This window comes from Phocoena sinus, chromosome 4 (genome assembly GCF_008692025.1).
Source record: "Phocoena sinus isolate mPhoSin1 chromosome 4, mPhoSin1.pri, whole genome shotgun sequence".
NCBI classification, from domain to species: domain Eukaryota; kingdom Metazoa; phylum Chordata; class Mammalia; order Artiodactyla; family Phocoenidae; genus Phocoena; species Phocoena sinus.
The window spans coordinates 26,799,584-27,376,299 of NC_045766.1; positions in this window are offsets into that span (position 1 = coordinate 26,799,584).

Here is a 576,716-nt window from a genome sequence, read left to right on the forward strand (position 1 = left end):
AGGTAGGTTGAGAAGTACCTTCTTTTCTAGGTTTATGTTCCAACCTAGAAACCAAATTGGGAGCCTGAGAAAAGGAGACCTGGGGCAAGAAACAGGCCAGATGACAGTGTATGGGGAAAGACTTCTGTGGCTGATTCTGATCAACAGGTGTGGCCACTGGATTTGGAATCCATTGCCATAGGTAGTAATACTTCTTTTCCAGCTTTATTGAGATATAATTGACATATGACATTACATAAGTTTAAGGTGTACAATGTGATGATTTGATACATTTGTTATATTGTAAAATGTTTATCACAATAAGGTTACTTAACACACCCTCTAGCTCACATAATTACCATTTTGTTGTTATGGTGAGAACATTAAAGCTCTACTCTCACAGCCACCTTCGAGTATACAATACAGTATGGCAGTAATAAATTTTATTTCCCCATGGGTTCAGCTGTTTTGCATAAATCTTCTTTTAAGTTACTAATCAGGAAAGTCAGCAGCAACAACAGATATTTGAAAGAGATTTCACATTAAATACCTTTCCATTTCTTTTTAAATAACAGAAGATCATGCCCTTTGTTTCTGTATTACTAAGAGGATGCTCTTACACACCACCATGGAGGAAGAGCTACTGATCAGTTAATATGTGCTTTGCCCATCGTAATCATTTATTCAAGATAATATAATGCTAAAGGGCATTGATTCTGCTTGGTTTCAAAGCCTCTCCTGCCATTAACTAGCTGGGTGACTAGGTTAAGTTACTTAACCTCTCTAGGCACCAGTATATTCATTTATAATTCAGTAAAATAGTAGAATCTGCATTATAGGGTTGTTTTGAAGATTAAAGTGGCAATGCAAATCTAGAATTTAAAAAAATATATCTCTTACATATTATGTGCTATGTAAGCATTTGCTCTTAATGCTTAATACTAATTTATTTATTCAGTCACTCATCTGTTAACTGAATCTATCCAACTTTCTACCATTTTATACATCAGTTCATTCTGGGACTAAGGTAAGCACTGTGGAGAATCCTGCAATGAATAAATAGGATGGTTATGTCACTGCAATGTATAAAGGTATAAAGAAGATGGTTTATGTCACTGAAGACCCAATTGTCTGGTATGAGAATTAACACAGGTTGGTACTTAGATAATATTGTGAGTGTTCAGAGGAATACAAATAAAAAGAAGAGGTACAAATTTATTGTCATAATGTCGGGCACTATGCTAGATACCTTACATACATTATCTCATTAATCTAGCACTTAGATGAGAGGAAAAATATTTTGTACAGTAAGTGATGAATGATACAAGTAATAAAGGGCTGTTTGGATTTAAATTTAATAACAAGGGAGAAAAATCCATTCCATTCAGAGAGGAGTGATTATGCTGTGGCACAAAGACTGGGCCAGGGAAAAAGCCAAACAGCTCTGTTTGGTAAGAAAAGAAGTTACAAGGGGAAAAAAAAAAGCTGATATGCTATCACCTAGGGGCTTATAGAATAATGTAAAGGACAGACACCAATGTATCAGTAATTTTAATTGGATTAGCATAACAGAAAATATGACAGTTAATAGATATACAAAATATAGTCATATAGATTTTTAAATATAATGACCTGGATTATAAATGTTTCCTGTCAAAATAGAAGGTGGGAAGGCAGTTAATAACATGATCATTTTAATAAAAGACTGATTTTTAGCAAGTTTTTGTTTGGTTCTTGTCAGGAGACAATTCTCCATGAATTTTTCATATTTCTGCATTGTCTTGGTCTTCTGAGCAAAGGCATTTACAGTTAATTTAAGAATATTTGGAAGTCGCTTCCTAGGTTCTGAGCGTGAAGTCTGTTCCTAGGTTCTGAGCGTGAAGTCTGTTCCTAGCTTCTGAGCGTGAACCTGCAGAGATGAAGCCGGGCCGCGCTTACTTGTGCGCTTTTTCGCGCCCTGTGCAGCCCTTTAACTAAGGTTAAGCTGATCAACGAGCTGAATGAGCGTGAGGTCCAGCTGGGGGTAGCGGAGAAGGTGTCTTGGCACTCCGAGTACAAGGACAGCGCCTGGATCTTCTTGGGAGGGCTTCCTTATGAGCTGACTGAAGGGGACATCATCTGTGTGTTCTCACATTGGATCTGAGGGATGCTCGTCATCACCACTAAAAGAAAAAGGATCTATTGCTCTCTGTTGATAAGTTTGATCCACTGTACCTGAAGGAAGAGTTTTATCTCCAGCACTGGGGGGACCTTGAAGATGGCGGAAGAGTAAGACGCGGAGATCGCCTTCCTCCCCACGGATACACCAGAAATACATCCACACGTGGAACAACTCCTACAGAACTCCTACTGAAGGCTGGCAGAAGACCTCAGACCTCCCAAAAGGCAAGAAACTCCCCACGTAACTGGGTAGGGCAAAAGAAAAAACAGAGACAAAAGAATAAGGACGGCACCTGCACCAGTGGGAGGGAGCTGTGAAGGAGGAAAAGTTTCCACACACTAGGAAGCCCCTCCGCGGGCGGAGACTGCGGGAGGCAGAGGGGGGAGTATCGGGACCGCGGAGTAGTGCACAGCGACGGGTGCGGAGGGCAAAGCGGGGAGATTCCTGCACAGACGATCGGTGCTGACCGGCACTCACCAGCCCGAGTGGCTTGTCTGCTCACCCGCCGGGGCGGGCGGGGCTGCGAGCTGAGGCTCGGGTTTTGGTTTTGGACGGAGCTCAGGGAGAGGACTGGGGTTGGCGGCTTGAACATAGCCTGAAGGGGTTAGTGCACCACGACTAGCCGGGAGGGAGTTCGGGGAAAAGCCTGCACCGGCCGAAGAGGCAAGAGACTTTTTCTTCCCTCTTTGTTTCCTGGTGCGCGAGGAGAGGGGTTTAAGAGCGCTGCTTAAAGGAACTCCAGAGACGGGCGCGAGCCGCGGCTAAAAGCGCGAACCCCAGAAACGGGCGCGAGCCGCGGCTAAAACCGCGCACCCCAGAGACGGGCGGGAGACGCTAAGGCTGCTGCTGCCGCCACCAAGGGGCCTGTGTGCGAGCACAGGTCACTCTCCGCACCCCTCTTCCGCGGAGCCTGTGCAGCCCGCCACTGCCAGGTTCCCGGGATCCAGGGACAACTTCCCCGGGAGTACGCACGGCGGGTCTCAGGCTGGTGCAACATCACGCCAGCCTCTGCCGCAACGTCACGCTGCCTCTGCAGCCGCAGGCCCGCCCCGCACGTAGTGCCCCTCCTTCCCCCATCCCCCAACCCCCGGCCTGAGTGAGCCGGAGGCCCCGAATCAGCGGCTCCTTTAACCCCGTCCTGTCTGAGCGAAAAAACAGACGCCCTCCAGCGACCTACACGCAGAGGCAGGGCCAAATCCAAAGCTGAGCTCCTGTGAGCTGTGAGAACAAAGAAGAGAAAGGGAAATCTCTCCCAGCAGCCACAGAAGCAGCGGATTAAAGCTCCACAATCAACTTGATATACCCTGCATCTGTGGAATACCTGAATAGACAACGAACCATCCCAAATTGAGGAGGTGGAATTTAGGAGCGAGATCTATGATTTTTTTCCCTTTTCCTCTTTTTGTGAATGTGTACGTGTATGCTTCTGTGTGAGATTCTGTCTGTATACTCTTGCTTCCACCATTTGTCCTAGGGCTCTATCCGTCCATGACTTTCTTTAAAAAATTATTTTTCTTAATAATTAAGTTTAATTGTAATAACTTTATTATACTTTACCTTCGTTCTTTCTTTCCTTCCTTCCTTCCCTCCTTTAGACAACGAATCACCCCAAATTGAGGAGGTGGTCTCAGGGAGCAGGATTTATGATTTTTCCCCCTTTACCTCTTTTTGTGAAGGCGTATGTGTATGCTTCTGTGTAAGATTTTTTCTGTATAGCTTTGCTTCCAACATTTGTCCTAAGGTTCTATCCGTCCCTTTTTTTTTTTTTTTCTAAATATTTTTTAATTCAATAACTATATTATACTTTATTTTATTTTTACTGTATCATCTTTCTTTCTGTCTTTTTTCCTTCTTTCCCTCCTTCCTTCCTTCCTCCCTCCCTCCCTCCCTCCCTCCTTTCTTTCCTTCTTTGCTTCTTTCTTCCTTCCTTCCTTTCCTCCTTTTCTTCTTTCTTTACTCATACTTCTACTAATTCTCCCTACTTTTTCTCCCTTTTATTCTGAGCTGTGTGGATGAAAGGCTCTTGGTGCTCCAGCCAGGAGTCAGGGCTCTGCCTCTGAGGTAGGAGAGCCAACTTCAGGACACTGGTCAACAAGAGACCTCCCAGCTCCACATAATATTAAACGGTGGAAATATCCCAGAGACCTCCATCTTAACACCAGCACCCAGCTTCACTCAACGACCAGCAAGCCACAGTGCTGGACAACCTATGCCAAACAACTAGCAAAACAGGAACACAACCCCACCCATTAGCAGAGAGGCTGCCTAAAATCATAATAAGGCCACAGACACCCCAAAACACACCACCAGACGTGAACCTGCCCACTAGACAGACAAGATCCAGCCTCATCCAGCACAACACAGGCACTAGTCCCCTCCACCAGGAAGCCTACACAACCCACTGAAACAACCTTAGCCACTGGAGACAGACATCAAAAACAACGGGAACTACGAAAGTGCAGCCTGCAAAAAGGAGACCCCAAACACAGTAAGATAAGCAAAATGAGAAGACAGAAAAACACACAGCAGATGAAGGAGCAAGATAAAAACCCACCAGACCTAACAAATGAAGAGGAAATAGGCAATCTACCTGAAAAAGAATTCAGAATAATGATAGTAAGGATGATCCGAAATCTTGGAAGTAGAATGGACAAAATGCAAGAAACAGTTAACAAGGACCTACAAGAACTAAAGATGAAACAAGCAACGATGAACAATGCAATAAATGAAATTAAAATCACTCTAGATAGGATCAATAGCAGAATAACTGAGGCAGAAGAACGGATAAGTGACCTGGAAGATAAAGTAGTGGAAATAACTACTGCAGAGCAGAATAAAGAAAAAAGAATGAAAAGAACTGAGGACAGTCTCAGAGACCTCTGGGACAACATGAAACGCACCAACATTCGAATTATAGGGGTTCCAGAAGAAGAAGAAAGAAAGAAAGGGACTGAGAAAATATTTGAAGAGATTATAGTTGAAAACTTCCCTAATATGGGAAAGGAAATAGTTAATCAAGTCCAGGAAGCACAGAGGGTCCCATACAGGATAAATACAAGGAGAAACACGCCAAGACACATATTAATCAAACTGTCAAAAATTAAATACAAAGAAAGCATATTAAAAGCAGCAAGGGAAAAACAACAAATAACACACAAGGGAATCCCCATAAGGTTAACAGCTGATCTCTCAGCAGAAACCCTACAAGCCAGAAGGGAGTGGCAGGACATACTGAAAGTGATGAAGGAGAATAGCCTGCAACCAAGACTACTCTACCCAGCAAGGATCTCATTCACATTTGATGGAGAAATTAAAACCTTTACAGACAAGCAAAAGCTGAGAGAGTTCAGCACCACCAAACCAGCTTTACAACAAATGCTAAAGGAACTTCTCTAGACACGAAACACAAGAGAAGGAAATGACCTATAGTAGCGAACCCAAAACAATATATAAAATGGAAATAGGAACATACATATCGATAATTACCTTAAATGTAAATGGACTAAATGCTCCCACCAAAAGACACAGATTGGCTGAATGGATACAAAAACAAGACCCTTATATATGCTGTCTACAAGAGACCCACTTCAGAACTAGAGACACATACAGACTGAAAGTAAGGGGATGGAAAAAGATATTCCATGCAAATGGAAACCAAAAGAAAGCCGGAGTAGCAATTCTCATATCAGACAAAATAGACTTTAAAATAAGGACTATTAAAAGGGACAAAGAAGGACACTACATAATGATCAAGGGATCGATCCAAGAAGAAGATATAACAATTGTAAATATTTATGCACCCAACATAGGAGCACCTCAATACATAAGGCAAATACTAACAACCATAAAAGGGGAGATCAACAGTAACACATTCATAGTAGGGGACTTTAACACCCCACTTTCACCCATGGACAGATCATCCAAAATGAAAATAAATAAGGAAACACAAGCTTTAAATGATACATTAAACAAGATGGACTTAATTGATATTTATAGGACACTCCATCCAAAAACAACAGAATACACATTTTTCTCAAGTGCTCATGGAACATTCTCCAGGATAGATCATATCTTGGGTCACAAATCAAGCCTTGGTAAATTTAAGAAAACTGAAATTGTATGAAGTATCTTTTCCGACCACAACGCCATGAGACTAGATATCAATTACAGGAAAAGATCTTTAAAAAATACAAACACATGGAGGCTAAACAATACACTACTTAATAATGAAGTCATCACTGAAGAAATCAAAGGGGAAATCAAAAAATACCTAGAAACAAATGACAATGGAGACACAACGACCCAAAACCTATGGGATGCAGCAAAAGCAGTTCTAAGGGGGAAGTTTATAGCAATACAAGCCCACCTTAAGAAGCAGGAAACATCTCGAATAAACAACCTAACCTTGCACCTAAAGCAATTAGAGAAAGAAGAACAAAAAAACCCCAAAGCTAGCAGAAGGAAACAAATCATAAAAATCAGATCAGAAATAAATGAAAAAGAAATGAAGGAAACAATAGCAAAGATCAATAAAACTAAAAGCTGGTTCTTTGAGAAGATAAACAAAATAGATAAACCACTAGCCAGACTCATCAAGAAAAAAAGGGAGAAGACTCAAATCAATAGAATTAGAAATGAAAAAGGAGAAGTAACAACTGACACTGCAGAAATAAAAAAAATCATGAGAGATTACTACAAGCAACTCTATGCCAATAAAATGGACAATCTGGAAGAAATGGACAAATTCTTAGAAATGCACAACCTGCCAAGACTGAATCAGGAAGAAATAGAAAATATGAACAGACCAATCACAAGCACTGAAATTGAAACTGTGATTAAAAACCTTCCAACAAACAAAAGCCCAGGACCAGATGGCTTCACAGGTGAATTCTATCAAACGTTTAGAGAAGAGCTAACACCTATCCTTCTCAAACTCTTCCAAAATATAGCAGAGGGAGGAACACTCCCAAATTCCTTCTACGAAGCCACCATCACCTTGATACCAAAACCAGACAAGGATGTCACAAAGAAAGAAAACTACAGGCCAATATCACTGATGAACATAGATGCAAAAATCCTCAACAAAATACTAGCAAACAGAATCCAACAGCACATTAAAAGGATCATACACCATGATCAAGTGGGGTTTATTCCAGGAATGCAAGGATTCTTCAATATACGCAAATCTATCAATGTGATAAACCATATTAACAAATTGAAGGAGAAAAACCATATGATCATCTCAATAGATGCAGAGAAAGCTTTCGACAAAATTCAACACCCATTTATGATAAAAACCCTCCCGAAAGTAGGCATAGAGGGAACTTTCCTAAACATAATAAAAGCCATATATGACAAGCCCACAGCAAACATCATCCTCAATGGTGAAAAACTGAAAGCATTTCCACTAAGATCAGGAACAAGACAAGGTTGCCCACTCTCACCACTCTTATTCAACATAGTTTTGGAAGTTTTAGCCACAGCAATCAGAGAAGAAAAGGAAATAAAAGGAATCCAAATCGGAAAAGAAGAAGTAAAGCTGTCACTGTTTGCAGATGACATGATACTATACATAGAGAATCCTAAAGATGCTACCAGAAAACTACTAGAGCTAATCAATGAATTTGGTAAAGTAGCAGGATACAAAATTAATGCACAGAAATCTCTGGCATTCCTATATACTAATGATGAAAAATCTGAAAGTGAAATCAAGAAAACACTCCCATTTACCATTGCAACAAAAAGAATAAAATATCTAGGAATAAAGCTACCTAAGGATACGAAAGACCTGTATGCAGAAAATTATAAGACACTGATGAAAGAAATTAAAGATGATACAAATAGATGGAGAGATATACCATGTTCTTGGATGGGAAGAATCAACATTGTGAAAATGACTCTACTACCCAAAGCAATCTACAGATTCAATGCAATCCCTATCAAACTACCACTGGCATTTTTCACAGAACTAGAACAAAAAATTTCGCAATTTGTATGGAAACACAAAAGACCCCGAATAGCCAAAGCAATCTTGAGAACGAAAAAGGAGCTGGAGGAATAAGGCTCCCTGACTTCAGACTATATTACAAAGCAACAGTAATCAAGACAGTATGGTACTGGCACAAAAACAGGAAGATAGATCAATGGAACAGGATAGAAAGCCCAGAGATAAACCCACGCACATATGGACACCTTATCTTTGATAAAGGAGGCAGGAATGTACAGTGGAGAAAGGACAGCCTCTTCAATAAATGCTGCTGGGAAAACTGGACAGGTACATGTAAAAGTATGAGATTAGATCACTCCCTAACACCATACACAAAAATAAGCTCAAAATGGATTAAAGACCTAAATGTAAGGCCAGAAACTATCAAACTCATAGAAGAAAACATAGGAAGAACACTCTATGACATAAATCACAGCAAGATCCTTTCTGACCCACCTCCTAGAGTAATGGAAATAAAAACAAAAATAAACAAATGGGACCTAATGAAACTTCAAAGCTTTTGCACAGCAAAGGAAACCATAACCAAGACCAAAAGACAACCCTCAGAATGGGAGAAAACATTTGCAAATGAAGCAACTGACAAAGGATTAATCTCCAAAATTTACAAGCAGCTCATGCAGCTCAATAACAAAAATACAAACAACCCCATCCAAAAATGGGCAGAAGACCTAAATAGACATTTCTCCAAAGAAGATATACAGAATGCCAACAAACACATGAAAGAATGCTCAACATCATTAATCATTAGAGAAATGCAAATCAAAACTACAATGAGATATCACCTCACACCAGTCAGAATGGCCATCATCAAAAAATCTAGAAACAATAAATGCTGGAGAGGGTGTGGAGAAAAGGGGACACTCTTGCACTGTTGGTGGGAATGTGAATTGGTTCAGCCACTGTGGAGAACAGTATGGAGGTTCCTTAAAAAACTACAAATAGAATTACCATATGACCCAGCAATCCCACTACTTGGCATATACCCTGAGAAAACCAAAATTCAAAAAGAGTCATGTACCAAAATGTTCATTGCAGCTCTATTTACAATAGCCAGGACATGGAAACAACCTAAGCGCCCATCATCGGATGAATGGATAAAGAAGATGTGGCACATATACACAATGGAATATTACTCAGCCTTAAAAAGAAATGAAATTGAGCTATTTGTAATGAGATGGATAGACCTAGAGTCTGTCATACAGAGTGAAGTAAGTCAGAAAGAAAAAGACAAATACCGTATGCTAACACATATATATGGAATTTAAGGGAAAAAAATGTCATGAAGAACCTAGGGGTAAGATAGGAATAAAGACGCAGACCTACTGGAGAACGGACTTGAGGGTATGGGGAGGGGGAGGGGTGAGTTTTGACAGGGCGAGAGAGAGTCATGGACATATACACACTAACAAACGTAGTAAGGTAGATAGCTGGGGGGAAGCAGCCGCAAGGCACAGGGATATTAGCTCGGTGCTTTGTGACAGCCTGGAAGGGTGGGATGGGGAGAGTGGGAGGGAGGGAGACGCAAGAGGGAAGACATATGGGAACATGTGTGTATGTATAGCTGATTCACTTTGTTATAAAGCAGAAACTAACACACCATTGTAAAGCAATTATACCCCAATAAAGATGTTTAAAAAAAAAAAAAAGAATATTTGAACAAGAAGTTATTCCAGTGTAGTAAAAGTTAGAGACATCAGCCTTCCCAGACATGGTCCAGGTTGTTAAAGATAGAGACATCTCCCCATCTCCAGAGAGTATTTGCTTATATATCTGAGTAAAGATAAGATTTTTCTTTCTCCAGAGAGGAAATTAGGCAAATCACTAGCAGCCTTACATAGGTCAGTTTCCTAATTTAGGGCTCCTCTTCTGTAATGCACCCCATTGTTTGTGCAAGTACCATCTGGCCCCCTAATACACAGTCCTGTGGAGATTGGGGTTTGGAGAATAGACACAAAGTGTTACTCTAGCTGCTGCTTTTGTGTCCAATAACAAACTGTTTTTGTCTCTGACCCACAGGCCTCATGTTTTCTGTGTGTGTGTATATATATACATATACACAATATAAGTATATATATATATATATATATATATACTGTATATAATGTACAGTGTGTATCTACTGTATATAATATATATATTTATGCACTTACAGGTAGGGCACATTTTGAGACCCTACACATTTTCTGACCCTAACAGTCTTTGTGGCAGAGACTTACTATATTTATATATTCTCTAAATCCAACCCCTTCCCTCCGCAGAACTCAGCTAATCAGTATTGCCTGTTCCCTTAACTAGAGATGTGGCCATGTAGTGAAGTATTATTAATGGAAGATGAGCAGAAATGCTAAGAAAGTTAAGAGGAGGTAAGTCTTATCTATCTACTCTGTCTTCTTTCACGCAGACCCAGGAAGCTTCATTGAAGATGGTAGCGTCTCAAGATGGAAGGAACCTGTGTCCTGACTGACCACGTGCAGTGGACCATACCCCCTTTCACAACCATGTTGGACTGTGATATGGTCAAGCAGTAAGTGTTAACACACTAACATCTTGAGATTGTTTGTTATAGAAGTTAACCTCGGACTTTAAAGATCTGAATTAAAAAGTCTCATTGGTCTCCTTTGCAGAACACTAGGGAACAAATTCATTATTCTGTCAATTGGTAAGTCAAGAGAGAGTCATCATATTTGTTACTTTCATGCACCTAGTGTATTTTAAGGTAACTAAATAATTAATGAAGAAGAGTTTCTCTTTTTAGCTGGAATTTATTAATGATATTAGATTTAGAATATTTAATGACATTATTGAATTATAGTTAGTTTTGTAAGGATATTGTAATGTTTTAAAAAAATAGTCCTTATGCTTAGCAATAAATATTGAAGTTTTCATGGATGGAGAAAAACCAGCTTATTTTAGTAAGCTTATTTTTCTAACAAGTAGGAGTGAATACTAAAGAAGAGTTCTTCCAATTGGACATTAAAGCACTCTGCTAAGCAAATTTTCTTTCTAAAGGTATATAAAAAGCAAGCCTGAAGAATTTCTTAAAATAAAATTTTGGAAACGATGACAAATAAAAATAAAAATTAAAAAAAATTTAAATGAATTCATTGAACAGCTAAATGAATAATGTAGAGAAAGAAAAATCCAAAATGAAGTACAGGAAAGGGATTGATAAAGGTAAAAGCAGGAGTTATTAAGTTAGAAAACAGATGAAATATAGAAGTAATAAGTTCAAAAATTTTCTGAAGTGACTGAAAAGATAAATAAACCACTAGTTTAGTTAAACAAATATACAATATCTATATATGGAGAGAGAGATAGAGAGCACATATTATATAAACCTGTATATATCATTTGTTTCAGGAAAGGAAGGTGTTTCAATATCAAGAAATGTATCATATAACTTGGATTATTTGAGTTAAAAAAGAAAAATCATAAATTATCATAACTTACCTAAGAAGACAAAATACTTGTTCAGTGAAATGAAACGTTTAAAACTTGGTTACCTATGAAAAGTTTAGAAGGGCAGTAGAAGATTCCCAATTTAAAAAATAATAAAATTCCAAGACTGTATGATATCACGTATGATGGAAAACTCCCCAATTCATTTAATAAAGTTATTATTACTTTTATATAAATACTTGAGTGGCTAATAAAGACAAAACAAAACAAATAAACACAAAATACTATATACCAACCTCATTAATGTAGGCACAAAAATTCTAAATAAAATTCTGAAAAAAGACTCACAGGACATACAGCTAGGTATTTCCAGGAAAAAGACATAAGATTGTCAAATCTTGATGCTTTTACACTTTACATAACTAAGATCTTTTTATCATTAAGCATCATTTGTAACTAAGCTTTCCATGTATATCATTCTGCAGAGAAAGGGTAGGCTGCTTATGTCCACGTGAGTCTGCCATTCAATGGGAGTTTTCCTTCTCTGGCATTTTAGTAGTAATTAAGTGTCTTGTGATCTAAGCCAAGGTGAAACTGAAAAAATCTTGTGTCTTAAATCATAAAGCATATGTCCCTATTCAAATCATGAAGATAAATATTATGTCTTGAGGCTGTTAGGGACATGGAGTGTCCAGTAACATTTTTACCCCTGAATTCATCTCCTTCCACCCTACAACTCATCCATTCCTTCCTTCTTGTCTTTGTTCATTCTTCAACTGAACATTGGAGAAGGCTAGTGAGTCTCCTTAAGCAAATCTCTAGTCCAGATCTCTCCTCTGAGCTTCATAACTCTTTATCCAAAAGTTTACACAACATATGTTCTTGGACACTTCAAAATCCAGTACACCAAAAACCCAAACCATGATCTCTCCCTCCATCATCCACTCCCAAATCTTGTCTTTCTCTAGGATTCCCAGTTCCAGTAAGTGGCATCACCAGATGAACAAGCTAGAAAACTAGGAGTTATCTTTGACACAATTTTTGTCACCCTCCCCTACATTCAATTAAATGACAGTTCTTTTGATTTCTTCACTTAAATGTCTCTCAAATTAATCTATTTCTACTCTAGCTGCACTTCCAGCACAGCATATTAACCCACATTAGCACAGCCTCATGACCGAACTATTGTAATAGCCACCTAGCTGGTACCCTCTTCATTTTGGAACCCCTCCAACACAATCTCCATCCTCCAACTTGAATAATCCTTTGAAAAAAATCACCTCTGTATAAAATGTTTCAGCAATTTTCTCTTATACTTCGAATAAAGGTCCAAATACTTCAGTGGCCAACAGGACTGCACATATACTGAACCTCAACTATATCTCTGGTCTCAATTTACGATACACTCTGCCCCCACTCTCAACATTTCAGACACACGTTTCTGTCTCTTCTTCAGATGTGCTTTGCTGTCTCCTGCTTCAAGACCTCTTTCCATGCCAGCTTTCCCCTTTCCTGGGAACACTCCCTAACCCCTTCCTCCATCCAAATGCATGCAGAAACTTCTGTTCACTCTTCAGACCTCGGCTGAAATGAGACTTCTCTGTGCTTACAACCCAGCACTTCTCATGATTTGTATCCCTGTCTGGAATGATTACTTGGTTAATATCGTCACCCTTACTCCCAGAAGATATAAGTTCTACAAAGACAGAGTCTATGTCCCTTTTAAATCACCACTATGTCCTTTATACCCCACACAAGGCTCAACCTATAGGTGGTACTCAGTACATATCTGCTGCATAAATAATTGATTGTGGTCTACCTAAATGTGATATCCCATAATTCTCTTCTATTCTCTTCCTTGGATACTTAACCCTGGACCTATTCATCTTGATAATTTGTTGTTTCCCCTCTATTATCAATATTTATACTATGGTCTTTATTTATACATGCTCTGTTTTGTGATTTTATGATTTTGTGATATTATAGTTTAAGATTCTAAATGTAAGCCTCTTTTTTTCTGTAAACATGGGTTATATTTAAGTTTTCTATAAATGTGTGCTGTATATAGTCTCTATCAAGAAACAGATATAAAAGGTAAGCAAATGCAATAGCATATATAGGACGCATAAAAAAATAGAAAATTATATTGAAAAACATATGAAAATAAATAGAAGCCATTTTCATGGGCTTGAAGTTCCTGGGCGAAGTTTTGTATCTTAACTACGGCTGTATATTTCACAACACCTAGGTTAGGAGCTTGCACTCGGTGGGCAGTCAGTCGTACATAACGAAGGTCTCATCTTTAAAAACGTTTGCAAGAAATTAGCATTTGCTATACACGCATTATATGTTGAGCTAATTATTTCTGTCCCTTTTAAAAGTATCTAATGAAATCAAGTAAGGATCCTCATAGATGAGGACCATAAATAACACATTTCTATAGTAATACATATTTCTTCAAGATTAATTTAAATGTGAAAAAATTTGTCCCTATAAAAAAAAGTCAACTTAGACTTACCATATTAATTTGAGAAGGCATCAGATCAAATTTATTAGGTTCATTAAGCTTAGGGAATTAAATTTCAGAAACTGGTATTTCTTACTAATAGATTCCAAGAGTAATATTTAGCAGCCTGTCAAATGTGCTTATTTATCATGTAAATTGGCATTAGAGATCAGAACAAGTAACTAGTTTTATATAGGATTTTTTGCAGACTTACTAAGTGTTTATAACTTAAAATTTTAATAAAGTAGTATATTACTAAGCATGAGTCCTCTCTAGCTCCAACTATATGAAAATCTCAGACTATCACCAAATTGCTCTATTACCATTCTTGATGCACCAGCTGTGTCTTGATTGGGTGGATTGCTAAAGTATGGTATTACTTACCAGGAAGCTACAAATATTTGTATAATATTGGTTTCTCACATAAGAATACACAGAATTATTTGTGAGTTTTTCTTTAGTTGCCTGGGTTTTGTGACATATGCAACGAATACAGAGGAAATTATTCTCATTTGTATGTTTTCCAGGAGTATTTTGTTGCATATTAAAGTAACTTTGAGACTACAAGAAATTAAAGTAGCATGCAAGTGGAAATTATATTTATGTTTAAAAATGAAGAGACCTACATAATAACATTACAAAGGCTCTATTGTCTGTCATAATAACTAAAAAGCACAGGTAGGTAATGGGATTCAATGACAACACTCAGATTTGTGGCCCTAGCTCTTTCAGTTATTTCCTTCATAGGAAGCTATAAACTATATTGTGAAATGCTGAGTCTAGTATGACTTCCCTGTCTTCCTAAGAAGCAGATGTTTTGACTTTACATTGACATTGCCTCCTTTTCACTCACTCGTCTTTCCTTCTTTGGTTAGTCATTGCCTCTATGAAAAATAATTAGAATTTACTGCCTACTAAATATAGGCATCTTTTCATTTGCCATGTCTGAATCAATGCATTTCAAACAACAGTCTGAAAACAACACAATTTTAAAAACAACAGATTTCGTAAAGATCTAGCTAATTAGCCTATATAATTTGGGACTAGTAAGTGTAGCTGCACCTAAAATTAATAAAACTTAGTTATGGGTGTTTTCAAGCATCCATTCTCATCCAAGATTTTGTGGTTTCAGAGAGAATCTGATTATTATTTTTCATAATTCACTATTTAGATGAAAGCCATGAAATACAGTGGAGGAAATTGGTATAAAACATATAAAAAGTGAAATGCTATGAAATGAAATAGAATGACAGACCTTCTCAGTATTTAATATATTCAGCTGAACAGTAAGACTTTATCTTTTCTTGAAATCATTGTTTAGAAATAACTCTTCTCAATAGCATTTGATTAAACATTATCAGACTTTGAAGGCAAATAAAGAATAAGACTCAGTAGAAATTGTAATTCCAGTAGATGTGTAGGTTTTCAATGGTCAACCATGTCTTTTCTTACTGCTTTGATAGATGCCCAAGATTGCAGTGAGATTGTCCATTTCTACCCTTGGTAGTTAACAGGGAGAATGTGTGGGTGTTTTGAGGACAGGGAGTGAATTTTAAAAGTTTGGGAATATATTCTTTATGGTTTCAATGTAAAGTATTCTCATATCTTGCTCAGTGGAAATGTTTTACAGTAGGAAAAAATTCAAAATTTAAGTATCACCTAAATAGTTGTTCGTGGTGACTTGTTCTTGGCAGTTATATGAATACTCTAGGACATGCCCTGTGTTTTGTTCGGGACAGATACACACAGGTGTCCTCTTGTAAAATGGTTTTGTACAAATAATCACCTCTAGAACACTCAAATTATTTCAGACTTTTTTTGGAGATAACGTAACATAGTGGAAAAAGCACAACAATGGACTAAGAAAGACCTGAGTTCGGATCTAAGCTCTACCATGTAACAGTTGTGTGAATTTAGATTTGTCATTTATCTCCCTGAGTCCGAGTTGCCTCATCTATAAAATGGGGATTGTTGATGCTTCTCTTCAGTCTTATATTGAGATTTAGTAATAATACATATAAAGAACCAAGCATACACTGAGGAATCAATTATTTAACTGCTATATTTATCACTTGAAAAAAAAAGGCCAATATTTGTAGGGATCTTAAATGATTGTCACACTGATTACAGAAGTATTCCCACATATTACCACAACCTCGTCCTCATGGACTACTAAGAATCTTTACTGACTTGTACCCATCTATTGCCACTTTGGATTTCATTTATTGTCTGTCTGTATATGAGTGTGAGTTATGTGTGTATATTTAACAACCTCCCATCTCTTATTTATCACTCAACTAGAGAAAGGATAGTACAAATACCTGACCAGATATTGATAGAACAGGTTTTCTGCTGTTGTTGTTTGTTGGACTGGTGAAGTAACCTATGAGACCCCAAAGGAACCTATTTTAGATCTCAGTATTTAAATTTTAAGAATATTTGTGAATGCAAATACATCTTTTAAATCAGTAATTATCAAACATTTTCTTGTTTGGACCCAACATACTATTCCTACTCCTCTATAATTACCTAAATATATTACTATTTTTGAGGGAAAAAATATATATGAATTGATGTAAACAAACAGTTGTCTGGGTTCTTGCTATGTCAACCTTCCAACCTACATCAAGATAAATCTTAAGATTTTAGAAATAGGAAGTTTGTAGGAAGTAGCAAAAGTCAACCAATTCTAGTTGCGTGCATGTGAATTAATTCCTAGGGAAGGTTAATCTTTTTGGTCAGTTTATTAGAATTTCATGGACTTATCGTCAGGCATCGGGATATATGGATAATCAAGTAAACTTTTCCTCTGTCATCCACAGTGTGAAGCATTGCACCCTCCACCTCTACCCAGTGCCTTATGCAGTAATTCATTAAGAAAATCTTATATGATTTAAGTAATCTTATAGGAACAACTTGAGGAAACAACTTCCATCAAAATATTTTTCCAACGACTTGCATGTAAACCAACATTCTTTGTCTTCTCTCCTATTACAATGGAACATGTGTGTTTCCATCCCCAGTACCTCACTGAAACTGCTTTTTTTAAGGTGACCAATAACTACCGTATCACTAAATTCAATGGTACTTCTTTCAGTCCTCATCTTATTTGACCTTTCATAATCTTTGACATACTTTCTTCTCTTGACTTCTTCTGAGTCTCCTTTTTAAAGTCATCCTCCTTTATTCATTCTCTAAATTTTGAAGCACCCTAATACTCCATCCTGAGTATTGCTTTTTTTCCCTAAATACCCCTTTTCTTAACAGACCTTATGTAGTTCTGTGACTTTAAAATACTGTCCATACTCTGATCATTCCAAATATGTGTCCTTGGTGCTTATCCCATTCCTGAACTCCAGACTCATATATACAACAGTCCACTTGACATTTTCACTGGGATGTCAGAGGGCAGCCTAAACCTAACTGGTCCATAGAGGATTCCTCAACGAATCCTCCCGATAGCAGTAGATGGAACCACATCCACCAGTAGTTCATGTTAAAATCCTGAGTCAATGTTCCTTCCCCTCTTTCACCCCACACAAAGTCTACAGGGCATTGATACTCTTGTCTCCAAATATGTCAGAGCATCCAGGGCAATCTTTTTAAAACATGCAGCAAATCATGTAACTGCACTTCATAATGCCTTCCAGTGGTTTCCCATTTCCCTTAAAAAGTGAATGCCTTTTACTATGCCCTACTTCTCTAAACTCATTTATCCTCTCCTGTCTTAAAGACAGGCCAAGCAACTTGCTTTTCTTTTTGTCTCAAGAAAAAGACAAATGGATTCTAATGTCAGATCACTTGGCCTAAAGGATCTATCTTTCTACTCTTTGCATGACTAATTCATCTAATCACAGAAGACTCTGTTCAAAATCACCTCCTCTCCATACAGAGAATGTCTATGACCATTCATTTAAAATATTTTCCTCCACATATAAACATCACCATCTATCACATGGTTCTTGTTTATTTTTCTGAATAAAATTTAGTAACAACTGAGATTAATTTGTTAATTTATTTGTGAGAAACACAGTGAGGGAAATGGTGAAGGCATGGCCTAATTAAGGTGGAGGCTTCAACAGAAGGCACTAGTAGCTATCTCATAAATCACAGAATTTCTCAGGAAGCCCATAAGGCCCATAAAGAAACAAATTGGCCTCCCCTGACAACTCTTTCAGCCTGTGTAAGGAAAAACAGACATCTTGGAAGCTTTCCGCCAGTCAGCTTGCCCAAAGTGTAGAAAAACAAGACTTATCAAGACTCTCTAGACTATACACTATGGTTTTGCTTTTATAAATACTGTCTTTGCATTCGTTAAGAGAAACAATCTATACAAGATTGATTTCCCTCAGATACAAGTTATCAACTATACTATAACTAAATGTCCTGGAGTTATTCTTTGACACTTTTTCCTGGAGGCCCTACCAAAATTTGCATACCCAAGTCCATTCTTTGGGGCTGACCAAGGCACATAACTTGAGTGACACTTCTCTTGATGAGTATCATGTACAATGAACAAGATTTTTGGATCTAATGCACAGAATCTGAGTCTTAGTCAAGTCTGATTCAATTTTTTTGACACAGCTATTTTATTCCTTCTGTTAGTAGCAGTAACCTTGGGAAACTTAATGTGTGTCTTTTGACCATCGTCATTGTCATTAAGGAACTCTGGTTTCTGTTGAGACAACTTTCTGTTTTCTGTATTTGCTTTTGACTGACACCTATAAAGATAGGAAGAAAGAAACGGGGTTTGATAGGAAGACTCTCAGACTGCAGTGAAATTCTAGGACAGTTTTATCACACTGACAGCTAGAGTCATCAGTTAGAAGAGGCTTGCATCCTGTAGCACTGGACCAGCACTAATAGCCCTGCTGTGCTCAGACAAGCTGTAAGCAGCCTGTGGGAAGCTTGGCATCTATAAATGCTGCAGTAGATCTAAAGGGGCACCCAGATGGTATTGAAAAATTCTCAGTCACTTGGGTTATCATCTATGGAATTCTTTTATAATCTTACTTCCTACAAACTAATAAAAATGAAGAGCTACGTTTCTTTCTTTTCCTAAGGAAAGTTAATCTTTTGACCGCTTAACAGCTGTTCAAAAATCTAAGTGTGTCCTGTTCTGACTTGACCAATATTTCCCTAGACAACCCTGATATGGTATTATTTGTTGATATTTCTAGGAGTAACTTGCTGGGTCATAAGAAAGGTATATGCTTAACTCTCATAGATCATGTTAAATAGTTTTCTGAAGTAGTTGAACCAAATTCCACTTTCACCAGCAATGTATGAAACTTCCATTTAACCCAGTTTTTAGCAACACTTGGTGTATTCTGTCTTTGAGATTTAAGATATTATAGAGGATGTGCAGTGATATTTCATTGATCTTTTCAGAATTGTCCATTTCCCTGATGTTTAATGAAGCTGAGTACCTTTTCAAACAATTACTGGTCACTTGAACATCTTATTTGATGAAATGGCTATTCAACTATTTTGAGAATTTTTCAGTAATTTGTCTTTTCCTATTGATTTCTAAGAGTTCTTATATACTCTGGCTATGAATTCTTTATGGGATACATGTATTGGGAATATCTTTTGCTCTGCATAGATTGCATTTTTAAAAAATTATAACTCTTTTTACAGCAAAATTGAGGGGAAAATACAGAGATTTCCCACGTATTCCCTATCCCCACACATGCATAGCCTCTCCCATTATCATTGTCACCCAGCAGAATGGTATATTTGTTATGCTTGACATACGACATTGATACATAATAATTGCAATAGTCATAGTTTACATTATGGTCTGCTCTTTGTGCTATAAATTCTATGGGTTTGACAAATGTATAATGATGTGTTTCTATCATTAAAGTATCATACAGAACATTTTTGATGCCCTAAAAATTGTCTGTACTCTACCTGTTCATCCTTTTCCCACCCTCAACTCCTGGCAACCACTGACTTTTTGTATATTAACTTTGTATCCTGCAACCTTGGTGTAATCACTTATAAGTTCCAGAATATTTTTTTGTCAATTCATTCAGATTTTCTACATACACAATGATGTCATCTGTGAATACAGTTTTATTTCTTCCTTCCCAATATGTATACATTTTATTTCCTTTTCTTGTCTTGTTGCATTAGCTAGAACTTATAGTATGATGTTGAAAAAGAGTAATGAACAGCCACCCTTGCCTTGTACCTGATATTAGTGGAAAAGCTTTGAATTTCTTATTATTCAGTATGATGTTAGGATGTTAGCTGTACGTTTTTGTAGATATTCTTTATCAAGTTGAAGAAGTTCCCCTCTATTCCTATTTTGCTGAGAATTTTTATTATAAATGGGTATTGGATTTTGTCAGCTGCTTTTCCTACATATATTGATATGACCATGTAATTTTTCTTTTTTAGCCTCTTGATGTGATGGATTGCAGTAATTGATTTTCAAATGTTGAACCTGACCTGAATATCTGGGATACAATCTACTTGGTTATGGTGTATAATTTTTTATATATTATTGGATTCAATTTGCTAATATTTTGTTGAGGAGTTTAGCATCTGTGTTCATGAGAGATTGGTCTATAGTTTTCTTTCTTTAAAAAAATTTTTTTTGTAACGTCTTTGGTTTTGGTATTAGGGTAATGTTGACCTCAAATGAATTAGGAAGTATTCCCTCTGACTCTATCCTCTGAAAGAGAATGTAGAGAACTGGTATAATTTCTTCATTAAAGTTTTGCTAGAACTCTTGTGTGTACCAATTTCTGGTGCTTTCCGTTTTGAGACATTAATTATTGATTCATTTTCTTTAATAGCTTTAGATCTTAAGTTGTCATTTTACAGTTTTTATGGTTTCTTTTGATGAACAGAAGTGTTTAACATTATCTAACCTATCATTTTAAAATTATAGTTAGTAATTTTGGTCCTATTTAAGGAATTTTTAATGCTTCAATGTAATAACTATGTTTTCTTATGTTTTACTCTCTAAAACCCTATTGCTTCTCTTTGATATCTTGGTCAGAAATTTATATGGAATCAATTTTCATATAATAGAGTGAGATGGGGTCAAGATATATATTTTTCTATATGGATATTCTTTTGACTTATTACCACTTACTAAGAAGATTATTCTTTTCTTCATGACATTGCAACTGAGCCTTTGTCATAAATTAAGTGATATGTGTGAATCTGCTCTTAAACTCTATTCTCTTCCATTGATGAGTTTGTAAATTTTTGGTCTAAATACTTCATCTGCCTAAATTACAGTAGTTTTACTATGGATATAAATATCTTATATGTATGTCCATCAGCTTTGTTCATCTACTTTGATCTTCCCATTGTTACTCTAGGGCATTTCTAGGCCTGTTGTATTTTCACATAAAACTTAGAATTACCATGACAATTTCTGCAAAAAAAATCCCAGCTTGGTAGAATTTTTATTGCCTTTACATTGAATTGATAGATTAATTGGCAGTGAGAATGACATTTTTGTAATATTGTCTTACTATATAAAACTTGTATTTTGTTCCACTAATTTATGCCCTTTTGATTTCTCTCAATAATGTTCTATAATTTCAGGACAGAGATCTTACACATCTTTGTTAGGTCTATCCCCAAATATTTGATATTTTTATGCTATTTTAAGTGGCACTTTTTTTTTTTTTTTTGCGGTTTGCGGGCTTCTCACTGTTGTGGCCTCTCCCATTGCGGAGCACAGGCTCTGGATGCGCAGGCTCAGCGGCCATGGCTCACAGGGCCCAGCAGCTGCGTGGCATGTGGGATCTTCCCAGACAGGGGCATGAACCCGTGTCCCAGCATTGGCAGGCCGACTCTCAACAACTGCGCCACCAGGGAAGCCCTGTGGCACGTTTTAAGCTTATTTTTACTTGTTGTTAGTGTGTGGAGATATAAAATTTTTTAACATTTTGACCTTGTGTACAGTAACAGTGCTTAACCTATTTATAAATTCTAATAGCCCGTGGATTCTTTTAATTTTCTAAGTATATAATCATATCATTTACTAATAATGACAGTTTTATTTTTTCTTTTCCAATATATAAGCTGCTCCCTTTGTTTTTCCCTCCCTCCCTCCCTCTTTCCTTCTCTTCCTTCCTTCCTTCCTTTTTTCACTGGCTAGGCCATACAGTACACTGGTGATAGTAGACGTCCCCAATATCATTAGAAAAATGCAATATTTTCTATAAGAGATTTTGTATACACTTCTTATTCATTTTTCTAGTTTATTAAGAATTTTCTGTATCAAAATTGGTTTTAGGTATTTGTTTTCTTATGCATTTATGGAGGTGATCATATGATTTTCCTTTTTTTCAATAATTTTGTGGTGAATTTCCTTGATTTTTGAATAATGTATTTCTAGTCATAATCCCCACCAGTATAATGTGTTATCCTATTTTTTAATCATGAGTCATGGGAATTCTCTGGCGGTTCGGTGGTTAGGACCCTGTGCTTTCACTGCTGGGGGCTCAGGTTCGACCCCTGGTTAGGCAACTAATATCCTGCAAGCTACGTGGTGTGGCCAAAAAAAAAATCATGGGTCCAATTTTTGAATATTTTGTTAAATATTAAAGAGTTTTCCAGATATATTTCTTAGAGGAAAGAATGTTTAATTATTCTTTCTTGTAATGTCCTTTGAGGTTTTGGCATTAGGGTTATGTTCACCTTATAAGAAGAGTTAGGAAGTGTTCCCCTTTTTCTGTTCTCTGGAAGGGTGTATGTGAGATTGGTATTGTTTCTTCCTTTAATATTTTGAAGATATCACTAGTGATGTTGTGTGAGCCTTTTTCTGGTAGGGCCATTTTAAATAATTATTGTTTAATACATTTGAGGCCATTATTATTTTCCACCCTGTCATCTTTAATAACATATATATTTTTTAAATTAATTAATTAATTAATTTTTATTTTTTGCTGTGTTGGGTCTTCATTTCTGTGTGAGGGCTTTCTCTAGTTGTGGCGAGCGGGGGCCACTATTCATCGCGTTGCGCAGTCCTCTCACTGTCACAGCCTCTCTCGTTGCGGAGCACAGGCTCCAGATGTGCAGGCTCAGTAGTTGTGGCTCACAGGCCCAGTTGCTCCACAGCATGTGGGATCTTCCCAGACCAGGGCTCGAACCCGTGTCCCCTGCATTGGCAGGCAGATTCTCAACCACTGCGCCACCAGGGAAGCCCTTATATTTTTAAATTGATGATGATATTAATAGCAAGTTTTTCAAAATATGCTTTTATTACCTTTATCAGAACACCAGTATCTATAGTGATGCTTGCTTTTTGATTCCTAACATTGGTAAATTGTGTTTTTTTAATCTTATGGTTTGGTCCATCTTCCTATGAGATATCAATTTTATTAATCTTTTTAAATAACCAACTTTTGGCTTTGTTGATTTTCTCTATTGTACATCTGTTTTCTATTAATTGGTATGTTTAGTATTTCTTTCTTTCCAGTTTTCTTAAGTTTGATTTGCTCTGTGCTTCTAATTTCTTAAGTTTATAACAATTGGTATTTCTACTTTCAAAAAAATTGACATTTAAGCCCATAGATTTCCTTCTAAGCATGCTTTTGTGTCACAGATAGTTTTGGCATATACTATAACTCATCTCAAATTATTTTCTAATTTTTATTTTGAATTTTTCACTCATGAATCTATTAGGTATTTATTTTTCATTTCTGTGCAGTTTTTTTAGGTTATATATATTTTATTATTGTTTCTTATCATAATTCCATTATTCAGGTTTTGAGTGCAAAGGATTTTGTATATTTATATCTTCCTGTTTCAATAACTTGTTAGGCTATTATTAGGGATTCTCCTACTTCATCGCCAATAAATAAGGTCAATATCTGACCTTAAAATCTACTTTGATATTACAATAAATACATTTTTAGATATGAATCTGTTATAATAGTTACATCATGGGTGTATGTGGTCTTTTTTTTTTTGTCCCTTTATTTATAAACTCTGCATGTCACCATATTTAATGTTTCTCTGGTAACAACATGCAGGTTCTTTTTTTTTTCTAATGCTCGCTCAATCTGACAACCTCAGTCTTTTACTAGGAGTGTTTACATTTAACGTAATTACTTACATAGTTGGGCTTATTTGTATCTACTATCTAATTATTCTGTCTGATAGTTTTTATCTTTTATTTAGCCAAATAAAATTATATGTTTAATTTTTTTTGCTTGCCCTCTTTGGGGTTAATGAATATATATTTTTTTATCATTTCGTTTTTCACCTTCTATTAAATTTTCAGTTATACATTATCTTTCTACTCCCTATGCAATTATCCTCAGTTTCAACATGTATCCTTATCTCATGAGCATTTAAAACAAATTAATACTTTTATTATTTCCTGATATTGCCAGAGTCTAAGAACCTTTTAACATATTTCTCCTTTTCCTGTTTTTTCTGTTATTATTGTCATGCATGTTTATTTTACATATATTTAAACCCTATAATATATTGTACTCATTTTTTGATAGCAAATATGCATATATATTTACCCTTTCTGATGAGTTTAAAACATTTCCTCCTCTTTCCCTATATTTCTAACTGAGATTGTGTTCTGTTGGTCTGAATAACTTCCCAAATGATTTACTTTAGTGCAGGCTTTTGGGCAACAAATTTCCTCAGTATTTGTTTTTCTATAACATCTTCATTTTACCTGCATTTTGAACTATGCTTTTACTGAGAATAGAGGGATTTTTTTCCTTTTGCTCTTTAAAATATAACTTTATTATTTTCTGGCTTACATAATTTCTTATGAAAAGCTAACCATCTATTTTATTCTTGCCCATTCAAGGTAGTGAGACTTTCCTCTCTGATTTTACATTTTTCCCATTGTTTCAGAATGGTATGATGGTGAGTCTAATTATGGTTTTCTTGTGTTTAGCCAGCTTAATAGAAATACATTGTAACTTCTGTCGGACTTGTTTGCTTTTTTGTTTCTCTAAAAATGTTTCTGTGTGTACCAATCCTTCTCCTGCCATTTGCTTTATTTTCAGGGCTCATATAATAGAAGGGTCCATGTCATAAAATAAGTCAAAAACAGGCTTGGATAAGCAGAACACTTCTGCCAGATTGTCTAATGTCAGTTTGTTTTCGGGCACTGCTTCTCCTATGTCTTCCTCCCCATCATCTGGCACTGGCTCAGAAGCACTCATCTCCATCAAGTGGTCTTCTGTTAATTCCTCTGGTGTGGTGTCTATTAGCTCTTGAATTTCTCCAAGATCCATATCTTGAAACCCTTCACCCTCTACCTTTTTGGCCGTATCCACAATCTCTTTCATGTTTTCTTGATTGGCACTGTTGTAAATCCTGTGAAGTTATGTACAACATCTGGACACAGTTTTCTCCAGCAGAAATTTATGGTTTCAAGCTTGATGGCTTTCACCACTTTTTCTATAATAAGGATGGCATCTTTAATAGTGTAATCCTTCCATACTTTTGTAATATTCTCTCTATTGAGGTTCTCTTCCATGGTGTTGACAATCCTTTCCATAGAGTACCGGGTGTAATGAGCCTTAAGGGTTCTTATGATCCCCTGTTCTAGAGGCTGGATTAGAGATCTTGTGTTTGGGGGCAAGCAGACCATTTCGATGTCTTCATTGTTGAACCCATAAAGTTCTGGGTGTCCAGGGACATTGTCCAATATCAAAAGAACTTTAAAAGGCAGTCACTTACTGGCAGGGTACTACCTGACTTCAGAACAAATCATCAATGGAACCAATTGAGAAAAAGTGTTCTCCTTGTTCAGGCCTTCTTGTACAACCAAAAGACTGGCAACTGGTATTTATCATTTCCCTTCAAGTTTCAGAGCTTAGCAGCTTTTTAGGTAAGAGCAGTCCAGATCATAAACCCGACTGCATCTGTACGAAAGAGTTAGCTTATCCCTTCCTGCCTTAAATCCTGGTGCTTGCTTTTCTTCCTTACTAATAAATGTTTTGTATGACATTTTTTTTTTTTAACAGAATGGGGTACTTTCCTCTGCGTTAAGGCAGATATCTTTCTCCTGAATGATTTTCTTCATGGCATCTGGAAACTCATCTTCTGCCACTTGGTTGGCAAAATCTGCTTCTCCTGTTATCTTGACATTTTTAAAGCCAAACCTCTTTCTAAAATTATCAAACCATCCTTTGCTGGCATTAAATTCTCCAGATTTAGATCCTTCAGTTTCCTTTTGCTTTAAGTTGTCGCATAATGACTTCCTTTGTCCTTGAATCATATTAGAGTCTACAGGTATGCCTTCTTATAGCAATCCTGCACCCACATAAAAGCTGCATTTTCAATAAGATGATGAAAAAGGTATTTCACAAAAAGTGCAAGGTTTTTGTGCCTGCTGGTGTAGCTGCAGTGATGGCTTCAGGAAATTTCTTTTTTTTTTTTTTAAACAGTAGTCCCTATACTGGATTCATTTATCTTAAAATGGAGGGCAACTGCAGCTGCAGACCTCAATCTATGGAACATATCAAGCAATTCAACTTTTTCTTATTATGTCATGACTTTTCTCTGCTTCTTGGGAGCACTTCCAGCATCAGTAGTGTTATGTCATATACGTTCCAGGGTATTGCACTAAAGTCTAAGAGAAATACACAAGAACTACAAGAGATCCGTTTTTACTGAGATAAGCAATTTATTGGAGAGACGAACTGCTCACGTGGCGATGATGAGCGTCACATAGCATTTTAAGTGGATATTGCAACACTTGAGCTCACCCCAACTGGAACAGAAGGTGACTGTGAAATTATTACAGTAATGCAGTATGTACTAATGTTAATTTTTTACACATGGTTTAACACTGCATCATTACATTTTTTACATTTCTCTTGATTGTGAATGGAACCATGTATGGTCCATAAATGTTCGTGTAAATTTTGTTAAGTTTTAACTTTTCACAATAGATTTGTGTCTATTTTATCATAATAAATAATAAAATAGACCAGAATCTACATATATTTTATGCATTCATGACATATCCTACTGTCTCTTAGTTTTTTCAACATGTCTAGGCTATGTGGTTTGTTGCAAATCTCCTAAAATTTCCCAATATTTATTGAAAAAAGTCTGTGTGTAAGTGGACCCACAGAGTTCATACTTGTGTTGTTCAAGGATCAATTGTATTACAGTATGTATTACAGTGGGGAAATATGTAGCACCCAGAATGTATTGGTTGTTCTAACACAAAATTATGAAAGCCATGTCTATGCATTCAGATAACAGACAAGACTGATAGAATTGCTTGAACATAACCAGTTAAGGAAAGAGCATCTACTATTAGTTGGTAACTCTTTAAACATAAATGCAAGCAGTTAAAGAGTTGAATCCACTGTGTAGTTTGGTAAAGCACAACTGTCAGACTTGAAAGATTTCTAATATTCTATAAAGAATACACACAACATTCAACAATATAAACACAGCTTCAGTGTAGAGACCAAAAGAAACCCTCTTGGCTGGGCTGATTAGAGATTATACTAATAATTCTAGTTCAATGCTGATGAGAATTAGAAGACAAAGTCAGAGAAATAAGCTGGCATTTCTGCTGTTTTTTTAATGTATTATGACAAAAATCATTCTGAAACCATATGAATTCATATTAACAATTTAATTAAACTCTGCAGTGCATTCCCCAATCTTATGCAGGTATGAGATTTAGATTTAGACGTCTCATGCAGCTAAGAGATTTATGTAGAAGATGATATATTAATGTATAAATCTAGATTATAGATCTATGTGAAAATAATAATAGCCAACTCATTTTTTCCCACATATTCTTAGCTGTTAGCTAGGAAAAATACATGTAAAATCAGAATCAAATATGTCTCACATTTCATGTTTCATATAATTCTTGTTTAATTAAGAAAATTCTAGTGAATGTATTTATGGTAGCTTAGGATCCTTAGGTTTTAAATAAATGTCCTCACAATCAACATCTATAATAACATATTCCCATGAATGATAGTCTAACTCTTATGCAACCTTCATATTTTTTTTATTAGTAAGAGACCAAATATGGTTCTCCTTATAAAAATCTTTATCTGCGTCTCCCTCCCATTTGGTAGTGCATATATGTCCATACCACTCTCTCACTTCGTCCCAGTTTACCCTTCCCCCTCCCCAAGGATGCAAGAGGGAAGAGATATGACGATATATGTATATATATAGCTGATTCACTTTGTTATAAAGCAGAAACTAACACACCATGGTAAAGCAATTATACTCCAATAAAGATGTTTAAAAAAAAACTTTATCTGGCCTATGTTGGTCACAAAACATCTCCTCTTTTTTTCTCTTTGGCTCATGCTTCATTACAAAATTTTTAAATCATAGAATGAAGCTGATTTATTCATACATATTTAAGATGTGTAAAGATAAAATCTGGGGAAAGACTGACTTTATCAAATAACAATGAAGGAAATAGTAAAGGATACAGTCTGTGGTAATAGAAGTGTCCACTGATTCTTCCTCCCTGTGGAAATTCATGAAACCTATAGTGACAGAATCCTGCTTCTCTATGAAGATACCAGTTATGGCCAGGGGTTTAGGTGCAGTGGACACCACTGTGGTATTCCAAGGACCAGTCTGACATCACAAGGATTTCCACACTAATCTTGCATTAACCAGACACTTGACAATTTTTATTGACTGCCTAAGCTGAGGTCCTTTTTAGGTTAGGCATTCTTGGGGGGAATAAAGTGAAATAAAGCACCACTCCTACACTTGAGCACACAACATACACACGCAAACACACACTTTAATAGATGATAGAATTGTGAGTGGAATCTCTTCAGATCTCGGGCAGTATTCAGAGTTCTCTGCACATAAGAAATTGACAGATAAAGGAATCCCTTGCTTGGGAATTAGGTTTTTGGCTTGAATAACTGGAAAAATGATAATGCCAGTTACTGAGGTGATAAAATCAAGGGGAAAATATCATGAGTAAATTTTTGGATGTATGGTGTTTCCAGTGTATTCATAACTCCATGAGGTGTCAAGGAGAGAACTGAATACATGTGTTTGAAACACAGCAGTGAGATGTATATTGAAGATAACAGTTTAGCCATAGTATAGATCATAACTGAATTCATGGACAGGGTTGAAAATGTCCAGGGAATGATAATAGAAGAAAGAAAAGAGAGCATTGTGGAATTCCATCATTTAAAGATGTCTTAGAGAAAGACAATGTAAGGAGAAAGAAAAAGCCAGCATGGAGGTGTAAAGAAAACTAGGATTGTATAGGGCCAGAGAAATTAAGAGTAGAGAGTGTTTCAAGCAGAAAAGAGAGGTCATTAGTGCATGATACTTTCAGGAGTTTAAATTAGATAAATAATGAACTATGTCCATTGGGTATAAAATCGCAGCCTTAGTCAATGGATATATAGGAGTAGAAGCAAAATTTGCGGGGGTTGAGAAGGGGACTAAGAGGAAAACTAGGCAATAAATTTAGGAAAACTCTTAAAAAGTTTTGTGAGAGAGAGTTTGGAGCTGGGCCTGGAATAGTATGAGGGGTTTAATGAGTGATTTTTAAATTGGGATCTTGAATAGATGAAAATAGGCAGTGTGTATATGACAGAAAGGAATTTAATAAACTTAAGAGAAAGAATCATCAATAATGTATGTTTCCTTAGGAAAGGCAAAAGAGGATGGAATAAAAGAAGAAATGGAGGGATTGCCTTTAGGACAAGAAACATTTGGTCTTTAGTAACTAGAGAAAGGAATACTGGATGCATATAGAACAGTAGTTCTCACTTTTGTTTTTTTTTTTACATCGTTATTGGAGTATAATTGCAATACAATGGTGTGTTAGTTTCTGCTTCATAACAAAGTGAATCAGTTATACATATACATATGTTCCCATATTTCTTCCCTCTTGCGTCTCCCTCCCTCTCACCCTCCATATCCCACCCCTCCAGGCGGTCACAAAGCACCAAGCTGATCTCCCTGTGCTATGCAGCTGCTTCCCACAAGCTATCTACCTTACGTATGGTAGTGTATATATGTCCATGCCCCTCTCTCACTTTGTCCCAGCTTACCCTTCCCCCTCCCCATATCCTCAAGTCTATTCTCTAGTAGGTCTGTGTCTTTATTCCTGTCTTACCCCTAGGTTCTTCATGAAATTTTTTTCTTAAATTCCATATATCTGTGTTAGCATACAGTATTTGTCTTTCTCTTTCTGACTTACTTCACTCTGTATGACAGACTCTAGGTCTATCACCTCACTACAAATAACTCAATTTTGTTTCTTTTTATGGCTGAGTAATATTCCATTGTATATATGTGCCACAACTTGTTTATCAATTCATCCAATGATGGACACTTAGGTGGTTTCCATCTCTGGGCTATTGTAAATAGAGCTGCAATGAACATTTAGGTACATGACTCTTTTTGAATTATGGTTTTCTCAGAGTATATGCCCAGTAGTGCGATTGCTGGGTAGTTCTATTTGTAGTTTTTTAAGAACCCTCCATAGTGTTCTCCATAGTGGCTGTACCAATTTACATTCCCATCAAGAGTATTGGAGGGTTCCTTTTTCTCCTCACCCTCTCCAGCATTTATTGTTTCTAGATTTTTTGATAATGGCCGTTTTGACTGGTGTGAGATGATATCTCATTGTAGTTTTGATTTGCATTTCTCTAATGGTTAATGATGTTGAGCATACTTTCCTGTGTTTGTTGGCAGTCTGTATATCTTCTTTGGAGAAATGTCTATTTAGGTCTTCTGCCCATTTTTGGATTGGGTTGTTTGTTTTTTTGTTATTGAGCTGCATGAGCTGCTTATACATTTTGGAGATTAATCCTTTGTCAGTTGCTTCATTTGCAAATGTTTTCTCCAATTCTGAGGGTTGTCTTTTGGTCTTGTTTATGGTTTCCTTTGCTGTGCAAAAGCTTTGAAGTTTCATTAGGTCCCATTTGTTTATTTTTGTTTTTATTTCCATTTCTCTAGGAGGTGGGTCAAAAAGGATCTTGCTGTGATTTATGTCATAGAATGTTCTGCCTATGTTTTCCTCTAAGAGTTTGATAGTTTCTGGCCTTACATTTAGGTCTTTAATCCATTTTGAGCTTATTTTTGTGTATGGTGTTAGGGAGTGATCTAATCTCATACTCTTATATGTACCTGTCCAGTTTTGCCAGCACCACTTATTGAAGAGACTATCCTTTCTCCACTGTACATTCCTGCCTCCTTTATCAAAGATAAGGTGACGATATGTGTGTGGGTTTCTCTGGGCTTTCTATCCTGTTCCATTGATCTATCTTTCTGTTTTTATGCCAGTACCATACTGTCTTAATTACTGTAGCTTTGTAGTATAGTCTGAAGTCAGGGAGCCTTATTCCTCCAGCTCCGTTTTTCGTTCTCAAGATTGCTTTGGCTATATGGGGTCTTTTGTGTTTCCATACAAATTGCAAAATTTTTTGTTCTAGTTCTGTGAAAAATACCAGTGGTAGTTTGATAGGGATTGCATTGAATCTGTAGATTGCTTTGGGTAGTAGAGTCATTTTCACAATGTTGATTCTTCAAATCCAAGAACATGGTGTATCTCTCCATCTATTTGTATCATCTTTAATTTCTTTCATCAGTATCCTATAATTTTTGGCATACAGGTCTTTTGTCTCCTTAGGTAGGTTTATTCCTAGATATTTTATTCTTTTTGTTGCAATGGTAAATGGGAGTGTTTTCTTGATTTCACTTTCAGATTTTTCATCATTAGTGTATAGGAATGCCAGAGATTTCTGTGCATTAATTTTGTATCCTGTTATTTTACCAGATTCATTGATTAGCTCTAGTAGTTTTCTGGTAGCATCTTTAGGATTCTCTATGTATAGTATCATGTCATCTGCAAACAGTGACAGCTTTACTTCTTCTTTTCCAATTTGGATTCTTTTTATTTCCTTTTCTTCTCTGATTGCTGTGGCTAGAAATTCCAAAACTATGTTGAATAAGAGTGGTGAGAGTGGGCAATCTTGTCTTGTTCCTGATCTTAGTGGAAATGCTTTCAGTTTTTCACCATTGAGGACAATGGTGGCTGTGGGTTTGTCATATATGGCCTATATTATGTTGAGGAAAGTTCCCTCTATGAGTACTTTCTGCAGGGTTTTTATCATAAATGGGTGTTGAATTTTGTCGAAAGCTTTCTCTGCATCTATTGAGATGATCATATGGTTTTTCTCCTTCAATTTGTTAATATGGTTTATCACATTGATTGTTTTGCGTATATTGAAGAATCCTTGCATTCCTGGAATAAACCCCACTTGATCACGGTGTATGATCCTTTTAATGTGATGTTGGATTCTGTTTGCTAGTATTTTCTTGAGGATTTTTGCATCTATGTTCATCAGTGATATTGGCCTGTAGTTTTCTTTCTTTGTGACATCCTTGTCTGGTTTTGATATCAAGGTGATGGTGGCCTTGTAGAATGAGTGTGGAAGTGTTCCTCCCTCTGCTATATTTTGGAAGAGTTTGAGAAGGATAGGCGTTAGTTCTTCTCCAAATGTTTGATAGAATTCGCCTGTGAAGCCATCTGGTCCTGGCTTTTGTTTGTTGGAAGATTTTTAATCACAATTTCAATTTCAGTGCTTGTGATTGGTCTGTTCATATCTTCTATTTCTTCCTGATTCAGTCTTGGCAGGTTGTGCATTTCTGAGAATTTGTCCATGTCTTCCAGGTTGTCCATTTTATTGGCATAGAGCTACTTGTAGTAATCTCTCATGATCTTTTGTATTTCTGCAGGGTCAGTTGTTACTTCTCCTTTTTCATTTCTAATTCTATCGATTTGAGTCTTCTCCCTTTTTTTCATGATGAGTCTGGCTAATGGTTTATCAATTTTGTTTATCTTCTCAAAGAACCAGCTTTTAGTTTTATTGATCTTTGCTATCGTTTCCTTCATTTCTTTTTCATTTATTTCTGATCTGATTTTTATGATTTCTTTCCTTCTGCTAACTTTGGGGTTTTTTTGTTCTTCTTTCTGTAATTGCTTTAGGTGCAAGGTTAGGTTGTTTATTCGAGATGTTTCCTGTTTCTTAAGGCAGGATTGTATTGCGATAAACTTCCCTCTTAGAACTGCTTTTGCTGTATCCCATAGATTTTTGGGTTGTTGTGTGTCCATTTTCATTTCTTTCTAGGTATTTTTTTATTTCCTCTTTGACTTCTTCAGTGATCACTTCGATATTAAGTAGTGTATTGTATAGCCTCCATGTGTTTGTATTTTTTACAGATCTTTTCCTGTAATTGATATCTAGTCTCATAGCGTTGTGGTCGGAAAAGATACTTGAAACAATTTCAATTATCTTAAATTTACCAAGGCTTGACTTGTGACCCAAGATATGATCTATCCTGGAGAATGTTCCATGAGCACATGAGAAAAATGTGTATTCTGTTGTTTTTGGATGGAATGTCATATAGATATCAATTAAGTCCATCTTGTTTAATGTATCATTTAAAGCTTGTGTTTCCTTATTTATTTTCATTTTGGATGATCTGTCCATTGGTGAAAGTGGGGTGTTAAAGTCCCCTACTATGAATGTGTTACTGTCGATTTCCCCTTTTATACTGTTAGTATTTGCCTTATGTATTGAGGTGATCCTATGTTGGGTACATAAATATTTACAATTGTTATATCTTCTTCTTGGATCGATCCCTTGATCATTATGTAGTGTCCTTGTTTGCCTCTTTTAATAGTCTTTATTTTAAAGTCTATTTTGTCTGATATGAGAATTGCTACTCCAGCTTTCTTTTGGTTTTCATTTGTATGAAATATCTTTTTCCATCCCCTTACTTTCAGTCTGTATGTGTCTCTAGGTCTGAAGTGGGTCTCTTGTAGACAGCAAATATATGGGTCTTGTTTTTGTATCCATTCAGCCAATCTGTGTCTTTTGGTGGGAGCATTTAGTCCATTTACATTTAAGGTAATTATCGATATGTACGTTCCTATTCCCATTTTCTTAATTGTTTTGGGTTCGTTATTGTAGGTCTTTTCCTTCTCTTGTGTTTCTTGCCTAGGGAAGTTCCTTTAGCAGTTGTTGTAAAGCTGGTTTGGTGGTGCTGTACTCTCTCAGCGTTTGCTTGTGTGTAAAGATTTTAATTTCTCCATCAAATCTGAATGAGATCCTTGCTGGGTAGAGTAATCTTGGTTGCAGGTTTTTCTCCTTCATCACTTTAAACATGTCCTGCCAGTCTCTTCTGGCTTGCAGAGTTTCTGCTGAAAGATCAGCTGTTAACTTTATGGGGATTCCCTTGTGTGTTATTTGTTGTTTTTCCCTTGCTGCTTTTAATATGTTTTCTTTGTGCTTAATTTTTGACAGTTTGATTAGTAAGTGTCTTGGCGTATTTCTCCTTGGATTTATCCTGTATGGGACTCTCTGTGCTTCCTGGACTTGATTAACTATTTCCTTTCCCATACTGGGGAAATTTTCAACTATAATCTCTTCAAATATTTTCTCAGTCCCTTTCTTTTTCTCTTCTTCTTCTGGAACCCCTATAATTCGAACGTTGGTGTGTTTAAAGTTGTCCCAGAGGTCTCTGAGACTGTCCTCAGTTCTTTTCATTCTTTTTTCTTTATTCTGCTCTGCAGTAGTTATTTCCACTCTTTTATCTTCCAGGTCACTTATCCGTTCTTCTGCCTCAGTTATTCTGCTATTGATCCCATGTAGAGTATTTTTAATTTCATTTATTGTGTTGTTCATCATTTTTTGTTTCATCTTTAGTTCTTCTAGGTCCTTGTTAAATGTTTCTTGCATTTTGTCCATTTTATTTCCATCATTTTGGATCATCTTTACTATCATTATTCTGAATTATTTTTCAGGTAGACTGCCTATTTCCTCTTCATTTGTTAGGTCTGGTGGGGTTTTATCTTGCTCCTTCATCTGCTGTGTGTTTTTCTGTCTTCTCATTTTGCTTATCTTACTGTGTTTGGGGTCTCCTTTTTGCAGGCTGCAGGTCTGTAGTTCCTTTTGTGTTTGGTGTCTGTCCCCAGTGGCTAAGGTTGGTTCAGTGGGTTGTGTAGGCTTCCTGGTGGAGGGGACTAGTGCCTGTGTTCTGGTGGATGAGGCTGGATCTTGTCTTTCTGGTGGGCAGGTCCACGTCTGGTGGTGTGTTTCGGGGTGTCCGTGGACTTATTATGATTTTAGGCAGCCTCTCTTCTAATGGTTGGAGTTGTGTTCCTGTCTTGCTAGTTGTTTGGCATAGGATGTCCAGCACTGTAGCTTGCTGGTCGTTGAGTGAAGCTGGATGCTGGTGTTGAGATCGAGTTCTCTGGGAGATTTTCGTCATTTGATATTATGTGGAGCTGGGAGGTCTCTTGTGGACCAGTGTCCTGAAGTTGGCTCTCCCACCTCAGAGGCACAGCACTGACTCCTGGCTGCAGCACCAAGAGCATTTCATCCACATGGCTCAGAATAAAAGGGAGAAAAAGTAGAAAGAAACAATTAGTAGAAGTAGAAAGAAAGAAAGAAAGGATGATGGAGGGAGGGAGGGAGGGAGGGAGGAAGGAGGGAAGGAAGGAAAAATAGAAAGAAAGAAAGAAGATAAAGTAAAATAAAATAAAAATAAAATATAATAAAGTTATTAAAATGAAAAAATAATTATTACGAAAAAAATGAAAAAAAAATTTAAAAACGGACGTATAGAACCCTAGGACAAATGGTGGAAGCAAAGCTATACAGAAAAAATCTCACACAGAAGCATACACATACAGACTCACAAAAAGAGGAAAAGGGGAAAAAATCATAAATCTTGCTCTCATAGTCCACCTCCTCAATTTGGGATGATTCATTGTCTCTTCAGGTATTCCACAGATGCAGGGTACATCAAGTTGATTGTGGAGCTTTAATCCGCTGCTTCTGAGGCTTCTGGGAGAGATTTCCCTTTCTCTTCTTTGTTCTCACAGCTCCTAGGGGTCAGCTTTGGATTTGGCCCTGCCTCTGCGTGTAGGTCGCTGGAGGGCGTGTGTTTTTCCGCTCAGACAGGACGGGGTTAAAGGAGCCGCTGATTCGGGGGCTCTGGCTCACTCAGGCCGGGAGGGAGAGAGGGGCACGGAGTGCGGGGCGGGCCTGTGGCGGCAGAGGCCGGCGTGACGTTGCACCAGCCTGAGGTGCGCCGTGCGTTCTCCCGGGGAAGTTGTCCCTGGATCCCAGGACCCTGGCAGTGGCGGGCTGCACAGGCTCCTCGGAACGGAGGTGTGGATAGTGACCTGTGCTCGCACACAGGCTTCTTGGTGGCGGCTGCAGCAGCCTTAGCGTCTTATGCCCGTCTCTGGGGTCTGCGCTTTTAGCCGCGGCTCACGCCTGTCTCTGGAGCTCCTTTAAGCAGCGCTCTTAATCCCCTCTCCTCGCGCACCAGCTAACAAAGAGGGAAGAAAAAGTCTCTTGCCTCTGCGGCAGGTCCAGAGTTTTCCCCGGACTCCTTCCCGGCTAGCCGTGGCGCACTAACCCCCTGCAGGCTGTGTTCACGCCGCCAACCCCAGTCCTCTCCCGGCGCTCTGACCGAAGTCCGAGCCTCAGCTCCCAGCTCCGCCCGACCCGGCGGGTGAGCAGAGAAGCCTCCCGCGCTGGTGAGTGCCGGTCGGCTCTAATCCCCTGTGTGGGAATGTCTCCGCTTTGCCCTCCGCACCCCTGTTGCTGTGCTCTCCTCCGCGGCTCCGAAGCTTTCCGCCTCCGCCACCTTTAGTCTCCGCCTGCGAAGGGGCTTCCTAGTGTGTGGAACCCTTTTCTCCTTCACGGCTCCCTCCCACTGGTGCAGGTCCCGTCCAAATCCTTTTGTCTCTGTTTATTCTTTATTCTTTTGCCCTACCCAGGTACGTGGGCGGTTTCTTGCCTTTTGGGAGGTCTGAGGTCTTCTGCCAGCATTCAGTAGCTGTTCTGTAGGAGTTGTTCCACGTGTAGATGTATTTCTGGTGTATCTGTGGGGAGGAAGGTGATCTCCGCGTCTTACTCTTCCGCCATCTTCCGGGAAGCCCCAGTTCTCAGTTTTGCCTGAAATATTAAGTGTCATTTTCCCTCTCAAATAATTGTAGAATCTAGGTAAAATGACGAAGTCTTAAAGTACAAAATTAGCCTGGGGTGTAGAAGAGGGAATGGACTGACGAGATAGTTGAAGATAGAAGTAGAATCTGATGATTACGTAGATTAGTGTTCATGATATTAAATAAAAAGGAAAAGTTCATTTGGCAAACCCTGTACTCTGGCCTAGATGAGCACAAGTTTTCAAATAGATTCAAAAGTTGAAACTTGTCATGAAGTGCAAGGTTGTTTGTAGAGTGTCCCCTCCCTGGTTTCCCTTTTATTCTCCTTGATTCCTAGACTCCATGGTTTAGTTATACAGACTTTGCTGTCCTTGCATACACCGTGCTTTCCCATGGTTTAGTATCTTCTCCTTTTTAAATCACCTCTGATTCCTTACCCTTATTCATTTTGACTTAGGGCAAGTTACTGAGTCTCTCCACGTCTTTATTTATAAAACAATATATAACTTCTTTCATAAAGATTTTTGAGGCTTAAACAAGATCCCATATGTAGAACATTTTTGAAAGACACCCTGGCACATAAGTGTTCAATAAGTGATAATTTTTTAGCTCTACTTTAAACATCCAACTTAAGTTTACCAAAGTCAGTACTACTTTTGACTTTAGAGCACTGTTAGCATCGTAAACATACTCTACTACAGACACCCCTCACTCACTGGACGGGATTCATTTCCAGCTCTGACAACCCAGTGCCCAGTAGGGCTTCATAAATCTATCTCTTTCTCCTTCTTCATCTTCTTTCTCTCATAGTTTCTCTTTCTCTTTTTCTATCTTTATCTATCTATAAAGATGATATATAATGGATACGTATACAAATTTTATTATTAAAAGTCTAACATCCATGTTGTTTTGATGTTTCCGTAGGTATGTCTTTTCCCATTTAAAGGTAGACCTTTGGCCTAAGTTGGAAGTTAGGAAAAATCATAGCATTAACACCCACTTAGAAAGTTATGTTTCCTGCACTCAATAAGTCAAACAATATTCTGAAGCTTTAAAACAAATAAAAAAAAAAACCTCATCTTCCTTTATACCTGGAAATTCTGACCTGTTAACATATAATGCTTTCTCCTTCTGTCCCAGCCTTACCCATTCATTCCAGTCTAAGTACTCTCTGAACAGCCCATTTATCTCTTTCCCCACAACGTTAGGTACTTTTTACTTATTTTTCATAAACATTGAAAAATCACATTGTTTTATAACAATATGTACAATGTTGTCTTATAGCAATATTTACAATATTGTTATATAACAATATTTATATTTATTCTTTTCTGTTGGATTAAACTTCTCATAGGTTGATATCATGTCATATTCATTTTCTTATCTCAGTTCCTCACACAAAGCCTGGCACATGGTAGAAACTCAAACAAAGTGTGTTAAATTAATAAGTAAATGAAAACTTTTGCCAAATAAGCAGTGTTTCAAGAGAAAAGTCCCTACTCTGACCAGGAGCCATGAAGGTAGTGTTAAGTCTTCATTCCTCCATTCTTTCTTTCTTATTTAAATTATATTCCTACTTTTAGAAGAAAACTGTACCTTTTAAAACAATATATCTCATCCTTTGTTAAAGGAACTGTGAAAATTTCATTGCTCTATATAAACGTTTTAGAGATTCAGAAACAAAAAGATCCAGGCCTATGAAAAGTGTAATGAGTCCCAGTTTGGCCATTTGTGATGGGGATTTAACTGCTTTGTTTGTGAGCTTCAGCTAAGGAAACAGATTACCTTCATGATGTGCTAATACCCCAGAGTCGATCTAAACTCTGCTCCACTCTGGAAAGGCGTCCTGGGGATGCCAGCAAACACTCTAAAAGCTGAATCCTGTAAACCTGTCAGCTGGGGTACAAAAAAATTATTACTGGAGACAGACTTCCCTTCAATACTCTTTTTGTTTTTACATAGGACTTAAAACTAATCAATAAATTATCACAGATGCATTTCAAAGTTGAAATCCAATTCCGTAATAACTGAAATACTTGCATAGAAAATATTGGCTACTGAATATTTTAGAATGTAGGGAATAGCAGAGATATAATTAAAGAGAATATCTTTAAAAGACATAACAGATTAAATCATTATAGCGTCATGAATGTCAAAACATTATTTAATTAATGTTACCTTATCACCAAAACTTTCAGTGTACCTCTGTGTTTCCCATAAATTGTCACTTTGCTTGTTTCTGAAATTTATTTGCCACTGTTAAGTGGTGTTATCTTTCTACTACAAGCTTTAAAAATTGTGGGAGCTCTATTTAAATATTTGGTAAATATATTTCTTCCCTCCCTCCCACCACCAACACACAATACTAAGACATTATGAAGACAGTAGTTGGGCTATATTAAAAATTAAAGGAAATGCATATGATCGTCATATGTAAAAATATAAGCCAAATATCAACTGTGTAGGAAAACATTTTAAAAGTTTCTTTCATGTTTATTCAACAAATGTTTCCTAAAAGATTTTCCTTGAAGCAAAGCAGTTTAATTTTCCTTTTCATATTATTCTCGGTGGTTATAAACATAATTAGCTTTGTATTTTCACATTTATTTGCATTTATGATAAATTTAATCTTTTCTTAGCATAACTTTGAAATCAAAATATGAACTAAAAAAGATGTAAGTTTGATTGGTGCAACAAGAAGAGTAACAAGTAATCATAGCAATGAGATGTTAATTGGTGTCTGGGTGGTTTTATTCATAGTAGCGATGGGACATAATATCTCTGTATTCTTAACTGTTCCACAGCACTTTGCAGATTGTTTATTATAAAGCCAATTATATTGCACTTGAAATTCATAGGTATTTTAACAGCATAATGGGACATGGATGGAAATAAAAACATTTTTTTCATCATAGAAACAGTGTTTATTTTGCCAAAACTTGTTTATTTTGCCAAACCTTTCTTAAATTTCAAAGTTCCAAATGAGAAAGATTTGAGGATTTTAATTTCTCAAAAATCCTGATTAGGGTGTATTTGCGTTTAGAGATTGATCAGTTTTCTGAACAAGAAGCACATAATTGCACATAAATTTTCTTTTCATAGAAATTATCTTCAATAATTTTCTCATGGAGCAGCAGTATCTTAGATATAGATGCTAAGAGGGAATCTTGATTTGTTGCTTTGTGTGCCAGCATAGCTATTGATATAGCTAGCTGTATCAGTTCATCCAAAAATAAAACAAAGTTGACCATTATTAGTGATTTATATTTCTCTATAGCAAATTTAGACAATTTCAGTGTAGATGGGAATGCAAACTTTTGCAGTCAGGATTCTTCAATTTAACTGCCTGTATAATTTCAGTTCCCCAGGTAATGGCCAATTATTAAAAAATTTAATGATTTTATAAAGTCTGCCTTAAATCTGTTAAGAATATGGAGAAAAACCCTTTAGAAATAAATAAGCTTAGTTGAGAAAGTATCCAATAAATGGTACTAGTGCTGTTTATTTTCTCAAAATATTAATGGCAATTATAATTTGGGTTCCTCTGTTCATGTATTTACTTATAACAAACTTGAAATAACATTGTTACCCTTAGATTTTATAACAGCATCATAGAATTGATGATAATACTATAATACAGCGATCATTCTTTGAATACTTTCTGTTTCAGGCACTGGGATCGGCACTTTAAGTACATTATCACATTTCATTCTCCCCCAAACTCCAAAGAAGCAGTGCATAGATTTATAGATGAAAAACCTGAAGCTTAAATATAAGTAACTTGTCCAAGATTTCATAGTTAATCTGTGTGGGAAATAGGATTTGAATAAAGGCCAGTGTGTTGCCAAAACTTATCTTCTTTATAAAATGATTTAAAGAATTTTTAAAGTTGAAGTTACACTCAATTTTTATAAACAAATATAAGTCATAAAATAAGGTCATGAATAAAGTAAATAAAAAAATTGAATCTCCTACAGGTAACTACTGTTAACAATATCTATATATAAACCTATTTCTACTAAAATGGATCATGTGATATTAATCATGTGTCTTATTTCCACCTAAATTATTTGATTACCTTTTTTGAAAATACATATAAGATTACTTTGTTCTTTCTCTTGGCAACCGAATAAGATATTACATTGATTTATTGTGACTTATTTAACTAGTACCCAGTTCATTGACATTTAGGTTTCTTTCACGTTCCCTTCCACAAATAACAATTGTGTGTGTGTGTGTGTGTGTGTGTGCATGCACGTGTGCGCACACATGCCTATTTGAGTATATCTCCCAGAAATTTTTAAAAGTAGAAAAAGCTGGGTCAAAGATGATATGCATTTAAAATTTTGATAAATATGTCCAAATTGCCCTCCAAAATGATTAATTAAACACTTTCCAAAAGTTTAAAAAATATCTACTCCTCCACACATTTTCCAATACAGTCTCTGTTTAATCTTGTCATGACAAAAGAAGAATAATTATTTGAAATCTGGTGTTGTAAATTACTAATAATTTTCTAATATAATTATTGTTAATTTTAGTTTCTCCATTTCCTTTTTATATTTTTTACACCAGGTTATTTGTATTTATAATTTTATTCGATTTTGATTAGCAAATGTTATTTTTATTTGAATATTAGTTCAAACATTCAATAAATTTTCTTCTCTCTTTGGATGTAGCATTTTATTTTTCTTTATGTAGAAATTTTAGGTAGTCAAACTTGTTGATATTTTCTTTTATAGCTTCTGTAGTCTGTGATAAACTTAGAACAGCCTTAACTATCCTTAAGATTATGAATACGATTTATCATCCTTTCCTCTGGTACTTTTATGGTTTCAGATTTTTACATTAGAAGCATTTATTCATCTGGATTTTAGTAAGCCATAAGCAATACGTAGTTCCTCTGTTTTATTTTTTAAAAAAGATTAATCACTTGCCCCAGCACTACAGGTTCAATAGTTCATCTAGCCACACGGTTTTAAAATGTCACTTTCACCATTTTCAAAATTCCTCTGTGAACTTTGATGAATTATTTCTATTCTTCATTTTAAGCTTCATTGATCAGCCTAAATATCTGGGGCCAAGGCAATTCTAAAAATATTTAATAGCAATTTGGTACAGGTACTAACCACTCCAGGCACTGACCAATTAGAAAAGACAGCAGCCACCTCCAACTGCTACAGATATATGGAAGCATCCTGGCTGAATCATTTGCTTATTAAACAATACACTATATTTGAGAATAATTAGCTCCAAACACAACACAAAATAAATGTATATCATTTGCTAAAAAAATAAAGATAATGATATGTGCATTATCTTTAACAATAATAGTACAAGGCTAATAATAATATAGTAACAAATAATATGAGGCTGTGGTCCTCAGATGGGGCAGAAGCTCGCTTTTGCCCATTTCCTCCCACTCCCTCAGGGAAGGGACACTAAGACAACCTTGAGTACAAGCTTAGATTTAAAGAGCATATTCAAATTAACCAGCTAGGTTTATTAACATGCCATTTACATTGAGATCATTTACAAATTGGTAGCACAATAGGCTTGGTTTCAAAGGGAATTAAGGTAAGGCTGTGCTCCATTATTCAGAGTTTATAGATCTGGTACACTTCTGTCAAGCAAACCAGCCAGTTTAAATGTCCATATTCAAAATTAAAGATGTGCCTTGTTACTTTTGAAAATTATCTTTGCATTGATTTTGGTACTGATTTGTGAAAAATCCAGATAACATTAAGAGAATGAGGTTTTATTTTTATTCAAAGGAGACCTGAATTTAAAAATGTGAGAAGTTCTGATCTGAATTCATGTTTCTTCCTCATTGAGGAACAAGAATCACTTCTTAGCTAAAAGTTTACGTGGGGAAATCTGTGCCCCATTCCATCTGCTGATGGGCCTCTTGTCAGATCTCCAGGTTCTGTCTGAGTCCATCTTGTACTGTACCTTTGAAGAAACACTCAGTTTTCACACAGGTCAGGGGAAAAATGAGATTGTGTTTTTAGGGATGCAGCTCTAATGAGCAAACTAGAAATAAACCTGTCTTTAGGCATATATCTTTTATCCCTCTCAGTGATGTGCTCTTCCAGAGGTTTGTCTACCCTTGTCCTTTATAGCCATCAACATGGTGCTATTAGTGTGTGAGCCTTTGGGAGAAGGCCCAAGGGTCACAGCAGCTTGCTTTAGGCCCAAGATCTACAACCAACCTGAGTGAAAGGAGTCCTTTCCACATATCGATTGCCTATCTATCTCACTAGTACTCCACGTAGGACATGAGGCCAAAGTCCATGTGTAGTGAAATGTAACTTTCATCCGGCATGTCCTTTGTATATATCCCTCCATAATCAGTGGAAGGCAGCAGGGGCCAATTGCGGGCTTGGAGCTGTAGTCAACTCAAATGTTTTTGTCTATCTAATACATTTCCTATTCATTTGCTAATAGTATCTAGTATTTTTTTTCTGAGGAACCACCCCTTCTCCATACCAGCTTTTGTATTTTGGGTGAACTTCTTTTCTACCCATAGGCACAAGCATGTGGTTTAGACCTAGCCAATCAGAACATCAAATTTCCCTCACCTAATAATTGATTCGGAGATGAACAGGTGACCCCCACTCACCCAAAAAAGACATTGAAGTTTTCATGAGACTGTTGGAAGAGAGACTCAGCCTAATATTTGGATGGACATGAATCTATAAGATGTGGGGAACGCATGAGTTTGGAATTAACAAAAGCCATTTCATGGATGTGAAACGAGCCGCATGAGCCTGGATATGAAGCCAACTCAGCCGAGGAATGAACCAAGAAACCAAGACAAATCAGATTCTGGTAGTTTAATTGAATTCCCAAATCAATTCATATATAAAGCCAGATAGAGTTGAGCTTTTCTAATGAATAAACATTTCTTTTTAAATTCCCAGGCTGAATGGTAATTTATGTGCCTTTAAAAAATCTTGTACCTCCTAAGATGGAAGGTACAAGATTATTGCCAATTATATTGGCATTTCACGTGACTAACAGGTGCATTTTCTCTTTTGACACCTTACGATTTTCATAGATGAGGGATACTTTAAGCTTTTCCTCATTCCATACTAGTTTATGGTGGATGCAGTGTGTCTTGGGACTGGATCATTTACACTAATTTTGTGAACTTTTTAGAGTGCAATAGACTAAAATTGTGACTCTTTAAGGTATTTCTAGATTTGATGAACATAGTATTTATAATTTCATGCAAAAGCTATAAGTATTCTTGCTGTATAAGAGGTCTGTTCCCTGTTAATCTGGGAAAGGCTGGTCTCTTATTAAAGCCTCAGGTTCTGTTCTTTCTCTTCTCAGTTTTTATACATTTTCTATCTCTCTGCTTCAACGGCTGGAAGAATTTGATACTTCCTATAGGTTATATCTCAACTTCATTCTAGGTGGAAAGGGTAAAAAGTCCCTCTCTTGAAGTTAGACGACTACATGCAGATTAGATTCTGGTCATGATTTAACCTTATATGAGAGACGGAAGGTGGAAATAAAGTGGAGGGTATATTTTTGCTGCTGTTGCAGTTGGCAAGCAAGAGAGTGGAGGTATGAATACTTAGAAAGGAAGGCAATGGTCTGACTTTGCATTCAGCATCTAATGTTCAGTTTGGTGTGGATGAAAGGAATTTCAGTAGTGAGTGTCTTTAGCAGTAAGAACAGCAGCCTCCTGCCTACTGAAATGCCATGGAGACAGTGTGATTTCTGATTCTCCAGTCCTTCCAATAATTTTACCTACTTCTCTACACTAAATGCCTTTCTGCTTGAAATAACTACGGTGGTTTTTATTTTCTTTCTTCTTGTGCAGATGACTTTGGGGATTATCGATTCTGACTTTTGGGAAAGGAAGTTAAGAGAGAAGAAAATAATAATAAGAACAACATACAATAAACATATTGTATGTTAAATATGATCTGAAAAAAATAAACTGCCACATTGTGAAGTTACTGTTAGGTTTATATTTCTTGAATTGATCTTCCCTGGTATTTCTGTAAACGTATGCAAGCTCTCTATGTATATAATATAAAAATGTGCAAAGATTATATCTATCTGGGAATATAACAATCATGCAATATTATAATAAAACAATAAGTGGTTTTACTTTCTATGTAAAATTCTGAGTGACTTATTGAAACATAGTCAGTTATAAGTGATTATTATTACTGGAATGCAATCAAATACATTATCCTACTTATTATTCTTAAACTCATTTGTTCATGCAATGTATTCAATCTGGAAAATAGATTAAGCCAAAGTACCAGTATTTTTATCAGGGAATAGTTTTAGGAATAGTTTTGTGCTACAGAAAACTTACTTCCCTCAAGCTGCATTTTCCTCAATTTTCCTTTATAAAATATCAAGCACATTGCTAGAGTCCATAGAAGTCCCTGCAAATAATCCACTTGACACTTGGATTTTTTAGACTATAAATAACACTGAATCTTGAGGGAAGGGAATACGTTTTATTTAACCTCTATCCTCCAATGTTTAAAATGATTTGTCAATTCGCATGCTGTGGTAAGCTGAATAATGACTCTCCAAAGATACCCATTCCCTAATCCCTGGAATTTATGAATGTTACCTTATATGGCAAAGGGACTTTGCAAATATGATTAAGATAATTTCCCATCTTGAAATGGGAAATTATCATTGTATTAGTTTGCTAAGGCTGATGTAATAAAGTACCACAAACTGGGTGGCTTAGACACAGAAATTCATTGTGTCATAGTTCTGAAGTCTGGAAGTTGGAGATAAAGATGTTGGCAGATCCTGAAGTCTAAAAGCTGGAGATCTTGGCAGAGTTGGTTCCTTCTGTGGGCTGTGAGGGAGAATCTATTTCATGCCTCTCCCCTAGCTTCTGGTGGTTTGCTGGCAATCTTAGGTGTCCCTTGACTTGAAGAAGCATCACCCCAAACATTGCCTTCATCTGCACACGGTGTTCTCCATGTGTGCCTGGTGTTTGTGTCCAGATTTCCCCATTTTATGTCATCAGTAATATTGCATTAGGGCCTACCTTAATGATCTTATCTTTATTAACTACATATGCAATGGCCTGATTTCTAAATAAAGTCATATTCTAAGGTATGGGGGTTTAGAACTCAACCGACATGTGAATTTGAGGGGGGGCACAATTCAATACATAACTATCCTAGATAATCTCGATGGGCCATAAGTATCATCATATGAGTCCTTATAAGAGGGCACAAGAAGGTCAGAGGTAGGAAGTGGATGATGTAATGATGGAAGCAAGAAATTGGAGTGCTGTGAGGAAGCAGTCACCAGCCAAGGAATGCAGACAACTTCCAGAAGCTAAAAAGACAAAGAAATGGATTGTCCCTTAGAGCCTCCAGAAGGAAGTGCAATTTTGTCGACACCTCAACTTTGGTCCAGTAAAGCTGACTTCAGACTTCTGGCCTCCAGGACTGTAACAGAAAATATTTATATTGCTTTAAGCCATTAAATTTGTGGCAGTTTGTTCCAGTATAGCAACATGAAACTAGTATGCTTAATGAATTTTTGTTTTGAAAATCATTAATAGTTTATAATATAAAAATTCATTTTAATTGTTTGGATAAATGAGCATTAATGCAGCCACCTAAGGAGAACTTTATTTTCTGGGCAATATATCTAGTAAACTGTGTTCTTCTCAAAGAAAATGCTTACATTCTTGATATGATTTATTCCTGTCTGTTTTTCCCAAGACTGCAAATCAGTTACTCTGTTCTAATATGAATGTGTTGTTTTATAGTTATTCAAAGATTTCCTATTTAGAAGCCCCATGTGTCTTGGATTTAATATCTGTCTTTGACATGGTGCATTTATTTCATAAAATTGTTGTCCTTTGATTAGAGCTTTATATTATTTACCCAGAATCATGTTGTATTACTTATGTCTATTTCTGTTATTTAAAATATATATCTTTGAAAGAATTTAGAATTTAGAAGTAGATATGGATAGAATTATGGGTTCAAGGAACCTGAGAAATAGAGTTGTATATAGTTTATTTCTTCTTGAGTGAGCTTTGCTAGATTGTCTTTGAATGTATTTGCATACAGCTGTGTATAATATTCTCCTATTATCCTTTACTATCTGTAGGATTTGTAGCAACCTCCCTGCTTTTACTCCTGAAGATAGTAATTTTGTCTTCTCTCTTTTTTTCTTGGTTAGTCTGACTAGAGATTTATCAATTTTATTGATCCCTTCAAAGAGCCAATTTTGGATTTCTTAGAGTTTTCTCTGTTTTTTCCTCCTGTTTACTATTTCATTGATTTCTGCTTGTATCTTCATTATTCCTCTTTCTCTTAATAGGCTTATTTGCTTTCCTTTCTCTGTTTGTTTCTCTTTTTTTTTTTGAGGAAGCTGAATTCATTGATTTGAAACCTTTCTTTTTTTCCAATATAAACACTCATCTCTAAATTTCCCTCTAGGCCTGCTGGAGAGAGCTCCGCGGCCTCCCCCCACCCCCACCCCCACCCCCACCCCCACCCCCACCCCCAGTGACAGCACACTGTGCTTTGTATTAGCGCGCAGGGCGGGATTCCCTGCTCAATCAGGTTTCCTGCCCTACCTCCAGGGGCTGGGGGCTTCTGCTTTACTGCTCTCTCGGTAGCAGTATACCCTGGCCTGGGACTGGTGGTGGGAGGGATTATTGTTTCTGTGTTCAAGGCTCTCCGGTGTGGGCAGGTGGATATTCCTGTTTCCCACTTAAGTGCGGGCAGCTTTTACCTGTCAGCTTCCCCCCAGCAGCCGTTTCTCTTTCCCCAAAACAGGGGCAAGGGTGTTACCTTTCCACCCCTTCATCAGAGTGAGTAGATCTTTTCTTGAACCCTAGGGGCGAGCGTTCTATCTGCACAGCTGAAGGCTTTTGCTGGCTGAGAGCAGGTTCCCGGAAGTGGGCGGTGTTTCAGGCTGGCTGGAGAGGAGGGTTCGCTCGGGTCTCCAGTTCTGCGCCCAGAAGCACGGGGTTTAGAGGCTGGAAAAAGTGATTCAGGTGAGTTCAGGCTCCGCTTTTGTCTGGGGCTCCCATGGATCCTAAAGTTCACACTATGCCGGCTACTCTGGGTTTGTGAAATTGTTACTTTTCTTCTTACTCCTGTATGGTGGCCGCCTCTTCCTCCAGTGCTCTGTAAAAGGTAAAACAGTTTGCGTTTGTATCGCCTCAGAGGCCTTTATAACCCTTTGAAATTCAGTTCACCTGGTTGCCTTTTGACCTCAGTTCTCTTACTGGCTAAAAAAAAGTTATGGTTTGGAGATTTTCTGGATTTTTCTCACTGTGTGGAAGTAATGTACTCTTATTTTCTACATCTAAGCAGAAACAGAATGATGTAGTTGGTGAATCTATTAGACAAAAATTAAGACTGAAAGTGAATTTCTAAATGTATCTCAGGAAATTAGAAGAAAAACATAAATTTAACCTAAAAATAGACAAAAGAATAAAACAAGAAAAAATAGTAAAATAGAAAATAAATGTACAATTGAGATAATCAGCCAAGTCAAAGGTACCATCCTTGAAATCACTAATAAAACATATCAACCTGTCCAGAGAAAGAGAAAAAATAAAATTTACCAATATCAGAAGTGAAAAAGGAAACAATAGTACAGTTTCTGCAGGATTTAAAAAGATAATAAAGCTGAAATTATGAACAGATACTTGCTAGCGAATTTTTAAAAGCACAAGTCACTAAAACCAATACAGGAGGAAACAGAAAATCTGAATAGGCCTATACCTATCAAAGATATTGGATCCATAATTAAATCCTTCACATGCATATACTTACACCTGCATTTAAAAAATAACAGGTTTAGGTGATTTACTGTTGAACATATGAAGCTTTTATAATAGAAATAACATTAAAGAGAATAGAAAAAAAGGGAAAATTCCCTACCTTGTTTTATGCAAAATTTTGATGAAAAAGCATGAACAGAAATTTAAAAAATATCTCATAAACAAGGATGTGATGATTCAAAGCAAACTATTATCAAATTCATAAAGCAATGTATACAAAGATTAGACTTGAGAAGAAGTTGGGGTTATTCTAAGAAATTTGAGGTTGGGTTTAATATTTTTAAATTACTTAGTATAATTCCCCACCATAACAAAATAAGGGAGAAAATCAGGTAATCTTTTCAATAGATGCAGAAATAGCGTTTGGTAAAATATAACACCTTTTTATGATAGAAATATTTGTAAGCTAAGAATATGCTTAAATTATTTTAAAGATATCTACCCAAAATATAGCAAATAGCATGCTAACTGGCTGTGAATATTAAAGTTTCCCTCAGAGACTGGGAATAAGGCAAGGACACCCACACTTACCATGTTTATCTGTCATTGTCCTAGATGTCATAGCTATTACAATGAAGCAAGAAAAATTATGTAAGGCCTAGAGTACAAGAAATAAAACTCTGATATTCACACACAGCATGGTGTGTAGGATAGAAAAATTCTAAAAAATATAAACTACTAGATTTAGACAGTGAATTTAGCAAGGGAATGAAGTGATTAAAAACCAAACTAGAATGTAGAATTTTAAAAAGTAATACATTTACAATAGCATCCATACCAACAAACACGGGAATAAATCTAAGAGTAAAGAAATGGAGGACCAGGTAGTCTGAATGAATTGGAAAACTCAGTTTTCCCCAAATTGTTTTATAGACCTCATGGGTAGATGCAAGGTAGTTATGAAGTTGGGTGTTCATTTTATTCATATATTTTGTAACTCTTTAATATATATGTTATATATATATCAAATAGTAATAAAACTATCAAAAAAGCTAGGAATATAATATAAATGTGTCAAATGAGTAATAACTATTTTTAAAATTAAAAAGATTAATTTTATGAAATGAGTTCACACATATCAGTAAGTAAGAGATGTATAGAAAAATATTTTTTAAAATCTTAAACAGGCATCATACTGGAAAAATATTCAGATGGCTTAAACACATACAAAAAAAAGTGACCAAGCTCACATTTAATTGAAAGATATGCAAAAAAAGTGACCAAGCTCACATTTAATTGAAAGATATGCAAAATAAAGGATTCATGCAAAAAACAATTTTCTCTAAGAAATTAGCCAACATTTTATAATATCTAGTAGATGTGGATATAGAATCTCCCATAAAGTAGTGGTAAAGGGAATTCCCTGGCAGTCCAGTGGTTAGGACTCTGAGCTTTCACTGCCAGTCCTGGTTGGGGAACTAAGATCCTGCAAGCTGTGTGGCACTGCCAAAAAAAGAAAAAGAACACAGAAAACAAAAACAGAAAACAAATAATAGTGGTAAAATTACTGAGAATAATATGACAATATATTTCATAATGTAAAGATATGTACCCTTTGACCTAGGAATTTATTAGCCAGAATATTATTCTAAAACTTAGAAATGATGTTATACAATTTGTGATGCATCTGTTCTTTGATTAAAATTTTTGGTAGAGGAGGGCTAGAGATACATTTACATTTATATCTACATCCTTTACATTTATATCTACAAAGCCAAAGTCAGTGTTGTGCTAAATGGTGACATTGTAGATTTTTCACTAAAATTAGGAACAAATCACTTAACTTAATACCCTCTAGTTCCATCCATGTTGCCGCAAATGGCAAGATTTCATTCTTTTTTATTGCTGAATAATAGTCCGTTTTATATATATACCACATCTTCTTTATCCATTCTTCTGTTGATGGACACTTAGGTTGCTTCCATATCTTGGCTATTGTAAATAGTGGTGCAGGTAGGGGAACATATGTCTTTTCAAATTACATGGATGGACCCGGAGGGTATTATGCTAAGTGAAATAAGTCAGACAGGGATAAACAAATACTGTATGAGTTCACTTATAAGTGGCATCTAAAACAAGTGAACAAAACGAAACAGAAGATTCATAGATACAAAGAACTGGTAGTTGCCAGAGGGGAAGGAGGTGGGGGAACAGACAAAAGAGGTGAAGGGGATTGAAAGGTATAAATTTCCAGCTGTGAAATAAATAAGTCATGGGGATGTAATGTACACATAGGAAATGTAGTCAGTAATACTGTAACAACAGTTTTGATGATGGATGATAACTGGTTATAGTGATCATTTCATTATGCATAAAAATATTGAATCGCTATGTTGTACACCTGAAACTAATATAATATTGTATGTTAATTATAACTCAATTAGAAAATTAGGATCAAGTCAGAAATTCACCAAATTAGGTATATATGTATGTGTGAATATGGAATGGTCTTTAGGATATGTTAGTATGTCTTATTGTTGATACAAATTGATATAGATTTTGTGGCTGGGAGTTAAGAGATATCTTCCCTTGAAAATTCATATTTTAATTGTGAACTAAGAGGTAAGCCATTTACTAATAGGAGATGTTTCACTTTTACATGTATGAAGAAATTAAGAAAGATATACGATGGCTTTTGTGAGGAATGAGGGAAGGAACTGAGTAGTGAAACACACAAGAGTGTTTGAGTAGTATTTAAGTTTATGTTCATTTGATGAAAATTTACTGAATACCTACTGCACCCGACACAAGATATATCAATGAATGAACAGGACAGAACGTCTCTCCTCATGGAGCTTCCATGGTATGAAATGTGACTGTGATGTGAATTCTCACTTGATTTCAGAGATAGGGTATTTCTTTTGTCATGTTGCTATTAAGCCATGTGGTACTCTCACAAAGAAATGTTGGTTTTAAGGGAAGTGTCATCTGCAGAAGGATTATGGTCTGTCCTCCCAAGAAGATACTACTTTTGTAAATAGACTAAGTTTTGTGCATTGATGATCTGTCTCTATTCTTTTAGACTCAGAATCCCAAGTTTCACAACCCATCAAAAGCACACTGTCAGTGGCAGATTCATAGTAACTAGTCTCTCAACACAATGTCTAAAATCGGATCGCCAATTTAATCTAGAAGGGAGAGCACCTTTCCCAGTGATCTGAATACTCATGCTAGCATGATCAGTGCAGTTTCTCTTTGTAGTCAGATTTCTTGGAAAGTCAAATCAGTCAGAGGGTTGCTTAGTGAATATTAAAACCAGGAAAAGAGGAATTAATATTGATGAATTGCTTAATGGCAGTCTAGATTGCATGATACATGTAAAACACATGGGGTCATTCATGTCAAATATGTCTTGGAGGTTATTGGTGGAAAGTCTTCCCATTTATATACATTTAAGGGAAAACCTTTATTAGTGAGTCTGAAAATAAAAATTTAGTGCCCACTGGTCTCTCTCTCTCTGCTGTTGTGCTTAGATTTTGTGTTACTTATCTGTGTGTTGTGTTAATTTGTCCTGTACAGCAAAGTGGTTCAGTTATATATATATATACACACACACATTCTTTTTCATTTTCTTTTTCATTATGGTTTATCACAGGATATTGAATACAGTTTCCTTTGCTATACAGTTGGGCCTTATTGTTTGTCCATTCTAAATATACTAGTTTGCATCTGCTAACCCCAAACTCCCAATCCATCCCTCCCCTACCCTCCATCCCTTGTCAACCACAAGTCTGTTCTCTACGTGTGTGAGTCTGCTTCTGTTTTGCAGATAAGTTCATTTGTGTCGTATTTTAGATCCCACATATAAATAATATCATATGGTCTTTCTCTGTCTAATTTACTTCACTTAGTTATGATAATCTCTAGGTCCATCCATGTTGCTGCAAATGGCGTTATTTCATTCTTTTCTATGGCTGAGTAGTATTCCATTGTATATATGTACCACACCTTTATCCATTCATCTATGGACATTTTTGCCATTTTTTATTGGTCATTCCGACTAATGCTGTTACAATATGGGAGAGATCATATGGGATTTGAATGCCAGGAGGCAGGAATTATTGGAGACCATCTTGGAGGCTACCTGCCTCAGTTGGGCATAAATTCTGTTTTTCTTCTTTGCTTTCGTATTAACCAAACTGGCTTTCACACATTCTTCCTCATGTTTTAGTAAAACTGTCAATTAGATTATTATATAGTCATGTATACTTGACCTGAGACTCATCCTGCCTTTTTGAGAAGATTTATTATGCATTATTTTTAAAGCTTAATTCTTGGATGAACATCTTATTTCTTTTCAAGTTCTTGGGGGACAAATAATTTTTGTTAGCCAATTATGAAAATGTAGCCATAAATATGCATTAATGGTCTTAAGGGACTCTAATCACTATGTCACATTTTAATTTGGCCATTTTCTTCACATTTGGTTCTATTCATTTATCTTGTGTTTATTTAACACTAGTGATTAATGCTAAGCCTTTTTTCCTCCATTTTTGTTTTTTGGCAGAATAGGGAAAGAAGTAAGTCTAAACTAACCTCTGAATCTTTATGTAGTATTTAGAAATATATGATTTCAAACTGATATCAGAATGAAAGTTACATCACATGAGAATGAAAATATCACATGTATAGATTTCATATATTTTAGTATACCTTTAAAATATTCATGCGTTATTATGTAGCCGCTGAATGAAGAACTATAACTTGGATAATATGTATTCTGTTCACTTTACATTAAAGGACACTAGTCACAAATACTAAAAGCAAAGGGATGCTTTAATAAATGACTCTTTAGTGATCTATTGGTATATTTTTTTATTATTTTTAACATCTTTATTGAAGTATAATTGCTTTACAATGGTGTGTTAATTTCTGCTTTGTAACAAAGTGAATCCGCTATACATATGCATATATCCCCATTTCTCTTCTCTCTTGCGCCTCCCTCCCACCCTCCCTATTCCTCCCCTCTAGGTGGTCACAGAGCACGGAGCTGATCTCCCTGTGCTATGCATCTGCTTCCCACTAGCTATCTATTTTACATTTGGTAGTATATATAAGTCCATTCCACTGAGAGAGTAAGCTGGGACAAAGTGAGAGAGTGGTATATTTTAACTTTAATGGAGGCCTGTGGAGCATGAAAGAGAAAACAAAACACCCCCTGAGAAAGTAAATACACTAAATATTGAAGTGAACTAAGAAAATAAATTAATGATTTACGAAATATAACTTCTCAATTAAAATGTAATACATTATTCATGTGACCACAATATGACAGAATATTTCCCATTTATTTTCTAAAAATAATTTTATATTTCTTACCATATTGAATATACTAGAAGAAATTATGTGTGAACACTTTAATATATATGTATATGTATACATGTATCCATTGCTTATATTATGGTTGAAGTATATGTAATTTCTAAAATCATGAGAAATTATACAGAAATGAAAAAATAGAAGAAAAAGAACCCTTAAACTTAAGAAAAATTTAAGTAACAATTTGCATGTGACATTTAATAAGAAATATCAAGCTTTTTTTACCCCATCTCTTCAGAATGATAGAACCAGAAAGTGAAACTCATAGAAATGGAGTAAGAAATGCCAATAAAACCCTCTCTAGGCAAACCAGGAATTTGTCACATAGTACTCCTGAATTTGTTCTTAATTTTTCTGAAAGAATGGAATCATTGTTCTTAAAGATGACTTCAATGACACAGTGATTGCTGCATCAAAACATTCACAAATACTTTTCAGAGAAAATATTTTTTCTTTATAGTTTTCAAAATAATATGACTTGTTAATGACAAAAGCATGAATACGCAGAGTATATATTTATTGCATAATTATATATTCTTTGCATATTTGCTTAATGATACTGATTTTCTTTTTTAGGGCCAGGATATTTAGGGCAGTATTTGCCTCCTTGATTAGAAGCCAGTTTTCTATTCTGAGTCTATTGAGATATAATTGACATAAAACATTGTATAAATTTACTGTGTACACTGTGATGATTTGGTACACTTATACTTTGCAAAATGTTTAGCATAGTAGTGTTAGTTAACATCTCCATCACATCACATAATTACCATTTATTTTTAATGATGAGAACATTTAAGACCTACTCTCCTAGCAACTTTCAAGTATATAATGCAGTATTGTTAACTATAGTCACCATACTGTACATTAGATCCTCAGAACTTATTCATCTTATAAGTGGAAGTTTGGACCCTTGACCAACATCCCTCATTTCCCCCATCTCCCAGCCCCTGGCAACCACCCTTCTACTCTGTTTCCATGAATACAGCTTTTTAAGATTCCACATATAAGTGATATCATACAGTGTTTGTCTTTATCTGTTTGATTTATTGCACCTAGCATAATGCCATGTAGGGCTATCCATGTTGTCAGAAATGGCAGGATTCCCTTCTTTCTCATGGCTAAATAATATTCACACACACACACACACACACACACACACACATATACACACCATATCTTCTTTATCCATTCATCTGTAGACAGACGCTTAGGTGGTTTCTATATTGGCAGCTGTGAATAATGCTGCAAGAATATGGGGGTACAGATTTCTCTTCAATATCCTGATTTTATTTACTTTGGATGCCTACCCAGAAGTGGATTGCTAGATTATATGGTAGCTCTGTTTTTAATTTTTAAGAACCTCCATACTATTTTCCAGGGTGGCTATACCAATTTACATTGCTACCAGCAGTGCATAAGGATTCCCTTTTCTTCACATCCTTGCTTGTTATCGCTCTTCTTTTTTTTTAAATTAATTTATTTTATTTGTTTATATTTGGCTGCATTGAGTCTTCATTGCTGCGCGCAGGCTTTCTCTAGTTGAGGCGAGCGGTGGCTACTCTTCATTGTGGTGCTCAGGCTTCTCATTGCGGTGGCTTGTTGTGGAGCACAGGCTCTAGGTGCATGGGCTTCAGTAGTTGTGGCATACAAGCTCAGTAGATGTGGCTCACGAGCTCTACATCGCAGGTCAGTAGTTGTGGTGCATGGGCTTAGTTCCGTGGCATGTGGGATCTTCCCAGACCAGGGCTCAAACCCATGTCCCCTGCATTGGCAGGCGTATTCTTAACCACTGTGCCATCAGGGAAGCCCTATCTTCTTTTGATAAAATCTATTCTAATAGATGTGAAGTGACATGTTGTTTTGATTTGCATTTCCCTGATGATTAGTGATGTTGAGTATCTTTTCATGTACCTGTTGGCCATTTGTATATCGTCCTTGGAAAAGTATCTTTCAGTTCCTCTGCCCATTTTTTAATAGGATTTTTTTTTTAACTATTGACTAAATAGTATGGTACAAGTTCTTTATATATTTTGGTTATTAACCCTTTATTGGATATATGATTTGCAAATATTTTTCCTATTCATTGGTTTGCCTTTTTATTTTGTTGATTGTTTCTTTTGCTGTGAAGAAGCTTTTTAGTTTGATGTAGTCCATTTATTTATTTTTGCTTTTGTTACTTGTGCTTTTAGTGTCATATCCAAAAAAAGTCATTGTCAGGATGTCAAGGAGCTTCTCCCTATGTTTTCTTCTAGGCATTTTAGGTCTTATGTTTAAGTCTTTAATCCATTTTGAGTTAATTTTTGTGAGTGGTGTAAGACAGGGGTCCAGTTTCATTCCTCTGCATGTAATTATCCAGTTTTCTCAACATTGTTTATTGAAGAGACTCCTTTCCCCATTGAGTATTCTTGACTCCCTTGTCAGATAGTGGTTGAGGGTTTATTTCTGGGCTCTTGATTCTGTTCCATTGGCCTATGTGTCTACTTCTATGCCAGTGTCCAGCTGTTTTGATTGCTGTAGCTTTGTAATACAGTTTGAAAGCAGAAACATGGTACCTCCAGCTTTGTTCTTCATTCTCAGGATTGCTCTGGCTATCTAGGGTCCTCAGTGGCTCCATAAAAATTTTAGGATTTAGTTGGGTCTTTTTTACCCATCCAGCCACTCAGTGTCTTTTGATTGGATAATTTAATCAGTTTACATTTAGAGCAATTACTAATTAGTAGGGACTTACTAATGCCATCTTATTCATTATTCTGGCTGTTTCACAGTCCCCTTGTTTTATTCTTTCTCGCTCTCTTCCTTTGAAAATTAAGAATTTTTCATAGTGACATGCTTTGATTTCCTCTTTCTATCTTTTGTGTATCTAGTGTAGGCTTTTGCTTTGTGGTTACCAGGTAGCTTACATAAAACATTATATATATAGCAATCTATTTTGCACTGATAATAATTTAACTTCAATCACATACAAAAACTACCCTTTTACTACCACTTTTATGTTTTTGCTGTCATAATTTCTCTCTTTTATAATGTGTATTCATTAACAAATGGTTGTAACTATAGTTAATTTTAATACTCTTGTCCTTTAACCCTTATACTAGAGTAAGTGGTTAATATACAACCATATTATAGTATTAGAGTATTCTGAATTTGACTGTATACTTACCTTTGTCAGTGTGTTGTATATTTTCATATGTTTTCATGTTATTAATCAGTGTCCTTTCATTTCAACCTGAAGAACTCCTTTCAGGATTTCTCATAAGGCAGGTCTAGTGGTGATGAACTCTATCAGCTTTGTTTGTGTGGGGCATTCTTTTTCTCTCTTTTGTTTCCGAAAGACAACTTTCCCAGATAGAGTCGTCTTGGTTGGTAGGTTCTTTTTTTTTTTTTCTTTCAGTACTTTGAGTATATCATATTTACTGTCTCCTGGCCTATGAGGTTTCTGCTGAGAAATCTGCTAATAATCTTATGGGCGTTCCATTGTGAGTTACAACCTTTTTTTCCATTGCTACTTTCAAGATTTTTTTTCTGTCTTTGCTTTTTGGCAGTTTTATTATAATGTATCTTGAAGAAGACATTTTAAAGTTAAGTTTGTTTGACTTATGAGCTTCATGAACTTGGATGTCCAAATATTTTCTGACATTTGGGAAGTTTTCAGTCATTTAAAAAAATAAGCTTTCTGTCCCCTTTTCCCTCTCTTCTGCTTCTGGGACTCAAATAATTAGCAGATTATTTCTTTTGCTGGTATCCCATAGATCATGTAGACTTTCTTCACTCTTTTTTTTTTTTTTCTTTTTTGTTCTCCTCTGACTGAATAATTTCAAAGGTCCTGCCTTCTAATTCACAGATTCTTTCTTTTGCTTGATCCATTCTTCTATCAGTTCTTTATATTGAATTTTTTTTCTTTCATTCATTGTATTCTTCAGCTCTAGAACTTCTGTTTGGTTCTTTCTTATTCTTATTTCTATCTCTTTATTAAACTTCCTATTTTGTTTGTATGTTGTTTTCCTGGTTTCATTGAATTGTCTTCCTGTGTTTCCTTGTAGCTCATTGGGCTTCCTTAAATAGTTATTTTGAATTCTTTACAGGGTGAATCGCAGATATCCATGTCTTTGGGGTTGGTTACTGGAAGAATATTGTGATCCTTGGTGGTATCATGTTTCCCTGATTTTTCATGTTCCTTGAAGTCTTGAGTTGCTATCTTTCCATTTGTAGTAATGGTATCCTCCTCTAGTCTCTACTGGCTGACTCTGGAGAGAAATGCCTCTGTCAGCCCTCCTAGTAATCTGTGGCATTCTCAGACCTTCTGTGGATACACCTGCTCCACACTTCTTGCTCCCTCTTGGGGCAGAATTTTTAAACTTGTATTCCTTTCTGTTGGTCCTGCAATGCACTCAGCCAGGTGCTGAGTCTCTCTTTTGCTTTCCCAAGGGTAGAGCTAAAGCTCAAGTTTGAGGTCTCTCCCTGTCTTGTAGATTTGGACCAGCTTTTTTCAAGTGCTTACTAGCCATTTTCCAAAGCTCAGTGTCACCACCATACGGAGTGCACTCGGAGCTAGCCACAGGGTTGGGGGTATGTGAGTTAGGTACATGGAGTGCTGGTGGTACCCATGGGCCAACTGGGGGGATCTGCAGGGGAAGCATTCTTGGCACTTGTGGGTGGACTTCTTGATGAAGTTTGCGACACAGTTAGTAGGATCTGATTCCCTTTAATGCCTTCCAGGAGTCTTATCTGCTGCTCTCTCAGTTTCTTCCCACTTTGCAGTCATATAGCTCATGACTCAGTACTCTGGGTGGGGTGAGAGAGAAATGGGCCTCTTTGGCAGCTTCCTGCATAGCTGGCGAAGCTGAGCACTCACTCATATGCTTGCTCTCACTTCCCCTGTGGGAGAAATCATGGGCCAAAAAGGTCTTTCCTTGCCCTGAGCTATTCTGCCTTGGGGGAGAGGGGATGTAGGTGTAAAGTCTGTTTCTTTTACTCTCTCCAGTGCATCCAAACTGATATTTTTTGCTCCAACAGTGTGCTGAAACTTTTCTGCTAAAAACCTGCACTTCCACAAAGGCTCTCTCATTTGTGTGTGATTGTCTAAGACAGTGACCTCCGTGGGCTCCCAGACTGTGAGAGGGGATGTAGCCAGGACCAGGGTCTATATGCCCATTACCTGATGCAGAGGTAGGCAAGACTCCTCCTGGATCCTTTGGCATATGGTGCTGGATCCCATAGCTCCCAGCAAGGCTCTTTTGTCTGTGGATGGATGCCAAATTGTTGTTGTTGAGGGGGGATATAAGCAAAGGATGCCTTATTTGGCCATGTTGCTGATATCACTCCTGAAGTTAGTTTTTAGTTACCTAAATATTTACTAAATATTTAGTTTATCTCCACCAGGTTTTCATTCTGTGATGGGGTAGAGATCAAGTAGGCTTAAGTGTCATAGGGATTGCAGTTTACAAAACCATAACAAAATCAGAGAACATTTAGTCTTGACTCCATTACAAAATAGAAATGTGGACACCAAAAGGGCTATTTGTAAATGTCCCCCCTGTCAGCATTGTTTGATATGTGGAGAATTGGTTCCATATGTATTAAAATATTAGGACCAGTCCAAGTCAAACAGTGTAGTATCTCAGTATCTGTCCTCTTTCTGCTCATTATAGGAAGGAGCAAACCATAAAATGGGTATAGTAAAGCCCTGCCCACCCAAACCAGCCAATTGGTATCACAAACAATGACTAAATTTATATATGTATGCACATTTTTTTGGGCTTGCTGTGCAAGGGCATTCTGGGGTATATGACAATGGCAGAATGCTAGCATCTTCAGCTTTACTAAGTATCACCAAATTGCTCTCAAAATCGTTGCACCGATTTACACTCACCAGCAATGTAGGAGCTGTCATTTTCTTACATCTTTTCAAATGTTTGATATTATGCAGCCTTTTTATTTCTACCAATCTAAAGATGTGAAATAATATCTCGTTGTAATTTGCATTTCCTGATTACAGGTGAGGTTGAACCTCTTTTGTTTTCTCTTGGCTATTTTGGGCAAGTCTCATATCCCTTGATCCTTTATTCTGTTAGGATATTTGTCTTTTTATTAATGATTTAGAATAATTCTTTATGAATGAAACTTCTGCAAAAATTACATTAACTGTATTATAAGACCAAATGAAGATTGGGAGAATTTTTATGGAGAAGATATTCTCCTTTTTTCCAATGTTTCAGGCACTGTTGGTTGATAGCCTGATATCCACTACCCTCTTGTAGGGACAGTGATGGATCATGTACTGGTTGTCTTCTCATTATTCATTCTTATTTCTTTCTGACCAGCAAAACCTGGTTTAAATGGAGGTGGAAATGCATTCCTCTAGAAAGCTACACTTTTTTGGCTCTCTTTGAAATATGGGCAATCGTGTAACACAATGCTCCCCAGTGGGATATAAGTAGGAGTTGCTGGGTAGAATCCTGGAAAATCTTTATAAGAGGGGTCAGACTTTACTGGAATGTATTTTTGATCCTCACCACACTTATCCTTCCTGCCTAAAACATGACCTCAATGATGGAGGATGATGTGGAATGCACTGTGTTACGACCATGAGGGTGAAAGATATACCTGAGAATGAGGAGAAGAATAATAAAAGTACCTGAAGTACCGAAGGTATTGTGGAGGGGCTGCATTTGTCCTAGACTGTCAACTTCAAAATTTCTTTTGCTAGAGGAAAAAAGTAGTTTCTGGTATATTAAAAACTGTTCCATAATGTTGCTGTTACATGTAGCCTAAGAGAAGTGCTAACTGATGCAGGGAAAATTAGAACCTTGATTTTTGAGGGGGACAGAAAGAAACTCCTGTACCATTATAAATTACTTTCTAAGGAACTTTTTTCATGTTTTACATAATATATTCAAGTAAGATATCTTCAGAAAAGAATACATTACTTAAATATCTTAATTTTGATTAAATGATGGGAGTGGGGTTCATGTTGGCTATTCTTTGGTATATCTGGAGTGGAGATAAAAGGGGTAAACCCTAGGAAAAGTCTACCCAGATGGGCTAATGTTGGATTAGGTCACAAGTGACATCCCCAAGTTGGCAGAGGTGGTGATGATGTGAAAAGCAAAGCAAGCAAAAACTCCTGCTTTCCTGAAACTTAGGTTCTAGTTTTGGGAGGCGGACTATAAATAGACTATCAATTAAATATGTAATATAGGAAGGGAATGGTAAGTTAAATGAAGAAAAATTAGGATGCGTAAGGGTGGACCACCAGTCCAAAGTGCTTGGGGGTTGGCAGAGAGGTGGCTCCCAGAAAGGTAGACATGCCAGCAAGGATTTCCTGATAAGGGGACGGTCAAGCACCTGCCCAGAGTGAGGAAATGAACCACAGGGCAGCATGTGGAGGAAGTGTTCCAGGCAGAGGTGCTGGCAAGTGCAAAGGGCTCTGGACACAGAGAGGAGCAGACGAGGCACAAGGGAGAGTGAGGGGAGATGAGGAATAAGAACAAGCTTGGGGACCATACCATGTTGGTCCTGATAAAGACTTTTCATTCTTCTGAGGACTAAATAAGATAAAAATGAGGGAATTCCCTGGTGATTCAGTGGTTAGGACTCCGCACCTCCACTGCAGTGGGACATGGGTTCAATCCCTGGTTGGGGAGCTAAGATCCCACATGCTGCGATGCAGCCAAAAAAAGAAAAAAAAAAGCAAAACAAAAAGAAAACACACACAAAAAATGATATATACAGTGCCTGGCAGATACCTTGCCTCTTACATGGACAAGTAAGTGTCCAATACAGTTTTTAGGCCTGGCATACTAGTCAATATTCTTTGAGCTACACTGAGGCCAGAGAACATTTGCGATACAACAGTGTGTAAATTTAAAAAGGTGTCCCCTTTTTGTATGTGAATGTTTTTTAAAAAGCGTATCCCCCATCCCAGCTCCACTGGGCAGACGGCACCCTGTGAGTCTGTGGCTTGGTGAGCAGAGCGTGGCCTTATTACAGCCCCACTTGTGTCCTCTGCTTGGGTTTCTCAGGGTCATTCACAAGCAGCATAATCACACATGGTGGCCCTGGCAAGAACTCCACTTTAATCATTTTACTTCTAGCCCTTAGCATAATTGGCAGTTCTAAACTAATGAACATAGATTGAGTTTATAGCTGTCTCAAGTTATTATGCAAGTCTAGTCGCTTGAAGATCTCATCAACTGTGTATCATGATTCTTGCCCTTACTCTTTCTGAGAGTATTTTTAAGAATGATGCGGGGGCATCAGCAAAGCAGTCATATAATTTTTTTTTCATTCAATTGTCTTTTTCTCTCAAGAACGTGAATGAGATTTTACACATCTTCCTGGCTTCTTTGTCAGCGAAATAATAGATGGGAGGAAACCAGGTGACAAAGCTTTCTTCCTTTCCTGCCCTCTCTTCCCTTTAGTTCCAGGATATCTTTCTTTTTTTTTTCCATCAGGTAGTTATTATCAGACACTGGTAATAGTTCCAGTAGACCCTTTTTGAAACATCGTTGAAATTTTAGTGCCACTTTTGAATTATACAAGCATTTTAAACTCAAGGAAGATGGAGAGATTGTAAATTCTCATGATGTGAGGTTCTTCCTTTCACCATGATTAATACCTGTGGCAGGAAGGATGGAATAAAGAATATTGTGCATGCCAGAATTTTACAGTCACTCAGTGAACCCTGGGGGGTGGAAGTTGCAAGGAAGCTCAGATTCCTGGTCTCTTTATATATACATCAATTTTTTTTGAAAAGAAAAAGTTCAATAGGTCCGGGGAAGAGATTACTGAGTCTGCTCAGTCCTGCTGTTGTGTGCCTGCTGAGATGGGATAGAGGGTCACACAGCTATCCTTGCCATGCTCCAAGGAGGCAGCCTGCTGTGGCTAAAGTATGTGTTCTTATTAAATATATATCATAATGTACCTCTGTTGATATTGTTAAACTCCTACCATAAAAACGTTGCACATAAACAACACAGCTAAGTTAATGTTTCCATAGAAACCTTAGCATTAAAACTTGCTGAATGTGATATCAACCTAAGGGATAGTTGTTTTTTTGGCCCAGACACAAACACACACTGTGTGTCCATGTGCAGTTTTTAGTGTTTGTAAAATCATAATAAACTACATTGAGAACATAGAGTTTAGTGCTGTCAATTGCGTGGGCCAAACCTTGGTTTACCATTAAGGACAGTACAACTGAAGTTCTCACAGCCTTCTGCCAGTTTGTAGGAATGTCTTGATTCCTACCCAGTGGCTCAATCTTCTTTGAAGGGAAAACAACAAGAACAATCTAACTGGTTATGTGCTGCATGTGTAAGAGGCTCTGATGGATGGTACATTGTAAATTCTGCTAGCTTAAATCTGACTTTAGTAAGATTGTCAGTTTGCAGTGGTTTATATTGAATGGTCGTTCCTGATATAGGCAAATGAAAACTGTGGCATTAAACATCTAAAATATTTTAATGAAACCATTGTGTAACCCAGAGCATGGCATTGACTTACTACAGCAAATATTTCTGATTTTAGATTCAAAGAGTCAGTATATTCTAATGTAACTTACAAAGCGCTAAAGAGCTGTAATGCCAATCACTGCTATGTAAATAGGTGATATCCATCTTTATATGTATATATATTTTAATGCCTTCAGAGAAAAGTACTGAAACCACAAAAAGTCAAAATCGTCAGTAGAACAGTGTGAATGAGTTAATGTTATCTGCATATTCTATGACTTGATTATAACGCCAATATTCAAGTCAGTCTTTAAAATAAAAAAAGACCACCATTTCGAATTACCATAGTTAAGATTAAATCTTGATTAGACGGTGAGTTTTCCCTCCCTAGCATATAAGCGATTTATTTGTAAAATGAAGCTATTTTATCCCTTGTCATCACACAGCCATAAAAATTGCAGGCAGTCAGAAGTTAGCAATGGCTGCTTCCCAGACCCACAGCAATACTTAGTAACAGATTTTCAAAGCAGTTCAAAGAGTCCACTTTCCATCTGTGTTTGGTGAAGGGTGCACAAACCTTGAGGCCATCTGAAAACTCAGCTTCATCTCTAACACTTGGAATAACAAAGGTGTTATTTTTCAAAGCTGCATTCTCCCCTCCTGGCGGGGCTGTGCGGATTCAGTTCGGGGAAGGTGGAAAGCTTCAGAGCAGGTATTCTCCTTCTAGAATTTGCCTCCTTCAGGGAGTTCCTTTGAGGGTGTCACAATGGTGGCCTCCTGAATATGGGTTATTGGCAATAGAGGCCAAGAGGTAATGAACCTTATAGACAAATCCCTTCTGATTTTCTGAGCAAAATATCTGCAAAGAACCAGCATCTCCTTTCTTCCTGGCTAGGGGTGCTATTTAATCCGGAGAAAGTAGAGGGTGCTCTCTACCCACGTTACACTGAGGAATGCAGCCTGAACATCAAACTCCATTTCCCTCAGCTGCATTTCTAAAACTAAGGCAGCAAATTGTTAGGAAAGAGATGGTTCAATGTCCTCATCCTTGGTTGCTACAAATGAGTGTCAGCTTTCAATGGAGTACATATTTTTCCTGCTCATTTTGTTTAATATCTCCTGTATTAATTTTGGCACAATTTTTGATATGGTGTGTTTATAAAGACTAACATAAATTACATAAATGCACAATGAGTGGGATACTGATGGAAGTATAGATATTTGCTATTTGCTGTCTCTTTGTGATACATTTCTATCATTCTAACTAACAGAAAAGTCAAGACTAATGTGAGCGGTTCTCTCAGATAGGTTCTTTATTTTATTTTTGATTTTCGGAGTTATTCTGATGTCTCAAAACGTATCCAGAAGTATATTCTGATTTCCTTTTAGATAATTCAAAGCAACATCAAATTATTCTTCCATTTACTCCAAATTCCAATAATTCCATGGGTAATTTTATTTGAGAATAAGCTACCTGAAAAGTATATATCTTTTTTTTTTTTTTCGGTACGCGGGCCTCTCACTGTTGTGGCCTCTCCCATTGTGGAGTACAGGCTCCGGACACGCAAGCCCAGCGGCCATGGCTCACGGGTCCAGCGGCCATGGCTCACGGGCCTAGCTGCTCCGCGGCATGTGGGATCTTCCCGGACCGGGGCACGAACCCGTGTCCCCTGCATCGGCAGGCGGACTCTCAAACACTGCGCCACCAGGGAAGCCCAAAGTATATATCTTTTATAATAAAAATCACTGATCAATACGTTGTAAAACATCTTTATAGGAACAAAAATTTTTAAAGGGTTGATTAAAAGAACAACACACTTTAATGTGAGAAAAGTGAAATTTTGTAATAGAGAACTGATACGTAAAAAATATGTCCTTATTATATCAAGATTTTCTAATTTTTAAAAATCCCTCATACATTAGAAACCTTTAGCAAATAAAACTTTACTTATTTAATAATTAAAATTTATTCTACTTAGGAAAGTAAAATAAATAACAAAAATCCTTAGTAAGTAAAAAAAAAAATGTGCTTCAAAAAAAAAATGACCTCAAGATGAAAAAAATTATTCTGGTATGACAAAGTATTTTGTTTAAAAAGGGATTATGGTAACATTTTAAGTATAATTAAGATAGATAAAAACAAAGGTATTAGCATCAAGGTGTGAACTTTTTTGGAGAGGGTGGGGTAGAGAAGGATTCAGCAAGACTGCACTACTTTTGAGTTTCCAGTCACATCCCACTCAGCCTGAAGACAGGGTAGAAGCAGCAGTAAGTCCCACATGTGGAATGGCACAGAATAGGACTGCCCTACATAGAGAACCAGTGTGAACGTGGAAATCATGGCCAGCACATTGCTACTATTTTTACATATGAGACTTGCTTCCCTGTCTTAGCAATTCTTCACTATCAATGCCTGTACAAAGAATCCTAAAGTAAAGTGGAAAGCAAGGGTGTAAGAGGAGGTTGTAAACAGATCATACGTAAAAAGTGGGCCGCAATGAAACGATCAAGATTGTTGGCAAGAAAAAGTACCTAAGAGCCGTTGAGATACGGAGTTTATAACCATCTTCCTTACAGATCCAGGCTTCCCTATCAGCACTTAAAATTTAGTGAGGAAGGAAACTAAAAAACAATAGTGTTGAGTATAGTGATAGAAATACTAAGGGCACATATGGCAAGGACAGGAACCTAAAGACATCTGGGGCAATGTAGTTTAGAAAATGGATTGTCATTGGAGACTTTAGTTTTTTAGAAGTTCAATTTGTGCTAAACCAGTTGATTTGAATGTATCATGATTTTTCTATCTCCTGGATCTTTTTTTTTCTCCCACATCTCTGAGTCCAATTTTCTTAAAGTTATGATCTCTGCTCATCAACCATGCTTTATGTAATCATTCTGATATTAACGGCAGAAAGGCAGTTAAGAACTTACTTTATGAACTCTCTTAGATAAGCTAAATTCATAACCTCTTATGTGACCTTGATGATGCAGGTTGTTGCTTCTTTTGCCACTGTATATGTAGCTCCTAGTAAAAGTTATGAATATATTCATGAATGAGTCTATAAATCAATTAACATTGGAATTTTAGAGCTGGAATTTTCATTAGCTTAATTTTGAAAAGATTCAGCAAAGTAAAGTGATGCCAGGAGAGTGAAGCAAAGAGACAACCCAAGGTCACAGAGGGAGTGGAGGAAGTGATTTAATGAAAAGCTAAGGCTCAGAACTAACTGAGATTTAGGGTAGTAGGCATGTACAAGTTTTCTTGGAATGATGCTTTAACCCAAGGACATTAGACATAAGAAAGATCAGTTGGGAGTTATTTTTTATCTTTAGTACCTACTACCGTATTATGCAGGCAGCTAACTGGCAAACCCTTTCATAAATATGGCCAGTGGCTGTCTTTCATTGACACAGTCACCTTCTAGCCATGGTTCTTAACACTTGAGCATTTAGAAATAGTGAAAGCATTTTATTTAATCTCAGCGATTGGAGTCTGCTACTGGCATTTGGTGAATGGGAGCCAGGAATGCTACATGTCCTACAATCCCTGGGATACTTCAGCCCCTGGAAGAAGCGTACCATCCAATGTGCCAATAGTATTCATTTTGAAAAATCTTTTTAAGAGTTTTTTTTCACTTTTCTAACATTTTTCAATAATTTTTATTTTAGTTGCTATATTTTTTACTTTATGACATATATTTTATGTCATAGTTCTATAAATATTACCCCAACATTAAATCTGAAGTATATGTTTTGTAAAGTTCCATTTTTATGAATTAGTTTTTTTTTCAATGCAGATATACTGCATATTTCTAATATAAATGTACAAAAAACAAAATTAAGAATAAATGTAATCTTTCATCCCGAAATTCACACTGTTAAAGTTTTGATGCTTCTCTTCAGGCATGTATGTTTATATATTTTTTAAATGTAATCAAATTGTATATATTCCTTATAATATTAATATGTTTTTGTTAACTACAACACAAATCAAGAATATTTTTCCAAGGCATAAAATAGTTTTAATGAAATTATTTTAGGTGGCTGTATAGAATTCCATCACGTAAATATACCACATTTTTTTCATGTTATAAATGAAGTTAAGAAGTACATCATTGTATCTAGGTTACTGAGCTTGCCCCATGTTACATCCTAAGGGTAAATTCTAGAAGTAAACTTTCTACCTCAGGTGGTATTTCACAGTGATTTAATTGGCATGGGTTTTTGTGTCCTCAAAGGGAGGACAATCCCTATCTACCCAAAATGGACTTTGTATGAGTGAGAAAACAACTTTAGCTGTGCTATAAGCAACTAAGATTTAAGAATATTCTATTTTTACCACAGCATAACTTAGCTCACCTTGACTCATAAAACCTCTGTATTACAGCTTTCCTGTCATATTACCCTTTAGAAAATTGAAATAAATTTAGCAAAGACATAAAATGTAGAGAGCCCTACCAGTATTGAAAATGTTAATGATTTTGTATAGTTGCTTAGGTTTATCCTATTCATCTTACATTTAGGGTAAACTGATCAAAATTTCTGGGACTTTTACTTGATTCAAGACAATTAGTCTCCTAACTGCTTACTGATTGCCCTGGACACTTATAAAGTTACCACTGATTTATGGAATAAGACTTTAAAGAATATAATATGCCCTTTTAAGGAAAGAGCAACTCTATACTTATATATAAACTTTTCAGATGTTTTTCTGTTTGAAATGGTATAGCAACAGTTTGTCATGAATAATTTACACAGGCTGATTTATGGAGAGTATTTTCTGTGGAAAACATAAGTGAGCATTTAAATTCCAACACAGTATTTGTCTAATACCTGTATTGTATGATATTGAAAATAGCCTTATGAGATTACTCCAGCTATGTACTGGATCTGTATCTTTACCTGGATGACCTAAAAGTCAGAATCCATCTCTTCATCTTACTGCTTTCATTTCGTTCCCTCCCAGCCGCACTCTTCTCCATTATTAGGAAGCGAAGTATTGTTTACAGTGCCTACCTTCTGAGAAACATTTAAGTAATCATAAATTCACTTATTCCTTTCACTCCCTAAATAAAATTGGTTCTAAAGTTCTGTTGATCCTTCTCCATAATCTCTCTAGTAATTACTTTTTTTTAATTAATTTTTATTGGAGTATAGTTGGTTTACAATGTTACATTAGTTTCTGCTGTACAGCAAAGTGAATCAGTTATACGTATACATATATCTACTCTTTTTTAGATTCTCTTCCCATATAGGTCATTATAGAGTACTGAGTAGAGTTCCCTGTGCTATACAGTAGGTTCTTATTAGTTATCTATTTTATATATAGTAGTGTGTATATGTCAATCCCAATCTCCCAATTTATCTCTCCCCCACCTTCCCCCTTGGGAACCATAAGTTTGTTTTCTACATCTGTGACTCTATTTCTGTTTTGTCTACTAATTACTTTAGTAAAAGCTGTTCATATCTCTTACTTGGATTGTAGAAACAGATCATCTTGATTCTCCTACTGGATTCATCCTGCACATTTCTGCCACAATACTCACATCATTACATCTTTTTTTCTGTTTTAAAACCCCTCAGATATCATTGCCTTTTGGATAAAGACTCTACAGTTTTAGGTGATCTGTATCTTATAATCTATGTGGTCAGGATTAATTCCTGCCACTCTTCTGTCTCTCACACTCAGGTTTCAGTCTCACCCTGCTTTGTGCTAATCTTCCAATATACATGCTTGTTCACATCTCCACACTTTTATCTCTTCCCTCTGCACAGATGCTCTTCTCTCCTTGTTTGGCAAAAGTTATCCTCCTCCTCCAAGATCCTGCTCGCTGTAACTCTGCTATGTTACCACAAAATTCCTTTAGACACTATAGGTTCCTTTCTTGTCGAGACTCCCAGGGTACCTTTCCCATACCTCCATTACATCACTTAAAGGATTAAAATTAACTTTTACAATCTACTGTACTCTTTCCTATTATGACTTATGGAGAGCAGGGTATAAATATCATTCATCCTTGTACCCTCAGGAGTAATCAATAAGAAGCCTTCAAAAAAAATTAAATATTGTATTCTCTTACACATGTTTTTCATAAGTAGTTTTTGCTGGTTGCTGTAATAGTAGACTGACAACTGGAAATCTTAGTTGAGAGAGAAGAGATTTCCTTTGGGAGATAAGTACTTTCGTGTATTTTGACTGAAATTTGTTGTAAAAAGAATTCTGAAAAGTCTGCTGGAATTTAAGGATGAATACTTATGGTTGGATATAGTTCAGATAATTTTCCATGATACAGAAGCCATATGGAATTCGGGCCTCAGCTCATATGTTTTATTTAAGAATATGTTGTGTATTTCAAAAGTGAGTTTCAATATTAGCTTCTTGGGCAGGTACAGGAGATCTTGAAGCCATAAAATTTTTGACAACAATCTGAAGGGTACAGATGGAATGGGAGATTCTGGCTAAGAGAATACTAGAAGCACCAGACAGCCATGATTTCCCATGTGAACTAATCTAAAACGGAGGATAAAATAATGAAAGCTCCATGAATACATGACAGCACAAAAGTTCATTGTAATAGGATAGACTTGGAGGGGACAATGAAATTCATATTTAAATTGTGTCAGCTGTAGTGGTAGTGCATCTCTGGAGGATTTTGGTATGAGGTCTTCAGGCTAATTGAGGATTACTATGATCAAAATTAACCTTGAAAATCCCTTATAAAGATGCTACCTTGGAGCGCAACATGCGATCTCTCAGTATTTTCAGCCAAGCTAATATTCTCACATTAGGCTACATTGCTGTTTCTTCACTTGAATGCTGGTTAAAGAATTTGATCTTCATTAGGGATCATTTTGCATGAAAAAAAAAAGTATACTAACAGAATGAGAAAAACATATTAATTTGATATGGATCAAGAGAAGAGCTGAGTTGTGCCTCCCATTTTACACTCATAATGGCACATATACTCATTGAATAGAATGGTGGGCTGAATTTCCTTTACCACTTAAATTGTTTTTCTTTCCATCTTTAAGTAAAATATGCATTTTATGACATCCATTATATATACAATGTGATGACTTTATTATTCAAGTCCATACTATAATCTCTTTGCTGATATAGCAAAGGCCATGATGTCAAACCTTTGTAAAATGCATTCTGCCCCTTAACGAGAGCTTGCTGTTCAAAAACTCTTGACTGTGAGGGAGCAGGGCAGGGGACATGTCCTCTAATTCAAGCCAAGAGCCAATATGAAAACACGAGTTCAATAACATCATCTTGGAATAGAAAAAGGACACTTTAATTATTTTAATATTTTTAATGAGTACTTTTTAGCTATCTGGAAATCACAAAGTTTTTTGTATCAAATTAACCAATGGCATTCAATTTTTTAAAACAGATAAACCTACTACTTCAAAGAAAATCACAGCTGGCCTTTAATAATAATCTTGTGTGTAATATGATCCATGCTTGAGGGCAATTTATTACTGTGTTTTTTCCAATTTAATTTTAATTCACATTCAGAGGATTTTTACCTAGTACCACTTTCAGTAATTACTTAATTCTTATTTCCACTAGGCAATTATTTTTGTTCTTTTAATAATACACTCACTAGAAGAGGAGCGGATGAAAGAAAAATGGAGAATCATTATTCTTTTAATACTTTATAATCTTAAAGCATGAATATATTCCTAATTTACGGAATTAAAGCAGGAACCATATGTGGAAAGCTAGGTTATGCATTAATATATATATATAATATGATTATTATCACTCAAACTTTTGTTAAAAATATTAATTATTTGAATTTAGTGTGTTCTTTGTTGACAGTATGCGATAATATGACTGATGCCTTTAAAAAGAATTTCATATAAATAAATCAAATAATCCTTGAGAATTGATGACACGTGAAGTCATCAAAAAGAGGTGATTATCAGTTCTAGTTCAATCCTCGTGGTTATTTGAAAGAGCTAAAATCTAAGGTTATGAGGTCATAGAAGTCACAATGAGACAGAAGGAAATGACCATGATTTAGCCTGGACAGCTGTTGACAGGGATCTTTCTGAAGAAACAATAAATTTCAGAAAATTTTGAGAAAGTGATAATGTTAGGGGCTCTATAAAATCAAAAGCATTTTTAAAAGATTTCGGGTAGGAGCTGGAGCTTGTTTTCGACGTGTTATCTAATGTAGATGTGACGCAGTGAGGTGGTGTAGTCATATGAACGTGTAATTACATATATTTGCTGCTTTAAGTCATAAGTAGATTTTGGAGATTTTGCTCTGGAGTCTTCTGTTTATCCTCATGACCTATGCCAATACTCTCTGCATGAGGTCAACAAGAGGACAAGGGGATGGGTGGGGAAAGATGAGAGGGAAGGGGTAGAGAGGAAGATCCACAGTACATCTGTTTGGCGTCATAGGATTTCAATGTGATATCCTATGTGTCTAATCAAGTAAGGGAATTTTTTGACTATTTTATTTAATTGGAACTAACCTAGCCCCCACAAAATTAACAAATGAACTAAGATGACTATCATAATAAAGATGACACAAATAAAATAAACATGAGCAGGCAAGAAAATGGCAGAGGAACAGTGCTTTCACTCCCTGAACAAGTCTTTCTGCTACAATGCATGCTGAAACAATGCCTGACAAGAAGTGAGCAAAGACAAGTTTAAAGTATCAAGACTCTTTGAAATATGGATTTGTATCAATTATTATAAACACTGAGCCTCATCTCCTGTGTATATTTTATGTTGTACATATTGTACAATGATGGATGTATCATTTTCATATATTACCATCATGACTACCAAATATAGAAATAAACTAGATTTAGAACCTGTTGTTGAAATTTATTTATCCAAAAATATTAAACAGTGTTTTTGAAAAACATGAAACATATAATTAAAAGGCTCAAAAGAAAATATATAATTAGAACTCATAATATTATCTTCATTTAGAAAAAGAAATGTGTTGATAATTAGAAAATAGAAATAAAATAATTAATATTTTGTAATATAATAATATATAATAACCAATATATTAATTATAACAATTAGTAACATAGTTTAATAATATGTTAAAAATTATTTCATTTTTAGATTGCTTTATATTTTGTATATTTTTCTAAGATACATAATACAGTTATAAATTAATATGTAATTCATAGGGGAATAAAATATTAGAATGTGTATATTGGGGTGGTGTTCAAAAAGTCTTTTATGGCTAAGCATTTAAATATGTTTGGAATCTTTTCTTAAAAGATAAATATCGTAATTTATGGGTCCATTGGTAGAAGAAACCAAAATGGGCAAGAGAATACATAACAATGCCAAGATAAATGGTGAAACCAGAGTGTCATGCTTTCATTTCTGGACTTGAATATGCCATTACTTGTGCCTGAAACACTTGCCTTACCCCATCTTCCACCTCATCTCTTGGGTAATTCCATATACATCCTTCAGGTTTCAACTCCAATGTTACTTTTTCATATTTCAGCCTAAGTGTCACTTTCTCAAAGCAACCTTAAACTTGTTTATCCCTAACATCTTTACAAAAACACGTCCTCCTAGCTGAGACTGAGTGCAATTTTTGTAATCCCTGGATCTGTGTTACTTGCTGTACTGTATGGGAAGTACTAAACTGTATGGCAATCATTCACATTTTTTAGCTCTCCTCCCAGTGCTTTAAAATCGTACATCTTTTTTCCATTATGCTGTTCTCCTGACATGGTACAGTGCCTGATATATAGTATATCTCCAGTAAATTTATATTGAATGAAGAGACAGGAGGCACTACAAGACTTCTCTACTGGATTTCCACAAGCCGACCAGACCCCTACCACCACCCACTACTTTGTCTTAATTGAACAAAGTCTTAATTTGTCACCCATCCCCTTGTCTTGTCTTAATTGAAGGTACATTAACTGCTGTGGACATAATCTATCACTGATGCACCAGTGAAAGCAAAGACAACTATTAAATAAGTAAAAAGGGCACTGCTACTGGCATAAAACCTTGCACACAAATATAATTTCCTCCTAGCTTAGATTAGATAGGAAACAGTGCTAGGAAGTAGTAGAACTTGGAGGAAATAAAATCTTGTTAGAGGAAATGTGATGTTTAGACACTTTCTCTGTTGCCCCCACTAAGCAAGGAAAAGTGGAATGAGAAATAGGAGCTTTAGAAGAGTGAAAGTCATGTGCTCTGTGTTCCACCTATAGGAGCAGACTCAGAATTGCATCCTTAAGGAAAGCTGGGCACCAGAAGTGGTCCTGTCATGTTTGTGTGCTGGCTGTGAATTTAGAAGAGATGTTAATATTCCCACAAATCCAGGGCAGACACACAGGTGAGCTGGAGCTAGGATCTGCTCAGCAGGGCAAGGAGGCGTGCAACGGATGGATGGGATGGATGCTAAGGATACATTTATATGGACTTCCTGTACCAGCTTCCTGATACAACTGACTTTGGGATGGTTCCATCTAGAGATTGGAAGCTGGACCAGGAAAGGGATAAAGGAAACACCTACAAGTAGAAGAAGTTTGAATCTTGGAAGAGGTTGACCGATGAACAAACTTTACATTGAATCCAGAAATTATTTAATTGGACTGACTGCCTGATAAGACCAAGATTATATGTTTGAAACCAAGATGAAATGGGGGCTTGTAAATACACGATACATGCCTGACTTTTGAGAATTTACTTGGCAATCGTAATATGAAGCTTTTGTCAGTGAGACAACCCAACTAGCTCTGACATGGAGCAATTATCACCATATCATTTTAAAGAAAACTAAGTCATTATTAAATAACTCAATTTGATAAGTTCTTGGATTTGAAAACAGCAGATAATTTAGAATTCCTCAATGATCACACACACACAAACACACACACACATATTACCCCAGCCTTTAAAGATACTCTGATATATAGTTGATAATATACTTTCTGGGAAAAATTTTATGACTTCAAATAATGTTGCATTTAAGATTGTTGGTTGGGGGGAAGACCTGATTCTCAAGCTACACATAATTCTGTTCATATCAAAGATACTTGAGGTGGAAAAGTGCTTTTAAACCTGAAAATTGGTACTTAGGTTACCCACAAGTCAAAATGGTGTAAAAATTAGAAAGCTTGGTATACTTCCATCTTCAGCCAGCTGTTCCTGTTGAAGCAACGAGGAAATAATAAAATGCACATTAAAAGTGTGTGAAGAGCACCTTAAAGGTTTTATTTCATTTTGATTATCAAACTTAGAAGTCTAATATTCAGCCTTTTGAAGCCTGTAAGTGAAGATTAAAGCATTCTCACATGCTATCTACAGGTGTGCCATAGTGAATTATGATCCTCGCATAACCCATGGAATGAAAACGTAAGTAACAAACTGTTAATCAGTGCAATGGCACAGAAGATCAATCTTTGATTCTTATATTCACAAACCCTGTTTATTTGGTCACATTAGAGAGCAGGCTGGGTGTTGGAATGGATTCCTAGAAATGATGGATGTAATTGTCAAAACTGCCAAGGTCAATGTATAATGTTCATAAAAGAACCAACCCAATTCAAGCACCTTCCATTTATCATTCATGCAATTTGACCCCCAGTTCTCTTTATAATAACATACAAAGGAGGAACAACTGCTGTGTTCATTTCAATGGAATCTTGTGCACTTTTCACTATCATTCAGATCACAGCTTTTCTCAGACTGGGATCATTTGTACATAACTTTCCCTTCTCTGAGGGTGTTGGAACTATTAGCTGAAATATGGATTTAATAAAGAAAAAACTGATTAATGAATCTGTATGTGATTGTTATGTTGCTATGTAGAATGTTTTGATTTTCGAAATCAGAATCTGACTCATCATCTACTTTTAAAATACATTTCTCAACCTTGACATTGACAGAATTTCGTTGAAAATTATTCTGATACCAGTATTTTACAGATAGGGTTTTCTTATGAAATTTACAAATGCTATGGTGTTGGGTATATTTAAATTGAAAAAAATACTCAAGTGTGTATTGCAGATACTGTCAATTGAGAAAAAATAAGGAATTTTCACTTATTTTGCTCAAGCAACTGATCTTCAATTATAATTAATTCATGAACACTCTATCATAGATGCTTTCAGTTAAAATTATACATATTATTAACTCTATAATCTTATCAAAGCAGCTATTGAAATTCCTGACTCTTGGTCTTTAGATTTGTGTATTTGCAACACTTTTCTAAAAATGGGTTTGTACTTGATACTAGTACTAGAATGTAAGTTCCAGGTGGGTAGCACCTGTTCTTGTCTCTGTCTGAGATTCCTGGAAGAATGAGTATATTGTAGAGCTCAGTAACTGTTTACTTTAAAAAAGAAAGAAGGAAGGAATAAGGGGGGGGGGAGGAGGGAAAGAAGGAAAAAAGAAATATTTTAAAAAGATAAACAGAGAAAAGTAAAATATATATTCATATCCAAATATGTAGTTATTAAAGCTATTTTAGGGGTATTACCAAAATTACAAATAATTCATTATGAGATTATTACCAATGAGACTACATTACTCAATGTTTCTAAAATTAAAATACTTTATTGCCTACATTAGAATAGTATCACTGAAAAAGAAGAAATGAAATATTAGGGAAAATGCAACTAACATGTCAAAAAGAAGCAATCACAACTAAAATGGTATCAGATAACTTTGAAGAATACCTTAGTGGTTCTCTTTATAACCTGAGGATAAACATATTTCTTAAAGTATACTTTTAAAAATACAAATAAGAAAAAGAGCTCCCCAAACCCAAGTACTAGATAAACTTATTTTCCAATAACTTATTGTATATACTTACATGCAAACATTACAAATATTCATCAGATAGCCTCAGTGCCAAGATGGGTCTTGCACTCTGTGAAATACTCAGAAAAGCAGAGTGCAAGGCCCATCCTTACTGAACACAGTTCCAGCAAACAGAGAGATAATGAGAAATAGCAGTAAAGTGTGATAACTGCCGTCATGAGCCAATACAGGAAACATATAACCAAAGGCAACAGCAACAATTTTCAAAAATTTAACATTAATAAACTATTGAAACTGGAAAAAAAAAGGGGATTCATGATTTTACTGGGTTTTTTCCTTTTTCCCTCTTCCAAAAGAGAACAAATGCCCTGCTTCATTGGCTGACATGATCATAAGATGTAACAGCTCTGCTCTGTATTACTGACTCTTATTTCTCCCATTTATGAAACAGAGGTTTAAAATCCTTTTGAAGGTCAAATATTTGATATCTCTGTGTATACTGTCAAGTATACTGCACAAATGTTAGTCATTACTCTTACAGTTATCTCTGGCAGATACTTGACATGTGGTTAATGTGGAATTCTCATAATAGAAACCTTGAAAATATCTGTACAGCACGATTTGTATTTTGCACTGGTTTTAGTCATTATTATTTATACATGTTTTTTGAGGGACATTTACATTTTAAAAAGAAAAAACACTAAAAAGGGGACAATTATAAGACTACAGTCATAATAATTTTGTTAAAGTGAATTAAATATTCAAAGCCTAAATTATATCAGTCCCAGAAATTTTCTTAGAAATTCTGCAGTGCTGCAGATACATCTGAAATGGCTGTACAACTGTTGCTTAAGTTAGTGTTAACTTTAATCATAAAGCCTGAAGATACAGTGATATTTCCATATGATAAAATAATGAAATAGAATTTTCAGTGCCACTTGCTCTTACCAGAAATAATCATAAATTCTTAAAATGTATTTTATGTTAAATTTGTTTTGATCCCTTGTGTTTGGGATGGAACATTTATCTATATCTATCTATCTATCTATCTATCAATCTATGTATGTACGTACCTACCTATTTAGTTATTTTCATGCTCCAGAGCTCCTCTATGAAATCACTGACTTATGTTCATAGCACAATTATCTTTTAGTTTTATTTTGTCTGTTCTGAGTCAGAAAATAGAGTCATATTCGTGCTTGCATTTTACACCCGCCTTATGCCAGACAATGATGCATGTATTACTGTAGAAATCCGAACCACAAATACAAAGAGAGGTGGAGACCAGGGAGAAGATAGTAAGTTTGAAAGTCTGTCCCCTAACACTACGTGAAGAGCTCAGCACTCGTTGTGAAATCAAAGTGTGATCGCACTCAGCTCCACGTCAGATCTCTACTGCAATATGAGACTTCAAGAAAAAGAAAGTTAACCACTTCAAGCAAATAAAAACTCCCAGTAAAATTAACATTATTGGTGATTTTAAGTCACTAAGAAATATAAACAAAATTGAAGTTTAATATATATAAATAATTTTTTTTCAGTCAGTAATAACACCCAAAGAACCAAAAAAAAAAAAGAAAGTACCATAAAATGAAAACAGGAATTTCTTAGTCTCAAGAAATAATACCACTGAGATTATTAATTTTATGACCCCAAAAAGAATTCTTCTTGTAACTCTATTATACAGTAATTTTTAATATGTTACTTACATTTGGAATGAGTAACGGATTACATTGATTTTGCCAATAGTGTTATTCTACTTGAAATCTCTTTAGATTATGTATTTTTAATAAAATATTAGAAATATATTTCATGGACTAATTTGTGCTTTAGGTGAGATCATTCTTCTTTTATTCATAGTAATACCTAGTTTAACTCTCTCTTCATAATATTGAACTTCTATAACACAATTTTATCCTTTTCCATGCCACAAACTCTATGACATAGTTTTACTGTATTCATATATTATGTGCCTCCAAAGAGTAGAGTTCCAATAGATGGTGAAATAACATGTTTGAGAAAATTCTAGGAAAGGGAACCATAAAGTAGAAGAATAATTTCTTTCTTTTCTGACTCTGGGTCAATGGATTTGGATGCATTTAAATATATACATATTTTTGCAGACTGTAAGTTTGTAAATGTATATCTGTATTTATATGGTTTTACCTAAAACATGTATATTGTGTAATCATTTTATTAGCCCACAATTTTGCATTTATGCAAAATTTGATGAGGGACTACCTTATCTGTACTCAATTTGATATAAAGCCAACAAAATCTCTGTCAGTATTCATTTTAATTAATTCAATAATAATAACTGCTGGGGGCTTTATTCTCTCCATTCCCTGTTGGCAACCTGAAAGGCAGTTCTCACTCTAACTCAGCTCCCAAGGCGCCATCGGCAAGAGATTGTCACCTTTCTGTGGATTGTGACCTCTGACCCTGCCACTTTCTTCCTGTAACTGTACTACATTTGCACATTTAATGAACTTTGTACATAGTTAAAAGATGTCAGCACAGAGAAATGGTAGGTCCTGCTGTGAAAAGTTCCATTGTTTCTATACATCTAATTGACTTTCCACATTATAGAAGATAAGGAAAAAATCAATAAAATTACTTAGTCCAATGCAATCTTTACTATTAATATGCTAAACACACTGCATTCAAGGCATTGACACCTGAACACCACTAGAAGTATCAAAATGACTTCTCATTAATAACCATTATATTAATCACTGTTGCCCAGTACTAGAACCTGACTGCGAAATCCCCTGGTGGAAATTGCTATAATCTTTCAAACTACAGGAATGACTGTTTTTCAGCATAATTACTACTGTCATCTTATTGAAAAATATCCCATTAGCTGGTAGCTTTTAGTTACGTAAATCGAGTTGATTAATTTTTAATTTCCAGCATTTATATGACATTGCACAAGTAAAGATCTTTGATAATTTAAATGGTTAGCTGAGCAATTATTAAAATAACAGAGCAATTCAAACATTCATTTACTTACTAGAAGTGCCATACATCATTAACTCCCGATTAAAATAAAGTTTGGGAAATTGCAAGTGCTGAATTGATCACTGAGATATGTATTTCAGGGTGTTATATAAAATTATTCATGTCATGTAGGATGCCTCAGCTGTAATGTTAAAGCTCCAGCATAAATGTTTCAAAGCAAGGTAATCTAAATTATACCGGCAATATGGCATTCCAGCCGTGTGCTCAAGTACACATTTGTGCTTCTCGGCAGACAATTTAAATGGTCTATAACATTACAATTTTTAGCTACCCCAGTACCTCTTTTATTTAAAACAAACAAAAGTTTCAGTGCTTATGAGTGAAGAATGAGTTCTCAGTCTGAGCTGTGCATCTTACGTTTTTTATTGACTTGTTTGAATCTTCATATTAACTGTGACTTCTTAGGTAACCTTTAGTTTCTTTATCTGTAACTGGGAAAATAATTTACTTAGCTCATAAAGCTGTACTGTGGGTAACATGACGCTAGGAATATAGAGTGGCTAAATAGTGTATGGGATATATTAAGGAATAAATAATGTTCCTCATAATGTTTCATATCATAATCCCTCAATATGTTGCCATTGTATGAAGGTAAAAGTTTTATGTATAAAAATAAATGTCCTTTTGATTCTTAATATCTCTCTACATTACTCTTTGTAAAGTAAAAACAAAAACACCCATGTAGTTAGTTTTCAGCTAAGCTACCTGTCAATTCTCACGGTTTAAGTAAATGGAATAAAGATTCAAAAGTGGGCGATTAGATATAAGAAACCGCATGTTGTCACCGTTGATAAGTAGTTACCCCCAAGCCCCATTGGCACCACCGACAAACTTGAAGGAAAAATTAAGTCCAATGTATCGCAGTATTACAACATCGAAAATTTTCACTTTGAGATGTTTTCTGCAACTTTGTGTAATTGATTCAAAAGCATTGACAGTGTTTATAGTCAAGCAGTTCAGAGGGAATTGGCAGGAGACAATCATTTAGCACATTTTATTTTCTAAAAATCAGTATAAATTTACTAAAACTTATATATGAATATTTAATAAGCTTTTGTAAACTAAACTGACAAAGGTCAAGATGCGGTCTTCATAGTCTTTCCTCTGAAAATATTTATAGCTCTGTTGGAGAATAAAGATAAGACCAATAATTGCAACGTGCTGTGACCAGTGCTAAAATATGTACAAAATTAGCATCTGAAGTAGTTAGGAAGGAAGTTCTTCACTGGGTTTAGAGGGGTTTTAGAATCCTTAGGTCAGGGCCAGTTGACTGGGCCTTGAAGGATAAGAATTTACTAGAGCAGTGTTTAGGAAAAAAACAGTCCAGGAAGAAGAAGCATGGTGTATAAATGAATAGAGTAATAAGAATGCATATGGTCATGTGCCTAGTCCCTGGAAAATTGTAGGTGCTCAAAAAATATTTGTTGAATGAATCCATCAATGAATAAATCACTTAATGAAAGAAAGTGGAGAAAGGTCCTGGAAGGGATAAAAAGGGATTTTAAGAAGGGAAGGTAAACACCTTTGTCTTTATAATTTTGCCTGTTTTTGTCTACATTTTGGTGATTTTCTTTTTCTATTTCACAAGTTCTTTTTCACTCTTTGGATTCTTTCACAAATGTCATCCATAAGTGCTTCCTGAGTCCATCCCTCTTTTAATCCCCTGATGTTTAATTTATTTCTGATATTCATTTGTGTGTGGTCCTGTGTGTCCAGGTATACCCTTCAACCCTCCCTGGCCTTGCTCTGTCTTAGGGTTGTGCAGTGTGGTTCCTAGGCTCCCTATAAATTACTTCTTGGTTGAGTTCAGCCAAGGGGTGACACTGGAGAGATTAGAGGGCAAGAAGATGAGAGAAACCCGAGCATGTCTCCCCCTTGCCTTTGCAGGAGTTATACCTTCACATGATTCCATATCCTCCCAGGTAGGCTTATCATGCTTCTATCTTCCATGTGGTGATTCGAACCAGGACTCCAATATACCATTTCCTCCAGCTGTGTCCTTGAGAAGATTTTGAGATTATTTTTTGAGATCTAAATATAAAATACATACTATCTAGTTCAATTATCATACATAAGATGAAAGTGAAGGTAAGAAATATTAAATTACTGGGCTTCCCTGGTGGCGCAGTGGTTAAGAATCCACCTGCCAATGCATGGGACATGGGTTCGAGCCCTGGTCTGGGAAGATCCCACATGCTGCGGAGCAACTAAGCCCATGCACCAAAATTATTGAGCCCGCATGCCACAACTACTGAAGCCTGTACGCCTAGAGCCCGTGCTCTGCAACAAGAGAAGCCACTGCAATGAGAAGCCTGTGCACTGCAACAAAGAGTAGCCCCCGCTCGCTGCAACTAGAGAAAGCCCGTGAGCAGTAACGAAGACCCAACACAGCCAAAAATAAATAAATTAATTAAAAAAAAGAAATATTAAATTAGTTTAGCAAAGTTTTATGTCTTGATAGAGATTAAAACCGAGTAAACCCAGTTCTTTGATTTCCCATGCAGTGTTCTTTTGACAGTACTACAGTGTTACCTCATTGAATGTATTTGACAAAGAAATTACGTGTTACAACTAATTGGTGTCAGAAGACAAAAAAAAAAAAAAAAAGTTGGGGAATATGGAACAAAAGAAACGTGCCAGAAAGGGATGTTTTTGACTTCACATACCAGAAAACTAACATGGATTAAACAAACAGGGATTTTTTTTCCCACATGTGAACCAATCAGAGGTAGGCAATTACTGCCTTTGGCTCAGTTGCTCCACTACATGGTGATAGTATCTCAGTGATTCTCTTGTTGCTTTCTCCATGGAACATGTAATTTTGGGTATTACGTCCATGTTCAAAGAGGGAAGAAGGGGATAAGGGCCTCCTAAGTCAAGTGGATCCATTTTTATCTTGAAAGCAAAAGCTTTCCTAGAATTCTCAGTGGACTTCATTTAAATCTTATTAAATCTTAACTAAAAGTATGTCACATAACCACACAGTTACAATGGAGGCTGAGAAAATCAAGCTTTAGATTTTCCAGCCTCCTTAGTGGAGGCTGCAGCTAAGAAGTAGATTGAGAGTGGGTGATGAATTCGCTAGCCAGCGGAAGAGAAAGGGCGCCATTTTAACTGCAAATGGGTGAGCAAATGTCAGCTTTGAGAGAGGTAAATGGTGTTGTTGACCAAAAATTGATCTTAAGAAAATAACTGGGCTAGTGTCCTGGTTTGGGACAATTGAAGCTGAAAAGCATTGGACAAAATACAAGTTAGCAGAGATATTTTCATATGTGGAAACTGAGGCTCAGAGAAGGTGAATAAATTGTCCAAGTTAATGCAGCTGGTAAATGGCATTGCCAGTTTTCAGGACTACCTTTGTTTAAACTCCAGTGCCTTCAAGCTTTCTACTATCCTGTATAGCCATGATATGATATGTTAGCTGCTACTAAGGGATTCCCAAGGCTCAAATATGTGTACAACCAATTCATAGACTTTTTTTTTCATAGACTTTTTATCATTCCCCCACCCCTATAGGCCTCACAATGACTTTTGTACTTCAAAGCTGTTCTTTACATTTAAAAAAAAATATTATGTCATTTCTATGAAGTGTTTATAGAAAGTAAAATAGTAAGAGTTTAGTTTTCCCTAAGACCCAGATCTTTTAGGAATGATACTGTGTTGTACATACCACAAAAAATAGATTTTAATCATAGAGCAAATCTCAAGGTAGTTTAATAATAACATAGTCTGTGTTCATACCTTGGGTCACTTTACCCTTTAGAGATATTTTTGCACTGAATTGGTATCGTTTATGCCTTCTAAATGCACTATACATAACTGATGAATTCTAAGTACTTCTGCAATGAAACAGTATAGTAGATGTAACTAATATTTTCCTCATTCTGCTTAGTTAAAAGTACACAAATGTCCCATTTTCATTCAACTTTATGTCCTCTATAGCATACAGTCTGATATCTAACCCAGAACAGAGACTTGCTTACCCCTCCTCAAATGGATTCCTTCTCCGTCTGCTTGATATTTTGTTTCCCACGCACCTCCCTGTTAACCACCAGTGCATGCTTCCTAGGTACGTCTCTCCCATCAATACAGTACATTTTTAGAGGCAAGTTAAATAAACTTTATTTTACAAGCCTTGAAAGTTTAAATTGTAAGAAATTATAATCTATATCAATTTAACATTCTTTGATTAATACTGTCTACTGCATTTATTATGGAAAGTTGACTCTCCCATTTTTGCCTGAATGCCTGAAGTGAGAAGTACGTTGGCTTTTCTATCTGTAGGTGTTTTCAATTTCAGATTAAAAATAGAATTACCATATGACCAAATCAGCTGGTAAACTGAGATTCTTCTAAATGAAAGAGGGTATAGGACGTATCTCTTAGAAATGGGTGGAGGTTGGATACAGGTGCAGGCATTCAATTGAATAGAATAATTCTATTATACGCTTTGGGGAAAGGTGGGGGAGACACACTTGATTTCAGAGATTCTTCTCCCAGAGTCGGGGGAAAGGTAAGGGCTCAACTGTTCAATGTATGAGTCATCCAGACCTTATTCCTGTTCTCAGGCAAATCCTGTTTCCTAGTCTAGAGGCTCCTGGGGATTTTGCAGATTTGAACTTCCTCCTTGGCTGGATTCCCTTCAGACATTGCCTAGGCTGTGGTCTTAACTGTCCTGTAGGTGGCTTTCTCCATGTGCTTTATGACATCCAGGTTGTTTGTCATTAGAAGTATTAATGTTTTCTTTCTTTTTACTATTAACTATTACTTATGATATTAATATGGGTATCAGAAGGGAGAGTGGAGAAAAAAGCATGTGACAGGTCTGTCACTTTTATAGGTAGTTTTCATGACATTTTTCTGATATAGCTCAGTTTTCTGGTTTTCATGCCACTGTGGAGCTGCCGTTTTAAGAGACCATACTCTCAGACCTCAGCTTGTGTTCACTTCAATCTCTAATAAGCAAGGAGGCACTACAGTTCTTTAGAGGACTATCTCAAACAATGTAAAATAAAGGGTGGTGAACAATTAGCAGCTGCATTTCTAGCGCTTAAAGTGCAAGGTAGAGAAGCCAGAAAGAAGCAGGATCGTGAAGGATTATTTCTGCCAGTTCGAGGAACCGATGCTTTACACAGAAGGCCTACAGGCATTGTTGAAGGTCTGAAAACAAAACTGACCGTTTCACACAAGCTCTCATTTTATCATTCCATTAAATGGACAAACAAACAAAAAAAGAAGAAATGAAAAATAAAATGGGCATGTGAAAATGTGGTCTCAGATCATAGAGATATAGTACATTATACAACATATTTCTTCTTATTTCCTAGCTGATTCTAAAACAAAAAGGACTTTAGCTGCTTCAGAAAAGATGGTATGTAATAAAGCTACAGAAGAAGGAAGTAAGGACCATGGAATGGAGTAAACAAAAATGCTATTCACTGTGGTATTATTTGGGTAGAGAATAGACTGGGTTTTGAGCAATTAGTAAACAAAAGAAGGCACAACCTTCCCAGTCAGAAAGAAAGTAGCATGCTAGTTACTTAGGGAAGCTAGTGTATATTTTAAGTTTTTTTCTGAATCTTAATTTTAAATTACTCCAATGTCAGCAAATTTCTCATCTATGAATTGATAATTATGGAAGAAATATGATAGGATTTGGAGGAAAGAAAAGGGATTTTGGAGTGAGATAAATTTGGTCTCAGCACTGCCATGTGTGAACTCTGCTATCCTTAGGAAACTCTCAAAGTCTAAATTTTTCATCTTTACCTTGAAGTGGTTTAACTGTGTACTGTGCATCTGACATATAGGGTTCCATACAGGTTAAAGGCTAAGTTTTTAAAAACTGAAGTACACCACCACCACCATCACTCCCCTACCCCTCTCCACAACCTCAAACTGACTTATATTTTTTCTCTCTTGCTCAAAATCTGTATTCTATTTCCTTGACTGTAGATGATCATATTAGATTGGTGGGTTAAGGATACAGAGAAGGACTCCTTGAGCCTTCTTGCTGAGAAGTGGGGTAGCCATAATTCTTGTGTCAGTGTTCACAAATGCCACCATGGTAGCATATCATTCCTATGTGCCATATTTAAAAATCTTGCTATAGCTTAAGACAATAGTCAAATAGAAAGAAAAGTATCAATCAAAACTGCCCATTTTTACAAACACATATATCTTAAGCACACTGCCTTGATTTATATGCACAGATATTGCTTCTCTAGAATACAGAAAGAAGGACTAATGACTTTTTCAAGGCACCCTTGAAAATAATTATTCCCATGTCCTCTTTCTGCCCTTTTTCTCCTTGGTGGTCCTCAGACATTCTTTTTCTTTAACAGCACCAGAAGTAGTAGGGGGTAAGAAGAAGGGGTAGACAAGGCGATTTTGTGTACAGTTATAGATATGGCCTTTTGTAGTTTAATTTTTGAAACTGCAGCCTTTGGTTCTTTGAATCTATTTACACAGATGTTGGGAAAGACAGCTTGTAACCATCTACCACTGGCCTTGTGGTCACCTTTGCCTTAAAGCAGTCTCTGGGAGGTACATTCAAAATGGTTGTATTAGACACCCATTTCTAAGATACCATGTTTTTATTCCACGTTGTCCATTTGGAATGTAACCTAACCCATATTTTTTAGACAAGCCATGTTTACTTAGTATTATATGATTAGTTCATTTGGAGACCTATGGTTTTCTCATGCTAATATCAGTAGTCTATACAATATATATAGGGCAAGCTAACACATACCCTATTATGCTACTTAAACGAAGATCTCAAAAATGTTGGAATTGAGTTTTGACATAATGTCAACAATTAACAGTAAAGAGAAAATAAATCTTACCTGATTTTTAGGTTTCAAACTTTGATATTAAGGAAAATATTTTCAGGAGGTCATATTGAATAAAATACAAACTGAAATATACAAATATATGAAAACGTATCATAATCACTCAGCAACATCATTAAAATTATCAGGAGATTTTGTTCTCTTTTCATCTCATTAGTTACCATTATGAGGATACAATGAACACACTTTAATCGTGTTTAAAATCTTGCTTTCTCATGTTTTATTGTTGTTAATATAGAGCTAAATAGGTTGGTCCTTCCTGGTTCTTCCTTTAAGGAATGTTTTCTGTTCCTTCAGATTTTGCAGGTACACATGTCCTGCTGCTATGGCAAATGCTTCATCTCACCAGGAGTTTTTACCTGGCCAGGTGTCATGGCTGCCAAGCTGAGAGAAGGACGCTAAGTCAAACTGTCAGGGAGATGTGTGTGGTGCGGTTTCCACCCACCAAATCAGAGATGTTACATATATGATGGCACAGAGGAGGCTGCCTCGTGACTAGGCAGTTTCTCTACTTTAGCAAACTCTGATCATGCTCACTAACTGGTCATATGGACCTCCTGCTGCAATGCCTCATAACTGCAGCTCAGATGCTGACATCTTTTCTCACCTTTTTACCAGGAAGGAAGCATTGTCTTTGATTGTCCATCAGGACTAATCCTTTCTCAGCATGATACTTGTTAGCATAATTGCAGAGAAAGAACCAAATAAGTGCATTAGGAGCTGTTCCTTTTAAAAAGATATACAGTTGCCCCTCAGTTTCCGTGGGGGATGGGTTCCAGGACCTCCCTGCAAATACCCCAATTTGCCAATGCTCAGGTCCCTTATGCAACATGGCATAGTGTTTGTATATAACCAATGTACATCCTCCTATATACTTGAAATCATCTGTAGATTACTTATAATACCTAATAATGTAAATGCTACGTAAATCGTTGCTCGGCATGGCAAATTCAACTTTTGCTTTACGGAACTTTCTGGAATTAAAAAAAATATATTTTCAATTTGCAGTTGGTTGAATCTGCTGGTGTGAACCAATGGATATGGAGGGCTGACTGTATGTAATTTGCATGAAAAAGGCACTGTATATATTTCACTAATTCTTGTAGTTAAGATTTCTTCTGGTTGTCATATTTTTCAACCTTTATATTTTCATTAATTTTATGTATTTAGAAACCCTACTCAACTCCAAGAAACCTTCAGAATAATCTCTATTAACATTACATAATTCAGAGAAGTTTCTAGCTAATATTTTTAAAGATTCTTAGATCCAGGAGGACATGAATTATGAACAATTCCAGTTACCTTTGGAACACATTTGGTCATACAGTTGAGTTGAAAATGAAGAATGGAAGAATGGAAGGACTTAGTTTTGAGATCTCTTTCCAAAAGAGTTATAAAGTCACTAAAATCCTTTTTATTCAATCTTCATAGAATAAACTGAGAGAAAAAAATATATTCGTCCATAAAGGGATTATGCTGGCAGCATAGAGAGTAAGATAAAATGAGCAGCAAATATATGCTTGAATAAGTATAATTTCTATTTACTAGAATAATGATGTACTTGAACTTTTAAAAAACAGAAAAGATTCAAAATTGTTTTTTAACAAAAGGGAAAGAAAACATAATTGGTATCCCTGTTTAAAGAAAATGTACCTTAAAAAATTTAATGTTAATGTTCAAGGTAAAAAACAAATATCGATAAAGAGGATTGTAGAAATGGAGAGTCAACATATATTATACATTTATCCATGTATTTTTTTGGTCAATCTATAGTGCTATTTAGTTTTTTTGTTTCTGCACAAAGTTCAGAAGCAGACACAATGTCAGGATAGTGACTGAAGTTGTGTGGGACTTTGTTTGACCCACCTCGTAAGTAAAATTAAAACAAAAAACTTATAAAAGAGGATTTTAAAAGCTGGAATTAGTGCTCAGGGCACATCTTGCCACGTGTCAAAAATATGATTAAGAGTCTCTGAATATTACTGAAGTGAGAATTTTCTACTTCCTTTCCACATGCCAATAAAAATGTGGTAGTATCTTTTGGTGATATTACTCTTGCCAAAGTTTTGTTGTCGTTATTGTTAAATAATATTGCTTGGCTCTTGATGTTGGAAGACACATTTCATGGTCATAATTTAAAACAACCTTATTCTGAAGAGGGGAAATCGTGATACAAACATTCTGTTGTTAATCTTGCACAGTGTTTATCATTTAGCCTGGTGGCCATGACACCAGACAGTAAAAATCCCAAGGAGGTTCTGGTTTAATCCTATCATCTTAACATCAAAAAACAAGAAAATTCACATCTGTTTATCCCAAGTTAAGTAAGTTTTATTGAAGTTAAAATAGTCTTACAATTTAAGGTTAGATTTCATGAGGTTTACCTTCCCTTTAATAATGAAAAGCAACTAGAAATCAAATGGTTTTTATATAACCCATTTCAAACATGTTTTATGAAATAACATTAATTTGGGATATTGGGGGATTTACCCAAAACCCAGATTGAATTGTTATGTGCAGTCTCACTTTTCTGCTCAGTACACTGTAGTCTGTGATGTCCTTTTTGCTTAATTTTATAAGAGCATTATTAACCAGTTTCACTTCCCCGAATATTTCTGGGAATCCCTGATAGGTTTATATATGCCTCAGTCAGGAAATCTTGCCCTGGACTACTGCCCACTTATCTGCATGTCACTTATTTCTATGTTTAGACCAAATCTCCCCAGGAAGCTACTGCATGAGTCCTCCCCATTTAGGTATGCAAGACCAGGATCTAACGTTAGTCTTTGAGATGGCATGAGGGATTTACAGGAAAGGTAACAACAAGTTGGACACTAGAGACTGTGTCCTTCTTTGTTTAGACCTTATTTGTAATCATTTCGTAGTTTGCCTTCTTACAAATGAGAGACCCATAGACAAGAAAATGTCTCCTCTCATTCTAGGCTAAGTCATTTCACAAGACCCAGATACCAGTCTCGTTATTGGCCTTAAATGTATAGGTTCTCCATGTGTGACCTCTCATATGCAAATGTTGCAGGACCCATACATGCATACAGTCATAAAAAACAATAATAATTTGTAAAGATAAATCCACACTCAAAAATGAAGGAGTTCAAAACAGGAGACAATTTGTGGACATGCTGACTTGTTTATAATTCTGACAAACTTTGATATTAGTATACAAAGTACTTTTTCTTGATGCCCGTTGAACTGGCTGTCTACAGTCAGGTTTTTTTCCTTGTTAGGTTTTTTTGTTTGTTTGTTTGTTTTAATCATCTCATAACCAAATGTTCTGCTAGGTTAGATTTTTCCAGGATAGGGTGTTTGAAGAGTCAACTTCTCTTGCAAAAGAGAACTACTTTGAAATTCGTTCAACTAAGATCAAAGATCCCAAGGCTAATCATTAGAGTTCAAGCTCAAATTCTGATGATGTCTTCCCCAGACAAGTGGCTCTATGTAGGCAGATGTTTTCAAGTTTGTGATCTATTGGTAGAGAGACTGCTCATAAAGTATGAGCAGTAGATGTGTTTCTTCTTTTCTATGACAATCCTGGGAGTGAGTTAGGAAGGTCATGATGACCTTGACCCTATTATGAGAATAAATATTTCTCCATCTTTCCTTGGCTGTCTATATCCAGATGGAATCAGACTAAATATATGAAAGATATTTCAATGCATATTAGATCTCACAAAATTTCTTTCTCTGCTGTAATGGTTAATTTTATGTGTCAAACTGGCTAGGTCACAGTGCCTAGATATTTGGTCAAACATTATTTGAGAGGTTTCTTTGAAAGTATTTATTAAGATGAGGTTAACATTTAAATCAATAAACTATGAGTTAAGCAGACGATCTTTCATAATGGTGGGTAGACCTCATCCAATCAGTTGAGGGCCTGGACAGAAAAAGACTGACTTCCCTAGAAGAAGAGGGAATTCTGCCAGAAGTCTGCCTTTGGACTTGAAATGCAACACTTTCCTGGGTTTCCAGCCTGCTGGCCCACCCTGCAGATTTTGAACCTGCCAAATCTCCACTGTCATGTGAGCCAAATCCTTAATAAATCTCTCTCTTTTGACATATATATATATACACACATATCTTGTTCTATTTCTCTGGAGAACCCTGATTAATATTACTGCTAAAGCTTTTATCATTTCTACTCTTTTAAAAAATCCCTTGATATTCTCACCCTCCAGCTTTATTGAGATATAATTGAAACATAACATTGTACAAGTTAAAGGTGTACAATGTGAAGATTTAATACTTGTGTATACTACAAAATGATTACCACAGTAAGGTTACTTAACACATTCATCACCTCACATGGTAGTTAACCATCTTTCGGGGGTCAGGTGCAGTGAGAACATTTAAGATCTATTCTCTCAGTAAGTTTCAAGCATAAAATACAGTATTGGTAACTGTAGTCACCATGCTGTACATTAGATCCTCAGAACTTACTCATCTTAAAACTGGGAGTTTGTACCCTTTGACCAAATCTCCCCATTTCCCCAAACCCCCAGCCTCTGGAAACCACCATTCTACCCTCTATTTCTGTGAGTGGCTTTTTTAAGATTCTACATATAGATGAGAAAATACAGGATTTGTTCTTTCTCTGTCTGACTGATTTCATTTAGCTCAGTACCTTTAAGGTCCATCCATATTGTTACAAATGGCAGGATTTCCTTCTCTTTATGGCTGAATAGTATTCCATTATATACATATACACACACACACACATACACACACCATATTTTCTTTATCAGGAAATTACTGTCAATGGACACTTAGGCTGTTCATTTACCATCAATAGATACTTAGGTTGTTTCCATATGTTGGCTATTATGAATAATGCTGCAGTGAACATTGGGATATAGATATCACTTCAAGGTAGTGGTTTCATTTCCTTCAGATATATACGCAGAAATGTAACTTTTGGAACATACGCTAGCTCTATTTTTAATATTTGAGGGACCTCCATACTCTTTTCCATAGTGGCTGTACCAATTTACATTCCCATATCATTTCTACTCTTCATCTGAGACCTCAGTCTCCTGTGAAAAATCTTTATGACTCTTTCTGTAGGAAAGCTCTCTTTATTCCATGTTCCAATCCTAACTTTTTACATCTCTAGTAAGATTGAAAAGCATAGAGGAGAAGAAGAAAGAAATGATCAATTTAATTGTAACTGGAAAGAATATGAGCTTAGTGTTTGTAAAAGTCTCAGTTGTTTTAAGGTAGATCCGTGTAAAAACCCTTAAGTTATTTCCCCTTGCTAATGAATTAAGTCTTATTGTCGCTAGAGACTCAAGTAATAAATCAATATGGCACATTAGCTCTTTCACAGTCCTATGTAATTAATTAAGGAAGAACTGAAATGACTATTTTTTACACTAAGAAATAAAATATTTTCAGCTTACTTTTTTCATTCCATTTAAATGTTCAACAGTCTGTTTTAGATCAACTTAAGTGGAAAAATGCTTGGACCTTGAAAAGAAGAATATTTTAAAAATTAAAGTTTAAGCAGTGTCCGTCTTTGACAACAAAGCTGATCATTTTATCTGTATAAGTTTAGTTATAAATAAAGTGTGTGCAAATGGACATCTTGTTGCTCACATTGTATGTACTGACTTCAGTGGGGAGGTTGGTAAAATAGATCATCCATTGAATGATAACTACAACTTTAATGCAAATAGTACATGAGAGAATTTTTTAAACAGAACGTGTGGACACTTTGGATGGTCATCCAATTGTACTGTTTCTTTTGTGTATGTCTGTGTAATTTTAGATATTTATAGAGATTAGATAAGGGCCAAGCAATTTGAAGGAAAGCAGAATTTCTTTGAAATGATAAAGAATAAGATTAATTTTAAAATGAATTTTTAGTTAAACAGGAAAACTGGATAAGGATTTCCCCTATTTCAGCAAAAAGATGTAGAGCCCTTTGCAGACAGAAAGTGCTCTCTCTGAGTGACCTAGTGTTGGCCTTTACTGCAGGAATAGATTTGTTTTGGTAGACTGCTGTAGCCAGCTACCTGCAGAGAGAAGGGAATCCTGCTAGAGAGAATTCTTAATACAGTAGTTAAATATTGTTTCATTTGGGTGAAGCGTTCCCATATGGTATTCTCTTATGTTCAGCATAATTTATAGGTTTTTAATTTAAAAACCCTTTATTTCAGAACAAATAAAAATAATTTAAACATTAACAAGAGAATTGTATATCCTCCATGGAAGAGTTTTAGCTTATTCAAATCAAGTCCACTCTGGAATGGCCAAGAACAAGATGTAAAATGAATGAGAAAAGAAAATACAGCAGAATGTACCAGATGTTTTCATGTATTGGCTGTACATATATCTTTCTTTGTTAGCTTTTAGTTGCAGATTGAGTGCAGTGTACATAATTTTATACACAATAGACAGCCATGCATCATGTATTCACATATGGATATCATCTCTCTTAAGATTTACTGAAAGAGAGAGATAGGAAAACACACGACATATATGCTGAATTCTGTATATGCAAGTGTGAATTATATAGTTAGATGCTCTCTTCAAGGGGTTTCTTATCACTATCTCACTGGGTAGTGTAAGGATTAATTAGTTAAAGTTTGTAGGCTCTTTGAAGCTAGAAAACACTCTGCAAGTGCTGAACATTATCGAAGTAATTCGAGAGTGAGGCGTAAGTGATTTGCAATCTCATCAGCTCTTTGAAATGTGTGTCTAGCCTGACTCACAGGTTTCTCTTACAGTGTTTTATGGATTGGAAAGTTCTTATCAGATTTTTTTGTTTTTGTTTGTTTTTGTTTTTTTTGCGGGCCTCTCACTGTTGTGGCCTCTCCCGTTGCGGAGCACAGGCTCCGGACGCGCAGGCCCAGCGGCCATGACTCACGGGCCCAGCCGCTCCGCGGCATGTGGGATCTTCCTGGACCGGGGCACGAACCCGTGTCCCCTGCATCGGCAGGCGGACTCTCAACCACTGCGCTAGCAGGGAAGCCCCTTATCAGATTTTTAAGGTGATACATGTTCCACTGAAACCATACTAATCTGCACAACCATACTTTTTTCTATGTATTTAGTAATGTTTTTCAAACTAGATATGATTCTAAACCTAATTTAATAAAGAATGATTTTGACATCCATTGTAACTAATCTACTACCCCTTGATTGACTAAGCTGTAGTTTTCTTAATTAGTGCAACTAAAGTCTAGTTAATTTGCATGAAGGTAGCTGTTCCCATCTTTTATACATTAAAAGATAGTTAGACAAGTATTCATTGTTTCCATAAAGCTTATATAGATTTTATTAGCATGTTTCAATCATTTCTCATTGTAATAATGTCAGTTCTGAAATGTTATTTGTCTCTTTTAAGAATATATATTGTAGATAGTTAAACATGAGCATGATTTCCTTTATTCAGAAGTCAAATTCCACACATATTCTTCTCTGTCCTCATATTCTGTGATTGTATATGGATAATGTGTCAAGAACAGTGATGTGCTGGTTATATATTTGATTGTATATTTATAAAAATTTTAATAAAGTACCACATTTTCCATACTTCCTTATTAGTTTTTTATTGGAATATAGTTGCTTTACACTGTTGTGTCAGTTTCTGTTGTACAGCAAAGTGAATCAGCCATACGTATAGATATATCCCCTCTTTTTTGGATTTCCTTCCCATTTAGGTCACCACAGAGTACCGAGTAGAGTTCCCTGTGCTATACAGTAGGTTCTCATTAGCTATCTATTTTATACATAGAAATCATACTTCCTTTTTTGAATCCCTTAGAGGTGGCAAGGAGGGAGGCAGGGAATTTTGTAGGCAAAGTAAGTATGTAACAAGGTGATTCCAAGTTAAACTGAATATTGTTCCTTATGATATTATTTTGGTTTTGAGTGAAATTTGAAAAAAATAATATACTAAATAAAATAAGAAATACCTATTTAACTCCAACCAGAAATGATCACTATTAACGCATACCCTGTTCCATTTATATTACACTCCCTTATAATTGGAGTACACCTCAGGTTCATTTCCTTTTCTCCCTGTACAGAGGTGCAATTATTATGAGCCTGATGTTTACCTTTATGATTTTAAAGTTTCATTAGGATATATATGTTTATATATAACACTTACTAGTGTACTGTGAGTTTTTTTTTTTTTTTCAGTACGTGGGCCTCTCACCGCTGCAGCCTCTCCTGCTGCGGAGCACAGGCTCCGGACGCACAGGCTCAGCTGCCATGACTCACGGGCCCAGCCGCTCCGCAGCACGTGGGATCCTCCCAGACCGGGGCATGAACCTGCGTCCCCTGCACCGGCAGGTGAACTCTCAACCACTGCGCCACCAGGGAAGCCCTACTGTGAGTTTTTAATATTCATGTGAATATTATTTTTTCCCACTTATTCTTGTTGAGAGTTACCCACATTGATACTATAGATCCCAGTCTGCTGTATTCTGTCATGTTCCATAATGTATTTATCCAAATGCTATAATGAAAACCCTTCTCTATACTTTAGGTACACATGTGTAAGAGTTTCTAATGAATATATAGAAGGGAAATAACTGGGTTGCAGTGTGTGTACAGTTTCAATCCTGGGGAGACCAGACATCCTCATTTGTTCCCATGAGTGCCACTGTACTATTCTTGTCCATACATCCTGATCAATTTAGCATCTGTCCTGAATTTTTCTTTTTAATGAAGTATTATAATCAATTGAATTGATTAAAAACTAGCATGGGTTTGTTAAATGTCCATTTTGTCTAATACCTCCAGCTTTAGTCATGGCTGTACAAAAATGTGAGACAAATGAAATGTTACGAGTTTAATGTCAATAGGGGGTTAAATCTGAAAATTGACTTTATTTTCCTGACCCACTTCAAACAAAACATGGCTAGTACCTCCCTTTCAAGGGTAGCATGCAGTGTTGATGATTGATAAAACAATATGCAATGGGTCAGCAGTGGCTAGGGACAGCTAACCCCTTCCAATCTTGCCTGTTGGTGGGGTAAGTGTTGGACACGATTTTTCATCCTGTCCACTTAAATGAAACTGGCAGGCCACCATATGTTGAGGTTGGAGAAAACGAAGGAAATAAGAGCTTAGGTACATGTGAATAATGTGCAGAGAATAGAAGCTGAGCACACAGAGAGTGGTTACTTGGTCCTGCTAGAGTGGTTTTGTCATCTCTCAGACACCTCCAGCTATGTATTTATTGATCACTTACTTTGAAATAATGCTTCAGCAGGAGTTTATAAAAGTGTGTTTAATTGAAAAGTAAGTACTGAATTTCCTTCTCAAGAAAGATTATGGCAACCATAAAACCTGTACAATATATCCATTGGTGTTTTCTGTCCACTATTGGGCTCATAAAGGTTAACACTGATCTCTTGAAATACAAATCTGAGGACAAAATATTAGCTGGTATTTCAAAAGTTAACAGTTACACTAAGAAAACTGCCTGAAGATGTCCTTTTCATATGTTTCATTTGTGAATTTGGAGAAAGTATGCAAGCATACCAGCTGAGAAGCATGGCTTTTCATTTAGATCAAATTACTGCTTTCTTAAATAAATTGTATTCGTTTTTTATTCCAGATCTTTTCAGTACTTAACGAAATATGCAGCAAGAGCTGTTAATATGTTAGCTCCATTAGCAGCAGAGAAAAATCACAAACAGTTGAATAATGCCATTTAGATGTTTCATGTAGAAAATTAGATCTAAATTTGGTTCAATCGAGCATCCAATTAATGGAACCAAGATAAAGCTTTTGGAAGTTTATTCTGCTAGAAGTTAAACATTTGGCAATGTTATGAATGTTTTATAAAATTCAGTCAAAAAGCTAAGCGCTGATGATAACTGTTGGTGGTGACAACACCTTTGGAATCAACTTTGGAAAAGATTGCAGATAATTTTATTAAAAATCAATAATCAACTTTATTATGAGAAGTACATTTTTCAGAAAATAACCAGACATAATTATGACTAACAAACTGCTTTAAGTATATAAATATTTCCCAGAATAATTATACTGCTTGCTATTTTTATTTATTTATTTATTTATGGCTGCATTGGGTCTTTGTTGCTGCGTGCGGGCCTTCTCTAGTTGCAGCGAGCGGGAGCTACTCTTCTTTGCAGTGCATGGTGTTCTCACTGCGGGGGCTTCTCTTGTTGTGGAGCACGGGCTCTAGGGGCGCGGGCTTCAGTAGTTGTGTCTCACAGGCTTAGTTGCTCCACAGCATGTGGGATCTTCCCAGACCAGGGCTCGAACCAGTGTCCCTTGCATTGGCAGGTGCATTCTTAACCACTGCACCACCTGGGAAGTCCCCTTGCTATTTTTAATGTGTAAATAAGAAATATAAATAAGTTATTTTTCCATTTTGCTTCAATTACAGTTTAAAATTTTTGAAGAATTTCATTTTTGAAAATTTTGAACAGAACTATTTATAGGTCCATCAATGTAAGAAAAAACAATTTGTCAGTCAGTAAATAAGTATACGAAATATTACATAATTTTATATGTTTTAGTATACTGTTTTACTTTTAAAAAGTCACAGTTTGATAATATAATTTATAAGTCACCCTAACCTTACTGGATATCATCGAATTACTCTGTGGATTGGTACAACAAGTTTATTCCTTGTCAACAGTTGGTATTATTACTTTAAAGTTGCCAAGCAAATGAATGAAAATTGGAACTTCATGTGATTTTAAGTTGCATCTCTTTAGTTACTAATGCATTAGGACATCTTTTCATTTGTAGTGGTCATTAAATTTTCCTCTTTTTATCTATATACCCTCTTTTTTCTATTAGGTTAGATTGTTTATCTTTTTTTCTTGTTTATTTGTAAGAGTTACTTTGATATTTTTTGATATTATTACTTTTTCCATGTATATTTTAATAGTGCTTTTCTGAAGTTTCATAGACATCAAAGGTAAATTTTGGAACATATGATCTGAAGGTTTCTAAAAAGCCAACTCAGAAGTCATTCTGAGGCTATAATGCTAACTCTAAATGAATTAAAGTATTTTTGCCATTTCAGCAAAATATATTTTAAAATATTCATTAAAAAGCGCTAAAGCACTAAATTCTATCCTTTTAATAGAGGATACATTTAACTAGCTTTCAAAAAAATCCCCTACCCTTACAGAAATAACCTACTTACTAATGTTAATTATGTAGCTCCTGGATGGTCTACTAAATATTTCACAATTGTCTTTTTGGTAATAAATAACCTCTCAACATGCTGTTAAAAATACAGGTTCTTCAAGTCCCATTTCAGAACACAGAGTCAGAATTTCCAAGGAATATACCTAGAACTCTGGATTTTTAAAAAGACCCAAGTCGTTCTTATTTTGGGAAATTTTGGGAAACTGTGCTCTGACACACTAGCGAAAACAGCAAAAGCAGTGGAAAGCAAGTTAGAGTCAGAAAAGAAAACCTTATCTTCATCCCACCACCCCACCTTCCCAAATCTTCTGCCTTCATTTTCTTTCTCCATCTTGGTAAATAATGCTCCATCTCTCCAGCATTTCACAAGGGTCAGAAATCTGTAGGTTTGCAATTTGGCAAAGAATAAGAAAACTATTTCTGAACATTTTCCTTGGGTACATAAAATTTCAGGCTACATACTCATATGTCAATTAATGCTTATTTCTTGCTGTAAAATGGCAGTATTTAATAAAAATGTTTAACCACTGTGGTAAAACAACCTCTGTAAAAGTTCCACTGCCATTAAAATTATATTGAAAACTTGGAGACTGGCATTTTGAATTTCACATATTCATGAACTATGGGAAAGCAGCTTGAGACAACAGAGACTATAATGAGAAGAGTTCTTATCTTTATTAACTTCTAAATTGTTTTGTGTTAAAGTAGATGTGCAGGAATTGGATGAACAGGTAGTTCACTGAAGCAGTAGTTAAAGTTGTGAAAGCTTTGGTGACATTGCCCGTGGTAAGATCTCCACAGGAAATTTAGACCTTGGCTCAGCCGGGAGATTTTGAAGAAAGGATATTTCTAATTCTTCACTGATTCTTCTTTTTTTTAACATCTTTATTGGAGTATAATTGCTTTACAATGGTGTGTTAGTTTCTGCTGTATAATAAAGTGAATCAGCTATATGTGTACATATACCCCCATGTCCCCTTGCTCTTGGGCCTCCCTCCCTTCATCCCTATCCCACTAGTCTAGGTGATCACAAAGCACCGAGCTGATCTCCCTTTGCTATGCAGCTGCTTCCCACTAGCTTTCTGTTTTACATTTGCTGGTGTATTTATGTCAATGCCACTCTCTCACTTTGTCCCAGCTTACCCTTCTCCCTCCCCATGTCCTCAAGTCCATTCTCTACGACTGCATCTTTATTCCTGTCCTGTCCCTAGGTTCATAAGAACCATTTTTTTTTTTAGATTCCAAATATATGTGTTAGCATATGGTATTTGTTTTTCTCTTTCTGACTTACTTCACCCTGTATGACAGACTCAACGTCCATCAACCTCACTACAAATAACTCAATTTCGTTTCTTTTTATGGCTAATATTCCACTGTATATATGTGCCACATCTTCTTTATCCATTCATCTGTCAGTGGACACTAAGATTGCTTCCATGTCATAGCTATTGTAAATAGTGCTGCAGTGAACATTGTGGTGCATGTCTCTTTTTGATTTATGGTTTTCTCAGGGTATATGCCCAGTAGTGAGATTGCTGGGTAATACGGTGGTTCTATTTTTAGTTTTTTAAGGAAACTCCATACCGTTCTCCATAGGGTCTGTGTCAATTCACATTCCCACCAACAGTGCAAGAGGGTTCCCTTTTCCACATACCTCTCCAGCATTTATTGTTTGTAGATTTTTTGTTGAAGGCCATTCTCACCAGTGTGAGGTGATACCTCATTGTGGTTTTGATTTGCATTTCTCTAATCATTAGTGATGTTGAACACCCTTTCATGTGTTTATTGGTAATCTGTATATCTTATTTGGAGAAATGTTTATTTAGGTCTTCTGCCCATTTTTAGATTGGGTTTTCTGTTTTTTTGATACTGAGCTACATGAGCTGCTTGTATAATTTAGAGATTAATCCTTTGTGAGTTGCTTCGTTTGCCAATATTTTCTCCCATTCTAAGAGTTGTCTTTTCATCTGGTTTATGGTTTCCTTTGCTGTGCAAAAGCTTTTAAGTTTCATTAGATCCCATTTGTTTATTTTTATTTCCATTTCTTTAGGAGGTGGGTCAAAAAGGATTTTGCTGTGATTTATGTCATAGAGTGTTTTGCCTATGTTTTCCTCTAAGAGTTTTATAGTGTTTGGCCTTACATTTAGGTCTTTAATCCATTTTGAGTTTATTTTTGTGTATAGTTTTAGGGAGTGTTCGAATTTCAATCTTTTACATGTAGCAGTCCAGTTTTCCCAGCACCACTTATTAAAGAGGCTGTCTTTTCTCCATTGTATATTCTTGCCTCCTTTATCAAAAATAAGGTGACCATATGTGCATGGGTTTATCTTTGGGCTTTCTATCCTGTTCCTTGATCTGTATTTCTGTTTTTTGCCATTATCATACTGTCTTGATTACTGTAGCTTTGTAGTATAGTCTGAAGTCAGGGAGTCTCATTCCTTCAGCTCCGTTTTTCTTTCTCAAGATTGCTTTGGCTATTTGTGGTGTTTTGTATTTCCATACAAACTGAAATTTTTTGTTCTAGTTCTGTGAAAAATGCCATTCATAGTTTGATAGGGATTGCATTGAATCTGTAGATTACTTTGGCTAGTATAGTCACTTTCACAGTGTTGATTCTTCCAATCCAAGAATGTGGCATATCTCTCCATCTGTTTGTATCATCTTTAATTTCTTTCATCGTTTCCTGCATACAGGTCTTTTGTCTCTTTAGGAAGGTTTATTCCTAGGTATTTTATTCTTTTTGTTGCAATGGTAAATGGGAGTGTTTCCTTAATTTCTCTTTCAGATTTTTCGTCATTAGTGTATAGGAATGTGAGAGATTTCTGTGCATTAATTTTGTATCCTGCTAGTTTACCAAATTCATTGATTAGCTCTAGTAGCTTTCTGGTAGCATCTTTAGCATTCTCTATGTATAGTATGTCATCTGCAAACAGTGACAGTTTTACTTCTTTTCCGATTTGGATTCCTTTTATTTCTTTTTCTTCTCTGATTGCCATGGATAAAACTTCCAAAAGTGTTTTGAATAATAGTGGTGAGGGTGGTCAACCTTGTCTTCTTCCTTATCTTAAAGGAAATGGTTTCAGTTTTTCACCATTGAGAACTACTTTGGCAGTGGGTTTGTCACATATGGCCTTTATTATGTTGAGGTAGGTTCCCACTGTGCCTACTTTCTGGAGAGTTTTTAATCATAAATCGTTGTTGAATTTTGCTGAAAGCTTTCTCTGCATCTATTGAGATGATCATATGGTTTTTATGCTTCAATTTGTTAATATGGTGTATCACATTGATTGATTTGCATATATTGAAGAATCCTTGCATTCCTGGGATAAATCCCACTTGAGCATGGTGTATGATCCTTTTAATATGTTGTTGGATTCTGTTTGCTAGTATTTTGTTGAGGATATTTGCATCTATATTCATCAGTGATATTGGCTTGTAGTTTTCTTTCCTTTGACCTCATTGTCTGGTTTTGGTATATGGGTGATTGTGGCCTTGTAGAATGAGTTTGGGAGTGTTCCTCCCAGTACTATATTTTGGGAGAGTTTGAGAAGGATTGGTGTTAGCTGTTCTCTAAATGTTGGATGGAATTCACCTGTGAAGCCATGGGTCCTGGGCTTTTGTTTGTTGGAAGATTTTTAATCACAGTTTCAATTTCAGTGCTTGTGATTGTTCTGTTCATATTTTCTTTTTCTCCTTGCAACAGTCTTGGGAGGTTGTACTTTCCTAAGAATTTGTCCATTTCTCCCAGGTTGTCCATTTTATTGTCATATAGTTGCCTGTAGTAGTCTCTCATGATCCTTTGTATTTCTGCAGTGTCAGTTGTTACTTCTCCTTTATCATTTCTAATTCTGTTGATTTGTCTTCTTCCTTTCTTTCTTGAAGAGTCTGCCTAATGGTTTATCAATTTTGTTTGTCTTCTCAAAGAAACAGCTTTTAGTTTTATTGATCTTTGCTACTGTTTCCTTCATTTCTTTTTCATTTATTTCTAATCTGATCTTTATGATTTCTTTCCTTCTGCTAACTTTGGGTTTTGTTTTGTTCTTCTTTCTCTAATTGCTTTAAGTGTAAGGTTAGGTTGTTTATTTGAGATTTTTCTTGTTTCTTGAGGTTGGATTGTATTGCCATAAACTTCCCTCTTAGAACTGCTTTTGCTGCATCCCATAGGTTTTGGGTTGTTGTGTTTTCATTGTCATTTGTTTCTAGGTATTTTTTGATTTCCTCTTGGATTTCTTCAGTGATCTCTTGGTTATTTAGTAGTGTGTTGTTTAGGCTCCATGGGTTTGTATTTTTTACAGATTTTTTTCCTGTAATTGATATCTAGTCTCATAGCACTGTGGTTGGAAAAGATACTTGATATGATTTCAATTTTCTTAAATTTACCAAGGCTTGATTTGTGACCCAAGATATGATCTGTCCTGGAGAATGTTCCATGAGCATTGGAGAAGAAAGTGTATTCTGTTGTTTTGGGATGGAATGTCCTATAAATATCAATTAAGTCTATGTGGTCTAATGGGTCTTTTAAAGCCTATGTTTCCTTCTTTGTTTTCATTTTGGATGATCTGTCCATTGGTGAAAGTGGGGTGTTAAAGTCCCCTACTATTATTGTGTTACTGTCGATTTCCCCTTTTATGGCTGTTAGCATTTGCCTTATGTATTGGGGAGCTCCTATGTTGAGTGCATAAATATTTACAATTGTTATATCTTCTTCTTGGATTGATCCCTTGATCATTATGTAGTGTCCTTCTTTGTCTCTTGTAAAAGTCTTTATTTTAAAGTCTATTTTGTCTGATATGAGAATTGCTACTTCAGCTTTCTTTTGATTTCCATTTGCATGGAATATCTTTTCCATTCCCTCACTTTAAGGCTATACCTGTCCCTAGGTCTGAAGCGGATCTCTTGTAGACAGCATATGTATGGGTCTTATTTTTGTATCCATTCAGCCGGTCTGTGTCTTTTGGATGGAGCATTTAATCCATTTACATTTAAGGTAATGATCAATATGTATGTTCCTATTAAATTTTTCTTAATTATTTAGGGTTTGTTATTATAGGTCTTTTCCTTCTGTTTTGTTTCCTGCCTAGAGAAGTTCCTTTAGCATTTGTTGTAAAGCTGTTTTGGTGTTGCTGAATCTCTTAACATTTTCTTCTCTGTAAAGGTTTTAATTTCCCCGTCAAATCTGAATGAAATCCTTGCTGGGTAGAGTAATCTTCGTTGTAGTTTTTTCCCTTTTATCACTTTAAATATGTCCTGCCAGTCCTTTCTGGCTTGCAGAGTTTTTGCTGAAAGAGCAGCAGTTAACCTTATGGGTACTCCCTTGTTTGTTATTTGTTGCTTTTCCCTTGCTGGTTTTAGTGTTTCTTCTTTGTATTTCATTTTTAATAGTTTGATTAATATGTGTTTTGATGTCTTTCTTCTTGGATTTATCCGGTATGGGACTCTCTGCACTTCCTGGACTTGATTGACTATTTCCTTTCTCATGTTAGGGAAGTTTTCAACTATAATCTCTTGAAATATTTTCTTAGTCCCTTTCTTTTTCTCTTCTTCTTCTGGGGCCCCTATATTTCAAATGTTGGTGTATATAATGTTGTCCCAGAAGTTTCTGAGACTATCCTCAATTCTTTTCATTCTTTTATCTTCAATCTGCTCCTCAGTGTTTATTTCTACTATTTTAAATTCCAGATCACTTATCTCTTTTTCTGCCTCAGTTATTCTGCTATTGATTCCTTCTGGAGTACTTTTAATTTCATTTATTGTGTTCTTCATCATTGTTTTTTTGCTCTTTAGTTTTTCTAGGTCCTTGTTAAGCATTTCTTGTATTTTCTCCATTCTGTTTCCAAGATTTTCGACCATGTTTACCATCATTACTCTGAATTCTTTTTCAGGTAGACTGCCTATTTCCTCTTCATTTGTTAGGTCTGGTGGGTTTTTACCTTGCTCCTTCATCTCCTGCATATTTCTCCATCTTCTCATTTTCCTTAACTTACTGTGTTTGGGGTCTCCTTTTCACAGGTTGCAAGTTTGTAGTTTCTGTTGTTTTTGTTGTCTGCTCCCAGTGGGTAATGTTGGTTCAGTGGGTTGTGTAGGCTTCCTGGTGGAGGGGACTGGTGCCTGTGTTCTAGTGGGTGGGGCTGGATCTTGTCTCTTTGGTGATCAGGGCCGCATCCGGTGGTGTGTTTTGGATTTTCTGTGAAGTTAGTATGACTTTAGGCAGCCTCTCTGCTAGTGAGTGGCATTGTGTTCCTGTCTTGCTAGTTGTTTGCCATGGGGCATCCAGCACTGGAGCTTGGTGACCATAGGGTGGAACTAAGTGTTAGTGCTGAGGTGAAGATCTCTGGGAGAGCTTTTTCCAATTGATATTTCTTGGGGCTGGGAGGTTTCTGGTGGTTCAATGTCCTGGATTCAGCCCTCCCACCTTGGAGGCTCAGGCCTGACACCCAGCCGGAGCACCAAGACCCTGCGCACCCCACGGATCAGAAGAAAAGGAAGTTAGTAAAAAAAAAATAGAACAGACAGAACCCTAGGAGAAATGGCAAAAGCAAACCTAAACAGAGAAAAGCACACAAAGAAACACACACATGCACACTCACAGAAAGATAAAAAAGAGAATAAATTTTAAAAATTAAAAAAATAAAAGAGAAAAACGTTTAAAAAATTGAAAAGAAATTAAAAACAATAAAAGAGGAGAGCCACCAAACCAATAAACAAATCCACCAATGATAGTGAGCACTAAAAACTAAACTAAGATAAACAAAACCAGAAACAAATTAGACGCAGAAAGCAAACCCCAAGTCTACAGTTGCTCCCAAAGTCCACCGCCTCAATTTGGGGAACATTTGTTGTCTATTCAGGTATTCTTCAGAGGCAGCGTTTATCAAGTTGACTGTGGGGATTTAATCCGCTGTTCCTGAGGCTGCTGGGAGAGATTTCCCTTTCTCTTCTTTGTTTGCACAGCTACTGCCATTCAGCTTTCATTTTGGCCCCATCTCTGCGTGTAGGCCATCCTCAGGAGCCGTTCCCTGCCCTGACAGGAGGGGTTAGACCAGCAGCTGATTCGGGCTCTTTTGCTCATTCAGGCTGGGGAGAGGGAGGAGTACGGTGGTCATAATTGGAATCTGGGGCGAGCCTGCGGCTGGCCAGTGTAACATTACAACAGCCTGAGTCACAGCGTGTTTTCTCCTGGGGAAGTTGTCCCTGGATCACGGGACCCTGGCAGTGGCGGGCTGCACAGGCTCCTGAGGCAGGTGTGGGTAGTGACCTGCGCTTGCACACAGGATTCTTGGTGGCAGCAGTGGTGGAGTTAGCGGTTCATGCCCATCTCTGGGGTCTGAGCTGATAGCCGAGGCTCACATCCGTCTCTGGAGCTTACTTAAGTGGTGCTCTGCCTTCTGTGGGTACACGGGGGAAGGAATCCCTATCCTCACGCACTCAAAACAATGGTCTCTTGCCTCTTTGTCAGGTCCACACTTTTTCCCGGACTCCCTCCCGGCTAGCTGTGGTACACTAGCCCCCTTCAGGCTGTCTTTATGCAGCTAACCCCAGTCCTCTCCCTGTGGTCTGACCTCCGAAGCCAGAGCCTCAGCTCCCAGCCCCTACCTGCCCCGGCGAGCAAGCAGGTCATTATCTCACGTTGGTGAGTCCTGGTTGGCACTGATCCTCTGTGCAGGAATCCCTCTGCTTTGCCCTCTGCATCCCTGTTGCTGCGCTCTCCTTCATGGCTCCAAAGCTTTCCCTCCACCCACCCCATGTCCCTGCCAGTGAAGGGGCTTCCTCGTGTGTGGAAACTTTTCCTCCTTCACAGCTCCCTCCCCAAGGTGTGGGTCCCATTCCTATTCTTTTGTCTCTGTTTTTTCTCTTTTCTTTTGCCCTACCCAGGTACATGGGGATTTTTGTGCGTTTTGGGAAGTCTGAGGTCTTCTGCCAGCATTCAGTAGGTGTTCTGTAGGAGTTGTCCCACATGTAGATGTATTTCTGGTGTATCTGTGGGGAGGAAGGTGATCTCCACCTCTTACTACTCCACTGTCTTGAACAAAAACCTGCCCTTCATTGATTCTTGAGAAGGCTCTTAAGGGGAGACAGCACAGCATTGTGGAAAAAGGCCAGTTATGTAGTCAGACAACAGACTTTGAGAAGTTAGCTAACTGTTTTATGTCTCAAAGTTCAGGTCTGTGAAATGCGTTAAAAATATCTAGTACCTGAGAGGGTGGTTATAAAAATTATATAAGAAAATAACGTCAATTGATTATATGTGCCCTGTACGTTTTCCTAAACCAAAGACCCCATTTAACTTAGTTACTCTGTATAGCTTGGCGTGGGTATTTTTAAGAAACATCTCACTGGTGGTGAAGAAAAGAATAGTTATTCTGGCAAAGTAGGATACTTAGTCCAGCATTGACTTTTCAGAGGTCCAGCTGTTATGTGAAGAAATGACATGACTTGTTAAAAAAAAAGTGGATACTTGTACGTTATTTAGGAGACAGTCATTATTTACTGTGTCTATATAAGTCTCAGGCAGAGCACAGAGCTTGAACTGAAGGGCTCGATGAGAAGGAGTAAGAGCCTTTGGGAAAAGGTTTCCTCAAGGATGAGTTCTCTCAATTTCTAGCTTGAAATACTGAGTATATGGTGCTGCTAATTTCTGAACTAGAGGAATACCAGAGGAGGAACGATGTTCTGTGGGTAAAATAAGGGGTTGCATTTTGATATGTAGAGATGTATAGTAGAAAGTTGGATGTGTCCCATCTGGCAGTCAAAGATCTGTCCTGGAGATGTGAATTTGTCAGTGGTCAGCATAGAAGCCCTGAAAATGCCTACACCTAGAAAACAAAGTGAAGAGGATCCATTATTAAGACCTGAACAACTCCAATATCTGGAGATTTGACAGAGGAGCCAAAAGACATACATATAAAATTTGTGTTAAAATTAATGGGAAAAGACAAACTACTTAGTAAGAGGTATTGAGACAACTAGCTATTAGCTAGCAAATTGGGAAAATAATAATAAATAGAGTATCTTTGATCAAGTATTCAAATGTAAGAAAATGAAGCCACTCACATGCTGGACATAAATATATAAAACTAAACTATTTTGATGGCAAGATTTTATAAGCAAACATTAAGTAATTATTTTAAATTCTATTAGCCCATGTTTTCTCTTTCTCCCTTGCTTTTCATCTGTATTTGTATGTCATTTTAACTCACCCGATAGTGACTTCTCTTAGTCCAATTATTTTTCTTTATTTAACCATCCATCTCTGTTTTTAATATGTGCATCATCTTCTCAGTAGAGAAGAAACACATTTGTGTCGTTATGTTGAAAACTCCTTGCTCATTAGAGTTGGGCTTCCGAAACGTGATTTATTTAGAGATTCTCATCAGACTTTGATTTTTCAGGTTTCCGTGATTGCTTCTCCAAAATAATCAGTGTCTGAAGGTGATGACTACAATAAAAGTAAAATTAGGCAGGCTTTTAAGAAAATTATGTGTAAGAGAATTCAAAGCTCTTAAATTTGAGATCTTAATAGCATTGCTTTCCTCTGAGTCCTCTACTCACTTTTCCTAGAATTTCAATCTTTTTCCCCCTCAGACAAGATATTACAACTAAGAACATTGTTGAGCTTGAGACTCTTATCCATAGAAATAGAGATTGCAGAAAAACTTTCAAAAATTAAAATCATTCTGTGAATTATCAACATGGATTTTTGTCAGAACAAAATAGTGAAATAGGTAAGTTTTACCTTGGTGTCCTTGGTTCATCTGCTTCCAGGTGTCCCCTTCTTTCCCTGGACTTTAAGTGCCTGTGTGTGGTCCATCAGGAATGTATAGAATAACTTTGATAGTGAAGTTGTTTCTGTCTTATAAAGATTTCTTCATTACATGATACATATCTCCATATTTATCTAGGCTGTCTTTTATTGCCTTTTTTTAATTGAAATATAGTTGATTTACAATGTTGTGTTAGAGTCTGGTGTACAGCAGGGTGATTCAATTATACATTCACATATATTCTTTTTTATATTGTTTTTTATTATAGGTTGTAGGTTATAGGTCTGGAGCTCCTTTAAGCGGTGCTCTTAATCCCCTCTCCTCGCACACCAGGAATCAAAGAGGCAAGAAAAAGTCTCTTGCCTCTTCGACAGCTCCGGACTTTCCCGGACTCCCTCCCGGCTACCTGTGGTGCACTAACCCCCTGCAGGCTGTGTTCACGCCACCAACCCCAGTCCTCTCCCTGGGATCCGACGTCTGAAGCCGAGCCTTGTCTCCCAGCCCCCGCCCGCCCTGGCGGCTGAGCCAGGGCTGGTGAGTGCCGGTGGGCACTGATCCTCCGTGGGAGAATCTCTCCACTTTGCCCTCTGCACCCCTGTTGCTGTGCTCTCCTCCGTGGCTCCAAAGCTCCCCCTGTCCGCCACCCACCGTCTCCGCCCGCGAAGGGGCTTCCTAGTGTGTGGAAACCTTTCCTCCTTCACAGCTCCATCCCACTGCTGCAGGTCCTGTCCCTATTCTTTTGTCTCTGATTTTTCTTTTTTTTTTTTGCCCTACCCAGGTACGTGGGGAGTTTCTTGCCTTTTGGGAGGTCTGAGGTCTTCTGCCAGCATTCAGTTGGTGTTCTGTTGGAGTTCCACATGTAGATATATTTCTGATGTATTTGTGGGGAGGAAGGTGAGCTCTGCGTCTTACTCTTCTGCCATCTTGAAGCTCCCTTCTCTAATTATTTCTTGATAGTGTAATTACAATTAGTATTTGTTTATTAATCTTGTTTAACTTCACTGAACTCTTATTCATACTGCTAATTTATCTTCACTTTCTTTTGGGTTTTCTATGTAAATTATCATATATTCTGCAAATAATGTTTATTTTGTTTCTTATAACTTTTTACAAAATCTTTTTATGTCATATTTTTTAGGGAGCTTCAAAACAATGTTGAATAGAAATATGATACTAGGAATCTTCATTTTTTACAGTTTTTCACAGAAAGTTCTTAAAGCTTCATCATTAAGGTGATATTTGATATTTTCTGTGAGATTGTGGTAGATATATTAATCTAGTTAAGGAAATACTCATCTAGTCCTAGTTTGCTAGTGTTATTTATTTTATGTTACAGTCATTCATTTGTTTTATTTTTTAGATTCCATGTTAAGTGATAGCATACAGTATTTGTCTTTCTCTAGTCTGACTTATTTCACTGAGCATAAAACCCTCCAGGTCCATCCATGTTGTTGTAAATGGCAAAAATATTCCGTTATATATATATATATATATATATATATATATATATATATACACACACACACACACACACCACATCTTCTTTAACCATTCATCTGTTAATGGTCACTTAGGTTATTTCCATATCTTGGCTATTGTAAATAATGCTGCTGTGAACATTGGGGTGTATGTGTCTTTTCAAGTTAGGGTTTTTGTATTTTTCATATGTATATCAAGAAGTGGAATTGCTGGATCACATGGTAGTTCTATTTTTAGTTTTTTGAGGAAACTCCATACTGTTTCCCACAGTGGCTGCACCAATTTACATTCCCACCAACAGTGCACAAGTGTTCCCTTTTCTCCCCATCCTGGCAACATTTGTTATTTGTGGTCTTTTTGATGATAGCCATTCTGACAAGTGTGAGGTGATATATCATTGTGGTGTTGATTTGCATTTCTGTGATGATAGGTGATGTTGAGCGTCTTTTCATGTTCCTGTTGGCCATCTTTATGTCTTCTTTGGAAAAAAATGTCTAATTCAGGTCTTTGCCCATTTTTAATTCAGTTGTTTGTTATTTTTGATATTGAGTTTTATCAGTTGTCTATATATTTTGGATATTAACCCCTTATTGGTTATATCATTCATTTGCAAATATTTTCTCACATTCAGTAGGTTCTTTTTGTTTTGTTGATGGTTTCCTTTGCTGTGCAAAAGTTTTTAAGTTTAATTAGGTCCCATTTGTTTATTTCTGCTTTTGTTTTCTTTGCCTTAGGACACAGATCCAAAAAAATATTGCTACAATTTATGTCAAAGGATGTTCTACCTATGATTTCTTGTAGGAATTTTTGGTTTCTGGTCTTAAATTTAGGTCTTTAATCCATTTTGAGTTTATTTTTGTATATGCTGTGAGAAAATGTTCTAATTTTATATGTAGTTGCCCAATTTTCACAGCACCACTTACTAAAGAAACTGTCTTTGCTCCATTATATATTCTTGCCTCATTGACATAAATTAATTGACCATGAGTGCATGGCTTTATTTCTGGGCTCTCTATTCTGTTCCACTGATCTATGTGGCTGTTTTTGTGCCAGTATCTTACTGTTTTGATTACTGTGACTTTGCAGTATAGTCGGAAGTTAGGGACTGTTATACCTCAACTCTGGATCTGCTCTTCTTTCTCAAGATTTTTTTGGCTTTTCAAGGTCTTTTGTGGTTCCATACAAATTTTAAAGTATTTGTTCTAGTTCTGTGAAAAATGCTATCATTTTTTTGATAGGGATTGCATTGAATCTATAGATTGCCGTGGATAGTATGGTCATTTTAACAATATTAATTCTTCCAATCCATGAATACAGTATATCTTTCTATTTATTTGTATCATCCCCGTTTTCTTTCATTAGTGTCCTATAGTTTTCCAAGTGTAAGTCTTTTATCTCCTTAGGTAGGTCTATTCCTGTGTATATTATTTTATTTTTTTTAGGTGATTATAAATGGGATTGTTTCCTTAATTTCTTTTTCTGATAGTTCATTGTTAGTATATAGAAATGAAACAGATTTCTGTGTATTAATTTTGTATACTGCAACTTTATTGAATTCACTGATGAGCTCTAGTAGATTTTGGTGGTATCTTTAGGATTTTCTATATATAGCATCATGTCATCCACGGTGACAGTTGTATTTCTCCCCTTGCAATTTTGATTCCGTTTTCTCTGATTTCTGTGGTTCGGACTTCCAACACTATGTTAAATAAAAGTGGTGAGAGTGGGCATCCTTGTCTTGTACCTGATCTTAGGGAAAATGCTTTTAGCTTTTCAACATTGAGTATGATGTTACCTGTGGGTTTATCATATATGGTCTTTTTTAAATTGAGGTATGTTCCCTCTGTACCCAATTTATGGTGAGTTTTTATCAAAAATGTATGTTGAATTTTATCAAAAACTTTGTCTGCATCTATTGAGATGATCATATGGCCTTTACTCTTTTTTTCTTTCCGGAGCAGAGGCTCCGGACACGCAGGTCCAGTGGCCATGGCTCACGGGCCCAGCCACTCCGTGGCATGCAGGCTCCTCCCGGACCGGGGCACGAACCCGTGTCCCCTGCATTGGCAGGCGGACTCCCAACCACTGCGCCACCAGGGAAGCCCCATGGCCTTTACTCTTTAATTTGTTAGTATGGTGTACCGTATTGATTGATTTGCAGATATTGAACCATTCTTGCATCCCTGGGATAAATCAACTTGATCACAGTATATGATCCCTCTAATCATATATATATAATCTAATCAATATGTATATAATATTATATATATATTATATATATATAATCTAATCAATCCACAGTATTGTTGGATTCGTTTTACAAATATTTTGTTTAGGATTTTTGCATCTGCATTCATCACTGATATTGGCCTGTAATTTTGCTTTTCTGTGATATCATTGTTTGGTTTTTGTATCAAGGTATTGCTGGCCTTGGGCTTCCCTGTTGGTGCAGTGGTTGAGAATCTCCCTGCCAATGCAGGGGACACGGGTTTGAGCCCTGGTGTGGGAAGATCCCACATGCTGCGGAGTAACTAGGCCTGTGAGCCACAACTACTGAGCCTGCACGTCTGGAGCCTGTGCTCCGCAACAAGAGAGGCCATGATAGTGAGAGGCCTGCGCACTGTGATGAAGAGTGGCCCCTGCTTGCCGCAACTAGAGAAAGCCCTCACAGAGAAACGAAGACCCAACACAGCCAAAAATAAATAAAACTTAGAAAAGAAAGTATTGCTGGCCTCATAGAATGAGTTTGGAAGTGTTATTTCCTCTGCAATTTAAGTATGGGTGTTAACTCTTCTTTAAATATTTGGTAGAATTCACCCTGAAACCATCTGGTCATAGATTCTTGTTTGCTGGGAGTTCTGTTTTGTTTTCTGATTCAATTTTGTTAATGGTAATTAGTCTCTTTATATATTATTTTTCTTCCTGGTTCAGTCTTGGGAGATTATATATTTCGGGGATTTGTCCCTTTCTTCTAGGTTGTCCATTTTATTGGCATATAGTTCTTTATAGTAACCTCTTATGATCATTTGTATTTCTGTGGTGTCAGTTATAATTTCTCCTTTTTCATTTCTGATTTTACTGATTTGGCCCCCCTTCTTTTTTTCTTAATGAGTCTGGCTTATCAATTTTTGTCTTTTCACAAAACCAGCTCTTAGTTTTATTGATCTGTTCTACTGTTTTTTTAGTCTCTGTTCCCTTTATTTCTGCTCTGATTTTTATGATTTCTTTCCTTCTACTAAGTTTGGGTTTTGTTTATTCTTTTCTAGTTCCTTTAGGTGTAAGGTTAGGTTGTTTATTTGGGATTTTTCTTGCTTGTATTGCTATAAACTTCCCTCTTAGAACTGCTTTTGCTGAGTACCATAGATTTTGGATCTTTGGATTTTCTTTTTTATTTGTCTCCAGGCATTTTTGGACTTCTTTGATTTCTTCAGTTATCCATTTTTTGTTTAGTAGCATATTGTTTAACATCCACGTGTTTGTGTGTTTTGCAGTTGTTTTTTTTTTTTTTTCCTGTAGTTGATTTCTAGTCTCTTGACACTGTGGTCAGGAAAGAAGCTTGGTATGATTTCAGTTTTCTTGAATTTACTTGGGCTTGTTTTGTGGCCTAGCATATGGTCTATCCTGGAGAATGTTTCATATGCACTTGAAAAGAATGTGTATTCTGCTGCTTTTGGATGGAATGTTTTATATACATATACGTATACACACACACACACACACACACACGTATGAATAGAACAGATGAACATATAAGGTAATCTGTTCTAATGTGTCATTTAAAGCCAGTGTTTCCTTATTGATTTTCTGTGTAGGTGATCTGTACACTGATGTAAGTGGGGTATTAAAGTCCTCTATTATTGTGTTACTGTCAATTTGTCCCATTACGTCTGTTAATATTTGCTTTATGTATGTTGGGTGCATGTATGTTGACAATTGTTATATCTTTTTCTAGGATTGATCCCTTAACCATTATGTAGTGTCCTTCTTTGTCTCTTTTAACAGTCTTTGTTTTAAAGCCTATTTTGTCTGATATGAGTATTGCTACTTCAGCTTTCTTTTGATTTCCATTTCATTGAAGACTTTTTCCATACCCTCACTTTCAGGCTGTGTGTGTTTTTAGATATGAATTGAGTCTCTTATAGGCAACAGCATACACACACACACACACAGTAAGTCCCCTACATATGAACACATTTCTTTCCAAGAGTGCGTTCATAAGTCCAATTTGTTCGCAAGTCCAACAAAGTTAGCCTAGGTACCCAACTAACACAATTGGCTATATAGTACTGTACTCTAATAGGTTTATAATACTTTTCACACAAATAATACATTAAAAAACAAAGAAAAATAAAGAAAACATTTTTAATGTTACAGCACATTACCTTGAAAAGTACAGTAGTACCAGCTACATCACCGCTGCTTTTACACTTGCTTCCTGACATCCTGGGCTTGAAACAAAGATACTGTACTACTGTACTCTATACAGTATTGTACACTGAAGTACACAAAAGTGCAACCACTTGTAGAGGATGCACACACATGGCAATGTATGCCAGTCATATGAGCTACCTTACATGATTGGACATGTGAACACACATTCGTATCTTTGAAAGTTCACAGCTTGGAGGTTCGAATGTAGGGGACTTAACTGTGTGTGTGTGTGTGTGTGTGTGTGTGTGTGTGTGCACATGCGTGCACGTGTGTGCACTCACATACCTCTTTTTTTATCCATTCAGCAACTTTATGTCTTTTTTTTAATTAGCTATCTACTTTATACATATTAATGTATATATGTCAATCCCAATCTCCCAATTCATCTGACTAATCCCCCTACCCCTGCTTTCACCCCTTGCTGTCCATACATTTGTTGTCTATATCTGTCTCTATTTCTGCCTTGCAGACTGGTTCATCTGTACCATTTTTCTAGATTCCACATATATGCGTTAATATACGATATTTGTTTTTCTCTTTCTGACTTAATTCACTCTGTATGACAGTCTCTAGGTCCATCCACGTCTCTACAGATGATGCAATTTCATTCCTTTATATGGCTGAGTAATATTCCATTGTATATATGTGCCACATCTTCTTTATCCATTCGTCTGTCGATGGGCATTTAGGTTGCTTCCATGACCTGGCTATTGTAAATAGTGCTGGCTATTGTAAATGAACACTGGGGTGCATGTCTCTTTTAGAATTATGGTTTTCTCTGGGTATATGCCCAGTAGTGGGATTGCTGGGTCATATGTTAATTCTACTTTTAGTTTTTTAAGGTACCTCCATACTGTTCTCCTTAGTGGCTGTATCAATTTACATTCCCACCAACAGTGCAAGAGGTTTCCCTTTTCTCCACACCCTCTCCAGCATTTGTGTTCATAGATTCTCTGGTGATGGTCATTCTGACTGGTGAGAAGTGATACCTCATTGTAGTTTTGATCTGCATTTCTCTAATACTTAGTGATGTTGAGCAGCTTTTCATGTGCCTCTTGGCCACCTGTATGTCTTCTTTGGAGAAATGTCTGTTGAGGTCTTCTGCCCATTTTTTCATTGGGTTGTTTGTTTTTCTTAATATTGAGCTGCATGAGCTGTTTATATAATTTGGAGGTTAATCTTTTGTCTGTTGATTCATTTGCAAATATTTTCTCCCATTCTGAGGGTTGTCTTTTTGTCTTGTTTATGGTTTCCTTTGCTGTGCCAAAGCTTTTAAGTTTCATTAGGTCCCATTTGTTTATTTTTGTTTTTATTTCCATTACTCTAGGAGGTGGCTCAAAAAAGATCTTGCTGTGATTTATGTCAAAGAGTGTTCTTCCTTTGTTTTCCTCTAAGAGTTTTATAGTGTCCGGTCTCACATTTAGGTCTTTAATCCATTTTGAGTTTATTTTTGTGTATGGTGTTAGGGAGTGTTCTAATTTCATTCTTTTTACATGTAGCAGTCCAGTTTTCCCAGCACCACTTATTGAAGAGACTGCTTTTTCTCCATTGTATATCCTTGCTTCCTTTGTCATAGATTACTTGTAGGTTTGTGTATTTATCTCTGGGCTTCCTACCCTGTTCCATTGATCTATATCTCTGTTTTTGTGCTAGTAGCATATTGTCTTGATTACTGTAGCTTTGTCTGAAGTCACGGAATCTGATTCCTCCAGCTCAGTTTTTTCCCTCAAGGTTGCTTTGGCTATTTGGGGTCTTTTGTATCTCCATACAAATTTTAAGACTTTTTTGTTCTAGTTCTGAAAAAATCCCATTAGTAATTTTATAGGGATTGCACTGAATTTGTAGATTGCTTTGGGTAGTATAGTCATATTCACAGTATTGATTCTTCCAATCCAGAGCATGGTATATCTCTCCATATGTTTGTGTCACCTTTGATTTCTTTCATCAGTGTCTTATAGTTTTCTGAATTCAGGTCTTTTACATCCTTAGGTAGGTTTATTCCTAGGTATTTCATTCTTTTCGTTGCAATGGTGTATGGGATTATTTCTTTAATTTCTCTTTCGAATCTTTTGTTGTTAATGTATAGGAATGCAAGAGGTTTCTGTGCATTAATTTTTTAACCTGCAACATTACCAAATTCATTGATAAGCTCTAGTAGTTTTCTGGTAGCATCTTTAGGATTCTCTATGTATAGTATTATGTCATCTGCAAACAGGGACAGTTTTACTTCTTCTTTTCCGATTTGGATTCCTTTTATTTCTTTTACTTCCCTGATTGCTGTGGCTGAGACTTCCAAAACTATGTTGAATAATAGTGATGAGAGTGGACCTCCTTGTCTTGTTCTTGATCTTAGAGGAAACGGTTTCAGTTTTTACCACAGTTCTTCAACATTGAGAACGATGTTGGCTGTGGGTTTGTCATATATGGCCTTTTTTATGTTGAGGTAGGTTCCCTCTGTGCCTGCTTTCTGGAGAGTTTTGATCATAAATGGATGTTGAATTTTGTCAAAAGCTTTTTCTGCATCTATTGAGATGATCATATGGTTTTCCTTTTTCAGTTTGTTAATGTGGTGTATCACATTGATTGATTTGTGTATATTGAAGAATCCTTGCATCCCTAGGATAAATCACACTTGATCATGGTGTATGATCTTTTTAATTTGTCGTTGGATTCTGTTTGCTAGTATTTTGTTGAGGATTTTTGAATCTATATTCATCAGTGATATTGGTCTGTAATTTTCTTTGTTTGTAGTATCTTTGTCTGTTTTTGGTATCAGGGTGATGGTGACCTTGTAGAATGAGTTTGGGAGTGTTCCTTCCTCTACAGCTTTTTGGAAGAGTTTGAGAATGATCAGTGTTAGCTTTTCTCTAAATGTTGGATAGAATTCACCTCTGAAGCCATCTGGTCCTGGAGGTTTATTTGTTGGAAGATTTTTAATAACAGTTTTAATTTCATTACTTGTGATTGGTCTGTTCATATTTTCTATTTCTTCCTCGTTCAGTCTTGGAAGGTTTTACCTTTCTATGAATTTGTCCATTTCTTCTAGGTTGTCCATTTCATGGGCATAGAGTTGCTTATAGTAGTCTCTTATGATGCTTTGTATTTTTTGCATTGTCTGTTATAACTTCTCCTTTTTCATTTCTAATTTTATTAATTTTAGTCCTCTCCCTCTTTTTCTTGCTGAGTCTGGCTATAAGTTTATCAATTTTGTTAACTTCTCAAATAACCAGCTTTTAGTTTTATTTATCTTTGCTATTGCTTTCTTTGTTTCTAGTTCATTCATTTCTGCTCTGATCTTTATGATTTCTTTCCTTCTACTAACTTTGAGGTTTGTTTGTTTTCTTTCTCTAGTTCCTTTAGGTGTAAGCGTAGATTGTTCATTAGAGATTTTTCTTGTTTTTGAGGTAGGATTGTATTGCCATAAACTTCCCTCTTCGAACTGCTTTTGCTGCATCCCATAAGTTTTGGATCATTGTCATTTGTCTCTAGATATTTTTTTATTTCCTCTTTGATTTCTTCAGTGATCTCTTGGTTATTTAGTAACGTATCATTTAGCTTCCATGTGTTTGTGTTTTTAACGTTTTTTTCCGTGTAATTTATTTCTAATCTCTTAGTGTTGTGGTTGGAAAAAATGCTTGATATGATTTCAGTTTTCTTAAATTTACTGAGGTTTAATTTGTGATCCAAGATGTGATCTATCCTGGTGAATGTTCCATGTGCACTTGAGAAGAAAGTGTAGTCTGCTGTTTTCAGATGGAATGTCCTATAAATATCAATTAAATGTGTCTGGTCTATTGTGTCACTTAACGTTTGTGTTTCCTTATTAATATTCTGTGTGACAGAATTTTCTGTCTGTATAAAATGGATAACTAATAAGAACCTGCTGTATAAAAAAATAAATAAAATTCAAAAAAAAATTTTATGTCTGAATGATCTGTCCATTGGTGTAAGTGAGGTGTTAAAGTCCCCCACTATTACTGTGTTATTTTTGATTTCCTCTTTTATAGCTGTTAGCATTTGCCTTATGCATGAGGTGCTCCTACATTGGGTGCATATATATTTATAATTGTTATATCTGCTTCGTGCATTGTATTATCATTATGTAGTGTCCTTCCTTGTCTCTTGTAACATTCTTTATTTCAAAGTCTATTTTATCTGTTTTGAGTATTGCTATTCCAACTTTCTTTTGATATTCATTTGCGTGGAATATCTTTTTCTATCCCCTCACTTTCAGTCTGTATGTATCCCTAAGTCGGAAGTGAGTCTCTTGTAGACAGAATATATACAGGTCTTGTTTGTGTATCCATTCAGCCACTCTGTGTCTTTTGGTTGGAGCATTAATCCATTCACATGTAAGGTAATTCTCGATATGTTCCTATTACGATTTTCTTAATTGTTTTGGGTTTGTTTTTTTTAGATCCTTTTCTTCTCTTGTGTATTCCACTTAGAGAAGTTCCTTTAGCATTTCTTGTAGAGCTGGTTTGGTGGTGTTGAATTCTCTTAGCTTTTGCTTGTCTGTAAAGCTTTTGATTTTTCCATCAAATCTGAATGAGCTTGTTGCTGGGTAGAGTAATCTTGGTTGTAGGTTATTCCCTTTCATCACTTTAAATATATCATGCCACTCCCTTCTGACTTGTAGTTTCTGCTGAGAAATCGGCTGTTAACCTTATGGGAGTTCCCTTGTATGTTATTTTTGTTTTTCCCTTGTTGCTTTTAATAATTATTCTTTGTTTTTAATTCTTGTCAATTCAATTACTATGTGTCTCTGTGTGTTTCTCCTTGGGTTTATGCTACCTGGGACTCTCTGTGTTTCCAGAACTTGGGTGGCTACTTCCTTCCCATGTTAGGGAAGTTTTTGACTATAATCTCTTCACATATTTTCTTGGGTCCTTTCTCTCTCTCTTCTCCTTCTGGGACCCCTATAATGCGAATGTTGGTCCATTTAATGTTGTTCTAGAGACCTCTTAGGCTGTCTTCGTTTTTTTTTTTTTTTTTTTTTTTTTTGCGGTACGCGGGGCTTTCACTGCTGTGGTCCCTCCCGCTGTGGAGCACAGGCTCCGGACGCCAGCGGCCATGGCTCACGGGCCCAGCCGCTCCTGCGGCATGTGGGATCTTCCTGCACCGGGGCACGAACCCGGGTCCCCTGCATCAGCAGGCGGACTCTCAACCACTGCGCCACCAGGGAAGCCCTGTCTTCGTTTTTTTAAATTCTTTTCTCTTTATTCTGTTCCATGGCAGTGATTTCCACCATTCTGTCTTCCAGGTCACTTACCCGTTCTTCTGCCTCTATTATTCTGCTATTGATTCCTTCTAGTGTAGTTTTCATTTCAGTTACTGTTCATCTCTGTTTGTTCTTTAATTATTCTAGGTCTTTGTTAAACATTTCTTGCGTCTTCTCGATCTCTGCTTCCATTCTTTTTCCAAGGTTCTGGATCATCTTCACTATCATTATTCTGAATTCTTTTTCTGGAAGGTTGCCTATTTCCACTTCATTTAGTTGTTTTCCTGGTGTTTTATCTTGTTCCTTCATCTGGCACATAGTCCTCTGCCTTTTCATTTTGTCTGTCTTTCTGTGAATGTGGTTTTCATTGCATAGGCTGCAGGATTGTAGTTCTTTTTGCTTCTGCTGTCTGTCCTCTGGTGGATGAGGCTATCTAAGAGGCTTGTGCAAGCTTCCTGATGGGAGGGACTGGTGGTGGGTAGAGCTGGGTGTTGCTCTGGTGGGCAGAGCTCAGTAAAACTTTAATCCACTTGTCTGCTGATGGGTGTTGCTCAGTTGCCTCCCTGTTGGTTGTTTGGCCTGAGGCTACCCAACACTGGAGTCTACAGGCTCTTTGATGGGGCTAATGGCAGACTGTGGGAGGGCTCATGCCAAGGTGTACTCCCCCGAACTTTTGTTGCCAGTGTCCTTGTCCCTGTGGTGAGCCACAGCCACCCTCAGACTCCGCAGGAGACCCTCCAACACTAGCAGGTAGATCTGGTTCAGTCTCCTATGGGGTCACTGTTCCTTCCCCCTGGGTCCTGATGCTCACACTACTTTGTGTGTGCCCTCCAAGAGTGGAGTCTCTGTTTCCCCCCGTCCTTTCAAAGTCCTGCAGTCCTTCAATCAAATCCAACTAGCCTTCAAAGTCTGATTCTCTGGGAATTCCTCCTCCCATTGCTGGACCCCCTGCTTTGGAAGCCTGATGTGGGGCTCAGAACCTTCACTCCAGTGGGTGGCCTTCTGTGGTATAATGTTCTCCAGTTTGTGAGTCGCCCACCCAGTGTTTATGGGATTTGATTTTCTTGTGATTGCACCTCTCCTACCATCTCATTGCAGCTTCTCCTTTGTCTTTGGATGTGGGGTGTCTTTTTTGGTGAGTTCCAGTGTTTTCCTGTTGATGATTGTTCAGCAGTTAGTTGTGATTTTGGTGCTCTTGCAAGAGGGAATGACCGCACATCCTTCTGCTCCACCATCTTGAACCAAACTCTCTATGTCTTTTGATTAGAGCATTTAGTCTACTTACATTTAAAGTAATTATTGATAGGTATATATTTATTGCCAGTTTGTTAATAAGTTTTGGTTTGTTTTTATAGTTCTTTTCGGTTCCTTTCTTCTTTTGTTCTCTTCCCTTGTGATTTGATAACTATCTTCAGTGTTGTTATATTTGGATTCCTTTCTCTTTTTGTGTGTGTGTCTATTATAGTTTTTTGGTTTGTGGTCAGTAAGAGATTTAAACAAGATATAGCACTATATATGTGTGTGTTTGTGTGTTTGGTGTATGATTATTTTAAGTTTTGATCTCTTTCAAAAGCTGATCAATTTCAAATGTATTTTAACAACCCTGCATTTTTATTCCACTCCCCCCACAATTACTGTTTTTGACGTCATATTTTACAGCTCTTTGTTTTGTGTATCCCTTAACTGCTTTTTTTTTTAACCTTCTTACCAATAGTACTGGTTGGTTTACTACCTGTACTGATATTTGCCTTTACTGATGAGCTTTTTCCTTTTATAATTTTCATGTTTCTAACTGTGGACATTTCTATTTTGCTTAGGTAAGTTCCTTTATCATTTTCTTTTAAAGCTGGTTTTCTGGTGCTGAACTGTTTTATCTTTTACTTGTCTGAAAAACTTTTGATCTCTTCATCAGAGCTGAATGAGATCATTGTCAGGTAGAGTATTCTTGGTTTTTGGTTTTTCCCTTTCATCACTTTAAATATATCATGCCACTCCCTTCTGGCCTGCAGAGCTTCTGCTGAAAAGTCAGGTGATAGCCTTATGTGAATTTCTATGTAATTTGCTGCTTTTAATATTCTCTCTTTATCTTTAACTTTTGCATTTTAATTCCATTGTGTCTTGGTGTGGTCCTCTTTGTGTTGATCCTTTTTGGGACTCTCTGTGCTTCCTAGACTTGGAAATCTGTTTCTTTTCCCAGGTTAGGGAAGTTTTCAGCTCTTATGTCTTCAAATATGTTTCCCATCCGTTTCTCTCTTTCTTTTCCTCCTGGGACTCCTATAATGAGAATGCTAGTATGACTGATGTTGTCCCAGAGGTCTCTTAAACTGCCCTCATTTCTTTTAATCCTTTTTCTTATTTCAGTTCAGCTTCAATGAATTCCACTACTCTGTCTTCCAGCTTGTTGATCTATTCCTCTGTATCATTTATTCTACTGTTGATTTCCTCTAGTATATTTTTCATTTCAGTTTTTGTAGTTTTTATGTCTGTTTTTGCTACAGACTTCTAACTTCTCACTCTGTTCATCCATTCTTCTTCAAGTTCTTTGATTGTCTTTATGATCATTACCATGAATACTTTATCTGGTAGCTTACCTATCTCCACTTCACTTAGTTCTTCTGGGGTTTTAACTTGTTCCTTCATTTATAACATATTCCTCTGTCACCTCATTTTGTGTGATTTGCTGTTTTTATTTCTAGGTACCTGGAAGGCTGGTCATGTTTCCTGACCTTGGAGAAGTGGCCTCTCATAGGAAATGTCCTATATGTCCGAGGAGCGCACTCCCCTCTGGTCACCAGAGCTATATACTCTAGGGGTGCCCCCTTTGTGGGCTGGGTGCATCCTTCTGTTGTGGTGGGCTGACTTCTGTGGGCATTACGGTAGGTGGGGCTGGCCCCCAGTCTGATTGGTTGCCAGGCCCTGCCTTGTGCAGAGGCTGCTCGTTGCTAGTTGGCAGGGCTGGGTCATAAGGAGGCTAGCTGTGGAACCCTTAGGTGCCCAGGGGCTAGTGCTGGCTCACTGGTGAGCAGAGTCAGGCTCCTTTCAAATTACTGCCTACATGCTGGGTCTCAGAGCATGTGAAAATTTGTATGAATCTTTTATGAGTGGAGTATCTGTCTCTTCCAGTCCTCCAGCTCTCCTATATACAAGCCCTGCTGGCCTTCAAAGCCAAACATTCTAGGGGGCTCATCTTCCTGGTGCAGGACCCCCAGCCTGGGGAACCCAATGTGGGGCTCAGATCCTGTGCTCATTTGGGAGAACCCTTGATATTATAATTATTCTCCCATTTGTGGGTTGCTCACCCAGGGGTGTGGGTCTTAACTCTACAGCGACTGTGCTCCTCCTATCTGTCTTGTGGTTCTTTCTTTATGTCTTTAGTTGCAGAAGAATTTTTCTGGTAGGTTCTAGTCTTCCTCATAATAGTTTTTCTGTAAATAGTTGTCATTTTGGTGTGCCCATGAGAGGAAGTGGGCTCAGGGTCTTCCTACTCTGCCATCTTGGGAATTCCCTTCTCCAGTATTTCTTGATTTTCCTAAAAACCAATAGCTATTCCTGTAACATGGCACTTCTCCACTATTCCTTTCAGTCCCACATTCTCTGCTACTCTACAAAGTCCCACAAGACTGAGGACTGTACTACACTCCAAATAGCATCCTGAGACCTGGCTGTCCCAGGGAAGGAGGTATTCTTTATATGACTCAAAGAATGCTACTTCCTTGAGAAGAACTTTGCACTCCGTGTGATATCTACAAGTATGTAACTGAGTACCTGCTCTGAATGTTCTACATTACACCCAGGGTCTAATTTTACCACCCCTGGCAGCCATATCTCAGCATATGGTACATGATCAGTGTTGGGGGCAAGTGGTGGCTTAGCTAACACTCCTCACCCAATGTATCATATGTAAATTAAATAAAAGAGTGCTCACTTTGCAAATACAGCTTTAAGACACATTCCTCAGCATTTTATGCATATCCATTCAAGTTTAGCCCTTATAGACTTCCCAGTGACAATGTTCAGACTTATCCCTTATTTCTATTAAAAACCGGTTTCCTTTTCTTCAGTTTTTCCTTGTTCTGCCTTTTTATTTTTTATATAGAACACATGGAAATTTTTTGTGTAGTCTTTACACAGAGGTAACCCTCTAAGTTACTTAAAATATATATGTGTGTTTGTGTTAAAAATTCGGTATGTTAGTTCCTTTTTATATTTTGCCACGAAATCAATAGGTAGCATGTGTGTTCTTTTCATTAACAAAACTACGTGTGGGTGTGGAGTATGCTATGTTAAAAATGAAAACAAATTGCTTTTTTTAAAAAAGAAAACTATCAATTTATTTATAAGTAATTTTATTTTTTGTAACATTAAAGATAATTTCAGAATACCTTAAATCAGTGTGTTAAGATCCCCGCCTTCTTTTTAATTGAATTAAGCAGCTCTTTCTTGCTTCATATTCATAAATCCTACTGCCTGTCATTTTCTCAGAGAAAATTAGTAACAGAATATCAGTTTTAGCAACTCAAAATTTTCTATGTGTTACCTCTGCTTGATCTCAAAGTCTTAGCTCATTTTATTGATAGAATTTGCTGTCTTTGTTTCAGCTAAGTTCTTCAAGATTTAGAAATAGAGTGGCTAACTTCCAGCTTCCAGGCCAGCATGTTAGAAGCTTAGAAGTTGCTACTCTATTCTGACAACTAGTAAAAAACTGTATAAACTGAAAAATCAACTCTTCTTAGAACCATCAGAGAACTGATGTCACAGGGAAAACCATTGCCCTAAAAATTGGAGAGACAGACAGGCACATACAGAAAAGCACAATTTACTAGAGCAGAAATCCTTGAGCAGAACCTTCTTTAAGAACCAGTGCCTAGAGGAAGACCTGAACTGTGATTGACAAATTTCTAGAGGTTCAATATGAACAAGTCTGAGGGTTAAAAACTCCAGGGGAATCCAGTCATAGGGGTATCCTCATGCTTTTGTGAGTTTTACCTCCAGGAGCTCAACCAGATCCAGTGAATAGCAGAAAAATTCCCGTGTGCTTCCAGCAGGCAGAGGGGAAAAGGAAACATTTTGAAATAGACCAGAGCACTCTGTTCTTTTTAATAAGACCTGTCCTTGGGAGGAAACTATTTTACCAGAACCTAATCTGCTACAGGGATTTTATCAGAGCCTACTCTACCTGGGGGAAGGGAAACACCCATCTTCCTCTAGTGTTCCTGTCCCACCTGGAGGAAGCAGGGGAGTGAGAAGTACTGGTGAAGTTTCAGGAGCACAGATTAAAAGACTGTTTTAAGCACAGAACTACGGAGTGCTTCCCCTCCCCCACACCTCACCACTGCATTACTAAAGGCCTATTTACTGCAGTTCTTTTACCCAGTACTTCACACCTGTCTTTCAACAAAAAAATTACAGTGCATACTAAAAGGCATTTCAGTTTGAACAGTTTGAAAAGACTTTAAGGAGTATGAGAACCAGAGTCGGATATGGCAAGAATGTTGCAATTATAAGACCAAGAATTTAAAGAAAAAACAACTATGATTAATATTCTAAGGGCCTTAATGGAAAAAGCAGACAACATGCAAGAACAGATAGATAATGTAAGCAGAGAGATGGAAATTCTAAGAGAGAATTGTAAAGAAATGCTAGAGATAAAACCACTAACAAAATGAAGAATATCTTTGGTGGGCTCAGTAGCAGACTGTCCTCAGCTGAGGAAAGAATCTCTTAAGCTTGAGGATATGACAGTAGAAACTTCCAAAACTGAAAAGCAGAGAAAAAATATTTTAAAAAGAAGAACAGAAAATCCAAGAGCTGCAGGACAATTGCAAAAGGTTTAGCATACACACAGTGGAAATACCAGAAAGAGAAAAAAGAGAGAAAGACACAGAATGTTTGAAGCAACAATGACTGAGAATTTCCCAAATTATTGTCAGACACCAACCCACAGATCCAGGAGGCTCAGAGAACACCAAGCACGATAAATGCCAAACCAAACAATGTAGGTTCATAGTTTTAACAACTGTACCATTGTGGTGCAGTTGTTGATGGTGGGGAAGTGTATGTGTGTGTGGGGAGGGCAGGCAGGGGATATATGGGAGCTCTGCTCTTTTTGTTCAGTTTTGCTCTGAAGCTAAAACTGCCCCCCAAATTAAATTTTGTTAATTAAAGTAGAATCATTTAATATGCTAATTATCATCTGGTTCTTCAGCAGGGTGCTGTAGATGATCTTATTTCAATACCTTAAGTTTCAAGTCAAAGAGATACTTAACCAGACTGGATCCATCACTGCTTCCTCTTGACCACCTGACATTTTGGTCCAGTCAGGAACACTATAAAGCCAGTACTTTGTGTCAGAATAAGCACAAGGCATGGTACAATTGGACTGCTATTTTAAACCAAAAGAAAGATCCAAGGAGCTACAAAAATCTAAGATAACTGAAAGCTTGCCATCAGCATCACCTCTGTTCCTATATGACTCCATTAAACCAGAAAGCTAGCAATTGTGCTATGAAGCAAGTGCAAAATAGAAGTGGACCTCTGCTATCCATGCATTGTTCATAGCTTCAACCAGACCCAACTTGTACCCTATGGCATACTTGACCATGTTTCTATAGCTTCTAAAGTATGGTTTATTTTTCTGTTTATGGCTTTATTTCTTCAGGGACATCTAGTTTTATTGATTACAATTCAATCTCAGCCTTTTAACTTATTTACTATTTTTTAGAATCCAGTCTCTTTCCTCAAACTCTGTATCTTAGGAGAGATCACAATGGCAAGCATCTCTTTTTGTTTTTCTCCTGCATCAAGGTTGATCTTGGACCATCAATTCTCAGTCTTTATAATCACATGTAACCTTTGATTTGAGCCCAGTTATTCATCAGAAACTCTCAAACACTACCATATATTTTCATTCACCTCCTCTTCCCACTCTTCTAATTGACTTCCTCATCTTCTAAATGCTTTTACATTTGGACGTTGTCAGCCATTTCCCCTTTCCTAGTGGGAATCTTCCTCTTCAACAATGTACGTGAGATTTCCTTATCTGAGTGATGGGTCTAATCAGAACTTCATAAAGCTTTAGTAAATATAACTGAATTTATTACCTAGGTACCATTAAAATGACTTCAATTATTGTCAGAATAAATATCAGGGTGGGAGTGGGGAAAGGAGTACTTTCCAAAAGAGAACCATTACTTTGCTTCCTTTTTAAAAAGTATTTTTTGGAGGTAGTAGAAGGGAATAACTGGGTCTTCAATTACAGTTGGGATAAAATAAATGAACATCACTTGAACTTATAATTGTAAGAACTCCTGAAGAATATGTACACTGACTTTAAACCACAGAATAGTCACTTTGTACCACTACCCCATTAGCTAACATAGTCTTTTAACCCACAGAATACTCTTCTGAGAGATGGGTGCCTGTACTTGATGAGTGGCTTTAGAGAAATTGGTGGTTTTGCATCAGCAGTTACAGTAACTAGAGAAGAATTACTGCTTCCTTAACTTTGTGGCTCTGTGTGTTGACAGAAAAAAAAAATAGCTAGAAAAATCAAAGCCAGATGGCTCTAGAGGAAATGCCTCTAATACTTCGACTGTTGTTAAGACACCCTGGGAGGAGTTCTTTTATGGCTGGTCACCATGGCCCTGCTTTACTGGCCCATCTGTTCCCTAGATCTTGTGTAAGACCACTTGTGGCCCCAGTTAATTTTAACTGAGCAGCAAAGTACCTTGTTCTGGCTCCATAGTGCCTACTAAAAAAATAACTTTCGTGGCATAAAGGAGGAAAGAACAGACAAGGCAATATGGTAAATATGCTGCTCATAGACTAATAAGACCTCAGCTAAAATAGAAAGGAAACATTTAAGACACCTTGATAGATCATTTTAAAATCAGCAGAACTGTCTCCTATTTTTTCACAGGAAGTGACCTTTTGGCAATGGGGAACCTAGAAAAGTTGTGAAAATTAATTTCTTTTTCCAGTAACCTTCAGGAAATCATCCCTTATAATTTTGCTCAACCACTTATATAGGAGTGACAAAGCATGAGGGTGACAGTCTGTATGTGATCCACAAATTCCTTAGTTTCAATAAGGTTAACAGATAGCATTGTTAAGAAATGATCACGTCTGGTAAACCCAGTGGCACACTGGTAAAATAACTCTCTGAGAGGGGGAAATGGTCTAATTTTGTAGGCTTTGCAGAGTTTCATCATATAACCCATGGCCCATTTAAAGCTACCAATAATTTAAGAACAGGCTTGCAAAACTCCTGAATATTTAAAATTCAGCTCTCAAAGCCTCAATTTAGTGAGCCCCAGCTCAGCTCTGGACATGTTGCAAATAACCGGCACAGTTATGGTTTATAGCAGGTGTGTTTTGAAATGGAATGAGTTTCTTGCAAAATCATGATGGGAAGGAATCTAATACATACAATAGGCATGACATTCCCTGGAATGGTTTAGCAAACACACACAAAAAAGGAGTTTGGTTCAAAGGCTTTTTATTGCTTTTCACAAACTAGTAAGAACATTGTTGGATTATGTTGCATAGGAATTTTCCTGTAAATTTTCAGTGTTTAGAATAGCTTAAAAGATTTAGACAAAATTGAAACATAGTGTTGGTGGTCAGTTTTAGTCAACAATACAAGGTAAAAACGTGCTAAATACTCCTAATATATAGTAATAAAAATTACAGTAGGAAATGGGTAATTTCACCATTTAAATAACTCTGTCCATTTAAATTAAGCTGTTCATCTTACTGGTGATGCTTCTAATTGCAATGGAATTTAAGAATAAATGTATAGATGGCTGTGCATGTTTGGGGCTGTTGGCATCTGATTGTCAAAAGGAACATGAGAATTGACAAGAGATGCAGACTATAAAGCACCTGAAAGGTTTCAGGTTCTCTAGAATAGAACAGAGGGGTCTGATTACAGAGGTTATTGGTGTTTCATTTTCTGCTTTGCAAAGTTCCATGAAAATTATCATCCAAATAATTAGTAAGCAAAAAAAAAAAACCCCAAAACTAATATTTTAATACTGTCATGTTGTGTTGACAAATCCAGGACCTGTTCTCCAAGAGTACAATCTTTATATTAAAAATGGGTAAAAAGCGATGTGTGTAGTTTTGACAAGGTTTGGGTAGAATTTACATGTTCATGCCGTTTCTCATCTTTTTTGGTTTGTTTTAAGAAGGATTTATTTTATTATTAGAAGAGATACAGCCTTCTAGCCTTATTAGAAGAGCCTACAGCCAGAAATATTCCAAAAAATATATATATGACTTGGAGTAGTTTGAGGAGTTTGATACATTTTGGCATAAATCAGTTTGAGAAATTTTTGCAATGAGTTTTTATAAGTTGAATATTGAAATTTTTGCATTTTGATAAACTTGATATATATATATATTTCTTTTTTCTTTTCATTAACTCTGTGAAATCACCTGCTTCTAAATAAAAATGAGTGGCTGTATTAGAATTGTACTCTGATACTAGTTTACCTGGATTGAAATCCTAGTCCCTTGGCCATTTTTTTTTTTTTTTTTTTTGTGGTACGCGGGCCTCTCACTGTTGTGGCCTCTCCCGTTGTGAAGCACAGGCTCCGGATGCGCAGGCTCAGCGGCCGTGGCTCACGGGCCTAGCCGCCCCGCGGCACGTGGGATCTTCCCAGACCGGGGCACGAACCCATGTCCCCTGCATCGGCAGGCTGACTCTCAACCACTGCGCCACCAGGGAAGCCCCCCTTGGCCATTTTTAAAGAACTTATTTGTACTTCATTTACCACATCTGTAAATAAGTATTACAATAATAGTATTTTCTCTATATGGTTGTTACAAAGATTAAATGGGTTAATGTATATATTTTAACAAAAATCGTGCCATACTAAAAGTACTCTTCTGAGATTTGCTTTTTATTTTTTAAAATACATTTATTTATTTATCTTTGGCTGTGTTGGGTCTTCGTTGCTGCACGCGGGCTTTCTCTAGTTACCATGAGCTGGGGCTACTCTTCCTTGTGGTGTGCGGTCTTATCATTGCAGTGACTTCTCTTGTTGCGGAGCATGGGCTCTAGGCGTGCTGGCTTCAGTAGTTGTGGCTCGTGGGCTCTAGAGCGCAGGCTCAGTAGTTGTGGCGCACGGGCTTAGTTGCTCCGCGACAAGTGGGATCTTACTGGACCAGAGCTCGACCCTATGTCCCCTGCATTGGCAGGCGTGTTCTTAACCACTGCGCCACCAGGGAAGTCCCTGAAATTTGCTTTTCTGACTTAGTAACATAGTTCATTCATTTCACCTGGCAGCCTGATTCTTTGTAAAAACTTCCTGATATATGTGTTGACATATATTTTGACATAAATTTTCCCAAACATCTGCTATTATTAACAATGCTGAAATGATTATTCCTACTTAGTTTAGATAGTCTGTACTTCAAGTTATGATAGTTATATAGCTAGAGCCGATACTCAATTTACAATTTTTTAAAAACACTATCTTATTGATAGTGGCATTTACTTAATAATTAATGCCCTTAATAGAGGGCATTTACTTAATGGTTAATAGCATACTTGCATTTTAACTAGAATTTAAAGTTTAAAATGTATTTTCTATTACCAAGAAATAAGTACTCGTTTGAATGTATTTGGGAGAGTTAAATACAGGATATTTGGAACGCAGCATGCAGTCCTGCTTTCCCTGTTTCTTGGAAAGGTAACCTACACCATTTAAAAGTGCTGTGTCCCTGGCTCATGGGTATATAAATGGAATAAGTGAAGCTGGTGTCAATCTTGAATAGTCTTTGCTAGGGAGAGTGTCCAGGAGGCAGTCCTGCACACACAGTCATATGGATCTACTTCATTCCTAGCAAACTATGCCAGAGCTTTAGAACTACTATAACTCCTAGAAGGACCTCTAATTTGGAGTTCTTAGAACCCCAGTTTCTGTCCTCCTTATGAATTACTGAGTCAATTATCTGGTGAGAAGTCTGTTTCGTAGCGATAACTGCTGAATGGGTCTGTAAAGTAAAACTAATAAACCTTCTAGGATGAAAAGTATTAGAAGAAAGAAAGCTGCCAAAAGGGTCTGTTTTTAACTAACGTGCATATGTTGAAGGCATACATACAGAACCTCTTTGTGGTTTCACAGGAAAAGGTGGCAACCCAACCTCAGCATGATAGCAATTATGTATAAAGAATAATGCATTCCCAACTTCAGTGTGATAGTTTATATTTTTAGGTGCCATGTGATTTTTTAAGTCTGTTGGGTTGGTAATTAAAATTAAGGTAGGTGCATGAAAAATTCATGATGAATGAAAACGGCTTATATATATATATATAATGATACTATTAGTCAGGTATCTAGGAATTAGAACATTTGCTCTTTCCTTTCAGAAATTCATTACCTCCAGTGAAAAGTGTTAAAGAGCATACTTTTTAAAGCAAAAGTAAATCTGTCTCTTGGAACATTTCAGTGTGGTTGGCACCCATTGATTCCTTTACGTCTTGGGCCTCCTGAGGGAGTGAGGAGCACAAACCAAAATGAAATTCTGAAATACTTTTATTTATGTCACCATTAAGGAGAATTTTGGAGGTGTTTGTAGTTATTTGATGTCCGTTAATCAATTTCAATTTAGGGTAACTGTATATTTCTTTGTAACAGTAAAGAATCTTTGGATTAAACTTTAAACCTTGAACAACACTGGACTTGACCAATTAGAGTAAGAACAGCAAAATTTAAGGTAATGTTTTTAGTTGAAATATCAAATTTCAAGCAAAAGATAGACTGTCTGGTATCATCATTTTATATTCACTTTGTGACAGATCATAGAGAATTACAAGCAAATCTAGGACTCTGCCCTCGTGTTCTGATTCTACTTGTCAGGTTTTCCTCCAAAACTTCAGTGCCTCCCTGCAATTCACATTTGAGTGGGGCACAGTTCTTTCTACAAGAAACAAGAGCTGACCTGCAGCCCCCAACAAAACATTAATCATAAAATCTTATTCAGTGTCCTTGTACTACATTATGCTACTAATCCTACTAAGTGTAGTCTAGTGTCTGAAATCCTCTTGAATGAGGCCTTTGTTAATAATTTTCCATGGTAACTTACTTGATCTCAGATCTGGGAAATACATTCCTCTCATTTGAGATATTTAATTCTCTTAATCTATGACGTGTTGATTAATCCCAGGCTCTTCAGCTACCAGAAACTATACATAACATCTACACAGAATTAGTAAAGGCTCAAGAATATTCTCTTGCCTGCATATTATATATCATCATTTAAAGGACACTAAGCCTACTTATAAAAATGAGACTATAATAATATTATTAAACACATAAATTTAATTTAATTTTCTGGGGCATTATTAAAAGAAGTCCTAAAAAGGTAGAAAACAGATTAGGTTGCCTTGTGTATCTCTATTAAAATAGGAAGGAATTTTAGAATTAGAAGACAAATTAATGTCAAAGTTTGTCATATGGAATTAGTGTAATATTATATACTGATCATTTTGACAACTGTTTCTAGTCATTGAGAATAAAATTCCCCATAAATAGGTCATAAATTAATGGTTGCAATAAGAAAAATATCTTGTTAACAGTTCAAATTACCTTGCATTTGCCCAGAAATCCTTACTACTTAAGTTGATAACTTCTCCAATTTTTCATGGTTTATTTAAATTATAATACTAGATAACAAATTAGCCATGGATAGTATTTAGTTAAATAAATTATATATAATATATTTATATATATATGCATATATATCCACAGTACTATATTTTCTCATAAAAATAATGTCACAAGTACAATTAACATATACAGCAACCTTTAAAATTACATAATTACAAGATATAAGACTAATAAACCTTTGTAGCCAAGGCATGATTCACTTTGACCCTAAAATAAGTTAGGAGAGGTTGGGAGGAGTGACCACCTCTAAAATCAGAAGCGAGGGAGAGGCTCTCAGGATATAGGCTTTTGGAGGAGAGGAAATATGTGCAAGTCACTTGTAATCTGAGTGTTCACTGCCTGACTAGAATCAGATGAAATTAGCGATAATTGTATTATTTGACAAATATTCACCCTTTCCATGGCAGAATTATATTTTCCAGCTCCTTGACTCTGGGCAGGGTTCAATGAGATATTAGCAAATGGAACACAAGCAGGGACTTGAAATGTGCTTGGCACTTGGACTTGCCCTCTTACCATCCTACCTTTTTTCATGAGAAGAAAATAACTTGGTTAGCTGTTGGTTTAAAGAGGACATATTGGAGCAAACTGAGATAAAACCAAGCCCAGTTTAGATTAGTCAAACTGCAGCTGATCTGTGGATGTAAAGGAAAGAAACAGCCTCCCTGGGTATCTGCGGGAAAGTGGTTCTGGAACCTACAGGAGATACTAAAATCCATGGATGCTCAAGTCCCATAGTCCAACCTCTGTATCCGTGGTTCAGCATCTGTGGAATCAACCAACCTTGAATCATGTAGTACTGTATGTATTTATTGAAAAAAGAATCCGAGTGTAAGTGGACCCACACAGTTCAAACCTATGTTGTTCAAGGTTCAGCATCCACTGATGACCTTGGTAGCAGCCACAATGAAAACATAAGCAAGTGTTTTACTTGCATTGCCTTATTTTATATAAAAGACATGATGCTCACATTTGGAATACTTAAAACTTTAGCTTTACAGGTTTTTAAATGTAATGTTTGCATATCATTTGGACCCTCCCATTTCCCACTGGAATCAGTTTAGCCAATACTTTATTGTGGTTGAACCGCTGTAGACATAGGAGTAAATCCTGTCTTCATATGAAAAATTTGGTTTTCTGGGCGAATGACAGCAAAGATGATCTCCTTGTCTTTGATGCTGTATTGCTCTGCCTTTGTGACTCTCTTATCTTTGTCGACCATTTGGTTAGGCAGTCCTTTACTCTTTAAACAGGAAAATGGTCTTTGAGAATATATTGCATCATCCTTTCATTAGCGTATAACATGACTTGCTTAAGTACTGTAGGAAGACAGAGGTAATACAATCTATCCATTAACTACTGAGAGGGAGGGGGAGAGAGAGAGAGATAAAGAAACAGAGACAGGGAAATAAAAGTTTAATTTTACTCAGCGTTAAAAAATCTCCAAAAACAAGGAATTGTTTCTGTGTTTTAAAGACATTAATATTTAATAACGTGGGAGAGATTTAGTCATGTCCTAAGCAGCGGAAAGGAATGCTCAGTGCTGTGGAATACAGGGATCCACTGGAGAAGAGGGAAAAAGGTATAAGAAAAGAAAGTAGATCAGAGCATACGTGAACCAAGCCACACATGGTGGGGAGTGGAGAGGGATGCTGGTGGTGAAAATTTAAAATGGAAATGGAGATTAGGTACTTTAAAATTAGGCACTTACTCAATGTGTAGTTTTTAGAAAGGGAAGTTAAATCTGATTTTATCTCTTATTAGAAATAAACTTTGATATTAATGTGGAAAAGAGATGGTGGTGGAGAGGACCTAGAGACAGAGAGACCAGTGAGGAAGAGAAGAGATTATTTTAATACTTCTGGAATCCTAGTAGAGGCTATGAGGATGGAGAAGAGAGGTGAATCTGAGTCATCCCAGAAGGCAGTGGAAATTCCAGGACTTCGTAACAACCTGGTTTAGTCCACTTGCTTTCTGTAGTCCCCAGTCCAACATTAATATCCAGGCCCAGAATCATGTCCTGTCTTTGTGATCCTCTACCATATGGGATGAAAAGGAAAAATGTGTTAGTTCAACCTGAGCAAGATAAAAGTTAATTTTTATTTTATAATCAAGGCAGTACTGGTTCTACTAGACCTTACCTTACAAACTATTTTTAAGAATGCTAGCATTTTTATTGCTTCTTGGCCTTTTGACTAAGACCAAGTGAAGAATGCTAGCATTTTAATTATTGATGAATGAATAGATGCCAGTGACACGAGAATTCGATCCGCTCATTGGCACAAGCTCAGAAGGAGGTCTTAGTGTGTTAGCTGATTCATTATGGAATGTATTTGAAAGAAAAAAGTAAATTGCATCTTTTAAAAATGTAAAATTGACATAATACAGATAGTTTTCTATTTTCATTCAGACTGTTTCTTAAACTAATCTTTCAATAATAATATTAAAGAAAGTTTAAGGTACAAAGTTATATTATCATTCACCAATAAAGAGGCATGAAAGAGATATCTCAGAAGGAAAAGGACCACAACCTACCAAGTATAGTTCTGAGTGTGTTTTATTTTCGCATCATTAATCATATGTAAATATGTATTAGAACTGTTGATACTTTCATCTTCATAATGTCTTTACAGCTTGTTAAAGTGAAGTTTAAGAAGCTCCTGGAGGAGTAATAGGCTGCATATAATGGGCTAGGGAATGAAAAGTTTGGTTCTACATGCTTAATTAGTTTCTAATTTCTCTGTAATCTCATCATGAGGCTCTAACAGAAAATAATATTGACCATACATATGGTACAAGTGGGTGCTGACATTTTAGATCATTCTCAAGGGGACTCACTAAATTATTTACTAAGCCTAAAGTATTACTGATTCAAATTAAACTTCACCTGTACTGTAATTTTAAACTCAGTGAGTAAATAGCACCCCATGTATATCATAGGCTTACTGTTAAATTTAAGGGAAATAAGGTGCCCAGCATAATGTCTGTGAAGATGTAATCTAACTCTGCCATACTCAAAGAATAAGGGTTCCCATCATATTCTATATCAGGGAAAGAGAAAAGGTAAACAAAAACAAAGTGAGTTAACAATAATGACAACAACAAAAAAACAGAATCATTCTATCTAGTTCTAGTCCCCAAATTAAACCAAATCTTGAGCTTTCTTGTAAGTGACTGACTCTGTAATTTCATCCTGATCTTTCTAATGTGATGCCGCAGATATGTGACAGTCTTTGTTAATATGATAATCATGTAAGCAAGTTACTGATTTTCTACCATGAACACTCACTATAAATTTGATAAATGCCTCGCCAATTTTCTATTTTTAAAATTTTAACTAGTTTTGCTAAAATCTGCACTCCAATGAAAACTTTTCTGCAAGTGAACTTATTTTTTTCCCTAAGTTCTTTTGTCTCTAAGTCTGTCTTTGACATCTGATTTCTACTAAGTGCTCGATAAATTGTTATTACTGTTGTTAATATTATGATAGACCTTTTCACAGTATATAAATAGATAGAGATCCACACATACACCCTCTATGATAAACAAGTATTTTGGAGACCTTGGCAAAACTGTGAGACATTGAGTAGACAATGTACTTCGTTGCCTCATTATATGAAGCAGTGATGTGCCCCATGTTCAACTGAGCATGGTATTCCTATGAAAACACTGTGATCACATAAACCTGTACCAGCTGAAAATTTAAGGAAACATTCCTGAGAAGTTTGTCTATCTGGCTATCTTTTAAAGCATATATACTCTACCAAGTACTATGTATAAATAAAATATGTAACATATGTCCACCTGTCTTTGTTTTTTAATTAATTTTTATTGGAGTATGGTTGCTTTACAATGTTGTGTTAGCCTCCACTGCACAACAAAATGCATCAGCCATACACATACAGTTATCCCCTCCCTTTTAGACTTCCTTCCCTTTTAGGTTACCACGGTGCACTAGGTGAGTTCCCTGTGCTATACAGCATGTTCCCATCACTTGTCCATTTTGTACATAGTATCAATAATGTATGTGTGTCAATCCCAGTCTCCCAATTCCTCCCACCCCACCCCTTTCCCCCTAGGTATCCATACATTTGTTCTCTACCTCTGTGTGTCTATTTCTGTTTTGCAACTAAGATCACCTATACTAGTTTTCTACATTCCACCTATATGCGTTATATGATATTTGCTTTTCTCTTTCTGACTTACTTCACTCTGTATGACACTCTCTAGGTCCATCCACATCTCTACAATTGACCCAATTTCATTCCTTTTTATGGCTGAGTAATATTCCATTGTACATATGTAACGCATCTTCTTTATCCATTCCTCTGCTGATGGACGTTTAGGTTGATTCCATATTCTGGCTATTGAAAATAATGTTGCTGTGAACAATGGGGTGCATGTGTTTTTTTGAATTATGGTTTTCTCTGGGTATATGCCCAGTAGTGGGATTGCTGGGTCATATGGTAGTTCTAGTTTTAGTTTTTTAAGGAACCTCCATACTGTTTTCCATAGTGGCTGTATCAATTTACATTCGCACCAACAGTGTATGAGGGTTCCCTCTTCTCCACACCCTCTCCAGCATTTATTGTTTCTAGATTTTTTGATGATGGCCATTCTGATGGTGTGAGGTGATACCTCATTGTGGTTTTGATTTGCATTTCTCTAATGATTCGTGATGTTGAGCAGCTTTTCATGTGTTTGTTGGCCATCTGTATACCTTCTTTGGAGAAATGTCTGTTTAGGTCTTCTGCCCATTTTTGGATTGGGTGGTTTGTTTGTTTTTGATATTGAGTTGTATGAGCTGCTTGTATATTTTGGAGATTAATCCTTTATCTGTTGCTTCATTTGCAAATATTTTCTCCCATTCTGAGAGTGTCTTTTTGTCTTGTTTATGGTCTCCTTTGCTGTGCAAAAGCTTTTAAGTTTCATTAGGTCCCATTTTTTAATTTTTGTTTTAATTTTCATTACTCTAGGAGATGAGTCAAAACAGATGTTGCTATGGTTTATGTCAAAGGGTTTCCTGCCTATGTTTTCTTCTAACTGTTTTATAGTGTCTGGCCTTACATTTAGGTCTTTAATTCATTTTGAGTTTATTTTTGTGTATGGTGTTAGGGAGTGTTCTAATTTCATTCTTTTATGTGTAGCTCTCCAGTTTTCCTAGCACCACTTATTGAAGAGGCTGTCTTTTCTCCACTGTATATTCTTGCCTCCTTTATCAAAAGTAAGCTGACCATATGTGTGTGGGTTTATCTCTAGGCTTTCTGTCCTGTTCCATCGATCTATATTTCTTTCTTTGTGCCAGTACCATAGTGTCTTGATTACTGTAGCTTTGTAGTCTAGTCTGAAGTCAGGAAGTCTGATTCCTCCAGCTCCATTTTTTTCCCTCAAGATTGCTTTGGCTATTCGGGGTCTTTTGTGTCTCTGTACAGATTTTAAGATTTTTTGTTGTAGTTATGTAAAAAATGCCATTGGTAATTTGATAGGGATTGCATTGAATCTCTAGATTGCTTAGGTAGTATAGTCATTTTCACAATATTGATTCTTCCAATCCAAGAACATGTTATATCTCTCCATATTTTTATGTCATCTTTAATTTCTTTCATCAGTGTTTTATAGTTTTCTGAATACAGGTCTTTTACCTCCTTAGGTAGGTTTATTCCTAGGTGTTTTATTCTTTTTGTTGCGATGGTAAATGGGATTGTTTCCTTAATTTCTCTTTCTGCCCTTTCCTTAGTATATTGGAATGCAAGAGATTTCTGTGTATTAATTTTGTATCCTGCAGCTTTACCAAATTCATTGATTACCTCTAGTAATTTTCCAGTGGCATCTGTAGGATTTTCTATGTATAGTATCATGTCATCTGCAAGCAGTGACAGTTTTACTTCTTTTCCAATTTGTATTCCTTTTATTTATTTTTCTTCTCTGATTGCTGTGGCTAAGACTTCCAAAACTATTTTGAATAATAGTGGCAAGGGTGGACACCCTTGTCTCACTCCTGATCTTAGAGGAAATGCTTTCAGTTCTTCACCATGGAGAATAATGTTAGCTGTGTGTTGGTGATATATGGCCTTTAATATGTTGAGGTAGGTTCCCTCTGTGCCCACTTTCTGGAGAGTTTTTATCATAAATATGTATTGATGTCCACCAGTCTTAATGGACTGATCCTACAGCAGACTGTGTAGACCACCCCCAATAGAAAGGCCCTATGACCTGGACACATTGTCTATTCCAGATACACTGGCACTTAAACATTCTGATGATTCTAGATACATAAAGGCAGATGTTCCAGACTGACCACTCCAGAAAAGACACAATGACTGACTCATAAGTGACTCTAGAAACAGCTATTCTAAAAAAATGAACTGATCTGGACATAAAGACTGTCTCCCCATTAGCCCAGGAGAACCTGGCCTGCCCATGAAGGTGACCAAGTTGAAATATTAAATAATCTCTAGTGGGCCATCTTCTATCTTCTATGTATATAAATGCTTCATATGCTTTCTCCAGGGTTTAGTTGGCCATAGTTTCAGATAATCTTACACTCTGTGTAAGAAATGCTTTTGCTACGAAGTCTCTCAGACAATTTTGGACAGAATCTATTTATCTTTCTATAACTTATATCTAGTAGCAAAACAATATTCTACTCTCAGTAATTTGATTGTTGAACTAATTATTAGATGAATGAGACTGAGTTTGCAGTGAATTAGTTTTTTTTATTGTAGTAAAGTTGGTTTACAATGTTGTGTTAGTTTCTGCTGTACAACGAAGTGAATCAGCTATATGTATACATATGTGCCCTCCCTCTTGGACTTCCCTCCTACCCCATCCCATCCCACCCATCTAGGTCATCACAGAGCACGAAGCTGAGCTCCCTGTGCTATACAGCAGGTTCCCACTAGCTATCTGTTTTACACATGGTAGTGTATATATGTCAGTCCTAATCTCCCAACTTGTCCAACATTCACTAACATTTTTTTTTTTTTTTATGCGTTACGCGGGCCTCTCACTGTTGTGGCCTCTCCCGTTGCGGAGGACAGGCTCCGGACACGCAGGCTCAGCGGCCATGGCTCACGGGCCCAGCCGCTCCGCGGCATGTGGGATCTTCCCAGACCGGGGCACGAACCCGTGTCCCCTGCATCGGCAGGCGGACTCTCAACCACTGCGCCACCAGGAAAGCCCTCACTAACATTTTAATATTAACAATTAAGATTTATGAGAATGTTGTGTGTTACAATGCATAATGTTAGTTTACTAAATATTACAGTTAGTCTTATTCATTCATCATTCTGTTCCAGAAGAGTTTGTTGAACATGTACTGCACATTTGGAATGTGGAAATCAAAATGTTGATGCAAAATATATGAAAATGATAATCTTTGACATCAAATATATAATCCATTTTGAAAAACAAGCCACAAGTGTGAAATACAGGCATCATATCAAAGCATACTTTTACTGGTTCTTTAAAGTCTAAATTAGCCATGAGCTGTCATTTAAATCTCTAAGTAATGGAACACTTAAAAAATTTTTTATCCTAACTTCCATTATTTTCTATATTACCTTACAACCAAGTATTTTATTTCACAACCTATTCAATATGTTTTGCTCCTCTACATGCTTTTATTCGTGCCAGAGGAAGTCAAGTTATATAAGGAAAAGATGGAGAAAATCACAGATGAAGTGGGACATAAACTGTGTCCTGAAAGGAAAACAAAACACCAACCAACTGCAGAAAGGTCTTGACTGTCAGGCAAAGGAGCTTAGAACTGATTTGACGGACACCTTGGCACCTCTGTATTTTCTCTTTCAGTATTGCCTTTTTTTTTTAACATCTTTATTGGAGTATAATTGCTTTACATTGGTGTGTTAGTTTCTGCTGTATAACAAAGTGAATCAGCTATATGTACACATATATCCCTATATCCCCTCCCTCTTGTGTCTCCCTCCCACCCTCCCTATCCCACCCCTCTAGGTGGTCACAAAACACCAAGCTGATCTCCCTGTGCTATGCAGCTGCTTCCTACTAGCTATCTATTTTACATTTCTAGTGTATATATGTCAGTGCTACTCTTTCACTTCGTCCCAGCTTACCCTTCCCCCTCCCCATGTCCTCAAGTCCATTCTCTAGTAGGTCTGCGTCTTTATTCCTGTCCTGCCCCTAAGTTCATCAGAACCTTTTTTTTTTTTTTAGATTCCATATACACGTGTTAGCATATGGTATTTGTTTTTCTCTTCCTGACTTACTTCACTCTGTATGACAGACTCTAGGTCCATCCACCTCACTACAAATAACTCAATTTTGTTTCTTTTTATGGCTGAGTAATATTCCATTGAATATACGTGCCACATCTTCTTTACCCATTCATTTGTCAGTGGACACTTAGGTTGCTTCCATGTCCTGGCTATTGTAAATAGTGCTGCAATGAACACTGTGGTGCATATCTCTTTTTGAATTATGGATTCATAATTCAAAACTTCAAACTCAGGATATATGCCCAGTAGTGAGATTGCTGAGTCATATGACAAAGGAAACCATAAACAAGACAAAAAGACAACCCTTAGAATGGGAGAAAATATTTGCAAATGAAGCACCTGACAAAGGATCGATATCCAAAATTTACAAGCAGCTCATGCAGCTCAATATCATAAAAACAAACAACCCAATCCAAAACTGGGCAGAAGACGTAAACAGACATTTCCCCAAAGAAGACATACAGATTGCCAACAAACACATGAAAGATGCTCAACATCACTAATCATTAGAGAAATGCAAATCAGAACAACAATGAGGTATCACCTCACACTGGTCAGAATGGCCATCATCAAAAAATCTACAAACAATAAATGCTGGAGAGAGTGTGGATAAAAGGGTAATATTACTCTTGCACTAGTGGTGGGAATGTAAATTGATACGGCCACTATGGAGAACAGTATGGAGGTTCCTTAAAAAACTAAAAACAGTATTGCTTTTTTGTGCGAGAGCTTTGTCTCCATTTCTAGGCCTCTGGACCTTGGCTCTCTTGTTTTTTGGTTTAGAGGCCTTTCTGAAATTAAAAAGGAGGTTCAATCCAACCGTTGGTAGATGGAATATGCATAAGAAAACAGCAAGGCCTGTTTCTTATTGTCCATTTTCATGAAACTAGGTGAAACACTGCAGTTTTAAGAAACTCTCCTCTTTCCTTGGGTCAAAATTAAGCTTTCAGGTTTAGAGGTAGTAGAAAATCAAGCATCACCTCCCCTCTTGCTACAAACAAAAGAAAACAAACCTTGCAGCCAGGACAGCAGGAACCTGGCTTTGTGAAATTGTAATCAAAGCTGCTCTGTCGATCAGCCAGCAATGGATCTCAAGTGGTAATCTGGGAGCATGCCACCACCATGACGCTTTCAATCCTAGTTAGCAAATACCCCCTTCTAAGATGAAATCTGTCTCCTATGAGTAACCATCAGGGCCATAAGGTCGATAAACCCAAATGAGAACATATTTTTTTGTCCAAATTCCATTATAAACTAGACACATTTTAGAAACAAGTATTGTTTCACTTTACCCATTTTTTTAAACCGAATTCAAAAAGTTATAGTTTCATGACCATGGTGTTCTGGGATATGTGTGCCAATATAAAATGCATCATAGTTTGCTATTCATCTTTTCAAAAGTAAAATGAATATGCAATTACAGAGCATACAATTAAACCTTCAGACATATACAGAGTTATACAGAGATATACAACTAAACCTTCTGGCAAGAAAAAAAATGACAAAAAAATGTGAAAACTCAAAGACTGTAGCAATATAATAAGGTTTATATTTGTTTTCTTTTTCTTTTATCCTTGTAAAAATATCAGTAAGTTACTTTTTGAGTATCTGATACTAATATGTTTAATAGCATGGTACTTCAAGTTTTCTTCTTGAAAGAAACATTTTCTTCAGTTTTTTATGGAGTTTGGTTTAGCTGAGGTAAACTTTGTTTTAAGTGAAAATTTATTTAGCAAATACTACTTTCAAATTTTAGGGAATTTTTAAATTATAATCTGTTTACTTTGGGAAGATCAAAAATTAGTGGAAATTTTGAGTAATGACTTAATTTGTGAAGGAAGCAAACATCTCAGTGCATATCACACCTAAAATATCTTTTCCTTCTCAAACAAATAAAATTAGATCATGGCAATCAAAGAATTTTAAATATACTCTTGAGAAGTACATAAACATTTAAAGAAAATAATGAGATTTCTATATTTAAGAGAAATTAGTAGTTTTATAATCTATATTATGTATAGGAGACTCAGTGAAAAAGTGGTCTTTAGGGTTTTTACCTTTCCTTTTATGTGATGGAGTTTAAAAAGATGAAAGGCAAGCTTTTGTGTTTACATCTGGAGTATAAAAGCGGCTCAGTATGAGAAAAGGACATTCCATGAAATACTATGTCAGAAACATTCTCAGTCAGAATTCCAGAAATAGCAAGATGTTAAATAGATAATTAAAATGTCTTCAAGGTTTAAACCATAGGGACTTAGGGTTTTAATCATGCAGTGTATATTCATCAGAAGTTTTTGCTTTTATCTTGATCAGATTTTGATGCTGTCTTTGGAGGAAGAAAGACCAAGTTCTATGCTTCTGAAATTCTTTGGTTTGATAGGACCTTATATTAGAATGCTTAACTCAGAATAGCTATCATTTTATTAGATGGCTGGCAGAAGCCTTCAGCAATGCTGTCTGGCAGAAACATAATGGGCTCTTCCATTTCTGATGAAATTGGAAAGCTGTGGGAACTTGTGTGTCATGGCATAGGAACTGTGTTACCCATGGTGTAAGATTTTTCTTTTCTAGGAAGGGAGCAAACAGAATATTGTAACAAATTACAGCTTTAATGTAAACAGGTTTTGATCCAAATATTTTTTTAATGTAATGCAAATATGAGAACAAAGGTTTGGCAACAAGGTGCATATTGCATAAAGAAGTAGACATCTAAATACATCTTGGAATATTTATATCAGCAAAGATGTACAGCTTAGAAATTTACTCATTCCTGTCTCTTGGCATATGTGCATTTTTCTTTTTTCTACTTCACTCTCTACGTCTGAAAAAGGCACCATAAGTATACGTGATAATTATGGGCCTAAAAATTTAGTACACAAATGTATATTTTAATGTGAATTAATAGTATGTCATACATTGACACACTAAAATTTATGTCTCCTAAAGTTAGAGTTAAGAACTAATACAGTAGTATATACCACTGTTAAAGATCACGATTTCATTAAATATTTTTCTGTACCGATTCTCATATCAGTCCTTTTATCATATTAAACAAAAGATGTGGATGTGAGTTGATTATTGTATCCCTTATTATCTTAGGTTAAAACCAAAGCAGATATTTATGCAAGTTATAGTGAATGAACACATTGTAAATAATATTTAAATAGTCCTTTGTATTCTTGCTAATGAAAAGGAAATTCAAATCATTTTAGAACACGATGTTTCGAGTAATTGAAACATTTCAAAACTCTCCGTAGTTTACATAGAGTAAAGAAATTAACTTGTCTCACTTATTTGTTGCACTGGATGAGAAGATGATAGGCAGGGATATAGAAATCATATCAATGGAAATGTTCTTATTCACAAATGAGTTTTAAGTAGTAAAACTGCAGATGCTGTTTATACTCTGGTTTAATTACTTAAATACACATGCAGGTGGAGAAAATACTAACTTGTGCTTATTAGATAGGGTGATTGTTTGATGGCAAAGCAAAAGACCCTTCAGTTATAAAGAGAATCTGTAGAGTAATATGAATCAAGTGAAACTGTAATTCGTGCCTTTAAAACATCATTCACAAATTTCTAAAATTTAGTAATGGAGGGAGGTCAAATATAAAAATTTCTGAAGGTAATGTTTTTAGTATAGAAATATATCTGTATTTATGTATATATATGGTATATAAGTTACACTATATAAATAGGTAATGTATAAAATATAGTACAGGTAGAATGGAACTTTTGATGGGAATTAGTGTAAATTTATTCAAACTTCTTAAAATGCCCGAATACACTAAGCAACTGAATTTTCTATTGACAATATTATCTTTAAGGTTTAGTTTCTAATCTTCTAAATAACGTGCCTGAGGTCGAGAGAACTTTAGATTTCCTTTACAGACATTATTAAAACTGAGATCTGCAGCTGCCACACCAAAAACATCTGGTTAGAAAGGAGGACTTAAAAGGTGGTATAATTATTAAATCTGTGAAACAGAAATCAAACCCAATAGAGAAATGGAAAATTTGAAAAAGAAATAATTTGTTTTTGGTATCTACTAGCTTGATATTTCTGGGATTAAATGTCCAACTTCACTGTTTATCTGTCAAAGTCACAAGTGTTTTCTTTAAATTTGTAACTTTGTGATACCTCTACAATCAGATATTATAACGTTATGGTTCCCAGCGAACACAGAGGCACCCCTCCTTTATTCTGGAAACAGAATAAATCTTCAAATTTCATCTAATATCAGAAAATGCTCTTCAATTTATCTAGTTCCATCCAAAATTCCTGAAATTGTTTTAAGCTCCATACAAAATCTTTCTCAGCTTGAAGTCCGCCTGGATTTTTCTAAAAAATGTTTTGGACTTAACTTGGAAATCTTTTAGAGAAACAATAACATTGTGGGGTTTTAACTGAAAGGAAAGTTGGAATTAAATGTTCTAATGCAAAATCAGTTAAAATAAATATGTTATTGTGTTTCAGTTCCATTGAATTATTGGTCTCAGATGTTCAAGAGTACCAAAACATATTTAAAGCCTGGGGCTGTTTTTACACACATACACATGCACACACACACACAACTTTAAAACATTCAGTTGAATAAAAATATTGGCAGGACTTTTAAAATTATGAGCTAGATATTTATCTGAATTTGCCTTATATTTAAAATAATTACAGAACTAAACTTTTTATATTTTAACAAAGGATCATTCATATATAAATTATAAAATATATTTTTCCTGAAGAGTTATTCAAATAATATCAATTTACCAATAATATCAAACATATTATATTTTAGTTAATGTTACTGAAAAATAAAATTGGTTTATTACCCACCAACTCTTCTACCTCAAACTGGGAATTTCAGATAACTAAGCTTGGATATTTAAAGCACAAACTCATTCATATCAATCAGACATAATTTTTATTTTGCCTTTTTGAGAAATGATCTAACTAATCATTTAGGAATGGAGATTATAATTAAAACAGTGTACAATTTAATGTTAATCAGAAATTATATGACGTACAGTAGCAGCTAAAAAGATTCAAGTGACTTCCAAATAACAGAAGTAAAGCTGAGAATAGTTTTTTAATAAAGGCCATTTTGCCTGGTAGGAAAAGATTGTTAAATGCAAAAAGAAACCTTTTAAACTAATATGATGAGGTGCATGTAAAAATTAATATTATGCTCGAATGTTCTCTCTAGTGAGTAGCCTGGGTTGATTTATTCATTTAGGTAATTATGTTCAGCAATATTAGTAATTCACTGTTAAATTGAATTTGGAAAATGCACAATAAATTGAAACTGTAGTCATATTTCTTTCTCACTGTGTAACAAACAGAGATGTATTGATGTAAGTTCTGAGTGTACTACATAAGTTAAATTCCCTAGACTGCAATTTGGTCAAAAAGCTTTAGACATTAACTTGAGCTATATTAGGCGGCTGCCATTGGATGGCAGTAAAATTCTACATCAATCACTTTAAGCAAAGTGAAGCCGGGAAAATAATGGGACTTTTCTTTTATTATTTAACAGCAGAATGCTGATTTAAAAGGCAAAGCTCAGGGGGTTGTGTATATTGTAGCAATACTAACTAATTTTTTTAAACGGTTTTCTTTTCTTCTCCAATCTATTTAAAGGGAGATGCAATTTTGGAAGGATCATTTACAGTATTTTATCACTCAAAGAGATTCTGTCATTTCTTTTCTTTTATGTAATAAAAATTCATTTTATATTTTAAAAAGGAGTCAATAAAAGGAAATTAACAAATATATGTGATTTGAACCTTCTTTACCTTATCAGTGCCTAAGTCCATTTTTTTTCTGATTATAAAGCACACTTGTATTTTTGTTACATTCAGGCCTTGAAAGCCTGACTTATTTTAAAAAGCTATAAACATCATAATGCTTAAAATTTATTTAGAAAATTTTTGAAACAGAGAACAAAATTTCAAGTCACATAGTAAACATTGCTAAAGGTGATCTTACAGAAGGGATTTTTCTTTCCAAGGAGGCTTTAAATTCTGTGCTTGCATACCACTGAAATTAGGCAATATTTTACTCTTGAGATTTTAAAAACAATATTGAATATTTCTGACTTTCTGTTAATTTTTAGTTACCCAAGAACAATTCACAGAGAGGGCAAGTCTAAAAAGAAAACCTCTGTCGTATAAACCTGTTGTGATTATCACATGAAATTAACAGGAATAAATAGTGCAGAGTGCAAATAAAACGAGACATGTCCTAGATGCTTTCTCATATAAAGAAATGTGTGTTCTTCTGCCCCTTCCTGTCATGTAGATTTTTATTTGGTTAGAAGTTGGTAAGTTCAATTACGATTTATTTGGCCATAAAATGAACTGATTGTTTTCAGCAAATATTCAGGGTGGTCTGACACAATCAGAAGGCTATTAATCAGGATTTCCTGGAACAAGCCACAGACGTTCCTGCTATTTATCCTCTCCCTCACTTTATGTTTAAAGTCTATTAAAAGTTTATAGTCTTCCAAAGATCATATTAGGCATTAAAATTCAGGCATCTCATTCTTGCTGCAAAGATGGTTAGAAGAAAAGAAAATAAATGGGTTATCACGAATCCATTCGCATCATGAGCAGTGTAAAAAGCATGCACAGTGGAACAATATTCATTTATTTTTACGACAATGATTGAGAAGAGAAAAAAGGAAGTGAAATAAACCTAGGGATATATAGTATTATTACTTCCATGCACAGGGAGTTAGGACGGCTGGAATGAAATACCTCAGCATTGCAGAGAAACATGTATTTAACTTTGTGTGTGAGTGTGTGTTGTAGGGTGTGATCTTTGCAAGTGTTGGTTTATTGAGTTAGTGAGTTTACTTCTGTTGCAAAAACCCTGAATTAACATTTATTTAAATCAGCAGTATTTTAAAAGCTTATTCTACAGAATGTTTGTCAGAATAAAAAAGACATGTACACATTTTTCTCCATTTGCCATTCTCAAACAAGACACAGTTGAAAACATATATAAAAATGAATCTCAAATATTCATAGATATGGAGTTTAACAAAGATCAATTTTTTAAACATTTACATATTCTGCATTTATATACAGGGTTAAAAACAAAAGCATTTCTTCCAATGCAGTACAAAATTGGTTGACGCTTGAATCTTAATCTCTAGTTGATTTTTTGTGCCTATTTATTCAAAGAATAAGTGGATCTTACCCTGAAATTTAAGAAAACATTTGCAGGTACCTAAACTTGACTTCTTTATATTGAGATACTATCTATCCAAATCCAACTGTTAGATTATTTACATTGATTTAGAAAGATAGTGATATGGTAAAATTTATTCCCAATAAGCAGCACATGTTGCAAATTTTTTCTTAAGTTTAATTTAAAATTGTTTAAAATACTTGTTTACTAGTTAATATCATAGAAAAATTGCTGCAGAACTTTGAATAAATTATGTGTCTTTATCCTGTTCACTTTTATAAATACAAATTTTTATAGTAAATGTTCCTTAGAAACTGTGAAATTTGAGAATTCACAGTATGCTTTGCACACTTCTGATGCATATTCATTGAATCAGTGTTATCAAGCTTGTACTTAGGCATAGTATTAAGTGCATACACTCTGGAACTGAACTCTTTGGGTTTGAATATTGGTTCTGACACTGACTAGCTGTGTGACCTTGGAGAGTTTACTTAATCTCTCTGTCCCTTTATTTTCTTGCTCTTTAAAATGTATAGAATAATATTACCCATCTCACAGGTTTGTTGTAATTAATAGATGAATAAAAAGTATATACAATTATTGCTTACAAGAGTCATGGCATGGTACAAATATTGCAATGATTGCTACTATGCCAGGAAATCAAAGGCAAAAGAGCCAGAGTCCTTGCTCTGAAGGAGCTCATAATCTGGCTTAGAAGATAGTTGGGTGTTTTTGAGGTATTAGTACAAACTAGGCATTGGAGATACAAAGATGTACGCTTCAAGGTGCTCTCAGGCACAGGTGGGAGACCCATAATGCAGTGCAGTAAATGAAGTGATAAACCTATGCTCTGGAGAGAATATAGTGCATCCAACCTGCAGGTTGCACAGTTGGGGGAGGTTGGGCTATAGAGGATCCATTCCATGAGGGGACGCACCTTTAACTGGGTCTTGAAGAAGAATATGAGTCAGTCAGCAGAGGAGGCGTATGAGAACTCTAAGCAGAGGGGTTATCCTAGGCACAAGCATCGAACACATGAAAATGTTAACTGTTTGATGACCTCTAAGTAATTCATCCATTAAATAGAAGATGCATATAAAAAATTTAAAAACATCCTTTTCCTCGAAGACATTTAATTTTAACAAGAAAGAATGAAATAATACTTTTCATATATATGATCTTACACTATAGTAGAATTTCAGTCTTGTCATTCATTGGGCATGAAGATTATCATTTATTATTTGATGTAAGGAAAATAGGGCTGGGCTTCTATCATAGATTGCATCTATATTTTACAAATGCAAACAATATTGGAAATACAAACAATGAAATGTCGATGGCATCCAATTCTTTCACCTAAAAAAATGATTGTGTTTGGATTAAAAATCACCATCTGAGACCAGTAATACTTCAACAATACTACCCTTAGATCATCATATTATCAATACGGTTGTATAATTTCAAAAATAATGATTAGTTGTGATATTATGATTTATAATAATATGTTATATATACTAGATATGTATAAAATACATAAAAATATATATTTGGTCTTCATCCCCATTCCTGGTGTAGAGCTCCTAAAATCATGGTTGGTAAACACATGGTGATTTGGAGAGCATGGTTCTCTCAGAGAGGCAAGGAGGTTCCTCACCCTTTTCCCATATCTTGCCCTATGCATCTCTTCCATCTGGCTGTTTCTGAGTCATATGCTTTTTATTACAGAAAACCAATCATCTAGTAAGTAAATGTTTTGGAGTTCTGTGAGCTACTGTAGCAAATTAATTGAACCCAAGGAAAGGGTCATTGGAACTTCCAACTTATAGCTGGTTGTTCAGAAGCACAAGTGAAAACCTGGACTTGCAATTGGCAATTGGCATCTTAATGGTGGGGGGGCAGTCTTGTAGGACTGAGCCCCTAACCTGTGAGATCTGATGCTATCTCCAGGTAGATGGTGTCAGAATTGACTTGAATTGTAGGACACCCAGCTGGTGTTAGAATTGTTTGGCAGTGTGAGAAAAAAACCCACACATGGGAATTGGGTGTCAGAACTATATTAGAGTAATGAAAAGATATAAAACTTACATTAATGATTATACTAGCAGTTGAAAAACAGGTAGGAACTGGGCCAAAATGGCATATTGCATACAAATTTGTCTCTCTTCCAAATGAAAATATGTATTTAATTTTTTAAAAGTTTTAAAGTATTATAAAGCTAAAGAAGATATATCATAAAGTTTCTCTTTCTCTCTTATGATATAAATACACAGTCAACTAGAAATTATGAGGAATTCCTATAAGATAGAAAATAGATGGAATTGAGTTAACAAAAAAGCTAGACCTGAATAAACCACAACAAAGAATATAAGCAAGGTAAAGCTTCAAAAAAGACAAAATAAAATTTCTGTTTTGGCTTGAAGTGCCTATTCAAATTAGAACCTCAACAGAAAATAAGAACCGCTAGTCTAAAATCACCTACCTTTTGAGAAACAAACACCATGAAAGAAAGGGACCAAATGAGTAAATACAGTAAATGGCTCCCAATGAACAGAGTTAAAAGGGAAAATAGAAAATAATATAAATATAAGCAGTAACCTTCAAGGGAGGAAAGAAGGCAGTGTTCATTAACAACATTCATCAGCAATGATAACAAGAATAAGCTAGGATAAGAAATCAGAAACTGATCATCAAATTACAAAATTCGATTATGGAAAATGTAACCAAATTGTCAAAGCAGAAAATAAAATTAGTGAGCGGAATGATTATGCTAAGGAATGAGAGCCCTAATGGACAGAATGTTTCTCTAATATCCAAACTTCATAGAATGTATTACTTTGGCTGGTGTTTGTACAGTAAAGAGGTGTATTTACTTACCGAAACGGAAATACAACATTTTCAACAAAGTAAAGTGGGGAAGATCTTGAATTATAATTCAGCAGCTGGTCAGAATCATGTGTAGATACTTTAAAGTATGTACTGTATCAACAAAGGGATGAGTATATTGGTTTTTCTGGGTGCTTAAAGAGGTTACTAAAAACTAATGTCAGCCTCCAAGTTCACGTTTTTATGCAGAGCGCTTTTTAAAAGAATAGAATTTTGATATTAAGATGGAATATATACCTCAATATGTAAAACAAAAGCCCAAAGAGGTAGATGAAGACATGTTGATAGATGTAGAAGTCCCAGTGTCAAAGGTGTATGCATTCCAAAGGGCAGGAACAAGAAATGAGGAGTGAAATGCTTCAGAGGAAAGGAAGACATGTCTTCACGCTGAATGAAAAACCAGACGAGTAGACTCAATGTGGTGAAACTTCAGAACAAAGAAGATAATGGTTCAATTATAAAAACAATAATGCTGCAGAAAAAAACAAGCATGCAGGCAAACACGCACACACAACCTAGATTATCTACAAAGGAGAAATAATCAAAGTGGCATCAACAAAAACTAACAAATTTGGAGAAAATACTTGAAAAATATATTAGACAAATAATTGCGATACATAATTTGTCTAAAATCCCTTAGAAGTTAATAGAAAATTATAATCACAATTTAAAAATTGGGCAAAATTCAAGTATGGCCAAGTGACAAAAGAAGAAATACACAAGGGCAATGTAATGTAAAAAAATGCATAACTCACTAATTGTCAGGAATTTACAAACTGAAGTGGCAGTGAGATGTCAGTTTTGCTTATAATATTGGCAAAAATATTTAAGATTCACAGTATCTAGTGTTATAAGGGTTTGAGATATTAAAGTCTCTTACACATTACTGTCTTATGAAAAGCAACCTGCAATATCTAATTAAACTTCAAAAGATTAAAATTTCTTTACTCAAGAGGTCCACTTGAAAGATTCTATTATACAGAAATATTTGCCTAAGTATTTGTATAACTGTGTGTGTGTGTGTGTGTATGTATACATATCCAAACAAGAAATTTAAATAGAGCAGTATTAGTGACCCCCAAAGTTAAAAATAATCTAAATACCCATATGCTTATTCTTAAAATCTGTCACGTACTTAATATAAAGTATAGCATAAAATAATACAACAGTTAAATCAAATAAGGTAAATGTGTTTTTATTGATAGGTGTATAAAATGATATATATATTATACATAATATAAAGAAGACAAAAGAGTACTTTTTATCTGTTTTATTCATAGTAATTTGACATGATATAAGTGAATATATATAAAAATACAAATATATATAAATATATATATACATGAGTTTATATGAATGTATACATGTATGTAAAATCATTTGAAAGTATATGCAACAATCCAGGTATCATTAGAAATTAATTTTGGCAGGGAAGTAGTTGTGGGTGACCAGCAAATGAGTGATTTCCATTTTTATATATGTATTTCAGTGTTTGATATTTTAAAATTGTGAGTATATTTATTTTTACATGAAAAATATATGCTTATTTTTTTTTTAACATCTTTATTGGGGTATAATTGCTTTACAATGGTGTGTTAGTTTCTGCTTTATAACAAAGTGAATCAGCTATACATATACATATGCTCCCATGTGTCTTCCCTCTTGCGTCTCCCTCCCTCCCACTCTCCCCCTGCCACCCCTCCAGGCTGTCCCAAAGCCCCGAGCTTATATCCCTGTGCCTTGCGGCTGCTTCCCCTAGCTATCTACCTTACTACGTTTGTTAGTGTGTATATGTCCATGACTCTCTCTCGCCCTGTCAAAACTCACCCTTCCCCCTCACCATATCCTCAAGTCCGTTCTCCAGTAGGTCTGCGCCTCTATTCCTGTCTTATCCCTAGGTTCTTCATGACATTTTTTTTCCTTTAAATTCCATATATATGTGTTAGCATACGGTATTTGTCTTTTTCTTTCTGACTTACTTCACTCTGTATGACAGACTCTAGGTCTATCCATCTCATTACAAATAACTCAATTTCATTTCTTTTTAAGGCTGAGTAATATTCCATTGTGTATATGTGCCACATCTTCTTTATCCATTCGTCTGATGATGGGCGCTTAGGTTCTTTCCATCTCCGGGCTATTGTAAATAGAGCTGCAATGAACATTTTGGTACATGACTCTTTGAATTTTGGTTTTCTCAGGGTATATGCCCAGTAGTGGGATTGCTGGGTCATATGGTAATTCTATTTGTAGTTTTTTAAGGAACCTCCATACTGTTCTCCATAGTAGCTGAACCAATTCACATTCCCACCAGAAGTGCAAGAGTGTCCCCTTTTCTCCACACCCTCTCCAGCATTTATTGTTTCTTGATTTTTTGATGATGGCCATTCTGACTGGTGTGAGATGATATCTCATTGTAGTTTTGATTTGCATTTCTCTAATGATTAATGATGTTGAGCATTCTTTCATGTGTTTGTTGGCATTCTTTATATCTTCTTTGGAGAAATGTCTGTTTAGGTCTTCTGCCCATTTTTGGATGGGGTTGTTTGTTTTTTTGTTATTGAGCTGCATGAGCTGCTTGTAAATTTTGGAGATTAATCCTTTGTCAGTTGCTTCATTTGCAAATGTTTTCTCCCATTCTGAGGGTTGTCTTTTGGTCTTGATTATGGTTTCCTTTGCTGTGCAAAAGCTTTGAAGTTTCATTAGGTCCCATTTGTTTATTTTTGTTTTTATTTCCATTACTCTAGGAGGTGGGTCAGAAAGGATCTTGCTGTGATTTATATCATAGAGTGTTCTTCCTATGTTTTCTTCTATGAGTTTGATAGTTTCTGGCCTTACATTTAGGTCTTTAATCCATTTTGAGCTTATTTTTGTGTATGGTGTTAGGGAGTGATCTAATCTCATACTTTTACATGTACCTGTCCAGTTTTCCCAGCACCATTTATTGAAGAGGCTGTCCTTTCTCCACTGTACATTCCTGCCTCCTTTATCAAAGATAAGGTGTCCATATGTGCGTGGGTTTATCTCTGGGCTTTCTATCCTGTTCCACTGATCTATCTTTCTGTTTTTGTGCCAGTACCATACTGTCTTGATTACTGTTGCTTTGTAGTATAGTCTGAAGTCAGGGAGCCTGATTCCTCCAGCTCCTTTTTTCGTTCTCAAGATTGCTTTGGCTATTCGGGGTCTTTTGTGCTTCCATACAAATTGCGAAATTTTTTGTTCTAGTTCTGTGAAAAATGCCAGTGGTAGTTTGATAGGGGTTGCATTGAATCTGTAGATTGCTTTGGGTAGTAGAGTCATTTTCACAATGTTGATTCTTCCCATCCAAGAACATGGTATATCTCTCCATCTATTTGTATCATCTTTAATTTCTTTCATCAGTGTCTTATAATTTTCTGCATACAGGTCTTCCGTATCCTTAGGTAGCTTTATTCCTAGATATTTTATTCTTTTTGTTGCAATGGTAAATGGGAGTGTTTTCTTGATTTCACTTTCAGATTTTTCATCATTAGTGTATAGGAATGCCAGAGATTTCTGTGCATTAATTTTGTATCCTGCTACTTTACCAAATTCATTGATTAGCTCTACTAGTTTTCTGGTAGCATCTTTAGGATTCTCTATGTATAGTATCATGTCATCTGCAAACAGTGACAGCTTTACTTCTTCTTTTCCGATGTGGATTCCTTGTATTTCCTTTTCTTCTCTGATTGCTGTGGCTAAAACTTCCAAAACTATGTTGAATAAGAGTGGTGAGAGTGGGCAACCTTGTCTTGTTCCTGATCTTAGTGGAAATGCTTTCAGTTTTTCACCATTGAGGATGATGTTTGCTGTGGGCTTGTCATATATGGCCTTTATTATGTTGAGGAAAGTTCCCTCTATGCCTACTTTCTGGAGGGTTTTTATCATAAATGGGTGTTGAATTTTGTCGAAAGCTTTCTCTGCATCTATTGAGATGATCATATGGTTTTTCTCCTTCAATTTGTTAATATGGTTTATCACATTGATAGATTTGCGTATATTGAAGAATCCTTGCATTCCTGGAATAAACCCCACTTGATCATGGTGTATGATCCTTTTAATGTGCTGTTGGATTCTGTTTCCTAGTATTTTGTTGAGGATTTTTGCATCTATGTTCATCAGTGATATTGGCCTGTAGTTTTCTTTCTTTGTGACATCCTTGTCTGGTTTTGGTATCAAGGTGATGGTGGCCTTGTAGAAGGAATTTGGGAGTGTTCCTCCCTCTGCTATATTTTGGAAGAGTTCGAGAAGGATAGGTGTTAGCTCTTCTCTAAACGTTTGATAGAATTCACCTGTGAAGCCATCTGGTCCTGGGCTTTTGTTTGTTGGAAGGTTTTTAATCACAGTTTCAATTTCAGTGCTTGTGATTGGTCTGTTCATATTTTCTATTTCTTCCTGATTCAGTCTTGGCAGGTTGTGCATTTCTAAGAATTTGTCCATTTCTTCCAGATTGTCCATTTTATTGGCATAGAGTTGCTTGTAGTAATCTCTCATGATCTTTTGTATTTCTGCAGGGTCAGTTGTTACTTGTCCTTTTTCATTTCTAATTCTATTGATTTGAGTCTTCTCCCTTTTTTTCTTGATGAGTCTGGCTAGTGGTTTATCTATTTTGTTTATCTTCTCAAAGAACCAGCTTTTAGTTTTATTGATCTTTGCTATCATTTCCTTCATATCTTTTTCATTTATTTCTGATCTGATTTTTATGATTTGTTTCCTTCTGCTAGCTTTGGGGCTTTTTTGTTCTTCTTTCTCTAATTCCTTGAGGTGCAAGGTTAGGTTGTTTATTCGAGATGTTTCCTGCTTCTTAAGGTGGGCTTGTATTGCTATAAACTTGCCCCTTAGAACTGCTTTTGCCGCATCCCATAGGTTTTGGGTCGTTGTGTCTCCATTGTCATTTGTTTCTAGGTATTTTTTTATTTCCTCTTTGATTTCTTCAGTGATCACTTCATTATTAAGTAGTGTATTGTTTAGCCTCCATGTGTTTGTATTTTTTACAGATCTTTTCCTGTAGTTGATATCTAGTCTCATGGCGTTGTGGTCAGAAAAGATACTTGATACAATTTCAGCTTTCTTAAATTTACCAAGGCTTGATTTGTGACCCAAGATATGATCTATCCTGGAGAATGTTCCATGAGCACTTGAGAAAAATGTGTATTCTGTTGTTTTTGGATGGAGTGTCCTATAAATATCAATTAAGTCCATCTTGTTTAATGTATCATTTAAAGCTTGTGTTTCCTTATTTATTTTCATTTTGGATGATCTGTCCATGGGTGAAAATGGGGTGTTAAAGTCCTCTACTATGAATGTGTTACTGTCGATCTCCCCTTTTATGGCTGTTAGTATTTGCCTTATGTATTGAGGTGCTCCTATGTTGGGTGCATAAAAATTTACAATTGTTATATCTTCTTCTTGGATCGATCCCTTGATCATTATGTAGTGTCCTTCTTTATCCCTTTTAATAGTCCTTATTTTAAAGTCTATTTTGTCTGATATGAGAATTGCTACTCCAGCTTTCTTTTGGTTTCCATTTGCATGGAATATCTTTTTCCATCCCCTTACTTTCAGTCTGTATGTGTCTCTAGGTCTGAAGTGGGTCTCTTGTAGACAGCATATATATGGGTCTTGTTTTTGTATCCATTCAGCCAATCTGTGTCTTTTGGTGGGAGCATTTAGTCCATTTACATTTAAGGTAATTATCGATATGTATGTTCCTATTCCCATTTTCTATATTGTTTTGGGTTCGTTATTATAGGTCGTTTCCTTCTCTTGCGTTTCTTGTCTGGAGAAGTTCCTTTAGCATTTGTTGTAAAGCTGGTTTGGTGGTGCTGAACTCTCTCAGCTTTTGCTTGTCTGTAAAGGTTTTAATTTCTCCATCAAATGTGAATGAGATCCTTGCTGGGTAGAGTAGTCTTGGTTGCAGGTTTTTCTCCTTCATCACTTTCAGTATGTCCTGCCATTTCCTTCTGGCTTGTAGGGTTTCTGCTGAGAGATCAGCTGTTAACCTTATGGGGATTCCCTTGTGTGTTATTTGTTGTTTTTCCCTTGCTGCTTTTAATATGCTTTCTTTGTATTTAATTTTTGATAGTTTGATTAATATGTGTCTTGGCGTATTTCTCCTTGTATTTATCCTGTATGGGACTCTCTGTGCTTCCTGGACTTGATTAACTATTTCCTTTCCCATATTAGGGAAGTTTTCAACTATAATCTCTTCAAATATTTTCTCAGTCCCTTTCTTTTTTTCTTCTTCTTCTGGAACCCCTATAATTCGAATGTTGGTGTGTTTAATGTTGTCCCAGAGGTCTGTGAGACTGTCCTCAGTTCTTTTCATTCTTTTTTCTTTATTCTGCTCTGCAGTAGTTATTTCCACTACTTTATCTTCCAGGTCACTTATCCGTTCTTCTGCCTCAGTTATTCTGCTATTGATCCTATCTAGAGTACTTTTAATTTCATTTATTGCGTTGTTCATCGTTGCTTGTTTCATCTTTAGTTCTTGTAGGTCCTTGTTAACTGTTTCTTGCATTTTGTCCATTCTACTTCCAAGATTTTGGATCATCCTTACTATCATTATTCTGAATTCTTTTTCAGATAGATTGCCTATTTCCTCTTCATTTGTTAGGTCTGGTGGGTTTTTATCTTGCTCCTTCATCTGCTGTGTGTTTTTCTGTCTTCTCATTTTGCTTATCTTACTGTGTTTGGGGTCTCCTTTTTGCAGGCTGCACGTTCGTAGTTCCCGTTGTTTTTGATGTCTGTCTCCAGTGGCTAAGGTTGTTTCAGTGGGTTGTGTAGGCTTCCTGGTGGAGGGGACTAGTGCCTGTGTTGTGCTGGATGAGGCTGGATCTTGTCTCTCTAGTGCGCAGGTTCACATCTGGTGGTGTGTTTTGGGGTGTCTGTGGCCTTGTTATGATTTTAGGCAGCGTCTCTGCTAATGGGTGGGGTTGTGTTCCTGTTTTGCTAGTTGTTTGGCATAGGTTGTCCAGCACTGTGGCTTGCTGGTTGTTGACTGAAGCTGGGTGCTGGTGTTAAGATGGAGGTCTCTGGGAGATTTCCACCGTTTAATATTATGTGGAGCTGGGAGGTCTCTTGTTGACCAGTGTCCTGAAGTTGGCTCTCCTACCTCAGAGGCAGAGCCCTGCCTCCTGGGCTGGAGCACCAAGAGCCTTTCATCCACACGGCTCAGAATAAAAGGGAGAAAAAGTAGAGAGAATTATTAGAAGTATGAGGAAAGAAAGAAGGAAAGGAGGAAAGGAAGGAAGGAAGAAAGAAGCAAAGAAGGAAAGAAAGGAGGGAGGGAGGGAGGGAGGAAGGAAGGAAGGAAGGAGGGAGAGAAGGAGAAAATGTAGAGAGAATTAGTAGAAGTATGAGGAAAGAAAGAGGGAAAGAAGGAAAGGAAGGAAGGAAGAAAGAAGCAAAGAAGGAAAGAAAGGAGGGAGGGAGGGAGGGAGGAGGGAAGGAAGGAAGGAGGGATAGAAGGAGAAAATGTAGAGAGAATTAGTAGAAGTATCGGGAAAGAAAGAGGGAAAGGAGGAAAGGAAGGAAGGAAGGAAGAAGCATAGAAGGAAAGAAAGGAGGGAGGGAGGGAGGGAGGAAGGAAGGAAGGAAGGAGGGAAAGAAGGAGAAAATGTAGAGAGAATTAGAAGTATGAGGAAAGAAAGAAGGAAAGGAGGAAAGGAAGGAAGGAAGAAAGAAGCAAAGAAGGAAAGAAAGGAGGGGGGGAAGAAGGAAGGAAGGAGGGAAAGAAGGAGAAAATGTAGAGAGAATTAGTAGAAGTATGAGGAAAGAAAGAAGGAAAGGAGGAAAGGAAGGAAGGAAGAAAAGCAAAGAAGGAAGGAAAGGAGGGAGGGAGGGAGGGAGGAAGGAAGGAAGGAGGGAAAGAAGGAGAAAATGTAGAGAGAATTAGTAGAAGTATGAGGAAAGAAGGAAGGAAAGGAGGAAAGGAAGGAAGGAAGAAAGAAGCGAAGAAGGAAAGAAAGGAGGGAGGGAGGGAGGGAGGGAGGAAGGAAGGAAGGAAGGAGGGAAAGAAGGAAAAAAGATAGAAAGAAAGAAGATACAATAAAAATAAAATAAAGTATAATATAGTTATTGTACTAAAAAATATTTAGAAAAAAAAAAAAGGGACGGATAGAACCCTAGGACAACTGTTGGAAGCAAAGCTATACAGAGAAAATCTTACACTGAAGCATACACATACACGTTCACAAAGAGAGGCAAAGGGGGAAAAATCATAAATCCTGCTCCCAGAGACCACCTCCTCAACCTGGGGTGATTCGCTGTCTAAAGGAGGGAAGGAAGGAAGGAAAGAAAGAAAGAAAGAACGAAGGTAAATTTCAATAAAGTTATTACAATTAAAATTAATTATTAAGAAAAAAAAAATTAAAAAAAAAAAAAAAACCATGGACGGATAGAGCCCTAGGACAAATGGTGGAAGCAAGAATATACAGCCAAGATCTCACACAGAAGCATACACGCACACATTCACAAAAAGAGGAAAAGGGAAAAAAATCACAGATCTCGCTCCTAAATTCCACCTTTTCAATTTGGGATCATTCCTTGTCTATTCAGGTATTCCACAGATGCAGGGTATATCAAGTTGATTGTGGAGCTTTAATCTGCTGCTTCTGTGGCTGCTGGGAGAGATTTCCCTTTCTCTTCTTTGTTCTCACAGCTCACGGGAGCTCAGCTCTGGATTTGGCCCTGCCTCTGCGTGTAGGTCGCTGGAGGGCGTCTGTTTTTTGCTCAGACAGGACGGGGTTAAAGGAGCCGCTGATTCGGGGCCTCCGGCTCACTCAGGCCGGGGGTTGGGGGATGGGGGAAGGAGGGGCACTGCGTGCGGGGCGGGCCTGCGACGGCAGAGGCGGCGTGACGCTGCGGCGGAGGCCGGCGTGACGTTGTACCAGCCTGAGACCCGCCGTGCGTACTCCCGGGGAAGTTGTCCCTGGGTCCCGGGAACCTGGCAGTGGCGGCCTGCACAGGCTCCGCGGACGAGGGGCGCGGAGAGTGACCTGTGCTCGCACACAGCCCCCCTGGTGGCGGCAGCAGCAGCCCCAGCGTCTCCCGCCCGTCTCTGGGGTGCGCGGTTTTAGCCGCGGCTCGCGCCCGTCTCTGGGGTCCGCGGTTTTAGCCGCGGCTCGCGCCCGTCTCTGGGGTTCGCGCTTCCCGCCGCGGCTCGCGCCCGTCTCGGGGGCTCGCGCCCTCAGCCGTGGCTCGCGCCCGTCTCTGGGGTTCGCGCTTTTAGCCGCGGCTCGCGCCCGTCTCTGGAGTTCCTTTAAGCAGCGCTCTTAAACCCCTCTCCTCGCGCACCAGGAAACAAAGAGGGAAGAAAAAGTCTCTTGCCTCTTCGGCCGGTGCACGCTTTTCCCCGAACTCCCTCCCGGCTAGTCCTGGCGCACCAACCCCTTCAGGCTATGTTCAAGCCGCCAACCCCAGTCCTCTCCCTGCGCTCCGTCCAAAACCGAAACCCGAGCCTCAGCTCGCAGCCCCGCCCGCCCCAGTGGGTGAGCAGACAAGCCTCTCGGGTTGGTGAGTGCCGGTCGGCACCGATCGTCTGTGCAGGAATCTCCCCGCTTTGCCCTCCGCACCCGTCGCTGTGCACTACTCCGCGGTACCGAAGCTCCCCCCTCCGCCTCCCGCAGTCTCCGCCCGCGGAGGGGCTTCCTAGTGTGTGGAAACTTTTCCTCCTTCACAGCTCCTTCCCACTGGTGCAGGTGCCGTCCTTATTCTTTTGTCTCTGTTTTTTCTTTCTTTCTTTTGCCCTACCCAGGTACGTGGGGAGTTTCTTGCCTTTTGGGAGCTCTGAGGTCTTCTGCCAGCCTTCAGTAGGAGTTCTGTAGGAGTTGTTCCACGTGTAGATGTATTTCTGGTGTATCCGTGAGGAGGAAGGCGATCTCCACGTCTTACTCTTCCGCCATCTTCCCGCCGACCCCCTGCTTATTTTTTAAGGAAGATATTTAGGGGAAAATAAATTCTACAAATTGGGGAAAGCTTTGTGGAGACAGATTATTTTTGCTCCATGTAGTGTCACCTGGGAAAACTATTGAGACTCAAGGATCTACCTCTAAAATGGCCTTCTTTACATGGCTGTCGAGTTAGTGATCATTCTCAGTCGGGAGCTCAGCTAGAGCTGTTGATCTGGGATCTTGTTTCTCCTCCATTTTCCCTCCATCTGACAAGGTTGGTCATGTCACAGTGAAACAGTCTCAGAATAGTTGACGTCTCAAATGGTAACTGGCATCCTGCAAAGTGAAATAGAAGAATTTGGCAAAATTTTCTTAAATCCTGGACTTGGAGATGCCAAAACAACACTTCCTCCACATTCTATTGGTCAAAGCAGTAACAGGACCAGTTTAGGAAAAAAGGAGAATGAACTATACAAGGACATGAATAAAGGGGGACATGGTTCTTTGGGGGCCATCAAAGCAACAGAGTACTACAAACTGTCAAAAGATAGAGGTTGGGGGGGACCTTGAAGATGGCGGAAGAGTAAGACGCGGAGATCGCCTTCCTCCCCACGGATACACCAGAAATACATCCACACGTGGAACAACTCCTACAGAACTCCTACTGAAGGCTGGCAGAAGACCTCAGACCTCCCAAAAGGCAAGAAACTCCCCACGTAACTGGGTAGGGCAAAAGAAAAAACAGAGACAAAAGAATAAGGACGGCACCTGCACCAGTGGGAGGGAGCTGTGAAGGAGGAAAAGTTTCCACACACTAGGAAGCCCCTCCGCGGGCGGAGACTGCGGGAGGCAGAGGGGGGAGTTTCGGGACCACGGAGTAGTGCACAGCGACGGGTGCGGAGGGCAAAGCGGGGAGATTCCTGCACAGACGATCGGTGCTGACCGGCACTCACCAGCCCGAGTGGCTTGTCTGCTCACCCGCCGGGGCGGGCGGGGCTGCGAGCTGAGGCTCGGGTTTTGGTTTTGGACGGAGCTCAGGGAGAGGACTGGGGTTGGCGGCTTGAACATAGCCTGAAGGGGTTAGTGCACCACGACTAGCCGGGAGGGAGTTCGGGGAAAAGCCTGCACCGGCCGAAGAGGCAAGAGACTTTTTCTTCCCTCTTTGTTTCCTGGTGCGCGAGGAGAGGGGTTTAAGAGCGCTGCTTAAAGGAACTCCAGAGACGGGCGCGAGCCGCGGCTAAAAGCGCGAACCCCAGAGACGGGCGCGAGCCGCGGCTGAGGGCGCGAGCCCCCGAGACGGGCGCGAGCCGCGGCTGAAAGCGCAAACCCCAGAGACTGGCGCGAGCCGCGGCTAAAACCGCGGACCCCAGAGACGGGCGGGAGACGCTAAGGCTGCTGCTGCCGCCACCAAGGGGCCTGTGTGCGAGCACAGGTCACTCTCCACACCCCTCTTCCGCGGAGCCTGTGCAGCCCGCCACTGCCAGGTTCCCGGGATCCAGGGACAACTTCCCCGGGACAGCGCACGGCGGGCCTCAGGCTGGTGCAACGTCACGCCGGCCTCTGCCGCAACGTTACGCTGCCTCTGCCGCCGCAGGCCGGCCCCGCACGCAGTGCCCCTCCTTTCCCCATCCCCCAACCCCCGGCCTGAGTGAGCCGGAGGCCCCGAATCAGCGGCTCCTTTAACCCCGTCCTGTCTGAGCGAAAAAACAGACGCCCTCCAGCGACCTACACGCAAGAGGCAGGGCCAAATCCAAAGCTGAGCTCCTGTGAGCTGTGAGAACAAAGAAGAGAAAGGGAAATCTCTCCCAGCAGCCACAGAAGCAGCGGATTAAAGCTCCACAATCAACTTGATATACCCTGCATCTGTGGAATACCTGAATAGACAAGGAATGATCCCAAATTGAAGAGGTGGAATTTAGGAGCGAGATCTATGATTTTTTTTCCCTTTTCCTCTTTTTGTGAATGTGTACGTGTATGCTTCTGTGTGACATCTAGTCTGTATACTCTAGCTTCCACCATTTGTCCTAGGGCTATATCCGTCCATGACTTTTTTTTAAAAATTCTTTTTCTTAATAATTAAGTTTAATTGTAATAACTTTATTATACTTTACCTTCGTTCTTTCTTTCTTTCCTTCCTTCCCTCCCTCCTTTAGACAACGAATCACCCCAAATTGAGGAGGTGGTCTCAGGGAGCAGGATTTATGATTTTTCCCCCTTTACCTCTTTTTGTGAAGGTGTATGTGTATGCTTCTGTGTAAGATTTTCTCTGTATAGCTTTGCTTCCAACATTTGTCCTAAGGTTCTATCCGTCCCTTTTTTTTTTCTAAATATTTTTTAATTCAATAACTATATTATACTTTATTTTATTTTTACTGTATCATCTTTCTTTCTGTCTTTTTTTCCTTCTTTCCCTCCTTCCTTCCTTCCTCCCTCCCTCCCTCCCTCCCTCCTTTCTTTCCTTCTTTGCTTCTTTCTTCCTTCCTTCCTTTCCTCCTTTCCCTCTTTCTTTACTCATACTTCTACTAATTCTCCCTACTTTTTCTCCCTTTTATTCTGAGCTGTGTGGATGAAAGGCTCTTGGTGCTCCAGCCAGGAGTCAGGGCTCTGCCTCTGAGGTAGGAGAGCCAACTTCAGGACACTGGTCAACAAGAGACCTCCCAGCTCCACATAATATTAAACGGTGGAAATATCCCAGAGACCTCCATCTTAACACCAGCACCCAGCTTCACTCAACGACCAGCAAGCCATAGTGCTGGACAACCTATGCCAAACAACTAGCAAAACAGGAACACAACCCCACCCATTAGCAGAGAGGCTGCCTAAAATCATAATAAGGCCACAGACACCCCAAAACACACCACCAGACGTGAACCTGCCCACTAGAGAGACAAGATCCAGCCTCATCCAGCACAACACAGGCACTAGTCCCCTCCACCAGGAAGCCTACACAACCCACTGAAACAACCTTAGCCACTGGAGACAGACATCAAAAACAACGGGAACTACGAACCTGCAGCCTGCAAAAAGGAGACCCCAAACACAGTAAGATAAGCAAAATGAGAAGACAGAAAAACACACAGCAGATGAAGGAGCAAGATAAAAACCCACCAGACCTAACAAATGAAGAGGAAATAGGCAATCTACCTGAAAAAGAATTCAGAATAATGATAGTAAGGATGATCCGAAATCTTGGAAGTAGAATGGACAAAATGCAAGAAACAGTTAACAAGGACCTACAAGAACTAAAGATGAAACAAGCAACGATGAACAATGCAATAAATGAAATTAAAATCACTCTAGATAGGATCAATAGCAGAATAACTGAGGCAGAAGAACGGATAAGTGACCTGGAAGATAAAGTAGTGGAAATAACTACTGCAGAGCAGAATAAAGAAAAAAGAATGAAAAGAACTGAGGACAGTCTCAGAGACCTCTGGGACAACATGAAACGCACCAACATTCGAATTATAGGGGTTCCAGAAGAAGAAGAAAGAAAGAAAGGGACTGAGAAAATATTTGAAGAGATTATAGTTGAAAACTTCCCTAATATGGGAAAGGAAATAGTTAATCAAGTCCAGGAAGCACAGAGAGTCCCATACAGGATAAATACAAGGAGAAACACGCCAAGACACATATTAATCAAACTGTCAAAAATTAAATACAAAGAAAGCATATTAAAAGCAGCAAGGGAAAAACAACAAATAACACACAAGGGAATCCCCATAAGGTTAACAGCTGATCTCTCAGCAGAAACCCTACAAGCCAGAAGGGAGTGGCAGGACATACTGAAAGTGATGAAGGAGAATAGCCTGAAACCAAGACTACTCTACCCAGCAAGGATCTCATTCACATTTGATGGAGAAATTAAAACCTTTACAGACAAGCAAAAGCTGAGAGAGTTCAGCACCACCAAACCAGCTTTACAACAAATGCTAAAGGAACTTCTCTAGACACGAAACACAAGAGAAGGAAATGACCTATAGTAGCGAACCCAAAACAATATATAAAATGGAAATAGGAACATACATATCAATAATTACCTTAAATGTAAATGGACTAAATGCTCCCACCAAAAGACACAGATTGGCTGAATGGATACAAAAACAAGACCCTTATATATGCTGTCTACAAGAGACCCACTTCAGAACTAGAGACACATACAGACTGAAAGTAAGGGGATGGAAAAAGATATTCCATGCAAATGGAAACCAAAAGAAAGCTGGAGTAGCAATTCTCATATCAGACAAAATAGACTTTAAAATAAGGACTATTAAAAGGGACAAAGAAGGACACTACATAATGATCAAGGGATCGATCCAAGAAGAAGATATAACAATTGTAAATATTTATGCACCCAACATAGGAGCACCTCAATACATAAGGCAAATACTAACAACCATAAAAGGGGAGATCAACAGTAACACATTCATAGTAGGGGACTTTAACACCCCACTTTCACCCATGGACAGATCATCCAAAATGAAAATAAATAAGGAAACACAAGCTTTAAATGATACATTAAACAAGATGGACTTAATTGATATTTATAGGACACTCCATCCAAAAACAACAGAATACACATTTTTCTCAAGTGCTCATGGAACATTCTCCAGGATAGATCATATCTTGGGTCACAAATCAAGCCTTGGTAAATTTAAGAAAACTGAAATTGTATCAAGTATCTTTTCCGACCACAACGCCATGAGACTAGATATCAATTACAGGAAAAGATCTGTAAAAAGTACAAACACATGGAGGCTAAACAATACACTACTTAATAATGAAGTGATCACTGAAGAAATCAAAGAGGAAATAAAAAAATACCTAGAAACAAATGACAATGGAGACACAACGACCCAAAACCTATGGGATGCAGCAAAAGCAGTTCTAAGGGGGAAGTTTATAGCAATACAAGCCCACCTTAAGAAGCAGGAAACATCTCAAATAAACAACCTAACCTTGCACCTCAAGCAATTAGAGAAAGAAGAACAAAAAAACCCCAAAGCTAGCAGAAGGAAAGAAATTATAAAAATCAGATCAGAAATAAATGAAAAAGAAATGAAGGAAACAATAGCAAAGATCAATAAAACTAAAAGCTGGTTCTTTGAGAAGATAAACAAAATAGATAAACCACTAGCCAGACTCATCAAGAAAAAAAGGGAGAAGACTCAAATCAATAGAATTAGAAATGAAAAAGGAGAAGTAACAACTGACACTGCAGAAATAAAAAAAATCATGAGAGATTACTACAAGCAACTCTATGCCAATAAAATGGACAATCTGGAAGAAATGGACAAATTCTTAGAAATGCACAACCTGCCAAGACTGAATCAGGAAGAAATAGAAAATATGAACAGACCAATCACAAGCACTGAAATTGAAACTGTGATTAAAAACCTTCCAACAAACAAAAGCCCAGGACCAGATGGCTTCACAGGTGAATTCTATCAAACGTTTAGAGAAGAGCTAACACCTATCCTTCTCAAATTCTTCCAAAATATAGCAGAGGGAGGAACACTCCCAAATTCCTTCTACGAAGCCACCATCACCTTGATACCAAAACCAGACAAGGATGTCACAAAGAAAGAAAACTACAGGCCAATATCACTGATGAACATAGATGCAAAAATCCTCAACAAAATACTAGCAAACAGAATCCAACAGCACATTAAAAGGATCATACACCATGATCAAGTGGGGTTTATTCCAGGAATGCAAGGATTCTTCAATATACGCAAATCTATCAATGTGATAAACCATATTAACAAATTGAAGGAGAAAAACCATATGATCATCTCAATAGATGCAGAGAAAGCTTTCGACAAAATTCAACACCCATTTATGATAAAAACCCTCCAGAAAGTAGGTATAGAGGGAACTTTCCTAAACATAATAAAAGCCATATATGACAAGCCCACAGCAAACATTATCCTCAATGGTGAAAAACTGAAAGCATTTCCACTAAGATCAGGAACAAGACAAGGTTGCCCACTCTCACCACTCTTATTCAACATAGTTTTGGAAGTTTTAGCCACAGCAATCAGAGAAGAAAAGGAAATAAAAGGAATCCAAATCGGAAAAGAAGAAGTAAAGCTGTCACTGTTTGCAGATGACATGGTACTATACATAGAGAATCCTAAAGATGCTACCAGAAAACTACTAGAGCTAATCAATGAATTTGGTAAAGTAGCAGGATACAAAATTAATGCACAGAAATCTCTGGCATTCCTACATACTAATGATGAAAAATCTGAAAGTGAAATCAAGAAAACACTCCCATTTACCATTGCAACAAAAAGAATAAAATATCTAGGAATAAACCTACCTAAGGATACGAAAGACCTGTATGCAGAAAATTATAAGACACTGATGAAAGAAATTAAAGATGATACAAATAGATGGAGAGATATACCATGTTCTTGGATGGGAAGAATCAACATTGTGAAAATGACTCTACTACCCAAAGCAATCTACAGATTCAATGCAATCCCTATCAAACTACCACTGGCATTTTTCACAGAACTAGAACAAAAAATTTCGCAATTTGTATGGAAACACAAAAGACCCCGAATAGCCAAAGCAATCTTTAGAACGAAAAAAGGAGCTGGAGGAATCAGGCTCCCTGACTTCAGACTATATTACAAAGCAACAGTAATCAAGACAGTATGGTACTGGCACAAAAACAGAAAGATAGATCAGTGGAACAGGATAGAAAGCCCAGAGATAAACCCACGCACATATGGACACCTCATCTTTGATAAAGGAGGCAGGAATGTACAGTGGAGAAAGGACAGCCTCTTCAATAAATGGTGCTGGGAAAACTGGACAGGTACATGTAAAAGTATGAGATTAGATCACTCCCTAACACCATACACAAAAATAAGCTCAAAATGGATTAAAGACCTAAATGTAAGGCCAGAAACTATCAAACTCTTAGAAGAAAACATAGGAAGAACACTCTATGACATAAATCACAGCAAGATCCTTTCTGACCCACCTCCTAGAGTAATGGAAATAAAAACAAAAATAAACAAATGGGACCTAATGAAACTTCAAAGCTTTTGCACAGCAAAGGAAACCATAACCAAGACCAAAAGACAACCCTCAGAATGGGAGAAAACATTTGCAAATGAAGCAACTGACAAAGGATTAATCTCCAAAATTTACAAGCAGCTCATGCAGCTCAATAACAAAAAAACAAACAACCCCATCCAAAAATGGGCAGAAGACCTAAATAGACATTTCTCCAAAGAAGATATACAGACTGCCAACAAACACATGAAAGAATGCTCAACATCATTAATCATTAGAGAAATGCAAATCAAAACTACAATGAGATATCATCTCACACCAGTCAGAATGGCCATCATCAAAAAATCAAGAAACAATAAATGCTGGAGAGGGTGTGGAGAAAAGGGGACACTCTTGCACTGCTGGTGGGAATGTGAATTGGTTCAGCCACTGTGGAGAACAGTATGGAGGTTCCTTAAAAAACTACAAATAGAATTACCATATGACCCAGCAATCCCACTACTTGGAATATACCCTGAGAAAACCAAAATTCAAAGAGAGTCATGTACCAAAATGTTCATTGCAGCTCTATTTACAATAGCCAGGACATGGAAACAACCTAAGCGCCCATCATCGGATGAATGGATAAAGAAGATGTGGCACATATACACAATGGAATATTACTCAGCCTTAAAAAGAAATGAAATTGAGCTATTTGTAATGAGATGGATAGACCTAGAATCTGTCATACAGAGTGAAGTAAGTCAGAAAGAAAAAGACAAATACCGTATGCTAACACATATATATGGAATTTAAGGGAAAAAAATGTCATGAAGAACCTAGGGGTAAGATAGGAATAAAGACGCAGACCTACTGGAGAACGGACTTAAGGATATGGGGAGGGGGAAGGGTGAGTTTTGACAGGGCGAGAGAGAGTCATGGACATATACACACTAACAAACGTAGTAAGGTAGATAGCTGGGGGGAAGCAGCCGCAAGGCACAGGGATATTAGCTCGGTGCTTTGTGACAGCCTGGAAGGGTGGGATGGGGAGAGTGGGAGGGAGGGAGACGCAAGAGTGAAGACATATGGGAACATATGTATATGTATAGCTGATTCACTTTGTTGTAAAGCAGAAACTAACACACCATTGTAAAGCAATTATACCCCAATAAAGATGTTTAAAAAAAAAAAAAAAAAAAAAAAAAAAAACCAAAAAAAAAAAAAAAAAAAAAAAAAAAGATAGAGGTTGGGACTGCCAGAATAGCTACAAAATTGAACAGGCATTGATCCAAGAGGAGAGAGATCCAAAGCAGGAAGGATGCCATATCTACATATAAACTCTCTCCAGATCCTTAATTGTCCTCTGAACTGAGCAAGACCAAGGAGTACTTAGAGAAGCCAAGCAGAAGGGGATAGCTGGAAATTAGAAAAAGTGGGGCAGAGATTTCAGCTGCTTCCCACTGCCAGGGAAAAAAGTGTTGGAATTTCAGTCTCATGAAGTTAGAGATTAGACAAAAACCTCAGGCTGTCTATTGAAAAACCAGAAAGGCTCCAGTATAAGAAGAAAATCTATATGCAGGCAATAGTCTCATCGTAACAAAGTATAAAAGTGAGGCTCCTCAAGATCAATGTGATTAGTCTAACTTTACTCTCTGCTAGAACACATGCCAACACTCTTCAGGGGAAGGTAAAAGAATCCAGAGTCTCTAAACACGTTACTCAGATTTACAATAGAATGTGACTCATAGATATATTTGTATATAGATATATAGAGATACCTATATACAAATAGATATCTCTCCATCTGTTTGTATCGTCTTTAATTTCTTTCATCAGTGTCTTATAATTTTCTGCATACAGGTCTTTTGTCTCCTTAGGTAGGTTTATTCCTAGATATTTTATTCTTTTTGTTGCAATGGTAAATAGGAGTGTTTTCTTAATTTCACTTTCAGATTTTTCAACATTCGTGTATAGGAATGCAAGAGATTTCTGTGCATTAATTTTGTATCCTGGAACTTTACCAAATTCATTGATTAGCTCTAGTAGTTTTCTGGTAGCATCTTCAGGATTCTGTTTGTATAGTATCATGTCATCTGCAAACAGTGACAGCTTTACTTCTTCTTTTCCGATTTGTATTCCTTTTATTTCCTTTTCTTCTCTGATTGCTGTGGCTAAAACTTCCTAAACTATGTTAAATAAGAGTGGCAAGAGTGGCAGCCTTGTCTTGTTCCTGATCTTAGTGGAAATGCATTCCGTTTTTCACCATTGAGGACGATGTTGGCTGTGGGTTTGTCATATATGGCCTTTATTATGTTAAGGAAAGTTCCCTCTACGCCTACTTTCTGCAGGGTTTTTATCATAAATGGGTGTTGAGTTTTGTCGAAAGCTTTCTCTGCATCTATTGAGATGATCCTGTGGTTTTTCTCCTTCAATTTGTTAATATGGTGTATCACGTTGATTGCTTTGCATATATTGCAGAATCCTTGCATTCCTGGAATAAACCCCACTTGATCATGGTGTATGATCCTTTTAATGTGCTGTTGGATTCTGTTTGCTAGTATTTTGTTGAGGATTTTTGCATCTATGTTCATCAGTGATATTGGCCTGTAGTTTTCTTTCTTTGTGACATCTTTGTCTGGTTTTGGTATCAGAGTGATGGTGGCCTCGTAGAATGAGTTTGGGAATGTTCCTCCCTCTGTTATATTTTGGAAGAGTTTGAGAAGGATAGGTGTTAGCTCTTCTCTAAATGTTTGATAGAATTCGCCTGTGAAGCCATCTGGTCCTGGGCTTTTGTTTGTTGGAAGATTTTTAATCACAGTCTCAATTTCAGTGCTCGTGGTTGGTCTGTTTATATTTTCTTTCTCTTCCTGGTTCAGTCTCTGAAGGTTGTGCTTTTCTAGGAAAGTGTCCATTTCTTCCAGGTTGTCCATTTTATTGGCATATAGTTGCTTTTAGTAATCTCTCATGATACTTTGTATTTCTGCAGTGTCAGTTGTTACTTCTCCTTTATCGTTTCTAATTCTGTTGATTTGAATCTTCTCCCTTTCTTTCTTGAAGAGTCTGCCTAATGGTTTATCAATTTTGTTTGTCTTCTCAAAGAAGCAGTTTTAGTTTTATTGATCTTTGCTACTGTTTCCTTCATTTCTTTTTCATTTATTTCTAGTCTGATCTTTATGATTTCTTTCCTTCTGCTAAGTTTGGGTTTTGTTTTGTTCTTCTTTCTCTAATTGCTTTAGGTGTAAGGTTAGGTTGTTTATTTGAGATTTTTCTTGTTTCTTGAGGTTGGATTGTATTGCCATAAACTTCCCTCTTAGAACTGCTTTTGCTGCATCCCATAGGTTTTGGGTCATCGTGTTTTCATTGTCATTTGTTTCTAGGTATTTTTTGATTTCCTCTTGGATTTCTTCAATGATCTCTTGGTTATTTAGTAGTGTATTATTTAGCCTCCATGTGTCTTATATTTTTTACTGATTTTTTCCTGTAATTGATAAGTAGTCTCATAGTGCTGTGTTCGGAAAAGGCACTTGATATGATTTCAATTTTCTTAAATTTATCGAGGCCTGATTTGTGACCCAAGATATGATCTATCCTAGAAAATGTTCCATGAGCTCTTGAGAAGAATGTGTATTCCATTGTTTTTGGATGGAATGTTCTATAAATATCAATTAAGTCCATCTTGTTTAATGTATCATTTAAAGCTTGTGTTTCCTTCTTTGTTTTCATTTTGGATGATCTGTCCATTGGTGAAAGTGGGGTGTTAAAGTCCCCTACTATGGTTGTGTTACTGTCGATTTCCCATTTTATGGACATTAGCATTTGCCTTATGTATTGAGGTTCTCCTATGTTGGGTGCATAAATATTTACAATTGTTATATCTTCTTCTTGGATTGATACCGTGATCATTATGTAATGTCCTTCTTTGTCTCTTGTAATAGTCTTTATTTTAAAGTCTATTTTGTTAAATATGAGAATTGCTACTCCAGCTTTCTTTTGATTTCCGTTTGCCTGGAATATCTTTTTCCATCCTCTCACTTTCATTCTGTATGTGTCCCTAGGTCTGAAGTGGGTCTCTTGTCGACAGCATATATACAGGTCTTGTTTTTGTATCTATTCATCCAGTCTGTGTCTTTTGGGTGGAGTATTTAGTCCATTTACATTTCAGGTAATTATCAATATGTAAATTCCTATTACCATTTTCTCAATTGTTTTGTGTTTGTTATTGTAGGTCTTTTACTTCTCTTGTGTTTCCTGCCTAGAGAAGTTCCTTTAGCATTTGTTCTAAAGCTGGTTTGTTGGTGCTGAATTCTCTTAGCTTTTGCTTGTCTGTTAAGCTTTTAATTTCTCCATTGTATCTGAATGATATCCTTACTGGGTAGAGTAATCTTGGGTGTAGTTTTTTCCCTTTTATCACTTTAAATATGTACTGCCATTCCCTTCTGGCCTGCAGAATTTCTGCTGAAAGATCAGTGTTAACCGTATGGGGATTCCTTTTTTTGTTATTTATTTTTTTTCCCTTGATGCTTTTAATATTTTTTCTTTGTGTTTAATTTTTGATAATTTGATTAATATGTGTCTTGGTGTGTTTCTCCTTGGATTTATCCTGTATGGGACTCTCTGTGCTTCCTGGACTTGATTAACTATTTCCTTTCCCATATTAGGGAAGTTTTCAATTATAATCTCTTCAAATATTTTCTCAGTACCTTTGTTTTTGTTTTCTTATTCTGGGACCCCTGTAATTCAAATGTTGGTGTGTTTAATGTTGTCCCAGAAGTCTCTGAAACTGTCCTCAATTCTTTTCATTTCTTTTTTTAAAATTCCGCTCTGCAGTAGTTCTTTCCACTATTTTATCTTCCAGGTCAGTTATCCGTTCTTCTGCTTCATTTATTCTGCTATTGATTCCTTTAGAGAATTTTTAATTTCATTTATTGTGTTGTTCATCATTGTTTATTTGCTCTTTAGTTCTTCTAGGTCCTTGCTAAATGTTTCCTGGTTTTTCTCCATTCTATTTCCAAGATTTTGGATCATATTTACTATCATTACTCTGAATTCTTCTTCAGGTAAACTGCCTATTTCCTCTTCATTTGTTTTGGTCTGGTTGGTTTTTACCTTGCTCCTTCACCTGCTATGCGTTTCTCTGTCTTCTCATTTTGCTTAACTTAGTGTGTTTGGGGTCTCCTTTTCACAGGCCTCAGGCTCATAGTTCCCATTGGTGTTTGTGTCTGCCCCCAGTGGCTAAGGTTGGTTCAGTGGGTTGTGTAGGCTTCCTGGTGGAGGGGACTACTGCCTGTTTTCTGGTGGATGAGGCTGGATCTTGTCTTTCTGGTGGGCAGGTCCACGTCTGGTGGTGTGTTTTGGGGTTTCTGTGAACTTATTATTTTTATAGGCAGCCTCTCTGCTAATGGGTGGTGTTGTGTTCCTGTCTTGTTAATTGTTTGGCATAGGGTGTCCAGCATTGTAGATTGCTGGCCATTTAGTGGAGTTGGGTGTTAGTGTTGAGATGGAGATCTCAGGGAGAGCTTTTGCCACTGGATATTGTGTGGAGCCGGGAGGTCTCTGCTGGACCATGTCCCGAACTCGGCTCTCCCACCTCAAAGGCACAGGACTTACATCCAGCCAGAGCACCAAGACCCTGTCAGTCACATGGCTCAGAAGAAAAGGGAGAAAGAAAGAAAAGAAAGAAGGAAAGAAGGAAAGAAGAAAAGAAAGAAAGAAAGCAAGCAAGAAAGGAGAGAGCAACCAAACCAAAAAACAAATCCACCAATGATAACAGGAGCTAAAAACTATCTTAATAAAAACCCAAAACACCAAAAGAGAAAAAAAAAATGGAAAGACAGAACACTAGGACAAATGGTAAAAGGAAAGCTATACAGAGAAAATCAGTCAAAGAAGCATACACATACACACTCACAAAAAGAGAAAAAGGAAAAAAAAAAATTTTGTTGCTCCCAAATTCCACCACCTGAATTTTGGGATGATTAGTCTATTCAGGTATTCCACAGATTCAGGGTATCTCAGGTTGATTGCAGAGATTTAATCCGCTGCTCCTGAGGCTGCTGGGAGAGATTTTCCTTTCTCTGCTTTGTTCGCACAGCTCCTGGGGTTCAGCTTTGGTTTTAGCCCCGCCTCTGTGTGTAGGTCGCCTGAGGGCGTCTTTTACCTAGCTAGACAGGATGGGGTTAAAGTAGCAACTGATTAGGGGGCTCTGGCTCACTCAGGACAGGGGGAGGGAGGGGTATGGAATGTGGGATGAGCCTGCGGCGGCAGAGCCTGGCATGACGTTGCAATGGCCTGAAGTGCACCGTGTGTTCTCCCGGGGTGTATTCTACCAGGGACGTTGTGTCTGGATCATGGGACCCTGGCAGTGGCGGGCTGTACAGGCTCCCGGGATGGGAGGTGTGGATAGTGACCTGTGCTTGCACACAGACTTCTTGGTGGCTGCAGCAGCAGCCTTAGCGTTTCATGCTGGTCTCTGGTGTCTCTGCTGATAGCCGCGGCTCGTGCCTTTTTCTGGAGCTCGTTTAAGCAGTGTTCTGAATCCCCTCTCCTCGCGCACCCCGTAACGATGGTCTCTTGCCTCTTAGGCAGGTCCAGACTTTTTCCCAGACTCCTTCCCAGCTAGCTGTGGTGCACTAGCCCCCTTCAGGCTGTGTTCACACAGCCACTCCCAGTCCTATCCCTGGGATCTGACCTCCAAAGAAGCCTGAGACTCAGGTCCTAGCCCCTACCCATCCCACCTGTCAGGTGAGCAGACAAGCCTCTTGAGCTGGTGAGTGTTGTTGGCCCTGATCCTCTGTGCAGGAATCTCTCCACTTTGCCCTCCTCACCTCTGTTGCTGTGCTCTTCTCTGTGGCTCCGAAGCTTCCCCGCTCTGCCACTCACAGTCTCCTCCAGTGAAGGGGCTTCCTAGTGTGTGTAAACCTTTCCTCCTTCACAGCTCCCTCCCACTGGTGCAGGTCCCATCCCTTTTCTTTTGTCTCTTCTTTTTCTTTTTTCTTTTGACCTACCCAGGTACGTGGGAAGTTTCTTGCCTTTTGGGAAGTCTGAGATTTTCTGCCAGCATTCAGTAGGTGTTCTGTAGGCGTTGTTGCACATGTAGATGTATTTCTGATATATTTGTGGGGAGTAAGGTGATCTCCACGTCTTACTCTTCCACCATCTTGAAGGTCTCTCTGTACCGCATCTTCTTTATCCATTCCTCTGTGATGGACATTTAGGTTGTTTCCTTGTCTTGGCTATTGTAAATAGTGCTGCAATGAATATTGGGGTGCATGTCTCTTTTCGAATTAGTTTTCTCCAGTTATATGCCAGGAGTGGGATTGCTGGATCATATGGTAACTCTATTTTTAGTTTTTTAAGGAACCTTCATTTTGGCAATGTTGATTCTTCCAATCCAAGATCATGGTATATCTCTCCATCTGTTTGTGTAATCTTTGATTTCTTTCATCAGTATCATAGTTTTCTGAGTACAGGTCTTTTGCCTCCTTAGGTAGGTTCATTCCTAGATATTTTTTTCTTTTTGATGTGATGGTAAGTTGAATTTTTTCTTTAATTTCTCTTTCTGATCTTTTATTGTAAGTGTATAGAAATGCAACAGATTTCTGTGTATTTATTTTGTATCCTGCAACTTTACCAAATTCATTGATGAGCTCTAGTAGTTTTCTCGTAGCATCTTTAGGATTTTCTATGTATAGTATCATGTCATCTGCAAATACTGACAGTTTTACTTCTTCTTTTCCAGTTTGGATTCCCTTTATTTCTTTTTCGTCTCTGATTTCCATGCTGGGACTTCCAAAACTATGTTGAATAAAGGTGGTGAGAGTGGACATTCTTGTCTTGTACCTGATCTTACAGGAAATGCTTTTAGCTTTTCACCATTGAGTATGATGTTAGCTGTAGGTTTGTCATATATGGCCTTTATTTGTTGAGGTGGACTCCCTCTATGCCCACTTTCTGGAGAGTTTTTATCATAAATGGCTGTTAAATTTTGTCAAAAGCTTTCTCTGCATTTATTGAGATGATCATATGGATTTTATTCAATTTGTTGATGTGGTGTATCACACTGATTGATTTGCGGATACTGAAAAATCCTTGCATCCCTGGGATAAATCCCACTTGATCATGGTATATGATCCTTTTAATGTATTGTTGGATTCTGTTTGCTAGTATTTTGTTGAGGATTTTTGCATCTATGTTCATCAGTGCTATTGGCCTGTAATTTTCTTTTTTTGTGGTATGTTTGTCTGGTTTTGGTATCAGGGTGATGGTGGCCTCATAGAATGGGTTTGGTAGTGTCCCTTCCTCTACAATTTTTTGGAAGAGTTTCAGAAACATAGGTGTTAACTCTTTTCTGAATGTTTGATATAATTTGCCTGTGAGGCCATCTGGTCCTGGACTTTTTTTTATTGGGAGTTTTTAAATCACAGTTTCAATTTCAGTATTTATGATTGGTCTCAGTCTTGGGGGATTGTACCTTTCTCAGAATTTGTCCATTTCTTCTAGGTTGTCCATTTTATTGGCATATAGTTGCTTGTAGTAATCTTTTATGATCCTTTGTATTTATGTGGTGTCTATTGTAACTTTTCCTTTTTGACTTCTAATTTTGTTGATTTGAGCCCTCTCCCTCTTTTTCTTGGTGAGTCTGGCTAAAAGTTTATCAATTTTGTTTATCTTTTCAAAGAATCAGCTTTTAGTTTCATTGAGTAAATGCTATTTTATAAAAAAGTAAAAAGTACCGGAAAGTTTTCATAGATAAATTGGCTTTCCCCTTCAATAAATATTGAATATATAATAAAAGTATATAATATTGCACATAATATATAATTTAGTATATAAGCTCTTCTACATTGTCTTCAGATTGTATCTTTAAAAATCATTAATTAATATAATTTGATTAGAAGCCTTCTGGTGCATTTGTCTACATCACAACAACAAAATGTTTTTAAGACTAAATATTTTGTAGGATTGCAAGCCAATAATGGACTTCTCAAAAATTGTCACTGGAACTTATAACAATTTGTTGTGTTCTATCTTGTGTCCCTGTACATTTCATACATTTAAAAAGTTCTGAACCATTTCAAATGGCGAGTTCATTTTTCTTACTAAATTTTTTATGCAAAATAATGGATTTCAAGTTTTCTCTATGTGTATAGATGAAATCTTATGCTGAAGTTTTGAAGAGGATTTTACTATCTTCCTTTAATGATGAAGCTTGTATTAAAATGTAAATAATCATTTTGGTTTACTCAATATCATGTTATCTAATTTATTAAACAGAAGAGCCCATTTGCTATTTTTGGATCACAATTTTGATAATGAGTACAGATTTTGTCAGATACCTAAAGTTTATATTCAAGTTTAGTGTATTTTCTTTGGTTTCAGTTCTATTTTATAAAATCTCTGTATCTTGGAAAAGATTAAACAATGGGCTTCCCTTCAAATATGTTTCCCATACAATCAGCATATTTGTCACTGAAGCAAGGTCTTGACAGATTTTGAGGGTTAGGAATTTTCGTAGAAAATACTATGTACAAAACAGCAATTGGTAACATGCTCCAAAAATTTAAGTCAAATGAGATTGCACTAAGGAACACTTCTCTCATTAGAAAAATATTTCATCTAATGCAATGCCAAAAGATGTCTTTTGTCCATTGTCTCTGAAAGGAAAGCAAGTGACAATTGCTTTCTATTTTGAGGCAGAAATCGAGAATTGTAGAAATAAGGGTAACAATCATTCACCTTTCTATTAAACAATGACCAAAAAAAAAAAAAAAAAAGCAAAGCAAACATATTGACTGCATTGGGCTTTAATCTGCAGAAGTGGGTTGAACTGTCCAGATGGTAGGATTGAACTGAATATTAGGCGAAAGACACTGATGCTTCTTGACAACATTGCATGGATGGTGCTGAAATGTGACTATGTAAACAGAAGGACCCCTCTTTCCCAGTCTGCTCTTCCTCTTCTCTCCTCCAGCCTCATCCAGCCTGACATTTGACAGTTGGCAGATACCTCATCCCAAGAAACAGAGCCAGATATTTGATTTGAATAATCACCCAGAAACTGTCTCACTTTAATGCCCATGACCAACTTGTTTGCATTTTCTATTTCTTGGATTATGTGAGAATGTTTATTAAAAACAGTTGGAACTTTGGATGGGTTATCAGGTTCTGAATGAAGGGAATCAAGAGTTCTGTTCTTTCTCACAGGTGTATAGTATAGCAGTGTGTTTTCTTTCATTAAAAAAGGAAGTGCTTTGTTGAGAGAATTAAACTTTGAGGATTGTTGCCTTATTTGTGCTTTTGGCTTTTGCACAATCTCTGAAAATTTTCAGAGATGTCAGTTTGACAGAATTTGAAAGTCAGTAGACAAGGCTGTGATTTTTTATGCAGCTCCTGTGTATTACATTCTTTTGTGGGTTTAGTATTGGAAATAATGCTTGTCTTTGGTATTGAAAGTGGAGACTTACGATTTATGATGAAATAATTTAACACTATGCATTTGGGCCAAACCATCTCTATTTTAGCATGAGAGGAAGCTGTTGCTAAGGATTACTGATTAAAACCACAAGACGGAGCACCAGCACAACCCCAGAGTGAGCTCTCCAACTACATAGGTATCTGTGCTTCTCCAAAATCTTCATTTATTTATTCAACAAAATTTTGTTTAGCATCTGCAATGTGTTCCTTCCTGTGGACACAAGAAGGAAATATAAGCCATCTCCCAAGAGACAGATGGTAAAATGGAAACAATATAGACCACCTCTGATTTCATATCTCTATAACAGTCAAAAAATTCAGAAATGAAATTAAAAAATAAAGCACTGACATTAGAATAAAAATTATCCAATACCTAGGTATAATCTATTAAATATTTTCTAGACTTCTTCAAAAACCTACTAGTTATTTTTGAGATAAATTAAAGAAAATTTATATAATAGAGATGTCACATGTTCATGGATTAGAAAACTCAATATGTGTAACATTTATATTCTTCACAAATTTATTTATAGATTCACTCCACTCTCAGTGAAAATATCTGCATTTACCCCACATTTATCCCACTCTTGGATGTATACTCCAGAGACACCTATGTGCAGGTCTCAGGGGAAGGAGTGTGAAGGTATTTATGTTTGTGATAGTAAAGATTTAGAGGTCACCTAGGTGCCCATTAAAGGGGAAATGAATAAGTGAAAACTGGTGGATGAATTCTTTAGAAAAAAGTGTGCATAATTTGGAAAGAATGAACTAGAATTATATTTAACAACATGAACAGATGTTAAAACCAAATGTTGAAAGAAAAAAGTAAGAAACAGAATGAATGCTATAGAATGAGTCTATAGCGCAATGCAATTTGTATATATTTAAAGAGCATACACAAAGATAATCTATATTTCTCAAAATTACATATGTATCCAAGAGCATATACCAGATATATTAGAGTGGGTGCCTATTGTGGCAATAAGAATAGGAATGGGCTCAGAGATGAAGATGAAAATAAACACAAGTAAAGCCAGAGATGAGCTTTATATAGGTTGATGGTAGTCATTTACTATAAGTATAAGAATATCTTAAGTCAACTTCATTCTTTAGATAAAATATGAAAATATAGTATAAATTATTGAATAGATGGAGGGAATCATTGGTTAAGTCCACTACTCCTGAAAATATGAGAAACATCAGGAAAAAGCTGTTACTTGGACTTGACATCATGGTCTTCCTTAAAGACCTCAACAAGAACAATTTCAGTAGAGTAGCAGGAGTGTAAGTCAGATTAGACGGCCATCAGGGGTGAACAGGAAGTGAAAAAGTGGTAATATCATGTGCAGTCTTTCATACCTATAAGACATTGCAGGGAAATTCTCTGTGAACCTCCCAGGGACAAGGGGAATATGTAGAATTTTTCAAATATCTATGACCCCAAACTCCTTACCCCAGGGCTAATGTTCCAAAAAACAAGTTTAAAAATGTTAAATTAAGCAAAGGGGTGACTGAAGTCAATTCATTTCAGTCATGAAGGGCCAGATAAATATAGTTTTTTCTAAATTTAATTACAGAAATTACTACTTAAGTCTACATATATTTAATCCTCTCATTTGTTTTCATAAACTGAGATTCAGGGCAGAAAAATTTTGAATGAAAATGTAGCTCTTATCCACTTGATGAAATGAGTGACTTCAATCACATTAGGAGGCAGTTTTTGAGAGGGGAATAGATGTAATTATGAAAAAGCGGTCATGGGCTGTATATTAGTTTCCTACAGCTGTTTTCAGAAGTCACCACCACTTTAATGGCTTAAACAATACAAATTTATTGTCTTATAGTCTTAGAGGTCAGAAGTCTTAAAACCAAGGTGTTGACAGGGCTGCATTCCTTTTGGAATGTTTAAGGGAGAATTAATTTCCTTGCCTTTTCTAGCATCTAGAGGTCACCTGCACTCCTGCTCGTAACCCCTTGCTTTCTCCATCTTCAAAGCCAGTAGCATAGTATCTTCCATTGTCTCACTCTTTCATCTCTGCTTGTATATCATGGTGCCTTTACTAATTCTGACCTTCTGCCTGCCTTTTATAAGGACCCTTGTGCTTGCATTGGACCCACACAGATATTCCCAGAAAATCTTATCTCAAGATCCCTAAAGTTATCGTATCTCAAAATCTCTTTTACTATGTAAGATAACATATTCACAGGCTTTGGGCATTAAGATATGGACATCTTGGAGTCCATTATTCTGCAAATCACAGACTCTAAAGCTGTATTTCTCTTTTCAATTGATTTTTATTTTCACCTCTCTGAGACTAAGTTTACTAAATTGAGGGAAGCATATTTTATGTTTTATATTTGGTTTTTATGAGTTAAAATAGTATAAAAATTACTTTGAAAGAATATATTATTCCCCCTGAGAATAGAAAAAAAATTTTCTTTTTTATCTATCATTTCTACTTACTCTTATACAATACTATTTATGATTGTTGAATTATAAAAAGAATACAGGAGTTTTAAATGTCTTTCTATTTTCCTTTAATGTTAAATTATCTTTTCCTTCTAATATCATTTTCGCACAAATTGATAACAAATGAAATATCAAATGCTAACAAATTAGTATTTTAACTAATTAGTTGGATGGGAGGAAGGGAGTGAGAAGAGGGGGATAAAAAAGAAAAGGAAGAGAGAGAAGGAGGATGAAGGAGGGAGAATATACTGAGAACATATTGGCACTATTGTGCTAGGCATACCACAAGCTAATTTCATTTAATCCTCACAGTAATTGAACATTATCATTTCCATTCTATAGTTTAGAAAACCCAGGCTTGGGAGAGTCACATAACTTGCCTAAGATCATAAGTAATAAATAGTTGATTAAGACCATTCTTTCTAACTTCAAAACCCATGACTTCCTACACCACAGTGGTAAATGTTTTATGTTAAAAGTGTTCTATTACTTTCCTAGGGTTTCCATAACAAATTACCACAGATTTTGAGGCTTAAAATAATAGAAAATTTCCTCACAGTTCTGGAGGACAGAAGTCTGAAAATCAAGATGTCAGGAGGGCCATGTTCCCTAAGAACACTTTAGAGTAGAACCCTTCCTTGCCCCTTCCAGCTTCTGGTGGCCCCACGAGTTCCTTGGTTTGGGGCTGCATAACTCTAATCATTGTTACCCTCTCACAAGGCCTTCCCACCTGTGTCTCTGTGTCTTCTTTCTCTCTTTGAAACAACTTCATTGAGATATGATTGACATTCAAAAGCTGTACCTATTTAATGAACACAACTGAATGCATTTCAGGACAGTAATACTGGTGAAACCATCACTACCATCAAGGCCACAGGTATATCCATTACCTTCCAAAGTTTCCTCCCATCTGCATGATGATGATGATGTGTGTGTTAAGAACACTTAACATAAAATCTACTTTCTTAGAAAACTCTAAGTATACAATACATGAGTGGGATTGTGTTCCGGTCTTACTGGTTGTTTGACCTGAAGCTTCCAACACTGGAGTTGTAGGCTATTGTGTAGAGCTGGGTCTTGGTGCTGAGATGAGGAACTCCGTGAGACCTCACTCTGGTGAATATTCCCTGGGATCTGAGGCTCTCTGTTCCTCCAGTGGTTCAGACTTGGGGCTTCCACCGCAGGAGCTTCAGCCAATCCCACTCATTAAAAAAAAAAGAAAAAAAAATGAGATGGCAAAAAAATATGTCACAAATGAAGGAGCAAGTTAAAAACCTACAAGACCAAATAAATGAAGAGGAAATAGGCAATCTACCTGAAAAAGAATTCAGAGTAATGATAATAAAGCTGATCCAGAATCTCAGAAATAGAATGGAGGCATGGATTGAGAAAATACAAGAAATGTTTAACAAAGATCTAGAAGAACTAAAGAACAAACAAACAGAGATGACCAACACAATAACTGAAGTGAAAATTACACTAGAAGGAATCAGTAACAGAATAACTGAGGCAAAAGAACTTATTCAGTGAGCCAGAAGGCAAAATGGTAGAAATAACTGCCGAGGAACGAATAAAGAAAAAAGAATGAAAAGAATTGAAGATAATCTCAGAGACTTCTGGGACAACACTAAATGCACTAACGTTCAAGTTATATGGGTCCCAGAAGAAGAGAAAAAGAGAGGGTCTGAGAAAATATTTGAAGAAAAAAAATATATATATTTGAAGAGATTATAGTTGAAAACTTCCCTAACATGGGAAAGGAAATAGTCACCCAAGTCCAGGAAGCACAGAGAGTCCCATACAGGATAAACCCTAGGAAAAACACACGAAGACACATATTAATCAAACTAACAAAAATTAAATTCAAAGAAAAAATATTAAAAGCAGCAAGGGAGAAACAACAAATATCATACAAAGGAATCCCCATAAGGTTATCAGCTGATTGTTCAGCAGAAACTCTGCAGGCCAGAAGGGAGTGGCAGGATATACTTAAAGTGATGAAAGAGAAAAACCTACAACCAAGATTACTCTACCCAGCAAGGATCTCATTCAGATTCGATGGAGAAGTCAAAAGCTTTTCAGACAAGTGAAAGCTAAGAGAATTCAGCACAACCAAACCAGATTTACAACAAATGGTAAAGGAACTTCTCTAGGCAGGAAACACAGGAGAAGAATAAGACCTACAAAAAAAACCCCAAAACAAGTAAGAAAATGGTAATAGGAATATACATATCAATAATAACCTTGAATGTAAATGGATTAAAAGCCCGAACCAAGAGACAGAGACTGGATGAATGGATACAAAAACAAGACCTGTATATATGCTGTCTACAAGAGACCCACTTCAGACCTAGGGACACATACAGACTGAAAATGAAGGGATGGAAAAAGATATTCCATGTAAATGGAAATTAAAAGAAAGCTGGAGTAGCAATATTCGGATCAGATAAAATAGACTTTAAAATAAAGACTGTTGCAAGAGATGAGGAGGGACACTACATAATGATCAAAGGATCAATCCAAGAAGAAGATATAACAATTATAAATGTTTATGCACCCAACATATGAGCACCTCAATACATAAAGAAAATGCTAACAACCATGAAAGGAGAAATCATCAGTAACACAATAATAGTAGGGGAATTTAACGCCACTTACACCAATGGACGGATCATCCAAACAGAAAATAAATAAGGAAACACAAGCTTTAAATGACACAATAGACCAGATAGATCTAATTTATATTTATAGAACATTCCACCCCAAAGTGGCAGAATACACTTTCTTCTCAAGTGCACATAGAACATTCTCCAGGATAGATCACATCTTGGGTGACAAATCAAGCCTTGGAAAATTTAAGAAAATTGAAATCCTATCGAGCATCTTTTCTGACCACAACACTATGAGATTGGAAATCAATGACAGGAAAAACACTGTAAAAAACTCAAATAAATGGAGGCTAAAATGTGTGCTACTAAATAACCAAGAGATCACTGAAGAAATCAAAGAAAGAATAAAAAAGTACATAGAAACAAATGACAATGAAAACACGATGACCCAAAACCTATGGGACACAGCAAAAAGCAGTTCTAATGGAATTTTATAGCAATACAATCTCACATCAAGAAACAAGAAAAATCTCAAATAATCAATCTAACCCTACACTTAAAATAATTAGAGATAGAAGAACGAAGAAAACCCAAAGTCAGTAGAAGGAAAGAAATCATAAAAATCAGAACAGAAATAAATGAAATAGAAATGAAGAAAACAAAAGCAAAGATCAAAAAAACTAAAAGCTTGTTTTTTGAGAAGATAAACAAAATTGATAAACCTTTAGCCAGCCTCATCAAGAAAAAAAGGGAGAGGATGCAAATCAATAAAATTAGAAATGAAAAAGGAGAAATCACAACTGACACTGGAGAAATACAAAGCATCATAAGAGACTACTATAAACAACTATATGCCAACAAAATGGACAAGCACGAAGAAATGGACAAATTCTTGTAAAGGTACAATTTTCCAAGACTGAACCAGGAAGAATTAGAAAATATAAACAGACCTATCACAAGTAATGAAATTGAAACCATAATTTAAAATCTTCCAACAAACAGAAGTCCAGGACCAGATGGCTTCACAGGTAATTCTATCAAACATTTAGAGAAGAGCTGACACCTATCCTTCTCAAACTCTTCCAAAAAATTGCAGAGAGGAACACTCCCAAATTCATTCACGAAGCCACCATCACCTGATACCAAAACCAGACAAAGATATCACAAAATAAGAAAATTATAGACCAATATCACTGATGAACATAGATGCAAAAATCCCAAACAAAATACTAGCAAACAGAAACCCGCAGCACATTAAAAGGATCATACACCATGATCAAGTGGGATTTATCCCAGGGATGCAAGGATTCTTCAGTATATGCAAACCAATCAATGTGATACACCACATTAACAAATTAAGGAATAAAAACCATATGACCATCTCAATAGATGCAGAAAAAGCTTTTGACAAAATTCAACACACATTTTTGACAAAAACTCTCCAGAAAATGGGCGTAGAGGGAACCTACCTCAAGCCAATGAAGGCCATATATGACAAACCCACAGCAAACCTGCTAAGTAGTGGAAAACTGAAAGCATTTCCACTAAGATCAGGAACAACACAAGGATGCCGACTCTCTCCACTCTTATTCAACATAGTTTTGGAAGTCCTAGCCACAGCAATCAGAGAAGAAAAAGAAATACAAATTGGAAAAGAAGTAAAACTGTCACTGCTTGCCGATGACGTGATACTATACATAGAAAATCCTAAAGATGCCACCAGAAAACTACTAGAACTAATCAATGAATTTGGTAAGGTTGCAGGATAGAAAATTAATGTACAGAAATCTCTGGCATTCTTATACACCAACAATGAAAAATCAGAAAGAGAAATTAAGGAAACACTCCCATTTACCATTGCAACAAAAAGAGTAAAATACCTAGGAATAAACCTGCTTAAGGAGGCAAAAGACTTGTACTCAGAAAAGTATAAAACACTGATGAAAGAAACCAAAGATGACGTAAACAGATTTAGAAATATACCATTTCCTTGGGCTGGAAGAATCAATATTGTGAAAATTACTATACTACCCAAAGCTATCTACAGATTCAATGAAATCCTTATCAAACTACCGATGGCATTCTTCACAGAATTAAAACAAAAAATTTAAAAATTCTTATGGAAACACAAAAGACCCCGAAGAGCCAAAGCAATCTTGGGAAAGAAAAACAAAGTTGGAGGAATCAGGCTCCATGACTTCAAACTATACCACAAAGCTACAGTCATCAAAACAGTATGGTACAGGCACAAAAACAGAAATATAGATCAATGGTACAGGATAAAATGCCCAGAGATAAACCCACCCACATATGATCACCTAATTTACGACACAGGAGGCAAGAACATACAGTGGAGAAAAGACAGCCTCTTCAATAAGTGGTGCTGGGAAAACTGGACAGCTGCATGTAAAAGAATGAAATTAGAACACTACCTAACACCATACACAAAAATAAACTCCAAATGGATTAAAGACTTAAATGTAAGATGAGACAATATAAAACTCTTAGAGGAAAATGTAGGAAAAACAGTCTTTGACATAAACCACAGCAAGATCATTTTGACCCACCTCCTAGAGTAACAGAAATAAAAACAAAAACAAACAAGGCTTAATTAAACTTAAAAGCTTTTTTTAAAAAAAATTATTTATTTATTTTTGACCTCATTGGGTCTTTGCTGCTGCATGTAGGCTTTCTCTAGTTGCGGTGAGCAGGGGCTACTCTTCGTTGTGGTGCACAGGCTTCTCATTGAGGTGGCTTCCCTTACTGCGGAGTGTGGGCTCTAGGCACACGGGCTGCAGTAGTTGTGGCTCGCGGGCTCTAGAGTGCGGGCTCAGTAGTTGTGGCACACGTGCTTAGTTGCTCTGTGGCATGTGGGGTCTCCCTGGACCAGGGCTCCAACCTGTGTCTCCTGCATTGGGAGGCAGATTCTTAACCACTGAGCCACCAGGGAATCCCTAAACTTAAAAGATTTTGGACAGCAAAGGAAACCATAAACAAGAGAAAAAGACAACCCTCAGAATGGGAGAAAATATTTGCAAATGAATCAACAGACATAGGATTAATCTCCAAAATATACAAACAGCTCATGGAGCTCAATATCAAAAAAACAAACAATTCATTAAAAAATGGGTGGAAGACCTAAATAGACATTTCACCAAGGAAGACTTACAGATGGCCAAGAAACACACGAAATGATGCTCAACATCAATAATTATTAGAAAAATGAAAATCAAAACTACACTGAGATATATGCTGTTCAGAATGGCCATTATCAAAAAATCTAGAAACAATAAATGCTGGAAAGCATGTGTAAAAAGGGAACCCTCCTGCACTATTGGTGGGAATGTAAACTGATACAACCATTATGGAAAACAGTATGGAGGTTCCTTAAAAATCTAAAAGTAGAACTACCATATGACCCAGCAGTCCCACTCCTGGGCATATACCCTGAGAAAACCATAATTCAAAAAGAGACCTGTACCACAATGTTCATGGCAACACTATAGCCAGGACATGGAACCAACCTAAATGTCCAATGACAGATGAATGGATAAAGAATATGTGACACATATATACAATGGAATATTACTCAGCCATAAAGAGAAACAAAATTGAGTAAATTGTGGTGTCTCATGAGCTAGAGTCTGTCATATAGAGTGAAGTAAGTCAGAAAGAGAAAAACAAATACTGTATGCTAACACATATATATGGAATCTAAAAAAAAAAAAAATTGTACTGATGAACCTAGTTGCAGGGCAGGAATAAAGAGGTAGACATAGAAAACGGACTTGAGGACATAGGGTGGGAGGGGTAAGCTGGGGCGAAGAGAGAGTAGCATCGACATATGTACACTGCTTAATGTAAAATAGTTGGCTGGTGGGAAGAAGCAGCATAGCACAGGGAGATCGGCTTAGTGCTTTGTGATGACCTGGAGGAGTGGGATAGGGAGGATGGGAGGGAGGCTCAAGAGGGAGGGGATATGGGGACATGTGTATGCATGTGGCTGATTTGCTTTGTTGTGAAACAGAAACTAACACAGTATTGTGACGCAATTATACTCCAATAAAGATCTATTTAAAAACTATATACAATACAGTATTGTTAGCTATAGGCATTATGCTGAATAGTATGTTTCCAAAACTTACTTGTCTTGCATAACTGAAACTTTGTACCCTTTGGCCATCACTTCTCCATTTCCCCCTCCCCATTGCCTTTGGCAATCACCCTTCTCTTCTTTGTTTCTATGAGTTTGACTATTTTAGATTCCACATGTAAGTGAAATCATATAGTATTTGTCTTTCTGTGTCTGGTTTATTTCCCTTAGCCTAATGTTTGTGTCTTCTCTTCGAAGGATTCAGTATCTTCTTAAAAGACTCCATGTCTTCTCTTATAAGGACTTTTCATTGGGTTTAGGGCCCACCCAAATCCAGGATGATCTCATATTAGAAACCTTCATCTACAAAGCCTTTTTCTAAATAATATCATAATTACAGATTTTAGGGCATGGATATATTTTGGGGCAGAGGCTCATCATTCAACACACTATACACTGTTTATTGATTAAACACATTTAAATTAAGGGTCAAATTGAGGGCAAAGACTATCTTCACTTTTGTGTCATTGTGTATTTTGCAACATAGGTGCACACAATAGGTACCTAATAAATATTGCAAGAATTAGAAACACATCTGTGACCAGTAATTAAAGTTTTTCTAGAAGTTTGTTAAATGATGAAGTTAAACTAATTTTTAAGTTAACAAATGATACATCAGTAGAATACCATGGTTTCACACTATTCACATTGTGAATCAAGATTCTGCTTATATACTAATTAATTGTCCCTGTTAGCAAAATTCTAACTGTATGAAAAAGAAATGGGCCTGTGTATGGTATGAAATATGTGAATATAATTTTAAAAATTGACTCTAGCTATTGGTAATCACAGATAAATATTGCTTTACAAAGCTTATGTTGAAATTAGCTCAGTATATCACCATGGTCAATTACATAGCCAAATACATTCTTGATGGGACTTTTGTAATGGGCAATCATTCTTTCAAGAACAAAATTGTTTCCTATTCCTATGATTTGATAGTAAGTAATAAACATGTAATATATCAATTTACAAAGTCAATTACATAATCAAGAAGAGTGCCAACAGCAATAACCAAAATACCCTGTACTGTATTTACTTTCATATTCTCTACTTTCCCTAAGGCACCAGGCCTGGCATTTTTCCTACTTTCTCAATTTTCTTTGCATAATTTTCCACTTGGTGGACTGCCATTGTCAACAGCAGCACTCTTCAACTTCTGGAGGTTTGGTAAGAGCAGTTGAAGTGATGGGAACTGTGTTTAATTAAATCCTGGTTGCTGAATGTAAATGCAAAAGTGCTTAATTATTCAACATTGCTGGTGAGGAAAGTCGCAGGAGAGGATCTAGAAGAAATGTGGTGTCTCATGAGCTTTGAGATACTGAAAAGTATCAATTTCCTGTTTACCTCCTTTAAATTAAAAAAACATTTGAAAGAATGCAGACGAAAGTAAGAATAATTCATAAAATACCTAGCTGACTAATTTCAGCTGCTAAAAAAGACACATACATAATGTGGTCTTATAATTATATGTCAGATATGCTTCATGGAAACATCTACAGACTTTGTGATTCATGTATATTTGAGGGAAATCCTTAAGTAAAAAATAAAGAAAAGGAGGATATTAATTTGAATTCCAGGACAAGAGAGTATTCTACTTTAAAATTTGATTTTATGTTTCTTTCAAAATTTGTTTTAGCATTTAGGAACTGACTGACTTAAATATTGGAGATTTCAAAGTGTTTGCAACTAATTATTAATACTTCTATAAATTTAATGTAATTTTAATTACTACCCTGATTTCTAAAGTGTTTTTGAGTAAATATGAGTCAAACATCTCTCAGAAAGGATTACTACCAATTTGTTTGTTAAATGTAAGCACAGATATATTAGACATCTACCATAGTCTTACAGTCCTATTCGTTCAATTTCTGTCTAGAAGAGATGGAATTCTTTGGGTACATTTCACATTTTACATAGCATTGTATAAGAACTCTTTTTTATTGATTATTTAGTTTTTACTGACAGTATTGCTGATAACATTTGGATAAGGTGGCATTTTAAATTTTACAGTAGAATAGCTAACCAGAAATAGATTAAATTTTATACACATGTGGATATCCCCAGATGTGAATACAGGAAAAACTTAGTTTTGTCTCCAGGTTATATCACCATATAAATCTCCTAGCACATTCTTATCTGTTATGTAAATAAGATGTGGAATTCCAATAGTGTATCAGTGTTCTACAGCAGATGGTACATTGAGATTTACCACACCATTACATTTAATGGGTTTGAATTCATTTGGATTTCTTGATGTTCTCTCGGTCCTTCTCATAGCAGCAGTGTTGCCAATATTCCTGATTATATATGATTTGAGAGAGTGCTTACGGAAGGAGAACTCCTTTATCTTGGAAATATGAGTATTTTATGTCAAAGTTTAAAGTGTATATGTATTGCATTGCAGAGGATTTATATGCCCTGTGAGAAAAGGATAGTTAATGAATATTCAACAAAGTACTCGCAGTCATTACACTCAAAGATATTTTATAAAATGGAAACACTCAATTAACTATTGTAGTGCTAGTAGGGAGTATTCATATGAAAAACAAAAAGAAATTTTCAGCCTACATCATCATGGATGAAGTGAAAAAAAAGTTTAATATAAGAGAATGCAAAGACTCAGGAAGCATGTGTCTCAGTCATATTAAGGAAAGATGCTCATGACTATTTCTGTTAACAAAAATTTATATAGTTTTTGGCTCACTAATTACTCTAGGTTAATAAGTAATATCCCTAAAAGCATTTGATCTGTGAAGGGTCAGACCTCAGTGACAATTAAACATGGCAGCATGAGCCATATGTACTTTTTGTCTCTGAACTTGCTCTTTTTAGGAGCAGAATGAGTGCTGGTGTAGCTTTCGTCAGTTAGTTACAGAAATTACTGTGGATGAACATAGAATGGAACACGAATAAGGAATCCAATCTTGTTGTATAACCAGGTACCTCTAAATCAATATGTTTCCAAGAGTAGCCAAAAAAACAACTATAAAATCTTATGAGAAATGGAGACGCCTGGGCCGGGTCCCAGATTCACTAAGTCAGAATCTGTGAGGGTGGAAGCTGTGAACCAAAACATTAAGAAAACTCTGCAGTGATTCTCATTCCGTGTATAAATATATATATGTGTGTGTATATATATATGTTGCAGGTCAACATTCAAAGCCAGGACTCTAAAGCAGACTTCCTGGGTTTAAATTGGGTTCCTTCACTCACTAGTTCTGTGACCCTAGTAATGACCCCAGGCTCATTACTAAGTCTCTCTGTGTCTTAGTTTCATCAGCTGTTAATGGGGCTGATCTACCTATGTCACAGGGTTGTTTTGAGTATTAAATGAATCAATATTTGTAAATCAGTTAGTACCTGGCACCTAGTAAGCACTAATCAAAATAGGAGTTTGTGTAAGGATAATAAAAAATAATATACTTGTCTATTGGAACTGCCAGATCATGGTTAACATTTACAAGCTTTCCATTAAAAAAAGAAAAACAAAATCTTCCCCAGAAAATATCTACATACTGAATAAAACACTATGATTCCATGTTTGAAGTTAATAGAAACCGAAGTTGCATTCCATATTGTTTTTGCTTTCTTCATTGTTACAACTTTATAATAAATATCTTTAATATTGTCAGAATCAGCTTCTAGTAATACTCTGAGTAAAACATCCTTTCAATTTTTTTCAGTCATGCTGAATACTAACTCTGGTGACATATGCACTCTCATGAATGGTGAACACATTTTTCATTAGAATAAGATAAGGCTTAAATACAGTGTCTTGGTGTATATATATGTGCCATGCTATTTCCTGCAAATCATCACAGTAATACAGCATGGCAGTCATCTTAAAGTGACACTACAGACAGTATTCCATGCACTCGGTTTTCAGTTCATTTGTGGGACATTGGACTCATTTGGCAGCAGTACTGAAGTCACATTAATTTATAGACACTTCAGAGACATCCACACAACATCCCTTAATTACATTACAGTATCCTGCCATTGCCATTTGTTTATTGATTTCAGTTCTTAGAAGCCTTTTCTATTATTATCTGTAAACTCCTTTGATTTACAGTTACTTGTCTACATTTAGAACAAGAAAAGCTGAGTGCTGAAGACAGATAGGAGAGCTTGATTTTATTTCAATTGACTGATAGCTGGCTTTTAACCTAATGACAACTAATTCCAGGAATGAACCACAATTTTTGATATATCATGATGTTGCCATCATTTTACCCATTCTAATATCAAGATCTTGAGTTTTACATATATACCATCAGTATAAGCAGACAAGGTCTTCTATATTGAAAGCAGTATGTCCGGGCAGTTTATAATCGTACTTGCAGCATTATTCACACAAGCTTCCAGTAAGTCTAATTACGTCTTCAAATTGGCCTGAAAAGCATTTAGACAGTATGGCTTTCCATTGGCCTGGAAGTCATTTGATCTCTTTATGACTTCCCTGAGCTAGCATCAGCCATTTCAGATTGGCTGTGGCTGTGAAACAGGCAGTGGTGCATCTGTTTTTTGGTTTGATTTTAATGGGAAAAACACTTTTTTTTGCCTAAGAAGGCAAACTTCATATCGTTACTTATGAAAGAGTTATGTGTAACCCTTTAAAATATATAAATGAGAGTACCCATAGGAAAAAAAAGTTCATCAGAATGTAATTTGGAAACTGAAACATGTACCCAGGTCAATTTTAATATTATACAATCTGTTTATTTTGGGGGAGGTGTGTGTGTGTGTGTCTAAAATTATAAAAATACTACCAAGTTGGTTCAGGCAGATTTTACTATTCTAAGTATAACTGTTAATAGTAATTTGGAAAGTTTTTAAATCATATGTTTTAAGTAGTGATAAAACTGAAATTTATGCTGAGTGACATGATCTTTGCCTTCTTGGAGCTTAAAAAAATACTATACTTTTTTAAAAATTAGCAGACTAACATTTTAGTATCACTAAAAATACAAATAGATGTGGATTGCAGTTACTTGGGAATGTCTGAAAAATCATTTATTGTGTATTTTAATCTCAGACCAAATTAAGGCTAACAAATTCTTATGAAATTGAAAATGATTTAGTAATAAAATCCTAAAGTCATTTACAAAAATAATTTTTACCCATCAGTCTTTCCCCAGTCTCACCATTTAAAAAGTGCCAATTTATCATAAAATTTGGGGAAAGTAAGCAAAGAAGAGTTTATTAGCAACTGTCAAATCTATCTTAATTGGGATTTGCTATAATAATTTGAATACTTCTTCAAGTACTTTTTTGTAAATTGGGGTATAGTGGCTTTACAATGTTGTGTTAGTTTCTGGTGTACAATGAGGTGAATCAGCTATATGTATACATATATCCCCTCCCTCATGGACCTCCCTCCCCTCCCCATCCCACCCATCTAGGTCACCACAGAGCACCGAGCTTAGCTCCCTGCGCTTTACAGCACGTTCCCACTAGCTATCTGTTTTACACATGGTGGTGTATATATGTCAATCCCAATCTCCCACTTCATCCCACCCCACTCCCCCATGTCTACACATCTATCCTCTATGTCTGCGTCTCTATTCCTGCCCTGCAAATAGGTTCATCTGTACCATTTTTCTAGATTCCACATATATGTGTTAATATACAATATTTGTTTTTCTCTTTCTGACTTACTTCACTCTGTATGACAGACTCTAGGTCCATCCACGTCTCTATAAATGACCCAGTTTTGTTCCTTTTTATGGCTAATATTCCACTGTATATATGTACTGCATCTTTTTTATCCATTCATCTGTTGATGGACATTTAGGTGGCTTCCATGTCCTGGCTATTGTAAATTGTGCTGCAATGAACATTGACCATCTCCTAAAGTAATGAAAATAAAAACAAAAATAAACAAATGAACAAACATATGGACACCAAGGGGGAAGCAGGGGAAGGGGATGGTGGTGGTGGGATGAATTGGGAGATTGAGATTGACGTATGTACACTAATATGTATAAAATAGATAACTAATAAGAACCTGCTGTATAAAAAAATCAAATAAATAAATAAAAAGGAAAAAAATAAAATAAACAAATTGGACATAATTAAACTGAAAAGCTTTTGCACAGCAAAGAAAACCATAAATGAGACGAAAAGACAATCCTCAGAATGGGAGAAAATATTTGCAAACAAAGAAACTGACAAAGGATTAATCTCCAAAATATGCAAACAGCTTATGCAGCTTAATATCAAAACAACAAACAACCCAATCAAAAAATGGGCAGAAGACCTAAATAGACATTTCTCCAAAGAAGGCATACAGATGGCCAAGAGGCACATGAAGAGATGCTCAGCATCACTAATTATTAGACAAATGCAGATCACAGCTACAGTGAGGTATCATCTCACACAGATCAGAATGGCCATCATCAAAAAATCTACAAAGTTCATGATAAACCTCAAAATATCTCATAAAATGCCAATTGTAACTCAGTGAAGATCAAAATAAAATTATTTTAAGAAGTGTACCCTTTTCTCTAATATTTATGACTGGGAAAGCAAAGGATTTAATGTATGACAAAGGAACATCATGCATACAAGCCTTCTATTACTTACAATCATCTCTGACTTCTCCATATTTTTTATATTCTATATCCAATCAAATTTAAAATCATGTCAATATCACTTGATTTATTTAACAAATAGTTATTTAACACCCACCATATCCAATCACTCTAGTAGGATGCTAGGACTAATAAAAATATAGTAATAAAGACAGTACAGGAGACAGACATCAAAGAAAAAAATTGCATAATTATAACCTCTATTTTGCACTGAAGAAAAGTTAGAGTGATCTATAAGAGTACCTGATCTAGCCTAATAAATTCAAGGAAGGTTTCCTTGGAGAAATTCTATTTGAGTTCAGATCTGAAGAATGAGAGTGAGTCAGGAGCAATGAAGGAAATCATTCTAGTCCCTGAAACCCTGAGAACAAGGAGGGGAAAAGAAAGTCAATATGGGGCAGCACAGAGAGTGAGGAGGGAAAATGAGAAGATGAGACAGGAGTTAGGTATGGAAAGCCTCATACAGCAAGAGGTTTTTAAAGAACACTCTAGATGCAGAATACAAAATGAATTCGTGGCAGGCAAAAAAAGTAGATGTGAGAACAATTAGGAGACTACCTCAATAATGCTGGGGGAAGGAGATTATTATTACACAGAGCTGGGTATTGAGGGCAGTAGAAATGGAGACGTGGATAATACTGAGAGGTACTTAAAATGAAGAGTCAAAATTACTTGGTAGAGTTGGATGTAGGGAATGAAGAATAAAGAGGTGTCGAGGATGATTCCTAGATTTCTGGCATGCCTAGTTGATGGAGAGTGCTGCCATGCATTGAGATACAGGAGTCTAGAGTAGGACCAGAGCTGGGGGAAGAAAATAGTAGTGGGATATGGATAAAACAAACATCAAAAAAGAGATTCTGGCTCCTTCAGGTACTGAAAATCATAGTAATAGGAAGAATAAGATCCAAAAGAGAGGCAGAGAATAAGACCAGTAGTTTCTGATCTTCACTTTTTGGGGGTTTTAGCCTAGAGGAAGGAAGGCATAAGAAAAAGGAGTTGAAAGAAACAAAAAAGGAAAGAGACTTTTGCTCATTAGACTAATATAAGATTAGTGTTAGTATTAGATTAGTGTAAGTATTAGTATAAGACTTAAGATTTGGACACATTTCCTTTAATGTTAGTTTGTTTTTTCCCCCAATTTTTACCCACCAGCCATGCCTTTGCATGAACTTGGAGAGCAACTCCATAGCAAGTAAACCTGGCATCTCAGTGTAATTAAGGAAAGGAACGTTTACTGTTTAACTGTCCTAAACTGCCTCTTGTTTCTGTCTTGTATGATGGGACCCGGAGGTTCTCCCAGGCTCCTTGGGGATGGTATGCACAAGAAGCAGTTGGAGCCTTCCAAAGGCACTGGAGAGGACCTCTTGGCCAGGGTCTAGACAGAAGGTGTGGTAGAGCATTAGAGAGGATTGTCACCTATGAGTGCTGAAGGCTCTGACAAATTCTAGAGAGGTGGGCTAGTCCATACATTATACTGGAGCAACAAGGTGAGCACTCATCAGACAGGGTGACTGGATAAATACTAGGAGAGAGGTGGCTAAAGTGACCAGAAAATGCCACAATGATTAACAGCAACAGCAGAAACTTTTCTCCACTAGTACAATGTCCCTCTTATATGTCAAATGCCATCTTGGGTAAGAAAAGGAGGAAAGAAGTAAAAAGAGAAAATTGAGCATTTTGCTTAAAGTGACTTTCCATTACCACATTGAGCTAAGTGTATGTGATTTACTGAATAAGACTTTTCCCCTCTCCCAAAGTTCAGGAGGTTCAAGAGGAAGATCAAATAACTTAAAGACATAATAAAGAAATGTTTTTCTTTATATATCTGAACATACTGCAAGTAAATTTAAGCCTTTATATTTAAATATGGAATAAAATTGAATTGAAGATTCATTACTCAGGTAATGATTCAATGACAGGTAAATACCATGGACACATCTAACATCTTTTAATGTGTCTTACTTCAGTTGGACTTTGTCTACAAAAGTGAAGCTAGAGGTACTATAATAATGTGGGAAGTGACACTCATTACCACTGTCAGAGACAGAATTCTGAGTTGAATTAGCATTAACATGATATAAATTAGTGCATTCTTTGATATGTTTTCACATAAAACCTGAGATACAAAGAAACAATAGGATTATAATCTATTTAATGGATCACTTCTTTAACATGGTTGCTTTTACCATAGACTTAGGTCCAAATCTTCAGCCTTTGATGGCTGTACTAGACACCAGATCTTTAGAACTACATATATTTTATGATTAAGTTTTTGCAAAAAAATAACAGAATAATATTTTTAAGCATAAGAGAGGAATTCTTTACTTACAATCCCACTTCCAAGAGACATGTTGTTGATTTATTTCCATTACTTCCACATCCATCTATATGTGTATATGTATTATATGATTAAGTGCATGATTTCTAGGTGCAGAAGTGCAGTCACTAGCAGATTCTTTTTCTCGAAATTCCTAAGCCTTTACAATGAACTCAAAAGTCTATTGCTAAAATATATATAAGCTTTACTGACAGCTCCCAGCTTTCTTCTGAGGGGAAAAAAAAGAAGATTTCTAGTCTTATGGACTGTTTGTGTTCCCCTCCCTCCCCACAAAATTCATATGTTGAAGCCCTAACCCCTGATGTGATGGTATTTAGAGGTGGGGCTTTGGGAAGTAATTAGGTTTAGATGAGGTCATAAGGGTAGGGCCCCCATGATAGAGTTAGTATCCTTATAAGAAGAGGAAGAGACTATAGCTGTCTGTCTCTCTGCCAAGTGAGGGCACAGTGAGAAGGGGGCTGTCTACAATGCAGGAAGAGAGCCCTCACTAAGAACCTGTCCATGCTGGCACCCTGATCTTGGACTTCCCAGCCTCCAGAACTGTGAGAAATAGATGTCTGTTGTTTAAGCCACTCACTCTATGGTATTTGGTAACAGTAAATCAAACTGACCAAGATGTCTAGTCAAAGAGAGTTAGTAATTGCAATTTCCTACTATTCCAGGATGCTTTACTAATGGAATAGAAGAGTGAGTAGAGGGAACCCGACAATTTTCTGTCTTGTTTGACCAAAGGAGGAGCTGCATTTATATCAGCAGGTCTAGGTATGAAATGGTGTCTTGAGTCCAGTGGTCAGTGCAGATCCTTTTACTTTTGACTGTCAGAGAAAGTTGGTCAGGGGGCCTTCAGTTTTATGGAGACAGCTGGGTCTAGTTCTTACACTGGCCAAGAGTGGTAAGGCAATAGGAAATACACTTCCTGATTATATCAAAGTTGGTCCAGGAGCTATGGATTCCAGAGCAAAATAATCCCCCAGGCCTCCTCAAACATAAAACTAAAACCCAATCACACACTTAACATTTCTAAACTTATGCTGGTCTTTAAATTCAGCTGGTTATATGGTAACCAAATTGCTTAAACCAATTTAATATCTAAGTCTTCTGGGCTTGAATTTCTCTTGTTGACTGGAGACCAAAAAAATTTCATTATAACATGACATTTGCTTGAGGAGCCCTAGGCTTCAGAGAAAAAGATTTGTTATAGACAACCATAACTGAAAAACATATGCAGATAAAAATATATGAATATATTAAAATAGGGAAATATTTACAGTTTTGTCACTTAACTTTATTTCATGAACATTTTCATAAGTCAGTGAAATTTCTTCAAATTCACCATTATTGAGTGGTTGCTGAATATTTCATCATACTGTTGTAGTAGAAAGTCCCTATTTTGGGATATATAAACTATTTTCAACTTTTATATACTATATAATAGTAATATATAACTATACATAAAGCATATGTATTATAAATACATAAAATGTTATTTTATTTATTATAATTTCTAGTAGGTAACTGACCTTGAACATATATCATTGTCAATGTCTCTGATTATTTTTATAATATAGATTCCTAAATGTAGAGGTCTTGGGTCAAATAAAATATCCTTTTTAAAGTTTTTGAAACCTAGATATAAATTGCTTGTAGGAAGTTGATCCATTTTTATTCCTATTATTTCTAATATCAGTATTCACTTAATTTTTCTTTATTCTCAGCATTTCTGTTATAAAATTTTATTAAGTATAATTTGGAATTTGAAACACTAGAATGGTGTCATGTGTTCTGTTAAGATGCAATACTATTAGATTAAAAGTGCACTGCGTAACAAATAAACAGATTTACTTAGCATGTTATTTTTATTTAATAATTCCAAATTGGATTAAGATGGACAAAATTTAGGAAAGAATCTTAAACTAGGATGGGAAAAGTGTGATGTATTGATAGAAACATTATTAAGGTTTTAATTCCCATTAGTTTGAGATGAAAACAATTTACACTCATTAATGCACAGAACACATGAGACTTTTAGACTTGTAACATCAGGGATTTGTAAAAATTCATATGTATAATTTAAAGTAAAACATATAGATAAGTGAACTGACTTTCATTCTATTTTACACTATACAATTTTCTTTGGGGAATTATTGGCTTTATTTAGTCCATTACATAAAGTATTATTTCAGAATAAAATTTAAATATATTTATTAAAGCTCTACATTATTAAGCAGCTATATGAACATAAAAGTTGAGATAAGGATCAGATGTAACCATTTCAAATGTAATAGTCTATGGTATCACTATGTTCTATATTCTAATTAGGTGCTGCTCTGGATTTGGATAAAAGAAATGTTCAAAAATAAAAGTCACTAATATGTATAAAATAGTTAACTAATAAGAACCTGCTGTATAAAAAAATAAATTAATTAAAAAAATAAAATATTATACATGTTGATTAACTGCAGTAGTTTCCTAGGGACAAGACATTTTATTCCTTCTGTTAAGCAGGTGTGTGCCTGTCTTAGGCAAGTGTAAGACAATTTAGCTGTGCTTGTGTTTGATTAGATTTACTTAATATGCACTTTTTCTCTATAAAGACAAATTTTATGTACATTAGTTACATACCTGTTTCTAAAAACTTCTGAGCCTTTATTTTGTGCTGTCTACTCATTAATAGTCATAGTCATGGTTTTAAATAAGGAAGCAAGCTGTTTCCCTGAAGATGTGAACATATCATTTCAAAATATATGTTCTCTATCCTTACCTATTATAAACAATATTTTGTACCAATAGAATCAGGGCATTGTCCTTTTCATTGTTAGAAGAAAATTATTTTTATGTATACTTTTTGACTGGAAAGTACCAGTTTTCTAACTATACATTTGAATTTGTCTATAGACTGAGAAAAAAATAGGTTCTTTTTAAATAATAATAATTGCAGATAGCACTCAGAGTCAAGGCATTTTTTACAGGCTTCACGTATAATAATGCATTTAATATTCACAGGAAATTTGTGAGACAAAGATATATTGACAGGGTGAAAGAGAATAAACTGATATTTAATACAAGAACCTCTTAGACACATCATTTTTCTTTATAAATAATAGATTTCATGAGTATTAAAAGGTATCCATTACTGGTTATTTATGGTATCTCTTTATCAAATACGATAATGCATTTTAAAATCCTTTATAAGCTGTTTATATGTGAGAAAAATGTAACTTGTCCCCAATATCTAGCCACAACTATTTTTATGCAATAGAAATTTTTGCTAAACACAGAGAAATACTTCATATTCTATCTTTGCCTGAAGATAGGTGTGACCATATGATAAAGTTCTGGCTAATGGAGTAGATAGAAGTGTATGCAACTTCTGGGCAGTGCTTTTAAAGGGAGGGGGCCAGCATTCCATTTCCTGTTTTATTCACCTGGCTGGCTAGAATGTGGCCATGGCAACAGGAGGCAGAACAACCTTCTGGGACCATGAGATGGAAGTTGCCTGTTGAGGATGGCAGAGCAACAAAACAGGAGCCTAGATCTCTGACAGCTTTGATGATGAGAGTCACTGTACCAGCTTAGAATGTTACATGAAAGACAAAGTTCAATTCTATTTAGAATACTGCTGACTTGGGTAGCAGCAGTTTAAATGATATATTTACAATTTTTTTATTTTATATAGGGCTACAACTGATTTACAGTGTTGTGTTAGTTTCAGGTATACAGCAAAGTGATTCAGTTATACATATGCATGTATCTATTCTTTTTCAAATTCTTTTCCTGTTTAGGTTATTGCAGAATATTGAGCAGAGTTCCCTGTGCAATGCAGTCTGTCCTCGTTGGTTATCTATTTTAAATATAGTTTTGTCAATCCCAAACTCCCAATTTATCCCTCCCCCCGACCTTTTCCCTTTGGTAACCATAAATTTGTTTTCTAAGTTTGTGAGTCTCTTTTGTAAATAAGTTCATTTGTATCATTTTTGTTTTAGATTCCACATATAAGAGATATAATATGATATTTGTCTTTCTCTATCTGATTTACTTCACTTAGTATGATAATCTTCAGGTCCATTCATGTTGCTGCAAACGGCATTATTTAATTCTTTTTAATGGCTAAGTAATATTCCATTGTATATATTGATATGTACCTCATCTTTATCCATTCATCTGTCGATGGACATTTAGGTTGCTTCCATGTCTTGGCTATTGTAAACATCACTGCAGTGAACATTGAGGTGCATGTATCCTTTCAAATGATTGTTTTCTCCAGATATATGCCCAGGAGTGGGATTGCTGGATCATATGGTAGCTCTATTCTTAGTTTTTTAAGGAACCTCCATACTGTTCTCCATAGTGGCTGTATCAGTTACATTCCCACCAACAGTGTAGGAGGGGTCCCTTTTCTCCACACTCTTTCCAGCATTTATTGTTTGTAGATTTTTTGATGATGGCCATTCTGACTGGTGTGAGGTGATATCTCATTGTAGTTTTGATTTACATTTCTCTAATAATTAACAAGGTTGAGCATCTTTTCATGTGCCTCTTGGCCATCTGTATGTCTTTGGAGAAATGTCTATTTAGGTCTTTGGCCCATTTTTTGATTGGGTTGTTTGTTTTCTTGATATTGAGCTACATGAGCTGTTTGTAAATTTTGGAGATTAATTCCTTGTCAGTCGCATCATTTGCAAATATTTTCTTCCATTCTGTGAGTTGTCTTTTTGTTTTGTTTATGCTTTCCTTTGCTGTGCAAAAACTTTTGAGTTTAATTAGGTCCCATTTGTTTATTATTGCTTTTATTTCTATTACTCTAGGAGATGGATCTAAAAAGATATTGCTGCGATATATATCAGAGTGTTCTGCCTGTGTTTTCCTCTAAGAGTTTTATAGTGTCCTATATTTAGGTCTTTAACTCATTTTGAGTTTATTTTTGTATATGGTGTTGGAGAGTAAAACAATAAAAAATAAATGATATTTTAATAAAGTACAGTACAGTTTACTTATTCTACTGTTGCTATCATGACTACTACTATTGACTGTATACCCATTATTACAGAACTACGGAGTGCTATTAGTACAGTTTATCAGACACCAGCTAGACCAGTATGTTCCCACCCTTATCCCATATTTGTCAAGTGAAGAAACTAAGTCACAAAACTTAGATTTTAGATTTTAAGTAAACTGCCTAATTGCAATTTAATGTTGTTTAATAGTCTTAGGCTTCTGTTTTTCTTTTTCTTCTCCATTCTATAGTTAAAAATAAAGTGCATATAATGTCAATAGTATGAATTGACATAATATTGACATACTATCTATATTACTTGCTTTACCTATATTACTTGTTCCAAGAATTTAATTTTAAAATAATTTAAGAGTATAGATATCCATGAAAATTATTCATTTAAAAAATCTAGTTTTAGAACAATATGTGTTCTATGACCCAGTTTTTGCTTCAAAATGTATATTTTTGTGTTTATATTTGCATGGATGCATCTATGTATATTCAAATAAAAATTCTTATGGAAGCATACACATCTCAGTATTGCCCTCTGGGAGAAAAGTTAAAGATAATAAGGGAAGAACTTTGACTCTTTTTTCTTTATACACCCCTGTATTAATTGAATTTTTCAATGATAATTTACAACTTTTGTAATCTATCTTTATAAAATTTGCTTTACCAATTTTATATGATCCCATCCAAAATAGCAATAAAAAATCCAAAATTTGGGGACATAAATACAACTAAATCCATTTAAATTATTTAAATATGTCATTAATTTTATGTAAGTAAAACATAGCTAAATGGAGCAAACAAACAAACTCTCTATACAGAGCACTAGAGCAATAATGAGTAACCCAACAGGGATTACTCCTTACTCTAGTGATGAAGAGTAATAGTGTAGGTGATTGTCAAGGTGTATCGTCAAACACTGAGTCAGAGGGTATAGAGGTGCTGTCTTCCTCATTGTAAATAGTATAAGAAAAAGTGGGGGGAAGAAGACAAAGAGAAGGATGGGAAGAATAAAAGAAAGAAAGAGGAGGAGGAGGAGGGAAAAAATTAGAGAAGAATAAAATATAATCAGATTTTTACCAGTCCCATATAGAGATTATTTGAGAATAAAAAGGTAAATCTGACCTCACTAGTCAATGTCTCAATTACTCAGTGAGCAAAATTAGTTCATGTGTTCTTGATATGATTTAAGATTTTTTCTCAATCATGTGAAAACTTTTATAAAATATGGAATTTTACTAATATCATAGCATATAGCATTAGAGCTTTAGTATTTTCAGGAATTTTAACTTGTTTTAAAGAAAATCTTCCAAGTACAAAGCAATCTACTCTGAGTTTTACCTATTTTTGTATTGTGTCAATTTTTTCCTGGAAGTAAAGAAATAATGAAGAAAAAATCAGTAAAAGCTATTTTTCACAAATGTACCAAGACACAAATAAAACACAGAGAATTAGCCTATAAATACCATAGTTCACACATTCATGGAAGATAGGTAATATGACTCATCTTATGGTTAAATTGACCATGGGAGGTTGTGAAGAAATTAATACTCCATGTGTTACTTATATAATAAATGTGTTTATACACTTTGAAAGGGAATAAAGAACGAAGTTCTGTTTTTAATCAGTATGGTTTGGAAAGAAAATAAAATTAGTGATATTTATAATAAAAAATTTAATATCCGCATGTTCTGTTTTCAAACAAGGTTGTGGGAAATGAGTAAGCTATAAGACACCTAGAAATAAAAAGCAAAGATGATACATTTTCCTTAATGAATACATTTTGTTACAGTATAGGACAAGTTTGTCTCAATATTGTTATTTTTTTCTTGGTTAAATTTCAGTTCTGTTGAATCATGTGAGAGCAAAGATTAAACTGGGATTTTGTTTTAAGAGAGGAAGGGAGAATACAGGCAGAGAAAAACACCATAGAAATTTAAACACTGAAAAAGTTAAAATATAACTGAGTGATTAAAATCGTTAACCTCCAACGCAACCCAATACTTGTAAAATCTAGTGTTTCAGGATTCAAACTAAAAATCTAGAACCCACATAAAGCAATGGTTAATTAAAAGAAAAACTCTACAGAAATAATAGTTTCTGATATAGAGTAAAATGACTTTCTAAGTAGGTAATTGAGCTATAGGAGAAAAACAAAGGTTTAAATCTGAATAAGGGACAATTAAATGAAAATTACAGTGCAAGCCTAATGACAAAATTCTATTAATCTTGTTTCTTGTGAGTTTATCTTTATATATATTTCAACTGAGTAATATAATTGGTCTTTTAATAACATGTTTTCTATTTTTTTCCTAGAAAAAGAAGAAAAGTAGAAAAAGGAGATAATGAAGAAACAGCCATTATTCAGTCATTTTTCTGCAGCTTTACCTGAAAGGAGAATTGCTTCTATGTGATTCATTACAAGATACCAACAGCATCAGGTAGCAATTATCTTCTATTATAGTGCCAATATACCTGGATAGAATAATCAGGCTTTATGCCATTTCAGTATAAATGTATTTTTTTAGTAAAAATGCCATAAATGTGTGTTCATATGTATGTGTTTATATAGATGAGAAACAGAACATTTTATTAACTATCATTTATTAAGAGAATTTCCAGAAGATTTGTGCAACAGAGATAACAGATGTTTTATGTAAAAGAAAGTACAATGAAGAACGGATATACTGCAAATTGTGGTAATCAAATGCATAATTAGATAATAAGATGCTAGTTTAAAATATATAGTCAAGTCCTAAAGTATTTTCTTTCTTTTTTAATACATGTCCTAGAGTTGTTTTTTGAAGACTACTATATCCTTAGGTAAAAACATCACAAGATTTTTGACAGTTCTTAAGTATCATCATTCTATATTAATTATGGAATTTGTGATACTCCCAGAAGTATAAATAATCTAGGTACATAAGGAAATGGCAATTTTATGATGACTCTTAGCACATCTACATATATTCATTCATTCATCCTTTCCTTACTTATTGAGCACCTACGATACGCTAGACACTATTTAGTTCTAGGCATAAAATGGTGAAGAAGATAAGCACAGTTTCTGGTCCATGCATTTTCTTTTTTATTGAGAAACAGACAATGAACAAATATACTAACAAACAAAACAGTTTCAAATTGTCGTAAGTTCTTTAAGAGATAGAACCAAGGTGCTGTGCTAGAAACTAATGGCTGGAGGGGCTGGATGGTTATTTTCAAGATCGTTCAATAAGCAGGCCAGGGAATTCCTCTTTGGAGAGGTGTTTTTAGGCTGAGACCTACAAGACAAGAATAAACTGGTTCTGCCAAGATCCAGAAAAAGAAAATGAGGAAAAAGGACCCTTGGGAATCAGCCTCGTTGATTTGATATGTGTGGTCAGGGTGCAGTACCCTGGGGGAGAGGGTTGAGATGAGATTGGAAGAGGGAGGGGAGGGGGAGACCAGGCCCTACAAGTTGTGGTAGGAGGTGTGTATTTTAACTGAAGTGAAAAGAAAAATCACTGGAGTTTTAAGCAATTTTTTGACATAGATATTAATATTATTTGTCTGAATTAAACACTAGTTCCTAGATGCCGGAGACTCCAATATCAATAACTAGGCTATCTGACTCAAATCATAGATATTTAATATTATCCAAAGTGCAGAAAAGGCACAGGAAACTATGTTGGAAGAGGAGTTTGGGGTAGATTGAAGAGGAAGGGTAATGAGACTCCCTTATTATCCAGTAAAGTCAGAAAAAAAAAGATATCAAGGTGGAGAAAAAAGCAAAGAGTGAGACATAAGTGTCATAAGCTTTCACCAGCTCTTCTGAAATCCCCATCAGAGGTGTGGAGTTAATTGAGGGGAAAGTCCAATCAGAAGGGGTTTTGCCCATTTCTCTTCTGAACTCTGAAAATGGGACCTTACAGTGTGGTATTTGTAGCAACATGGGCCGGCCACGACACAGGAAAAGAAGTGAAGATACGGTGGCATTAAGCAGAGAGAGGACCTGAGACCGTGCTCAGAGCTTCCTTTGTTTCTTGGGGCATGCATGGGACTTAGAAGTGCCCACATGCCCCACAGAGAAGGTGCAGGAAGGTAGCTGAGTCCAGAGCTAGGAGACCAGCGTGTGTGTAGCTACACTGGCAAGAGGCAAGGTGGCTGTGGTGCAAAGCAAAAGCCTCAGCATAACTAGCCTCATCAGGCACCAGGTGGATGATGTTTCTGAACATCGGAGGGGAGGATAACCAAGCTCTCACGTGTCCAGCAGAACAAGTCACAAATATACGCTGCACCTCAGAACATAGTGCAGTAAACCTGGGCATGGACCATCCATTATACAGCCGAGACCTGGGAGGATGCAGACGCCCAGAGGTCACCCCATGAGCTCCAGGTCTCCCCTCCACTTCTGCAGAGGCCCTTTTGTGTCCCCGCCCCCCAACATTGCCACTTACCATTTTGAGACTTGCAGATGGCAGTCTGTAAAACAAAGCACTTTCCTGAAACAAGGTTCAAGCCAGAGTCTATGATGCTATTAATTAGCCAGTTAATATCCCCACCATGAGCTCCATCCCTGTTTGGCAGGGTCAGGGCTTGTGAGGAAGATTAGATTTGTTAGAGAAAATCAAGAACCTTCAATTATTTGGTACATTGGAGTTGTCCCGAGTGTAAATGTGCAGCATGAACACAACACTTAGATTTAATAATTATTCCATTTATTTCAGTTCATTGACTGTCCACATGTAATTAGTATACATTGACATATACATGTTTATGAAGGTTTGTGTACTGCTATTAAGGAAGTACTCTGAAATGAAGAGTATTCTGAACCTGAGTAAGAAATCTCCTGTTCCGTGGCTGACACTGTGACTGCCACCAGCTGGTTCTGTAACCTGGGGCAAGTCATTTAATTTCTCTGGGCATTCATTTTCTCTGAAAAAATGAGGAGACTGGACCAAATCATTGCTAAGGTCCATTTTGATTTCTGATGTCTGTCATGCGAGTGCTAAAATGAGGCCTGCTGAGATGATGGTGGTTAGATTTGCATTAATCAAGAAACAAGGATAATAAGTGTAGAACCATTTAGTAAATCCAGGCCATTTGCCTGGCACAAAGTAAGTCATTTTATGTAAGTTATTTCTAATCATCTAAATAAACCCACGAGGAAATAGAAGTTCAGAGAGGCTGTAATTTGTTCTGTGCTACACACCTGGTAGGTGGCAGAGGCAGGCTTGTGACCCATGGTTTTTCTCTGGAGTTTTTGAATTAGATAGTATGGTGCTTATTATTCATCTCTATTGTTGGATCTGAAGATTCCACCTTCTAAGCACTGTTAAAATCCTATCCTTCAAGCTCCTCAAGTTATGAAGCTATTTTTATAGCATCAAGGCAAGGAAAACTGTCCAAAGTTCCTGAAGAACTCAGTGATACCATTGATTTAGCACTTATTTTCAAGGCATATATATTTATAGATATATATATATACACACACATATATATATGTATATAGATGGATAGATGGATAGATAGATAGATGATAGATAGATAAATCTCCTGTAAATATACCCTGTTTACCTACAACCAAATTGTATATGCTCTGAAGGAAGGCCAAGGACCCGGGCCAAGGAATGGTCAGGAGGTGTCTGGCACCACCAGGGCTGGAATTCAGAGTGCGGTGGTTGAGAGGTGGAAAAATCTCAGGAGCCACTCACTCCCAGGATCATGCCAGTGCAGGGCCACCTCACCCCAGGCCTGGCCGTGGGCAACACAAAGCAGCTGGTAGATAGGTAGCTCACTGGGGCCATTTGAAGTTCAGCAAGATTAGTTCTCAAAAGTGATATCTATAGAAGTTTGGCTGCACAGTGAGATGGTATGTGATGCCTAGAGAATCAAACTTGTGGAGAGAAAACTGGTGTCCAGAAAGATAGAACAGGGCAGCGTTGGTGATATAGAGGTGAGCATAGCTGCCTTCCAGAGAGATAGATAAGAGGTAAGCCAGGGTGGGAGGACCTTCCCTGGTAGTGTATCCTTATGGTAGAATAATGGGTCACCAGAAGAGCTGAAACAAAGGTAAATGAGCAGATATCTTTCCATGCAATCATTTCCTGGAGCTAAACCATAGCGATGCAGTGTTACAAATGGAAAAGTTTCTGAAGCAACTCCTGTGTAGTGTTTTAAGGTTTTACCCATGTGTGTTAGTCTCTAGGGCTGCCATAACAAAACACTACAGACTGGGTGGCTGAAACAACAGAAATTAATTTTCTCACAATTCTCGAGACAAAAAGTCCAAGGTCAAGGTGTCAGCATGTTTGGTTTCTTTTGAGGCCTCTCTCCTTGGCAGAGATGGCTGTCCTCTCACCGTGTCCTCACAGTCTCTTCTCTGTGATCATGCATCCCTGGTTTCCCTTGTGTGTCCAAATTTCCTCTTCTCCTAAGAACACCAGGCAGATTTGATTAGGGCCCACTCTAATGGCTTCATTTTAACTACTTTTTTTTCTTTCCAGTTTTATTGAGGTATAATTGACATAGAGCACTGTATAAGTTTAAGGTGTACAGCATAATGATTTGATTTATGTATGTTGTTAATGATTATCACAGTAAGTTTAGTGAATATCCATTGCCTCATAGAGATACAAAATAAAAGAAATAGAAAAAAATATATTTTTTTTCCTTGTGATGAGAACTCTTAGGATTTACTCTCTTAACTTTTGTATATAATGTACAGCAGCATTGATTATATTTCTTATGCTGTACATTACATCCTAGTACTCATTTTTATCTTAGAACTGGAAGTTTGTACCTTTTGACTGTCTTCATCCAATTCCCCTCTCCCCACCCTCCATCCCTGGTAACCACATACCTCGTCTCTTTTTCTATGAGTTTGTTTTGCTTGATTTTGAAGTACAATTGACCTACAACACTGTGTTGGTTCCTGTTACACAATGTAATTATTTGATATTTCTATTCATTTCAAAATGATCACCATGATAAGTCTAGTTACCATCTGTCACCATGCAAATATATTGCATAATTATTGATTATATCCCCACACTGTACATTTCATATCTTTGATTCATTTGTTTTGTAACTGAAAGTTTGTCCCTCTTTTCTCCCTCACCTATTTCTCTCCTCCACCCATCCCATCCCCCCTCTGGCAACCACATGGATTGGATTAGGGCCCCCTCTAATGGCCTTATTTTAACTTAATCACTTCTTATTAAAGGTCCCATATCCAAATAGTCACATTCTGAGGTACTGGGGGTTAGTGTTTCAGCATATGGATTTGTGGGGGAACACAATTCAGCCCATAACACCATGGATTTAGTAAATTGGAAGATTTCATATGGGCACATATCCCTGTAATTACTACCAGAATGCCATACACATTAATAGATAAGTACAGTTGACCCCTGAACAATTCATGGGCTAGGGGCACCAATCCCTGCGCAACTGAAGATCTGCGTGTAACTTTATAGTTGACCCTCTGTATCTGTAGTTCTGTATCCACAGATTCAGCCAACCTCTGATTTTGTAATACTGTGGTATTTGTTGAAAAAAGTCTGTGTATTAGTATTACAAAAACAAACTTGGGTCTGCTCTCCCATGCACAGCAAAGCAATCTCCTGACTCCAGGTTGTGGTGAAGGAAAGAACTGAGTTTACTGCCAGGCCAAACAAGGAGTCCTGGTAGCTAATGCTCCCTGATGGATTTCAGGGAAATTTTAAAGACAAGCTGAGGAAGAGAGTTGCAGGGTATGTAATCAGCTCATGCACAATTCTCTGATTGGTTGATAGTGAAGTAACAGGGTGATATTACAGGGGTTGACATCAACAGTCCTCAGGTTCTATTCAGTCTGGGAGCTATGTGTTCATGGTCATCATGCAGTTAGCTCCTTCCTACTGGTGGGGGTTTTAGTATCTGCAAAACAACTCTCTATGTCCTTCAGGGAGGAACTAAAGATTCTGTGACTCTACTATATGACTAGTCTATTGTTTAAATCGTTACCAGTTCTCGTGGTCCAACTGCTATCTTTGGTTACTACATGTTCACATTATTCCAATTATTAACTCTTAAGCCTTTTGTGACTCAAAGGAGACCTGGGAAACTAAAGCTTTTCTATAAACAAGAGACTGACAGAGGACATTGTGGCGGGGGGGGGGGGGCTGTCCCGGTAAGGACCGCCCCCCAATAGGGTCCTGTCCAGTTGTATTAGTGGGCTCACACTAATACATGGGCTCAAACCCATGCTGTTCAAGGGTCAACTATTTCATTTATTTCTTCATCTTTCAAAATTCAGTTCTGACAGCATAAGAATCAATATGATTTTTTGAATGAATGAATTAATTGAAGTTTACTATCTTGGATGGTCAGTAACACACTATCTGAATAATAAAACTTGAGTTAATTAGAGATATAGCCTCATGACACTGAAATTAGGTCAAAATTTCAAAAAGAAAAATAAATCATTAATAAAGAAAGTAGGAAAAAGTTATTATTAAAGAGGAAAAACAGGGTTAAGGATGAGGACATCCAAAATTGGGGCTTTACTTTTTTTGTAGAGTAAATGAACTAAGCCTGTATTCATATTTCCTCAGGAATTATTGCTCACAGATTATTTTAAAAATAATGAAAAGTGGTAGCTTCTTTTTTTATTTTACAATAAACTAATATGACCACATAAACGTATATTGACCACATAAAAAGATTCTAAATGCACCTCGCCTTTTGTACTTTGTGTATTTAGCAGCTCTACTCAGAGGGTCTTATATTTTGGACCTGAGAGCCAGTCTACATGACAGCACACATATGCAATGATGAAGGCCAGGGGGAAAAGATGTCTTTGCTTTCACACTTCCTTTGTACAAAGTCACTTGCCAATATGGAAAAACTCCCTTTTCTTTCTTCCCAGTGATGTTTACGGTAGGGAGGCGTTTGCATATTGTTTCACAGTGTGCATTTGCAAGCTGTTTGGATGCTCAGCATTCTACTTCTGAGGACCTTGAGCTGGTGGGAAAGCTCAGAATCAAGTCATTTGAAGTGGGAAAACAACTCTGATGTATTGCTCCTTTTCTCTGTTTTCCTTGGTTGCTCAGCCCCCTACAGTGTTTTCAACCCTAGAAGTGTGAACGGCAGTGCAAAGCAAAAATATCACCACGGCTAAGGATATGTCTAATCTAAATTCGTCCATATGCATTCAGCCATTAACTGTACAACACTTTCTGAAAAGGGAGTATACATCACAGTTCAAAACTGGGCAACATCATGAAAAAGAACCAGCTTAACTGGGGTTGAGGAAATAACTTTTTTTAAGTGATTGCTCCAAGGTCATGAGATTTGGCAGTATACCTGAATAAGAAATATCCAAGGTTTATTACGTTACCTCACCTCTTCTTTTACTACATGCTTTGCGTTGTGGAAATTGGTGTTGAAATCCCAAGAATTATTTGATAATACTTGGTATGAGTTGAATTACGTTCCCTAAAAAGCCTATGTTGAATTCCTACCTGCTGTTACCTGTGCATGTGACCTTACTTGGAAAAGACTCCTTCCTTCCAGAACTGTGAGAGAGGACATTTTTTGTTGTTGTTATAAGCAGCCCAGTTTGTGGAATTTTTTTACAGCATCCCTGGGAAACTAATACATATTCTGAGCTCAATTTTTTCTCTGATTATAAATTATCTACTTATTGTTATATTTTCATTACTAAAAAAAATGTTCCCAATTTTTATTTAGAGAATATTGAGATACCTTAAAAGACTTCTAGTAACGTTGGGAACTTCTGAACAGAGCATACAAATTTAAAGGGAAAGAAACATTTCATCACCTTAATGAATCAATGTCGATTGTGTGAATATGAACATTCTCATTTCCATCTTCAGTCTGGCCTTGGCTTCACTTGCTAGCACCCCAGAATTAGATTGTATGAACTGTTAACTTCCTGAGGGTCTCAGAAGGAGAGACTGATGAGGATGGTGGTAGTGGTGGTGATTACTAGAAACAGGATAATTCATATCTTAAATCTTTTTAGCTTGATAAGCATTTGTTAGTACTTACTGACATGTTATATACACAAGTATATATATATATATATATATATATATAGTGTGTGTGTGTGTGTGTTGTGTGTGTGTGTGTGTGTGTGTGTGTGTGTGTGTGTGTATGCACACACACATATATTTACCTTTTGGATAAAAATGTAGTTTTCCATTTCCTTTCATCATAGATTGGATTCCCCAGAAAGCAAAGCCTGAAATTGAAAGGAGTATTTACTGGGGCATATGAGATACATACACATATTTACTGAGGGAACAAAGCATGGAAGGAGGGAGATTTACTATAATTTTTTTATCAAGTTGGCCACTTATTTGGGAAATTCTGGAGTTACAACTTTATGGTAAAGAAACTCCTCTATATCCACAACAAACTCAGTGAATATAGCCTTCCACCTCCTTGACCAAAAGGCCGGGCCCTCTCTAGAGGTCACCACTTCTCTTTCAGTTCACCAAGCAGAGGCAGCTTAATCTCTCACACTCCAGGTATTATAGAACCCCAATGAGATCAGGGAGTCTCTTTGCTTCCCCTGTTACATTGTTTCCCTGTCTTAAATTTCTGACCCTTTCCTTTGATTCTCACAATCTTTCTGTGCACTCCAGCTACTGCCCGCAATTATAATGACTTCAATATTTACCTGAAGGAGACACCAAACATGTGGACTCTCAGTTCCCAGACCTTCTGGTTTCCAAAAGCCTTCCTTACTCTGGAGTTCAGCCATTGTCTGCCACTGTATTTACCTTAACCTCTTATTTTACCAATACCTTAAACTACCTTGCCTCTATATCTCATGAGTGGAGGCCTTAATCTAGAAGACCCACACATCCAAACTGTTTCCTGGAAAGTTGGCTGTCATGTTGGAGCTGCAATAGGAAGAGGTCATATGTCAAGGAACTGAAGGCAGCTGGTAGCTGGTAGCGAGCGAGGAGCTAAGGCTCTCAGCCCAACAGCTCACAAAGAAGTAAATCTTGCCAACAACCATGGGAGTGAACTTGGATGCAGATCTTGCCCTAGTTGAGCCTTGAAATGACTGAAGCCCTGGCTAACACCTTGATTACAATCTTGTGAGAAGCCTTGAGCCACAGGTCCCCAGCTAAGTATACCCAGATTCCGGACCCACAGAAACTGTGAGATATTAAAGTTGTTCTTTTAAGCCATTAAGCTTTGGTGCCATTTGTTATTCAGCAATAGATAACAGATGGGGTATCTAAGCACCACACCCCCCCAAAAATAGTCATCCATTCCTTTGGAAACTGACATAAATCCTGAAAACCAGTGTTTTGTAATTAACTGTTAAGTGAAAAGCAACAATAGAGCCTCTAAGAAAAAGAGCCAGAAAGAAAGAGAAAATAGCCCAAGAGAGAAACATATACCCCATGATACACCCCATGAATGCATCCAGATTTCTGCCTTTCCCATAAAAGTGCTGTTGATGCCATTACTATTTATTGTCGGCTCCTAAGGTCTCGGTATTCTCATCAAACAGTACATAATGGACAGAATGACTCTAATGCATTTTTAAGCCCTCTTTCCACACTACATGAGCAATTTAATAACACTTATTTCTTCCTATTTCCAGCCTTCCCCTGCTTAGACAATTTATGTAGTAGCATTTTTGTCTTATCCTACTCTCACCAATAGGATGTAGTAGAGTAGGTTTTTCCAAATTCTTCTTTCCACACTTTATTCCTATTGTTGCCTATATGGACTCTGATAATAATGCTAACAAAATGATGATGATGGAAGGGTCTAATCATATGCAGTTATGGACCATTCAGGAGCAGGTCACTATCATTAACCTTTGTCCCTGCATGGTTAGACTCCATTGTTCCCATGTGGTGTCTACATTCTAAATTTATCTTAGGATTTGCTTGTACTATACTTTTGTACTACATCTCAGAATGGTATAGCTAAACCAGTTTAGACACGAGTGTACTCTTCTCATAGCATAAGAATGGTACCAGTTCAATCAGTGGCATCCATAAAACTTCAGAATAGCAGAAGGATTAACAACATGGATGAGCTATTGGTCTCTCAGTGTCTCAGTTTACTGATCTGTCAAATGGGGATAAAAAGTCATCTCTACCTAATGGTTGTTGTGAGCATTAAATAAGTTTAATACTTAACTTATTTAAAACAGTATCTGGCGCATAGGAAGTTCTAAGTGTCAGCTGTATATGCCATATGTGAACCTTCCAAAAATAGGAAAATCTCACTTCTGTAAACAATCTCCAAAAGGTTTTCAGGCCAGTGTTTGAGTGTTGGTATAATGATGCTCAGGACAGCACTTCCCAGTCTTTCTTGGGAGTATATTTTTGTTTTGTGTTTGTTTTAAGACTAGGAAAAGGTCCAATCTCACCGTTTGATAGAATGAAACAAAACCATTAAATAAAGGAGGATGTGCACCTCATATTTTATGGTACCTGTATGATGTTTCTGGCTTTAACATAAGCCAATACATTATTTTTAGCTCTACAAAATGTAATAACACAAAAGAAATGGGCCGTACTGGTGGAAGTGAGTAAGCTATCTATCTATTAACCAGTCCATTCAGAGAGTTAAATCTTTTTCTTTGCCTCAATCACATTTAATGCATCTTTGCCAAGAGTCCCGGATATCACACTTTTGAAATATCAGAAGAATATAATGAAAAAATATCCAAAAGCCTGTTTTTATGTCTAGATAGTGTCTTTTTATATTTTACTTTTTTATTTTTATAGGAATTCACTGTCAGCAGAGAGCTATCAGGTCCTAGAGTTTATCTATAGCTCTGGCGAAAGCTCCGCCTGTCTACTTTTGGCTTGTGAGAGTTTCTTTCCTTTGGGGCGGTGGCTGGTGCCAGAATGAGAGGAAATATCATGCCCTCCGAGAGTCAAGAGCAGCTGGCGCAATTGCCTTGGTGTTTATGGGATATTATAGGCATAAAGGCACATTTGGAGCTGGTTGGGGAACGAACTTAGTGCTTCTTTCTGTTATCTTTATAATCCACTTTCCTAGCAAGGATTATCCTAGCATTCATATTAAATTTAGCAAATGCAGATAAAAAGAAGAAATAAAGAAAGCTAGGCTGCCACAAGGTACTCTGACAAGGCAATCCATATGCTGGGCAGATAAACTGCCTTTTATCAAATGAAACAATAAAGACACAAAGAAACTTGTTCAAATTTTTTTTTTTTTTGAACAATGAAAACCATTTTTGTAGGAATTAACCAGAGGGAGTTGTACATCTGGAAAGCAGTAAACACATAGTTTCTGTTTGGGAGAAAACTGACATTGTTGCCCCCAAAATTATACATCTGGAGTATGATCCAAATTTGTCAAGCTGGGGGTATCATGGAAAGGAATTTTCTACCAGAAATTTGCATTAGATGGTGTTTTTCATTATTTATTTTAATGACATCTTCCTTCGTTTTTGGCAGAATTTTTATAGTGTGTATTTCATGAAGAGCTACAGAAATTTAATATAATAAAATAAGTAAAATGTCAACATAGCTAAACTAGGCTCCTAGGGTCATAAAGGTGATTTTTGTTTTATTTCCTCATAGAAGTAAGGTCTCAGGCAAATTTTGCAAATCACAGAAGTTATTCCTTAGTACTCAGCTGTCTGCTTTTTTTTAATACTCTCATATTTCCCACAATTCCTTCCTATTATTTTTTTCCCCTATCATATAAGATAGGCCTTTTTGATGTTTATTCTTCATTCTTCGAATGAACATCCACTCTTAGGACATTCATGTCTGCCTTATTCACATATTAAATAATTAATCCAGAAGACAATTGAGGAGCAACTATGGCCCACAGACTTGAGAAGGCACTGGAAATATAAAGATGAATATTCGTATCAATAGTGAACTTCTGTTCAAAATACATCGGAATGCTATGTAAATGAAAGCTATTAAATATTATACAGCCGCACTCAAAGAAAAAATAAATGAATTTGTCAGATGCTATTAATGTACCAAGAATACAAAGTCAATGCAGTGTTGAAGTCAAGGTGGGCCTAGGCTTTTCCAACATAGATTTAAATTTTATGGGGTTGGATCATGGATTTCGATGCCCAGATAAGGTTGCAAGAAGAGGCCCTTCATGTCTTGAAAGGCATGAAGCCTCCATATAAACTCAAGAAGCAGGAGGCATACTCTGCTTATTCTCCTGAAATATGGCATGGAAATTTTCCATCTGCCCACAGCTCTGGGGAGGCAGAGAGTGACCTGGGAGAAATTGGAACCCAAGTCCACCCACATACAGCTAGGAGGTTAGAATTTTTATTCTCAGTGTTTTGAGAGTAAAATTTGCCCCTCTCAGAGGCAAACTTAAAAATCATGTGTATGCTTACATCTAAAATCAGGGTACTCCCAGGGAAGACAATGCCCTCTGGAAATGATCATACCATCAAAAATCGCCAGCCACATAATGAAGTTAACATCCATGAAAGAATCAACAGATGCAACACAGGTAAATGGAATTCAATTATAATAGTTGATATTCAATGTGTTATTTGGCACAATATTTTAGTGTTGTCACAGTATTTTAATTTTTCTCAAATTAAAAAAATTGTAATTTAATTCTCATTCCTACTTATGTTTATCTGTTGACTTGCACTGAAGTTAAGTTAGAGGAATTTTGTAGTTTTCTGGAATTTGAAGGGGGATTTCAGGCACTTGCTTACTCATGCCCTTAACAAATATTTATTCAGAGCTATGTTGTGTCAAGTACTCTGCAGCATACTTGAGATACAGCACAAAAATGACACTGTCATTGTGGCTCAGGAGATAAAGCCTAGCAAGGCAGGGAGACTAGTAAGAGGGTAGCTGTATTTCAGTGTCATAGATTAATGATATAAATAAACAGTACAGCACACAGAGCTCTTGAGTTAACCTAACTTTTTACAATCCTGGAGAAGGGTTACCCTGGTTAAATATTTTTAATTTAATGCATAGAAAAACATCCTATAGACACCAGAATGAAATGAAAATTTGCCTTAATGGAAATCACAGATCAAATTGGCCTCAAATGCCTCCTCTAAACAAAACTCCAGAAGATTTGGCAATGTCTACACAATTGTTGGTGAAGAAAATGGTGTGCCTCAAAATTGTGTACTCTAAGTTTTCAATCACATGAGACATTAATTGAAAGATAACCTTATCAATATATGAGCTTAGAAAGTTTGTCACTATGTTACTCAATGAAAAAAGTTGATGAAAAGCACATTGCAGTTGAACCAGAAATAAGCCAGAATAAAGAATAGGAAGGTTGGGCTATAAAAGGATGTAATTCCAAAGCAAATATAATTCTAAAATAAAAATTGTGTTAAAAATTATTCTTGAAGAGGAAAATACATTCTCTGAAATAAAATTAGTAAGAATAATCAGGGGTCTTTGGCTATTAGGATAGTTCCATATTGGTTAGTTAAGAAAAAGCACCTTATTAAAGGTGGCAGAAAGAAAGCCAAAAAGAACATAGTTGATCTTTCTTAAGTGAGATTGGTATAAAGTGAATCTATATTCAACATAGGAAATATTACAGCAACACTAGTGAGGTGACGAGGGCTCATGGAACCAAAACTTCATTGAATGTCCTCAAGTTCAGATTTCTTTTTGGTGAGACTTGCCAATTGGCAGGATGATGACATTACACCTACAGATTTTTGATTTATTTTAATTACTGAAGTTATTTAGGACAAAACCTGCCTGACCAACTTTCTTGAAGTTGATCTTTTCCATGATAACATATGTTATTAAAACAAAATGTAGTCTGTGATTTAAATTCTTGTTGACATCAAAACTAACAATTGTTATTTACTCCTTTTGCTATCTTTTCTTGTGTTTTACTAAAAAGTACCACAAATAAATCCCAAAGGCCTCGATGAGCAGTACCAACAGGTTAATCAGATCTGGAACAAGATAATGGAAAACATGATAAAGACAAATGGTTTGAAATAAGTAGTCATTTTTTTTACCAGGGAATACTGCAAAAAATTAGAAAATGCTTGGTAGTCTAGTTATGCATTATCTGTTATCATCTTTATGTTTTGTTTGTTTGAAAAGTCAAAAGACTGAAGAAGGTCAAGTTTGTAATGGGAATTCTAATAGAACTTTATGATAAAGGTAAAGTAGTTCTGGGGAAAAAATTTTACCAGTGGAAAAAAGTAATCTGGGTGAAAATACTAGTTAATATGAACCAAAATTCAAAAGTTAGAAAGGCAGCAGTGAAATATAATAAAATGTCCTCATCTTATAACAAGGAGAAATCAACCACTACTGTAACTTGTGATAATATAATTGGAGACTGATCTGTGTTTTAAAATTGCAAATGAAAAGTCTAGGATAATTAAAATAAGCTATTTACTTTTGAAATCACTAGAGAAATTAAGAAGGGAAAAGGAAGAACATAAGATTAAAAATTATTAAAATAAAAATTATTAAAATGGTGGCTCAGAAATCTGAAAATAGAAAGAATAAACACTACCCTTTTAACATTACAGTGAAACACATTAAAATAATTCCTCATCCACAATTTATTTTATTTCTCCTAAATATATATTTCTATCATAAGTGGTTTTGGAGTTAATAGAGAAGAATACTTTTCTAGCCCTTATAAATGTTATTATGTAAAGGCTTTAAAAAGGTAATTAGCTTACTATATTAAAAAGAAAGAAAAAATATAAAGATGAACTGGGTTATTACACTCAAATTAAACTCAAATTATTTCATTATGATTTAACTTGTGTTGTACAGTGATTCAATCAGTTTTCTTATTTTGTAGTTGGATTCATTACATTATTTGTCATAATCAAATAATATTTATTCAATTTTGTAAAAGCTATCATTACAAAATCGTATAATAAACTCTCATGTTCAGACATTAAAACAGCTAAATTATCTTTCTTGTCAACGAGTGTAGATTTCCCCTTTCAATTAAAAATAAAAATGAGATGTGACACAAAGGAAAGATATTAATTTCCAAACCAGGCTCTGAGTTCTGGAAATTGGATATATTTTCAATATGCGTGAAGGAAGAGTCTGCTTTCAACTGAAAGGAAACTAAATCTTGAAAATGGGTTGAAATGGGGTTGTGATGTGACCACTGTCTTCTTAGTTAATCCTTTCTGAGTGCCATGTTCCCTCTGGCCATAGTATCTTTGCACATACTGTTCCCTCTGCCTAGGACACTCTTCCTCCTGTCCACCCCCTCAACACCTACCCCTTCTTCAGATCTTATCTCAAAGACTAATTCATCCTTAAGAAGGTCCATTTTCCCTTTTATGTTCTCATCCCAATATTTCATTTATTTAACAAATACCTACCATATTTCATTGAAACTAAGACACTGCTGATGGTAAGATACATCTTATTTTATGTGGTATCACTTGAAAGGAAAATAAGATGCTAATTAAACTATGACACAATGTTTCATAGGATTCAGAATTTTTATTTTTCTTCTATTGAAAGAGCTCTTTCAGAAATAGACCTATTTTTTACCATATATTCCTCTTGTGCATATATAAAAATTTTTTTGAAATGAAATAAAGATCTTCCTAAAATACTCACATTCAGAATTCAACTTGTAATTCCTTTTCAATTCGGAGATGTCAGTATCCATGTGATATTGGTCAATTCTCTTTTAAGGCATCAGAAGCATTGGGGGTGCAGTGCTTCATAAAATTTTGCTCCAAACTCCAAATCACTGGCTTTCTTCTACAAGTTTGCTCCAAGTTTCTCCTTCATTGGAAGATTTGCATAGGCACTTTACTGATGTCACCAGAAGGTTTCAAATTAAGGTTTTCTGATACAATCAAAACTTTTATTTCTTCCTCAAATGGACATGAAATCAAGCCACAAAAATAGACAGCCAGGTCCAAAACAATGCCAGCTCTCACACCTTAGGTAAGTGAGTATAAGACACCACTGATTCTAAGAGCCCAATTTCCAAAATGTTAAACTATATATTTTAGACTGATTAAATGTTCTCTGTAAATGTCAATGTGCCAAGCCTTGTTTTAAACACTTTATGAATATTAACTCATTTCATCTTCATGACATTTCTATGAGGTAGGTGCAATTAATTCCTTTTTATATAGGAGGAAACATAAGCACAGAGGTTAAATAACTTGCTGAACTTCACACAGTCAGAAAGTGACAGAAGTGTGTAAACTTGTGTATCTCCTATAATTACATTAGTACTTTCCCTGTTTTAAAAATTAATTCTGCTTACTACCAGATTGTAAACTTCTATGAGAGTACATTGTTTTGTCTATTGAAACCCCAGTACATTTCAGTGCTTGATACAAACTAAAAGTTCAAGAGATGTTTGTTATAGATTGAGCATAGATACTCTTAGCTTTCTCTCTAACCTCAATCTTTCCTTCCCTGTTTCTTACTGTTAACTTTGACTTTTGTGATCTAGATTTATGTGTAATGAGACTATGTCTTCTCATACGTGCTATAACAAGGAAAGTCAAAAGATTTTCACTTGAAATTATCTTCCTAAGTGATTAATGAAAGCCAACTTTTATGATTCACACTTTTGTGTTTGACATTGTTCTTTCTTGGAAGTTCTCTTTTTAAAATTTAAATACATATGTGTGAGAGGTGTAATATGTTAAATAATACTGAGTGAGTTCATTTAGCTTCTCTCTCTTATTGATAAACAGAGTAAAAATGGATTTAACATGAAGATGCCTTCTGTGGGAATCAGGGTGGATTCAGGGAATCTGGAAGGGTTAAAATCAAATCTCACCAAACCCAGATTGTTTTAACTTCTATGAAATATGACATACATACAGAAAAGTGTACAAGTCATAAGTGTACATCCTGATGGGATTTTTCACAAAGTAAACACACCTTAACCAAACAGAACAATATCAACATCCTATGATCCCTAGTCACTAACCCTCCAAGAACAAAAGCTTTCTGACTTCGTTCATCCTTGATTAGTTCTGCCTGTTTATAAACCTAATATAAACAGAATGCTAAAGTATGCACTTTTTTGTGTATGGCTTCCTTTACTCAATTTGTGTTTGTGAAATTTATTTATAATTTTATGAGTCCTTGTAGCTCATTCATTCTCATTGCTGTTGTATACCACTACATAAGCACGTCATGGTTTATTTACCTATTTTACTTTTGGTAGCTGCTGGCATATTTTCCAGTTTGGGACTATTATAAGCAATACTGCTATGAACCTTGTATGTGCCTTTGGTAAAAATTAAAATTAATTACTTCTGGGTATACAGCTAGGAGTAGACTTTGGGGGCCACATGGTATGTGAAATGTTCAGCTTTAGTAAATACTGCCAAATGTTTCACTATCAACAGTTACTTTTTCTTTCTTTTTCTTCCCGTCTTTTGGTGGTTTGGGAGAGGAAGGTTCATCCTGGTCATCTTAACTGATCTATATTTTTTAATTTAAAAAAATGTCAATACAACTTTAAAGGTTACATTCAATTTATAGTGATTACAAAATATTGGCTATATTCCCCATTTAGTACAATGCATCCTTGAGCCTGTCTTACACCCAGTAATTTGTACCTCCTACTTCCCCACCCCTATATTGCCCCTCCACCACCTTCCCACTGGTAACCACTAGTTTGTTGTCTGTACCTGAGAGTCTGCTTCTTTTTTTGTTGTATTCACTAGTTTGCTGAATATTTTAGATTCCACGTGTAAGTGATGTCATACAGTATTTGTCTTAATCTGTCTGACTTATTTCACTAGGCATAACACCCTCCAAGTCCATCCATGTTTTTGCAAATGGCAAAATTACATTCTTTTTTATGGTTGAGTATTATTCCATTTTGTGTGTGTGTGTGTGTGTTTGTGTTATATATACACCACATCTTCCTTATCTACTCATCTTTTCATGGACACTTAGATTGCTTCCATATCTTGTCGGTTGTAAATAAAGCTACTGTGAACAGTAGGGTTCATGTATCTTTTTGAATTAGAGTTTCCTTTTTTGTTTTCAGATATATACCCAGGAGTGGAGTTTCTGGGACATATGGTAGTTCTATCTTTAGTTTATTGAGAAACCTCCATACTGTTTTTCACAGTGGTTACACCAATTTACATTCCTACCAACAGTGTACATGGATTCCCTTTTCTCCACATCCTCACCAACATTTGTTATTTGTGTTCATTTTAATGATAGCCATTCTGACAGGTGTGAGGTAATATTTCATTGTTTTGTTTTTTTTTAACATCTTTATTGGAGTATAGTTGCTTTAAAATGGTGTGTTAGTTTCTGCTGTATAACATGGAATCAGCTATATGTATACATATATCCCCATATCACCTCCCATTTGCATCTACCTCCCACCCTCCTTATCCCACCCCTCTAGGTGGTCACAAAGCACCGAGCTGATCTCCCTGTGCTATGCAGCTGCCTCCCACTAGCTATCTATTTTACATTTGGTAGTGCATATATGTCCATGCCACTCTCTCACTTTGTCCCAGCTTACCCTTCCCCCTCCCCATGTCCTCAAGTCCACTCACTATGTCTGCGTCTTTATTCCTGTACTGCCCCTAGGTTCATCAGAAACTATTTTTTTTCAGATTCCAAATGTATGTGTTAGCATATGGTATTTGTTTTTCTCTTTCTGAATTACTTCACTCTGTATGACAGACTCTAGGTCCATCCACCTCTCTACAAATAAATCAATTTCGTTTCTTTCTATGGCTGAGTAATATTCCATTGTATATATGTGCCACATCTTCTTTATCGATGCATCTGTTGATGGACACCTAGGTTGCTTCCATGTCCTGGCTATTGTAAATAGGGCTGCTATGAACATTGTGGTACATGACTCTTTCTGAATTATAGTTTTCTAAGGGTATATTCCCAGTAGTGGGATTGCTAGGTTGTATGGTAGTTCTATTTGTAGTTTTTAAGGAACCTCCATACTCTTCTCCATAATGGCTGTATCAATTTACATTCCCACCAACAGTGCAAGAGGATTCCCTTTTCTCCACATGCTCTCCAGCATTTATTGTTTGTAGACTTTTTGACCATGGCCATTCTGACCAGTGTGAGGTGATACCTCCTTGTAGTTTTGATGTGCATTTCTCTAATGATTAGTGATTTTGAGCATCCTTTCATGTGTTTGTTGGAAATCTGAATATCTTCTTTGGAGAAATGTCTATGTAGGTCTTCTGCCCATTTTTGGATTGGGTTTTTTTTTTTTTTGATATTGACCTGCGTGAGCTGCTTGTATATTTTGGAGATTAATCCTTTGTCAGTTTCTTTGTTTCTCAATATTTTCTCCCATTCTGACAGTTGTCTTTTCATCTTCTTTATGGTTTCCTTTGATATACAGAAGATTTTATGTTCCATTAGGTCTCACTTATTTGTTTTTGTTTTTATTTCCATTTCTCTAGGAGATAGGTCAAAAAGGATCTTGCTGTGATTTATGTTATAGAGTGTTCTGCCTATGTTTTCCTCTAAGAGTTTGATAATTTCTGGCCTTACATTTAGGTCTTTAATCCATTTTGAGTTTATTTTTGTGTATGGTGTTAGGAAGTGTTCTAATTTCATTCTTTTACATGTAGCTGTCCAGTTTTCCCAGCACCACTAATTGAAGAGGCTGTCTTTTCTCTATTCTATATTCTTGCCTCCTTTATCAAAGATAAGCTGACCATATGTGCATGGGTTTATCTCTGGACTTTCTATCCTGTTCCATTGATCTATATTTCTGTTTTTGTGCCAGTACCATACTGTCTTGATTACTGTAGCTTTGTAGTATAGTCTGAAGTCAGGGAGTCTGATTCCTCCAGCTCCGTATTTCTTTCTCGAGATGGCTTTGGCTATTAGGGGTCTTTTGTGTTTCCATACAAATTGTGAAATTTTTTTGTTCTAGTTCTGTGAAAAATGCCATTGGTAGTTTGATAGGGATTGCACTGAATCTGTAGATTGCTTGAGGTAGTATAGACATTTTCACCATGTTGATTCTTCCAGTCCAAGAACATTGTATACCTCTCCATCTGTTTGTATCATCTTTAATTTCTTTCATCAGTGTCTTATAGTTTTCTGCATACAGATCTTTTGTCTCCTTACTTAGGTTTATGCCTAGGTATTTTATTCTTTATGTTGCAGTGGTAAGTGGGAGTGTTTCCTTAATTTCTCTTTCAGATTCTTTATCATTAGTGTATAGGAATGCAAGAGATTTCTGTGCATTAATTTTGTATCCTACTACTTTACCAAATTCATTGCTAGGTCTAGTAGTTTTCTGGTAGCATCCTTAGGATTCTCTATGTATAGTATCATGTCATCTTCAACCAGTGACAGTTTTACCTCTTTTCCAATTTGGATTCCTTTTCTTTCTTTTTCTTCTCTGTGGCTAAAACTTCCAAAACTGTGTTGAATAATAGTGGTGAGAGTGGGCTATCTTGTCTTCTTCCTAATCCTATAGGAAATGGTTTCAGTTTTTCACATTGAGAATGACGTTGGATGTTGTTTTTTCACATATGGCCTTTATTATGTTGAGGTAGGTTCCCTCTATGCCTACTTTCTGGAGAGTTTTTTTTTATTAAATGGGTGTTGAATTTTGTCAAAAGCTTCTTCTTCATCTATTGAGATTATCATATGGTTTTTATTCTTCAATTTGTTAATATGGTGTCTCACATTGATTGATTGCATATATTGAAGAATCCTTGCATTCCTAGGATAAACCCCACTTGATCATGGTGTATGATCCTTTTAATGTGCTGTTGGATTCTGTTTGCTTATATTTTATTGAGGATTTTTGCATCTATGTTCATCAGTGATATTCACTTGTACTTTTCTTTCTCTGTAACATCTTTGTCTGATTTTGGTATCAGGGTGATGGTGGTCTCATAGAATGAGTTAGGGAGTGTTCCTCCCTCTGCTATATTTTGGAAGAGTTTGAGAAGGATAGGTGTTAGGTCTTCTCTAAATGTTTGATAGAATTCGCCTGTGAAGCCATCTGGCTCTGGGCTTGTGTTTGTTTGAAGATTTTAATCACAGTTTCAATTTCAGTGCTTGTGATTGATCTATTAATATTTTCTATTTCTTCCTGGTTCAGTGTCAGAAGGTTGTGCTTTTCTAAGAATTTGTCCATTTCTTCCAGGTTGTGCATTTTATTGGCATAGAGTTGCTTGTAGTAATCTCTCATGATCCTTTGTATTTCTGCAGTGTCAGTTGTTACTTCCCCTTTTTCATTTCTAATTCTGTTGATTTGAGTCTTCTCCCTTTTTTCTTCATGAATCTGGCTAATTGTTTATCAATCTTGTTTGCCTTCTCAAAGAACCAGTGAGAAAAAGTTAGTTTTATTGATCTTTGCTATTGTTTCCTTCATTTCTTTTTCATTTATTTCTGATCTGATCTTTATGATTTCTTTCCTTCTGCTAACTTTGGGTTTTTTTTTTTCTTCGTCTTTCTCTAATTGCTTTAGGTGTAAGGTTATGTTGTTTATTTGAGATTTTTCTTGTTTCCTGAGGTAGGATTGTATTACCAAAAACTTCCTTCTTAAAACTGCTTTTGCTGCATCCCATAGGTTTTGGGTCATCGTGTTGTCATTGTCATCTGTTTCTAGGTGTCCTTTGATTTCCTCTTTGATTTCTTCAGTGATCTCTTGGTTATTTAGTAGCATATTGTTTAGCCTCCATGTGTTTGTATTTTTGCAGTTTTTTTCCTGTAATTGATATCTGGTTCCAAAGCATTGCGGTCAGAAAAGGTACTTGATACGATTTCAGTTTTCTTAAATTTACCAAAGCTTGATTTGTGACCCAAGATATGATCTGTTCTGGAGAATGTTCCATGATCACTTGAGAAGAAAGCGTATCCTGTTGTTTTTGCATGGAATGTCCTATAAATATCAATTAAGTCCGTCTTGTGTAATGTGTCATTTAAAGCTTGTGTTTCCTTATTTATTTTTAGTTTGGATGATCTGTCTGTTGGTGAAAGTGGGGTGTTAAAGTCCCCCACTATGATTGTGTTACTGTTGATTTCCACTTTTATGGCTGTTAGCATTTGTCTTATGTTTTGAGGTGCTCCTTTGTTGGGTGCAAATATATTTACAAATGTTATATCTTCTTCTTGGATTGATCCCTTGATCATTATGTAGTGTCCTTCTTTGTCTCTTGTAATAGTCTTTATTTTAAAGTCTATTTTGTCTAATATGAGAATTGCTACTCAGCTTTCTTTTGATTTCCATTTACATGGAATATCTTTTTCCATCCCCTCACTTTCAGTCTGTATGTGTCCCTAGGTCTGAAGTGGGTCTCTTGCAGACAGCATATAGATGGGTCTTGTTTTTGTATCCATTCAGCCAGTCCATGTCTTTCGGCTGGGGCATTTAATCCATTTACCTTTAAGGTAATTATCAATATGTATGTTCCTATTCCCATTTTCTTAATTGTTTTGGGATTGTTATTTTTGGTCTTTTCCAGGTTTCCTGCCTAGAGAATTTCCTTTAGCATTTGTTGTAAAGGTGGTTTGGTGGTGCTGAATTCTCTTAGCCTTTGCTCATCTGTAAAGTTTTAATTTCTCTGTCGAACCTGAATGAGATCCTTTCTTGGTAAAGTAATCTTGGTTGTAGGTTTTTCCCTTTCATCACTTTAAATATGTCCTGCCACTTCCTTCTGCTTGCAGAGTTTCTGCTGAAAGATCAGCTGTTAACCTTATGGGGATTCCCTTGTATGTTATTTGTTGCTTTACCCTTGCTGCTTTTAATATTTTTTCTTTGTGTTTAATTTTTGATAGTTTGATTAATATGTATTTTGACGTGTTTCTCCTTGGGTTTATCCTGTATGGACTGTATGCTTCCTGGACTTGATTGACTCTTTCCTTTCCCATATTAGGGAAATTTTCAACTATAATCTCTTCAAATATTTTCTCAGTCCCTTTCTTTTTCTCTTCTTCTTCTGGGATCCCTATAATTCGAATGTTGGTATGTTTAATGTTGTCCCAGAGGTCTCTGAGACTGTCCTCAATTCCTTTCATTCCTTTTTATTTATTCTGCTCTGGGGTATATATTTCCACTGTTTTATCTTCCGGGTCACTTATGTGTTCTTCTGCCTCAGTTATTCTGCTGTTGATTCCTTTTAGAGAATTTTTAATTTCATTTATCGTGTTGTTCATCATTGTTTGTTTGCTCTTTACTTCTTCTAGGTCCTTGTTAAACGTTTCTTGTATTTTCTCCATTCTATTTCCAAGATTTTGGATCATCTTTACTATCATTATTCTGAGTTCTTTTTCAGGTAGACTGCCTATTTCCTCTTCATTTGTTTGGTCTTGTGGGTTTTTACCTTACTCCTTCATCTGCTGCATATTTCTATGTCTTCTCATTTTGCTTAACATACTGTGTTTGTGGTCTCCTTTTTGTAGGCTGCAGGTTCATAGTTCCTGTTGTTTTTGGCTTCTCCCCGCCGTGGGTAACGTTGTTTCAGTGGCTTGTGTCTGCTTCCTGGTGGAAGGGACTGGTGCCTGTGTTCTAGTGGGTGGGGCAGGATCTTGTCTCTCTGGTGGGTAGGGCCACGTCTGGTGGTGTGTTCTGTGGTGTCTGTGAGTTTAGTGTGATTTTAGGCAGCCTCTCTGCCAATGGGTAGGGTGTGTGCCTGTGTTGCTAGTTGTTGGGCATGGGGCATCCAGCAGTGGAGCTTGCTGGCTGCTGGGTAGTGCTGGATCTTAGCATTGAGACAGAGATCTCTGGGAGAACTCTTGCTGATTGATATTACATGGGGCTGGGAGGTCTCTGGTGGTTCAATGTCCTGAACTCAGCTGTCAACCTTAGAGGCTCAGGCCTGACAGCAGGCCAGAGCATCAAGACCTTGTCAGTCACACAGCTCAGAAGAAAAGGGAGAAAAAAAGAAAGGAAAAAAATAAAAATAAAAACAAAAAAATATATAAATAAAAATTTTTTTTAAATTATTAACATAAAAAATAATAATTAATAAAAAGAGAGCAACCAAACCAATAAACAAATCCACTAATGATAAGCACTAACAACTAAACTAAGATAAACATAAATATCAGAAACAAATCAGTCACAGACAGGAAATCCCACATCTGCAGTTCCTTCTAAAGTCCACCGCCTCAAATTTGGGACGAATTGTTGCCTGTTCATGTATTCCACAGATACAGGGTACATCAAGTTAATTGTGGGGATTTAATCCACTGCTTCTGAGGCTGCTGGGAGAGATTTCCCTTTCTCTTCTTTGTTCACACAGCTCCTGGGGTTCAGCTTTGGTGTTGGCCCCACCTCTGCATGTAGGTCACACTCAGACATCTTTTGGGAAGTCTTAGGTCTTCTGCCAGTGTTCAGTAGGTGTTTTGTATGAGTTGTTCCACTTGTGGAAGTATTTTTGATGTATTTATGGTGAGGAAGTTGATCTCCACATCTTACTCCTCCGTCATCTTGAAGGTCCCCCCTTCAATGTGGTTTTCATTTGCATTTCCCTGGTGATTAGCAAGGATGGGAAACTTTTCATGTGCCTGTTGGCCATCTGCATTTCCTCTTTGGAAAAACGTCTATTCAGTTCTTCTGCCCATTTTAAAAGCTTTTGTTTATGTTTAGTTGTATGAGCTGTTTGTATATGTTGGATATTAATCCCTTATTGGTCATATCAATTGTAAATATTTTCTTCCATCCAGTAGGTTGTCTTTTCCTTTTGTCAATGGTTTCCTTTGCTGTGCAAAAGCTTTTAAGTTTAATTGGGTCCCATTTGTTTATTTTTGCTTTTATTTCCTTTACTTTAGGAGACCGATCCAAAAAGAAGTATGACCATACTACCCAAGGCAATCTACAAATTCAGTGTAATCCCTATCAAAATATCAAGGCATTTTTCACAGAACTAGATCAAATAATTTTAAAATTAGTATGGAAACACAAAAGACTCTGAATAGCCAAAACAATCTTGAGAAAGAAGAAAAGAGATGGAGGAATCACAATCATGCCCCCTGATTTGAAACTATACTACAAAGCTGCAGTCATCAAAACAGTGCAGTACAGGGCTTCCCTGGTGGCGCATTGGTTGAGAGTCTGCCTGCTGATGCAGGGGACACGGGTTCGTGCCCCGGTCCGGGAAGATCCCACATGCCATGGAGCATTTGGACCCGTGAGCCATGCCCACTGAGCCTGCGTGTCCGGAGCCTGTGCTCCGCAATGGGAGAGGCCACAACAGTGAGAGGCCCACGTACCACAAAAACAAAACAAAACAAAACAAAAACAGAAAACAGTACAGTACAAGCACAAAACAGACACATGGATCAGTAGAACGGGATAGAGAGCCCAGAAATAATCCCATGCTCTTATGGTCAATTAACCTATGACAAAGGAGTCGAGAATATACAATGGAGAAAAGGCAGTCTCTTCAGTAAATGGTGCTGGGAAAACTGGACAGCTACATGTCCAGTTTGAAATCAGAACATTCTCTAACACCATATACAAAAATAAACTCAAAATGGATTAAAGACCTAAATGTAAGACAATATACTATAAAAATCCTAGAGGAAAACATAAGCAGAAACTCTTTGACATAAATCACAGCAATATTTTTTTGGATCTGTCTCATCTTGTCTGATTTGTAAGGGTTTTATGATACACTGAATCCTTCATTCAGCATGTACATATTGAGAATCTGCTGTGTACAAGGAAACACTAATAGAAAATTTTATGCTTTGGGGTTGAAAATATGCTTGCCTATCCATTTTCCATTCAATCACAATAGAATCACTGTAAAACAGGTGGTAGAGGCACTATCATTCTTCCCTATATTTGGATTATGACATTCAGGAAGGTTAAATGACTTGCTCTTCCCAGCTGGTAAATGGCAGTGCTTGAACACAAGCCCAAGAGTTCTGACAACAAATCCTATGGTGATTCTCCTCGGTCAGGTCACCTCACCTTAGAGATATGACATATTTTCTTCTATCAGTCTGCTTGTCATTTGTGGGAGGTTTGAGGTCAGGATTCTTATGAAATTATCTTGGCTATCAAACCTGCTTCTTTGCAACATCAGGGAAGTAACTTTGACTTATTGCCTTCTACCATTTTAGCAGAGGAGTTGCTGGGTGCAGGCACATTGTGGGGCAAGGAGGTCAGTTCTCCTTCAACATGCCCTGAATTTACCTAGAGGTGAAAGTAGGCTGAACTTTTCTAGATGCCCCAGGCAAAAGCATGCCCTCAAGCCAGAGATGACAGGCAGGAAGGGTGAGCCAACATTGTCCAGCCTGTTCAGTTCTGCTCTTTCTGACAACCTCTTATTTCACAGTCTTACTTTTTTCCTCCCTAGTCTAATTTTATAAATCTACAACTGTTTTTATCACCTAGATAAAATGAAACTTTGACTAACAAAATTTAGTCTCAGTGACAAGAGTCCAGTAAGATGGGTTGTAAGAGGGAAGAGGTAGAAGAAAAATAGGAATAAAACATTTTTACTTGAATATTGATACAGTAAAGAAATAGAATATATAATAAAATATTATTGCACAAATGAAAAATCTCTAGTTACAAAGTATTTTTCATAAAGACAAAAATCAAGCCAAATTGTACCTTTTATGATCTACCCATAAATTTATGTCAGTGTTCCTAGATTCATTCAGGGTCCAGAGTGACACATTTTAATTGCACACAGAAGTCCTGAAACAATCTTTTGTTCCTTTATTTACCTCTATTATAAAATGCCTTGGCAAACTTAGCCATTAACTTTTTCTGCTTTCTCAAGGAAAAAATAATTTAGCCACGTAAAGATATTAGGCTCCTGTGTATTACTTTCCTCCATTTGGTATCTGTGATTCCCCCTCTGAACACTTGAACACTTGCAATCAGGGCACAATGACACACTAATAACAACTGAACCACCACACCAGCCATAATGCTGCACAGCTCCCAGATTCATCAGCACCGAGCCCCAGCTATGTGGAACGGAGTCCCAGAGCAGAGGCCGGCTCCTCTTCACAGCTACATCTGTTCCTTCTCCCTCTGGAGCATCTGTTATGAAGCATAATCCCTGCTGAGCATGTGTAGACCCAAACTTGGGCCTCTTTCCCCTGAAATTCTCAGACCCTAAAATTCTACTGCTTGCATTCAAATACTTAGACTCCAATAGCCATTGGAACAATGCTGGAATTCAGAAGAAACAGTGTTCTTGTTTTCATCAAGGGTATTTTTCCACTGACAGAAATTGTTAAAAGAGGTTAGTATGACTTTTCCAGAAGAGAAATAGATATTTTAATTTTTCTGATAGGTGGTAAAAAATTGTATCATTTTTTATATAAATTAAATATCATATGAATCCAAAGATTGTCCCCATTGGGGGAATTTTGACACTTCATCAACTGTTTTATCTTATAATGCCTTACCTTCATCCTCATGTTCAAGCATGTCCAGTTTTATTTTTATGTGAGTTAAAAATATTCAGCCATCAAGGATCAAGAACTGGCATGATCCTCTTGAAATAATGAAGATAATAGAGTAAGTCACAAATCAGAATTTTTAACCAAATTAAATCATGAAGATAAGATGGAATTTTCCCTTAGAAACAGCAGAATCATCAGATTTCTAGTGGCTATTTTGATATGCTGGGGGCAGATCATATTGTACTCAGCATTCAGCCCTCATGGAACTGTGTTGTGATGAGCTCCCTAACCACTGTAATCTCACTTAGTCCTTTTAAAATTGCAACATGTAATATAGGAGATTGGGGCGGGGGTTTGGAGGGATCTTTTTGTCTTTAAAACAGAAATCCATCTTTGTTCTCTCCAGTCAATACTTCTCATGTGTTATTAGCCCAACAACATCCACCTCTCCTTATAGTCTCCCATTTGTCTTAAACATTATCCAGCCAACTTGCTCATCCTGTCCATAAACCCTCTGAAAACAGCTTACACACTTACACAACCTAGCAGCGACTGATGTAGCAGCAAAGCTTGCCGTAAATATCTGTTGAATAAATGAATGATTAAAAACATGAATTATAGGATTTTCTGCATGCTTAGATGAGACATTTACCTTAGGGATGCCTATTATTTTAATGCCAAAATGTGTTTGATATATAATTTAAGTCACTTTTTTAAGATGTGAGTTTCCAGTTGTTCTCTCACTGTAGCCTGGACCTTGTAAAGATAGACAGGTGTCTACACTGCAGTAAGAATCATCGCTGATTTACCTCTGGTCCTGCTCACCTCTTCTTTGATTAGCGAGGCAGGTGAGCTAAGAGGCTCTATTTTACCACATGCCAGCCTGAATTAGTCCTGAGCTGTTGCTGGAAGGGTTTGTTTTGTTAAAGGTATCAGTCCAGGGATGAAATAGAAGTAAAGTACCACAGGGCCTTCCTAGTCATTCTCATTAAGCCCTTTCAAGCTTCCTTTAACTCCAGCCTATTTGTAATACTCATCACCGTGAGCAGACCTACTAGAAACAACCCCTTCAGCCAGAAAACCAGGTTCACAACTCTCTTTCCTCTGGGTAGCATACCAAGTATCACTGAGATTTTTCTTCGGCATTACCAACCTGTTTTATGTGTTTGTTTGCCTCCCTCCCTTTTAATAGAAGAAATTAAGTATAAAGCTCAGTGTTTATATTAACTTCATCATTACCTCTCAGAAGAGTTGGAAGATCAGTTAACTAACATATAAAGGGACCAGGAATGTCTTTGGGGACAAGATATAATATTAATTACGGGCATGTACTTCCCGCTGCCTTTGTAATACCCATTTCTGGCTCCTGACAAGCACCTCCCCCAGAGCCTGGAGGAGCTCTAGTCACTCTGCAAGCAGGAATTCGGCTGAAATTACCATCTCCGTAGTCAGAAAAGCCTTTGGGCAGCAGAGGGGCTCTTTGTGTGTGCAGTCTCCTGCATGTGGCAGGTTGGCGTGGCCAGCCAGCTGTGGTTACCTGTTGGCATCAGTCAGGCAAGTCCACATACTGGGGAGGAGACCCAAACTCCCACACCCCCTCCTCAGATGGATACAGCTGGGATCTGAGACACAGAGGGTTTGAGGCATGTGGAGTGGGGCGGCATCAAGGAAGATAATGGTCCCTTGCATATAACCCAGCCCTCTCCAGGCAGCTCAAGCCAACAGTGCATTTTATATCTATATCTTTCTTTTTTACAAGGCACTGGCAAGATCTTTCTCAATCAATCTCTCTCTGTCTCTCTCTCTGTCTCTCTCTCTCTCTCTCTCTCTCACACACACACACACACACACACACACACACACACACAGGCTGCCAAAACAGAGAAGTGGCTATGCAAAGCTATAGAGCAGTGACTCGTTTTTCTCTGAAATAGGGAAGCAAAGCTTTAAATCACTGCGAAGCTTGCTACTTCCTCATTTTTTGTTTGTTTTCAGTTTAAATCTGGCCAAAATATACATGGCAGCAAGGGAAGTGTGATTGGAGAGTCCAAGTCAGGTTCTCTCTTCTAAATCGTCGTGGCCCTACAGAAACCTCTATTTGTGTGTTCTGAAAATGGCAAGAGGTATGTATTGTATATTCGAATAATATAGCAGTAAAACCAAGATTCAAGGATTGTTAATCAAACATATTATGCGATTGCAGAGCAACTAAGGTACTGAGTGTCTCCATTTTAATTACCAGGGTTGGCAGAGAAATCCAATTATGTTGCTGTGTCCCCAACATAACCCTTTCTGTCTTTGTTTGCTGCTCGTCTATTCTGAGTGTGTTTTGATCACCATTGTTTATTTATTTGTTTCTTGTGTTCTGTTTTCTACTGCGCAAGTCTCTTGCTATACCTGGATAGATATTTTTAGAGGTTTTATTCTCATTGAAAGAGCTGCTCATCTTCCTCTTGTAATCATGAAATTTTTCATGTTAAGAATATTTTCTTTCTTTTATCATTCCCTAGTGGAATCTAGGCAATGAGGATGACTGGCTTCCCATATGTGCCAGACCATTGTTTGAATGTGATGGTTACAAGCACGGGTTGCACAAATTATTCTAACTCTGAGCTTCTGAAATCACTGGAAATTTCAGGCTAGGGGTAAATTTTCCTTCCATGTGAATCCTTAGTGCAATGCAAAGAAAGGATCCTTAGGTCTTCTGCTTCTAAATATATTTTCACATCCTAGTATCTGTAAGATCACAGGACTGGTGAAAATAAAATAAAATTTTCAACTCAAGTGATCACTCTCATTGATAGTTGAGCTGAAATATTATCTTAATATTATAGATAATGCACAGCACTTTTATAATAAACATCAGATTAGTGATCAAGTTCTTTGCATTCTACCCTCCGTTGTCCCTGGAATCCACACTTTCATTTCTTTTCCTTACTGCCACTGTCTACTTTAGCCCTCATTGTTCTTCTCTAAATATTTTAATAATTACCTGACTAGTCTCTCTGTTTCCAATCTGACCTTGCTTTCTCCCTCACTTTGATTTTTCTGTCCAGACATAGGCATGACCATCTCATTTTTTCTGCTCAAAAAATTTACAAGATTTCAATCTGCTTATAAACAGCTAGCATTCACTCTCCTTATCTGACATTCAAAACCTTCTCTGGAATGACACCAATCTAACCTTTCTATCTACACTTTATTTCCTTATATTCAACACTTCCATCACACTGCATTATTTTTTAAAATAAGGGTCTATTTGATAAGTAGTATTTTTTAACATGTTTATTGGAGTATAGTTGATTTACAATGTTGTGTTATTTTCTGCTGCGTAACAAAGTGAACAGCTCTACATATACATATGTTCCCATATCTCTTCCCTCTTGCGTCTCCCTTCCTCCCACCCTCCCTATCCCACCCCTCTAGGTGGCCACAAACACCGAGCTGATCTCCCTGTGCTATGCAGCTGCTTCCCACTAGCCATCCTTTTACATTTGGTTGTTTATATATGTGAATGCTACTCTCATGATAAGTAATATTTTAATATAAAATGGTTGGCTATGTCATTTTGAGGTTACAACATTAAACATTATTGTAGTGTCCCCATAGATGGGATCACCTTCATAAAAATCCTGAAGTGTCTAAATAAAGTGTTTTAAAATACATGGCCTTAAAGGTTTTTTTCTTATAAAACAAGTTGTCAATTTCCTCCCCCCTCCCTCATTTAATTTATTTTTCAATTGAGTTATACTTGACATAAAATTTAAACTAATTATATTAGTTTTAAGTGTATAGTACAGTGATTTGATATTTTTATGCATTATGAAATGATCACCACCATTAGTCCAGTTACCATATGTCACCATAAAACTTGTTGCAGTATTATTGGCTATATACTGCATGTATACATTACATCCCTGTAACTTATTTATTTTACAGCTCGAAGTTTGTACCTCTTAATCCCCTTTACCTATGTTGTCTGTCTCACCATCTCCTCCCCTCTGGCAACCACCTGTTTGTTCTCAGTATCTGTGAGTCTGTTTTTGTTTTGTTTTGTTTTGTTTATTCACTGATATTGTTTTTTATTTATTTATTTTTGCTGTGTTGGGTCTTAGTTTCTGTGCGAGGGCTTTCCCTAGCTGTGGCAAGCGGGGGCCACTCTTCATCATGGTGCGTGGGCCTCTCACTATCGCGGCCTCTCTTGTTGCGGAGCATGGGCTCCAGACACGCAGGCTCAGTAGTTGTGGGTCACGGGCGCATTTGCTCCGCGGCATGTGGGATCCTCCCAGACCAGGGCTTGATCCTGTGTCCCCTGCATTAGCAGGCAGACTCCCAACCACTGCACCACCAGGGAAGCCCTGTTATTATTTTTTAGATTCCACATATAAGTGAATCATTATATTTGTCTTTCTCTGTCTGACTTATTTCACTTAGCATAATACCCCCTAGTTTCATCCATGTTGTCACAAATGGCAAGATTTTATTCTTTCTTATGGCTAAGTAATATTCCTTTGTGTATATATACCATATCTTCTTTATCCATTCATTTATAGATGGACACTTAGGTTGCTTCCATATCTTGACTTTTGTAAATAGTGCTGCAAAGAACATAAAGGTACATATATCTTTTCAAAGTAGTGTTTTCATTTTCTTCAGATAAATACTCAGAAGTGAAATAGATGAATTGTATAGTAGTTCTATTTTTAGTTTCTTTTTAAGAACTTCCCTACAGTTTTCCATAGTGGCTACACCAACTTACATTCCTACTAACAGCACCCAAGGGTTTCTTCTTCTTCACATTCTTGTCAACACTTGCTGTTTCTTATCTTTTTGATGATAGCCTTTCTGACAGGTGTGAAGTCGTATCTCATTGTGGTTTTGATTTTCATTTCCCTGTTGATTAGTGATGTTGAGAAACTTTTCATGTGCCTGTTGGCCATCTGTATGTCTTTTTTTGAAAAATGTCTATTCGGGTCCTCTGCCCTGAATAGACATTTAATCAATTCATTTGTTTGTTTGTTTGTTTTGAGTTCATGTTGAGTTTTATGAGTTCTTTGTATATTTTGGATATTAACACTTGATGGTATGTATCATTTGCAAATATCTTCTCCCATTCAGTAGGTTGCCTTTTCTTTTTGTTGATGGTTGATGTGCAAATGCTTTTTAGTTGATGTAGTACCATTTGTTTATTTTTGCTTTTGTTGCCCTTTCCTGAGGAGACACATCCAAAAAAATATTGCTAAGATTTATGTAAAAGTGGTCACTGCCGGGCTTCCCTGGTGGCGCAGTGGTTGAGAGTCCGCCTGCCGATGTGGGGGACATGGGTTCGTGCCCCAGTCTGGGAGGATCCCATATTGCCACAGAGTGACTGGGCCCGTGAGCCATGGCCGCTGAGCCTGCACGTCCGGAGCCTGTGCTCCGCAATGGGAGAGGCCACAGCAGTGAGAGGCCTGCGTACTGCAAAAAAAAAAAAAAAGAGGTCACTGCCTATGTTTTTCCTTAGGAGTTTTATGGTTACAGGTCTTACATTTATGTCTTTCATCCATTTTGTGTTTATTTTTGTATATAGTATAAGAAAATGGTCCAGGTGTATTCTTTTGCATGTAATTGTCCAGTTTTCCCAATACCATTTATTGAAGAGACTGCCTTTTCCTCCTTTTTATATTCTTTCCTCCTTTGTTATAGACTAATTGACCATAGGAGTGTGGGTTTATTTCTGGGTTCATACTGTTTTGGTTACTATAGCTTGGTAGTATAGTTTCATGTCTGAGAGCATGATACCTCTGGCTTTGTTTTTCTTTCTCAAGATTGCTTTGGCTATTTGGGAACTTCTGAGGTTCCATACAAATTTTAGGATTATTTGTTCTAGTTCTGTGAAAAATACCATTGGTATTTTGATAGGGATTATGTTGAATCTGTAGATTGCTTTGGGTAGTATGCCATTTTAATGATATTGACCCTTCCAATCCATGAGCACTGTGTATTTTTCTATTTATTTTTTAATTTTTAAAAAAATTTTTGGCCATGCCACATGGCATGTGGGATCTTAGTTCCCCAACCAGGGATCAGACTCACACCCCCTGCATTGGAAACACAGAGTCTTAACCACTGGACCACCAGGGAAGTCCCTATTTTTCTATTTATTTATGCTGTTTTTTATTTCTTTCCTCAATGTCTTTTTCAGAGTACAGGTTTTTCACCTCCTTGGTTAGATTTATTACTAGATATTTTATTCTTTTTGATGCAATTGTGAGATTGTTTTCTTTGTTTCTCTTTCTCAGTTTATGATTAGTGTATAGTAATGCAACAGATTTCTGTATATTAATTATGTATCCTGAAACTTTACTGAATTTATTAGTTATAAGAGTTTTTTGGTGGGATATTTGGGGCTCTAGATATAGTATCATGTCATCTGCAAATAATGAGAGTTTTACATCTTCCTTTCTATTTTGGATGCTTTTTCTTTCTTTCTCTTGCCTAATAGGTGTGGCCAGGACTTCCAATACAATGTTGAATAAGAGTGGCAAGGTTGGAAATCCTTGTCTTGTTCCTGACATTAGAGGAAGTGTTTTAGCTTTTCACCATTGAGTATGATTTTAGCTGTGGGTATGTCATATATGGCCATTACTGTGTTGAGATATATTCTTTCTGTACCTACTTTGTTGAGAGTTTTTATCATAAATAGATACTGAATTTTGTCAAAAGCTTTTTCTGTGTCTATTGAGATGATAATATGATTTTCGTCTTTGATTTTGCTAATGTGGTGTATCACATTCATTGATTTATAGATGCTAAACTGTCCCTGCATTCCTGGAATGAATCTCACTTGATCATGGTACATAATTCTTTTAGTGTATTATTGAATTCAGTTTGTTAATTTTTTTTGAGGATTTTTGCATCTATGTTCATCAGGGATAGTGGCCTGTAATTTTCTTTTTATGTGGTGTCCTTGTCTTGTTTTGGTATCAGGGTAATGCAGACCTCACAAAATGAGTTTGGAAGTGTTCCTTCCTCTTCAATTTTTTGGAATAATTTGAGAAGAATAGGTATAAACTCTTCTTTAAGTGTTTTGTAGAATTCACCTTTAAAGCCATGTGGGCCTGCACTTTTTTGGGGGGGATGGGGGTTATTACTGATTCAGTTTGGTTTCTAGTAATTTGTCTACAGTAAGTCCCCTACATACAAACCTTCAAGTTGCAACTTTCAAAGACGTGTAGGCCTGAGTGAAATTTCAGCTTGCCCTCTGTCTCCTATTGTTGACAGTCCTTCAGCTCTACCATCTCCCACTTCCTCTCCCTCTTCTAGTCAGTAACTCTTCTTGCCTGTTCACTCAATGCCAGCCCCTGGATGCCAGCTGTTGTACTGTACTACTGTACTTTTCAAGGTACTGTACTGTAAGATTTTAAATGTTTTCTTCATTTTTTTGTGTTTTTTTTTAAGTATTATTTGTGTGAAAAGTATTATAAACCTATTATAGTATAATACTATATAGCCAATTTGTTAGTTGGGTGCCTAAGCTAACTTTGTTGGACTTATGAACAAACTGGACTTACAAACACGCTCTCAGAAGAGAACTCGTTCGTATGTAGGGAACTTACTGTATGCAAATATTTTAATTTCTTCGTGATTTAATCTTGGAAGATTGTATTTTCTAGGAATATATCCATTTTCTAGACTGTCTGATTTGTTGAATATAATTGTTCATGTATTCCCTTATGATCCTTTGTATTTCTTTGGTGTCACTTCTAACTTCTTCTCTTTCATTTCTGGTTTTATTTATTTGGGCCCTCTTTCTTTTTTTCTTGATGAGTCTGGCTAAAGTTTTGTTGATTTTGTTTATCTTTTCTAAAAACCAGTTCTTAGTTTCCTTGATCATTTCTATTGTTTTTTAGTCTCAATTTATTTCTGTTCTGACCTTTATTATTGCCTTCCTTTGGGTTTTGCCTGTTTTTTTTTTTCTAGTTCCTTTAAATGTAAATTCAGATTATTATTTATGCTTTTTCTTATTTATTGGGGTAGGCATATATCACTATAAACTTCCATCTTAGAACTGCTTTTGCTGTGTCCTCTAGATTTTGGAACATTGTATTACTTTCATTTGTCTTAAGGTATGTTTTGATTTCTTTTTTTGACCAGTTGATTGTTTAGTAGTACGTTGTTTATTCTCCACATGTTTGTACTTTTTCCAGTTTTCTTGTACTTAATTTTTCCAGTTCTCTTGTACTTAATTTTTAGTTTCATATTATTATGCTCAGAAAAGATGCTTGATGTAATTTCAGTCTTCTTAAATGTATTGAGATGTGTTTTGTGGCACAGCATGTGATCTATTCTGGAGAATGTTCTATGTTCACTTGAACAGAATATGTATTCTGCTGCTTTTGGATGGAATGTTCTGTGTATATCTGTTAAGTTTATCTGGTCTAGTGTGTCACTTAAGGCCAGTGTTTCCTTATTGATTGTCTGTCTGGATGATCTGTCCATTGATGTAATTGGGGTATTAAAGTCCCCTACTACTATTGTATTGTTGTCTATTTTTCCCTTTATTTTTGTTAATATTTGCTTTATGTATTTAGGTGCTCCTATGTTGGGTACATAAATTTTTACAAATGTTATATCCTCCTGTTGGATTAGCTCCTTTATCATTATATAATGCCCATATTTGTTTTGTTACAATCTTAGTTTTAAAGTCTATTTTGTCTGATATAAGTATTCTTACCCCAGTTTTTTTTTTTCATTTGCATGGAATATCTTTTTTCAACACTTCGCTTTCAATCTATGTGTAACTTTACATCATAGATGAGTCTCTTATGGCAGCAATATAGATGGTTTTTTATTTTTATCCATTCAGCTACCCTATGTCTTTTATTCTTCTATCTCCAGCTGTATTACCTGCTGACTCTCTCTTTACACAGTATTTTTATAATTTTATTTTTATTGAAATATAGTTGATGTACAATATTACATAAGTCACAGGTATATAATCTAATGATTTACAATTTTTAAATGTTATAGTCCATTTATATTTATTATAAAATATTGGCTCTATTCTCTCTATTGTACAATATATACTTTTAGCTTATTTTATACATAATAGTTTGTACCTCTTAATCCTCTATCCCCTATCGTGCCCTTCCCCCCTTCCCTCTCCCCACTGGTTACCACTAGTATGTTCTCTATGTACTAGTGGGAACCTGCTTCTTTTTTGTTATAGTCACTAGCTTATCTTATTTTTTTAGATTTCACATATAAGTGATATCATACAATATTTGTCTTTTTTTTTTTTTTGGTATGCGGGGCTCTCACTGTTGTGGCCTCTCCCATTGCGGAGCACAGGGTCCAGACGCGCAGGCTCAGCAGCCATGGCTCACGGGCTCAGCCTCTCCGCGGCATGTGGGATCTTCCAGGACCAGAGCACGAGCCCGTGTTCCCTGCATTGGCAGGCGGACTCTCAACCACTGCGCCACCAGGGAAGCCCTATTTGTCTTTCTTTATCTGATTATTTCACTTAGTATAATGCCCTCCAAACCCATCCATGTTGTTGCACGTGGCAAAATTTCATTATTTTTATGTCATTTGATTGGAGCAATTAGTCCATTTTCATTTAAAATAATTATCCATGGGTATGTACTTAATGCCATTTTGTTAATTGCTTTCCAGTTGGTTTTGTAATTCTCTGTTTCTGTCTTCTCTTGTTTTTTTCCCTTGTGGTTTGATGGGTTCCTTTAGTGTTATGTTTAGATTTCTTTCTCTTTATTTTTTGTGTATCTATTGGAAGTTTTAGTTTGGGGTTACCATGAGGTTTAGAGAAACTGACCTGTATGTATAGCCATCTATTTTAAATTGATATTTGCTTAATTTTCAAGGCATTCTAAGAGCACTACATTTTTCCTCCCCACCCCCTGCAATTTATGTTTTTGATGTCATATTTTGCATATTTTTATTTTATGTATCCCTTAACTACTTACTGTATTTATAGTTGATTGCACTACTTTTGTCTTTCAAACCTTCATACTAGCTTTTTAAGTGGGCAATCCTCTACCTTTGCTATATATTTCCCTTTACCAGTGAACCAATGAGGTATTTTCCTTCACATATTTTCTTATTTCTAGTTGTGGCCTCTTCTTTTCTGCTTAAAGAAGACTCTCCAACATTTTTTGTATGTCTGGTTTAGTGGTGATGAACTCCTTTAAATTTTGCTTGTCTGGGAAACTCTATCTCTTCTTTAATTCTGAATGATAACCTTGCCAGATATAGTATTCTAGATTATGTTTTTTTCCCTTTAGCACTTTAAATATATCCTACTCCCTTCTTGCCTATAATCCTTCTGCTGAAAGGTCAGCTGACAGTCTTATGGAGTTTCTTTTGTATGTGATTAGTTGTTTTTCTCTTTCTGCTTTTAAGATTCTCTCTTTATTTTTAAGTATTACCATTTTAATTATAGTATGTCTTTGTATTCATCTTATTTGAGACTCTATATGCTTCCTAGCAATAGATCTGGATATCTATTTCCTTCTCCAGGTTAGGGAAGTTTTCAGCCATTATTTCTTCAAAGGTTTCTGTTCCTTTATCTCTCTCTCTCTCATTCTTGGACCCCTATAATGCAAATGTTAGTATGCTTTCTGTTTTCCCAGAGGTCTCTTAAACTCTCCTCATTTTTTTGGAATTCTTTCTCTTTCTGCTGTTCTGATTGGGTGATTTTCACAATTCTATCTTCCAGATTTCTTATTTGTTCTTTTGTATCATGTAATCTTTTGTTGATTCCCTCTGGTGTATTTTTTATTTCAATTATGTATTCTTCATCTCTGATTGGTTCTTTCTTACATTGTCTAACTGTTGAAGTTCTCACTGGGGTCTTCCTTCTTCTCCTAAGTTCAGTGAGTATCCTTAGACCATTTATTGAACTCTTTATGAGACACATTCATATCTCTGTTGCATTAAGGTTTTTTCCCTGGAGTTTTATTTTGTTCTTCCATTTGGAATATATTCCTCTGCCTCATAATTTAATTTGACTTACATTTTTTGTTTCTATGAGTTAGATGAAACAGCTACCTCTCTGGTCCTGAAGGAGTGGTCTATGTAGGTATGTACCCTGTGTAGACTTGTGCCAGGTGGCGTTGACAGGCTATCTAGGGCTGGAGTGATTTCAGTCCAGAGGAAATCCCTGGGGAGTGCTGTACCTGAGGCCACCTTGATGGGTTGGCTGGAGCTGAAGTGGGCACAGGCCTGAGCAGTCCTTGGGTGCACTGTGCTCAAGGCTGGCTTGACAGGACAGCTGGAGCTGGAGTAGGTGTGGGCCTGGGAGTGTCCTGGGGAAACTCAGATGGCTTTCACTGGCACCTCCAACCCCAGAGAGGGCTTCAGTAGTTCCCTGCCCATTTTGCAGGAGCTCTAGGGTTAGTAAATGGATTTCCTTCCTGTATAGTCTAGGTGCCTTTTAAACTGCTGTCACTTTGCAGTGTCCCAGGGTGGGCAAGTCTGTGCTCAGGTCCCTCAGCAACATCCCTCCCTATTGCAGGTCATGCATTGGGAGTGGGGTTCCTGTGGATACCATATCTTCATCTTTTTTACCCATTTTATGTGGTCTTTCTGTGTGCAGTAGCTGTTCAATCAGCCCTCGGTTCTTCCTCAGGAGGAACTGCTATATATATAGGTATAGATTCAGTGTGCCACCATCTTGAACCCATTCCCGAAACTGCATTATTGACTCTACCTGAATAGGCAACATATTTTTCTACCACTACCTTTTTGCTTTTCCTGTGCTCTGTTATTAGGAATTAGGTCTTGCTTCCATTTTCTTATATTCAAATCTCATCTTTCAAGACTGAGCATGGTTATTACTCTTGTCCCATTCAACTTCAAAGAAGTCTTTATCAGTACCTTTCTGTAGCATAATATTTTATACTTGTTTAATCTTCATTATGTACAGATTGATATCATGTAACATACTGTAAACTCCTTCATCATAAAAGTTATGTTTTACACATCTTTGTGTATTCTCAGTTGCCTTAGTACTCTGGCATTCATATAGGTATTCATTCATTCAACAAATATACATTGAGCTCCTATTCAGTGTCAGGTGCTAAATGCTAGGGAGGTGGCAATGAATATAACATGAAAAATTTTTCATGCTTGTGGAATATATATTCTATTAGAGGAAAACAGATAATAAACAAAGGATATTAGTAAATATGTAGACCTGGGGGGGGTAAAAAGCTGTGCAAGATGTATAAAATTGAGATGGTGGGATGTCATTTTAGGTAGGGTGACCAGGAGAGGTGGCATTTGAGGAAGTAAGAATGCTGAAGAAAGTATGAGAAAAGGTCATGGCACATCTTGGGGAAGGGCACTGCAGGCTGATGAGACAGCAAGTGCAAAGGCCCTGTGGAGGATTTGCTGAAGGTGAAAGAGAAATTTGAAGAGTAATAGGAGATGAGGTGAAATTATTGGTGGGTCGGATGGAGAGTGGTGAGCAATTATATAGTACTTTGGGTTATTTGTAAGGACATTGGTTTTAGTTTGAATACTATATATTATTATAGTATATTATCAGAATCAGGTTATTATCAGAATTAGACAGGAAATGAGCATTATGTGAATTATGTTTTAAAGCATCCACCAGTTTCAGAATTTAGAATGGATTGAAGGGGGCCAAGGGTGGAGGCGGGGGAGAGCAGTTACAATATTATGAAGACTTGGGTGTGGTGTATTCTGGATATAAATGTATAGGATCCCTATTAAGCCCTCTTTCTAGCCAGCTGCATAAAGGCAGAAGAAGCAGCTAGATATATACTCAGTAACCTTGGAAAATAGTGACAGGCTCTGCCCCTAATCTTTGTGTATTATTATGCAAAGCTAACTGGCCTGAAAGGCAAAGCTATCTGGCCATTATACAGTGTGACCTAATCAAAATCTGAAGCAGGAGAAAAAGAAAAACATCTTCTACAGCTCTTGTTGCACTGACCCATGAGTGCCACTTACACAAGACTGGACATAGTTGATAGTAGAAAATATGTCATGGCAAGTAGTTACAGCTTCTTTGATAAATTGATTTCCACAGATCTTTCTCCCTCCATGCATATGCTTCTTAAAAGAAAAAGTAAATTATTTCACTTCTATTCTTAAAATTCAGCTATTTTGTTTAGTCTTTGGTTACAGAAATTCTCTCACCTTGGCTGCTCACCAATTCTGTCAGAAGTTAATCAATAGGATGGTTGGGGAAGATGGCGGAAGAGTAAGACACGAAGATCACCTTCCTCCCCACAAACACATCAGAAATACATCTACACATGAAACTGCTCCTATAGAACACTCACTGAACGCTGGCGTAAGGCCTCAGACCAACCAAAAGGCAAGAAACTCCCCACGTACCTGGGTAGGGCAAAAGAAAAAAGAATAAACAGAGAAAAAAGAATAGGGATGGGACCTGCACCAGTGGGAGGGAGCTGTGAAGGAGAAAAGGTTTCCACACACTAGAAGCCCCTTTGCGGGAGGAGACGGCAGGTGGTGGAGGGGGGATGCTTCGGAGCCGCGGAGGAGAGCACAGCCACAGGGGTGCGGAGGGCAAAGCGGAGACATTCCTGCACAGAGGATCGGTGCTGACCAGCACTTACCAGCCCGAGAAGCTTGTCTGCTCCCCTGCTGGGGTGGGCGGGGCTGGGAGCTGAGGCTCGGGCTTAGGTCGGAGCGCAGGGAGAGGACTGGGGTTGGCCGCGTGAACACAGCCTGCAGGAGGTTAGTGCGCCACGGCTAGCCGGGAGGGAGTCTGGGAAAAAGTCTGGACCTGCCGAAGAGGCAAGAGACTTTTTCTTCTCTCTTTGTTTCCCGGTGCGCGAGGAGAGGGGATTAAGAGCACTGCTTAAAGGAGCTTCAGAGGCAGGCGCGAGCCACCCCAGAGACGGGCATGAGACGCTAAGGCTGCTGCTGCCGCCACTAAGAAGCCTGTGTGGAAGCACAGGTCACTATCCACACACCCCCCTCGCAGGAGCCTGTGCAGCCCGCCACTGCCTGGGTCCCGTGATCCAGGGACAAATTTTCTGGGAGAATGCACGACGCACCTCAGGCTGGTGCAATGTCACATCGGCCTCTACCACCGCAGGCCCGCCCCGCCCTCCGTGCCCCTCCCTCCCCCCAGCCTGAGTGAGCCAGAGCCCCCAAATCAGCGGCTCCTTTAACCCTGTTCTGTCTGAGTGAAGAACAGATGCCCTCAGGCGACCTACACGCAGAGGTGGGGCCAAATCCAAAGATGAACTCCAGGAGCTGTGCGAATAAGGAAGAGAAAGGGAAATCTCTCCCAGGAGCCTCATGAGCAGTGGATTAAATCTCCAAAATCAACTTGATGTACCCTGCATGCTTTGAGAGCAAGATATATTATTTTTTCCCCTTTTCCTCCTTTTGTGACTCTGTATCTGTATGCTTCTGTGTGAGATTTTGTCTGTATAGCTTTCCTTTCACCATTTGTCCTAGGATTCTTTCTGTCCATTATTTTGTTCTGCTTTTTTTACTTCAAAAAAAATTTTTTTTTAATAATAAGTTGTTATTTTTTATTTCAATAAATTTATTTTATCTTACTTTATTTTATTTTATCCTTTTTCTTTCTTTCTTTCTACTTTTTCTCCCTTTTATTCTGAACCATGTGGATGAAAGGTTGTTGGTGCACCAGCCAGGAGTCAGTGCTGTGCCTCTGAGATGGGTGAGACAACTTCAGGACACTGGTCCACAAGAGACCTCCCAGCTCCACATAATATCAAACGGCAAAAATCTCCCAGAGATCTCCATCTCAACACCAAGACCCAGCTTCACTCAACGACCAGCAAGCTACAGTGCTGGACGCCCTATGCCAAACAGCAAGCAAGACAACACAACCCCACCCATTGGCAGAGAGGTGACCTAATATCATAATAAGGCCACAGACACCCCAAAACACACCATCAGATGTGGACCTGCCCACCAGAAAGACAAGATCCAGCCTCATCCACCAGAACACAGGCACTAGTCCCCTCCACCAGGAAGCCTACACAACCCACTAAACCAACTTTAGCCACTGGGGACAGACACCAAAAACAATGGGAACTAGGAACATGCAGCCTGCAAGAAGGAGACCTCAAACACAGTAAGATAAGCAAAATGAGAAGACAGGACAACACACAGCAGATGAAGGAGAAAGATAAAAACCCACCAGACCTAACAAATGAAGAGGAAATCAGCAGTCTACCTGAAAAAGAATTCAGAATAATGATAGTAAAGATGATTCAAAATCTTAGAAATAGAACAGAGAAAATGCAAGAAACATTTAACAAGGACCTAGAAGAACTAAAGAGGAAACAAGCAATGATGAATAAAACAATAAATGAAGTTAAAAATAATCTAGAAGGGATCAATAGCAGAATAACTGAGGCAGAAGAACGGATAAGTGACCTGGAAGAAAAAATAGTGGAAATAACTACTGCAGAGCAGAATAAAGAAAAAAGAATGAAAAGAACTGAGAACAGTCTCAGAGACCTCTGGGACAACATTAAACTCACCAGCATTCGAATTATAGGGGTCCCAGAAGAATAGAAAAAGAAAGGGACTGAGAAAATATTTGAAGAGATTATAGTTGAAAAATTCCCTAATATGAGGAAGGAAATAGTTAATCAAGTCCAGGAAGCACAGAGAGTCCCATAGAGGATAAATCCAAGGTGAAACATGCCAAGACACATATTAATCAAACTATCAAAAATTAAATACAAAGACAACATATTAAAAGTAGCAAGGGAAAAACAACAAATAACACACAAGGGAATCCCCATAAGGTTAACAGCTGATCTTTCAGCAGAAACACTGCAAGCCAGAAAGGAGTGGCAGGACATATTTAAAGTGATGAAGGAGAAAAACCTACAACCAAGATTACTCTACCCAGCAAGGATCTCATTCAGATTTGATGGAGAAATTAAAACCTTTACAGACAAGCAGAAGCTGAGGGAGTTCAGCACCACCGAACCAGCTTTACAACAAATGCTAAAGGAACTTCTCTAGGCAAGAAACACAAGAGAAGGAAAAGACCTACAATAACAAACCCAAAACAATTAAGAAAATGGGAATAGGAACATACATATCAATACTTACCTTAAATGTAAATGGATTAAATGCTCCCACCAAAAGACACACACTGGCTGAATGGATACAAAAGCAAGACACATACATATGCTGTCTACAAGAGACCCACTTCAGACCTAGAGACACATACAGACTGAAAGTGAGGGGATGGGAACAGATACTCCATGCAAATGGAAATCAGAAGAAAGCTGGAGTAGCAATACTCATATCAGACAAAATAGACTTTAAAATAAAGACTATTAGAAGAGACAAAGAAGGACACTACATAATGATCAAGGGATCGATCCAAGAAGAAGATATAAAAATTGTAAACATTTATGCATCCAACATAGGAGCACCTCAATACATAAGGCAAATACTAACAGCCATAAAAGGGGAAATCAACAGTAACACACTCATACTAGGGGACTTTAACACCCCACTTTCACCAATGGACAGATCATCCAAAATGAAAATAAATAAGGAAACACAAGCGTTAAATGATACATTAAACAAGATGAACTTAATTGATATTTATAGGACATTCCATCCAAAAACAGAGTACACATTTTTCTCAAGTGCTCATGGAAAATTCTGCACGATAGATCATATCTTGGGTCACAAATCAAGCCTTGGTAAATTTAAGAAAATTAAAATTGTATCAAGTATCTTTTCCAACCACAACGCTATGAGACTAGATATCAATTATGGGAAAGATCTGTAAAAAATACAAATACATGGAGGCTAAACAATACACTACTTAATAACGAAGTGATCACTGAAGAAATCAAAGAGGAAATTAGAAAATACCTAGAAACAAATGACAATGGAGACACGACGACCCAAAACCTATGGGATGCAGCAAAAGCAGTTCTAAGAGGGAAGTTTACAGTAATAAAATCCTGCCTTAAGAAGCAGGAAACATCTTGAATAAACAACCTAACCTTGCACCTAAAGCAATTAGAGAAAGAAGAACAAAAAAAACCCAAAGTTAGCAGAAGGAAAGAAATTATAAAGATCAGATCAGAAATAAATGAAAAATAAATGAAGGAAACAATAGCAAAGATCAATAAAACTAAAAGCTGGTTCTTTGAGAAGATAAACAAAATTGATAAACCTGTAGCCAGACTCATCAAGAAAAAAAGGGAGAAGACTCAAATCAATAGAATTAGAAATGAAAAAGGAGAAGTAACAAGTGACACTGCAGAAATAGAAAAGATCATGAGAGATTACTACAAGCAACTCTATGCTAATAAAATTGACAACCTGGAAGAAATGGACAAATTCTTAGGAATACACAACCTGCCAAGACTGAATCAGGAAGAAATAGAAAATATGAACAGACCAATCACAAGCACTGAAATTGAAATTGTGATTAAAAATCTTCCAACAAACAAAAGCCCAGGACCAGATGGCTTCACAGGCGAATTCTATCAAACATTTAGAGAAGAGCTAACACCTATCCTTCTCGAACTCTTCCAAAATATAGCAGAGGGAGGAACACTCCCAAACTCATTCTACGAGGCCACCATCACCCTGATACTGAAACCAGACAAGGATGTCACAAAGAAAGAAAACTACAGGCCAATATCACTGATGAACATAGATGCAAAATCCTCAACAAAATGCTAGGAAACAGAATCCAACAGCACATTAAAAGGATCATACACCATGATCAAGTGGGGTTTATTCTAGGAATGCAAGGATTCTTCAATATATGCAAATCAATCAACGTGATACACCATATTAAAAAATTGAAGGAGAAAAACCATATGATCATCTCAATAGATGCAGGGAAAGCTTTCGACAAAATTCAACACCATTTATGATAAAAACCCTGCAGAAAGTGGGCCTAGGGGGAACTTTCCTCAACATAATAAAGGCCATATATGACAAACCCACAGCCAACATTATCCTCAATGGTGAAAAACTGAAAGCATTTCCACTAAGGTCAGCAACAAGACAAGGTTGCCCACTCTCACCATTATTATTCAACATAGTTTTGGAAGTTTTCGCCACAGCAATCAGAGAAGAAAAAGAAATAAAAGGAATCCAAATTGGAAAAGAAGAAGTAAAGCTGTCACTGTTTGCAGATGACATGATACTATACATAGAGAATCCTAAAGATGCTACCAGAAAACTACTAGGGCTAATCAATGAATTTGGTAAAGTAGCAGGATACAAAATTAATGCACAGAAATCTCTAGCATTCCTATATACTAATGATGAAAAATCTGAAAGTGAAATCAAGAAAACACTCCCATTTACCATTGCAACAAAAAGAATAAAATATCTAGGAATAAACCCACCTAAGCAGGCAAAAGACCTGTATGCAGAATATTAGAAGACACTGATGAAAGAAATTAAAGATGATACAAATAGATGGAGACATATACCATGTTCTTGGATTGGAAGAATCAACATTGTGAAAATGACTCTACTACCAAAAGCAATCTACAAATTCAATGCAATCCTTATCAAACTACCACTGGCATTTTTCACAGAACTAGAACAAAAAATTTCACAATTTGTGTGGAAACACAAAAGACCCCAAATAGCCAAAGCAATCTTGAGAAAGAAAATTGGAGCTGGAGGAATCAGGCTCCCTGACTTCAGATTATACTACAAAGCTTCAGTAATCATAACAGTATGGTACTGTCACAAAAACAGAAATATAGATCAATGGAACAGGATAGAAAGCCCAGAGATAAACCCACGCACATATGGTCACCTTATCTTTGATAAAGGAGGCAAGAATATACAGTGGAGAAAAGGCTGCCTCTTCCATAAGTGGTGCTGGGAAAACTGGGCAGATACATGTAAAAGTATGAGATTAGAACACTCCCTAACACCATACACAAAAATAAGCTCAAAATGGATTAAAGACCTAAATGTAAGGGCAGAAACTATCAAACTCTTAGAGGAAAACATAGGCAGAACACTCCATGACATAAATCACAGCAAGATCCTTTTTGACCCACCTCCTAGAGAAATGGAAATGAAAACAAAAATAAACAAATGGGACCTAATGAAACTTCAAAGCTTTTGCACAGCAAAGGAAACCATAAATAAGACCAAAGCACAACCTTCAGAATGGGAGAAAATATTTGCAAATGAAGCAACTGACAAAGGATTAATCTCCAAAATTTACAAGCAGCTCATGCAGCTCAATAACAAAAAAACAAACAACCCAATCCAAAAATGGGCAGAAGACTTAAACAGATACTTCTCCAAGGAAGATATACAGACTGCAACAAACACATGAAAGAATGCTCAACATCATTAATCATCAGAGAAATGCAAATCAAAACTACAGTGAGATATCATCTCACACCGGTCAGATTGGCCATCATCAAAAAATCTAGAAACAATAAATGCTGGAGAGGGTGTGGAGAAAAGGGAACACTCTTGCACTGTTGGTGGGAATGTAAATTGATACAGCCACTATGGAGAACAGTATGGAGTTTCCTTAAAAAACTACAAATAGGACTACCATATGACCCAGCAACACCACTACTGGGCATATACCCTGACAAAACCATAATTCAAAAAGAGTCATGTACCAAAATGTTCATTTCAGCTCTATTTACAATCGTCAGGAGTTGGAAGCAACCTAAGTGTCCATCATCAGATGAGTGGATAAAGATGATGTGGCACATATATACAATGGAATATTACTCAGCCATAACAAGAAACGAAATTGAGTTATTTGTAGTGAGGTGGATGGACCTAGAGTCTGTCATACAGAGTGAAGTAAGAAAGAGAAAAACAAATACCATATGCTAACACATATATATGGAATCTAAGAAAAAAAAATTTTTTTAATGTCATGAAGAACCTAGGGGTAAGACGAGAATAAAGACGCAGACCTAGTAGAGAATGGACTTGAGGATGTGGGGAGGGGGAAAGGTAAGCTGTGACAGAGTGAGAGAGTGACATGGACATATGTAACTACCAAATGTAAAATAGATAGCTAGTGGGGGTGTTCACATAGCACAGGGAGATCAGCTTGGTGCTTTGTGACCACCTGGAGGGGTGGGATAGCGAGGCTGGGAGGGAGGGAGACACAAGAGGGAAGACATATGGGAACATATGTATATGTATAACTGATTCACTTTGTTATAAAGCAGAAAATAACACACCATGGTAAAGCAATTATATTCCAATAAAGATGTTAAAAAAAGTTAATAAAAATATAATATTTAACAAGCACCTACAAGATATTGCTCTATGCATCTAAGGCAAAGTACTGTAGGAGATTACAATGCAGTTGGAAAGATAAATTATTACATGTGTCTAAATAGGGTAATGACTCAATTAAATAATGATAGTGACTGAAAGAAAAGAACAAATAATTAACCAATATATAACTAGTTATGTCTCATAAGCAAAAAAAAAAAAAAAATACTAGCAATTCTGAACAAGAGCCATCTATTCTGTGTTGAAGTAGTTGAGAAATTTTATTGAAGAAAGAGTTGATATAAGATAGAATGAAAAAAGAGAGAGAATTCCAGATGTAGAGAATGCATAAATAAATTCTTGGAGGTGTGTTTGGGCAATAGACGAGGAGAAATCAAATAGTTTGGTATAGAATAAAAATTAGACTGTAAAGAGGCTTAAGCTCTAATAATAAGAAGCTGAAATAACCAAGTGAATAAAACTAGATTTTAGCCACTGGACATTTAATAGCTGCTAAACGATTTTTAGGGGGTATAAGAGGGAAAGAAAATGTTGAAATTATAAAATCTTCATTTCATAAAGATCAATCAGGAAGCTATGTACAAAACTGGTTGGAGGTGGAAACACTGACAATTTTGAGACATCACTAAAATCCCATCTGTACCTGTCTATAGGTCTCCTATCTTAAATAATATTTCTGTACTTGTTCTCAAAATTTTACACTGCTATTTCACTGCAACAAGTATATCTCAAACCTTTACACTGGTATATCTATTGCTGGATATAGTTCACACATCCAGCATTTAAATTGGGCTAAATGGATGTTTGTTATTTCAAAGTAAGTAAAGAAAAGCTAGCACAACCACATTTAGAATGGGACTTTTATCTTATAATCTTGACTAAATCCACATTGCTTATGATGCCGAGTACTAATCTGAATGCCACAGTCCTAAGAGAAGTGCTACACACATTGTGGTGGCACTAGTTAAAAGAAAGTCAAACTAGCCCAGCAACCATTTCCCATCTGCAACTTATGTAGATTAAGATTAGGGGTGGATTGGTGAGGACAGCATTTTTTTAAGTGAAGACATTTGTAGGAGTAAAAAGAGCTGTCAGGATTTCCCTCTCCTCCTTGAAGTGCCCACTAAGGCAAGTTAGGATTTTTAAAATCCTTGGAGCGTTTAGGAGAAGTTGGGATCAAGAAGGAGGAATTGACTTCTTAATTCCCTGGCTGTGTTTTTCTGAACTCAGAAACCCACAGATGGGACCCATGCTGCTACCAGGGTGGAGAGTGTTGTGATGTCTTAGGATAGTTTGGCCTATCGTTCTGTAAAGTTTTGGTATCAAGGAAACTGCAGCCTGGCTCTCACACAGAAAGTTCTGGAGCACCCTTACACTGGTGAGATAAAGAGAAGTCACAGTAGAAGCAAGCTGAAATTCTACAATTTGACAAGCAAGGGGGGTTAACTTTCCCTTGAGTCAAGTGGATACTGTGGAAGACAGCTAGGCTTCAGTCATCTTGAAAGCACTGTCCCCCACCCCAATAAGAAAAGGCTATTGGCCATGGTGAGGACCTAGCGTAGTGTACTGCAGGAGGTACTAGCTGAGAGCAAAATCAAAAGGTCAGCTCAGGATGGCCACATTCTCACCAGAGAATATATAATAGTGGAGGCCACCATGGGGTGGGTAGAGGAGATTGGTTCATAAAGAATCCAGTCATATATTTTATAAAAGTTCAAGTCTGGATGTCTGCCGTGACAGAGAGCGATGACCAGCCAGCGCTAGCCAAGAAAGAATTCCCAACTATTCCACTTAGTCAAAAGACCTTTTCTCTCTTCTCCTCTAAACCTTCTTCAATATGCTTCAGTTCTTGGAAGAACCAAGAAGATAAGGAGGAAGAGAGGAAGAGAAAGGTGCAGGCAGGGGTGGGTTTACCTTGAAGCTAATGAAGCTCAAACTTCATAGCCTCTTACTGGCACAGGCCTCCTTAGGAGGCCGTGGACCAAATTTGTATTCATTATTTGTATTATTTTTTGATAAAGAGGGTGCCTCTCCCCAAATTTTAAATGCTTTAGGCTCTACAAAACCTAGGTAGGAAAAAATAAATAAAAGGATAGATAATGCATGCCATTTTATTTGTTCCCGTTCGCCTGGCCATGGGTTAGACTAGGTTGGAGTGGTGTTTACATGGAAAGAAAAATTAATGTTCTGATATAGAATGGGCTGGACTTATCAATACCGGAAATTAAGATACTTCTAATACCTGAAATTTACTGGAAATCTATGCAATATGCTTCAATTGTGGTCAAGAAACAAGGGTAGGCAGATCTGAGAGAAGGTTGGAAGGCTGTGAGTGAAGGGAAAGATAAGCTGTATCCTCTTGTACCCTAGAAGTTTACCTCAATGAATATTTGTGTTTTGTTAGGGAAAAAATACCGATGCCAGTTTTACGGTGAGAGTTAAATGTGATTTGGACGGAAGCCAACTTAACTCCTCTCTTTCCATTTCCATGTTTCATATTTGGACTGAATTTTTATCCTCAGAGCCAAGATTTCAGAGAGATGCAAGAAAAAATGGTTTGAATGCTGTACATACGCACATACACGCACACATACTAATGGATGAGTGCACACAAACACACACAAATATTTCTAACCAATATTTGTCAAGTAAATCTGTAGTACATTTATGGGAAAATCACTAAAATTACCAGCCTTGGGCTCATCTCATGTCCAAGGAAATCATTAAAAAGGTGAGAATTTTATATTTTTACCTCCTATTTAAAGTAATATAAATAAAAAATATGTACCTAAATAAATGACATATTCTGTTACCTCAAAAAAAAAAAAGCTCATTTTGCCTAAGAAACTGTCCTACTTCTGTGTAAAATTAGATATTGTTGATGTGTTTACTGTGTGACAGTATATAGCTTAATGTATTTTATGATCAATGAAAAGACAAGAAAAGTTCTCTAGGGAAGGGAAAATGAAGCAACATGTGATGCTAGTTGCAGTGAAATTTAATATTTAAAATGCAAGAAAAATCTAAGCTGAAATTAAATCAGATAGTGAAACTTCAGATGTGTAGAGTGTGTTATTCTATGTAGTTATAATGTTCTTGTGTTCTTATTTATCAGAACATCTTATTTATCAGAATATCTTATTTATTAGAATACTGTGTTCTTATTTATCAGAATATCCATGAATATACTATAATTTGCCCCCCACTAGTTATAATCAGCTCATCTTTTATGTGAGATTATCATTTTTTCTTCTTGGAACATTGTGCCCTCAAGTCACATTTGTTGTACTTCTGGTCCCATCACAAACCTTTTGGAACACAGAGTGCTATTGAATTGAGTTTCCATTTGGATTTCTTCCAGAGCTATTGCTTTGAGAGCAGCACATGAAATAACAAAATTGGCACGTGCTGGTTTAACTCCGTGGCTAACTCTGTTGTTTTCTGTTGATGATAAGTGTGTGGAATAGTTGCTTCTCTATGCAGACAGATTACATTATATATAATTTAGCATTTATGTTTAATTACATTCTGAAGCTTCACACATCTCAGTAAACATCTCTTTTATAGCTTATGATAGATAATTGGTAACAATAGAGGATTGAAAATGAAGAAGCAGAAATGATAGCATTCCCTTTCAGTCGCTAGCACACAATAGCCAACTTGGGTTTTTCTCTTTTATGGTGATAGTTTTTTGGCAAATGCAGTAATGTGATTTGGAGATTTGATATTCTATTTATGTTGCTATGATATCAAATAAGGGTAAGCATCTTGGAATTAATGAAACTTAAAGGAAGACAGAGGACATTAAGTATTATCAGGGTATATTTGAGAGGAGTGTGTCAGAATACTGCTGTGGAATCCTTGTTACGATTTCACTTGCTAAAGCAGCATTCTGGAATCATGCTTCTAAAAGAAATGTCAAATGCTTCTCAAATTCATAGGTAAAAAGCATACCAATGAATTTTGATGTTCAAGAAATGTACAAAATATGTTAATTCTCATAGCCTAGACGTCAGCCTGGGTGCCCTATCCATCTGGATTTAAATGAAATTGCCTCCATTCCTTTCTCAAACCACATGCCCTTGAACCACGAGCTCCTCAGTATTTTATAACCACACACAATTCTCCACTTCTTAATTATGTAACCTGAAAAAAATGTATCATTTCACTTCTAACCCTAAAGCAAAAACAACAGATGGGTCTCATGAGAACCTGATGAAGTGGTGGAACATGTGAAGGGAATGCTTTCAATTTCAGCTTTGGCAAGAGATACGTATTTCATTAGTTTACATTTTTAAAATATGTGAACTTATTAGTAGCTACTAAATGTTGCTTTGAAATGCTCATAATTTATTAATGTTTAGAAAGGAAGCAAAAATCATCTGAAATTTAAATATAAATACTTAAGCCTCAGATAATTTGAGAGAAAAGAAGAATGCCTTGTTTTATTAAGTTAGACCCTCACCTTTTTGTGAATAAGCTGATCTTCAACTAGTAAATAACAACTAATCCCTAGGCTTAATTGCTGACCCTGAATTCTCTGAGATTCTGCCCAAGCACTATCTCCTCATAATATCTCCAGCTAGATTCCATGATGCTGGGTCTACTATACTGTACCAGTATTGTCATTTATTTTGGCTGTACTCTTTTCCTCTCAAAAATATTAACACTGGGGATGCCAACCATTGTTCTAGGTATTTAATAAAACCTAATTTTAAAAACTGCACAAAAGACTTGAGCAAGATATATGAATTTTCAGTAAGTACATAAAAAAGAACTCAACATCATTAGTTATAAGGGAAGTGTTAAAACAATAATGAAATATCCACTAGACTGGCTAAAATTGAAGAGTACTAGCAAGAATCTAGAGAAACTGAAACTCTTATACATCGTTGTTGGAAGTCAAAATTTTACAACCACTTTGGAAATTGGTCAGGTATTTTTTCAGAAAACTAAACATATATCTACCCTACCACCTTAAAGTCCCATTTGGAATTCTGAGGCAAAATTACGAAACCAGCCTCAAAACTCTGTTAGACTTCTGTAATTCAAGGTCACTATCCAAAATGTAAATATCTCTAAGTTGTAATTTTACATAGGCTCAACAAATTTTTTTAGCACTGTTCCTAGTTGAGGTTTTCTTTGTGAATGGCATATACTTTAAACCAAATGTGAAAAGTAATTTGAGGTGCATAATAAGCCTACATGTAAAAGCCCTAGCTGTAAGCCTTCTATAAAAAAAACATTGGAGGATATCTTTTATGAATTTGGGGTAACATTGCACAAAACTAATCATAAAAGAAAAAAAAATAAAGCTACCTTCACCAAAATTAAAATTTTTACCCATCGGGAGCCATCATTAAGACTGGTAAAAGGCATCATAGAATGGCAGAATTTATTTGCAGTGCATTATCTGACAAAAGACTTATATTCAGAATGTGTATATGTATGTATGTTTGTGTGTGTGTGTGTAAACATCAATATTACAAAAACAAATATGGGCAAAATCCCTGAATAGGCACTTTACAAAAGAAAATATCAAAATTTCCAGTAAACTTATAAAAGGGGATTATCTTCAGCAGGGATATGCACATTAATATGACAATTTGATGTAATTACACGAATACCATAATGATAAATTTAAAAAAGACTGACAATTCCAGAGTTGGCAGTGCTGTGGAACAATTAACATTCTCATGCACTTCTCCATGGGGAGAATAAATTAATACAACCATTTTGGAAAATTATTTTTGCTGAATCTATCATAACTAAATTTATGCAACTCAAATCCCATATAAATATCAGAAATAAGAAAATATGTGAGCCAGGATCTTCATAATAGCAGTATTTGTAACAATTAATACCTGTAAGGACTCAAATGTCTGTCCACAATACAAAGGATGAACACACTGTGGTGTACGTATACCATGAAACACTGTACAACAGTACTGCATACAGAAATATGGATATATCTCACAAAGGTTCAGTTGAGCCAAAGAAGCCAAATACAAAAGAATACCTATTTATGATTTTATTTTTATAAAATTCAAAAACAAAAACTAAGAGGAGCTTCAAGATGGCGGAAGAGTAAGACGTGGAGATCACCTTCCTCCCCACAGATACACCAGAAATACATCTACACGTGGAACAACTCCTACAGAATACCTACTGGACACTGGCAGAAGACCTCAGACCTCCCAAAAGGCAAGAAACTCCCCACGTACCTGGGTAGGGCAAAAGAAAAAAAAAAACAGAGACAAAAGAATAGGCACCGGACCTGCACCAGTGGGAGGCAGCTGTGAAGGAGGAAAGGTTTCCACACACTAGAAGCCCCTTCGCGGGCGGAGACTGCGGGTGGCGGAGGGGGGAAGCTTCGGAGCCACGGAGGAGAGCGCAGCAACAGGGGTGCGGAGGGCAAAGCGGAGACATTCCCGCACAGAGGATCGGTGCCGACTGGCACTCACCAGCCCGAGAGGCTTGTCTGCTCACCTGCCGTGGCGGGCGGGGGCTGGGAGCTGAGGCTCGGGCTTTGGTCGCGCCGGGAGAGGACTGGGGTTGGCCGCGTGAACACAGCCTGCAGGGGGTTAGTGCACCACAGCTAGCCGGGAGGGAGTCCGGGGAAAAGTCTGGACCTAACGAAGAGGCAAGAGACTTTTTCTTGCCTCTTTGTTTCCTGGTGCGTGTGGAGAGGGGATTAAGAGTGCTGCTTAAAAGAGCTCTAGAGACAGGCGTGAGCCGCGCCTAAAAGCGTGGACCCCAGAGACGGGCATGAGACACTAAGGCTGCTGCTGCCGCCACCAAGAAGCCTGTGTGCGAGCATAGGTCACTATCCACACCTCCCATCCCAGGAGCCTGTGCAGCCACCACTGCCACGGTCCCAGGATCCCGGGACAACTTCCCCGGGAGAACGCACGGCGTGCATCAGGCTGGTGCAACGTCATGCCGGCCTCTGCCGCCGCAGGCCCGCCCCGCATCCATACCCCTCCTTCCCCCGGGTCTGAGTGAGCCAGAGCCCCCGAGTCAGCGGCGCCTTTAACCCCGTCCTGTCTGAGCGAAGAACAGATGCCCTCAGGTGACCTACACGCAGAGATGGGGCCAAATCCAAAGCTGAGCCCTGGGAGCTGTGCAAACAAAGAAGAGAAAGGGAAATCTCTCCCAGCAGCCTCAGGAGCAGCGGATTAAAGCTCTACAATCAACTTGATGTACCCTGCATCTGTGGAATACCTGAATAGACAACGAATCATCCCAAATTGAGGAGGTGGGCTTTGGAAGCAAGATATATTATTTTTTCCCCTTTTCCTCTTTTTGTGAGTGTGTATGCTTCTGTGTGAGATTTTGTCTGTATAGCTCTGCTTTTACCATTTGTAGTAGGGTTCTGTCTGTCCTTTTAAAAATTTTTTTGTATTGTTTTTAGCACTTGTTATCATTGCTGGATTTGTTTTTTGGTTTGGTTGCTCTCTTCCTTCTTCCTTTCTTTTATTACTTATTACTTTAAAAAAATTTTCTTTTTAATAATTATTTTTTATTTTAATAACTTTTTATTTTATTTTATCCTCTTCTTTCTTTCTTTTTTTTTTCTCCCTTTTATTCTGAGCCATATGGATGAAACGCTCTTGGTGCTCCAGCCAGGCATTAGGGCTATTCCTCTTAGGTGGGAGAGCCAAGTTCAGGACACTGGTCCACAAGAGAACTCCCAGCTCCACATAATATCAAACAGCGAAAATGTCCCAGTGATCTCCATCTCAACGCCAATACCCAGCTCCACTCAAAGACCAGCAAGCTACAGTGCTGGACACCCTGTACCAAACAACTATCAAGACAGGAACACAACCCCACACATTAGCAGAGAGGCTGCCTAAAATCATAATAAGGCCACAGACACCCCAAAACACACCACCAGACATGGACCTGCCCACCAGAAAGACAAGGTCCAGCCTCATCCACCAGAACACAGGCACTAGTCCTCTCCACCAGGAAGCCTACACAACCCACTGAACCAACCTTAGCCACTGGGAACAGACACCAAAAACAACGGGAACTACGAACCTGCAGCCTGCGAAAAGGACACCCCAAACACAGTAAGATAAGCAAAATGAGAAGACAGAAAAACACACAGCAGATGAAGGAGCAAGTTAAAAACCCACCAAACCTAACAAATGAAGAGGAAATAGGCAGTCTACCTGAAAAAGAATTCAGAATAATGATAGTAAAGATGATCCAAAATCTTGGAAATCGAATAGAGAAAATACAAGAAACATTTAACAAGGATCTAGAAGAACTAAAGAGCAAACAATCAATGATGGGCAACACAATCAATGAAATTAAAAGTTCTCTAAAAGGGATCAATAGCAGAATAACTGAGGCAGAAGAATGGATAAGTGACCTGGAAGATAAAGTAGTGAAAATAACTACTGCAGAGCTGAATAAAGAAAAAAAAGAATGGAAAGAATTGAGGGCAGTCTCAGAAACCTCTGGGACAACACTGAATGCACCAACATTCGAATTACAGGGGTCCCAGAAGAAGAGAAAAAGAAAGGGACTTAGAAAATATTTGAAGAGATTATAGTTGAAAACTTCCCTAATATGGGAAAGGAAATAGTTAATCAAGTCCAGGAAGTGCAGAGAGTCCCATACAGAGGAAATCCAAGGAGAAACATGCCAAGACACATATTAATTAAACTATCAAAAACTAGATACAAAGAAAAAATATTAAAAGCAGCAAGGGGAAAACAACCAATAGCATACAAGGGAATCCCCATAAGACCCACCTCCTAGAGAAATGGAAATAAAAAGAAAAATAAACAAATGGGACCTAATGAAACTTAAAAGCTTTTGCACAGCAAAGGAAACCATAGACAAGATGAAAAGACAGCCCTCAGCATGGGAGAAAATATTTACAGATGAAGAAACTGACAAAGGATTAATCTCCAAAATTTACAAGCAGCTCATGCAGCTCAATATCAAAAAAGCAAACAACCCAATCCAAAAATGGGCAGAAGACCTAAAGAGACATTTCTCCAAAGAAGATATACAGACTGCCAACAAACACATGAAAGAATGCTCAACTTCATTAATCATTAGAGAAATGCAAATCAAAACTACAATGAGATATCGTCTCACACTGGTCAGAATGGCCATCATCAAAAAATCTACAAACAATAAATTCTGGAGAGGATGTGGAGAAAAGGGAACCCTCTTGCACTGTTGGTGAGAATGTAAATTGATACAGCCACTATGGAGAACAGTATGGAGGTTCCTTAAAAAACTACAAATAGAACTACCGTACGACCCAGCAATCCCACTACTAGGCATATACCCTGGCAAAACCATAATTCAAAAAGAGTCATGTACCAAAATGTTCATTACAGCTCTATTTACAATAGCCAGGACATGGAAGTAACCTAAGTGTCCATCAACAGATGAATGGATAAGGAAGATATGGCACATATATACAATGGCATATTACTCGACCATAAAATGAAATGAAATTGAGTTATTTTCAGTGAGGTAGAAGGACCTAGAGTCTGTCATACGAGTGAAGTAAGTCAGAAAGAGAAAAATAAATACCGTATGCTAACACATATATATGGAATCTAAAAAAAATTAAAAATGGCCATGAAGAACCTAGGAGCAAGATGGGAATAAAGACGCAGACGTACTAGAGAATGGACTTGAGGATATGGGGAGGGGGAAGGGTAAGCTGGGACAAAGTGAGAGAGTGGCATAGACATGTATACACTACCAAATGTAAAATAGATAGCTAGTGGAAGCAGCCACATAGCACAGGGAGATCTGCTCCGTGCTTTGTGACCACCTAGAGGGATGGGATAGGGAGGGTGGGAGGGAGGGAGATGCAAGAGGGAAGAGATATGGGGACATATGTATATGTATAACTGATTCAGTTTGTTATACAGCAGAAACTAACACACCATTGTAAAGCAATTATACTCCAATAAAGATGTTAAAAAAAAACTAACTGATGGTGATAGAATTCAAAATAATTTTCTAATCTTTGAAAAAAGATAATGGCTGGGAAGAGGTAGGAGAAGACTTCCAAGTTATAGGTTATTTTTCATTTATTGATTTGGGAGGAAGTTGCAAGGATGTACTTACTTGGTAAAATTTTATCAGGATTACAGTTGTGAATTGGGTCTTTTTCTGTATATATACAGTAACAGGCTATTTTTAAAAAATGTTGCAATCCAAAATATGGGTTTAGATGCCCCAAAATATAATAAGTAAAGCTTATAAAATTTTCTTATACAAGAGTTGCCTTGACTCCCATTCTTACCTTTAATTTATATACAACTCATACCAAATTGCCTTTTCTTGATTTCAAAACAATAGTAGATGAGCAGTAGTGTGGGAGTATTGGTTACTCAAGGAATGCTCACTGTCAATAGAAAGATAAGCAGTGAACCAAGGTAAGAATAGAGGAAACATGTAACAACTGAAAAGGTACAGAAATCTGGAGACATAAAGATCTTCGATTCTTGATATAGTTCCTAAAGTAACTTGCCCTATTACAAGAGAATGGAGTAACTAATAATTCAGTGTGACAGTCTTCCATCAACAATAAAAGCTTAAATAATTCATTCAATGAATTTAACTACATTTTATATTAAGTATTATATTAAATCTGTGGCATGGGAAGTTACAGTGATGACAATAGACATATTCTCTGCTTTTGTGGAGCTTGCATTTTCTTCAGGGAAATAGAATGAAAACAAATAAAGAAACACAAAGTCACTTTAGATAGTGCTAAGTGCTGTGAAAAAAGAGAGTGATGGGATAGAAGTGACATCTGATCTGGTACATGAATGAGAGGTAATGGTCTGTGCAAAAGCTATGAAGTAGAAACAAGCTAGATGTGTTCATGAACAGAGAGAAGACAAGTATGGATGAAACATGGTAACCATGGGTAGAGGGTGGGGGGAACCAAGGATGGGGGTGAAGTGAGGTCAGAGGAGGAGGCAAGATCCAGATCAAGTGAGGTTTAAAGATGTGCAGGTGGTTTGTATTTTATTTTAAGTGTGAATTAAAAACCCCTTGCATAGTTTTAAGCAGGACTGGTATAAAATAGTCTGATTTACATTTTTTTAATTACTCTTTAGGAAGTGGACTGTAATGGGGGCGGCGGAGTGGTAACATGATACCAGTTATGTATCTATTGAAATATTTTGATTTGTGAAATAGAGAAATAGGAAATATCATTCATAAATATAACCAACCAAATATACAGATTATAAGTTATATGGCTAATTATATCTTTAGTTATACTGATAACTCAAATTTCTGGTGTGATATTTTCCCCAAATTTCCTAAAGTTTTCGATATGTTTTGTAAGCATGTTTTTAAAACAGATGAGCCCAAGACAGATAAAGGCATATTTATTTTCATAACTGTGATTTTTTTAAAAAAACAAAGGTAATTGAAGAGTTGCAATAAAAAGGCAGAAGTTTGAAAATTAACTATGAAACATGCTCAGAGCACCTTTCTGTAACTTTAAGAATTGAGTGTTTACTAAATTTGATAAGATTTGCTATTCTATAGCTAAGTAAGTCACTGACCTTCTTGGCACTAAGAATCTGGTTTCTAATCATAGAGCCAGTGTAAATGTGGGATTGGAAGTATTAAGTGATCATTCAGAATATTTTTAATTTAAATATTCTATGATCATCATGATAAATTTAAATGATATTGTACTTACTTACAGGACTAAAGAGCACAATTAATTGTATTCTCCTGTGCTGTTTAGAAAAATTGTTAGCCATTACTAAGATTTAATAGAAACTATCTTTTAAAGGTCGGTATAGTATTAACTTTTAAAAATCTTTTGGGACTTCTACTTCTGGGCAGATGAAGTAGGCATACCTTATTCCTTCTAGTAAGTGCGGCTCTTAACTCTAGAATTGTGTATAAAACAACCGTAAGACTACTCTGAAAGGTTAGAAAAGGGGGCAGACCAACTATAGCCTGGGGATGCAATGAAAGAGGATGGGGAGTTCCTTGGGTTTTCTTTTAGCTTCATATATCCCAGCTGAAGCTCGCAACCCAGAAAGGCCAGGGCATATAGGCAAAAAAAGTCCTAACAGAAGTCTGTCCTCTTTAGCCAAAGGACCAGGAAAGGGTCAGCCTAGCAGGAAAGAAAAATTTCAGACAATAATTGGTATATAATTGGTAAAAAAAAATTCATCCAGCCATTTTAACTAATGAACGGTAGACATACAGACACGCGTGTGTGTGTGTGTGTGTGTGTGTGTATGTATTCATAGACCCATACATTCAAGCCCTCAAAATCTACAACGATGAAACTTCCATACATAACCAAATAATAGTTAACCTTCTGTTTTGAATTTTGAATTTGCAAGATGGCTACATCATAGAGGAAATCAACTAATCAAGGCCTTTCATTTTTTTAAATGTTGCCATTGCCACTATTCCCAATTCAAATTAAATTCTGGTAATAATTTGATTATAGATGAGGTACTCATCTTCCTCTGGCAAGGAATTTTAAAACATAGTAACAGTAGCCTGCCTAACCATCTCAAACTTTTAAAAATGTAGAAGTAGTAAATATCAAACAAATAATAAACTTAGATTACAGCTATCTACAGGAAAATCTCACTCTTTTTAAAAATATTTTATTGGAGTAGAGTCGAATTACAATGTTGTATTAGTTTCAGGTATACAGCAAAATGATTCAGTTATACATGTATTCATTCTTTTTTAGATTATTTTCCCTTGTAGGTTATTACAGAATATTGAGTAGAATTCCCTGTGCTATACTGTAGGTCCTTATTAGTTATCTATTTTATATATAGTAGTGTGTATATGTTAATCCCAATCTCCTGATTTATCCCTTTCCACCCCTTTTCACCTTTGGTAACCATAAATTTGTTTTCTAAATCTGTGACCGCATTTCTGTTTTGTAAATAAGTTCATTTGTACCATTTTTTTTAGTTTCCACATATATGCGATATCATATGATATTTGTCTTTCTTTGTCTGACTTCACTTAGTATGATGAATCTCTAGGTCCATCCATGTTGCTGCAAGTGGCACTATTTCATTATGTTTGTGGCTGAGTAATATTCCATTGTATATATGTACCACATCTTCTTTATCCATTCCTCTGTTGATGGACATTTAGGTTGCTTCCAGTCTTGGCTATTTAAATAGTGCTGCAATGAACATTGGGTTGCATGTATCCTTTTTAAAAATTAATTAATTAATTAATTAATTAATTTATGGCTGCATTGGGTCTTCGTTGTTGCTCACAGGCTTTCTCTAGTTGTGGCGAGCGGGGACTACTCTTCGTTGTGGTGCGCATGCTTCTCATTGCGGCGGCTTCTTTTGTTCTGGAGCATGGGCTCTAGATGCATGGGCCTCAGTAGTTGTGGCATGCAGGCTCAGTAGTTGTGGCTCACAGGCTCAAGAGTGCAGGCTCAGTAGTTGTGGTGCATGGATTTAGTTGCTCCATGGCACGTGGGATCTTCCCAGACCAGGGCTTAAACCCATGTCCCCTGCACTGGCAGGTGGATTCTTAACCACTGAGCCACCAGGGAAGTACTATATCTTTTTGAATTATGGTTTTCTCTGGATATATGCCCAGGAGTGGGATTGCTGGATCATATGGTAGTTCTATATTTAGTTTTTTTAAGGAACCTCCATACTATTCTCCATAATGAAAAGCTGAGTATTATAGGTCTTTAGAATAAATATAAACAAAATATTTTAAAATTTAATTTAATTTAAATACTTTAATTTTTCAGTTTTAAAGGGTTTTGACTTTTTACAAAGGTCACTATTAAAAATTATCACGTTTTAATGTGACAATGATCCAAAGCCTTCCTTGGCAAGATCCTGCCTTCTTAAAGATGAACTTTCTGAATGTGTAGTCTCATTTTATTGTGGATGTGAATTATATGTCCTTTTATTAGCCTTTAATATTATGCAGCCATTTTAATGTTTTAGTTAATTCATTAAAATCATGTTCTGGAACAGTTATCAGTTCTTTGCAAGCAATTCTTCGATTCAACTTGCTCAGTATTATCATCCTGTCTTGAGGGAGGAAATTAAAAGGCAGAAGTCGAAAATTCAAATAATTACCAGATAAATAATTATTAAAATCAGAAGGCTTTCCTAACACAGGTTTTCTTTGTTGGTCTTCACAAATCTTTTTTTTTTAACTCTTCTACAGGTCTTCTGGAGCTACATGTAACTTCTAAAGAATTTGTGTTTGTCTCTGGATTATGTTGTTTTGCTTGCTTACCGTTGTCTTTGTTTTTAATTCCTGTGAAAGAGGGGAAGAGGAAAAAGTAGAAAATCTTATCTAGAATAATAAAATTATAAATCTGTAATTTAAGTTCGAGACCATCTTGTTTAGTCTCTATTTTTACCAAGTTAGAGAAAATTTTATCCATTTTGTAGTTTTGGCAGTAGAGGCTAAGAGATGTTAAAGTGATTTCTAAGAACTCTGAATGGCACATATTAAGGACTTAAATATTGGTTGAATGGATGTTTGACTAACTATTACTAAAAGTGCTAAAGTTGGGAATGTAACGTATGCTGCTCTCTATTAACACTTTACCACCACTAACTGCACTGCTGATTACATTAAATATAAAGAACTTATAAAACTATTAAATTCTATTTATGTTCAAGGATTGACACTTCTTATTAAAATTCTAATCTTTGCTTTTTTTCTCTTCCCCAAAACATTGTCTATTTAATGTCAAAACAAAGAGAAAAATCATAACCCTGTGGGAACCAGGAAACCATTCATTAAGCCACCCTATTTAGTCACTTAAATATATGATATTTGATCCAGACCTTGCCTTCAAATGTCATATTTGCATCCTTCTAGAAATTGTATATTTTTCAAACAATTATGAGATGTTTTATATTTCTACACCTTGCTATATCCATTTACATGAGCTGCTCAGCTGAAAATCATATTAGTCTTATAAAACTTTATTTTTTTTGGTTAACATATACATTTCACACTTAGGAACAGGTGTAAACTCTGACATCTGAAATATCCATCCAGAAAGAATGTCCCTGAGGCACTTACACAAGAGGATATCAATACACATTTGCACAATGACATTTCAGACAGATAAGTGCCCTTATATGAGGGCACCAAATAAGAAAAATAAAAAGCCTGAGCAAAGAGCCCATGACATAAAATGAAATACATATGTAGAGACTGAACATCATTTGCAGGGGTTAGAACCCTATTCCATGGTGAAACTGAAGTCCATTTTAAAATGGAAGATTTAACATTTAACAGCTAAGCACATAAAAAGGAATTTGTAACAGAAAAACCTACATCAATTGCAGTGACCTTTCTCAGAGATATCTTTTACAGATTTTCCTTCTGGCTGTCTCTTTTCTTCCTTGCTCTACCCTAGACCTTTTTCAGTAGAGATCTTTTTCTTTCTTTCCTCATAGATAAACCACATTTTAACATCTTTAGTCTTATGAATCAGCTTCCACTGTGGAAAAGTTTGAGATGATATTTCTGTCCTGGTGTTTGATGACTTTGGGAATTCCAAAATTCTCTAATTGTATCAGACTCCTTCTGTCAGGAATTTGGTTCAAATTATGATAATAGAAAAAAGAAACATGGAAATGTGTCACAGTTGATATACATCAAACTCTTCAAATATCCTTTTGTCATGTTTTCTTTATTTTATCCCATCCATAGAGAAATCTAAGGGATCCCATTTGCCAACTCTAAACCATGAGCCCAAAGTCAGTGCGTAAAAAGAAAGTCACAAATTTGATATTAGAAGACTCTTTGAATGATGGACGTAACCTCATTATTATAATAAATTTGATTAATATTCTCTTAGGAATGGATTAAATAAATACTATAGAATTATATAATCCTTATCTTTCTTTTTATTCTTGGTCAAAACCTTTATTTTCATGGCAACTAATCCAGACCCACAGAGGAAAAGTTTTGGAAATTTACAAAACTAGTTATTCCAAAACCAAAATTGTAATCAAGTTGCATTTTATTATCCCAAGCTTAAAGGTTACTGTTTTTGGATAAAGGTACAAGAAAATATCACACTTGGGAAGTTTAATGAGCAGGGCTTCTGGAGTCTCCTCCAGTTCCCTCATTCAGATATGTACTCAGATGGTGTCAGGTTTATGTCAGTCCAGAGCAAGGACTGAATCCTAGCCAAGATTCAGGGAGCATCAAGAAGGAGCTTAACAAACATCTTATTCCCCCAGTCATATCGCTTAGGAACTCTAATACTATATGGTTTGTAAACAACTTTTTGAAAGACATGTTACCTCTAAGTTCAGGTTATAATGTCCTGTAAGACCAACATTATCTTGTGTGTATTTTCCATAGAATATGTAAAAATGACAAGGCATCACCAATGTATAATAGCTTTGAAAAATATGTAAGGATGACCAGTATGGGCATGTGCAATTATTTATTTATTGCATGTAGGGCTTAGGAGCGACTGAGCCTAAAAATCCTGACCAAGTCCTATCAGGGCAAAAGAGTAATTTCTTAGAGAAGTGCTTCTTTAAGCAGATCGTTGCAATGAGTCAAAATGATATATGTGGTGCTTCGATCTCCCAAGGTCCTTGAGAATGGCCAACATGGTTACTCTTAGGAATAACTGATTCATGCTAGGAAACTCAATCAGTGACCCTGGTACCATGTCATCCAAACTAATAATAAAAGGTAATGCTCTCTTTGTTCTTCTATTAGAAAGGTCCATTAGTTCCAAATGTAAACTACGGTGTATCAGGGACAAATACAATAAAATAATTCACTTGAAGCCCATTCAGTATTATTTTTAAAATAATGAAGAAAACAGCCTCTTCTTGAATAGAATATTATCACTGGAATATATGTACGTGTACGTCAAAAGGATCATAGCTTGAGAGACCAAGTTGAATTCACCCTAGGATTCAGATATGTTTCAGCACGTCTAGTGAGTATGTTTAATTGGGTGCAGGACTAAGGAACCTCCTAGGAAAGAATAAATCTCTTGGAAAAAAAGAGTCAATGCACACAAAATTGCTTTAAGTTTTGAGAAAAGGTGGAAAATTCATGTGTAGATCAGATATTATCTGCTCCCTCTCTCTCCTTAAAGACATAGCAGAGACCTGAGTATAGGGGATATACATGAAAAAGAGCTGGTTCCTTAAAAATCTCTGTAAAACATGAAGAGAATAGAGCAAACAGAGCCTAGTAGTCTACACAGTGGAATGTAGTACTTCCTGTAATTTAGGTAATTATTGATCTCTGTGGTCACATTATCTGAAGCAGAAACCAATCCAGCCTCTGTGTAGTAGGAAGGGCTGGAACATCAGAGCATTAGGAGAAGAAAGACATGACCTCACAAAGGCTGAAGTAGGAGACAAGAGAAATGGAGGACTCCCCGTGGTGACCAAGAAGAATATGCAAGAGGAAATTATACTCTTCGTGTACAAGCTGATGGACTGCTTTTGGCTGTCTCCATGGGGGCTGCTTGAAGTCTGTTGGAGACATCTAAGGGAAGCTGAAGCTCCTGAAATTTTATGGATAGTGGCAAAAACAGAGAAATAATATTTAATTACTCTTGTTAGGCCATTATCTTTACTCCTAGAGTGGTTTACTTTGCAGAAGTATGGTTTACAAATACATGGTATTTGGGGAATTTCTTCAGATTATTTTTATAATGATCTTACCTTAGAAAAAGCTGAAGTAAAAGTCAGCCTGAATAAGTTTTTGATAGAATGCACTCTTTTGAGCAAATGACTTGGATAATTTTGTACTGTCAGTTAAGAGCTGACTGGAAATAGAAGTCTGTTTTCAGGATTCATTAAACTTTGTGTCCCTAATTAATATATGATAGTTGACTCATTAATGACTAAGTCTTGCCTGTATAAGTGGATCTTAAACAAATGAACAAACATACAAGAAATGCCTGCATCCAGTGCCCTGACTGACAGAATCAGAAGGGAGGTAGAGTAAAAGGACTTTCCCAGTGACATGCTTGTTTCCCACCTCATGTTTGTTCATATGATGCTACAAAACTGTGTGTAAATCCTTTGACTTTTCCTCTTGTACAGGCCACTGAAGTCAGGCCTCCAGAAGTGTAGAGTCAAGGTCAATGTTACCCATTAGCTAACATCACATCTTTTACCATTCACTTCCATTCCAAGGTAAAAGCACTTTGGATACAGAGTTGGGAGATTGGAAACAAAGGAGGAGGTGGAGGGGAAGAGATAGATGTCTTATGCCATTTGCTTTCTTGCCTTCTCTTAGTGATTGCTGTTCATTTTGTTTGTTTGTTTCTTCTATTTATTATGTTAGCACATCTGATGAATACTCAAGTGATGTGGTACGTATTGATGCCCTAGAGAGTATAAACATTTGCTCTAAATTCCTCTAATTCAAAAGGAGTCATCTAAAATATATAAATATATATGCAGCTTTTCTCTCTCTCTCTCCCCCCCACTCTCTCTCTCCCCCCCCCACTCTCTCTCTCCCCCCCCACTCTCTCTCTCTGCCTCTTTCTCTGTCACACACACACACACCATAAACATACACTTTCATATCAAATTTATCTGACAAAAGCAGACATAAATATTTTCATTTTTATTCTCTACTTTGATATATTTTGTTTTAATATCCTATTCTTCGGGGGGGGAAGCAATATGGGTAACTTAACCCACTGGACCTAGAACCAAATCAACAGTCCCTTCCACCCTATTATTAGGTGAATACCATTAATTCATACTCATGTTTAGAAAAAATATTGTTATTCATGGAATTTAAATAATCCAAAATTGTTGTCTTTGGTGATGTTTTTCTTGCATGGTAATGTGTCTGGTATCTATAATATAATGTTCTCAGTAGAAAGAACTGGGGGAAAAATAAAAATAAATATCCTAAAACTTTAGTTTTGGGTTTTCCTAAAAACAATATCTTTCCTCCTCACAGACATGGGATGCCAAGTATCTAATTTGTATAGCATAATTTAAATATTGAGTAGAAAAAGAAATATCCAAACATGATCGAACATCATGCTAACTGTACCAAGATCAGAAATCAATGTTCTGTAAAGATGCTTTCATCCTCTTCTCTTTCATGATGAAGAAATCACACCCCTGCAATATCCACCAGCCATCTTCAAGAGAATACCTTAAGCTAAGCTGCTGATTAGGTAAAAATCACCCAACTCCAGGAAAAGTGCCTCACCAGCACTGTATTGAATTCATTCCTGTATTGAATTATTTCATTGCTTAAATGAAAAACACCATGTTTTGGAAAGAACCTTGAAGGACACCTGGTATTTTTATATAGTATATCCAACTGCTGTATTACAGCTATGCTTTAGTGAATGTTTATTTACTTTCTTATTAGTTTTCCATCAATAAACTTGTTTTGTCCTTAGCATCAAAAGCACATTTTCCCTCACACCCCTGACCTCCCCCCAAAAAGGATCAAAACAAACAAATAAAAAGCCAATAAAGAAGAGAACGTTTACAAACAACTAAACTTAGGATAGAAACAAAGTGATTTCAGCTTAATTCAACAGAAAGAATAGCTCACTTTTTTTTTTTTTTTTTTGGCTGCACCGCAGGGATCTTAGTTCCCTGATCAGGGATCGAACCCATTCCCCCTGCAGTGGAAGTGCGAAGTCCTAACCACTGCACCACCAGGGAATTCCCTAGCTCACATTTTTAATGCATGTTCTGAAGCTAGATTTTTTTCAGGCTCCTTATAAATGAGTAAAGGGAGAGGTAATTGAGACTGGGGAATATAATGAGCTAAGAAGTGCTCATGTAAAGTACACACTGCCTCTGAGATCCTAGAAGTCTTTCATAAAAGCTAAAATATCATGGGAAATATGGGATGATAGGATTCAGTATATTTCATTCATTCTTGTAAAATAATTGTGATTAAATATACTTTTATTATCTCTTAATAAAGTTAATTATCTTTTAACTTCTTCTACAGCACGTAGGCTTAAAGTTAATCTGAAGTAAATTATTTGTCTTAGAAAAGGATGAATTCATTTTTTGTGAAAGATAATTTATTCACTGACAACAATCACGAACATTTTTTTTTACCCTCAGTAGAAAGCATAGTCATCAGCTAACAGGTTTATTTACTTTTCAATTTTGATTAAATTCATACAAGTTCATTGGGTGAAAATTGATTTTTGTTTCCCTTGTTTGAACTGATAATCTTCCATACCTTCCACACAAGGATAGAATGTGTGACTTCTTCTATATGTGAATAACATCCCCAGAAGCACTTTCTTAAGTATGTTTTTTCACAATAAAACAACAAAAAACTTTACTTCATATTAGATTCATGTCCCTGTTCACGTAACAACAATTGACACTGATAGTACCATTGAGAAAAATCAAATAAATATGAGGCAGTTCTGAACTACCAACTTTTTGAGAGTTAGAAACTGTAATTTAGTTTATCATTGTATCTCATACTTTCATTTTTAGACATACACATATCATATGTATATTTTTAAATATGAAAACATGTATATATAGACAAAAAAATTGAAAATGCAAAAACCTTTTCAGTTTGTAGCAATATGGTACTACCCTAACAGAGTGTTATATAGGAACAAATCCAAAGAGATAGCTTTAAAGAATGAACTATGTGCATGTGCCCAGCATACAAACAGACTTCCTATTTAGCAGGAATAACAAGATAGGTAGTAAGCAGGACTCTATCTCCCATTACACAAGACAAAGTGGGGAAGTTGTCATATGTAGGGTAGAGGATATATCATCAGCTAATCAGACACTCCCACCTAGAGTTTCAAACCTTGAAAAAGTGAGAACAAAAGTGCGGGGTCCAGTTGAGATCATTTGTGGTAGATATGGTAAAGTGGCACATCAGCTAATGTCAGAGATGGCAGAGAGTCCCAAACTATGTTATGTTCTAAGTTGACAAGTGTTAGGGTCTTGGCCTTCCTGCCTACGCCTGGTTTTCCAACCTTCTTTTCTATTCTATGATGTGTCCTTCCAGGATATTCCTTTTCTGCTTAGATAGCCAAAGTGGTTTCTGTTGTTTATATCCAGGGATCCCACTCATCCAGTGTCTCACCTTCATATGCATTGGCATTAATCCATGATAGTTTAGGCTTGGCATGGACAAATACAGAGCTTAAGTAAGTGTGTTTTCCTTTTAGAGTCAGAACACACAAAAGAGGAAATGTAGTTAACATTACTCATAGAAACACATTTTATAAATATTTACTTTGAAATGTGAAATTGCTGACATTTGATGATTTTTGACATTCAGTGGTGATTTCATATGGTTCAACCTAACAATAAGAATATCTTATTGAGTTAAATAGACCCTTTTATGACATACTTTCTTCCTAGGAATTACAGAAAAGTGGATTTCTTTTCCACATTAATATTCTTATCTGTCAGAAGTTACTGAATTTCTGTGATTACCTATAAAATATCAGAATGTTATCTGAACTCCAGGTGGAGGCTTTCATGATTAGAATGGAAATAAGTTTTGACTATGATTTACTGAGAGAGAATTATGAAGTGGTTTATTTTGAAAAAAATTTGTGTCCATATATAACTCACATCTAAGACACACCTTCCCATGAGATCACTAATTTCCGAGTATGATGTTAACTAGCATATTTCCTTTAAAGGGACTCCTGGGAATGTCTTATATAAAAAAATAAAACAACTCAAAACAAAATACTTGGAAGGTACTTAATTATTATTAATATTCAAAATCAAAATTCTTAATACTTATTGGATACCTACTATATCCTAGCCACTACATTATTCTCTTTATATATATTATCTCATGTAATCCTCACAACAAGCCTATCAAAAATATATTATCATCATGCTCACTTACCAAATGAGATATTCAATTTTAAAAAGGTCAAATAATCTCCTAAAGAATGTGGAGTAAACAGTGACATGGCTAGGATGATAACCAGGTCTGTCTGACACTAAAACCCATGATTACTAACACTATTTTATTAATTAGCAGACTACCTGAATATTACTGCCAATTACCAGATAATAGGCAAACACAAAGCACAACAAGACTGAAATACTTTGATTTTCTTTTAATCCTTTGACAATAGTGGTTCCCTCTATCGAGAAAGCTCTTGTTTCATCCTAGGCATCTGCATTTTCTTCTGTACTGTTAAAAAACACTTGTTTAAGCTGATGAAGAAGACTTTATTCAAGGGACTACTGCAATGGGGTTTTGCAGTAAGGAAGAGGAGTTACTGGGCTCACGTTCAAATACAGCATGGACAAGTGGGGATTTATAGCCAAGGAGCAGGGTGGGGTGGAGGGCCGTGGATAGAAAATTACAAAGAGGAAACATCAGGGGTGGGGAGTCTTGTTAAACCAACTCAACAGAATTCTTGCTGAAAGCAGACAAGAGTAGTGAGTGTCCAAGTGTGGAGGATTCTGGCTAAAGTTATTAAGCAGGATTCTTGGACAGTGCAAAGACTGACATGTAAATCCATAGGTCAAAGTCCAGTCCAGAAAATGACTCAGAGGAGCTTGACTAAAATTTGGTCCAAGAAGTTTTGTCAGTCCCTCCTTTGGTTCAAGGAAAGAAGAGATGTTCTTCCTTCCCTTGAACAACGTGTGCATTTTCTCTTGCAGTTGCCTTTCGTTCATTGAGGATCCTTTCAACATTCTACGAGAACTCGGTAGTATTACCCAGCTTAGGTCTGGTTGCCACTACTCAAAAGTCAGTACTCAAGAGGCAAGTTGGCATTCTGGGGAGAAAGCGGACTCGTGTCCCAAAACTAACTCTGGATATTCTGCTCAGCCATGAAAGTTTTTAAAAGGAAGAGGGGAAGTAATCTCAGTTAATCATTGAGATAGGGCATCAGACTTGTCACCATCTCCCACTGTGTGCAGGCTTGTCGACTCCTCGTGATCTTTCTTTAGATACTGTCTTGTTCACAAAGTTTGTTTGTAAGATTACTGAAGGGCAAGCTAGGGAAGAGATCTGGTCATCTGTTAATTGCTTATTCTTTATTTCTACTTCTTTGATCTATGGAAAGAACCAACAAGTAAGGTAAGGTTTTGTGGGATCAAAAGATTTGAAAGGTGAGCTTGGTCCAGAGATGAGTAGAGCATGAAGTGCCTGGTTTAAAAGTTAGTTACAATATAGCTTTGTAAAGTGACAAGACTAAAGGAGTCTCCTGCTGAGGGTGGTTTCCTGCAAAGAGCTGCTTACAAATCCCCACTTCTCAGACATGGTTCCATTTCTATGGGATCATGGGCGAAGATACATCTTCTGTAACTTCTTCATGCTGACACAGGGCACCATATTTTTAGAGTGGAAGATGTCTGCATGGGTTTGTAACATCTCTTTGCTGACAGTTTTAGTTGCCTCCTTACATATATGGGCAGAGCAAGCTACAGTTATCTCGATGAGCAATAGTATTCATCCCATTCTCTTGAGGCCAGTTCTTGGAATTGTGCTAGCCATAGATTCAGTACTGCTCAACATGGAGCAACTTGTGTCATGGCTACAGTCTAGTCATCTTGCAGTTAGCTTTGTTCCTCTGGTGGCAGTTCTAGTATTTGTAAAACAGCTCAGGAATGTGCATCAGACGCTGAAAGATTCTGTGACTTTATTGTCTTAGTCATTGACTGCTTGAACCTGCTCTTTTGTGACTAGGGAGGACTAGGAGACTTCAGCTTTTCTACAAACAAGAGACAGGGGACATGAAGGGGACTTTGTACTTGTGGGGAGGGGCCTGCAGGGTTCTGCTCAGTTTCAAACCACCCCTCTGTCTTTGATGCTCCTCAGTCCTGAGGAGGAATCGGTGTATAACACGAAAGGAGTAGTTTTGGACAGAGAGGTTAATCATAAACTTGACAGATGAACTCACAGGGTTCTGCTCAGTTTCAGTAGTAGAGAATATTTGCTGAATGGTACAAGCAGTCAGGCATTTAATGAGGGGAATTTCTATGGAAAAGCAACAACAACTGGTGGTTGCAAACCTAGTTTCTGAATCCAGAGAGCAGCCAATTGAGAAGATTTCTAGTTATTGAGCTCAAAATATTTTTAGATAGTGGAATGAGAACAGCAGTCTTCTGGAAGATTCATCCATGGCCGTTCACCTGTGCCACATTGCCTGCATCTGCAAAATGCAGGGCAAACTACCTGTGCATTTAACCCTATTACTAAGTTATATGCTTCACGTTTCAGAGAGGGGGAGAGAGAGGAGTAGAGACAAAGATAGAGACAGAGATGTTTTGTGTAACATAAACCACTATCCTATTCTTAATAATGACAATGTGTCAAGTGCTTTTTGGCTCTTAAGCCTCTGGTTTCTGCCCTCTAGTCCACACAGTCCAACAGCTCAAGATACCAAAAACATTCCGTTTAGGCCTTTATTAATTAAACCAACATTGGCTACCTTGAAACAAATAAAGTAGTTCAAGGCCAGGTTACATTTGTTAACTTCTAACCTGGGCTGTGGTGGCTTCTAGAGAGTTTAACAATGTATAGCCCAGGAAAGGTTAGGACAAGGGAAAATACCTTATGATAATAGGAGTTGCTTTCTGTTTACATGCTCTTTATGCCAACTGCTAGGAGACTCGGCATCCTCAGCTTCCATCCGTATTCTCAACTTTGAAATCCAAATTTTCAGCCATAAGACAGTAGGCATTTGTCCTAAAAATTTTATTTCTGTCTAGTAGATTAACTCTCTCAAAAGAATTTTAACCAAAATGTTTGAATACATATATATGCATACCATTTATCACCTTTACCATGTAGAGAACATCATTGCTAATTAAGCTCCATGATGAGAATGCAGTGTCTCTATAATAATCTACGGCCTTCAGAAATTCCAAACCTGTGCTATCTCTTTGAAGGGGAAGGAAATGTATGGTGGAAGAGTATAGAGGAAAAATGCTAAGATGTACCATTAAACTAATTCCTGTTATTCACCTGAGTACCACAATATGATATAAGCTCTGAAAATATATTTTAAGAGTGGTTACCAGGATACAGAATGACAATCTTCTCTGATGCAAATTAGTGGTCTCATTCATTAGCTGTTGAAAGCATCTCCAAAAATAAAAATATTCTCTTTTAGGCTGATTGTTTTGGTATTGTCATAATTTCCTTCTTTGTGTATGAGAAGAATTGAGAGTGAATAATTATGAAAGCATACTGTGCGCAGCAATTCAAGTGGCTGCTTAGAACCTTATTCTACCTCTTGTATCATCAGAAATAATCAATTTCACATAACTTCTTTTCTTTTTTCTTCTTCTTTTTGGCCCCCCTGCTTGCAACATAAACCTTTTGCATTTCAGGTCATGCTTATCAAGTTTCTCTTCTTCAGTGTATGCGCCTGAACATGTCAGATTCTGAGCAGAGGAGTGATAGGACCCCTCACTAATATTTTGAAAGTAGCATTCTGCAGTATTCAGAATAATGATAGAAGGGTAGACTGTGTGGGAGACTGTTGCAGTTAATTAAGTGAAAGCTGATGGTGGTTTGGGCCATGGTGTTAGCAAAGCTTGTGGTGAAAATTTAACCAGTTCTCAAAATGTTTTTAAAAGTGAAAAAAATGATTTTCCTGATGGATTTAATATAAAATATGAATAAAAGAGAGACATTTAAAAGGACTCTAAGGTTAAGGAAGGATAGATTTTCCATCAAATGAGATCAGAAAGATTGTGGAAGGGAAGAAAGTGTGAGGAAGGTTCAGAAGTTCATTTTTGGAGACAGCAAGATTGAGATGTCTATTAGATACCCAAGTGGAGATGCCCAGGGGGCAATTGGGGATATATACATGAGTGTGAAGATTCGAATTGGGGAATTGTTGGCACAGAGATGAATGTTTATGTAAAACCTCTGAGTCTGGATGAAATCACAGAGGATGTGGATATTGGTAGAGGAGGATGAATTACTGAGCTCTGGGGCAACATTAAGAGTTAGCAGAAAAGAAGATGAACCAATGTCCAGCTAGGACACTAGAAACCACTTGAGTATTTTTGAATAGAGATATAATATTGGAATTATTTTATATATATTTTTTGAAAGAACGGAAGAACAAAAAATGAGAAAGGCACTGTTTCCTAAAGATTTGGTCCTACATAAGATGTTAAGGCCTCCACAATAGCAAGAACTTGTCTGAGCCACAGTGCCCTCTGCAGCTGCTGCAGGAGTCCCTGTCATCTGCTGGATATCACCCTTAAGGAGCCACCACTCATCACAATAGCTGTACTGCCAGAACCCTAGAACTACATGAAAAACCTACAATAACCTTCAATGGCCCAGAATCTCCCATTGTTACCACTCACTTGCTACCTTCGGAATTCTGGCACAATGGCTAGAACCACCTGTACTTTTGCAAGAGCCCATAGTCACTCACCTACTGCCACCAGATGAGAACAGTTTCTACCTGCTGACAGCCTTCTCATCTGGTGCCAGGTCTCTCTTAGAAGAAGACAATCAGAACCTCGTTGACAAGAGAGTTTGTGAAATGTAATTTGCAGTCTTAAGCCTGATGGTACAAAGGAGAGTATAGAAGAGAGAAGAGTATAATAGGGTTGAGTGTGAACTAGTAGTGTCTGGTAACTCCCAACCCTTTGATTACTTAGCTTCCATACCTTCTCTTGCCATATTTAAACTTTTGAATAGCAACAACAATGCAACAGCATATTTCTACTCATCTGATACAACTATTCTTTATACAAATGATGACACTTTCATTCATTCCCTCCTAAAAGTAGAAAAATAGTCCTATCACCATAACTATTTTTGGAGAATGTTAATTCCTCTTCTATTTAAGTTGCAATTTCATCCTCAATATTCTTTATTTAAAATAATGAGGAAAAAAATGTATATATACGCATATAAACAGACAAGGAAAGTAATTGATCACAGGATGGTGTTTGACATTTATGATTTCCTTTGTCCACTATCCATTCCTTTAACCTCACCTAACCAGGATTTTCCACAGTTTAAGATGGCTGACTGCCTAAACCTTTATTTCTCAAGGTCTAATCTCTAACTAATCTTCCCTTTATTGTTTACATGTAGTCTTCTATTAACTTTTACCACTGAATACTGAAATACTAAGGCAGATCCCAAATAATCCATTGGATCCTACACAGAACTCTCTCCTTAATAATTAGCGTCTATGATAACAGAATAAAGTACCTTCTTCTTTGCCTGTTTGCACAGAAAGCCCTAAATAGTCAGGTAGCAATCACAATTTCCATTTTCGAAAATAATTTTTGTCCCTTTATTGGAATTATTTCTGCTTTTGAACTAACACTTTAAAATAACCAAGCCGAAAGCTGTAAGACAAGAAGCAAAAACTTGGCACGTGAGATGTTGACTTTATAAGAGAGAGAAGACATTTTTACTTCCATCCGTTAAATTCTAGACCTGTGTATACTGGTCATGGAAAACTGATGGTTCAAAGCATGCACTGATTTTTGTAGAACAGTGCCCAAATTTGCAAGATTTTGTTCATCAGCTGTGAGTGAGCCTTCAGCAAGTTATTTCATTGTTCCATTGTTCTACAAGGCCAACCACTTTTAGTAGGGTATCTTGTAAGAGCAGCGAATAACATTGGTATAAGCTCATTGCTTTTATTACTAAATGAGTTGCTTAGTCAAAACAACATTATCTGGAATAACACGATGAAGAATAAGGCCTTTAGTAAGTCCATAGATGGCAGTGTTAGCAAAAATAAAGCAGATAGGAAAAGAAAAATATTAAGTAAAATAAATATCCATCTCTGTGAGGACCCCTCCATGATAGAAGCGTTCAATGTAGTCACTTTGCTATCAGAAGAACAGATGGTACACTGGAATTCAGGGACCGTATCTGGAATTCAGCTTGGGACTTTGCTAATGGCAAGACGGGCACCATTAGTGGCAATTGCCAAATAAGTTTTGTTGAATGGAGATATCTGTTGTTGAGCCCATTCATAACATCTTTTTATGAAGCCATGGTCACTCTGTGCATGAATCCATGGGTCATATACTGGGAATACTGGGGAAAGAAAAGTCAACTGGCATCAACAGAGTGGATCATTGTCTCCCTTGGTACAATCTTCTCTGCAGTGGATAAAATCATGTAATATAAACATCTTAATATACTATGCCCTTTCCAACATGCTTATCCACCAGCTTTCTTTCTTTTTTTTTTTTTTTTGATATCTTTATTGGAGTATAATTGCTTTACAATGTTGTGTTAGTTTCTGCTGCATAACAAAGTGAATCAGCTATACATATACCCCATATCTCCTCCCTCTTGCCTCTCCTTCCCACACTCCCAATCCCACCCCTCTAGGTGGTCACAAAGCACTAAGCTGATCTTCCCATGTGATGCAGCTGCTTCCCACTAGCTAACTACTTTACACTTGGAAGTGTATATATGTCAGTGCTATGCTCTCAATTCATCCAAGCTTACCCTTCCCCCTCCCCATGTCCTCAAGTCCATTCTCTACATCTGCATCTTTGTTCCTGTCCTGCCCCTAGGTTCTTCAGAACCTCTTTTTTTTTTTTTTTTTTTTAGGTTCCATATATATGTGTTACCATACAGTATTTGTTTTTCTCTTTCTGACTTACTTCACTCTGTATGACAGAATCTAGGTCCATCCACCTCACTACAAATAACTCAATTTTGTTTCTTTCTATGGCTGAGTGATATTCCGTTGTATATATGTGCCACATCTTCTTTATCCATTCATCTGTCGATGGACACTTAAGTTGCTTCCATATCCTGGCTATTGTAAATATGCTGCAATGAACATTGTGGTACAGGACTCTTTTTGAATTATGGTTTTCTCAGGGTATATGCCTAGTAGTGGGATTGCTGGGTCATATGGTAGTTCTATTTTTAGTTTTTGAAGGAACGTCCATACTGTTCTCCATAGTGCTGTATCAATTTACATTCCCACTAACAGTGCAAGAGGGTTCTCTTTTCTCCACACCCTCTCCAGCATTTATTGTTTGTAGATGTTTTGATGATGGCCATTCTGACTGGTGTGAGGTGATACCTCATTATAGTTTTGATTTGCATTTCTCTAATGATTAGTGATGTTGAGCATTATTTCATGTGTTTGTTGGCAATCTGTATATCTTTTTTGGAGAAATGTCTATTTAGATTTTCAGCCCATTTTTGGATTAGGTTGTTTCTTTGATGTTGAACTGCGTGAGCTGCTTGTATATTTTGGAGATTAATCCTTTGTCAATTGCTTCATTTGCAAATATTTTCACCCATTCTAAGGGTTGTCTTTTTGTCTTATTTACAGTTTCTTTTGCTGTGCAAAAGCTTTTAAGTTTCATTCGGTCCCACTGTTTATTTTTGTTTTTATTTCCATTTCTCTAGGAGGTGGGTCAAAAAGGATCTTGCTGTGATTTATGTCAGAGAGTGTTCTGCCTATGTTTTCCTTTAAGAGTTTTATAGTGTCTGGCCTTACATTTAGGTCTTTAATCCATTTTGAGCTTATTTTTGTGTATGGTGTTAGGAAGTGTTCTAATGTCATTCTTTTACACATGGCTGTCCAGTTTTCCCAGCACCACTTATTGAAGAGGTGGTCTTTTCTCCACTGTATATTCTTGCCTCCTTTATCAAAGATAAGGTGACCACATGTGCATGGGTTTACCTCTAGGCTTTCTATCCTATTCCATTGATCTATATTTCTGTTTTTGTGCCAGTACCATACTGTCTTGATTACTGTAACTTTGTAGTATAGTCTGAAGTCCAGGAGCCTGATTCCTCCAGCTCCATTTTTCTTTCTAAAGATTGCTTTGGCTATTCAGGATCTTTTGTGTTTCCATACAATTTGTGAAATTTTTTGTTCTAGTTCTGTGAAAAATGCCATTGGTAGTTTGATAGGGATTGCACTGAATCTGTAGATTGCTTTGGGTAGTTTGCTCACTTAAACAATGTTGATTCTTCCAATCCAAGAAGATGGTATATCTCTCCATCTGTTTGTATCATCTTTAATTTCTTCATTAGTGTCTTGTAGTTTTCTGCATACAGGTCTTTTGTCTCCTTAGGTATGTTAATTCCTAGGTATTTTATTCCTTTTGTTGCAGTGGTGAATGGGAGTGTTTCCTTGATTTCTCTTTCAGATTTTTCATCATTAGTGTATAGGAATGCAAGAGATTTATGTGCACTAATTTTGTATCCTGTTACTTTACCAAATTATTAATTAGCTCTAGTAGTTTCTGGTAGCATCTTTAGGGTTCTCTTTGTGTAGTATCATGCCATCTTCAAACAGTGACAGCTTTATTTCTTTTACAATTTGTATTCCTTTTATTTCTTTTTCTTCTCTGATTCCTATGGCTAAAACTTCCAAATCTATGTTGAATAATAGTGGTGAGAGTGGGCATCCTGTCATGTTCCTGATTTTAGAGGAAATGGTTTCAGGTTTTCACCATTGAGAATGATGTTGGCTGTGAGTTTGTTCTATATGACCTTCATTATGTTGAGGTGAGTTCCCTCTATGCCTACTTTCTGGAGAGTTTTTATCATAAATGGGCATTGAATTTTATCAAAAGCTTTTTCTGCATCTATTGAGATTATCATATGGTTTTTGTCCTTCAATTTGTTAATCTGGTGTATCATGTTGATTGACTTACATATAATGATGAATCCTTGCAATCCTGGGGTAAACCCCATTTGATCATGGTGTATATCCTTTTAACGTGCTGTTGGATTCTGTTTGCTAGTATTTTGTTGAGGATATTTGCATCTATGTTCATCAGTGATATTGGTCTGTAGTTTCCTTTTTTTCTGACATCTTTGTCTGGTTTTGGTATCAGGGTGATGGTGGACTTGTAGAATGAGTTTGGGAGTGTTCCTCCCTCTGCTATATTTTGGAACAATTTGAGAAGGATAGGTGTTAGGTCTTCTCTAAATGTTTGATAGAATTTGCCTTTGAAGCTATCTGGTCCTGGGCTTTTGTTTGTTGGCAGATTTTTAATCACAGTTTCAATATCAGTACTTGTGATCAGTCTGTTTATATTTTCTCTTTCTTCCTGGTTCAGTCTTGGAAGGTTATGCTTTTCTAAGAATTTGTCCATTTCTTTCAGGTTGTCCATTTTATTGGGATATAGTTGCTTATAGTAACCCCTCATGATTCTTTGTATTTCTGCTGGGTCAGTTGCTACTTCCCCTTTTTCATTTCTAATTCTGTTGATTTGAGACTTCTCCCTTTTTTCTTGATGTATCTGGCTAGTGGTTTATCAATTTTGTTTATCTTCTCAAAGAACCAGCTTTTAGTTTTATTGATCTTTGCTATTGTTTCCTTCATTTCTTTTTCATTTATATCTGATCTGACCTTTATGATTTCTTTCCTTAGCAAATTTTGGGGTTTTTTTGTTCTTCTTTCTCTACTTGCTTCAGGTGTAAGGTTAGGTTGTTTATTTGAGATTTTTCTTGTTTCTTGAGGTAACATGTTATTGCTGTAAACTTCCCTCTTAGAACTGCTTTGCTGCATCCCATAGATTTTGGGTCATCGTGTTTTCTTTTTCATTTGTCTCTAGGGTTTTTTTAATTTCCTCTTGGAAATCTTCAGTGATCTCTTGGTTATTTAGTAGTGTATTGCTTAGCCTCCATGTGTTTGTATTTTTTATAGTTTGTTTCCTGTAATTGATATCTAGTCCATAGCGTTGTGGTCAGAAAAGATACTTGATGCGATTTGAATTTTCTTAAATTTATCAAGGCTTGATTTGTGACCCAAGATATGATTTATTCTGGTGAATGTTCCATCAACAGTTGAGAAGAAGGTGTAATCTGTTGTTTTTGGATGGAATGTCATATAAATATCAATTAAGTCCATCTTGTTTAATGTGTCATTTAAAGCTTGTGTTTCCTTATTTATTTTCAATTTGGATGATCTGTCTGTGGTGAAAGTGAGGTTTGAAAGTCCTCTACTCTGGGTGTGTTACTGTTGATTTCCCCTTTTATGGCTGTTAGAATTTGCCTTATGTATTGAGGTGCTCCTATGTTGGGTGCATAAATATTTACAATTTTTATATCTTCTTGGATTCATCCCTTGATCATTATGTAGTGTCCTTCTTTGCTTCTTGTGATAGTCTTTATTTTAAAGTCCATTTTGTCTGATATGAGAATTGCTACTCCAGCTTTCTTTTGATTTCCATTTGCATGGAATGTCTTTTTCCATCCCCTCACTCTCAGTCTGTATGTGTCCCTAGGTCTGAAGTAGGTCTCTTGTAGACAACATATATACGGGTCTTATTTTTGTATCCATTCAGCTAGTCTGTGTCTTTTGGTTGGAGCATTTAATCCATTTACCTTTAAGGTAATTATCAATATGTATGTTCCTATTCACATTTTCTTAATTGTTTTGGGTTTGTTATTGTAGGTCTTTTCCTTCTCTTGTGTTTCCTGCCTGAAGGAGTTCCTTTAGCATTTCTTGTAAAGCTTCTTTGGTGGTGCTGAATTCTCTTAGCTTTTGCTTGTCTGTAAAGGTTTTAACTTTTCCATCAAATCTGAATGAGATCCTTTCTGGGTAGAGTAATCTTGGTTGTAGGTTTTTCTCCTTTATCACTTTAAATATGTCCTGCCACTCCCTCTGGCTTGCAGAATTTCTGCTGAAAGATCAGCTGTTAACCTTATGGGGATTCCCTTGTATGTTATTTGCTGCTTTTCCCTTCCTGCTTTTAATATTTTTCCTTTGTATTTAATTTTTGATAGTTTGATTAATACGTGTCTTGACATTTTTCTCCTTGGATTTATCCTGTATGGGACTCTCTGCACTTCCTGGACTTTGGTGACTATTTCTTTTCCCTTAGGGAAGTTTTCAACTGTAATCCCTTCAAATATTTTATCAGACCCTTTTGTTTTCTCTTTTTCTTCTGGGACCTCTATAATTTGAATGTTGGTGTGTTTAATGTTGCCCCAGAAGTCTCTGAGACTGTCCTCAATTTTTTTCGTTCTTTTTTCTTTATTCTGCTCTGTGGTAGTTATTTCCACTGTTTTATCTTCCCTGTCACTTTTCTGTTTTTCTGCCTCAATTATTCTGATATTGATTCCTTCTAGCGAATTTTTAATTTCATTTATCATGTTGTTCATCATTGTTTGTTTCCTCTGTAGCTCTTCTAGGTCCTTGTTAAACGTTTCTTGTATTTTCTCCATTCTATTTCCAAGATTTTGGATCATGTTTACTATCATTACTTTGAATTTTTTTTTTGGTAGACTGCCTATTTCCTCCTCATTTGTTTGTTCTGGTGGGTTTTTACCTTGCTTCTTCATCTGCTGCATATTTCTCTGTCTTCTCATTTTGCTTAACTTACTGTGTTCAGGGTCTCTTTTTCACAGGTTGCAGGTTTGTATTTCCCGTTGTTTTTGGTATCTGCCCCCAGAGGGTGAAGTCGGATCAATGTTTTGTGTAGGCTTCCTGGTGGAGGGAACTTGTGCCTGTGTTTGGTGGGTGGGGCTGGATCTTGTCTCGCTGGTGGGCAGGTGGTCTGGTGGTGTGTTTTGGGGTGTCTATGAACTTAGTATGATTTTAGGCAGCCTCTCTGCTAATGGGTGGGGTTGTGTTCCTGTCCTGCTAGTTGTTCAGCATGGGGTGTCCAGCACTGGAGCTTGCTTGCCGTTGGGTGGAGCTGGGTCTTAACGTTGTGATGGAGATTTCGGAGAGAGGTCTCGCTGATTGATATTACGTGGAGCCTGGAGATCTCTGGTGGTCCAATGTCCTCAACTCCTCTCTCCCACCTCAGAGGCTCAGGCCTGACAGCAGGCCAGAGCACCAAGACCCTGTCAGCCACACAGCTCAGAAAAAAAGGGAGCAAAAAAGAAAGAAAAATAAATAAATTAATAAAAAAATAAAATAATATCATTAAAATAAAAAGAGTAATAATTTTAAAAAGAGTGCAACCAAACCAATAAACAAATCCACGAGTGATAAAAAGCACTAAAAACTATACTAAGATAAACATAAATATCAGAAACAAGTCAGTCACATTCAGCAAACCCCAAGTCTACAGTTGCTCCCAAAGTCCACCACCTTAATTTTGGGTTGATTTGTTCTCTATTCAGATGTTCTACAGATGCAGGGTACCTCAAGTTGACTGTGAGGATTTAATCCGCTGCTCCTAAGGCTACACGGAGAAATTGCCCTTTCTCTTCTTTGTTCTCACAGCTCCTGGGGTTCAGCTTTGATTTTGGCCCCACCTCTGCATGTAGGTTGCCCTCAGACATCTGTTCCCACCCAGACAGGTTGGGGTTGGGGTTAAAGCAGCGGCAGATTAGGGGTCTCTGGCTCACTCATGCCCGGCGGGTAGGGAGGGGTACGGTAGTTATAATGAAGGGCGAGCCTGTGGGGGCAGAGGCCAGCAAGAGGTTGCAACAGCCTAAGCCACGCCGTGTGTTCTTCCGGGGAATTTGTCCCTGGGTCACAGGACCCTGGCAGTGGAAGGCTTCTCAGCCTCCTGGCGGTGGGGGGCGGGGGGGAATGTGGATAGTGACCTGTGCTTGCGCACAGGATTCTTGGTGGCTCCAGCAGCAACGTTAGCGTTTCATGCCTGTCTCTGGTGTCTGGGCTGATAGCTGCAGCTTGCGCCCATCTCTGGAGCTCATTCGAGGGTGCTCTGCCTTCTGTGGGCAATAAGAGGAGGAATCCCCTCTCCTTGCGCACCCCGAAACAATGGTCTCTCGCCTCTTAGGCAGGTCCAGACATTTTCCCGGACTCCCTCCCAGCTAGCTGTGGCACACTAGCCCCCTTTAGGCTGTGTTCACGCAGCCAAACCCAGTCTTCTCCCTGGGATCTGACCTCCAATGCCCGAGCCTCAGCTCCCAGCCCCCTCCCGCCCTGGCGGGTGAGCAGACAAGCCTCTCAGTCTGGTGAGTGCCCGTCGGCCCTGATCCTCTGTCTGGGAATCTCTCCGCTTTGCCCTCCGCACCCCTGTTGCTGCGCTCTCCTCCGTGGCTCCGAAGCTCCCCGCCACGCCGTCTCTGCCAGTGAAGGGGCTTTCTAGTGTGTGGAAACTTTTCTTCCTTTACAGCTCCCTCCCAGAGGTGCAGGTCCCGTCCCTATTCTTTTGTCTCTGTTTATTTTCTTTTGCCCTACCCAGGTACTTGGGGACTTTCTTGCCTTTTGGAACGTCTGAGGTCTTCTGCCAGCGTTCAGTAGGTGTTCTGTAAGAGTTGTTCCATGTGTAGATGTATCTTTGATGTATTTGTGTGGGAGAAATATGTTCTTCACATCTTACTCCTCCACCGTCTTGAAGGTTCCCCCCCCACACCTGCTTTCTGCTCTCATTTTTCCATCTTGCTTTTTCAGTACCTTACCATCCATCAGTGAAGAAGAATATAATTTAAAAGAATGTGCTTTATTTTTTACACAAATAATTTTTGATTACTTGTGCCTGGCACTCTCCTGGATGTTAATATTATGGTGAGCAAATCAGCAAGGAAATCAAAAGGTGAAAAATGCTGAGTAAAAGGGATCTTGTTCTCAAGGAGCTTACGCTTTAGAAGTGAATACACTAATCACATAATTGCCAAAGAATATAATTTCTAACTCTCACGAGCCAATTGAGAAAAGAACATTACAGAAGTTATAAAAGCATAACCGCAGATCTAGTATGGTGGGTCAGGGACAGTTTTTCTCAAAGTTGTATTTGAGTCAAGATGTAAAGCTGTGCTCTGAATGATTTAATTAAGGAAAAAAGGGGGGCAGGGAGGAATATATTTCCAGACAGAGAGTATTAAAGACTCTGATGTGTTTTAAGCACCTGAAAGAAGGCCAATGTGCCTGGAGTGCATGGACTAAGAGACAGTGGTTTGAGATGATGCTGGAGATGTGAGATGTGGGAACCAGCTTATGCAGGACTTTGAAGAATAGATGAAGAACTGGGGTCTTCAAATACAGCAAAGGGAAACTTTGAAGAAACAAAAAAGAGATGTAATAAGATTTAAAGAAATACCTCTGACTTTAATATAGAGGAAAGATTAGGAGGTAAGAGAGAAAAGGAGGTCATCAGTGGCTGAAATATTTCACCCTCAGTGAAATTCAGCCATATTTAGGCTAAGTGGGCTTTGGGATGTTGGCTTTGGAAGTCAGTTGCCACTTACAACATTAGATGTATAGAAAAGCCAATTCTTCATTCTAACTAACTACTCAAGTATGTAGAGATCTCTGTTTCTGAAATAGTAGTCACTGCTCTGTATAGCTCTTTTCTGCCCACAACCCATTCAATATTTACATGGTAGATAAGGCTGCAAAAACACCCGTGTTATGGGCATAGGAGGTAGGGTAGCTAAGAAAGGCATGGACTTTGGAGCAACAGTAACTTGATTTAGAATATCAGATTCATCCTTTGTTAACCATGTAACTTTCCGTAAATAATCTCTCCAGGACTTGGATTTTTAGCTTGCAATATTGTCTGGCTTGGAATGTGTATAATACCACCTAGTTCAAAGGGTCATCACAAGAATGAATGGGAGATAATGGATACACAACGCCTAGCATAGACCAAAGCTCACAGAAGGCAACCCACACATGTTTAGTCCCTTGGCTAAAGTAATCTGAAAGCCTAGTGGTAGAACTTTCAGGTCTGTTAATGTTACTTGCACATAACAATATCATTTCAATTTATTGTATATATTTTGCCCATCATTGTATCCCATTTTCATGCAGTTTCCATTGCTCAGATTATATCATGAACAGAGCAAAGGAGAAACTACATCTTTTAACTCTTCTAATTAAAGCTAAAGCATCTAGGATATGGGAATTATTCTGGACAAGAGTTCAATAAATACTGGTTAATTCTTATGCTGATAAAAATTGAAAGCACTTAATCTAGAAAATGACTTTATTATATTTAAATTTAGAAGTCTTGAAATTATAAGATTCTTTTTTCTTCTTCAAATAGCCAGGAATGCCCTTTTTATCTTCTTCATTAGAAAAAGAAATAAAGGAAACAATAATTTAGAGTCTTATAGAAATCACTCTATGAGAAGTGTTTTTTTTGTCCCATCTTTTCTTCTATGTATTATTGTAGCTATTTTACACTGAGGGAGGCTGAGGAGGGTCAAAAAAGTTAAAGTCTCTAGCCCAGTGACATTCAGGCCATAACTAAAGCAACCAGGATTCCAACAAGGACCAGTTGGCTCGTGTTCTCTCCTGTCCACCTGATTGCTTTCTGGGGCAGCTACTAAGAGGAAGGGGTCCTGGGTTCCCTTTGCTTCCTCTCTGTCTCTGAGGCTGGCTCAGTCCTCCTGGGAAATCAGAACATGACAAGGGACAAAATCTATTTCATAAGCCAATGGCTTTCTTAATGTCATGAAATCCTCAATAGAACTCAATAGCAAACAGGAACTCAGTATCATAAATAGTATATATAAATTTTAAAAGAAAGCAAACTTAATATTTTTTCTTTCCCACTTCTTTCTTCTTTCATCCATTCATCTCAGGGGAAAATGCTCTCCTAAGGAACTACTAGAAAGTATTTAAGTGTGGTGTCTGAATATCTGCTAGCCAAGCAGTAAGAATAATGTATATGATGCTTTTATGACAGGCATGTTTCCCCCTGGCTGTTGTTTAAAACCACATATGACTTAGTAATTGTGGAATATACTAATAGCAGACCCCTTTTTTTGCCCATGTAGGTCCACTGGGAAAAATGTGACATTTTCCAGATGTTTAGCCAAAGCCACTCTAATTAAGCTGTATATGCTTATTAAAAAAGTAAAGTGGTTTAAAGCAAAAATTACTTGGAATCTAGTTTGGAAAAGAGCTTGCCTTGATAATTTTGATGATATTCTGAGGCTTGATTAAAATATTATTCCCTGACACTTATAAATTTTAATGAAGACGGTAACATTTGAAAACCTTGTCTATATATGTTACTGCATCTGTGTGGATAGGTATTTTTTTAAGTTGTGAAATGAACACTACTTTAAAATGTTGAGTACATATGTATGAAATTCAAAAAATGAGATTACAAGAAGTATAAAATAGAGAGTGAGGTGGTTAATTTAAAAGTATCCTTGTGAATTCCGCCTTCAGGATCCAAAACTTACAAGACCCAAATGATGCTGGTTCATGTTTCTCCATGCTCAAAGCAGTCCCCTGGTTCAGAGACCAGGGTTCAGAGAAATGACCCATGCTTCCACAAAAAGCTTTCTCTCTCACCTTTAGTGACAAGCTTCATGAGTTTGTATGTCAGGAAAATCTTAAACATAGGATTTCCGTACTTGGCTCAACTATTTATAAGCATAAACACACATATGTAAGACACATACATACACACACACACACACACACACACACACACACACACGAGAGAAAGATTACATATTAAAGTGAGTTGTTTTTTATCAAGAAAACTTTTCCTTGCCATCTTTGCTTCAACATGAAAAGGATCATCTCAGGAAAATTGATAACAATCATTGAGTAAATCTCTGTTTTAACACATACAAAATTGAAAAGTTTAGAAAGTACTCTTGCTTTGCAATGGTCTGTTTGGAATTTTTCAAATTAATGTTTTATAAGAAGGAAAAAAGTCTATTTTTAAAATTCATGTAGTACAATAATTCTTTTTAGTAGAAAAAAATATGCTATCCCAGCAAATCAGTCTCTGCTCCTTGTATGGAAGATGATCTGTTTGGTAGATGACACCTTAATGCTGTCTATTTTGATGCATAGTGGGTGAACACAGTTGCCAGGAAATATTCTCTCCCTTGGCCTTCTTTTGGTGGCCCAGCAGATAGACTGTGACATCACTGGTGAAGCTGTGAATATAATGTAAAGGTCATCTCTAGCATTAATCTAAGGTCAGGGAAGATTCTGAGTGCTATGAGATGTTCTTAAAATGCTTTATACACACAGGGCCATAGAATCCATTTACAAGCATGTTTTCATTGTACTTTTCTAGTCTGTGATAGAATTAGCTGGATTTGCACTTTGATATAGAGTTAAGAGGAAATCTCTTAGTACTGCTGACCTTTTTTTAAGCACACACAAAATATCTGTATTTTTTATTAGGAAAGATGCAGAATATTTTGTGCAATTTCAATTTGCCGACTTTAAAATACACTCACCATGAAAACGGAATAATCCAAATTTCCCAATTAATTTTTCTTGAATGAATGGAGAGACATAAAATTTAAAAGGACAGAATGTATAAGATAGTTTAAGCCCCACGTTCTTCATAGGTACTGCTCTTAACTCTTATCTCTAAAAGTACAGGTTAGAATAAATTGCTTCTGAATAGTGAAGGCAAATGGAGGTAAATGACAGAAAGTGCAATGTAAATTGGCTTTTGAAGAAAAAAATGGTAAGATAAAATTGACTCCTATAATGGAAAGTCTTTGATCCAATGTTCAAACACTGTCAATTGGATATTTGTGTTATTTTTTTTTTCCATCTCTGGTCCATTTCCTCAAATAGACACTTTCCTCATTCGGAGTAACTCCAATCATATTTTTCTAAGTCCAAATGAGGAGTATTAGAGAACACCTTTCTCTCCAGCCCAGATCCTGGATCAGTTATGATTGGCTAGGATTGAATCATATGCTTATACATGAACCTATTATTATGGCAGGAAAGGATTAAGAGTGTGGCCAATGGTGCTTCCCCAAAATGAACTCAGGATATATTACCAAAAGAAGAAAGAATACACACTACTGTATATAAAATATAACTAATAAGGACCTACTGTATAGCACAGGGAACTCTACTCAATGCTCTGTAGTGACCTATGTGGGAAGGGAATCTAAAAAAGAGTGGATATATGTATATGTATAACCGATTCACTTTGCTGTACACCTGAAACTAACACAACATTGTAAATCAACTACACTCCAATAAAGTTTTTTTTAAAATAAAGAAGAAATCAATGGCAGGCAACCAAACATACAACAAATGTTCTTTGCATCAAGAACAACTTTGATGGATCCCAAATTAAATGCTGCTGTTGCAGGTTTGTCAAATTGTGAGTTCAAAGGAAAGAAGTTTCATGTGTGTTTGAAGAATAGATAGTAGATCAGAATAGCTAGAGAACATAAATAGATTTATATAAAACTATAAGACTGTTAAGACAGTTCAGAGTGTGACAAAAATTTGATGAGGCAATAATTTTGGATTTTAGTTCTCTAATTTATGAGTAATCAGAACTAATGATTTGAGGGACAAGAATGTTATCTGCATGTAGCACAGTATTTAGTACCCACACGCCCTCAATGAAGGGTGCATTTTAAGAAAACTAATATGATATTAATTAAAACACTGTGAATTGGAGTGGTGGGGTAATACAGTTAGGATTCTGCTAAAATAAATCAGTAATGAAGTTCAAAGAACCTATCAAATTCTGATTTGTGAAAGTTTTTTAGGTCCTTGCTAATTGATTCTAACCGTATTGAATTGTTTGGAATTGGTTCAGAATTGTTAGGAGAGATCAAAATGAATTCTCTCTTTTTGTTTGAATAGTAATGGCAACTGGTTCAACTGATTGTAAATAATTCAGAACCAATTAAGAGCTAATTTAAAATTGTTTTCGTACTGAAACTGAGTAATCATAAGTATTTGGAGTCTTTGAAACTACTGTTTTCTTGAATATTCATTCTTCTTGGAATCAAATCAGAGATCCTGAGCATAAAAAATGATTGGAAATTTGACAACTGGAACCTACATGGATGAAAAATTGGAGCAAGCTGTGAGAACTACAGAGCCTTCTCGATGACACTTTCTGCAAACACTGAAAAGCAGTCCTTACTCTACAGAGCGGGAGGCACTTAACACTTTTCCTCTCGTATTAGAAAGACTGGAGAGAAAAATTAGTCTTGTGTCTGTCTGTTGGAGTCTGTTTTCCACATTCTAGCTTGAAGTTTGTAACTTGCTTACCTTTTCCTCAACAAAGGAGGACAAATGATGCTTGTGGAGGGGCTTGCCATGCCCCTCCATCTGGTCACCTGACCATCAATCACACCCATTCTTAGAATGGACCCTCTCATGGAAATAGTTCAGTCAGCATCCTAGAGGCTAATCAACCTCACTTTTTCTGGCATTTCTAGTTTTGTGTCTAGCCACAGGGAACATAGATTTTTACTCTGAAGAAGCAGAGGCTGAGAACTAAGCCAAAAACATTAAATACAGTGAGGTGAGTTATTTCATATGGATAGTGTTGTCCTTAAACTTGAATGACCAGAGATAATATAGCCATGGTTCAAGAGTGATCTTATAGATACCTGGTGCTTAGTCTTTCTAGGCCTTATTTCCTTGTCTGTAACTTGAAGTCAGTGAGGTTCCTACCTCCTAAGGTGGTTGTGAGGATGCTCTCATAATGCATTCAGTCAATATGCCCAGCCCAGTATCTTGCACATAATATTCTCAACAAATATTAGCTCAATAAGAAAGTGATCTAAGAAGAAATGCTTGATATACTTGGCTAGCTGTGTGTGGTGTGGAGCAGGGTGATGAGAAAGTCCCAAAAGATGTGGGATTTAAAATAAAGTTTTAATCAGTGCAGGCAGTAGAGTATTTTGAAGCTTATATTTTATGATGCCATATTAGCAGAGAGGTGGCAGAAGGTAGGAAAATTCAAGTGTGACCCTGTGGAATGCTAACAGTTTTGATGGCTTAGAAAAATTTCAGGAAAATAATGTGCCACTTAGCACATTATTAAATATATATCCAGAGTAGAAGCTTATAATACAGGCAGAGAAATCCACTGAAGGCCACTAAAGAAAATTGGAGATTCAAAATAAACAATTAGATAACAGGAAAAATCTTCATTCAATGAATATTGCGGCTAGTAGTTGTGAAAACGTTCTGAAATTTAAGAGGTTGAAAGGGCTACAGGAAAAAAATCTATTTAGGAAACATCTGAGGAAGAATATATTAATATATCAATATAAAAATCTCTAAGTGTAGTTTTAAGAACAGGGTTTATACTGGAACAGATATAGAAAATTCAGACACTAGAATTCAACTAGTGTTTCTTATTATTTAAAATATAAAATATTAAAAACCCTATTTTATAACTATATTTTCAAGTTTGTTCTTTCTACCTTATATAATCAGCTCTTCTCAGCTAAAGGAAACTATCACTTTCATTAAGACTTTTCATTAAATTACTATTTGTATTTTAATTAAATTCCACACATATTTGTTTACCGTGCGTACTCCTCATATATGCTCAGTAGTATGCCAGGTTAGAAGATTTAAGAGGAATGTAAATAGTGTCAGCTAAGCAGACCCCTAACCAGATCTGGCTGCTCTCACTCTCCACCCTTCTCCTTTTCCAGAGAGCACTAGCACACGGGTGACCAGAGGCACACCACCAGGAGTACTAGAACTAGTATATGCAACACAAAATTCTTATACCTTTGATATTGTTTTAGTTCTCTTAAACTCTATAAATCAGAAGGTTAGATTAAAATAACAAGAAAACAACTTCCTAAGTGTATGACCTATAAGTTATTTTAAGTTTTATCAGAATTTTAGAGGAAATAAGAGTTTTGAATGAAGGGTGGTAAGAAAAATAATTTCATAGTGTGACAAATAACAATTACCACTAATTGAACCTTCACTCTGTTCTAGGTCCATGGCATATTTATATTTTGTCAACTTTACCCAATCTTAAGGTAGAAATACAGATTTCACTAGGTTACACATGAAACGATGAGGTTCAGTGCAGTTAACTGACTTGCCCCCAAAATAGCTGTAAGTTGAGGTGTCAAACTTGGAACCCGGCATTTTTTCCTTCTTTTTTAAAAATTATTTTTGAAGACTATTTTACATGTCATAAAAATCATGTTTCAAGTGTACAATTCAATGATTTTTAAATTTTTCCTTTACTGAGTGGTGTAACGACCACCATAAATCAGTTTTAGAATATTTTTACACCCTCAATAAGATTCCTCATGAACATTTACATTTAATCCTCATTTCCACCACCGCCCCCAGCCTCAGCAAATAGTAATCTACTTTCTCTTTATAAATTTGCCTTTAATGGCCATTTCATATTAAATTCAATCATATTTTTTATACAGTCTCTTGTATCTGACATCTTTCACTTAGTGTGATGTTTTAGGTCCATCTGTGGGTGAAATGTTCAGTCATATCATTTGCTCACTTTTTATTGAGTTGTTTGTCTTTTTATTATTGAGTTCTAAGAGAATTTTATAGAGTCTGGTTACAAGTCCTTAACTGAATATGTGTTTTGCAAATATTTTCTCCCAGTCTGTTGCTTGTCTTTTCATTTTCTTAATGAAGTATTTTGAAATGTGAAAGTTTTGAATTATTATGTCCAATTTATCAATTTTTTCTTTTATGGACCATGTTTTGGGGTCATATAGAAAAAATTTTTTGCTGAACTCAAAGTCTTAAGGATATTTTATGCTTCTAAAATTTATATAATTTTAGATTTTATATTTAAGTCTGTCATCCATTTGAGCTAATTTTTAGGTATGATGTAAGGTGATTCTCTAAATTCATCTTTTTGTATGTGGATATCCAATTGTCCCAAATCCAGTCATTTCTGATCCCAGTGCCAATGCTGTTCCACGATGCTAAGCAGGATAGATAAATCTGATGGGAGGTCGGCACTGACTGGCTTCCAATAGTGACTTATTAGCAGCTGGATGGAACTGGATACCTAAAGACAAGAAACTAAAATTTATCTGAGTCGAGAGTAGTCTTCAATTGTGATTAGTTCAGTTAGGTGAGCTGACCACAAGACTCTTGCTCTTTGACCCACTATTTAGACTAATATAATTGGTTCCATACTTCAGCCAAATATGAATGCAAAGGTCTGATAAATGTCCATAAAAGTTTGCACAAGAAATTTTATAACAGTCTTAATCAAGACCTAGAAACAATTCAAGAGTCCAACAGGTGATAGGATAAACAATTGTGTACATTCATACAATGGAGTGCTACTCAGTAACTGAAAGGAGAGAATTACTGATTCACATAGCAATATGAATGAATTCCCCCAAACAGTAACCTGAGTAAAAGAAACAAAAAACAAGAGTAAATCCTATATGAATCCATTTATATGAAATTGTAGCAAAACTAGTCTCTGGTGATACAAATTATAGCAGTGGTCTCCTGGTAGATGGAGGGGAAATTGATTGGGAAGGGTGATGAGAAACATATTTAAGGTAATGAAATATTCTGTATCTTGACAGGAGTGTGGATTTCATGGGTATATATTTCTCAAAACCCATCTGACTATAAATTGTAAGTTATAATTGTAAGTTAAAAGCTATAAATTATACCTCTCTAAAAACTCATTTACTTTAAATATATTTTTAGCATAGTATTGGAAGTCCTAGCCACAGCAATCAGTCGAGAAAAAGAAAAAACATCCAAACTGGAAGGGAAGAAGTAAAACTGTCACTATTTACAGATGACATGATACTATATATAGAAAACCCTTAAGCCTCCATCAAAAACTATTAGAACTAATAAATGAATTCAGTAAAGTTGCAAAATACAGGATTAATATACAGAAATTTGTTGCTTTTCTATAAACTAATAATGAACTCTCAGAAATAGAAAGCAAGAAAACAATGCCATTTAAACTTGTAGGAAAAAGAATAAAATAACTAGCAATAAACTTAACCAAGGAGATGAAAGAGCTGTACTCAGAAGGAATTTGAAAATGATATAAAGAAATGGAAAGATATCCCATATTCTCAGATTGAAGGAATTCATATTGTTAAAATGTCAATACTATCCAAAGCAATATACAGATTTAATGGAATCTCTATCAAAATGCCCATGATATTTTTCACAGAACTAGAACAATTAATCCTAAAATTTATATGGAACCACTAAAAATCCCAAATAGCCAAAGCAATCTTGAGAAAAATGAACAAAGTTGGAGGTATTAGGCTCCCTGTCTTCAGACTATACTGCAAAACTACAGTAATCAAAATAGTATGATACTGGCACAAAACTGACACATAGATCAATGGAATAGAAAGCCTAGAAATAAGCCCAGGCCCTATGGTCAACTAATCTATTGAATAATTAGGAGTACAGAAGAAGAGAAGCAACAAGCATATACTGTATAGCCCAGGGAATTATAGCCATTTTCTTCTAATAACCTATAATGGAATATAATCTGCAAAAATACTGAATCACTATGCTGTACACCTGAAAGTAATATAATACTTTAAATCAACTATACTTCAATTTAAAAAAATAAAATTAAACAGCCTTCATTTTTTTTTTTTTTTTTTTGCAGTACACAGGCCTCTCACTGTTGTGGCCTCTCCCATTGCGGAGCACAGGCTCCAGACGCACAGGTTCAGCAGCCATGGCTCATGGGCCCAGCCACTCCGCGGTATGTGGGGTCTTCCTGAACCGGGGCACGAACCCGTGTCCCCTGCATCGGCAGGCGGACTCTCAACCACTGTGCCACCAGGGAAGCCCAAAACAGCCTGCATTTTAAAAAACTGATAGCTGAAACAACATGCTAAGATTTGTTACCATTTTTAAGTGTGAAGGATGTGGAAGGAACGTTTTAGAATGAAGGTTTTTTGTCTCTTTCATTTCTTTTTGATCCAGTGTAAGTCTGGGATTTCTATAATATTTAACAAATACACATATAGATAGAAAACTGTATAGAACTAAAAATGAGTTATATTTCTGAATAGTAGTCTCTTCAAGTAATTGTTTTTGTCCAACTCAAGATTTCTTTTGAATTCTATTATAAAAGTGTGTATGTCCTTCAAGGGAAAAATAATCTCAAGCTATTAATCTAGAAAACAGTTTGATAATAAGACCTACCCTCCCTTTAATCCACAAGGTTGATTTGCCTTGGTTCCTTAGATGCCTACAATGTGGGCCTTTCCTTAACCTTTCCCAGAACAGTTGGGTACTTTCCTAGGTAATTGTGCACTAGCAAAGGAGAACTCACCATAATTTTCATGGACTGGTTCCAACAAAACACTATTCAGGAGCATCCAGACCAAAACTCGCAACCAGTCTTAAGGGCCTCTGAGAGTCATGTGATAAATGGAATTCAGATGTGAGTTAATCTCACAACCAGTTCTGAGGCCCATACTCCACTCTGTGGATATTTCCATATTTGTTTTGTTTGTGGTTTGAATGGACATCACATAGAATCACTACAGAATCACTTGCAGAATCACTATACTAGCTTCCTGATACTTGGAATAAGGGCTATTATGGTAGGAAGTAAAAGCAAAAGCCACTGGGCCTAACTTCTCCTATCACAACAGTAAGTCAAACAATATAGCACATCTCTGAGAGTATTGAAGTTGTTATTGTTACCAGTTACTTGGAAGGTGGAGATTTGTCCATTCCCATCACATCTTCTATTCCTATTCTGAGTAATTAAAAAGACTAGTGGAGGGCTTCTCTGGTGGCGCAGTGGATAAGAATCTGCCTGCCAATGCAGGGAAGACAGGTTTGATCCCTGGTCCGGGAAGATCCCACATGCTGCGGAGCAACTAAGCCCGTGCACCACAACTACTGATCCTACACTCTAGAGCCCGCAAGCCACAACTACTGAGCCTGCGTGCCTAGAGCCTGTGTTCTGCAACAAGAGAAGTCTTCAATGAGAAGCCTGAGCACCGCAACGAAGAGTAGCCCCCACTCGCCACCACTAGAGAAAGCTTGCATGCAGCAACGAATACCCAATGCAGCCAAAAAAAAAAAGACTTAGTGGACTGCAGAACGATGGTGGATTACTGACCTTGATCATGTTATGACTCTAATGCTACTGCTGTTCTAGTGGGTGCTTCTTACTAAAAATGTAAGTGTCCCTGGTACTTGTGCATTTAAATGGCAAGCACATTTTACTCCTTCCCATACACAGAAAACTAGAAAAATATCTTAAAGGGCCAGCTGAACAAAAGTAATACTTACCTCAAGGATAGAAAAACACTCTAGCTAAATATTTCAATCATCCTACTATTCTACAGAATATCACACTGATTCACTGTATTGATGCCATCGTGGTGATATACTCTAAAAATGAGAAGTAGTAATTGAATGTGATGCACTGGAAACAAATGAGAAATAAATTCAGAGAAAATAGTAATGACCACATCATAGAATTTTCTGGGGTTGAATGGCATTGAACATGTAAAATAATCCATTCCTCTAGAGAATGATAAGTCATTCCTCTAGTGGAGGACAAATCATTTTACCTGGTGTGTTACTTGCATTTTGATGGCAAGCATATACCGTCTGTAGGTGTCCTCCTCCAAATCCTTTACATTGTGATCCAAAATTGAGTTAGGACTCAGAGAAAATGCACAACCCAACTGGTTCAGACCATAGTCTGAGCAGCTCTGCCACTAATCCTTTTGACCTCGTGAACATCTTGAGAGGCCCCTCTCATCCTCCTGGATGAATTATATGAAAAACCCTGATAGAATAATCACAGCAAAGGCCACTAGGATTTTGGAGATAGGCCACATCTCCTTAAGCAAGTTATTATTTCCTGTCTGAGAAATAGCCTGTGTCTATAGTTGGATAGAGCTTGGGAGATCAGGTGACCAAATTACCTGACTTATCCTTCTTGAATTAGGCATTGTGTGATCTAATCAGCCATAAAGTGGGGTTCCTTGTCTGACTAGGTCGGCAAGGTCTAGATAAGTTTTTTAAGGAACTGCCCACACTCCCAACATGTCTTTTCCTCCCACAGCATTGCCTTCCCTCAATCTATATCAAAGATGAAGACCTCATGGGGAGCTTCCCTTCAGTTTGAAAGTAAGGAAACGGAAGAGTAGATTATAGCAGCTCTGAGCAAAACGCAGTCACTTGCTGAAAGTGGCAGTTATTATATCACAGCCCCACTCAGTGTGGGGCCCTGAAAGAGTGTGAAGAATGGAGCCTCTCCCAGTGGTCAGCATAACTTGAAGCATTAATGTTCACTGTTATGGTTGAGATGATTGACCCTGGCTCTCAGGGGTAAGTGGAGTTGCTGTTAAGTGAAGCTACTGCTGGTGGTGGTGGGTGGAAAGTATAGATGTAATGTAGGGAATTCCTCTTGAGTACTAATACTAATTCTATTCAATACATTGTCAAGAATTAAAAACTATGGCATCCCTATATGGGCAGGACTCACTAGAGGCTCTTACTCCTCAGGAATAATGACTTGAATCGCCCTAATAAGGAAAAAACCTGTGAAAAGCAGAGATACTGAATAAGGAGAATATGAAATGATTACTGGAGGAATTAAGTCAGATATACCAGTTCTGGCTTTCTTGCAACTTGCAAAAATTAAGATTGTAATCTACTCCTTGCTTGCTGCACATATGGTATTTTAAATTCTCTTTTTATTTTTTCTTCTCATGTACATACGATGAGTTATTGGGAGTAATATACACGACTTGCCATTATAGGTCACACAATCTCATGAGAGAACCATGACAGAACTAGACGAAAATAGACATTGTCTAGCGATATCCCAAAGAACAGTGACATCATTTTTGTATGTGGCAGCCGGACATGACTTGGGCTTGTGTCGCATTAAGAGGGAAAAGCCCATTTGAGGTGCTATATAGGAGAGAATTACGTTCAGCGAGCCATTTTTTAATCATATGTTTAGAAAAAAGAAAATTTCTGCAGAATTTTGGAATTTAGGGAGCTATTGTTTTTATCATTCCAGAATACTTTACTTCTTCCACTTTTTTTTTTGACATCTTTATTGGAGTATAATTGCTTTACAATGGTGTGTTAGTTTCTGCTGTATAACAAACTGAATCAGCTATATATACACATATATTCCCACATCCCCTCCCTCTTGTATCTCCCTCCCATCCTCCCTATCCGACCCCTCTAGGTGGTCACAAAGAAAACGACCTGATCTCCCTGTGCTATGCGGCTGCTTCCCACTAGCTATCTATTTTACATTTGGTAGTGTATATATGTTCATGCCACTCTCTCACTTTGTCCCAGCTTACCCTTCCCCCTCCCTGTGTCCTCAGTCCATTCTCTACATCTGCATCTTTATTCCTTTCCTGCCCTAGGTTCTGAAACTTTTTTTTTTTTTTTTAGATTCCATACGTATGTGTTAGCATACGGTATTTGTTTTTCTCTTTCTGACTTACTTCACTCTGTATGACAGACTCTAGGTCCATCCACCTCACTACAAATAACTCAATTTCGTTTCTTTATACAGCTGAGTAATATTCCATTGTATATATGTGCCACATCTTCTTTAACCATTCATCTGCCGATGGACAATTAGGTTGCTTCCATGTCCTGGCTACTGCAAATAGTGCTGCAATGAACATTGTGGTACATGACTCTTTTTGAATTATGGTTTTCTCAAGGTATATGCCCAGTACTGGGTTTGCTAGGTCGTATGGTAGTTCTATTTTTAGTTTTTTAAGGAACCTCCACACTGTTCTCCATAATGGCTCTATCAATTTACATTCCCACCAACAGTGCAAGAGGGTTCCCTTTTCTCCACACTCTTTCCAGCATTTATTGTTTGTAGACTTTTTGATGATGGCCATTCTGACCAGTGTGAAGGGATACCTCATTATAGCTTTGATTCACATTTCTCTAATGATTAGTGATGTTGGGCATCCTTTCATGTGTTTGTTGGCAATCTGTATATCTTCTTTGGAGAAATGTCTATTTAAGTCTTCTGCCCATTTTTGGATTGGGTTGTTTGTTATTTTGATATTGAGCTGCATGAGCTGCTTGTATATTTTGGAGATTAATCCTTGGTCAGTTTCTTCGTTTGCCAATATATTCTCCCATTTCAAATGTTGTCTTTTCATGTTGTTTATGGTTTCCTTTGCTTAAAAAAGTTTTTAAGTTTCATTAGGTCCCATTTGTTTATTTTTGTTTTTATTCCCTTTCTCTAGGAGGTGGGTCAAAAATGATCTTGCTGTGATTTAGAATCTTGGAAATTGCCTGTGATTTAGGAAAAAGGATCTTGTGTTCTGCCTATATTTTCCTCTAAGAGTTTTATAGTCTCTGGCCTTACATTTAGGTCTTTAATCCATTTCGGTTTTATTTTTCTGTATGGTGTTAGGAAATGTTCTAATTTCATTCTTTTACATGTGGCTGTCCAGTTTTCCCAGCACCACTTATTGAAGAGGCTGTCTTTTCTCCATTGTATATTCTTGCCTCCTTTATCAAAGATAAGGTGACCATATGTGCGTAGGTTTATTCTGGGCTTTCTATCCTTTTCCATTGATCTATATTTCTGTTTTAGTGCCAGTACCATACTGTCTTGATTACTGTTGCTTTGTAGTATAGTCTGAAGTCAGAGACTCTGATTCCTCCAGCTCTGGTTTTCTTTCTCAAGATTCCTTTGGCTATTCGGGGTCTTTTGTGTTTCCATACAAATTGTGAAATTTTTTGTTCTAGTTCTGTGAAAAATGCCATTGGTAGTTTGATAGGGATTGCATTGAATCTGTAGATTGCTTTGGGTAGTAGAGTCATTCTCACAATGTTGATTCTTCCAATCCAGAACATGGTATATCTCTCCGTCTTTTTGTATCATCTAATTTCTTTCATCAGTGTCTTACAGTTTTTTGCATACAGGTCTTTTGTCTCCTTAGGTAGGTTTATCCCTAGGTATTTTATTCTTTTTGTTGCAATGGTAAATGGGAGTGTTTCCTTAATTTCTCTTTCTGGTTTTTCATCGTTAGTGTATAGGAATGCAAGAGATTTCTGTGCATTAATTTTGTATCCTGCTACTTTACCAAATTCATTAATTAGCTCTAGTAGTTTTCTGGTTGTATCTTTAGGATTCTCTATGTATAGTATCATGTCATCTGCAAACAGTGACAGTTTTACTTCTTTTCTGATTTGGATTCCTTTTATTTCTTTTTCTTCTCTGATTGCTGTGGCTAAAACTTCCAAAACTACGTTGAATAATAGTGGTGAAAGTGGGCAACCTTGTCTTGTTCCTGATCTTAGTGGAAATGGTTTCAGTTTTTCACCATTGAGAACGATGTTGGCTGTGGGTTTGTCACATATGGCTTTTATTATGTTTAGGTAAGTTCTTTCTATGCCTACTTTCTAGAGAGTTTTTATCATAAATTGGTGTTCAACTTTGTTGAAAGCTTTTTCTGCATCTATTGAGATGATCATATGGTTTTTATCCTTCAGTTTGTTAATATGGCTTGTCACATTGATTGATTTGCATATATTGATCTTCTTCCACTTTTTAATAACAAATTGCATCCTTCAGACTACTAAGGTGAGTTACATTACATGATGTATTATTTCTCCTTGAGCTTTCAGCATGGGTCATTGATGTGTTGGGTGAGAGACAATAAGATTTGAGTAATCTAATGGTGACAAACAAGATACAAATTGACGAGATAAGAGGAGAGACCTGTCTCCTTGATTTACTTTTGCTTGGATTTTGTGAGCTACCTTAGTGGCTTTCTAATCTCTTGCTCTCCTCTTCTCTCCTTTCCCCTCCCCTCCCCTCCCCTCCTCTCCCCTCCCCTCCCCTCCTCTTCTCTCCTCTTCTGCTTTCTTGTGTCTCGGAAGTCATTTTATGTTTCTTGCAATCAAAGTATTTTAGCTTATACAGGAATGGAGTTACAAGCAATAGATTCTTAGAGAAATATAAATGTTTGGAATTTGTTATTAGATTGGTTATTAGATGAAGCAAAATGCACTGAGACAGGTATAGGAAAATGAAAGTAGCATTTCATTTCTTTAAGAATCTTAAAAGCACCACAAGCATCAACCAGCTGCGACCTGAGGCTCCTAAAGATCAAGCTGGGAGAACAGATGGCTATTGCCAAAAGCCCGTTTAGAGGATGAGGCCCACCAAGTAGAATGGCTTACCTGACAGGCTCGGTAATGACACTGGAGAAGGAAAAACTCAGGCCATAGGTTGGCTTGTAAACTGCCCCTGTACACAGAGGGCAAGGAGAAACCAAAGAAAGAGGCAAACCACTCCAGATTGGTAGGTGGCAGTTTTAATAAGCAAGAGAACTTACTTACAAGGCTTGTCTTCAGGTTCTTCAAGGCAAGTTGATTTTGCCCTCACCTGCCAGAATATTCAGTTTATATAGAGGTCTTAAACAGGTTCAGTCATGTATACTGCCCAGATGATCTCAACAACACCTTACTCTCTCAAGGCAGTGTCGGAACAGCTCTCAGGGAGCTGGGGAATGGTATGCAGAATGTACATTGAAGGACAGGGGAGGGGATGAGGGGTCTCTGATTGCCTGGGTCCAGCTCGCAGGTCAACCACTGGTCATGTCTTCTCCATTTCCTCCTCCAACACCATACATCCTTCAAAGCACAGGATGAAACTCAGGGTCCATGTGTGAGTATGCAAAAAAGTCGCTTACTGCTTGTGGCTGTGCAGCTGAGTACTCTGAAAATTAATCCTAGACATGCATTTTGCACATTTTTGAATTACAGTATTAGTGGAATTCACAAATGGAATTCATAAACTCTCCAGGTCATTTATATAAAAGATTGGACCTTGACTAAGAAAGTGTCAATGCATTATAACGTCATAGTAAGACACTGGCGCCCGAATTCCTGGGCTCAGAATCCTACTTCTATCTACCACAAATAACTGAGGGATCCTGAATAAGTTACTTAACTCTGTGTCATATTTTTCTAGGGGAATACTGATAATATTATTACTAAAATTATTTAATAATTAGGTGCATTTTGAAGATTGAATTAGATAATCCGCATGAAACACATGCCTGGTACATAGACAGTGTTTAGCAGTTGTTAGCTATTAATTCAAGTGAAATCTGTAATAAGTTTCAAATAGATGATAGAGAATTTATAATTAAGCATTATAAATTTATCAAATGCTTACCCTGTTAGAAACTCTTCATGTTTAAAGAAATTTAAAGCATGTTTCTTAAAGTCAGGGAGCTTCTGATTATTCTGGGAAGGCTGGACTAAAACTTGAAAATTTAAATGACGATATAGGAGATAAATAAAGTTCAATGTAGTGAGACAAGAAGTCACAAGGTTTCACAGGACTGGTGCCAGATGACTGCTCTTGGTTTAAAAAATGGGGGGGGGGTGTATTTTTTACATGTCTATATTTGGTTTACTGTATTCAAATAGTTAAACTCATCTATACATGCGTTTTATTTTTGTTTATGTTCTTATAGCAGAGATCAGTCAAACCTAAATAGTTGTTGCAGAACTTCACACTTTGGTTTTTGACATTTATTTTCATTTCCATAAGTCAACAACTGAATCTTTAAAATCTGTAAGATTACTGTATTTTAATACAATACAGTAATCCAGGTGGAAAATACTTTGAAAGCTCTTTGTAGTTGGCAATAAGGCTTTATAAATGACAACTGTTCTCACATGATGGATGTACTTGCCATAATACCAATGGGCTTATACTGTTAGTATTAGTAAATCCTTGAGCAATTCCCTAAGTGACCATGTACAATTTAATGCACCCAGCCTCTCCAAACACGCTGTCTTGTGATTTGTCAGTAGTGTATCTTAATGAGAAAAGTGTCCCCTTAAATCAAATATAAATTACTTTTTTGAAAATAATTTAACTACAGATATAACACACTTTCAAAAATATAATCTTTTACGGCATTTGTTTAAAAAAAACAGTTCTGGTAATTGAATCATGTTTTCCATTGACTTACATTATTACATTAGAGATGTATCCTTATGGGAAGAAATTTGACCCAAGATGAATAAATATTTCAATTTAGAAATGCATAATATTTTTAGATCACATACTCAGAGAGGAAACATTTTACTAAAATAATACTCAAAAACTTATTTGTAAAATGCTCTACACACCTATAAATAAGTTTTTATAATAATACCTTTATTCCTGTCCTGCCCCTAGGTTCATCAGAACCTTTTTTTTTTTTTAGATTCCATATATATGTGTTAGCATACGGTATTTGTTTTTCTCTTTCTGACTTACTTCACTCTGTATGACAGACTCTAGGTCCATCCACCTCATTACAAATAACTCAATTTCATTTCTTTTTATGGCTGAGTAATATTCCATTGTATATATGTGCCACATCCCACAGATGTAGAGAATGGACTTGAGGACATGGGGATGGAGGGGGAAGGGCAAGCTAGGACGAAGTGAGAGAGTAATATTTACATATATACACTACCAAATGTAAAATAGATAGCTAGTGGGAAGCAGCTTCATAGCACAGGGAGATCAGCTTGGTGCTTTGTGACCACCTAGAGGGGTGGGATAGGGAGGGTGGGAGGGAGGCTCAAGAGGGAGGGGATATGAGGTATATGAATACACATAGCTGATACACTTTGTTGTACAGCAGAAACTAACACAATATTGTATAGCAATTATACTCCAATAAAGATGTAAAAAAAATAATACCTTAATCACATAGCCTTTGTCTGGATCACTTAAATAAGACTTTAAATACTATCAGTTCTTTAGACTATGAAATATCTTTATGATCATCCTCTCCACAAACAAGGTGGCTGGTTTGTAGTACACCTTGCTTGCTCTACAGATGCTAACATGAACATTCGGTACATAATGTTGCCCCAAATCATCTCCACTTTCCCTTTCTTCTAAATTATCTTATTACTTGTTTATTAATATTTTCTTGTATTGAAGATCAAATCTATTATTCTTAATTTTTCCATTGATATGTAGCTTGTGACAATATCTTAACTCATTATTAATCCCTTAAATTTAGTTTGCATCATAGCAGGTGGGTTCCCACTTCAGTTAAGATCAGGGAGAGAAAGTTTAGGTCATTTTGCCTGGAGTGCTGAATAGCTAAGAAAATTTTAATATGGCTCTAAAATGAGAAGAGTGACAGGGAGATGTTGAACATAACTCTCTTATTCCTATTGTTCATCTCATGATTCCAATTTAACCATAATACCAGAAGTTGGATTCTCTTGGTGCTACAGTCACATGAGAGAGAGATTGCTGAAATTCACACTTAGTTGTCATGTTTCCTTAAACCCACCCACAAAGCATTTCTCCTTTCTACTCTGTCTTCTCCATTCTACCACCATAACTTGAGTTCAAATGGACTTTTCTTTCCCTGAACTATATAGCCCAATGATCTACTTTAACTATACATAGCACTTGTCATTTCATAACACCAATGACCTTCAACTATCTAGTCTTCTTCTCTCCCATTGACCTTCCCAACTACTGACAAGTTATAGTCTTGAACATAAATCTAATCGCCTCCCCACAAAACTATCATTCTATCAACTATCAAGCAATAATTCTTCATTGCTTATGGAGTAAAACCCAAACTCTTAAGTCTACAACTGTAACTACTATAACCTGATCCTACTTCTCATCCATGCCCCATTTCTCCCTGATGCACACATCAAACTGGAGCACTCACTTTTCTTCTTCACACCATATAAGCAGCCCCTTCACTCTTTTGCTGACGTCAGACCTGAGCATACTGCTTCCATCTCCTCACACTGATGTTCTCCAACCCCTCCTAATAGAATCTCTTTTTTTAATATGAGAATATTTAATTTTTAATGCTCATATGCACTGTTTACTTCTGTCTTAAATTATTTGAAGCTTAGAATTTTCACTAGTTAAATGAGGAGATTGAATTTAGTTCATCTCTAAGGATCCTGAAGATCAAAAATTGTATTCCAGGCACTCAAAATGTCATGACAAAAGGTGAATATTTCTGTTGATGAAAGTGTAACATAAAGGTTCTGTTTGAAGGATATTTGCCAATGCTTGTTTTAGTTTTGCTTTAATGCTTGAAAAGGGCACTAGTTATAGATGGCCATAGTCTTCTAAGGTACCATGATTTTTGATTTTCCCACCTTACCTAAGGCATGGCCTGGCTCTTATTAAACACAATAAGCAAGGAGTAAAAGTTTAATAACGCTTTTTTAAAAATTCTAGTTCCCACTTGGGGAGTATTTCATCCTTAAATCAATATTCTATTTAGATCATAACAGCAAATATTTAGCAAACTATGGAATATTTAGAAAACACAGTAGGAAATGACCAGAAAATTGTTCACATGTCTTTGGAAAGCGGGTTTCTTTAGGTTTGATATGAAGACTCCAGACTATTCCAGAAGGGGTAATTCAGAACTTATAAACTGATAAGCACAATTGTTTTGAACTGAGCTTTCTGCTAATACATATCTTTTCAACTAGAGTTCCAAAACTAAGGAAAAGAGGCCATTTATAATCAATTTTATGAAGCATTGGAGTTGTGATTGAACTCTGATACTTTGAAGACATTTTTTTAAAAACTTTGATAGTATGTGATGAATTTTAGAAGAGAGATTTGAATCATTAGAACAGGCTTCACAGGCAAGAAAGATGAAGTGAAAACAACATAACATCTCCAAATGAATTTCCATCATTTTACATCTTTTAGAAGACAGAAAGTAAATCTGTGCCCTTCATTTCATGTATTCATTCAGACAGCAAAATTTTGAACACGTACTGTGAACCAAGCACTGTTTAGGGCAAGGTGCTACAGCAGTGAACAAGTAGGCAAAAATCCTTGCTTCTTGGAACTTACATCCTAGTTGGAGGACACAGACACAATTAGCAATAAATTATACACTAGTTTAGAAGGTGATGTGTACTATAGGAAAGGGAAAGAGGGAGGTCTGGGGAATAATGATGGTGTAATTTTAAATAAGATAAATGGGGAAGTCTTTACTGGTGCTGTGACTCAAGTAAAGCAGCCTCACCCATAACATTTGTCTGTGGCCCTGGAAATGGCAGGGCACTCTAGAAAGGGGCTGTCAGTTTCAGTAGATTTCCCCTTGGCTTGTCCAACTCTTTGCTTTGTGGGAGGTGGGGCTTAGCAAGAAGGGGGGCAGAACTAGTACCTCTAAATGAGTAGACAAAGGGAAGAGGCATCCATTTCCCATGTTTAGGAGTCATCCTGTGGTCCAACTTGAAGAAGGTGAGGGAGAGAGGGGGGCATATCTGGGGAAAGAACACTCCAGGCTGAGAGAACTACAAAGGTTCTAACAACAAGAATGCCTGGCAAACTTGACACACCAAGAACTGAGACAGAGCAGTTGGGGGTGAGTTGGGGAGATGGGGTCAGAGTGTAATAATGAAGAGACAAAGCAGCAGGATTCTGCAAGAACATTATAAGGACAAGCTTCTCATCTGAGTGAAACAGGTGTGGGGAATTGTTGCTTGAGAATTTTAAGCGAAGGATTGTCGTGATCAGTTTTATGTGTTAAAAGAATCATGACAAATAATAGAAGAAGAGCTAGCAGATATCTTTAAGTAAATATCTTAATTTACTTGGATTCTCATTCAGAGTATCATTTCTGGATAATATCTATTGTTTGTGTAAATAGATCTGTGAACTGGGAGGAAGAAGTTCTGATTCTAGTGCCAAGTAGACATCGTTTTGAAAAAGGCTCTTGATCTTGATCTCACTGCACTTTTTTGCCCTTTACCTGTAAAGTTAACCTGTTAGACTAAGTGGCCAAATATCATAACTTGGTAGAAAAGTTATTGAAAATGTACCCTAAGACCCCTCTTGAATTATTCTGCTTTTTAACTCATTTTGAATATTTTCTATCCAATTTATAGGTTTTAAGTAACTCTGATAATCAGTAATTTCATTCTGGCAAAAGTTTAACAGTTCATTCTGATATTAGTGAAATTGTTGTGCTACTTAAAATAGAGCATATGCTGGCTGCCTATGGCAGATGCAGATATTTCTTTCTTGCTTTCTCTGTGCACTATATAGTTTATTAATAAACTCATAGCATAAGCAGTTATTGGGAGAAAAACTGTGCATAATTCACTTAAAATAATGGTATACTGCATCTATCATTTTTCTATTAAAAATAGATTAATTGGAGAGATCTGAATGCTTACAATTTCAATATTCCTGAGATATTATTATGTTTATAAGTATCTACACCAGAATATGTGAATTTGTGATCATGAAGGAACTCATAAAAGAATATCTACACAGACTTTAGCATTTGATCAATTCTACAAATTATTCTTGGAAACATGAAAGTAGCTTCTTTAAGTAGACTAAATTGGAAAAAAAAAGAAAAAATTAATGCAATTAATGACTCATAATGAGTCACATCGTTGGCACAGTCAGAAATGCAATCTACATGTTAGGAGTATTCCCTCTATCTTGGAAGAAACTTTTTGGAAGAGTGTATCTTTCATTTTCTCATCTGAGTGCCCACTCCAAGCCTTCTCAATCATCTCTGTTTGGCCACCACTTTTAAGAGTTTAACTTCAGTTCTTCATGGATGAATAGCAACTTCAGAAGAGAGGGCTATTCATTGAACAAGTTGGTGAATAAAATTTGGGGAAAATTAAGGCTCTCAAGTACTGATCAACATTTCCCTTGGCATCCTATTAGTCTCATGCTGTAACTGCTTGACAATAAGACTACGCAATGATCTTACAATTAGAGCTTCAAGATTTTAACATGAATGGGTTTATTGGGTCTCACTTCCATTATTTCTGCCGTATGTCATCCTAATGAATGTTTGTTGTAGGCTTTCTTAGCCAAGTCTTTCTCATGAGACTGGGAAGTCAAAACAGTAGAATCTAATTTACTGTATAACAAGAAAGATATCCTAAGCGGTTGATAGTTTCTTAGTTTTATATCTACCAATGTAACTTCATCATGAAAGTCTTATTTGTGTATCTATTTTCATACCATATTTCATTCATTTATTCATTCATTCATCTACTCAGGCATCTAACCTACCAGAAATGTTGCATATTTTATACTGTATTCATATACAAAATCTGGGATTTGGTTTGAGTTAACATAAAATTCTAAAAGTTTGGTTTCTGGCCAAATATTTTCACATTGGTGAAAGTTTATTCTGACGAGTGTAAGTTTATTCTGAGAGTTTATTCAGAATAAATAATAAATGACAGAATAGGTGATAAAAAGCATTTTGTTTGTATTCAGATGGAAATAAAAATAGGCAAAAATGATTCATTGGCCTATAAGAAAGCCTTTTTGACTAGATTGATTTCCTTAAACCAACTAAATCATGTTTAAGACTTGAAATGTCCCAGTGATATGTCCTACTACGTATCAAAATGTATTGTAGCATAAAAAACTTTAAGCAGATCAGTGGAAGCAGAGCCTAGTATATGTAAAATATAGCACAGTTTAATGAGAAAAGAATTGACTATTCTAAACATTCTTGGGAAAACTGGCCATGTACGGAGAAAACAAAATTCAGCTTAGATCCTCATCTCTGACTCTACATAAAAAAGTTCAAATGGAGAATGAGTTTTCTCTTTTTTTTTGTGGACAGGGGCTGAATTAAAACAAAGAAAAGAAATAACACAAGAGCTTGTAGAAAAGCTAGACATGAATAAAAATACCCGGATAGGAAATAGCATTTCCAAAAACAAGGAAAGAAATAACAAAAGGAAAGATTGACCATATAAAATTTAAAATAGCATGCAAATTAAAAGGCAAAATGACAAATATGTTTGCAATATATGTGACAGAATATTGCATAATCTTATATAATAAGATCTTATGAATGAATAAGAAGTGTTTTATGCATCTCAGTAAAGGAAAAATGAGGGTAAATGCAAACATGATACCAAGAAGCAAATGTAAAACTCAGTAGTAAATAAATTTGTGTGTAGATTAATTATATTAGTCAAAGCAAGTTGGGATTATGGTAAGGCTTTTGCACCTGTAGCCTTTCTGGAAAATAGTCTGATGCTATACGAGGAGCATTAAAGATAATAGTACTTTTGATGTTAAAATTTTACTACTGCTACTACCAATGTATCTTTTAAAGGTCATTAGAGATTCTCATAAAGATTTATATTCGGGCTTCCCCGGTGGCGCAGTGGTTGAGAGTCCGCCTGCCGATGCAGGGGACACGGGTTCGTGCCCCGTCCGGGAAGATCCCACATGCCACAGAGCGGCTGGGCCCGTGAGCCATGGCCGCTGAGCCTGCGCATCCGGAGCCTGTGCTCCTCAACGGGAAAGGCCGCAACAGGGAGAGGCCCACATACTGAAAAAAAAAAAAAAAAAAAAAAAAAAGATTTATATTTAAGGATGATGAAAATGTCATCCCTTTTAAGAACATAAAAGTAAAAACTATCTTTCTAACTGTATGTAGTAAAATAAGATTTTATATATATATATATATATATCTACAATGGAAATGCTGCCACAAATATCATAGTTTCTGTAAATATTCCATGATATGGGTAAATGTTAATGGTATAATTTGAGGGAAAAACAGAATCCACTTACATAGAGTATTTTTTTCTAATTCTTCATAAGTAGGTAGATAAATGGATAGGTAGATAGATAGCTAAAAGCCTGGAATAAAATAAATAAAAATATTAATAATGACCATTTCTTGATAATGGCATTATAGTTGCTTTTTAAATTTTTTAATTCAAATTTAAATTTTTACATTTTAATTTGTATTTTTCTAAATTTATATATAATGAATGTGTATTACAATTATACTTATTAAAAAAGTCACATTCTTTCTGTCCTTTCCTGCCTCCACAGCCCAGAACGACTCTGTAAAATTGACTAACACTGAACACTGAAAAGGGATAATTGAAAATGGGTGCATTTGACCCTGAGACACCTTGCTTCTCTTCTCAGACCATACTTTCCTCCTACTTTCTCTTCCACACCCACCTTTACAATTTGTGAACATGTCTGGCTCCTGAATTAGACCCAAGACCCTTCAAGAGCATGAAGTCTCTGCTTCCACCCCTATACAGCTGCCCCCAGCTCCTCCTGTTGCAACTAAGGTCACCACAGCAGCCAGAGAGGTCCTTTTACAATTTAAATCAGATTAAACTCTGCTCAAAACCTTCAGATAGTGTTTCTTCACCTCCGAGTTAAAGCTAAAATTCTTTCAGTAACTTTCAATGCTGTCATCATCTGGCCCAACATTATTCTCTCTCAACTTCTAATATTCTCCCCCTCACTCACCCTACTGCAGTTTCTCCAGTCTATTTCCTGACATTGAACCTGTCTATCATGCTCTCACCACAGAGCCTTGACCCCGGCTGTTCCTTTTGCTTTGCATCACTTGCTGAAACTGCCCCATTTAAAATTACAACCCCTCGTTTTCCCAATCTCTTTTATTCTGCTTTATTTTTCTTACTAACAATTACCACCTAATAAACTTTAGAGTTTACTTATATTCTGTGTTTTTGCCTGACTTTGCCCACTAGAACATCAGTTCAGTGAGTCGTTGTTTCTTCTATTATTATCTTCAGTGCCTAGAACAGTGCTTGGCTTGTAGGATGGGCTCAACATAAATTTGTTGACTAAATGGAAGTTCACAGTCCCAGCTCCTAGCACAGGGCCTGGCATAAAGACACAGTATATATTCAATAAATTTTTTTGATCAAAATTTAAAAATCATTTTATATGAGTTGTTTCCCCTTATCAATTTAAAACTTGTTTCCTGCTTCCCTCTCCCTGAAAAGCTTTACTAAAACAAGTTTGAAGGGAAGAGGAGAGCTAAATCTTGGCATCCAGCTATGTAATACCAAATCTAATACAAGTCCTGTTTCCCCAGTTGAAATGCAAAATTTAGGATGAAAAAAGTAATTACTCTATTTTAAACATCAAAGCTAAAAATGCTGTCCTTTTTTTTTAAACTTTTTAAATAGAACATTAGCAGAGATCTCTTATCTCATCAAGTATTCTTCTTAAATGCTGTTTTGTCTTTATTTTTCATTTTATATATTTTGTATATACATATTATATGTTTTTATATAATGAATATATATAATACCTAATTTCCTCAATAATTTATTTCCAGGGAAGTTTCACTCCCCCACCCAAGATATTAAATTAGAAAACTTGGATGACAGATGAACATAGCAAAGTTGAAAGCTGATTGTTTAATTAGGTGGGACTAATTGTTTAAATAGGTGGGACTTCCCTGGAGGTCCAGTGCTTAAGACTTTGCCTTCCAATGCAGGGGGTGCAGATTTGATCCCTGGTCGGGGAGCTAAGGTCCCACATGCCTTGCAGCCAAAACAATGAAAACATTAAAAAAAAAAAAAGCAATATTGTAACAAATTCAATAAAGGCTTTAAAAACGGTCCACATCAAGAAAAAAAGAAAAAGAAAATCTTAAAAAAAGAAAAAAGGAATAGGTATTCTTTACACAATAGGAAAAGTCTAAGTCAGTCAAGCCTCTTAATCTTTCTGCAAATCAGAGTAAATAACTCAAATACCTTCATAACTCATCTACCTACATAACTCATCTACCTACAATGCTCAGCTTTAAGCTAATTTCAACAAAACAGTAAAAATATGATAGAAACAGAATGAAGAAGTGCAACCAGGAATTATCTAATATGTTAGTCACTTGAGGACTGCCATGGCCCCCATCCTAATGCTGTAAAGGGCAACAAGTTGTACTCAGAGATACTTGAGGCTCCTGGGACCTGGTGGAATCTGCCTAACACAGAAACGGCATTAGCCATCAAATTTCAGGGGGCCTCCATAAAGTGCTACATGTTGGCTAAATTAGTGGTACATCAAAGGGAAAGTGACTTTAAAAGGAGTCTGAATTATCTTCCTTCCAGATCTTAAACCTGGGTCGGACCCTGTAGGTTGGCTTAGTTCATCAGCCCGGTTTTCATTCTATTCCAAAGAAGCCTGGATTTAATTTAAAGCTCAATAAAGGCATTAAAAAGGCCCCCTTACACCCCATCTAGTAGGGATACACTCATCTCAAACCCTGAAGTCTAACTAACCAAGATAAGGGTCTAGTCTAGTGTCCAGAAATTCAAATTCCCCAAGAAATGGCAAATGGCGAGTACACTGACATGCCCTGATTTGAATCATATATCCACATTCTTAATAGCTCTCTTTCTCTACAGTGAGGCTTTAGCATAATTGCCCTGCAGAAATAAGGAATGCCAGGAGGACAGAATTACAAGGAGACTGACTTTAATTACCTGAGAGGATTCTCCTGACATCTTTAGTTTATTCCTTTCCATAGAAAGAAATAGTCCAGTTTTATTTTTATTATAGCAACCTGGTTATATTTATTTTTTAAATTTTTATTGGATTATAGTTGCTTTACAATGTTGTATTAGTTTCTGCTGTACAGCAAAGTGAATCAGTTATACGTATACATATATCCCCTCTTTTTTAGATTTCCTTCCCATTTAGATCATCACACAGCACTGAGTAGAGTTCCCTGTGTTGTACAGTAGATTCTCATTATGAGTTATCCATTTTACGCATAGTTGTGTATATATGTCAATCCCAATTTCCCAATTCATCCCAACCCCTTCTTCCCCCCTTGGTATCCGTAAGTTGTTCTCTACATCTGTGTCTTTATTTCTGCTTTGCAAATAAGTTCGTCTGTAAAATTTTTCTAGATTCCACATATAAGTGGTATTATATTGATATTTGTTTTTCTCTTTCTGACTTACTTCACTCAGTATGACAATCTCTAGGTCTCTCCATGTCTCTGAAAATGGCACTATTTTGTTCCTTTTTATCACTAATATTCCATTGTCTATATGTAGCACATCTTCTTTATCCATTCCTCTGTTGATGGACATTTAGGTTGCTTCTATGTCCTGGCTATTGTAAATAGTGCTGCAATGAACACTGGGGTGTATGTATCTTTTTGAATTATGGTTTTCTCCAGGTATATGTGCTGTAGTGGGATTACTAGGTCATGTGGTAGTTCTATTTTCAGTTTTTTGAGAAACATCCATGCTGTTCTCCATAGTGGCTGTATCACTTTACATTCCCACCAACAGTGCAAGAGGGTTCCCTTTTCTCCACACCCTTTCCAGCATTTATTGTTTGTAGATTTTTTGATGACGGCCATTCTGACCGGTTTGAGGTGATACCTCACTGTAGTTTTGATTTGCATTTCTCTAACTTGTAGCGATGTTGAGCATCTTTTCATGTGTTTGTTGGCCATCTTATCTTCTTTGGAGAAATGTGTATTTAAGTCCTCTGCCCATTTATTCATTGGGTTGTTTGTTTATTTTGATATTGAGCTGCATGAGCTGTTTGTATATTTTGGAGATTAATCCCTTGTCAGTTGCTTCATTTGCAAATATTTTCTCCCATTCTGAGGGTTGTCAGAAACAGTCCAGTTTTAAAGTAGGTACAACTTGAGTTTCATACTGGCTAAAACTCACTGACAATATATATTGCCTGGTCATGCCATAGATTATTTTGTGAAAATAGTCTGTCTGCTGAGTTGTGCCTTCACTGCCAAATGGTAGACTAAACCAACAGATTGTTTTTCTCACACTTTGGTATAATTATGTAATTAACTTAAAATTGCGCAGAACTATCCTTGCATAAAAACAGTGGACAATTTCAGAAAAAGAAATGAAGAATTTAAAATAGCCTCATGGGAGAACCTCTATGTCTGGCTTGATAAAGTTTGTTAACACCAGTAAATTTCTACCAAGGTATTGCCTGTCCTCAGAAATGCCATATTAGTTCACTATTTAAATCTAAAATTAGAATCTTCAAAATAAACAGTAGATATTTTTCTTTTTTAACATAAAACATTTTAAAACTGTTATGTTTGCCACAGGCAAATTATGTGACCTATGATTCATTGAACTGTAAAAAAAAAAAAAAAAACATGATCCCCTAGACAACAGAAAGCTAGTATCCCAAGATGGATTATACAGTGTGGTAACAGGTGGTGCTAAGAACTATTAAGATGATTTTAATAAAAAGGGCAAATACCTCCAATTCCATTTCTTCCAATAAATTCCTTTAAGCAGGTGCAAGGGCAAAGCAAAATCTGTTCCCTTGTGTTAAGTATGAAAGAGCTTCCTCTTTTTCTTTTCAGAATCTTTGAGATGACATTATTCTAATTAAAATATCACTGTATACTATGTTTTGTTTTTGTCATTCAAAAGAAATGTAAATAATGCATTATCAAAGTAGCTAAATATCTGAAACAACTGTCTACATGCTGACAGGTTAAATGGAGGAAAAAAACAGTCTAAAAATGTAAGACTACTCTCTTTCCTTTAAAAGGGGTTAAAATTTTGTTTTAAACTAAGTCCAAATAATAAAGACATATTAGAAAAACAGCCTTTAAAAAATCAAAGGAAAATCCTGGTTCTCAGAGGAAGTTTCCATTTTATCTCAGGCTGACCATTTCTGTTACTCAGGCCTCAGTTTTCTCAGCTCCAAAGTAAAAACAGGAGACAATTTCATCTCTCCATATTAAAAGTTATGGCATACATCTAAGACTTGGGGTAATTTTTTTAAAGAAATATAAGGGTTCAACTTTCTCATTTGGACCCAAGATAGCCAAGTAATAAAGATTCAGACAAGAGGTGAATCCAGCTAGACTGACAACTCAATAAATGGAGGTCAAGTTTTTTTTTTTTTTTTTTTTTGCAGTACGCGGGCCTCTCACTGTTGTGGCCTCTCCCGTTGCGGAGCAACAGGCTCCGGACGCGCAGGCTCAGCAGCCATGGCTCACGGGCCCAGCCGCTCCTTGGCATGTGGGATCTTCCCGGACCGGGGCACGAACCTGTGTCCCCTGCATCGGCAGGTGGACTCTCAACCACTGCGCCACCAGGGAAACCCAGAGGTCAAGTTTTAATTACCTGTAAATAATGAAAACTCTGAGGTTAACAGACCCTGCAATTGTCTGGGTACTTAAATACTCTGACCACCTATATTTCTTTATAATTTTAGTACTTACAGAGCTGACATCTATAAACTGATGTTTTTCATTACACTTTTAATCCATGCCATGCCAGGCATAGACTCTTTTTTTCTTTTTTACATCTTTATTGGAGTATAACTGCCCCACAATGGTGCGTTAGTTTCTGCTTTATAACAGTGAATCAGTTATACATATACATATGTTCCCATACCTCCTCCCTCTTGCATCTCCAGGCATAGACTCTTTTTTTTTTTTTTTTTTTTATGCGTTACGCGGGCCTCTCACTGTTGTGGCCTCTCCCGTTGCGGAGGACAGGCTCCGGACGCGCAGGCTCAGCGGCCATGGCTCACGGGCCCAGCCGCTCCGCGGCATGTGGGATCCTCCCAGACCGGGGCACGAACCCGTGTCCCCTGCATCGGCAGGCGGACTCTCAACCACTGCGCCACCAGGGAAGCCCCAGGCATAGACTCTTTATGGGCAGCACCAAGAGAGGTCTGCCATGCCTAATCTGTTTTGCAGATTCATGCACTGATGTGGAAACGTTTGGTGACTCATGAAGTCTGAATTTTCATTTTTAAAAAATATTCATATTTCAATACATTTTCCCAAGATTTATGTCTCAAATGTTTCTGTGAGAATTGGATGCCAGAAGATATGTTATATAGAATAATTTAATTTCCTATCTGAAGCAAAACACTTCTCAAATTATTTTCAAATGATTGTGTGTTTTCTTTCTTCCAGAAGTCCATGAAGCCATGTAGTCTAATTTGTATAGCCCATAGTTTGCACTTGTTTGACTTGCATCCATTATAGCAAAGTAAAATTCTACCAATGTACAGTTTGATTTATTTTCTTACATCTACATGTGCTTCCTTATATGTGTTACAATTCAGGCTTCAGAAATACTGCTTGACACATCCCTAAATTCTCTCCATATTTATTTCTGAAAGAGTACACACCTGCTTCACTACATAGCAATTTCTATTGATATATTTCCCTATGGAAAAAAAAAGAATTTAACATCTATATTTGTAAATATAGAATTCGGAAACATTGTAGCTCTCTGTTTCTGAGATATTTTAAGGAGATAGATTCATAGTAATTCAAGGGTTGGTTCAGCTGCTTGTGTTTTTAGATCTCCAGATAATTCTCTCAAAAGCACACCAAAATGAATCCAATCTTTGTTCCATTCTTCTTATATAGATTCTCACCTCACAGGCTGAGAAACTCACAGTGAGGATGATAAAGTTGCTATTCAGTGAAGATGATTAGAGAAGCCCTGTGAATTCTTTAAGAGTGAATAAGACTGTGTTTAAAAGAACACTGCTGAGATGCAGGCAAGAATGAGGCACCGAAAATATTTCCAGATGCAGCCCCTCTCCTTTAGAATTAGTGTTTCTGTTTCATCCCAGAGAAGTTGTTATATTCTACACTAATATAACAAAATATTGTAACATCACGTCCATTTTTATAACCACAAAGAATGATGGACCTTTTGTTTTCAATCTGACAATACCATGCCAAGATAACTCGTTTATTCAGTGAAGGAAAAAACACAAGAGATTTGACACTGCAGCCTAGCTGTTACTTTTTCTCCAGCCACCACAGTTAAGCACTATCTTTTCCCTTTCCTTCTTACTCTCTCCCTTTTCCCATCACTCCTGAGTCAAACAGGGAAAAAATATGGTTTCTACTTCAAGGAGCTTAGAACCCAGCAGAGAAAACAGAAAATTAGTTAAAATAAACTTCAGTGAGTGTTATGATAGGGTAGAAGATAGGCTGGAAGCAAAGTCATGGGAGGCCAGAGAGGAAGTCATCACCAGTTGAGACCCGAGCGGTGAGTTGGAGCCAGGTGAACAGGGAGGGGATCCTAGGTGAAGACCCAGAGGCAGAAGAGAGTTACAGGTATTCTAGGTACTGATAGAAGTTAAGTATGGCTTAAGGGTAAAGATGAAGTGAGCTTTGGTAGAACCTGCTAGCTGTGTACCAAAATTCATTTTGTCTTCTTCCTGGTTATCCACCAACACTGTATTTCCTGGCTTCTCACCCTTCATTTAGGTGTGGTCACGTGACTCTTTCCCACCAATAGAATGGAGCAGAAATGAGGTATATCAGATCTGAGCCAAGGACCACTCCCTCTTTCCCTTTGTCAGCTAGATACAAAAAATACAAGTTCCTGGAGGAAGCAGAGTCCCAAGTGGGAAGAAACTAGGTTCCTGAGACACAGGGGCATGGCCTGCTAACAGGAACGCCTTTATGGACTATTATCTAAACAGAAATACACATCCATTGTGTTTGACCTACCTCAACTAACACAGGAACTAAATGGTGGGGGGCCTTGCAGGCCACGTTAAAGAGTTTGCTCTTTACCTTAAGGGCAATAGGGAACCACTGACACATTTTAAACTGGGAAGTGTCATGATCACAAACCAGTTCTCTTCAATTAGCTCTAATTGAAGAAGTTGTTGTTTCTAATAATTTAGATAATTTCCCCCAGGTTTCTGCTGCTCTCCCATAATGAATAATATATGGCATGATTTATTCATATAATTTTAGTAAATACCAGTCTTGATACATATAATCACAAATGTCAGGAGCTGGAAATGACATAATAGATTATTTTCTAAAAATCCCTTATTGCATAGAAAAAGAAGGACCGTAAAGGTGAGGTGTTTACCCAAGGTCACCTGGGGATGTTAAGAGCACAGTAGAGATCAAGGGCTACAGCCAAGCTCTCTTGCTGTCAATCCAAGGCTCTTTCCATTGTGCCCGGCTGTGTTAAGTCCTTTAGCTCCAGTGTTTGCAACAGATTGGATTACTCTGGGGAAATGAATTTAAGGGATTAACCATTGAAAATCTTTAATTTTGGCAATAGTTTTGTTTTAAAATTTGTTTTAAGTTCGTTTAAAATTTCTTTTAAAATTTGGAATCACTAATTTTAGAAATACAGAAATGCAATGAATTGCTTCTTCTACATTCGTTTAATTGATGTCTTATTGAACAGAAGTAAATGAACTATTTTAATGCCTTCCATCTTCTTACAAGAAACATCTTCATCAGCTAAAGAGAATTATTTTGACTACAATTTTCTATCTTTGTTTCATAGTTTTGTGTCTTTATAATCTGAAACTCCCCATAAGCTTTTTCTCTGAACTCATTTTCTAGCCTTGAAAGGAATTGCCACAGTGCATAAGCCATTAGTAGAATATCTGATAAAACTGAATTGACTTAGATTGGCATTTTGCTTATACTGTCGAATATTAAGAGATAAAAAGCACTATGTCGAGGAAGTTGCTTTTTAATTTTCCTGGGGTAACTAAAAGCCCATGGCCACTGGTGGGGAAAGATGATAGAAACATATCCATCAGCAAATATGAGTGTGAGAGAGTTGTTGCATCTATCGAATAAAAATGAAGGAACATTAGAGTAACTGATAGAGCAGGAAATGAGAAACTATAATAAAGCACATAATAGCACATATTAAGAAAGTAGTACCCAACGTGGACATTTTTCTGCGTTGATATAAACTTAGTGTCAATATAGATTCAAAGAAAGGAAAATCATCTTAGTCGCTAATGGCAAATTGGAAATTAGTGGAAGTAATATAAATCAAAACTAGCCAATAGTACATTTGCAGTTAGCTCTATATCCTCTAATCCTATAAAAGAGCATAATCCATCAGTGCTTGTAAATAAAGAAATCTGTCTATAATAAGATAAAGCACCAGTAAGGGTGGATCTTCCATTAATACAGAGAAATCATTTAAAATAAGCTTGAAATATCATGTGAATCTAGACTTTCAACATCTTTGGCTTATAAGTCCAAGAATAGGTTATAAACATCTGTACTTTGGAAATGCTTTTACAAGTGAATACTCATATCATATCAGGGATAGTAAATGAATATTGATGATATGTGAGATAGCCACATCTAAGAAAACAGCAAACTGACTGGAAGTGGAGGTTGTGAGTGCTGGGGGAAGAGATAAACCATCCAGAGTAGGTCCAACTTTGGGCAGGAAACTTATCTGTACTTCATTTTCCTTACTTGTAAACTGGACATGATCAGAACCATCTTACAAGTTTTATCTGGGAATTAGGAATTTTACACACACACACATACACACACACAATGTCTGGCATTGTATCTGACACATACTAGTCATCTGAAGCAATATCTAAAGTAATAAAAATAGTTTTATTGCTATCATTTTATTGATATTACTTTTATTATATTATTATGATGATCATCATTATTATCACATTAAGTTGGAAAAAGTGCCCAATGACTATATCAATACATTGTTTCTTTTAGAATGAATTGAGTGGTGAGTGATGATATGAATATTTAACTGAATGATCACTACTTAAACAGAGATGAATTTTTCTAAATATATACTATATATATAATTACTTATAATTTCTAATTATATACATTACCATTAGGTAGAAGAATACAAAGACTTTCATTCTTCTACTAGGATTAAAATAAATGACATTATGCTACAAAGTATGGTTACCAATTACTTGCTTATTTCATGAGAAACAGATAATTTGCCACAGCTGTTATCTGAAGTTTCAGCACCTTTTGTTAAAGCTGTATGAAAGTACTCTTCATTTAACAACAATGAATAAAAGTGGTTAACTAAAAAAAGAAATGCTTCAAACGTATTATTTCATGGTGGCCCTGGAGAGCACTGGACAGAAAGTTCAGGATAATCTATAAAAAGCAGGGTGAAGGGAGGGGGTGGTGAAAGGGGCTAAGGGGCTAGGGGGCCATGTGAATCCATGTGGAAAAATGATCAGTGCTGGAGAAGGTTAAATTCTCAGTCCCTGAAGTCTTACTGTTGTGGCTACAGCCCAACAAAGTTAATGAAAGAAAGGAGCACTGACAACTCCTGCTGCTTCGACAGGAGCTTACCACCTCATTACTGGCCAGATTCTTACAACCAAAAGAAAAGAATACTCCTGCCAAGGAAGAGTAAGAGCTGGAGTGAGAGAGTCATCCAAGCAAGGCATTGCTGATGTTGGACGAAGATCAAAGTAATAGCAAACAAAAGGAACTGGACAAGAAATAGCTGAGCCAAGAGCTATGACCACAGACTAGACAACTCTCCAAATCCTAGGCAGGAGAGGTGGAAAGAACCCTTTAAATCCCTTAGTCCTCCCTGCCGAACAGGAAAAAGTAAATGAAGTGACACCATCTGCTCACTTTCTCAGAAGAGAGTTTCAACTTCTCATGGTTAGCAATGCAAACATTTTCAAAAGCATTACTCTAATTACAAATGATTAGAAATGATTCCTAGAATTAAAGACTTAACTCCCAGCGTGCCTGACTAATGAACATTTTCTGCTCATCCCACTGCACTTGGAGCTGACTTTGAAAACACCGGCTAGAGATGGTTTCTGAGGTTTTAAAATGATCCTCATAAATATAATAGGATTCATCACATTTTCTCTCTATTTCTCTAAGCATATGATGCATGATCTTTTTTCTAAAGTACAGTATAAAATCACAGGGTCTTTCAGGACTAGAAAATGCAGTTTTTGTTGTTTGGTTGCTGTGTGTGGGTGGATTTGTGATTGTGTGTACGTGCCAACTGAGGGAGGAAAGTACATATCAACTAAAATTAAATGTTTAATCTTAAATTTATAATAATACTTCCCATGGAGATATATTTCATGTTATAGGTTTAAATTCCAGTATCATCTCTGTATAAGGAGTAAATCATCACTACACCCCATTAAAAATTGACAATACCAAGTGTTGGTAGGGAAGTGGAGCAACTGGAACTCTCATACATTGCTGGTGGGTGTAAATTTGGAAAGCTGTTTGGTAGTTTCTATCCAAGCTGAGCATAAGCTTCCCCTATCTCCCAGCAATTACATAATTCAGTATATACACAACCAAAATACATATGTTTGTGCATCAAAAGATGTGTTCTAGAAGTTTTTTAGCACCTTTAACCAACAGTAGATCAGATAAATAAGTTGCAGTATACTCTTACAGTAGAATACTCTACAGTGTGTGTTGGTAAACTATGGCCCATGGCCCAAATCTGTCCACCATTTGATTTTGTAGATAAAGTTTTATTAGAACACAGACACACCGATTCATTTACACATTGTCTGTGGCTGCTCTCATACTATATATAACGTACTACAATGGTAGAATTGAGTAGTTGCAACAGAAACCATATGGCCTAAAAAACATGAAATATTTATTGTATATACCTTTGATAGAAAAAGTCTGCTGACCTCTGCTTTCTAGCAATAAAAACAAATGCATTATGGTTATAGTTAACAACATGGATAAATCACAAAAATAAAATATTGAGTGAAAGCAGGCAGACACAATAAGAGACCTTACTGTTTGATTCCATTTATATAATTATTGAAAAGCAGGCAAAAATAATCTAGGATGATAAATGTCAGAAAAATGGTTACCTTTGTGGGGAGATTAAGGACTAAAAGGGAGCATGATGGAGATTTCTGGTTCCATCTCCATGTGGAAATGTTCATTTGTAAATGCACTTACATTTGTGAACTTTCCTATATATTTCAATGAAACTTTGCTTTAAAAAGCCAAAATTAGGTTAACCAAAAGTAAAAAATGGAGGCAATATTATGTTTGCTGATGATTACTTAAGATATTTTCAAGATTTTACCTATCTCCCTATAGTCTTCTTTGTACAGAAGAGAGCAAATAAATGTTAAAGCTCATTAACAGAAAATGAAACCGTGGACATTATGGATACAGCATATTTTATTTTTTATTGAAGTATAGTTGATATACAATGTTGTATTAATTTCTGCTGTACAGCAAAGTGATTCAGTTATGCATATATACATTCTTTTTTTAATATTCTTTTCCACTATGGTTTATCACAGGATATTGAACATAGTTCCCTGTGCTATATAGTAGGACCTTGTTGTTTATCCATTCGATATATAATAGTTTGCATCTGCTAACCCCAAACTCCCATTCCATCCCTCCCCATCCCCGCTCTTCTTTGGCAACCACAAGTCTGTTCTTTATGCCTGTGAGCTTGTTTCCATTTTGTAGATAAGTTCATTTGTGTCATATTTTAGATTCCACATATAAGTGATATCATACGGTATTTGTCTTTCTCTTTCTGACTTACTTCACTTAGTATAAGAATCTCTAGATCCATCAATGTTGCTGCAGATGGCATTATTTCACTCTTTTTTTATGACTAATAGTCCACTGTATATATGTACCACATCTTCTTTATCCATTCATCTGTCGACGGACATTTAGGTTGCTTCCATGCCTTGGCTATTGTGAATAGTGCTGCTGTGAACATAGGGGTGCATGTATCTTTTTGAATTATAGCTTTGTCTGGATATATGCCCAGGGGTGGGATTAGCATACAGCATATTTTAAAGTTGAGAGTCATGAACATGAAAATGAACACATTATCATGAGTAGCAATTTACCTCTATACAATCAAAGATATATATATGCTACTTTTGCCTACTCATAATTCTTGAGGGTTCCTACTTATTTTCCAAACAACATACAAAATCACCCTCTAAATTGTCCAATCACTGCATTTCTACAAGAAACCCTCAAACAGCAACAACAAAAAACCATGTTGTTTTGAGGTTGTTCTTTGATATTTCCACCTCCATTAAGTTATTTAGAATATTTAGAGTTGTTTAGAATTTTTTTCTTTTTCAGACTTAATTAAAAGAAACCATTACATTTATTAATACCAATTTCCCCCTTTACTTTTCACATGGACTAAGTGAGTAGAGCTATAACTGAGTACATGGACGCTTCTGATTTGTATTATGGCATATGAAATTGAAAGGCTACCTAGAATTACTTTTTTAAAATTATGACATAACCCAGATATGATTAATAATGATAGTTTAGAAAATTAATAATATATTTTGGAAATCCATTAGAGATGGCTTAAATTTAAGCTCTTTTGCCCTCACTTCTTTTTCATCTTTATCATAAATTTTAATATTACTAAGAAATGTCACTTAAAACATAGTTTAATAAACTAGAAACCTTTGGGGGGAATAAAGAAATCAAAGGATAAATGCTTCTTTTATCAGTTCTATTATTAAAGAGAATGTTATATCAGAAAAGCAGCTCTCAGCTGCAGAACTATCCTGATTTTCTGAGATTCAGTTGGTTTTGGTTTGTTTCTATTTTTTAATGTATGTGGACTATTAATGTGATTCCTAGATACAAAATATTGGAATTGAAAAGTGATTTGTTCAATGTTCTAAACCTTTGAACATCCATGATTTCTTCCAAAAGAGGGTATTCTGATGGTTAGATAATATCTGTAAATTGTTTAATAAATTAATAACAAATCAGGAACAAAATCAAGTGATTACCTAATTTGGGTGGGGGGGAAGAGTACCTAAATTTATGGCTAGAAAAATTCAGTTTAGCTGTAAAACTGTAATTCCTTCTGTAACACGATCAGAATAAGAAAAGCATGCAGGCACACACACACACACACAATGGCAGATGTTCAAACACAGACAACTTCTGAATGTCTAGATTATGAACGTTGCAAGTTATACTTTTTTTTTTTTTTTGCTGTACTTGGGCCTCTTACTGCTGTGGCCTCTCCCGTTGCGGAGCACAGGCTCCGGACGCGCAGGCTCAGCAGCCATGGCTCACGGGCCCAGCCGCCCCGCAGCATGTGGGATCTTCCCGGACCGGGGCACGAACCCATGTCCCCCACATCGGCAGGCAGACTCTCAACCACTGCACCACCAGAGAAGCCCTCCATTACATTTTTATTAAAATTATAACATCTTGAGAAAACAACCTGATCAATAAGCTAACCATTTACAGTTTAAGTAACAATCACCAACATGAAGCAAGGAAAGGAATAAGTGATGGGAAATATTTGTAGATGAAGAAAAAAAGGAAGTTTTCCTTTTTTCAGGTCATGTCAAAATTAATTGAAGGCCGCCGCGCGGGTGGGTGTTGAGTGTGGAGAGGGGCGAGCGGTGTCGGGCTTCTGGGGGCGGGCGCGCGCGGGAGGCCTGGGCTGGGAACCCGAGGCCACGGCCCACTTCCCACAGTCCCGGCCGCGAGACGTGGGGAGGTGTTTAGAGGGGTCACCAAGGAGTCCTTCGGGGGGGAGAGGGCGTCCTTACTGCATGGAATGGGGGTCCCCGGGAGAGTCACCTCTTGGGGCCTTCCGGGTGTGTGGGCTTGGCGCCCGCGGGGCGCGGGGATGTGGGCGGGTGTTGGTGCTTGCGGGGGTCCGTGCGGGTGGCAGGGGTGGAGAGAAACGCGCCGGTTGGAGAATTTCGCGGCCTACCCGCCGCTCCCTTCACCTAGGTACGCGGCTCCTAGATTTTCCCTGGGCGGACAGGTGTCAGCATGTGCATTTCGGTCCCAACCCGCGTGTGGCTGACTGGTGAAATGCAGGTCTTGTGAAATTCAAACGTGAAACTTGTGAAATCCAGGGTTTAAATTTATTAATGGGCCCGAGTGAACCATAATCAAGGTGCAGCCTTCAAGCGAGGCAAACGATTGGCTCCTTTGCAGGTAAACCTGAGGGAGGGTTCATTCCTTTAGGTGACCCGGATGGTGTAAAAAAAAAAAAAAAAAAAAAATTAATTGAAGATGAATGAGTTTTTATGTCAGTAGTTCTAAGATTTTGTTATTTTGGAAAACGATAAAAGTTTTTGTTTGTTCTTAGTGATCAATCCTATGACAGAACAGTCTGATGATCCCATAAATTTACCAGATCATATGAAACTAAGATAAATGTATGTATTGTTTTTTGTTTTTTGTTTTTTTGCGGTACGCGGGCCTCTCACTATTGGGGCCTCTCCCGTCGCGGAGTACAGGCTCCGGACGCGCAGGCTCAGCGGCCATGGCTCACGGGCCCAGCTGCTCCGCGGCATGTGGGATCTTCCCAGACCGGGGCACGAACCCGTGTCCCCTGCATCGGCAGGCGGACCCTCAACCACTGCGCCACCAGGGAAGCCCCTATGTATTGTTTTTAAAGCAAAACAAAAACAGACATAAAAAAAGAGAGGTAGAAAGAGACCTGGGAAATGACCACGGTGTTTCCTATTACATGTCCTGCTTTTGTATATTCATTTTTTAAATCCCTCAACAGAGGATTACTAAAGAGTATTTTCTCCTCCTCTTCTGGAAGCTTGAAATCACTGGGATCTTTACACACACACACACACAAACAAACACACACACACACATGATTGACTGTGAGAGGAATAACAGCATCAGCATTTTGAAGCCAAAACTGTAGTCATATCAATGCCTCACCCCACATGAAATGCAAACATTTTAAATATAGTCGACCTACTGGAGGGACCTTTTTGAACATTTAACTGATCAATGAATTAAATAACACCTGATTTCAGGCAGTGACTTTTCTACCTTTTTAGTTGCTTCAATTGGAAAAGCTTTGTGTTAAGGGTGATTTTTATTATCATTTTCTGAGTTTTGTGGAGGTTCCAAACAGTGAAACAAATGTAATAGGATGGCATCTTTGTTGCTCAACTGATTAAAAATAATGTTTAAAATTTATTTATTATATAAAAGCTGACCCTATCCAATATAAAAATGCAATCTAGTCATCTTGCCCAAGGAATCAATTACTGACGAGTATCGGGACTTAACTCTCAGCACATCTTGAAGGATGAAAGTTAATAAGCCATGAATTAGAGCTTTGCTCTTCACATGCCTGGAGCTGAGAGTGAAAGATCTTCAACGGTAATGAGTGTTTTGGAAGGCTTACCTTTTCTAGGTTTATTTGGAAGATATTAGGCACCTATCTTATAACTGCATATTCTTTACGTTCAGTGTGCCCTCAGCTGGGGCTGGCAGTGGTCATTTTCTAGGCATTCATGCACTTTAGCAGGTGGACTTGGGACAGAGTACACCATGTGCAGATGCAGTACATGTTAACTAAATCTTGAAAGCAGATATGTTCTATACGTTTCATCCAAACAAGATGTATATATTGTTAGATATTTTAGAGAAATTTTTGAAATTATTTTTCCATACTAGCAAAGGAGGTTAGACTTAAGGATAGTGTGAGAGAAGAGGTTTTTAAGGGGGTATGAACTACATAATTATATACTCATTCGATAGAAGAAAATCTAAATAAAATAGTACAAGATACCTACGTTCTCTACCCATCATAATGATAAAACGTAGTGTGATAAAGAAATCTGGGGCCATTCTTTGAAATTCAGGTATAAATTAATCTGACCTATCAGCTATACTACCAGTATACTATATATTATAGTAGTATAGCTGATACTATAGTATCAGCTATACTACTATACGGACCTTATGTGAGTTTCAGATGAACCATATCCCCCCATTCCACTGCTGATAACAGATTTTCCAAGATGCATTTAATGTTCTGAATCCCACTGAAGAATGTTTCCATCAGCCTGCCACAGAGGAAAAGTCTACCATGAACTCTTTCTTATTTTAGTTGCCTATCAGGAGGGGATCACTAGGCTTGTAGTCTTCAGAATTTCATGAAGAACAGATGCTTCTGTTATCTAATACAATATTACCCTAGTTCCCTCCCTCACCCTTGGAAGAATGAACCAGAGGCCTGGATACAATTATACATCTTAAAATGCATCTTAGAAAATCAAAGTTTCAAGTAAACTAGGTTTGGAAATATCTGCCATATCTTTTCAGACTGGATTGAAAAATCAACATTCATCAAGATTGAAAATGGACGATTTAGGAGCAAAGTATTAAGACCTGTGCCAGAACTGTAGTTTCTTTTAAAGAGAAAATGAATTAGCTGTCATACCCCAGATGGATGAACATAAGGCAAACTAATTTCCAGGCAATGAGCAAGTCTTGAGGGAAGGCCCTCTCCCACCCTGTCCCATGTATCAAGAGAAGCTTCTTTCCAGCTCTACACTCTACTGAGGCTTCACCTGCCTCCCACCATCCCCCTCTACTAGGCTCCATCAGTTCAAAGGGGAATTCAAAAAGGCATTATAAGGTATGATCATCTATTAGCTATTCCAGATTTCTAGTTCTCTTTAATTTTATCACATATGCACGTAATTTTCAACATTATGTGTTGTAGATTTTTTTAATGTCAACTACAGGGTCAATTTTATTAGTGCTGACTTAGAATAGTATTTCATTGTACTCATAATTGTAGCCATAATCATGACATACAGCTTCTTACTCTAATTTTTTTGACCCAACCTCTTGGCTTCATAATCTCAGGTTCCGTTTATAATGTACCTACTGTATGTCAGATGTGGGGGTAGACAGTGAGAAGGTGGGTTGTGCCGTCATGGTGCTTCTATTCTAGAGGAGAAGACAGGCACAAAGTGAATGGATAAAGAAAGATCTCGTGATACAAGCTATGAAGGCAAAAAAACTGGGTGATGCTGTTCTTTGTAGAGAGCAGTTAGGCTGGATCATCAGAAATGAGGTAATTTCTGAATGATGATGCAGAAATGAGGTAATTTCTGAATGATGATGAGACAGTCATGGCTGATCAGCTAAGATAGGGCCAACCAGAAGGAAGATCATGAAGAAACCCTGAGTCAGCTCCATGCTTGGTATGTCCTAGGGATAGACAGGTAGCCAGTGAGGGCAGAGAGCACAGGAGAGCTTGGTATGAGGTGAAATCAGAGAGATAGGAAGATCACAGCAAGATTATGCAGGGCTTTTTAGTTCTGAAATTCAAAGTGTGATGAAGAAGCTGCTGATAGATCCTATGCTATAGTGTAACGTGATCTAATTTGTCTCCCTGACTGCATGTGTGGAATGGATTGTAAAAGGAGCCAGGCATGGAAGGTGAGGGCCATTCGGAGGCTAGGTGGCCAATATTGGAGGCTTGTATTAAGGGCACTAGTCACAGTGGATGGGGAGCATCCTAGATGGAAAGCCAATATTACTGACTAACCAGCAGGATGTAGAAGCTGAGGTGCCTCAAGACTTCAGAGACCCTTATGTAGTAACTACTTTAAGAAGTGCGATGATGACATTTATGCACCCAGCCTTCTATGTACATACTTTCTGTACTTCTCTAACCCCAGACAAAAGGTAATAAATGTTAAATTTGTGTTTGCAAGGATTGAAACAAAGGAAAAATATGAACATTCTAATTACATGAACATCTTGTCAATTTATGGTGGGAAATTGTGTTTTGGAAAGACAAGAGGATCTGATTAGTAAAAACAGAGAATAGGATATTTAAATGAAGGGAACAAAAATCTTCCATTTTCAAGATACAAAGTAGTAAAATAATTAAGCTGGAGAATAGAAGATTTATTTGAAGCACATATGTTCAAACATCTCAAGAAATAATAAAAACAGTACAAACAAGGTTAATGGCAATGGCTAACTTTGACAACAGTGATAGAGCACCCCAGGAATTTCAACGATCTAGGATAAACAAAAACCACGAAGATACATTTTTCTTTATAAGCATAATTTTTTTCAAGATTGCCTCTTAAATAATGGCTTACCTAAAAAGAAGGGAGAAGGGGATTAGCAATTTAGATGTGGATGGGCATAGACCACTGCGGGTGGTGGGGTAGAAAAGAGAGAGAATAGGGGAAAGAAAGTTTCCCTCACAGGTTCACTCCATCTCTTGGCTCTAGAATTAAAGGAGGAAGTTGCTTAGAAAGCTGGTATGAATATCTCTTCAGTCTTTTTTTATTAATACCTCAGTAAGATGACTAAATTCTTTAGTAGGTTGACCCACCTTTTCCTTAACTTTAAAAACTACTAGAAATTATTAGTTCAGGAACGTTGTTATTAAAACTTCCATAGATCTCAGAAAGCCTTTCCTCTTTTTGATGTGTCTACTGGGATGATGGTGGTAAAGAAGGAGAGAGACAAGATTATAAAACAACAAGGAAGTACACAGGATCTGTTTCTTTTTCCTTGGGAAATGATGTTTTTAATTCAATGGTTTGTAAATTTTTATTGTTTCTTCTTGTAGTAGTATAAAATATTAAAGAGTATTAATTTTAGAGATGGATTTTTGCACAAACAAATCATAGTATCTATAGATGTTATCTTGTTTTTACTTGGTTAAACACAATTTCTCCACACAACAACAATATAAAAGAAAAATTAACCACACACAAACACAATTCTAGGCTGCATTTTTATCTCTGAACCTAAAAAGGGCCATTATGTAGCTTTTAATTTATGTTTATATGAGCTTAAAACTTATATATTAATTCCCTTGGTGGTAAAATCTAAAAATTATTATTTTGGAGGTATTGATGTTTTGAGTATTTGACCTTTCCATATCTATTAATAATTTCAAGGAAAATATTTTAGCAAGAAAACTGAATTGAAACCTGACCATTTATCAAATCATACTAAGGTTTCAAGGTGCAACATGTTCCAAGAATAAACTGTAAACAGACTTGTCATTACACAGTTGACTTTGCTAATCCTCATCTCTTGTCCTCTGCCTTCTACCAGCTGAATAAAAGAAAGACATATTTGGTGGTGTCTGTAGCAACCATATTCTCATGCTTTCAAGAAAGCAAGTGTGCCAAAGCAATAGAGTAATGAAAACTTGGTGGAACAAATTATATCTATTCTGGGAAAGCTGGAATAAGAGGATAGGAAACTTTGTGTTCAGTTTTATGGAAAGGTACAAGGGGAATAAAATGCCCCTTGGGTGAAAATTAAGGGAACAAATCATCTACATGTAAAAGACAAAATAAATATGCTCCCTAAAATAAACTTAAGTGCAACTATAAAAGGCTTTATTTTATTTGTTCATTGTTTTGTATTACACACTTTTTTTAATATACTCTTTTCTTACACTCTTTATAAATTCTAACTTTGAAGTAGGAGAAGGATTATGGGAATATTTAGCTGAGACACTAGAGAATTTGGGAAGTTTTAATTTGAAGAGAGAAATCACAACAAAAGATGTTTTGAGAATAAGTGATCATCTTGAAAACTCATCTTAGAGATAGTAGGCACTCAGTAGAATTTTTGCCACCATCAGACCCATATTATCAGTAATGGTAAAGCTTACCGGGATTTCTAAAAAGGAACACAGTCGGGACTTGTTCCTAGCAAAATGCAGTATGCTCTTTGAAAGGTAGGGGTTCTTCCAAAGGGGATCTTATCTTGCCAAAAAGCTCATTTGTATGAGCTTTCCCCCCTCCCAGGCTCCCTAGAAACCCTCCCCTTTGCTTGGCATCATACAGCATCAACATGTGATTTTTTGGACTGACTGATTGAGTTCATTGAACATAAAGCCTTGGCAGTGGCAATTATCTTGGCAGTGGTGGAAGCCAGGAAACATATACCAGTAAATGGATTTCATTTTAATCACTATACATAGGGTGTGCTTGATTTATCCCAATTCATACCAAGCTCCAATGTTGCAGCAAGACTGCACTCAGTTGCCATGCTCAACAAAAGCGTTAAGATTGAACTTTGGTTTGCATTTCTCTAATGATTGATGATGTTGAGCATTCTTTCATGTGTTTGTTGGCAAACTGTATATCTTCTTTGGAGAGTGTCTATTTAGGTCTTCTGCCCATTTTTGGATTGGGTTGTTTGTTTTTTTGTTATTGAGCTGCATGAGCTGCTTGTAAATTTTGGAAATTAATCCTTTGTCAGTTGCTTCATTTGCAAATATCTTCTCCCATTCTGAGGGTTGTCTTTTGGTCTTGGTGATTTCCTTTGCTGTGCAAAAGCTTTGAAGTTTCATTACGTCCCATTTGTTTATTTTTGTTTTAATTTCCATTTCTCTAGGAGATGGGTCAAAGAGGATCTTGCTGTGATTTATGTCATAGAGTGTTCTGCCTATGTTTTCCTCTAAGAGTTTGGTAGTGTCTGGCCTTACATTTAGGTCTTTAATCCATTTTGAGCTTATTTTTGTGTATGGTGTTAGGGAGTGTTCTAATCTCATACTTTTACATGTACCTGTCCAGTTTTCCCAACACCACTTACTGAAGAGGCTGTCTTTTCTCCACTGTATATTCTTGCCTCCTTTATCAAAGATAAGGTGACCATATGTGCGTGGGTTTATCTCTGGGCTTTCTATCCTGTTCCTATGATCTATATTTCTGTTTTTGTGCCAGTACCATACTGTGAGGATATGGGGAGGGGGAAGGGTAAGCTGTGACAAAGCAGGAGAGAGAAATGGACATATATACGCTACCAAACGTAAGGTAGATAGCTAGTGGGAAGCAGCCGCATAGCACAGGGAGATCAGCTCGGTAACCGCCTAGAGGGGTGGGATAGGGAGGGTGGGAGGGAGGGAGACGCAAGAGGGAAGAGATATGGGAACATATGTGTAGGTATAACTGATTCACTTTGTTATAAAGCAGAAACTAACACACCATTGTAAAACAATTATACTCCAATAAAGTTGTTAAAAAAAAAGATTGAACTTTGGTTACACTGCCAATGTACGGTTTTCTATGAGTATCTTTTCCTTTACAAATGTTTTTCTGTCATTTTTGTTCCTCTCTTAGTGTTCAATGATGAGGTTGAAGAGATTCAACTTTAATTTTTAGAAACTATAGAACTATACAGCTGTTTCTGCTTGAACCACAAGCTACGTTTAACAGGATTTTAAAATAGAGATTATAAATCATTATTCTGAAGTAGATTAGTAGAATTTCTTGCTCCATTAACTTTTCATGTATTCTGAATCATTTTTGTCTCCATTAATCTTTCTTTAAACATAGTACTTCATACTCTTTCTTTAATTGGGTTAATAGAGTTAAAGTGCTCAAAATTGTGCTGAGAACATAATAAATGCTCAAGAACTGTTAGTTTTGCTACTATTTGAACTAATCACGTCAGTTTTTGTTTAATATTTGTCTCACCCTTAGACTCTGATCCACTTGTGATCACTTGCCCTGTTGATTTGTATCCCCCGTGCCTGTCAGATATATTGTGCTCAATCATATTTGTTAACCTATAGCAAATAGTCATCATTATTATCATCAGTGTCATCACTGTCATCATGAAATATATCTCACTATTATTGATATGAATATGAAGCTTTAATAGTTACACTTCAAAGGAAGCAAAAGAGACTCAGTTTCTAGTCCATAGGCTACATACTTACTAAGGGTAGATTAGAAATAGGGAGGAACTAATTTGGGAAATGGCTTAGGAACTCTACAACTTTGCAGACTGATCAGAAAGAGACAGAGAGAAGTAAACAAAGAATTGCAATATGATGTTATAGGTCCTAATTAAATGTCCATATGTAACTTCAGTTTGTTCTGGGAGTGGTCAACAAAAAGTTTCAGAGACTCTATTTTCTACTTTTGAGAAGCAAAAAGACCAGAAAAATTAATGTTTATTAAACAACTACTATGTGCCTGGTACCATAGTCAACAGTTTATACTGTTCATCCTTATACTGTGCCATATTGATGTTACTATTCCTTTTTAAAGGTTGGAAAATTGTGGCCAGAAATTTTTATTAAGTTCCTTGGTGTTTTAGGTAGTAAATGCCTGAGCAAGGATTAAGATGAGGAAGGTCATATTGACGCTTAACGTATTGTGATGGTCTTTTCGATGTTTCCATTTGGCTAGGCTACCATCCATCCACAGTTGTGAAATAAAACATTAATCTATGTGTTGCTGCGAATGTATTTTGTAAATGTGATTAAAGACCGTAAACAGGTAACTTTAAGAGTATCCTAAATGATACAGGTGGGCTTGATTCAGTCAGCTGAAAGCTCTTAAAATCAGAGCTGAAAATTCTTTTTAGAAGAAGAATTCTACATGTGAACAACAGCTTCAGCCCATGCCCAAGAATTATAGCCTGTCCTTCCTGATAGCCTGCCCTATGAGTTTCAGATTTGCCTATACAACCCCCAAAATCATGTAAAAAGATTCCTTATTATAAATCTCTTAATATTTATCTCCTACGGTTTCTAATTTTTCGGTTGAACCCTGACTGACACAGATTTTGGTATCTGGGGATGACAGAACTGCTGTAACAAATACCTAAAAATGTAAAAGTGGCTTTGTAATTGGGCAATGAGAAGAGGCTGGAAGAATTTTAAGGAACATAATTTAAAAAAAAGAAAAACCCACCTAGATTGCTTGAATATACGATTAGTAGAAACATGGGTGTTAATAAGTTTACTATTAGGAACTTAGAGGGAAATGAGGACCATTAAAGAGAAAACCTAAATCATCTTTGCAAATACCTAAACTGTGATGAACAAACTCTTAGCAGATACATGAATGTTAAAGGTGCTGCTGGTGAGGATCACGAGGAAATGAGAAACACATATTAGAAACTAAAGAAAGGGCAGATTCTTATTATTTAGTGGCAGAATTATATTCTGAAGTTATGTAGAAAACATAATATGGAAACAATGAAATTCGACATTTAGCTGAGATTTCCAAGCAAAGTGTGGAATTTGTGGCATCGTTTTTTTTTTTTTTTTTTTTGCTGCTCAAAGTAAAATGCAAAAGGAAAGAGATAAATTGAGAAAAGAAATATTAATCAGAGAGGAACAAGGAATTGTTGATTTGGGAAATTCTCAGCCTATCCAATTGCAAAAGATCATAATATTAAGACATTCCCCATCAGAAAAGTAGTCTAGAGAAAAAAATCAAGTGTGGTTATACAATCTTTAGCTAATACCTCAAGAAGATAAAAATACCAGAACATTCAGTAACACAAATGCTCTCTGAAGAGATAAGGTTTGTGTTTCATAGACACCCTCAGTCAACTAGATAGAAGCCAAAAAATAGATAAGAGATTTTCTAGGAAAGGTTTGTGGAGGAGATCTTTATCTACTGGAGTGAATCTCCATGACATATACAAGAAACCCACAAGATTCTTGAGAATGTTATACCAGGGGAGACACTGCCAGCTTGGGTTGAAAGGACAAAATAAAAGAGAGCTTTCTGATCCCCAAAACTCTCCAGGGAGGAAACAGGTTGATAACACTACTCAGAAGCATACATAAGCTATCATTTTACAAAAAAGAAAAGATGATTCATGAGGTGGAGTCACAAGACAATAGGGTAGAACCACAAGCTCAGATTGCAGAGCTTCAAGTCCAGAAGGTGGACCCACTGTTCCCAGAACTTGAAACCTAATAGGGTTTGCCTGGCTGGATTTTGAAATTGTTTGGAATCAGTGACTCATTTTTTGTTTTCTTCTCTCCCTTTTTGAGATGAAGTGTCTATAACCACTATCCTATGCCAGTCCTACTATTGTATTTTGGGAACAACTAATTTTCTAGTTTCACAGGTTCAAAAATGGAGAGAATTTTGCAATGGGATGCATTATACTTACACCTAATTTAGATTATTTCAATGATGATTAATTTGGGGGCTTTTATGCAGATGATAGATAAGATGTTGGACTTTGAGTTGATGCTATAAGGGGTCGAGATATCGTGAACCTTGGAACAGAGTGAATATATTTTGTACATAGGATGGATTTGAATCTTTGTAGTAGAAATGATAAGCTGTGATAATAAAATAATAACTCTCCAAAGATGTATACATACTACTCTCTGGATGCTGTGAACCTGGTACCTTATGTGGCAAAGGGGACTTTGCAAGTGTGACCTAAAGATTAAGAACCTTGAGATAAAGAGATTACCTTGGGTTATCTGGGTGGGCCCAATGTAAACACAAGGGTCCTTCAAAGTGATAAAAGAGGGAGAAGAGAGAAAGAGATGTGACTGTGGAAGAGGTCAGATGCCATATGAGGGATGTGATAAGGACTTGATTCACATTTGCTAGCTTTGAAGATAGAGGAAGAGGTCTACAAGTTAAGAATGCAAGCAACCTCCAAAACCTGGAAAGGCAAGGAAACAGATCCTATCCAGAGATTACAGAAAAGAATACTGGCCTACTTTAAAATCTCTAATTTAGCATGTTGAGACATCAGACTTTTGTCCTACAGTACTGTAGGATAATAAGGTTGTGTTGTTTAAGTCTGGTAAGAGTCCATATCAGGCATTTGGGAAGGAACACAATTTGAAATTTGATGTCAAGGAGGTTTGGCAGAGAGATATGTGAGTAGACCTCTGATTGGGTAAAGAATGTGAAGATATTTGTATCCCATGTGAATGTTTACCAAAGGGCAACCTCAGCAAAGGAGGATTTTAATAACCAATTGCAAAGGATGACCTATTCTGAGGATACCAGTGAGTCTCTTACCCCAGGTGCTCTTCTCATTGCCCAATGGGCTTGTGAACAAAGTGGCCATGGTTGCAGGGATGGAGATTATGCATAGGCTTAGCAACATAAACTTCCTCTCGCCAAAGCTGACCTGGATACAACTACTGTTGAGCGCTCAGTCAACTAGCATTAGACACCAACACTGAGCCCCTGATATGGCATCATGCCTTGAAGTGATCAGCAGCTACCTGGTGATAGGTTGACTACCTTGAAATAAGTCCATCATAAAAGAGGCAGCACTGTCTTAGTCTACTAAAAATGACACATTCTAAATATTGATTTGCCTTCCATGAACACAATGCTTCTGCCAAAACTACCATCCATGAACTTACAGAATGCCTTATCCATCATCATGTTATTTCACATATCATTGTTTCTGATCAAGGAATTCACTTTACTGAAAATGAAGTACATCATTAGGCCCAGGCTCATGGAATTCCTTGGTTTCACTATGTTCCCCACCATCCTGAAGCAGTTGGCTGGCCAGAAAAAAATGGAATAGCTTTGAAGACCCTGTTATAGTGTCACCTAGGTGGCAATATCTTGGGGACTTCGACAAGGCTCGAGCATGCTGCATATACTCTTAATTAGCATCCAAAATTTGATGTTCTTTCTCCCATAGCCAGGATTCACAGGTCCAACGTCAAAAGGTGGAAATGGGCATGGCCCCATTCACTATTACACATAGTGATTCATTGGCAAAAATGTTTGCTTCCTGTATCCATGATCTTATGCTCTGTTGATCTAGAAGTCTTAATTCCAGAGGGAAAATACCTTTTACCTGCAGAAGTAATGAGGATTCCATTGAATTGAAAATTAAGAGGGTCACTTTGGGCTCCTGATGCCTATGAAACACAGACAAAGAAGTGGGTTTAGTGTTAGCTGGGGTGCAAGGTAAATTTGTTTGCTACCACACAATGGAGTTAAGGAAGAGTATGTCTGGAATATAGAAGAGCCCTAGGGCATCTCTCAGTACTACCATATTCTGTAAAGTCAATAGAAAACTGACAACCCAATTCAGGCAGGACTACTAATGGCTCAAACCCTTCAGGAATGAAATCATGGAATGCGTCATGCCACCAAGTAAAGAACTATGCCCAGCAGAGGACAAAGGAAATATAGAATGGGTAATGGAAGAAGGTAATTATAAACACTAGCTGTGGCCACATGATCACTGTAGGAAAAGGACTATAATCATTATGAGTATTTTATCCTCGTTTCGTTATGAATATTTCTATATATCTTTTAAATATATATATATATATTTTTTTTTTAAGTGGAGTTACAAAGTAATACTAGCTTTTATAATTGCCCATGTATTTACCTTTATCAAGATCTCTATTTCTTGGTATAGCTTTGTTTTCTTTTGTTTTGTTTTACATCTATATTGGAGTAGTAGTGCTTTACAATGGTGTGTTAGTTTTCTGCTTTATAACAAAGTGAATCAGTTATACATATACATATGTTTCCCATATCTCTTCCCTCTTGCATCTCCCTCCCTCCCACCCTCCCCTATCCCACCCCTCCAGGCGGTTCACAAAGCACCGAGCTGATCTCCCTGTGCTATGTGGCTACTTCCCGCTAGCTATCTACCTTACGATTGGTAGTGTATATATGTCTATGCCTCTCTCCCGCTTTGTCACAGCTTACCCTTCCCCCTCCCCATATCCTCAAGTCCATTCTCTAGTAGGTCTGTATCTTTATTCCCATCTTACCTCTAGGTTCTTCATGAAATTTTTTTCTTACATTCCATATATCTGTGTTAGCATACGGTATTTGTCTTTCTCTTTCTGACTTACTTCACTCTGTATGACAGACTCTAGGTCTATCCACCTCATTACAAATAGCTCAATTTCATTTCTTTTTATGGCTGAGTAATATTCCATTGTGTATATGTGCCACATCTTCTTTATCCATTCATCCGATGATGGACACTTAGGTTGTTTCCATCTCCGGGCTGTTGTAAATAGAGCTGCAATGAACATTTTGGTACATGACTCTTTTTGAATTTTGGTTTTCTCAGGGTATATGCCCAATAGTGGGATTGCTGGGTCATATGGTAATTCTATTTGTAGTTTTTTAAGGAACCTCCATACTGTTCTCCATAGTGGCTGTAGCAATTCACATTCCCACCAGCAGTGCAAGAGTGTTCCCTTTTCTCCACACCCTCTCCAGCATTTATTGTTTCTAGATTTTTTGGTGATGGCCATTCTGACTGGTGTGAGATGATACCTCATTGTAGTTTTGATTTGCATTTCTCTAATGATTAATGATGTTGAGCATTCTTTCATGTGTTTGTTGGCAGTCTGTATATCTTCTTTGGAGAAATGTCTATTTAGGTCTTCTGCCCATTTTTGGATTCGGTTGTTTGTTTTTTTGTTATTGAGCTGCTTATAAGTTTTGGAGATTAATCCTTTGTCAGTTGCTCCATTTGCAAACATTTTCTCCCATTCTGAGGGTTGTCTTTTGGTCTTGTTTATCATTTCCTTTGCTATGCAAAAGCTTTGAAGTTTCATTAGGTCCCATTTGTTTATTTTTGTTTTTATACCATGTTCTTGGATTGGAAGAGTCAACATTGTGAAAATGACTCTACTACCCAAAGCAATCTACAGATTCAATGCAATCCCTATCAGACTACCACTGGCATTTTTCACAGAACTAGAACAAAAAATTTCACAATTTGTATGGAAACACAAAAGACCCCAAATAGCCAAAGAAATCTTGAGAATGAAAAGTGGAGCTGGAGGAATCAGGCTCCCTGACTTCAGACTATATTACAAAGCAACAGTAATCAAGACAGTATGGTACTGGCACAAAGACAGAAAGATAGATCAATGGAACAGGATAGAAAGCCCAGAGATAAACCCACACACATATGGTCACCTTGTCTTTGATAAAGGAGGCAGGAATGTACAGTGGAGAAAGGACAGCCTCTTCAATAAGTGGTGCTGGGAAAACTAGACAGGTGCATGTAAAAATATGAGATTAGATCACTCCCTAACACCATACACAAAAATAAGCTCAAAATGGATTAAAGACCTAAATGTAAGGCCAGAAACTATCAAACTCTTAGAGGAAAACATAGGCAGAACACTCTATGACATAAATCACAGCAAGATCCTTTCTGACCCACCTCCTAGAGTAATGGAAATAAAACAAAAATAAATGGGACCTAATGAAACTTCAAAGCTTTTGCACAGCAAAGGAAACCATAAACAAGACCAAAAGACAACCCTCAGAATGGGAGAAAATATTTGCAAATGAAGCAACTGACAAAGGATTAATCTCAAAAATTTACAAGCAGCTCATGCAGCTCAATAACAAAAAAACAAACAACCCAATCCAAAATGGGCAGAAGACCTAAATAGACAATTTCTCCAAAGAAGATATACAGACTGCCAACAAACACATGAAAGAATGCCTCAAACATCATTAATCATTAGAGAAATGCAAATCAAAACTACAATGAGGTATCATCTCACACCAGTCAGAATGGCCATCACCAAAAAATCTAGAAACAATAAATGCTGGAGAGGGTGTGGAGAAAAGGGGACACTCTTGCACTGCTGGTGGGAATGTGAATTGGTTCAGCCACTATGGAGAACAGTATGGAGGTTCCTTAAAAAACTACAAATAGAATTACCATATGACCAGCAATCCCACTACTGGGCATATACCCTGAGAAAACCAAATCAAAAAGGAGTCATGTACCAAAATGTTCATTGCAGCCTCTATTTACAATAGCCCGGAGATGGAAACAACCTAAGCGCCCATCATCGGATGAATGGATAAAGAAGATGTGGCACATATACACAATGGAATATTACTCAGCCTTAAAAAGAAATGAAATTGAGCTATTTGTAATGAGATGGATAGACCTAGAGTCTGTCATACAGCGTGAAGTAAGTCAGAAAGAAAAAGACAAATACCGTATGCTAACACATATATATGGAATTTAAGGGAAAAAAAAATGTCATGAAGAACCTAGGGGTAAGACAGGAATAAAGACGCAGACCTACTGGAGAACGGACTTGAGGATATGGGGAGGGCGAAGGGTGGGCTTTGACAGGGCGAGAGAGAGTCATGGACATATACACACTAACAAACGTAGTAAGGTAGATAGCTAGGGGTAAGCAGCCACAAGGCACAGGGAGATCAGCTCGGTGCTTTGTGACAGCCTGGAGGGGTGGGATAGGGAGAGTGGGAGGGAGGGAGACGCAAGAGGGAAGACATATGGGAACATATGTATATGTATAACTGATTCACTTTGTTATAAAGCAGAAACTAACACACCATTGTAAAGCAATTATACCCCAATAAAGATGTTAAAAAAAATGGATTAAAGACCTAAATGTAAGGCCAGAAACTATCGAACTCTCAGAGGAAAACATAGGCAGAACACTCTATGACATAAATCACAGCAAGATCCTTTCTGACCCACCTCCTAGAGAAATGGAAATAAAAACAAAAATATTTCTATATATCTTAACCAAACATTTTTGTTTTCTTCCATCTATTATCCCTTTATCATGTAACATAAAATTTATTAATAATAGTTAACATTATCTCACAGTATTTAAGCTGAAGGAAGTCAAAGGAAGAGAGTGAATATCACCCAAGGACTTTTCATCCTCTTTTAAGGAAAGGGTTTTTTGTTTCTGGTTGTTCCCAAGATATTGTATCATGTTCAGCAGAAATATGATTTTGTCATTGTCTTTATTTGGAGATTAAATAAGAGTTAAGGAGATATGTTCCAAGGAGATAGGTGCCTTGACAAGGGGTAGACTGTGATAGTCTTTTTCATGTGTCCACTTGGCTAGCCTACAGTTCCTAGCTATTAATCAAATACTAATCTAGGTATTGCAGTGCAGGTATTTTGTAGATGTGCTTAAAGTCCATAATCAGCTAAAAGTGAACATTATGAAAGGATTAAGTAAAGCTGCCAAACTGAGTATTTTCTGTAAATGGAGAACTACATGGTGTGTCTGGAGTGCAATTTAAAGTGCTAGGAGGTGAGCTGAAATGCTTTGAGTGACTCCATTCAACCCTGGTTTAGTACTTCATGAGTAGGATGTAATGCTTGCTTGAAGAAAGGAAGTAGAGAACGGGTAATGTGTGCTATTGGGTATAATAATTGGTATGAAGAACAAATTAGCTGAGGTCAGAGAAAGAAGATTGACATGGAGAAATCAGAAGGAGTGATTGGGGATATGAGGATAGTACATGCATGGAACTAAAAGCAAGATTTTGCTTGGCATTGATTTTGATGTAGAGGATGAAGAAAAACTAGTGAAGAATAGAGTACTGAAGAATAATAGAAAGCAAAGTGCTGGATGGATTTAAAAGCTGTGTATGGAGTACTAGTACCAGCAATATGGAAATTAAAGAAAATAGTGTTAAGACAAATAGTGTTCATTAAAATAACCAGTACCTATCTGAACACTTGTGAACTCTAGTCACCCATAGAGAGTCTGTACCTTAGCATTTTATTGCTACAACAGAAAGAACTAGTCTCATCTTATCTTTAAAATGAGGGAACAGAGGCCCCAAGTGGGTGCCATTGTCAGCATCACAGAGCTAGTTCACAGTGGCAGAACTAATAGAATACATCTTTGTTTTCCATTCATTTTAATGCCAAGCTAAATCACCCCGTTCCTAGTTTAAGAGGTATCATGGTGTAGTGATTAACAGCACTGGCTCTCAAACCAGACAACCTGGCTTCAAATCCTGAATCTGACACTTATAAGTTGTGCGACCTTAGTCAAATGGTACCTTGGCTTACTCATCTCCAAAATGAGTATGATGGCAACTGTGTCAATCTCACAGGAATGTTGTAGAGTATAAATGAGTTTGTTCATGCAAGTAAGTGCTGAGTAGATGTTAGCTATTATTATTATGTGAACTGCACGATGAAATTAGCATGGATAGATTCTGGACTTTTCGATTATAAAAGATATGGAGCACCTAGTGATAAGTTTAAATTACAGTCCTAATCTATGCATTGCTAATGTAAGGATGGATAAACAGGAGGATGAAGGAAAGACACCATAAGGTCCTTTTTCATTGTATTGAATTAAGGATTGTGATAGGGCATACAATTAAAAAGTCAAATATAAGTGATTTTTTTTTCTAAAAAATGATTAAGACATTTAAAAGCTACCAAAGGAAAGGATTTTTCCAGTAGAAGACGAAGTCCCCTCTGAAAGTTTTCAATGACAGGTGGGTTGAGGAAAAATACAAACTTCATCCTAGGACCTCTTTCTGTGATTGGGAATGGTTATGAGGGGATTCCCAAGCAGAAACTCCAGCTAAGTGGTCAGAAATGGGGAGTAGCAAAGCATTTCTCTCTCTTTGGGTGGCTGGAGGGATACTTAATAAGCCTGTGAGCTGCTGATAGATTGAAAGAATTACAGCAGGCAAATATTTTCAGCCTCACTATGTAGAAAGAAGCAGGTACTGGGAGCCATAGCATAATATTCTACTACTCAAACGAAGAGTCATTAGACTTAAATAGACCAGTAGGGCCAATGGAACTGAGATGAAACCTCTCAGTGGCATAACTGACTTTTTGAGAGCAGCTAAAAGTGAAATGTATTTAAAATGCTAAGCTCTGTGACGGAATCTTTCTCTGGATACATTTCTGTGGCTTTTTGAATGGGTGGAGCAATGGACTAACCTTAACTGAACAAGACTCCATATGTTTTTGGTATAGGAGTTTCATCAGTGAGTCACAAACTGCAGTTAAGGAATTAACCATTTATAGTGCTGGGTACTAAGAATTTTTGTATCTGGCTACATAACATATTTCCTTTCCACAGGAGGCAGTTATGACAAATTAGAAGTCTGAAAATTTTCTGATGGTGTAAAGGCCCAGCTGTCACTGGGGAGATAGTGATCAGATTTCATAGCTGCGTGGTCCCGTGGCGCCATGGAGAGCTCCATATGGCCACCCAAATGTTCCAGCTAAATCCACTGAAAATTTCCAGTCTGAGTTTTACTTGTAAAGAATAAAACTCTCCTTGTATAAATTTATCATTATGTGCCTACCAGGAGAAAAAGTCTTGTTCACTGGTTACATTTTTAAAAATGGAAAAAATAATCCACTTAAGAACAACTTTGTACAGCTGTTATGCTGGCTTCGTGATAAACAGATAATGATGCACTCCTGGGAATTCACAGCATTTACTTTATTTCAATCGTAGTATAACCTAAGGAAGGTGGACTTTTAAATTGATCTATAGTGAATAACTAAAATCTGTGGGAATACCTACTTCTATGAAAAAAACAATTTTATAAACCACTGTGCTCTCATTCCCCCAGAAAATCACCTCTGCTAAATTGTTAATGTGATTACAAAGTGCTGAGACACTTGTATGCATGTCAAAGATGTCAGCTTAAGTCTTACCCAGTAACAAATGACAAATGCATAATTTATTGATTCATAAGTGGCTATGTCCTTGGATGTATTCCATATAAGTAATATGCTTAGAAACACATCTGGCTCATGAAGGTAACAACTGTTTTAAAGAAGGTCAGCTCTATATTTTAATGTTAAAGGAGGATATAGTAATCTGATTTGTTACACTTCTCTACTGAGTCAAGAAAAGTTTTAGATTTCATAGGTCCATCTTGGGTTTTATGATGTAAATAATATAGCAAAAACCTTTAAATGAAATTTCTAAATATTGAAAATATAAGTAATGGGCCAAATGTTACTTTATAAAATACTGTTTGGTCTTTACTGAAAACATCTGATGTAGCTAATTTTAATGATACACATCAGACTCTACTAGATTGAATATTTGTTTTTTATGCAATGTAAATGCAAGTATTTGGCATTTATTCAACATATAGGACTGTAACATTAATGAGGGTGCTTCAAATATTTAACATCTTTAATTTAAATTATTTTGCCATTAATTGTATATAGCCTGCATAACTATTAGCATTCCTTGTGGTGGTTCTGAGCTCATACAAACATTTAAAATATTACCTTGCATTAATTATCTTATCCTTTATTTTCTCTGATAGAAGCAAAATATGCTTTTAAAAATACATTTCAAATATTATTCTGCTCGTGTACAAAGAAGTGCAAAGTAGAGAAAATACATTTTCAAAACCTTTTAATAAACATCCAGGCACCTTTAACTTTACATTTCACCTTGCAACACACACAAAATGTTTAATTATTTGAGGATTAATGGAGGTGGTTTATAATTAAGCTGAAGTATGAACTGATGTCATCATCTCAGTATGATGATATACATTTTTATGCCAAAGCACCTGTTGTTTTGGAAGGAAACAGCTGATATCATTATCTGCACAGCCAGATAGCCCTGTTTCCTGCTGCTTAAAAAATTATCCTAAGGGTTACCTAAGTTGGAGTAATTCAGAATTTACGTTTTCATACCCAGAAGAGGACAGAATGGAGAAAATGACTTCTCCAGCGATCAAAGGAAGGGAAATTGAGAGACACACTGGGAAAAGGGAAGAAGGAGGAAAAGAAGAGCTTCAATTTAGGTGACCAGAGGATACAGCTACTCATCCTAGGGATGGCCTTCTTAATTCTTCTAAGAGCATGCAGAGTTTGCAAAAGAACAGCAATGGAAGCATTAATTTTATTAATATAAATGAAATGATGCATTCTCGGAGGAAGTGGAGGGGAAAACTATACAGTTTTATACTTTAACACAGAATATAACAATATCCTGTTTCTAAATACTCATAAAAATGTTCCTGTTTCCAAATTTTATGTGTAAAGAATCAGTGAACTACAGACAAGATTCAAGTAACCCAAATTATTATTTTCTCATGTCTGTTAGATAAACCTGTCCCTAAATGGTTTTCTGGTTTACTAGCTGACTGGTTGGTTTTTGTTATGCATTGATTAAGGTTCGGGCCATTGTAAGGTGAATGCATATCAGTATAAACACAACTACTATGTAAACATATCAGTCAGCCTATTCATTTGCCCTTGCACTGGCTTCATCCCCAAACTGGGAAGAAATCACCAAATCTCCCAGCATGAAAGAGTGTCCCACGCTACCAAAACATTTCCAGATATAATTTTGCCCATGTATATTGCTCCTACTCTCTTCTATAAAAAGCTGTTGCATATTCAGTCCTCCCCTTTATTAAACATAACTTCTTCCCAACTTAGTTCTTCCTTCTTTCTCATTGGGATTCCTGACCCTAATCAATACTGCCCATCTGCCATATTTTCCTCTATGCTATTTTTTTTTTCTCTCCACAGGCTATCTCCATAATACCTATAGTCACTAGTTATTATTTCTCCAAAGATCACTACTGTTGTTTATTAAGCTATATTTCATTTCTATAAAAATCTCATGAGGTATTTATTATTATTATCTTAATATTAGAGATGAGGAAGCTGGGCTTTATAGAGTTAAAGTAACTTGCTCATGGTCACGCAATTAGTTAATGATGGAGCTGATACTCAACTTTGGTCTGCCATATATAGAGTCCTGGGTGTTAATTCTACATTGTGTCCTTTCCACTTTAACTTTTTTCTTCAAGTGCTCTTTCCGTTCCCTTTCTTTAACTAAACCTGACTCCTAATAGGTCAAGGATCATGATGAGCAGTCGATTTGCTACTCACTGATACTTCTAGGTGTGTATTCTGCCATTCTCAACCCACCACCTTTATTTCTGTAAAGCTGAGATAAGCCATGTTTCTTCTCCTATATTTTACATCTGTTTTCTACCGTCTTCTCTAAAGCTTGTAAACTTCTTCCTGAATTTTATCTGGCAGTCCTAGTAGCCATGCAAATATTGGGTCCTCAGTCACTCAACATTCTTAACTCCAATGACCTAGACTCCATTCCATTTCAGTCACAACTTGGGTTTCATCATCTTGTTTGGCTCATAAAATTTGGAATTCTGAAATACCTCTCTGGCTATAAGATACTCTCCCTAAACTTACTTTATGCCCTATTTACTTTGTTCTTCATCTTCTCATGACCTCTAGTTCCTCACCCCTTTCATAGTACTTTATTCTGTTACTCCAGTTTTTAGGTCACTTGCACCCCTACTCAACTTGAATGCATGAACCTTGAGATTATTCATTTCAACTATTGTCTTACCACCAACCTAGGATCTTTTACTTCTGTGATCTTCCCTCTCATGTCAATCCGCAGCCTTTTTGCATATTTTATGTACTTCCATTTTTGCAGAATATCTGAAAATCATGATAATTGGGTCAATTACATTTTTAGGCTATCTAATCTCAGTGATGCGGTCATGAACCTAATAAAAAATAATTATTCTTTTTCTAAGTTTGTCAGTATCCAAACATTTTCCAGTCTTACCAGTAATGTCACTACCCTCCCAGTCTATTATTTCTAACTCTCTACCAGAGATTATTTTGCCTACCACTTCTCCCAAAAGATCAAAATAATGTTTAGTAGTATTTCAGTATTTCCCCCCTTCCTCTTCATCCTACCTTTTCTTGAGGGAAAAAAATAGTTTATATTTTCCTTCCTAGTAATGAGGAGTGAGAACTTAGATTCCTATACCTTTGACCTCATCCTCTGTCACTTTGCCAGTATTCTTTTTTTTTTTTTTTTGCATTTTATATATTTCTATCATTATTAGTTGTGTGTCTTTCTTCCTTTAGCCCCAAACTTCTTCAAACTATAAATTATACTCACTAGTCTCACTTGTATTAGTTGGGGTAATTACTTCCAGCTACCTAACAAACAACCCAGAAAACATAGTTGGTTAATAAAAGTTTCCTACTCACTCATGTCACAAGTCACTGCAGGTGGCTTTTTGAACCCTTTATTTTAGAAAAATTTGTGGGAAGCATGTGGGTGGGAGTGCTTCTCCAACTGATAATTCAGAGATATTGTTTCCTTCCATCTGATGGTGCAACTTGCCTAATGTGCAAGGATGTTACCTGAAGCATTGTTAGCAATGGCAAAATAATGGAAACAACTTAACTGTGGACCAAGTATTGGGACTGTTAAATATAATAGAATATTGTGCTATTATTGGAGAGAATAATGCAGCTTTTTATGTAGTGATATAAAAAAGATTCCCATATACTGTAGGACAAAAAAACAAGGTACAGAAGAGTGTTCATCATAAATTACTCTGTGTGTGGCTGTTTGTATGTGCATTCTCTGGAAGAAAACACAAGAAACTGATGACAGTGTATGTCACCAGTGGGAGAAATGGATAAATAGGAAACTAGGGGAAAAAGTGTTTTTCCATCATATATCCATTTGTAATACTTGAATTTTCTACCATATGTATGTACTACCTATTTCAAAAAGCAAATAAGTACAACTAATACAAATAGTGTTTTTAAAACAACACAAGCAAAAAGCAATGAAGATAAGGAGGCTACCAAGGCAGAACTTATATCTTACCACAATAATATTGTCCTCAGTGTAAGAATAGATAGCCTTTACGAAGGTCACAAGAGAAGATTTGGTGTTCCAGTGTTACCCAGTAGACTTACGTATCACTCAGTTTCCAACTGGATAAGCAGAAATCACTCAGCATATTTAAAATAGAGAGAATTTAATACTGAGAATTGGTTTTACACATGAGGGAGGAAGCTGAAAAACCAAACAAGTGACAGTGAGTTACCCTGCAGATTAACAACAGCTGGAAGCCACTGCCTCCCAGGCTGGAGGGAAAAAAAAAAAAGGAGCTGGATGTGTCACAGCAGCACGTCACGAGGTAGGAGCTAAAACTGTCAAATGGGAGCTGGGGCCACAGAGAAGCCCCAGTGCTGTTAGAGATGCCTGAGTTAAAGGGGCAGAAATATCCTGGTCTCCCTCCTTTCTTCAGCCCAGTCTTCAGTGCCTTCCACTGGCTGAATCAGGCAGGAAATCAGCTCACGGGGGAGCGTGGGAAATGAAAGATTGAGCGATTACTCTATCTGAGATACAAAACAGTACTGAAGCTGAATGAAAACAAACTCAGGACCAGCTACCTCCTCCTTTTTATTACTCAGCAGCCATTCTGATTGCTTTGCCTGTATATAAATTACATATTATAATGTCATGTTTCTGTCTAATATGAGGCAACCATCCATCATACAAACTGAGATGCTCTTGCCCTTTCTCCAGCATCATATCCCTATGACACCCAGGATCTACAGGAAATTTCTAGTTCTGCCTATCAGGTCCAGATGTCACAGCTCATGGGGTCTGGTGACATATGAACTGAAATTGTAAAGTTATGCACCATTAACACTCCTTATACAAAATAATGAGAAATGGGGAAAGGGAAATTTAAAAAAATATATATATAAAAACACTGAATGAATATATATATATATAATACACACAGACACATGCATGAACAGCTGCTAGAGTCCTCAGTTCTGAAATTGGTTATGAGGGTGTTACTGATATTTATCGTTTCCTCTTCTCACTACTCATTCTATGTTACCCTTGCTCTCAGATCAGCTGATCAGTGTTCTTTACATAGAGAAGAATCCCAAACCTTAATTCCAGAAGTGTCTGAATCCTTAATGGTTTTGCCATTTGGAACAGTCACCCCTACTAATATGATAACCTCGTCCTCATCGCTTCCCTTTATTTCAGAGGCATTAGTCTTCATGCCTCTGAAAATAGTCAGTTGGTAGATTCAACTTCCAGTTTAATGGGCCCATTATTGTGTCTCATAGTAGACACTTGGACTAGGTTGCAGGAACTGAAAGAAAAATGTCTGTGAATGGGTTATTGTGTGCAATAGTGAGAGGGGCCCTTCTCACTTCTACTTCTTGGATTCAGGACCTATGGATGCTGGCTATGAAAAAACTAGCATCCTACTAAATGTGGCTGATTCAAAGAATATACTACATGCTATAGAAGAACATCTCAACTTCACCTGCTATTCCATCAAATATCATAACTGTCTTCAGTAGGCTATCCACCCTTCTTTCAGGTCCACTGTGTCTGGGTGATAGGGTTTGTGATTAGATCAGAGAACTCCCTGAGTGTGAGCCCACTGTTGCCCTTCCTTTGCAGAAAAATATGTTCCTTGGTCGGAAACAGTGTTATGTGGGATAACATCATAATGCATAGAGAATTCTCTCAGTCCACAGATGGCGGTGCTGAGAGAAGCATGGTGGATATGGTAGAAAATTCATATCAAGAACAGATGTTTAATCCAGTAATCCCACTTCTGGGTATATATCTAAAATAGCTGAAATCAGAATCTCAAAGAGATATCTGTACTTGCACATTCGTTGCAGCATTATTCACAAGTGCTAAGATGTGGAAACAATCTAAATGTCCATCGATGGATAAATGACTACAGAAAATGTAGTCTACACATACAGTGGAATAGCATGCAGCCATAAAAAAGGAAATTCTGTCATGCATTATAACATGAATGAACCTTAAGGACATTATAGAAAAAAAAGAATAAACATTCATACCAGTGAGTAAACTTTACTTCTGTAATGTAAAAGGGCCAATGTCATCCACCTGCAATGGGTAGACCAGTACCTCTAGAAAATGGTGCAATACTAAATGTTCAGTATTGGCATCCATGGTTCAGAAACTGGATACTTATCAGAGACAGTAGTGAGATCAGTCTTGAGGTAAAGTCCATGTTGTTGAGGACATACATAGCCTACATCCTAATGATATGGCCATTTTTATCATGGGCCTATCAGAAAATAGACAAACAAACTCAGAATGGATAAGAGACTAGGCTGCCAGTTCTGTGGCAGGATGTCTTGCCCTCATGATTACTGAAATCCTCCTTTGCAGTAGATGCGCTCAGGGGGACATGCATGAGACATGCATACCCATTTCACAAAGTCTGTTAACCCCTCTCGACCTGCTTGCCATCAGTCTTCAATCTTATTCTTCTCAAGTCTCTGACCAATGAGGATAAATAATCATTATCGTGAATCAGAATAGAACTTCATCTCAAGCTATCTCTCTCATTGGACATAAAAATGAACAACCAGCTATAATGTCCAAAGTCTTAACTATGGGAAGGTTGATTGATCTTTACCACCATCCTCCAAGATCACCCCTAAGTGGGACTGTAACCTGGCAACAGTCCATATGCAGGCTGTGCTATGATATTGAGCAAATTCTGTGTAAACCAAGACCAACAATTTCTTCCTCCAGCAGCTGGTCACAGAGAGCTCGTAAGAGGCCACAGTTGTTGATTAATAGAGCAGCAGCAGTGCAGCAGAAGTAGGTGTCATGTAAACATATTTACTTTTCCTGCTACTGTACCTTCAGAATCTGTTCGAGCAGAACTTTATATGCCAATTCCATTTCATAATGTCCTGCTGCTGCACATGTTCAAGCTTAACATAAGACACTTTTCAAGTTTATATATTCCAGTTCAATTATCATTATAATTCTGTGATGTATTCCACTGGACTTTGGGTCTGATCCTCTGTCATGTCTTCTCTGCTTCTACAGAAGATCAGATATTATTCTAAGGTGCCCATAACATTTTTCTGGTTCTCTAACTATGACATGAGCAAAGAACTCGAAAACCGGAGTCTGTAATTTTCTTTCTGCAAATTCTTCAAAGCTGTCAGAAGCAGCTATTCCAAGGCGGGTACTTGAAATCATCATTACTACCAGACTGGTATGGAGCAGTTGTTACCTGCTTTCCCAAAGTCTTGCCTTTTACTCGCATTTCATTCCAAGAAATCATGGGCTCATCTAAGTAATTTAAGCCACTGCATGTCAAGCATTAAGATTATCCTATTTTCCACCTTCAAGGACATCATTTTTATAATCACACTCAAATAGGGGAGAAATCTAATCCTGCAAACCCACCTAGAAAAGCTGATACTTGGGATGACTTCTAATAACAAGAAGTTGTCTTGTTGAGGGAATAATAAGAAAAATAAAGCCATTCTAGTCATGAACAGAGAGAAGTTAATGCAGTAACATGGTTGCAAAATTGACAGAAGAGGCTGAGAATCAAATCAGGGAGTGGTAGGACCAGCCAGAGATTAACAGCAGGAACTCTTACCTGCCCTAGGATGAAGTGACTGAGAGATCAGGAGGTATTACTGAAAACCAGAGGCCCAGGAAAATCAGAAGGACTGGAGCAAAACATGAGACCTGACTACTGCCTCTACACCATCAGAGGCAGAGGCAGAGGGAGAAAGCACTGTAACGTCTCCTTTCCACCCATCTTTTAAAACTGGACAGAACATCCCAGTAGCCAAACCCCAATGGAAAAGAGTTGACGCAGGAGGCTGGGAGACGCAGCCAGCAGAGATCAGCCTATTAGTGACTCAGCAGAGCAGGAGAAGGGCAAGGAACAGATCAGAGGGCAGACAGATTCAGAACCAGCACGAGGCATTTTTTTGGTCACAGGTTCTGAGGTCAACATGTAAGGTAAAAACCTAGTATAGTAAAAGTTCATCTTGGAAATTCCTTAAGTTTCCCATAAAGCAGAACAAAGTGTCTTTAAACACAAGAGGTGGCTTGGAGAGATGCTCACACCATAAGGGTTCTTAGGACAATAGAGACCAACCAAAAAAAGCATATCACTGTGTCCTCTCCCTTCCACACTAAGAGAGAGGTGTATATGGAGTGGAATAGCAGAGACAATAGTTGAATTAGGGAAAGTTAAATGTGCATATGCTATGACACCATTATCCTTTAAGCAACTGCATGAGTAAGACTTAGAATGAACAATAAAAGCCCTGAAGTAAAGAATGATCAGCCCACCTAATAGACACTAAATTGTATGTGTCAAATGATATGGATCTGATTATTCAACCAGGAGAATCCCAGGAAAAAAGGCCAGACACCTTAGTTTTACGCAGTAAAAAAGTCATTGTCTTCAGAGTTCAGAGGGGAGGGTGGCTCTGGCTTTAGAATGGAATTTATCTCTCTGGTCAGTTTCTCGCACATCAGGAGCAGGAAATTAATCTGAAAGAGAAGTTTCTTCCAATTCTATAAAACACTAAGATCACAAACTTCTTCAGCCTGAGTCCTATCTTATAGACTATAACACAAATAGGAGACAGCTATTAGGATTGGTCAACGATTGCCCCCAAACTTGGGCACCATGAGCTAGAAACACTGAGGGCACCAAGAAGAGCGCTATCAGAACAGTGAGAATGATCACCATGGCTGGCAAAGCAACAATTTCTATAGTCAGAGATCTTAGTGCCCAGGAGAAGAGCAACTGAAAAAATAATAAGAATTCTGAGAAATATACGGGAAGAGTAAGTATATTGCAGAGTATTGGGGTTCTTTGTTTTAAAATGTGCATTTTTACTAATGTCACCTCATATGTATCCACAGGCTTATCAGGCCCAGAGAAATTTGGGAGGAGGCCCAGATAATGATATGTAGATTGGGCAAAATTTGGGTAAGAAGTTCCTTTGGCGGATTCTTCCTTAGTGAATCCATTTCCACCAGAGTGTGTTGTAAATTGCGAAGGCATTCTCCAAAATTCTATGTTTTTACTCTTTTCTTTTTTCTTTTTCTAATTTATTGCTAATTTAGAACAATGGTTCTAAACTTAATGTGCACATAAAAAAAAAAAAAAAAAAACATGGAGAGCTTCTTTCTAATACTAACTACTCAGCAGTACTGTTAACAGCCAGCCATTATGTGTCCCTGGTGTGACACACTGGGAGTCAAACTCACCCAGTATGTAAGATATTCTTGAAGACAGCTGGCCTGTATTCCTCAGAGGATCCAATGTAATGAAGAACAGAGAGGGGGAGAGAATCTTCTAGATTAAGACAAACTAAAGACATGTGAAAGCCCCATTAAGACAAACTAAAGACATGTGAAAGCCCCATTAGTAATTAAATTTGATTAGATCCTGTATAGGAAAAAATGATATATAATTTCTAACATGTCATCCAATATAGTGCATATTTGAAGATAGTAAGTATACCATAAACAGTTATACCAGACTACAGGCACTAATGGGGCTGTCCCAGGCAAACTAGGATATTTTGTTTCCTAGTTATAAAGAACATTTTTCAGAGAATTAGGGAAATATAAAGGTGGTCCGTACATTGAAAGATGTTATTAAATTATGTTAATTTTCTGAGGGGTGATGATGGAATCATGGTTATATAGGGAAATGTCCTTATTTTTGGAAGACATATATGTGTATACTGAAGTATTTGGAGATAAAGCATGACAATGTATTCAGCCCTCTTTTAGATTATTTGACAAAAGGGAATTGTGTGTGTGTGTGTGTGTGCGTGCGTGTCTGCGTTCTGTAAAAAAAGAGTTGGAGCTAGTGTAACATGTTAATAGTCAATTAAGGTGAGAAGCTATATATTTCCATTGTTCTGTTATTTTAATTTTTCTATGGGTTAGAAATCCCCCACACCCCACAAAAATAATGTCAACTAGTGGGAAAAAGAGAGGAAAATAAAAATAGATAATAAACTTTATGCTTGGGAAAAACAACAGAAAAAAACGCTGATTCCTAACTCCCTACTACAGCCCCTGTGATTTAGATTTAATTGATGTGGGATGAAATCAGGAACAATATATGTCAGTGGTTCTCAAACAGGTTTGAGAATCATTAGCTTTGACAATTAATTATGCACTGGTAACTTTTAGGCCATACTCACCGCTCTTCTCTCTTGTGCTGTAGTTCTGCAGTTCTAAGTGGTGGATATCTTCATCTGTAGAGTTCTTTGGCCCCTAAAGATACAGTTGTCATCTTTCTTTACCATTCCCATTTATTTCAAACATTCTCTATCCATTGCTTACCTATTTTTCTCTAATGGCACCTGAATTCTCCCAATTATCTGAACTAAAATGCATTGAGTCATTTTTCTCCTGCCCCTCCCATCCAATCAGAATTAATACTGCCATCTCCTCTTCCCCATGGCCATCTTCATTACCATCACGCAAGACCTCATTATCTCTCTCACAGAATCATTACAAGAGTTTCATTGTTGGTCTCTCACTTCTTTGTTTTTAAATGTATTTTATTGAAGTATAGTTGATTTACAGTGTTGTGTTAATTTTTGCTGTACAGCAGTGATTCAGTTATACATAGATGATAGATAGACAGGTAGATATAGATAGATATTCTTTTTCATATTCTTTTCCATTATGGTATATCACAGGATACTGAATATAGTTCCCTGTCCTATACAGTAGGACCTTGTTGTTTATCCATTCTATATATACTAGTTTGCATCTACCAACCCCAAAATCCCATTCTTTCCCTCCCTCACGTCCCCTTCCCCTTGGCAATCACAAGTCTGTTCTCTATGTCTGTGGGTCTCTCACTTCTATTTTATCCCCTTCTCCAATCAATCCTATGCACTACAACCAGAGTAAGCTTCCAAAAACCACACCTCGAAAACAACAACAAAACTTTCAATTATTCCCTGATACCTACTAAGTTAAATAAAAATTGTATTTCAAAACATTTAAAAGGCTCCATTGTTTTATCCCAACTTAAAATTTCAGGCTTATTCTCCAGGACCGTATGCCTACCTTATTTTTTTTTTTTTTTTTTTTTTGCGGTACGCGGGCCTCTCACTGTTGTGGTCTCTCCCGCTGCGAAGCACAGGCTCCGGACGCGCAGGCTCAGCGGCCATGGCTCACGGGCCCAGCCGCTCCGCGGCATGCGGGATCCTCCCGGACCGGGGCACGAACCCGCGTCCCCTGCATCGGCAGGCGGACTCCCAACCACTGCGCCACCAGGGAAGCCGCCTACCTTATTTTGAGTAGAAATCCAGACCTGCCTTTTCATGATCTGTACCCACCATATTGAAATTGTTCCTTGCACATTGACGCCTTCCTCTATGACAGCTTCTTCCAGGACAAGCATACTTCTTCCTACTAAAAGGCCCTATTATCCCCTTTTGATTAACACCCAGAGAGTTTCATTTATATCAAACCTCCTTTCTAACCTCTAATATTGGAAAGCTGAGGTCTTGCATCAGGAGAACCTCAGAATAAATTCTTCACTTTATGCTTTCTTGTATCTCTATCCTTACTTTCACTTACCCATTTCTGTTCGGAAAAGTGATGAGTTACATTGCTTACTTACAATTACCCAAGTTGATCTTTAGTTTTCAGACCTCCTTATCTGATCTTTCCAATGCCAACAAGGTATTAAACCTGAATAAACTGCCAAAATGAATCTTCCGCTGAGTACATTCCTGGGCATGTAGTTCACATGTACTTCATAGGTCCCATAGCTTTGTCAAACTTTTACCTCTCTTTCAGTCATTTTCTTCCTTTCACTATAATCAGTCTCTCTCTATATATACCCTAAGCTTATTAAGGATAGGAATTGTCTTTTCCATTTCTATATCCTATGCAATAATTAAAATTTTGCATACATGTTTTTGTTTGATAAATGTATACTGACCTGAATCGAATAAGTGTTTTTAGTGATCTATACAAAATAGTGCTATAAAAAATTACAAAAAGTATTATGATTATTTTATTATTCTTTTTCAAAATAAAGTAAAATATTTTCATCTGAAATCACACTTGGTGAGTTACAGCTCAATTCTGTGCCAATACATTAAACTCTGAATCATGGAAAGAGTAAGAATGGCAGAAATTGTTAGGCAGAATGATGGTTTGTAGAAACTGGCTAGTAAATAAGAAATAATACTCTTTTTTATTAAACTAGCTTGAAACTGATATTTATTAAAATTTAAATTGATGAATGCTCCAAAGCAGTACAAATAGAGCTGTAATTCCATCTTGCCATTCTAATGACAATGAAGAACTAAACTAAATGTTCTCTAACATTTTTTATACCACTATAACCTTTGGATGAAATTACAGTCTTGCGCTAAAGTGCATTTGAAGAAGAATATGCCTGCCCATATTAAATGTGCTATAGGGAAAAACAGTATTTGTAGTGAATATCTGTGTAATATAATTATATAATCACCTGCTAAGTACGTATGTGTTATTGTGTTTTGATCCCTAATGCTATGATTGTTTAAAATATAAAGAGAAAGAAGAAAAAGGTTCTGTTTAATCTTAAAAAAAAAGAGAAAGAGAGATGTAGTTCTCTATAGGGTTTTCAGGCTGTGAAATATGTTATTTCTTTTGACAGCACAATTATTCTTAACATTTGACACTTCCACTCAAAATAAGAACTATTTTTCTTCTTTGTCTTCTGACCATATTTATAAATTTAATTGAACAAAATGTCAAAAAAGTTAAAAAATCATACAGAACCTAAAAATGCAAGGTGTAAAGCTACAGAATAGAAAAAAAAAGCCATCATCTGAAAATGAAAGAGATAGACCAAAGAGGAAGACCAAAGAGGAAATCAATGATTAAAACTATTCTTTTTTTAAATTATTTTTTAATTTTAATTTTTTTAACATCTTTATTGGGGTATAATTGCTTTACAATGGTGTGTTAGTTTCTGCGTTATAACAAAGTGAATCACTTATACATATACATATGTCCCCATATCTCTTCCCTCTTGCATCTCCCTCCCTACCCCACCCCTCTAGGTGGTCACAAAGCACTGTGCTGATCTCCCTGTGCTATGCAGCTGCTTCCCACTAGCTATCTATTTTACATTTGGTAGTGTATATATGTCCATGCCACTGTCTCACTTTGTCCCAGCTTACCCTTCCCCCTCCCTATATCCTCAAGTCCATTCTCTAGTAGGTCTGCATCTTTATTCCCATCTTGCCCCTAGGTTCTTCTGATCATTTTTTTTCTTTTTTTTTTTTAGATTCCATATATATGTGTTAGCATACAGTATCTGTTTTTCTCTTTCTGACTTACTTCACTTAAAGCTATTCTTATCTCAATCACATCTCATGATGTAAAAGACAGTTTTAAAAATAAATGAAAATCTCTATTGTAGAAGTGAACAGAAATAAAATTATGTTATCTAAGCAAATTTGTCATAGGAACAGTGTATGTAGAATAAAAGAAATTTTAACAGAAATCATGCATGAAATAATAACTTCTTCCAATAATGAATTACTGTTTTATTTTGTAAATAAAATATTAAGATATATTTTGGTTAAATGTATACTTTGCCATACATCAAATTATTTATATTTACTACTTAATCACTTTTCTTTGGGAGATTTTTCTCTGTTTAGTTTTGTACATATTTATTTTAGAAAAATAAATTCTTGAATTCTGTAGTATTTCTTTCCATAAGTAAAAAAGTATTCTTGGAATAGTTGCAGGCAATATTCTTTTACACTTCATGCAAATAACATACAATGTCCTTAGTGACTTGGGTAAATTTTACCTCAGTTTTTTTTTTAGATAGTGATTTTTCATTTCTTCTTTCAAATTACTATTTCTTTATGCTGTGAAAAATTTGGCATTGTAGAGGATTTAAATTATTTTTTTTCTAAATAATTACCACCATCTTTTCCTCCACTACTTGCCTTCAATCGTAATTAGGCCCTGTTTGTACACACTTCTACAGCATATCAAAAAATATTTTCCTTTTAATCTCTCTTAAAGACTTTAATTTTTGTCTTATTCAATATCCTACCATCTGTCCTAAAATGTATTTCTGACTCCAGTTTCATCAAGTTTCTTAAAGTATCCGTTTTAAATTCTGGACTATCTAAGTTAATAGATAGTGAAAGATGTACTTTATATATGAATAGATACACACCATCCAGAGTCATTTCATTCATTCATTTCATTAACTCACATCTTTATATCCTACTGGTCAATAACCCTGTAAGGTCTACTGTCACAATATATCCAGACTCCAACCGCTTCTCCCCATCTCTATCATGATCATCCCCCAACTGGCACCACATTATCTCTCACCTGAATTATTATCCGGATTTCCTAATTGGTCTTCTGTCCTTGCCCACCCCCACACCCTATTCCCCATCCCTAATAGCTTATTCTCAACCTACTGCCAAAATATAAATCAATTTTCTCCATTCTTTTTTCATTCAGGGTGAAATCAACGTCTTAACAATTGCCTAAGTGGCTGTGAACGATCTGACCTCCATTGCCTCTCAGACCTCATTTCTTACCAATCTTCCATTCTCTCCTTCTACTTCAGCCATGCTGACTCCTTGCTCTTCCTGTGGCACACCAGATTTACTCCCCCTTCAAAACTTTTGCATCTAAAGGAGTAAACAAAATGTTTTCCTCACATCAGGTTCAACAAAACCTTGTAAGTATCACTACATTCAGCTTTGTCTCACGTTTGTCCAAATGTGTATTGGGTTCCCACTAATTGCCAACTACTCTGACAAACCTGTGAAATACAAATATGCAAAAAAAAGAAAATCACTTTCCTGACGGAGCAAATGGTCTAGTGGAAGTGATCAATGATAAGGACAAAGAGCTATGAGCCCAGAAGAAATGTGTCTGTACATACTGTAGATGCCAAAGCTTCCCAGAGGAGTTCAACCTTGAAGGATTAGCAAGGGTTATAAAGGCTAAGAAGGAATTCAGGTGGAAAGAATAAGCAAAGGCACAGAATTCGTAGAGGATGTAATCTCTTTGGAAAACTGCAAGTTAGGGTCCTCTTGCAGTTGACAGTAGGGCTCTGACAAGTGATAAGACTGAATATAGAGGCAAGGGAAGAAAGCAAGGGGTGGGGTTATACATATATACACTTATTCTTACATTAATGCAATGATTTTTATATGCCATACACTGTACTAGGTTCTGGGGAACACTGTAGTGACCAAAATCGTATAGGTTTTACACTCATATTGTTTAAAACATAGTGGGAGAAGTAGAAGGTGGTATGAGAATGCCCAGAAGCAAGCCTAAAAATCAGACTTGGAAAGTTAACACACGCTTTTGCAAAAAATTTGAAATCAAAGGAGAAATCTGAAGTCCACACAGGCATTAGCCAGTGTAATAGGCTGAAATGTGTCCCCTCAAATTCATATGTTGAATACCTAACCTCCTGTACTTCAGAATGTGACTGTATTTGGGGATAGGGCCTTTAAAGAGGTAATTAAGTTAAAACAAAGCTGTTCGGGAGGGCCCTAATCCAATCTGACTGGTGTCCTTATAGGAACAGGAAATTTGGACACACTGAGAGAAGCCAAGGATGTGCCAGCACAGAGGGATGACCATGTGATGATTCAGCAAGGCAAGAAGAGAGGCCTCAGAAGAAACCAAACCTGCCAGCACCTACATCTTGGACTTCCAGCCTCCAGAACTGTGAGAAAATAAATTTCTGTTCTTTAAGCCACCCAGTCTGTGATATTTTGTTATGGCAGCCGTAACAAACTAATACAGCCAGATAAAGGAGGTGGGTAGTGGGAGGAGAATTCTAGAATGAGGCAATGATGTATGATGTATGAGTAGGTTTGAAGGTAAGTTATGTCTGAGGACTAAAAAGTGTTCTGTAAGCTTAGACAATAAGTGGAAGAAGAAAACACTGAGAAATGAGACTAGAGCATTACTGTCTCCGGGGGTGAAATCATCCAGGACTGCGAGCATGAAAAGGAGATTGGGCTTTTGCTTAAATCAATGAGAAACCACTGAAGGGTATTATATAGGGGAGGAGGATAGGCAGGAATAAGTTTGAACTTAAAAAGAAGTGCCCTGATCGCAGAATGGAGAATGGATTGAGGGGTGGGGTGGAGAGCAAAGCTGGGGGAGAGAATACCAGTCAAAAGCCACTGCTCAGTTAAGAAATGATGGTGGCGTTGACTAAAATACTAGCAGTTGGGATCAAGAAAGATGAACAGATTTAAAGGATGCTTCTCTCAGGAGGAATTGAAAGTTTTCATCATTGATTAAAATTTGGGGGGTAGGAAGGCAGAAGAATGAGTCACAGATTATATCCTGGGTTCTGGCTCCACATGGGAGGAGGGATATGACATTCACTGAGATGTAGGAACACAGTGAAAGATACTGACAAGTGACAATACTGAGTTCAGTCAAGTCTAAACTTTTGAGCTTGAGGGCCATGAAAGTAAGGTTGCCCAATAGACATGTGGATATATGAATCGTAAACTTCAGAAAGAGAGTATAGGATAGAGTTGAGATATATAGATTTGGGAGTCCTCTATAGATGGTTTTTGAAGCCATGTGAATGAATGAAACAACAAATGACTATAAGAAAAAAAGGCCTAGGAAGGAACATGAATATTTAAAAGAAAGGCAGAGAATAATGGGCCCATGAAGAAGGATAGACTACAGCCTGTGACACAGTGAGAAAACCAAGTCAGCAAGACAGCGGATAATGTTTCAACAGTGTCAGATGATGCAGAGAGATCAGTGAGGCAAAAATTCTTTTAGCCAACGAGGAGCTTTTGCTGATCTTAGATAAAGTTTACGCAGGAGTTTGGTGGACTTAAAAACTAGTTTGAAATTTTTTAAATGTGTATGTGTAAGCGATCTTAACGGCAGGGTGTAAGTGATTAAAGACTGTAAATACAGACGTGAGATGTTGGGCTATAAAAGGGAGATAAGAGAATTGTCACTGGAGGCAGATGTGGGATAAAGGAAGATTTTGTTTGTTTTTTCTAAGATGGAAGAAACATACTGTGTTCAAATGTGAATTGGAAGGAGCCAGAGAAGAAGAAATATTCAAAATTAATAATGAGATAGCACTGATATCAGTATAGCATTTTTACTTTATGTACAGCTCTGTTTTAGGTACTTTACTCAAAATAAATCATTCAATACTAGGGTGAATTATTATTCTACTTTAATAGATGAGAAAACATAGTCATAGAGATGATGAAGTTGTAATCATCTTCCCAAAGTTGTCCATCTTATAAGTTAAGGGAGTCAGGATTTGAAACCAGGAAATCTGCCTTCAGAAGATACCATATCTCTGAAAGCACAGTAGATAAAATACCTTCAAGGGGTCACCTGGAAACATCAGGGCATGACTGAGGTTAGAGACCATGAGTTTTGAGTGAAATAATCTGTAACATCCACCTTTGCTCTTAGGGAAGAAACATGTAACTCCCAGAGGGAAACTGTATGAGCATGCTTTTCTCATTTGGAAGAGTCAAGCAGAGAAGCCAGTTAATTAATTAACTTAGAGGTGAAGTCAGGCAAGATAAAATCATATTTTTGTATAATAATACCTGGATTATTATTGTATAAGGAGTAGGGACAAAGTAATATTAAAGAGCAGAATTCTGTTTTTCCAATCAACTAGGCAGTCTTTAAACTCAAAGCTCAGTATTTTGGTGGAAAGTTATATTTTGAGGTACTTTAGAAGAAAACTTGGCCACAATTCTATTTCGTGATAGAAGAAACCACTGCCTCTTCTGGAAAAGAAGAAAGCTAGCACCTCCCTCCTTTAGGGTAATCAGAAGTCGGTGCAGGTGAGAGCTCCAGTTAGAGCTATCTTAAGCCTAAAGGAGCAAAGATTGCAAGGAACAAGAATAGATGGGGATCCAAATTCCATCATGGGTATTGAGTCCTAAAGGAAAAGTTTAAATAAAGGACTGCAGAAATAACAGAAGGATGGGAAAAGGGACAGAAGAGTTATGTAAGAATTTACATTCTAAAGTTTTAACCACAAAGGCAAGAATAGGGGTGCGAGAAACAAAGACACAAATTATGTGTGGTTTAGGAACCTTTCTCTGAAATTTCACTGAGCTGCTTAAACATTTATTGAAGTCCAGTCTAGAGAAAAAAAGTTGGAGCGATATTTGAAAACTTGTTAGTGCTTCTTCTTCCTCCTCTTTGCTGTCAGCCATGGTTGCCTGAAGGACTACTGTATGACCCATTGTGGAGTTCCAGAAGAAAAATATCAATCAGAAAATAACAGCCCAGGCTTATATGTCATACATCTAAAACATAGGTGAAGAGAATGGAGGATATTTGCCAATCATTCTCTGCCCAAAGCCAGCTCCCCTTCATGCTGTACTACTCATTACAAACATCGTGGTTTAATCATCTGGGAATTATCTTTCTACTTGACATTTTACACTCAATTACTCCATCTATAATCATTTATTTTTAAGACTGTTTTAGAACAGTTAGTTTTATAACAACATTGAGAGGAAGGTACAGAGATTTTCACATATCCACTGCCCCATACATGCATAGCCTCCCCCATTATCAACATCAGTCACCGCAATGTTACGTTTTTACCTAGGATGGTCCTACTGTGACACATCATAATCATCAAAGTCCATAGTTTATGTTAGGGTTCCAAGGGTTTGCATAAATGTGTGATGTATAATGACATATTCATCAATATAATATCATACAGAGTATTTTTACTGTCCTAAAAATCCTCTGTGCTCTGCCATTCCTCTCTCCATCCCCCATGCCCCACCTCTGGCAACCACTGACTTTTTATTGTCCCATAAGTTTGCCTTTTCCAGACTGTCATATAGTTGAGATCATACAGTATGTAGCTCTTGCAGATTGGCTTCTTTCACTTATTAATATGCAATTAAGTGTCCTCCCCATCTTTCATGGCTTGATAGCTCATTTCTTTTCAGCACTGAATAATATTCCATTGTCTGTATGTACCACTGTTTATCCATTCACCTACTAGAGGACATCTTGTTTGCTCCCAAGTTTTGGCAATAACGAATGAAGTGGCTATTAACATCTGTGTACAGTTTTCTGTGTGGACATGTTTTCAACTCATTTGGGTACATACTAAAAAGTACAATTGCTGGATCATATGGTAAGATTATGTTTAGTTTTATAAGAAACCATAAAACTGTCTTCCAATTCCCACCAGCAATGAGAGTTCCTATTGCTCCAAAATCTCACAAGCATTTAGTGTTGCCAGTGTTTTGGATTTTGGCCATTCCAATAGATGTGTATGGTATGTCACTACTGTATTATTCTGCATTCACCTGATGACATATTTGCCATCTGTATTTTCTCTGGAGTGGTGTCTGTTAAGGCCTTTGGCTCACTTTTAATCAGGTTGTTTTCATATTGCTGGATTTTAGGAGTTCTTGGTATATTTTGGATAATAATCTTTATCAGGTGGGTCTTTTGCAAATATTTTCTCCCAGTATGTGACCTGACTTCTAATTCTCTTGATATTGTCTTTCAGAGAAGTGTGAAATTTTAATGAAATTAAACTTACCAATTTTTTAAATGGATCATATATTTGGTGTTGTGTCTAAAAATGCATCACCATCCCCAAGGTCATCCAAGTTTTCTCCTATATTATCTTCTAAGAGTTTTATAGTTTTGTGTTTTACATTTAAGTCTGTGATCCATTTTAAGCTAATTTTGTCAAGGGCAGAAGGTCTGTGTCTAGATTTATTTTTTGCATGTAGACGTCTAGTTGTTCCAGCACCATTTGTTGAAGAGACTATATTTGTTCCATTGTGTTGCCTTTGCTCCTTTATCAAAGATGAATTGACTGTATTTATGGGAGTCTATTTCTGGGCTCTATTATGTTTCATTGATCTGTTTGTCTATTCCTTCACTGATAACACACTGTCTTAATTACTGTAACTTTATAGTAAGTCTTGAAATCAGGTAGTGTCAGTCCTCCAACTTTGTTTTTCTCCTTCAATATTGTGTTAGCCATTCTGAGTCATTTGCATTCTGCATATAAACTTCAGAATCAAATTTTGGTGTTCATAAAGTAGCCTGCTAGGATTTTAATTGGGATTGCATTGAATCTATAGATCAAATTTGGGAAGAACTGACATCTGGACAATATTCAGGTTTCCTGGCCATGAACATGGGGTATCTCTCCATTTATTTAATTCTTCTTTGATTTTGTTCATTGGAATTCTGTAATTTCCCTCATATAGATCATGTACATATTTTGTTAGATTTTTACCAAAGTATTCCATTTTGGGGGTACTAATGTAAACAGTATTGTGTTTTTTATTTTAAACTCCATTTATTCATTAATGATATATATATGAAAGCAACTGACTTTTGCACATTAACCTTGGATCCTGCAAACTTGCTATAATCACTTATCAGTTCCTGAAGTGTTTTTGTCTATTCTTTCAAATTTTCTACATAGACAGTCATGTCATCTGCAAAGAGACAGTTTTATATCTGCCTTCCCAAACCCTATATACCTTTTATTTCTTTTTCTTACCTTGTTGCATTAGCAAGGACTTCCAGTACAATATTAAAAAGAAGTGGTAAGTACCAGTACCTGGCAAGGGGACATCTTTGCTTTGTACCTTATCTTAGTGGGAAAACTTCAAGTTTCTCACCACAAAATATGATAAAAGCTCTAGTATTTTGTAGATATTCTCATTATCAAGTTGAGGAAGTTCCCTCTAATCCTAGCTTACTGAAAATTTTTATCATGAATGGGTGTTGGATTTTTTTTTTTTTTTTTTTTTTTGCGGTATGCGGGCCTCTCACTGCCGTGGCCTCTCCCATTGCGGAGCACAGGCTCCGGACGCGCAGGCCCAGCGGCCATGGCTCACGGGCCCAGCCACTCCGCGGCATGCGGGATCCTCCCGGACCGGGGCACGAACCGGTATCCCCTGCATCGGCAGGCGGACTCTCAACCACTGCGCCACCAGGGAAGCCCTGGGTGTTGGATTTTTATCGCATTCCTTTATTGCATCTATTGATATGATCATGTAATTTTCCTTTATAGTCTGTTGATGTGATAGATTGCATTAATTGATTTTTGAATGTTGAACCAGCCTTGCATACCTGGAATACCTCCCACTTGGTCATGGTGTATTATTCTCTTTATACTCTTTTGGATAAAATTTGCAAATATTTTGTTGAGGATTTTTGCATTATGTTCGTAAGAGATATTGGTCTGTAGTTTTCCTTCATTGTAATGTCTTTGTCTGGTTTTGGTGTTAGGGTAATGCTGGCCTAATAGAATGAGTTAGGAAATATTCCCTCTGCTTCTGTCCTCTGAAAGAAATTGTTGAAAATTGGTATAATGTCTTCCTTAAAAGTTTGGTAGAATTCATTAATAAGTCCATCTGGTCCTTGTGCTTTCTGTTTTGGAAGGTTGTTAATTAATAACTCAATTCCTTTAATAGATATAGGCCTATTCCGATCATATATTTCTTCTTGTGTGATTTTTGGCAGATTGGCTGCTCAAAGATTTAGTTCCTTTCATCTAGGTTATCAATTTTGTAGGCATAGAGTTATACATAGTATTCCTTTATTAACCTTTTAATTTCCATGGAATCTGTAGTGATGACCCCTCTCTTTATTTCTGATATCAGTAATTTCTATCCTCTCTCTTTTTTTCTTAGCTAGCCTGGCTAGAGGTTTATCAATTTTATTAATCTTTCCAAAAATCAGTATTCATTTTATTTTCTCTATTGATTTTCAATGTTCAATTTCATTGATTTCTGCTTTAATTATTATTATGTCTTTTTTCTGCTTAATTTGGATTTAATTTGTTCTTCTCTTTCTAATTTCCTAAGGTGTAAATTTAGATTATTGATTTTAGGTATTCTTTTCTTAAATACATATTCAATGCTATAAATTTTTCTTTAGAGGAAGAAAAGGAAGGAAGCACTGCTTTTGCTGCATCCCATAAATTTCAATAGCTTGTGTTTTTATTTTCATTTAATCAAAATATTTTAAAAATTTCCCTTGCAATTTATTTTTTAACCCATATGTTATTTAGAAATGTGTTGTTTAATCTCCATGTGGTTTGGGATTTTTTCAGTTATTTTTCAGTTATTGATTTCTAGTTTAATTCTACTGTGGTCTGAGAACAGACATTGTATGATTTCTATTCTTTTAAATTTGTTAAGGTGAGTTTTATGGCCCAGAGTGTGGTCTGTTTTGATAAATGTTCCATGAAACCTTAAGAAAAATGCCATTTTCTGCTGTTGATAGATGTAGTAGTCTATTGATGTTAATTATATCCAGTTGATTAATGGTGATGTTGAATTCAGCTATGTCTTTACTGATATTCTGCCTTGCTGGATCTGTTTCTGAGAGGGGTGTTGAAGTCTCCAACTATGATAGTGGATTTGTCTATTCTCCTTACAGTTCTCTCAGTTTTTGCCTCATCTGTTTTGACAATATTGTTAGGCATGTACATGTTAAGAATTGTTATGTCTTCTTGGAGACTTGACCCTTATCATTATTCAATGCCCTTCTTTATCCTTAATAACTTTTCTTGCTATGAAGTGTACTATGTCTAAAATTAATGTAGCTACTCTTACTTTCTTTTGATCAATGTTAGCATGGTATATTTTTCTCCATCCATTGATTTTTTTATTTATATGTGTCTTCATATTTAAAGTGGGTTTCTTACAGACAACATATAGTTGAGTTGTGTTTTTGATCCACTCTGTTTTTAAATTGGTGCATTTATATCATTGACATCGCAAGTGATTATTGATATAGTAATTGAATTAATATCTACCATATTCACTACCGTGTTCTGTTTGTTGCACTTGTTCTTTATTCCTATTTTTGTCTTCCACTCTTTTTCTGCCTCTTGTGGTCTTAATTCTGCATTTTGTATGATCCTCCTTTCTCTCATTTCTTGCCATATTACTTATACTTCTTTTTTTTAACATTTTTTAGTTGTTGCCCCAGAATTTGCAATATACATTTATAACTAATCTAAGTCTACTTTCAAATACTGCTATCATTTCCTGGCAGTGTGAGTACCTTATAATAACAAAATAAGCCTAATTTTTTCATCCCATTTCTTTTATTATTGCTGTCATTCATTTCACTTATAAGTAAGCATACATAAGCATATATATGATATTTGATATACAGATAAACATACGTAATTGAATATATTTTGCTATGATTATTTTGAACAAATTATTATCTGTTAGATCAATTAAAATAAGAAAAATAAAAGTTTTTATTTTACCTTCACTTATTCTTTCTCAATGCTCTTCCTTTTTTTCTGTAGAACTGAGTTTCTGATTTATATCTTTTTAAAAATTCTTTTAACATTTCTTGTAAGGTAGATCTACTAGAAACAAATTCCCTCAAGTTTTTGTTTATCTGAGAAAGTCCTTTATTCTTTACTTTTGAAGGATAATTTGAGAGGGTACAGAATTCTAGGCTGGTGAGTTTTTTCTCTCAATGTTTTAAATATTTTAATTCACTCTTTTTGATTGTGTCTTTTATGAGGAGAAGTTGGATGTAACCTTTATCTTTGTTCCTCTATAAGTAAGGGTTTTTTCCTCTCTCTGATTTCTTTCAGGATTTTTTTTCTTTACCTTCGATTTCCTATGATTTGAAAATGATAAGTATTGGGGTTTTTTTGACATTTATCTGTCTTGGTAGTCTCTCAGATTCCTGGATTTGTGGTTTGGTGTCTGACATTAATTTGGGGAACTTCTCAGTCATTATTGGTTCAAATATTTTCATCTGTTCCTTTCTCTCTTCTAGTATTCTACTGCATATATGTTACAGCTTGGATTTTCCGGGTTGTTTTTTTTTTTTTTTCAGTCTTTGTTCTCTTTGCTTTTTGGTTTTCAAAGATTCTATTGATAGATCTTGTAGCTCAGAGATTCTTTCCTCAGCTGTGTTTAGTCTACTAATAAACCCATCAAAGGCATTCTTCATTTCTCTCACAGTGTTTTTGATCTCTAGCATTTTTTTGTTCTTAGGATTTCCATCCCTCTGCTTACACTGCCCATCTATTCTTTCCTGGTATCTATTCATTAGAGCCCTTAGCATATTAATTATAGCTTTTATTTAATTCTTAGTCTGATAATTTTAACAGCACTGCCATGGCTGGTTTTGATGCTTGCTGTGTCTCTTGAACTGTGTTTTTTGCCTTTTGGTATGCCATGTAATTTTTCTTTATATCTGGACATGATGTAAAAGTAAAAGGAACTGCTGTAAATAGGCCTTTAATAAGGCGGTGGTGAGGTGTCGGGGGAGGGGAAGCATTCTGTAGTCCTGTGTTTAAGTTTCAGTATTTTAGCGAGCTTATGCCTCTGGACTGTGAACCTCACAAGTGTTTCTTAAGTTTTCTTTTTTTCCCTCCTTCCTTAGGTGGAATAGGAAGGCTAGACTGGGCTGGAATTGGGTATTTCACTTCTCTCTCATGGAAGATTAGAGCCAGCTGGAGTTGGCTATTTCCCTTCCCCAGGCCAGTTAGACTCTAATAATACCCCTTAAGTGTAGGATCACATTAACTAGTTTCCCCTGAGGACAGGCCTTAATAAGAAGAGCAGAGTTTTTTTCTCTCATTGTTGTGGGGTATTTTAAAATGGCTCCTTTCCCTCTCCCCCTGAGGGAAGACCAAGCGGATTTCTCTCCAATGTATACTGTGGGAATCTGGTCAGATTCCTGGGGGTAAATGTCACAGTATTGTGGGTACCCTCCATGACTTAATTCCCTTGGAGTTTTTTTTGGGTTTTTTTGTGTTTTTTTCGGTATGCGGGCCTCTCACTGTTGTGGCCTCTCTAGTTGCGGAGCACAGGCTCCAGACGCACAGGCTCCAGACGCGCAGGCTCAGCGGCCATGGCTCACGGGCCCAGTCGCTCCGCGGCATGTGGGATCTTCCCGGACCGGGGCACGAGCCCGTGTCCCCTGTATCGGCAGGCGGACTCTCAACCACTGCCCCATTAGGGAAGCCCTCCCTTGGAGATTTTAACTCTCAGAGTTGTCTGCACTGAGCCTCCAGCAATTCGTCAATTAAGGTTCTGTTTTTCCTACCTGGGCACTGGTTCCAGCGGTATTTCCAATCATGACTCTCTGCTCTGGTAAGTTTTGACTCCCTGTATTCCCTTGTCTGTTTCTCCAATCTTGGGGACAATGGTTTCCTCTGTGTCCCCTCCTCTCTTATGGATCCAAGAAGAGTTAATTTTTCAACCTGTTCAGCTTTTTACTTGTTAGAATGGAGGGGCAACTTCTAAGCTCCTTACTTCAGGAACCAGAAACCAGAAACTTTTAAAATAAGAATCTTCTGTAATCTCTTTAAATAAGTGTTTTTATGATATTAAGTAAATATTTGTGAAAAGATATGGACAATATGTAGGATTATTAAAATAAAAATTATTGTGTAATTCCACCAAGGAGTGGTAACCATGGAAACCTTGGGGTACTTAACAGTCACGCATGTCCACATCTATAATCACATTGCACAAACATCTTGAAATCCTCTCCAATTATTTATTACATGAGCATGCTCCAGTGTTACCAAAAAGTCTGAAGACATTGTTTAGTGTCTATATAATACCTCGTTCAAGTAATATTCTGTAATTTATTCAACCATTTTCCTATTGTTGGTCATTGAAGCCATTTAAAATTTTTCACTAATCAAAATAATCTAGCAATGAATATCCCTATAATTAAGACTTCATTTCTGATTGTCTTCTTAAGATATTTTCCTAGAATCAAACTATTGTGTGAAAGAATTCAAACTTTCAAAATCTCTTAATGAATTAGTAAATCTCTTTACAGAAAAGCTATGACAATTTACCCTCTCACCTGAAGTGCATTAGAGAGAATTACTCACCCATTGAAAGAAGAAAACGTTTATTTAAAATCAAAAGAAGCTGGCTTTATTGCTTGCTTGTGCATGGGTGAGATGTACTTATAAGTCACAGTGTCTCAGAGCTGACTTATAGATACAACTTTGAGAAGTGTGGAGTTGAGGAACTGGAAGGCTGTCAGAGATGAGAGGATTGATAGCTTTTAGCTGTGGAAACGTGGTTACTGGAGTGTGATAGTTGTTGATTGGCTTTCAAACTGTGCCACTGTCATCCATTGTCTGACTTCCTAGAGGCAAGGGGTACCAGTGCAAAGTGTCACTGAGCAACTAAGATAAGTTTAACCTCCAATCTGCTTTGTTACTTGCCATGTTTTAGGATTATGGCCAAAGAACTATCAGGATTTTTATTATTTGGATTACTAATGAGGTTGAATTTTTTTCCTATGTTTATTAACTCCTTTTCTGTGAGTTCTTTTCTCATCAGTTTTGTCTATTTGTATAAGTTGTTTTTCTAATTTGTATGACTGTCTTTGAGTTTTACAAAAGACTTGACTAACATATGCAAAGAAAAAATTTTCTAGTTTATCCTTTTCAAATCTTAATAAACACTAAAATAATCTTTGTTTACTTTATAGACATATTCAAACTTTTATTCCTGCTACCACCACATCGGAGGCCTTTGTTATCTTGCACTTAAATTATTGACCTGGCCTCCTGGCCAGTCTCCTAACACTAATATCCTTTCCTCCAAGCATTGCTGTTACCATGATTCATCTTCCAAGTGCACTGCTTTTATTCAGTTTTCCTCCATAAAAACTTCAGTGACTCCTTAAGATCTGCAACATAAAATCCTAAGACTCTACACAATCCTTTCACATGTATATCCCAGCCATAACTTGCCTAGCATAATTCCTGGACCCCAGACAGCCTGAACTATTTATTCTTCCCCAACATCCATTGGTTCATTCATTTTTTTGATAAGTCTTTAGTCAATACCTGTCTTATGCCAGTTTCCCAGGGGATGCTAAGACAAGTAAGACTTGCAAATATACATGGGATGGTTGGGAAGCCCAAGAAGTAATCAGACGACTGACATAGAATGTACTGAGAAAGGTAATGAATCAAAATGAGGTAATGAAGAGGAAGGACATGCTTCTCACAGGTGATAAAATGCATGAGCTGAGTCCTGAAAGTCAAAGAGAATCAGCTGCAAAGGTTTGAAACGGAGAGAATGTATGAAACAAGTTGGGGCTCTAGTTCTGTATAGACAAGGCAGAAAGAGTAATGGTGAGAGATGAGGCTAGAGAGAAAACATGGATGTATTTGTAGAGCCATGCCAAGAAAGAAAGTGTGGAGATTCCTTCAGATTATATAATTGACTTAGTTGTCTGGATGATAGAATATGGGAGGTGGGAGGTAACAGAAATGAAATCATTTTGACTAGGATGATGTCTAGTTTCCTGACATAGACCTCAGGGTCGATGTTGGATTCACAGACAAGGGAGAGTGGAGGAGAAACAGGCTTGGGTGGTGGGGAGAATACATTCAGTTTGGGACATACTGAATTTGCTGCCTGAGGGAAATACAAAGTCAGAAGTTCAGCTGGATTTTCTCCTCTGCCCTTACCCACAATAGCCCCTCTACCTAGTGCACACTTTTGGCCCCCCCTCACTCTCCAAGTCCTATCCAATCTACAGCCTAAGTCCCACTCATCAGTCATAAAAAAATCTTTGTCTACTTAAACTCAGCTGAAACATTTGCCTAAAAATGATTTAAATGTTACTTGGCCGAATATATGAGTCTTGTCCTCTCAATAAAGCTGCTTCTGCTCTGTGGTATGGCCCTGTATGAGACAGAAACAATTCTGTGGGCCGTTTTGATTTAAATTCCACAGCAACTAGAAATAAACAACTTACTGAGTGAGAGAAAAGCTAGTTTGAGGTGGATTTGAGGGAAGAATGTATGACTGGGGGAAATAGACACTTATTTCATGAATTGTTTAGCCCAGTCATAGTAAGGGGCAAATAAGACATCACAGAAGTAGTTTCCCAATCAAGGTCACAGGTTGTGTGAAGTTTTGTGCAGAGAGTATGTCAGGGCCTTATTATACCTTAATAGATGGAGCCCTAGGCTGTGCCCATTGTCATGTTTTGTACATTAGTGAATTGTTAGCTTCTATTTGTAGGTGAGGAAAGAGCGCCTGCCTAGAAATTAATATTGAAATTCATAGCTACCAGGTTTAAATAATACTAAGGCTGCCTTCTCCTACTGCCTTCCAACATAATAAAGCTTTAATCTAAATTAGGTCTTCAAAAAATTATGTGCAACAATAGAGAGACACATAAGCTGTGCTGACATTGAGGATATACGGTAATTGCCCAGGAGTATGCACTATGCTTGTATCTGATGAATTATAAGCTTTCAATACTATTTAGTCATTTCGTGTATGTGACCGAAAAAGTGTCACTAATGTTTTTAATGATACTCATGTAGCATCGGTCATTGTCTAACAAAATGAAAGACATACTTGAACACAGATAACAAATATATATATCCTTTTCCTAAACCAAATGGCACCTTTTCAGTGATGATGATTAGCAATAAAAAAGAAGCGTGAACGGACAGATTTTCTACACATTTAGCACAGTGAGAAAAGGATTGTGCTGCATGTATAAACTTTTTGTGATTCTTTGGATTAAAGACCACTGTGGGGTTAGGATTTAAAAGGAGCCCAGTTCACAGTGGTATGAGTTAGCAATTCTAAAATTACTATTTATGAATTTTAGGATTGAGCATATGAGTAAATATATTGAGAATAATGAAAGCCATATTTCTGCCTGTAGAGAAAGGAGTTAGAAATATGAACAGGGAGAAGACAAGAATGAACTCTGTTATAATAAATGAAAATTGAAGATAGCAGTACAAATGCATATTTTTAAAATAGAGAAATAGAAATAAAATTGTAGCTAGAGATAAGAAGATTTAAATATATGCATATTTAGTAGTTCTTCCTACTGAAATGTCCTAGTAGTAAAGCTACCACTGTTGCGATGAGCAAACCTAGTTCTTAGATATCAGTTACTATATACCATAGGCTACTAAAGGGAAGCTGGGGCACCTCAGAGAAGTGGCTGAGTCCAGGGCTATGGCAGAGAGAGTACAAAATGAGCCTGGAGCATCTTGTTGTGATGTAAAGGAAAGAGTTAAATAATATACTGAGAATATGTCAAAAGGACACTGAAGCCAGCTTGAAGTGGCTCTCACTGGGCAAATTTGAGACAATTTCATGAAAATGAATAAATGAGAATAACAGAGCTTTCATGAAATAAAAAGTTATGAGTCTATACTAATGTAAATAAGTAAACAAATATATAAATAAGTGGGGGGAAAAGAATATAAAGTTAGAAAATCATTATTTTGTGGCCATAATAGATATTATTGATTTAGACAGAAATTGATGATTGATAAAACAAGTGAGAAAAGTTTGGTAAGGAAATTTGCATATCACAAAGTATTCTTTCATGAATTAGTTATTACTTAAAAAAGAAATATAATAACTTTAGAAGGGATGAATCTCAGAAAAACAGTCAAGTAATCAAAGTTAACAGGTGTCACCAATAATAGGACAAACTAACAGTAGGAGACTCTGACATGATACACTAGAAAGAACATAGAGTCACTTCCACAGTATTTCTGCCAAAAATATATAATCTGAATCTAACCATAGTGAAACATCAGACAGACCCAGATTGAGGGACTAAATGGAAAGTATGGTTATTGCTTCTTAATGGCGCATATAAACTACCCACACTCAACCAAATGGTCACTGAAATATGTACAGATATCAGAAGTGATATGGAACAGTGGATTCAATATGAAATAATGGAACAAAAATTAAAATTATGATCTTGCCCTTGTTAGCAGGGCATTCATGAAAAACTTCTCCAGTACTAACAAGATCAAGATGAGCAAGGTTGTATATTGTGGTATTATTTGAGATTGTGGTGGCCATGTTCTCTAGAATTAAAGGGAAATACATACAATTTCTGAAAATTTTATAGTAGAACAAGGTAATACAAGGAAAAGAAAATCAATGGTAAAAGCAAATCACATAAATTTCTAAAATATACTCTTCTGGGCTTCCCTGGTGGCGCAGTGGTTGAGAGTCTGCCTGCCGATGCAGGGGACACGGGTTCGTGCCCCGGTCCGGGAAGATCCCACATGCCATGGTGCAGCTGGGCCCGTGAGCCATGGCTGCTGAGCCTGCGCGTCCGGAGCCTGTGCTCCGCAACGGGAGAGGCCACAACAGTGAGAGGCCCGCGTACCGCAAAAAAAAAAAAAATTAAAATATACTCTTCTTAAAAGATGTACTTTTAACTATGGGATTTTAGAATTGAATGTCTCCTTAAAGATTCTCTAAATCCGAAACTATCATTTACAAATAAAGAAACTGAATCCAGATAAATCGGTTTATCTGAGATTATCTGGCTAATTAGATGACAACCTGGAATTTGGATCATGTAGTTGAACAGTTTATTTGGAATCTTTGCTCTACCTTTTTTTCTGATTGTTTAAAAATTGTTTCACATTAGTGGCCTTCCAATAAACAAGTAGAGATTTAAATGTATCCAAAACCCTCAGATAGCTAGAATCAAGGCATGACTGTGACCTCAATATTATTAAATATATACAGAATGGCTTCTTCTTAAAAGTATGCTCTAAAATTTTCTTTCAATAATTTCTAAGATAGAAAAAAACTAATATGTGATTTTTGACTAGCTTATTGAATTATCTGTCCAGAATGATTGTAAGCTTTTTAATCATTGTTCAGATATGACATGAGTATTTCACATATGCATGTGGAAAAGTATACTAGCCTTTTAGTTCTTATTCAATATATCTAGGAATGGTTGTCATACCACAAAATATATCAAATAAAATTTAAAATAAACATTTTAAATCATTTAAAATAAAATAGAGGGATTTTGGGTATAGTGGTAAACTATCCCCAAATCTGTCATTCTTAGTAAGAGCTACTGAATGTTAGGTATTCTATTCAGGAAAATATCGAGTGAGTGACAGCCTCAGGCATTTGGGGACTAATGCCCATGTCATTAACCAGAGAGGCCTTTTTAGTGTGAAATCATGGAAGGTCAAACAAAATCCTTAGCATCATGGTGAAAATTGATTTATGAAAGCTTAGCAATTATTAGTGTTAAAAATATGTTTAACATATAACAAACATCTTTTTGGCTTTATTGTGGTATATTGACAAAATTATAAGATTTAAACTGCATTGTGATTTGATACACGTATACCTCATGAAAGATTCTCACAATCTAGTTAACTAACACATCCATCACATATTTATCTTTTCTTTTTTGATAAGAACATTTAAGTTCTACTTTAAAAAAAATTCAATTATAAGATAGAGTGTTATCAACTATACTCACCACGTTTTACATTAGATCCTCAGACCGTATTAATCTCAGCTGAAAGTTTGCACCCTTTTACCAGCCTCTCCCAATTTCCCCTACCTCTCTGCAACAAGTTTTCTACTCTGTTTCTGAATTTGACTTTTTTTATGATGCTATAAATGTCATATCTTGCAGTATTTGTCTTTCTGATTTTTTTCACTTAGCATAATGCACTCAAAGTCCATCCATGTTGTTGCAAATGACAGAATTTCTTTCTCATAGCTGAATAATATTCCATTGTGTATAGAGATGTGTATATGTATATACACACACACACACACATATATCACATCATCTTTATCCATCATCTGTTGACAGACACTTAGGTTGTTTCCATATCTTGACTGTTGTGAATAATACCGCAACAGACCTAGATCGCAGTTATCTCTTCATGATATTGATTTCATTTCCTTTGGATATATACACAGAAGTGGAATTGCTGGGTAATATGGTAGTTCTATTTTTAACTTCTAGAAGAACCTACATATTGTTTTCCGCAGCGGCTGCATCAATTTAAATTACCACCAACAGCACACGAGAGTTCCCTTTTCTCCACATCTTCATCAACGTTTGTTATCTGGTCTTTTTCGATGGTAGCCATTCTAACAAGTGTTACATAATATCTCATTGTGGTTTTAATGTGCCTTTTCCTGATTATTAGTGATGCTGACCATCTTTTCATGCACATTTTAGCTATTTGTATGTCTTTGGAAAAAAATCTATTTGGATCCTCTGCCCATTTTTTAATTGGATTGTTTGGTTTCTTTTGCCATTGAGGTGTATGAACTTTTTATATATATTGGATATTACCCCCTTATCAGCTATATGATTTGCAAGTATTTTCTCCCAATCCATATGTTGCCTTTTTATTTTGTTGATGGTTTATTTTGCTGTGCAGCAGCTATTTAGTTTGATGCAGTCCTACTTGTTTATTTTTGCTTTTGTTGCTATAGCTTTTGGTGTCAAATCCAAAATATCATTGCCAAAAACAATATAAGAGAGCTTAAAACCTAAGTTTTCTTCCAGGAGTTTTATGGTTTAAGGTCTTACGTTCAAGTCTTAATCCATTTTGAGTTGATATTGGTGTATAGTGTAAGATAGGAGTCCAGTTTTATTCTTTTGCATGTGGCTGTCCAGTTTTCCCAAAACCATTTATTAAAGAGATGAGGTTTTACCCATTGTGTAGTCTTGGCACCTTTGTTGTAGATTAATTGACCCTATGAGCATGAGTTTATTTCCAGGTTCTCTATTGTTAAACTGATCTATGTGTCTGTTTTTATGCCAGTGCCATACTCCTCTGTTATAGCCTTGTAATATAGTTTGAAATCAAAGCATGATGCCTCCAGCTTTGTTCTTTCTTGAGATTGCTTTGGCTATTCAACGACTTTTGTGGTCCCATACGAATTTTAGGGTTGTTTGTTCTAGTTCTGTGAAAAATGCCATTGGAATTTTGATAGGAATTGCATTTAATTTGTAAATTTCTTTGGGTAGTATGAACACTTTAACAGTACTAGTTCTCTCAATCCATGAGGACAGGATATCTTTTCATTCATATGTGTCATCTTCAGTTTCTTTCATCAATGTCTTATAGTTTTCAGTGTACAAGTCTTTCACCTCCTTGGTTAAATTTATTCCTGGATATTTTATTCTTTTTGATACAGTTGTAAACGAGATTGTTTTCTGATAGTTTCTTGTTAGCATATAGAGATACAACTTATTTTTCTTTTCTAGAGTCAGTCCTAGTTGCTGCAGAAGTCAGTGGTGGTGACCAGCACTTCTTAGTTTCAACAGTTGGGCAACACACACAGTTGACTCTCAGCTCTCTCATGCCTTCTATTTATTTTGTATTGAAGTATAGTTGATTAACTGTATTTTATTATTTTCAGGTGTATAACATAGTGATTCAAAAATTTTATCGATTATCCTCCATTCATAGTTATTAGAAAATGTTGGCTATGTTCCCTGTGCTGTACAATATATCCTTGTTGGTTTTTTATTTATACATAGTAGTTTGTACCTCAATCCCCTACCCCGAGCTTGCCCTTCCCCCCATTTTCCTGGCCCCACTGGTAACCACTAGTTTGTTCTCTATATCTGTGAGTCTTTTTCTTTTTTGTTATATTCACTGTTTTATTTTTTAGATTACACATAGAAACACAACTGATTTTTGTATATTGATTTTTGTATCCTGTACTTTTTCTGAATTCATTGATTAGTTCTAACAGTGTTTTGGTGGAGTGGTTAGGATCTTCTTTATATAATATTATGTCATCTGCAAATAGAGACAGTTTTATTCTTCCTTTCTGATTTGGATGTCTTTTATTTCTTTACCTTGCCTAATTTCCCTGGCTAGGACTTCCAGTACTATGTTAAATAAAAGTGGCAAGAGTGGGCATCCTTGCACCTCATCTTAGGAAAAGCTTTCATTTTTCACTATTGAGTATGATGTTAGCTGTGGGCTTATCACATATGGCCTTTATTATGTTGAGGTATGTTCTCTCTATAGCCACTTTTTTGAGAGTTTTTATCATGAATGGGTGTCATATTTTGTCATATGCTTTTTTTGCTTCTATTGAGATGATCCTATAATTTTTATCCTTCATTTTGTTAATGTGGTATATCACATTGATTATGCAGTTGTTGAACCATCCTTGCATCCCTGGAATAAATCATACTTGATCGTGGTACATGATCCTTTGACTGTATTGTTAAATTTGGTTTGCTAATATTTTGTTAAGGATTTTTGCATCTATGTTGAAGAGGGATATTGGCCTGTAAATTGTCTCTTCTTGTAGTATCCTTGTCTGGTTTTGGTATCAGGGTAATGCTGGCCTTGTAGATGAGTTTGGAAGTGTTTCCTCCTCTTCCTTTTTTTTCTTTTTTTTTTTTGTTATTATATTTGGGAGAGATGAGAAAATTGGTATTAATTCTTCTTTAAATGTTTGGTAGAATTCACCAGTGAAAATTCTCAGGGACCATCTATCTGGTCCTGGGCTTTTCTCTGTTGGAATGTTTCAATCTCCTTACCAGTAATTGGTCTATTCAGATGTTTATTTCTTCATGATCCAGTCTTTGTAAGTTTTATGTTTCTGGAATTAATCCATTTCTTCTAGGTTTTCCAATTTGTTGGTGTTTAATGTTCATAGCAGTCTCTTATGATCCTTTGTATTTGTGTTGCATTAGTTGTAATGCCCCCTCTTTTATTTCTAATTTTATTGGGGTCCTCTCTATTTGTTTTTTTGGCAAGTATAGCTAAAGTTTTCTCTATTTTATTTTTCTTTTCAAAAAAACCATATCTTAGTTTCATTGATCTTCTCTAACGTCTTTTTATTCTTTATTTCATTTATTTCCTCTCTGACCTTTGTTATTTCCTTCCTTCTGCTAACTTTGGGCTTAGTTCTTTCTTTTTTCCAGTTCCTTGATGTTTAAATTTAGGTTCTTTATTTGAGATCTTTCTTCTTCTTAACGTAAGCTTTATCACTATGAACTTCCTTCTTAGTACTGCTTTTACTACATCCCATAAGTTTTGGTATGTCATATTTCCAAATATGTTCTGCTTAGGCTATCAGTTAATACTTATTTGTAATATCTATCAATAGAAAGTCCAAAATTTACCTAGAATTTATTCTTACAGTTACATGGGATTCTGTTCTTAATACTGAATTTCAAGAGGATTTACTATCCTATTAATACTTGGTATTATTTATATTTTTTACAGTTAAAAATTTATTTTCTAAAAATTAAAAGAGGGCACAAGATTTGAAGTGTCAGTTTATCAAAGAAGAGATACTGATGGCAAATAAGCAAATTAAAAGATGCTGAATATTAGTAATTAAGGAAATGCCCATTAAAACAACAATGCCATTAAAACAACACACCCACTAAAACGGCTAAAATTAAAAAGGAGGGGAAAAAAGTGTTGATAGGGATGTGGAACAACTGAAACTCGCATATATCTATGGGCAGATTGAAAAACAGAAGAGCCACTTTCAAAACAGCTTAAAGTAAACATACACTTACCATATGACTGAGCAATCACCATCTTAGATATTTACACAAAAGAAATGAAAACATACATCACAAAAACACTTGTGTTCAGATTTTCCTAGCAGCTTTGTTCAGAATATCAAAAACTTTAAACAATCCTACCATATGTGACAACATGAATGAAACTTGAGATTATGCTAAGTAAAACAAGCCAGTCACAGAAGGACAAACGTTGCATGTTTTCACTTATATGAGGAACCGAAAATAGTCAAATCATAGAAGCAGAGAGTAGAATGGTGGTTTACAGGGGCTGAGGGAAGGGGGGAATATGGAGTTGATATTCATTGGGTATAAATTTTCAGTTATGCAGGATGAATAAGGTCTAGAGGCATGCTATATAACATCATGTCTATAGTCAACAATATTTTATTGTACACTGAAAATTTTGTTAAGGGGCTAGATTTCATGTTATATGTTCTTACCACAATAACAACAAACACTGGGAACAACTCAAAAGCTCCTCAACTGGTAACTGGATAAAAAACTGTAGTGCATACTACAAATTATTGCATTACTATAAAGTATTGAATCTTAGCTAGCAATAAAAAGGAACAAGTTGGTGAGACACTATAAAACGTGGATGAATATCAAAAGCATCTTTCTAAGTGAAAGAAGCCAGACACAAAACATACTACACAATTCCATTAAATGAAATGCTTAAACATTGCCAAACTATTGTGATAGAAAGTATATGACTTGTCAGAGGTAGGGGTCAAGGAAGAGATATGACTGCAAGGGGGATGTGGAAACCTTTTTGGATGATGGAAATGTTTAATATCATAACAGGAATTACATGCCTGTGTATCCTTGTTGAAACTTTTCAGATGAACCTTAGTTAACCTTACCTAATTATATATCTAAGGTATCATAGAAATAATTTAAATATTTCTGAAATTATGGGTGAAATTTCTTTATTTATTCAATAAACATAAATTTATTATGTATCTTGCTAGCTGTTCACCAAAATCCATTCTTCCTTCTAACATAATAATAGAGTTAAAACTGAGACCTGGTGGCCCAGCTGGGATTGCTTTTCCCAGCCATTCTTTCTTCTAGCTGTGGTCAAGTGATTAAGCTCTATCATTAGTATGTGAATGGAAAGGATATTTGTAATCTCTGTTTTATTTGATTAAGAGAAAAGCTCTGACGATTGGCTTTCACTCTTTATCCCTTACCCTTTAGAATGGGACTGATCAGGATGACCTTGGAAGTCATGTATATATGATGGCATAGTTACAGCCAGCCTCTGTGGCACAGAGCTAATTCACTAGGATGGCTCACTTTGGACTGTTCTTGAATGAGAAATAACGTCTTTGTTTTTTAAGCTAATGATTATGGGGGGGTTCCTTTGTCATTAAGTAGCCTATCCTACTTTCACTAAAGCATTTTTTTAAAATACATTTATTTATTTATTTGTTTTTGGCTGCGTTGAGTCTTCGTTGCTGCATGCGGGCTTCCTCTAGTTGCGGAGAGCGGGGGCTACTCTTCATTGTGGTGCACAGGCTTCTCATTGCAGTGGCTTCCTTTGGTGCAGAGCACAGGCTCTAGGCGCTTGGGCTTCAGTAGTTGTGGCATGCAGGCTCAGTAGCTGTGACTTTCAGGCTCTAGAGAGCAGGCTCAGTAGTTGTGGCCTACGGGCTTAGTTGCTCCGTGGCATGTAGGATCTTCCTGGACATGCTCTGCAGCATGTGGAATCGAACCCGTGTCCCCTGCATTGACAGGTGGATTCTTAACCACTGTGCCACCAGGGAAGTCCCTAAAGCACTTTTCTTTACTAAAATTTCTTTTTTCCCTAAGAGTATTCTTAAGATATATTATTGTTAACTGAGTAAAGCTATTTATAGAACAATGTATACTGTAAGCTACCATCTGTTTAAAACTGTTGCTAATATTTAGGGGCAAATTGAATGACTGGGAGACAGGGAGGGAAGGCAGAATTTTATTATATGCCATTGTGGAATGACATTCATGGAAAACATTTGGATTTTGAATTTTGTACCATGTCAATATGCAATCTATTAAAAATAGAGATTAAATTAGGAAATAATTATAAAATATAATTATAATTATAAAATATAATCTTGACCCACTGTTTCTATCATATTCAATTACAGAGACTCTGTAGAGGTATTATGCATATCAGGAGATACCATAGAGTCAGAGAAGGATTATAGAACAAATGTTCATTACTTTGCAGAACGTTTGACATATAATAGGATGTCAGTAAAAGTTTCCTGTTCTTCATCTTTGCATGGTACTTCACAGTCTTGTCAGTAGCTGCTTAGTAGACCTTTCCTGAAGTGTGGGCATGCACCGTCTTTGGAATACAAGATGATTTGAGGTTGCACAGGCGGTTCTTATAAGTGGTACAAGGAATTGAAATTATAGAGCATTCGCTCACAGCATGATGCTCCTTTCAGTCTTTCTGACTAATGTCAAATCTGACCTTAGCTTATTTTTAACATATCTCTAACACTTGCTAATCTACTTCAAGCTCAGGACCTTTGAATGAAAGTGTCTAGCTAGAACTTAGTAAATGCACTTTTTTACCATGTATGCCCATTTTATTCTTAACTTATATTAAAAGAAGTGATACCAGTCCTCCAGTTGTAAAACTGATTTTATATACATTTAATTAAATAAAAATTAGGATCAATTAAAGAAAAGTTCTCAGTAAATAATACGAGTTATTCAGGGATAAGGCCAAAAAAATTACAGAAATGTATGTAAAGTTTTATAGAATTCCTATTGTTGAAAAATTTTACTTCTTTAATGAGGGCTTTCTAAACCACTCTTATTTCTCTTTTCTATGAATTATTAAACTCACAGTTTTACAGTTTTTAATCAATCCTGTGTTTCCTTTTGACAGTCTTACTACAGTATTTGGTTTATTTACTCATTTAATAAGTATTTATTGAGGAACTATTAGGCACTGTCTCGAACTAAATGCACAATAGTGAACATAGGGTTCACATTGTTGAAAACTAAAATTTTAGAGAGTGACTTTATGATATACAGTATACTTAGAGGGAACTAAATCTCATTAAGAAACAATACTAAAATGGCATGGCATACCCAGTCGTTACCACTCTGCTCACCATAATCTGATTCTAGTATCCATCAAACATTGTGTCACTCTGCCCACACATACCCATCACTGCACAAATAAAAACTTCAGGAATATACATTCTAGCTGAAAAGATGGACAATAAGCCATAGATAAAGTAAACTGTATTTTTATATAAAATGTATAGTAGGAGAAGAGAAGTCAGGAATCTGAGTAGAAGAAATGGGGCAGGTTGAATTTTAAATCAAATGATCTAATTTACCTAATATTTTAAAGTTGTGTGTCAACTCAAATTCTTGGCTGTCATTTTTACCATCTAAATTATGTCTACCCACCCCTTTATTTTTTCAGTTGTGTGCTTAATAATGCAAGTGATGGAGCATTTTACTGAGTCTGGGCAGAGATTTCAGCATTCTCTAAAGAAAACTTACACCTAAAAGTAAGTACTGGATATCTTAAGTATAGGAATGATGTCATTGCAAAGTCACTGGTCCTTGAATCACTTACTGAAAGTTTATTATCATAAAACAGTGGTTTTATATATATATATATATGTTTTTTTTTTTTTACCTCCAATCCACTAGTGTAAAAGACATCTTCCTTTAACTACAGATATGCGGTCCCTAGAAGGCTTGCCTGAGGCCACTGCCTCTCATGATGAGGAACAGTGATTGGCTGACTTCCCATACATTAACATGTTTCCTACAGACATTGATAAGTGTTAGATTAATGGTGCCATGAGATTTTTGCAATGTATGTTTCCTACATGCTCACTTAAATGGTCTTGAAGTAATTAAATAATTCTAATTTCCTCCCCCTCCTTTTCCTCTGATCTTTCCTTTCCGTTATTTCTCCCTTTCTCTTTTCTTTTTTCTGTAAATCAGGGAGAAGATTCTTCCCCATTTAATTAATCCAGAAGTCACAGTGATGTAAAATAATATTTTTTATATGATATCAAGCCCAAAAGAATAAAAAGTTTAAAAATCCAAGTTATTGCACGGCTAGTTCAAATCCATTACTTTTCTAGCAATATCCCTCTAAAATATTTTTAAGTACTAAAAGAGTATTCTTTTCTTGAGCTATATATTCAGATCCAGATATCTTGCTGTAGCCTCACTGTTCTCTCTGAAATCAAGACTGTAATAACATGATGATTACATATCCTCAAATTGTACATTACAGGCAAATGGGCAGTGTAGTCTTCATCACCAGCAGGTCGTACTATGACATTGACCCCTTTCCATTGTATGGTGACAGTTCTGTGCTCTTCCGTGGCTATTTGGTATAATCATGTGGAAAATCATTATAAATGCTGCATGTTTAATCAAGGAACTACCAGAATTCATGTGTCTTTTAGGTTAGTTTGGAGAAAACCTGAACCCATTCTGAAAACCAACCAGCAATCAATACTAAAAGAGCATATAAGTCTCCTGTGGAAACATTTTGAACAAATATCATGAATACAAAACAATCCAAAAGATATGAATTTCAACACAATCACTGTTTATAAATGTGTATTTTAAATCATGTGTTAATAAAGAAAAATTTCCTCTAATACCGAAAAAAAGTAGACAATTTAATTTTGACTTTTTAGTGCAATAAAAAAATAGAGGAAATATAGCTCAGTTTTACAAATCTAGCCTTTAGGACATTAAACGGAATAGATTTCTATGGATATAGTAACATAGAAGTTCATGGCAAAGTTTTCAAATGTAATAAGATCTGTTGGACTTTTCTGTCGTAAATACAATATATCACCTAAAAAAGTCATTGACTATAGCTGTTCTTTTGATTTTCAATATAACTGAAAGTTAAATGAAAGCTTTTTATCTCGTAAGACAGATTTTTCCCACAGCAGGGCAAAACTTTGAGAAATCTGGGAGCATGATTAGACACCATAATTTTTCCCACACATCAAGTACAAATGATTAAATTATCTTCATGAATATGAGATTATGCATGCAAAATAAACAAATTTAAATGTGTATACAATTACCTGTAATCTGGAAATGAAGTACACGTTGTTCATGAACTGTAATTATTTGCTCTCACACATGGAGATTTTTTTGTGGGGTAACTTTGACTCCTGTTAGAAACAGTTCATGAATTGCTGCTGCTCAAGCTTGCCAGCTTTTATGGCAACACGGCCAAAGATCTTTTTCTGTTCTTCTTTAGAAAGAAAAAAAAAAAATCAAGGTTTTTAAATCTGTTTGCTCTCACCATAACTTTCAGAGACTTGATTTTATGAGCAATTAAGAGGAATTTTACTCTGTTATAGAAACTATATGAACCTAGAAGGCAGGATGAGTTTTTCATAATTCTCTGTCATTCTTTGCCTCTCCAATAATAAAGACTTCCGGCCAACTAGTAATGGGTTTCTCTTAACACTAATATTTCAACTTTTGACTGTTCTAAATTTCTCTAGTGATAATATCATTTAAAATGTAATTGTTGCGCTCAAATACTTTATTTCCTTAAACTATTAAGTTTTCATGAGAAGCTCATAGAATCTTTTATTTCATGGACCATAAATAGACCAATCCACCACTTCAGCACATTTCTAATTGTAATGCACCATGTAATGTTATAGTCCATTATACAGATGTTTTCTGTTATTGTAAGGTGGCAGACAGTGACATTGAAATGTGTGCTTGCTTTAGAGACAGTGTGAACTCAATCATGAGTCTTAATGTAATAGTTTTTTTAACTCTAGAAACCCAAATTTATTCAGCCGTGTTTATCTTTCAAGTAAGCTGTTATATTTGAATTCTTGGGAATAACAACCTCGTGAAAGACATGCCCTGATTTCTCTAAGTTAAATACAAATAAATAGATAAGAATGTTTCTCTGATTCAGACTTTACTGTGTATCTTTTTCAAGAGATTTGATAATTGATACTAAGCATACTGTTGATATGGAAAGTCCTTAAGTTACATTCCTTGAGTTTATGGTAAAACAGTGCCTTCCGCCCTGTCATAGTAATAAAAGTAGAATCTGAGGGGTGTTTTTCAGTATATGATTGCAGGTTGTAGTCATCTTTATGAAGTATAGATGAACCCCAAGTACAGATGGAGATATCCCCACTCAAAATGCATGAGGCACAATCTTGTTTCCAAATTAACCTTTTCCTTGGAGAAGAAAGTTTCTAATATCTGAGTTTCCTGCTTATAGACTCAAGTATTGGATGTTAGTAACCCATCCTTTGGTGCCTTGAAAAAAAACAGGCTCACTTTAAGGCTATGACACACTGGCTACTAACTTTCGGTCAAAATTAAAAGGTTTCAGATGAAAGAACACAGGGAATGCTAAGTTGTCTAAGGAGAGCCCCTGTCAAGTTTTTCATCTCTAACAATAATAAATTGATAACATTGTTATGTGTTTATTAGATATCAGGCACTATGCTGAGGACTTTTTAGGTATCACTTCATTGAATCCTCAAAACAACACAATAATTAATTAACATTCAGGGTACACTCAACTAAATGCTATATTTTAATTATTTTATTTAATCCTCAACACAAATGCATAATACTATTATTACTCTCATTCTACTGGTGAGAAAAAGAATGATTATGTAATTTTTCGAAGACCTTTGTAGCAGTTTTCTATTGCTACATAACAAATTACTACAAACAATGGCTTATACCAACACTCATTTATTAGCTTAGGTTCTATAAGTCAGAAGTTTGAGCACCATATGACTTGGGTTCTCTGCTCAGGGTCTCACTAAAGGCTAAAATCAAGGTGTCAGACTGAAAGCTGGTCTGGAAGTTTCGGGTAGAATCTGCTTCTAAGTTTATTCAGGTTGTTGTCAGAGTTCAGTCCCTTGTGACAGGAGGACCAAGGTCTCCACTTACTTGCTGGCTGTCAGGTGGGAGATAATATTTCCTAGGAATTATTCACATGCCTTGACATTTGTCCTCCACCCGCATTTTCAAAATCAGCAATGGAGAATCTCTCTCTTGTTAAATCCCTCTCACACTTCAAACTTCTGTCACCAGGAAGAACTTTGTCTCTTAAAAGGCTCACCTGATTAGATCAGACCCACTTCCTTTCTTAAAGTCACCCCCACCCCCTCCCCCCCATAGCACAACCTAATCACAGGAGTAATATCTCATCATATTTATACTCTTAGGGATTACACAGAATGTGTACACAGAAAGCAGTAATCTTGAGGGACATTTTAGAATTTTGCCTAAAACAGTCTGCCTAAAACAATCTCTTTAAAACTAATCTTGAGGGACATTTTAGAATTCTGCCTAAAATACTCTTAGGGATTATACAGAATGTGTGCACAGAAAGCAGTAATCTTGAGGGACATTTTAGAATTCTGCCTAAAACAGTCTCATAGTCAATGGGGAACAGATTTCAAACGAAAAATCTCAATTGTCCAAGCCCTAGTTTAGTCATTTTTCAGTTTTAGAAGGGGATAGATTAGGAACCTACAGGTTCTCTAGAGTTGTCTCAAAGGGTGACTGAAAAAGAGATATTTATTTACTTAGTTGTAATCGACATATAACATTATGTTAGTTTCAGGTATGTGACATAATGATTTTATATATGCCCATGTTGTGAAATGATCAGCAAAATATATCTAGTTAACATCCTTTACCACACACTTAGAAATTTTTTTCTTAAAATGAGAATATTTAAAATCTATACTCTTAGAAAGTTTCAAATATACGGTACCATATTATTGACTATGGTTACCATGCTGTACATAACATACCCATGACTGGAACTCTGTAGCATTTGACCACAATCAACAATTTTGCCCACCCCCATCCTCAACCTCTGGAAACCATCAGTCTGTTCTCTGTATTGATACATATGTTTTTTTGGATTCTGAATATAAGTGAAATCATACAGTATTTGTCTTTCTCTGTTTGACTTTTTTCACTTAACATATGCCCCCATGTTGCCTCAAATAGCAGGATTTCCTTCTTTCTTATGGTGGAATAATATTTCATTGTTTGTGCATGTGTGTATATATAGCACACTTTCTTTATCCATTCATCTGTTGATGAACACTTAGGTTGTTTCCATGTCTTCGCTATTGTAAATAATGCTGCAATGACAAGGGGGTGCAGATGTCTTTCTATGTTGGAGTTTTTGTTTGCTTTAGTGAATACCAAGATTGGAATTGCTGGATGAGAGGGTTATTCTAGTTTTAATCTTTTGAGGAATCTCCACACTATTTTCCATACCGGCTGCACCAATTTACATTTTCCCAACAGTGCACGAGAGTTCCCTTTTCTCCGCAACCTTGCCAACATTTATTATTTTGTGTCTTTTTTATAAGAGCCATTATAAGGTGTGAGGTGATACCTCACTGCAGTTTTGATTTGCATTTCCCTGATGATTAGTGATGCTGAGCATCTTTTCATGTACCTGTTGGCTATTTTATGTATTCTTTGGAAAAATGTCTATTGTGATCTGCTGCCCACTTTTTAATTGGATTGGTTGTGGGTTTTTTCCTACTTTATTTTGTTTGTTGTCTTTGGCTATTGAGTTGTATGAGTTTTTAAATGTATTTGGGGCATTAACCCCTTATCAGATATATGCTTTGCAAACATTTTCTCCCATTACATGTGTTGCCTTTTCATTTTGTTGATCGTTTCCTTTACTGTACAGAGCTTTTTAGTTTGATGTAGTCCCACTTATTTATTTCTGCTTTTATTGCCTTTGCTTTTGGTGTCAAATACAAAAAATCATCAAAGAAACTGATGTCAAGGAGCTTATGCCCCATGTTTTCTTTAAAGAGTCTTATGGTTCCAGGTCTTATGTTCACATCTTTAATCCATATTGAGTTGATTTTTTTATACAGTGTAAGACAGTGGTCCAGTTTTCCCATCATGATTTTTTAAACAGACTCTCCTTTTCCCATTGTATATTCTTGCCTCCTTTGTTGTAAATTAATTGGCCATATATGCATGGGTTTAGTCCTGGGCTCCCTATTCTATTCCACTGATCTATGTATCTGTTTTTACAGCAAAACCATACTGTTTTAATTACTATGTCCTTTTAATATAGTTTGAAATCAGGAAGTATGATGCCTCCAGCTTTATTCTTCTCTCTCAAGATTTCTTTGGCTATTGGAATCTTTTGTGATTCCATACAAATTTTAGGATTATTTTATTCCTATAAAAACTGGGGGCTTCCTTGGTGGTGCAGTGGTTGAGTGTCTGCCTGCTGATGCAGAAGACACGGGTTCGTGCCCCGGTCCAGGAAGATCCCACGTGCCGCAGAGCGGCTGGGCCATGCAGGCATGAGCCTGTGCATCCGGAGTCTCTGCTCCGTAATGGGAGAGGCCACAACAGAGGCCCGCGTACCGCAAAAAAAAAAAAAAAAAAATTGGTATTGGAATTTTGATAGGAATTTCATTGAATCTGTAGATTGCTTTAGGTAGTTTGGATATTTTAACAATGTTAATTCTTCCAACCCACAAGCATAGAATATCTTTCCATTCATCTGTGTCTTCTTTAATTGCTTTCTTCTATGTGCCATAGTTTTTGGTGTATAGGCCTTTCATCTCCTTAGTTAAATTTATTCCTAAGAATTTTATTCTTTTTGATGCCATTGTAAATGAGATTGTTTTCTTAATTTCTCTTTCTGATAGTTTGTCATTAGTGTATAGAATTTTATATATTGACTTTGTATCCAGCAACTTTACTGAATTCATTTATTAGTTCTAACAGTTTTTTGTTGGAGTGTTTAGGGTTTTCTGTACATAATATCATGTCTTCTGCAAATAGAGACAGTTTTACTACTTTTTTCTGACTTGAATGCCTTTTCTTTTCCTTGCCTAATTGCTCTGGCTAGGACTTCCAGTACTATGTTGAATAAAAGTGGCAAGGTTGGGCATCCTCATCTTGTTCCTGATGTTAGAGCAAAAACTTTCAGCTTTCCACCATTAAGTATGATGTTAGCTGTGGGCTTGTCTTTTTTATGTTGAGACATATTTGCTCTCCACCCACTTTGTTGAGAGTTTTTATCATAAATGGATATGAATTTGTCAAATGTTTTTTCTGCATCTAATGAAATGATAATGAATTTAACCTTCATTTTGCTAGTGTGGCTTATCGTGTTGATTGATTTGTAGATGTTGAACCATTCGTGCATCCCTGGAATAAATCCCACTTGATCATGGTATTTGATTCTTTCAGTGTATTGTTGAATTCAGTTTGCCAATGTTGTGGATGTTTGCATCTATGTTCATCAGGGACACTGGCCTGTAATTTTCTTTTCTTGAGGTGTCTTTGTCTGGTTTTGGCATCCAGGTAATGCTAGCCTTATAAAAAGAGTTTGGAAGTATCCCCTTTCCTATTTTTTGGTAAAGTTTGAGAAAGATTGGTATTAATTCCTCCTTGACTGTTTGGTAGAATTCACCAGTGAAGCCATCTTGTCCTGGACTTCTGCTAATTGGGAGGTTTTTGATTACTGATTCAATATCCTTAGTAATCAGGTTACAGGCATAATTCATTTTATTGTGCTTTGCTTTATCATGTTTTGCAGATATTGCACTTTTTTACAAATTGAAGGTTTGTGGCAATCCTGCATCAGGCAATCTATCAGTGCCATTTTTCCTATAGTATTTTCTCACTTCATGTCTCCATGTCACGTTTTGGTAATTCTCAAAATATTTCAAAGTTTTTCATTATTATATTTGTTATAATAATTTGTGACTAGTGATCTTTGATGTTACTATCTTGATTTGCTGAATGCTCAGATGATGGTTAGCATTTTTTAACTATAATGTATTTTTTAATTAAGGTAAGTAAATTGTTTTTTTAGGCATAATGATATTGCACATTTAATAGACTACAATATAGTGTACACATAACTTTTATATGCACTGGAAAGCAAAAAGAAAATGTGTGATTTGCTTTATTGCAATTTTGCTTTATTGTGGTGGTCTAGAACCGAAATGGCAGTATCTCTAACTTATGCCTGTATTCAGATTTTCTATTTCATCGTGACACAGACTTAAAAGTTTGTATGTTTATAAGAACTTATCCATTTCTTAGGTTATCCAATTTGTGGGTTTATGAATGTTTATAGTTGTCCCTTATGTACCTTCGTATTTCATTGGTGTCACTTTACTATCTCCTCTTTCATTTCTGATTTTATTTATTTGAGCCCTCTCTCTTTCTTTCTTGGTGAATCTAGGTAAAGCTTTGTCTGTCTTTTTTTAATATTTTCAAAGGATCAGCTCTTGTTTCATTAATCTTTTCTCTTTTTCTTCGTCTTTATTTCATTTATTTCCTCTCTGATCTTTGTTATTTTCTTTCCTCTATTAACTTTGGGATTCATTTGTTCTTTTTTTAAAATTTATTTATTTTAATTTATTTATTTTTGGCTGCATTGGGTCTTCATTGCTGCACATAGGCTTTCTCTACTTGTGGCGAGCAGGGGCTACTCTTCGTTGCAGTGCACGGGCTTCTCATTGCAGTGGCTTCTCTTGTTGTGGAGCACAGGCTCTAGGCACACGGACTTCAGTAGTTGCAGCACTTGGGCTGAGTAGTTGTGGCTCATGGGCTCTAGAGTGCAGGCTCAGTAGTTGTGGCACACGGGCTTAGTTGCTCCGCGGCATGTAGGATCTTCCCAGACCAGGGCTCAAACAAGGTGTCCCCTGAATTGGCAGACAGATTCTTAACCACTGTGCCACCAGGGGAGCCCCATTTGTTCTTCTTTTTCTAGTTTTCTTAGGTGTAAAGTTAAATTGTTTGAGATTTTTCTTATTTCTTGCAGTGGGCCTGTATTGCTATGAACTTACCTCTTAGAACTTCTTTTGCTGCATCACATAAATTTTGGTATGCTGTATTTCCATTTTCATTTGTCTCAAGGCATTTTTTAATTTCTCCTTTGACATCTTCATTGATGCGTTGGTTGTTTAGTAGTATGCTGTTTAAGCTTGCATATTCATGAATTTTTCCATTTTCTTCTTGTAATTGACTTCTAGTTTCATTCCGTTGTGGTTGGAAAAGAGGTTGATATTATTTAACTCTTCTTAAATTTATTAAGACTTGTTTTGTGGCCCAGCCTATGATCTCCCCTGGAGAATGTTCCATGTGCACCTGAGAAGAATGTGTATTATGCTGCTTTTGGATGGAATGTTCTGTGTATATCTGTTAAGTTCATCTGATCCAACGTATCATTTAAAGATGGTGTTTCCTTATTGATTTTCTGTCTGGATGATCTATCCAGTGATGTTAAGTGTGGGGTATTAAAGTCCCCTATTATTATTGTATTGCTGTCTATTTCTCCCTTTAGGTCTGTTAACATTTGCTTTATATATTTAGGTGCTCCTATGTTGAGTGCATAAATATTTACAATTGTTATATATGTTTGTTGAATTGATCCCTTTATTGTTATGTAATGCCCTTCTTCATCTCTTATTATGGTCTTTGTTTTAAAGTCTATTTGTCTGATATAAGTATAGGTACTTTAGCTTCCTTTTGGTTTCCGTTTCCATGAAACATCTTTTTCATCCCTTCATTTTCAATCTGTGTATGTCCTTCTATCTGAAGTAGGTCTCTTGCAGACAGCATATAGATGGTTATTTTTTATTTAATCCACTTAGCCACTCTGTGCCTTTTGATTGGAGAATTGAGTCCATTTATATTTGAAGTAATTATTGATAGGTATGTACTCATTACCATTTTCTTACTTGTTTTCTCCCTGTTTTGAAGTTCCCGTTTCTTTCTTCACTTTCTATCTTTCTTTGTTGTTTGATGACTTTCTTTAGTGGTGCACTTAAATTTCTTTCTCATTATCTTTTGTGTATCTACTATAGGTTTTTGTTTTGTGGTTACAATGAAGCTTCATTATAACAACGTATATTTTAACAGTCTATTTTAAGTTGTTAACAACTTAAGGTGAACACATTCTAAAGCTCTATATTTTTACTCTCTTCTGCAGTGTTTATATTTTTGATATCACATTTTACTTCCTTAATCTTGTGTATCCCTTAATTATTGTAGTTATAGTTTTTGCTATTTCTGTCTTTTATCCTTCATTTTAGCTTTATAAGTGATTAATCTACTACCTTTACTATATATTTACCTTTACCAGTAAGATTTATATTTTCATATGTTTTCTTGATTCTAATTAGCACTCTTTCCTTTCAGCTTAGAAAAGTCCCTTTAATATTTTTTGTAAGACTGTTTTGGTGGTGGTGAACTTATTTAGTTTTGCTTATCTGAAAAACTCTTTACTCCTCCTTTAATTCTCAATGATAACTTTGCCAAGTAGAGTATTCTCAGTTGGAAGTGTTTTTCTTTCAGCACTTTGAATATATCTTGCCACTCCCTTCTGGCCTGTAAAGTTTCTGCTGAAAAATCTGCTGATGGTCTCATGAAGATTTCTTTGCATGTAACAAGTCTTTTTTTTTTTCCTTGCTGCTTTTACGATTCTTTCTTTGTCTTTAGCTTTTGGTTCTTTATGTCTTGGTGTTTGTCTCTTTGGTTTTTTTAATTTGGAACCATCTGAGCTTCCTGGATCTGTATATCTGTTTTCTTCCTCAGGCTAGGAAAGTTTTCAGCTATTATTTCTTCAAGTAAGTTTTCTGCCCCTTTCTCCCCATCTTCTTTTTCTGGAACCCCTATAATATGATATGTCCCATAGGTCCCTTAAGCTAGCTTTAGTTTTTTAAATTCTTTTCTCTTTTTTGCTGCTGTGATTGAGTTCCATTTCCCTGACTTCAAGTTCACTGATCCTTCCTTTCACTTCACCTAGTCTGTTACTAAAGGGGTTCCTTTTGTATATTTTTCAGTTCAATTATTTCATTCTTCAGCTCTGTAACTTTTCTTTGGTATTTTCTTATATTTGTTTTGTCTTTATTGAATTTCTCACTGTGTTCATCCATTCTTTACCCAAGTTCTGTGAGCCTCTCTGTGACAATTCCCTTAACACTTTATCAGGTAAATTACTTATCTCCATTTCATTAGTTTTGATGTTGCTTTTTCCTGAGCTTTTATCTTGTTTTTTTGTTTGGAACATAATCCTTTCTTTCTGTGTATTAGATGAAACAGTGACCTCTCCCAGACTTGAAAGAGTAGCCTTGTGTAAGAGATGAAGCTTATTATTTAACCTTACTCTAGGTCTTTGCTTTCTCTCCAGCCATTGTGATTATCCAAGCAGACTATTTTATTTTTAATATCTCCCAGTTGTTGAGAGTGTGTTAAGACCTATCAGTGTCTCAAAAGAACGTGGGGAGGGATTTCAGTCAGCTCCTAGATTCAGCCTTATTGGAAGCTAGACCCTCAGGAAACAGCTTTTAAAATATGCAAATATATACAGTCCTTTGAGACCACAAGCATAAGCCCTGCTGGCCACCAGACCAGGTGATTTGGAGGTGTCTCCTGGCTACAGTTGCAAAAACTGGGGCCACAGAGGAATGTATACACTCCAGTCTGGCAGATACTGTCAAGCTGTTGTGAGATAGAGGGAGGACATAAATATGATGTCCCCTAGCCTGTGTTTCCTGAGAGCACCTGTGCAGGCCTCTAGAGTTGCGCCAGCCCAGAAGCCTACCCCTCAGACCAAAAATCTATAACAAGAAAATAGTCCTCTCTCACAGAAAGACAGGGTATGTTTCAATCTGCTGTCTGTGCAGTGTCCTGAGAGTGGTAGTCTGCCAAGAACTGTCTCTCTGATTTTTACAGTCCTGTGAGACCCAGCAATGAAAGCCCCTGGCCACAAAACCCAGGTGTTCTCTTGAGTGGCAGCCATAATACTGAGGACCCAGACAGAAAAACCAAGGCATCAGATATGTGTAAGAGCTCCCCTCTGAGAGATGCTGGCACTGTAGAGCACAGTAGAGGCAAAGTTCAAAGATAGCATCCATCTTCCAAGGTCTCTGGAAAGGTTTACAGTCAGCCCTTAGATATGTGTTTAATTAGAAGCCTTCCCCTCAGGCTGCAGCTATAATGAAAAGCCTATAAGCTTCTTCACAGAAAGGCTGAGCTTCTGGGCCTGTTGCCTCTTGCTATGCCCAAGAGCCTTAGCTATTTAAGAATACTCTCTCCATGCATTATGGTCCTGTAAGAGCTGCGAGTGTAAACCCCACTGGCCACTAGAACCAGGCAATGTAGAGGTGTCCCCTGGCAGCAGCTGCAAAAATTGGGCACAAAACAGGGTATAAGCTCCTCTTTGGGAGATGTTGGTGAGCTGGAGCAAGGCAGAGGGAAAGTGCAAAGATTCATTAAGAGCAAGTATGCCAGACCTACTAGAGAATGGACTTGAGGATATGGGGAGGGGGAAGGGTAAGCTGGGACAAAGTGAGAGAGTGGCATGGACATATATACACTACCAAACCTAAAATAGATAGCTAATGGGAAGCAGCCGCATAGCACAGGGAGATCAGCTCGGTGCTTTGTGACCACCTAGAGGGGTGGGATAGGGAGGGCAGGAGAGAGGGAGACGCAAGAGGGAAGAGATATGGGAACATATGTATATGTATAAGTGATTCACTTTGTTATAAAGCAGAAACTAACACACCATTGTAAAGCAATTATACGCCAAGAAAACAAAAGAAAAAAAAAAAAGAGCAAGTATGCCAGACCAAAAGCCTGACCCTCAGGCCAAAGCTCCTGGACAAGTAAATGGGCCCCTTTCTCAGGAAGACTGGGGATATGTTTTAGTCGACTATCTGTGCCATGCTTTGGAGGTGGTAATCTGCCAAGAACTCTCTCTGATTATTACAGTCCCATTGGACCCAGGGACACAAGTGCCCCTGCCGTCCAGATCCAGATGATCAAGAGGCATTCCCAGGGCTGCAGCTACAAAAACCAGGGCACCAGACATGTGTAAAATCTCCCCTCTGGGAGATACTAGCACTGTGGAGTATGGCAGAGGGAGAGCGTGAAGATGGCACTCACCAAAGAAAAAGAAAAAGAAAAAGGTACCTTCCAATGTGGAGAAAATGGAACCCTCCTACACTGTTGATGGGAAAGTAAATTGGTGCAGCCACTATGCAGAACACTATGGAGGTTCCTTAAAAAACTAAAAATAGAACTACTATATGGCCCAGCAATCCCACTACTGGGCATATACCCTGAGAAAACCGTAATTCAAAATGAGTCATGTACCACAGTGTTCATTGCAGCACTATTTACAATAGCCCGGAGATGGAAACAACCTAAGTGTCCATCGACAGCTGAATGGATAAAGAAGATGTGGCACATATATACAATGGAATATTACTCAGCCATAAAAAGAAACGAAATTGAGTTATTTGTAGTGAGGTGGATGGACATAGAGTCTGTCATACAGAGTGAAGTAAGTCAGAAAGAGGAAAAAAAATACCGTATGCTAACACACATATATGGAATCTAAAAAAAAGATGGTTCTGAAGAACCTAGGGGCAGGACGGGAATAAAGACGCAGATGTAGAGAATGGACTTAAGGATACGGGGAGGGGGAAGGGTAAACTGGGACAAAGTGATAGAGTGGCATTGACATATATACACTACCAAATGTAAAATAGATAGCTAGTGGGAAGCAGCCACATAGCACAGGGAGATCAGCTCAGTGCTTTGTGACCACCTAGAGGGGTGGGATTGGGAGGGTGGGAGGGAGATGCAAGAGGGAGGAGATATGGGGATATAAGTATACATAGAGCTGATTCACTTTGTTATACAGCAGAAACTAACACAACAGTGTAAAGCAATTATACTCCAATTAAGATGCTAAAAGAAATAAAATTTAAAAAAAAAAGGCACCCTCCAGCTTTAGCTATGTAGAGAGAGAGTGCAAAAATGGTTCCCACCAGCTCTTCTGTTCCCAGAAAGTTTCCCAACAGGACCCTGCCCCTCAGGCCTACACTTTTAAGATTGGCAAATGAATCTCTTTGTCATAAAGTCTAGGCATTTTTCAAATGGCTGCTTCTGCACTGGACCCTGGGGTGAGTGTGTACATGAACCCTTTAAGAGCAGTTTCTCAGTTTGCTTCAGCATTTTGGGTCTTATGGCCACAATCTCTGTTGCTTTCAAAACCAGATGATTTGGGGGCTTGTCTGACAGGTGCAGATCTTAAAAGTTGGGGTGCCTGATGTGGGGTATGAACCCTTTGCCCCTCAGGGAGAAGCTGTGGGTTTGTGATTTCCCTCCTGAATGTGGGTCTTTCCAGGGGTTTATGGAAAGACCACATCTCTGCCTCTTCTACTTGCCTTTGTGTGACCCTTTTCTTGTTTGCTCGTTGGAGGAGTTTCTCAGTTGTTTTTCAGGTTTTTTCAGAGGAAATTTTTCCATATGTAGCTGTAGATTCAGTGTCCATGGCAGGAGGTGAGTTCAGGATCATCGTATGTCACCATTTGGGACCACCTCTCCTGCATGAGTTTTTGTGGGTTTTTTTTAAGAGTTGTTATGTCAGAAAACTGGTTTACTGGCATGTCAGATTTACTTTGCCCAATATTGTTTTAATTTTTGTTTAAGGAAGACTAGAATAGTTGTTATACCTGTGCTAGAGTAGTCCTAATTTTAATGCATGGCCTTTCTGGGAAATCAGTTGAACATTCAGGATGTTCAATAAGGTCTCTTCACTCTGGCTTGTCAGAACTTTAGCACTTCGTAGCACAGGATCACCTGCAGAAACTCTGCTCAGCTCAAAATTCACCAGTGGCTGTTCTCTACCAGGCTTCACTTTTTAGCCAAATGCTCAAGGGGACTTTCATAAAGACTGTGGAGCTCTTTCTCCGCACAGCTTTCCCCAGTCTGAGATCTGCATACCTGATCCTCAAATTTCTAACACCTCTGCAGTGCTAAATCCAATCACTGTATCTTCTACCAAGGGAACTGAAGATTTGTGTTTGGGTCTACTTTTCTGTGCCATAATATGGAGAAAGCCCTCAGCAGGAGGGCAGCGTAAATGTGGAGTTCACTTCATGTACTTCCCTTTCTCAAGGATCTCTGCTCTACAGTAGAGTCTCTCTATTGCCTAAAAATAATTACTTCATGTATATTGGCCAGAATATATGTATTATCTAGTTGTATAATTGTTTTAAACAGGAGTGTAAGTCTAATACCTATCACTTCCTCATGGCCAGAATTCAAATTTTTTTCTACAATGTTCTTAATTTTATCTCCAGTCCAATCTCATGAGGAAACAAATGGCTAAGAGTAATTTGTCTATATTAGTTAAATGTGTGGGCCTTGGAAATAGCATTCCTAGGCTCAAATTTTGGTGTGGCCGTTTCTGAGTTGTAATACTTGGGCAAGTTACCTAATCTTTCTGTGCCTCAGTTTCTTCATTTATAAAACGTGAATAGTGATAGTTCCTAACTCGAAAGTTCTAGTGGAAGTTACACAAATTAATATATGATGGAAGAACTAAAGTGTTACAATTACCCATACCTAACATAGGCTTCTATGGCCAAATAAAAATAACACACCCAGGCAAATTGTTACTACCATGACTTTATCACACATATAACCAAGTCCTTGTATTCTGTTCCCCAAGGAGAATTTTCCAATAGGGAAGAAAATGAAATAATTGATCTTTAAGGTATTTGGTCTAGGCAACAACTTATTGGTTGGTATTTCTGTTCTCCTGACCTTCCACAATGTGGAATAAGTACACTCGAGATGATCATGGTTAAGGTAGGGAAGTGGGGATACCAACCATTGTACTGAATGTTATTTCAGCCATCTTCTACAGAACAAATAAATGCTAGAATTAAATGAAGACTTAGCTTCCATACAATACAGTTTGTGCTTTCGTTTAAGAACTGTGCATTTGTTTATCTAATCCACTTATGTTACAAATTGCCATGGGGGTTAAGCCTTTAGAAAGTAATCCTATGTGAATGCTTCTCCAACATTTAATTCTCCCTCAACCCAGATTATTTTTTTACTTCTGCAGTTCTGTAAGTCCTCCTCCACAGTCAGGACAATGTATCTCCTCGAAGGAAATTGGAATATGTCTCCATCATTTATTGGGTATCACAAACTTTTGCATCAGTTTCAAGTAGTTGCAAATGGAATCTTCACCTACGCCAGCTTCTTCCCCTTAACAAGGGAGAGAGTGACTTCTGTTTCTCTTGGACATGGGGAGATATCTTTGCTCATATACCACTGCTATGGCCATGTTACTTCTTAGAGTACCTGATGACTATAATAACTTCATACAATAAATGAGATTTTTTTCCCAAAGACCACCTTGATCAGTCTACATGAGGCTGGTGGGGAAAATAATTTTCCACCTCTTAACATGACTTTTACACTTCTATTTATAAAATAGTAATTCTATTCTGCAATGTGCCCATCTTCTAGCCAGGCTCCCACCCAGTTACACCGAGAGATAGTGCCTCTGCTTGAACCTTCCAAATGGGAGGGACCACACTCACATTGTTTCTTGCTGTGAACCTCTCATTTCCACTCTAATAGCAGGCACATGTGTTTCACTTCACCGGGCTTCACATCTCTCTTCTCCAACAGCAACCACACGCATAGAGGTCAACCCTTAATCTTCAACCCTTCCTTCTCTACTGGCTCCTTCCCATCAATATTTAACATGTTTAAGCCTTTCTCATCTAAAAAAAAAAAAACAAAAACCACTAATTCTAAAATGTTATTGATGGATATGAAACACCTGTTCTTCCCCCCTTTTTGTAGCACAGCTTTTTGAAAGTTTTCTTTGTAGTCTTCAGTCACTCCACACACACTCATCAACCTACTGCCCTCTGGGTGTTGTCCCAGGTTTACTGTTCACATTGGTCTCTTCCACTCATCCTGGAAGCATTGCAGTTTCCCAAGCGTATACTATGTCTGCTTGCTCCAAGCCTTTTTACACCCTGTTCCCTTTCCAGAACACTCTTGCTGCTATTGGTCCAAATTCTTTATATAATAGAAACTATTTTTAACCAAGATCATCATTGGTAATTCCAGTGTTCCTTTTCAGTCATTTCTGTAGCGTTTGATGCTGTTGAAATACTCTCTTCCTCTAGGCCTGTGAGTCTGTCCTCTTGATACTCATCCTCCCTCTGGCTATAACTGTGTTCCCTTCACAGGCCCCTCTACTTGCTCTAGTTAAATATTGGTGTTCCTTTAGCTTTGATCCTAATCCAGTTCCATGAACAATGTTATTCTCTTTCAGCTTCAACTGTCATCACCATCACGCTTTCAAATCTCTTCCCTATTTTATGTCTCTCTAAAATTTCAGAGTAATATATCCAAATGCCTCCTGGACATTTATGCTTATAAGTTTACAGCCACCTCAAGCTTACAAAATCAAAAACTAAACTCCTTACTCATCCGTGGCTGCAACTTCTCATTTGTCACCTAAGTGAATGTCACAGTCGTTTTCCTGATTACCTAAATCAGAATCCTGAGTATAAACCATGACTCATTTTTATCCTTCTCCATATATAATCAATGACTAAAATCAGTCAATTCTTCATCCATTATATATTAACATTCTGTTCATGTTTCTTCATTTCCACTATTATCCCTTTAATCAAAGTTATTGTCACCTCTTAACTAGATAATACTAGTATAAGTACCAGTTGCTCTTTCTGCCTCATTTGGCCCTTGCAATACATAATGCTGCCTCAAAGAGCTTTCATAAGTGCCAACTTACATCTGCCATTCCCCAGCCCAAAAGCTTTCTACGGCTCTTCCCTGTGCTAAGGAAAAGTCCAAACTCCATATCACCCTAACATGGTATGGATATGGCCTAATCCCTGCTTATTGTTCCAGGTTTATTTCTCACATTGGTCTCCTCCACTCGTCTTCTAAGCATCAGCCATACAGAATTTATTTCAGTTCCCTGAGCATGTATTATGCCTGCTTGCCTCCAAGCCTTCTCATGTGCTATTCCCTCTTTCTAGAAAACTCTTTTCACTAGTCACCCCCATTCATTAGGCTAATCCTCCTGTAGATTTCAGATCTCTCTTTGTATGTTCCTTTTCTGTGGAAATTTTCTGTAATCCCCTGAGTGACCTGGGGTATCCATCCCATGTATTCCTATTACACCCTGCAATTTCCCTGTAAGGGACATATATTATCTGCCTTTCCTATAAATAATAAATAATATGACTATGGCACCTGTATCTTTCTTGTTTGCCATTGTGCTCCAGTACCAGGCACAATGTATGGCATATAAATATATGTTGAAATATGAATGAATGAATATATACATTAAAAATTCCTTAGCAAAATATTTTTAAGTGCCTTCATATTCTTCACCTTGCTGGTGTTTTTGGTCTTATCATCTCCACACAGCCCACTATAGTATGTTACCCAAGCACTTACGGTTTTCCAAGGAGATTGTATTCTCTGCTACCTCTATGCATTTGCATATCCCAATACCCCTCTCTGGAATGTCCCCACATACCCTCTTCTAGATCACTCATCTGAGCCTTCAACTCTTCTACAAACCAATTTTTCCAGAATTCACTGACATATTATGCTCTGGGTTCCCAACACCTGTAGGAGCGTTTATGTATTATAACACTTTTCACTGGTGCACCAATAGGATTTTTCTCCTCCAAGCTAAAGGAAATATTTTTGTATATCTTTTTACCAAACATCTAGCAGAGAAGCTAGCAAATTACTAGCAGAAGAACTAAGTACTGCTTATTAAATGAAAGAGGGAAAGAAAAATCATAGTCACTTGTATACTCTTCTAGTAGCCTGATGAGAGCAGATAAATTTGGCCCTTAACCTAAAATGTCTGAAAGTCAATTCTCAGGGAACATTCAATCAAATAAAAATTATATATTAGTATGTCTTACATTCCATGTTTATTAAGGGCAAATTTTGTTGAGCCATTTCTTCATAGTCAATTTAAAAAATTATATTTTAGAAATGAGTGGTAAATCATAACCCCTGAGAAATCTTACCTGATTTGAATAAACCAAATAGCTTTGCTAACTTCATTGTCTTAATAGAAATTCTGCTTCCAACTGTATTCACATTAGATGAAATGGAAGGCCAAAGGCTTCATTTATTCAACTACTCACCTGTTCCTCAGCATGAACTTGATGTTAACCAAATTTTTCAGGAAGAAAAAAGTATCTTATTTTGGTTTTGATTTTTAGATATTTTAACATTTCTGCTTTTTCAAAAAAATTTTAACAACAATATTGCCCTAAAAAGAGAAGCAAAATGTGTACAACAACACATGCATCAAATCAGTTTTTTATACTCTTAATATAAAAACTAAGGAGGTTAACATTCAGATAATTATTACATGAGTTCTTAGAGGAATAGCAGAGAAGTAAGGTTGTGATAACATCTAGATTTCCTTTCATGTAAAAGTCATTTATTTGTTGTTTTGCTGAAGCATTTTCTTAAGAGCTATCATGTTTTAAAATTACTACACAATCCAGTTTTAAGCTTATAATGTTACAAAATTGAAGAGAGAAAATAACGCATAAAGTGCCTGTGATATCTTTATGTGTAAGTTTGAGAATCATTAAGTAGCTGTCACTCTTTCCCAGCATCAATTACTCTGCTCTGGATTTACTTACTCCACTCTGTATAATGAGCCCCCAGAGCACGTTGCATCACAGGGGAAAGCACACATTCTTCACTTGCGGTCAGTGGGATGTGGTTAATTTGAAATCACTTAAACTATTATATCTGTCAAGTGCAGTTGTTTTATTTTCAATTCACATCAGTGTTTTAGTATGCATGTCAGTTACTGGGTCAAACTGGCAGATTAATTTAGGGGCATTCTGTTGCAATGCTCTTTATCACTACCATCAAATGCAGGCCACTGTTGAAAGTTAATACCTGCCCGTTAAAATTGATTGCCAAAGATATCACACTTAATGTAAACAACAATGTATAGATAAGAAGATGGTGCTAAATTAGAGATTATGGCTCACAGTTCCTATAGTATGGGGGCATTCAGTGATAGAAAATATTTCAGGAAAATTGGACTTCGAAAGCAACAAGATGCTGAAAGAAAACTTCAGAATGCTCTAAGAAACCTGGAAAACCTGGTGGGGCTTTTTGTATTATTTTAACCTGTTATATTTGCTATAGGCAGGATTTGAAATAGTGTGTATGTGTGTAAATATATGTGTGTATATGTATATAAATATTGAGAGAGAGAATATGAAGCTATTTCAAGACAATTATTTAAAGGTGAATATTGCATTGATGTAAACAGTCTAGGTTGGACTTGGAAAAAGCAGAAGTAAGGATGCTGCAACACTAGCTTAGTCTATCCCATTAATAAATAGCCAGGAATTAATAAAAAGTAATAGCATTGAAATAAACATTTGGGAAATATACTATCACAATACCATACATACCGTATTAGTAAATAGTATTTTTACCAGATGTAGCCAGGCTTTCATCATTTTATAATACTGCTAACTAAGCATTTGAAGACCTATGACTTTCTTGGAGGTTTCATAAATAAGGTAAAGCCCTGATTAATAGTACCTGGGTTGCAAAGATACAAAATTCAAAAAACAATAATAAAAACTGATCAGACACCAAAAAGTTTCATTTCCTCAAAAAGGAAGAACTATATACTCTGGAAACAGTTCTTTGAAGTTATACCTCTTTTATGGAAGTTGTAGGACAGCAGGAAATAGAGCATTGCCTTTATTCACTGGCACCCAGAAAACTGTAACCTTCAAACATCTGTGTGAAACTAGAAGTCACACACACAAAAAAACAAGCACAGCTGAAGAAGACCCAGAGATGCACATATAGAAGAAACCCACATGAAACCTTCTGACCATGGCAGAAACTTCAAAAGGTCTTGCTTTGAAACACTACGTAATACTGCATCAAGCATGAGAGAGCAAAGTATTGCTGGTAGAAAGTAGTGAGATCTTTGCTATCTGGGGAGTGTGAGTCAGAATCTAACCCATTTTTATATCACTTTCTTGACACTTTAGAACCATGAGTTTTGATCCTTTACAATACACATCTTTTAAAAACTCATGTATTTCTGATCTAGTAAGTAAATCACAAGCTGCAGTACAACAAAAATGGTAGCTCTAAATTAAAACTATTAACAACAAAAAAAAAGCTTACCTTTCTCATTAAGTTCTGAAACACATGAGTTCTACCTGTGTGTTCTTTGGGGAATATGTTTTTTATACCCTGAATTATTCGGTTAGCTAAAAGTTGGGAAAAGCAACCAAAATTTTGCTTTTCTTGAAAGTCTTTCTAGCCAGTTTGACACTGAAGATTACATTCTAGTGACTAGTGCAAAAGTATATACTTACGGAAAACAAAAGCATTTAAAAGTAAATAGCTTTCAGACTACCTTGACCCTATAGTTAATGATCAGGTTGCTAGGTTAAAAGTGGTTAATGGAAAATATCTTCATTTTGAAGTCAACACAGTTATATTTGAGAGTTCCTAACGAGTTTCTGTTCATGTGTGTTTCTGTGGAAACTAGTTATTAATCAGTAGGATAATAATTGGTATATAACATTACAAAGGGTTTCATAGTCAGGTTTGAAAAGCACAAGATTAATCTATTAAACTGCTTTTTATGTTTGGTATGGTTTTACTGTGCTAATATGCACATATATGATCATAGGACACTCTTTTGTAGATCCCACATAAAGGATACTTTGGGGCATTATACATACACATCTAGTACTAGTGCTAAATATAAGGGTTAACTTAAGTTGTTGCATTATCTCTAGCCCAGCTATTCTCAAACAGTGTTATTCATTAGAATAACACTGAGGCTTTACATAAAAATGCCTGGAACACATCTCATATTATCTATTGAAGAGGAGCATTGGAGATAGGGTCTTTAGTTGTATGTTTATAAAAAGCTTTATGGATGGTTCTAAAGTGAACCCCTATTTAAGAAACACTGCTGTAAATATTTTTACTTGTTTCTCCAATTTTTATCTCCACTTATATCTCTATATCTCTTATATTTAATCATGTTGTCTTATATTTTGTAGCTCAATAGTCTTCCGTTGCAAGCCAAATGAACATAGCAATATTCTAGAAAGTCTTTTTTGATTGAAGTATAGTTGATTTACAGTGTGTTAATTTCAGCTGTACAGCAAAGTGATTCAGTGATACATATATAGACATGCTTTTTTATATTCTTTTCCATTATGGTTTATCATAGGATATTAAATATAGTTCCCTCTGCTATACAGTAGGACCTTGTTTTTATCCATTCTGTATATAATAGCTTACATCTGCTATTGAAAGATGTAGAAAAGTCTTTAGAAAGTCTTAAATGAAAGTATACAACTATTTAACAAGAATATTTGTGATAGTAGATACTAAGATCATATTAATCCATGAAAGTTGCTGCTATAATAAGTAATTTAATATGAAATAAAAATAATATGGAAGAAAAATACAATTTCTCTAGTAACTAAATACCCTCCCTCCTTTAAAATCCAACTGAATGCTTACCATCTTTTATACTCTCTTCTATTTTCACAAAGCTCTGATCACTTATCTCACTTAAATTTACTTATATATTTTAAAATAATTGCATTTGTCTACCATTTTGGAATTTAAAAAAATCACAGACCCTCATATTTAAGAAGGATCTTAGTGATCATTTACTGTATCTTCCAAGCCCCTGCTGGAATATTTTCTAAAATACTTCTTAGTCTTGGCTGTATGAATCTCATTGTATATATTTTTTTGTTTTGTTTTATCTCTATTAGCATTATAAGAACCACTCCTATTTCTTTTCTAGCTTTATCAGATGCAATTAATGAATGTTGTTGACTGAAAAGCAAATGAATTAGTGTTCTATAGCATTCACTGTTTTGCTCTTCAGTTTTTTTCCATTATCAAAATGTATTAATGGACTTTAATTTTTGAGTGCTTAACTTAAAAATAAATAATAAGATGATGAGGAAATAAGTCATGATTTTATCATCTACTTGTTAACAGCCAGGATGTTTTGTTGCCAGTGATAGCAACCTAACTCAAAGTACTTTAATCAAATATGGAAGGCATTTCTTCTTAAATGAAAAACCATGGCTAAGGCAGCCATTGGTAGGATTGTATCCAAGTGTCCAAAAAAGGCATCAGTAATCTTTCTCTCCTTCTCTGAGCCCACGTTTTCTGGGGTTGTCATTTTTCTCAGACTGGCTCTCCCCACTTACTAACAAAGATGGCCAACCAGCAGCTCTAAGCTCTAACCTTTCTTGACCACTCCAGATGCAAAATAAGACATCATGACCAAAATGCCCAGCAGAAATTCTGGCATTGACTTTTACTGGCTCAGCTTCAGTTACAGACCAATCCCTGAGCCAATTATTATAGATGGTGTTGGTAGGATATTCTGATTGGCCAGATGACTATGCCCAGATCTGCCCCCAAATCCCATTAAGGTGATCAGTGGTTGACAGATCTTTTCTCAGTGGAAATGAGGTATACTATTACCAAAAAAAGGAAGGGGTGCTGAGTAGATGATAGTCAGGAAGGGCTTTTGAAATTTCTAGCAGTTTTGACCTTTATTCTCTATGAAATACCTTATTTAATTAATGACATTAGACTTCATTGGTAGCAGTTAATATTTTGAAAAAAACAATTTTCACTGCTGGTTGGAAAATATAAATTGAAAAATTCTTTATGTCAAATGGTTATGTTTTAACAGTTAATAACTTTAATCCCAAAAGACATTGAAGCTAACCATTTGATTAATAGCTAAAGTTTCATTATAAAATAAGTGTATGAATTCACTGATCATAAACATTTCGTGCAAAAAATGAATTCCAGTTATTCAAGAATTAAATAGTATAACGTCATCTTTCTGTGGCTCCCTTTATTTCTCTTAGAGACAGCACGTGAACTTCTTGTTTTTCCTAAAATAATCAATTAAGGCAAAAAGAAATTTAATTAGAACCAATCATGTCAATACTACTTTATAACAAGTACTAGAATATTGTATCTATGTATAATGAATCAAAACCAAAACCAAACGAAATATAAATACTTCCAGAAAGTTAATGTCAAAATAAATAATGCCCTTCACAGTATTCACCATGACAGATTTTACTTATTCCATTAACTTTTCCATTATCTTAAAATATTTTGAAACTCCCTTTTGGGAAGAGCCTTCAAGACTAGTTTATAAGCCACTTGAGAAAAGCAGTTTTGTTATTTTTTATCACATCACATATCGTATCCACAGTTAATTAAAACAACTTAAATCTACATCTCAACAGGTTTGACCTGAAATGACTCCCAGCCAATTCCTATAATCATATCTGTCCAAAAAGGTGACTTGTCATAGTGGAAGACACTCAAAGACTGGATCATATGAAGTCAGAGAGTTTCAAATAAGAAAATATTTTTCATGTCCAAAATTATCCAAAGGAGATTTTATGTAATCTTCAGAATAAGTGGATAACTTGCAAGAGGACAAAATTGAAGGGAAAGACTTCCATTTGAAGCATGTCATTACTTAGAGTCTCAATATTTACATATTTACTGTGTGTTATGAAAATTGGCAATAAATATAGCTGTGTAGGTAAAACATACTTTATTTTTTGAGATTGAAAGACTATATTAAAGGTGAAGCCTAAAAAGAAGAGATGATATGAACTCAGGCTAGATGCCCTTACTTGTATGAGATTTTTTTTAATATATAAATACATTTTAGTTATTTTTCATTAAATCTTAATTTTTATATTTTTAACTCAAAAGTATATTTTACCCCTTTACCCACCGTTACCCATCTCTAACACAATGTTTCTTTAGCTGAGAAGCAGAACAATTTCAGAATCATAACTTTCAGTGAAATCAATCTGCTGATAAAGTGGCAGATTCGTGCCTCTGCTAAGATTACTGTACTCATGAAGCCAAGTTCACAGGTTTGATCCCTAAGTGGGCCAATTTACTCTGCTACAGGCAGTCCCTCAGACCCTGGCCTGACATCCTGCAAATGGGAGCCATCAGTCATAAGGAGAAGCTGGGGGAAAAATGTAGGTGAAGTAAAGCCAATTCATCCCCACTGTAGGAAAAGAGCTCCATGTCCAAGCCAGCTGTTGGTTATGCTGTGGCATTTCTCTTGTAAATAAAAGAGGGAACTATCTTCCAAATGATAGTGAATTGGTACAGGTCACAGTGTAAATCTGATTTCCAGAAATGTACTTTAATATCAAGTATGTCAATAATTACTAAACTAGCAATGAATTGTTGGTTTGATTAGTGTTGTACCGAGAATGGTAGGAAGTGTATGGAGACCCCAAAATAATGTATGAATTTATAATGTATTCATTACCAACTTCCACAAAAAAGATTGGCTGCTGCTCAAACAAAAGAGAAAATGTAGCTACTAGCTGAGAAATTATGATAGTAGATTGGATAAAACATACGAAAACCATCAAAGCATTATATGTCAAAGTTTTTTTTAACTCTTTATTGAGGAAACTAGCAAGATGACAAAATAAAATTTGAGAAATTGGAATTTTTTAGTCAGTAGGAAAAAAAACGCTGAAATAAAGTACCAATTTAGATACAAAATTAGTTAAAGTCCTATAGGGCAATAAAACCATCACAGCTTAGCAGTTTTACAGAACTGTAAAATGGCCCTATGCAGTTGTGTAAACAAAGTTATATTCCCTTAGAGCGTATTAGAAACAGCTAGGGAGTTTTAAAAAATACTGATAACTAGGTCTTACCCCAAATATTCCCATCTACTTGGAAACTAAGGCCTGAGCAGCAGGATTTTTAAAACCTCCCCCAGTGATTCTAACGTGCAACTAAGTTTGAGAACCTCTGCCCTAGAAAGTGGCACGGACTTTTACAAGGGCTTTCAACAATTTGCCCTCGAACCTTGCTATTCAAAATGTGTAGCATCGTCTAGCAGCATTGCAGAATCTGGGTTCCCCACTCCAGATGCACTGAGTCAGAATCTTCATTTTAAAAATATCACTGGGTCATTCAGGTCATTAATATTAAAAGTTGGAGAATCATTTCTTTTAATTTTCTTAAAGATTCTTTTTTCAATGCCGACCATTTTTAAAGTCGTTATTGAATTTGTTACAATATTGCTTCTGTTTTGTTTTGGTTTTTCAGCCTGAGGCATGTGGGATCATAGCTCCCCAACCAGGGATCAAACCCACACCCTCTCCATTGGAAGGCAAAGTCTTAACCACTGGACCACCAGGGAAGTCCCTGGAGAAGCACTTTTGTGACACGATATTGAAAGGACTTGCAATCATTTTTTTCCCCTTATTTCCAAGTTGTAGAAAAATTTTCCTAAGATAACACCAATAAGAAATTGCCAAATATTTCTAAAAAGGCCACAAACAGCACTGTAACAGTAGGAATGCTGGTGGAGAGGGGAATCAACTCTAAGCTTGAAAACCTGCTCTAGATCAGGCAATGGCCCCACTTCCCAGGATCCTCAGCCCCAGATGCAGTAGGACTGGGAGTATTTAAGATGAATGGATGGGTGTTTAAGGGATCTTAAGGGTAAATATCATGTTCTATGTATCACCTTTACTAAGGGCTGCTGGGAACTGGGCCAGTGAGGGGTGGGGCCACCCACGTGTGCCAGTCATTTTTAACAATCATGTAACAAGCACAGCATAGGAGCTATGAAGAAAAAAAGTAGAAATGGTATTTGAATACTAATTAGGGAAAAATACAAATTTTCAGTGAAAGTATTTTTTTTTATTGAAGTATAGTTGATTTACAATGCTGTGCCAATCTCTGCTATACAGCATGGTGACTCAGTTATACACATATAGACATTCTTTTTTTAATATTCTTTTCCATTTTGGTTTATCCCAGGAGATTGGATATACTTCCCTGGACTATACAGTAGGACCTTGCTGTTTATCCATTCTAAATGTAATAATTTGCATCTAGCAACCCCAAAGTCCCAGTTGATCCCTCTCCCTCCCCCTCTCACCCTTGGCAACCGCAAGTCTGATCTCTCAAGTCTGTGAACCTGTTTCTGTTGTATAGATAGGTTCATTTGTGCCATATTTTAGATTCCACATACAAGTGATATATGGTATTTGTCTTTCTCTTTCTGACTTAACTTCACTTAATATGATAATCTCTAGTTGCATCCCTGTTGCTGCAAGTGGCATTATTTTGTTCTTTTTTTATGGCTAAGTAGTATTCCACTGTATATATGTACCACATCTTCTTTATCCATTCATCTGCCAATGGACATTCAGGTTGTTTCCATGTTTTGGCTATTGTGAATAGTGCTGCTATGAACATAGGGGTGCATGTATCTTTTTGAATTATGGTTTTGTCCAGGTATATGCCTAGGAGTGGGATTGCTGGATCATATAGTAATTCTATCTTTAGTTTTCTGAGGAACCTCCATACTGTTTTCCATAGTGGTTGCACCAACTTACATTCCCACCAACAGTGTAGGAGGGTTCCCTTTTCTCCACACCCTTCCCAGCATTTGTTATTTAGTGAAAGTATTTTAAACAACTTACCCAGTATCAAGTTGCTAAAATTTTGATGGTGAATGTGTCAACCCAGACTTAGTGTTAACTGCATTTTGTGAAAGATTGACAAGGGGAGTTTACTGCCTTTTGAGTATGAAAATTTAGGGCATGGTTATCCGGCAACAAGACCTTTGATATGGCAATTGACACCTCAGGAAACATAAACAATGTTCTTACATGGAGCTTTCCAGAAATATTAAATGAATTTCACTTTAGAATGACAACTGTACATCTTGGATTTTCGAAGTCATTGCCAATTTTCAATCTTTTAAATTCATAAATTTATTCATTAGATATTAAGTACTAGGTACTTTCCTAGGTTTACAATGACATACTAAAAAACATGGCTCCTGCCTTCATGGAGCTAACAGTCTAGTAAGGAACAAGGATATTAAACAATGAATAAAGATTACAAATATTATTGTCATACTGAGTGAAGTAAGTCAGAGAAAGAAATATCGTCTGACATCACTTATATGGGGAATCTAAAAAAAAATGATACAAATGAACTTATTTATGAAACAGAAACAGACTTAGAGACTGAACTCATGGTTACCAAGGGGGGAAGGGTGGAGGGGAGGGATAATTAGGGAGTTTGGGATTGACATGTACACACTGCTATATTTAAAATGGATAACCAACAAGGACCTACTGTACAGCACAGGGACATCTACTCAATATTCAGTAACAACCTAATTGGGAAAAGAATTTGAAAAAGAATAGATACATGTATATGTATAACTGAATCACTCTGTTGTACACCTGAAACCAGCACAACATTGTTAATCAACTATTCTCCAATATAAAATAAAAAGTTAAAAATAAAAAACAAATGTTATTGTTATAACAAAGCTTGATAAGTGTACTAAAAGAACAGGGTGATTTCAATGAAAATGACATTCAATATGTAACTAAATGTGATTTATTATCTATAACTTTACAAGGCTTTATCAATAAGTTCCCAAGTCATAAAACAATTTCAATCATAAAATATATGAATTTCACAAAGGCCGCATGCACTCAACTCTGCTTAACTCCTCAAATGGTAAGAAACATCCAAAAGCTCTGACAATGCTTCTCTGACATTCTTTCTTCATTATGGCAATATGGGTGGTTTCCTCTGAGCAGCTGAATGTGTGATGTGTCTTCCAAAGACCTAAAGATCACAGACTTTAGTTAGAGTGACTGAAATGACACACAGGTATTGATTCAGGTACCTTAAATCCTCTCTGGAGTATGAAGGGAAATCATAGAATCATATGTGTATACATATATCATACTGATATATATATATACTTATACCACACTGATATATGAATAATACTATATATATGGTGTGATATTGGAGATTATGTGTGTTTGTGTATATATATCCATACACACACACACACACACACACACACACATACAACACATATTTCCACTTCCATATATATTTAGATAATCTCCAATTTCAAAGATTCTGATTTGGTCTCATATTTTTTATTAAACCTGGTAGAGAACTACAAATATTACAAATGAAAGATTTGGAGCCTCTGTGTGATAAGATTGCCTGAAGTGTTTTCTTAGTTTTGGGCTTGTTTTGTCTTGTCTGTTTCTTCATGGCTATATAAATGTGTTTGTCCTCTCTAGCTAATATACTTGGTCTTACCATACTTAAGTTCAGCCTTGATAGTAACTATTATCTTTTGCATTATTTATTCAAAAGCCGCCTCTCCCCTTAACTCATTCATTGCTTTCATTATTCCTTGTTCCCCTGACCCCTTACCTCTAAGCATCAGCTCCTGATGCCTGTTACTTACCCTTCTGACTCTGTGATGGTCAGTTTGAAACATGCTTCTCATGTTGTAATCCTCAGAACACATAGATCTAAAACTCAGATTCTCCTTCTTCCAAAGAGCCCAGGAATAGGAAATTTGCCATATTATTTAACAATAAAAGAAATGTACACATAATTAATAAAGCACTGAGTCAAGTGGTCCTTCTACACTGTCAACTCCTGAATGATTTTTTTCCTTTTTTTCCCCCAGTTTTATTGAGATACAATTGACACATAACATTGTATGAGTTTTAGGTAAACAATATGGTGATTTGATACATGTATATATAGTGAAATGTATACCACAATAATTCTAGTTAATCTATCGCCACACATAGTTAAAATTTGTTTCTTATGATAAGAAATTTAAGATCCACTCTCTTAGCAACTTCCAAATTATAATACAGTATTATTAACTTCAGTCATCATGCTATACGTTACATCCCAGAACTTAGTAATCTTATAACTGGGAGTTTGTACCTTTTCAACACTTTCACCCACACCTGTCCCCCATCTGGCAACCACCAATGTGTTGTAAGTTTGTTTTTTTAACTCAATATATAAATGATATAAATTTGACATATAAATGCAGTATTTCTCTCAGTCCAATATATTTTACCATATTGTTGCAAGTGGCAGGATCTCCTTTTTGTTATGGCAAATAATATTCCATTGTATGTATATGTGTATATTTTCTTTATCCATTAATCATTCAATAGACACTTATGTTGTATCCATGTTTGGCTATTGTAAATAATGCTGCAATAAACATGCAGATATATTTTCAAGACAGTGACTTAATTTCCTTTATATGTATTCAAAGGTGATATTGCAGGATCATTGGGTAGTTCTTTTTAATTTTTTGCAGAACCTCCATACTGTTTTCCACAGTGTCTGCACCAATTTACATTTCTGGGAACAGTGCACAGGGTCCCCTTTCCTCCACAGCCTAGCCAACATCTGTTATCTCTCGTCTTTTTGATGATAACTTGTCTAACAGGCGTGAGGTGATATCTCATTTTGGTTTTGATTTGCATTTTCCTGATGATTAGTAATGTTGAATACCTTTTCATGTACCTGTAAGCTATTTGTATCTCTTTGGAAAAATGTCTATTCAGTTCTTTGGCCCATTTTTTAATGGACTGTTTGGGTGGTTTTTGCTATTGAGTTGTATTATGTTCTTTATATTGAGTTGTATTATGTTCTTTATATTGAGTTGTATATGTTCTTTATATATTTTGGACATTAACCCTTATCAGATATAATTTGCAAATATTTTCTCCTATTCTGTAGGTCACCTTTCATTTTATTGATGGTTTCTTTGGCTGTACAGAAGCTTTTTAGTTTGACATAGTCTCACTTGTTTATTTGTACTTTTATTGCTTTTGCTTTAGGTATCAAATCCAAAAAAATCATTGCAAAAATCAATGTCAAGGAGCTTTATCCCTATGTTTTCTTCTAGAATTGTTATGGTTTCAGATCTTACACTCAAGTCTTTCATCCATATTGAGTTCATTTTTAAATATGCTATAAGATAGTGATCCAGTTTTCCCAACACCATTATTAGCCTGTTATTTCCTCCTCTATGTTCTTGGCTCCTTTGTCATAAATTAGTTGATCATATGTGTGGGTTCATTTCTGGGTTATCTAGTATATTCCATTGATCCATGTGTCTTTTTTTAATGCCAATATCATACTGTTTTGATTACTATAGCTTTGTAATATAGTTTGAAATCAGGAACTGTGGTACCTCTAACTTTGTTCTTCTTTCTCAATATTGCTTTGGCTATTCAGAGTCTTTTGTGGTCCCATACAAATTTTAGGATAGTATATTTTTGTGGAAAACTGCCATTGAAATTTTGATAGGGATTGCATTCAATCTGTAGATTACTTTGTGCAATATGAATATTTTAACAACAGTAATTTTTCCAATCCATGAGCACAGAACATCTTTCTATTCATTTGTGTCATCTTCAATTTCTTTCATCAATGTCTAATAGTTTTCATTGTGCAGGTCTTTCACCTTGGTGGTTAAATTTATTCCTAGATATTTTATTCTTTTTGTTGTAAGTGGATTATTTTCTTAATTTCTCTTCATTCATCATTAGTGTATAGAAATGCAGCTAACTTTGTATATATATTTTATATCCTGTAATTTACTTGAACTTGCCCATTAACAGGTTTTTTTTGGGGGGGGCAGAGTCTTTAGGGTTTTCTATGTATACTATCATATTATCTACAAATAGAGACTTCTTCCTTTCCAAGTTGGATAATTTTTATTTCTTGCCTAATTGCTCTAACTAGGACTTCCAGTGCTATGTTAAATAAAAGTGACAAGGGTGAGCATCCTTTTCTTGTTTCTGATTTTAGAGCAAAGGCTTTCAGTTTTTCACTGTTGAGTATTATGTTCACTGTGGGTTTGTCATATACGGCTTTCATTATGTTGAGACATGTTCCCTTTATACCCACTTTATTGAGAATTTTTATCATGATTGGATGTTGAATTTTGTCAAATGCTTTTTGTGCATCTATTAAGATGACATGATTTTTACCCTTCATTTTGTTAATGTGATGTACCACATTGATTGATTTGCAGATGTTGAACATTTTTGCGTCCCTGAAATAAATCCCACTTGGTCATGGTGCATGATCTTTGACTGTATAGTTGAATTTCATTTGCTAATATTTTGTTCAGAATTTTTGCATTTTGTTCCTCAGAGATACTGGCCTGTATTTTATTTTCTGTAGTGGCCTTGTCTAGTTTTAGTATGAGTAAAACTGGCCTCATAAAGTTTGTTTAGAAATGTTCCCTCCTCTTCTATATTTTGGAAGAGTTTGAAAGGATTCGTAATTCTTTAATTTTTTGATAGAATTTACCAGTGAAGCCATCTGGCTTAACTTTTGTTTGTTGATGGGTTTTGGATTACTGATTCCATCTCCTTACTAGTACTTGGTCTGTTCAGATTTTCTATTTCTCCATAAATTAGTCTTAATAGGTTGTATCATTTTAGGAATTTATTTTTTCTAGGTTGTCTAGTTTGGTGGCATATATCAGTCTCTTATGATTCTTATGATTTTCTTTCTGTGGTATGGTCTCCTCTTATAACATCTCTTTCATTTCTAATTTTATTAAAATCCTCTTTTTTCTTTGTGACTCTAGCTAAGGGTCTTTCTATTTTATTGTTTCAAAAGACCAACTCTTAGTTTTATTGTTCTTTTCTATTGTCTCTTATTCTCTTTTTCATTTATTTCCTCTCTGATCTTTACTGTTTTTTTCATTCTACTAAATTTGAGCTTAATTAGCTTTTCTTTTCTAGCTAAGTTAGGTTGTTTGAGATCTTTCTTATTTCTTGATGTAGCTGTTTATCACTATGAACTTCCCTCTTAGAACTGCTTTTGCTGCATCCCATATAAGTTTTGGCATATTGTATTTCTATTTTCATTTGTCTCAAGATATTTTTTTTTAATTTCTTCTTTGACACATTGGTTTTACAGTAGGAAAAATTTAATTTTCACATATATGTGAATTTTCCAGTTTTTTTTCTTCTTGTAATTGATCTGGTTTTGTAACATTGTGGTTCAAAAAAATGCCTGATATGATTTCAGTCTTTTTAAATTTACTAAGGCTTGTTTTGTGGTCTAACATACGGTAAATCCTGAAGAATGTTCTAAGTGCACTTGAAAAGAATGTTTATTCTGCTATTTTGGGATGGATGTTCTGTAAATATCTTAGTGAAGTGTTTCCTTATTGATATTCTGTCTTGATGATCTAACCATTGTTGAAAATGAAGTCCTTCACTATTTTTGTATTGCTGTCTATTTCTTCCTTCATTTCTGTTAATATTTGCTTTATGTATTTAGTGTTTCTATGTTGGGTGAATGAATATTTATAAATGTTATATCCTCTTGTTAGATTGATGCCTTTATCATTGTATAATAACCTCCTTTGTCTCTTCTAACAGTCTTTGGCTTAAAGCCTGTTTTGTCTGACATAAGTATAGCTACCCCTGTTTTTCTTCAGTTTCCTTTTGCATGGAGTATATTTTTCCATCTCTTCATTTTTAATCTGTGTTTGTTCTCAAAACAGAAGTGAGTCTCCTGTAGCAGCCAATAGTTGGATTGTTTATTTATCCATTCAGCATCCTGTCTTTTGATTAAATATAAATGGACTGAATTCTTCAAAGTAATTATTGATAAGTGTGGCCTTAGTATTCCTATTTATGATTGTTTTTTGGCTCTTTTACAGGTCTTTTGTTCCTCTCTTCCTCTGTGATTTGATGATTTTGTATGGTGGTATGCTTAGATTCCCTTCTCTTTATATTTTGTGTATCAATTATAAATTTTTGCTTTGGAGTTACCATAAAGCTTGTATAAAACATCTTGTATTTATAATAGCCTATTTAAGCTGATAACAACTTATGTTTGAATGCATATTAAAGCTGTAGCTTTTTACTCTTCCCTCTCATATTTTGTTTTTGTTGTCACAGTTTACATCTTTTGTCCTGCATATTCATAAACAAATTATTGTAGTTATAGGTAGTTTTACTACCTTTGTCTTTTAACCTTCATAGTAGATTTATAAGTGATTTACCCGCCACCATTACAACATTAGAGGATTCTGATTTAACTATATATTTACCTTTACCATTGAGATTTATACTTTGATATGTTTTTCTCTTACTGATTAGTGCCCTTTTGTTTCATCTTGAAGAATTCCGTTTACTATTTCTTCTAAGGCCAGTCTAGTGGCGATGAACTCCTTCACTTTTGCTTGTCTAGAAAACTCTTTGTCTCGTCTTCAAATCTGAGGGACTTTTCTGGGTAGAATATTCTTTGCTGGCAGTTTTCTTTTCTTTTCTTTTCTTTTACACTTTGAATATATTGGCCACTTCCTTCTGGTCTGCAAGTTTCTGAATAAAATTCTGCTGATAGTCTTACGGAGAAACCCTTGTACATAAAAAGTTGTTTTCCTCTTGCTGCTTTTAAGATTCTCTCCTTGTCTTTTGCTTTTGTTAATTTAATTATAATGTGTCTTGGTGTGGTCATTTTGAGTGCATCTTATTTGGAACTTTTTGGTCTGCTTGGATCTGGATGTCTGTTTTCTTCCCCAGGTTAGGAAAGTGTTCAGCTATTATTCTTCAAATAAGGTTTCTGCCTCTTTCTCTATCTTCCTCTTCTGGGACCCTTATAATACAAATATGTGTCCACTTGATGATTTACCTTATACCTTCACTCTATTTCATTCTTTTTTTGGGGGGTGGGGGTCCTCTGACTAGATGAATTCCACTGCCCTGTCTTAAAGTTCACTGATCCCTTCTTCCACTTCACCTAGACTGCTGCTGAACCCCTCTATTTAATTTTTCAGTTATTATATTTTTCAGCTCTGTGATTTCTGTTTGGTACTTTCTTATGTTTTCTGTCTCTTGAAAATTTCACTTTGTTCATGCATTGTTCTGTTGACCTCAGTGAGCATCTTTATGATCATTATTTTGAACTCTATTTTATTAGGGTCTGTTTCTGGTGTTTTATCCTCTTATTTGGGGAAATATTTCTTTTTCTTTGTTTCTCTATGTTGGTTTCTGTGCATTAGATAAAACAGCCACCCTCTTAGTCTTGAAGGAGTGGTCTCATGTAGGAAATGAAGCTTATTGATTAGCTGAGTGCTAGCTGTTGGTTGTGTTTCTCAAGCCTCTGTGTTTGAGAAACATCTATGATTCTCTCCAAAGGCAATACACTCCTTATTTACAAAAGCCTCATCCTCTCTATCCTGCACAAAAACGATGGTAGGAACAGTGCTGTTGATCAGGAGAAAGAAGGCAGGAGCAGTGCCTTTGAGATGAATTTTTCTTAATATGAACAGAACAAAGGAGCAATAATGTGTAAGCTTTCTCAGGGAAAGTTCCCTTTAGATGATAGAAGAAATGAAGTTTCTCTGCTGTTAAATATAAAAGGATTATGGTAAGAATTCAAACTATAGAAAATTGTTTAATTCATATAATTCAGAATATCTATTTATTGCCTGACATAATGGCAGGCGTTAAGCTAGATACTGGGCATAAAGTTTTGAAAGACACAATATAGTTCCTACTTTTATAGATCTTATGGTCCAATGGGATGAACAGGTAGTAAACAACAATAACAATTCATTTTATTTTTTTAATTTTTATCTTATCTTGGAGTATAGTTGATTTACAATGTTAGTTTCATGTATACAGCAAACTGATTCAGTATATATATATATATATTCTTTTTCAGATTCTTTTCCCACGTAGGTTTTTATGGAGTATTGAATAGAGTACCCCATGCTATGCAGGAGGTACTTGTTGATTATTTTATATATAGTACTGTGTATATGTTAATCCCAAATTCCTAATTTATCCCTTCCTGCCATCTCTCCCCTTTGGTAACCATAAGTTTCTTTTCTAAGTCTGTGAGTTTGTTTCAGTTTTGTAAATAAGTTCATTTGTATCATATTTTTAGATTCCACATATAAGTGATATCATATGATATATGTCTTCTTTGTCTGACTTCACTGATTTTTTTTTAACATCTTTATTGGAGTAAAATTGCTTTACAATGTTGTGTTACCTTCTGCTTTATAACAAAGTGAATCAGTTATACATGTACATATGTTCCCATATCTCTTCCCTCTTGCATCTCCCTCCTTCCCACCCTCTCTATGCCACCCCTCTAGGTGGTCACAAAGCACCGAGCTGATCTCCTTGTGCTATGCGGCTGCTTCCCACTAGCTATCTATTTTAGGTTTGGTAGTGTATATATGTCCATGCCACTCTCTCACTTTATCACAGCTTACCCTTCCCCCTCCCCATATCCTCAAGTCCATTCTCTAGTAGGTATCTGTCTTTATTCCTGTCTTACCCCTAGGTTCTTCATAACTTTTTTATTCTTACATTCCATATATATATGTTAGCATACGGTATTTGTTTTTCTCTTTCTGACTTACTTCACTCTGTATGACAGACTCTAGGTCCATCCACCTCACTACAAATATCTCAGTTTCATTTCTTTTTAAGGCTGAGTAATATTCCATTGTATATATGTGCAACATCTTCTTTATCCATTCATCCGATGATGGACACTTAGGTTGTTTCCATCTCCTGGCTATTGTAATAGAGCTGCAATGAACATTTTGGTACATGACTCTTTTTGAATTATGCTTTTCTCAGGATATATGCCCAGTAGTGGGATTGCTGGGTTGTATGGTAGTTCTACTTTCAGTTTTTTAAGGAACCTCCATACGGTTTTCTAGGTGGCTGTACCAATTCATATTCCCACCAGCAGTGCAAGAGTGTTCCCTTTTCTCCACACCCTCTCCAGCATTTATTGTTTCTAGATTTTTTGATGATGGCCACTCTGACTGGTGTGAGATTATATCTCATTGTAGTTTTGATTTGCATTTCTCTAATGATTAATGGTGTTGAGCATTCTTTCATGTGTTTCTTGGCAGTCTGTATATCTTCTTTGGAGATATGTCTATTTAGGTCTTCTGCCCATTTCTGGATTGGGTTGTTTGTTCTGTTGTTATTCAACTGCATTAGCTGCTTGTAAATCTTGCAGATTAATCCTTTGTCAGTTGCTTCATTTGCAAATATTTTCTCCCATTCTGAGGTTTGTCTTTTGGTCTTGTTGATGGTTTCCTTTGCTGTGCAAAAGTTTTGAAGTTTCATTAGGTCCCATTTGTTTATTTTTGTTTTTATTTCTATTTCTCTAGGAGGTGGGTCAAAAAGGATCTTGCTGTGATTTATGTCATAGAGTGTTCTGCCTATGTTTTCCTCTAAGAGTTTGATACTGTCTGGCCTTACCTTTAGGTACTTAATCCATTTTGAGTTTATTATTGTGTACAGTGTTAGGGAGTGTTCTAATTTCATACTTTTACATGTACCTGTCCAGTTTTCCCAGCACCACTTATTAAAGAGGGTGTCTTTTCTCCACTGTGTATTCCTGCCTCCTTTATCAAACATAAGGTGACCTTATGTGTGTGGGTTTATCTCTGGGCTTTCTACCCTGTTCCATTGATCTATATTTCTGTTTTTGTGCCAGTGCCATACTGTCTTGATTACTGTAGCTTTGTAGTATAGTCTGAAGTCGGGGAGCCTGGTTCCTCCAGCTCCATTTTTCATTCTCAAGAATGCTTTGGCTATTCCGGGTCTTTTGTGTTCTCATACAAATTGTGAGATTTTTTGTTCTAGTTCTGTGAAAAATGCCAATGGTAATTTGATAGGGATTGCATTGAATCTGTAGATTGCTTTGGGTAGTAGAGTCATTTTCAAAATATTGATTCTTCCAATCCAAGAACATGGTATATCTCTCCATCTATTTGTATCATCTTTAATTTCTTTCATCAGTGTCTTATAAATTTCTGCATACAGGTCTTTTGTCTCCTTAGGTAGGTTTATTCCTAGATATTTTATTCTTTTTGTTGCAGGGGTAAATGGGAGTGTTTTCTTAATTTCACTTTCAGATTTTTCATCATTAGTGTATAGGAATGCCAGAGATTTCTGTACATGAATTTTGTATCCTGCTACTTTACCAAATTCATTGAATAGCTCTAGTAATTTTCTGGTAGCATCTTTAGGATTCTCTATGTATAGTATCATGTCATCTGCAAACAGTGACAGCTTTACTTCTTCTTTTCCGATTTAGATTCATTTAATTTTTCCTTCTTTGATTGCTGTGGCTAAAACTTACAAAACTATGTTGAATAGTAATGGTGAGAGTGGGCAACCTTGTCTTATTCCTGATCTTAGTGGAAATGCTTTCAGTTTTTCACCATTGAGGATGATGTTGGCTGTGGGTTTGTCATATATGGCCTTTATTATGTTGAGGAAAGTTCCCTCTATGCCTATTTTCTGCAGGGTTTTTATCATAAATGGGTGTTCAGTTTTGTCCTAAGCTTTCTCTGCATCTATTGAGATGATCATATGGTTTTTCTCCTTCAATTTGTTAATATGGTTTATCACATTGATTGTTTTGCGTATATTGAAGAATCCTTGCATTCCTGGAATAAACCCCACTTGATCATGGTGTATGATCCTTTTAATGTGTTGTTGGATTCTGTTTTCTAGTATTTTGTTGAGGATTTTTGCATCTATGTTCATCAGTGATATTGGCCTGTAGTTTTCTTTCTTTCTGACATCTTTGTCTTGTTTTGGTATCAGGGTGATGGTGGCCTCGTAGAATGAGTTTGGGAGTGTTCCTCCCTCTGCTATACGTTGGAAGAGTTTGAGAAGGATAGGTGTTAACTCTTCTCTAAATGTTTGATAGAATTTGCCTGTGAAGCCATCTGGTCCTGGGCTTTTGTTTGTTGGAAGATTTTTAATCACAGTTTCAATTTCAGTGCTTGTGATTGGTCTGTTCATATTTTCTATTTCTTCCAGGTTTAGTCTCGACAGGTTGTGCATTTCTAAGCATTTGTCCATTTTTTCCAGGTTGTCCATTTTATTGGCATAGAGTTGCTTGTAGTAATCTCTCATGATCCTTTGTATTTCTACAGTGTCAGCTGTTACTTCTCCTTTTTCATTTCTAATTCTATTGATTTGAGTCTTCTCCCTTTTTTCTTGATGAGTCTGGCTACAGGTTTATCAATTTTGTTTATCTTCTCAAAGAACCAGCTTTTAGTTTTATTGATCCTTGCTATTGTTTCCTTCATTTCTTTTTCATTTATTTCTGATCTGATCTTTATGGTTTCTTTCGCACTGCTAACCTTGGGGTTTTTTGTTCTTCTTTCTCTAATCGCTTTAGGTGCAAGGTTAGGTTGTTTATTTGAGATGTTTCCCGTTTCTTAAGGTAGGATTGTATTGCTATAAACTTCATAGAACTGCTTTTGCTGCATCCCATAGGTTTTGGGTTGTTGTGTCTTCATTGTCATTTGTTTCCAGGTATTTTTTTATTTCCTCTTTGATTTCTACAGTGAACACTTGGTTATTAAGTAGTGTATTGTTTAGCCTCCATGTGTTTGTATTTTTTACAGATCATTTCCTGTATTTGATATCTAGTCTCATAGCATTGTGTTCGGAAAATATACTTGATACGATTTCAGTTTTCTTAAAATTACCAAGGCTTGATTTGTGACCCAAGATATGATCTATCCTGGAAAATGTTCCATGAGCACTTGAGAAAAATGTATATTCTGTTGATTTTGGATGGAATGTCCTATAAATATCAATTAAGTCCATGTTTTTTAATGTGTCATTTAAAGCTTGTGCTTCCTTATTTATTTTCATTTTGGATGATCTGCCCATTGATGAAAGTGGGGTGTTCAAGTCCCCTACTATGATTGTGTAACTGTCAATTTCCCCTTTTATGGCTGTTAATATTTTCCTTATGTATTGCGGTGCTCCTCTGTTGGGTGCATAAATATTTACAATTGTTATATCTTCTTCATGGATCCATCCCTTGATCATTATGTAGTGTCATTCTTTGTCTCTTGTAATAGTCTTTAAAGTCTATTTTGTCGGATATGAGAATTGCTACTCCAGCTTTCTTTTGATTTCCGTTTTCATGGAATATCTTTTTCCATCCCCTCCCTTTCAGTCTGTATGTGTCCCTAGGTCTGAAGTGGGTCTCTTGTAGACAGCATATATATGAGTCTTGTTTTTGTATCCATTCAGCCAGTCTGTGTCTTTTCGTGGGAGCTTTTAATCCATTTACATTTATGGTAATCATCGATATGTATGTTCCTATTCCCATTTTCTTAATTGTTTTGGGTTTGTTATTGTAGGTCTTTTCCTTCTCTTGTGTTTCTTGCCTAGAGAAGTTCCTTTAGCATTTGTTGTAAAGCTGGTTTGGTGGTGCTGAACTCTCTTCTCAGCTTTTGCTTGTGTGTAAAGATTTTAATTGCTCCATCAAATCTGAATGAGATCCTTGCTGGGTAGAGTAATCTTGGTTGTAGGTTTTTCTCCTTCTTCACTTTAAATATGTCATGCCACTCCCTTCTGGCTTGCAGAGTTTCTGCTGAAAGATCAGCTGTTAGCCTTACAGGGATTCCCTTGTGTGTTATTTGTTGTTTTTGCCTTGCTGCTTTTAATATGTTTTCTTTGTATTTAATTTTTGATAGTTTGATTAATATGTGTCTTGGCGTGTTTCTCCTTGGATTTATCCTGTATGGGACTTTCTCTGCTTCCTGGACTTGATTAACTATTTCCTTCCCATATTAGGGAATTTTTCAACTATAATCTCTTCAAATATTTTCTCAGTCCCTTTCTTTTTCTCTTCTTCTTCTGGGACCCCTATAATTCGAATGTTGGTGTGTTTAATGTTGTCCCAGAAGTCTCTGAGACTGTCCTCAGTTCTTTTCATTCTTTTTTCTTTATTCTGCTCTGCAGTAGTTATTTCCACTATTTTATCTTCCAGGTCACTTATCCGTTTTTCTGCCTCAGTTATTCTGCTATTGATCCCTTCTAGATTATTTTTAATTTCATTTATTGTTTTGTTCATTGTTACTTGTTTCCTCTTTAGTTCTTCTGGGTCCTTGTTAAATGTTTCTTGCATTTTCTCTGTTCTATCTCCAAGATTTTGGATCATCTTTACTATCATTATTCTGAATTCTTTATCAGGTAGACTGCCTATTTCCTCTTCATGTGTTAGGTCTGGTGGGTTTTTATCTTGCTCCTTCATTTGCTGTGTTGTTCTGTCTTCTCATTTTGCTTATCTTACTGTGTTTGGGGGTCTCCTTTTTGCAGGCTGCAGGTTTGTAGTTCCCGTTGTGTTTGGTGTCTGTCCCCAGTGGCTAAAGTTGGTTCAGTGGGTTGTGTAGGCTTCCTGGTGGAGGGGACTAGTGCCTGTGTTCTGGTGGATGAGACTGGATCTTGTCTTTCTGGTGGGCAGGTCCACGTCTGGTGGTGTGTTTTGGGTTGTCTGTGGACTTATTATGATTTTAGGCAGCCTCTCTGCTAATGGGTGGGGTTGTGTTCCTGTCTTGCTTGTTGTTTGGCATAGGGTGTCCAGCACTGTAGCTTCCTGGTTGTTGAGTGAAGCTGGGTCTTGGTGTTGAGATGGAGATCTCTGGGAGATTTTTGCCGTTTGATATTATGTGGAGCTGGGAGTTCTCTTGTGGACCAGTGTCCTGAAGTTGGCTCTCCCACCTCAGAGGCACAGCACTGACTACTGGCTGGCGCACCAAGAGCCTTTCATCCACACGGCTCAGAATAAAAGGGAGAAAAGATAGAAAGAAAGAAAGAGGATAAAATATAATAAAGATAAAATAAAATAATTTTTAAAAATTAAGAAAAAAATTTTTTTAAGGAAAAAGCAACAAAAAAACAGATGGACAGAACCCTAGGACAAATGGTAAAAGTAAAGCTATACAGACAAAATCTCACACAGCAGCATACACATACACACTCACAAAAAGAGGACAAGGGGAAAAAATAATATATCTTGCTTCCAAAGTCCACCTCCTCAATTTGGGATGATTCATTGTCTATTCAGGTATTCCACAGATGCAGGTACATCAAGTTGATTGTGGAGATTTAATCCGCTGCTCCTGAGGCTGCTGGGAGGGATTTCCCTTTTGCTTCTTTGTTCCCACATCTCCCAGGGTTCAGCTTTGGATTTGGACCGGCCTCTGCTTGTAGGTCACCTGAAGGCATCTGTTCTTTGCTCAGACAGGACAGGGGTAAAGGAGCAGCTGAATCGGGGGCTCTGGCTCACTCAGGCTGGGGGGAGGGAGGGGTGCGGATGCGGGGTGAGCCTGCGGCGACAGAGGGCAGCGTGACGTTGCAGCAGCCTGAAGCGCACCATGTGTTCTCCCCGGAAAGTTGTCCCTGGATCATGGGACCCTGGCAGTGGCAGGCTGCACAGGCTCCTGGGAGGGGTGTGTGGATATTGACCTGTGCTTGTGCACAGGGTTCCTGGTGGCAGCAGCAGCAGCCTTAGCATCTCATGCCCGTCTCTGGGGTCCACGCTGATAGCCGTGGCTCGCGCCCGTCTCTGGAGCTCCTTTAAGCAGCCCTCATAATTCCCTCTCCTCACGCACCAGGAAACAAAGAGGCAAGAAAAAGTTTCTTGCCTCTTTAACAGGTCCAGACTTTTTCCCGGACTCCCTCCCTGCTAGCCGTGGTGCACTAACCCCTTCAGGCTGTGTTCACGCCGCCAACCCCAGTCCTCTCCCTGAGATCAGACCGAAGCCTGAGCCTCAGCTCCCAGCCCCCACCCGCCCCGGCGGTTGAGCAGACAAGCCTCTCTCGGGCTGGTGAGTGCTGATTGGCACCAATCCTCTGTGCGAGAATCTCTCCGCTTTGCCCTCCACACCCCTGTGGCTGCGCTCTCCTCCGCGGCTCCGAAGCTTTCCCCCCTGCACCACCCGCATTCTCTGCCCGTGAAGGGACTTCTAGTGTGTGGAAACCTTTCCTCCTTCATAGCTCCCTCCCAGTGGCGCAGGTACTGTCCCTATTCTTCTGTCTCTGTTTTTTCTTTTTTCTTTTGCCCTACCCAGGTACATAGGGAGTTTATTGCCTTTTGAGAGGTCTGAGGTCTTCTAACAGCTTTCAGTGGGTGTTCTCCACGTGTAGATGTATTTCTGATGTATCTGTGGGGAGGAAGGTGATCTCTGCGTCTTACTCTTCTGCCATCTTCCCAAAACCCTCTGACGTCACTTATTATGATAATTTCTAGGTCCATCAATTTTGTTGCAAATGGCATTATTTCATTCTTTTTTATGACTGAGCAATATTCCATTGTATATTTGTACCTCATCTTCTTTATCCATTCATCTGTCAATGGACATTTAGGTTGCTTCCATGTCTTGGCTAGGCTAATTGTAAATAGTGCTGCAGTGAACACTGGGGTGTATATATGTTTTAGAATTATGGTTTTCTCTGGATATATGCCCAGGAGTGGAATTGCTGGATCATATGGTAGATCTATTTTTAGTTTTTTAAGGAACCTCCATACTGTTCTCCATAGTGGCTGTACCAATTTACATTCCCACCAACAGTGTAGGAGGGTTCCCTTTTCTCCTAACTCTGCCCAGGATTTATTGTTTGTAGACTTTTTGATGATGGCTATTCTGACCAGTGTGAGGTAATACCTCATTGTAGTTTTGATTTGCATTTCTCTAATAATTCATGATGTTGACCACCTTTTCATGTGCCTTTTGGCCTTCTGTATATCTTCCATGGAGAAATGGCTATGTAGGTCTTCTTCCCATTTTTTGATTGCATTGTTTGTTTTTTTGATATTTAGCTGTGTAAGCTGTTTGTATATTTTGGAGAGTACTCCCTTGTTGGTCCCTTCATTTGGAAATATTTTCTCCCATTCTGTGGTTTGTCTTTTCATTTTGTTTATGTTTAAATTCTGTGAAGGACTTCCCTGGTGGCACAGTTGTTAAGAATCTGTCTGCCAATGCAGGGGACATGGGTTCAATCCCTGGTCCGGGAAGATTTCACATGCCGCAGAGCAAATAAGCCCATGCACCACAACTACTGAGCCTGTGCTCTAGAGCCCATGAGCCACAACTACTGAGCCTGCGTGTCACAGCTACTGAAACCTGTGTGCCTAGAGCCTGTGCTCCAAAACAAGAGAAGCCACTGCAGTGAGAAGCCCATGCACTAACAAAGAGTAGCCCCCACTCGCTGTAGCAACGAGGACCCAACGCAGCCAATAAATAAATAAATGTTCCTTTTAAAAAAAAAAGCTGTGCAAAAGCTTTTAAATGTACTCAGGCCCCATCTGGGTTTTTTTTGGTTTGGGTTTTTTTTTTTTCTGGCTTTGCTTTCTTCATGAGCCTTTATTGGGTGTTCTGTGGGCAAGGGAGAGGTACAGCCTCATAGAAATGAGGGGAGGGCGTGTCTCAGGATGAATGAACTGCTGGACTTCGTGATCCTCTTGGAATAAGTCACATCTTTACGTAGCTGCTGGGGGCTCCTCTCTGGGTCTCTACGGGTTGATTCATCTTCCCACTTCAAGGAATCCTCTTGGCCTTGGCTGCCCAGAGGAGCCTGGGCCAGGTGGGACTCCAACTGCAGAGATGGGGTGAATGGGCCTGGGGTTGGAGGAAGATTTGGGAGCCAGAGGCCACTTGGGGGTAGGGGGCCAGGGGAAAGAGATCGAATAGAAGCTTCGGCCCTTCTGATTCTTGCTGGAGATGTCCAGCACCTTCCCCTACACAGGCCATGCCTCACTCTTCCTTGGGGCCCTCTGGGGCTAGTATAGGGCATTGCTGTAGAATGGATTCCCTGTGTCTCTATTCCGGCAACGGCAGCAGCCCCAGATGCAGGTGCCTAGAGCGAAAGCGGCCACGGCCACGCCCCCAGTCACCAGCAGTCCGAAGGAGAGCCCTGGGGAGGCAGTGGTGGGTTTTCCCATTTGTTTTTTGTTTTGTTTTTATTTTCATTACTCTAGCAGGTGGATTCAAAATGATGTGGCTGCGATTTATGTTAAACACAGTTCTGCCTATGTTTTCCTCTAAGAGTTTTATAGTATCTGGTCTTACTTTTAAATCTTTAATCCATTTTTGAGTTTATTTTGTGCATGGTGTTAGAGAATGTTCTAATTTCATTCTCATACATGTAGCTGTCCAGTTTTCCCAGCACCAATTATTAAAGAGAGTATTTTCCATTGTATATGTAGAACAAAAAAATCCAAGATTTTTTTGTTCTACATCTGCAAAAAGTGCCATTGGTAATTTGACAGGTATTGCATTGAATCTGTAGATTGCCTTGGGTAGTATAATCGTTTTGACAGCATTGATTCTTTCAATCCATTTGTGTCTTCAATTTCTTTCATCAGCGTCTTGTAGTTTTCAGAGTACAATTCTTCTGTCTCCTTAGGTAGGTTTATTCCTAGGTATTTTACTCTTTGATGAGATAGTAAATGGGATTGTTTCCTTAATCTCTCTTTCTGATCTTTTCCCAGATTCGTTGATGAGCTCTAGTAGTTTTTTGTAGCGTTTAGGATTTTCTGGGTATAATATCATGTCACCTGCAAACAGTGACAGTTTTACTTCTTCTTTTCCAATTGGATCCCTTTTCTTTTTCTTCTCTGATTGCTGTGTCTAGAACTTAAAACTATGCTGAATAAAAGTGGTGGGAGTGGACATTCTTGTCTTGTTCCTGATCTTAGAGGAAATGCTTTCAGCTTTTCACCATTGAGTATGATGTTAGCTGAAGGGTTGTCATATATGGCCTTTATTTGTTGAGGTGGACTCCCCCTATGCCCACTTTCTGGATAGTTTTTATCATAAATGGGTGTTGAATTTTTTCAAAAGCTTTTTCTGCATCTATTGAGATGATCATATGGTTTTTATTCTTCAATTTGTTGATGTGGTGTATCACACTGATTGATTTGTGGATATTGAAAAATCCTTGCATCCCTGGGATAAATCCCACTTGATCATGGTATACGATCCTGTTAATGTATTGTTGAATTTGGTGTGCTATTATTTTGTTGAAGAGTTTTGCATCTGTGTTCATTAGTGATATTAGACAGTACTTTTCTTTTTTTGTGGTATCTTTATCTGGTTTTGGTATCAGGGTAATAGTAGCCTCATAGAATGAGTTTGAGAGTGCTCCTTCCTCTGCAACTTTTTGGAAATAGTTTCAGAACGTTAGGTATTAACTCTTCTCTAAATGTTTGATAGAATTCGCCTGTGAAGCCCTCTGGTCCCTGACTTTTGTTTGTTGGGAGTTTTTTAATCACAGATTAATTTTCAATATTTGTGACTGGTCTGTTCATATTTTCTATTTCTTCCTGGTTCAGTCTTGGGAGATTGTACCTTTCTAAGAATTTGTCCATTTCTTCTAGGTTGTCCATTTTATTGGCATATAGTTGCCTGTAATAGTCTCTTATGGTCCAATGTATTTCTATGATGTCAGATGTAACTTCTACTTTCTCATTTCTATTTTTATTGATATGAAACCTCTCCCTTTTTTTCTTAAAGAGTCTGGCTACAGGTTTATCAATTTTGTTTATTTTTTCAAAGAACCAGCTGTTAGTTTCATTGATCTTTTCTAGTGTTTTCTTCATCTCTGTTTCATTTATTTCTGCTCTGATCTTTATGATTTCTTTCCTTCTGCTAACTCTGGGTTTTTCTTGTTCTTCTTCTAGTTGCTTTAAGTGTAAGGTTAGGTTGTTTGTCTGCGATTTTTCTTGTTTCCTGAGGTAACTATAAACTTAACTCTTAGAACTGCTTTTGCTGCATCCCATAGGTTTTGGATCATTGTGTATTTGTTTTCATTTGTCTCTAGGTATTTTTTTATTACCTCTTTGATTTCTTCAGTGATCCATTGGTTGTTTAGTAGCATATTGTTTAGCCTGTTAACTGCATGTTTGCATTTTTTACAGTTTTTTTTTCTTGTAATTGATTTCTAATCTCAAGCATTGTGTTTGTTTGGAAAACATGCTTGATATGATTTCAATTTTCTTAAATTTACCAAGTCTTCCATTGTGGCCCAGTATGTGATCTATCTTGGAGAATATTCCATGTGCACTTGAATATGTATTCTGCTGCTTTTGGATGGAATGCTCTATAAATACCAATTAAGTCCACCTGATAATGTAGCATTTAAGGCCTGTGTTTCCTTATTGATTTTCTGTCTAGGTGATCTGTCCATTGATGTAAGTGGGGTGTTAAAGTCCCTCACTATTATTGCGTTACTGTCAATTTTTCCTTTTATGGCTGTAAGCATTTGCCTTATATATTGAAGTGTTCCTGTATTGGGTGCATATATATTTACAATTGTTTTATCTTCTTCTTGGATTGATCCATTGATCATTATGTAGTGTCCTTCTTTGTCTCTTGTACAGTCCTTATTTTAAAGTCTATTTTGTCTGATATGAGTATTGCTACTCCAGCTTTCTTTTGGTTTCCATTTGCATGGAATACGTTTTTCCATCCCCTCACTTTCAGTCTGTATGTGTCCCTAGGTCTGAAGTGGGTCTCTTGTAGGCAGAATATATATGGGTCTTGTTTTTGTATCTAGTCAGCCATTCTATGTCTTCTGGTTGGAGCATTTAATTCATTTACATTTAAAGTACTTACTGATGTATATATGTTTGTATTGCCATTTTGTTAATTGTTTTGGATTTGTTTTTGCAGGTCTTTTTTCTTCCCTTCCTGTTTTGTTCTCTTGTGATTTGATGACTATCTTTATTGTTGTGTTTGCATTCCTTTTTCTTTTTTGTGTGTATATCTATTGTATGTTTTTGGTTTGCCTTTACAATGAGGACTTGATATGACAGTCTATATATATATACAAGATTGTTTTAAGTTGCTGGTCTCCTAATTTCAAATGCATTTCCAATATTCTGCATTTGTTCTCTCTTCTTCTCATGATTGCTTGTTTTGAGGTCATATTTATGTGTGGATAATTTCCTACCTTTACTGTATGTTTGCCTTTACTGGTGAGCATTTCCATTTTTAATTTTCTTGTTTCTAGTTGTGGCCTTTTCTTTTCCAAATAGAGAATTTCCTTTAGAATTTGTTGTAACACTGATTTAGTGGTGCTGAATTCTCTTAGCTTTTGCTTGTCTGTAAAGTATTTGATTTCTCCATTGAATCTGAATGAGAGCCTTACTGGGTATAGTATTCTTGGTTGTAGGTTTTTTCCTTTCATCACTTTTAATGTATTATGCCACTCCCTTTGGCCTGTAGAGTTTCTGCTGACAAACTGGCTGATAACCTTATGGGGATTCCCTTATATGTTATTTGTTGCTTTTAATATTTTCTCTTTGTCTTTAGTTTTTGTTAATTCCATTAGTATGTGTCTCAGTGTGTTCCTCCGGGTTTATCCTGTATGGGACTCTCTGCACTTCCTGGACTTGGGTGAGTTTACTTTCCCATGTTAGGGAATTTTTCAGCTATTATCTCTTCAAATATTTTCTCAGATCCTTTCTCTCTCTCTTCTCCTTCTGGGACCCCTATAATATGAATGTTGATGCATTTGACATTGTCCTAGAAGCCTCTTAAACTATCCTCATTTCTTTTCATTCTTTTTTCTGGTCCATGGCAGTGATTTCCACCTCCCTGTCTTCCAGCTCACTTATTCATTCTTCTGCCTCATTTATTCTGCTATTAATTCCTTCTAGTGTATTTTTCATTTCAGTTACTGTATTGCTCGACTCCGTTTGTTCTTTATATCTTACAGCTTTTATTTCTTGTATTTTCTTGGTCTGTGCCTCCATTCTTTTTCTGAGATCATGGATCATCTTTACTATCATTTCTCTGAATTATTTTTTGGGTAGATTGCCTATCTCCACTTCACTTAGTTGTTCTCCTGGGGTTTTATCTTGTTCCTTTGTCTGGAACATAATCCTCTACCATCTCATTTGTCTAACTAACTTTCTGTTTTTTTGGTCCCACAGCCTGCAGCACTGTAGTTCCTCTTGCTTCTGGTGTCTGCCCCCTAGTGAGTGAGGCTGGTCTAAGAGCCTTGTGCATGCTTCTTGGTGGGAGGGACTAGTGCCTATGCACTGTTGGTTGGAGTTGGGTCTTGTCCCTCTGGTGGGCAGGGCCATGTCAAGTGGTGTGTTTAGAGGTGGCTGTGAAGTCAGGAAGACTTTTGACAGCCTGTCTGCTGATGGGTGGGGCTTGTGTTCCCACCCTGTTGGTTTTTTTGCCTGAAGCATCCCAGCATTGGAACCTAAGGGCTGTTGGGTGGGGCCAGGTCTTGGCATCAAAATGGCAGCCTCCAGGACAGCTCACACCAGTGAATACTCCCCCAGTACCTACACCACCAGTGTCATTGTCCCTGTAGTGAGCCAAAGCTGCCCCCAACACCAGGAGACCCTCCAAGAAAAGCAGGTAGGTCTGGCACAGGCTCCTATGAAGTCACTGCTTTTGCCCCTGGCCCCCAGTGCCCACAAGACCCTGCATGCACCCTTCAAGAATAGGGATCCATCCCATGGAGCTCCTGCAACCAAGCCTTTCTGGGCTTCAAAGCCAGATGCTCTGGGGGCTCCTCCTCTTGATACCAGACCCCCAGGCTGGAAAGCCTGATGTGGGGCTCAGAGGTCTCACTCCTGTGGGAGAACCTCTGATATATAATTATTTTCCAGTTTGTGGGTCACCCACCTAGAGGGTATGGGACTTGGTTGTATCGCGAATGCACCCCCCCCTACCTTTTCACTGTGACTTCTTCTTTGTCTTTGGAAGTAAAATGTCTTTTTTGGTAGGTTCCAGTCCTTTTTGTCAGTGGTTGTTGAGCAGTTAGTTAGTTAGTTGTGATTTTGGTGATTTCATGAGAGGAGGTGAGCTCAGGTCCTTCTTCTCTGCCATCTTGTCCTGGAATCTTGAATGCATTTTTATAAATCAATGTAAATTATCTGGCAATGATATTTTGGTTTATGTTATCAAATCCCCTGTTTTCTCCAAGTAAATGTCTTTCATACTCTGAAAATATGAGCTTGCTAAAAGTCTTAAATGGGCAAATCCATTTATGGAGTCAAGCTCAAAAAGTGAGTTGGGGGATACACCACAATTAGAGCAAAATTGCATGTACTCTTTCTAAACAAATCTCAGTATGGGTTTTTTTCAGTTTAAAAACATCTGTGACAAAGAGGAAGTTTGCTTTAAAAAAAAAAACCTGGCAAATCTTTCCATATTTAAATCTTTCCATATTTGAAGGACCTAAATTTTCTTTATCATTTGAAGAAAGATTACTGTTACTCATTTGTGAGGAATATATGAAGTATTAAGGAAATAGTTATTGGGTATCATCTCTTAAAAGGAAATCAAATAATTTGGTAGGAGGAGGACAGAGGCATTATGAGATGGTGAGGGAAGAAGGAAAAAAATCGCAAATCCATTCCTGGCCCTGCCTTAATTTCTCCTGAGTCCCCACCAAGTGTATCCCCAAACTCATCCAACTTGCTTCCGGTACAACACCTGCCCACTAGGGAACACTTTTATTTCATCTATAAAAAGAGTAAGGAAATGCCTAATTCTTCTACTTTAGCATTACTACAGGTAGTTCAGAAATTCAAAATTAATACATAAAAAACGAAAACTTGAGTCATAAGGTAAATAAAGGTGAAAAAACAGAGAACGTGTTAACTTGTAAAATGCAAAGCTCAGTGTTGGCACATAAAAAACAATCAGTAATTGTTAAAATGGGTGGTGTGAAAAGATACCACCCAAATGTTTAATCTGTATGTCTGCATTCGTGAATTGCACCATTCTCCACCTTGATGCTCAAGACATAAATGGGGGGGGGGGGGCATCCTAGATTCTATTCTCTCCCTCATTTTCTATTACTGAATTACTTTCTCCTACACACTGCTCATCAGTTAGGCACTGTTTAAGTCTTTCTGAAACTATCCTTTCTTCTCCATTTCCACTGTTATTTCTGTGTGTGTGCATGTGTGTATATGAATGTTTCAAGCTCCCATCATGTCTTATCTAACCTAAAGCAATAGCTTGCTTCCAGTCTCATTTTCCTCATCCTACTCACTCCTCTTGCTGGTATATTGCCAGAGTGAACTTTCTCAAGGGCAATTCTGATCTTGTTACTCTCACACTGAAATTCTTCAGGAGTCCCTTTACAGCTTTAAGGTTAAAGTAAACAAGTTTTTAACCTGCCTTCAAGGCCCTTCGCAATGTTTGTTTGTCCTTTCTAGCTCTCCAGCATTTCCCAATTCACTACTCATTTATATTTATATAGGGGGAGATTTAATGGAAGCCTGTGCAGAGTATGGGAAGAGTACACAGAAGGTGGTCAGGAGGCTTCATAGAGGAAGTTCCCAGGGGTGAGGTGGGATTAGATGCTTCCCAAACAGGTGATGGGAAGGAACAGAAGATGCTTATGCATATGAGCAGGGATAGATGCACAAGGTTTGGTGAGACCAGGACATGGTTCAGTAGAGTGAGGTTTACAATACAATGTGTTGGTCATGGGAGGGGAAATCCCTGAAGTAAGGAAAGAGGTTCAAGGGCAAAATCCCAGAAATCTTTGTAACCCAAGGTAACGAATTTGAATTTTAAATATGGAGAGGTCATCAACATTTTACTAAAAATACTGCAGGCTGGTTAAGAGGAGAGAGAGAAAAAGAACAAGAGTTAGCAAAGTCTTCTCTGAAAATAAGTCACTTTATGGTTGATCACAATTATATTAAGGTTGTTAATTTAAAAAATCATGACATTCAGACAATGGAATATTATTCAGTGCTAAAAAGAAATGATCTATCAAGCCATGAAAAGACATGGAGGAACCTTAAAGTCATAATTACTAAGTGAAAGAAGCCAATCTGAAAAGGCTACATACTGTATGATTCCAACTATATGACATTCTGAAAAAGGCCAAACTCTGGAGACAGTAAAAAGACCAGTGGTCTTTGGTGGGATGAGGGGAAGGAATGAACAGGTGAAGTACAGAGGATTTTTAGGGCAGTGAAAATTCTATGGTATTAAAATGATGGATACATGTCATTATATATTTGTCCAAACCCATAGGATGTACACCAAGAGTGAACCCTAAGGTAAACTATGGGCTTTGGGTAATTAGGATGTATTAGTGTAGATTCATCAATTATAACTAAGGTACCACTCTGGTGAGTGATATTGATAATGGGGGAGGCTATGCATGTGTGGGGACAGGAGGTATATGGGAAATCTCCGTACCTACTCTTCAACATTTTTGTGAACCTAAAACTTCATTAAAAAATAATGTCTTTAAAAATAAGAGCACTACAAGAAATTATCACAGTTACCAAAGTGATGTTTCAAAAACATAAGTCAGATCACGTTGCTTCCTTATTTAAAAGCCTCCATGGCTTCTTAGGGCATTTGGAAGAAAATTGAGAATTCTAACCTTGCCTTCAGACGCCCTAAATGATCTGGCCCCAGACTTCCCGCTCCAACAGTGTGTCCTCCCCTCTCCACCATGCTCATTATGACATATCAGTCACAGTGACATCTCTTCTGTTTCTCAGCGATGCCCACATCAGCCCTTCTGTAGGGACTCTGCACTTGTTCCTCCCCCACCCTACCCCAGAGTTCTCATTATCATGATTTTTGCATCCAGCCTCCTGTTTATCATTTGGATTTTCAGCTCAGTCGGCATCCCCTCATAATTATCTTAATTCTATGTATGCCTATTCATTAGCTGTCTCTCACGCTTGAATATAAATTCCTGTTGAAGGGAGACCTTTTCTGCTTTCTTTAGGACCCTAATGCTGGCACCCAGAGGACTTTCTGGCACATAGTACCTCCTCAACAAATACACGTTGAATAAGTGAAAGAGAAGCTGAGGTGCCTCTTTTACAAAAGAAAACAAAAATTGATATCAAAATATCTGTTACCTTATGTTTTCTATGTATTTATACACAATATTATATTTATATGCATATATTTGTGGTGTCCTTCTTTGTAATGAACACAAAAATGGAAAAATAAACATAGCAGCTACCAAATAAGTAAAATGTGAAAAACCCTCAAAAGGAAACAAATGAGAAAGATATAGATGGCCCCACATGTGAAATATTTAACCTGTGTAGTTTGCCTCTTTTTTCCCTGCAAACCAAACAGTCTTAAGGAGAATAAAATGAGGAGCCGGAAGAGCTCATCCTTGATCCCATCTGGAGAGCTAGTACAAAGACAGACTTAGAAGAAAGGGGACGAAAACATGCTGGGGTCACAGAAGGAAACTGAGTTGAAAGGAGGGAAAAAAATCTGCATTCCAAGTCATTTGGAACAGAAAAGGAAGGGAGACATTATCAGAAGACACTGTTCACCAGAGGCACAGTCTGAAAAAGAAATCGACATCTGTGAAAGTCTGGTGTGCCCCAGATCTGAGGGGGCAGATGAAGATTGTTTATGTAGTACAAGAAGGTGTTGGAAGAAGGAAGGAACAAGCTCACATGGAAACATATGCTCTCCGAAGCTACTTGAAAAATAAAACATGCAGCGGAGAGAGAAACATCTGTGTTGCACACAGGCAGACCACCAGTAGTGAAGCAGGCTTGAGGTAGAAGCGAAAGGCGTACACAAACAAGACCGGACGTTATGTCTTGTCAAAATGACATGTAAAGGCTCTGGGTCTGCATATCATTCTCTGGTGAGTTAATGGGAACTCAGCCATCTGGGGAAATCAAGGATGAGTAACCTAGCTGCCTTGGTGTGTTTTCACAGTTTTTTAGAAATGACAAAGCATGCACAAGTTTTTCCAGGGCTACTTTTTTCCTACTTGGGGAGGGGGGGCGGTGGTGGAAACCTTTAGAGTACAGTTTATTTTTTTCTTTGAGAAACATTAGAGCTTTTATTCCAAATCTACTGCAGCAATAGAAGCAGCTGGATTTCTCATCCTTTGACCATAGATTTTCAGCACATAATAGCCTTAGAAAGCACTACTTCACATTAATCAATGAATGTAGGAATTTTTGTAAAACATTAAACAGATATATTTAAGAACATTAAGAATTTTGAAATATGCAATATTCATCTTAATTGCTAAAACTGGTTATAATATTTAATAATTTGCTAAAGTATAAAAATAAATTTATATATACTCTTTATACTATTTTATTGGTAAAATGAAAAATTTTAAATCAGAAATCAAGACAATGTAGGTTACATAGAACTTAAACTAGAATTTTACCATGTTATAATTTATTATAACACAGATACCTGTCTATATGTACGTTTATATAAAACATGTAGCCATATTCATTTTTACATGGATGTAAACATAGCATGAGTTTATATACAGAATCAATCTTTAATTATAAATACCAACTCATTTCTAAAAGGTAAGGTCGCAGATGAATGATGATGCCAAAAGTAACAGAGGCAAATAAAATAAAACTTCAAGCCTGTGTCATCTGATATCCACCATGGGATTTCTGAAACTATTTAGAAAATTTATATAAAATGTGTAGAAAACACAAATAACTAAGGAAAGAAAACTACTAAAATTATAGAAACATATTTTGCAGTATCTTAATAAGAATGTCAAAGACCTAAGCATATACAACAATCAGAAAAGAGTAAGTGTGGGGTCAGCATACGTAGAGTAACTTTAGTGTAAATGTGGGATAAGTGTAGACTAAGTGTGGTTGCAAAAATGAAACCAAAAAAAAAAAATTTAGTCTATAGTGTAGAGATAAGCCAGGTCCAGGTCGAATCACAAATGTTAAATCAGTGATGTTTGGCTTTTGTGAAATCTTGGAAGCCTTTGTGCCCCTCTCCCTAAGCAAGTGCCTGCCACCCAGTCACAACGAGGCTGTTCTGCATGTAATTCACATAACTTTTCCTTCTCTTCATTCTGCCACAGTAATACCACCACTGTGTACTACACCAGCGTTCCTTGACTTCTGCTGTGGAGGGAACTTTCACCTAACATTTATTGAGAATTCACTAAGTGCTCACTATTCATTGTATTATCTTATTTAATTCTTATAACAACCCTGTACAGTTTTATTATTCCTATTTTTAAAGACATGGAACTAACACTCAAATATAGAAATTATATAAAATGCTGAATTAAGAATTAAGATAAAGATGTTACTCTGAAAACTAAGTCATTTCTCGTAAACCATATTACCTCTCAAATAATTAATGACTGGATTATTACTAATCTGATAATAGCATTATGCCATGACTCTAAATTATCACTGTCAATTGTCAGCCATTATAAAGGGAGAGAGATTTTTTTCATCCCTCTGATTATTCAAATGATACATGGTTATTATATAAATTTCTAAAATATAGAATAATATGAAGATAAACAATAATGTCACTTTAACCAAATCACCTGGAGGGGAAAACCATTATTAACATTTTGGATTAATACCTTTTAGCTTTGTGTGTCTGTTCTCCCAATTACATCTACACAAAAAACTGACACATTTGAAAAATTCCATGCAGCATGATAGCCCTTTGAGAAAGATCACTTTGATCAGATCTTTCCTAAAGTCCCAATGGCTGAGTCCATTTGATGGTGAGCCAAACACCAAATTCTAATGATCAAATCAAGGAAAATTGAAGAATGACTTCAATTCACTCACTCTCTTACAAAAATGACAAAAATACTGACACAACAACTAAAAGTAACCATTTCTAGAACTCTAGAAATTAACCAAAGCTAAAAGCTGTATTGCAAGCCTTGAAATTCCATGTGCTGCCGTGATATCTTTGAGCCTGATAGGGCCCCAGAGGCCCAGCCAGGACTTCCTCTGCCCTTGACAGATATGCCTCTCACTACCCCAGTCAGGAAGGCTCCCTGCCCAGGTAGTTTCCCCATCAGCTGTGCAAGCTGCATTCTACCTGTCCCTCAGTCTAACTGGTTTCACCACTATGCCAGCCAGCAAAATTATTCAAACAAGTCCCATCCTCCTGAGACAAAAAAGGGCACCCCACACCCCTGTTACTACAAAGCCTATCTCCCACAGCCTTTTCTGCCTCACTGTATTTCCAAGTGCAACCTCTGTGTGGCCTTGCATAGCATGTGATGTCCTCTTCCCACAGGCTGTGCATATATGTGACTGATAAACTACTGACAATCTCATCTGCCCAATGGTGTATGTCCTGTATTCAGCCAGCTTATGCTGTTTAGGTTATTGGAGCCCTCCTGCATCAGTGGAATGAATAGGAATGATCAGAACAGGAACAAAGTCATCTATGCAAGGGCAACTATTGAATGTCTCTAGAGAGTGGGATCTATTATATTTTAAGTTGGGGCTATTCCCGTCTCTCTGCTCTCAATACTCCAATGTTGCAAAAGGCATGAAATGCTAACAGTCCTGCAGCCAGTGGACAGGACTGTACTTTTTTGGAGTTCTAAGAAACACCATCTCCAGAATACAGTCAATATAATGTTCAAACATTCAGCTCCATGGGAAATCTCTGTTACTGACATATTACACCTTTTTATTTTATTTTATTTAACTCAGATTTCAGCTTAGTCAAGTGGGGGAAAAGAGGAGTACTACCCTCAGGTCATTACCGAAACAATTCCAGTCTGGTAGCAACATTGCAGCTGTCTAAAGCTATTATTTCAGTTGGGGAAAAGAAAAAAAGAAAAAAAGCCTGGTCAGGAATTTAAAAGGAAATCTTGGAGAATAAAATGGCTACAGGAAAATTTGAAAAGCTCCAACATAGCTCTGGACATCTAAAAAACTGCAAAAGCATGCATACAGCCCAGGAAAGACTTGGTTAAAAAGAAAGCTCTTTTAACTGCTGGTTGAACTTGAGGCCCTGAGCAAGCAGTAAATGAAAGCTATGGTTGTCTTATAAATGACCTGAAGTTTGAAAGCATGCTTTCTAACACAGATCTCCTTGGCAAAAGGGAGAAGATACACAGACAACATATTTAAGGATATTTTCTCATCAAAAATTGGACTAGCTGACCTCTTATCCCGAATCGGAGGTGATTCATAGGAAAGCAGGTTTAAAAGTTTATGTAAGAATTGTTTTAAATTAAATTTAAAATATTTAAAAACTTTTAATTTAAAAAATCCAGGGAATTCAATGGTTACACAATGCAGGAAATACAAAATCTACAGAATTAGTCCAGGTAAGTCTCTGAACAATACACAACAATGAGAAAACAACAAGGACAACAAAATTCCAGCAACGACAGTGAAATCTGAGCAGTGGGGAGAGACTTGATACCAAAGTTTCTACAATATATTATCTAAAATGTCCAGTTTTCAACAAAAACTTATGAGATGAAAAAACAGAAAAGCAAAAAATGTGCCACAAAAAAAGGCAAAAAAGAGCTAAAACATAATGTCCCTGAGGGGGCTCAGATTTTAGACTTAGTAGTACATAATGATGTTAAAAGATCTATTATAAATATGTTTAAAGAGCTAAAGGAAATCATATCTAAAGAAATAGAGAAATATGACAACAATGTCTCACCAAATTTTTTTAAAAACTTAAGACCCAAATATAAATAGTTCTGCAATTGAAAAGTATGATAACTGGAAAAAAAAATTCATCAGAGGGACTCAAAAACAGAGTTCAGCTAACAGAGGAAACAATCATCAAACTTCATACTTGAAGAGAGATTATCCAGTCTGAGGAGCAGATAAAAGGAATAAAAAAGTGAACAGGGACTCAGAGACTTGAGAGACACCAACAAACACTCCAACATACACAGAACAGGAATTTCATGAACAGAAGAGAGAAAGAAAGAACAGAAAAGATAGTTGAAGAAATATTGGTCAAGAATGTCCCAAATTTCATGAAAAATATTAATCTACTCATCCAAGAATCTCAATGAATTCCAGGTAAAATAAACTGAAAAATAATCACAACTAGACATAACGTAGTCCAGTAGAGAAGAGTCAAAGATGAAGAGAAAATCTTGACAGCAACAAAACAAACAGAAGTTATATACTAGCATTTCTTAAAAAGATTTAAAAGCTGACTTTTTTTTTCTTTTTTTTGCAGTATGTGGGCCTCTCACTGTTGTGGCCTCTCCCATTGCAGAGTACAGGCTCCGGACACACAGGCTCAGCAGCCTTGGCTCACGGGCCCAGCCGCTCCGCGGCATGTGGGATCTTCCCAGACCGGGGCACGAACCCGTGTCCCCTGCATCAGCAGGTTGACTCCCAACCACTGCACCACCAGGGAAGCCCCTAAAAGCTGACTTTTATTAGAAACCATGGAGTCCAAAAAGCAGTGCAATGACATATTCAAAGTGTTGGAAAAAGAAGTCTGTAAACTTTTTTAAAAGTTCATGTATTTGGGGGCTCTGTTGTTAGGTGCCTATGTTTACATTTGTTCTATTATAGCCTCCTAAGCTATAAAGATATAAATTCTATACATGGCAAAACTATCCTTCAAAAAATGAAGGATAAATTAAGACAACATTGCTAGGAAAAAAAAAAAAACTGAGAGAATCTGTATGTAGCAATTCCACCCTACAATAATTACTAAAGAGAGTTCTTAAGGCTGAAATGAAAGGACACTAGACAGTAACTTGAATCCACATGAAGAGATAAAGAGCATCAGTAAACATATCTACATAAGTAAATATAAAAGAATAAATATCTTTCTGTAATTCTTTTTTTCTACCATTTTATTCAAAGGCAAATGCATAAAGTAATAATTATACTTTGTTGATGAACTTGTAATGTATAAAATGTAATTTGTATGACAATTACAGAACAAAGGAAGAGAGAGAGAGAATGGCTCTCTATCAGAACAAAGTATATATGTATGCTATTGAAATTAATTTGGTATCAATCAATCTAAACTGGAATAAAATATCAATTAAAATTCCCAGGACAACCACAAAACCAAAAAAAATCCCTCAAAACCATAATTAAAAGCAAGAAAATTAAAATGGTATACTAAAAAAAAATCTAACACAAAAGAAGACAGTAATAAGGGAATAGAGGAACAACAACAAAAAAGATGCTCAACATCACTAATCATCAGAGAAATGCAAATCAAAATCCCAGTGAGATATCACCTCACACTTGTCAGAATGGCTATTATCAAAAGCAACACAAATAACAAATGATGGCAAGGATGTGGAGAAAAAGGAACCTTTGTACACTGCAAAAGGGAATGTAAGTTGGCACAGCCACTGTGGAAAACAGTATGGAGGTTTCTCAAAAAACTAAAAGGAGAACTACCATATGATGCAGCAGTTCCACTCCTGGGTATATATATCCAAGAAAAAACAAAAACAGAACACTAATTTGAAAAGATATATGAGCCCCAGTGTTCATAGCAGCAATATTTATAATTGCCAAGTTATGGAAGCAACCTGTGTCCATAAACAGATGAAAGGATAAAGAAGATGTGATACACACACACACACACACACACACACACACACACACACACACACAAAATGGAATACTACTCTGACATAAAAAAGAATGAAAATTTACCATTTACAACAACATGGATGGACTTGGAGGGTATTATGCTAAATGAAATAAGTCAGAGAAAGACAGATACCATATGATATAACTTATATGTGCAATCTAAAATATACAACAAATTAGTGAATATAATAAAAAAGAAGTAGACTCACAGATATAGAGAACTAATGTTTACCAGAGGGAAGTGGGGAGGGACAATATAGGGGTAGGGGATTAAGAGGCAAAACTATTAGGTATAAAATAAAATAATCTACAAGGATATATTGCCCAACATGGGGAATATAGCCAATATTTTATAACTATAAATGGAGTATAATCTTTTAAAATTGTGAATCACTATATTGTACACCTTGTAACTTATATAATATTGTACATCAACTATACTTCAGTAAACAAAAAGACATAGAACATAGAAAACAACAAAATAACAGATGTAAATCCTATTTTATTCATAATTATGTTAAATGTAAATGGAGAAATTACTCCAATCAAAAGGCAGAGATTAAAAGATGGATTTTTTAAATTACCTACTTATTTACTCTTTACAAAAGACACATTAGATTCAAAAACACAAGTAGATTGAAAGGAAAAGGTGGGACAATAAAACAAAGACACTAAACCAAAGAAAGAGTAAGGGGCTATATTAATATAAGACAAAACAGACTTTCAGAACAAAATCGTGTCTAGAGAGAACATTTTATAATGATAAAATGGTCAATCCATTAGGTAGATAGAATAGGTATAAATATATGTACCTAGGATTGGAGACAATATGGTGGAGTAAAAGGACCTTGAGTCCACTTCCTCTCATGAGCACACCAAAATCACAGCTAACTGCTGAACAGCCATCGATAAAAAAGACTGGAATCTACCAAAAGAGATGCTATACTCTACATCCAAAGACATAAAGAAGAAACCACAAGATGGTCAGAGGGGTGCACTCACAGTATAATCAAATCCCATTCCACCCAGATGAGCGACCCATAAGCTGGAGAATAATTATATCATAGAGGTTCTCCCAAGGAGTGAGAGTCCTGAGCCCCATATCAGGCTCCACAGCCTAGGGATCTGACATCAGGAGGAGGAGCCCCCAGATCATTTGGCTTTGAAGGCCAGTAGGGCTTGAGTACAGAAGCTCCACAGGACTGGGAGGAACAGACTCCACTCTTGGAAGACGCACACAAGGTCTCATGCACAGTGGAAACCAGAGCAAAGGCAGTGACTCCATAGGAGCCTGTGCCAGACCTACTTGCTGGTCTTGGATGGTCTCCCAGGGAGTCAGGAGTGGCTGTGGCTCTTTCTGGGGTCATGAAATCTGGTGGCAGACATAGGGGAAACCTATATGAACTCTGGCTAGAGGCAGACATTTTGGGTCCTTGACACCAAGACCTGGCCCCACCCAACAGCCTATAAGCACCAATGCTCGGATGCCTCAGGCCAAACAACTGATGCAGCAGGAACACAGTCCCACCCATCAGCAGACAGACCACCTAAAGACTTCCTGAGCTGACAGCCACCTCTAGTCAAGCTGACAGCCACCTCTAGACACCTCCCTACCCACCAGAGGGTCAAGACACAGCTCCACCCACCAGTGGGCAGGCACTGGCCCCTCCCACCAGGAGGCCTGCATAAGCCTCCAGACCAGCCTCACCCACCAGAGGGCAGACACCAAAAGCAAGAAAACTACAATCGTGCAGCCTGCAGAACTGAGCCTGCAAACACAGGTCAGAACCTACCCTTTAACCAGCTGGTCCCTGGCCCTTGGGTGATGAGAGAGGAGTGTACTGCTGGGACACATAGGACATCCCCTACAGAGGGCCACTTCTCCAAGGTCAAGAAAAGTAACTAAATTACTACATACATAAACATACAAATAGAAATGTAAACAAAATGAGATGGGAAAGGAATATATTCCAGACAAAGGAACAAAATAAAACCTCAGAACAATAACTAAGTGAAGTGGAGATAGGCAATCTACATGAGAAAGAGTTCAGTGTAATGATCACAAAGATGATCCAAGAACTTGGGGAAAAAACGCATGCACAGAGCAAGAAGTTAGAAGAAGTTTTTAGCAAAGAGACAGAAAATATAAAGAACAACCAAACAGAGTTGAAGAAAACAATAACTAAAATGAAAAATACACTAGAAGGAATTACTAGCAGAATTCCTGAAGCAGGAATGAAGCAGAAGAATGAATCAGTGAGCCAGAAGACAGAGTGGTAGAAATCACTGCCATGGAACAGAATAATTAAGAAAGAATGGAAATTAAGATAGTTTAAGAGACCTCTGAGGCAAACATACAGTAAAGGTAGGAAATCATCCACACACAAATATGATATCAAAACCAGTATTTGTGACAGGAGGAGAGTACAAATCCAGAATATTTGAAATGCATTTGAAATTAAGAGATCAGTAACTTGAAAAAATCATGTATACATATAGACTGCTATATCAAAACCTCATGGTAACCACAAACCAAAGATCTATAATAAATATACAAAGAGAAAAGAAAAAGGAATCCAAATATAACACTAAAAATAGTCATCAAATCACAAAAGAGAACAAAGAGGAAAGGAAGAATAAAAAGACTTACAAAAACAAATCCAAAACAATTAACAAAATGTCAATAAGAACATACGTATCAACAATTACCTTAAATGTAAATGGGTTAAATGTTCCAACTAGAAGACACAGACTGGCTGAATCGATACAAGAACAACTCTATATGTATGCTGTCTACAAGAGACCCACTTCAGATCTAGGGACACATACAGACTGAAAGTGAGGGAATGGAAAAAGTTATTTCATGCAATTGGAAATCAAGAGAAAGCTGGAATAGCAATACTTCTACCAGACAAAATAGACTTTAAAATAAAGACTGGTACAAGAGACAAAGAACCCTACATAATGATCAGTGGATCAATCCAAGAAGAAGATATAACAATTATAAACATATATGCACCCAACACAGGAGCACCTCAATATTATAAGGGAAACGTTAACAGATATAAAAGGAGAAATTTACAGTAACAATAATAATGGGGCACTTTAACACTCCACTTATATCAATGGACAGATCATTTAAACAGAAAATAAATAAGGAAACACAGGCCTTAAATGCCATATTAGATCAGGTGGACTTAATTGATATTTATAGAGGATTCCATCCGAAAGCAGCAGAATACACATTCTTTTCAAGTGCACATGGAACGTTCTCCAAGATAGGTCACATACTGGGCCACAAAGGAAGTCTTGGTAAATTTGAGAAAATTGAAATCATATCAAGCATCTTTTTCAACCACAATGCTATGAGATTAGAAATCAACTACAAGAAAAAACTGCAAAAAACCCAAACACATAGAGGCTAAACAATATGCTACTAAATAACCAATGGATCACTGAAGAAATCAAAAATATGTAAAGACAAATGGAAACAAAAACATGACAAACCAAAACCTTTTGGATTCAGCAAAAGTAGTTCTAAGAGGGAAGTTTATAGTTACCTCAGGAAACAAGAAAAATCTCAGATAAACAACCTAACCTTACACCTAAAGCAACTAGAGAAAGAAGAACAAACAAAACCCAAGTTAGTAGAAGGAAAGAAATCATAATGATCAGAGGAGAAATAAATGAGACAGAGGTGAAGAAAACAATAGAAAAGATCAATGAAACTAACAGCTGGTTCTTTGAAAAGATAAACAAAATGATAAACCTTTAGCCAGACTCATCAAGAAAAAAAAAGTAGGGGGCCGAAATCAATATAATTAGAAATGAAAAAGGAGAAGTTACAACTGACACCAGAGAAATACACAGGACCATAAGAGACTATTACAGGCAACTGTATGCCAATAAAATGGACAACCTGGAAGAAATGGACAAATTCTTAGACAGGTACAATCTCTTAAAACTGAATGAGGAAAAAATAGAAAATATGATCAATCACAGTACTGAAATCGCATCTGTGATTTTAAAACTTCCAATAAACAAAAGTCCAGGACCACAGGGCTTCACAGATGAATTCTATCAAACATTTAGAGAGAGTTAACACCTATCCTTCTGAAACTATTCCAAAAAATTGCAGAGGGAGGAACACTTCCAAACTCATTCTGTGAGGCCACCATCACACTGATACCAAAACCAGACAAAGATACCACAAAAAAAGAAAATTACAGTCCAATATCACTGATGATGATAGCAAAAATCCTCAACAAAATACTAGCAAACCAAATTCAACAATACATAAAATGGATCATACACCATGATCAATGAGATTTATCCCAGGGATGCAAGGATTTTTCAATATCCACAAATCAATTAGTGTGATATACCACATTTAAAAAAATGATGAATAAAACCATATAATCATCTCAATAGATGCAGAAAAAGCTTTTGACAAATTTCAACATCCATTTATGATTAAAAACTCTCCAGAAAGTGGGCACAGAGGGAACCCACCTCAACCTAATAAAGGTTATATATGACAAACCTACAGCTAACATCATACTCAACAGTGAAAAGCTGAAAGTGTGGCCTCTAAGATGAGGACAAGGCAAGGCTCTCTACTCTCACCCCTTTCATTTAACATCATTGTGGAAGTTCTAGCCACAGCAATTAGAAAAGGAGAAAAAAATAAAAGGAATCCAAATTGGAAAGGAAGAAATAAAACTGTCACTGTTTGCAGATGACATGATACTATACATGGAAAATTCTAAAGATGCTACCAGAAAACTACTAGAGCTCATCAATGAATTTGGTAAAGTTGCAGAATACAAAATTAATACACAGAAATCTCTTGCATTTCTATATGCTAACAATGAAAGATCAGAAAAAGAAATTAAGGAAACACTCCCATTTACCATCGCATTAAAAAACAAAATAGGAATAAAACTATGTAAGGTGGGCTTCCCTGGTGGCGCAGTGGTTGAGAGTCTGCCTGCTGATGCAGGGGACACGGATTTGTGCCCTGGTCTGGGAGGATCCCACATGCCACGGAGCGGCTGGGCCCGTGAGCCATGGCCGCTGAGCCTGCATGTCCGGAGCCTGTGCTCCACAACAGGAGAGGCCACAACAGTGAGAGGCCCATGTACCACCAAAAAAAAAAAAAAAAAAAAAAAATACGTAAGGAGACAAAAATGCATGTACTCCAAAAAATATAAGTTGCTGATGAAAGAAATTGAAGATGACACCAACAGACCTAAAGGTATACCAGGTTCTTGAATTGGAAGAATCAATATGGTCAAAACGACTATACTACTGAAGGCAATCTACAGATTCAATGCAATCCCTACCAAATTACCAATGGTATTTTCACAGACTAGAACAAAAAAATTTTTAATTTGTATGTAAACACTAAAAACCTCGAATAGCCAAAGCAATCTTGAGAAAGAAAAACAGAGCTGGAGGAATCAGGCTTCCTGACTTCAGACTAGACTATAAAGCCACAGTAATCAGAACAGTATGGTTCTGACACAAAAACAGACTTATAGATCAATGGAACAGGATAGAAATCTCAGAAATAAACTCACAAACCTATAGGCAATTAATCTATGACAAAGGAGGCAACAATACACAATGGAGAAAAGACAGTCTCTTCAATCATTTATGCTGGGAAAACTGGACAGCCACATGTAAAAGAATGAAATTAGAACATTCTCTAACACCACACAACAATAAATTCAAAATGCATTAAAGACCTAAATGTTAAGACCAGATACTACAAAACTCCTAGGGGAAAACATAGGCAGGACACTCTGACATAAATAGCAGCAATATCTTTTTCAATCCATTTCCTAGGGTAATGGAAATAAAAACAAAAATAAACACATGGGACCTAATTAAACATAAGAGTTTTACACAGCAAAAGAAAGTGTAAACATAATGAAAATACGACCTACTGAACCAGAGAAAATATTTGCAAACAATAAGACTGACAAGGGATTAATCTCCAAAATATACAAACAGCTCATGCAGCTAATCAAAAAAGCAAACGACCCTATCAAAAAACGGGAAGATCTAAATAGACATTTCTCCAAAGAAGACATACAGATGGCCAAAAGCACATGAAAAGATGCTCAGCATCACAAATTATTAGAGAAACTCAAATCAAAACTTCAGTGAGGTATCACCTCACACTGGTCAGAGTGGCCATCACCAAAAAGTCTACAAATAATAAATGCTGAAGAGGGTGTGGAGAAGATGGAACCCTCCGACACTGTTGGTGTTAATGTAAATTGGTGCAGCACTATGGAGAATAGTATGGAGTTTCCCTTAAAAACTAAAGATAGAGCTACCATACAAACCTGCAGTCCCACTCTTGGGCATATATTCAGAGAAAACCATAATTCAAAAACATACATGCACGCCAATGTTCACTGCAGCACTATTTACAATATCTAAAACATGGAAGCAACGTAAACATCTATTGACAGATGAATGGATAAAGAAGATGTGATATATATATATGTATACACACACACAATGGAATATTACCAGCCATAAAAAAGAGTGAAATAATGCATCTGCAGCAACATGGCTGGACCTAGAGATTTTCATACTAAGTGAAGCCAGACAGAGAAAGATAAATATCACATGATATCGCTTATATATAGAATTCAAAACAGAAAGAGACTCACATAGAAAATAAAATTATGGTTACCAAAGGGAAAAGGGGGGTGGGGAGAGGGATAAATTAGGAGGTTGAGATTAACATATCCACACTACTATATATAAATAGATAACCAACAAGGACTTACTGTATAGCATAGGGAACTATACTCAATATTTTGTAATAACCTATAAGAGAATCTGAAGAGAATATGAATTTATATAAATTAATGTGCTGTACACCTGAAACTATCATGATATTTTAAATCAACTACACTCCATTAAAAATTTAAAAACAACCAAAAACGTATGTACCTAAGAACAGAGCCCCAAAATAACATGAAGCAAAAACTCTCAAAATTGAAGGAAGAAATAGAAAATACCACACTAATAGTTAGAGACAGCAACACCCCATTTTCAATCATTGATATGAGTTGCATGAAGGGTAATTTCATTTTTTTTTAATAAATGTTTATTTATTTATTTTTGGCTGTGTTGGGTCTTCCTTGTTGTGCACAGGCTTTCTCTAGTTGCCGCAAGCGGGGGCTACTCTTCGTTGTGGTCCGTGGGTTTCTCATTGTGGTGTCTTCTCTTGTTGCAGAGCACGGGCTCTAGGTGCACGGGCTTCAGTAGTTGTGGCTTGCAGGCTCTAGAGCGCAGGCTCAGTAGTTATGGTGCACGGGCTTAGTTGCACCACGGCATGTGGGATCTTCCCGGACCAGGGCTTGAACCCGTGTCCCCTGCATTGGCAGGTGGATTCACTATGCCACCAGCGAAACCCATAATTTTACTTCTTAATTGAAGGCACCTAGATCCATGCACATTTCCCACACCAGAAACCAAGCATTTTTGACACATCCTCTTCTTTACCTTTAATATCAACTCGTTACCAAATCTCAACATATATCGTAAACACATTGACTTCTTCTTTCCATTACCTGTACCACCACCTTAGTCAAAGCCACTACCATCTCTTCTTAGACAAGTCTAATAGACTTGCATACTAATCTCTCATTTCTCTCTTTACCCCTTTTAGTTCACTTTTCACATAACTACAAGTGTCTTATTTTTTGTAATGTTTGTTAAATCATGTCACTGCCCTTAAAGCAATATTTATAAGTTTCATTGTATTTAAAATAAAATCCAGATTCTTGTCCATAGCCTACAAAGCTCTGTATTATCTGGGCCTGCCTGATTCTCTAATTTTGCATTCCTGAAATCTCCATTCTCTTGCCACATAGCTCTTTTCTGTTTATCAAGCTCGCCAAACTTTTTTTCAATTTTGCTTTCAAGGCTGCTATTTCTTCCATCTTGAATCTTCCAGGTCTCAGCTTAAATATGTTCTTCCCCATAAAGCACTTCCTTGATCCCTCAATCCAAACCACATTTCCTTATCACTTGCTTTCACTGGGCACAATATGTTTTTCTTCATAGGGCTCATCATTTTTGATTACATATATATTCATGGTATTACTTAAAAGATTCTTTGAAAACTGAAACAAATCTTTATCAGTAGTTATCTGATTTTTTTACTAATTTAACCCTAGGAAAAATATATACAGCAAACTTTAATTTGATATTCAAAATAATTACAAAAGGTGAAATGTTCCCTGTTACTTCTTCAGACTATACTTATCTTCTGCAAGTGATTTCTCTTCTTAGATGGATTGTGAGGCGAGAGGGAAAGATTTATAAGCCTCTTTATTTTAAGTAGCTTCAAAAATATGTTTTGTGGCTAAATTCTGGATTGATGTCTTTTTCCGTATGATCAAAAATCCTTTTTATCTCTGGTTACCCCATTTCACTCACTGTCAACATGCATAAGCCTTGGTATTCTAAAATTTTATGAAGGTCATTCAAATATGCTTTAATCAGGCTTTCAACACAGACTCTTACATGGTCTTCATTAATAATAATGTCCAATGATGTCATGGTTTATGGTTATTTCAGACAAACTTTGAGGCATGTTAAGGAATATGGGGTTAAGAAATAGTGAGTGGGTGCAACTTCTTAGAATTAAAATGTATAAGTATAAAATTGGTTAACAGTTTTTGATAGTGTGTTTCCTTTGCTCAAAATGTTGATAATATTGATATTAAGAACATTGTTTTTCAGTTTTAAGAAAAGGAGATTAAAACTTTTCATGTATTTTATTTCAGTAAAATTTTAACAGTCTCCTAAATTCTGGCCATTTGGAGATTATGGTAACCTCCCTGGAAAATCCTTTTCTACTAAAAGTGATTGATCAAATTGAGAAAGTTTGGCTAAGAGGAAGTATATTCCTTTGGTACCCACTCCTTCAACATTTGGTGCCATTTTTGTAATGAATGTTTTAACTGACAAACCACATGACATTGTGCCCAGAAGGTATTTGTGAGAAATTAATCATGTGCCTCAAAGTTATTTTAGGAAAGGTAGATTCTGATTAATTTTCACTGTCAGTGTATAAAAGGATGTACATTTTTAATTTTAAAACTATATACCGGGCTTCCCTGGTGGCTCAGTGGTTGAGAGTCCGCCTGCCGATGCAGAGGACATGGGTTCGTGCCCCGGTCCGGGAAGATCCCACATGCCGCGGAGCGGCTAGGCCCGTGAGCCATGGCCGCTGAGCCTGCGCGTCTGGAGTCTGTGCTCCGCAATGCGAGAGGCCACAACAGTGAGAGACCCGCGTACCGCAAAAATATATATACCATTTATATTGTGTAAGATTTTAGTTTACATCATATAATTTACCACCATAACACAGTCAGTGGTCTCTGTCTGCCTTGGACAGAAAATGCCTATCTATATACACATATAAATATACATGTACATACATGTCTTATGAATTAACAAGGTATTTTGGTGAAAATGAGTAGGTGACTTGAAGTTCAATAATCAGAAAGCTATCTTTTAATGATTCTGTTCCTCTGTTCTATTATTCCTGAGTCCTATGTTTCAACAGCCTCCTTACTAATAAAAACCAGTTGTTGGGACAAAGTTTAACTCCTAAGTGTACTATTTTTCCAAGAAAAACATTAAAATTGGTCTCAAATGTGTGCTCACTCATAATGTAAGGATTTCAAGTTAATCTCATAAAATAAGATAAAGACCATAAAACTGCTCCCGGACATAGCATAGACTTTAAATTTTTCAAATTCTAATTGACTGCAGGGAGATGACTCATTCCATTGCCTAGTGGTAAATGTAGACATAAAAAACATCCAGATGCCCACTTCACTAGGAAGCAAAGAAACAATTTTTTAAAAAATTGTGGAGGAAGAAAAGTCCCTAAAAACCAGCTTTAAAATTGTAAAGGGTCTTTAATGGAGTGCAGTACATTACTCTGAAGAAGGTGTCTGAGGCACAGTTACTTTGCTACTTTGTGTTACTCTGAGCCTCCATGAGGGCTGATCATGAGCCATGAGCCACTACACTTCCCAAAATGCCTGTAATAGCTGGTATTTTTACACCATTATTTTGAAGAGTTTGAAGCACTGTTGTTGCCCCTTTGAACATTTCTTTGCTCAATTAAAAAAATAAAACAGAGATCATATATATTTGGCACATATATATAATGTTGAAACAAGATGCAAGCAACTGGCAATTAACCTATCAGAGATTGAGAGCAGATTGGAAGGGAATCCTCTCAAGTGCAAGATTCTTTTTGACAGTGGCAACTCTAGAATTTTATATAAAGAGATCTATGGGGCAATCATCTAATTTAAATAGGAGGATAGAGGGACTGTCTAGAAGTGACAAAAAAGCACTATTTTTAATTGGGTTGCATATTTTTTGGGGATGGCTTGAATCTAATTTGCTTAGCAAGCACTACTTTTAACTTGGATTGTATCTTTGATTACTTAGTGGAAAAAAAAGACACAGTGAAGGACTCTGGTGTTTTCACTATATGTAAAGAATCAAGAAAGCCAGAGTAGTCCCTGGGCAATTAAAGTAGACCAAAAATTATGTGCCTTACTTGTTAAATCAGAATAAGTATACAGAAATCGTACTAGAAGAACTTGCATGTGATTGAGAACTTGGATCTTAAAGATATTCTTAAATTTAGCTCCCACCATCCGTAACTATACTTATAGTATCACCTATATGTCATACGTAAAGGCACTACATAGAAATCACTTATATACCATTAATCATATACTTAACTGTGGTCATTATGCTAGTCCTACTGCATTAATATATTTTCATGGTCAACAATTATCTTGATTAATCGTTATTCAGGACCTGCTATCTGCTTGCCTCATCCTCTATCTTACACATTACATGTTTGTTGAGTTGAACAGGAAAACTAAAAAAGGCTCTGTTGCTTCAAGGGAGATGACTAGTCTAGGCTAGTCTACAAGGCATTCTGAAAATATTCAAGCTACACCTTGAACAGAGTATCATGCAGATTTTTCCCATGTGGAATGTAGGCCAAGTTCACACCTGGTGACCCTTAATATGCTCTTCTCTGTTTCTTAGACCTCTTCCACATTTCCTTCCTATATTCTTCTGTATGTTACTTGCCTAACAGCACAGCCAGACAGGACCTCTTGATGAGTTCTCCAGATACCTCACAGTGTTCTACCTTTGTGCCTGTGTTCTAGGAATTTCTTCAATCCAGAATGCTCTTTATTATTCCTATGGTTCCTACTATATTATTCATATTGTCCCTCTTGAAATTCTACTTCCAAAGACCTCTCAAATGCCTATTCTTCTGAAGCTATTTTTGCTTTCTCCTCAATTATATATAATTGGCACATCACATCACTTCCCAATTTGTGCCTCTCTGTCAATATGACACTATGATATATTTCTACACTGCATTATAGCTTTTTATCCTTGGCATTTACTTACTTATCTATTTATTTATATCCTCTTTATTAAATTGTAATCTTTTGAGAACAAAGGATAGATACTATTCAATTCTGTGCCCCTTTTAGCCACTGATGCTCCATAAATATTTATTGAATTGAAAGCCTATTTGCCAAAGTAGTAGTTCTCTGGGTTTCATATACATAGACAATCATAGGTGGTAGTACTCAAGCAACCAATACCATGGTAGAGTGTAAAGCAGCATGACCACCACCTGAAAACTTGTTAGAAATATACAATCTCAGGACCTACCCCACACCCACTGAATCAAAAATCTGCATTTAAAAATTCCAGGTGATTTATATGCACCTTAAATTTTGAGAAATACTGTATAAATTTCACATATTTTAGAATGAAAAAGTTTGTGTGTATCTAGACTTCACAATATACTAGATAGGACTCATTAGACAAGAAGGCTCAGTGGTTTCAGTCTGGGGTGACTGATAGAAAGTAGGGAATCCAGGAGGCACACAGTAATCAGGAAAGGGAAATTCATTTATGCAAAGATATCAGCATTACAATGACGCAAAAATAAAGAATCATTTGATATCAGATGCTATATTCTAACTCAAGTTCAGAATCACTATGTCCTTTAACTGCAATGAAAAAAAGATTGATATCAGGATATTCTACTCAAAATTGTACATAGCATTCATGGAAGTCTATAAGAAGATGTCTATAATTAAGAACGATTTTTCATAGAGAAGAAAGAATTGCAGGGAATCATACTGTCAAATGAAAGATGAAAAGACTAACACAATAATAGAATGAGAATTTATATTGGTCTGAGTAAAGGAAGTATCAGTACGAGTGGAATGAAGAAATGGATTTGAAATACTTTGAAGAATGAACATCAGTGGAATATGGAGATGGGTTAGATGTAAGAGGAAGAGGGTTGTGAGGAATTTGAAAATGACTGAGCTATGGAGTTTGGAGAGCATTAACTGAGAGAACAAATACAAAAGGAAAAAGAAAAGGGAGAGGGAGAAGTGCAGGGCAACAGGGGCACAACCTGAGAAATGATGCAGGGCATGGATTTCAGCTCCCCAACACCCACTGCCCACCAATACCTGGTGCCCTTCTGCACAACATTTGGCCATCATTCTAGAAAGAGAAGATGCTGAGGGTCATTTCAAGTTTCTAGTGAATGTCCATTTGATGACCAACGAAAGGAGATAACAGCATTAAGTATTTGAAAGCCATGTGCTTCAAATTTTAATAGGAAAGACAACTTAATATTTCTTCAACCTCTCCCTAAAAAAGTTATCATTAACTACTCATACCTGTGCATGCAGAAGTGTTGAGATCATGTCAAATTCTGTATCCTTGCTACTGTTATTGTTAAACCCACTGTAACAAAATGAAACTAAAGTACGCAGAATGAGAACTTTCTCTTTATTCTTTCTATTTACCTATTTGGAGGAGGTGTGGTTGGTAAGGAAAAAAGGAAAAAAGTCCATGCTCAGGGTCTATTGGAACCCAAGAGAATGAATATATAAATGAATTTCTGGCAAGGAAAGAATTTTTATTGGGGAGAATATTATTTTAGATGCTTATATACATATAAGGTTGTCAAGAATCAAAAGAAAAAGAATAGCATATTGTAAATTAATCTTTTTCTACCAATTTCCTCAACATATTCATAATTTTTGTATTTTATATTATAATTTAGTTGGTGTTGCATTGAAGGTTTTAGACATAAGATTAAAAAAAATAATCTAGGTAGCTCATTTACCTCTAAAAAGCAATCTTTTCTGTGGAGTCATTTGTAAAATGAACTTCATGGTCCATTTAAATTTGGTAGGGATAGATGGGTTGGGTTAATTGGAGGGTGAAGTAACAATTTTCAAGAACTATATTGTCAAATATGTAAATAATTTCACAGATGTTCTTGACTATCTCATAGAAGCAATTTGAACAAGACTTTGGGAAAAATGTATTTTAGGAGCTACAGCACTCTAACTTTCCGCTATAGTTTATCACTGTGAAAATCATTTCTATAATTGCGCAGTCTTGCTTGCATTACTTGTTAATTAGCTTTAATTATACTTTCAGCCAATTACTCAAAATCTGACCTTTTCTAACAAAAGTCAGGCAAGAAGAATGTGGGTGAGGCACAGGAACTGTACTGTATGAAATAAACAAATTGGTGGTAGTAATTTTTTTTATTTTTTGCTTACCTACTCAACACTTGGGCAACCCCTTACTAGTTATATCTTCTCCTATCAATTTTTATGAAATCTATTACATTTACCACAGAATTCCCTAAAAAACTAGAATATAAAAATGTTTTTAACCTTTACAGAGTAAGTAGCTTAAATGGACTTTTGATTATCTGGAATAAATTTACTTGATAGCTGTCATGGAATCACATCTTTATGTATTACCATGTATTTGAGAAAAATATATCCTATAAATAAAACTTTGAGTGCTATTATCTGTAGGGAAATATATCTTTCATTTAATTTTAATCTGCTAGTGCTATTCCTTTTCAGAAAAAAAAATTTACCAGCTTACATTACTTTCTAAGGTATGTAAATTTAGTACAGGCCATTTAATAGGACATGGGGAGTTGACAATGCGAGCGCCCTGTCCTTGTCTTTTTCTATAGGTGAACCACCAAATCCTATAGCTGCTTGCACCTGAAATTTATCCTCACCAAGATTGGAGAACAATTAAAAACTCTGTGACTTTGTAAATTGTTGGGGATATTTTAAAAACACATCATCTTTAAATGATACATTTGGGAAAATTGAAAGGTATTTATTACTTATTTAAAGTAACATTTATTTTAACTGGTGACAAATATCTGTAAAGGATAATTTTAAATTACCAATAAACTCTACAATATATGTCCTCTCAGAGTTTTACCTGACTCTTTTTATACAGCTGTGGTTAAACTCTATTATCAGTTTTATTTCACAGTTTTACATCAAAAATTATACCCAGGAGTTTTCAATATTATTTTTAAGTCCTTCATAAAATGATTTTTAATGGTTTCCTATCAGTCCATGTTATGTGTATTTTTTTTTAACTATTGACATTAGTAACTTAATCATAAGCAATTCTGAGGTTAAGAGTTACATTTACATCTTTAGAGTCCACAAGTTCTACTTCACTATAATATTTCCTGATAAAGTCAGCTTGCTTCTAGGCAGGAGGCATAAAATCTCCTGATGACATATGGTTGAATACTTAATTTGCTTTCAATGCTGTGAAAATAATACTTATAAATAAAATTTTGTCTGCATTTTAGATAATTTGAGTACTTGTTTAGTACCTTAATAGATTTGGTTACTTTGTTGATATAGGAAATCAACAGCATTATGTAGAATGTGGTACTTTTAATAAAATTAGCATATTGGCTTTTCTTAGAAGGCCTGGAAGAATACAGAAAAGAATGGGAAAACCTTTGCGTAGCCCCAAATTCTCCTTGATTTTACTCCAGGCTTTTCAGAACTCTGCCTTTGATGTTCTCTCCTCCCAGCTAAATTTCAAGACAATTCAGATTAGAGACCATATCTTAAAATTTTAAGATTGCACAATTTCTAGCAAAGTATTCTTTATATTAAGATTTTAATTACTAATGGTGATGAATATGATAATAATGATAATAAAAACAAAGGGGAAGGAATGGTAAACTTTAAAATGTGAGCAGTCAACGCATTAATTTTGGATGCACATTTAAGAAGCTGTCTTCAAAGGTCTCCATTCCCTCTGTACTTGTTGATGCATCCAGCATGTACAGCACTGAGCTCTTAAACAACTCTTTAGTACACACTCCCATGTCTGCTTCGTTGGCTGAGTTGTATGTTTAATAAAAGTCAGTTATGTTTGAATATAAAATGTTTATTTCAATTGGGCTTGGAACAGAATTTACATAATTTAATTAAATATTTCATAACCAAGTGGATTATGAGTGCCAAGAGAAAGACAATTCTTGTTTCTGTGAAACTTGAATACTTTAGAAAGACTAGATAAAAGCCAAAGACTGGAAGAAAATGTTGTAGATTTAGATCTATACAAGATAACCATAAAAGGCTAGAGTGAAAAAAAATTTTAATCCAGAAGAACTCTTAATTAGATTACTTCAAACGTGTTTTAAAGTTCTTGCTCTAATTCAAAGACAATGAAATCAGAAATTATAGATAATTCAAATGCGTTGCGATTCATTCAAGAAAGATGTTGAGGCCTTCCAATCAGCCTATCCATTTCATAAACAAAAAGTTTTTTCCACACATACATTTCAAAATTACTTTTTTAATGCTTGGGGTATAAATTTATCTTTTAAAGATTTCATATTTTTAAACTGCTTTTTTTAAAAAAATAAATAAACTAAGAGGAATTAAACTGTCTAAATTTTAGATTTAAAGCAGGGTTTAAATTGATGTCTCAGTTCTGACACTAACTAGCAGAAGAAATTTGAGCTAACACTATTCTTCTCTAAGCTGAATTCTTCTTACCAATAAGACATAAGAATTGGGGTAGATTACCTCTTTAGTCACTGCCAGCTCCAAGGCGGTTGGGGGCGGGGGGAAGCTATGATGACACAGGCATTAAAATCATTAGGGAAATGAGGAATTAGTAGGTTTAGTTAAGTATTAAATACCCCCTCCACTATCCAATTTTTTCTTTGTGCTTTTTATTAGTGAACAATATCTACTCCACCAAGTTTTAGCAGGGAACATGGCTCCCCAGGCAGAGACTATATTTCCCAGGGTCCCTTGCAACTAGATGTGGCTAAGTTCTTATTAATGGATGTGAGTAGAAGTGATACATGCAATTTATGAGGAAAGGGAAGTATATCTTTAAAACAGCTGGGCACAGCTTTTCTCCAGGACTGGAAAGTACATGTGCTGCACTGACCATGAGCCAGCACTGACCATAGAGGCCACAGAAATGCACTAGAAGGTGGTGAAGCACCAATATGGAAGAAACCTGGTTCTTTGGATAACTTCATGTGCCAGAGAGTCCCCTTTCAGACTACCCAATTACCTCAAGAGTGTTACACAAATATTAGACCTATAACTTTTTGGAGCCATAGTATTTTGTAGAGTAGCTTAGCCCATAACTATGTATTCATCTCAGGTTCTTTCTTTCATCAGAATAAGCAATTACTAGGTATTTTATAGGAGGATTAATTTGTATTTATGAGCTGCATTTTAAGCTTTGACCAATATAACAAAAATAGTGTAATTTAAATATTTTTCTGTATAGCTCTGCCCAAATGTATTTTAACCTTCTTGAGGTCAGACTCTTACTCCTAGAAGTTCCAATACCAAGAATACATCCTAGTAATGACAACAATATACATACTCATGGTGTATAAGAAGTATTTTGATACAAGGATAGAATGTGCACTTGGAGAAATTCAAACCTCAGCTCTTGTGCTTATTAACCAAATGACTTTGGACCTAATTTTTACATATAAAATGCTTACTGCATGTTAGCTACTTAATAAATGCTGCTTCCAAGAGTACTCTATAAAATTTACAGACAATTGCAAAACAAGGTGAACAATGTTTTGTAATTCATCACAACTTAATTTTACCCATATGTGTTTGTTTGGATTTTTTCTGTTAATTGAGATCCATCATAAGCTATTTTGGAAGAATATTAATGGTGCAACAGAATTTTACCCTTTTATGTTGTCTGTATACTTTTGCCTTAAGTAGGTAAAGTCAACTTAAAGAGACAATTTGGATAAATAATCACAGATACATCAGATCTATTTCTCAGTATATTTTGTTTCCTTAATACTCTTCAAAATAAATTTTAAAATTTTCCATAGTTTCATGTTATATTTCACTTCTAAAAACTCAAAATCAGTTTCATATTACATTACAAAGCTATAGTAATCAAAACAGTATGGTACTGGCAAAAAACATGGATACTTAAACCAATGGAATAGAAAGCCCAGAAATAAATCCATGAATATATGGCCAATTAATCTTTGAAAAAGGTGCCAAGAATACACAATGGAAAAAGAATAGCTTCATCAATAAATGGTATTGGGAAAACTGGATATTTACATACAAAAGAATGAAATTGGATCCTTATTTTACACATTACAAAAAAATCAACTCAAAATGGATTAAAGACTTAAATGTAACAACTGAAACTGTAAACTGTTTTCTTCTCCTAGAAGAAAACATAGGAAAAAAAGATCCTTAACATTAGTCTTGGCAATGATTTTTTTGGATTTGACACCAAAAAAACTGGCAACAAAAGCAAAAATGAACAACTGAATCTACAAAAGCTAAAAGTTTCTGCACGGCAAAGGAAACAATCAACAAAATGAAAAGGCAACTTATGCAATGGGAGAAAATATTTGCAAACTATATATCAGCTAAAGGGTTAATATTCAGGAGAACACATACAACTCAATAGCAAAAACAAGCAACAAATAACCTGATTTAAAAATGATCAAAGTAGTTGAATACACATTTTTCCAAAGATGATATACAGATGGCCAATGTGTAGATAAAAATATGTTCAACATCACTAATCACCAGGGAAAAGCAAATCAAAACTACCATATTACTTCACTCCTGTTAGGATGGCTCATTATCCTAAAGACAAAAGATAACAAGTGTTGGCAAGGATATGGAGAAGAGGGAACCCTTGTACACTGTTGGGGGGACTGCAGTTTAATACAGCCATTATGAAAAACAGTATGGAGGAGTCCTCCTAAAATTAAAAGTAGAACTGCCATATGACCCAGAAATCTCACCTCTGGGTATATATCTAAAGGAAATCAGAATCTCAAAGAGATACCTGCAACCCCATCTTCAATGCAGCATTATTCACAGTAATACACAGAAACAAGGGATGAATGAATAAAGAAATTTTGATACACACCATACACACACACAAAGAAATATTATTCAGCCTAAGGAAAGTCCGCCATTTGTGACGACATGGCTGAACCTAAAGGACATTATGCTAAATAAAACTAGCCAGATACAGAACAACAAATACTGCATGATCTCACTTATTTGTGGAATCTAAAAAAAAAAAAGTGGGGTGGGTGGGTGAAAAATGGAGCTGTTGGTCAGAGGGAACAAACTTTCTTATAAGATGAATAAGTTCTGTAGACAATGTACTGCAATGGTGACTGTGGTTAATAATGATGTATTGTATACTTGAAATTTGCTAAGAGAGTAAATCTCAAGTGCTCTTATCACACACCACACAAAAATGATACTATGTGAGGTGATGTATATGTTAATTAGCTTGATTGTGGTAATCATTTTACAAAGTATATGTGTATCAAAACATCACATTATACAACCTAAACGTATACAACTTTTACTTGTCAACCATACCTCCAAAAAATTGAGAGGTAAAAAAAGACAGTTCTATACCACAATCATATTGTTTACCTGATACGTGTTTCCTACTTTTAAGAAATGTGGATTAATATATAGGAAAAAAAATTGTTTCCATTTTTTTATGCTAGTTAATAATGTTACCCTTTGATGAATTAAAATTTAATATATGAAGCTATTTAAATATTTAAAATGAATTTTGAGAGCATCTTCTTTGGAATTTATTATCACAAATGAATATAAACTTATATTGAATAATTTCCAACTTTAGTAATACCACTCCTTTATTTACCATTCTATTAAGAATGTATTAGGAAACAAATATTCATATTCACTGCTACTGGGAATGCACATTATCACCATATTTTTGTAAAGAAATTTATCAATAAGAAGCAAGATTTTACTCTAGAATCTAGTAATTCTTTACTCTTGGAAACCCATCCCAAAGAAATAATGACAGATGTAAACAAAGATTCAAGCTAATAAACTGTTTATAGCAGCATTATTTAAATAACAAAATTGAAAACAATCTAAATATTCCAAAGTGATAGATCAATTAAATAAATTCTACACATAAGTGAAATAATTGAAATTATATTTTATGAAGCTTTTAATTATTTTGATAAAGTGCTTATGATATAATGAGAATTTCAAACATTCTTATAAAATTAAATGTATCTTAATTATTCAATTTAATAACTAAGTGAAAATATAATGAAGGCTTTTTACTTTTTTATGCTTTTCTGTATGTCTTGTAATTTTTATATTCTGAATTATTAACGTTTCTGATTTAAAGAAAAAAAAATTTTCTAGAGATATGACTCTGATCTCTATTTTGATCTTAAATTTCACTGTCTGTACAATACTCAGCACAGTTACTCTTAGGAAAAGATCTTCAGTGTGCTAGAAAAGATTATACATGATACCCTAAAAGATGGTTACCATATTTATGTCATTGTTTTATTATTCTTTTTCTTAAAGCAGTGTTTTCATAGTGGAATTTATCTTCTCTCTTATCCTCTTCTGATTAAGGAAGCTTCTCCTTTCACCTTTCATTTTATTTTATTTTTTAACATCTTTACTGGAGTATAATTGCTTTACAATGGTGTGTTAGTTTCTCCTTTATAACAAAGTGAATCAGTTATACATATGTTCCCATATCTCTTCCCTCTTGCGTCTCCCTCCCTCCCACTCTCCCTATCCCACCCCTCTAGGTGGTCACAAACCACCTAGCTGATCTCCCTGTGCTATGCAGCTACTTCCCACTAGCTATCTATTTTATGTTTGGTAGTGTATACATGTCCATGCCACTCTCTCACTTTGTCACAGCTTACCCTTCCCCCTCCCCATATCCTCAAGTCACCTTTCATTTTAAATGGCTGGTAGCCTCCAGGTTTTTCCCACACTTTCTATTTGCACAAGACTCTGTGCCCTATTGCTCATGTTAAAGTAGAAAAAAAAATCTGGGTTTTGAAAAAAGCAAATATTGTAAGAACAAAGGCATGAAAGATGGATTTTATTTTAGTATGGACTATTGTTCAATCATATGACTTTCTTTTGTCACATAAACACACATGGCAAACAAAACATGCTGAAACACACATAGCAAACAAAACATGCTTTTTCCCTCTCTCTCCGTCAAACGTGTCTTCATATAATGGCAAAATTAAAAAAGAAAAACATCATCTAAAATTTGCTTCTCTAAACATGCTATAAAGGATAAAATGAGAAGCAGAGCACTAATTATCCAGAATCGTGTCTTTCCAATAAAACTTTTGGTGATGATGGAAATGTTCTATATCCATCATCCAATACCATGGCCACTAGCCACATGTGGCTGTTTAGCATTTGAAATGGGGCTGGTGTGACTGAAGAACTGAATTTTTAATTTTATATGGTTTTAATTAATTTAAATTTAACTAGTCATATGTGTTTTCTGGCTACCCTATTGAACAACGCAGGCCTATTTAAACTTAGCCTGAATTCAGGATAAACTTGTATGGCTTCAGCATCACTATTTAGCTGTAATTTCCTATTATCTGTTATTTAAGAGAATTTTATAATAATAAATTCATAATAATAAAGAATTTATAATAATATTTTTTCAGGAAAGTCAAGGGATCACAGCTATATTGTCAAATTCAGTCATACTCAGAAAATCCAACACTTGATTTTTTAAATATAAGAAAATGAAGTCATAATACTTCCATATAGTACCAAAATACTTGGCATAAAAATGTGAAAGTTTAAAATTCTATGTTTGGAAAAATGCCCAAGAATAGTAAAAGGAAAAGAAGAATCTTTTATGCCCATGTGAAATCTGAGGAATTAAATGGAATTGAATTTAATTTTTCTAAAGTAAAAACACAGCTAGTGAACAAATTCCATTTATATAGGTACAGTACATTGTGTATAATGGGACATTTATAGATATTTTAAATAATTCTATATTACTTTATAAAAGTTATAAATCATTTCTCTACATAAATGTTTTGAATGTACAGAAAAGTAGAAAAACCCTATATTCCAAATTACCAAAGGCATCCGTTATCATCACTGTGATTCCTTTATTATTTCATCTGTTTGCTATGATATTTTCCTATAGAGTTGGACAATATTAAGAAAGACTCTTGATAAACATTTTAAATGATTGTGTAGTATTCCGCTGAATGGCTGTGTGGCATTTGCTTGACCAATTCTCATTTAGGACATTTAGGTTATTTCCAATGTTTCACGTTAAAATAAGGCTAGGATAAACATTCACCAAATTAAAAAATTTCGGTCATTATTATCAACAATAAAATGGTTTTTGCTCTCAGAGAAATTAATCATGACCATATTCTGAGAGAACTTTCCCTAGAATATGCTATAATAACAATTTCTAGACAGGAGGGATAAAAGGAGGGACCATCACAAAATTCATTCAGGTAGCTAGAATTTAGACTTTCCTTATTGCCAAATACCACAATAAAGTCCCTGTTAGCTTTTCTCTTTAAATGTAGGTGAAATTATGTCACACAAAGAAATGTCTGTATTTTCTCTTTCTGCTCACAGACAGTAGCGATTTTCCTCTTTCATCCTATTAAAGAAACCAACCTGCATACACATAGGCAGGTGCTGTTCTGAGATCCTTGATGATAAATGTTTCTTGTCAACCGGGAAAGTATACAAAGGAATCCTCCATGCCTTTCTGGTCTTGCATCAGCTGAGGAAACCTATCCATGTGGTCCTATAGGTTCACCAGCATCTAACACCCAAATCTCCACCTCTTTTAGGCTTTAAACCTGTACTTCATATCAAGTCACAGATGATTTTGAGACGTTAAAGTTATTTACAACTTAGAAAGCCAGTGGATTTAGTTTCTCAAACTTAGGATTTTTGATTAGTGAAAATAAAGATAAATGGGTACATTATTGGTACAAATGGGTACAAATGGGTACATTATTGATAAATGGGTACATTATTCCCCAAAGGATTTGGTAGGTTTCCTGCTAAGGTAAAGCATATGGTTCAACAACAAAATAATAATAATTAATACAAAATGCTTTAATGATGAGTCAGACAAACCTTTGGAAGGAAAACCTTTGTGCCACATTGATTAGGTGTAGACAGACTAAGAGAAAGAAACAAAAGGCTGCTTTACATTTCACATATTTTATCCCTCAATGTTTATAAGATATTGAGCAAATCTGATTAAATTAATACCAAGAGAGCTACATATTCTTTGTTCATACCGTTCTTTCAATGAATAATATACGGAATATTTGCACAACTACAATTTTTTGATCCTTTAGGAGGTGTTGAAATTCAGTTTAAAGGCTAAAACAAAAGCTTAAATGGTGTGCTTTCTGTTTTGTGAATCGCAGACACTGCTTTACTGGTACGACACCCAAGATTCTAAGCTGACATCAAAGCAAAAAGAAAAAAAAGATCATCTGAAATGACAGCAGCAGCTGCAGCATCCGCCTCTAAATTAGGCTGCGTTTCAAAGTCTGGACTCAACTGCTAAGCAGTATAAAGACCCAGGAGGAAGGCTGCCCAGAAAAGAGTGAGGCTTCCGACCTAACACATCAAAGTAACACATGCTAGGAAGAGCAATAAACGCATGTGTCCCACATTCACGTGCTGCCTAATTGCATTGGGCTCATGAAACCAAGACAAACCTTCAGCTGATTCCTGGTTTAAGAGAGGATTTGAGATCTTTTCTATGCGGAAAGCTGACACAAATTGGTTGCAGATTAGAGTGTGACTCCGTAACGAAGCATCCCATAATTTCAAAAGATGGTCATTTCAGTGTCATATGGCATCTTCAAAACACTGACTTCTTAATGAAGTAACATATAAACTAACGATTAGGTATAAATAAAAGTTAAAAAATAAGCTTCATAAATGAAGCAAGCCTTAATTTGTACATTCAGGGATAGATGCTTTGAGAAAGGCTTTTTCGTTTGTTTTGCATATAAACTACCAATTTTGAGGGCATTTATCTTCTAAAGCATAAGCTATTTAACGAGAACTTAGAATACTAATATCTGTTAAGAGAGGAGAGAAAGAGTTAGATGTTTTAGATGTAATTTTTAGCAGAAATGCTTACTGCCATAAGGTCTGCATTAAGGGATCATTACTATATATAGACGATGTAATATATTTAGTAGCACAATTTGCAGTGAGATATATAGCAACACACATAAGCTTAATACATTAGAGCTCTGAATTCTTTTATTCTGTGTTCATACCCTTTATGCTCTTTATTTTGCAGCACAATGCCCTATTATTCTGCAAAATACTCTTCTGTATGTGTGAATTGCCAAAGTTAACTTACACAATTACCTGAGGAGACTTTAATTATAATTAGTGGAAGGCTGATAATTAATCCTATTATGTGAAATATTCATGAGTTATCACTGAACATATGCACTAAAAAGAAAACCTCAGAAATATGCAGGGTGATTATAAACAGATGAAAATGGGGGAAAAAATGTAGTATGAAAATTGTAAAATTTTTGACTATAAGTTTTGACTAAATAAATATGATTGCAAGGCTTTGAGAGTCAGAAAACCTTAGGATTAATCTCTTTAGTGCTCAAGTGATAAAAATCATAAAAGAAATTCTGAAAGAATATATTGTATCATATATTAAGAGCCTATCTCCAGAATTATGATGAAGGCCCAATTCCATTGACGTTAATCAACTTTGAATTTATGTCTAGGATATATAAATAGATTGAGTCACATTATCTCACTTCATGGAAAATAGAAGCATTAAGTACTTTTCAGAAGGGTGAATCATGTAATGGATCATTTTTCATTATGATGGAATAAAAAAATCATTGCAACCAATTCATGCAGTGGTCCCTATTATCAGTATCTGGTGCTTAGGAGAAAGGAAAAAAAAAAATTCTTTACCTTTGTGACAATTCTGGTTGTTGGGCCTCTCCTCTCTGGACGTTCCTGCATTCCTTAATATCACAAGATTGTCCCGTTACATCATATATGAAGTGACATCAATGAATGCCCTTGGTCAGGGTATAAAACTGGCAGTATGACCAAATCACAAAGGGACCATAGCTCATGTCCTGAAAGGTTGGAATGGATTTGTCCCCTTGAGCTATCTCCCTGATCTACATCTACCCCAAGGCACTTGAGACTAGCCAAGATGGTTTCCTTGAGATCTACCAAGAACAATGTCAGAAAGAACCCAACCTAATAAGAACTTTGGATTTCCCTGGATGGGTAACAGGTCCCCTATTTGGTATATGCCAATCCCAATTCTGCACTGTGTCTTTCTTTTTGAGAGGTACTGACTTTCTCGAAATCTTAACTGACCAATAAATATAACCATCTAAACAACCATATGTTATTACAAGCTATTTGATGTTATTTCCATAGCCATAGGTAGTCAGGTACACTCAGTAGTGGCATCAGAGGGAAGAAGTGGCAAATAGATATATGTGTATTGGTCTGTATATGTCGAGTCCAAGTTGGAGAAGGGCCCACAGACTTGAATTTTCATGGATGTACAAGTCAGTGGTACTATCCCTTTGCTTGTGACACCTGCATTTTATCCTTTCTAGTAGCAGTTCTATGCTCAAGGCTAACGGTGACTCTAATTGCACCTATAAAGTCTCAGTATCTATAAATAACTTCACCCTTGTCACAGTTTCTTCCGACTAGATGAAGATCTTTGAGGTGAGACTAAAAACATCTTCAAAATAATTATGTGACTAGCAGTTGTATACACTTTACAGTTTACAAAATTTGTTTCACATATATTATCTTGTTAATTCTCACCAGCAACCCACAGGCATTTTATCATGTCCAATTACAGGTGAGGAAGCTTGAGGTCAGAAAGAGAAATATGCCTCAAACCGCACAGCTAGTAAAGTGGTATAGCCAGGACTCTCCCAACACCTCCTGCGTCTAAGTCCTTTGCAGTTTCTACATCACGCACAACCATCTTCTATCCATTCAGTGTCTCAGAGAGCCTATCATCAGAGGGTTAAATGGGAAAGCAATGACTTTTCCAATGCTTAATCCTTAAAGTTATCCTGAAAATCATTTTTGAGAAGTCCTTGGTTTAGGCTTCTTTGAGATCTTTCATTAATTTATGCCTTAACTGGTTCATAATGGCATCTTGCTATATCAATTCTTAATCATTTCAAAAATGTCTCATGTTTGCTTGGCTTAACATAAAATGAGACAAGACACACTGGAAAGTTAATAAGGTATAAAACGTTAAGGCTGGCTACTTAGATTCTTTTCATTTCTGTTCTATGACAATATCAAGACATTGTTGATCTTTCTTTTTATATGGCATGGGAAATACTCTGATTCAATGTATTCTTAAGTTAGGCAATGTCTTTGATCAGATACCATTATTTATTACTGGGATTTTTTTGTAGTATTAATCCCCAGAAAGTGAAGTCACACCTACTTTAGATTAGGGTGACTCTATAACCTTTTTTATCCAGGGCAATTGCACAAGAAGAAAAAAGCCCAAGTTCCTTCATCAATACCTCATATACTTTCCCCCCTATGAATTTACATAATAAGTATTTACAGCATACCTCCTATAGATACACATATACTCATGTATGTGGGTATGACTTCTTGAAACAGTCTATAAACAAATACAAATTTTGATAAGTGCTATGAAGCAAAGTAAAGGGTATAGTGAAAGATTGTAAAAATCAGACTAGGCCTCCCTAAGGAAATGCATTAAAAATTAGTTGGAGTTAGCCAAGTGAAAAGTTGGCAGAAGTCCCTTCCATAGTGAGGAATCAGAATAAGTTTGTGTGAATTCCTGTTCAAAGAGGATCTTTGTTCAAGATTCAAAAACAATAATTAAGTACCTATTATATGCCAAGCTCCATTCTAGGTACTGGGGCAATAAAAAGGTTTCTCTCTTGAAGCTCACACTCCAGTAGGGGAAACGATAAAAGAAAGAAGAGGGGGCAAGAGGGGGAGCGGGAGAGATTATGATTTTAGGATAGGGACAAAGTTTTTTTTTTTTTTTTAACAAAGAAACAATACTGTAACATGTCATAGAGAGTAACTGGGGTTAGGAGAAGGATGACTTTAGATTTTCTGGCAGAAAAAGCTCCTCTAAAGAGGTGATATTTGAACTGTGTTTTGACTGACAAGGGTGGGCCAGCCAAGTCAAGATCTGAGGGGAGAAGATTCCAGGCAGAGAAAAGAGCAAGTTAATCACCCTAAGGTGAAAATGAGCTTGCTGTATTTAGGCAACAGATAAGCAAAAGCCAGTATGGCAGAAATACAGTGAGTGGGGAGAAGAACTACATTAGAAGGGCTTAAGAAAGTAAGGCTTATAGGCATAACGTAGGGTTTAGCTGTTATAGCTGGGGGACTCAAGGACCCTCGTAAGGAAGAGCGAGAGAACCTGGAGAGGTGGATAAATCATGAGGGTCATTGTAGACTGGATTAAATGGTTTGAATTTTAGTCAGGGCCGTGAGAAATCATTGAAGGGTTTCAAGAAAGTTAGTGACATTCTCAGTTCTGTGTCTTACCTGGTGGAGGATGTCGATGAAAACATGGTTGCCTACCATACATATATCAGTAAACAAAGGATGCTGCAACCATCAAGCCAAGATGGTTAGCCCCAGGAGAACTCAGGACGGAAACTTAATGCTCCTCAATCAAACCATCAGACACTGCAGCCACCCCCAGTGGTGCACCCTGAGATCAGGATGAGATAGCACAGGATTCTGGCCCCAGGGAGCTGAGGTGCCTACCAAAGGAATGATTTCAATGAGCCCAGACTCTCGCATCCTCTCATACATAGAAAAGCACTAAATTCCTTAACTTGAGATGTCTGGTTTTCTTTAATTAACAGTAACCTTTTGACATTCTGACTCCCTGGTCTTTGTTGCAAAAACTCCTATAGTTCCCGGCTCCTCCCTTACCCCTTTGGAGCCGTCCCTCAGAGCTATCTGAGATGCCATCTCCCAGGCTTAAGTCCTCAGCTTTGTCCAGAAAATAAAACATAATTCTCAACTTTTAGGTTGTGCATTTTTTTCAGTCAACAAGGGCTTTTGTGGAGAACAAGAATGGAAGAAGGGTGAGCAGTCAGAAGACTATTTCAGGAGCTCTAGAGAAAGTGAGTGCTGTAAGCCAAATTATAATGGTGGAGGTGGAGAAAAGTGAACCAATTAAAGATCCCATGGTGCTTAGGAAAGCCAGTCATATTTGACCTGAAGATACTAAAATGCATTCTTTCAAAGAGTATTATGTTAAGTACACCACACACACAAAAAGCAATTTTAAATAGTGCACTAAAAATAAATGTGTATACTTCCTTTCTCTTAACATTAATATTTTCTCTCAGGAATATGCTAAATTGGTTTGTGTCTTTATTAAAACTTTCTGCCTAAGAAGACTTTATCATCATCTTACAGACCCCTGAATGCAGAATTTACATTGAAGAGCTCATATGAATCTTTAACTACATCACCTTAATTAAATTGAGATTTCTTTGTTTTCCCCTGCTGTTTTAATGAGAATATATTCTGCTTTCTGATACACAATAAAAATTGTGTGAATACAAATCCATTATGAACCCTCTGGTTTCAAAAGGAAACATACACTTTGATATTATTAATTGTTTTCAAAAATAAAGCTCCTATGAAAGAGCATGAAACACAGCTATTTACATTCTTAATTTCAAATCAAAATGCTCTTTTCATTACTTCGACAAAGAATAGCAATTGATCCTTTCAGTATGTAAATGAGGTACCTACTGCATGTCAAAATATTCTTTTTCCCCTTTCTACTAATTGGTAACTAAAGTACCAAATTAAAATAAAGAGAAATTTGCCAATTTTCTTATAGAATTCTTACAGGTTAACACTTTAGTATTGATTCTTGTGAGCATTTCTTCTGTTTTGCCCTTTCTTACTAAACTCTTATGCACCAAAAACCAAAGACACATTCCCTCAGTAGAGATAAGACTCACATCTCAGGATATTTTCATGATGGTAGTGGCTATCATGCCCCATGTGCTAAATAGAGAAGGGTCAACATGGTTAGAAGCCATTTGGGGAGTAGTGGTGGAAAGTCAAGTGCAGGTCTAGAATTGGGCATACTTTCTTGCTTTGTGTTAGGTTCTAGGTCCCAAAGCCAAACTTCTGGAACTTCAGGAACTCCCCAGAGGTTTAGGTCACAAGGAGACAAATTTAGGGATGTGATTCACTTCTTCCTTGGTCAATGAATTATTGCTCACGTACTATTTGGCATGCATGCTTCTTCTTGATGGACCTTTTGACGTGAAAAGGATATAGTCCCTACCGTCTAAAGATACTACACACTAGAGAAAGCTTTGGAAAAGTAAAAAATAATCAAAATTCAAGGGATGAGTGTAGTAATATGAGGTAGTACCCATTTTAGTAGCATAAAAATTATGCAGTCCAGGCAGGGGAAAGTATCAAAAATTGGGAAGAGGGCACCATATTCAGAGAAGATGTCCTAAAGAAAGTCCTTTCTATACATAGAAAAAAAGCTCACAGTTACTAAAGGGGAAAGGGGGTGGGAGAGGGATAAATTAGGAGTTTGGTATTAGCAGATACAACTATTATATATAAAATAGATAAACAACAAGGTCCTACTGTATAGCACAGAGAACTATATTCAATATACTGTAATAAACCACAATGGAAAAGAATATGAAAAAGAATATATATATATATATATATATATATATATGTAATTGAATCACTTTGCGGTATACCAGAAGCTACTACAACATTGTAAATCAACTATACTTCAGTAAAAGTTTTTAAAATACTGTCTATAGAATACCTGTGAGTTGGACAACTGGTGAAGAACACAAAGAGAACAACCCAGGTTGGGCGTAGTGGACACTGTTCATTACAAACCAACATTCTTCCCATTCTTATTCCTTCTTAACAGAACTCTAGTTTTGCCGAGACATCCACCCCTCCCATAAACAACCATATTCTTCAGAAGAAATAAACTTTATCCCCAGATTCATGAATGGTTCTGATTGTTCTAAGGTAGAGTTTCTGAACCATGACACTCTTGATATTTGGTCCTGGATCATTTTTTGTTCCCCCTCACCTGTGACAGCCAAGATTATCTACAGACATTGCTAAATGTCTGCTGGGGAAGAAAATTACTCCCTATGGAGAACCATAGGTCTAAGGATAATTCCAATGGTTCTGTAATAAGCACAAGATCAAATTCTAACTCCCTTCTGTTATTCACACAATTTTTGTGCCAGAACTTTGTCCTGGAACTGCTGCAGCCATCTTGTTTCCATCCTGAACAAAAAGAGTAATGACCTAAGATAATAGAGGCAAGGTAGAGAAAACCTGAGTCTTTGATGACATTCAAATGAATTCTTTGTTGTAGGGAGTTGTCCTGAATGTTCTGATATATGAAATAGTATATTTATTGTCTAGGACAGTTTGTATTGAAGTTCCTACAAATTACACCCCAGAGATCTTTGATACTGAGAGAAAGCCCCACGTGCACCATCCTGAGCAGGATGCACCTGGGGAACTGCAGGTTTCCAGAATGGCTACCACAAAAATGGAGGTGGTAAAAGGAAGAAAGATGGAGTATGTGACAGTGATTAGAGATGACAGTACTGCGTTCAATGATACGTAGTGATTGAGAGATGCTGAAGGTTTAAGCAGGGTCAGGATTGGGTCTTTGAACGTAGGTTGGAGAATGGATGAGGAGAGCAAGACCAAAGCCAGAGCTTAGAGTGAGGAGGAAGCTGCAGTAGTACAGGTGGAAGTAGACGGTGGTACTTTAACCTCCACTTTCCAAAAATAGTTTGCTCTTTAGTTTTTCTTCCAAGCATTTGAAGCCAAGAGATCAAGTTTCCACTTTCTAGTCATTCTGTTACCTTCCTCGCAAAGTCTGTCTTCTCCTTTGAGGGACGTATCTTATCCACAGTTACCTGACACAACTCTGGTTGTAGATATAACCAACAAAGGCAGTTCTACTTTTATACTTTCAAGTTAAACAGTGTTCTACATTCAGAAATCTAACTTTAATCTTTACACCCCTATCAACACAATAGCCTCCTAATCACACAATAAATATACCACCAAGGCTTTCACAAAGCTAGAGTGACATACATGGACTTTTCATGAATAGTGACTGAAGGTAGTGAATGAACTCTCAGAAACAGAGCAGGGTACAAACACTAGGTTTTGTTCTAGATACTGGAGCATGCTGAGATCTACCCACTATCTAATTATATCCCACCTGTATTTATGGAGTCGTATGCAACATCTCTGAATGGTTCACATCAGAACTTCTTGTCATGAAGTTAAATTAGGACTATATGTAAGTTTCCATTTTAAGGGTTTGATTATACAACTTTTGATAGTAAATTGTTAAAGATAAAATAAACCATACTAGATTAGACCATTTGAAATATACTACTTTATAATTCTCTTTACTGTTTAGCCTACTTGTCTCTGATACTGTTTTACATGGCATATTTCTGCAGGCACTTTTCCCTGCTGAAATTTGCTATCTTAGTTTCTCTCTCTTGTAACACTGATAATACTAAAATTCTACACACACAAAAAAATCTTAATGGTTCGGGAACCAATATCACTGTAGCAAAATAAAAATTATATTTGGAAATGTCAAATACATAGCCTTTATTCTGTTTTGAATAAAGAATGAAACAGACCCAATTTACCATGTTAAAGGGGAAGTACTACACAAAAATCTATGATCAATGTCTCTTTGACATTTAAGTAGCTTTTGTTTTTAAAACTGCATCTACTGTTTTCAGCCCTTTCCTAATGGCCTAATTGACTGGTAAATTTGATTTTATGTGTTTAAAAATTAAACTGTCGCATTAACTAGTTATTTATTCATTTTTATTGTCTGCTGAAATAGGTAACTGATATGTTCATGCCCAGACCCCATGGGAATGACTAGAAAGAATGTCCATAAAGCTTTGGAGGTGGTTATATCAGAGAGGGATACTCACATCAGAAGCAGTTATAAGGAGTGTATGATGCTCACATACACATGCATGTTTATAAGGATTTTAATCTTTCACCAATGAGCAGGTGATGGGTATGAGTAATGCCTCTAAATCCCTATGTAGCACAATGGAAAAAAGAATTATCACTTTATCATAGTGTCCCAGAAAACAAAGGACTTCTCAGATCATCTGTTACATCCCTTAGTAAAATTAGGATTAGTTCCAAGAGAATGTCTTCCAGGGCTTCTTCAAAGTTTAGGTTTCTTAGGCAGTGAACATTTCTCTACTTTCCATAATGCTACTGACTTTGGTTAAGTAGCATTTCTAAAAATCATGTTACATTCTCATTTGATCATTTTTATCTTATTAGTTCTAGGTATTCACAAGTTAAACCCATGTCCTTTAACTCCTTTTGTAAGAACTAAAGCTATATTTTTAACTAGGAGCTCTTAAACACAAGAGTTAATATAAATAATTAAAACAAATTATTTATACAAATCCCAAACATAGTTATAAAATGTCTCTGTACCTCCATTTTAAATCTTACCAGCCAAATAATGGCATAGTTTTTATCATTTTGCTTGAGCAAATAATCATTTTGATGTCAAAACACTAAAATATGTAACTGTAAATTAAGAGCCCATTTATCCCCCCCCCCCAAAATGTCCATCTATCTGAGAAGCAATTCTGTCTCTGGTAGTTTATCCTAAGGAATTAATACAAAGGAAGGAAGAAGGAAGGAAGGAAGGAAGGAAGGAATGGAGGGAGGGAGGGAGGAAGGAAGCAAGAAGAAGAAAGGTAGATATGAAAGAGATTTCCTTATGGGGAAATTAGAAACAACCTAAATGCCTAATGTGGGAATAGTTAATTAAGCTAGTCTTCCACTTAATAAAACTTTATGCAAATTCTGTCTGCTTTATTCAGTACTGATAGCAAACCCTAGTACTGATATATAGTAGGCACTCAAAATATATCTGTTGAATGAATAAATGATGCAGCCATTAACATTAAAATTTGGAACACTATGAAATCAAATGGAAAAAATGCTTCTGATGCAAAGTTTAACAGAAAAGTAAATACAGAAATATATTTATGATTTGTCTGCTATGAAAAATATATGTGGGCAGATGGAAAAGAATTAATGCACAATAATCAAGATTATTTTTGTTTGCAAATTTTCTGTCATGTTTTTCCTCTATACATAAAACCTAAACCAGATATGTACATGGGCAACCATGCCTAGTGCCTTTGGCCCTACACTGATAGCTCAGCCTGAGGGCCATCTCTTTTCTCCATTCCAAGTACAAAGTTTGAGTGCCCACTGCTCCACTCACCTGCCACTTTTTCTATACTTTTCCTTCCCCCACCTTCTTTTATCTCCCTGACATCCATCTAGCCTGCCTCTCCCAGCATTTTCAATAACAAGAGAAAGACATTTTGATTATGTCAGGCAGAGGGGCTCTACCTGTAACTGGCATGGAACACTTGCTGTGGCTGTGGTTACCAAGGAAAAGTATAATTTTACATCTATCCTCCTGATGTAGCACATTTCATTTCTGATACAAGTTCACAGTGAAAAACCCTGAAGCCAAAATCATGATTTTATAAAAATTATAAAAATGTAATAGGGTGATAACTATTTATAGATTGAGAATGAATAGCATAAATCGTGAACATTTTAAAATGGTCACATGACAATTAAATTGGTCTATGAAATGAACACTAAATTTGGGGCAGAAGCAGGAAAATTGGTATTCCATTATTGGCAAATATTCTTATAAAGAAAGCGCTCCCAATTTTTTTCCTCATTCAGGCCACATGAGCACCTCATCAGTATAGAAAATTATTCTGGAAATAATATATTAAAATTATTCTGTTGTCTGGAAGTACACACAATTGAGCAAAGAGATTATGACGTGGAGGGAACATTCCAAGTGTAGAAGGGCTGCTGGTGGAAATGAGGCTGATGGTAGATGAGGAGGCACTGTGGTGACGTGATCTCACAGCACATGTAACACTGTTGCAGTTTTAACACTTCTTCATGTGGTTATATGTTTAGAATGGAAGCTTTACCCATACAGGGACCAGGTATCCTCAGCACACAGCATGTCACCTGACATTTTCTGAATTTCAGCCACCCTAAGACTCAACAGAGAATATGAGTCCCTGTTTTATGTACCTGTAAGGAAAAAACGTTCATAAAGATGGAATTATGGCATGCCATCACATGTAAAACTAATCCCAATTTCATAAATGTTAAAATATGGGGGAAAGGTGTCCCTTAGAAGCGCACTACGGCAGTAGGAACCCCACCAATATGTGTTCAATGAACCACACACCATAAATGTCCTCAGAAACTCTGAAACTTCTGTTTTGCTTTGTGTTCCTTGGTTGGTTACTGCAAAGCCAAGATATACAATGTGCTCTATGTCCTCAAAGACCATCGGAATTATTCAAGTTTATAGGTGAAAAGAAACTCACAGATGAACTAGTCCATGCCCTTATTTAATAAAAGCGAAAAATGAGGCTCATGGAGTTGAGGTGACTTGTTCAGAGATTCAATTCCGTGACATCATGTAGCAATCGTAAAACGTCTAAGACTAAAGCTTGTTTTTAATAATTAATCTGTTAGTTCCAGAGATTGAAATAACCCATATCAAAATGGCATTTTATATCAGGTGTTACAACTAAAACAAATCTCTAATACACTATTAAACAATAGTACTATGAATTCTTAAACTCACTGATTTAACTCTAATTCTATTCAACAATCACTTATCACCCTTCTCTGCTGGCACATCCTTTGTAAAATTTTTCTATAAATATGAGACACAGTCAGATAGTACTGCTATTATTCTAGCAGTGGCCATAAATAAGGAATCATTTTGTAAGGAATGTATTTTCTCAGTATTCTTCCCTCTAAATGTTTCTTAAACTTGACATCATCACACAATTTATATTCCATCTATGTTTTAAAAATCAGTCTTTAAAATGACTGTTTTGATTTATTGTCATATAACGATAGTCTAATAGGTTTATCTTAATTCTTTTCTCTGCTGACAGAACTGACCATAGCAATAAATTAAGCAGATGTGTTCGCTAAGCTGTCTGCAGTCATGTAAAGATCTTGCCATGGGAAGTTTCAGGCACAGCTGTGGGAAACCCAAGTTTCACCTAAATAAGTTTCATGAGTCTAAAACCACAGATTCCATTGAGATGAGATTTCAGCCTTTGGATTTCATTTGGTATATCATGTTCACACAGTTTTAAAAGAAATAGCAAACTCCGGGGAACTGACTAGCTCAGTAAGCCACTCTAGGACTGACTTTGCTCCATCTGTGGTTCATTCTACCTAAGAGGAAGAATTTACCTGTAGGACCATCTCTAAAATAATGCGGATCTGTGAGCAGGTCATTTCATGCTACCATAACATTTTCATGCAAATGAAAAGTGTTTGAAATGAATATCAAGAGCTGTGTGAGGGGGCTTCTCTGGTGGCGCAGTGGTTGGGAGTCCACCTGCCGATGCAGGGGACACGGGTTCATGCCCCGGTCCGGGAAGATCCCACGTGCCGCGGAGTGGCTGGGCCCGTGAGCCATGGCCGCTGAGCCTGCGCGTCCGGAGCCTGTGCTCCGCAACAGGAGAGGCCACAACAGTGAGAGGCCCATGTACCGCAAAAAAAAAAAAAAAAAAAAAAAAAAAAGCTGTGTGAAAGGGAACGTCCCAAATATAGAGTGGCTAGGAGACTGGGTCACGTGGATAGTGGAGAAGGTAAAGAGAGGTATATTAATGATGACACTTTGCTTCCATACTCATCTCTTCCTTATACCCTGAGATAATGCATATACTGAGGTATCTGCACCCCTGCACTAAAGCATACAGCTCTGGATGAATTGTCACCCCATATGTCATACCCTGGAGTTAGCTCTTTTGCCTAAAAATATAATTCAGACTTGGCAGCTGCTTTAGTGGCACATCCTACAAACCTTCTAAAACATAGTTCTCCATAGCCAAGATCTTTAAGCTTGAGCTTTCCTTTCCCCCTCCCCGCCCCCCTCTCCTCTCTACCTTCCCCTCTTCTTTCCTCCTCTCCCACTTAAGTGCTCGCCCAGCTCTCAGTGCGTTCTCTCTCTCTCTCTCAAGTTTATTATGCCACTGACTTTTCCTAATGAGGAATACGCAACTTCTCTAGAAGAAAAAGGGATGGCAGATTAAACTGGGCTGACAATTACAAGGTCCTCTTTGATGATCTAGAAAAGCTAGGATGCCTGAACTAAACATACTCTCAAATTAATCACGTTTCGGCTTCCCTGCTGGCGCAGCGGTTGAGAGTCCGCCTGCCGATGCAGGGGACACGGGTTCGTGCCCCAGTCCGGGAGGATCCCACATGCCGCGGAGCGGCTGGGCCCGTGAGCCATGGCCGCTGAGCCTGTGCGTCCGGAGCCTGTGCTCTGCAACGGGAGAGGCCACAACAGTGAGAGGCCCGCGTACTGCAAAAAAATTAATCACGTTTGTCCTTTTCTGTTCCATAATCAAATCTACTACTCTTTTACAATGTGATTTTTCTGTAAAGATAGCCTGTTTATAAATGTTTTTCCCACTATGAGATTTATTTTTCACTAGTTTGTGTATTTTAATACCCAAAATATGATAATCTGCATTTTTTGTTATGGTGGGAAGTAGGGACCTAATTTTTGTCCTATATGATTGCCAACAGACACAAAACTATTTTCTGAATGATCTAGCCTTTCTAATTTGAAATGCTATCTATAACATATTATCACACATACTCACACACATTTGTCTTAGCAGACTCCTTTCTGTCCCATCTTCATCTATTGTACCAGAGCCATATTTGTTAAATATCATTATACTACTTATTAGTATCTGGTAATACAAGTATCGCTCTTAAGTTTTATAAGCAGAATTGGTTCTTTCATATCTTTATTCTCTCATATAAAGTTTTCAGTCATTTCTGTCAAATTATAAAAATAATCCCATTGAAAATTTGCTTGGAAATGCCTTAAATTTGTATATTAATTTAGTCAGGACGAGTCTTAATTGTATTGAAACTTCTTAACTAGGAATTTCTTCATCTTTTTTTTTTTTTTTTTTTTTTTTTTTTTTCTGTACGCGGGCCTCTCACTGTTGTGGCCTCTCCCGTTGTGGAGCACAGGCTCCGGACGCGCAGGCTCAGCGACTATGGCTCACGGGCCCAGCCGCTCCGCGGCATGTGGGATCTTCCCGGACTGGGGCACGAACCTGTGTCCCCTGCATCGGCAGGCGGACTCTCAATCACTGCGCCACCAGGGAAGCCCTTCTTCATCTTTTACAGTGTATAAAAGTTTATTTTTATTTACACAGTTTATTCACAGATGTTTTTGCTAATATAAATGGGATTTTTTTCATCACTATATAATTGGTTGTTGATGATCTATAGAGAAGCTATATAAAGAATCTACTGTGGGCTTCCCTGGTGGTGCAGTGGTTGAGAGCCCGCCTGCCGATGCAGGGGGCACGGGTTCGTGCCCCGGTCCGGGAAGATCCCACATGCCGCGGAGCGGCTGGGCCCGTGAGCCATGGCCACTGAGCTTGCGCGTCCGGAGCCTGTGCTCCGCAACGGGAGAGGCCACAACAGCGAGAGGCCCACGTACCGCAAAAAAAAAAAAAAAAAAAAAAGAATCTACTGTGGACTAAGAATTATATTAGGCATCGGAGGTGGAAGATGGAGAAGGACGAAGGGGAGAAGGGGAAAGAGGAGGGAGAGGAAGAAGTGCTAATTTAAGTTGCTTGCAATTTAGGTGGGTGAAGCTGTCAAGTAAATCAATGATAACATCACGGTGTGATAAGGTATGAGACAGAGGACATAACGGTGAGCTCCGTCTGTCATGGCCATCTATCCACCATCTTTTCTGTCTACATAGATTTTTATTCCCTGAAATAATTCATCTAAATCATCCATATGATAGAATGGACTTATCTAGCTGGTAGATAAATACTATTTTTCTTGCCATAGAGAAGCTAATTACTTGCCCAATATTACTTCATTGAATTGTTGTGAATCTATTATGTGCCTGACACTTCACTAGGCAACAGTGGAGAATAGAATCGATATAATCAATTCAAACAATTCAAGTATTCACATAGTTTATAGTATATCTGGTCAGATGTAAAACACTTTTCTTTGAAGACAACGTTGCCTGGGCTTGGGCATACACACATGAGTGATTACACACACACACACACACACACACACACACACACACACACACAGCTATAAAGAAAAAAATAGCATGTATGAGAAACAAAATCATATCCTATTCAAGACCTATAACTACACATTAACTATGTCGGTGTGATAAGGTACATAATACCTTCCCCCAAAGATGTCCACATCCTATTCCTCAGAACCGGTAAATATGTTACTTTAAATGGCAAAAGGAACTTTGCAGTGATTAAGTTATGGATTTGGGGATCGGGAGCTTGTCCTGGATTATCTGTGTGGACCCAACGTAATCACACAGGAGGGTCATGGCCAGAGAGAAAGCAGCGTGATGGCAGAAGCAGAGGCCTGAGTGATGCACAGAAGGGATCATGACTCCAGGAATGCAAGTGTCATCTAGAAGCTTTAAAAAGCAAAAAAATGGATTCTCCCCTCGAGCCTCCAGAAGTAATGCAGTCCAGTCAACCCATTTTAGACTCCAGACCTCCAAAACTATAATATATATGAACTGTTTTAAGCCACTAAATTTGTTACAAGCAGCAATAGGAAATTAATACATCTGGTAAATCTGAACTCTTCAGTACAACAGTCACAGCTATCATTCAAATGGTCATAATGCAACCGTTCAGCCTTATGTCTCATGGCAGCCTAACTCGGTCCATTTAAAACAGCAATATAATCAGCACCATCTTCTTGCCTTCCACCTCTTTTCTTAACTTATTCCCAACTCTGGCCATGAAACATCTCCTTCTCTATGTAATTCTTGTCCAAGGCCTACTTTGAAACTGAATCGCATTTCATTTTATTCCACTAATTCACATATTCCCCATTACAGTGGTATCCAAACTACTTTAGCTTTTTTAAACTCAATACTGTGCTTTGTAATTGTTCTTAGCCATCTAAACTGTCTACTATGCTGCTCATCAGACTATAACTTTCAAAGAAACAGGGGATATATGTGCTTTGGTTTTTATTTCTTTATTTTTTAACACCTTTATTGGAGTATAACTGCTTTACAATGGTGTGTTAGTTTCTGCTTTATTACAAAGTGAATCAGCTATAAATATACATATATCCCCATATCTCCTCCCTCTTGCGTCTCCCTCCCACCGTCCCTATTCCACACCTCTAGGTGGTCACAAAGCACTGAGCTGATCTCCCTGTGCCATGTGGCTGCTTCCCACTAGCTATCTATTTTACATTTGGTAGTGTGTATATGTCCATGCCACTCTCTCACTTCATCCCAGCTTACCCTTCCCCCTCCCTGTGTCCTCAAGTCTATTCTCTACAGCTGTATCTTTATTCCTATCCTGCCCCTAGGTTCTTCAGAACCATTTTTTTTTTTAAGATTCCATATATATGTGTTAGCATACAGTATTTGTTTTTCCCTTTCTGACTTCACTCTGTATGACAGACTCTAGGTCCATCCACCTCACTACAAATAACTCAGTTTCATTTCTTTTTATGGCTGAGTACTAGTCCATTGTATAAAAGTGCCACATCTTCTTTATCCATTCATCTGTCAATGGACACTTAGGTTGCTTCCATGCCCTAGCTATTGTAAATAGAGCTGCAATGAACATTGTGGTACATGACTCTTTTTGAATTATGGTGTTCTCAGGGTATGTGCCCAGTAGTGGGATTGCTGGGTCGTATGGTAGTTCTATTTTTAGTTTCTTAAGGAACCTCCATACTGTTCTCCAGAGTGGCTGTATCAATTTACATTCCCAGCAACAGTGTATGAGGGTTCCCTTTTCTCCACAACTTCTCCAGAATTTATTGTTTGTAGATTTTTTGATGATGTCCATTCTGACCTGTGTGAGGTGATACCTCATTATAGTTTTGATTTGCATTTCTCTAATGATTAGTGATGTTGAGAATTCTTTCATGTGTTTGTTGGCAATCTGTATATCTTCTTCGGAGAAATGTCTATCTAGGTCTTCTGCCCGTTTTTGGATTGGATTTTTTGTTTTTTTGACATTGAGCTGCATGAGCTGCCTGTAAATTTTAGAGATTAACCCTTTGTCAGTTGCTTCATTTGCAAATATTTTCTCCCATTCTGAGGGTTGTCTTTTCGTCTTGTTTATGGTTTCCTTTGCTGTGCAAAAGCTTTGAAGTTTCATTAGGTCCCATTTGTTTATTTTTGTTTTTATTTCCATTTCTCTAGGAGGTAGGTCAAAAAGGATCTTGCTGTGACTTATGTCATAGAGTGTTCTGCCTATGTTTTCCTCTAAGTGTTTTATACTGTCTGGCCTTATATTTAGGTCTTTAATCCATTTTGAGTTTATTTTTGTGTATGATGTTAGGGAGTGTTCTAATTTCAATCTTTTACATGTAGCTGTCCAGTTTTCCCAGCACCACTTATTGAAGAGGCTGTCTTTTCTCCATTGTATATTCTTGCCTCCTTTATCAAAAATAAGGTCACCATATGTGCATGGGTTTATCTTGGGGCTTTCTATCCTGTTCCATTGATCTATATTTCTGTTGTTGTGCCAGTACCATACTGTCTTGATTACTGTAGCTTTGTAGTATAGTCTGAAGTCAGGGAGTCTGATTACTCCAGCTCCATTTTTCTTTCTCAAGATTGCTATGGCTATTCAGGGTCTTTTGTGTCTCCATACAAATTGTGAAATTTTCTGTTCTAGTTCTGTGAAAAATGCCATTGGTAGTTTGATAGGGATTGCATTGAATCTGCAGATTGCTTTAGGTAGAATAGTCATTTTCACACTGTTGATTCTTCCAATCCAAGAACATAGTATATCTCTCCATCTGTTTGTATCATCTAATTTCTTTCATCAGTGTCTTATAGTTTTCTGCATACAGGTCTTTTGTCTCCTTAGGTAGTTTTTTTCCTAGGTATTTTATTCTTTTTGTTGCAATGGTAAATGGGAGTGTTTCCTTAATTTCTCTTTCAGATTTTTAATCATTATTGTATAAGAATGCCAGAGATTTCTGTGCATTAATTTTGTATCCTGCTACTTTACCAAATTCATTGATTAGTTCTAGTAGTTTTCTGGTAGAGTTTTTAGGATTCTCTGTGTATAGTATCATGTCATCTGTGAACAGTGACAGCTTTACTTCTTCTTTTCCGATTTAGATTCATTTAATTTTTCCTTCTTTGATTGCTGTGGCTAAAACTTCCAAAACTATGTTGAATAACAGTGGTGAGAGTGGGCAGCTTTGTCTTGTTCCTGATCTTAGTGGAAATGGTTTCAGTTTTTCACCACTGAGAATGATGTTGGATGTGGGTTTGTCATATATGGCCTTCTTTATGTTGACATGAGTTCCCTCTATGCCTACTTTCTGGAGAGTTTTTAATCATAAATGGGTGTTGAATTTTGTCAAAAGCTTTTGCTTCATCTATTGAGATGATCATATGATTTTTATCCTTCACTTTGTTAATATGATGTATCACACATTGATTGATTTGCATATATTGAAGAATCCTTGCATTCCTGGGATAAACCCCACTTGATCATGGTGTATGATCCTTTTAATGTGCTTTGGATTCTGTTTGCTAGTATTTTGTTGAGGATTTTTGCATCTATATTCATCAGTGATATTGGCCTGTAGTTTCCATTCTTTGTGACATCCTTTTCTGGCTTTGGTATCAGGGTGATGGTGGCCTCATAGAATGAGTTAGGGAGTGTTCCTCCCTCTGCTATATTTTGGAAGAGTTTGAGAAGGATAAGTGTTAGCTCTTCTCTAAATGTTTGATAAAATTCACCTGTGAAGCCATCTGGTCCTGGGCTTTTGTTTGTTGGAAGATTTTTAATCACAGTCTCAATTTCAGTGCTTGTGATTGGTCTGTTCATATTTTCTATTTCTTCCTGGTTTAGTCTCAGAAGGTTGTACTTTTCTAAGAATGTGTCCATTTCTTCCAGGTTGTCCATTTTATTGTCATATAGTTGCTTGTAGTAATCTCTCATGATCTTTTCTATTTCTGCAGTGTCAGTTGTTACTTCTCCTTTTTCATTTCTAATTCTATTGATCTGAGTCTTCTTTTTTTTCTTGATGAGTCTGGCTAATGGTTTATCAATTTTGTTTATCTTCTCAAAGAACCAGCTTTTAGTTTTATTGATCTTTGCTATTGTTTCTTCATTTCTTTTTTATTTATTTCTGATCTGATCTTTATGATTTCTTTCCTTCTGCTAACTTTAGTGTTTTTTTGTTCTTCTTTCTCTAATTGCTTTAGATGTAAGGTTAGGCTGTTTATTTGAGATGTTTCCTTTTTCTTGAGGTAGGATTGTATTGCTCTAAACTTCCCTCTTAGAACTGCTTTTGCTGCATCCCATAGGTTTTGGGTCATCGTGTTTTCATTGTCATTTGTTTGTATTTTTTACGGAGTTTTTTCCTGTAATTGATATCTAGTCTCATAACGTTGTGGTTGGAAAAGATACTTGATACAATTTCAATTTTCCTAAATTTACCAAGGCTTGATTTGTGACCCAAGATATGGTCTATCCTGGAGAATGTTCCGTGAGCACTTGAGAAGAAAGTGTATTCTGTTGTTTTTGGATGCTTTGGTTTTTAGTCATTCTGTTAGGCCCTCCCAACTTTCTCACATCATAGTGTGCACAGAAAATTATAGAATTTGCACAGCACACTTGAGTAAGTGTATGTGGTTGCTGAGGGCCAGGTTTCTGGCTACCTAGGACCTGCCTGAAGGCTAGGTCAAAACATGAAGGTTACTCAAAACATGGAAATTGAGAAACTCTCCTCAGTATTCAGCACCATGCTACTCATTTAACTGGTGTTTGGTACACCTTTGTAAACTCTTCTTTCTAACTAGGAATAATAAAGCTACTGGGATTTCTAAAATCAGGTATATGTGTATGGTTATCAGAAAAAATATACTTTATACTTTTATAGAACTGTGATTTATGAAGTGTTTTCACATACTACTTCATGTGACTATCACAAAACTTGTGAGATAAGAAAGTAGGTATTATTTGTGCTATTTTATAAATGAAGCTAAGACTTGGAGGGGCAAGTAACTTCCCAAAGCTATGAAATGGCAGAACCAGGACTGGAAACTAGCACTTCTAAATCCATGTTCATTTTTCTTTCTTTTCTGCTCTGATTAATTAAGCTCCCCCACTCCCACCCCACCCAGCTAATAATGATGTTTCTGAAACCCAGTGTAAAATATCAATGAGCTCATTCTTTAAGTTTCAAACGAAAGGTAAAAGCTTATATCCTAAAATCTGGGCTTCTTTATTTTTAAGACTTATTTTCTATTCTAATCAACAAACCATTAGAGAGTACCAGAAATTAACAAAATGCCATGTTTTATCATATTCATCACTTAAGAGAAAGACCCAAGTGTCCTCATACTATTAAACATAAGTTTTACAGTTAACTTGCTGAGGCAGCCAACTGCAGCCCCAATGGGGAAGTGCTACAAGGTATTTGGAGATAAGAGAATGTCTGAAATAGAGAAACCAGATGCATTATGAAAAATGCGTAGAGGTCTGCATGGCTCTTGGATAAAGAAGACATATACCCCCCCTCTGCCCTTGAGGAATATGAACAGCTAAATTCCTTTATTCTTATATCATCTATTGAAGTCAGCAAGTTCCTCCAGGAAGAATCAATAAGATGGCTGCATACTTAGAAGGGATGGCAGTAAGCTATCCATTACTTCTCTTTTCAGACATAAAATGAAGAAATTGTAATTAATTCAAATTGTGGGGAGAATAATATGGTAACCTACCATAAGCAACAGGAAAGCCTACTTAAAATAATAGCATTATCATTCTGGGTACCCCCAGGATCCAGCAAAAAGAGAATAATTCACCATGCAGTTTGTTAATTCTCTGTCACTGAATGATCGTTAATAGGACAGTTCTTTCAAAGGAATGACTCTTCAGGAGCCAAGTGTTTGGAAAGGAGGTTAACTGTGTTCCAAATATTAGAAAGTTTAATTTTCGGTATTCTTCCTTTGTTTATTCCAATAAGCCTTTTTGAAGCAGTGTTCTGTGTCCCCTCTATGTCATGCTAGTTGTGAGTGGTTACTTTTAAAATTGAAAAGCTTTGATGAGGCAGTAAGAAGGACATGGGGAGACTCTGGTGGTAGACATCTAGCTGTGTCTTTTATTAGCTGTGTGACAGACAAGTTATTTAGCTACTCTTAAATCTCCGATTCTCATCTGTAAAATGGGATGATAGAAAATCCTACCAACCTAACAGGAATTGTCGTTTTTAAAAAGATGATACATTTAAAGTGCTCAGCACAGTGCCTAGGGCCCCTTCATCTTCCTCAGTCAGGGTTTCTCTCCCCAGTTTCAGCAATCACTTCCTTCTCTCCCTATGTTTCACATCAGCACAAAACCTTAGACTTGCTGGTGAAGAAACTCCATTTTAGGGCAAAAAATTCAGTTGCATTAAATAAATATTGTTAGGTGAGCAGTAGTTTATTGGAATTTTACATTTGAAAATAATAGTAATTAACTAAATGTCATAAATCAAAATAAGAACCTTGGGTTTCATTTCTTAACATAGAACAAAACCTGTTTTTGTGTTTTCACTTATTCAATGGTGAAATAGAATAAAATGTTGCCATATGCCAATGATTACAGCTACAAAGAGTTATCTAGATATTCATATTCATATACAGCATGCATTTTTTATTCCCTGCTTTTATTTTTTTTTTATTTTTATTTTTTCTTAACATCTTTATTGGGGTATAATTGCTTCACAATGGTGTGTTAGTTTCTGCTTCACAACAAAGTGAATCAGCCACACATATACACACGCTCCCACATGTCCTCCCTCTTGCGTCTCCCTCCCTCCCACTCTCCCCATCCCACCCCTCCAGGCTGTTCCAAAGCACCGAGCTAATATCCCTGTGCCTTGCGGCTGCTTCCCCCCAGCTATCTACCTTACTACGTTTGTTAGTGTGTATATGTCCATGACTCTCTCTCGCCCTGTCAAAACTCACCCTTCCCCCTCCCCATATCCTTAAGTCCGTTCTCCAGTAGGTCTGCGTCTTTATTCCTATCTTACCCCTAGGTTCTTCATGACATTTTTTTCCCTTAAATTCCATATATATGTGTTAGCATACGGTATTTGTCTTTTTCTTTCTGACTTACTTCACTCTGTATGACAGATTCTAGGTCTATCCATCTCATTACAAATAGCTCAATTTCATTTCTTTTTAAGGCTGAGTAATATTCCATTGTGTATATGTGCCACATCTTCTTTATCCATTCATCCGATGATGGGCGCTTAGGTTGTTTCCATGTCCTGGCTATTGTAAATAGAGCTGCAATGAACATTTTGGTACATGACTCTCTTTGAATTTTGGTTTTCTCAGGGTATATGCCAAGTAGTGGGATTGCTGGGTCATATGGTAATTCTATTTGTAGTTTTTTAAGGAACCTCCATACTGTTCTCCACAGTGGCTGAACCAATTCACATTCCCACCAGCAGTGCAAGAGTGTCCCCTTTTCTCCACACCCTCTCCAGCATTTATTGTTTCTAGATTTTTTGATGATGGCCATTCTGACTGGTGTGAGATGATATCTCATTGTAGTTTTGATTTGCATTTCTCTAATGATTAATGATGTTGAGCATTCTTTCATGTGTTTGTTGGCATTCTGTATATCTTCTTTGGAGAAATGTCTATTTAGGTCTTCTGCCCATTTTTGGATGGGGTTGTTTGTTTTTTTGTTATTGAGCTGCATGAGCTGCTTGTAAATTTTGGAGATTAATCCTTTGTCAGTTGCTTCATTTGCAAATGTTTTCTCCCATTCTGAGGGTTGTCTTTTGGTCTTGGTTATGGTTTCCTTTGCTGTGCAAAAGCTTTGAAGTTTCATTAGGTCCCATTTGTTTATTTTTGTTTTTATTTCCATTACTCTAGGAGGTGGGTCAGAAAGGATCTTGCTGTGATTTATGTCATAGAGTGTTCTTCCTATGTTTTCTTCTAAGAGTTTGATAGTTTCTGGCCTTACATTTAGGTCTTTAATCCATTTTGAGCTTATTTTTGTGTATGGTGTTAGGGAGTGATCTAATCTCATACTTTTACATGTACCTGTCCAGTTTTCCCAGCACCATTTATTGAAGAGGCTGTCCTTTCTCCACTGTACATTCCTGCCTCCTTTATCAAAGATGAGGTGTCCATATGTGCGTGGGTTTATCTCTGGGCTTTCTATCCTGTTCCACTGATCTATCTTTCTGTTTTTGTGCCAGTACCATACTGTCTTGATTACTGTTGCTTTGTAATATAGTCTGAAGTCAGGGAGCCTTATTCCTCCAGCTCCTTTTTTCGTTCTAAAGATTGCTTTGGCTATTCGGGGTCTTTTGTGTTTCCATACAAATTGCGAAATTTTTTGTTCTAGTTCTGTGAAAAATGCCAGTGTATTCCCTGCTTTTAAAGCTGAATAATTCTTGGGCTTCCCTGGTGGCGCAGTGGTTGAGAGTCTGCCTGCCGATGCAGGGGACACGGGTTTGTGCCCCGGTCCGGGAAGATCCCACATGCCGCGGAGCGCCTGGGCCCGTGAGCCATGGCCGCTGAGCCTGCGCATCCAGAGCCTGTGCTCTGCAACGGGAGAGGCCACAACAGTGAGAGGCCCACGTACCGCAAAAAAAAAAAAGCTGAATAATTCTTTAAAAAGCTGAATAATTCTTAAAATAAGACAACAGAATTCAAAAAATCAACAAAAATAACAGTTGTTATTTATAAAGAATTTTTATGCACTAGGCAGTATATCTTAATCCTCCTATTGAAATGGTTACTATTATTATATGGGTTTTTTTACAACTGAAATGAACAGATCAATGAATCATTACATCTCATGACCCAGGCCATCAATTAGAACACCAGTGGCACCCCAGAAGCCACCCTTGGGCCCCTTTCAATAACCACCCTCTTGGTCCTCCCCAGAGTTAACTTTCCTGACACTGTATGTCTATAGTTTAGTTTTGCTATTATCTTTTTCAATAGATGGAAAGAGATTACTTAATTCACTGGATGTCTAACTCTTAGGAAGTAGCCTAGCTCAAATTTGGACCCTGGTCAAACAGGGAAGCACTGATTCGCTAAACTCTATTGCAATACTTGTCTATTATCCCAAATACAAGTACACATTTAAAGCTGAAGATGAAGATCATTCAAAAGTCATGAAGCTCAGTAGGAGGAAAATGAAAAATCAAACTCAAATCTCTATTCTGGCCCCTTCTACAACCTTTGCACTAAGATTCCATTGGAGTCAGAAACCCAGTTCTGCCTCTTTACATCACTGTGACCCTGAGCAAGTCATTCCAACTCTTTGAGCCTCGGTTTTCTCATGAGTCAAATGAAAACAGTGACTTCTTTTTTGTAGAATTGAGGTAAAGACTAGAGGTGAGCTGTGTAGAGCCTGGCACATTGCAGGTGTTCAATGAACAGAAGCTGTTAAAATTAGCATTATAGTCCTTGGCTCGAAGAACTTTTGCCTGTTCAGCCTATTTTATATCTATACTTTATTCTAGAGAATACTCCAATATTTGGTATAATATCATCATATCACAGGAACTTTTAAATTTTATAAGGAGAGAATTTTATGAATTTATCTTTTTTAGAGTATGTACTTAATGATATCTAGTTATATCGATGCTTATAAGTATTATTTCAAGTTAACACTATAGGCAAGAAAAACTACTAACAGCATTTTGAGAATAGAGTGTAATTCTTTTGGTGCAACCAACGAAGACTCACAGAGCAAGACCTGCAGAGGGGAAAAGATTATTTTCCAACCAGTAGATGCCTCCGTGCTGTTTCCTGCTATCATGAAGAGTAAAAGCTACATTTCTAGAATGGTACTGAAGCAGAACAACTCCAATAGGATCTAAGGCCAAAGTCTTGAGCTGTGAAGAAAGCAAGATGACGAGAACAGCAAAAATGAGGAGCAAAAGAGAAATTAATGTCTTAGGAAACCTGCTTGTAATGCATAGCTGGAACCAGTTGATATAAGCATATTTTTAAGATGTGGGAAATGTTTTCCTTTAGTTTTTTTTTTTTTTTTTGCAGTACGCGGGCCTCTCACTGCTGTGGCTTCTCCCGTCGCGGAGCACAGGCTCTGGACGCGCAGGCTCAGCGGCCATGGCTCACGGGCCCAGCCGCTCCGCGGCATGTGGGATCTTCCCGGACCGGGGCACGAACCCGTGTCCCCTGCATCGGCAGGCGGACTCTCAACCACTGCGCCACCAGGGAAGCCCTTCCTTTAGGTTTTAACCTTGAAAGTGAATCTCCTGTGAGGGCCACTCATGATGTTTGAGACTCAGGCCAACTTCATCAGGCATTCTCTAAACATATAGGGCTACAACAGTAAAAAAAGAGATGGGATTTTAGTACCATAGTCCAGATTTATTCTGTAGCACCATTGAAGGTAATGCCAGAAGCCTCCGAAGAAACAAGTTTGAATTTTCCCATTCCTCATCCCCATTCATACCTAATAATAAATACAAAGCCAATTTTAAAGATGGTGTAGCTATCTATTTATGAATATGCATGCCTATATATCTACTAATTTCAAAGCAAATAAACACTTTGGAAAAATATCTATTACCCTAATAGAATCACATAAGAATGTTAACTGCAATTAGAAATAGAGTTTTAAAAATAATCATCCAAATAAAGAAATTCCTTAAAAACTATGGCTAATCACCCAGAAGACCTATTTCCCAAGTTTAGCAAATGAACATATAGCAAATGAACATATGAACAGGTTTTTCCCACAGCAAGAATGCTTGGTGTATGAAAGTTATTTATATTAAAATCCTTGAGTGATTTCTTGGGTTTTTTTTTTTTTTTTTTGTAAGTTTATTTTCTTGAAATTGTGTCCAATAGGAGTTTCCTCAGGCTGCCATTAGAGGGCATAAAAGAATAATTGTGGAGGCCAAAATCACGTAGCCCCAAAATTAACCCTGAAGGGAAAACCAGCCATTTAATTTTGGTTTCAAAAGAAGAATATACAAAAAATGAATAGTAGAAATAATTTATATGTAAGAAGCTTTGATGAAAGCAGCCATCTATAAAGAAATTAGGAATTAATCGTTATTTTATGTGTAAAAGACAAAAGCAAAAAGCTAAAGTTTTAAGAAGTTTAGTTTGATAACCTCAGAAGTAGTTCCTATGCATCAGCAGTCACTAGAGTACATGATAAAAAAAAAAAAAAATAAGAGAAAGAAAGAGGCAGTGATCAGGAAGGGAAAGAGAACCACACAGAAAATGACAGTGGTAAAATCTCATCTCAAATTTTGACTCATGACATGTAAAAAAGTGTTAAAGAAAAAAATCAGGAATATATCATTCTTTGAGAAGTATAGGATCGATTGATTTCATGGCTCCAAAGTCTTTTTCCCCCAACTGCCCGCTCTCTGGTTTACCTGCATAACTTTCTTCTTACCTAAAGGCCATGACAACAAAAACTCAGTCTAAAGAAAAACGGATCTCAAACACAGGAGAATAAACCAAATCTTCCTATCCTTTGTATCACTCACTGTTTTAAAGGATTTTAAACATATATGCCACTCCTAAATACCACACTTAAAACTTGCAAAGTTAATGGATTCATATCCAATTAGGAACATATTTCCTCCCCCAATAAATGTTAATGAAGTTGGTACCAACCTATTCAATGTATTTATAACTCAGGGAACAAAATAGACAACCTATATTTCAGATTAATATAAAACCCTCTTTTATATTGGCTGTCTCCTTTGTAGCAATCACTCTCACCTTTACTGAATTCCACAGTAAATTTATGATATCGATCCCTTTCTTTAATTTATAAAACAGTAAAATCCCAAGGTCGCCTTCAAACAGAAGGAACACAGTCACAATATGTTTCTATCACACTATGAAGACTGTTAAGACTCCCAATAGGGCACTTTGACTTAAATTCTATAAATTTCCTGCTTAAATTTTCAAACAGGGGAAACCAGGGATGCATATAAGAACATAAACCCACCTTTCGGTGATGGTTCTGTACTAGTCTGTATTGCTAAAGGGTATAAAAAGGGCCATAAAGGAACTGGAATTATACTGAACAGGATCTCAGACTCCACAATCTATTTGTAAACACAGACCTCTGGAAAGTGCACAGAGACAGATGGGGAAAATATTTTTAACTCTGTGGGATGGAGGGAGGCACTTAGCAAGCCACCTACCCCGTAAGACCCATTCTGAATGACCAACAAATCTATCTGACAGTTATAAATGAAGCAGGTAGCAAACAGTATCTACGTATGTTCGATACACATCTCATTTTTTTGTTTCATTTCCTACAACATTTAGTATGTAGACAAAACTCATATAAGAGCTAAAAAGAAACTAAATTTTGGAATTTATCCTTCATCTTAAATTCCATCATGAAAGACTTAAGATATATCTTTGTTGATATTCCCTGTCTTTAAGAAGTACAGAAAATGGGAATATGTAGCTAAAATAAGTTGGGGGGTTCCTTTATCTGGATTGAAAAAACAGTTGTGGCTTCCTTTCTGATTATTCAAGAACAATTTCATCTTAAGGCCTCAAACCCCTCTGCTCTTTTGTTTCATAGATATTGTCATCAAGTTACAGCTGTATTTTTATTAATTTGTCTCCTCCTCCAGAATATTAGTTATTTGATGGTAGAAACTTATTCTAAAAACAGAAGCTGGTACAGAAAAGGCCCTTGATACATTTTTGGTGTATTAATCTGACTGAGGAAAGGCTCAGCACCAAATAAAAATATCTTCAGGTCTATAATTTATAACTATACTTATTTGTTCTCTTTAACAACATTTATTGAGCATTCATTATATGCCAGAGACTGTCACAGGCACTGGAACACAGCAATAAATACGATGATTAAAAAGGTCCCTTGCCAGGCTTCCCTGGTGGTGCGCTGGTTGAGAGTCCACCTGCCGATGCAGGGGACATGGGTTTGTGCCCCTGTCCAGGAGGATCCCACATGCCGTGGAGTGGCTAGGCCGTGAGCCATGGCCACTGGGCCTGCACGTCCAGAGACTGTGCTCCACAATGGGAGAGGTCACTGCAGTGAGAGGCCCACGTAGCACAAAAAAAAAAAAAAAAGATCCCTTGCCTTTACAGAGCTTACCTTCTTTGGGGGTAGCCAATAAGAAAAAAGCATCTGCAAATAAACAAGACAATGATAAGAAGAGAATAAGTGCCAGGAATATAAAAGGAGTCTAACACACATAGGAATAGTGAGGAGTTCCTACCTTCACAAAAAAAAACAAAAAAAACACTTCTGTTTGAAGAATATGAAAAACTTAGAAAGATAAAAGAGCTGACAGTATCATAAGGGTGTGATAAAAGGCCTTCAACTAGTATTATGTGCTGCCTTGACATCCGAAAGCAGGAAAGTCTCTAAACGGCCTAACCTCAAATTCCTCTCCCAACTCTGCTCTTGTGTATAATGTCACCTAGCTGAACACTCCTTATCAGATGTACCAAAAATAGTTCCTGCTTATCCCTGAATAGCAGGTTTCACTTCCCTGCCAGCCCTTGGAATTATTGAAAGTAGCCAATCATAGCTTCCCACAGCAACCAGGGGAACATCACATTTTTACTGCTACAGAGCCTGCTTCCCACAGCCCTTGCTTGTTTTGTTCACTGTGTTCCTGAGTGCAAGCCCTGTGTAGCCTTGGGTGGTGTCGGATGTCTTCCTCCCCCGGGCTGGGAGTTTATGTGATTAATAAACTGATGTCAATGTCATCTGTCTCGTGTTGAGTGTGGTGTGCTCAGCCATCCCCATAACACTAGGGTGGGAATCCCTCACCACCACCATTGTGACTAGGAGACAATCAAAACAAAGGGTCCTACATTTCCAGCTGGATGTCCCACAAAGAAAGACAGTGTTCTTTGTAATTCCATGCAAAGAGTACTAGCCTTGCACCCAGAAACTCCAAGACAAATCTTTTCAGCTCCCTTGAGCCTCACTCAGTTTCCTGAATCAGTAAGATGAGTATGCCCTTAATACTTACTTTGAAGTTAATTTCAAGTGAAAGAATGTTTGAAAAGTTCCCAGGCACATTGTATATTCCCAAAATGTGTTTGTCTTTCTTACACAATGTCCTTAGTGGTTCATTAGACTTTGGATAAAGAGAGGTTGTCCCATATCACTGACACCTCAAATGGCTTCCCATGGTTATGCCTTTGAAGGTACCTTTTCCCCTCTTACCCCTAGTTGTTCCCCCTATCTAAAACCTTCCTAGCTTTTACCAGGATGAAGTATTCTTTCAATTGTGTTAATACCCATAACACCATGGCACAGATTTGACACTTCTGATTCATGAGCATCTATTGCTATTTTTTTCTGTGAGTTCATGTCATCTCCCCAACCAAGAGTCCACTCTTTAACTCCTTTAACATACTGCTTTACATCTCCAAAGTCTTGTACATAAGTAAAGAATACATGTCAATAAACTGAGGTGGATGGATCTAGAGTCTGTCATACAGAGTGAAGTAAGTCAGAAAGAGAAAAACAAATACCATATGCTAACGCATATATATGGAATCAAAAAAAAAAAAAAGTGGTCATGAAGAACCTAGGGGCAAGACAGGAATAGAGACGCAGACCTACTAGAGAATGGACTTGAGGACACCGGGAGGGGGAAGGGTAAGCTGGGAGAAAGTGAGAGAGTGGAACGGACATATATAATACCAAACGTAAAATAGATAGCTAGTGGGAAGCAGCCGTATAGCACAGGGAGATCAGCTCGGTGCTTTGTGACCACCTAGAGGGGTGGGGTAGGGAGGGTGGGAGGGAGACACAAGAGGGAAGAGATATGGGGATATATGTATATGTATAACTGATTCACTTTGTTATAAAGCAGAAACTTACACACCATTGTAAAGCAATTATACTCCAATGAAGATGTTAAAAAAAATGTCAATAAACTCACAAAACATTTATCATCGTACCTCTCTCTTCCTTTTTGCTTATTCTGGAATAAAAGCACTGGTGAAAAAATATTTGGAATTTGCATCAACACAGAGGTTATATGTTATAATAAGGACATGTCTCATAGTGAAAATAGATTTAAACATTCTAAAGTTTTGACATGAGGGTTAAATATATTGAGGGTTTGTTTTGATTATTGGACTCTGGACTCTTAAGGTATTTGTATTTGCACAGGAAATTCAATTTATAAAAGTAGCTAGCAAAACATATGCAGAGCCATTATTTACTTTCTGTAGGCAGGTTCTCAACCATTAAAGCTTTGTTTTTTATAACACTGAAAAACAGGAAGTTTTCCATCTTGGCAAGGTACCACACAGCCCTACAGCAAAGTGATCAACTCCGGAGACTCCTGATTGACTGGATGGATTAAACAGACTTCCTAAAATGCCTCCAAAGCTATCAACGAAAGAAAGAAATCCTATCAGTGATGGGTACACTGTCATCTCCTCAGCGCTCTTTATAAAACCTTTTATTTACAATGTATTCCACAGCAAAAGAAATTTCTAACCTCTAATTGAAATTGTATTACTGTTTATAAACACATCTATATGAACCCATTTTAGATACTGAATATATCTAAGCAGCTAAAAAATGAAACCCCCGGAGTAACAAAAAGGCAACTGGCTGGCCTGTAGGCATATTTAGTTGAACAGCATAATGCTTTAAATATTTGAACGCTAATGCTTTCAAAGAGGGCAAGTACTGTCACATTTCCTGAGGACTTTGTTAGTCCCTCCTGTCTCACGCCTGGCTTGATTCCTACCTGTGCCTACATCAACCTGTCTCACCCACAGTGTTTTGAGTCTGCAGAAACATCTTTAAGAGGCAGACAGGTCCTAGAAAAATAACACTGAAAGGGAAAGTCAGATATCCTGGTTGCTAATCATGTCTCTAACTACCTGTGTGACCTTGGGGTAGTCACCACATTTGCCTGGACCTCATTTATGTCAACTGAGAAATTAGAAGCTCAGCTAATTGCTGATGTCACATCCAATATAAGTCCCAAAACATTCCTTATACTTTGTGATAACTAGAAATTGTTTATCACAAAAACCAAAAAGATGAAAGAAATTACGCTTTTCCACACTAATCAATTATCACTTACACTGCAATTTTATCCGTCTTTGATAATGTCTACTCACCACCAAGCAGTTGTTGGCACACCTTCTGATAATTCTTTTTTAATTATATTTTAACCATCTCAAATCCATCACCAAAATTTTTGAAGTCACTGTGGTATTTGAAAATTCCTTTCATCATTCATTCACCAGTATTTCCTTTTAAAATAATGGAACTACCAGGGTTTTCTTTAAAAGAGAGAGAGAGAAATAATGTGTCATATTGTAATATTATGGGAGAGTTTATTGAAATTGTAATGTTACTTTGACACCAGCAGTATACGTTTTATGGAATGATTAGCTTTTAATACATAAAGCCTTTAAATGAGAAGAAACATATTAGACTTGCTTTAAACTTTTTAAAACTTTTTAAAAGTATTTTTAAACTGGCTTTTACATTTTTGAGACCTCAAAGTACAGGTCACAGGGACCTTAAGGTGGCATTCTTAGTGTTCAGGGATGACTCTCCTGCTGGTGCTCAGTGGATGCCAAGTCACCATAAAAAAAGTGCATTGTTGGATGGTGGCATGAATCACTGGGAGGGACAGATTCAGGACACCTCCTCAAAAGGCCCTTGATAAACTTTTCTACATTTTTTCTTAGGCCCATGTTATTATTCAAAACAAATTTCTACAGTAATTGCAAGTATAGTCCCAGTCACTCTCTATTTGATGTAATAGAAATGTTTAAAATTTTAGGATTATAAGTCATTCTATATGCCTAATTTAAAGACTTAGCCAAGGCTTTAAAAACAACTTCAAGATATATTTACATTAAATGTACCATTTTCTGACAGCTTCAAACACAATTTTATTTTAAATTCAGAACAGAAAGTTCAACTTAAGAATACTGAAGATGGGCTTCCCTGGTGGTGCAGTGGTTGAGAGTCTGCCTGCCGATGCAGGGGACACGGGTTTGTGCCCCGGTCTGGGAAGATCCCACATGCCGCGGAGCGGCTGGGCCCGTGAGCCGTGGCCGCTGAGCCTGAGCGTCCGGAGCCTGTGCTCCGTAACAGGAGAGGCCACAACAGTGAGAGGCCCGGGTACCCCCCAAAAAAAAAAAAAATCTTAATAGTTTTATGCGGATTAAGAAGGAGGGAAAGCACTTTAACAGTTGAAAAGCGAAATAAATAGGTTAACATAAAAGAAGCTTCTTTTGCTTAAGTTAAATCTATTTTTTAAAATCACATGCTAGAGTATCTCTAACCAAAATAAAGATTAAAAAATAGCTTCTAAACTAACCAATGAGAATTGGAGAGTGATAGGAAATACCTATTGTTTTCTATTGGCACAAATACTGGTAAAAATTTTTTGTGGTACTTGTTTAATTTAGAACAGTAAAATCCATAGTTTTTGAAATATTTAAAATTGTTTGAAGCATAATAGACTTTGAAAATAGATACCATATTGTTCAAATTTACACCTGCAACAAAATGACATATTGCATTTCTAGGCTGTTTAAAGAAAATAAATACTAGTTTTCTGAACTTGACTTCATAAGGAGTTTAGTTATTCTAAGCTTTCTATTGATATGAACTAAATAAGTACGGTGTTTAACTTTAAAAGCACAGTCATGGCAGCATTTGGCAAGCACATATGAAGAAAACAGAGTTTACACCACAGATAAAACAAACAGGCAACTTCTAGCCCTTCAGCTAGAAGACCCAATAGGGAAAAATTAAAACATAATAGAAAGAAGCTTGTTTTGAACAAATTACAACTACATAAGATTTATACAGCTTAAATATAATTGGTTTTCTTTGCATCCCAATATTATGATATATATTAAAATATATTGAATTCATGATATAAAAATTATATATATGTGTGTATACATATGTTTACATATGTGTGTATATATATATAAAATATATGAAATTTTGGATACATACTGCTTTGAGAATATGGCAATTTGATTCTGTAATCTTTTCTGAGGCCAATGACATAATTCATTCTAGGGCTTTAATAATTTAAGTTTAAAAGGAATTATTAGTTATTTTGCATGTCACCCAACCTAACATTCTAGATATTTTTGACATCATACCTGTTACAAAAAGCCTTGTGGTTATCAGTTATCTCACCATCTCTACACACTTCCAGATATCTTTACCTTATCTACTATTCATCTAATGTTCTTCAGTGATTTTCATGCCATTTCCCTGCTCAAGAGTTTAAATTCTTCAATTTGGATTTCAAAATTTTTCACTCATTCTTTCATACATTCATTTAATAAACATCCCAGTGTTCCAGGGACTGACGTCCCAGCATGGACATTGCAATATAAAGATTAATCATACGTAGGCATTATTTAAATGGCAACAAAAAATAGCTAGTGGCAATACCATGTGATGAGGGCTGTGATGGCACAGAGAGTTATACTGTAGGATTGTAAAACATAAGCACCTAGTCCATATTGTGGGGAGGGGCTGGTAGAGGGGTTGGTAAGGATGAAGGCAAATCAAAGGAGGCTTCCTAAAGAAAATGGTGGTATTAGATCAGGGAAGGCCTTGTATATTACACTAAGAAACCATAATTTTATTCTGAATGTTTGTGGAGATCATTGAAAGGTTTTAAACAAAGGAATTATATGATCCACTTTTCTGTTTAGAAAAATCACTAAGGCTGCAATGTGGCCAATGGACTGAAGAAGATCAAGACTAGAGACCAGAAGGCCAGTAAGGAGACTAATGCTGTAATTTAAAGAAGAAATTGTAGAGGCCCGGACAAAGAAAATAGCCATGGGATTAAGAAGAAAAAGAGTCAAAAGATAATTAAAAATAGAATTGTTAGGATTTGGTTGCTGATTAACCGTGGAGGTATGAGAGAAAGCAGATTTTGAACAACGTGCGATTGTAAGGGTTCACTGAGATCGTGAATAGAGGACGAAGAACATACTATTAGGATGAGCATGAGCTCAGTTTTGAACACATTGAATTTGAAGTGCCCATGGAATAGCCAAAGGGTAATGTCCAGTAGAAAACCAAATGTCTCACTCTCTCCCTCCCCCCTCCCCCTCCCTTGTAATGGACTACAGATATAGATTTGAGAGTCATGCATATATGGTACCTGAAGCCATGAGACTGGAATAAACTATTATTAAAGTGGGAAAAGTAGAGCCCAAAATGTATACAAACAGTAGTCAGACCAGGGGAAAACCAAGAGACTATGGTAACATATAAGTTTGTAGAAATGAGTTTATAATAGTAAGGAGTGACCAACCAAGCTTTAGAGTATAAAAACTGGGGAAAAAATGTGATTATTGATTATCAGTGATTTTGGCAAGAGCCATTTCTAATTGCTTGTAGAGGAAGCCAGGTGGCAATGGATTTTTAAATTTATAGGAAATTAGAATGTAAAAGAGCAAATGTCAACATTCTCAGTGAAAGAAACAGCAGTAACTGAAGGGATACCAGTAACTGTGTAGAAGGAAGATATTTTTAAGCAGGCTCTATACCTGAGCAGGTAGAGCCAATGGAGAGAGAGAGAGAGATTAAGAGTAGGAGAAAGGCAGCAAATGATTAACTAAGGCTCCTGATAAGTTAAGAGGAAATGGAATTCATAGCTAATATTGAAGAAGTAGCCTTGGAAAGGATGAGTGTTATCTCTTTCACTAAAATTGGAGAAAAGAAGCAAAAAATGAATGTGTATATTAATATGAAGATTAATGTTAATTAATATGGGTTCCTCCTCCCAATACTCTCTCACCAAGGAATGGAAAGAAATTCAAAGGCATGTAATAAATATTCAGATATGAATTTGGAAAAAGCAAAAAGTCACATCTGTTGGCATCTGTGTGCTTTGAAGTAAGAAAGTTAACCATCAGAGATATTTGTAGACTTACCAATAAATTAAATGAAATTATTCACAGAAATGGATAAAAATTATATGAAAAAGTTTGTTGTTATTTATGGTCAGTCTATTAAATAAGTAAACTGTACTTAAAATACTAATTTAATAGGATAATCTCTTTAAAGAATCAGGTTGTTGCTAAGTCAGTGTATGAAACAGCAAAAGACACAAAGCAAGACTGATAAAAGTCCTCTGAGGAGGACTATAAGAGGTGAGAGAAATGAACCTGGCACCGAGAGTTAGGAAGTGGCTTTGATATCTAGTCAAAGTGATGTAGGGAGCCACTATAAGCTCTGAAATAAGAGAGAAACATGAAAACAGTCTTGTGCAGAAACACAGAAAGCTTGGAGTTTACCTCAACATCTAACTTTCTTCACATACTGGTTGAATTCTGGTGCTCGAACAATGAGGCTGTGTGATTTTTGAGGAATTATTATATGGCATAATCTCATTGTTATACCTTTGGACATGTATTTTTCATGCCAGGATTAGAAAAGCATTCTCATTATTTCTAGCAGGACCTGTGCTTGGGTTCTGACATTACCTTATCTTAGTTCACTCTCATACTCTACAGTGAAGCCATCTGGAGCTTTCTACCAATAGAAGAGGTAGCAGATAAATAGGGAATGGCTATATTTAAGTTTCTTCCTTGAAGTATATCCTGCAATACTTGACTTTGTTCCCTCCAACACACTAAAACTGAAATATTCACAATGGCCTGAAACTGGTTGACTGAATAGGTTGTATTCAATTTTTAAATGGCCACAGTGCATCTTTTCTTGGAAGATTCTTTTCATTCTTATCTCAATATTTAATTAAATAGGATAGAGACTTTCAATTCTGGTTAAGATGGAATAAACACACTTCATCCTGTCTTTTTCTCTGAATGCAGCTATAAAACTTAAACAGAATGCATGGAACATCTTCAGGCTCTGAAAAGTAAATAGTACCAGGCACATTGGGGAAGAATGCCAAAATAGAAGTACCTTCAAACTGGCAGTGAATTTACCTTATTCTCCCCTAATAGTAACTACCGGTCTGAACTCAACACAATTTGAACATGAAGTGGACACGGGCACAGACAGGGAAGAAGCTAAAAGAAGCTCTCCAATTCTGGTACAAAGAAAAGAAAAGGAGTCTCTTAATTCTCAGAGAGGGTGAGGAAATTTTCCCATATTTTTATTTTTCCCTCTTCTCCCCATTCTCTGGAACTTAAGTGGCAGCAATGACAGTGGTACATATGGAGGTTTGCAGTAGCCTAAAACTCTGATGGAAAAGAACCTTCCTCTACTATCTGAGGAATGTGCATGGGGAGAACTTCCTTTATTGTTTTCTTTCCTGTCATTGCAAGAAATGGGCACAGTCATGAAAAGTACAGAGCAGAGTAAATGAAGTACCAGCTTCTAGTGACAGAACCAAAAAGAGAAGTCTCAGAGAACCAGAAGAAACTGTGGAAAGTGTGGAGCCAGGGAAAGGGGAGCCCAAGGGGAGAGAAATCCAAAAAGCTCTTTATGAATGAGGCTTAATCTTGAGCTTTTCACATCTGAATCTGATGCTATTCAGGACACCAAAAACCTGAAAACATAAAGACCATTGCTCAAGTTCCAGATTGGCCAATGGATGACACACACCAAAGACAAATCCAAATAACACTGAAAAATCTTTAAGAACAGAACTTATATTGAAACTGCCATCCACAGAGACTGGGTGGAACCTGTGGCTTAAACTGAATTAGGTCAAGAGTCTGCAAAACAAAAACGTCAACATTTTATGTAGGATTAAAATTAGACCTAAAATCCAGTAACAGTATTCAAAATATCCAAGATACAATCAAAAACTACTTGGCATGTAAGGATCAGGAAAATCTCAACTTGCTTGAGAAAAGTGAATCATCAGACAACAACACAGGGATGAGACAAATGTTGAAATAATATAACAAACACTTTAAATCACCTATTATAATCATACTCCAAGAGGTAAGGATGAACCCTTTAAACAAATAGAAAGTCTCAGCAAAGAAATAAAAGAAATAAAGGAGAAACAAAGGGGAATTTTAGAACTGAAAATTACAATAACATATAAAACACCAAATTGATGGGCTCAATAGCAGATGGATATGACAGAGGAAAGAATCACTGAACTTTGAAAATAGATCAGTAAAAAGTATTAAAACAAACATAAAAACATTATAAGAAAGGAACAGTCACAGGGACTGTTGGATCTTACCAAAAAGTAAAACATTTGTGTTATTGAAACCTGATAAGGAGACAAGATAGAGTATAATGCAAAAACATTTTTTGATGAAATAATGATTGAAAACTTCCTAAATTTAACGAAAGACATAAAGCTACAGATTCCAGAATCATAGTACACCACAACAGGATAAAAACAAATCCACAATCGTATACATCATAATTACTGAAGGCAAAGAAAAAAACCTTGAATACAATCAAAGAAAAGTGACAGAATAATGATAGGGGAATAAGGATTCAACTGGCTTCAGAGTTCACATCAGAAATAGTGGTGATCAGAAGGAAGTGAAACAATGTTTTTAAAGTGCTGAAAAATATGAACTATCAACCCAGAATTCTATATACATCAAAAATATCCATCAGGAATAAATGGGAAGTAAAGGAAAACTAAGATTTTGTTGCCATATGACCTGCTTTAAAACACTTACTAAAGAATTCATTTCAGGCCTAAGGGATGGGATACTGGAAATGTACTTGTAACATCAAAAAAGAAATGAGAACAAATGGTATGTATCTGGGTAAACAGACTATCCTTCTATTGAATTCTTTCAAATATGAATAAAAGTTGAAAGCAAAAAAAATTACAACATGGTTTGAAAAGGTTTTTAATATGTAGGTGTAATACAAAGAAAAACTCCAACATGGTGGGGGGGAAGATAATGTCTTTATCTTTACTATAGTAAGGTTTCTATATTCCATGTTAAATAGTAAAATATTTATTCTAAGTAGACAGTGAAAATTAAGTATTTATACTGTAATCCCTAGGGCACCCACTAAAGAAAATATAAAAATAGTCAAAATATAATAGACACATTTAAATGGAATAGTAAAAAACATGTTCAGAATAACCCAATAGGAGGTAATGAAGGGGAAACAGAGGAATTGAACAAAATAAAGTGACAGACAAAATTCCAAACAAATAAAATTACATTAAATGCACATAGCCAGAGTACATGTAAATGTCAAGGAGAGACGTTGGAAGAATGATTTTTTTTTAATGATCCAACTATATGCTATCTACAAGAAATTTACTTCAACTGTAATGACAGAGGTAAGTTAAAAATACAAGGATGGGAAAGAGATACCATGCATGCCATACACACTCAAAGGAAAGCAGAGTGTTTAGGTTAATATCAGATAGAGTTCACCTTGCAACAAAGAAAATTACTAAGGACAAAGATGAACATTACAAAATGAAGAAGTCAATTCACCAAGAAGACACAACAATCTTAAAGTGAGTATATGTGAAAACAGAGCTTAAAAATACTTGAAGCACCCATTGTCATCACTTGTATTCAGCATAGTTTTGGAAGTCCTAGACACAGCAATCAGAGAAGAAACAGAAATAAAAGGAATCCAAATTGGAAAAGTAAAACTGTCACTGTTTGCTGTTGACATGATACTATACATAGAAAATCCTCAAAAGACAAAAGAGAAGCCTCAATGAGATGGAAGGGGGGGCGCAATCTTGATAAAATCAAATCCCATAACCACTGGGTGGGCAAATCACAAACTGGAGGACAATTATACCACAGAAGTCCATCCACTGCAGTGAAGGTTCTGAGCCTGACATCAGACTTCCCAACCTGGGGGTCTGGCAATGGGAGGAGGAATTACCAGAGAATCAGACTTCGAAAGCTAGTGGGATTTGACTGCAGGACTTCAATAGGACTGAAGGAAACAGAGACTCCACTCTTGGAGGGCACACACAAAGTAATGTGTGCACCAGGACCCAGGAGGAAGGAGCAGCGACCCCATAGGAGACTGAACCAGACCTACCTGCTAGTGTTGGAGCATCTTCTGCAGAGGTAGGGGGCGATTGTAGCTCACCGCAGGGACAAGGACACTAGCAGCAGAAGTTCTGGGAAGTACTCCTTGGCATGAGCCCTCCCAGAGTCCACCATTAGCCCCACCTAAGAGCCTGTAGGCTACAGTACTGGGTCTCCTCAGGCCAAACAACCAACAGGGAGGGAACTCAGCCCCTCACATCAGCAGACAAGCAGATTAAAGTTTTACTGAGCTCTGTCCACCAGAGCAACACCCAGCTCTACCCACCACTATTCCCCCCCATCAGGAGACTTGCACAAGGCTCTCAGAGAGCTTCATCCACCAGAGGGAAGACAGCAGAAGCAAGAACTACAATCCTGCAGGCTGCAGAACAAACACCACAATCACAGAAAGATAGACAAAATGAAAAGGCAGAGAACTATGTCCCAGATGAAGGAACAAGATAAAACCCCAGAAAAATAACTAAATGAAGTGGAGATAGGCAATCTTCCAGAAAAATAATTCACAATAATGATAGTGAAGATGATCCAGGACCTCGGAAAAAAACTGGAGGCAAAGATTAAGAAGATGCAAGAAATGTTTCACAAAGACCTAGAAGAAATAAATAACAAACATAGATGAACAATACAATAAATGAAATGAAAAATACACTAGAAGGAATCAAGAGCAGAATAATTGAGGCAGAAGAACGGATAAGTGACCTGGAAGACAGAATGGTGGAAATCACTGCCATGGAACAGAATAAAGAAAACAGAGAAAAGAGAAATGAAGACAGCTGAAGAGACCTCTGGGACAATATCAAATGCACCAACATTCGCATTATAGGGGTCCCAGAAGGAGAAGAGAGATAGAAAGGACCCAAGAAAATATTTCAAGAGATTATAGTCGAAACCTTCCTTAACATGGTAAAGGAAATAGCCACCAAAGTTCAGGAAGTGCAGAGAGTCCCAGGAAGGATAAACTCAAGGAGCAACATGCTAAGACACATAGAAATCAAACTGACAAAAATTAAACACAAAGAAAAATTATTAAAAGCAACAAGGGAAAAACAACAAACATCATACAAGGAAACTCCCATAAGGTTAACAGCTGATTTCTCAGCAGAAACTCTGCAAGCCAGAAGGCAGTGGCATGATGTATTTAAAGTGATGAAAGGGAATAAGCTACAACCAAGATTACTCTACCCATCAAGGATCTTATTCAGAGTCAATGGAGAAATCAAAAGCCTTAAAGACAAACAAAAGCTAAGAGAATTCAGCACAACCAAACCAGCTCTACAACAAATGCTAAAGGAGCTTCTCTAAATGGGAAACACAAGAGAAGAAAAGAACCTACAAAAACAAACCCCAAACAATTAAGAAAATGATAATAGGAACATACATATCGATAATTACCTTATATGTGGATGGATTAAATGCTCCAACCAAAAGACACAGACTGGCTGAATGGATACAAGAAGAAGATGCGGTCTACAAGAGACCCACTTCAGACCTAGGGAAGTGGGTACAGAGTGAAAGTGAGAGGATTGAAAAAGATATTCCATGCAAATGGAAATCAAAAGAAAGCTGGAGTAGCAATACTCATATCAGATAAGATAGAATTTAAAATAAACAATGCTACAAAAGACAAGGAAGGACACTACATAATGATCATGGGATCAATCCAAGAAGAAGATATAACAATTATAAATGTTTATGCACTCAACATAGGAGCACCTCAATACATAAGTCAAATGCTAACAACCATGAAAGGGGAAGTTGACAGTAACACAGTAATAGTCAGGAACATTAACATCTTGCTTACACCAATGGACAGATCATTGAGACAGAAAATTAATAAGGAAACACAAGCTTTAAATGACACAACAGACCAGACAGATTTAATTGATATTTATAGGGGATTCCGTCTGTAAACAGCAAATTACACTTTCTTTCCAAGTGCACACAGAACATTCTCCAGGATAGATCACATCTTGGGAACAAATCAAGCCTCAGTAAATTTAAGAAAATTGATATCAGATCAAGCATCTATTCAACCACAATACTATGAGATTAGAAATAAATTATGGGAAAAAAATGTAAAAACCACAAACACATGGAAGCTAAATACTACGCTACTATATAACCAAGAGATCACGGAAGAAACCAAAGAAGAAATCAAAAAATACCTAGAGAAAAATGACAATGAAAACATTATGATCCAAAACCTATGGAATGCAACAAAAGCAGTTCTAAGAGGGAAGTTTATAGCAATACAATCCTACTCAAGGAACAAGAAAAACTTCAAATAAACAATCTAGCCTTACACCTAAAAGAACAGTAGAAAGAGGAACAAACAAAACCCAAAGTTAGCAGCAGAAAAGAAATCATAAAGATAAGCAGAAATAAATGAACTAGAAACAAAGAAAACAATAGCAAAGATAAATAAAATTAAAAGATGGTTCTCTGAGAAGATTAAAAAATTTGATAAACTTTTAGCCACACTTATCAAGAAAAAGAGAGAGAGGACTCAAATCAATATAATTAGAAAAGAAAAATGAGAAGTTACAACAGACACCACAGAAATACAAATAAGAGACTACTATAAGCAACTCGATGCCAATAAAATGGCCAACCTGGAAGAAATGGACAAATTCTTAGAAAGGTATAACTTTTATAGACTGAACCAGGAAGAAACAGAAATTATGAACAGACCAATCCAGGTAATGAAACTGAAACTGTGATTAAAAGTCTTCTGGGCTTCCCTGGTGGCGCAGTGGTTGAGAGTCCGACTGCTGATGTAGGGGACACAGGGAATGCAAGGATTCTTCAATATACGCAAATCAATCAATGTGACAAACCATATTAACATTCTGAAGGAGAAAAACCATATGATCATCTCAATAGACGCAGAGAAAGCTTTCGACAAAATTCAACACCGATTTATGATAAAAACCCTGCAAAAAGTAGGCATAGAGGGAACTTTCCTCAACATAATAAAGGCCATATATGACAAACCCACACCAACATTGTCCTCAATGGTGAAAACCTGAAAGCATTTCCACTAAGATCAGGAACAAGACAAGGTTGCCCACTCTCACCACTGTTATTCAACATAGATTTGGAAGTTTTAGCCACACCAATCACAGAAGAAAAGGAAATAAAAGGAATCCAAATCGGAAAAGAAGAAGTAAAGCTGTCACTGTTTGCAGATGACATGATACTATACATGAAGAATCCTAAAGATACTACCAGAAAACTACTACAGCTAATCAATGAATTTGGTAAAGTAGCAAGATACAAAATTAACGCACAGAAATGTCTGGCATTCCTATATACTAATGATGAAAAATCTGAAAGTGAAATCAAGAAAACACTCCCACTTACCATTGCAACAAAAAGAATAAAATATCTAGGAATAAACCTACCTAAGGAGACAAAAAACCTGTATGCAGAAAATTATAAGACACTGATGAAAGAAATTAAAGATGATACAAATAGATGGAGAGATATACCATGTTCTTGGATGGGAAGAATCAACATTGTGAAAATGACTCTACTACCCAAAGCAATCTACAGATTCAATGCAATCCCTATCAAACTACCACTGGCATTTTTCACAGAACTAGAACAAAAAATTTCACAATTTGTATGGAAACACAAAAGACCCCGAATAGCCAAAGCAATCTGGAGAACAAACAACAGAGCTGGAGGAATCAGGCTCTCAGACTATACTACAAAGCTACAGTAATCAAGACAGTATGGTACTGGCACAAAAACAGAAAGATCAATGGAACAGGATAGAAAGCCCAGAGATAAACCCAGGCACATATGGTCACCTTATCTTTGATAAAGGAGGCAGGAATGTACAGTGGAGAAAGGACAGCCTCTTCAATAAGTGGTGCTGGGAAAACTGGACAGGTACATGTAAAAGTATGAGATTAGATCACTCCCTAACACCATACACAAAAATAAGCTCAAAATGGATTAAAGACCTAAATGTAAGGCCAGACACTATAAAACTCTTAAAGGAAAACATAGGCAGAACACTCTATGACACAAATCACAGCAAAATCCTTTTTGACCCACCTCCTAGAGAAATGGAGATAAAAATAAACAAATGGGACCTAATGAAACTTCAAAGCTTTTGCACAGCAAAGGAAACCATAAACAAGACCAAAAGGACAACCCTCAGAATGGGAGAAAATATTTGCAAATGAAGCAACTGACAATGGATTAATCTCCAAAATTTATAAGCAGCACATGCAGCTCAATAACAATAAAACGAACAACCCAATCCAAAAATGGGCAGAAGACCTAAATAGACATTTCTCCAAAGAAGATATACAGACTGCCAACAAACACATGAAAGAATGCTCAACATCATTAATCATTAGAGAAATGCAAATCAAACTACAATGAGGTATCATCTCACACCAGTCAGAATGGCCATCATCAAAAAATCTAGAAACAATATATTCTGGAGAGGGTGTGGAGAAAAGGGAACACTCTTGCACTGCTGGTGGGAATGTGAATTGGTACAGCCACTATGGAGAACAGTATGGAGGTTCCTTAAAAAACTACAAATAGAACTACCATATGACCCATCAATCCCACTACTGGGCATATACCCTGAGAAAACCATAATTCAAAAAGAGTCATGTACCAAAATGTTCATTGCAGCTCTATTTAGAATAGCCCAGAGATGGAAACAACCTAAGTGTCCATTATTGGATGAATGGATAAAGAAGATGTGGCACATATATAGAATGGAATTTTACTCAGCCATAAAAAGAAATGAAATTGAGCTATTTGTAATGAGGTGGATAGACCTAGAGTCTGTCATACAGAGTGAAGTAAGTCAGAATGAGAAAGACAAATACTGTATGCTAACACATATATATGGAATTTAAGGGAAAAAAATGTCATGAAGAACCTAGAGGTAAGACAAGAATAAAGACACAGACCTACTAGAGAATGGACTTGAGGATATGGGGAGGAGGAAGGGTAAGCTGTGACAAAGCGAGAGAGAGGCATAGACATATATACGCTACCAAAGGTAAGGTAGGAAGCTAGTGGGAAGCAGCTGCATAGCACAGGGAGATCAGCTCGGTGCTTTGTGACCACCTGGAGGGGTAGGATAGGGAGGGTGGGAGGGAGGGAGATGCAAGAGGGAAGAGATATGGGAACATATATGTGTATAACTGATTCACTTTGTTATCATCAGAAGCTAACACACCATTGTAAAGCAATTATACTCCAATAAAGATGTAAAGAAAAACCAACAACAACAATACAACTGAATAAATAAATGTAATAGAATTAATAGATGAGTAATAAACCTTTTGAATTCTGAAAAAAAAAAAAAGAATGAAATTAGAACACTCCCTAACACCATACACAAAAATAAACTCCAAATGGATTAAAGACTTAAATGTAAGACCGGACACTATAAAACTCTTAGAGGAAAACATAGGAAGAACACTCTTTGACATAAATCACAACCGGATCTTTTTTGACCCACCTCCTAGAGTAATGGAAATAAAACAAAAATAAACAAATGGGACCTAATGAAACTCAAAATGTTTGTGCAGCAAAGGAAACTATAAATAAGACAAAAAGACAACTCTCAGAATGGGAGAAACCATTTACAAAGGAATCAATGGACAAAGAACCTCCAAAATATATAAACACCTCATGAATCTCAGTATCAAAAAAACAATGCAATCAAAAAAATGGGCAGAAGACCTAGATAGACATTTCTCCAAAGAAGATATACAGATGCCAACAAACACATGAAAAGCTGCTCAACATCACTAATTATTAGAGAAATGGAAATCAATACTACAAAGGGTATCACCTCACAACAGTTAGAATGGGCCTCATCAGAAAATCTACAAACAACAAATGCTGGAGAGTGTGTGGAGAAAAGGGAACCCTCTTGCACTGTTGGTGGGAATGTAAAATGGTACAGCCGCTATGGAGAACAGTATGGATGTTCCTTAAAAAACTAAAAATGGAATTACCATATGACCCAGCAATCCCTCTACTTGGCATATGCCCAGAGAAAACCATAATTCAAAAAGACACATGCACCCCACTGTTCACTGCAGCACTATTTACAACAGCCAGGTCATGGAAGCAACCTAAATGTCCATTGACAGACTACTGGATAAAGAAGAAGTAGTACATATATACAATGGAATATTACTCAGCCATAAATAGGAACGAAACTGAGTCATTTGCAGAGACATGGATGGACCTAGAGACTGTCATACAGAGTGAAGTAAGTCAGAAAGAGAAAAACAAATATCATATATTAACACATATATGTGGAATCTAGAAAAATGGTACAGTTGAACCGGTTTGCAAGGCAGAAATAGAGACAGAGATTTAGAGAACAAACGTATGGACACCAAGGGGGTAAAGTGGGGGTAGGGGGCAGGGTGGGATTAATTGGGAGATTGGGATTCACATATATACACTAATATGTATAAAATAGATAACTAGTAAGTACCTGCTGTATAGCACAGGGAACTCTACTTCACTTTGCTATACAATAGAAACTAATAAAACATTGTAAAACAACTATACCCCAATTTAAAAAAAAATCACTTTCCAATTCAAAAAAAAAAAGCATTGAGAAAAAAAGAAGGAAACCCTAAAGAAGCTACCAGAAAAATGATAGAGCTCATCAATGAATTTGGTAAAGTTACAGCATACAAAATTTGTACACAGAAATCTCTTGCTTTCCTGTACACTAACAATGAAAGATCAGAAAGAGAAATTAAGGAAACAATCCCATTTATCATCACATCAAAAAGAATAAAAATACCTAGGAATAAACCTATCTAAGTAGACAAAAGACCTGTACACAGAAAACTATAAGATTCTGATGAAAGAACTTGAAGATGACAGAAACAGACAGAGAGATATACGATGTTCATGGATTGGAAGAATCAATATTGTGAAAATGACTATACTACCCAAAGCAATCTACAGATTCAATGCAATCCCTATCAAATTACCAATAGCGTTTCTTACAAAATTAGAAGAAAAACTTTACAATTTGTATGGAAACACAAAGGACCCTGAATAACCAAAGCAATCTTCAGAAAGAAAAATAGAGTGGGAGGAATCAGGCTTCCTGACTTTAGACTGTACTACAAAGTTACAGTCATCAAAACAGTATGGTATTGGTACAAAAACAGAACTAAGGATCAATGGAACAAGATAGAAAGTCCAGAGATAAACCCAAGCACCTATGGTCACCTAATCTATGACAAAGGAGGCAAGAATATACAATGGAGAAAACAGTCTCTTCAATAAGTGGTGTTGGGAAAACTGCACAGCTACATGTAAAAGAATGAAATTAGAACACTCCCTAACACCATACATAAAAATAAAATCAAAATGGATTCAATACCTAAATATAAGGCCAGATACTATAAAATTTTTAGATGAAAATACAGGCAGAGCACTCTCTGACATAAATTACAGCAAGACCTTTTTTGATCCACCTCCTAGAGTAATGAAAATAAAAATAAACAAATGGGGCCTAATTAAACTTAAAAGCTTATGCACAGCAAAGGAAACTATAAACAAAATGAAAAGAGAACCCTCAGAATTGGAGAAAATATTTACAAATGAAGCAACAGACAAGGGATTAATCTCCAAAATATAAAAACAGCTCATGCAGCTCAATATCAAAAAAAGAAACAACCCGATCAAAAAGAAATGGGAAGAAGAACTAAATAGACATTTCTCCAAGGAAGATATACAGATGGCCAAAAAACACAGGAAAAGATGCTCAACATAGCTAATTATTAGAGAAATTCAAATCAAAACTACAATGAGATATCACCTCACACTGGTCAGAATGACCATCATCAAAAAATCTACAAACAATAAATGCTGGAGAGGGTGAGGAGGAAACGGAACCCTCCAATACTCTTGATGGGAATGTAAATTGGTACAGCCACTATGGAGAACACTATGGAGGTTCCTTAAAGAACTAAAAATAGAGCTATCATATGATTCATCAATCCCATTCCTGGGCATATATCTGGAGAAAACCATAATTCGAAAAGATACATGCACCTCAATGTTCATTACAGCACTATTTACAATAGCCAAGACATGGTAGCAACCTTAATGTCCATCAACAGAAAGATGAATAAAGGAGATGTGGTGTGTATGTATGTATGTGTGTGTATATATATATATATATATACACACACACACACAATGGAATATTACTCAGCCATAAAAAAATGAAATAATGCCATTTGGAGCAACATGGATGGACCTAGAGATTATCATACTAAGTGAAGTCAGACAGAAAAACAAATATCCTGATATCACTCATATGTGAAATCTAATTTTTAAAAATGATGCAAATGAACTTACTTACAAAACAGAAACATTCTTACAGATATTGAAAACAAACTTATGGTTACCTAAGGGAAAACGTGTGGGGGAGGGATAAATCAGGAGCTTGGGATGAACATACACACACTACTGTATATAAGATAGGTAACCAACAAGCACATACTGTATAGCCCAGGGAACTGTACTCAATATTCTCTGATAACCTATAAGGGAAAAGAATCTAAAAAAGAATGAATATATGTATATGTATAAATTTATCACTTTGCTGCACACCTGAAACTAACACAACATTGTAAATCAACTATACACCAGAATTTTTTTTTAAATATATGAAATAAAAACTGCCAGAACTAAAAAGAGAAATAAATACACAATTAGAGTTGGAGACTTCAAGACTCCTCTGTCAGCAATTGATTAGCAAGGACATAGAAGAACTAAATGACACCATCAGTCAACTGTACCTAAATTATATTTATAGAACACTCCATCCAATAACAGCAGATCATTTGTTTCAACTGCACATGGAATATTTACCAAAATAGAAAATATCCTGTGTGATAAAATAAATCTTAATGAATTAAAAGAATTTAAGTCAAACAAAGTATGTTCTATGAACATAATGAAATTAAATGAGAGATCAATAACAGAAAGATAAAGGAAAATAGCCAAATACTTGGAATTAACACACTAGTAAATAATCTGTGAATCAAAGAGGAGGTCTGTAGAGAAATTAGAAAATATTTTGAACTGAACAAAGAGGAAAATGTAACACAGAAAAATTTGTAAGATGCCACTAAAGCAGGCCTTAGAGGGAAATTTATAACATCAAATGCTTATATTAGAAAGAAGATACATTTCAAACCAATAATCTAAACTTTCATGTTAAAAGTGAAAAATAAACCCAAAGCAAGGAGAAATAAGGAAATAATAAATATAAGGATGGAAATAATAAATACAAGGACAGAAATAAATGAAATTGAAAACAAAATACAATAGAGCATATCAATGAACCAAAATCTGATTCTTTGAAGAGATGAAAAAAAATTGAGAAACTTCTAATATGATTGACAAAGAAAAAAAAAAGAGAAGATATGAATTAATATTTAAATAAGGAATACACTAAGGAGATAATGAAAATGTTAGCATCTCAGAAGTTTAAAGTTAAAAAACATAGATCACTTTGTTCAAGAAATTTTTTGGAAGTCTTCTTTTGGGTTCTCAAAGGTAACCCAATGATGCAAACATTGCCCTGGGATTCAAGTATAATAGGCCTTTTTTTTTTTCCAAGTTTGATATTCAGTAAGGTCCCTACGAACATAACTGTGCGAGAACAGGATTCATTTGTACAAGGAGTCCCAGGACCTGAGGAAGAAAGTCTAGGCCAGCACCACCATTTAAAGTTAGGTGAATTGTGCCCTGAGTAAGACACCAACTGGAGAGGCGGTAAATTGGAACTGAAATCCAGCAAATTTTCACTAAGCCTTGCATGAGCCATATACACCCAGAGGAAAGAAAGACTTTTCCCTAATTCTCACATGGGTGTTGCTAATCAGTAAGCCAATGAGGAAATGCCTTTGTAAATGCATACCACATCGGCCAGGGGAGGCTCTGCCAGCCACATAGGCCCCTATCAAGGGACTAAGTGTCAAGGGGAGGCCTGGATTGGGCACAGCTGATGACTGATGCTAGAAGTTACCCTGCCAGCCCCAGCTGCATTGGCACAGGAGATATGATATGATAAACTATGGCTGAGTATGCAACTGTAGATTAAGAGCTGGGTATCTTCTGAGTCTAAGCATGAGCCCTGCTACAGTAGGCAGTGTCTTAGACCTGACATGTCTCAAAAGTATCCCTAAGAACTTAAAAGGTTGCCCTGAAGAGCAGGGCAGGGTGGAAGCAGGAAGAAACACAGATGTGGGCTAACAAGAGTCCAGCTCCCTCTAGCATAGAAGAAGGCTGGCAACCATGCTCCCAGAACTGGGTAACCCCTTGGAATTCTTGAACCATTTAAAAGTAGAGTAGAAGTGTGAAGCATCAATGTACTTACAATAATAGAATAATTAATTATAATAAAGAAAAATGACATATTTATACCCAGACCTTACATGATCTGGCCTACATTGTCTCTCTGAATGCATATCCTATTACACCAACAATTGCTCACTCTGCTTCAGCCATACCAGCCTCCTTGCTGTTCCTCAAAAATAAGGGGCACAATTCAAACTCAGGACCTTATAACTTGTTGCTCCTTCTGCCAGGAAATTTCCTTCCCTAAGATCTTCATGGCTCATCTCCTTCGGATATTTCCTTAAATTCATTTTTTCAGTGCAAATTTCCTTGGTAATCCAATCTAGAAATTGGATTGAAACCTTCCTTCCATTTCAAATGCCCCCCACCCCCCATTCTAGACATGCCCTATCTCCCTTCCTTGATTTATTTTTCTCTTTACACTTATCCCATTACAGCACAAAATATAATTCATTTATGTTTCTTTTTTCATTGCATGTCTCCCACCACTAGAATATAAGCTTGAGGGCAGTGATTTTTATCTGTTTTGTTCAGTTATATCCCCAACATAAAGTTCACAAAGCGCTCTCTACCAAACTCTTAAATTTTAAATTTATATTCTATATCCTAAATATGTGTTTATTTTCCTTTCTAGAAACACTGATGGCTGTGCAGATTTCAGGTTTTCAAAATCTAAAGTATTATAAATCTAAGATTGATAATGGTTAAACCATTATATTGTTGATAACCACTAGCTGTTCAAAGCGCAGAGACTTGCAGGAGAGTGCAGCCAATTGTTTCCTGTGCACTTGGGTGCACTGTGGTAGAAGTTCAAAGACAGTTGAACCATGACAGGCCCCAAGGTCCAGAGCAGAGCGAGATACTGCTAGGACCAAGGATCAGGTGGAGTGATGACCATCTCAGTGGTCTGCAACAAGGATAATAATGTTACTACTAGTAGTTAACATCTGCTGAGTATCTGCTGTTTGTCAAGCACAGTTCAAAACCCTTTACCTATATTAAGACACAGAATTGTCCTAAGAAGTAGGTACAATTATTAGCCCCATTTTACAGACAAAAACTCTGAGAGGTTAAATAACTTGCCTCAAAGTTAGACATCTAGTGCACAACAGAACTAGGTTTGAAAACGAGCAAATCAGAGCCTATGTTGTTAATCAATATGCTGTACTTTTCAAACAGATGAGGATAAACCAAAACAAATTCCTTTGAACACTTTTATCTTCCTATGAGAAATGTCTGATCAACTTAGGCTATGAAGCAAAGAGCCCTAACATTAAATAAGAGTTGGTGACATTAGACCTGAAAGCAGGAAAGTCGCTCAGGTTACATAGTAGAAAAGTGAGTACAAACACAGCATAATATTCCAAAGGGACAATTCATTAGACTATGTGCTTGTTACCCTGGAGGAGTGGCTATTTTGTGTTCTTTCTCTCTTACAGGCAAAATAAAGGCAATGTCAATCAACTCAGAAAACAAAACTGATACACTTCTTTGGCTTTCTTTGTGTCCTTCTGATTTTAGATTTCTTATAATGTTTATGGATTCTTAAAAACTCTCTCTTAATAACTGGTTGAAAAATTCTGTAGGAAAAGTTTTGTTAATTTAAAAACATCTAGCTTTACATTTATCCAGTTACTTCGTTCCTAGGATAGATACCAGTTTCCTGTGAAAGCGTAAAATCTTGTTACTCAAACCATAAAGTATTTGTCTGATACTTTGTACTTTATTAGTTTTCCTGTCAGGCAAAAAAAATTGTGTTTTCTCCTAGCTTTCTATCAAATAGAACTCAAAAAGAGCATCATATAGGTATTTTTACCCGTTTAACTTTTCCCTACATTTCTTACACATTTATTTGTTTTTCTCCTTAATCATTTGATCCTAATTGCATTGTTTCTCATTTCATCTTACAGTTATGTCTCTGTAGACTGAGTTTTTCTCTTGTACTGAAAATAAAAAATAACCATTATTGAACATACATTTATGTGAAACCAACTCAGTACTAAAACCAATTCATCTGTACATAGATATCTACTAAACTCAAAAATTCAGAAATTTTAGAAAAAATAATAACTTAGATATCATTTTCTGAGGGTCACAGAAATGGCTGATATATTATTGCTTTTGAATATTTGCAAATGTAACATTAAATAAGTCATTACAAAGTAATAGATGGGACTATGCTGGCAATAATTTAAAATAAACTGTATGACCAGGAAACAACCTTCATATAACCTTCACTCATAAGGTTTTGAGATTCCTTTTTTAAACAAATTAAATAGCTTACTGATTTTGACTTGAAAGATGAAAGAAAAATACTCTGAAAGTTCAACTGAGTCAGAACTATGGAACAAGCTCAGAGCTGGCTGTCCTGTGTACGTGAAAATGTACTGCATATCCATCATCAGGAAGAGTCCTTACATTTTAGGATGTGTTACCTTTGATAGTGAAGATGAAATTACACTATCTTAATGTTCATCCTCTACTTTGCTCCCACTCTGTGTCCAAACACATGCTTCCTGGAAATGCTGATTTGAGGTAGAGTACAGACTGGGGTTATGAACTAAGCCAAAGCTAATGACCCATACAGGGCTTGATCTTATGACCCTGGCCTCATTAGCACCTGGCACTTAACAACTGAGCTAATCAGGAAGAGACAAGGGATTCATCAATCAAACAAACAGCACATTATTGAAGAGCAGCACATGTCAAGCACTCAGCCAGAAGTTATAGTGAATACAAAGAAGGATAAACATAGTCTCTGCCCTACAGGTGCTTACAATCAATTTGGTGAAACTAATTACAGGTGCACAGCAACAGAAACTTAAAAATAATAACAATAATAAAAACAGCTAAGGCAGCTGATTAGGGAAGAAACCTGCTGGAGGAAGTTAGAGAAAAAATATTAACCTATATATGATAGTTAGTCCTTGAATTTAATGAGTAAAGATGTGACAAGGTGGTTTGGGTTTTTTTCAGAAGACTAATCCTGCAATGGCTCATATGTTGGAGTCAAATGTGGACTGTCAAATTTGAACTGAATGAAGCAACTCAGGGATGAAACTAATTATATTGAGGAGAAAAATAATGATACATTTTAAAAGCATTACTAAGAAAAAAATCAACCACATGAGAAAAATCAAATCTCTGAGGGTGGTGAGAAAGAAGGTTCTAGGTTTTAAAATGTTCCTGGATAGGTATCAGAGGCAGAAATAAAGAAGTTCATGAGTGGCAGCTTTTGGAAAGAAGATACAATTATAATTGAGTTTTAAACTTGAGAGTTAGGGGTGCCGACCCTCTACACGGGGAAAAAAAAATCTGCTTATAACTTATAGTCAGCTCTCCACATATGCAGTTCCTCCATATCTCTACAGTTCCTCTGTATCCCTGGTTCCACATCCTCAGATTCAACAACTGTGGATCATGTATTACTATAGTATTTACCATTGAAAAGAATCCATGTATAAGTGGGCTTGCACAGTTCAAAGCCATGTCGTTCAAGGGTCAACTGTATAACCTTGACAATTCTGGGAAATGAGAGTAAAAGAAGGAAAATTCACAGACTAATCTCACTTATTATAAATGTAAAAATCTTAAATATTAATAAATCTAGCAATGATTTAAAATATATGTACATCAGTGAGGTAGGGATATTTATTCCAGGCAAGCAAAGATGATTTACATTAGAAAACCTGTTTAATATAATCTATCACATTACAAAGGAAGAACTACATGCATATCTCAATAAATACAGAAAAACATTCTATATCATCCAACATATATTCATAACTAAAACAGGGGAAAACTACATAACCTAATAAATAAGATCTACCAAAATCCCACAGCAAATATTATATTTAATGGTGAAAAATTAGGTGCAATCTTTCACAAACAGAAAAGGCAAGAATGCCTACTATATCTACTTTGATCTGATATTTCAATGGACATTTCATCCAATACAATAAGGCAAGAAAAGAAATGAGATATAAGACTTAGCAAGAAAAAATAAATAGCAATTATGTACACAGAAATTGATTACATGTAAATAAACGTACATGATTCATTTATTTTTTATACTATTATCTATAATAACACCTAACATATATTAGGCTCCCACTAAATATATATGGGGCCAATGAATGAATGAATGAAATCTATAATCAAATATCTCAACTAATAAGACAACTCAGCAAGTTTGTTGGACTTTAATACACAAAAATCAAGAGGATTCTAACATGCCAGCAACAACCATGAAAAAATATAATTTAACAATTGAAAAATGTATATGATTATTCAGTAATAAATATTTTTAAAAGGTATTTGTACAAAGAAAACTTATTGAAGAACACAAAATAAAATCTAAGTAAGAGATATATATGGCATTAATAATAAGAAATTATCGATGTTATAGTTACATATTATATATGCCTACTTCCTCAAATTAAATTAAAAATTAAATGCAATTTCGGTCAATATAGGACTTTGACTTACAAGATGGTCCTATCACTTCAATGAAAGATTGAGTAGTGCTTGGTTATAAAAGTTCAGCTTTAGCCAGTCTGTCTGTGTTCAAAAAATGGCTTAACTATAATACCTATTAGCTGTGTTACCTGGGACATGATCATTAAACAATCAGTTCCTGGGTCTCCTCAGGTGGCAATAAAAATCCTGTCCTCTCTTCTGCATAGATTGGTGGGGACCATTCTTGGCACTTTATCATTGCTTAGAAAAACTAACTTTATTAAGTGTTTTTGTGCTCTAACCACTGAGGAATGGAGGGAGCAGTAACAATCATTAACATATAGTAAGATAAACATGATAACTTGGAGTATAGTAAGTGCTAACCTGATTTGGACTTCAGAAAGATCACTCTGACTACTGTTTGCCCCCAGAAGAAAGGCAAGTATACAGAAAAAGAGACCACTTAGGAGGCCATTGCAGTGATTCAGCCAAGAGTTTGAAGCATTTGAATTATAGTCACAAAAATAGTCAAAAGTGGTCACACTCACTGAGTGTGTATGTGTGCATGTGGGCATGTGTATGTTATAACCAACAGGGATTGTTGATTGTTTGGATGTGTGGTGTTTGAGAAAAAGAGAGCAGTACACCAATATTTTGACCTGAACAACTAAATAGATGATGCTGCCACTGGCTGAAATGAGAAACACTGGATTGGAAGATGGATTGGATAGAGGGGATGAAGAAGAGATGGGGTGTACTGTTTTGGCCAATACCATTTGAGAAATCTATGAGAAATCCAATGGACATGGTGGGTAAGATAGTGGATATACATTTGGAACTCAGAACCGAAGATACAGCTGAAAACAAAAATTAGGAGCAATTTCATATTGGTGGTATAGTAGGTGCTATTGGTTGGATTCCTTGGAATCTCTTTTACTAGCTTAGTTAGGAGTTCCCATCCCCCAGATGCTTCAGGCACTACAACTAACGGCTCCCATCTGCAATACTTTTCAGAGGATTACCCTTGGGTGACTTTAGTATCCTCACAGTCAGATTTTTGTGGTATATACTGAGTCCCCTGATTTAAGATAGATGGGATCACATAGAGGAATCATGAATACAAAAAGAAAAGGACAAAGATGGTATCCTGGCACATCAAATCTGTAGTGGTCTGGTAGATAAGAAACAGCTAGCAAAGGAGATGAAGAAGGAGCAGTGAGGTAGGGGGAAAAACAGATTGGTACAGTTATCTGAAAGCCTGAAAAATAAGGAGACTGTGATCATCCATATTAAATGTTACTGAGAGGTTAAGATAATAACAGAAAGGTTATCATTGTTTTTGTCAAAAGTTATGACCTTAAAAAGAGCAGTTTCAAAATAGTGGTAGTAGATTAAGAGACTAGTTAGAGTGGGTTAGTGAGAAAATAGGAGGTGAAGCAGAAATTATGAGTATAGAAAATATTCTGAAGTAGCTTGCTGTGAATATGGAAAACTGTGATGGGACACCTAGAGGAAGACTTGGGGATCAGAGAAGGGTTTTTTTTTAATAGGTGTCAAGGCATGTCTATATGCCCATGGGAATGATTCAATAGAGATTCAGATTCTTTCACTTAGCAAAATGTTTTCAAGTTTCACCCATGTTCTAATAGGTGTCTAGACATAATTCTTTTTATAGATGAATAATATTTCATGGTATTAATATACATTTTGTTTATCCATTCATCAATTGATGGACATTTGAGTTATTTACACTTTTTGGCTATTATGAATAATACTGCTATGAACATTCATGCATAAGTATTTGTGTGAGTATGTTTTCATTTTTGTTGTTTATATACCTAGCAGTGGAATTAATGAGTCATATGGTAACTCTCTATGTCTAAACATTTGAGAAGCTGCCAAAATGTTTTTCAAAGTGTCTGCAACATTTTGTACTTCCAATAGCAATGTATAAGAATTCCAATTTCTCCATATCCTTGTCAACACTTGTTATTAACTGGTTTATTTTAATCTTAGTCATCCTACAGGTATAAAGTGGTATTTCATTGTGATTTTTATTTGTATTTCCCTAATGCCTAATGATATTGAGCCATCTTTCACATAGCCTTTTGAGCATTTGTATATCTTCTTTGGATAAATGTTCAAGTCCTTTCCTCATTTTTTTTTTTGTGTGTGTTTTTTTTTTTTTTTTTTTTTTTTTTGCGGTACGTGGGCCTCTCCCTGTTGTGGCCTCTCCCATTGTGGAGCACAGGCTCCGGACGCGCAGGCTCAGTGGCCATGACTCACGGGCCTAGCCACTCTGCGGCATGTGGGATCTTCCCGGACCGGGGCACGAACCTGTGTCCCCTGCATCGGCAGGCAGACTCTCAACCACTGCGCCACCAGGGAAGCCCCCTCATTTTTTAATTGCTTGTTTGACATTGTTGAATTATAAGGGTTCTTTATATATTCTAGATACAAATCACTTATCAGTAACATAATTTGAATTTTATTTTTCCATTCTGTGGGTTGTCTCTTGACTTTCTTGATGGTGTCCTTTGAAGACCAAAGTTTTTCATTTTGATGAAGTTCAATTTATGTATTTTTTTGCCTTTTGTTGTATACACTTTTTGTGTCATATTTAAGAAACCATTGCCTAATTAAAGGTCACAGAGATTTACTCCTATAATTTCTTCTAAGTGCCTTATAGTTTTAAAATTCTTGCACTGGGTCTATAATCCATTTTTAATTCATTTTGTATACAGTGTGAGAAAAGATTCCCACTTCATTTTTTTTGGTGAATATCCAATTTTGTCAGAACAAAAACACTATTATTTCTCCATTGAAAGGTCTTGGCACCCCTGTCAAAAATCAGTTGATCCTATAAGTAAGGGTTTATTTCTAGACTTTCAATTATAGTTTACTGGTTTATATATTTATTCATATGCTAATACCACACTGTCTTGATTTCTATAGTTTTGCATTAGGTTTTGAAATTAAGAACTGTGATTCCTCCAACTTTGTTCTTTTCAAAATCCTTTTGGCTATTCTGGGGTCACAGACAATCCATATGATCATCTCAATAGATGCATTAAAAAGACATTTGAAAAAATCCAACACTATTTCATGAAAGCACTCAACAAACTAGGAACAGAAAGGAGCTTTCTCAACCTGACAAAGCCCATCTATGAAAAACCAATGGCTAACATCATACTTAATGGTAAAAGAGTAAATGAAATGTTTTCCCCTAAGATCAAGAACAAGACAAGTGTGGCCACTTTCAACACTTCTATTCAACACTGTACTGGAGTTTCTAGTGAGGGAAATTAGGCAAGAAAAAGAGGTGAAAGGCATTCAGATTTGAAAGGAAGAAGTAAAACTATCTCTTTTTGAAGGTGACATGATCTTGTACATAGAAAATCCTAACTAATCCAGTAAAATTTAAAAATTAAAAAAAATATATTGGAACTAACAAATGAGCTTAGCAAGTTTACAGGATATGAGATCAATATACAAATATCAACTGACTTTCTGTACACTAGTAATGAACAAATCCAAAAATAAAATTAAGAAAATAATTCCATTTACTAAAGCATCAAAAGTAATAAAACACTTAGGGATAAATTTAACAATAAAGTGCAAGATCTATACACTAAAAGTACAAGATCTATATACTAAAAATATGAAACACTGTTAGAAGAAATTAAAGATGGCCTAAATAGGTTGAGAGTCCACCTGCCGATGCAGGGGACACGGATTCGTGCCCCGGTCCGGGAGGATCCCACATGCCGTGGAGCGGCTGGGCCCGTAAGCCATGGCCGCTGAGCCTGTGCATCCGGAGCCTGTACTCCGCAACGGGAGAGGCCCCAACAGTGAGAGGTCCGCGTACCGCAAAAAAAAAAAAAAAAAAAAAAAAAATAGATGGCCTACATAAAAAGACATCCTGTGATCATGGATGGGAAGGCCTAATATTGTTTTAATGGTAATATTCCTAAAAACACAGAAGAACCTAAATCAAATTAACCTTTGGCTAATTTATCTTGTGAGAGCAGTATCTGATGGCTCTGACAGTTTCATTTGGATGTGTCAGAATAGAGACAATTTGGCATGTGCCAATTCAACAGATTTTTAACTAAAAAGGAGATGTGGGAGATAAAAATTAAATCTTTCCTATTTCCAGGGACCTTGATGATTTGCTACAGAGAAAATATTGTATTTTATCACATCTAAGATACCTTTGACTGTTAATTACATCTTAATTTCAGGGACATTAAATTAGGATAAGGGCTTCCCTGGTGGCACAATGGTTAAGAATCCACCTGCCGGGCTTCCCTGGTGGCACAGTGGTTGACAGTCCGCCTGCCGATGCAGGGGACGTGGGTTCGTGCCCCGGTCCGGGAAGATTCCCACATGCCGCGGAGCGGCTAGTCTCGCGAGCCATGGCTGCTGAGCCTGCGCATCCGGAGCCTGTGCTCCGCAACTGGAGAAGCCACAACAGTGAGAGGCCCGTGTACTGCAAAAAAAAAAAAAAAAAAAAAGAATCCACCTGCCAATGCAGGGGACATGGGTTCTTGAGCCCTGGTCTGGAAAGATCTCATATGCTGCAGAGCAACCAAGCCCGTGCGCCACAGCTACTGAGCCTGCGCTCTAGAGCCCGCGAACCACAACTATTGAACCCATGTGCTGCAACGACTGAAGCCCGTGTGCCTAGAGCCGTGGTCTGCAATAAGAGAAGCCACTGCAATGAGAAGCCCATGCACCGCAATGAAGAGTAGCCCCCGCTCGTCACAACTAGAGAAAGCCCGCGTGCAGCAACGAAGACCCAATGCAGCCAAAAATAAATTAATTTTTTAAAATAAGGATAAAAAAAATCTGCTTGTACAACAATCATAATATATGATTCCACATAAATTATGTTATCATACCTCTTATAAGAGTAGTTTAAAAAAAAAGTTTTAGGAGAGAAAGATATCAACTAATTGAGAAAATTAAGGATTGAATAAGTATTACCTGAATTTTGAAAACATAAAATTTTCACAAGCAATTAAAAATGTGGTTATAGGACCTAGAATAAGGCAAAGCACAAAGGAGGGAAAGCCCAGCTCATGTTAAGGCAAAGCAAGAAGGCATTAAGAAACCACCAGTCGTTTTGGAGAAGAGAAGTTACATTACAAAGATTAACCTGGCAATAGATAAGAATTGGTTCTAAGAAATAAGATACTAGGAAATAAGTTATTTTAAAATATTCTGGCCTTAAGATGCCAGTATAACATCAATGGAGAAATATGTCAAAAGCCATGAGAAATATAATTAGAAAAGCCTTCAAGAATGATGATATCAATTTAGGAAAATACTATATAAAGGTAAGGTGGAGTGGTGAAAGTAGATAAGACAATCAAGGAAAAAATGTAGATAGAAGAAATAAAGGCAAGAATAAAACCTTGAGAAATTCCTACACTAAGTGGTAGAAGACAGAAGAGAACCAAAAAGATAAGAGAGAAGGATTAAGAACAGGAGAAGAACAGGAAAAGGAAAGTTGGAGAAACTTTCAACGTCAGCAGCAAGGTCCAATGTCAACGTTGGTCAGGTTAATGACCAAGGGAGAAGCCATTGACTTTGTAAAGGGCACCAGTAACTTCTGCTGGAGCAATTTCAGTAAAAGAAGAAAAGTCGCTTTTGTAAAAGAAATATAAGCTTAGAAAATTTCACTGAATAAAGGGTGATACTAGAGCCTAAAACAGCATGTTTGACTCCTGATGGCTTTCTGGCTTTTGGATCACAGATCCCCCAGGATGTGTGGTAAAAAAAAATTAACTGAAAAGCAGGCACAGGACAATGCAATGTCTTCTAATAAGCTAGGCATTTATCTACTTCATCCAAGACTCAAAATGGAGATCATAAACACATCTCTAAGCAGAGTTAACACCTTCGACATACGTTACAGGAAGAAAAACTCATTTGGTTTTATTTAACATTACTCTGCTTAGCTTTATCCAAGGTGTAAGTGTATAACTTTGAAGTATGGAAGGAAAATGGAAAGATCAATATGAAAGAGAGAGAATGACAAATATGTGAGAGAGAATGCTATAAACTCCAATGCTCATGGATTGGGAGGAAGAACAAAGGTCTGTGGTCTGGGAAGCTGAGAGGTAGTAAGGCATGGAGAGCAGTGGTAAGCCGTGTATCATTTCACGTTCCTTTGCAGCTTCAGGGAAAAAGAGGAGATATGAAAGGATTGGTATGTCACGTGACTACACATCCCCCTAAACGCCAATGGTTACGAGCAGAAGAATCCACATAATGCTTTGGAATAAGAAGAAAGCCCTTTCATGGCAGATTCTAGTTCAGCAGATACATATTAATTCTGAGAGACTGTATAAGAAAGAGAAGACTTGACAGGACCCGCCATTGGTTTTGTAAGTTGAAAATTACCTGGAAGACAAGATACAGAAAAGCTTTGTAAATCAGAACTAGAATTCTTCTGCTCTTGAAATTATAGGTCACGGAAATATTTGATTTAACCAGTCTCTAATGGTGCCAGTCTGTCAGGCTGAAGATTACTTACATGAATTGCTTACAATGAAAAATAATAACCCTATTAAATTTAAGAAGGTTTAAAATGCATTTCCTTTTGATGGGAGTAAGAAAGTCCTAATATTTAGAAAAAGGAAATTAATATTAATTTTCTGGGGGACTGACTTGCTTTTAATGTATTTAAATAACAAAAGAACTACTTTTATCTTTATCTAAGAATTTAGAAAAGTGAATGGTTGGTAAAAAAATGATTATTTTATATTTGCAAGCATTTGATAAATTTTAAATGATTGTTGTTCCCTGTTCTTTATTAATGTACTTAGAATATAATAACAGACGCTACCCAAAAAAAAAAGATAAATCAACAGAGTGCCTACTGCCTTTGCAAAAATCTGAATTTATTGTCTGTTTCATACATTGTTAGCATTTCCTTTTAGAAATTTCAATGAAATTTTTTGTTGTTTATACTGTACCTGTGTACAGTGAAATACAAAAGATACTAGAAAATTGTATGTACTCTATGGATTAAAAATGTCAACACTACTTAGCCACGTTTCCTGTCTCCCTGTACTGTCTGTCTGAGTCAGCTGGTAATAAGAGTAAAGATGACAAATCCTGAGGAATTTGATTCAGAGTAATCAATGTGAATAGAGCTGTTAGCTCAAGATGTCTCTGTTTGATAATCTCCTACCTTGCCTGGATTATTTATGTTAGATAAGCAAGGATATTTTTGGTTTTCTAAGTCTACTCACCTGAGTAATCAGATGCAAACTTTTTCAATTTGGGAAATGTTTGTCCCTGAACAAGGACAACTCTTTCAGAGTATCAGAGCATAATTTAGTTACCTAGAAGGGACTCATAAATTACAATTATTAGACCCTGTAATTGTGCTTATCTTACTTTTTTGGACAAGAATTCCCCAAAACAAAGGAGACTCAATGTCTGACTTAACCTTAAAATTTCTTTGAAGTCTAATATAGTATTTTTAAAATGCAAGCTAGTTTTTTACTCTGTTCCCATAACACATTTACATTTACTTTAATACAATTAATGTTTTAAACTACTTTCTACAGAGTAACCTAAATGTTCCTTAAAAACATACCACTTTTATACTAGTTTCCAGCACCCAGGGTTACCCCAAGGAGTAAAGCAAAAAGAATACACACTCCAATTTGAAAATAGACCTCTATAAGATCTAACTTACTTTTTAAATAATTTAAATATCTATAGCACAATATATCCAAGTATGATATTTTACTGAATCTTTATGGACTTTTCTACAATGAAACATGTTTGAAGATGATTACACCAAGTAAAAGAAACCTCATCTAAGGAGAATATGCAGGTCAGAGAGAAGCAAGGTATTCTCTAAATTAAACAATAAATGCCATTTCTGTTACAGGATAAAGTCTACTAAATCATTAAACGGACTAAACTAAAAAAGACAATGGAAACATTAGCAGATGAGAATAATGGGCTGCAATCGAATTTGGGTCCTGATCTCTGGCAATGAAATGATCATGCAGGGCTCTGTCGGCTCCTCTGTGGTCTCCATACATTTCCTAATGAAGGCCAGGCAACCTTCCAGTATTAAAGATGGGCAAATATTCACTAGTAAACGTTTTAAATTATCCAAGCAGATTTACCTCCCCAAATGATGGCTAATCTCATGAATCAAATGAGGCTTTCATTATAGATCTACTAAATAGATATAGCTGGAAGCAAATGGGCATTGTTTTTAGGAAGAAAAAATAACCTCTTCCTAAATAATGAAAACAAGGTGTTTTCGTTACACCTTAGGCATTTATTTTATCAGAAGGAAGAATTTTTAAATTATACAACATTAAATTTTAACAAACTCTTCTTTCCTGCTCTGAGGTAGTTATAGATCTTGTACTTAAAGTTCGTTTAAACAAGGTTGACAGCCCGAGCATGGATCAGATTTCTCCACAGCATTCCCTCCTGTTGCCTTGTCTTTCTCTACCCTGCTTTCCTTCCCCCATCACTTTCCATTGAACTAGGAATACTCCTCTCTGTCCCTGCCTCCCACTGCTACTAAAAGTCATTTCATTTTCTCCCTCCCTAAGTCTTAACCTCCCGATCCTGCAGGAAAAAGATGTCATTGGCAATATTCATTTCGAATTTTCCTATCAGTTCACAAATCTCCCCTTAAACAGCTCCCATTTCCTTAATCCTCATATAGAATATTCAGTTTTCACCCCAGCAGTTACTTATTTTTCTTTTCTCTAAAATCTGGAAGAAATTATGGTCCAACACGCAGCCTGGCCAACGCTAGAGTCGCTACTCTATTCCAGGTGCAGCTTGGATGAGTGGAAACTCATAGCACCTGGTCTTAGTAGTGGAGAGTGATTCTCCAGAGACCTGGAAAAAAAATTAAAGGACCTAATCAGGGATTGTCATGTGACACCACCCTGCTATTTTAGTTTCCACAGTTGGCTTCCCCATTTTAATTATGCAAAAGTAATGAGCCCTTTGTTCTGCCAAATTGCTCTAAAAACTTCTTCAACAGAAGTCCTTCCAGCAAAGTAGCATAAGTTAATTCTACATATTCCAAATTCAACCTGCGATCACTAGAAATGGGGGTGCGAGTGGGGCTTTATCTCCTACTAAGTATTCAATGCCTGTTTCCTATCACCTGCAGTAATACGTAGGCAATCCTGAAGGCCTTCCATGGTAAAAATCCTATACTGAAACAATCATGTTGGGAATAAGAAAATGAAATCTAAATCTCCTCATTCCCACATAATCTTTAGTATTGCTTGAGGATCATATTGTGAGTTAAAGAACAAGAGACGTTAACATCTTCCAGACATCTATTTTTGTGAAACCGCAGGTGAAATGATCCCTCATCCTAAATTCTAAACTTATGCACCAGACCCAGTTAAAACAGCTGAGAAACCTTATTATGTGCTATCCAATGGCTCAAGACAGAGCATTTAAATCTATCAATTTTTGTGTGTGTTCCATTGTGTTTAGCTAAGGCATGTGCACTTGGAGCCATTTAAAATAGTGAAATCTCACAGTTATTTTATTTTAAATTCTTTTTCCTCCCTTATTCATTTGTAGCCCAAGGATTACAATGTTTTTAATGATAGATTGCTATTCTGATTTATGTCATTGGGTGCTTTGGACGTAAACTGTGTGATTCCACACATTTTGCTTTGTACTCTTCTGACTGCTGTTATTAAGAAGTAATGTTTTCAGGAAATCTCCCATTGTAGCTCAGAGCCAATCATTACAGTTGAAAGCATCCAAGGCTTCAAACGATAATGTCAAAAGTGAATTACAGCTTTAAAAATAAATTATTGTTGGGCTACACTACACTGTGGAAGTAGTACACTTTTCAATCAAGGGTTTAAAGTCACTTTCAATAGCATCTTTTTGAAAGATTTTTAAGATGTTAAGTTTCTAAATATTGTCAGGAATTTCAGAGCGTCTGGATTTTTCAACATCCCTTCCCAAATATCAACTGAACCACCTAGAAAACCAATAAAAGTAAGAATAGTCTAAGAACTACACTACTGGTATACTGGTACCTGGATTACGGTTATAGCTTTTTATTCAATATTCATTAGTCCTGGGGTTATTTTCTCTTAAGCTTTGACTATTGGGTATTACTGTATTAACTCTATTTTAATAGGTACAAACTGGATCATTGAGAGCTCAATGAATGGGAATAGAAGAGCTAGAATGAAAAATACTGACTATTCTTCTCCATTTTACCTTGGTGACAGCAGAATCCTTCACTTGTGTTGTTTTAGAGAACCAGGATGCCTCAAGATAATCACCAATAAAAGGGACTCATATATATGTATCTGATTAGGGGCTTCCCTGGTGGTGCAGTGGTTAAGAATCCACCTGCCAATGCAGGGAACACGGGTTCGAGACCTGATCCATGGAAGATCCCACATGATGCGAAGCAATTAAGCCCGTGCACCACAGCTACTGAGCCTGCGCTCTAGAGCTCATGAGCCACAACTACTGAGCCTGTGCACCTAGAGCCTGTGCTCCGCAACAGGAGAAGCCACTACAGTGAGAAGCCCGCACACTGCAGCGAAGAGTAGCCCCTGCTCGCCGCAACTAGAGAAAGCCTGCTTGCAGCAATGAAGACCCAAGGCAGCCAAAAATTAATTAATTAAGTTTTTTAAAAATCTCTTTAAATCTTGGGTTATGATCCCCAGCTGGGCATGTTGGTTTCACTATCAACTCATGACCCACTACCCTCAAATCAATACTGCACATTGCTGAGCAATCTTAACAGTTGGCTTTTTCTTTCTTCATACCTACAGTTTCACACCTTCTTCACTTCTCTGGAATATCCACCTATTTTTTTCATCCCCTTATACTTAACAGGTGATCTTGCAACGTTTTTAATCAAGAAGTTAAAAACTATTAGGGCTTCCCTGGTGGCGCAGTGGTTGAGAGTCCGCCTGCCGATCGATGCAGGGGACACGAGTTCGTGCCCCTGTCCAGGAAGATCGCACATGCCGCGGAGCGGCTGGGCCTGTGAGCCATGGCCGCAGAGCCTGCGCGTCAGGAGCCTGTGCTCTGCAATGGAAGAGGCCACAGCAGTGAGAGGCCCGCGTACACCAAAAAAAAAAAAAAAAAAAAAAAAGACAAATTTATCCTCCTACAGTTCTGGAGATCAATATAGACTGAAGTCAAAGTGTTGGCACAAGGTGACTTTCTTCTTGTGGCTCTTAGGGAGAAACCATCCCATGTCTCTCTCCTAGCTTCTGGTGGCTACCGGCAATCCTTGGCATCACTACAATCTCTGCTTCTGCTTTCACATGACTTCTGTGTTTTTGTGTGCCTTTTCTCCTTCTTATCAGGATGCCAGTCATTGGACTTAAGGCCCACCCAAATCCTGTACAACTTCATCTTACCTGATTACATTTATACAAACCTGTTTGTAAATAAGTTCACATTCATGGGTACAGGAAAATTAGGACTTGAACATATCTTTTTGAGAGCACAATTCAACTCACTACAACTTCTCAACAGCATTCAAAAAAACAAAATTTTGAACTTGTTCTTGAATCATACTTCTTTTTGTTGGCTTTGGAACACCAAACTCACCTGCTTTCCTTCCATACTACTCTTTAGTCTCATTTAGGGGCTCTTTTTTCTCAATCTAACTCCCCCTCTGGGCCCTTTTCTCTTGTTCCTCTCTATTCATTTCCTAGGCAATCACATCTATCCCAAAATTTGAAAAGATCTCAAATTTTTACCTCTATCCAGATATCTCTTCTGAGTTTCAAACTACTCTTTCCAACTGCCTAAATGGCATCTTTATTAAGTAATTTGTGCTGTTTCTAAGACAGTATATCTAATACTAGTCCCTGATTTTCTGTGCATTTTTCCCTCTGGCATATCTTTGATTTCCCAATAAATTAAACTTTCATTCACTCAAGTTTTTTATTTTAGTGCCAGAAATCTTGGAGTAATTAAATTTTCCTTTTTCCTTAGCACTTTTCCCAATCTATTACAACTAATTACCAATATATTTTGCTTCAACTTTTGAAGCCAAGGAGGACCCTGTGGGGCTCCTGGGCACAAAAGCCTTTCTGTTTTCCCCCATTTCCTGATTACAGGAAACAGGCTTCATTCAGCCTCCAAGACCTTCTCTGAGTTCCAACAAGCAGGTTCAAACAGTTGCTAATTAGGGAAGAGAGGGGATGCAGAGACAAGGAAGGAAGAGTCAAAAAACAAACAACAAAGAAAGACAATAGTGCAACCATGGGGCAGGGTTCTAGTTCCCCCTCAAGGGATATACATAACAATGTCTTTGATCTGTTTTGCAGATACTGAAACCCCCACCAGGTGGGAGAAGTTAACTGTGTGCTGCCCACAGGCACTTAGACCCTGGACCAGTTGGAACCAGAAGGTTGAGGATGCTGACTCTCACTTACCTCACTATCAACCAATCAGAAGATGGTCCATGGGCTGATCATGCCCTCTTTAAACAATTACTATAAATTTCCTCACTCCACCCTCCAGGACAGGACACACAGTTTCGAGGGCTTTAGCCCACTGTGGCCCCCTTTGCCTGGCAAAGCAACAAAGCTCTTCTTTTCTACTTCACCCAAAACTCTGTCTCCAAGATTTAATTTGGTGTTGGGGTGCAGAGGCCGGATTAGGCTTTACTTTTACTGTATATATTTCAATTCCATTCACTTCCCTCCATTTTCCCTAACAACAACTTAGTCCAAACAACAAGCATTTCTTATTTGAGGGACTGAAAAGCCCTGCTAAATGATTTTCCTTTCTGCATTCTAATGACCTTCCAATCCATTTTTTTCTGTAACAGTGAGATTAAACTTTGAAAAATATATCAGAACACTTAAGAAGCCTAGTTCAAATCTTTCAATAGCTTTCCAACCAATGTATTTAGAATAAAATTCCAGTTCTTTTTCATGATCTCCATCAATTGCCCCTGCCAATTTCTCCATCTCATTTCTCATCAATTTCCAAGACTTGTTCAGTATACTATGAAGCCTGTTTCTCAAAAATACAAGTCATATCAGATCCTTCAACATGGTATTTCCACACACTGGAACATCCTTTTCCCTCATTCTTCATCTGCTGACCTGCTATTACATCTTCAAGTTTTGACTCAAGTATCACTTCCTTAGTAAGATTTTTCATAATCATGGAACCACTGCCCTTATAGAATTAGTCTGTTATAGTCTGTCTTCACGTAATCCAATTTTCCTCAGACCATGTATTGTAGTTTGTAATTATACATTTGTATATATTCAACTTCTAGTTTTGTTCTAAAATTATGGTGGTTGAATAGTAAGGGAAAAGCTTAGATTGGATGACAAATCAGGATAACTTAACCCTAATCTGACTCTACCATTCATTAACTTGAGCAGGATACTTAACTTCTCAGGGTCTTATTGTTCTCTCCTGGGAAAATCACTTATTTGGACAATGTGGCTTCCCAGATTCTGTTGTGGTTCAAAAATCCTGCTACTCTATGATCCTATAAATATTCTGAAACTTTAAGAGATAATGGACCATTTTCTTACTTCATTTGGGATACTAATATAAACTTGAGATGCGGACATTTTCAAAACCGGTATTTCAGTAGCTTTCTGCGACTATGAGGATACGGTTATGAATGTATTAACAGCTGGCCTTTATTCATAAGGCCGAACCTAGGAAAAGTTGAAATCTGTGCCTCACAAAAATTGTACTATTCTTCCCCATTTTGTCTCCTCCATTTTTAACCACAAATCCCAGACACCCTAAACCCTCTGCTCATCCTCAAACTATTTAGGATCACTCAGATACTTTCATGAAGCCTGGATCTTTCTGAGCAGCTCATCATTGTCAGACTTTTCTCACCCCAAACACACTTTTCATTTAGAATCCTATTCTCCTAAGATCTCACTCCATCATAAATAGAATTTTCTAAGTAAGCAATCAACACACATATTAATCTGTGCAGGATTGGTAGGTTCTAAAGGTAATGTATTACTCTTTCCAAAGAGTGTTTCTATTAGATGAATATATTGATCTGTCTATATTCAGTTTTAAAAACAAGCTATGTTAAACTCTAAAAATATGTCATATCATTACTTCGAGATTTTTTTAAGTTAGTCATTTATAAATGTATTATTTTGTTTCTATTTTATACACAAATATGCAATGTTTTAGTTATATGTATTTCATAATTCTTTACAAACATTTATTCATACTGGAAAAAATTAAACTCTATGAGTGATATAAACTCTAAATTAAATGTTTAGAGAAGTCTATGGAAAAATTTTTTCTTCCATTTTGGTTTAAAAAACAAAATTTTGCTTTTAGTAATAAGTAAAATCAACACCTAACATATCGTATCATGTTTCTAATAGCATAGATTTAAAAAGCAGAAAGAGATTGTTGCTAAACAAACAGATACAGTATTATATTATCTTCTCTCTCTTTCAAGACATTTTAAAACACACTACATTTTAAAATAAATACATTGTATCCTAATCTTTAATCTGCATTTTCTTTTAAATTCTAGTTATTACCAACCATAGCATACTATTTTGCAAAACTTTTCTTTAAAAAAATATTTTTCATGTACCATGTCCACTGGTGTCACTGTGATTAAGATATAGATTACAAAACAAAAAAATTCTATTTGGTTGCTATATGTTTGTGAGCAAAGAAATTGATTAGGCATTCCTCTTTATTTAAGAGATATGTCAGTACATAGAGTTACAGTCTGCCTTCATTTAGTCTTTTCATTTGTGGTACTCCATATTACATGAGAGCACATCTATTTGAATCTTTTTAATATTCATGATCCTCTCACCAACCTGAACAAAAGAGCTAAAGCATTTGATAGCAATCTGAAGAAGTTGATTAACAATGTACTAATCATCAGTACCATTGACCTGATTCAAAAATGTTTTCAATTTATCCATCACTTTTATAACCAAAGATGATTGCATTACTTTACCATTTTTTATTTAAATAAAACCCCAAGAGCTGAAAATATCAAGCTATTTCTACTAAATGCACCTCGCAACAATCTAATTTATTTTTAAACTAAGTTCTAAAGTGACCTATAATAACCAATTAGTACTTGAACATAGGAAACCAGGGCACAAGTGGTCTGTGGTAAAATCAATTCACTTTGACTTCACATCCCTAAATGTTAAATTGTGCCAAGGAATTAATTTTGCAATAAATTGTTACTGCAGTTACAAAAATCCAACTAAAGGATATTACTAGGAGCAATTATCCATATATCAAAATGCATTGACTGTAGAGTGTGAACTATAATTACCCCCCAAATTGCTTATCATTCAAATGTTAATTTTAAAGATTTCATTTTTATAGCCATAACTTACTTTTTTTAATTTTTAAAAACTTATTTTTAACGTATCCTAAAAATACACTATTGGCATAGTAAATTTCATAACAATTTAAAAGTATAAACATACACTAGGGTATCACTTTTGGACTCAACTATCAATTATCAGTATTATGGTAAAATAAAATGATATCGTGATCTAGAAGTAGAACAAATTGCCTTTTGTGATAAAATGTCACTGAGAACGAGGTTTACTAGCAAGCTTATGCAATATTATATTTTTAGGAAAAAAAATAACACAATGAAATTGAATACATCTGACAAAAATTAGCGATACCATTCTCCAGACACATTGAAACACATCTCCATATTAAAAGGTCTGAAGTGATAAACAATTTGGTTATTTCCTATGCTCATGCTCTTCTACTTTTTTAAATACCCAACTATATTTAATATCACATGCAGTAGCACACCTGTTGCAAAAAAGTGTTTTAAATCATACTTATGCATCTGATCAACATACTTTTATTCTCCATTTTTTCCTGAAATTTGATTATAAGAACAATTTAGACATCATTTAATATATTTAGGATATCATATATTTTGAAATCATTATTTAGGGTGGCAAACCATTGAGAACAGTAATATAATAGATCCCAATTTGTTTTAATGTATAATCTAGCTTTCAATGTGAGAATTTAATATTCTAAATATTATTACTTTATTGATTCTTTGGCAAAGTCTACATGTAATTGCATGAAAGTAAATAGAACCAAATACTTAGTGAAGCAGATAATGTCTCCATACTAACCAGGACCTGGCATTTCTGGGAATCATGCCATTTGAGTCTATGTGGACTGACCTTAAGAAATCAAATATATCAGATTTAAATAATTACTTTTAAGCTTATTTTCTCTCCTACTTCTAATCCAGTTATTTAAAATAAAAATCTCAGGAGAAATTTTTCTACTCAATTGATTTTAGCTTACTAATAAGAGCATAAGATATTTTCAATTTATAATTAGGAGGAGTCATTATTTCTAAGGGTCATTTTAATAATTCTGGAATTCAGTATTCAATGTTTATAAGGCAATATATCTTTTAAATTCCCAGAAGCATAAAAATTTTATGGAAAAAAGTTAACTAATCTATATGAGGGTTAATTTTCTGATATAAATGGATCATCATGTATAAAAATTTTTAAATATTCTTATTTAAAAGTGTGAGTTCTAGCTTGAAAGGAATTTCCCAGACAAAACCGCCCATCTATAAACAAAAAAATGAAGATAATAAAAGCATCAGGATTATATTCTGTTCCTTAAATATTAAATAAAGGTGGGTGGCTGGGCATTTCAGCTACGACAGTGGATTATTTTCTTATTCCTTTTCACATTGTTTTATCTATACTAAAAAATAAATACATACAAAACTATACAAATAACTCAAAGTTTTAATATTTCCCTATGACTAGACTATACTATTTTTGCTATGTGTAAATGGTGATACTGAATTAAATGTTTTGATAAAAACTCTTTACACATGAGTGAATTTGGAAAATGAAGATAAACAGTTTTGTGAAAGATGCTTCTAAATAATGAAAATGGTTTAGTAACCTAAGCCTCCTTGGCTTGTCCAACACTGTTTTTCCGTGATAGGTAACTACCTTGTGGATGATGAGCTGAAGTATAAATTTGGGATAAGTGCATGGTATAAAACTTCTCCAAATGCTCTTTGCACAATTCTCTGCAAAAGGCTGCCACTGAATTGCCCTCTTGGTCAAATGACTTATTGTACCAACCATGTGGAATAGAAAATTGAAAATCTAGATGAATTTTAAAAAGAAAAAAGAATCTCCAAGTAGTTTTAACAGAATCTTCCATTCTTAATGAAAAAGAAGTTGGTCAAGGCTAAAATGGAAAGTTGAGTTTCCAACAAGTAAACCATTATTCCTCCTTCTTTTGTTTTTAAGTTTGGAAGCATAAATACACACAACGTATGCATGTATATGTGAATGAGCATACCTGAAAAGACCAGCATTCTTCTATGTAAAAGGATGAAAACTATCTAGCCTAATGCTGGACGTGAACTGATATCACATGCATACTGGTTATGCCTTGAAAGTTTCATATGTGACCCAGCAATCCCACTACTTGGCATATACCCTGAGAAAACCAAAATTCGAAGAGAGTCATGTACCAAAATGTTCATTGCAGCTCTATTTACAATAGCCAGGACATGGAAACAACCTAAGCGCCCATCATCGGATGAATGGATAAAGAAGATGTGGCACATATACACAATGGAATATTACTCAGCCTTAAAAAGAAATGAAATTGAGCTATTTGTAATGAGATGGATAGACCTAGAATCTGTCATACAGAGTGAAGTAAGTCAGAAAGAAAAAGACAAATACCGTATGCTAACACATATATATGGAATTTAAGGGAAAAAAATGTCATGAAGAACCTAGGGGTAAGATAGGAATAAAGACGCAGACCTACTGGAGAACGGACTTAAGGATATGGGGAGGGGGAAGGGTGAGTTTTGACAGGGCGAGAGAGAGTCATGGACATATACACACTAACAAACGTAGTAAGGTAGATAGCTGGGGGGAAGCAGCCGCAAGGCACAGGGATATTAGCTCGGTGCTTTGTGACAGCCTGGAAGGGTGGGATGGGGAGAGTGGGAGGGAGGGAGACGCAAGAGGGAAGACATATGGGAACATATGTATATGTATAGCTGATTCACTTTGTTGTAAAGCAGAAACTAACACACCATTGTAAAGCAATTATACCCCAATAAAGATGTTTAAAAAAAAAAAAAAAAAAAAAAAAAAAGAAAGTTTCATATGGTCCCAGAAGTAAAAAACAGACCAAAATAAGACTTTTGAGTAAAGCAAACCAAAAAACAAAAAGATTCAAAGGTAAATTATGTGGGACTAAGAGGAAACATTCGTACAGAATGAAATATAAGTTGATCTCCATGGGGAGGAAGGGGGTAGTTTATGTAGCAATGTCTTATAACTGTTTTTATATAAGCCTCTTAGACAATAGCACAAATTATTCTTCTGATAAGGCTTATGCTCTTGGATCCACTGACAAGATAATCCAGAACCTGTCTAACCCAGAAGAACATGTTTTCCTTGGGAGGTGGTACAGCTTTCTGACTCACACCTATATTTGTGTAGGTGATATCTACATTCCCCTGAAAGGTATGATTGAAAGAGTCCATTTCTTACAACGAAAACAACCTTCTATAAACTGAAATTTTTAGTTTTAAACAGCTTGGGGGGCATTCAGGTAAATACAGCCTAAGAGTTTATAATTAGTCTGACATTTCTAGACACAATTAACTTGCAGATTCAAATACTTGATTTACATATATAAATATCATCATGCACTGACACTTCATAATCTTCCTTTGGAAAATGAAACTACATCAGAAGTTATTCTCAGATGGGTATTCACTGAATTCTTATGGCTACACACACACACACACACACACACACACACACACACGCAGACATATACACACATTTGTGACATTCAGGATATCTTTTCTTAATCACTAAAAAATATTGCTAAGCAATAAGTTTTCTGTTCTAGCATACTTAGAGGTCTTATGTGACTTTCAAATATAAACTCTTCAAATCTCTGACTGTAAAGAAAATTTATTAAATTTTATAGAGCCATTTACACATGTTCTAATATCTTTTTATTTCTTCACAAACTACATACTCTTCATTAGTTTAGGTGTTAGATCTTTTAAAATCTGAGTGTTAGGAAATCACTTGTGAATGGATATAGAGAAGTTATTTTCATAATGCACTAAAAAATGAAGATATTGAATCAAACTTTATGCTTATTATTCAAATCCTAGAATATAAATTTATTTAATGTAGTAACTATTTGTCAGAGAAATAGGTGTGATGCTCTACGTGTCATTTTACCAACTGTCTGACATTATTTCCAATCATATTTGCATGTACCTCTTTTGTAAATTGTCCAAAATATATATGGCAACATCCTGTCTGAAAAAAAAATGAGTCAGAAAAGGAGTGAAGAGAACTATCAAAGTATAAAAATATTATCCCAAATCATATTGGATGGGTTTAGAAACATACACAGTCACTGATATCCAAAAAGAAAAACAAAAGAAATGTATCTCTTTAGAGAGCTATTGTGGATAAACCTTTTATTTTCCATTATTTTAAGAAAGTGTTGCTTAAATGTGGGTAATTTTGTCTTCGTACTGTAAAATGTTTAAATTGAATAGATTTAATTTTAGGTCCAGTCAAATGTGTAGTTGTCAAGCATTTAATGCTGAAATACACTGCCTTAAGAAATGTTATTTTAGAGCTGTTTGCCTTTTAAATTCTAACAAGCTGTATATCTGTTTGTCTAGCCGCCATCAAGGAGACTATTGTAGCTGGAGGCATTGGTAGGAAGACGACTAAAGGGCTACATCATGTCAAAACCTCAAGTAGGAATTATTGCCTTTCTTGCATCAGTTCCCAGCTGTATTATGTCACCAAATCACATCACTGTAATCAAAGATGAATAAAATATATTTCTTTCTTTACCTTAAATGCTTTTTCTGTCAATTACAATCAAAGGACATGACTTCAGGTCTGTCAGTTTGTGAGGCTCTTTCCTACTGATGACTAAAGCTGTAATCTGCTAAATATAAAATAATCAGAAAAGTCTTAGAATGATTTTGCTATTAAGAATTTTTTTATTCCCCTCCCACAGGGGACAGAAAGTAATTGGTCTTTAAAGAATGAAATCAAAGATTAAAAAAAAAAAAAAAAATGACCCTTTTGGTTTTCATCCTTTTATTCTTTCCTCTTCCTGCCTTAATTCTAAATCTTCAGTTGTAACACCGGTTTGTTTTTCTGAGAAAATATACATAGTACTCTAATCAAAACTAAACAGCCCTTTGTAAATATTTTATTAACCCCGCATTTTTATAAGTCCAGAACTTTCTTGCCATAGTACTGCCTATTAGGTACCCTGTAATATTAGCAGTAATTCTGCTAATAACTCCAACTTCTAGGCAGGTTTCTGACTTGATTACCTTATTAAGCATAATCAAAAACATTTTCCCAGAATGATTTTAGCTTGGTAGTAGGGATTGCTTCCTTTGATCTTCTTAGCATTATTTTATGATAGGTTGCTCCTCATTTACACTACAAATGCTGGCAAAAATGAAAGTGGTATCTCTGCTAGCAGTGCCTGATAAAATAACTGGTTCAGCAGTCTCCGCCAGCTGCTTTCATCGATGAAAATCAGGTTGTTTATAATGGGGGAGAAGGGCTTAGAATGTAAATGTTTGCCATCATGAGAAGCTTGATAGGACTTGTCACGAACTTCTGCCTTCTCAATTAAATTTTTCTTATTTCTCTATTTAATATTTAAGCAAATATTTGTGCAGTTAAGACACCCTTCTTAGGTTTCACATTAAATCCCATTCTTGGATGCTCATATCCAGAACTACTCTTGGGAAATGTAAGAATATAAATGCAATATATACAATCTTAATTTATTACCCCAGAATGTCTCATAAACACCTACCACCTGACTCTGTCCTTCTCCTTTATCTTCCATTACTATTTATTCGCCAAAGTGAGAAATACACAGTTGTGTTGCCGTGGTGTTTTGAGATGTTTCTATTTCTTTAAGGTGGGAGAGAGGAAATCACAGACACCTGTTAGCCAGTATTGATATTTCTCTGTTGTTCAGTGCCATGTGCGTGCATGGCTGAGAAATACTAGGCTGAGAAAAAACTGTGGAATAAAGCACTGCATATAATCTGGTAATAAAAACAAATATTTAGTGCCCTACCCCATTCCAGATGCCAGGAAACTCAAATCACTTGAAACAATATATCATACACAGAAATAAACCCAAATGTCTTCCGAGTATTTTGGCAAATGAGAGACTGCCGAGTGCATTACAAAAGAAACCTCTGAAGGAGCGAAAAGACAGAATTCTGCCTGTGATTTTGTCACTGGCTATGTGATCTTGAAATTAACTAAAAAAAATTCATTTCCTATGTGTACATACTTTTAAAACATGACGAGAATCAGGCCAGTTAGCACTCCCACCAGTTCCAAAAGCTAAAGAAATCATACAACATTAGAGCCCCCGAAACCTTATATATGTAACATGGTGCAACCCCTGCCCTCATTTTACAGTGAAGAAATAAAGGACCAAGACTCAAGATGCAAGGGAAAATTGCTGCTGAGCAGGCCAAGGTCAAGGATTCTTGAAACAAAATGACTGTGAAAAAGTGGAGCATCAAGCCTCACACCTAAATAAAAGTATCTAGAAAATTTTAATAAATTGTAAGAATGTATTTAATATCTAAATATGTTATTGAAAAACAAAACGTTTCACACAAGGCTAAACTCCCTTTAACTACCAACTCAAATTTCAATCTCCCTGACTCCATCCCATCCTGTAACAAAGAAAAAATACTGCACCAGAATAGTTTGTTTCCTTCCAGATTGTGTGTGTGTCCACTGGGTAAAAAAAAATTTACTCTTTGGGTGGGGACCTGAACATGGTCTCAAACTCAGAATCCTGAGGATGAATTAAAGCCCAATATTACGCCTAAGCCTAACGATAAGCAAAGGACAGACCATCTTGGCAGGAACCCTTTGGTAATCGTATAAGCAAAGGTAGTCTATATCAATGTGCACATAATCTTCTCTACAGTACTGGATTCAAATCCACTTTCCAATATCTGTTAGTAGTAGGACTTTGAAAAAACTGATTTAAGCTCTCTGAGAACCAGTAACCTTATCTGTATACAGCGAAGGGAATATTATCTACCCTATTGAGTTCCTTTGAAGATTAAACAAAATTAAATAGTAGGGGAGTGCTTGTGTACTGGTGCTACACTATCTAGTGTAGGCCAGAGCAGTCTGAATGGTTAATAAAGTGTGATTCACCTGACAAAGCCATATAGGTTGGAGGTAAACAAAAGAAGGTAATACAAATTAACATGGAGGAAAAATTACTATAAATAGAAATGAGTCAGGATAATGTCTTCAGTCTAAAAAAGCAAGTATCCAAATAGGCATTGGCACAGCATCACACAGCAAAACATCCAGATATTTTAGTGACTGTTTTGCTTCTCATTGGGATGTCTTAATGCTCCGCTGTCTCATTCCATGGAAATTACATAAAAATAGCAGATTCTCTATCCCACATACAGCGTGTCTGCACTTACAGGTGGCAGGTGGGAAGGCAACTCTAAAAGGAATGAGTCCCTATATTTCTAAATGCCCTGTGGCATACCTTGATGATACACAGTATGACACTAGAGATGTACCCTAAATCTTCAATATGGCAGCCGCTTTCCATTCCATACACAAAGCAGATAGGAAGTGTGGAGACGTGATGGAACATGCATCTTTCAACCTGGTAAATGCAGCTAGATTAACAAAAATATTTTACAACAGCCAATAATTAAAAAAGGATTGCTTGCCATTGCATAATTAGTTAATAACCCATATAACATACAACTGTTATTCCGTCGCAGACACCCTCTTCACACTGCACCATATGGCTAATGGCTTCGATCACACATCACACCATACTGAGAATTCCTTCTCATCATCCTGTATTGGCTACAGACTCAGTTTGTGGCTAATGCGTGTGTTACCCTTTCACTGCATGTTTATTTTATGAGATGGTGGCGTCTGTTTTTGTGTTGATTCTGAAATGATAAACTACTTTTTTTTAAACATAACTAGAAAATGACTTCAATGTTAATTTTCCAAGGTGGATCTTAAAATATAATTTCTGTTATCTTTTCCCCAGTTGTAACCCCAAATCCTGGCCTTTTGCATTTTGATCAGTGTCAACAATGGGAATCTGTATTTGTTATAATGTCGCTGGTGCATGTAAAACTTAAATTATCTAAGGGCATCATTTGAAAACATTTAACTGGTAGATTTCTTCTTTGTATCTACTGCAGGGTGATAGCAAGGCTCTAGGAGTCCCAAATAACTTAGTTTCAGAAACCCTGTCTTCCACATTCAATCTCCAAGAGCACCTCAGTGAGCAGCTTCCTACTGAATATCACTGTATGTTGGGGTATTCCAGATACGTGTCTTCAACACACTGTTTTCTAAATGAACACTAATTATATAATACTTATTTCGGGGTCTGAGGATTAAAAAAGGGAAAAATGTCAGACTGAAAAGTTGCAAAAGTAACTTAATTTTCAAATATAAAATCAAATATTTTGTTAATTTATTCAGATTTGACGGGCATCTAAACTGATTTTTTTTTTTTTTTTTTTTTTACTTTCTAGACCAAATGTTTTGGCACTGGCCTTCGATTCCAAAATGATTTGGATGGGAGAGATAAAATTATCCCTAGGGCTAAATAGACTTATCTCAACAGCAGAAGAAGAAAAAAAAAAAAGCTAAGTAAAGCACATGATAAGCAACACACTCTCTTTGCCTAGAAGGGAAAGGAAATGTGAGAAAAGACCTTTTGTTTCATTTTGAGTTTTTTAAAAAGATATAGCTTCAATTTCATATTAGGAAAGCCCATTTCTGGTTGACAAATTTTCTGTTTCTAAACATTAAGAATGTTGCAAGTTAGGGAAAAAGATGTTTACCCTCTTTGAATTTAATCAAATTTGTTGATGGCAGAAATTAGCATGACTAGTGCTTAGCAGAAAATCAGGATGATTACTCCTAGCATGTCCCAGCTTTAAAGAACACAACTTGCTCATTTTGTATTTCAGCCAAAGTAATTTTATAACACTTTGGCTTCTGCTGTCTTTCAAGGATAAGCAGAATAAGTGAGTATGTTTTCCTTTTTCAAAGAGGAATCATTTAATGATGAGACAAATTTGGATACTACTTTAGTTTGAGGTATAATCTCCATATTCATAAAAATTCATGTATAAAACCATGGAATTAGATGGACAAAGGCCTCTCAGATTGGAAGTCAAAATAATGCTAGTATAATTTTCCCAGATTTAACAGAGCATTCCTACTTTTGTTGGGCCACCAAATTGCTAGATAAAATTACATGTGTTTGTGTATTTCTTTATAGTCATCCTAAAACTCAAATATATCCAGCTTTTATAACCAGGATTCCAAATGAATCTTGGTTCACTCCCAGTTAGTTATAACATTTCACAAAGTCTTTGAAATTAATAGCTGAGTCAGTTTTACACACTAGTTTAAAAAGGAACGAAAATCACAATGGCACCAATATTATCAAACTAATTCATACTACCAATTAAAGAAGCACTTACTTCTTTCATAACTAATTTAACCTATTTCCACATGACGCCTACTATGAAAAAAAGTGCTTATATCTCTATCCTAAATAATTTATTTTTCAATACACTCAGCTTTATTAGAGCATGTTCTGTTTAACTTGTAGGTGGGCAGTGGGGACATGATTTAAGACTAGGACCCTCCATTTTTATGAAGCTTTGCTGCTTCCTTTTCACCTACCTATTAATCTGGCTATGATGATTTTTTTTTTTTTTTTTTTTTTTAGGTAGCCTAAGATGAGAAACAAACTGCATAAGGATTACCTTTAATAGGTGTCAACTTCCTCCCTGGTTCTTTGCTTAAAGGAATAAAGAAAACCTTCGGTTTGTTTCCTTTTTTTCTCCCAGTAAGCAAGAAGAGAGCTTGCAACAATCCCATGATAACAAATAAAAGAAAGGTTTGGGTGAGTTATCATGAGGGATGATTTGCTAGCTCTAATTTCTTTGCTTTCCAAGATTAAAGGAGACATTTCTGCTATGGCTAGAGGAGTACCCCAGCTGATTTAACTGCCAGGAGTCCCTACCACGTCACTGGACTATTGCCTAAAATTTGTAAGGTCTGGCTTCTTGACACCATATAATTTCATTATGTCCGATCCTATAGAGATGCCGGGTGTGGAAGGGCACCAGGATGCCCATAGTAAATCAGCTGTTTCAATGCACCTAATAGTACCCTGGTGCCCAGGAAGTGTTAACTCACTTCACATGAGTGAACAGTCTACTTCCAGATAGCAGTTTACCCACCCGGGGTTCACCATAGGATTGGCCCATTATTAATAAAACTTCAGCCTTTGCTCACTTTCACAATGGATCTTGCCTTGGATACGCCATTTTCAGAGGCATTGCTTTCTGGTTTGGTACATTTATACCAAGTTCTATTTTCTTTTAACTAAGTATAGGAATAAGAACTTATTTTAATGAGAAAATTCATTCATTTATAAAACAAGGCAAATTTACAATAATTTCTTTGGTTGCTTCTGATTCTTTTTTTAAGTTTTTTTAATTGACCTACTCTAGTTTGGTGTATTCTGTGTTATCTTTTGCTTGTTTTATCTAGAGGCCATGCTGTGATATTGCCTCAATGAACCAAAGACAGGGAAATACACAGTCTGGATATGAGTAAACTAAAACAGTTGGCATTTCCCTCTCCTGATGATTTTTGTTCTTTGTAAAGCTACTAAGAGGTTTTTGAAGAAGTCGCTGGGAAAATCAAAGTTAAAATAAGAAAACTTTTATTCCTATAGATTATCTCACATTTTTGCAAACATACCCCATTTCCTCACTTAATTGTGTAATTAAAATATTTTATTTCTACATTTTAACAAGGATACTTACATTCAAAGCCATACTTCCCCATGATATTTTGAATCATCGGTACGTTTTTAGGGTTTTTTTTGTTGTTAGTGTTTTAGAGAAAATCAGATTTTCTCAAGAGAAGACACCCAAGCCAACAGGTTACAACAGTGTTAACACACAAATTCTTCCGTGGGTTTTAAATTTACAAAAACGGAATTTTCTGTCCACCTCAATTAGAGAAGCTATTTTGTATAATAGAGTGCTCTGCCAGGTAATGTACCGTATTTTCTATTTGAGTTTGCACCATATTGTATCTACTTGCATATAGCTGTGACTATATCTACAGCAAACATTCATTCTTTGGGAGATGTATTTGCAAGGACAGTATGAAATGGGGAAAATGCAAAATCTGTCTGAGATGGGGAAGATGCCCAACTGTGAGGAATGTGAGAATGGAAATATATGAGGTGTGACAATAAAGTAATAAAACTAATTTCCTTGTGTGGTTCATAAACTAGCTCTAAAGTCAGTCCCATGAATGGAGTTCCAAAAATGCTCTAAGCGGTCGCAACCCTATGAAATCAGCTCATCAGATTCCCGATTCCATTGCTAAAATGTGCAGCACACTTTGGGGTGTTAACATTTCTGTATGTTTGTAAAAATATATATATATCCCCTTAAAAGTCTTACTTTATAAAGTCTTTTGGACCTAATCTTTTTGAAATTCCATGATAAACTTCTTATAAAGTTCTTTGAAACACTTGACAAAGCTTTAAAACTCCAACTATTTTCCACATAATTAATCACCTTGGGTATATCATGTTACAGCATATTCTGGTAAGGTGAGGTTGCATAAAAGGGTATACTTGTCTTGTTTATCTAACCTGACTATCAGGTGTATGAATAGGTATTTTCTGTGAAAAATTTTAAGGAACTTGAGAAGGAAATGTAAGAGGATCCATCAAGAAGTGTCAGTGGTCCAAGGAAAATTCCAATACATGAGAAGAGAGAAGTGCAAATGAGGAAAAAGTAAATAACATTTCTCTTCCTAATTCCTATTTATGTTCTGAAGTGACTTCAAATAGATTGTATATTAAAATTTTTAAGTTTATTTCATTGCTCCTTTGAATTTGTGGAACCAAACCTTAAAAGTTAATTGATACCGATCTAACTAGGAAGGGAAGTGAATATTACACTTTTTGTCAAGCAGAAAATGAACCTCATTCCAGCTTTTTGCATTTGATAAAATTACTTTATGAAATTGCTTCTTCACCTGAAAATGAATTTTCCTTCCAAATTTCTCACATTAATTGCTGATAGTTTTACTGTGTAAGTTCTCCTTTAAATAAAGAAGAGCATCAAATGGTTTAGAAATCAGCTGAGAAAACAGGCTTTTGTTTATATCTAATTTCAATAAAGAATCATTTCCTAGTCATTAGTGGTGTTCGTTAAGGACAAAAGCCGATTATGTTAAGGCCAATATGTCTGATGCATTATGTCAGAAATGGGACTTTTTGAATTATAAACCTGTGGTTTTTCAAAGAAGAAAACCCAGACCCAGAAAAGCAAAGTGCTTTACCCAACATCGCATAGCAACTTAGTGGCAGAACCAGAATTCAATTTCAGCTTTATAAGCACCCTGTAACCAGCCATTGTCTATTCTGCTCGCGTGAACCAGTCATATGTATAAAAGTCCAATTCCTCCTCTCTGGAAGGGGAAGTTGGTCATGGCCACTTGCAGAGCCCTCTGGCCACTAATTAGTCTACTAGTTACAAAATGAGCCAGCTGTGGTGGTCCCCACCCACACTGGCATATGGCCTGAAAGAGTGCTACCGAAACCCAGCCCACCATGGTGACTTGTGCTGTTTTCTCTATACGTGGGCACCTGACAAAAGGGGAGAAGGTGAGCTGAAATCCAGCCTGTGCTCTGTGTAATGGTTCATTTTATGTATCATGCTGGCTAAGCCTTGGTGACTCTAGATTTGGTCAGACATTATTCTGGATATTTCTGTGAAGGTGTTTGCTTGGATAAGATTAATATTTGAATCCATGGATTTTGAGTAAAGCAGATTACCCTCCATCATGTGGCTGGGCCTCATCCAATTAGTTGGGATCTTAACAGAACAAAGATTGACCGCCCAGAGAAGTAGCTCTGCCAGCAGACTCCCTTTGGACTTGAACAGCAACACTTCCCTGAGTCTCCAGCCCGCCAGCCAGACACATCAGATTCTGGTCCCACCAGGCCTCTACAACTGTGTGAGCCAGTTCTTAAAGTAAACCTCTCTCTGTATATATATCCCAATAGTCCTATTTCTTTGGAAAATCTTGACAAATACACTTTGTTCACCAGTCTAGGTGGAAGGGGGACTTATTTCTAACCCTCATAAAGATACACTACGGGCTAGCAAAAGGCCTATTTTCCTTTCATTGTCACTTATTTTTCACCCCATAACTAATAATAAGTTAAACACTGAGGGTCTGAGTTAGTGCCTTTGAATGAATGTTTAAAATATTAAAACTTGATACATACCCTTGAAAGGTGCCTAGGACCTCAGAATCACCTGTGTTGCAACTATGATGGAAAAGAAGAAACCAGAAAGTACCATCAGGTGGTAAAGGCTTCCTTCTGGCCCCAATTCCCTCTTCCACTCTGTGGCTTTGACCTATGGCTTCCTCCTCCCCTCATGACCATGGCCTCTCTTGTTGCTGACTGATCTGTTCCCCGCAGTGCTGATACCCGTGTGACCCCTACTCAGATGACTGTGTTTGTTGTTCTGTCTCTGGACTGGACTCTAACTCGACACAATTCAGTTGTGAGAACTCAGCAGAAAGGTCCTGGTTACTTCTCTGGACAAATTGAGGCTTTGGGGCAGTGGAATTTGATCTGTATTTATCAACTCCTATTGCCCTAGCCTACTTCCTGTAACTGCTCAATAAATGATTAACATTAATTGGTAATTGAACCACGTTCCTATTCCCTAAAAGTAAAATATTATAAAGTAGGATCTTGAACCATTTGCTTTCTATATTTGATATAAAGTATTTTTCTATCAAAAATGATGCGTAACAAAATTATTTTAACTCAATAAAATGAGTTAGCTACGTGCTAATGAGTGTAATAAAAAGCGGAACTTTACAAGCATAATTATGATAAAAATTCTAGTGAACAATTCCAAGGCAGAAGACCACAGATTAAGGCATACACCGCATATTCCAGAAAACTAACTAGAATATGCAGTACCGTACGTGGCTTTGGGAGAAAAAAAATATACTTTAGCCAAGAAAACAAACCGCATGCAATTTTGGTAACTTTTTGGTTTTATATACCATGAATATGAAAGTCTCACAAATAAATATATTTTCATTTTAAAGATTCTCACAAGATATTATATGTATTATGATTTGGGCATGGATTGGTTTATTTACCGGTGGAAGAATTATTGAAGCAAGGGAGAGTTTTTTCCAACAAAGTCTTCTCTAGCTACAGACGTAATTATCCACGTTTAGTGGAACACCACTAGCTCTTCCTCCTTTCTAAAGCCTTTCTTGATCTCACGGATCCCCGACTTTGGACTTCAGGACAACTCAAGCCTATCTACTATCTCAGTTTAGTGTTGATCCCGTCACCTTACTGTTATATTTCTATGCATATAACCTTGTCACATTACTAGATTCTAAACTTTTTCAAAGCGGAAAATGTGTTTCTAAGAATTCTTTGTGTCTTGCACATGGCACCTTCTAGTTGAATGGTCAATAGGTAAGGAGCAGTATTTCTTCTTTGGGCAACGTTGGACCTATTAGACCTATTAGATGAGATTGGCTTTCTGTTTTGAAAGGTGATGAACACAATGAATAATTTACATTGCATTTGGTTAAAGTAACAAAGAATCCATACTTGGTGTTCCAGGACCACTAATGCTTGCCATTTGAGGGATCACGGTTGACATTACCTGTATTCACCTTCCTCGTGGCTCTTTGGTAGAAAAAAACTAGAGCTGCTACAGATGAAACTTAGAAGAAACTAGCAAGAGTAAACAGATCTTTTACCATTGCCAGCAAGCAGTGCATATTGTTTCTCCTATTGTCTTTATGACTTGCACTCTGTAATAAGTTTGTAGCACCCATTCTTTATGAAGCATTCCAAAATCAGCTCTCTGCATTTAGCCTCCAGCTGCCCCCCTCAGACCTTGGGCTGGCATTCAAGTGAGCTTTTCTACATCTTTGTTTTGTAAGTGAAATAACAATTGGCCATAAAGAGACTCACTCTCATTCAAAAATATTTTGATACAAACTTTTGAAATTTAAGTTGCTGTCTGGTTACCAGCTTCCCACAGGGTCTGTTAGATTTATATTCCTTATCTAAAAGTCTTAAGCAGAGTAGAAAGAAGAATCACTCTACAGATTCACCTATGATTCATTCACTTATTTCTTTAAAGTAGTTGTTACTGAACATAGGCTGTGTTCCAGACATGGTGCTACTTCTGGAGAGATAACTGCAAACAAGACAGTTATGGCCTCAGTCCTCACAGGGCTGCCAAAAAAAGTAAAAATTTTAATAAGCAGATATAGCTCAGCCTTGGAGACATAAAAATACATCTTCTAAGGCCACAGCACATGCAAAACGATTAAATAAGATACTATGAATTAAGTTAACTACAGTAGACAATTCTAATGAACGTGAAAACTGAATAGAATTGACATTAGACTATGAGATTATAAAGATTAGCTCAGAAAAAATACCCAGTCGTAGTACTTCTTGGCAGAACAAGTGCTAAATTTTTATTTTCTGATAGATTGCATTACTTGATGAAATGGGCTAAGAACAATGCCAAGGCCCAAAATAATATTGACTCAAATCCATTTCAGTCATACACACATTTCATTTCTCCCTTTTCTACCTCCTGTTCGGAATTACTCCAGCACTCTGCCTTTACTGAAAAGAATGAATCACAGACAAGACAAAGAAACTAAGAGCAGTATTATTACCAGTGGCACAAATCAAAGGGGCTTGCCACATGAATTCTGCCAGACTTGGAGATGTCTTTTATTAGATTTTTTTCCCTTTACATTTGTTGAAAGAGAGAAAATATGATAGCATCTCTCAAAGAAGAAATTCCAACTTTAAAAAACAAATTGAGAAGAAAGGAGTTACATTTCCCTTTCTGAATCATAAATTTGAAAAATTCTGGGAAATAGCTAGTCTCTCCAGCATTGCTCAAGAAAATTATTAACCAACTTTAAATAAATCCTGCTGCTATCCACAGAGTTAGTCCTCACAAATCACAAGTCCACATCTGTAGAAGGATCTTGGAGGGGCCCCAATCGCCTCTCAGAAGAATGTTTCTGTATGTCTATACTTTAAGTCAGAGCATTCCAACCCCACACCCAAACTTAAGGCCAATATGTTACCCAGCTTCATGTGAGGTAAGACAAAGCAGAATCAGAATACTGATTTGATGCATACAGATTTACAAACTATAGCTTATCCCACAAGAATCTAAATACATACTTCCTTAAAATTTCATTAAGTGTAATCAATACCTAGGTCAGAAAACTTTTTTAAAGGATATAATGACATTCACAACTTAAAAAGAAGTTGTCAACTTAATATTCTCGTTCACAAAATTTCATCAGTGTTTCTTCCCTTTTTTATGGGTACTTTTTCATTGTGGTAAAAAATACATAAAATTTGCCATCTTAACAATTTTAAGTATAACTATACGTATACTGTGCAACAGATCCCTAGAACTTTTTGGTCTTGCAAAACTGAAACACTCTATCCACTGAACAACAACTCCCTTTATTCCCTCCCCTCAAGCCCTGGTAACCGTCATTCTACTTTCTGTTTCTAAGAATTTGACTACTTTGGGTACCTCCTATAAGTGTAATCATGCAGTTTTTATCTTTTTGTGACTGGCTTATTTCACTTAGCATAATGTCCTCAGGGATTTATTTTTGTTGTAGCATATGACAGTATTTCCTTTTTTAAGGCTGATTTATATACAGGTATATATAAATATATGTATATACACACATATAATCATATTTTATTTATCCATTCATCTGTAATAGACATTTAGCTTGCTTCCACCTCTTGGCTATTGTGAATAATGATGCTATGAACATAGGTGTGTAAATATCTCTTCAAGATCTTGTCTTCAATTCTTTTGACATATACCCAGAAGAGGATTTGCTGGATAATATGGTAATTCTATTTTTAAGTTTTTTGGGAAACTCCATCAGTTTTCCACAGTGGCTGCACCATTTTACTTTCCCACCAAGAGTGCACAAGAGTTCAAATTTCTCCACATCCTCACCATCACATATTTTTTTCATAGTGGTCATCCTAACAATTAGGAGGTAACATTTCAGCATGGTTTTGATTTGCATTTCCCTGCTTATTAGTTTTGTTGAGCCTCTTTTCAAATGCCAGTTGACCATTTATATACACATATTTTGAAAATATCTATTCAAGTCCTTTGCCCATTTTTAAATCTGGTTGCTTTTTTGAGATTTAGGAGTTGCTTAAATATTTTGAATATTAACCCTTTTTCATATATATTTTTTTCTCCCATTGTGTAGGTTGCATTTTCACTGTTGATTGTTACTTGCTATGTAGAATTTTTAAAATTTGATGTAGTTCTACTTGTCAAATTTTTGCCTTTGTTGCCTGTGCATTTGGTGTCATATAAAAGAAATCACTGCAAAATCTAATAGCATGAAATTTTTCTTTTTTTTTTTCTTTTTTTTTTTGTGGTACAAGGGCCTCTAACTGTTGTGGCCTCTCCCGTTGCAGAGCACAGGCTCCGGACACACAGGCTCAGCAGCCGTGGCTCACGGGCCCAGCCGCTCCGTGGCATGTGGCATCTTCCTGGACCAGGGCACGAACCCGTGTCGCCTGCATCGGCAGGCGGACTCTCAACCACTGCGCCACCAGGGAAGCCCTGTAGTAAGTTTTGAAATCAGGATGTGTGAGGTCTCCAGCTTGCTTTTTCTAGTCAAAATTGTTTTGTCTACTCAGGGTCCCTTGAGATTCCATATGAATTTCAGGATGGATTTTTCCATTTCTATAAAAAAAAATGCCATTGGGATTTTGATAGAGATTGCATTGAATCTGTAGATGGCTTTGGGTAGTATGGATATTTTAACAACATTAAGTCTTCCACTCCATGAAAATAGGATAGATGTCTATTTTTATTATCTTCTGTAATTTCTTTCAGCAATGTTTTCCAATTTTTGAAACATACATTTTTCACCTCTTGGTTAAGTTTATTCCTAAGTATTTTATTGTTTTTGATGTTATTGCAAATGGGTTTTCTTGATTTTCTTTTCAGACTGTTCAGTTATTGTATGGAAAACAACTGATTTTTGCATGTTGACTTTGTATTCTTCCATTTTACAGAAATTGTTAATTAATTCCAACAGTTTTTTCTTTTTTACCAGTTCTTTGGGATTTTCTATATACAGGATTATATCATTAGGAAATAATGGCAATCTTACATCTTCCTTTACAATGTAGATGCTTTTATTTTTCTTGCCTAATTGCTCTGGCATGGACTTCCAGTACTACATTGAATAGAAGTGGTGAGAGTAAACATCCTTGGCTTGTTCTTGATTTTAGAGGAACAGATTTCAGTTTCGAACCATTGAGTATGATGTAAGCTATAAGCTTTTTTATATGATTCTTATTATGTTGGTTCAATTTCTTCTGTTCCTAGTTTGTTGATTGCTTTTACTTGAAAAGTATGTTGAATTTTGTCAGATACTTGTCCTTCATTAATTAAGATGAACATGTAGTTTTGTTCTTCATTGTTTAATGCGGTGCATTACAGTGCTGATCTTCATATGTTGAATCATTCTTATATTCCAGGAAAAAATAAAAAAAAACATTTTGTCATGGTGTATAATACTTTTAATGTGCTGTTGAATTTGGCTAGCTAGTGTTTCAATGAGGATTTTTGCATCTATGTTCATCAGGGAAGTTGGCCTGTTATTTTCTTTTCTTATAGTATCTTTGTCTAATTTCGGTATCAGGGTAATCCTGACCTCATAAAAAAGAGACTGAAAGTTCCCTCCTCTTAAATATTTTGGAGTAATTTGAGAAATACTTATGTTAATTCTTTTTTAAATGTTTGGTAGAATACATAAGTGAAGCCATCTAGTCCTGGGCTTTTCCTCATCAGGAGGTTTTTTTGATTACTGATTCAATCTCCTTTCTGGTTATAGGTCTGTTCAGATTTTGTATTTCTTCATGATTCAGTCTTGGTAGGATATATGCATCTAGATGTTTATCCATTTCTTTTAGGTTATCCCATGTGTTAGCATATACACGTTCATAGTGGTCTCATGATGTTTTGTATTTCTGTGGCATTGTTGTAACTTCTCTTTGATTTCCGATTTTTGTCATTTGAGCCTTCTTTTTTTCTTACTTATCTAGCTAAAGGTTTGTCAATTTATTGATCTTTTATTAAAAAAAACTCTTACTTTTGTTGATTTTTTTTCTAGTTTTTTTTTGTTTTCTATTTCTTCTCCAATCTTTGTTATCTCCTCCTTTCTGCTAACTCTGGGCTTAGTTTGTTGTTCTTTTCTTAGTTTCTTGAAGTCTAAAGTTAGATATTCCTTTGTGATTTTTTTAAATGTAGGCATTTACTGCTATAAATTCCCCTCTTAGTACTTCTTTTGCTGCATCCTGTAACTTTTCGTATGTTGTGTTTCCATTTTCATTTGTTTCCAAACATTTCCTAATTTCCTTTGTATTTCCTGTTTTACTCATTAGTTTATCAAGAATGTGTTGTTTAGTTTTCCCGTATTTGTGCCCTTTCCATTTTTCTTTCACTATTGATTCTAGTTTCATTCCATTGTGGTCAGAAAAGATATTTTGTGTGACTTAAATCTTCTTAAATTTGGTGAGACTTGTTTTATGTCCTAATATGTGATCTATCCTGCAGAATGTTCTGTGCATACTTGAGAAGAGTGTTGCTGTTAAGTGGAGTTTTCTGTATATGTCTCTTAGGGACAATTGGTTTACTGTTGTTTAAGCCTTCTGTTTCCTTATTGATCTTCTGTTTCTTCCAACCATAATTAAAAGTTAGATATTGAAATCTCCTATTGTTGTGTTGCTATCTATTTCTTCAGTTCTATCAATGTCTACTTCATATATTTGTGTGCTCTGCTATTAGGTGCATCTATATTTATAAATATTATACTTTGCTGGTGAATTGACCCTTTAATTATTATATAATGTCATTCTTTGTCTCTTATAACAGGTCATGACTTAAAATCTATTAGTCTGATATATGTATGGCCATTCCTGCTCTCTTTTTGTCACCATTTGCACAGAATACTTTTTTCTATCTTTTCACTTTCAGACTATGTGTCCTTATATCTAAAGTGAGTCTCTCTACATAAAGCAATTAATAACAGACCTTAAGGGAGAAATAGACAATAAAACAACAATTGTAGGGGAATTCAATACATCACTATCAACAATGGCTAGATCATCCAAACAGAAAATCAACAAGGAAATGTTGCTACTGAACCACACTTTAGGACAATTGACTTAACAGATATATACAGAATATTCCATCTAACAGCAGCAGAATACACATTCTTTCCAAGTGTGCATGGAACATTCTTAAGATAGGCCATACGATAGGCCACAAAACAAATTTTAGAAAATGTAAGGTTGAAATCGTACCAACTATCTTTTCTGACCACAATGGTATGAAACTAGAAATCAACAAGAGAAAAGTAAAGAGATTCACAAATATGCGAAAACTAAACGAGGCACTTCTAAACAACCATTGACCAAGAAGAAATCAGAAAGGAAATTAAAAATTATCTTAAAAGAACATTAAAAAAACAACATATCAAATATTGTGGGATGCACCAAAAAGAGTTTTGAGAGAAAAGTTTAAAGCAATAAACACATATGTTAAAATTTTTAAAGAACTCAAATAACATAACTTTACAAGTCCAGGATCTAGGGGAAAAAATTAAACCCAAAGTTAGAAGGAATGAAATAATAACGATTGGAGCTAAAATAAATAAAATAGAGACCAGAAAAACATAGAAAGGATCAACAAAACTAACAGCTGGTTCTAAAAAGAATAAACAAAATTGACAAACCTTTAGCTGGACTAAGAAAAAAAGCCTCAAATAAATAAAATTAGAAATAAAAAATGAGACATTACAACTGATAATACAGAAATACATAGGATCATAAGATTTGTTGATATGTAATTGTTCATACTATGAACAATTACATATCAACAAAATGATTACATATCAACAAATTACATAATCTAGAAGAAATGGACAAATTTCTATACCAACACAACCTACCAAGACTGAATCAGGAAGAAATAGAAAGTCAGAGCAGACCAATAACAAGAAATTGAATTAGTAATAAAGAAACTCCCAACACAGAAAACTCCAGGACCAGATGGCTTCTCTGGAGCATTATACAAAAAATTTAAAGAAAATTTAACACCAATTCTCCTCAAACTCTTTCAAGTTATCAAGGAGGAGGGAACATTTCCTAATTCATTCTATAAGGCCAGAATTACTTTGGTAACAAAACCAGATAAGGATACCACAAGAAAATTATAGACCAATATACCTGATAAGTATATATGTAAAATTCTCAGCAAAATATTAACAGTCAAATTAAAGAACACATTAAAAGAATTATACACTGACTAAGTGGAATTTACGCCTGGGATGCAAGGATGGTTCAAAATACACAAATCAATAAATGTAATACATAACATCAATAAAGTGAAAGGTAAAAATCACATGATTTTATCTCAGTAGACACATAAAAACCATTTGACAAAATACAACAACCTTTCCTGATTTAAAAAACAAAAAACAAAAACCCTTAACAGACTGGGTATAGAAGGAACATAACTCAACATCATAAAGCCCATATACAACAAACCCACAGCTAATATTATAGTCAATTTAAAGAAATAGAAAGTATTTCCTCTAAGATCAGGAACAAGGCAAGGATTCCACCCTCAGCACTACATTCCAGCATTCCATTATACTGGAAGTCCTAGCCAGAGCAATTAGGCAAGACAAAGAAATAAAAGGCATCCAAATCACAAAGGAAGAAGGAAAATTGCTGTTATTTGCTTGTGATATGATCTTATATGTAAAAAATCCCAAAGAATCAGTCAAAAAACTGTTGGAATTAATCAGCAATTTTAGTGATGTGGCAGGATACAAAAATCAACAAACAGAAATTAATTGCATTCCTTTACACTAATGATGAAGCATCTGAAAAAGAAACAAAGCCATCCCATTCACAATAGCACCAAAAACACCACCTTCAGAATGGGAGAAAAATTTTGAGAACCACATATTTTATAAGGTGTTAATATCCAAAATATATAAAGAAGTTAGTCAACTCAATAACAAAACAAAAAAAATATGATTAAAATATGGGAAGAACTAAATAGACATTTCTCCAAAGAGGACATCAAAATGGTTAACAGAAAGATACAAAGATGCTCAACATCACTAAACAACATCACTAATCATCAGGGAAATGCAAACCAAAACCACAATGAGATATGACCTCATACCTGTTAGACTGTCTATCATCAAGAAAAGAGACAAGAAGTACTGGCAAGGATGTGGTGAAAAAGGAACACTTATACATTATCAGTGGGAATGTAAATTGGTCCAACCACTGTGGAAAACAGCATGGAGATTCCTCAAAAAAATTTAAAACAGACCTACCATATGATCCAGCAATTCCACTTCTGGGTATATAAGCAAAGGAAGTGAAAACAGGATTTTAAGCTGTTATAGGCACCCCCATGTTTATTGCAGCATTATTCACAATAGCCAAGATGTGGAAACAACTTAAATGCCCATCAGTGGATGAATGTACAAAGATGTGAAACATATACACCATGGAATATTATTCAGCCACGTGAAAGTTATCCTACCTTTGCAACAACATGAGTGGACTTGAACACTTTATATTAAGTGAGATAAGTCACACAGAGAAAGACGAGTACTGTATGATATCACTTACATGTGGAACCTAAAAATGTTAAACCTCTAAAATTGAGTAAAATGCTGGTTACTGGGGGATGGGGAGAGGGGAGAGAAAAGTGATGGTGTTTAAGGGTACAAACTTGTAACAAGTAGAAAATAAACCATAGAGCTCTAATGCACAGTATAATGAGTATAGACAATAATACTGCACTATAGTTATGTAATGTAATATGATAAATATTGCTATACTGGCATATTACAAAGTAACCACACTGTACATCTTAAAGTTACACATCAAATTTATTCAATAATATCTTTTTTAATTTCAAAAAATTAGTGATGTAATATAACCCAAACCATTGAATTGTACACTTTAAATTGGTTAATTGTATGTACATGAATTATCTCAATAAAGCTGTTAATTTTTTTTAATAAAGTTAGACAATAAACTATATACAGAATAGAGTTTGGTTTTGATTTTTATCTATTCAGCCACTAAACTCAGTCTTTTGGGACTTTAATCCATTTATATTTAAAGTAATTACTGATAGGGAAGGACTTACTAATTGTCACTTTGTTATTTTCTGAATGTCTTCTAGTTATTTTGTCCCTCTTTTCCTCTCTTGCTGCCTTCTTTTGTGTTTCATTGATTTTTGTTTTTGTTGTAGTAAAGTGCTTTGATTTCTTTCTCATTTTCTTTTGTGTACCTTCTATAGATATTTTTTATGGTTACCATGGAGATTATACAAAACATAGTTATAGGAATATATTTTAAACTGATAACAGTGTAACTTCAATTTCATACAGAAACTCTTCTTTACATCTTCCCTTTATATTATCAATTTCACAAATTATACCTTTTTATATTTTGTGTCCATTAATGGTTTTACAGTTATAGTATTGTTTATGCTTTTATATTTTAAATTCTAGATCAGAATTAAAAGTGATATAAGCACCGCTGTTACAATATTGCCAGATTCTGTATTTTTCTATATATCTATCTTCAGCAGGGAGCTATGTATTTTCATATGCTTTTGTGTTCCTGTGTTGCATCCTTTAGTTTCAACTTGAAGGACTCCCTTTAGCATTTCTTGTAAAGCAAGTTCTGTGGTGATAAACCAACACTGAGGGAGTTTATCCAGGAAGGTCTTTATTTCTTCAATTTTAAAGACAGTTTTGCTTGACATAATATTCTTAGTTGGCAATTTTTCTTTCAGCAGTTCACACATATCATTCCACTCTCTTCTGGTTTGCATGTTTCTGCTGAGAAATCTGCTGATTGTTTTATGGGAGTTCCCTGTATGTAATAAGTCACTTTTTCTTGTTGCTTCAAAATTCTGTTTTTGACTTTTAAAAATGTTATGTTAGTGTAGATTTCTTTAAATTCCTGTTTGGAATGTTTTTAGCTCCATGGATGTGGATGTTCATTTCCTTCCCCAGATCTGGGAAGTTTGCAGCCATAATTTCTTTAAACGGGCTGTCTGCTCTTTTCTCTCTCTCTTCTTCTGGAACTCCTATAATGTGTATTTTGCTCCCCTTGATGGTATCCCATAAGTCCCTTAGGCTTTCTTCACCATTCTTCATTCTTTTTCCTTTTTGTTCCTTTGACTCAATAATTTCAAATGACCTGCCTTTGAGTTTGTTAATTCTTTCTTCTACTTGATCAAGTCTACTGTAAAACCCCTTGAGGAAATTTTTCACTTCACTTACTGTATTCTTCAACTCCAGAATTTGTTTTGTTCTATTTTGTTCCTCTTTGTTGATATTTTCATTTGGTTCATGAATCACTTTCCTAATATTTGCTTATTTGTGCTCTCTAGTAGCACACTGAGTTTCTTTAAGAAGATGATTTTGAATTCTTTATCAGGTAATTCATAGGTCTCCATTTCTTTAGGGTCAGTTTCTGGAGATTTATTCTGATATTTTGATTGGGTCATGTTTTCCTGATAAAACACCACCTCTCTCAGTATTTATGAACTGGGTTCTTACAGGAGAAAACCTCCACCAATCAGCCTGCCTGAAGATTCTGTGGGCCTCTCAAACCTTTTCCGGGGATGCATCTTCTTAGGGCTATACGTGTAATTTTCCAATTAGAGAGGTTTACACGTTTCTCCTTCAGGAGCTTGTGATCTCTTGCTCCTTCTGGTGTCTATTTGCAGTAATGCAGTTTCTCTGTCACTGCAACAACTCAGCTTTCTTTTTTTCTCAGTAGCCCCCCAGGCATTCAAATATGCCAGTTTCATCAATGCTGGGAGTCAGGTGAAACAGATATCAGTCCCTTGGAACACTATCCAGAAAGTCAGAATTTTGGAGCCAACATTTTGGAGCCAAAATTCTTTTCTTTCCCTAAAGGAGAAGCTGTGAGTTGGTTATTTATTCCAGATCACACTAAACTGTGTTGGCTTGGGGGAAGGGATACAGTGGGTGAAATGAAATAGCTTTTCTTACTCATTTCAATATGGCTATTCTTGGCTTTGAGTTTGCCTGGGGTCCAATAATTTCTTAACTAGTTTCTGGAGTTCTCATAAAGGCTTTTTGGACCATATATTTTTGTTAAGTCAGTGTCTCTGTTGGGAAACAAGGTCTAGGCTTCCTATTCTGCCATCTTGCTATCATCATCATTATCAGGAGTATTTTTTAACTTCATTTATTTGTTTGACAAACTTTATTAAGTGTCTTCTACATGTTAGTTCTAGGCTAAGTGCCAGGAATGCAATGATAAATAATATAATGTTCACATTTTCATTATTGAAATTCCATCATTTTCTAAATTCTCCCAGCAGTATTTTGATTCCAGAACTATAAATTCTCATACATATTTTTTATTAATTTACTCTTCATTGTTTTTCTCAACTTTACTGAGGTATAGTTTACTTTTTTTTTTTTTTTTTTTTTTTTTTTTATGCGTTACGCGGGCCTCTCACTGTTGTGGCCTCTCCCGTTGCGGAGGACAGGCTCCGGACGCGCAGGCTCAGCGGCCATGGCTCACGGGCCCAGCCGCTCCGCGGCATGTGGGATCCTCCCAGACCGGGGCACGAACCCGTGTCCCCTGCATCGGCAGGCGGACTCTCAACCACTGCGCCACCAGGGAAGCCCCTAGTTTACTTTTTAAATGTGTTCTTATGATATGCCTTAATTTATTTCCAGTTGTTCAGTGCTTATCAAAGCTGAGCTTTTTAATAAAAATATTTATAATTTCTATTAAAATATAGTATATTTAAATGATTTTATATAGTTTCTAATAATTGAAGTACTTTTACATATCATGTAAACAAAGTCTGAATTAGAAATAAGGTCACAGTAGTGATCTGTAGAGAGATGATTCATATTTTATCTGAACCTAGATTCCATTTCACATCACTTTGTCATTATACATGGCACTGTTAGATTTAATTCTAGTACTCTGCAACATATTAATAATAGCTAAATTAATACAGCTAAATGAAAAAGAATTCATATTTAAATGACCAGACATCTTCATTATCTACTACATTGTAATAATTGCAAAGAACATACCAACTGTTATTTTTATTGTAATCATCGTATAGCAAGATTTTATGGAAGAGGTGTTATTGTTGTTTGCTTTTGTTTTGCCAATTCCTGATTGCTATATTATTCTCATTCCTTGTAATACATACATCTTGATGAGCCTACCTGGAGTCTCTGCTCTGAGAAATTCCTCCCACCCAAACTTTACACAGCCACAGTTGCTCCCCTGCCAGAACTGAATGGATAGGAAGTAAACACCTTATCTAACCTGGATCTATCAAGCTCTGTGTCCTGAGAATGTGTAATTGGAACTAAGAGACATTAATTTAGACTCTAGATTTGTAATATGTAAATTGATGAACTAGGGAAAATAATATATAATCATTATCAACTAAGAAACAAGGAATATTAGTTTTCCAAAAGTTAAGAGTAAAATAAACGTACACAAAGGAAGCTAAACAAAGATTGAGAGAAAAAGCTCTGGGAGGTTTCTAAATCCTTTCTGAGGTTCACCTGCATTCCCACATTTGGAGTCTGGGAAGTCTCCCAGTTAGCATTATAATAACGCTTTCCATTTATATAAGCTAGTTCATGTTGGTCTCTATTTAAAATAATTAACTCTTTGGATGCCGGCAATACATTGCTGAAAATAAGCATATCTCCTAAGTAAATGAGCCAGATATTCTATACCTAAAAATGGTAAGTTTCAGATGGTCACTTTGATGTAATAATTGATGAATTCACTCTTTCTGGAGATCTATTTATCCCTAGAAGGAAGTTCTTTCAAGGTGAAATCAATCCCAGTAAACTTTCCATAATAAAATTAACCTATAGTAACTGATCCACTTCTCAGCAGACTCTGTCAACACAGTGCTGTTTGTGGAATCACCAACCTCCCCTGCTGACCATAGGCTGATCCTAATATCACATGGAAGAGTGTGTTGCCTGGCTCAAGCAATTATATGAACAAAACAGTTCTCAGTTGATTTCTAAATACCCAGAGAGACATCATCTTCCAGATATTAAAGGATCTCTACGAAAATAGGTTCCCCCAAATGAAACTTCAGTTCAACTGAAGATCAACAAGTTAATTAATAACTTTGCTCAATGCAAATTACCTTAACCTGTTTAGTGCTGGTTCTGCTTTTAACTACAACTTTCATAGAGAGAGTATATCAAATAAGCTTGAGGGATTCTCCTTGCCAGTGATTGAAAGGATCTCCTTCAGCTGAGGGTCAGGCAGAACAGAAAAGATGAGCTATCTGGAAAGGAGAATTAGATTTCCCCTCCTCATGACGCTAACATCAATGGCTTTTTTTGCAAGAAAAATCCTTTCCAAAATTGACTAATTTGGGGATTTTAAACAAAGTGATCATTGTATGACACTTTTTATTTAATAACTAGGTTAGATTTAGTCTTCCAAAAAAAAATCAAGTTCCACTTAATAACCAAATAACTGGTTACTGACCAATTGTCTTCAGAATGACCAGATGTTCATTAGCATTATCAATCCATGCTGAATGCATCCTCCTGCTCCAACTAGATTACATAGTTTCCCGTTGCACCAGACCTGGAACAGAGTGTGTCTAGATTTGTCTATCACCAGCCAAGATCATCTGATCCACTTCACCTCCCACCTCTTTGCCTTTTTCTGTTTACCCATCTTAGACCTCCCACTTCCTGCTCCCGGAGAGTTATTAGTATTACAACAAATACTGTTTGAGTGATCTTTCTATCGTTCCTTGACTTCTTTAAGGAAAGTCAACATATAAAACTAATAAAAAATAAAGTTTCAAATCAAGCATACTTAGAAGTAATAAAGACTTTTATTGACTATAGACTATGAAGCTAACAACCTTAACTTTATGTTTATAAATCAAATTTTGGTTGGCACATTGGCAGTATCTAAATTCTGTGAACACTTTTAATAGTGAAGTACTGTGACTAAATGGCTTTTTTTTTGGGTATGATTCCTAAATAAGGTGCCAGTGAAGCTGAAGGAAAATATTTAATCTATGACGTGGTCTGTGGCCTGTTCAAGTTGACCTCATTTATTATCTTCTTAAACCAAAACTTTTAAATGTAGCCAAAGGACACAGTGCTAAGCTGTATAACCCATATGGTGAAAGCATGGTTCTACTGCTATGAGAGTGTCATTGTTGATATCTCATTGCCAAAATAGCAGAACACAGAACACACTCAGACATAAAAGCCTCACACCATTTTTGCGAGAATTCAGTTAGTCATTGGCTCTATAAATGTGCAATCTGTTTCTACTATACAGACCTTGAAATGAGCTACATCCCAAAGGGTGCTCAAAACATCTGGAAGACAGTACGTTGGTCAAAATTTGTACTATGGGATTTCTTTTTAAATATCAGTTTATAGATAAAGACATGTTTTGATCAGAATTTTAGATATCTTTGTAATATTTAGAAAATATTTATGTCAATCTCATAATAATTACTGCCTGGAAATCAACTGGAAATTAACACATTTATTTTCTGCTACAGAGGGAAATGAAAGGAAATACGGCGCTCTCTAAAGCAATGTTTCACCCAAATAGAACATGGCTTACGGTGTACTAGCAAAGTGGATACGTTCACTTCATGACAAATGACATTCTGTGGCCCACAGCCATCATGCGGAGTGGTGGTTCTCAAACTTTAACAGGTATCAGAATCACCTGGAGGAGAATTCATACATTGCTAAGCCACACCCCCAGACTTTCTGATTCAGTAGGTCTTGGGTAAAGCCCAAGAACTGGCATTTCTTAACAGGTTCTGAAGAAATGCTGAGGTTTCTGTGCTGATGCTGGTAGTCCAAAAATCACACTTTGAGGATTAAAGTTATAGGTAATAAAAGGACCATCTAAGTTTAGCTAGCTGTAACTATTGTTGACATTCAGCCAAATAAAATGGTCAAGTACTAGGGGAAAAAAAAAAACAGGGAAAAATGCCTTTCTATTAACTCTCATCTTAGAAATCCATTCTAGAAAGTTCACTGAATCTGTGAAACCAATATTTATGTTAGTTACTGGTTCATAACAGTGGAGGATAGAGCTAACACTGGGTTATTTTGCCAGAAATTCCACTTCCTAACAAGTTTTTTCTTCATATTTCACAAGAGTAACTAATATATTTAAGCCTTCTCTTCAGTCTGCAAGGAATCCTCTAATTTCTAATACCTGATGTAGCTCCAGAAAAAAAGGGAGAGAGAAAGTACATGAAGGACTTCGTAGGAAGATTTACTCCTATGCAGTCCTCAACAGTATGAGAGAGAAAACATTTCTATTTTTAAATTAGTTAACTTTGCATTTCAAGGAATAGTTAGAAATGTTTATGTACACATACAATTTGAATTTTAATATTTCACCCCACCGCTTTAAGGTTGAGTGTATATGTCCCTACTTAATCCCCTCCTGCAGATCCTGAAAGATCTTTAAGCATGCAGCTACCCCCACTTCCCTGCTACCCAACTGGGAAGATATGAGCCAGACAGTCAATGGCTCAAAAGAGAGGCTAGTCTTGCTTAGCCTGGTATATATCAGTTGGTGTGATCATGTGGCCCATAAACAATAGGGGAAATTACTCCTAAGAGAAAAATAGGAGGAAAAAACCTAAGTAGATCTTTATAGCAAAAATTAGTTATTTTATTTCAAGTACTGTGAGTTCTTAACTATTAGACATGACGCTCTCACTAAATTGAATGATGTTTCTGATTTTGTGGTCCTTTCAGCCGAAACTGGTATTATGTTTACCTTTGTGTTTTCTTTGAAGCAAACATTTTCTTAGCAAATGAATGGTACAACTAAGATTATAGGAGACAGTTTTAAACAACTTAAAGGAATAAATTTGCTGAATTGCCCCCCATAGTATCACACATGCATCTATTTATAATCAATTTACTGATCACGAATAATTCTTAGCCATTCATACAGATATGTCTTTTAAAGACTCCTACTAGACCTTGTTAAAGTTATAATAAGTGTGTTAAAATTTCTCAGTTACATGAATTTTAAGAGTGTATAATTCTGGCTATTTTCTTCCAAGTTAGGCTGAAGTAGCTAAGCTTCACTATAAAAGCTATGCAATAAAGACACATATACATTTTTTATTTCAGTTTTCCCCTATTTTGACTTGTCCATATTGACATATTCTTTGCTAGCATGAATGTCTCAGAGATGATTGTTTTGACTATCTCATACTAGCATTTAGCTCATACTATTAGGGTTTCTTTTCTTATGATACTATGAATGTTTCTTTGCCTGTTAGTAGATACAATTCAATTCAATGTACCTTTCTTTTTCACAGAATTTTTCAAAATTTTTTGTTGCAATTTTAATGTTTTTATTAACCAGTGTCCTCAAAAATAAGCTTCAAGGTTATATAATATTTTAAAGAAAGACTCGAAATTCTAAATTCCTATAAAACATATGACTTAACCTACCTAAATTGTCATGACAAGAAAGCAGTGGACTGAAAATGGTAGAAGGAAGTAGCAATACCTACCTGGTATTGAGGTTAAAAATATGATAGTATCATTATGAGAATGACTAACCTGAAACAATAAGCACTTTGAAAACCATATTCTAAACTAGTTTAAACCTCATGTAAGCACAGGTCACTTCAAAATTAATATGTGATCTTGGTCGGCGGGAAGATGGCGGAAGAGTAAGACGTGGAGATCGCCTTCCTCCTCACGGATACACCAGAAATACATCTACACGTGGAACAACTCCTACAGAACACCTACTGAAGGCTGGCAGAAGACCTCAGAGCTCCCAAAAGGCAAGAAACTCCCCACGTACCTGGGTAGGGCAAAAGAAAGAAAGAAAAAACAGAGACAAAAGAATAAGGACGGCACCTGCACCAGTGGGAGGGAGCTGTGAAGGAGGAAAAGTTTCCACACACTAGGAAGCCCCTCCGCGGGCGGAGACTGCGGGAGGCGGAGGGGGGAGCTTCGGGACCGCGGAGTGGTGCACAGCGACGGGTGCGGAGGGCAAAGCGGGGAGATTACTGCACAGAGGATCGGTGCCGACCGACACTCACCAACCCGAGGCTTGTCTGCTCACCCGCCGGGACGGGCGGGGCTGCGAGCTGAGGCTAGGGTTTCGGTTTTGGACGGAGCGCAGGGAGAGGACTGGGGTTGGCGGCTTGAGCATAGCCTGAAGGGGTTGGTGCGCCACGACTAGCCGGGAGGGAGTTCGGGGAAAAGCCTGCACCGGCCGAAGAGGCAAGAGACTTTTTCTTCCCTCTTTGTTTCCTGGTGCGCGAGGAGAGGGGTTTAAGAGTGCTGCTTAAAGGAACTCCAGAGACGGGCGCGAGCCGCGGCTAAAAGCGCGAACCCCAGAGACGGGCGCGAGCCGCGGCTGAGGGCGCGAGCCCCCGAGACGGGCGCGAGCCGCGGCTGAAACCGCGGACCCCAGAGACGGGCGGGAGACGCTGGGGCTGCTGCTGCCGCCACCAGGGGGGCTGTGTGCGAGCACAGGTCACTCTCCGCGCCCCTCTTCCGCGGAGCCTGTGCAGGCCGCCACTGCCAGGTTCCCGGGATCCAGGGACAACTTCCCCGGGAGTACACACGGCGGGTCTCAGGCTGGTGCAGCGTCACGCCGGCCTCTGCCGCAGCGTCACGCTGCCTCTGCCGCCGGAGGCCCGCCCCGCACACAGTGCCCCTCCTTCCCCCATCCCCCAACCCCCGGCCTGAGTGAGCCGGAGCTCCCGAATCAGCGGCTCCTTTAACCCCGTCCTGTCTGAGCGAAGAAACAGACGCCCTCCAGCGACCTGCGCGCAGGGGCAGGGCCGGGTACAAAGCTGAGCTCCTGTGAGCTGTGAGAGCAGGGAGGAGAGGGGGAGGTCTCTCCCGGCAGCCACGGAGGCGGCGGATTGAAGCTCCACAATCAACTTGATGTGCCCTGCATTGTGGAATACCTGAATAGACAGGGAGTGATCCCAAATTGAAGAGGGGGAATTTAGGAGCGAGATCTGTGATTTTTTTTCCCTTTTCCTCTTTTTGTGAATGTGTGCGTGTATGCTTCTGTGTGAGATCTTGTCTGTATACTCTTGCTTCCACCATTTGTCCTAGGGCTCTATCCGTCCATGGCTTTTTTTTTTTTTTTAAAAATTTTTTTTTTTTTAGTAATTAATTTTAATTGTAATAACTTTATTGAACTTTACCTTCGTTCTTTCTTTCTTTCTTTCCTTCCCTCCTTCCCTCCTTTAGACAGCGAATCACCCCAGGTTGAGGGGGTGGTCTCTGGGAGCAGGATTTATGATTTTTCCCCCTTTGCCTCTCTTTGTGAACACGTATGTGTATGCTTCTGTGTAAGATTTTCTCTGGATAGCTTTGTTTCCAACATTTGTCCTAGGGTTCTATCTGTTCTTTTTTTCTTTCTTTCTAAATATTTTTTAGTACAATAACTATATTATACTTTATTTTATTTTTACTGTATCTTCTTTCTTTCTGTCTTTTTTCCTTCTTTCCCTCCTTCCTTCCTCCCTTCCTCCCTCCCTCCCTCCTTTCTTTCCTTCTTTGCTTCTTTCTCCCTTCCTTCCTTTCTTCCTTTCCTCCTTTCCTTCTTTCTTTCCTCAAACTTCTACTAATTCTCTCTACATTTTCTCCTTCTTTCCCTCCTTCCTTCCTTCCTTCCCCCCTCCCTCCCTTTCTTTCCTTCTTTGCTTCTTTCTTCCTTCCTTCCTTTCCTCCTTTCCCTCTTTCTTTCCTCATACTTCTACTAATTCTCTCTACATTTTCTCCTTCTTTCCCTCCTACCTTCCTTCCTTCCTCCCTCCCTCCCTCCTTTCTTTCCTTCTTTGCTTCTTTCTTCCTTCCTTTCCTCCTTTCCCTCTTTCTTTCCTCATACTTCTACTAATTCTCTCTACATTTTCTCCTTCTTTCCCTCCTTCCTTCCTTCCTTCCTCCCTCCCTCCCTCCTTTCTTTCCTTCTTTGCTTCTTTCTTCCTTCCTTCCTTTCCTCCTTTCCTTCCTCATACTTCTAATAATTCTCTCTACTTTTCCTCCCTTTTATTCTGAGCCGTGTGGATGAAAGGCTCTTGGTGCTCCAGCCCAGGAGGCAGGGCTCTGCCTCTGAGGTAGGAGAGCCAACTTCAGGACACTGATCAACAAGAGACCTCCCAGCTCCACATAATATTAAACGGTGGAAATCTCCCAGAGACCTCCATCTTAACACCAGCACCCAGCTTCACTCAACGACCAGCAAGCCACAGTGCTGGACAACCTATGCCAAACAACTAGCAAAACAGGAACACAACCCCACCCATTAGCAGAGAGGCTGCCTAAAATCATAACAAGGCCACAGACACCCCAAAACACACCACCAGACGTGAACCTGCCCACTAGAGAGACAAGACCCAGCCTCATCCAGCACAACACAGGCACTAGTCCCCTCCACCAGGAAGCCTACACAACCCACTAAAACAACCTTAGCCACTGGAGACAGACATCAAAAACAACGGGAACTACGAACGTGCAGCCTGCAAAAAGGAGACCCCAAACACAGTAAGATAAGCAAAATGAGAAGACAGAAAAACACACAGCAGATGAAGGAGCAAGATAAAAGCCCACCAGACCTAACAAATGAAGAGGAAATAGGCAATCTACCTGAAAAAGAATTCAGAATAATGATAGTAAGGATGATCCGAAATCTTGGAAGTAGAATGGACAAAATGCAAGAAACAGTTAACAAGGACCTACAAGAACTAAAGATGAAACAAGCAACGATGAACAACGCAATAAATGAAATTAAAAGTACTCTAGATAGGATCAATAGCAGAATAACTGAGGCAGAAGAACGGATAAGTGACCTGGAAGATAAAGTAGTGGAAATAACTACTGCAGAGCAGAATAAAGAAAAAAGAATGAAAAGAACTGAGGACAGTCTCAGAGAGCTCTGGGACAACATGAAACGCACCAACATTCGAATTATAGGGGTTCCAGAAGAAGAAGAAAAAAAAAAAGGGACTGAGAAAATATTTGAAGAGATTATAATTGAAAACTTCCCTAATATGGGAAAGGAAATAGTTAATCAAGTCCAGGAAGCACAGAGAGTCCCATACAGGATAAATACAAGGAGAAATACGCCAAGACACATATTAATCAAACTATCAAAAATTAAATACAAAGAAAGCATATTAAAAGCAGCAAGGGAAAAACAACAAATAACACACAAGGGAATCCCCATAAGGTTAACAGCTGATCTCTCAGCAGAAACCCTACAAGCCAGAAGGGAGTGGCAGGACATACTGAAAGTGATGAAGGAGAAAAACCTGCAACCAAGACTACTCTACCCAGCAAGGATCTCATTCAGATTTGATGGAGAAATTAAAACCTTTACAGACAAGCAAAAGCTGAGAGAGTTCAGCACCACCAAACCAGCTTTACAACAAATGCTAAAGGAATTTCTCTAGATAAGAAATGCAAAAGAAGGAAACGACCTATAATAACGAACCCAAAACAATATAGAAAATGGGAATAGGAACATACATATCGATAATTACCTTAAATGTAAATGGACTAAATGCTCCCACCAAAAGACACAGATTGGCTGAATGGATACAAAAACAAGACCCTTATATATGCTGTCTACAAGAGACCCACCTCAGACCTAGAGACACATACAGACTGAAAGTAAGGGGATGGAAAAAGATATTCCATGCAAATGGAAACCAAAAGAAAGCTGGAGTAGCAATTCTCATATCAGACAAAATAGACTTTAAAATAAGGACTATTAAAAGGGATAAAGAAGGACACTACATAATGATCAAGGGATCGATCCAAGAAGAAGATATAACAATTGTAAATATTTATGCACCCAACATAGGAGCACCTCAATACGTAAGGCAAATACTAACAGCCATAAAAGGGGAAATTGACAGTAACACATTCATAGTAGGGGACTTTAACACCCCACTTTCACCCATGGACAGATCATCCAAAATGAAAATAAATAAGGAAACACAAGCTTTAAATGATACATTAAACAAGATGGACTTAATTGATATTTATAGGACACTCCATCCAAAAACAACAGAATACACATTTTTCTCAAGTGCTCATGGAACATTCTCCAGGATAGATCAGATCTTGGGTCACAAATCAAGCCTTGGTAAATTTAAGAAAACTGAAATTGTATCAAGTATCTTTTCTGACCACAACGCCATGAGACTAGATATCAATTACAGGAAAAGATCTGTAAAATATACAAACACATGGAGGCTAAACAATACACTACTTAATAATGAAGTGATCACTGAAGAAATCAAAGAGGAAATAAAAAAATACCTAGAAACAAATGACAATGGAGACACAACGACCCAAAACCTATGGGATGCAGCAAAAGCAGTTCTAAGGGGGAAGTTTATAGCAATACAAGCCCACCTTAAGAAGCAGGAAACATCTCGAATAAACAACCTAACCTTGCACCTCAAGCAATTAGAGACAGAAGAACAAAAAAGCCCCAAAGCTAGCAGAAGGAAAGAAATCATAAAAATCAGATCAGAAATAAATGAAAAAGAAATGAAGGAAACGATAGCAAAGATCAATAAAACTAAAAGCTGGTTCTTTGAGAAGATAAACAAAATAGATAAACCACTAGCCAGACTCATCAAGAAAAAAAGGGAGAAGACTCAAATCAATAGAATTAGAAATGAGAAAGGAGAAATAACAACTGACACTGCAGAAATAAAAAAAATCATGAGAGATTACTACAAGCAACTCTATGCCAATAAAATGGACAATCTGGAAGAAATGGACAAATTCTTAGAAATGCACAACCTGCCAAGACTGAATCAGGAAGAAATAGAAAATATGAACAGACCAATCACAAGCACTGAAATTGAAACTGTGATTAAAAATCTTCCAACGAACAAAAGCCCAGGACCAGATGGCTTCACAGGTGAATTCTATCAAACGTTTAGAGAAGAGCTAACACCCATCCTTCTCGAACTCTTCCAAAATATAGCAGAGGGAGGAACACTCCCAAATTCCTTCTACGAGGCCACCATCACCTTGATACCAAAACCAGACAAGGATGTCACAAAGAAAGAACACTACAGGCCAATATCACTGATGAACATAGATGCAAAAATCCTCAACAAAATACTAGCAGACAGAATCCAACAGCACATTAAAAGGATCATACACCATGATCAAGTGGGGTTTATTCCAGGAATGCAAGGATTCTTCAATACACGCAAATCTATCAATGTGATAAACCATATTAACAAATTGAAGGAGAAAAACCATATGATCATCTCAATAGATGCAGAGAAAGCTTTTGACAAAATTCAACACCCATTTATGATAAAAACCCTCCAGAAAGTAGGCATAGAGGGAACTTTCCTCAACATAATAAAGGCCATATATGACAAGCCCACAGCAAACATCATCCTCAATGGTGAAAAACTGAAAGCATTTCCACTAAGATCAGGAACAAGACAAGGTTGCCCACTCTCACCACTCTTATTCAACATAGTTTTGGAAGTTTTAGCCACAGCAATCAGAGAAGAAAAAGAAATAAAAGGAATCCACATCGGAAAAGAAGAAGTAAAGCTGTCACTGTTTGCAGATGACATGATACTATACATAGAGAATCCTAAAGATGCTACCAGAAAACTACTAGAGCTAATCAATGAATTTGGTAAAGTAGCAGGATACAAAATTAATGCACAGAAATCTCTGGCATTCCTATATACTAATGATGAAAAATCTGAAAGTGGAATCAAGAAAACACTCCCATTTACCATGGCAACAAAAAGAATAAAATATCTAGGAATAAACCTACCTAAGGATACGAAAGACCTGTATGCAGAAAATTATAAGACACTGATGAAAGAAATTAAAGATGATACAAATAGATGGAGAGATATACCATGTTCTTGGATGGGAAGAATCAACATTGTGAAAATGACTCTATTACCCAAAGCAATCTACAGATTCAATGCAATCCCTATCAAACTACCACTGGCATTTTTCACAGAACTAGAACAAAAAATTTCGCAATTTGTATGGAAACACAAAAGACCCCGAATAGCCAAAGCAATCTTGAGAACGAAAAAAGGAGCTGGAGGAATCAGGCTCCCTGACTTCAGACTATACTACAAAGCAACAGTAATCAAGACAGTATGGTACTGGCACAAAAACAGAAAGATAGATCAGTGGAACAGGATAGAAAGCCCAGAGATAAACTCACGCACATATGGACACCTTATCTTTGATAAAGGAGGCAGGAATGTACAGTGGAGAAAGGACAGCCTCTTCAATAAACGGTGCTGGGAAAACTGGACAGGTACATGTAAAAGTATGAGATTAGATCACTCCCTAACACCATACACAAAAATAAGCTCAAAATGGATTAAAGACCTAAATGTAAGGCCAGAAACTATCAAACTCTTAGAGGAAAACATAGGAAGAACACTCTATGACATAAATCACAGCAAGATCCTTTCTGACCCACCTCCTAGAGTAATGGAAATAAAAACAAAAATAAACAAATGGGACCTAATGAAACTTCAAAGCTTTTGCACAGCAAAGGAAACCATAATCAAGACCAAAAGACAACCCTCAGAATGGGAGAAAACATTTGCAAATGAAGCAACTGACAAAGGATTAATCTCCAAAATTTACAAGCAGCTCATGCAGCTCAATAACAAAAAAACAAACAACCCCATCCAAAAATGGGCAGAAGACCTAAACAGACATTTCTCCAAAGAAGATATACAGAATGCCAACAAACACATGAAAGAATGCTCAACATCATTAATCATTAGAGAAATGCAAATCAAAACTACAATGAGATATCATCTCACACCAGTCAGAATGGCCATCATCAAAAAATCTAGAAACAATAAATGCTGGAGAGGGTGTGGAGAAAAGGGGACACTCTTGCACTGCTGGTGGGAATGTGAATTGGTTCAGCCACTATGGAGAACAGTATGGAGGTTCCTTAAAAAACTACAAATAGAATTACCATATGACCCAGCAATCCCACTACTGGGCATATACCCTGAGAAAACCAAAATTCAAAAAGAGTCATGTACCAAAATGTTCATTGCAGCTCTATTTACAATAGCCCGGAGATGGAAAGAACCTAAGCGCCCATCATCGGACGAATGGATAAAGAAGATGTGGCACATATACACAATGGAATATTACTCAGCCTTAAAAAGAAATGAAATTGAGCTATTTGTAATGAGATGGATAGACCTAGAGTCTGTCATACAGAGTGAAGTAAGTCAGAAAGACAAAGACAAATACCGTATGCTAACACATATATATGGAATTTAAGGGGAAAAAATGTCATGAAGAACCTAGGGATAAGACAGGAATAGAGGCGCAGACCTACTGGAGAACGGACTTGAGGATATGGGGAGGGGGAAGGGTGAGTTTTGACAGGGCGAGAGAGAGTCATGGACATATACACACTAACAAACGTAGTAAGGTAGATAGCTAGGGGGAAGCAGCCGCAAGGCACAGGGATATTAGCTCGGGGCTTTGGGACAGCCTGGAGGGGTGGGAGGGGGAGAGTGGGGGGGAGGGAGACGCAAGAGGGAGGACACATGGGAGCACATGTATGTGTATAGCTGATTCACTTTGTTATAGATCAGAAGCTGACACACCATTGTGAAGCAATTATACCCCAACAAAGATGTTAAAAAAAAAAAAAAAAAATGTGATCTTCCCAGTAAGTGTTGGTCTTACAAAGTGAAAACCCAATGGCTTGCTTGTATGATGAGTCACACTTTATCATTACTTCAATGAAAAGGCGTGCATAAATATGCAAGTATTCTGAAGTATTTCAGCTATATGAAATCACAGGCAAATTGCATCTGCCACTCACAAGGTATCAATCTTCAGTCCGTTTTTATCTGGTTTTAATCTTAATTGCCCCCTATGTCACAACAGACTGCATGTCTAAAATGTGTAAATTATATTATCTTGCATATTTATAAAAATAAAACCTATGTGATGTTTAATAAACATATTGTCAACATTTTCCTAATATATTACAAAAATTATGGGAAGTATCAAACTACTTGGGGGGTAAAGTTTATGCCGCCTTCTTTTACATCTGGAATAGGAGAATTTTTAATTTTATGTTCTCTTCTGGGAAAAGTAGAGCTGGACATTTATTTGAAGTTTTCGAAAATGTTGTCTCCATAAAGCTGAATTCTGTAATCATAATTATTAAAGGATATCTGTAAGAGTATCATATGCTCCCTTCTGATTTGAAGAAAATAAGCGTAATAAATATTTCTATAGTTTTGAGAACTATAACATTATGTAGATATAGATGATTCACTATATTAACCTAAATATTGGTCCACCAATATCAATTATGCTATTAATTAAAACATTAAATAAAATTAATTAAACATGTTTTTCTTTTTTTAATTAAAATAATATAAAGTCTCCTTTACTCTGTCTATATTATCCACATGAAGAAATAAATCTTCTGACCAGACTTGAGAGAGAAAAAAAAATCACCTTTTACCTTGGTGAGGAATAAAAAGGATCTGAGATACCTCAAATAGTAAAACTGTTCAGACTTTAATCTTTTCAGTAGAATAAAATTTTAGTCCATTTTTATTTTCTCTCATTCTTATTAACTTTTACTAATTGACTGAATATTAAGCTCTGTGAAGACAGGGTACATCAACTCTTCTTTGCATTCCTAGTATCTAACACAATGCCATTTACAAATAGATGTTCAACAAATGTTTGCCAAATTGTAATCTTCATAAAGATCCCATTAAACAAATAAATCACTTGACATTCCATAAACAGGCAAGATGTATATCAGTATAGTCTCAGCCAAGTACCATACTTAGAAGAAGTTGATATTGCTTCAATCTGTGAATAAAATCCAAAATTGACATGGCACTTCTGTCAGGCTTTTGAAGCTCATGATGACCGTCTCAAACGTATGGTACTGGGAGTGTATTTTTTTTTTACTCTATGACCCTCACATTTCTTGTGATTTTTTTGGTCCCATATTCAGTTGAAACCAGTATATCCCTACAAAGATCAAAGAGTAAAACAGTGACCTTTACACAGTTAGATATTTAAACAATATTCTTTTTAAGTATCTATTAGACAAGATTTACTTCATGCCATTTTCAATCAACTGCACAGAGAGGCCATGGGTATATAAGATAAATTCCTCTATTCGAGCTAACAAAAATATTTCATCTACACTTTGTTTATCCATGGAAAGAAACTGAGCATGTCCTCTGCAGCTTTACTACAGGTCATCTGAAGGGCAGCCCCTGGATTCCTCTGATCCATGCAGACTTCCCAAGGGCCAGAGAACAAGGCTCGTTTGATACAGCACCTGCTGTGAGCCCATCACTTGGATACTTTTTCTGCAAATTTTTGCCAGACTGTGAATAGTGTAATATGTAAAAGGGGGGAAAAGAGCTCAAAGAGCAATAGGAAAATCGGCAGCAAATCAACAAAAATACCATTAAGAACCCCGGATCAATCATCTCACATAACTTTCCCCAATATGGTTGCACTGGCCATATGTCAGCAATTGGCACCCAGGTCTCATAGATATTGCCTACATGTTTTATTGTCTAAGTATCTTTATTGCTTCTGACCTATGATTCACGTATGCAGCAAAAGTAACTATATTTCCTAATCATTCACTTCTAAGTAGAAAATGCCATAGCAACTAAAACTTGTACATGGAATAGTATCAGAGAATGGAAAGCATTTATGAAAAAAAACGTTTTCAACCATTGGTGTAAGTAAGCAATACGGTGTTCCATAAGAGAGAAAAGAAGGTCTACATTTCTAACTGTAGTTAAGAAATGGCTTTGGTGTTGAGACTAATAGGACTAGTCACACCTCATACAAGAGATCGACTGAAAGGAAACTAAATTCTAAGTGGGTTGCAGTTCCAATGCTCTAAATTAATAGAAATCTGTGCAAAATATTATGTTCTACCACCTTTTATAAATGTTGTGCAAATTTAAGTGACTTTAGGTATAGAATAGTAAAAGAACAACATCCTTTGAATTATTTTAGTTTTCATTCTAATACGCAGGCTGTCTGACTCAGATACTAAAAGCCGACATGCACAGACTGGTAACTAAAAGCAGCGTCTAACATAGAAGAGCAGAAAATACCACAACAACCTCAAAAATATTCACTCCTCTTCCAGTCTTCTCAGCAACATTCATAAGTTTTGTCTGCCAATGTTGCTTTTATGGCTCAGAAGAAAAACATCTCTGTCCTCTAAGAACTCAGTCTGTGAAAGAAATCATCCAAGGCATGTACACAAGTTTGGTACAAGGAGGAATACCTGTTAGCACATTACTGCTGAACAGAGTAGCTTCGGAAGGAGACAGCATTTGAGCTGGACCTCAAAGGATAAGATTGCAAGAGGCAGAGATGGACAGTTGCCCACTTTAAGAACAGCAGTTATACTTAAACCACATCTTGTATTTCTTTGCATCTCTTGCACTGAGTGCAATGCCTTAACATAATAAGCATTCCATGTATAATTCCTACTGAAAATATTTTCATATTGAAGAATTATACTAATGTATTAATTTATATCTTGGCCTGGTATTCATGATCATGTACAATCTCATTCCAACATTCCTTTTAATCCTATTACACAATACTCTGGGAGATAAAAGCTTTGCTCACCATTTCTATACTTTCCAGAGCACACTCGTTTGCCCATGACATGCACAACTCAGAATTATCTTTTGCTAATTGAACTTTATGCATCCTTGAAGATTCAGTTTAATTTCTTCTCCTCCCGAAGCCCAGACAGCACTCATCATCCCCTCATTTGAACTTTTTATATATTTTTTTCTTTAAAAGTATTCATTTCTTATACTAGAGCCTTTGAAGTTAAGGAACCATATCTTTAGTATTATGGGTTCTTCCTAAATTCTTCATTTCTTATACATAACTCTCATATGATAAATATGCTTGACAGAATCTGGGCTAAAGTACAAATAATTAGGGGGTTTGGGGTTGTTGTTTACATTCAGCTTGTTTATTAAGCATCTTGAAGTTTTTACTCCATTTCAAGACTAAAACTGGAAATAATAGATGATACATTTGGATATTTTTTACTTCTTTACATTTAACTTTTTATTTTGAATATTATGCTTACATAAAAGTTACAAAATAGTACAGAGAGCTCCTATACACCCATCACCCAGGTTCCCCTCCTGTTAACTTCTTCCACAACCTTGCTACATTATTACAGCTAGCACATTAACAAGGCACAATATTAACTATACTATGGATCCTATTAAATTTTACCAGTTGATCCTCTAATGATCTCAAGATCCTATCCAAGATTCCACATTGTATTTGGTTGTTATTTCTCCTTAATCTCCTCCAATCTGTAACAGTTTATCAGCTTTGCCTCGCATAATCGTGACTTTTTTAGAAGAACTTGTCAGTTATTTTGTAGAATGTTTCTTATCTTGGTTCTATCTGATTTTTCTCATAATTGGAATGAAGTTATGGTCAGACTATTTACATGATGTCTGGCTTCCAAGATGCAAGAGAGGAAGGTGCCTTTCCTCTTATAACCCAGAACATCGCTTTAACTGCGTCCTATTAGTCAAAGCAAGGGATAAGGCCAGCCCAGATTCAAGAGGAGGGGCCACAGATTCCACTTGAGGATGTGAGGAACAGACTGACCTACAGGAATGGAAGTAATAGACAGCGATCATCTTTGAAGACTATCTACCACAACTGGGTTTTCAAAAATACTTTTCAAAAAAAAGCAAAAAAACAAAAACACTTAACAAGACAACCAAAACCTGGGAATCTGCCACTTATTACACTGAACATTTTTAATCATCTGAAACTTCTTTAAAGTAGGGCTAAGTTTCTTCTCTGCCTAATTCACAGGGTGTGGCATCCATGGAGGACTGCTACTACGATCTCCCCTTAAAGAAGAAAACTGCCAGAAGGAGTACAGTTAGCCAGTAGCTTCTGGCTTTTGCTTTTTGAGGCTCTGCTATAGCATTCATGCCAGGCCCACACCCTTCACAGCTTGCTTCTGGTCAGTAACTAAGTATGGTAGTCACTTCTACTCGTCCCAGGAGTTCTCTAATGAGCACTCGTCACTCAAGAGCTCCCCATCAGCCCAAAGAGACTTACAGCCACAATGTGGTCTGAGGCTTTGCCTATCCAAGTCTCCTTCCCTGTCTTGTCCCCTTCATGGGTATCAGACCTGAATTGTGATTAGTGATTTTTTAATGCTTAAATTCCAAATAAAGTAAATCATATGTGTTTAAGGAAATGAAGTAAAAGTAGAAAAAGATTAATTCACAATATTCTCATTAATCAAAACCAGCACATTCATGAATATAAAAATCTTCTTTCATTTTCAACATTCATCCATATAGAGCAGAAACATTTTCTTGAAAACTGTAAGATAAAAAATATAATATCTCACTGGCTTTTATATGAAACTATGTCTTCAAATGAAAAACGTATTGTCCTTATAATTATCTTGTTTTGGAGAAAATTAAAAATATTCCTGACAGCACAACAAAATCTTATATCTATAATAGAGAAAGCATTACTGTGGCCAGGCATTACTTAATCCAGTCAAAGAGACTGACCACCATTTGGTCAAATACCACATTTTCATCAAGGTCTTATTAAAGAGCTTTTCTTCCCATTGATTCAAGATATTATTTGATATTATATTTAATGTCCAAAGGGCTTTTGTACATGGAAATGTTTACATAATTAAAAATCTAATACATAAAAATGTTCTAAGTATATAAATAGCACTTATAAAAATTAATAACACTAATATGTATAAATCACATCAATAACTTAACATATCAACTTCTTTCAAAGACTCTAAGCTGTTTTAAAATGGAAAAAATAGATAAATTATCATGATTATTCTAAAACCCATTGTTACACCTGCATTTAACCTAGCATCAAAATCCTGACACCATCTATTGGCACACTTATCTTCAGATCTCACAATAAGCGAAAGACACTCAAAAGAAAAAAGATACCATTACAGCCTGTCGGGATTACAGATTTTTTTATTATGTAATAAGTGATTACTGATTGGGACATAGAGCTGGAGTGAGACTTCCAATGTGATTCAACTTCATGCCAATATTGCCATAATTCTCCAAGCCTTTCTTTTTTTAAGTCTAGGTTTATTTGCCAGACCCAGATAGTATGTTTTCTGTCCTTCCTTTCACAGAATTTTCATATTTTTATAACCTGATGTCTTTTCCTGAAATTATGTGTCCTTTAGTATCAACTTAATATCAAGTAACAAGTTTACTTAGTTCAATAAGTTTAGAAATTGGTATAAAAAGTTGGTTTTGAAGCTTCTCTCAATAAAACCCTGGGTACTTTTAAATAGGAGTATTAGAGACTAAAATTTGAAATAATCTGAATTTCACTTAGAAAACAGTTTCTAGAGGTAGGGTAGATGAATACTTTTGGGATAGAACTTAAAAATAGATTTATTCTTGAGGGCATGAGCTCACAAAGGTAGTTACAATTTAGTAACTTCACTTTCTTAGATATATTTTCATTTATTTTCTCTACCATATATTTCAGATTTTAATCAATCATCTCTATAATTGTATCCTCTTTTATAATTCTTGTATGTTTCATGGACCATAACTCTGTAGTCATCCCACTAACATCACTAATTTTTTTTTTTGTTTGTTTTTTTTTTTGCGGTACGCAGGCCTCTCACTGTTGTGGCCTCTCCCGTTGCGGAGCACAGGCTC